General features: G+C 38.6%; 1 protein-coding gene across 1 annotated transcript; it reads right to left on the bottom strand.

Annotated features, from left to right (window-relative positions):
* Positions 1-44,931: 44,931 nt before the first annotated feature.
* NKAIN2 (sodium/potassium transporting ATPase interacting 2) lies at positions 44,932-420,913 on the bottom strand. The gene is made up of 7 exons (XM_032215327.1): positions 420,821-420,913; positions 340,801-340,938; positions 303,576-303,656; positions 174,433-174,633; positions 67,974-68,034; positions 57,777-57,833; positions 44,932-45,017 (listed from the first exon to the last, which is right to left on the bottom strand). The coding sequence occupies exons 1-7, from the start codon at positions 420,911-420,913 to the stop codon at positions 44,932-44,934; spliced, it is 717 nt and encodes a 238-aa protein (XP_032071218.1).
* Positions 420,914-517,689: the final 96,776 nt, after the last annotated feature.

Genomic DNA, 517,689 nt, shown 5'->3' with positions numbered 1-517,689 from the left:
AAATCAAATTGACAACATCATTATTAAAAGGAGATAAAAGAGCTTAATTATAGCTTTAAATACATAGTCATGTGCTGGCTGTAGAACTGATCATGAACTGTTCATTGGTAAGTTCCAAGTTAAGTTAAAGAGAAAGAGAAAGTTGTTAAAGAGAAAGAAAGCCAGCCAGTTACCAAAATATGATCTTGAACATATCATTTTCAAGGAGAACACCAGGAATTTCTTTCAGAATTCAGATGTATGCTGCCCAGAGCACCAGTGTGAAATGAACCGTTAAATAATTTAAATAAATAAATTCCTCAATCTCATTGACAGTTTTTCTTGGCAATACACTTAATGATTCTTCGCTAACTTCTTTCAAAATGGAATCTGGGTAGAGCAGCTGACCCCTGGTAGAGCTTTTGGGATTACAACTTGCAGAATTCTGGAATTTTTTTCATGCTAGCTGGTGACTGGTATGGAATACACTTTAAGGGCACCAAATTAGAAAGAATGACCTAATATCCCTAATGATTGTAGAATATTCAGTATTTTTCCTGGGATATTACATATTATTTTCTCTATTAAAAGAAGAGTCATTCAGATTTTTTTGGGGGGGAGGGAAGTAACAAACATACTTTTGAGATGGGAACAATCTTTTTTCTGATAATTCCAATTTTCAATTGAAACCTGTTATAAAATTCTGTAAAGAACATGTTAGTCTTAGAGCTCCCTCTTGTGTACATTTGGTTAGTATGAAAAGCATTACAATAATTAAGGCTTTAGTTCCCTATTATTTATTTATTCTTTTGGGTATAGTTCTTTGATATGATGTGACCATCTGATCAGTGCTTCTAGCCATGAACTAAGGTAGTATCAAGTGAAAAGGAGAACTACTGAGAAATAAAATGGAGGCATCAGTATATTTGGGGAAATTCAAAGGTATGCAGAAGTAAAAAATATTAGGGAAGATACCCCCTCACCACACACAAAATATCACTCCTTCCCATGCATATGCCCAAGAGGTCTGACTGTTAATCCTCAAGAAGTATTAGTACCAGATGGAACAATGAGTAAAACTTATAGGGCAATGCATCTGACTAAGATCAGAAATCTCTTGCTGGCCAATATATCTGTAATAATTGAAAGAAAGCTGCAGACTCAACCACCTGTATTCCCTAGTCCAGTTAAAACTGCACTCATAGAGATAAAAATGGTCATGGGAAAAAAGTTAGGTCCAGTTGCAAGAAAGTAAGTATTGAAGAAATATGGCCTGCGTCTGCTAGGTATTTGAGGCAGGTTAGCAGTGATAGCTATCATGAAAAAAATTCTGGTTTCTTTAGTCAATTCCTTTTTCAAATTAATAATCTCCATCAACTCATGCCCTGAATAACTAACAATGATAGAACAATGATGTAAAGTGCTTTCATCTGATCTTTCCAGTATCTGGTAATGGTCAGAAAAGAACATAATGTTCAGGCAAAATTAATAACGCCAAGAATATAGATAGATGATAGATAGATATCCTGAAAATAATACCTACCCTGATTTTAGCATGCTACTATAAGCCATATCCCCAAAATAAGTCCTAGTTAAGGTCGTCATCAATGGGGGGGGGGGGCACGGCTAGCACTGGAGGCAGCAAGAGTGTGGGGACTGGTGGTGCCCGATAGTAGCCACAGCCTGCACAGCGCAGGTGAGTTGATTACCTGTCCTAGCAGCAGGCAGAGGAAGGGGAAGGCATGCAATCCAGACATGCCATGTGGGATGAGGGGATCCTGAAAGTTGGTGGGCCACAGCAGACAGCCGCAGGAGTCTTGCCTTCATGTGACTGCACCAGCAGCATATAGAGGCAGAGGCACAGGGGCAAGGCAGGTGATCCTGATGCATGGGCTGCAGGAAAGCCGAGGGATGCGAAGATGAGCTTCCTATGGCTGCCGTCCCACTCCGTCCCATCGTCTCTTGGCTTGCCTGCTCTGTTGTGGCTGCGAGCAAGCAGAAGAAGTCGGCCAATGACCATGTAAGATCCTGCTGGACGGGGTTGTTGAAGCCACTGCCGGGAGACGAAGCAGGTGTCAGGACTTAGATGGCCTGGCTGTGGGGCCCTGAGGTAAGCTGGTGCAGGGAGTATGGGGAAACTCCACCCACCCTGTTTCCTACTGGCACCATGCAGCTCTTGCCCCGTTGCAGCCACGAGGAAGCAGAAGAAATGGGCTCCCATAGATGGGAAAAATAAGATTTTCCATAGTGCTCTAGTGCTTATTTTGGAGCCAAAAATATCTATAAGATCCAGATAGATAGATTATATATAGATAATGCCAAATTTATTGCTTTTACGAATAACTCAAGGTGACAAACATATCCAAAATGCTTCCTATTTTCTCCATAACAACCCTGTGGGTTGGACTGAGAGAAAATGATTGGCCCAAAGTCACTCAGCTGGCTTTTACGGCTAAGACAGCACTTGAACTCATGATCTTCTGCTTTCTAACCTGGTGCCTTAAACACTAGAACAAACTGGTACTGAGTTAGTAATGTTTATGGGATTTTTGCCATGAATAGCACATGAGATTGTCCTAGGAGAAACTACAGTTAATGCCAAAAACAATAACAGGATTGGGACAGGTTTTTTTTTAAAAATATCTGAAACTCATTTCTAAAATGTCTCTAATTGCTTCTCGGCTCAATTCAAAGTGCTGGCTATTATTTTTAAAAGTAATTCTGTGAGACATAGAATCCGAAGTCCTGCCTATTTCTAAAAGTGCCTGCCTAGTCATTGTATAGCTCCAGTAATCTTCTCTGTGTGCCTTACCTACCAGAAATAAATTACATCTAAACAGGGAGGACATTTTTTGTCATGGTACCAACCAGTGGTGGGTTGCAATTTATTTTGCTACCGGTTTGCTCGTGCATGCATGTGTGCTCATGTGATACTTCTGCACATGCGCAGAAGTATCCGGGCGGAGCCTCCTGCTACTGCCACTGCCCGATCCGGGCTGATCCGGGCTAAACCAGCAGCAACCTACCTCTGGTACCAACACAAAGATATTGTATCAGAAGTTAAAGAAGGCTAAACCTAATTAGAATCTACAGGGAATATCAAGTATATAAACTAGGCTGGGAAGATAAACACTCACAGTCGTAAATCCAATACTGTTGCCAAGAAAAGCACATTGTTATTTTCATTAAAATACAAGGTGTACCTGAACTTGATCTGAGAGGGATTTATACTTTTTTTGTACCAAACCATGAAGCCTGCACCTGCAGGAAATTCATTGCTTTCTTTCTGGTCCTGTGTAAACATTATTACATACACTTATGTTCATCCTTATATATTTAAAATATGATGGGTTGATGTTTTATCCATTGCCCCCTTTTTAAAATTGCATTTTAGTATGTTTTTTTAACAGGAGATGAAGTTTCTAACAAAAGCTGTGCTAATGTACTGATTCTGGCATGTCTAGGTGTTTTCTAATATCATGTTTATCTCTATCCCTGTCATTTTCACTCTTTTCTCCCTCTTCAAATCTCTTTTTTCCTTCATGTAAATTATCCTTTTTCTCAGATTTGATTTTTGGGAAGAGGTGATACATTTTCTCTTGTGTATTGTGGTAACTCTTCTAATTTTTAAAGCTTTCGATTATCTACCATTATCATGAAGAAAGCTGCAGTTTTACATTTCTGAAATACGATTTTTATCAAATAATTGCTACTTTATTCCTGAACTTGGAAGGGAACATTATAAGTTGTTTCTTATCTCTGGAGTCTAGCAACACATAGATACCTGGCCTTTAAAAATTCAATTTAGTATATATTAATTTTTTAGAGCAGCATTCTTATTTATGCTTACAGATCTACCTTGAAATCAAAATTCATGTAGCATAATTTAAATGAATCAGATTACTAGTTTTTGTTGCCTTGAGTTAATTGATACTAATCCTTTCATGGATATTCTGTAACCGATACTAATCTTCTCCATGGGCATTCTCTTACCATACAGTTTCTGATTTTATGTTATTAAAATGCTGTTTAAAACATTATCTTCTAAGGTTTTAATAGAAAACAGGATATCAGAGTTGACAATCTGTTACAAAAGAAACAAGAAAGGAAGGAAAGAGCAGATGAAACAAGTTTAAACAGGAAAGAAAGAACCATTGATTGTGAGAGGCAATGTTTAAAATAACAACTTGCATCTAGCTACATTTCAGAGACATTTTGGAAAAGTTTACTAAGCCCCTCTAAAGCATCGGTTGAGAAAATCAGACTTAAGGTAAAGATAATCAGAATACTCAGGATAAAACCTGGAAAGTTGGGAGTAAACATGCAGATTATTTGCAGCACTTTAGTCTATTGTTTCAGAAATGCCATACTTTAAAAAGAGACGGATTAATATTTTAGTTTGCCAATAGGTGGCACTGGCAAATCAAAAAGAATTATTTGGTTCCTTTAATTCTGCAATACAAATAACTGAACTGCTAAATGTCTTCCTAATTCCAGCCAATTTCAACATTCCTATAAAGTATAACCTATTTTATTGTGTTTCACCAATATTTATAATTGCAGATATATTTTCTAGAGAAAAATGCTGTTTTGAATAACAAATAAACAAGCTTCCTTATCCTACCTAATGGCATACAGAAGTATAAGTCTGTTCTCTACTAAAATTGATATAGAAAATATTTATATTCTGTTCCTTCATTTATATAATTATTTAAATACATATTCCCCCCTTACAGAATCTCAGTAAGGGACTGTCTTCTCTCTCTCCCCCTTCTCTCTCTCTCTCTCTCTCTCTCTCTCTCTCTCTCTCTCTCTCACGCACACACACACCAGCAATATTGTTCTCAAGAAGGAAAGAAGTCAATTACAAAAAGTTAAACCTCTAAGAATGCCACTTAAAAAACCCCAATTCTAATATAAAAACTAGAACATAAAATGTTAATAGAGAAGGAATTACTATACTGTACTGTAGTACTATAAAGCAGTTCAGTAACATTCTAAAATTCTAAGGGAGAAAAATAAATTCATCAGGCATGGGAAATTTATTTTCTAAATCTCTTCTCTTTTTCAATGTCCAATCCAGTGGTGGGATTCAGCCAGTTTGCACCTATTTGGGAGAACCGGTTGTTAACTTTCTAAGCAGTTCGGAGAATCAGTTGTTGGAAGAAATCTCATTTTTCCCCCTCTTTACAGTGCTAATCCTGTAAGGAAGGCAGGAAGGAAACATTCTGGTGTTGCTTCTAGCCTAATCTCTATTGGCCTGCTTATAGAAACTGCCTCTCTCGTTTACACTTATTACATTGTAACAGCTAAGGCGAAGCGCCCATCAAAGTGAGTGATGTTGAGTTGGCCATGCCCACTCAGTCACATGACCACCTAGCCCCACCTACCCAGCTGGTCATTAGGGAAGAGAACCGGTTGTTAAATTATTTGAATTCCATCACTGGTCCAGTCCCAGTTTTGTATAACACTGCTTTCAGAAAAAAAAAAACCTTTGGATAGGTAATCTCTTTGGGCACTGCTGATGGATCAGCCAAGAGAGATGCCATGAGCTGGAGTAATGTACATACAGTTGATTTAGAGATAAAGACAAAGAAACCTTCACCTATTGATGCAACTATTGTCTTGGCCCCAGTTCCAAAATATTGCAATCTTCTCTGATAGTTTTCAACTTCTCAAATCTACAGCCATGAGTTTCCTTGTAAATCTCCCCTCCAGGTTCTAATCAGGCCTAACCTCTTTAATGATGTCAAACAGGTTCTTCAAAAGGGACTCTCAACTTGCCCAGCCCAAAATTAAAGTTCCTGGGATATTGGCTATATAGAAATTCATGTTCTTTAACTCATATTAATAGCATAGTTACCCAAAGCTGAGTGATTCAGAGCGTGCATATCTATCTCAAGACTGCTCAGGCAGAGCAATAGTTAGGCTATGAATCTGAGTTGAAAAGACATATTGAGCCACCTAGGTGTCTAATGGAAATGATGGATGGAAGAACATTCTTAAACTTTAAGTCTGATTCTTGTGAAAATGACAATTCATTTCGGATAGAGTGAGAATAATTTAATCAGTGGAACCACAATAATGAGTTTTTTCATATTGCCTGAAATGTATCTCAATTTACTGGCCTTCGTTTACTCATCTCTCTGGAAAATACAGTGAGTAACATGTGGTCCAGCAGGTGTTCCTGCATCCTATCATCTTTCATTAAGTGCCATGCTAGATAGCATAGATGACATTTATCATTCAGATGTATTTAGATCATTTGTTGGCTAGTTCTAAATAAGCAATAATAATAACATCTAGATCATAAAAAAATTGGAGTCAGCTGAAAGATTGAGCTAATTTCTGAATACTTTTGTGCCTTTGCAAGAAGCAAACGCTTTTCTGCATTATTAAAGTTTCAATTCTTCTTCTTCCTTTAAAATATGGTGGACATAAACGTGAGATGCCTGGCCTGTCGGACACAGCGGTGGGGACGGAGGAGGCGGGGGGCGAGGCGGCAGAGCTCGGCAGCGGCAGGGACGTTCCCGCCGCTTTGTCTGACAGGCCAGGTGTCTCGCGTTTATGTCCGCCATAAATGCAAGATGCCTGGCTTGTCAGACACAGCAGCGGGGACGAAGGAGGTGGGGGGGGGCGAGGTGGCAGCCGGCAAAGAAAGGGGAGAGGAGGAGGAGGAAAGGGAGAGGGGAGCAGGATGGGGCTCCCAGTGGGGGGGGGAGAGGGCTGTCCCTCTCTTCTCAAACAAACTCTCTCTCAAATTGAGAGAGTTTATTTGAGTGAAGTGAAGAAAGAAACACACGGATGGACACACACACACACAAATTATTCACAATAAAAAATTACAAATTAAATTAAATTACAATAATTTTGAATTCCCCCCCTCCCTTCCCGTCCAATCCACATACCTTTTCTAGCTGTGGATTTCAACTCTCCTCCTCCTCCATGATGAAGTTGTAAAAAATGGAAAAATAAAAAGGCAACTTAGACAAAATTTGCTGCTGCCAGATCAGGAGGCAGAGAACCACGCACCTCCTTAACTCTGAGCAAGGGTTAAAAGGTGAAAAATTCCTTATGCAAAGAAGGCTTGTAGTTCTCTCGCCTCCCCCTGCAGTTAGCACTAAGCAGACTCAGAGTCATCCACTGTGACTCTGGAGTCTGGCAGCAACTACCTTAGCCTTTTTCCTTTTAATTTTTCTTTTCTTTTCCTCATGATGCTGGTGAGGCCCCACCTCCCCTGCCTCCCCTGACAGCACGTCCCTGAGGTGTGGCCTGCTTTGTGGGAGTGGCTTGCCAGCCATGTGACCAGGCAGGAGTGGCTTGCCGGCCATGTGACTGGGTGGGTGTGGCCAACTTGTAAAATGTGGTGAAACTCACTTAACAATGCTCTTGCTTAGCAACCAAAATGTTGGCTCAGAAACTCTGGCATTTGAAGCACGCAAGTCTTAAAGCTGTCAGGTTACAAGACCCTTGCACCCCTAACCCTTTAGGAAAAAACCCCATAGGTGTTCAAACTTGATAGCTTTAAGACTTGTGGACTTCAACTCCCAGAATTCCTCCTCTTGCTCTTCATCTTGATGATGTGCGGATGGCCGTGGGGAGGGAGCTGGAACCGGTTCTAAATGGCACTGTAGATTTGTGTAACTTCTTCTATAGAAGAGGTTAGAACTGGCAGAAACCCACCTCTGCAAAGCACCTACAGGTAGGGTATTTGACTGTTATTCTATATGTTCTCATTTGAATTCTTCCGTTGGAAACATTAATCTTCTGAGCATTTTATAAATTATAAATTAGTGTGCCTATTCCACACTACTTGTATTCTATCTCATGTGATCAAAAGAAGCTCAACATTTCTTTCTGGCATTTTGTTCCTGAGTAAAATGGTTTATTTTTCTCTAAGCTGTACTATATTAATGCAATCAGTTGTGGATATTCTGTTTTTTTAAGCTACATGTGCAAGCTCGAACAAAACAGAAGGAGGATAGATAAGGGATTTCTAACTCTTATACAAGCTATTTACAGATCAGGATTTAGGTCTCTCGATGGGATTAAGATTAGAACATATCAAAACATCCAGTACTTATAGAAGCAAATTCTCAGTCTTGTGTGACTAAAGTGCAGTATATATTTTAATAATATGAATGGATTCATATTTGTATTGAGATTAATATGAACAATTTAATAGAACATATTGATTTTATGAATTTATCATGTTTAGATCATTAGATCAATCATTTTATTGATGCTTTTTTCTGTTTTTCAGCTTTGTGGGATTGATTCCTCTGAAATCCATGACCAAATATCCAAGAACTTCATACGTGCCTAGACTTGGGGAGAATTATTGGTTTCCTTACTGCCAAGGAAATAATATATCCTACTTGGTTTCCATGTTCTTCTTCAGCTTGGAATGAATACTACTATGAATTTAAAAGCTCCTATAAGTAGAAATATAAGGACACAGTGGCTCAGTGGCTAAGAAGCTGAGCTTGTTGATCAGAAAGGTCAGCAGTTCGGTGGTTCGAATCCCTAGTGCCACAAAACAGAGTGAGCTCCTGTTACTTGTCCCAGCTACTGCCAACCTAGCAGTTCGAAAGCACATAAAAAATGCAAGTAGAAAAATAGGGACCACTTTGGTGGGAAGGTAACAGCACTCTGTGCACTTTTACCGTTTAGTCATTCCAGTCACATGACCATGGAGATGTCTTCGGACAGTGCTGGCTCTTCGGCTTTGAAACAGAGATGAGCACCATCCCCTAGAGTTGGGAATGACTAGCACATATGTGCGAGGGTAACTTTTACCTTAAGTACAAATAATAATGTGAAAGTGAGTGGGGTATGCTGAATGTCTACATGTAAAAACTTGGCTGCAGTGTTTCTTTCTATGGTTTCTTATTATAGTATTTTTTTCTGAAGCAAATAAACAGCCCAGAACACATCCTCCACTAGCAACCAATATCTGGATAAGCAAGATAAATAATCAAAAAAAGAAACAATACTTTAATCAAGTAATATCTCAAGTAGTATCAATCATAGAAGGAAGAAATCACATTATAACCAAAACTGATAGAACAAGCTACTCTATATAAACAGCCAACAAAATCCTTCTGTCCTTCACACTGACAATGTTACCTAGCCGGCTATTGTCCCAAAAGTGTTTTTTGAAAAGTCAACTGGACTTTGTTTTTTCCTTGAAGAAGTTTTGCTTCTCATCCAAGAAGGTTTGACCAAATGGTGGAAGATGGAAGGATTGAATTGAACTGGAACAGTGAAAAATCTCCATAGACATTTAGCCTAGTAGTGAAACATCAAACCAGAAAAAACCAAGCACCAAAAATCAACTGTTCAATTCTAAACATTGATATATTCTCTTATATTGGAAGAAGAACTAACGCAAACTCAGGAAAAGGTGAGATAAGGAGAAAAGGATCATTTAAAAAAAAAACCCACATGAAAACAAACACTCCCTCACAATCTAGCTACAATGTTAAATGCCTCCTTCTAAGTAAGTCCCTTTGAGTCCAGTGGAATTTAGTCCCAGATCACTGTCTATAGTACTAAAGCTTTGATTTATCTGTAAAAAAGCACTTAACCAGATTTTAGTCATTTAGTGTACTAAACAGGAAAAGAGACATATTGATATTTAGGCCAGGTATTGTAAACTCCACCCACTCTAGCAATGAATATAGCATGCCTTTTGGAACAATTGTCTACCTTAAAATACAACATCTTTCTGTGTGTATGTATTACTGGTTACTGCATTTTTCAGACTATAAGATGCACCAGAGTAGAAGACGCATCATGATTTTGAAGAGGTAAATTTTTAAAAAAAGTTTTTGCACTCTGCAGGCCTCCCAAACGCTCTGCACGCCTCATTTTTTGCACAGAAAAAAAAAAAGGCATACAGAGCTTTGGGAGGCTTGTAGAGGGCTCCTGGGGACTGGGAAGCCAAAAATGAGCATAAACCAGCCCGTTTTTTTGCAAAACTGGCCCATTTTGTTTTGCAAAAAAGGGGAGCAGGCAGAGGCTTTGGCAGGCTTATAGAGTGCTCCTGGTGGCTGGGGGGGGGGCGTAAAGGAACAAAAACAGTCCGCTTTTTGCTCATTATCCCCCTCCCCAGCCCCCAGGAGAACTTTGCAAGTCCTCTACATGTCCATTTGTGCAACGGGGGTGGGGCTTCAGTAGGCCAAAAATACTGCATTCAGTTATAAGACACACCCAGATTTTCACCCTTTTTTTGGGGGGGGGGAAGGTGCATCTTATACTCCGAAAAATATGTTAACTATGAAAAATCTGACTCTTTCATATGAATGTGCAGTGCATGGAGGAATTTTTATGATGTAAGCATTAGTCAATATGGTGTCTTTCACATGTTTTCAGTAACAGTACTTACATCCTACATTATGGCTATCCTGACCAAGGCCTAATAGGATTTGACGTCTAAAATACCTGGATAGCACCAAGTTCACTACTTTGGCCATAGGACAAAACAGTTTTCTGTTGTACTCTCCCTTGTCTTGAAAGACTGTGCAGTTGCCTCCATGGCTGGTTGAATACATCTCAAATAACTCTCAAGAGTCATGTCATCCCACTTCTAGGGTTATTAGATAACTGGCAAAAGGAGGACACATCTTCCTTTTTGTCTTTATATCTTCCATTTAGGCATAGACCTAAAATAAAATATTATCCAGATTTTGTTTTGAGGTTTTAAAAATTATATCATTTTTACAACAATAGTTTTTAAAACTTTTGACTATTGTTACCTTATAAATTGTCTGTTTCTTTATTTCACCAACACCTAGATTTACATAATGTATTTCCTAAGTCCAGCAGTTGGCTTCAGCCTAACCCTCTCCAAATCAACAATCCTTCTAGTCCAGTGATGGCTAATCTTTTCTGGACCAAGTGCCCAAAGCATGCATGAACCCCCAAAATTTAATGAGCGCAGCCCCTGGGCATGCATTCCGTCCCTGGGCATACCCCCCGCATGCGTGGCAGAGACCCGATGATCAGCTGGCTGATGGAAGGCGTGTGAGCATCATAGGACAACTGAACTGGAGCAATGGCTCACATGCTGACAGAGAGGATGCTGCATGCCACCTGTGGCACAGGTGTTATAGGTTCATCATCATGGCTCTAGTCAGTAGATCAGATTAGTACATATTTCACATTTTCCAATTTCTATGAAATTAGAAAAGTGCCCCATTGCCAATTCTATATTATCACTAGCACATTTCTCAAAAATAAAAGTTTGTTGGAAAAATAATGCTATTGAAAAATCAGTCTTTCTGATCCTGGAAAAAGCTAGTTCATATACATGTAGGTAATTTTTCACTGTATTTTTTGTTACAGATACCAAGAAAGTTAAACAATCGGTGTATCCTTCCCCAGCAAATTTATCCCCTATTCCAATGGTCGCTTTGCCTGTTCAGATACCTGGTAGTCCTATTCACTGCTTAATTAACTTAATTTGGTTTGTTTGTTTGAAAAAAGAGCAGCAGAAGATGAAGAGAAAGTAGGAAATTTGTAGGCCTCTGTATACTGAAATGGCTTTTTCTGTGATTTGTGCCCAAGCAAAGATGGAGGTACATGGGAAGCAAACATTTATTTTTTCCTCCATGAGACTTCCTTCATGCAGAGGAACTTTAATGGATTCTGCTTTCCAGGGACGTGCAGTCACTAGAGGCAAGGGAGGCGGAGCCTCACCAGTCTCCTCAGGAAAAAGAAATTTAAATATATTTTAAAAAATAATTAAAGCCAAGATAGTTGCTACCAGATTCCAGCTCACAGTGGCTTGGTGTCTGCTTAGTGTTAACCAAAGCAGGAGGCGAGAGAACTCAGGCCTCTTTTCCATGAGGAATTTTTTGCCTTCTAAAAGTTAATAAAGAGTTAAAAGGCAAAGAAGTTCAGATGGAAAAGAGGCACTAATTCTCCCGCCTCCTGATTTGGAAGCAGCCAATCGTGTCTTCTTGAGCATGCTTACGTTGGGCGGGGCGTGCTTCAGAGGAGAGAGGAGTGGGCGAGAAGGAGGAGGCTGCCTCTTTGCTGCAGACCTGGGCGCTTGGCGGCTCCCGCGATGCAAAGTGCCCCACCATCCCCGATGCTGCCGCCCACTGCCCCAGCCTGCTTCTCCAGTCTCCGCTGCTGGAAGTCCCGGATCGCCTCTGGGGGAAAGCTGGGTGAGAAGCGGAGCGAAGCTTCTCTGCGGCCTCCCGGCGCTGCCCAGAGGCTCTTGCAGGAGCAGGTGTCAGCAGCCGGCGGCCTGGAGCGGCCCCGGCTGTGAGACAAGGGAGCACTTAAAGCAGCCGCTGCTGCCGCCACCACCCCTCCTTCGCCCGGCGGGGCGGTGGTGGCGGCAGCGGCAGTGGCTACTTTAAGTGCTCCCTTGTCTCACAGCCGGGGCCGCTCCAGGCCACCGGCCGCTGACACATGCTCATGCAAGAGCCTCTGGGCAGCGCCAGGAGGCCGCAGAGAAGCTTTGCTCCGTTTTTCACTCAGCCTTCCCCCAGAGGCGATCCAGGACTTCCAGCGGCAGAGCTTGGAGAAGCAGCGGACGCAGGCCGGGACAGCGGGGGGGGGGCAGCGGGGCACTTTGCATCGCGGGAGCCACTAAGCGCCTTTGCTGCAGACCTGGGCGCTTGGTTGCTCCCGCGATGCAAATTTCCCCCCGAGGCCGAGGCCGACCGCTGCCCTGCTGAGCCTCACCAGGTATCAACCTCACCGCACGTCACTGCTGCTTTCCTTTTTATAAGAATTACCTAAGAAGCAACACAGAGGACAGGGAAGGGAACTTGAATTAATTGTACATAAACCTGTCGTCCTGCTGAGGACAGTTTAATGTTTACTTGAGAATCAAATTCTACACAGCTGAATAATAAAGATACAAGGAATGCTGAAATGATGTCACTATATTGCATCTCTGAGGAATTAATGGTGTTTACCTGTGATGCAAGTTTTAAAGTGGTTATTTACAGAGATTTGGGTAGGGTAGTAAAATGGTGTTAAGATTTATATTGTAAATAGCATCTTAACAGGACATTCCACACACCCTGAATTATAATCCCCCTGTCAGGCTGCTTTCATTAAAGGGAAAGATTCAGCTTTTGGATGTAAATATCCTTCCCTATTATGACCCTGAATATTTAAAATGAGGCAAGAGGTTTGTGTCTGAGTTCTAAAGCAATGATATTAATCTGACCAATCTTTCTATACAATCTTTGCTGTTCTTCAGGAATTTAACTACTGACCCAATTCAACAATGAAAATGTGTGATTACAATTCTTGTCCATTATGGCAGCTTAAGTCTATATATCAAATTGTTATCTGAGCAACAGTGAGACAACTGTGGCAGTGATTGCATTACAGCAGCCACTATAGGCTCCGGTTTTGATTGCTTTCCTTTTTTTATTGCTTCTTAAAAACATTTTTCTGGGCTTTGTGAAAAACGTATTGTGGATATATGTTTTGCAACCACATTTTGATATGAACTGAGATTATTACCTCAGTTCAGAATTAGAAGTTGCTTGGATATTATCTTTCAGCCAGTGGGACAGATGCTCAGTAGAACAAATTCCAGGTATCTTCCAACCTCCCATAGTGCATACAAGATTGCACATATTTTAGTTTTATCATTTGTCCAAAAGTTCAGTCTATTAATTATTTTTTTTTAAAACTAGCAATCTGAGGAGCTGCAGCCTTTAAAGTGTGCTACATGGGTTCTAAGCTTTTTAATGTTGTTTAAAAAGTGAGAGGAATCTAATGCAACTTCTGAAGTAAAGTACGGTAAATACAACTGCTGTTTGCCTCCAGGACCTGGCTCTTCCTACTTTTCTCTATATACAGAATACAATAGCCTGCTGAAATATTTTGAAGGGCTGAAAAATATATGTAGACAGAAGCCGATTTATCTAAACTGAACTCTATTTGAAAGAGAATTTCTGTTGTATTACTGGCCAAGTAAAACATGTGGTGAAGCTCAGATAATTTTTTTGGAGAAAGAGACTCTTTGACTGCTCATTTAAGCTGTGCCCTTAAATGTCACATTTTCCCACTAAATCTGAATTATCTTCAGCACCTTCATAGTGACAATTCTCAACTGCAGCCACCAGCTGGTGCATCTCAGTCAACACCTACGAGGGATCAACTCCTCTGAGGTCCATATTTACTACAAGGGTCACTAAATGTCTTAATTTAGCCTTAGATCAACTTTATTAATTCATATGTTTGTTGAACTTTGTAAATCTGCCTATACGAATGAAGTGAACACTTACCGTGATCTCCCAATTCCTCTTCAGGGTTTGATAAGAAGTCGCAGGGAGAACAAAGATGTTGTCTATCAACTTTCACACTTGAGGTTGTCCAAAAGCAACAAGTTGACTATCTCTGTGCTAGATTAGTATTGGCAATTAAAGCCAATACTTTTTTATGAATCAGGGAACAAGCTGTTCAGATGATCCCTTTCCATTTTCATCTCACTCTACTGAAGCCAGTGACCCTGTAGGTGGAAGTGTGTAACTCAATATACTGAAAAAAACTATTGTATTTATATTTTAGCTGATTGGTTTTACTTCCTGGCATGATTGACCTGTTCATATTGAACAATACTTGGCATGAAGTGTGCCCCATGGGTGATGCCAGAGAGAATTGCTTCTCCCCTTGCAAATGCCCTGCAATATACAGTATATATATATACTATATATTTTTTTTTCTGGGGATTTTAACCATGCCTGACACCTATTGTGAACTTGCTTCTTTGTATCCTATTACTGTCACACCTGCAGTTAGGAGATGGATATCATCTGATAAAATAGCTGGAGAAAAAGAGGTAGATTGAGAAGATGGGAAAAGACTTCACAGGCAAATATCACTTCCATACTTGTGAACAGAGTAAAGTGTAAGAACCACTAGTGCTGAGAATACAGCTAACCTAATTGTCTGGACAAGCCTTTAATTACAATTAGGGAGGCTGAAACAAAACTGATATAATTTGAGACCCCCTGAGGTACAGAGAAGAGCAATCCCTTTTAGTAAATAGAACTACCAGAATTAAAGCATAAATTGCTTTTACAAAAGCTCCACGATTCCCCCTTAAAAGCAAGAAATGTAATTACCCCAGTTAATTGGCATTCCAGCACTTAATTCTTCTAATCAGCTATTTGTACCGGAAATACCTTTATAGTATCAGAGGTGAGTTTAATTTAAATTTTGTTTTTAATTTTCAGCCTTCTGTCAAAGCAGTCACTAGGATTGTCTTAATTTTTGTATAAACCTCATTTGAAAATCTCTAACGTATATATAAAACTCCCCACCTCATCCATAGCAGGAAGTAGTGAAATGTATAACATAGGAAAGAAAAACATCCTGTAATCAACTAAGTGAAGTATAAGGTTAAATTAATTTAGAAATAAACTAGTCTAGTGATGGGAAAGATGGACAACGTGGCACACTTGTATAAAAAAACTGAAAGCAGTTGTGCATTTCCTGTTCATGCAGTACAGCACAAATTGTTTTTGAAGTGAGAACAGGTTCTTTGAGAATCTTCCTCTGCCAAATACTTTGCCTATTTGTGTTGTTGCCTTGCTTAATATTTCAATTGTGGCCCAGAGTAGTTTGAACATTAATATTTTCCATAGAGAGAAAATAATAGAGACAGGGAGACACATTTTTACAAATTGGGACATAAAACCATAAAGAGAATCCATTATAGATTTTCCCCCCTGCCAGGGTAGCTCTGAATTGTAGCATAACAAACACCATGGAAATGGTGTCTTCTCCTTCCTTTTCATTAATTTAATTTATTTTTGCATCACATTCCCACTTCCTCTCTTCATTAGTCTTTTTCCCCATTTTTTCTAATGCTCTTGTTAAGCACTTACAATCCTGTAGTAATCAGCTGCTGCAGCATTTGTAGAGCTCAGAGAAAAACATTGCTGAGTTGTCAGCATGTTTTCAACTTCATTTAAAATGACAACATGGTAATCAGCCATACATGCTGCATGGCTGTGAGGGGAAAAAAGAATCAGTGTGAGTTCTCTGCCATTAATTCTCTTCCCAACAGTGACCCACATCTTTGTTTTCTAAGCAAGTTGAGTGCTGCCATAGGGTTTGTTATCCCTTTCTCAATGCTGAAAGAATGATCGCTTCATATCAGAGCTAGTAAAGAGAATTATAAAGAATTTTGATATTAGAAGAGAAAGATATTCCTCCCCCAATTAAAAATATAGAATTATCTGCACTTTAGTGAGCTATTGTTACTTCTGGGACATTGGCTCTGATTGTTCAGTGTTTCAATGAGATTAGAGTGAAGTGGTTAGGCAACAAGATTTGATGAAGACATTGCCTTTATGATGGCATATTATCCTTAATAATAATAGAAATTGAGTTATTTATAAATGAAATTAACATTAAAATGATACCAGTGAAATTGGCTTTAAATAGAAGATACATCTTGCTGGCATCCTAGGGATAGTTCCATGATAAGATAGAATGCGGATGGTCTGTTATTGAAATTTTCAGGCACTAATGATTCTTCAGGTTTTCATCCTATAGAGATAGGGTTAGATTTAGATTTTCTGCTCTAAAAATAGAATTGTAAAAAGACCTTTCCAACTATGATTCATTGAACAGGCTCAAGGTTCACTTTTTTTAAAGGTGGTTATTTAATGAATAAAATGTAAAGAGCAACAAATATAATTTGATTGAATAATGTTATTCTAATACAAAAATCTAGCGCTCAGAGCTGTACCCTCTAGACCCACTGAACTTCTCCATTTTTAAATTTCAATAAGCCTTTTTATTCCCTTCAGAATCTAAATACATTGCCTTTATGATGGAATATTATCCTTAATAATAATAGAAATTGGGGTTAGCTATAAATGAAATTAACATCAAAAATGATACCAGTGAAATTGGCTTTACATATAAGATACATCTTGCTGGCACCTTAGGGATAGGTCCATGATAAGTTCAAAATAATAAATTGTTAATTTAAAATAATATTGTAAAGTGACATTTTTTGTTGTGGGAAGAATTAGCAGGAGTAACAATGTTTCTGATTGAAAAATCTCTACTTGAAATGGGATGTAGATATGGTGGAGCGTTAATTTCATATCTGTCTGAAAGGTAGTGAACTTATAAGATGGCATAGATGGATCATCTTTTGTGATATGTCAAATGGATACTGAATTTGTGAGTGATAGCTGGTCCTAGCTATGAATTCATAAACTAGAAACAAGGAGATCCAGACTAGTTCTGGCCTAGCATATCTTGGCTCAAGAATGGATTCTGGGTGCCTTAGTTTCAAATTTCTAGAGCTTTGATGGGCTGCCAGTATTTCCCCTGCACATGTAGTAACATGCTTATCAGAATTACCAGCGTACATAATTTGAAATCAGATTGCTAGGATATTACTGAAAATTCCTTCAGCAATATCTAGACCTGTGATGGTGAACCTTTTCAGCACCGAGTGCCCAAACTGGAACATGTGTGCATATACATGCGCTGGAGCGCCGGAAACCCGAAGACCAGCTGGCTGGTGTGCAGATGCTTGTTTTTTGGCCATTTTTAGGCCGTTTTTTGGGGCCATTTTCAAGCTTTTTTTCAGGCCATTTCCCAGCTGTTTTGCAGGCCCACATATGGCCTAAAAACAACCCCCCAAAACAGCCCCCCCCAAAGGTCCCAAAACAGCCCCCCAAAAGGTCCCAAAACAGACCCCAAAAGGTTCCAAAACAGCCTCCCAAAAGGTCCCAAAACAGCCCCCTAAAAGGTCCCAAAACAGCCCCCCAAAAGGTTCCAAAACAGCCCTCCAAAAGGTCCCAAAACAGCCCCAAAAAGGTCCCAAAACAGCCTGGAAAATGGCTGTTTTTGGAGCCGTTTTCAGGCCGTGAAGACCAGCTGGCCAGCATGCATGAAGAGCTGCTGGCAATGGCGCATGCCCACAGAGAGGACCCTGTGCCACTTCTGGCACCCTTGCCATAGGTTCGCCATCACAGATCTAGACTCTAGTGACTTCTGAATAGAGCTGGAACGACATTTAGTACGATTACTTAATTTTGGATCAAAGTTTCTCTGCAGCCTTGATCCAGAAACCATATATCAACCTTGTTTTAAACTCTTGATTTTGTTCCTGGCTATGATTCCATTCCATTATGCTCAGATTTGGGTGGTTGTTCCCATGGATTCAGCATTTAATAGCATTTCCCCATCCTTTTCTTGCTCCTTCATTTGGTATTTTTAAAAGTAGGACAATAAACTTGATTTTCCAAATTAAGAGAAGCCACAAGCTATAGAACAGCATAATGTTACTGATTCAAGACTTTTCCATAAACAAAGAAAAGGTGAACTTTACTATATAATACTTAGGCACCAAATAGTAGAACAAGTTGAGTCTGATTACAAGGTTATCTAACACGATATAAACTAGTAGGGATTTGAAAGAGGCTAAGAGCATGCTTGGGACATAGTGCCTCAGTGGCTAAGATGCTGAGCTTGTCAATCAGAAAGGTCGGCAGTTCGAATCCCTAATGCTCCATAACAGAGTGATCTCCCATTACTTGTCCCAGCTTCTGCCAACCTAGCAGTTCGAAAGCATGTAAAAAATGCAAATAGAAAAATAGGGACCACCTTTGGTGGGGATTTAACAGTGTTCCGTGAGTCTTCACTGTTTAGTCATGTTGGCCACATGACCACAGAGACATCTTTGGACAGCACTGGCTCTTTGGCTTTGAAATGGAGATGAGCATCACCCCCTAGCGTTGGGAACGGCTAGCAAATATGTGCGAGGGAACCTTTCTCTTTATCTTTAAGAGCACGTTTTAATATAATGAGTTAAATAATGGAAAATGCTATGGAAAATGTAATTAAAAGTCAGATAACAGCTTTCTGAATGGCCTAGTGTACTGACCTAATAGATACTCATTTAAATGGAATAAAATATTTAGCTTTTGAACACTACTGACTGGAAAAGATAAAGTAAAAGGTTTCATGATAGTAGAATACAGAAGTTAGGACACTTTACTATTGTTGCAACAGCTATGGAGAGGATTAATCTGAACACCGAGAGCTTTGAATTCAGCATTGTCTATGAAAGGTCCATGGCAATTCTTAACTGGTCCCCAGGGATGATTTGTAGCAGGCAGGAAGAAAGATGTATGACTGAGAGCCTGCTCTAGATATTGAAATGGATTGTTATGCCAGTGCACAAAGCGTGCATTCTTTTGCGGAATATGCTTTTTTGCTTTGACTTCTCTTCCTATTACCTTTAGTTATCCCCCCTCCTTTTTAATAGTGAAGTTGCCCTTTTTCTAAGCAGTGGGAAGATTTATGAGCCTCCTATGGATCTTGATTTCTTCTGTTGTGGGTCAAAGATTGAATGCTTATGTTTTACCATAAACCTGTTTATACATCAATTTTTTGGGTTAATTAAAAGAAATTGCCAAGTATGGTGAATTGCAATTTCTGTGATGTATAACCTTTACAATTAAGGATGCCTTGAATGTTTGCAACCATTGAAATATGTTTCAACAGAATCCAATCCAGATTTTCAACCGAATTCAAGTCAGCTATCTTAACTTGCTGACTTAACTCATCTGACATCATTTGGGAAATAAAAGCAGATAAGGATGGATATGCATGTGTGTTGACTCACCTTGTGGTGGCAGCACCAACAGCCCTGCCCAGTAGGAATCCGCTGCCGGCCCACTTCTGCTGCTGTTTGCTGCTGCTTGCAGATGTCGCCCTAGCTTCCGTTTCGCCATTAGAGCCCTCTGAAAAGCCCTCTGCAGCTGAGAAACAGGCTCCGGATTGATGCCTGTGGCGCCCCCTGGCATCTGTTTCACCTTCAGATGCCTTCCAGAAAGCCCTCTGCAGCCAATACAGAGCCCTCTGTTATCAGCTGTAGAGGGATTTCTGGAAGGCATCTGAAGGCAAATAGAGGCTGGGGGCAACATGTGTGAGCTGCAGCATGCAGCTGCAGAAAAAGTGGAATGCAGAAGTGAGGTGTGAGAGGCCTGGTAAGTAGGGCAGCTCCATCCCTCATTCCCACTCTAGCTTAATTTTTGCCTCACCACACCCCTGCACCCTGACATGGGCAGAGTCTTAATTAGGGCTAATTTTGGGGGTAGGGCTTAATTTGCATGTATGCTTTCAAAAACATGATAGGGCTTCTTTTTGGGATGAGTCTTATTTTAGGGGAAACACGGTACACTGATTTTTGTTATTAAGCACTTCCTTCACTTCATTACACATCTGAATAAACCACATCCAGTTCTTTATATAACCATGAAGATTAGCTTCAATTCATTGCTGAAATTTGCTTGCATTTTATTTTATTTATTTCTCTCCTGCTAATGTATTTCTCAGCACTAAAAATCTCCTACTTTTTGGCAGCAACTTCCATTGATCACTCCTCTTCCATAACATAACCGAATAAAGCAGTATCCGAAACATCTGAGTTTGAAGTGGGCTGAGGACTCTTAAGGAAACTGATTATTAATTGGCAATGAACTGGGAGTGGGAGAGGGAGAAATAGATCTAGGCTCTGGCAAAACAAAGCCAGAACACTGAAACATTCACAACTGGCCTTTATACCTCCAACTGGAAGAAACAAGCATAGTGTCTGCTGTAATTTTATATTTCTTTCTCATTGCTGACATAGTGTATCTTCAGTGAAGCTAAAACCCTCTTGCAAATAACAATATAGAAGCATTGCAAGAATTATGCAAATATCTGCTCCATTGGAAAAATTCTTATACTCATGGAGATTTATAAAACAATAGTATTGAAATTCATTGGGTAAATTTATGGCATTATAAATACCTCCCCACTGAATGCAATAATGGATTTGTTATAGCTACAGTCCCCAAATATATCAGCTTGCCTGAATGGAGAGGGAACAGTTTCTTCTTCCTTTTAGTTAGTCATTCATTGGTTCTAAAATATTTAAACAAAGAAAAGTTATTAGGGTGTGCATGCAGCATAGCAGCTACTTATTCAATCCATGTTTTTCATGTTGCTCCATCTCAATATTTCCGTAACATATTCACTGGTTTATATAAAGCAATAAATCAGTGTTTTTCAACCTGGGCAACTTTAAGAAGTGTGGAATTCAATTCCCAGAAGTCCCTTGACAGCATGCTAGACAGAACTCCCTGGACAGCATGCTGAGGAGGAATTCTGGGAGTTGAAGTTTTTTTAACATTGCCAAATTTGAAAAACACTGTTATAAATCATAACAGTTATAAATCAAGTGGGATATTAAGAAAAGGAAATATTATATTATATTGCTATTAATTATGATGAAAATGAATATTTCAGGATTATTACACATTCAAAAGCAAACAGCAATGAAAGAGAGATAACTGAGATGGGGAAATATCCACAAGTTTCAGTATTCAATTCTGCATTAAGTTTTAGGAATTCAGGAGGAACAGAAAAAGTTTCTTGGATGAAAAGCAAAATGTTTTCAAGGAAAAAGCCAAGAAATATAGTTCCTTTTGAAAAGCACCTTTAGGATATGTGTAGAGAGGTGTGGCATTGATTGCCCAGAACCAATGAGGACATGCTGATTTGACTGGGGAAAGAGGTTTGGCAGGATGCCTCTTCTATGCAGTTACCCCCACCCACCCAACAATAGCAGTTCTAGTTGTGATTTAGACAGTTCTCTCTTCCTGCTGCTAGCGTTCTGTCACTTAATTAATTGCCCTCCATTATTGCTTTGATATAAAGAAAAGTGCATCAAGAAAACTCATCACAATTCTTTCTGTCGACGAAGTTTAATGTAAAAGTACTAATGTTAGGCAATATCTATGTGGCAGTGAAGATAGAATGCGGATGGTCTATTATTGAAATTTCCAGGCACTAATGACTCTTCAGGTTTTCATCCTATAGAGATATACTTTAGATTTTCTGCTCTAAAAATAGGATTGTAAAAAGACCTTTCCAACTATGATTCATTGAACAGGCCCAAGGTTCATTTTTTTAAAAAGTGGTTATAATGAATACTCTCTAAAATGTGAAGAGCAACCAAAATAATTTGATTGAATAATGTTATTCTAATACAAAAATCTAGCGCTCAGAGCTGTACATGATCCCCCTCTGAACTTCTCCATTTTAAAATTTCAATAAGCCTTTTTATGCTCTTCAGAATCTAAATATGACTAATTAAACTTGAGGACAATTAATAGATGGAAAATACTGTGCCATTCATAAAAGAAGCAAACAATGGTTCAAAAACAAATCCCCCACTCAAATATAAACGTGGTCCTTGGTCACCAAAAGGTTTGCCAACCGCTATGGTGGAGCATAGTTATTGCACAGAATGAACTTTTTGTTCACCATATAGTTCTTATATTTTCTTCCTATATTTGAACATTTTTCAAATCTCCAAAGGTTGAGGAAAAAGGAAGATTAAAGTATATTCAAAATTGGTAGTGGTTGATGAGAACAATGGAAAAATTCACTGAACTAGCAAATTTTTTATGAGTTTGGATGTAACTGCAATCCAGTGTGTCATTTTCCATAAAATGTATTTGTTTAAAAAGATAAGACTTTTTCAGAAAGACTGGATTCTAAAGAATAAATTGTGTCTTATAATAGCTCCTTATCCATATATGAGTCTGTATTTTAGAAATCTAATTATATTTTGCTATTGAAACAAGAAATAATAAAAATGCTAAGTAATTATGTGTGGGACAAAATGATATAGACAAATACCTAGAATTTTGAATATATTCATGAATCTGGGTAGTTATTACATTTGTAGTAAGCTATAAATTACCAACACCACAGTACCTCTAAAGGTAAATGTAAATGTAATGTAATGTAAAAGAGCTGATGCATCATTTGTACTATTTGAAATTTGCTAGGTTCAGTGAATATATCCTCAATGTGACTAAACTTAAATTGATGGAGTTCATATTTTGCTTATGCCCAGCTTGATAAAGCAATTGTTGGAGATCTGAAGTCTTGACATTGGCAATTTTGGAATTATGACATAACTGAATGATTACACAGCATTTCCCAGAAATATAAAACTGTAATCTGTGACCTGCATTATATGGATGCTGGAGGAATGATAGATGTTTATGCATGGCGGTTTTCTCCTATTTTTCTTTGATGCAGGAAAGTTCGGATACGGATCAACTTTCTCTACAAATGGAAAGATTGTTCTCATCCATACTGTGCCAAACCCAGATATAATCTTATTTAAATTGGTCATCACTAATAAGATAATATACAAGTCATGGCTCCTGCTTTGCGCTTAAAAATAGCCAAAAAATTCTAATTCAGTTGGGTGTTTTTTTTTAAATCTTAGCTGGATTTGGCTGCTCTTACTAATTTTATGGTTTAAAGCGTTACTATATTTCTGTATAATTTAAATTTCTACTATCATGTTGGGATACTTTGCATGCTGCCCTAGAAATTTTATTTAAGGATCTCATGTAAAACTTGAAAATAAAATAATAAAGAAAAATATCATAGCACCTAAAAGTGTTAATATTTCTATTTAAAATCTTGAAATTCAAGCATTTAATGAAACAAACAGAGCAATGTTATGATCTATATGTGAAGAAAGAAAGTTTTGTAACTGTAGCAGATCTTTGCATTCTGAGAACCATCATCGGTATATGAAAAATGTTCAGATATGACTAGACATTGGGAATGAGTAATCCAGAAGACAAAACAGAATCCCATTAGATTGGCATATGTTATTGTCTGTATTTTACCTAATCCAGGCTAAACTTCATATTTTTATAGATCACACCAAATTTCTGGATATTTTTTTCCTGATTACTCAACAGGACACTATGAGATAAGTACAACTATATGATAAGCAACTCACAGTCAGCAATGACAGGGAGAATCAGAAAAGAAACTTGTAATTTAGCACTGCAAAATATAAACCTATAGATGGAGTATAAAGCAAGAACTTTAGAAAATAGCCTATGGCCTTGTCCTCTTCCATGGTACTAATGAGCACAATTATGGCATCTTAAAGTAAAGGTAAAGGTTCCCCTCACACATATGTGCTAGTCATTCCCCACTCTAGGGAGTAGTGCTCATCTCCATTTCAAAGCCAAAGAGCTAGTGCTGCTCGAAGATGTCTCTGTGGTATGTGGCTGGCATGACTAAACACCGAAGGTGCACGGAACACTGTTACCTTCCCACCAAGGTGGTCCCTATTTTCCTACTTGCATTTTTTACATGCTTTCGAACTGCTAGGTTGGCAGAAGCTGGGACAAGTAATGGGAGCTCACTCTGTTACGTGGCACTAGGGATTGGAACTGCTGAACTGCCGCCCTTTCTGATCGACAAGCTCAGCATCTTAGCCACTAAGCCACCACATCCCACTTAGTCCCTCACCACGTCTGGCTTAGTGGCTGCTAAACTCCATCCCTCAGTTATTTCTTTTCCCCATTATTGTAATGTTTGCTTTTGTTTTGTTTTGCTTTAATACACAAGAAGCTTGAATGTGAAAGGCAGGCATTAATTTTAAAACTAATTCACATGTACAAAAATGTTTGTGGGGCCCAAAATCATTCTTAGAAAAGAAAAATCATGCAATAAAGGCTATAGCTCAGCTTTGTTTGGATTTGTGTCCAGTTAGTGAAAGGATGGTTTTTGATAAGCCATGCTCTTCATAGCAATAGCAATAGGACTTAGACCTATATAATGCTTCACAGTGCTTTACAGCCCTCTCTAAGTGGTTTACAGAGTCAGCCTATTGCACCCAACAATCTGGGTCCTCATTTTACTGAACTTGGAAGAATGGAAGGCTGAGTCAACCTTGAGTTAGGGGAGATTCGAACTGCTAAATTGCAGGCAGTCGGCAGGCAGCAGAAGTGGCCTGTAACACTGCATTCTAACCACTGTGCCACTGTGGCTCGGAAGTGGCTATAGGCTAAGAAAGCCCCTAACATGATTTCTAAATTTCTAACATGCCTACCAGCTGACAAGAGTTTAAGCAACCAAGAGGTTTTATAGAGAAATCAAGATTGTCTTGCTGGGAGCCACATCCTTCATATTTGGTCATTTTGTAAAAAGAGAGCTGGCATTCATTTCTGTAAGTTTGGCTTTTCCTGGTTTTGAAGTTCATGAAACCTAAGGCAGAGTTGCATATATGTAGGATGATGCTCTTTCTACAAATCAGGGCTACCTGTGGAGAAGCATCTGCCAATCTTTAATATAAGAAATCACGAAAATAGGAAGATGTCTGGTTGCCTTTGCTACAAAGTTATATGATAAGTAAAAATGAATAGATATATGTAGAACAGCCTAGCCACTGAAAATAGAATATTTTTCCAAATACTTACAGAATGAAACTAAATATAATTAATAAGAAAAAAAGCCATATTGCAAAACCTTGAAGACAGCCAAAACACTATATGGCTTTAGTATGCTTCTCCCAGCAAAATTCTTAAGATGACTTATTGGTTAATTTAATCAATCCATCTTTTTTTGGTAGCAGATTCGATTTTCAGAGTGTGATTCATGTCTGAAGTACACTTGTAAGAGCACATCAGTATGAGATGAGGTATGGAATATATTTATATGAAAGTACACACATGCATAATTTCTTCTATACTGAATGGTACGAGGTTCAATTACTTAACTGATAGAGTTCTGTTGCTTATTCTATCTTCCTGTCTCCCAGATCTTACTGACTAAAATTCTGAAGTGAGTTTACAGAAGGAGGTATAGTCCTGGGTTAAGAGTCTGAAATACAGATTTTCCCCAGCAAGCTACAAAATAGCAGGAGAAGCTTCTTTTCCTTATGTGGAAATCAGAGGTGGTATTCAGCTGGTTCTCTCCGGTTCAGACGAACTGGTAGCGGTGACTGCGGGAGGCTCCCCCCCCGACATAATGTGCAACCTTCCATGCGTGCTCACATTTGTAAACCGGTAGGGAAGGTAAATGAATCCCCCCACTAGTGAAATGCAGTATTTTGGAAAGCTTGATCTGTTAATTTTTTGAGACATAGAAGGATCATAGGAATAAGGCCTCCTCTTCCTCCAGTTGTTTAGTTCACATTAGATGGAAAATTCATTTCTTTGTTTCTTTTCGCTGTCTTCAAAAGTTATTTCAGTAACATCAGTACAAGAGTGTCTCCTTTTGAACTCAGCAGACGTTCTCTACTATTTCATATGGAAGGAAAAGTTTAAATATTCATCATCTAAATTCTAAAACAATAAATACATTTTAAAAATCCCTGAATATAGAAAATATCAACAAAAGCTATTCTCATTGTTTTTCTCCATCTCCAGAAATCTTTTACCTTGTACATCTCTACTTGCCTGCAAAGTTATTCTTGATTGTGCTAATAGTTCCATGAGAACTAATATCAGGAGGGACAAATTAATAATATGTTTCATTTTTTCCTCTAGGATTCTTATTTCGTAATAAAATTATTGCATCTTCAGCTTTTTTCCTCTGGTGTTTCTACTCACTCCATCTTGCTGTTATAATTAGCTCACCATTTACTTCTTAAATGATACAGACGTGTTGGAGGTTTGATTGTTTCAATAAGATTTCAGAATTTGATTACCATTGCCTCCTTCCTAGGGTTGAGAGAAAATGACTGGCCTGATGACATGCCAAGGTGGGATTAGAGCTCAGTCTCCTGATTTATAGTCTGATGATTTAATCATCTTTTAAATAGTGAAACTATTAAAACATGGGATTTAAAAATAGGAAAATTGAATGAACGATGAGACCCAGTTTGGTTTTTCACTGTACATACATACTCTTCAGCAGTGGTGGGTTCCTACCAGTTTGGACTGGTTTGGCCGAACCGGTAGTGGTTTGGCAGCCTGGGTCGCTGGAGACGGCAGTGACCCATGCCTGCCACACCCCCGAACTGGTTCTCTGGGCGGTGCCATAAGCGCCACCATTTGTTTTTCAGTTCTGCGTATGTGCACTGTGCATGCGCACGCAGCACATACATGAGGAAACCGGCAGTAGTGCCTGCCAGAACCCACCCCTGCTCTTCATCTATGTTTTCCAGAGCTCCAATGAAAAACCAAATATTATTTAAATGTCAGATTTTATAAAATGACTTGATTTAAAGGTAAATAACAAAATTAATTATTTTTACAATTAAAAGTTATATAAACTTCATACGGCCTTTAATCTACTTTTTCTAATATAAAATTCTGCAACTAAATCTGCTTCTATTATTTCTGGTATATTGTTTAAGAGGTATTGATTTTCTCCTCCTTTTTCTCCGATGATTACTGCTTCTCTATATGTGCTTTACGTGCCTCGTCATGTCTGTGTTTTGGTGACTAATATTGTACCTCCAGTTTTGGATTCTGACTATAATTTCTCACCATCTAATTTCATTTGCACTTGGGATCCAGGATACAGTTTTAAAAGCCTACATGGAATGGATTTTGCCGTCCAGCTCCCACCCCGCAAGAAAAAAAGGCCTCATGGCTCCTCAAAAGCACGGCGGAGGAGGAGGGGGCAGGGGTAACTCGGGGTCCAGCTCTGATGCTCCGAGCAGAGGGGGAGCTTTGGCGGCTTCACCACAGCCATAGTGCCGGCAGTGCTGTTGGAAGTGGAGGAGGCAGCAGTAGTTATTCCGGTGGCGGCGAGGGCTTTAGGGCTTCACCTCAGCTGCAGTGCCAGGCAGCAAATCCGGCAGTGCTGTTGGAGGAGGAGGAGGCAGCAGCAGTTATTCCGGTGGCAGCGGGGGCTTTGGGGCTTCACTTCAGCCGCAGTGCCAGGCAGCAAATCTGGCAGTGCTGTTGGAGAAGGAGGAGGCGGCAGCAGTTATTCTGGTGGCAGCGGGGGCTTTGGGGCTTTACTTAAGCCTCCTTGGGCTTGCTTTGCTGAACACGGGGCAACTGACGGTAGTTTAAGCAGGCGTGGCCGGCGCAACCTACCGTCAGTTGCCCCATACTCATCAAAACAAGTCGAGAAAGGTCCTTTGCGGGCGGCCAGTTCTAGCCCCCTGCAAAGGACTTCCCCGCACTTGCTTTGCTGAACACGGGGAGACTGACGGTAGTTTGAGCAGCGCAGCCGGCACCTAGGAGGTCCTAGGAGACCAGGCATGCCATGTAAGCTCCTGCTGCCGTCCCCACCCCCTGCACCCATGCTAACCCTAACCAGGACAGAAAATCTGAGGCCCCTCAGATTCTGGAGCCTGTGACATTAGAAATCACTGCGCAGCAGTTGGAAACTGCTGCACGGTGTTTTCTTGCCACATGTGCGGCTGCGCAGCCGCACACCTTAGAGGGAACATTGCCTGTATTTCCCTGAAAATAAGGCAATTTTTCCTATGTGAATGATTATGTATTCTCTCATGTTCCTCAGGACTTCTCCATCAGATGATCAGATTTTTCAGACATCTTACAAGATTAGCCATATAGGCAATCTTGTGATATATCTGGAAAAATAGTATATGATTAATGAAGTTCTATGTCTGTGTTCACAAATATTATCTCCTTCTCTTTCAAGGTCTGTCTGGGATTTGTGTAAGAAACAGTACCTTTCCTTTTGCCGAGATTTGTTTTTCAGGCAATATTTTCAGACAACTTCCTCATTTGCACCATAGCATGGCACAAACATGACAACGTCTTTTTTTCTGCTGTGTCCTCATGATGTTGCCTTCATTTCATTCTCAGCTCAGGAGTGAGACAGGCATAAGTCATCCTTAACTGTAGAGAATTAATTTTCTCCCTTATTCCAGGACTTTCCAAAGGCAGCGTAAAGTCACAAAACCTGTTGGGCTTTGCCACTATTTATCTTGGAAGGAAGTCAGATGACTGTAGTGCTAAGCAAGAGAAGCAGGACAGGGATGAGCTATAGGGATAGCAGATTTCATGCTGGTAATTACTTTTTTGCTGATTCAAGAATGGTTGGATAGTGCTATAAATTATAATGGGTAGGATACTTACTCTTCTACAAATGTTTTAAAATTTGGACTCAGCAATCATATGAAATAGTTATGCACATTCTCTACATTCAGTGATGCCTAAGGTAGTTTTCCCCCTCCCAATCTTTTTGCAGCATCGTAGCTAGAGTAACAATTCTGACACCTAGGCAATTAACCTCTGTGATATTTTGTGTCTTCCTTCCTGTGCATAGAATATGGTTGAATCTAGTTGGCATACTGCATGCTTGTGGGTAACTGATCACATTTTGATAAAGTGAAATATTGTGTGTTGTTCTGGGTTAAAGGTAAGGTAGGGTTTTTGTTTTTTTTTAAAGTTAAGAAATAGTTTTTCAGGTACGTGAGGCTGATAAGTTGAACTGATTCTGGGTCAGAACATTTTAATAGGCAGTAGGACAAAAGGGGCGTGCTAGCTCAGCGGCTAAGACGTTGAGCTTGTCGATCAGAAAGGTCAGCTGTTTGGCAGTTCAAATCTCTAGTGCTGTGTAATGGAGTGAGCTCCTGTCAACCTAGCAGTTCAAAAGCATGTAAAAATGCAAGTAGAAAAATAGTGACCACCTTTGGTGGGAAGCTAACAGTATTCTGTGTGCCTTCGGCGTTTAGTCATGCTGGCCACATGACCACGGAAATGTCTTCAGACAACACTGGCTCTTCGGCTTTGAAACAGAGATGAGCACCGCCCCCTAGAGTCAGGAACAACTAGCACATATGTGTGAAGGGAACCTTTACCTTTACCTAGGACAAGTATGTGTGTTTTGTTTGAATTACACTCGGCATTAGGACTATATATCATCATATGGAAAAATCACTGATATTCATCCCAACTACTGACAGATTATTCAGAAGAATGAATAGTATCTATATATTGCTACCTGTAGAAGGCTTTCATTGCATTAAAAACTGTTATGAATTATTCACGTTTTTCAAGATATTCTTCCCCATTTGAGGTATACTAAATTCTTGATTCACTGTCCCCCATGATAGGCATATCTTGATGCAATGCCAATTCCATAGATCCAACATAGAGGCAGTTCTTGACTTACAACCACAATTGAACCCAACATTTATGTTGTTAAGTGAGACATTTGTTAAGTTAGTTTTGCCCAATTTTATGAACTTTCTTGCCACAGTTGTCAAGTAAATCATTGCAGTTGATAAGTTAGTAACTCAATTGTTAAGTGAATCTGGCTTCCCCATTGACTTTGCTTGTCAGAAACTTGCAAAAGGGCCCTGGGACATTGCATCGGTCATAAATATGAACAAGTTGCCAATCATTTTGATCATATGATCATGGGGATGCTGCAAAGGTTGTAACTGAAAAAACAAGTCACTTTTTTCAGTGCTGTTGTAACTTTGAATGGTCACTAAATAAACTGTAATTACCCAAGTAAAGGACTACCTGTACAGCCACATATATATTTACATCACAGAATCGCAACATTGGGTGTGGCTGATAACTTTATATCATGTATACTAATTAAAGCATTCCAGAACATCTGTCAGTTGTGATGAAAATTGCTCCATGTTGCCAAATCTGCTTACTTCACTAAGGGATTATTATTTTTGGATTGGGCTCATTGCATTGTCATTTATTCATGGTCAACATATAAGCATTTTTGAGGGGTAGGAGATATTTACTGTTATATAGTAATAAAGGAGAATATTTGTAGCTGAGGGTTGACATGAAGGCTCTTTGGTGCTCTCTGAGCCGGGTTGTTTTCTTGCAGATATTTCATTACCCAAACTAGCTAACATCATTAGTGCTAAAAAGGAGTGCTTTACTACTACTAATGATGTTACCTACTTTGGGTAATAACATGACTTCAAGAAAACAACCCAGCTCAGAGAGCACCAAGGACCCCTCACTGTTATATAGTTTTAGAGCCACATTTGTATAGCTACTAGAACTTTACCCAACTTCTGATCATGCCCATTTTCTGAAAACACCAGAAAGCAAAATGTCATTTATGAATTAAGTAAGTCCCCCCTGCTCCAGGTGTCACAGACATGCAGTAATTTCCTTTTGAACAACTTGAAAAGTTCCCAAAATAATACTATCAAATGGTATGATCACTATAGTAAATTTGGTGCAATTTTGGCCTTATTGAATCTGTGAAAATCCATGGACAGCATTAAACAATGAGAATACTTGAGCATTTGTAAGTACCAGGAGAGTGTTATCTACAGTTAGATACGGAGGCTTTACATGAGCCTGGGGAGGGTGAAAAGAGCCTCCCCCCCCCCGGAGGCCCTCTGGAGGCATAATGAGCTTCCCTGAAGCCTCCGGAGTGCAAAAACCCGGCCCTACAGGCAAACCGGAAGTTCGGCAACGGACTTCCGGTTTGCTCGGAAGGTCGTTTTGACTGCTCTGGAGGCTTCAGAGAAGCCTCCTGAAGGTCCCTGAAGCCTTTGGATCGCTTAAAACGACCTTCTGAGCAAACTGGAAGTGACTTCTGCTTTGCTCGGAGAGTCGTTTTGACTGCTCCGGAGGCTTCTTGAAGGTCCCTGAAGCCTCCAGAGAGCATCTGGGGGTGGGGGAGGCTGTTTTTGCCCTCTCCAGGCTCCTATAAAGCCTCTGGAGCCTGGGGATGGTGAAAAAAGCATGCAAAAATGGGGGGGGGGTCGTGCCTGTAGTGCGCGCATGCACACTGGGAGGTCACGCATTGCATTATGGGTGCGGCATGCCCACACACGCCGCCCCTCCACTCCCCCCACTTATGGCACATGAGCCAAAAAAGGTTCGCCATCGCGGCCCTAAAGCCTTTGGTACAGATGCGTCTCAGCCCCAAAGATTATTTATTTGATCAAGAGGCACATATGCATTAAACTCACATTTCTCTGCACTGGATATTGGGATAAGATACCTTAGAATGTAGATATTCTTGCTGCCAGAGCTTGCAGTAAACATGTATGAGGTGAAGTAGGTTCTAGAAAGTTCTGTAGATAGATCTGAAATAAGACTTTCCTCAAGTCCCCTACCCCTTCTAAAGTTCATTATGTGATCACTGATTTGCGAAGATATTTCTTATGATTTGGCCAAACCTGCAAGGTATACAGTGGATTATTTCTGTAAATTATCTTGACTGAGGAGAAAAACTGGTCTGATCTACTTGTTTGCCAGATTCTGCCTCTGTGTATAGGACTTCTTTGCACAACATTAAGGTTTCTTGCCCTGAACTTGACCATTGACGAGTTTCTTATCATTTACCTTTTCCAAGATTAAAGGAATTTTCACTAGTGGCTTTTGGAATAAAGCCATAGTGTCCAGAATTAGTCTGTTCCCATTTATTTGACCCCAAATCACAATCTGCTCTCTTATGCAGCAATATTTAATATATTTCAGCAGATTTCCCACCAAAGTGTCCTTTGGCTGAAACAAACCCATTGGTTTGTCTCAAGCATAAAATATTTTCAAATTTTCTCAAATGGAGAAAGTCAATCTTATCTTCAGCAGCAGCAGCAAAAGGAAAAGAGGTAGACATTTTTTTTTTCCTGCCGACGGCCATATGGCATAAATGAGGGCATATACCTGAATTTCTTTTTTGTGCAATTTCAGTAGCAAAAAAACCCAAACCTATTTCCAATCAGAAGATCCCAGAGGGCTATTAAAATCAAAGGCCTTTGGTTGGAAACTTTTCTCAAGAAATGTAAGATTTCAGAAGAGAGTTCTACTCATCTCAGGAATCTCTAAAGCTAAAAGATAATTTAGATTTCTAACATAATCATTTTTTATAAAATGGCTCAAGACTTTCAGCTAAATTACAATGCAGTATTTTAGTTTGTTTCCAATAACTATATTTATATTCTAAGGGGTTATAAGTCCTGAATAAGTTTTTGTTATGGAAAACAATGCTCCACATGTAACTTTTATTATTTTTTCCTGGGATTGTGCTTGACATATAAGATGTTAAATTATTTTTTTGCTGTTCTCTCACCTTTCACTCTGCTAACCATCTTGAAGACTGCCCAACCATGTTTTAATTTGCTATCCTCAGAAATGATGGCAATCACTTGAGTGTTGTGAGCATGGAAATAAGAATGAGCTACCAAGTTTGATCAATTTGAAAAGTAGCACATCAGCTGCAACAGAAGTATTAGGAGATGGCCATCTGGGGAAATTAATCAGAACTCAGTTACTTTGTTTGTTCCTGGAGATCAAGATTGTTTTTTCTGCAGAAATTAAGATGATAATCATTCAGTCAAAGAACAGTATAATTGAGCAAAGTTTTCATAGTGTTAAATTTTCAAAGAAAAATAATAATGTGAAAAGCTGTTCAAATGAATGGCAGAGACATTGTCTTAATATAGATATGGTATCACACCCTCTCAACAGGGATTATTTAAAGCAGTGCCTTAATATTACTGAAAGTCTATTATAGACTTTAAATTCACTGATGGGGAGGCAATAAAAAGGCATAGTTTAATAGCAGAGATTTTATTATACAGTCTGAGTTCTAGAAAAAGCCTTTTAATGTCAGTGGATAATGAAAATACCGGTCACCTTTGACTGAGTTAAAATGATGTCATGACCTCACAATTTCTATTCAGTCCTGACATATCTATGTGGAGCACAGCTCACAATTGCTTTCTTGTAAATATAATAGGAATTTTTTGGGGTGGTATTTTTGTTCCTTCAAGAATGACAGATCAGAAAAAAAAGCTGTGAATAGTATCAGAGGACCATAAAAACTGGGAAACCTATATATTTTTTCCATTTATTTTTTAAAATGCAAATTACACTAGTTAGTCAAAAAAGGTCACCTTTTGTTAAAAATACATTCAGAATTAACAAATGACTCTTAAGAAAAAAAGAGAGAGACATTTGGATTGTTAACACTTGCCTTTTGAATATTTGGATTTATAACAATAACAGAAAGCCCAGTCTAGAAAAATAACATACTTCATTGGATTTTGAAGAGCACATAGCTGTATAATTCAAGTGTTCAAATATTCTCACACTACTGTGCTCTTAAATTTTTTTCCATAGTGGATTTGTCAACTCAGTCATTGTTGTAATAATTCTTTTGGAATGGTACTGATTCTGCTGCACAAGAATGAAAATAAATGCCTGGTCCCATTTCTGTCCACGTGTTTAATGTATATAGGTTTGTGCAGGCATATTTCTATATAGTAGACAATGTTTTATTTAAATTTAGAATTCTCATTGCCTCAAAATTCTCTGGTCTTATTCGAATGTACTTTCTAGCCTCTTCCTGGATCAACAGGCCTCATCCAAACACAGAAACCTGTTTTTCTTCCTGCCATCTGCTCTGCTACTTACACCATCATCTACAGATACTGTGCTATGCTCCAAATAATTGCTGATGCTCAAAATCATGTTTCTTATAAAGTCTAGTATAGCTGATTATAGGCCTGCAAAACTTTCCATGCTGTTTATGGAGGCTCTTGATTCTTTACATGAAGACAAATATGCCCACAGGCCCAGTAATGTATCAACGCATAGAATATATGGGAATGTTCCACCTTCTTCTTATTCACTTACGTCCCATACTGGATGATTTGGTTCTCCCTATGAGTGTGTGTGTGTGTGTGTGTGTGTGTGTGTGTGTGTGTGAGAGAGAGAGAGAGAGAGAGAGAGAGAGAGAGAGAGAGAGAGAGAGAGATACATAAACCATGATATATCTATATTGTTATTATATTAAGTAACAGAAAAATGACTCTTTCCTTAACTGTATCAAAGTAAACATTTGATGTAGAAGTACAGGAATGCCTTAATTTAGAATGTGGCACAAAGCAGGAATTGGTGAAATGTGCTTAGTTTGCACTCAATAATTCTAAACTAGAAGAATCACATGGGATTTGCTCAGGGGAATGACAGTAAGCACAATTTAATTGGTCCCCAGCATGTATGATGTACTGTATGCTTTTGTTTATTTATTATCATAAATTGTAATGTCTCTTTTGAATAGAATTGAACTGCTGGTGACTTCACAAACATGCAATTCTCTTCAAAATGATGCAAAACTGGTTACCCATTCCCCCCCCCCCCCAGTTATATTATAGGGCAAAACTATGTACCTAATTGTAATATTAAAAGAATTAAGTTATAAAGTGTTCAGTGAAAGTGAACTAGTGCATAAATTATGCAATGGATCCTTATTTCTTCTTAATAAGACTTTGAGATACAGGACAGTTAGCATTTTAAGATGTCTAAACTTCTGATTTAGAATCTACAAATCTACTTTTAAAAAATACTTTGTCCTATTTTATCGGGTGCACAATGTCAGTGAGAGAACATTTCATCAAACCTGCTGCTTTAATGATTTGAATGTAAACCTATACATTTGTCTTGACTTTATGCTGTTTACTGCAGAGTCATCCCATTTTTTCATTGATATTAAGGATAATAAATGTAAAAAACAAGTTTGGGGAGACAATCCATATATCATATACTCCAGACTAATTTCACTGGTAATAAGTAAATTTCAGGTCTACAAGAGTTGTGCCTCTTGATGGTGACCAAATATAATTAAATTGCAAACAACCATTAAAACTGAAAGCATCTTTAGAAGCTTAACTAAAGCAACAGTACATATACTATCATTACTACTACTGGTGTTGATATAACCAGACAGAGGCTTAATTATAAGCTCTATATTTTTGGGGAATTTTCAAGTACTATTTTATATACATTTCATTATTGTATTATAGATCAATGTGGTGTTCCACTCATATCTCTGTTACTGATGTGACATTTATTGCTGGAACCAATTAGTTTTTGTTTCTGTTAGAAATACCTGTTCTATTGTCATTCAGGTGGCATTTTTGTAAACACACTGGTAAGTATGGTACGTATACACTGGTGGTAATGGGTAAAAGATGAACTGTCTTATTTCTAGGGTACTTGTACTGAGAATTACTATAGTGGATGGTGGCTATCTAGGCCATATAGAATTGAAACATTTGGCAAGTGCAGACAAAAGTTATTTGAAGAAGCTGTAGTGGGCTAAGAAGACCCTAACCCAGCAAGTGCCTAATGATGTATTTGTAGGTTTTAAATAAAGAAATTAGGGCAATTCAAGTTAAAAAAAAGCCTGAGCAATATAACTCTTCCCAAAGAAAAACCACTGCAGTAGTTGAATATACAGCTCAAATTCAGAATACAGACGCTTCTAGGAGTCAAAGAGTATTTCATAGACATTGACCTACTAGTAAAGTTTTCAAAGGCATCTTGTTGCCAACTACATAACAGCACAGGTTTTTTTTAGCCACAAAAATACAGGAAGATAAGTTACACATTCTAACACACAACAGTTTCCCCAGTACCACAAAAAAAGGTTTTCAAAAATCTCACCAATGCAACTACTCCCACCCCAACGTAAAAACAAAAAAGAACAGAATCCAGAAAGATCTTATATGCTGCAGGTTTTCAGTGTTTTTTTTTTAAAAAGCTCACTTACGTAAGGTTTTCAACTGGAATTAGTTATAAAAGAGTAAACATTGTTAATACTTATGCAGTTGGCCTCTGTCGATAGAAATAGGCATATATCTCTGTTATTAGTAAAAGACATAGGTTAGAATCATTTATAAAAGCACCTAGAGTGCATTCACTAAAACAGTGGGGTTAAGGAGCACTGAGTTTGCACTTTCTTTAGTTATTGTTTAGTCAAAGTTCCTTTTCCTGGCATTCCCCAGCTCCCAAAGTGTCCAGTTCTTTTAAAATACATTGAAGTAATTTGAAACTAGGTATTCTGGAAGCTTAACCATAATGCACTTTTTTTTCTGACAGATTTTTTTTTAATACAGACATCTCCGGAATGGTGGGAGCGTAGTTTATTACCTGACACAGCTTTATAATTTTTGTTTAGAATTCATGAACAGTATGGTTGATCCTAAAGGAAGTGATTTCAGAGAGCTCTCATCAAAGTTCTCAGTATGTGACTTAGTATGGGTTAAGGCAAGCATATATTAAACAGCCTTTAGGGCAAACAACTTCCTGTCTACTGACTTCAGCTTCAGCATTATCTAAAGATCTTTAATCTGTATGGACTAAGAAGACATGGCTCCAGACAGAGTACAAAAGAGCCTCAAATAGCTAAAACAGATGAGATTGTTTCATAAATCAGAGGCAAGTGCAAAAAAAAAAGGCAGAAGGTAGATAGTGCCCAGGAGATGGCATCACTGCTTTTTTTTTTAAACCTTCTGTGCAAAAACTTGGAAAATCAAAGTTGGGAGTGACTGGATCTTGTGCATTTCTGCCAGCACTAGCTAGACAGAGAGGCCCTTGTCTCTGAGTGTTCTATTATATATTGAAACAGAAAAGTTAAGTCTTCTTTCATTCTTCTGCAACCTGTAGGAGGCTGTGCAAGAAGTAGATCTTTGTCCAGTCTTTCATCCCCAGGACAGATTTAGTTTGTGTCTACTTAGACCTAGAAAGAAAGAGGAAAAAAAAGATAAAGACATTTTGTCACAAATATAACATATCCTTCATCAGTTCCCTTTGAACTGGCATCATGAGCTTGGCCCTTCTCCAAAATTATCTTAATCCATTTCTACTCTAAAGTTCTTGTTTAAACTACGGTTAAACTACAGTAGAACTACAAAAAAAATGCCACACCATTTAATATCATAGAATATCAGAACAATTCAAAGTTAATTGAAAGGGTGAACAGGTATTTTGGTTTGACCCTGGAAGTCCAGTTGTCTTTTCTATGTGATATTCTCCTGATATTCTTTATAGTGTATACATGTATATCAATACATGCATACTATTGTATAGCTATAGCACTTAGACTTATATACCGCTTCATAGTGCTTTTACATCCCTCTCTAAGTGGTTTACAGAGTCAGCATATTGCCCTCAACAATCTGGGTCCTCATGTTACCCACCTCAGAAGGATGGAAGGCTGAGTCAACCTTGAGCCGGTTAGATTTGAACTGCCGAACTGCAGCTAGCAATCAGCGGAAGTAGCCTGCAGTACTGCACTTTAACCACTGTGCCACCTTGACTCTTTATATACATTATTCACCTTAATATTTTCCTACTAGTTGCACCAATAGCAACAATCTGATACCTGAAGAGATGGGAGAGGGTGGTTGAGATTGTGGTCCTTATCCATTTCATGTTTCCATTTAATAATTGTTTTGCTTTTCTAGAGGAATGTTAAGGGAAGAGGAAATGATAAGAGTGAAGAATTTCTCTAAATCTAGTGTTAACTTCCTAATTTGCAAGTCTTAGAGCAACTCCTCCATAGGGCCAATGGTGAAACCAGCTGGGAATTCTATTTCAACACTGTTTAGATAACCTTAGATTTCTGACTCCATTTGAAAACCAGTGCATTGCAGTTAGAGTTGTCTCAGGTTTCTTCATGTTATCTGGGCACTGTGAGTGATAAGGTGACAACTGTTGGCTGTTTCTCAATAGAACAATAGGATCAAATTTCAGTGAACTGTACAAGGGGATATGATACAACTGACATTTGTTTTGGCTCTTAGGGACATAGTGGATTGTAAGCAAACAATGACATTCTAAGTTTGCTCTTCCAGCTTAGAGAAGAAGCACAACAAAATGTGGAGAGGGAAATGTGATAACAAAATGGATCAGGGCTTTAAAGGTAGAGTCTTTGAAATCTGGACAGCATAAAGGTTTAATAATACATGCATAAATATTTTTACATGATCACAAATGATGGAATTAATGTAAAGTGTCTAAATCTTTATTGATTCCACTGAGTGAATCCCAATATGGCTTAAGATGGATCACAAGATCTGAACTTCCTTATCTAAAGGTTTCATTTAAAGAAGCATATTGTATGTCATTGAATTTGTGGCTCCACATAGATCAGAGGACATGCATGACTGAAATACTTCACACTATGACATACAAAATCCTTCGATAGTAGTAAGCTGTTCTTGAGCAATTCTTCCAATACAACCAGCATCTGATTTCTTTCCTTTCCTCCCCACCTCTTTTCTGTCAACCCAGTTGTATCTCTTCTGTAAGGATTTCCTAGTATATCTGCCATTACATAACTCAAAATTTAGTTGGTACTAATTTTTAATCTGTTGATACAAAATTCATTTCTAAGATTCAATTCCATTTGCCAAACAAAGCCAAAGTTTCGCTTTCTTGTTGACATGCTAAAGCCTCACAGAATATAATCACTGCAGAAATCCATGTCATAATCAAGTTGGTTATTTAACATTTATTAGGCTATATTTAGACTGGTTATTTATCACAAATCAGGACATAGAGTATTTTGCTTAAGTTGTGCTTGATTGTGTCAACTGAGGCAGAAGCTTTAGCCTCCTAATAAATGAAAGGAAAATAATTTCTAAGCACTTCTGGTTCTCTCTATATATCTTCTCTGCCTTTCCCCTACTCTTTCTCTTCTCCCTTATGACTGTATTTTCCTGAAAATAAGACAGGGGCTTATTTACTTTTGACCCCCAAAATAAGCTCTTAGCCTTATTTTGGGGAAAGCCTTATTATTTTTGAGGTGTAGGGGGCAGTGAGTGTGGTCACCTTATGCCTGCTGCCGTGTTGCAATATTTTCGGAGAGGGCTTATTTTAGTGCATGCGCTCAAAAGCCCGATTGGGCTTATTATCTGGTGAGGTCTTATTTTCAGGGAAACAGGATAGAAGAAAAAAGAAATAACATACTTTGAGGGCTTTTACTCACTACTGGAGGCAAATAATTTCTGATTACTTTTTGGCCCATTAGAATTAGAGATGCTCTACCTGCATTACTCACTAACAGTGATATTATTTAAGCTGGGTCAAGAGGTACAAATGGCTCAATAGCAGTTTTTGTCCTTCCTTGCCTTGTGTCCTTTAGAGACCTTCCAGAGCAGGGGTGTCAAACTGGTGGCCTACAGGCCAGATGTGTCACATGCAAGCCGTGCCCACCCTATTTCCGCAAATGGGGAAAAGTCACAAAATATCACGTGTTGGAAATGTGACGCGGCGAGTTTGACACCTGTGTTCTAGAGGAACTAAGTTACTGGCAGTACTATTACCACTTTATTTTACAGTGCGATAAAACTTAAGGAGTAAAAGAGAGGAATGAAAGAGGCATATGATCCTGCCTAGCATCAGTAAAATTATAGACTACATGTGGAACAAGTGGATTGGAGGTAAATCTGTCAAGAAAAGATACTCAGCCTGAGGGACCACAACTTGGCAATGTCGTTCCCAGTAACATGTAGCACTATTTTTAACTTTCTGAAATGTTGACAAAAGTACAGAATTAACACAACCTGGCTATCCAAAAGTACCTATCATCTGAAACATGACACCCTTTCTTGGTCTTCCTAACCCCTGGATTATTATTTCTACTAAACTACTACCACATAGTCATTTCTCATCAAACTCTTAAGTTTTGGAGGAAAAAAAAACATAGATATGGAATAGGAGACAGATAATTTTGGTTAGACAATACATCACCACAAAAAGACCCAGAAAGATGTTGCAGTCATTGCTATGTTTGTTTTAAACCATGGTTTGTATAATTACCATTTTAAAATCCTGGTTTGTCGAATAAGAGGCAGCTGGATTTACACAACAGTAACCCAATTATAGCAGTGGCAACTGAGTTTACACATTGCATTAGTCAAAATTACACATCATGTGGTGTGAATCCATCTGCTGGGCTATACCTGCTTCTTCTCAATGTCAGTTGGCTTGTAAGAATTTGTCAGACTGTAACAGTAGGTCCTCTGCTGCTTTATTAGAAATACTATGCTGAAGTTACCAACATATCAGTGAGGAAGCAGTTTAAAAATGAAACAAAGCAGAGTTTGAAATGTTCTTCCTGTACTCCCATGTTTCAGCTATATGCTTCAAAATTTATGTTGACTCCTCCAGCCCTCCAGCTTCACATTTAATAAGCTGCTCTCCAAGCAGCTATTCTCCAAGCCGAGAACATAAAAGAATGGAACAATATCTCTGCTAGGAAGCTCTGTATGTTGATGAAGAAAAAATGCAATTAAAATTGCTCTAAGTAGAGTTGTGTTAGGTGTATAGGTAGTCCTTGACTTATTGCCCATTGATTTTGCTTGTTAGGTCACAAAAGGTGATCGCATGGCCCAAGGACACTGCAACTGTCATAAATATGAACAGATAAGCATCTGAATTTTGATCACAAGCCCACACGAGGATGCTGCTGTGATCGTAAGTGTGAAAAATGCGCATAAGTCTTTTTTTAGTGCTGCTGTAGCTTTGAATGGTCACTAAATGAAAGGTTGTAAATTGAGGACTACCTGTATAACATTTCAACAACAACAACCAAAGAGGAGAGGGTAAAACATTTTTCTGGACACATACAATTGAAAAACTTTATATTAAAGCCACAGCCACAGTTTCCCAGTCACAGCCATGATGGGATCATGTGCTGCTATTTCTGGCTCTTATGACTACCAACCCAGAAGCTTCTGAAAACATTAAGAAAAAAAAATCGCACATGGTATTTAATTATTGGAAAGCAGCTTATTAAACAGGCAGACCAATTCCATACTAACATTATATATTGAAAGGAAAGGGCACAGAGATACCGTTCTCAATGTCCCTAAAATCTGGGATTCCCTTGCTGATTAGCATGGCATCTTAACAAAATAACAGATTTGGAAGGGACCTTGGAGGTCTTCTAGTTATAAGAGTTCTAGTCTTATAATGTAATTGGGGTGTTCACAACAATGTCTGTAAGGCTGCCATCATATTAGGGTAAATGAGAGAGTTCCCTTCCAATCTTTTGAAACTTCAGCAGCCTTGAACTTTTCAATGTCACTGCTCTAATATTGGAAAAGGCAGGGCATAGATTGATGGTCATGACAAGCTTTAGATATCCTTGCTCCCCAATCTTCCTATCATGCCTTCTAATTAAGTCCTGGATTTAATACAAGTATGACACTGTATATACATGAAGATTATATTTATAGCCAAAATTGATTTATTTTGCTCTCCATTTTTGATCTCATGGAGTTTTTGAAGAAGGGGAATTTTAGTATGTTGTGAATATTTTAATTTCCAATGTTTGTGTATTGTGAATATTTTAATTTCCAATGTTTGTGTGTTTTGTTTTTGACGACCTGATAGATTTAACTTGATCTGTTTAGTTCTTATGTTGTTTTAAGAATAGCCATCTTGGATATGTGTGTGTGTGTGTGTGTGTGTGTGTGTGTAGGTCTTTGGTTATTCGGGTTTTCTCCTGCGTAAAATTGGAGGTGTCTTGGCGACGTTTCAACGAAATCTCATTCGTCATCTTCAGGCTTCGTGCTTCCAGGAGCAATGTGAGATCTCGGCTGTTTCTTCCTTTTAACTGCCAGTGGGGGTTTGAGCTGATTGGGTGGGAGCTTGGCTGTGTTCTGATTGGGTGGAGGTGTGTTCTGATTGGTTGGGGGTTTGTGTTTCATGTAAGGATAAGAGGGGTTTAAAGAGGCTAATGGTGCATTTGCAGTCTGGCTTCTGGACCTTGGTCGTGCCTCCTCATCAGTGTAGGTTTTTGTCTGCTTTCTTTGTGGATGTTTGGTGGTGACATCCTATGTGGCTCTTGTGAGTGTGGGCCTGGTGTCATTCATCATGTTAGGGACTCGTTTATCAATAAGGGCAGGCTTCCAAATGGCTGGCAGGCGGGAGGTATCGTCCCGCCTGTTCATGCTGTGTGGGCATTTTTCTATCTCGATGGCTTCTCTGATTATTCTGTTGTTTAAATGTTCAGCCTTGGCGATAGTTCTGGTCTTTTTAAAATCAATTTTATGTCCTGTGGCTTTAAGGTGTTGGACCAGGGAAGAAGTTGGTTCCTCTTTTCTGATTGCGTTTTTGTGTTCTTCAATGCATGGACTTATTCTTCTGTTGGTTTGTCCGATGTATGTGGTGGGGCAGGTAGTGCATGGGATTTCATATACTCCTTGATTTTCTAACTCAATTTTGTCTTTGGGGTTTCTTAGGATGGTGGATATTTTTCGGTTTGTGCAGAATGCTGTCTTGATGTTGTGTTTGCGGAGGATTTTGCTGATTCTGTCTGTGGTGCTTTTTATGTATGGGAGGAGGGCTTTTCCGTTTTCTTGTTCTCTGTCCTGGATTTTGGTGGGGGTTTCTTTTTAGATTAGGTTGGTGATCCTATTTCTTTGGAATCCATTGGATGTCAGTACGTTAGTGAGAGTGTATAGTTTGGTTCTTAGGTGTTGTTCATCAGCTAAGCGTTTTGTTCTGGAGATGAGTGTTTTGGCTACGGAGTTGATCTGGGCTGGGTGGTGGTGTGAGAGTGCATGCAGATAGCGGTTGGTGTGTGTTTTCTTCTGGTAGATGGTGTGTCCTAGGGAGCCATTAGATTTCCTGTAGACTAAGACATCCAGGAAGGGAAGTTGGTTGTTTACTTCTGTTTCCATGGTGAACTGTATTTTGGGGTGTAGGCTGTTGAGGTGTGTAAGGAAGTTGTCCAGTTGTTCTTTCCCATGTGGCCAGATTATGAAAGTGTCGTCTACATATCTGAGCCAGAGTTTGGGTTTGTGATCAGATTTTTCTAGAGCTTGGATTTCAAAGTTTTCCATGTAGAGGTTGGCAATGACAGGTGAGAGGGGTGATAGAAGGAGCACCCATGGGATCACTGCAGGCTACTTCAGCTGACTACAGTTCTGCAGTTTGGCTGTTCAAATCTCACTGGCTCAGGATTGACTCAGCCTTCCATCCTTCCAAGGTGGGTAAAATGAGGATCTGGATTGTTGTTGGGGGCAATATGCTGACTCTGTAAATTGCTTAGAGAGGGCTGAAAGCCCTATGAAGCGGTATATAAGTCTAACTGCTAACCTGCTTTTTTAAAAAAACAAAGCAAAACACAGACTATTTAGCTTAGTATTTTTCTTGCTTACTGACAAGAAGCTGTTCAAGGATTGGATCATGGGTCTCCAGGCCTTCCTGGAAACTGATTGTGGGACTTTATACATGCAAAATATGAACAGTGCCATGAAGCTATGGTATTTCTCTTCCCGCTGCTTCAATAAAGTTGACTCAGTCCCTAAATCTAGAGATTTTTGCATTATCAGAACCACAAAATAGTCATATCCTTTTACATAAAAAGTACCATATTTTTTGGAGTATAAAGACACACTGTTTTCCCCCCTAAAAGAGAGTGAAAATTTAGGTGTGTCTTGTGCATCAAATGTAGCCCTACCCACTCACCAGCCTCCCTCCTTCAGTCATTTTCGGCTTCCGCGTGTCATGTTTTAGACCTGTTTCAGGCTGCAGGGACTGCCACAAATCATTCCCACCTCTGTGCCTCACATTTTCACCAATCTCTGCTGCCTAGGACAGCCTGAAAATGCGATGTGCAGAGGCCAAAAATGGGGTGTACGGAGGCTGAAAACGGGAGGCACAGGGGCTAAAAACGGGAGGCACAGAGGCAGTGGTGTTCTGTGGCAATCCCTGCAGCCTGGAACAACTGATTGGGGATATTCTGGGAAGCCGATCCACCCGCCAATCAGCTGCTTATGCTAAATCGGGCTGCAATAACGTGCTGAAGCTGACCTGGATGTTCGCTATTTGCTGCAAGGATGCTAGTCAGAGGTAGGCTATGCTGGTAGGCAGTGGCAGAATTTTTTTTCTTGTTTTCCTCCCGCAAAACTAAGGTGCTTCTTATACTCTGGAGTGCCTTACACTCCGAAAAATATGGTATATTCATATGTTTTCTAATAGCCGTATGGATAAGCTGAACTTAACAGTAGGAGCAGGGAATGAGGAACACTTCATATAATGTAGTAAGCTGATTGTCCATAAGGGAAGCTAGTTGATTTCCGTTGAATGTCCACATTAATATGCTGGAGTTCCCAAACATTTTTTTAAAAACATTTCTTCCTGATGAAGCGGGCTTGATTAATGACAATCTCAGAGTTTGACCGGCCTAACACATCTGTCACCATTATAATCTACCTTTCAGTGCCTTTACACGAAGCTTTGCACAGGACAAAATGCCGCATGCTATCAAAGTAATAATTTATTGTGAATACATTGTGAACTATCACCGAATAATTTTCTTTGAATTACAACAAGTAATTTTCTTTAATTTTTTAGTATGTCTCCAACAGTCCACTGAAGAGAATGTAGATACTCACATATACATTGGTTGTAGCTGTAAATGTGACGTCTTCTGTGGGCCTTGATAGCCGTAAGAGTCAAATCCACCTATGAAATCAACTGTAAAAGGAAAGCATTTTTTAAATTGCTGACATCATTCTTTGAAGGGCTAAATATAATGACTTTAAAACAGCTTTACATGAAGACTATATCAGCCAGCAGCTTCTCTTCCTGTCTTCAGGAAGGTGCCAGTCACAAATTTATTAGTATCTGTCTGTATAATAAAAAGAATTATACATTGGTTCTGTTGCCAGCAAGCAATCCACCTAGGTGGTGAGTATAAATTGCTCATTTATTGAAGCTACAAACAATGCAAAACCATTCCTTTGCAACTCCCAAATGTTTTAGCTAGTTGTGATTATAGGTATTACATATTTGCTGCCACACTGTGATTCCCTGAAAAAGAGATGCAAGCAGGTGGACAGTTCTTTTGAAAAAATAAAAGGCTTCAGCATGGGAGGAAAGAAGGGAGAAATGGAAAGAGAAAGAAATAAAAAAATAATCATGATTGCAGTGATCCATGGGGGGAAAGCCAAAATCCACAATGAGATGATAAACCTATTAGCACAAAAAAAAAAAGACATAAAAAGCATGTTGGTTTTGATTTCTCCAAAACTTTTAAATAGGCAAGATATTATCAAAAATAGGGGATAGGGAATAAGGAAAAGCAAAAAAAAAAAGAGGAAAAAAGAAAAAAGTCTATACATTTAGACTATAAGGTCAGTAGAATAAAATCAGCCCCAAAACATAAGCCCGGGTTGACTATATTGATATCACATAACCATGTGCATAAAATAATTGTTATTTTTCTCACTTCTGAAAACAAATATATTTAGTTCAGTCTACTTCTTATCAGCCTTGGCTTGGCATCAAAGAATCCCTATATGTTGATCAATATGTGTAGACCAGTGTTTCCCAACCTTGGTGACTTTAAGTCCTGTGGACTTCAACTCCCAGAATTCCCCAGCCAGCTGGGGAAGTCACCAAGGTTGGGAAACACTGGTGTAGACTATGGGTGTCAAACTCACAGCGTTATGTTGCTGTCACGTTTTGCGATGAGTTCCCCATTTGTGAAGCTGGGGTGGGCGTGGCCTGTCTGCACGTGACGCATCTGGCCTGCAGGCTGCCAGTTTGACACCCCTGGTGTAGACTGAATATGGGAAACCTTTGGTCCTCCCAGTTGTAGCTGAACTTCAATTCCCAGAATTGCTGCATGTTGGCCAAACACCATAAGGAACTGAGAGCCCAGTTTGCCAAGGAGGCATGCCTAACTTTATATTTTCTTTGACCCAACAAGTAAACACATTTTGTATAGTATGGCTAACCCTGTTATTTTTGCAATTTTATGTCACAAATTATTTTAATATTTATTGTAACAATAAAATCATTATTATGCTAAGTTTGCATTACAGCTATGAAATCCGATCATTTCCCCTTAGCTTGATGGTGATGGTGCCATAGAATTGTGCCCAATATCCATAAATTATATTATAGTACCATGTACTCAGACCTGTCAGTCCTTACATAGCGTCCAGCCTGAAATAAATTTTTTATTTTGACATCTTGAACATTTTTTCCCAATTGTTGTTCTTTCCACTAGGCGTTTTAGCATGGAAGTGCCTAAAAAGCTGCAAAAAGTTTCATCAGCTCCTTTTTCTAATAACACAGATATAAAATAAATACCAACAGATGCTCTAACTCCTAAACTGATTTATCAAAAGTGCTTTGGAGCTTTGCTTTGTATCTTGAAAAATAATCATCCAATATCACCACTAATTAAGCTTCTTCTTTCAGAAAAAGCATACAAGTGCTAAGATATCTTCTCACTGATATAAAAGGCTAAGAAATACTTTTAAAAGAAGGAATTGTGTTAAATCTCATGAAGCCCCAAAATCTATATGCTTATCTGGAAGTAAGCTTGATTGATGATTTCACTGAGGCTTTAGTTCTCTTTACGCTAGAATGCAGCAAATATTAATCGGGAAATAGAAGATTCAAGCATGCTAGTACCTGGATATATAAATGGCTTTTAACTACATTTTTCATGCAAAAGATGATGCATGAACATAATATAATCATCTTCTTACAGTTCCCCTGGATTTTCCTAGCACTGCTTCTTCTTTTGAATCATAAAACCTTAATTATAAAAGGAAATGGAGAATAGCATGTAATCACCATTTTTGCTCAGCCTCCAGATGAGGTATAGGGAGGCTAAGCATCCTGCTTTGGGGAATGTTGTGTTGGAAATAAAACATAATTTCTTACTCTAACTGAGACTTGCCTTTTCTTCTATTATGCATTCTCAAGCATAGTCCTGAAACTTTGTGAGCTGGCGAGTCTGTTTGGAATTTTGAAAACATGAGGGCTCTCTCACAAAATGGCTGCTTTCAGGACACGTATCCACAGAATGGCAGCCATGGCAATATAAACAAAGATCTGATTTAGGATGATGCTACTTGTCAGTCACTCCCACCTCTCTCCTACAGGATGCTCCAAATTATCTCAGCTTACCTTTATTCTTTTCAATAGTCTGGTTGAACATATTCCTAAGCAAAGAACTGGGATATAGTCATCCATTTCTTAAAAAAATTCAAATAAAATAAAAACTTTCTTGCAAATAAAGATACTAGAGATTAGCAGTTTGCTTTTCAGCTTGAGAATTACAATTACTTAAAAGGTAGGAGGAACATTAATCTGTCAGTGAGTCTATTGAGCACCAAAGGAAATGCTCAATAGACATTGGCACTTCTGGGTGTCACATAAGCAGTTTTTATGCCCTTTAACTACTCAGAGTTATGGGAAGTTAGGCAGCATAACAACAACAACAATAATAATTCTATCTCCATTCTAAATTATGTTTACATTAATTTAGTAGCTTACTAAAGCATCTAGATGATTTGAAGCAGCTTTGATTCTTAGCAGTAACATTATATTTTATAATTGTCTAGCAATTTAACTATACGATTTTACTTTGTAACTTGACTTAAATGTATCTGAAATTCCAGGGGAATAAACTTATGCAAGGCATCAGATTTAAAACATTTAGAGCTAATATATGCAGTCCTCACTTAATAACCACACTTGGGACTACCACTCTGCCACTAGGTGACATGGACATTAAGTGAAACATCATGTGACTTGACCATTCTAATGGCATCTAATGTCATTAAATGAATCACTTACAGACATTAAGCACATTGCATGACCATGGCTTACAATTTACTGCCAGCTTCTCCACTGAGTGTCAAAAGCTGGTTGTGAAGCTCCTAATCGCATGATTGTGGGACACTGCAATGCTTGTAAGGACCAGACACACTTTTTCAGTGTGACCCTAAATCCAAATAGTCACTCATGGGTCAGTTGTGAACCACGATCTGCCTGTAATTCTTTCAAAATGATACTTCGAAACATGTAAAAAATTCAGCCTCTGCTTGGATTACTAAAGCAGCCACACATTTTCCCAGGCTTGTGCAGTTACTTCAAAGGTTTCTTCCGGATGTCTCTGCATAATTGTGGTGACAAAGGGACTGTGTATGTCAACCCACACATAACCAGTACCTGCAGAGACAGTTGTGAACAGCTTTGGAAACAGCCATATGAGCCTGAAAAAGACACAGTTGCTTTAATGATTCAAAGATGAGCGTTTTGCTTGTGTTACCATTGCAGTTTACGAAGCCTCTCATTCAAATGCTTTGTAAAGATGTAATATTTAGTGTGCACAAAATGGAGAAATGCATGGGTGGCAACAGGACTCCCTCCCACGTGTGCAAATGCTTCCCAAACAACGAAAAGAAGAAATCTGAATAGCAACTTAATCTCTGGTGACTTTCACAGGCCAAATTTTTTTTTTGACAAGAGAGGATGTAAAGGAACAGTTAGTTCAGAGCTGCTGTTGTTTCTCTGATCCTCTTGGATGAGAACAGCAGGAAGCCTCTGTGTCTTGTAACAACAAAGAAATTTCTGGGTTGAATTGTGATTTTTCTCCCTACATTGCTCACTTTGTAATCCAGAGACAATGGGAAAAGGGCAGCAGGGCATTTAAAAAAAATCTACTGGTCCATTTTTAGACAAAACAAAACAAACAAATAAATAAAAAACACCAGCCACAGTGATGTAAAGCCTGCAATGATATTAGGGAGGCAGGAAGAAAAGGAATTGTCCTCTCCCTGCCTGCATTGGGGTAGACAAAGCACACCCAATAGATATACATACACAGCACAACATCAATCATTGTGTGAGAAATCTATTGCAATTCCATTTGTAGGATCCAGGGGAAAAGCAATTAGTGTGTAGCTCTAGGATTCTATAGCCTTCCATCTGGAAAAATCCTATATTAGGTAGGCTGCTTTCTGGTTAGGGGATGAAATATCCATTCCATACAGGTTAAATAAATAAAAATATTCTTTGATTGAAAAAATATTTCAGTTGTTGTAATGATTATTAAATCAATCTATGCATTTTTAGAAAAATGCTTATAAAGACACCCATCCTAAAACATGTATATATTCTCTCAGATGCACAGAATTAATTTCTTACAATTCTGGATATGGGTCAGCTAGTTCAGATAAATGGTGAGAATGATGAAAATAAAACTGGAACTGAAGAGATAAACTCCCAAATGTAAGAAAATAAAAGACCTCAGAGGACTTATTTAGAGTGTATCTATCAACATCTATTACGAAATTATTTCTCTAAAAGATTCAAACAAATATCAAGCTGTATGTTCATTACAGGGCCCTTGTGGTTTTTGTATACTTTGCAACGGGCTATTTTAAAAGAAGATTTTTACAAAATCTTTCACGTGGAGAAAAGGATGAATTCACATTACCAGTTCCTGTATTAATGATTTCATTTAAGAAATGTAGCCACTGCAATTTTTTTCACTTGATTTTATAGCAAATGAAAACATTCTGATTGTAATGGCTGACTTAGATTAGATGTTTCACATTATAAGATTACATGTGTTATACCAAAAATACATTTTTTTGTTCAACAAAATCTCATGTCTAGAGAGTTGACTGAAAAGATGCTTAAAACATCTTTTTTTAAATAAAGAAAGAAAAAGAAAGAAAGAAAGAGAGAAAAGAAAGGTAGAAAAAACCTAAAAGTGGATGTGACCAACCATTGATATGAGGTTAGGTTTGAATCTACATAGTAACAATAACAATGATAAAACACCAATTCTTCCTTCCCCTTACTGTATCTGCTGATTCTGACAGCAACTCTATTTTGAAAAGGTGAGCAAGACTAGGCTCTTATAGGCACTCCAGATGGTTTACCAGTTTTCTTAGTGGCTAAAATTGTCCATATCCATTCAGGACTGGATAGATTCTACAGTGGTAAATGAGACAATGTCCTACATGGTAATTTGGGATTCCTTTGAGTTTATGGCGCCTAATGAAGTCAATAGGGCACTTGCTGTGTTTTGAAGGCTCCTTTCTATAGGCTTCCTGTTTCCTTAGGGGTATCAGGCAGGACATGAATGTTTGGATGCGGCACACTGTCAACCCTTCACTGGACATTATTATGTAATTATATGATACAACATGATATAATAAGGCAATCAATTATGGTGGCATTATGCCACTAGCACTAAAAAGGTGAGTGCCCCCTCTTGGCGAATCCTTCTTTGAATCGCTATGCTCTAACCCTCAGGCTAAGAGCCATGGTGGCACAGTAGTTAGAATGCAGGACTGCAGGCTACTTGTGTTGACTGCCACTGCTAGTAGTTTGGCAGTTCGATTCTCACCAGCTCAAGGTTGATTCAGCCTTCTATCTTTCTGAGGTGGGTAAAATGAGGAGCCAGATTGTTGGGGGGGGCAATATGCTGACTCTGAAAACCACTTAGAGAGGGCTATACTTGATTACTCTTCTGCTCACCGCTTTGATTTGAGAACTCTGTAAGCCAAACTTGTTGAATTTTGGGGTGAGCAACTTTTCTCTAACTGCAAGTGTGTATGTTTAGTAAAGTGAGCAAGCTCCTTCTTTGTGTATTTGTGTGTGCTTGGCCTGGAAAAGGACAATAACATCTAGTATACATTGGTACTCTGGACGAAGGCAGAGATACTGTGGAAGCTTTGAACTGGTACCTGGAGGCCAGTGGAGGGATTCAACCAGTTCGCACCTATTTGGGAGAACCGGTTGTTAACTTTGTAAGCAGTTCAGAGAACTGGTTGTTGGAAGAAATCTTATTTTGTTTTTCTCCACTTTACAGGGCTAATCTTGTAAGGAAGGCAGGAAGGAAATATTCTGGTGTAGTTTCCAGCCTAATCTTTATTGCCCTGCTTACAGAAACTGCCTCTCTTATTAATCCTTATTATATTGTAACAGCTAAGGTGAAGCGCCCATCGACCTGAGTGACATTGAGTTGGCCATGCCCACCCAGTCACATGACCACCAAGCCATGCCTACCCAGCTGGTCATTAGGGCAGAGAACCAGTTGTTAAATTATTTGAATCCCACCAGTGCTGGGGGCTATAAGGATCTAGATGGGATTAAAGATGGTCAATTTAAATCCTTACAAGATAAAGTTTCTGTTTGTCAGTGGACATCTAGATAATGAAGTAACAGCAGCTTCAATATTTATTCAAAAGAGTTGTATTTCCCCAGAAAGATTATTTCATGATGTTAGATTCTAGGATGTCTTGGGGCACGTGACTCATGCCCTCAGAGATATGGACACTGATTGAGCCACAGTAACACAATAAATAAATGATTTTACAATCCTTTACTGTGAAACAGTAGGTAATATCAAGCTTGCCTGGTTAATATCAAATCCACCCATCCAGTTCAGACATTTGTTTTATGTGTTATATGGTCCTCAAAGAAACTGCCTCCAGCAAATATGACCAAGTGGCCTACTGATATAGATGGTATATATTGCAGTGAAATGTTTCAATGCCACAAGTCGTATGGCATACTCTATGTTACAGTCAGTATTTCACATCCACAACCTTTCTGTAATTGGCTGATAAACATGGACACTATAATACAATGTACGCCACAATGTTGGCAAAATATTAAAAACGTGTCCTAAATATCCACCACTGTACAATACTTAAAAGACTTAAATATTTATAAGTGTAGAGGTACACGTTTATAGGAAAGATCATTATGGTAATAAATAACCACATAAGTCAGACTACCAATACAACTTAGAAATGCTTAAGCATGCATCAGAATGTAATTTCACCTAATTTGTCTGTAGAATGTTGGGATAAATACAATGTATATGTATCTGCATCCACAGGAAAATGCTCATCATTAGTTCTTTTTTCTTCATAGGTCTCTCTTAGATCTGAACTAGTTCCAGTCTGGTGACAAACTGAACAATACTAGATAAATGTACAGTAACAAGAGCCTATTGAAAATAGTCATATTTTTTCATTCCCATTGTTCTTCATATACTAAATGTGTGTGTGTGTGAGAGAGAGACCTACAAACAAATTCAACCATTTGTTTGCTGACACATGTACTGCTATCCCTTTACAAAATTCAGAATTTCATTGTCTCATAAAACCTGGTGGCATAAACTGCTCCCCAAAATAAAAATGCACACAAATAGAATATTGAGTTAAAGATAATTTACTTGTCTATATTGGACTTTTTAAATATTGCAAAACTTGTATTATTTGGCCGTACCTATTCTTTCCTATCTTTCCCCTTTTCTTAAGAAAGCCAAAGGAAGATGAGGGAGATCACCAACATCAACTGTTGGGATCTTCAGATGTAAAAATCGAGGCAGACAGTAGCACATAATCAAAGTACACCCATGCATATCTGCATCAGTGAGCTTCTTTTGTTCTTGAACAATACTGACAGTAAAAAAAAAACTTGTTAACAGAACAAAATAAACATAAAGTTTTAACTAATGCAGAAAACCTGAAACAAACACTAGCTGCAGTTCCATCCAGCTTATACTGTGAACAAATTGTGGGACTTACTTCCAAAAAGTCTATAAAGGATTAGACTGGATATGAGGGTTGTTGTTTTCCTTATGTACCTGTGTGTTCATTTTTGAATGTCTATTTTTCTTGTTCAGAAATTTCATCCAGCACTTATTCCAATCTAGCTGATTCCAATGCACCTCAGAATACCAGGTGTTGGGGTAAAGGTTCTCCTCGCACATATGTGCTAGTCATTGCCGACTCCAGGGGGCAGTGCTCATCTCCGTTTCAAAGCCAAAGAGCCAGCGCTGTCTGAAGACATCTCCGTGGTCATATGGCTGGCATGACTAAATGCTGAAGGCGCTGTTACCTTCCCACCAAAGGTGGCCCTATTTTTCTACTTGCATTTTTACATGCGTTCGAACTGCTAGATTGGCAGAAACTGGGACAAATAACAGGAGCTCACTCCGTTATGCGGCGCTAGGAATTTGAACCGCCAAACTGTCGACCTTTCTGATCAACAAGCTCAGGTCTTAGCCACTGAGCCACGCTGTCCCTGTTAGGTGTTGGCATAGAAAGGTCCAAAAAAGCCTTTACAATGTAGCTAGTCAGCATTATGCTACTGATTAGTAAATCAGTAATTATGTACAGAATCCACTGGAATGTTAAAGTGAAGGAGAAAGTGAGGTAATATTACTGGCGAAAGGTGTCTGTGAGATACCAAGAACTATTAATAAATAGGTTACAGTAGCAGCCAGGTAAGATCTGACTTGTGAAATGAAATATGAAATACAACAAAGCAGCGGTATGGAAAAAAAGCAAACCCATGCCAGCAAATCAAAAGGCTGTGGGAGAAAGGAGCTGTTCACACTTAGTATATGATTTGCAGAAATAGGAGATGAACAGAGTGGAAGATTGAGATCCTGTGAATTTTTGCTTCTTCCTCTTAGGTTGCATGATTAAAAATCGGCAAAATTACAGACAGGGACAGATGAATGAATGAAGCAATTCTTCTGAGCCAATGCAGTGATTATAATGGTAAAATGATCAGCATATGTCAGTAGAGTTCTTGAGCTTTAACTGGAAACAAGATTTCTTCCATTATTGGAATTTCATCCTGTCAAACGTGTATATGCAGAGGCCATCCTTTCTGTGACATTTCATATTTGTGAAATACTGTTGGCAAATCCCCTGTTAATATCCAGCCAGCTATTGTACCCAGGAAAGTTACAAGTCTCTGCTTTTAATTCATGAATTTTGAAAGCGTATCAACATTATGGTTTTAGTAAAAACCTTTCTGGACACACTTTACACATACAGTATAAATAAATCTCCTTCTCACTCCTGAGAGTAGTATGTGTCTTCCTCGTTCTTGGGTCATCTACCTGGCAGTTTGAAGGATTGAAGGTTCTGTGTATCTTAGCTCAGCATCTTAGCTATTCCTAACACTCCACTGTTTTGGACAGAAAGCATGTGACTGTGGGATGCTACGACAATTATATATATTATATATGTGCTCTGGTTGTAAAATACCCACTGCACCAGTCATAAGTTTGAGGACTGGTTGTAAAATTACTTTTTCAGCATAGTTGCAATAACTAAATATCATAGAGCAGTCATTAACTGAGGACTATCTATATCAGTCTTGGCAATACTATACCTGAGTGGGTAATGCTGAGGATTGGCTTTAATATTTGCATTGTAAAATGTCCACAATCAGCCGGTGAGATGGGCATGGTAGAAATTTAATAAATAAATAAATAAAAATAACCATCCAAGTTAAGGAAGGCTGTCTTATTGGAAGTGTTTGCTATTATGCTGTCAACAGTTTGCTTTAAGTCACTCTTTTTATTCCTGGACCTCCTTCTTCTTGACTGTGTGTGTATTCATGGGATCCTATATATTTTAACTGGTATTTCTTAAATGTTTTAAAATCAGATTTCCTAATGTCCAAGATGCACACTGATTAGATTCTATTAGATACCCTTTGGGTTTACTTAATAGAAAAGATGCAGTACTTTCAAGGTACTATAGATTCAGACTGCTCTGACATTCACCTGCTTGCAAACAACACCTATTAGGTTTTTAGCCAACTAATAGTGTTAGCATTGACCAAATGTTTAGAAATTGCCATCTCTTACTCATAAAACCTTGAAAGTCAGTGAGCAGGGAACAATATAGACATTCAGAGCACTCAAAAGAACCTATATTTCATGCATACAATTCAGACAGCACACAGAGAAATATAATTTATATTTTCTCTCTCTGAAGTCAAATTTCAGTTGAACCAGGGTATTTCCAGAATCATTTCCATAATAATGTTCCATTTTTACATATGGAGCATTCCAAAACTGTCCCTGAAGGATTTTCCAATTGAACGAATGCTTTAAATAAGTTGAGAAAAGAAAAAAGGAGAAGAAAAGAAAAGAGGCAGGCCCATGCCAAATCAGTGCCATTTAGAGCCAGCCCAAGCAATGAAATAAATCTCTAATGAAATAAGTTTTTAGTGGAGATTGCTGTAGACAATTTTATTAGAAGAGAAATATAGTAAGAAAACTGGTATAAATGGAGGAAAACTCCAGCAGGAAGATTAGTATTCTGAAAGGTGAAAGTAAGTATGAGTCAACAACAATTATGGACAGATGTTCTACCTTCAGGCAATTACGTATCTTCTTATGAATTTGGCTGAATTCATTGTTCACGGATGTAAGCTATGCCTTGGGATACATAGGGGATTTGGAGAGAGCTTAGATTGAGTCTTGTTCACAAGAAATCTTTGCAAAAGCACCAAATATTCTTTTAAACTTTCAGATTTCAGAGGGAACAGATTGCCTGTTTTAGAAAAAGTTGTCCACCATTACTGCTTTCACCAAGGAACTCCTGGTACATGATTCAAAATGTAATGGAGATCCTTCTGAGTACAGTTTGAAAGGGCTCCTTATTCGTCAAGTCGGAGCAGAAATAACATTTTAGATTGGGTAAATTTGGTGACGTTCCAATAGACTTATTTTCACAATAGCTTCTAATAAAAAGTATGCCTAGCTGAAGGTTTGTTATGGTTTCATTAAATTCTAAGATGTGCTTATTCTAGCCACACTATCAATAATATACAGTACAACTGTGTAGTGTGATTTGCTGTGGTGTTCTATGGTGATATAGCATAGCTCAATCTAAGCTTTTCTCTAGAGGTCAAGGAGTATATAAGGAATATCTCTTTATTTTATCATGATAACAATACTATATAGATCACTGTTTCTCAATCTTGGCTACTTGAAGATGTGAGACTTTAGATCCAGAATTCCTGACCACCCATTCACCCATTCTCAAGTCACCAAGTTGAGAGACTCTTTCAAAGTATGAAATAATCATGCTTAGAGCAGTGATTAGCCCAAATCCCCCAGTGAATTTCTGTAGCTGAAGATGGACATATATCAGGGTTTTCTTGGAGTTAATGCAGTATGTCAACTGTGACACCACACAGTTATTAAAAATGTCAAACTAAAATGCCAAACATTCTACAATTAACACCACTAAATACATTCACATATTCCCTTTCAGGGTAAGGAATGTTTTGTAAGCTAAACAAGTAAGCAAGAGCAAGCTAAATAAGTTCAATACATGAGATAAAAGAAGAAAACATACTTAATTAGTTATTATCTATAAAATTCACAGCAGTTCTCCGTATCTTGAACACCATCCACTTTCTTCTACTATGTCCATTCATTATGTCATTATATAGTTTTTTTTGTTCTTTAAACTTCTCACTTCTCTCTTTTTATGGATATCCTCAACTATCAAATCATGATTTTATCTTCTTCTTCCTCTCAACCCATTAACTATTCTCTTTATATTTATTTTATAATTTAATCTTCATTCATTTTCTGCAAGGTACTTTGTTCATACTGATTGCTTATTTATTCAACCTATATTCATTTAGCTCCCACATTCTTGACCTATCTCTTCTTGTCCTATGACATACACTTTCTGAATATCCTATTCCTGTATCAACCTTATTCATCCAATTCCTACTTTGATATTAAAAAGTGAGCTGAAAGCATTTTAACAAATGTTCATTCCCACAACTGATGACGTATATTCAACTGTCCCCCCCCCCCCCCCAGTATTTGCATGTCTTAAATTTCTCCATCTGCCTTCCCAGTCTATGAAGATCTTAAAATATCTACTTGGTTTGATTTATGAATAACTTACAATAACTCATTTCATTTTTCCTATTGCACACAACTACCTTGGTCTTGAAACATTAATTTTCAGATCTATAATCCTCATTGCAAGACATAATCTATCTAATATTCATTTAGCCAGACATATGGCACCATTTGTGTTCAAAATATATTTATGATCAACATCCTTCTAACATCATAAAAATGTTTTTAATATATTCATTCATGCATGCATACATTCATTAAACACCCAAGAGGACATCAAACATCCTAATTTTGTTTCTTGCTCAGTGTTGGACCATTCACTAAGCATTTAACTTATTCTCATTTTTTTTCACTTCTGTAACATTTCTGTCTTATTTATTTAGCAGCAAAACAGTGCAAAACATTCCATAATTCAAGCCATTCATTTTATCACATGCTTTTTTTGAATATGCATTCATTCATTCACTCATTTATTAATTCATTCATATAAACATAACTACAGGCAAAGTTTCTAAAACAACAAAACCCAAATTCTTTTAAAGCACTCTGAAGAAGAATGTTTTATGATGCATGTGAAGAACTTGAAGGGTCATAGGAAAGCAGATCTCAGAAGTGAACTCATGCCACAAAAAAGAAAGAAAAAAGAAAGAAAAGAAAAGAAAAAGAAAAAAGGAGAAAGAATGAAAGAAAAACCTTGTAAGAGTTCCCACAAACCATTTCAAAGGACACTCGAAGCAAAACATTCATAATGATAAAGAAATACATACTCTGGTTTGCTCCGGGGAGCCAGTAGGCCAATCTTCCGCCCATCACCGGGTATTCAGCTGTAAATTTTAGCAGGCCAAAACTCAGGTGAGAGTTTGAGAAAATAGAGATGTGATTTTCTTTAATAGGTAATGTATTTTTTAAAAAAAATAATTAATGGTTCACTGGATACTACTTTAGAAGCTTCTAAACAGTATTAGCCTGTTAAGTTGTCAAAATGCTAGTGGATGAAAAGTGTGAGAAATAAAGCAACATGCAGTGGATAGATGCATCAACCCTAATCCAACACATATATTTTAGGATGCTCCTAATTGCTAGTCCAAAAATTCTGATCATTTCCTTACTTCAAACCATGGTTTGTTTTAGTTAAGATTCTAATTGAACCAGTTCAAGAAACTCGAGTATATGAGGAATAGCAGCAGAATTAAAGTTAGGTTAGAAATGACTCCCCCAGTTTCCACAATTATTGCTTTCAAGATTATTATTCAGAGATTGTCAGAATATAAAATTGTTGTGTATATAAAATTGTGATGTATATTTTCCCAGAAGGAGTCTACTGGCTTATCTTATGGGGTAGCTATCAGTTCAACTACACCAGATTCATATCTATATATGTGTTTTTAAAAGATCATAATACTTCTAAATAATAAAACTATGTGACTGATTAAGAAAAAATAAATAAAATTCAGATGGTGCCAATCCATTTATTATAATTTGGTAGAATATTAAACTGTTATTGTTATTAAACAGCACTGAATATTTATTAAGCACAATCTTAGGACAATGATATGATACTAAATATAAACATTACTTCCTTTAAAGTTTTGTATCTATAGCTTTATCCATACTTATATCAACAGTTCCTTGAGGAGATGGTAACTATTGTTCAGAAAAGGGGGGGGCAGATAAATGTTGTGGAAAGAGGAGCAGATAAATTAATATATAGGAAGCCCATCAACAGCACCACTTTTAGAATGCAATTCCATTTATTAATTGTTTTTCATTACACAATTATTGTCTTAGCAGTTTCCTTAACATAAGCTTCATTACTTGGGAAGGCAGCAATCCATAGCCAATTTTCTTTTCATGTTGTTCTTGTTCACATATAAATGCAGACCTTTTGTTCAAAATAGTTGCAATTAATAACTTCAAACAAAAGAAATGCAAAATCCTTCCACTCGAAGCCATTTATAATCCACTAAAATGAATTGAAATTCCCATCTTGAGCCTAACCTAATTTTTTACTGATAATAGGAATGGATTCCCAAATGCACTCCATGCATCTTGAAAGTAACATCCTAATTTTCTTTTCTGGTAAATGTTTTAAATAAGATTTAGCACCCAAGGAAATTAACCTTTAAATTAATTTCACTTATAAAATGCCACCTCTGCTTTTGTCTTCAGCCTAATTACTTGCTAAAATTTAAACCAGCCTTAGTAGCTGGTTTTACTAGCTATCCTTTCAGTTTAGATTACTTGCAGATACAGGGAGCCAACTTCTATCTGTGTATCTGCTTCTATTTGTGATAACATTATAATGATTTTGTTCTGCCTCTACAAGGCTTGAGCTGTTAAAATCCTTATGATATGCCAATCTGGGCTTGATACAATTCAGAGCACAATGGGAAAACTGTCACTAACTCCATAAACATTTCTGACTTTTTGTTCATTGTTGGGAAATTTCTTAAACAGATAATCCACATCACTGTTGTACACTGTACTGGCGTCATCTTCCATAATTAGCTGAATTGTTTATTCCATCTCTGCTAAACAAACAGGACAATATTTTAATGTATAACTGAATAATTCAGTATATTTTGTTTTTAAAATAAAGAAAATGAGCTGAAGGAAACTATGGAAAATGGCTGGAATGGTAGGGTTTAAACCACAGTTATCTCCTTTGAGTTTAATTTTCTGAAAAAGGCAGCTTCCCATGTCAACGTTTCATTAAAGACAGTATCTTGAACCAATTGCCCACATATATCTAGTGCAACATTAGTTCTGCCCTTATAGTTCAAGTTGTATAAAACTATGAGCACAAAGGTCTGGGGTTAAGTGCCATTTGTACATACACTGTGTCTGAGATTCACAACGTTACTATGCAGTGCATTGCTATGCCTGGAGGAATATTTTTTCTTTGAACATCATGTTATGCCAAATTACTCATTTCTCTTTCAACATTTCTGGGTCTGAAGCCACTCTAACAAGCTCTTTCTTTGAGAAATATTCTCAGTTTCAGCCTCTTTTGCTGCCTAGAAGTTGTTAAGAAGTTCTTAAGTTCATGGGCCTTGCAAAACAAGTCAGATAGCTGTACCTTGGGCCAACCTAGGGGCCCGAAGAACTGCCTCTGCCGCCATATTCTGTACTAGTTGTAGTTTATGAATATTTTTCATAGGCAGCCCCATGTAGAATGTATTACCATCAGATGGCCAGGGCTTGAATGACTGAGTGCAGAGATTCCTGATGCAGGAAAGGTTTCTCCTTGTCACAACTGCCACCTGCTCTTCAAGAAGGAGTTGTGAGTCTAGGAGAAACCCCAAGTTGTGCATTAGTTCTTTCTGTAGTAGGCCCAGATCTCGAAACTCCATGATCTCACTCAGCTGTACATGTTAAAACGGAGTGGAGAGAGTACCAAGCCCTATGGCATGCCACAAAGGAATGGCTGTGAGCTGATCTTACAATATCTATCAACATTGATTGGGACTGGCTTTGGAGAAAGGAACATATCAGTGCAAGACTGCACTGCCCAGCCCTATACACTGTAGCAGCCTAAATGCATATTATGATTGATGGTATCAAAGGCCGCTGATAAATCAAGGATGGGTGTACTACCCCTATCTTGCTTTCACCAGAGATCAAGTGAAACCAATGTAATATCTGTCCCACAAATGGGCCTGAATTCTGACTGGAAGGGGTCAACAGAATTAATTTTATCCAAGACCCTCTGAAGCTGCCAAGCAACACTTTTTTTTAACCAAATGAGAAGGTTAGAAACTGAATGAATATTGTCTAGGTGGGTCGGATCAAGAGATTTTTTTCCCCAGGTGACATCTACAGGATTTTTTTTAATGATTAAGGAATACTTAATGAATATGTAAGTAAGTGATTGTGATAAATCTGATAGATACTTGCATTGATTTGAAAATTTGAAATATACTGTGAATAGGGACCGTCAATTTCAACAGATCTTGGTTCAGTGCTTTTATGTAATATTCAACCTCTCAGCAACTACGCTAATTTGAAAGCTCCTAATCACCAAATGTGTGAATGATTCCACACAAATATTTATCTTTTGCAATGTGCGATTTCTTATCTAGCATCCAAGCTCATTGTTTCTGATTTCTTTCATACTCAAACCTGTCCCATATTTATTGAAGAACAGTTCTTTAAAACTGTATGAGACCATTTTAGTCAGCTTTGCTGCATGCATATTTGCTTCCTGCTCAACTGCTTGTCAAAATAAACTTTATTCCAATATATGTAACTCAGAGTTGAACTGTGGAGTCCTTGTTGTTCTCTGAGCTTGGGTTTTTTGCTTGCAAACATCACATTACCCAATTAGGTAACATCATCAGGGCAATTGAATGTGGAGTTTGCCTTCAGTTTATAGTAGGCTGCACCGCTATAGGTTGCCCTAGTGCGTGTTTTCTCCTTAGTTTATGGCCCTTTGTTGGTCCTGAATGTTTGACTAAAGAGGCAATCTGGATTTGAAGTTTATTTATATGGATATCTAGAGGTGGCCTAACAGAATTATATTGGAAGATGATGGAGTGATACATTTGTCATCAGTTTGTACTGTATGTGCGATGATCTTTATGTTTGTACTGGGCTATGCCCTCATTACCCTATACTCACTGATTCTTTTTGTATGCTGGGTGCAAATAGAGGTCATTGCTAACATACTTTCTGATTGAAAGGATTTGTCTTCGGTCCAAGATTTTCTCAAGATCACAATATTTCTGTATTTCTTGATGGTATGTTTCTTCTCTCCCTTCTCAGAGTTAAGCATGATTTCAAAAAGATGACTATTTCACAACTATTTATTTTCAGCTTCTATATTATGTATGTTTAAGATTGTCCTATTAATTGATTTTTCACACGTTTCTTATTAAAGACTTTTTAAACTTTTGAGCAATTTTTGAATTTCTCTCTAGCTACTTGGATGAATGGATGCCTGGCTTGGATTTTCAATGCTGATTACTCTCTGCAGGAACCTTTAAAGGATCAACATAATAGTAAGAACAGTTCAACAATGAAGCCATATCAAGGGAATTGATAGGCTATCCTTCACTGCATGTATTCAGACAGTGAATGGATACTTATTAGTTGTAAAAGCTTTATCTGGATTCCTGCACTGAGCAGAGAAATTGATTGAGAATTTAAATGGCAATTTAAGATTTGATGAAATATCAATTGTATGTCAAATTATAATGCTTAACAGAGAAAATTGTAATATTTTTAATATCTAATAGTCTGAAGTAATTGAAACTTCTACATTTGTGCATAAAATTAGCAATAAGAATTAAAATGCTCAAAACTACTCAGAACCACAGATAGAAAGAGTGGAAAATAAAATGACAGACTAGCCAGATTGCAAAGTATCCTCCATATACCACAAAACTACTGTGAGCAACATCAATCTTTATGAAGCAATAAGTAGCTGCCTCACTCTCATTAAGGGATACTGGTGTTTGTCTACCTACAATATCTTCAGAAATAAATTACTAATATAAATGATAATGTGCTTGGCCATATAATAAAAATGAATGTAAAAATAATAACATGACATGACATAACATGGTTAATGCTTTGTGGAAAAGGATTCAAATAATTTAATCCCACAGAGTTAAATGATTGCAGTTTTAGGATTGTAGTTTGTAATCTGATTCTGTAAATTTTCTTACAAGGAAATGCCATTCTATATATTTTTAGGAGATGGAAGTTATATACACATTAATCTGGAAGAAAGTCTCACTGAACTTAGTGAAACTTACTTCTAAGATGATATGCAAAGCTAGATATTCCTAAAAAAATCAGGTTTATTTATATAGAGAATAAATATTATTAGATCACAAATCATGCTTGCTAACATTAAGGTAACATTAATTAGTTTCCAGTGTTGTTCTATATCAGGGGTGTCAAACTCAATTTCACTGAGGGAGGCATCAGCATTGTGTTTGACCTGGGGGGGGGGGCAGAGTGGGTGTGGCCAAGGTAGGAATGGCCAGCTCAATGTTGCTCATGTCGGGGGTGCCTGTGGTGGCCTGAGCATTCTGCCAGAGAAAATGGGCTCCTGAGCTCCATTTTTGGCTACGACAGCCTCCTGCAACCCACTGTGAGCAAAAACAGAGCTTGGGAGAGTCTCACATGGCCCTCCTGAGCTCCATTTTCGTTGTCAGGGCACCACGGGCCAGTCCTTCGCTGTTTCCAAGGTGGCCCCATGGGCAAGATCTAAGCACCCCATGGGCCGCGGGTCTTGAGTTTAACATCCCTGCTCTATAAACAGAATAATAGAAAGAAATGTGGAAACTAAGTGATATGGGTCACAAAAGAAGTTATTACACAACAAAAGCTCTGCACTAAATGATTTAAAAATAATATATTTATCTAAATAATCCTATTTGGCAAACTGCATTTATCCTAAAGTGGAACCAGGAAAAGCTCTTTTGAAAGCCTCCACCATGTCTTCATCTCCACATATATTAAAGTTCAAGATGTGGTGATAAAGTCACCAGGTTAGAAAACTGGAGAGCAGCCTATTTTAACCACAAAGCCAACTGGGTAACCTTGGGCCAGCCACTCTCTCTCAGTTCTATGAAGCAGGCAAGGGTAAACCACTTACCAAAAATTGGTTTGTAAATTTCTTCTGACCAAGAAAATTGCAGAGACTAGTCCAGATAGTCACAAGGAGTAAAACAACAACAACAACAACAACAACTTGCACACAAAAAAGCAGCCTTTTGCTACTCTTGATAGGGATTATGGATATTGAAGTACAACGATGTGAAGAACATACAGCTGAGAAGAGCTGTTTTAGATACGGTAATATGACTTTATCTTTTAAAGTTCACTACGTTTACACCATTTCTTTTTTATTAGGGCACAGCAGTGCCAAAAGGGAAAGCAGTCTTAGAAACTCTTCTTTTAATTTCATGTAATCTACAAATCCCAGCAGGCTGGTGTTTTATTGATGACTCTCTAGAGCTTTTTATGAAGTAACTAAATATTTAATGTTTTTGTAAAAAAAAGAACCAGAATTGTTGGGGAAGTGGACATAAAGCTTGTATTGGAGGAATCAAATTGCATAGAGTTTAAACTGATTAAATGAATATTTCAAAGTAATAAAATTACTGTGCAATTTTAAGAAAATGTAGTTCTAATAAGAGTTCCAAAAATAACTATAATGTGTGAATAAGATATTCCATCGTGAAAGATAAATGTTGACATTTTAGTTGCTTTAAATTGGTACTGCTAATATTTCCAGTGACAGTAGAATACAATTGGTTTATGGTATCCAATTCAGCGACTGTGAAAAATAAGGGAAACACAGATTTCCTCTCTGCGTCATAGAACTCTAACTCTATCACATTTTATTTCTAAAAGGTTTAATTTTTAGGTTTACATTATATTTTACACCTTAATTCATTTTCCCTATCTACTTTCCTTAGAAAATCTTCCATTAATTGATATTGTTTACACCTTGGCATATGAAGCACTGTTCCGAGAGTTCCAGATTTCACTGAATATTTCCCAAGAAAATTTTGGACAGTTTATCTAAAATAATAAAATGACTATTTTAATGCCAGAGTATTTTAACTACATTAGGGACCTTAATGATTTAGAATATGAATCTGCCTAATTTACAATACTATCCAACCCAAACATAATTTCATTCAGCTGCTACATAGTATGATATGGAATGTGAAATGATCCTGTATGTTATTGGAGACTATAACTAATTTTTGTTTCCTCTTCTCTCAGCTGACTGGGGCTGATTCTTAGCCTTAAGATACCCACAGTAGATTACTAAAATGTCTCTGTAGGCTGAACTAAGAAGTTGTGGAGAGGGGAACCACTAAAGACAGCAAGGGAAATCACTTATATATGGTTGTTCAAAGAAATACATAGAGATGTTCATGAAGTCACCAGGTATTCAACCTGATAGAGATTTTTACCTCTCCTTGCTAATACAATTTGCTACAGCTGTTCATTTTATAGGGAAATAAAGATATCCTAAGCTCTAGGCCTATTTACAACCTTCTTAGGACACCAAGGAGATAGTGAACATGTAGCTAAACAATTTTTTTTCTTGATCAGATGGTTTATTGGAATATTTCCCTTTTATAGAGTGATTATTAATATCTGCCTAAGGTCTATAAAACAAAGCATAAAATAAATTCATCTTCTGCTCTGGCATATTCTTGGATCATTAAAACACCTTATATTGTACTTATATTGAATAATAAAATAAACATGTCAATTATTATAAAATAAACATGTCAATTATGAGAGAAGAAAAAGATTTGAGGTATTCATGCATCCTTTATTCCAGACTTCATGGATTTTCTTTTATGAAAGAAAACTAGGAAAGAATTTTGCTCCACAACATGATATCTAATCCAGCCACAGTTAGAACTTAATTTTCTTCTCCTGGTGAAATCTAAGAGACTTCAGAATGCTAAACAATGCACATGGTTACTGAAATATTTTAAAAAAACAACATTTGTATCTTCAGGGCAGAAGTAGATGTCATGTTCAACACAGATTGGAGCTGAAAAATAGTAGTCTTTTGTCAATTCTAACACCTCTCCATCTCCCAATAGCATTTTAAGGGTATTTATTTGCATTGTGGACATTATTATATTGTCCTCAACATAAATTAGCAATAGCACCTAGACTTGTATACTGCTCCATTGTGCATTCTCTAGGTGGTTTACAATGCCAGCCTATTGCCTACAACAATCTGGGTTCTCATTTTACTGATTACAAGGATGAAAGGCTGAGTCAACTTTGAACCCAGTCAGCATCAAACTGCTGGCAGTTGGCAGAGTTTGCCTGCAATGCTGTATTCTAACTACTACGCCACCCAGGACTCCTTAAAAGGATGTTGTAGCAGAATTTGAGACGTAAGATAATAAGTGTGAGTGAACGTTTTGGAATGGTGAGAAAACTCAACACAGAGCTTTCGCTTTCTAGATCTCTTAGACATAATATGTACTTCTACCTTCAGAAACATTTTGTTATGTTGGCACAGATCTGACGAAAAAACTGCAAGTAAATTGTTACGGGGAAATATACTTCTAATTTATATTTTGTGCATGTAGCTAGATTGTGCCTAGAATATTTGAACTGTTTGTAATGTTTGTCCACGGTCCTGATGTACAGTGCAAAAGATAGAATGGAAGTTAAAAATGATAACATAATAAACTCAAGGAAGAAGTGGTGACTATTAGGATTGTGTGCAGCTTTAAAGGGAGATTCCACTCAAAAATCTCCAAGGTCATTCAGGATATAGAATCAAGGCAGTGTCTTTAAATGATTTCAGAAAAAGTCAATTGTAATATTGGGCTTTCAGAGACTCAATGGTTATTGCAGCTTTCCTTCCATATATAGAGAAAATCAAAGGGACTGGGAACTGGCTAGTGTAAGAGGCTGGCTGATACAAGTCAATTCCTCATTAGTTTTATTATCTCCACAATCCCTACCTGTCAAAGCATTGGGAAGAGTGTTGCCTTGCTTTTTGTGTCTCTCTCTTCTGACATAATTTCTTTAAGAACAAAGGAGGGAGGGAGAGAAGGAAGTAAAAAAAAGTACGAAAGAAGGGGAGAAGGGGACTTTCCAATTATTCTGCTGCTCTTCTTTAACAGTTTTTCTTGTCTTTCCTCAAATCTTTGTTTACCTTTACCTTTTCTTATATTTCACTCTACCTAGTTTTGTGTCCTACATCTAAATTGCCATTCTTCAATTCTTTCAGTTTCATCTTTTATTTCCCTTTGATTCTGCCTAACCCAACAAATATGCAATCCTTACATCTGCCTTCTGCTACTTCACTGTCACTAGCTTGTACTGTATTAAGTCTTCATTGCATGAATGAATCTAAGACTGCATGCCCGTTGCTGAAAAACTGTAGACAATGCAGACTAAATCTTTATAACTTAGTGTATTGTGTACAGCATTGTGACAACACCTTCTTCAGAGCATTATTTATTTAATTAATAAATTTACATGGCTACCCATCTCACATATCTCTGAAAGACTAATAATTAAATCAGAGCAAAAATAATAAGAACACAGCATTGGGGGAAAAAAACCAGGAAAAGCATAGGATAGAAACAGGGAATACTCATAAACACTCAAACTAACCACAAATTGGGCTCACCCTTACTATCAGGGCCCTAGGACTGATGCAAAGGCAGATTTTTAGTGACTTACAAAAGGCTTGCAAAGAAAAAAACAGGAACAATCGTCGACAAGTTGACGTTTTCACATTGTAATATGTTGCTGAATCTTTTATCAAATTGAATCACAAATCCTGAATTGATTAAATGGAAGCCCCTTTCCTTAGAAACTCAAATCCAAATCAGACCGTGACATTACTGAATTCTGAACTGCATCATAATTCACACACACCTATGCCTTTATCAAAAGTAAAACTAAAACCACTGAACTATGGGTAATCATGTTATTCAACTAGGTGTACAGGCATGTTAAACCAAGAAAAAGTCATTCATATATATATATGTTGCATTCTCTTTTGATGTTAGCAGACTCTCCTTTACTTCATCTCTTTGCCATGAAACTGTATCTATCCTTGCCAAATGCCACCACAAATCCCATAGCCAATTATGAGAGGTTTACATACAGGATAAAGCATTAGTAAGGTTGTAGTTATCAGTCATAGTGAGAAACAAAACGAGCTGTGCTAGTGAAGAAAGTTTGGAGGGAGAGAATTTGCGCAGCTTGATTTCAGAACAAAGTAATTATTTTGTAAAGCTGCATATTACCATTCTCTCCATTGGCTTCAAACAATTGGGAGCTTTTTAGGAGCCCATATGTTAGGCAAGCTTCTAAACTTTAACTTATTCCTATCTTTTATAGCATGACAAAGTATTCAGAATGGTATTAGAGTGGAATGGATGAGCGAGATGGGTGATATAAAAATGATTTCAATCCGCACGTAATAAACCTTTAGTACTTACAGCTGTCCTCTTCTTCGGTGATACATTTCACAACATAACAGGCGTAGATGAATCCTGCCAGCTTAAACAAAATGGGACAATATTAGATGTGCAGACAAAGTGATTAGTAAGCTTGGCAGAGGGTTGTTCCTATAAGACAAATGCTAACCCTCCCCCATTTTGTTAAGAAAATGGCATATGTTCTGTTTAAAACAATGATACATTCTAGAAATAATAATCTGCACAGGATAGGTCAATCTGTAATGATTATCTGGGTCTACTGCAGTGGTGGATTCCCTCCCCCTTAATTTATGAACATATTTTTGTCACTCAGAAATAAGTAGCAATAGTATTTAGAGTTACATCTAGAGCTTTACAGTGCTTTACAGCCCTCTCCAATTAATTTACCTAGTCAGCATATTGCCCTTAACAATCTGGGTCCTCCTTTTACTGACCTAGGGAGATGGAAGGCTGAGTCAACCTTAAGTTAGTGAGAATCGAACTGTTGGCACTCAGCAAAATTAGCCTGTAATGCTGCATTCTAACCACTGCGCCATCACAGCTCTTATAATATAATAATAAAATGGTATATAAGAATGCCTGTAGCTGTTTCACTGAAAGCTTGCCACACAAGCAAAAGTCATGGTGTGTCTCCCACAAACTCTGATGGGAAACAATGGCCCCTTTATGACTTGTGGACTTCAAGTCCCAGAATTCCTGAGCCAGTCATAAAAAGGCCATAATTCCCCAACTCTGATGTAAATGAAAGGAATGGGATTATGGGGAGATGGTCAGCAAAAGCTTGACTATAAAATTTTGCTTCATATATTACCAGGAAAATGTTATTCCTCACAACCAAGAGATTCTGTTGACCCTTCTTTCCATGTTCAGTGTTCACAGAGATCAGAACTCACAGCCTAGGAAGTTGTGTGATTTCAGGCACACCCATTTCTTTGTAGTAGAAACACGTAATATTCATTAAGCTTTCATCACGAGGGGTCCATACTAACAATAGCTCACAGCACCAGAGTCTTGAATGTTCAAATAAACATTTTTTAAACTCCCTTTAATGCTGAGACAGTTTTCCAAGAACAAAAAAGGCAAGGATCTTGCGCTTCCCTTAAGATCAAGAAGAGTCTTAGGCCTGCTCTTTTGGAGATCCACTCGTGTATCAGAATGACTAGATCTGGGCTGATTATTTTAATGGCGGATGGTAGGAAAAATGTATTTCTTCATAGGTCACCAGCTGAGCTCCGTAGAGCAGGAGTTCCCGACCAGCACACAAAGACTCTCTGCTGTGCTTTAGCACAGCTTGTCAAGCAGACCTCCAAATGGAGCCAATTATAACTGTTCACTGAACCATCTCTTTTATCACAATTTCCCAGCTGGTGATCAGCCCTAGATGGGTGTTCAGTGGCTGGTCTGCCCAGCTATACACTTTCTGACCTTTGGGCCACTAGGGAGAAAATGTTTGCGTCTTTCTGCTCTCTCTTTTAGCTAGCCATTGGGAAGAACAGCAAATTAGCACAGATGTGCAGAAGAAGTGGGTGGAAGAAATCCCTGAAGTAAATTGGTTGAAAAATTCTGTTGAATACATTGAGGAATTATTTTAATTATATCTAAAAGATAATAAGGGACAAGTTGCATTATGTAAGAATTTCAGCAAGTTTGAAATTCAGTACAATTCTATCTATCTATATGTATACATAGATTTAAAAACATGTGATACTCTTCAAGAGTTGTCTAAATCAAAATATAATAGTAAAGAACTACATTGCTCAAAAGGATTAGGAGAAACTGTAGCAGAATATTGTCATATCTCATGAAGAAAGCATTTCCCCTCCTTTTTGATATCCTTGATTCCTGGGATTACACAAACTCATTTATTCTTAAAGCTGCCTTCTGGAATGCTTCTTAATTTCTCAGTCCAATCTACTTTCCTTTTTTTCCTGGTAGCTTCCTAGCTAACCTTCTTAGCTTTGGAGGCATCCGCAAATTTAATGTTCTGTTCTGTCATTAAACAATTTGGCTGGTATTAAATGTGTTTTATAGAGTAAATATTTTAGATGATTGTTTCCGGAAGGTGGTGCTGAAGGATTACTATTCTGCTTCAAGGCTGTTTCATTATGGAGTCCCTCAGGGCTCCATTTAATCCCCCTTGCTTTTTTTCACCACCATTACTTAACCATTACTGATTTACCAACTGCAACTTTATGTGGACAGAAATAATTTCACAACAGGGATGGTATTCAGCAGGTTCTGATCAGTTCTGGAGAACCGGCAGTGGAAATTTTGAGTAGTTCAGAGAACCAAATACAACCTCTGACCCGCCCCCATCTATTCTCTGCTTCCCGAGTCCCAGCTGATTGGGAGGGAATGGAGATTTTGCAGTATCTTTCCCCTGCCATGCCTACCATGCCACGCCCACCACACCACGCCCACTAAGCCACGTCTATAGAACTGGTAGTAATTTTTTTTTGAATCCCACCACTGTTTCACAATACTTAATTCTGATGATTTTCTGATTAGACTATAGGAATACATTGTATCTGGAGCTGAAGTGGTCCATAAACTTTAGTTAGTTCAAAATAGGGAGGCAAGATGGTTCATTAGAAAGGGCCACTATATATATATATATATATATATATATATATATATATATATATATATATATATATATATATATATATATATATATATATATATATATATATATATATATCAGTATTTCATTCATCCATATTGACTGTGTCCATTTCCATATCCAGTTCACAGCAATTATTTTGATTTTTAAAGCATTAAGTTGCTTAGGACCATGTTACCTGATTTTTTAATGAGGCCTTTCTCCTTATGCTTGCATTAAGGGAGGTGGGTTGGGGAAAACTTTTTGTGGGAGTACTCCATTTATAGAATTTCCTACCCTAGAGCATCATATTTTTAAATGCCTTTAATTTGTATTATTTTTGGTTTTGAATTATCACCTTGCTGTTGCTTAATTTGCACAGTGTTTTCATTTTGTATTTAGTTTGGCTTTATTGCATATGTTTTTACTGAAATTATGTCTTTGGGTGTATTTTATTGTAAACTGCCCAAAGAGTTTAAATAAAAATTTAATAAAATCTTGCCTTATCTAAAGTATGTGCCATTTGAATTTTATGAGCATGCACATAGGTGGAGAAAATATACTAGTCATCCATCTGCTGTCTATGTTAATATTACAAAGGACTGGCATGAAATCAGTTTTGAGGCATGAAATGCAATGGCATGCTTCTGGCAAAGTAGCCCATTTGTCTAATTTAACTTTTACTAAAATCCTTTAATACCAGGCTAATTACAAACATATTTTTCACTATTAAGATGTTTAGCAGATGGTGGCCACTGAAGAGGTATATTGGAAAACTCTCCCAAACTGGCAACAGATGATGTATTTTCAAAAGAATTAGCTGTGGGCTAAGATACAAAGTGCTCTGATGCCTTAGAAAATGGTGTCATGTCTAGCCAATGATGGCTGTTTGCAAGCCTCAAAATGGTTGAAAGTTAATAGATGTTAATTCTAAATTTATTTGGTAGAGATGGCTTTGATCTAAATAACTATGAATGACAGTGTGCTGTTTACTCTTATTAAACCTACAAAAGCAAGGGTTTTTGATATTGTTTGGCATGTCTTATGGACTCCTCTGGCTCCATTGTTTTGGAAGCGGAAGTAAAGATCTTAACAAGCTGTTGGCCTGAAATTCAAGAGGCAACAGGCTGTTAGTCACCTAAGAGTGATGGGTCTGACTCAACCCAGTTGGCAGCTGATTCTGATGACCAGGACTTTGAGGGAAAGCGACATTAACTTCTTTGATTAACACAGCCAGGAACTGCCTACATAACAGTGAATTTCAGATATTCCCTCTATTGGAAACTACATTCCTGCTTCTATATTTCTGTGTCTCTAATACCCTGTTCCAATTAGTGCCTCTTTTCCCTGTGATCAGACATTTGGCTTACTTTTCAGACTGACTCAATCTATGTACTTATCTTGAACTTGGCTTTCCTGTCTCTAAATATTCTTGACTATGTTGGAGTGCTAGGCATAATTACAAGGCAAGCAAACTCTTCAAATCTTGCTGCTCTCTAAATAAATAGCCGGCCTTTGTCTCTGTATCAAGATTTATAACCTGCTGATAAAATAATAATTATTTATATAGCTCTAGTGCTCTCCTGCGTCTGCTTTCAAACAATTGCTTGTTCCTGTTTTAAGATGTAATTGAAGAATTTCTAATAAAAGATTTGAATTTTTTTTAATTCTGTCAGCTCTAGTGTTTTGGACCAGTCTTGATTAGGCTGTTAAAAGCTCTTGATTTACTGGCTTAAAACAAAGTCAGAAAACATTCCCTCACAAGCTTATCACTTGGATTTTCTCTCCCCCCCTAGCCCCCAATATCATTTAGATCAGGAGTATCAAACTTTTTGGCTTGCCTGGGCTGCACTGAGTGAAGAGGAATTTTTGGGGTCACATAGGAAATATATAACATAGCTAATGTATATAAATAACAACTTTCCTTTATTTGGGGGGGGGTGTCTTGTGGTGCCAGAAAGTAGCTGTCCAAAGCCACATGCAGCCCATGAGTTGGGCATGCATGATTTAGAACAAGGGTGGGAGAAGAATAGAGAGCTAAACAAAAAAGACAGTTATCATAAAGTTGTAAGCTGTACTAAATTGTTTAGCTGATTAGGATTAAAAGGTCAGAGAGGAGCATCAAAGTGAGTTGATAGGGCAATCAGGATCTTAAGATTATGTGTCTAGCTCTAGAGTCACAAACCACAGAACCATGAAAAGGAATGACTATTACATTGGGAGTCATTTGGAAGAATGCTATAGTTTTATTTTCAGATAATATTTTACCCAGGAGATCATTTAAACACACTATGTCCCATCTGTACTTTAGCATGGTACCATTTCATTCTACTATAGCTATTTTAATAGGCAGTAGCTCTATCAATTGTTGTTTGCCATTCTATTCAAACAACAATTATTTATTCTTGTCCTTTTGATTCTCAGTATGTTAAACATGGAATTCATGTTTTTCTGGAGGGTCAAATTATACCATGTATTACCCACATGCAATTTTTGTTTATATTTTTGTCGCAACAGCAGCAGTAGGGTCTCAATTAGGGATTAATTCCTAATTCTCCCTTGCTCCATGGTGTTTTCCTGCTGAAAATTCTTCTGCAAATGATAAGACAGGGAGGGCATAACAGTATGGGTATAAATTTGAAGTCCTCTATTTCAAGGTCCTCTGTCCATATATATACAGTATATATATAATGTATATTGTATATATTGTTGTATATATATAAACACAACTAACCAAAGAATTCCCCTATATTATCAAATTTGATACTGGAGTTATCTTAATGCCCAAGTATCAAATAGGGTTAAGATGAGCATGCAGGCTTGCTGAATAAAATAACAAGAAAACAATGTTCTTTTTCATGAAGAAATTAGCATTTCAGAGATCAGTTCTCAGGTGAAAAGTTGCAAGTTTCCCAAATACAGATTTGCTTTTTGTTTTCAGATAGCATCTTTTGCATACACAGGTAAAGTTGTTAAGTAAGACAAGGAGGGGAATAAAGATAGACATGAAGCGATGTAGAACCTTGTTGCAGTTTTCATCACTGTAGGATATCATCTCTACTACTATTCTTTTTACATGGTTTAAAGGTGGATGGTTTTGTTCTATATATGGGATTTCCTTTCTCACCATGTTAATCAAATAGTTCAGGATTTCTAAAGGAGATCTAAAACACAGAAAAGTGTTTCTATTCAAGGATTTCTCACTTTCTGTAATTGAATATGTTAGTAACACACACCTCCTTGGTACACTATAGAAAACTTATGAAAACTAAAAATCTACAATTCAGTTGATTTATCTTAACTATTGTTAACTACTGTAATCAGTGCTTCATTTAATTGTGATTCAACTCCATGGATATTGCTCCATAGCCAAATGCAACATGGTTTTATCACTATTATGACTTACTACCTTAGCAAAAAAAGATGCAATGAAGGCACTAAATAGATGGGAATGCTTTCCCTCTTGGAACCAATTTTCATAATGGAAAATGGACTTTTGTGGAAGAATATATTTGTCCGATATCACTCATATAATATGTAAATATGCAGGTAAGATTATCACTCTCGCTGTCAAGCAAAACCAAGCATTTAATAGTGAGTGCCATACCATGTGCATGAATCATACAAGTGGCAAGAAAATAGAGGCAGTCAGGCATAACACAGGTTATGTAAACACAGGGCCAATCAAAATGGACTCAAATGTCTATACACCAATGCACAGAGTATGAGGAATAAACAGGGCGAATTAGAAATTCAAGTAAAAGATGGCAGATACGATATTGTTGCCATTACAGAAACTTGGTGGGATGAAACCGACAAATGGAACATACAGCTAGAAGGATTTAAATTATTTAAAAGAAATAGAGGAGGTGAAGTTGCACTATATATAAGAAATAATTACCTTTCTACAGAAATAGAGCACAACAATGATGAGAACTATCTTGAATGCATTTGGGTCAATATTAAAGGTTGGGAGGGAGGGAAATGACATTGCCATAGGTCTATACTACAGGCCACCCAACCAAGCAGAGAAAGTAGATGAACTTTTTGCTAGTCAGCTAACAAAGGTATATAGGAACCACACCACAATAGTAGTGGGGGATTTTAACTACCCTGACATCAACTGGGAAACAAACTCTGCACCAAGTGGAAGATCCAACAGGTTCCTAACAAACCTAGCAGACAACTTTGTTTCCCATAAAGTAGAGAAGGGTACAAGGGAATCAGCCATATTGGACTTAATTCTCACTAACAGAGAGGAAATGATAGAAGGTGTTGAAGCCACAGGAACCCTGGGGGCAAGTGACTATGCAATATTGGAATTCAACATTATGCAAACACAACTAGTAGAACAAAGTAAAACTAGAGTCTTTGGACTTTAAGAGCGCTAATTTCAATAAACTCAGAGAGAGGTTGGGAAGAATTCCAGGGATGAGAATCCTTAAGGGGAAAACAACTCAAGAAGCTTGGGAAATTTTGAAAAATGAGATTACAAAAGCCCAGTCTAGCACAATACCAAAAGAAACCAGCATGGCTGCATAAAGAACTCTCTGACAAATTGAAAGACAAAAAAGGTAAGTATAAAAAGTGGAAAGGGGGGACATAACTAAGGCAGAATATCAGCAAATAGCTCGAGCCTGTAAAGATAAAGTGAGGAAAGCTAAGGCTCACAATGAAGAAAGGCTTGCCATAAAAGTAAAAAATAACAAAAAAAGCTTCTTCCAACATGTTAAAAACAACAAAAAAGGTAAGGAAACAATTGGCTGGGAGAAAGTGGCAAGAAGGTGACAAGCTACAAGGAAAAAGCAGAACTGTTTAACTCATGTTTTGCATCTGTCTTTACACAAAGGGATAAAACAGTCCAACCTATCAAAAACAGCACCACAAAAATCAGATTAGGAACACAAATTGAAATAGGGAAGAAAATGGTAAGTGAGTACCTGTCTACCCTAGATGAGTTCAAATCACCAGGACCGGATGGATTACACCTGAGGGTTCTGAAGGAACCAGCAGACAAGATCTCAGAACCATTGAACTATATCTTTCAGAGATCCTGGAGCACTGGGAAACTACCAGAGGACTGGAAAGAGCTGATGTGGTTCCCATCTTCAAAAAAGGAAAAAAAACAGATCCAGGAAACCACAGACCTATCCGTGACCTGACAAATGCGCAAACGACAAAAGCACGCCGACAAAACCGTGGTGCTAAAACCGCGATGTCAAAAGTGCGCCGACAAAAGCGCGCCGACAGAAGCGCGATTTAAGTTAAGGTAAGGTTTAGGGTTAGGGTTAGGTTTAGGGTTAGGTTTAGGGTTACAGCGCGCTTCTGTCGGTGTGCTGTTGTCGGCGCGCTTCAGCGCTCATTCGTCGGCGCGGTTTTGTCACCATGGTTTTGTCACCACGGTTTAGTCAGGAGCGCTTTTGTCGTTTGCGCATTTGTGGTGGAACCAGACCTATCAGCCTGACCTCAATACCAGGAAAGATTCTGGAAAAGATAATCAAGCAACGAATTAGCGAACACCTAGAAGCAAACAAACTAATAGCCAAAAGCCAACATGGGTTTGTCAAAAACAGATCATGCTAGACTAATCTTATTGCATTCTTTGATAATGTGACAAAATTAGTGGACCAGAGGAATGCCATCGATATAGTTTACTTGGACTTCAGTAAGGCATTTGATAAGGTACACCATAACCTAGTACTAGATAAAGTAGAAGAATGTGGGTTAGACAGCATCACCACCAGATGGATTTGTAACTGGCTGACCAACCGCACTCAACATGTAGTCCTCAATGGAACTGCATCTTCATGGAGGGAAGTATGCAGTGGAGTACCCCAAGGCTCTGTTTTGGGCCCAGTACTCTTCAACATCTTCATCAATGATTTGGATGAGGGAATAAATGGGGAACTCATCAAATTTGCAGATGACACCAAGCTGGCAGGAATAGCCAACACTCCAGAAGATAGGCTCAAGATACAGAAGGATCTTGACAAACTTGAACATTGGGCACTATCTAATAAAATGAAATTCAATGGTGAAAAGAGTAAGGTTCTACATTTAGGCAAGAAAAACGAAATGCACAGGTACCTTGTTCAATAGTAGTAACTGTGAAAGGGATCTTGGAGTCATAGTGGGCAACCATTTAAATATGAGCCAGCAGTGTGCAGCAGCTGCCAAAAAAGCCAACACAGTTCTAGGCTGCATAAACAGAGGCATAGAATCAAGATCACGTGAAGTGTTAATACCACTTTATAATGCCTTGGTAAGGCCACACTTGGAATACTGCATTCAAGTTTTGGTCGCCACAATGTAGAAAGGATGTGGAGACTCTAGAAAGAGTGCAGAGAAGAGCAACAAAGATGATTAGGGGACTCGAGACTAAAACATATGAAGAACGGTTGCAGGAACTGGGTATGTCTAGTTTAATAGAAAGAAGGACTAGGGGAGACATGATAGCAGTGTTCCAATATTTCAGGGGGTGCCACAAAGAAGAGGGAGTCAAACTATTTTCCAAGGCACCTGAGGGTAGAACAAGAAGCAATGGGTGGAAACTAATCAAGGAGAGAAGCAACTTAGAACTGAGGAGAAATTTCCTGATGGTTAGAACAATTAATCAGTGGAACAGCTTGCCTCCAGAAGTTGTGAATGCCCCAACATTGGAAGTCTTTAAGAAGATGTTGGATAGCCATTTGTCTGGAATGGTATAGGGTTTCCTGCCTAGGCAGGGGGTTGGACTAGAAGACCTCCAAGGTCCCTTTCAACTCTGCTATTGTATTATTAAATTAATTTTTACATGAATTTCTCCATCTCCAGGATTTGTTTTCACTGAAGTGTGGATTGTCTCCTTTAACATTACCTTACACAAATTCTTTCTCTGTAATAAGTGTAGCAACAGGAACTCTGTTGGCTTTTCCAGAGGAGGTGATTAAGGATGGTTGAAATCAAGCAGCACAAAGTGGCTTTGTTTGTCTGATGCATGGCCCAGCCATTCCCTCCCAAATCTTCTAAAACTGTCCTAGCTTCTGTACAAAAAAGAAAGGTTGACGTCTTCTCTATTTCTTGCATTTTCTTTTCTTTTTTATTCCTCAGATTGGTGGCATAATTGGGGTCAACCTCACTGCAGACAGATTGAGAAAAGCATTTACTCAGATTCTCCGTAGAGACCCTCTATTTTTGCAAGATCTCTCTATGGGATTGTCTCAGTCTTAGAAGGCAAGAGAATCAACTCATTCCACAGTAAGCAGTTTACATATGATGGGAAAAATTGATGTAGATGTTATTTTATATCAAACAAGTCCACTTTTGTTTCGGCCTCAACATAACCCATGGGACTTGGTGGCTCAGTGGCTAAGATGCTGAGCTTGTCAATCCGAAAGGTCGGCAGTTCGAATTCCTAGCGCCGTGTAATGGAGTGAGCTCCCGTTACTTGTCCCAGCTTCTGCCAACCTAGCAGTTCAAAATCATGTAAAAAATGTAAGTAGAAAAATAGGGATCACCTTTGGTGGGAAGGTAAGAGCATTCCATGCACCTTCGGTGTTTAGTCATGCCGGCCACATGGCATGACCACGGAAACATATTTGGACAGCACTGGCTCTTTGGCTTTGAAACGGACATGAGCACCGCCCCCTAGAGTCAGGAACGACTAGCACATATTTGCGAGGGGAACCTTTACCTTTTAAACATAACCCCTTTACTAGTTCAAATTACTAGTTTGATTTAAAAGGTTTGCTTAAGAGGACTGGCATGCATCTATTTTATTTTCCCTGAAAATGAGTATTTCAATACAGTACCATAGACCTTCAAATGAATTTGAACATGATATCATAAGTTTTGAGGTACCTTTCAGAATTTAATGAAAAAAATGGCACCACTAGAAAGGAGATAACGAGCCTTTGAGGGATGGTGGAGTGAAAGACCCTAGCTTTTCCTTACAGAATTACCCTCAAGGTAGAAATGCTGCCATGGAAACATTTCTTATTTTGAGAGATTTTCTGAAACCTCTTTTTCTCTTGTAGAGACTGTAATGATTAGAAGCAATGGAGTAGAGCATTCTGCCAAGATTCAATCTATATCTTTCCAGCTTTAAGAGTATCCAGATTTATTAAAAGAAAGGCTTGGTTAGTTATGTCTGGGGTAGAGAAGTGGAACAAGTAATTCTATTCAGATGCACTAAACAATTTCTTTTCCTCTCTGTTCCTCACCCATCCCCAGTATCCTTCTCCTTCATATCCCCTTAAGACAGAAACGTGTACCTGGATTGAAATCAAGAGCCTAGAATAGGAAACACCTTCCCTTAGATCTGGACTTGGCAACGTGATGCGATGGCATGCAAATTTCTTCACACAACTCAATCATGGCATGAAACTACCTAGTTTAACAAGACCCTGTTATAATTTATATGCCATAAAGCTTATTTCTGTAACTAGAAGGCTTGATTTCCTCCCAAGCATTTTTATACAGCAGGTTCAGCCATTAAAAAAATAGGGAAAAAAGAAGAGAAGGAAACAGAAAAAGAATGCAAGAAAGACCCATGTTCCCAGTTAGGAGAGTTGAGGAAAGCTACACACTGGAAGAGGTAGGGGAGTTCTGCAAAATCAGAGCAGGGAAGATTCAGACAGGTCTTTGAGCGGAGACTTGATAGTCATGAGAAGGTTGCATAGAGTTTGGACAGGCTGCCAGTACCGTTACAGGGAAATTGGGAAGGAGTTGTAAGATCTGTATGGAGTGTTAGCAGGAAGAGCAGAGAAAAGCATTTATAGTATAGCATAGTGACTTTTATGGTGCCAGTCCTATAGGAGTAGGGATTAGAGCAGATCCACACATTTTGGTATTGAAGAAGGCTGTTAAATCTTGGTGTTCCAGGAAACCTTTGGAGACTGAAGAGAATAGGTCCACCTGCACTTCAAGATTGTGTACAGTGGCAGTGTTTCCTCAGTGGAACAGATTTCACAGGTATGAGGCATGGCCGTTTGGGATTTTTTAAAAACAACCCTTGTTATGAATAAGGAGCATATTTTTCTTAGAATTGAAGCAATTATGATTGCAATTTGTAATTGAAACAATTTATAAACCAGAATTGAAGAGAAGAAGAAAAACAACAATAGTAACAACAACAAATGCGTTGAAAATAACGATGTATAATTTTCAGGTTGCGCTTATGACATAAATTGTGTGCAACTGAGAACTGCTTCAACTTTAGAACGTATCAAACGTTCAAATGTGTGAATCAAACAACAACCAGCACTAGTTCCCTTGTTTATATAATAAAAATCAAATTCCGTCTATCTGTTTCCTCTGACTCTCTTTAGGGATACAAATTGTTTTCATACACTAAAAATACCATCTGAGTTGGTGAGGGAGAAGCATGCTATATAGGAAAGCAGATAATTCTTATATATGATTTCATTTTGCATTAATGTTGATTACCAAAAGCTGGTAACTTGATTGTAAGATAGTGGTAACATACATACATACATACATACATACATACATACATACATACATACATACATACTGAGGGAAGAAGAGAACATGGGTAAATTAAAGGAGGTTAGTTGAAGGAAGTGAAGAAGAAGATGCTGTGAAAAATACAGATGAATTAGAATGAGAATTTAGATATCAAATGGTTGGACCCTATTGAGAAATGTTTTATTTCTTTTAAGAAATTATCCTTAAGGCTACTTCAAAAGAAGGAGTAAAAAGCTTTGCTGACCGGAAACAAAATACCATATCAGAACTCTACAAAAGTGTTTCATAATTTTAAGCTGAAGTATACAGCAAGGCTTTTTCAGAATCATTACCTAGCCAGGCACATCCTGAGGACACAATGAGCTTGCAATATCTTGTCAATGCAATACTAAAATAAAAGATAATTAATCATAGGAGACTGGAATGCTAAAGTTGGAAGTAAACTAGCATCTAGTATAAAGAAAAAAATGTCCTTCGGGTATGAAATGAAGCAGGAAACAGATCTGCCAAAAAACACAAGGTGTACAGAAAATATTTTCTTCAAACAATCTAAAAGATGTCTTTACACACATCACTAGATGGATAACATTAAAATCAAATTGACTATATACTCTGTAAGTCATCACAAGATTTGGTACTGGTTGCAACTCAGAAGATCAGTTCTTTCTTGAAAAAAAATACAGCTTCAGTAAATAATCAAATAATCAGTCCAAAAAGATATGGGATAACAATATTCCATATGATTGTTCAATGAAGATAAATAACAGATCTTATAGATTACAGCTGAAAAATAAAATCCCAGAAAAAGTTTGGACTGTAACTCATGATATATATATATATAGCACCTTTGGCTGGATGGACAGTATTAGTATCTAAATATCTACATCTCTATGTAAATTAGAAAATTATGGGATGTAATGTCTAATTAAAAAACTGGCCATTTTTCCATTTTAAATTGACTTTATGGAAAGACTGAACTTTTAAAATTGGGAGAAAAAATTGTGATACAGAAAAATTAGATGATATGGGGATTTTGACTTTGACCCAAAATATAGATGAAAATAATTTTTACATACTCTTTATTAAAAGATAAATATCATCCATCAAATATTTACTTATTTGGCGGATGTATCATCAAATCATTTATATAAATGTAAATATGTATTTATTTTTAGTGCCAATATTTACAATTACAACATTTGTTAACAACATTGTTTGGACCAGCAGCATTTCCAGTTTCAAAGACACCTGTGATACTAGAATAACTTGTTAAATCCTTTAAAACTAAAAAAGTTACAATTAGTTTTTATAAATATTTGTTATCAATACATGAATTTGATATGCAGATGTTAGTAAATGAGTGGAATAAATAACTAGAGGTTCCTATATTGTTCAGGCAATGGGAGAGTGTCTGAACTTCTACAGCAAAAGTGTCAATGAATTTCAAATTATGACTTTTATAACAAGTATTACGTAGAATTTATTGGACTTCATTACATTTGTACAGAGAAGGACTGTCAAAAACATTGCTTCTTTGGAGATGTAAGAAGAATAATGCTTCTTTAAAATATGTTTCTCGAATGTTTCATACCTACCAAGTTTGGAGAAAAAGTAGTGGATTATATAAATATGATTGTGCAACAAAAGCTAAATTGAAAAGGATAATATTCTTTTGGACTATATACTTAGTGCATGGAATTTGACAACCAGACAACATAAATGGGTTGTCCATGCCCTTATTGTAGCTAAATGACTGATATTGCAACATTGAAAAGGTGTATGACTCAATTTATTCAGTGAATTGAAGACCTGATTGAACTTGCCATTTATGAGTGGATTGTCTATAAGCGTAGATTTTATATGGATCTTTTATCTGCTGTTTTGTTTCTTTTCTTTGACAATGTATGTATCTCTGTCATTATTAACCTGTGTTTTGTTATTTTCCTCATAAAGAACAGTAGAATATAAATAGATTTTTTTAAAAACCACAAAGAAAGATAGAAAGCAAGAAACAAGAAAGATGAAAAATTGTCTAGCTAATCAGAGTTCCAGAGAAGGGCAGAGAAAGAATTATATCTAAATAAAGCAGTGCCAAAAATTCAGAATAGCAATCAAGCGCTAAGGGATTTGGAGCAAGCCAATAGTTCAAAATTGGGGAAGGAATTTGTTCAGATTGTGTATTGTGCCTTCACTAATTTAACTTATACAAAAATATTAACACACACATACTCTATACACATTGCTATGTTAACAAATAATGCTAACCCAATACAAATCAATTAAATTTGAAGTAGACTTTTTTCCCCTAAGGTCAAACATTTTCAAGGATAGTGACTATCCATGAAATTACTGGAAACTGAAGGACTCTGATCTGAGGAAAGGCTACTAAATGTTTCATAATTACAACAGGAAGATTTATCTACAGAAAATACATTATATAAATAGGCAAAGCTAGCTAGCTGCATCCAATGAGAAAGTTGAAAGAGCACGTGCTTTAGGTTTGTATGTTTTTTTCTGAGAGAAAAAAAGGCAAAAGACAGTGAGCTCACAAAAGTTGACCCTCAAAATGTTCATATATTTTGGACTTCCCATGAAGAAACTAGAAACTGTGCCATTAAAAGTGGAGCTGGCAACTGAAGCAAAACAAAGAGCTGCTACATAGACCAGTTCTTTGTATTTCTTCTCCAGTGAAGGAGAGGAGTCAAGATCCCTCACCAGTGCTCCAGACTGTTTCTCTTTGTGAGGAGACTGTCAGGGTTCCAAATATCATCCTTCATTAAATAAAAATCCAAGGATGGAGGGTTCTCAAAATTCAAATTTATTAAAGAAGCCATGTTGGCACATCTGGGAAAACCCGAATCTGAAAGCTTCCAGGTTTTCCCCACCCAGTTGAAAGTTCAAGACCCTGCCCCAGCACCCACATGTCCATCACATGGCCCAATCAACCACTGTCATGAAGGAAGATTCCTCCCATCCATGCCAGTCCAGGTGCAGGAATGAAATGACCTTGACTTTTTGAGAAGGAATGTTATTATGGCTACATATCTGCCATGCTCCATACAATTCCTCCTCCCACTTTCTCACAGTAGAATATGTTTGAATATGTGGCAGGCTTGAGGCCCCATACAAAGATGGCTTCCAAGCCTGACAGAGATGGCAAGACAACAGACTCTGGAAGTTCTGGAAGATGAGCAATTAGACAACTTGTTCAAACCACAGTCAGCACCTTCCAAAAGACAGTGTTCAAACACTTACTTTTTCTAATCATTTTTGGAAATTGCTTGTTAATTTCTTCCCTGCTGGGTGAAGATGCAGCCCTGGAATGTGCCTAGTGAACCCAGCAGTGTGCCTCCCTCATCTGTTGAAGGGAGTTTACTGGGGAGGAGGCAGTGGTGGGTTACGACCGGTACACCCTGGTACAGGCGTACCGGTGCCTGCTGGGAGCACCAGGTACCATTCCGGTACAGTGTTCCAGAGAGCCCACCCACCCGTGCTCCTTGCCGGTATTTGAAGTTTTTGGGGCTTCCATGCACACAGCATACAGCGCCTCTGCGACACTTTACTGAGCAGCTGCAGCGTTGCGGAGCATTGCGGGCGGTAAGTATGCATTAACACACTGCGTTATTTAGCACTTAGATTTATATACCCTTCACAGGGCTTTACAGTCCTCTGTAAACTGTTTACAGAATCAGCTTATTGCCCCCAATAATCTGGGTCATTTTATCAACCTCAGAAGGATGGAAGGCTGTGTCAACCTTGAGCCTGTCAGAATCAAACTTCTGGTGGGAGCAGTGAGTTAGTCAGCAGTATTACATTCTTACCACATTCTAACCACTGCACCACCACAGCTCTAATATCCACTTTTTCCCTTCTTTATATCCAGTCCTCTAAGAAGTGGAAAGAATAGATTGTTAAGAATTTAAGTATATTATATAAATATGATTAAAATTGCATAATTGCACAAAGAGTTATATTAACATAATCAAAATTTAAAACATAAAGTATTGTAGCTGTTTCCCAACACATGTAACACCATCACTTCACCAGTGCTTCTCAATTGCAGCCATTTTCAGATGTGTGGACTTCAACTCCCAAAATACCCCAGCCAGTAATGTGGTATTGCTGGGAGTTGAAGTCCACACACTTCTGAAAATGTCTGAGGTTGGGAAACGCTACCACTACACTGTTTTCTTTGTGATCTTGTTTTATTGAAAGAACTGCCTCATAATAGCCATTAAATCTTAGGAGTTAATTTTAGGATTAAATTTTGAAACTTGAAAATCCTCATGCTAGTTCAAAGATAGCAGAATATTGAAGGGCACTTGGTCCACTCCTCAGCCACTTTCTAATTAAATTAGCAATGTGAACCCAGCAACTCGTTCATGAGAAATCCTCCCCCACCAAAGATTTCCTTTTCTGAAATATATTCCAAAAACCTTCGGAACTGGCATGAAAGAAAAGGGCTAAAAACAGTAGAGAAAAACTCTCAAAACAGAACTTTCAGTAAATGTACTAAAGTTTCAAAGTTATAAATACAAATACTGAATGCCTTGGCCTAAGCTGGATATATACAAAGATATGAGATAAAGGTTGTGGCAATCATTACCATGAAGGAAATTGTTTGTTTACAGAAAAAAAACACATCTTCTTATGGGCTAGAAAAAAGATTGTGATTTTGTAAATGTATATTTATTTACTCATATATTTATATCCTGCCTTTATTATTTTTTACAAATAAGTGAACTTGGCAAAGATATACAACACACCTTCTTTCTCCTTCCCCCCCCTATAACAATAATCCTGTGAAGTGAGTTGGGCTGAGAGAGACTGACTGACCCAAGGGTTAGGGTTAGGGGTTAGCCAGCTTTCATGGTCAAGGTGGGACCAAAACTCACGGTCTTCCACTTTCTAGCCTGGTGCCTTAATCACTCGACCAAACTGGAATATATGAATATATAAAGATGCGGTAACCCTACTGCGAACCTTCCCTCCCCCTCCCCCTCCCCCCACAAATTTTACCATTTTATTACAACCAAGATGAAAAGCTGGGTATCTCAATACCCTCTCCCTTTCCTGCCCAACTGTATTTATTCGGCAGATTGCTCTGTTTCACAAAACCTCTATTCTGATGATGAAAGGACAGTAGGAGAAAACAGTAAAATGTGTAGAGAATGTACTGAATGCGCTGCTTCTCCTCCTTCCTGTCAGGACAGGGAAGCATATGAAGAAGTGCACCTGCCTGTCACTTTTCTTCAAGTGCTTTTCAAGAAGGAATCATACATAATACCTTCCCACATCCATGGTTTCCGAGAAAGTTACCGAATGGTTTTTAATCACCTGGTTTTGATATCTGACTGCTTTCGGCAGCATGAGCTGTTCCTATCGTACTGTCTCCTTGAATGTCATCTTTTCCCATCAGCTTTAGGATTAGGATAAGAAAAACTGGTGCTTTGTGCTGCTACAGATCCGACAAAACCACCTCCTGCTCACAGCTCTCCAAACAAATGCCTTGCCTTAAGCGACCCCCTCCTTGTAACCACCTGGATTAGATCAAGTAGCTGATTATAAATGTTAGGCAGTTATTTGGGGCAGACAACATCTGCATATCCTGAAGACCGGGAAGACTGTTTGCTGAGATCTATTTCTGATAGCAGAAAAGACAAGCCAGAATCTTTCTGTTAAACAAAGACAAGCTTTGACAAGCTCTTCTCTGCTGAGTACAAACTGCCTCATAAGCCAGAAACCCATGTGGTGAACTATTTGCATGAAGGATGGGTTCTGTATTTAGAGTATTTTTTTCTAAGCTTCTCAAGACTGTTGTAATTGCTTAGCATGGTCACCTCAGGAGACAGTGGAAGAAACAGCAGCTCCAACTTTTTTTAATCTTTCATTTATTCTTTGGATCCACGTTCTAGAGGTGTAAATAATTCTGAAGAAAACAAACATGAAAATGGAAGCATTATATTCTACCATAAGTAACAGTAGAATATTGCAGCTATTTTAAAATTACTAAATCATAAAATAAACACCATCCAAAGTACAGTCTTTATGAATACAGTCATGTTCAATGTATGCATGTATTGAAAAATAAGATCCATGATGGGTATCCTGGGAAGCCATTACACTGGATCACTTAAGAGGTTCCAATTATATAGTTCTTCTCCTAGTTATTTATAACTGTTCTGGATTTTCCAGGGAAATACAGTAAATGCATTAGGAATCTCTGAACATCCTAGAGGGAACAACTTATAGACAGATTCAAAAGATCCTTACATTGTCATTCAATTTGGCATAGTTATCATCCACCCACTGCCAGCTTCTTTTAGTAGCGAATGGGGCCATGTTCCCATCCTAACTGATCAGTAGCCAAAACTTGCCTAAAAAGGATTGTGGATAAATTTCTTGTAGAATTTGATATAAATGTGTTTTCAAAGGATGACATATTTTTTCCTCAAAAGAAACAAAAAGAAACAAAAACAAACCTATTTATTGGTTTCCAGATCCATCTGATCCTGTGGAACTACTAAAGTTGTGTTCTTGTTACTATGCAATTGCAGGTGCTAAAGATGGTAAAAAAATTGTCATAATACCGTAGCATGATGCAGCTAGTCATATTTGGTCACATACAACAAAGCTTTCTGGTTTTTTTTGGGGGGGGGGGAGTCAGGAGTAGTATTGTCTTTTTTCCCCTTTATCTGTGTTTATTAAAGCAAACAAAACCCTGTGCATTATTCTCACTCTGAATGCATGCAAATTAAACAATTTGGATTGCTTAGCATCTGTAAGGGCTCCTTGGAGATCCATGCCTGCCTCAGAATTGTAATACAGCTTGAAGAGAGAAATTAACAAAAGCTTAGATCAGTCAGCTTTAGAAAGCACAATCAGATACCCAACAGCATCCATGGTGTGATTTAATAATTTGTTTCATTTACTGAAAGAAGAACCATCTGTAAATAAGATGTGTTAATTGCTTACCATGACCTATTGTACCTGTTAGGAAACACGTTACCTTGCCAGGCATATTTATTTTGCTGATATCTCCCAAGGGCATCCTTTATACATCATCTGCAGCTTCTCTTCTAACTAAACCACTATAGTCTACTGTTCACTTGTTACATGACAACTGGGCAGGCTGACAGGCGAGAGAAAGGAGCTAAGATCTAAGATACCTGAATTTGACAAGAGCTAGCAAGCTGATGAGGGAAGGAAAAGGTATTTTAAAAGGAGAACCAAAGTAGTAGTATTGTAGTCAAATCTCTAGAGACATCACATTTATTTATTACATTTTATTTATTTATTACATTTTAATGCTGCCCGATTCTCTGATAAAGTGACTGGAAGGCTTACTATATAAAGACAATACAAAGCGATTATAATTAAAAGGATTAAATAGAAAGCTAAAAACCAAGAGGATGGGTAACATGGCAGTGGGATCTTGTCTTTACTGCTCAGCCACCTTAAAGAAATGGGATTCCAGGCCAGGTAGCCGAGCCAGCTCTTTCAGTAGACCAGGAGTCCGTGTCTGGGGGCTATAGCAGAAAAGTCTCTTCTCCTGTATCCCACAAGCTGAAATTCTTTGGGAGGCCTATTCCGCTGGAGTGAGTGAGGCAGGCTACTGCCACTGGGGTGAGATGACTTCTCAGATACTCTGGACCCATGCCATAAAGAGCTTTAAGAGTACTGACCAAAACCTTGAATTGAACCCAGAATAATACTGGCAACTAGTGCAGCTCATTATAACAGTGGTGTTACATGTGAAACCCACCCACCCCTGAAATGACTGTACTGCTATGTTCTGTGCCAGTTGTACCTTCCAAATACTCTTCAAGGATAGCTCCATGATAGCTCTCTGAAAGAGAGATGACGAGGACATGACTGACTGTGTGCACAGCTTCATGATCCAGGAAAAGGCACAAATGGCGCACAACACGACGTTAAAATGTTCATTAAAATGGTACTGCTTCTGAAATCATTGATATAAAATGGATTAAAAGGATCAGATGCTTTCCTTTTGAGAATCCAATTTGTTTTTCAGGTACCAAAATAAAAACATCTCATACTCTTTAGTGAAACATGGGATGACCTCCATTTCTGGGTCATAGCCGTGCATCTCTGTGTCAGAGGAAAAGTGGGCTTTTCTTTCTTTTCCTTCCTTCCTTCCTTCCTTCCTTCCTTCCTTCCTTCCTCTCCCTCTCTTTCTCTCTTCTCTGTCTAATTAATTAACATTAGTCTTATTATAGCATTATCATTAAAATATAATTAAGTAATTCCATCACTTTTAATAACTGGCTAGGGTTTGTTTAGAAATGGTAGAACAGAAATTGGTCCCTAACTAACTTCCCTGATGGAAAATGGTTCCCAGACTCTATTCAATTCAAGGCAACATTGTAAGAGTGAAAGGCGTTCACTTTCTTATGGACCAAAAATAAAAGAATCTAGTATAGTATAATTTTTTTAAATTAAAAGCCATATATTTTTATGAACTCCAGCTCATTTCAACATCACAATCCTGATGACTTTCTATATTACGCTCATCTTTGCATCATTGTTAAATTTCCTCCTTCAGATTTTCAATGTAATATCAGAGCTCTAGAAAGTGTATTTTAATGAGCATCCCCTTAGCAATTTTGCAACCCAAGATACTACTTGAGTGAGTTGTATTAATGATGATAGATTCCCATTTAAGCACTGGGAATAAGCTAGGGATTTACAGGTGAGGGCATCTGCAGGGAAGAAGGAAGATTTGACTCATCATTTAGGTAATTAATAGTGAAATGGGTAAACAATATACATTTTCAGCTTTGGGGTTAGACAGGAAAACTAATGGAAGGTTTTAAAAAAAATAACGGAAAAGGAAAATATGAAGCGTCTCTACCATGGCCGTCCTTCCCCAAGCAGCTTGCTTAAAAGTAATCAATACTCATCTCCTCAGGAAAAGGGCAGTTTTAGAAAGCCACAGTCTCTGATACATATAAAGACGGGGGAGAATTATAATAGTTACACTACTCAACAAGGCAGTGATTTGTCAGGGGGCATTAAAAGGACTTCTTTGAGGGTGACACCCTCACAGTCTGGTTTGATATGACATCCTACAGGCAACTGGTCCAAAGAAGCTGGAATCTCCCGAGAAATTAAAGCTGTAAAAGCCTTTATTTCTGGAATCTAACAAAATTATTTTAGTAGCTACAGGGAGGGGAGATGACAAATTAAGAAGAGGACTCATTCTTGGGAGGGCGGTCTCTCTTTTTCTAAAACTGCATCACTGTAGCCAGTTAAGTGGACAAGTTATTTCTGACAGTTTATGAGCCTTGTTAATATAATGTGCTATCTGGGAAAGTGCCAGCTAGCAAGTTCCAGGGAAGTCAAAATTAGACCACAGTGGTGGCAGGAATCAGAGACCCATTTAACACCAAGTGTTTTAGCTGTGATGGTCTCTTCTGCTGCCAAATCAGCAATATTCAACCTGGAGCTCTTGGGCTTTGTAAAGCTCACAATAGACCTGAATGCACAATTATTTGTAGCACTAAATTGCCCGGAGGGGGAGGGGCAGAAGGGGAAAGCATGGAAATAATAGGAAGCTGTCTTATACCAATTCAGACCATTGGTCCATTTTGCTAAATGACTAGTGGTAGGAAAGAAACTGTACATAGTGACGTTTGTTCTTTTGAGCTGTGGTTCAAAAGTATAGAGTTTGAATTTTATAACTCAATTGAAAAATCTTAGAATCTTAGAAATGGCAATGATAAAAGGTGAAACAATGCTTTGAGTTCTCTTTTTAGACTTTTTTTTCCAAGTTTGGGAAGGAGTAGATCATACAAAGTCCCTCTACATCTGAAGAATGGAGGAAGAAAGTAGAATTTTTAATTATGCTAAATACTTCCTTTAGAATACATTCTTTTTTATCTAACTGCAAACAAATCTGTGAAGTAGCTTTACAAATGTAAGAAAAGTGAAAAAGTTTCTGCAGTACTTTAAACATTTCCCAAATTAATTATGGCATGAACTTTTATCTGTTGAAGCCTAACTCATCAGTCATCTGCTCCACAAACCATAAGAAGGCCAGAGAACAATTTGTTGGCCCAGAAAGAAATGTTTTGCTTGAGGAAGAGCTGCTGGTTGAATAATAAAATGAAAAGACATTTTATGAGCCCTGTAAGGAAGCCTCTCATGTGGTTAGCCAGTCTGGCATACATAATTCCAAACTAGGAAGTACTCTTAAATTATCCAGAAGAGGGGTGCTCTTATAGCTATCCTGTAGGCCAGGGTTATTCAAACCAAGTTCTATAAGAAATTAGGGCAAAAAAGCCACCACCACCACCACGCTCAAATTTTCAGTCAGTAACAGTTTCATGGCCTAAAAATGATTGAAAAACCTCTGCTTTAGGCACCGTAGCAATAGCAATAGCACTTAGACTTATATACTGATTTATAGTGCTTTACAGCCCTCTCTAAGCGGTTTACAGAGTCAGCATATTGCCCCCAACAATCTGGGTCCTCATTTTACCAACCTCAGAGAATAGAAGGCTGAGTCAACCTTGAGCTGCTGAAAATTGCTGAGAACTGCTGGCAAGTGGCAGAATTAGCCTGCAATACTGCATTCTAACGACTGTGCCACCATGGCTCTCTCTCACAATGTCCATTGATGCCTCCTTAAAGGTTTACTGCCCTACTAGAGACTAATTAATTTTTTGGAGTATAAGACGCACCAAGATTTTGAAATTAAAAAAAAAGTTTTGGCACTCTGCAGACCTCTCAAAAATGGCCTGTTTTTCACCAAAACAGGTCCATTTTTTGTAAAAAGAAGTGACATGCATAGCCTTTAGGAGGCTTATATAGTGGTCATAGGGGCTGGGTGGCAAAAACTGGCCCATTTTTCACTCATATTTGCCCTTCCCAGCCCCCTCTGGAAGTCTCCTAAAGGCTATGCATGGCCATTTTTGCAAAGGGGATGGCGATTCAGGAGGCTAAAAATGCTGTATTCATGTGTAAGACGCACCCAGATTTTCACCCACTTTTTTTGGGGGGGGGGAAGGTGTGTCTTATATTCTGAAAAATACGGTAAATTAAAGACTGGCAAGTTGCCAAAAAGCACCAAACTTTAGTTTCATCTTCATTTCCAAACATACTTCCTGACCCTTGCTATATATAATTTAAGGATGGAGGAAAAAAGAATAGTGAGTGTTTGTACTCCGAAGATTTTCCTAAGTGAAACTGTATACCTTGAATCCACTCAGTTGTATGGAGGATTTAATTACAAATTCCTTAATCAGATGATCTGAATTAGTTAATTTAAAGCCGTATACAATTCAATACAATACAATAGCAGAGTTGGAAGGGACCTTGAAAGTCTTCTAGTCCAACCCCCTATCTAGGCAGGAAACCCTATACCATTTTAGACTAATGGCTATCCAACATCTTCTTAAAGACTTCCAGTGTTGGGGTATTCACAACTTCTGGAGGCAAGCTGTTCCAATGATTAATTGTTCTAACTGTCAGGAAATTTCCCCTCAGTTCTAAGTTTCTTCTCTTCTTGATTAGTTTCCACCCATTGCTTCTTGTTCTACCCTCAGGTGCCTTGGAGAATAGCTTGACTCTCTCTTCTTTGTGGCAACCCCTGAGATATTGGAATACTGCTATCATGCCTCTCCTAGTCCTTCTTTTCATTAAACTAGACATACCCAGTTCCTGCAACCGTTCTTCATATGTTTTAGTCTCCAGACCCCTAATCATCTTTGTTGCTCTTCTCTGCACTCTTTCTAGAGTCTCCACATCTTTTCTACATCGTGGCGACCAAAACTAAATGCAGTATTCCAAGTGTGGCCTTACCAAGGCATTATAAAGTGGTATTAACACTTCACGTGATCTTGATTCTATCCCTCTGTTTATGTAGCCTAGGACTGTGTTGGCTTTTTTGGCAACATATATCAAATAAGAGTTGATTAATCTGCAAAATTATTTTTAATTAAATATGAATGCCACCCTTCTCACTATCCAAAGCAACAAACACAAACGTAATTACTGAAATGTTTAAAAATGTTTCAACAATTTCTTAAATCAAATAAACATTCTTTAGACCAGTTTTTATTTTTTTAAAATGTATGAAGTAGTAGAGGGGTTACTTTCAACTTGTTTTAACATTTGGTAGATATCCAAATGGACAATTGAACAAAGTCAGTTTAGGAAGCATAGGAAAACCAAAACAAAATAAACAATGCATATAAGTCTTGCTATTGCACTTTTTAAAAATCAAAACAACTTGAAAGAAGTCCCTTAGACATTATTGTATTTTAATAATATAATCACAACTTCCTAAATGGTTTTTTTTGAGAAGGAACAATTCTAAACCACTTCATTTTGTATTGCATTTCCTAGAGGAAAACATCAAATCCAGTCCAAGAGGCTCAAGGTAGAATACTCAGAATACCCTAGTTGGCATTCAGTAATCTGTGTTTGTTATTAAATGATAATAAAAACCATTGTTCAATGAACTGGGGTGTTCCTTAAGGAAGGAAATAGTTTGCATGGATGGAATTCACATTAAAGGAGACCAAAATAAATGCAAGTATGTCATTTAATTATTACTCTGCAATTATCCTCCAAATATTAATTGCTAACAATTATTATGGTGAAAGCGTGTTATGGATTAATGCATTCACCTTATTTTAAGACATTTGTCTTTTTGTTTTGTTTACACAAAACATCTTAAAAACAAGGTTAGTTCACCAAGCCATAACAAAATTCATTATAGCTAATAAATGCATCTGACAGTTGAGACAGAGAAAAAAGGCAAAAAGTATGCTTGGCCTTTACAAATGCAAGGTTAACTTGAAAGAAAAAAATATTACTCATATTTCTAGTGGAAATCATTGCCGGCTACTATGGCAGGGAAAGACAGGAGGAACCCATTTCATAACTGCCACATTGGAGTCCACCAATGTTTGTGAAAATCCTGAATGGTTGCTGCACTGTATAAACAATAGTCTAGGATAATCTTCCCCAACCTAGATGTCCTCAAGTTGTGATGCGTGAGCTTCAACTCCCATATTTCCCTAGTTAGCATGGCCAATTGCAAATAATTATGGTAGCTCAGGATGGAGGCTAGCTTAGGGAAAATAGTAACTACATGACAGTTCTAGTTTCCACAAGCTAGAAAGCCTCAATATTAGTGAGGGGCCCATCTAGGGAAGTCATCTAGAGAACAGAAGAGTCATGTTGGAAGGACCATATATCTCACTGAGTCCAGTGCAGGTCCCCCTACTCAATGTAAGATATTATAAGAATCCTGCTTTGGGAAGAGGTAGTCTATTTCACCCAACCTGCTTTCATGGAATTTTACACTGAGAACTCTCTTTGTTCTCAAATTTATTTGCTTTAACTTGAGGATATTATTTTTCCTATCTTTTAAAAACTGAACTAGTAATAGATTATAAACATATTTCTGTGGCACATTGGGGTGTTATATTTCAGTTATAGTTTGTGTTAAAGACTTTGGATGTGGTAGTAGTGGAAAGGGTAATATACCATAATAGTTGTAGTAAAATCAGTTTTCTATAAAAAGCCAACAGTTTAATGTTCCTTGTAATTGGATGGCTAATGTCCTTAATTTCTAGTATTTGAACAACATTTTTCCTTTACAATTATATTTTTTGCTCTTTAGTTTTAACTTCTTGGATTCTACACCATCCCCATATTTGTTTTAATTACAGAAGGCCTATTTTCAGCAAGGTTAATAATAAGAAACAAAGTTGGCGAAAGCTTTGTTTTACTGAACATCTAGCAGTACTAAAAAATTCTCTTTTTCAGTACCATTTGTGAAATTATTCTTCTAAGTTATACTGTCATTGCTACAAGGTAATAATAAAATAACATTTTTTGTTATGGTCTTAAATTGGCCTAATACCAATAGACTAAATTCCATTAACATTTTCTAATATAAATATACAGTTAAACTTCACAATAACCAAAGTTATCTGGCATAATCATATTGTTACAACACTGGAAAAGGTTTCTTACTATTAAATGTAAGGACAAAGCAACTCATTCTGCTTGCTTAATTTGACCTATCCACCACTTTGGAAAGCACTGAGACCTGTTAGCAGACCATGTTAGCAAAGTAGCCAGCATGAGGGATAAACTGAACCTTAACGAGCCCCATGACACTGCCATGGTGAAGAGTTATAATTTTTTATGCATCACTGTTTGAAAGCTGCATATCAGAAAGGGACAGAATTATTATAAAAGAATTCATCCAACTTAAACAGCTAGTGCAACAGGATACTCTGATCTATGTTTTCAAAAGTTGCTGAGATGTCTAACAGAATCAACAGGTGCATTATTACTATTTCTTGTTCTCAGAAAAGTTAATTCCAGGTAGCAATCATGGTAATCTCTGTCTCAAAGAATTCAGGCTCAAGTCAGACAGAAATAAGTTTTATTTATTTAAAAAGTTCTATTTCCTGGAATAATGCCAAGAATTATTACTTTAAAAACCTTGCATGGCATGGGTCCAGTGACGTGCGGTGAGGTTTATACCTAGTGAGGCTCAGTTGGGCATCCTTTTGTGAAGCAGCTCAGCAGGGCAGTGGTCGGCCTCGGCGGAGGGGGGGGAAATTTGCATCGTGGGAGCAGCCAAGCGCCTGGGTCTGCAGCAAAGGCGCTTGGCGGCTCCCGCGATGCAAAGTGCCTCGCAGCCTCCGATGCTGCCGCCCGCCCGCTGCCCCGGCCTGCTCCTCCAGGCTCCGCCGCCAGGGCGGCGGGGCACTTTGCATCGCAGGAGCCGCCAAGCTCCCAGGTCTGCAGCAAAGAGGCAGCCTCTTCCTTCTCGCCCACTCCTCTCTCCTCTGAAGCATGCCCCGCCCAACGTAAGCGTGCTCAAGAAGACATGATTCGCTGCTTGCAGATCAGGAGGCGGGAGAATTAGTGCCTCTTTTCCATCTGAACTTCTTTGCCTTTTAACTCTTTCTTAACTTTTAGAAGGCGAAAAATTCCTTATGGAAAAGAGGCCCCGAGTTCTCTCGCTTCCTGCTTTGGTTAACACTAAGCAGACACCAAGCCACTGTGACCTGGAATCTGGTAGCAACTATCTTGGCTTTAATTATTTAAAAATATATATTTAAATTTCTTTCTTTTTCCTGAGGAGACTGGTGAGGCTTCGCCTCCCTTGCCTCTAGTGACTGCACATCCCTGCATGGGTCTAGGTAGGCATTCGCTGGCTGGGGAATTCTGGGAGTTGAAGTCCAGACATCTTCAAGTTGCCAAGGTTGAGAAACACTGGTCTAGGTTATTTGAGGAACCATCTCACTCCATTAGGACTAGCCTGCCGCACTTGTGCTAGTGGAAGAGGCATGCTGTGCAGGGTTGGGTTGCTGCCGGCATTGCTGCTGGTTCCCTGCAGGCGTGTTTTGCATGTTCACATGCGTAGAACATGCAAAATTATTATTTATTTATTTATTATTTTATTTATTATTATTTTTTAAAAATAAAATTAATTAAAAACCAAGCTGGCAATGCCCACAGCAACCTGGGAACCAGTTTGGGGGCATGTCCAGCCTGCCATCCCTACCAGTTCACCCGAACCGGTGCAAATCGATAGCTACCTACCTCTGATGCTGTGGGCACTGACAGTCAAAGAATTCCAGCTGGTGTGATCCTGGAGAACAGCCTTCTCTGCCACAACCCCTGGCCCTTTGGAACATCTTGCCCGCTGAGGTGAAATTGGCTCCTATCTTTCTGACCACCTATAAGGGCTTGAAGACCTGGCTCTGCCAACTGGCTTGGGACCAACTGGAAGTGGCTGATGAATTAAGAGCCAATCCTACCTCTCTGCTGTGCATTCTTCTCCCTCCCTCCTCATCTTTTAATTATAATTCTATTTGATTGTAAAAACAGAATCTTTTCTCATTTTAATGCTTTTAAGCCTTCCAGAGTCATTTTGAAACAAGATGGACAGCAAATAAATGTAATAAATAATAATAATATATAAATAAGAGTTGGCTATAAATCCCTTATCCAACCACTTTATCTATGAAGGAATTGTTAGTAATTTGTATGTAGTCATACATTACTTCTGGGAGAGTATGATTTAATTACCCTATTTTATTTTCTTGTTTTTCAGTGATATAATTACATAGAGAAATCTTACTGACCACGTAGTAGAGTGATAGTACACAGAATCATTCTTGTAACCCAGCAAAAGAACCATCTGTATGGGGTAGAAGGTACTAAACTAACTAGGGAAGGAAAATAATTGAAAATTGGCTCCAAACAAAAAGTTATTTAAATAACACTGCTGTACTGAAATAGGTATTTCTGGCCAAAACATGACTATAACTGCAGCCATGTTGATATGAGCAATCTGTATATGCATGTTTTCTAGCTTTAATTAATGAATGATTATTTAGTTTCATTTCTTTTGTAGCAAACATCATGTAAATGTCTTTAAACCCAAACAACTTTTATAATAAAGCCTACCACCACAAAACCCCAAGGAGAACACTGTACAGGCCCTGATAAAATTAGAAAAGAAAAGATAAGCAAGAAGCTGGTTAAAAATGTTATGGGCCAAAACAGTGTTGTTTGAGACACCTTATAAAATGGAATGAGTGGAATGATTGCTTAGTTTGTGCGGGAAGGAGAAAGGAAGGGCAGTTTACATTCAAGTGAAATATGAAACTGAAAGTATGACCTTATTATAGCGGGATTCATTGCCTTGGCTAAATCCAAACTGAAGCAGGAAAATTTAATTGGCAGACGAGAAGAGGATGCAAGATGACATTACACAGTAGGCTTGAAGTCATGTAGCCATCTTCAAAAACAGATGATCTGTGCAGCTGCATGATAAGAAGAAATGCCAGGCAAAGCCAAGCAATAAAGCTGCTTTGAGATCTCACCCTTCTCACATACAGAGCAAGGAAAATATCTGTGGATCTATTTCTAAAAGGTAGCAGCAGTACATTTCTAATGCTACTTACAGAATTAAATCTTGTGCAAAGTGGGGAGGGGATCATGGTTATTAGAGAACTGAGATTAGTCAAGTAAGGCTTATAGTTGTGAGAGCATTATCCAGAAAAAAAAATACAGATTTAGCTGAAGTGAAATATGGTCAGATGTGTAAGAACTAAAAGCTTTAGAAGGAAGTCTCCAGTCCTCTACATTTAAAGCATATATTCTTCCTCAAAAGAATATATCACCCACAAAAAATTCTGCAGCTGGTATATTTCAATTTATCTCAATCAGAAGAACTGTATGGTAATCATAAGTGCTTTTCTGAGATCCCAAAATATTAGAATACCACTGAAGTTTAAGTTAAATATTTGTTCTAGAAAAGAACAAGAATTACTTAGTGATTTTCCTCTAACTATTATATGGCATAACTATGGTTAGTTTAAAATTAACAATTTATAATCAGAGCTTAATCAGAAGGAATCCTGTACCGTGTGCCTTTTGTTGACATCTGAATCCGAGGAAATGAAAATTATTTACTCATTTGTTAGATTGATATCAGAAACAAGAAGAAAAATCTCATAGTTGTATCATGATATCTTCTAACAGAAAGAAGAAAATAAGCCACAGAGCTGTGTGATGTCTTAATATGTTCTGTCATTTGTTTTTTATTATTCCCCTTCCAGATGCCCATGGTTTGAATTCTAGCTTTTTAAAAAACAAGTAATAATCAATTATCATACTGATCAATGACCAATGGTACTTTATCTGTATAGTAGGTCTGTTCAAATTCCAAATATACTCCAGGTAGTTCAATATTAAAATGATCCCATTTTAATATTGTCCATTGTCCCCTATAAATCTCCTACATTTATTTGCTTGTACAGCAAGGTTTTAAGACAGGCTATCATTTATGGTATTTGGAGAAATGTACCTGTATATAATTGAAAAATCAATAGCATGTTGATTTTCAAAGTATTGATTCTATTTTTAACATAGGAATAACAGTAGATTACTAGCCAAGTAAGATAGTAGAAACGATTGAAAATGAAATAATATGTTCATGACATCTTTACTGCCCATTTAACTATTCAAAATCTAGGTGAAGTAGCTGCAAATAGATTGTAATGTTTCTGTATTAGCATATGACGTTAAACTTGGTACAAAAGATACAGTTTCCAGGGAGAATTGAACTCCTATAGAAAGAAACTCTTCTAGAAATTAAACAGGTGTTTTTTAATCACCATGTAATCCTTTGTATTGGGATGAAATTGGGGTAATTGAATGTAGCTGAGTGTTTACCAGCTTGATGACCTTCCTGACACCTGTGTAGAGTTCACAGCAGATATTTTCTTTTTGTCCCAAAGAGAGAAATATCGAGGACTGAACTCACAGCCTCCTGATTGGGAAGTGAGAACTTCACTTCTAGGCTACCATGCCCTTCTAGAAATTAAACAGTAAAATAATTAAAAATTCTAGCACTTTATATAACAATAAATTATAGTCAGAATGGACTTTGGGAGTCTTTTAGTTCAATTCTCTATCCAGGGCAAGAATCTTCATAGCATCCCAGAGAAATGATTTTCCATTCACTGGTTACTACCTTCAGGTGCTATGGAGAATAAATTCTCTTCCCTTAAAATATTAGAAACTACTATCATGTATTTCCTTAGTCTTTTCCTTAGGATAACCCTACCCAATTCGTTAAAACAGCATTCATAAAATTTAGTCTAAATTTAGTATTAAAAAAACTGGTTTTTTGCTGTTCTTTCCAGGTCCTCTTATATAGTAGCAACCAGAACATTCATCTTCCATGAATGGTCCCTGACGCCAAAATGATTGGGGACTGCTTATCTAGGTTATTATATTTTAATTCCTACTCCCAAATTTGAATAGTTAGTTGATTATAATTTCATAAAACAAATTCTCAATTTTTATGTATAGCACGAATAGCATCCAATTGATTCTCTCTGATTATCTTTCATTTCCAAAAATTTAAATAGGTTGGCTTCATAAAAGTCGCTCTCAAGCTATTTCTTCATTAGTGGCTTGATATGATTAAAAACACATTCCTTGCAAAGAAACAGCATGCTAGTGTAATATTTACTGCTGCTACTGCAGGAAAGGTAACTCAGCAAGGAGGCTCACACTCATATTATTTTGTAAAAGGGAATGCACAAATAGCCTACCTCACACTTTAAATTTTCCCCTTTGCAGAGCTGGGGTGGATGTGGCCTCCGTGCTGCCAGTTTGACCCCCCTGGTTTACAGCAAAGAATTAAAACAGGAGAAACCTTTATATTTTTTTATTATTTTCTGCACTATGTGATTTATTTTGATCTGTAGAAGAACTACAATATGAACACTTTAATAAAATAATAATACTGATAATATTAGTACTAATTTTCTGTTTAATGTATCATTTAAAACTGGAATGCCCATTAAAAAGTGTATTATCATCACTACAGACCATTATACTTTCAAAAATGACCATTTAAACCACATTTAAATCTGATAACTATCAATCCTTGTCAGTAATGATGATAAAATATATTCCACCATGAATTCACGTTGCTACGGGGCCAACAAGTCCCCTACTGTGCCAGGTGTTTAATATGTCTGATCCAATTTTCTTCTGTTGTAAAATAGCTATCATGGCTTTAAATGTTGTTTTGCTCCTTTGCTTGGCAGCTGTGTTCACAGGCTGCTATCTAGCTATATTTCCTCCTAAACTATTTTTGTAGCCACAGAAATTATATTTTCATTAGATAAAGGTTAGGTATAACCACGTTATTTTGACTTTAATTTCTTATCATTCACATGTTTTGTAGTTTTAGTCATTTGAATGACAGGTGGAATAATACATGGACCATTTTGAGAAAAGCTTTCATGAAGTGATAGTGTGAATGGCAACTAAGCCATACTAGTCTTCCTAAGCATTACGTTTATCTAGGACAAACTCAATTTCATCGAGGGCCACATCAGGGCTGTGGTTGACCTCGGGGGGGCGGGCGATTGGGTGGGCGAGGCCAGCTTGATGCTGCTCGCCAAACTGCTGGAATGTTTCCTCTTTGCACTTCGTAGACAGGGCCGAAGCCATGCTGGTCCAATGTTTCCTCTTTGCACTAGGTAGACCGGGTGGAAGCCACATTGTACCCAATGTGACTAGGCTGAAGCGACGCAGGCAGGCACCTAACATTTTTCAAGATGGCCCCGCAGGCTGGATCTGACCATATTGTGGGCCAGATCCGTCCTGCAGCCTTGAGTTTGAAGCCCCTGACCTAGGAGAAGAACATCAAAGTCCATTTATCATTGGGCTAAATAATAGCTTACCTGAGCCCTATTTAAAAAAAGCAATAGAAATGATTTTTTATGAGGAACTGTAGAAAAGATAGTATTCAAAGTCAATAACATGCTTACTTAAACATTTAGATAATGAAACTGTGATAAAGAATTTAGAAGAAAGTACAGGTAGTCATTCACTTATGACCACAATTGGAACCACAACTTCTGTCAGTAAACGAGGAGGTTATTAAGTGAGTTGTGCCTAATTTTACTATCTTTTTTTGCTGTTATCATAAAGTGACTCATCATAGTTGTTAAGTGAATCACATGGTTGTTAAGCGAATCTGGCTCTCCCATTGACTTTGCTTTTTGGAAGGACTGGTTGTAATATATTTGTTTCAGCACCATTATAACTTCAAATGGTCACTAAACAAATGTTCATAAATAAAGATTATCTGTAGAAAGGATTTTTTTCCATTGCTATCTTACAATGAATCTCAGTAAAGTGTTCTTTTAGAAAGAAAATGAATATTGGTCACCTTCTGGGCCACAAAACTTTAAATATCTCCTAAAAGTATTTAAAAGTTGGATGAAGTTATAATTGAATCTGTATAATATATACTGTTTCATACTACAATGTCCCTGAAGTAAATTGCCTTTGACTCCGAAGCTAATGGTGAACTTGCTGGACGTATTCTAGTTTTTTAAAGATTCCATATTTTTATCCAACTTTGTCTTGTAATATGTGCTTTCAAATTCTTTTCCTCTTTTGTTGGTTTGTATCATAAATATCTATGAAGTCCATTGGCTAAATTGGCTCCTTCTATGACTGATAGCCTACTATTTGGGAATTTAATCCATTCTGTTATCCATGATAGACAACCAGCACAATAATATAATTTAAGGTTATGAAATACAAGGTTACCTTTTTCTTTTGAATCCTGCAAAATTTTAAAGTTTGGCATTTTGTCTTTTTAAAACACTTCATGATACTTGCCTTTTACCTGGAATTTGGACCATTTGAAATAAATAGCTCATTTTGGATAGTATTGCATTTTTCAGTTGGGATAAGTCCTGGTCAAGAAAGATTTGTGCATCTTTCAAGATTCTTAAAAAAAAACCTTTCCATAATTTATTACAACTGTTCTGAAAGAAGTCTTTATTGCACCTTGTCAGATGAAGTCCCAAATATTTCACTGGAGTTTTTATTATAGATATGCATTTTTTTGCATTTTTTTTTTCTTTTGGGGTTAAATATTGTGTATTTATTTTCTTTACATTGAGGAACCATCTCAGCCCCACAAGGACTGATCTGCCCCATCTGAACTAGCAGAAGAGCCATGCTGCGGGTCAAGGAATTCCAGCTGGTGGGTGCAGGAGAACAGCTTTATCTGCCACAGCCCTGGCCCTTCGGAAAATTTTGCCTTCTGAGGTGAGGTTGACTCCTATCCTTCTGACCTGCTACAAGGCCCTGAAGACCTGGCTTGGCCTGCTGGCCCAAGGGTGAGCATCACACTGGAGCAGTGGTGAAATTCAATTTTTTTACTACCGGTTCGGTGGGCGTGGCTTGGTGGACATGGTGTGGCTTGATGGGCATGGCAGCGGAAGGATACTACAAAATCTCCATTCCCACCCCATCCTGGGGTCAGCCATAGGTGGCATTTGCCGGTTCTCTGAACTACTCAAAATTTCCACTACTGGTTCTCCAAACTACTCAAAATTTCTGCTACCAGTTGTCCAGAACCTGTCAGAACCTGCTGGATTTCACCCCTGCACTGGAGGTGGTTGATGAATTAAGGGCCAATCCCACCTCCCTACTGTGAATCCTACTCCCTCCCTCCCTATCTTTTCAGTGTAATTCTATTTTGATTGTAATTTTCATTGTCATTGTTTTAGAAATATTTATCATTTTAATGCTTTTAATGCTGTAAGCCACCCAGATTTTATATCTGGCGATTTTACCAAAGTCTTTCATTGTTTTCATCAACTGTGGCACTCTGTGGCTACATAATGGAATGTACTACATTATATGCATTTCAGCTTGTTTTCTTCTTCTTGGATTTGGATCCTGAATTTTTTCTGTCTCTCCAAATCTTATCTGATAAACTTTCTAAAGCAATTACAGATAATGAGGGAGAAAGTGGGGGCCCGTTGCCTGGTGCTTTTGCTTATTAGAAAACTTGTGCTGAGTGCTCCATTTGGTATAAGATTTGCTGTTGCCAAAAAGGGAAATATATTGAAACTGAAAGAAAAATAAAGAATTCTTTTTCATGCACTTGATGTCTCCAAGTTCATCATACAGTTCAGTTGCAGATGTTTGGTGAATTGTACAGCTTAACACAAAAGGAGCAATGGATTTCCCCACCAAAACACTTACAATTGGTATTCATGCAGCTAGCAGGCAAATTTTAGCCTAAAAAGAAAATAAAGCTAAAAGCTGGAATTTAGAAGAAAGCAGAATTTCTTCCTATCAAAAGCCTGATCATGTACACTTTAAAAGCATAAACAATTTATTTGAGATCTTAATTTGTAGTTGTGGTCCCAAGATCTTACTGACTTAAACTTTGTAAGTAAAAATTCAGTTATTTATTCAATGGACTTGATCAAACACTTCTATCAAATAACTAGTATTATTTTTTCTTTCACTTATTGCTTGTGAGCAGCTAGTCACTTTTCCAGGATAATATAATAAAATGTATTTAAAAACATTTGTTTAAATAAATATGCATAAAATAATTCTTCCTTATTGTTTTTAAACAAGAGTGAACCTGAAACCCCCCCCCCCAATTGTACAATTAATAAGTAATTTCAGAAGGACTAATTATTCCGAAAGACTCTGAAAAGCCCATCAAATAAGCATAAAGGTATTAAAATGCAATCTCTCCTTTCAACTACTTAACATACATAAAAGAGAAACTTACATACAGGTCAGGAATCCCAATACAAACAGAACATGGCAAAACAGACTGGCTCCAGGATGGCAATGGAGTATGACTAGGGTGACTAGACATCCCGCATTTGGTGGGACAGGCACGCCTTTTCATAAATTTTCCCGCGTCCGGCGCCATTCTTAAAAAAACACGCTTTTCTTGGCGCTGGCAGCTCCCTCGCTCCCCCGCCCATCAGCTGCTAGCTCGCTGAGCTGGCTCATCATTCCGTTCTATCTTACAAATTTAAGCCAGCCCAGCCTGCCGCTCACTGAATTGATTGGCCTGGACTCCAGCCAATCAGTGAGCTGGCTGGGATGGAAAATTTTCAGCACGCCGCATGCTGAAAATTTTCCATCCCAACCAGCTCACTGATTGGCTGGACTTGAGAGACCGCCTTCTGCCAATTACCTCCCAAAGACCCATTAGATCACACAGGGTCGGCCTCCTCTGGGTTCCGTCTACCAGCCAATGCCATCTGGCTACTACCCGGGGGAGGGCCTTCTCTGTGGCAGCTCCGGCCCTTTGGAACGAACTCCCCGCAGAGATTCGGACCCTCACCTCTCTCCAGGCCTTCTGAAAAGCCGTCAAAACCTGGCTGTGCCGGCAGGCCTGGGGTTGACGAGTTCCCCTCCCCTCTCGACCTGTGTAGCTGTGTGATTCTTGGCTATTTTAACTACTTGTATTGTGTTCTATGTTCCTTTTCCCCCTTTGAGTTGTTCACTGCCCTGAGTTCCTCCCGGAAAAGGGCGGCATATAAATAAAACAAATCTCAAATCTATCTCTCTCTCATCTCCGCTTAGCTTAGCACACCTGCGCGAGTCTCCATTTCATTTCATCTTTTGTTTTGGTTGCAGCTGCGCTTACTCACTGGTGAGTAATCATGGAATGTATTGGTACCGGTGGGAATCGGGAGGCGCTGGGGGGAGGAGACAGCCCTCCTCTCCTCCTTCTCCCCCTTTGCGGAGTTCATTTCACCTCCTCGCGTCACAGCCAGCCCCTGTGCTGTGCCGCCACGGGCGGCAGAAGCTCCAGAACCGAGTGGAAGTTCTCTGCGCGAGTGAAACAGCTGCTGCCGCTCGCGCAGAGAACTTCCACTCGGTTACGGACTCACGGAGCTTCTGCCGGCGTGGCGGCACCTGTGCTGCGCGGTTCCCAGAGACCACGCCACGAGTCTGCGAGGCGTGGTCGCGTCCCGCCGCCCTCCCCTGTGGCAGCGGCTGTTCACCTCGTGCAGAGAACTTCCACTCGGTTACGGAGCTTCTGCCGCCCGTGGCGGCGCAGCACAGGGGCCGCCACGGGCGGCAGAAGCTCCGGGACTGAGTGGAAGTTCTCTGCACAAGGTGAAAAACAGCCGCCGCCGCCACCCTCCCCGGCCCATCAGCTGCTAGCTCGCTGGACTGGCTCATTGTTCCGTTCTATCCTACAAATTTAAGCCAGCCCAGCCTGCCGCTCACTGATTGGATTGGCCTGGACTCCAGCCAATCAGTGAGCTTGCTGGGATAGAAAATTTTCAGCACGCCGCGTGCTGAAAATTTTCCATCCCAACCAGCTCACTGATTGGCTGGACTCCGCTTAGCTTAGCACGCCTGCGCGAGTCTCCATTTCATTTCGTCTTTTGTTTTGGTTGCAGCTGCGCTTACTTACTGGTGAGTTATCATGGAATGGATTGGTACCGGTGGGAATCGGGAGGCGCTGGGGGGAGGAGACAGCCCTCTTTCCTCCTTCTCCCCCTTTGCGGAGTTCATTTCACCTCCTCGCATCACAGCCAGCCCCTGTGCTGCGCTGCCACGGGCGGCAGAAGCTCCAGAACCAAGTGGAAGTTCTCTGCACGAGTGAAACAGCCGCCGCTGCTCGCACAGAGAACTTCCACTTGGTCACAGACTCAAGGAGCTTCTGCCGGCATGGCGGCGCCTGTGCTGCATGGTTCCCAGCGACCACGCCACGAGTCCACGAGGTGTGGTCACGTCCCGCCGCCCTCCCCTGCGGCGGCATCCGTTTCAGTCGCGCAGAGAACTTCCACTCGGTTCTGGGGCTTCTGCCGCCGGGCAGAAGCCCCAGAACCAAGTGGAAGTTCTCTGCGCGAGGTGAAACGGCCGGCAACCGCCTCACTCTCCTGCGGCGGCATCTATTTCAGTCGCACAGAGAACTTCCACTCGGTTCGGCAGAAGCCCCGGAACCGAGTGGAAGTTCTCTGCGTGAGGTGAAACGGCCGGCAGCCGCCTCGCTCTCCTGCGCTGGCATCCGTTTCAGTCGCTTCCCTCGTCCGTCTCGATTGCTGGAAGCAGTAACAAATGGCACGTCCGCTCCGGTGTCAGCGCCCTGACAGCCACCCCAGCCGGCGGCTACCGCGCCTCGCTGGAGTCAATTGCAAAACCGCATTCAGCGCTTTGAGGACCTGAGGCATCTTGGGAAATGCAGTTCCTATCGGAAAGAATGGAGTAGTTGCGAATTTGTAACAACAACAGAAGATAATAACTTGGTGCTTCGCAGGTTACGAAAATCTCGTTTGATTTGCACAGTGTTTTTTAAAAGTTAGATATAGAAATTATGCTGTGAAAGCGACTAGAAAGCCCCCCCCCCTTCCTGTGTGCGAGAAAGGGAAGGAGAGGAAGGAAGGAGGGAGGGGGGAAGGAAAAGAAGAACGGAGGGGGGGAGAAGATGGAAGGAGAAAAGATGGATGGAAGGAGAAAGAATGGAAGGAGAAGGAGAAAGATGGAAGAAGAAAGGAAGAAAAAGAAGAAGGGAGGGAGAAAAGAGGGAAGGAGGTAGGAAGAAAAGGGGAAGAGAGGGAAAGAGCAGAAAGACAAAGAGGATGAAGTTGATAGGCAAGAGGAAGGAGGAAGGAAGGAAAAAAGAAAAAGGGACGGCGAGAGGAAAGAAGAAAAGATGGAACTAGAAAGGAAAGAAGGGAGGGAGGGAGGAAAGGGGAAGACAGGGAAAGAGCAGAAAGACAGAGAAGGTGAAGGTAGATAGGGAGAAGGAAGGAAGAAGGAAAAAATAGGAAAGGAGGGAAGGAGGGAAGGAGGAAGGAACAGAAGCGAAGAGGAAGAGAGAAATGGAAAGAGCAGAAAGACAGAGAAGGTAGATAGGCAAAAGAAATGAAGCTGAAAGAATGGAAGGAGGAAGGAAGAGAAAAGAAGGAAGGGAGTGAGTGAGGAAAGAAGAGAGGATGGAAGGAGAAAGGAAGGAAGAGAGGGAAAGAGCAGAAGACGGATAAGGTGAAGGTAGATAAGCAAGAGGAATGAAGGAAGAAGTGAGGTGTCTCGAGGAGGGGGAAAACATTTAGTGGCCAAAGTTACAATGGCATTGAAAAAAGTGACTGATGACCATTTTTCACACTTAGCGACCGTTGCAGCATCCTCATGGTCACGTGATCAAAATTTTGTTTGGCAACAGATTCGTATTTATGCTGGTTTCAGTGTCCTGGGGTGACCTTTTGACAAAAAATAAAATTTTTAATCAAGCCCCCCCCCCCCCCCGGGTCAATGGTGTCCCTCTTTACCAATCTGAAAATCTGGTCACCTTAAGTATGACAAGGTTGAATACTCTTCCCTTATTTATTCAACCGATATGTTGCATACATATTAAGGGGAGATGGATTGGAAGAAGATGACCATGGATTTAAAATTTGAGGAAGAAACACCAATAACCTGTGTTATACTGAAGACAATACTCTGATACCTGAAAATGCAAATGATCTGCAAATTGCAATAACAAAAGGCAAGGAGCATATTTTAAAAAATGAGACTATGAGTAAACCAATGACAATAATTAGAACAATGAGCTTTAGAATTGACAATGATCATGGTAGATGTCTTCTTCTTTTTATGATCAATCATAATAAACTGCAAAGGAACAAAGAGACAAGAAATCTGTTGTAGACTAGCACTTAGTAGAGTAGCCATGAAGGGCTTGCAAAAGATATTCAAATGCTTATACATACAAAAATGAGAATTGTAGAAACAATGGTATTCCACATGATACAATGCTGGGAAAGATGGAGAAGAAGAGGATAACAAGCAACCAGTTGGATAAGTCCAATTACAGTAATGATGGATATATCATTGGAAGACCTGAGGTATCAGGTTAGGGACAGATCATCCTGAAGAAAATCATGAATAAAAATTGCTAAGAATCAACATTGACTTGATGGCACATAATCAGCCTATCAAATCAATTTAACTAAACTGCTATAGTTTAAAGGCCTATGTAGCAAATTAAGGTTTTATGATGAAAGCAATTTGATTCACACCGAGAAAGAAAAATGCCCGACTAGAAGATTTAGAAATGAGGTGGGCAAGTATTAGCAAAATATTTGTTGCAAAACATTTGGGTCTTCCACACATCCATAAACTCTTATCAGCCTTCCATATTTCACTGATTCTTTCAGTCTTTTACATTAAACTATCAAATTAATCTTAGCTCTATGTATGTGCAAAAAGACATCTGCTTAAATATAACTGGAATGAAGAGATCCGAGTAGCTTCTAATTTACAGGTAGACCTCAGTCAATAACCACTTGTTCAGTGACCATTCAGAGTTGCAGTAGTGCTGAATGACTGGTACTTATAATCAATCATTGAGGTTCATAGCCACACCACCGTCTTAACAACCTTCCTCAGCCTGCACAGACTCACAGAATGCAATTGCCACTGCACCCCCCCGCCTCACACCATAGTGCTCATCTTCCGTCTGGTCTACATGTAAGCCACCTGGGAATTGCAACTTCCACTCAGATTCCCCATTGACTTTATTTGTAGGAAACTGGTTGAAAGTTGCAGTCATGCGAAATCTTCTCTTAACAACCCACAGTTTTTGTTCAACAATGACAACAGGGACTACCAGAATTGCCATCACTCAGCGATGCAGTCATATTACAACATACATTGTTAAGCAAGGATTACTAGTATTTTGAGATCCAGTGACTTATCACAATTTAAGAACTAAAATGTCACCAATCTATAAATTTCCACTTTAATATTAATCTGTAACAGTTTAAATCATACCAACCCCTATTTTCTGAGATTTTAGACTTCATTAAGAATTTATCTGAAATATACATTTCCTTGGGAATATTCATCATCTCCACAAGTTCATCCATCCTCATTTAAATCTGTAAATTTTTCACCTTTGTTTTTGTTTTTCAAGTACACATTTTTTACTTCTTTTATTCCACTAATTAATTCATGGAAGCTTCCATACATTGTCAACAGTTGAGCTCATGAATACTAACCTCCACCCTCCACCCTTCAATTTTTTCCCAGAAAGAAAAGGATAGTGTAAACTAGGTTAGCTGCCCTAGACATGTCTATGACACAAATAGCATGCTCAGTGGTGGGATTCAAATAATTTAACAACCGGTTCTCTGCCCTGATGACCAGCTGGGTACATGGGGCTTGGTGGTCATGTGACCAGATGAGCGTGGCCAACCAAATGTCACTCAGGTCGATGGGCGCTTCGCCTTAGCTGTGACAATGTAACAAGGGTTAACCGGAGAGGCAGTTTCTGTAAGCAGGGCAATAAAGATGATGCTAGAAACAACACCAGAATGTTTCCTTCCTACCTTCCTTACAGGATTAGCCCTGTAAAATGGGAAAAAAACAAAAGGAGATTTCTTCCAACAACTGGTTCTCCGAACTGCTTAGAAAGATAACAACCGGCTTTCCCGAATAGGTGTGAACTGGCTGAATCCCACCACTGAGCATGCTCTTCTGATAATCTTCTGGTCACAAAATTGGTAGATTTCAGCACTTTTTTGCAAGTACGCCATAAACTATTTTTAATGTATTTTAATTATAAAACTATATTACCAGCCAACAACATTTAAATTAAGTTCTTCACATTTCTCAGGACAGGACAGTATATAATTGCACATTACTATATAGTTTTCTTATTCCTTGATAATCTTAATGTTCCCACTAAGTTGGCTAAAAAAAGCATGGTTCATAAATAGTACCTGAATGAAAAAAGCACCTTCATTTATTGCAAATTGAAGAAATGGAATCATTATAAATGATTTTATATAATCTGAAAGATATTGCAATTCCCAAATATCATGGAAGTCATTCTTCTTTCTAGATTATGTGGATATGATCCTAGATTTCAGTCTTTTTAGTTTTTTGGATAAAAGGAGTCTGTTTTTAAATCATACTGCTTAATTCATTTTTTCCTTTAAAAGATATTTCATTTTTTAGGAAAAAATCCAACTTGGCTAATATAAAATAATACAAACAGATGATGTTGCATTTCACCTTGTCTGTGTATTATAATTGGGAGGGCTTGTTTTCATTTTTCATTGTTATAAAACATCAGAATATCCATATTATGACTGAAAAGAGTGTAAGTATTTTACAGTTCCAAACTTTTGGTACCTATGTATTTTAAAGTGCGTTTGAAGGTGTTGAAAGCACCTGTAAATATGTCTGTAACCAGCACTATGTTCAAAGAAGAGTGAAAATGGGGGCTGAGGGGGGAGATGGTCAAAGCAAAGCTGCAGAAGTTCAATGACAAGAAATCATTTTCTTTCTATTTTGAGATGAGGTGTGACAAATTCTTTGACAGCTGTAGTGTAAACAGCTGAGTGAAATTCCTGAGACCATGCAGAGCTGTTTACTGTAACGATGAACTGATTCGTAGGAAGAAGATATAAAAAGTAATTCCTGTATCTCAGCATTTCCATCTATGACAAAAACTGACCAGAGTTGATTGCAAATCCTGCACCATGCTTACGAGTGAACTTTTTGTTCAGCAAAATGCATATACTTTACCATAGCATCCTAATGTTAAGACTTGTGTCTGTTTTAGGGGTTTTCAATTATTGCCGTAAGATCCAAGAATGAAGGTTGTGCTCTGTGCACAGTCATTCATGCCCTCATTCTTTCTCGCCTGGACTACTGCAACACTCTCTACATGGGGCTGCCCTTGAAGAGCACCCGGAGGCTTCAGCTGATCCAGAATGCGTGGGTTATCATGGGGGTACCTAGGTGCTCCCATGTTACACCCCTTTTAGGCGGCCTGCACTGGTTGCTGGTTGTCTTTCGGGTGCGATTCAAGGTACTAATTATGACCTTTAAAGCGCTCCATGGCTTAGAACCCAGGGTACATGCGAGACCACCTACTGCCACCAGTAGCCTCCCACTGTCCAGTGCGATCCACAGAGTTGGCCTCCTCAGGGTGCCGTCGGCCAGACAGTGTCAGCTAGCGACCCCCAGGGGGAGAGCCTTCTCTGTGGGAGCGCCTTCCCTCTGGAATGAGCTGCCCCCGGAGCTTCGCATAATCCCCGACCTCCGGGCCTTCCGACACGCCCTAAAAAGTTGGCTTTTCCAGCAAGCCGGCCTGGTCTGAATAGAATAAAATATAGGATTAATTTGGTTGTTAATTTTAATTTAATTTTTAAAATTTTATTGTAAATATCAATTGGGTTTTTTTGAGATACTTTATTTAATGTCCTTTTTAATTTTTGTAATATGTGTTTTCTTTTATGTTGTACGCCGCCCTGAGTCCTTGGGATTAGGGCGGCATATAAATCCAATAAACCTAAACCTAACCTAAACCTAAAGGTGCATGCCCTTCCTAGATCAATAGAAGCAAAATGAAGATGGACAGAAGAGAAAAAGAAGAAATTCAATGAAAAAAGTAAGTCAGCTCAATTGTCCCCAAGTACAAGAAAGGGGTCAATATTTTTTTCCTTTTGTCTGGAAGTTTCTCTCACTCTTTCTGTTTATTTACTAGGCTTGTAAGTACTTCAAGCCTGGGCCAAGCAAGAATGCTGCACTTTCTGCTATATGGAGAGTTGTTGTAACTTTAATGAATGGAATCTTTAAAAAAATGACATAGGATGGGAATTTTATTTCCTGTCATGGAAAAAGGCAAAGAGAGAAAAGAGAAAAGAGAAAGGTTAGTTTTCTTGAATTAATTGTAGAAAGAGGATATGCTTGTCTAAGACCAGCTCTCTCTTGTAAATTAATTGCAAGGCCTAAACTCACCTGTCATTTACTCATTTTTCCTAAAGTATTTAGAACAGTCTAGAGTAGAGTAAAATAAGAGAGTTGGAAGGGATCATGGAGGTCTTCTAGTCCAACCCCTGCTTAGGCAGGAAACCCTATACCATTGCAGACAAATGGTTGTCCAATTCCTTCTTAAACACTTCCAGTGTTGGAGCATTCACAACTTCTGGAGGCAAGTTGTTCCACTGATTAATTGTTCTAACTGTCAAGAAATTTCTTCTTAGTTCCAGATTGCTACTTTCCTTAATTAGTTTCCATCCTTTGCTTCTTATCCTGCCTTCAGGTGCTTTGGAGAATAGCTTGACTACCTCCTCTCTGTGGCAATCCCAGAGATATTGGAATGCTGCTATTTTGTCACCCCTAGTCCTTCTTTTCATTACACTAGATATACCCAATTCAGGGGTGGGTTGCTGCCGGTCCCCGCCGGTTCTCGCGAACTGGTTGGTCACCCGACCCGGAAGTAAGCCTGCCCCATCCCCGGCCCTGTATACCCATCCTGGCCAGATGGTATTTTGTCCCTTCTGTCTCCCCGTTGCTCAGAAAAGCAACTTCGGGAAGGTCCTTAGCTAGCAGGCAGGTTCTAGGACACCTGCTGCCACCAAAGGACCTTCCCGGAATTGCTTTTCTGAGCAACGGGGAGACAGAAGGGACAAAATACCATCCGTTTTCCCCGTGCTCAGAAAAGCAACTTCGGGGCCAGGGGAGGGAAGGTCCTTTGGGGGTGGCAGGCATCCTAGAACCTGCCTGCTAGCAAAGAACCTTCCCGAAGTTGCTTTTCTGAGCACGGGGAAAACGGACGGTATTTTGTCCCTTCTGTCTCCCATTGCTCAGAAAAGCAACTCTGGGAAGGTCCTTTGCTAGCAGGCAGGTTCTAGGACTCCTGCCGCCCCCAAAGGACCTTCCCTCCCCTGGCCTGCCCCTCCCTCCCACTCGCCCACCAGCAGAAGCCTTCTGGGAGGTTTTGGCTGGCGGGCACGCAGAGGGAGGGGAATCCATGCAGAGGTAGGAAATTGCATGGATTCCCCACCCCCTTCATTGGAAACAAGGCGGCTGTCAAGGGAGAGAGCAGCGCACCCCCATTAGTTTGTCCAATGAATCCTCCCCTCCTGTTAATTCTTCTATTTGAACAAGCCACGTGGGGCACACTCCCTTGCTTTGACAGCCGCCTCGTTTCCAATTGGGGGGGAGGAAGAAATCCATCTTTTCCATCCATATCCATGGATCCATGGATCCCCCCCATTGGAAACGAGGCAGCTGTGAAAGACAAGGCAGTGCACCCCTTTTGTCGTGTTCAAACAGCAAATGGAACAGGAGAGGAGTTCCATACGGGGTTTTTTAAAGAGCCAAACTCCTCTCCTGTTAATTCTTCTGTTTGAACAAGCCACACAGGGGTGCGCTCCCTTGCTTTGACAGCTGCCTCGTTTCCAATTGGGGGAAGGAAGAAAAAAAATATTTTCTGTCCTTCTCCATGGATCCCCCCAATTGGAAACGAGGGGGCTGTGAAAGACAAGGGTTTGCACCCTGCATGGCTGTTCAGGCAGCAAAAGAAGGAATAGGAGAGGAGTTCCACACGAGGCTTTTTAAACAGCCAAACTCCCCTCCTGTTCCTCAGGCAGGCCGGATCGGGAGCGCACACCAGGCTATTGCTCCTCCTGCCACTGCTGCTGTTGGTGTGACTCTCGTGAGGGGAAAAGAAAATAATAATAAAAGGCTCCCACCATGGAGTGACCCACCCTGCTCCCCCACTTGGCAGATCTTTTTTCCACTTGGCTCGGCTCTTCTTCACACACCAAAGTGCTACCCCCACTCGGCTGTCCTTGCCATTCCCCCTCTGTGTGCCCAGCTGATGGCCTGAGGGGAAGAGAGTGATGGCGGCACAGGGTAGCTGGCGGCAGCTACTGCTCCTGGGCTCACTGTGCATAGCGGGCAGCGCCCCGACTCCCCCACCGCCACTGCCGTGCCGCCTCAGCAGCAGCACCTCCGGCCCGCAGAACCGAGGTGGGGAAGAAGATCGAAAGACCCCCCCTTTTCCCCGCCACACAGCTCACCTCCTTGGGTGGGACCAGGGCGCGCGCAGGGTGAGTGGAGTTTGCAACTAACTTTAAAGTGAATGGGGCTGTTTGTGACTAAATGGGACAGAGAACATAAAGGAATGCAAGGGAACATGGAGGTAATCTAGTCCAACCCCTTCCCAAGGCAGGAGTCCATCCTTTTCTTTGAGAGCTGTCAGTGACAGACATGAGGGAAATGGTGTGTGTATGAATGAAAGAGAGAAAGAGAAAGTAAGTTAGAGAGAGAGAGAGAGAAGGAAGGAAGGAAGGAAGGAAGGAAGGAAAAGAAAGAAAATAAGTGGAGGAGAGAGACACAAGAAGGAAGGGAGGGAGAGAGAGGGAAAGAGGGAGAGAACTTATGATCACAATTGAGCCCAAAATTTTGGTTTAAAGATTTTGTGAGTCTACTCCCTTTCAAATAGCCAACAAAATATTTCTGGTTTTAATTCCATATCTTGCTTTACCATTGCTTCTAACCACTGACTTCTGAATAGCTACTTGGACCTACCTAAGTACTGAACCTAATTCATATATTTCTGTTTTTTGGAACTGAGAACTAAATTTCAGAAATAGGAAAGCTGTATTGCTCTGGGAATCTACCTATGACATTCATTCTTGAACTAAGTTCTTGGATGAAAGACTATATCTTTCCTGTTTGTTTATATCTTTCCTGTTTGTTTATATCTTTCCTGTTTCTCATCCTTCCTGAAAAGACTGTACATTGTTTGTTGAAAGCAGAGGTCCTTTCTGTTAACTGTAGTCCTCAGCTTACAACCACAATTGAGTCCAATATTGTTTTATTTCTTTTGCAGTTAGTATTATTTATTTTTGTACTTATTTTAATTTTATTGTAATTCATCCATTGGGACAAAGAATTCAGTGATATCGTCTTGGCCACTCCCACCCAGTCACATGACTGCCAAGCCACTCCCACCCGGTCACATGGCCGGCAAACCACTCCCACAAAGCAGGCCACACCCACCACTGACCCAGCAACCATTCTTTACATGTTTTAGCTTCCAATCCCCTAATCATCTTTGTTGCTCTTCTCTCCACCCTTTCTAGAGCAGGGATGTCCAACTTGCATCATCACAGCATTGTCACATGACATATTGGGACTTTTTTCCCCTTCGCTAAACCGGGCAGGGCCAGCACGTGATGCATCTGGCCCGGGGGCTGCAGGTTTGACACCCCTTTTCTAGAGTCTCAACTTATTTTTTATATCATGGCAATTAAAACTGGTTGCAGTATTCCAAGTGTGGCCTTAACCAAGGCAGTATAAAATGGTATTACCGGTAACACTTCACGTGATCTTAATTCTATTCCTCTGATAATGAAACCTAGAACTGTGTTGGCTTTTTTCAAGGACCATCCTATAAAACAAGGGGAATGCACAAACACACACACATATTCAAGTTGTTGTGTAATGCATGTATATAAAATACTTAACTGTGGCTTAACTTTTGTTATTAAATATCCGAATGAAACAAGAAGGCTTGGAATAATTAATGAAGATGTCCAGAAATAAACATTAGAAAGCCTTTGGGAAAATGAGATCCTACAGTTGTGAGTCAACTGTCCAAAGCAATTTTTCATTTAATTTGTAGAATTAATAGACAATTTAGTTAAAAAGTAAAGACAACTGAACATAATGGATTAAAAGAAGGAAGAAGAGGCTAAGAGTTCTAACTTCAAACTAAGAAATTAGTAGCTAGAAGAAAAGGAATTATATTAAGAAACTGAAACAGTACCATTAGCCCAGATGTCAAAGACAGGATTCAAGTAATGTGTAAATTGCCAATTTTTGAAAAGACTGTGATTTCTACTAATTAAAAATAATACAACACATTTACCATTTGAATTGATTTCATAAAATTTGGAAGCATGGATAATTTTTTGTTTGCAATTTGTTACATGCTTATTAAATCATTAAATGAAAATGTGATATATCTAATGATTTATGTGAGTATGTTAATTTTTAGGGTTCTCATTTTCATTTCATTTCATTCTTTTTAATTTTAATTTTATTTCTAACTTTCTAACTAATTAATTTATTTTGTGTGTGCATATTGCTATTCAAATCAAATAAATCTTTATTATGTTCATAGAGCAGCCTAAGGCAATGGGACAAAAATTAGTAGGAAGAAACAAAAATAAAACAGACAAACAAAAAAAAATTATAAATCTAAAAGACGTTAGTAAAATGCCATTAGTAAAAGTGAACATCTAAATGAAATTATGTAATAGAATATGCAAAAAATATGAGCCACAGAAAGTATAAAGTTATGAAAAATGAGAATCTAAAAAAGGATGAACCAAGGAACTATTAAAAGGATGAACTAAGGAACTATTAAAAATAAATAAGGGAGCATCTATATATATCTATATCTATATATACAATGTAAAATATTACGTATATATTTTTTTGTTTCTTCATATTGTTTTCTCTTTTAAAATTTGTAATAAATTTGTAATGAAATTACCGGTCTACAGATTTCAACCTACGACCATTCTAAGTAACAATGGTCTTGAACAAATGGCCTTTACAGCCTTTCTTTGGAGGTCTGGCTGTCCCAGCAGCTCTTCTGACCTAGGCTTCCCCAAAAAGCACGAGGCAGAGTCCTTGTCCCAACAAAACCCCTTTTATTAAATGAATGTGAATTCCTCTAATTGGAAAGCTGCCATGTAAATATTTTCCAAATGAGGTGCTGTGCAAGGAAAGACTGAGCACAGAGTCTGAGATTCACGGACAGATATTTACACTCCTGAAATGAATCTAATGTCTGAATGAATGAAGTGTTTCCTAAAAAAGCTCACTCCCCTTTCACTCCTCTTTTATTTCCTTTGGGAGGGGCCATTCACCTTCCATCTCTGATTTTACTCCCAAATCTACCCTGATTTCTGAGTAGTTCTTTTCTTCTGGCAGCTCTGTATATGCGCACACTAGGAACAGGCTCTAGCTGTTCCTCTGCCTCACTGCTGTCTAGCTCTGTAGGCACCTGATCACTGCCAGACGTCCTCGGCCCCATCTCTGCCTCTGATACACAGCCCTCATCCAAGCCTTCCCCAGGCTCCAGGACTGGTCCATGCTCCTTCCCAACCTCCTTACTGTCCGACTCTGCTGCCAGCTCCACTGGCTGCTAGCGGGCCACAACAGTAGCTCCACATCATTGCAATCTGGGCCCTGTGACTTTATGATTATCATTTGCAAATTTCCCAGCTAGCTTCTCCAGAAAATCAATGGGGAAGTTCACAGGAAAGGCTGCAAGTCACTGGGATAAGTCTTCCCTACCGGCACACCCGCCCCCAGGTCTTCTGTGCTTGAACTATGCTTCCAGTCATGCATACCTTCTCCGAACCACACAGTGCCTCTCCCACACCCTTCCTGACCTTTGTCTCATTGGGCATCCCTGTATATTCTCCCCAACTTGCATGTTACCTGTCACAAGCTTTAGGTTTAGGTTTCGTTTTATTTATATGCCGCCCTATTCCCAGCGGGACTCAGGGCAGCGCACAAACCCAAGGGGGAAAGGGAAACACAAAAACTACAAATACAAGCATTCAAAAATAACCAACAGACATACATCTCGAGAGGGGAAGGGAACTCATCAACCCCAGGCCTGCCAACACAGCCAGGTTTTAACGGCTTTTCGGAAGGCCTGGAGAGAGGTGAGGGTCCGAATCTCTGTGGGGAGTTCGTTCCAAAGGGCCGGAGCTGCCACAGAGAAGGCCCTCCCCCGGGTAGTAGCCAGATGGCATTGGCTAGTAGACGGAACCCGGAGGAGGCCAGCCCTGTGTGATCTAATGGGTCTTTGGGAGGTAACCACCCTATGCCCTCATGCATGCTTGCTGACCCATCATGCAGCACCTCTTGTGCACCCCTTGCATCCTCATGCCTTCGCCTCATGCGATGCCTCTTGCATACCCTGGTAGATAGAAAAACACCCAGCAACTTGAGCAATCATTTTCTCACATAGCCCTGTTTACCGTCAAATTCATTTCTCTAATGTTAAAATTACTAAACCATCAATACTTACACAGTGCTCCTCAATATAATCATCTTCTGGTTGCTAGCACTCCAGATCTAGGAAGATCTTGTGACTATCAATCTGTGCAGGCCCAGGGGCAATCAAGTTGTCCAATTGTGCCAATAGTATTTGGCCTGAACCTCCTGAAATACCTCTTGAAGAAACATCTCTTCAGGAAACACCTCTTGAATACACTTTGTTTATGATAAGTAGCCACCTATTGTCAGCCTTTAGAAGAGGGAAGTAGAGATAGTCCTTGAATTTCGACCACAATTGAGTCCAAAATTTATGTTGCTAAGTGAAACATTTCTTAAGTGAATTTTGCCTCATTTTACAACCTTTCTTGCCACAGTGGTTAAGTGAACCATGTAGTTGTCAAGTCAGTAACACAGCTGTTAAATTAATCTGCCTTCCCCATTGACTTTACTTGTCAGAAGGTTGCAAAAAGTGATCATATGAGCCCAGGATACTGCAACTATCATAAAAGATGAGTCATTTGTCAAGCATCTGAATTTTGTTCACTGAGCATGGGGATGCCCCAATGGTTGTATGAAAAATGGTCCTGCCACTTTTTTCAGTGCTGTTGTAACATTGAGCAGTCATTAAATGAACTGTTGTAAGATGAGGACTACTTGCATTCTAAAACCCAATGACTATGTGCTGCTCTTTGCCTAATTTTATGTAATCTTAAGACTAATTTGGAAATTTCTTTTTAAGCAAATCTGTTTTCAGAATTCTGGAAGATTCTCCTGATCTCCTTTGTGTACCTTAAAAGAAAGATGGAGAGTGAAAAATCTAAAACAGATTCTGACTCTGGCCCAGTAGTGGGATTCAAATAATTTAACAACCGGTTCTCTGTCCTAATGACCAGCTGGGTAGGCGGGGCTTGGTGGTCATGTGACTGGGTGGGTGTGACCATCTCAACATCACTCACGTGGATGGGTGCTTCGCCTTAGCTGTTACAATATAATAAGGGTTAACCAGAGAGGCAGTTTCTGTAAGCAGAGCAATAAAGATTAGGCTAGAAACAACACCAGAATGCTCTGTAAAGTGGAAAAAAACAAAATAAGATTTCTTCCAACAACTGGTTCTCCGAATTGCTTAGAAAGTTAACAACTGGTTCTCCCAAATAGGTGCGAACTGGCTGAATCCCACCACTGCTCTGGCCTCAGCCACCATTTGCTTTAGTGTTGGCATATAGCTCCCTACAAGGAAATTAGAACCAAGGAAAAAATGGTCTTAAACTTCTCTACAAGCAACAGAAAGAATGTAATTGTAGCCAAGTAAATTTGTTGCCATTTCTATAAATACTCTAATTTAGTGATATTATATTTAGATCTATTCAGAGCTGAGCACAGTTTCATCTGCTGAAGTCCTGCGAAAGGTAATAGATCAAGTCTCAGTTGAATTAAGTCATTTATAAATACTTCAAAGTATGAGCTATGAAATTTAGCTCGGTGAGTTTCAAGACACAATCTCCCCCTATCCATCTGGCTAGCCGAGAGATCTTCCAACTGGTCTAATAATAATTTGTAATGTGTGATCAACATACACAGATTTCAAATACCTAACAACAAAGGAGGGAAAAATAAATACATATAAGTTGCCTATGGTGGAGGCAGTTATTATTCTGATGGAGGAAACAAATTACATTTGAAGCATCTGTGGTAACATATATTGGGAGGGAGGAAGAGGAAGGCTGTTTGTTTGTTCATTTTAGCTTGAGGAGGGACAAAAGGACATGCTTAGTCTTGAAAGACCTGAACAGCATAAGTATATTCAGCTCAGCATCTTATTCAAGAAAACTGCAAAAACAAATAAATACCCACTGAACACAGCCTAGGGTGGTATACAGGGTTAAATAATATAGTACTCACAAGACAACCTGCAAATTATATCTTAGAAAGGAGGAGAAAATGTGTGAAAGATGAGACCGTAGAACACCTGACAAAGAATGTCGCCTGCTGTTATTTCATCAGACTCCTTGACTCCCCCAGTTTAAAAGCAAGAGGCCCCCAGTAGTCACTCAGGCATCCCAGCTTCCTGCTTCAGAGCCTCCATCTCCTGGAAATAGCCTGTCAGGTTCCATCTGTTTTTTTCTTTTGTGAAGTTGCCAACCCCCTGAGAACGGGTCCTCCATTCCCATCTCCTTGCTGATGCAGGAAAACCAAAGGGGAATAACCCCTCCAATCTGCCAGAAATTGGTTTTCTGATATCAAGGACTGCTTCGGGGAGCTGCAATCTGCAACACTTAAATGAAAATTAGATTCGTAAGTACAGTGTTTTCTTTTGTTGTCTGATTGCAAAACCCTTCATTTCTGCCTGCTTCTTGTCATGCACAGTGAAAGGGCTTAAAGTGAAATAAGACATTAATGATAAGAACTCTGAAAATAAGCATGCATTATGACATCTGCTAAGGTATGAAAAACAACAACACACAGGCAAGGCATTGCTAGCATTTCCAACCTGCCCCAAATGGAAACTTTTGTTGTTGTGGCTTGAAAGATTGCACAAGTTTAAGATAGTACAATTAGTTGCCATGAGAGTTGCCAGAACCCAGGAGGCCATTAAACATGTGTCTTATTAGATATGACACAGCCATTAATCACCCAGAGCATTTCTTCTGATTGGTTTATCAATCAAGCCACCATATCTTTACCTTACGTTTAATACATTTATCTAAGGTCATAAATTTGCATTGTGTTTAAAGGCAAGGAGATACCATTTTGATTGGTTGGGTTCAGCTTTAATCCAGATTATTTTTATAGCTCTGACCTCTATTGTCTACAAGGAAGTTTCACCTCTAATTTTGCAGGGATTTCATAAAAGACTTTGCATTCAGATGTCTATTTTTATAGCAGGACCCAATTCTTGGAGCTGGCCCTAGATACCATAGATTTTTTTGTTAGCTGTACTGAACAATACACGTAGAAATATATTATTTACCATCAAGCAAAACAATATGTAGTCTCAAACTACTGTGGATTCAGACCGAAAGGCTATGTAGTCCGGAATTGTATTTTTTATAGTGTTCAGCTAATTGCATTAAGAAAACTCCACAATTGGGATTTGTGCTTCTTAACTTTCTCCCATTTCTCCTCCCAGCAATGCACTATGCACACACTTCCAGTTCTGAGAAATGATAAGCTGCTAAAAGCCCTCTTTATTTTATTTTTTCGGAAGTAGCTGCACTTATTGATTAATAATATTTAATTTAATTCTGCCTGAAGACAGAAAAAACAGAGGTGTTGCATTAGTAAACCAAGATCCTTTTCTAGAATTACCCATAAGAAATAGATAAATATGAATGCTTGGAAGTCTGGTCCATTGGTAAGATGCTCCCCAGACTTAGGATAAATGTTAAGGTTGCTACACCTTCTATGAGAAAAGTCAGAAATGTAAAATCAAAGAAAAGATAGACATAATTATCTAAACTTATCAGGGATCTAAATATTTCAAAATATCTAAGGCAGGGATGTCAAACTCACATCATCATGTCAATGTCATGTGATGTATTGGGATTTTCCCCTTTGCTAAAATGGTGTGGGCGTGGCCTGCACATGACACATCTGGCCCATGGGCAGGGAGTTTGTCAGCCCTGATTTAAGGGACTTTCCTGTGGCATTGTAACATATATAGATAACTCTGTAGCTGTTAGAAGACAAAATAACCCATCAGTTTTTTTTCTGGAGAAAAAAGGGAAAGGGCATTCTTGGAATTTTGACCCAACTTGATAATTTGATCAAGTCCTTCCATGTGATACTTACCTATTTAGCAGAGAGTTGAGTCCTTAAGAAAGGCAGTTTAGGATTTAGATTTTGATCTGGTTATATCTGATTGCACCCTCTATTTATGGAACTGTATCGAGGAAGGTATAGATACTCCACAGACAGAAAGTGTTGATACTGGAGGTAGAGGTAGTCCTCAATTTACAACCATTTGTTTAGTGACCTCTTGAAGTTACAATGGCATTGAAAAAAGTGACTTATGACTGCTTTTCACACCTATGACTGTTGTGTTATTCCTAGGGTCACATGATCAAAATTAGGATGATTGGCAACTGGCAATTGCTGTTTCCCAGGGTCATGTGAACACCTTTTGACAACCAAAGTCAATGGGGAAGCCAGATTCATTTTACAACCAAGTTGCTAATTTAACAACTTGCAATGTGGCAAGAGTAAGGTGACCAGATTTTCAGATTGGTAAAGAGGGATACCTTTGACCGGGGACGGGACGGGACTTGATTAAAAATTTTATACGGAGCAACAAAAATTTTCATACAACGCAAAAATAGTATTGTAATATTTTTTTATTTCAACATAACTACAATATACAAATATAAATTGTAACTGTTGCCAAACATCAAAATTTTGATCACGTGACATGAGGATGCTGCAACGGTCGCTAAGTGTGAAAATGGTCACTAAGTGTGAAAAATGGTCATCAGTCACTTTTTCAATGCCATTGTAACTTTGGTCACTATACCACCTTTCTAGCCACAGTTCTTAAGTGAATAATGGCAGCTGATAAGTTAGTAGCATAAGTGAATCTGGTTTCCCCATTTGACTTTGTCAAAAGGTGATTATATGACTCCAGGACACTGAAACCATCATAAATACGAATCTGTTGCCAAACATCAAAATTTTGATCGCGTGACCATGAGGATGCTGCAATGGTCGCTAAGTGTGAAAATGGTCATCAGTCACTTTTTCAATGCCATTGTAACTTTGGTCACTATACCACCTTTCTTGCCACAGTTCTTAAGTGAATAACTACAGCTGGTATTCTGTATTTTGTATAGAATCTTTTTTTAAATAGTCTAAGACAATTTAAAAAAAGAATCCACACAGAATAAATTGAAGTAAAACATTTCAAAGTATTGTGCATAGAATTTATTTTGAATAGAATCTTTTTTAAAATAGTCTAAGACAATTTAAAAAAAGAATCCACACAGAATAAAAATATTTTAAAAAATCCTATGCACAATAAATAAAATATTATTTTAAAATACATTAAAAAAAAAACCCAGCTCACTTACCAGCAGGCACAAGTCAATCCAGAATGATGTAGATGTTAATACAAAGAACTGAGCAACTTAAAATGGTGAAATTAGTCAGGGAAATATTTTTCAAAGAAACTTTGCCCATCATTTTTTCTGACCTCCAACCTCCGTGCCCCTCCCCTCTGGAAAATCCAAGAAGTAACACTCACGGCTTCTCTAGCCAAGCATTTTCTGAAGCTCTATGGTACTTGGTCATTTTTTCTTATAAAATGAGGTAAAAGGGGCGCGGGGGGTTCTGTTTTCTTGCTTTAATGTTTTAATATCTTCAATGAAAGTACTGAGACAAAGAGAGAGGTTAGTTAGACAGTATCTTTTGTCTTACCCCGGTTAGGATTTCTTAAGCAAATCCACTGGGCTTTCAACATGAAGCCAGAAAATCGGGACTTTTTAAAACGCAGCGGGACATGGGACAAATTATTATAAAACGTGACTGTCCCACTGAAATCGGGACGTCTGGTCACCTTAGGCAAGAGAGGGCATAAAATGTGGCAAAATTCACTTAACAATTCTCTTGCTTTGTAAGAGAAATGTTAGGTTCAATTCTGGTCATAAGTCAAGGACTGCCTGTAATACATAATCACTACCAACATAAGTAATTGCTCATAGTTCTGTTTGACTTTAACTACTGTAATCTCTTTGAAAAATTTCCAGGTTAGAAGGTTGTTTCAAAGGATTCCATGATTTACATGCCTGCCCCTATTTTCTCTTAATGCTTATTCAAGAGACAGATAAATATAAAAGGAATACATAGATACAGTGTCTATGAAACATTACTATACTTTCAAAAGAAAGCATTGCTATGATTTCCTATTTAGAAATTATTGGATGTTGATCACAGATTTAAATAAAGCTATGGGATCCTTTTATAATTTATGACTACCTGATTATCAATATATATTTTAATGTTATGTTAAAGAGTTGTTGGTTTTTCCTTCTTAATTACATTGAAAAGATTTTGTTAAGCCTGTTATTTTCAATGCGAAGGGCTGACAGACTTGCTGGTTTAAAAATCTTAAATTTATACAATAAAATCTAACTTTATAAAGAATCACTGAAATGGGCTGTCAAACCAGAGCAGTACTGACTCTAATAGCACAATCATTTTTTTCTTAAACCTGGCAGGCAATTAACTGTTTAGGCTGTTTATGATGAAAACAAATATCATACGCTATTATTGTGTACTGGAAAAAGATTAAATAGACCAGTTATAATAAATGTACACTTATTGTACAGTTTACAATACACTTACTGTAATTGTATTGTAGTTCTAAATCCAGAAATGCTCTGAAAATAATTAATGCATGTTTTTTTCCTCTTTTCAATAAGGCTGCTTGACTTAATTAGGTTTGACAAAGTTTTACCATAGTTGCTTCCAATGTGTTTAGGTTGAAATTCTAAATGGGTTTATCCAGGAATAGCTTCCATTGAAATTTATGAATTTGTTTTCCAAAAACAGCTATATCTATAAATACTTAACAATTAATTATATTGAAATATTTCAGGGTCAGTGCACAATATATAAATATTGCTCAATTTTTATTAACTCACAAAGGCCTTGTCAATAAAATGCACAGGTACAGTAAATGTGGTACCTTGCTCAATAGTAGTAACTGTGAGAGGGATCTTGGAATCCTAGTGGACAACCATTTAAATATGAGCCAGCAGTGTGCAGCAGCTGCCAAAAAGGCCAACACAGATCTAGGCTGCATAAACAGAGGGATAGAATCAAGATCACATGAAGTGTTAATACCACTTTATAATGCTTTGGTAAGGCCACACTTGGAATACTGCATTCAGTTTTGGTCACCACGATGTAGAAAAGATGTGGAGACTCTAGAAAGAGTGCAGAGAAGAGCAACAAAGATGATTAGAGGACTGGAGGCTAAAACATATGAAGAACAGTTGCAGGAACTGGGTATGTCTAGTTTAATGAAAAGAAGGACTAGGAGAGGCATGATAGCAGTATTCCAATTTCTGAGGGGTTGCCACAAAGAAGAGGGAGTCAAACTATTCTCCAAAGCACCTGAAGATAGAATAAGAAGCAATGGATTAGATGGAAACTAATCAAGGAGAGAAGCAACTTAGAACTGAGGAGAAATTTCCTGACAGAACAATTAATCAGTGGAACAGCTTTCCTCCCGAAGTTGTGAATGCTCTAACACTGGAAGTTTTTAACAAGATGTTGGATAGCCATTTGTCTGAAGTGGTGTAGGGTTTCCTGCCTAGGCAGGGGGTTGGATTAGAAGACCTCCAAGGTCCCTTCCAACTCTGTTATTCTATTCTAAATATAGTCTATATAGGTTTTACATTTCCAAGTGTTTACCAACTACCATTGTCTATCACTTTGCAGATGACATTGGTATTATCAAGCTTTTGAGCAGAATTAATGGCAAGAGTTGCTTCTTAGTTTAATCTCCAATCCACTCAAGCTCAAAAACCACTCAGGCTTTTCTGACTGAGTTCCATTGCTTCTTCTTTCCCCCACAGATAATGTTTTATTTCTTGATCACTGGAGGATGGCACGATAATCAGTTTGGAGTGTGCCTAGCTTCCTAAGGTTCCAATTCCCTTTTGGGTTGATTCACTATATGATCTGGTATAGCTCAATACCCCTTCCATTTCCCCCTCACTTTCTCACTTTTTTTGCCATGGGATCTGACTTTTATGAGTATCTTATAGCTTTCTGTGTGATGCCTTCTTGGATATTGTTAAATTCTTGATTTTTCAAGACACCTACAGCACACATCGACTATTTAAATACTGTGGTTATTCTATTTCCTCAAAAGAAGATTCTTCTCTGTAGTTCTTTTTGTTCAGCCTAAGGCAGAATGATTTTTCCCACTTCCAAGCAAAAAATGAGATTAAAATTCCTATCTTCTTCTCCTCATTTCTTGCCTAGGGTACAGTAGTCAGGGCAAGCCTTTCTTCTTGCTGACATGGATTGATTTCTGGATTTCTTGTGATCTCACTTTCACTTTGAATGTAATTGCATAAACTAATGTTTAAAGTTTTTATCAATTATTCACCAGAGAGGAAATAATATTGTTGAACAATGACACTGCTTTTTCTCATGCTAGGTTTCAATTGGTGGCTTGGAAATAAAGTATACCATATTTCTTTAAACTATAAGGAGGCTTATGTCATCATTTTCTTTCTTTCAACTTATTTCGGAGCTTCTTCTTCACACCAGTAGACTGTTCATATAAAGAAATGTAAGAAGTATCTTATAGCTAAACATTTCTGCTATCAAATATCAAAAATTAAATGTGTCCACAACTGCTTGCCCAGGCATTTACATATAACCTTAGTACTCATACTGATACCTCTGGAAATCTTTGTCAGAACTTCCTACATTATATAGCTGATGAGCTATACAGTAGTCTTGAAGCAATGTCTTGTGCAGGTTTCCACTTTAACAACTAAAGACTTAATCCAAGAAGCACAAGTGTACAAACAATCTTGTGTCATACACATTAGAACAGCACAGGAAGGTCAGCTGATAGGGCTATTCTCATTCATGGCAACAGGGAAATTTCTATGTTGTATATAGTGATGACAGCAGCAGAATTTCTAAGCAATATAATAAAAACCCTGGCTATCTCTTGTGCATAGCCTATGTGTAATATACATATAATGAGTATCATTATATTACTTAATTACCATAGTTATTTAAACATTAAGTCTGCAATCTGATAGACTCGATAATATTCATAGTAATGAGCAGAAGCTATAGTTGTGCTTCGGGGCTAGATATCTTTTAATAAATCTACAAGCAACATTAGGCCTTTTCTTCCCTTCAGGCTGGTGTGTGTGTGTGTGTGTGTGTATGTATGTTTGTGTGTGTGTGTATGTATGTATATATGTATGCATGCATGCATGCATGCATGCATGCATACATACATACATACATACATACATACATATTATCTTTTAAGATTTAAGTGCAAGTAAGTGCAAAAATTAAAAAGGTCAATTGTATGATGAAGTGCACAGACCTGGAAGTTTTAAATGGCACCCAAGACTAAAAGAGCTAATTGCTTTTTTCACACTGCAGCTCACTTAAGTGCCCATTAGGCAAATGGTCTCATGTGGAGAAGAAGAAGAAAAAAAGGAGGACTCCGCCTATCTTTTCTTTGTAATCCCATTGGGGCTTATTTGGATTGAATGTTGCCATAAAGAAATAGAAATCATCTGGAGCTTGTTAAAATTATTATCAGGAAAAGACGGGAAAATCCACAATTATGTTGTAAACCTATGTATCCCTTCCCTTCCAATTCCAATCAGCTGCTGTGGGGATATTACTATATTACTGGGGGAAAAGCATGGGAATCTCCTTACCGAACAAACATCCAATAACAAAATAACGGTATGATTTGGCTTGCTTGTTTGTATATCTTTAGAGCTCTTTATTTGTCAGCAACAAAAAAAATAGTCATCTATTGTTATGTAGTACATCTTTAGTTTTGCACTGCACAAGGAGACCTTGTTGAAAGATATCTCATTTTGCTTCCAAGCTACAAACTTGCATTATGCATCAATCCATTACATATAAATAACCTAGATGAGGAGATTAAATGGCTGTTAATCAAATATGTATATGATACCAAACCTGGTGTGTGTGTGTTGTTGTTAATATTTTAGAAGATAGACCCTTTAGAAGATTGAATTGAAAGACCCTTCTCTTGATCACTCATTTCCTGATGATCTCCTGTATAGAATATTGCAATATGCTAAATATGAGGCTATCTTTGATGAATATCCAGAAGCTACAGTTGATACAAAATGCAGCAGCACAAACAATTTTGGTCACCCAAGGATGGTGCATTTTGCAACTTTACTGTGTGAGCTGTACTTGGTGCCATTTTGCACATGGACGCTTGCCGGCCACTCGAATGGAACCATCCCTTCTCACCACCACCACCCCGGTCCACAAAGCCGGAAAGGTTGAGGAACTCTGCTCTACATGGTATTTCTTCCTCCAATTTTATCCTCACTAAACAACATTGAAAGTTATAATAGGTTAAGAAACGTATGGCCCACCATTGACCAATGACATACCGTGGTTTAATGTGGACTTGAATCTAGTCTCCTATGTAATCCAAACTCGAAGCAGGATATCATATTAATTATCACCAATTTAATAGTTAGGTAGATTAGTGCAAGCTATTCATAAGCAGTCAATTAAGATGTTTAGCATTTAACAAGAGCTTGTTATAGTGGACAATTGGTGAAGATTAAAATGGGACAACCAGGGAGTATGAGACTTGCATTTCAAAATTTTCTATGAAAATAATTGGTCACACAATATTACTTTTCTTTTCCATTAATCCACATTATATTTTTATTTTATTATTGTGTTTTTTATGTATTGGGATTCTATTAATAATTCTGGTATATTTTTTTAAGCAGGTGCATTATTTCCACATTTAATCAATTAATCAGATTTCAATTTCTTAAGATCCTTTTCACTGAATAATATGCCCTTATTTGGACAATATTTCTAATGCAAGCAATTATGTTGTGGAGAGACATGCTACCTAAAGAAAGGCCCTATTTTTACCCCATACAGCGGAGAAACATTTAAAAATAAATGCCTGGTGTAACATACTCAAACAAAAATGCATTTCCTTCAGAAATGTTGTTTATATGGAGACTTCCGGTGGGCAGGGCCTGACAGGGAGTTGTTATTCTTAACAGCTCTCGAATCTTGGCGTCGTTAAACTGTTTAAACAGCAATCCATCAAGCTGTTTAGCAGTTTGTTTACCCCCTATTCGGGCCTACTATCTTAAACAATTTAAGAATGATGTAATTTGTTTGCAAGAAACTCATATTAGATCAACTGATCAAAAATACCTGATTAATACAAGATTTGGATGACACTTATAGTTTCTGCCACTGAGAAGAAAAATGGTATAGTTATATACTTAAGGAAGGATTTGAAAGCTGAATTAATTGAAGCAGACCCCCATGGAAGATATATTGCAATAGATTTGGTTTTAGAAGGGAAAAAGACATTACTATTGGGAATATATGCTCCCAATCAACAACAAGATAAATTTTACAAAATGATTCACGCTAAGTTAGTACATTGGGACTATAGATCTTGTATATTAGTGGGTGACTGGAATGGCGTTATGGATACCAAGAAAGACAAGAAGGCTCTCCGCCAAAATACCCAAAAGCGAGCAAAACTACTTAAGTCCTTTTTTGATATGATAGAGGATTTTGAATTGAGGGATATCTGGCGAGAAAGGAATGCAGAAGAATACGACTTTACATTTTTCTCTGATAGACATCAATCCTTTTCTAGGATTGACTTCATATTAACAACCAATGATTTGTTTTCTAGGGTAAAGAAGACGAAGATATGCTCCAGAGCCTTATCAGATCATAATCCAGTCTGAATGGAGTTGGGGGTGGGGATTCGAGCAAGAAGGTCTTGGATGAAAATTTATTTACATATGAGAAAAACATTAATGAATGTAAAAAGTTGTTAAAAGAATATTTTGTTTTTAATATGAATAAGGGTACATCTATGGAAATGGTATGGGATGCAAGTAAAGCGTATATGAGAGGAGTTCTGATAAATATGAAAAAGTACATAGACGCAAACAGGGGGAAAAGAGAATTCAACTTGAGAATGAAATTAGGTAGAGAGAGCAGGAGCTAATCTTAAACCCAGGAGACAAAAAGATTAAAGAAACAATCGCATTATTAAAAGAACAATTTAATATGTTGATGTCAGATCAGGTGGCTACCAATTTGCTATATGCAAAACACAACACTTTCTGTAATGCAAACAAATCTGGTAGATGGTTAGCATATATGATTAGGAAAAAACAGAAGTCTCGTAACATATCAAAATTCCATTTTAAAGGAAAGGAAGTGTATCAACAGGAGGAGATTCAAAAGGTTTTTCGTGAATTTTTTACAGGATTGTATACAAACGATAAAATTCAAAGCTTAGATATAGATAGATATTTGGATAAAGAAAAACTACTCATAGTTAAAGACGAGCAGAAGGAAAGACTGAATCAACCAATAACCTCGGGGGAAATCCTCCAGGCAATTAAACAGCTGAAAGCAGGGAAAGCACCAGGTACAGATGGCTTGACAGCGGCTTACTACAAAAATTTGCAGTTAGAAATGGTAGAACCACTTAAGGAATTATTTAATAAGATCCAAGTGGAAGGGAAGGTACCCCCATCTTGGAAGGCAGCCTTTATATCTTTGATACCCAAAGAAGATCAAGATCCTACTCAACCAAAAAATTATAGACCCATATCATTAGTTAATATAGATTATAAAATCTTCACTAAAATACTAGCGAACAGGTTAATGTTGGTTATCCAGCAATTGATTCATAATGATCAAACAGGTTTTATTCAAGGGAGACAAATGAGAACTAACATAAGATTAATCCTTAATACTTTAGAATACCTGGGGAAGAACAACCAAATCCCTGCTGCGCTTATATTTTAGATGCTGAAAAAGCCTTTGATCGAGTGAATTGGCAATTCCTGCTGAAAATATTGCAAAAAATGCAAATAGGGAGCATTTTTTACAATCAATTAAAGCAATGTATCAGGAACAAACAGCCCAAATCATAGTTAATGGAAGCTTAACAGATTCATTTAAAATCAAGAGAGGCACAAGGCAAGGGTGTCCCTTATCCCCACCATTGTTTATTATAACTGTGGAACTATTGTTGAATAAAATACGGGGTTCAGGGGACCTACAGGGAATCAGGATTAGGCAGCAAGAATATAGAGTAAGGGCCTTTGCGGATGACTTGGTTATAACATTAACCCAACCACAGGAATCTAGTAAGGTCTTAATGAATATGATTAATCAATATGGTCAATTGTCAGGATTCAAAATAAACTTAGGGAAAACAAAGATATTAGCTATAAATATGAATACTAAACAAAGGGAAGAACTAGAAGGAATGACAGGATGTGAAATGGTTAAAAAGGTCAAATATTTAGGAGTTTATATTTCAACCTCAAACGGGAAGTTAAATAAGTACAATTATGAACCACTATGGCATAGTATACAGACAGAGATGAAAAAATGGGAGAAATTACAGTTATCTCTGCTGGGAAGAATAGCAGCAGTGAAAATGAATATTCTACCTAAATTTTTATTTCTCTTTCAAACGTTACCAATACTTAAAAATGATGCAAACCTGTTATAATGGCAGAAGGGTATTAATAAATTTGTATGGGTAGGTAAGAAGCCGAGAGTAAAACTAAAAATAATGCAAGATGTGCGTGAAAGAGGAGGCTTGAACTTACCCAATTTAAAACTTTATTATGATTCAGTAGTTCTATCTATAATTAGTGACTGGATCAACTTAACAGATGATAGAATACTTAATATTGAAGGGTATGATTTGGTATATGGTTGGCATGCTTATTTGCTATATAACAAAAAGGTGGATAAGAATTTTAAAAGCCATATTTTAAGGAATGCTCTACTGCGGGTTTGGAAAAAATATTAATATAAACTAAATGATAAGATACCTATATGGGCTATCCCCAGACATGCAATAGAAAATATGAACATAGTACAAAAACAGGATATAATTACTTATAGACAGCTTCTCACTCTAGAAAAAGGTGTATCACAATTGAAATCTTTGGATGTATTAAAAAAGGAAAAGGTAATTCAAACATGGTTTCAGTACGGGCAGTTACAGACTAGATGGAAAATAGATCAAAAAATTGGCTTTATGCAAGTCGAGGATAATTTACTTAAACAAATTAGAGATCAAAGTCCAATACATATAAAAAGATTTTATAACGTATTAATAGAAATTGACTCGGAAACGGAGCTAGTCAAAGACTGTATGATTAAATGGGCTCAAAATGTTGAAGAACCAATAATGTTGGATACATGGGAAAAGATATGGGTGAGAAATGTAAAATTTACACAGGCCCAAAACTTGAGAGAAAATTTTTATAAGATGTTTTACAGATAGATTTTTTAGGATTTAGATCCTAAAAAAAAATGGCTTCTATATATTTGAACTTACAACCTAAATGCTGGAGATGTGATTGTATGGATGCTACATATTTTCATATATGGTGGACTTGCAAAAAGGTTAAGGCATTCTGGATAAAAATATGGTGGATTATGCAAAATGTTCTTAAAAAAAGGATAAAGTTTACCCCTTTTGTTAGGTATAATTACTGACTGTACAGCTATAGAGATCAACTTGATTTTGCACTTGATAACTGCAGCTACATTGTTGGTGGCGCAGTACTGGAAGAAGGAAAATTTGCCTACTATCCAAGAATGGACATTGAAAGTTACAAATTTAACAGAGATGGCTAAAATATCTGCATATCTTAAGGACTATTCAAATGAGAGATATAAACGAGATTTGAAAAAATGGATTGACTATATTCAAAATAAATATGAGTCTAGGAAATTTCAGATAGCTTATGATTAAGATCAGGAATGATACAGATTGTTTATAGTTAGCCTAGCAAGGAGGAGCTAAGCTCAATTTAAAGATGTTATTAATTTTCTATTCTCTCTTTAAGTATATTTTAAACTGTTTTTGTTAAAGATTTATACCTTGTATTGGTTCTGGGAAGTCGGGAGGGGGAGGTTGGGGGGGTTGGGGGGGAGGATAGGAGGGAGGGAAGTATACTAGCTTGGAGGAGGGCTGTTGGATTTTAAGGTAATATGACTGTACATGTATACTGCTATGCCTTATTTTTTCTTTTTTATGTATATTGAAATGGAATTATAAATATCATCAACACAAAATGGAGTTTGCTCAGAAGCTGAAATACACCAAGTGAATGAGAGGAAGAGTGGGAAGCAGAGGAGAGACGAAAGATAGGAAGAGATGGATAGGAGAAAGGGTAAGGGGGGGAAGATGAGGTGTATAAGGAGGAGTGGTAAGGGGAGAGAGGAGAAGGAGAAAGGAAGGGGAAGTAGAGTAGAAAAGGATGATGGAGGGAAGAAAGGAGGTAGAGACGGGGAGGAGAGAGGTGGAAGAAAGTGTTGGATAAGGTATAAATATGGTGTATGGAGAACAGAAGAGCCAATAACTGGTTTTTCTTTTCTTTTTTTTGTTAGTTGATGGCAAGATGAATTGATGTAATTACTCACTAATACAACATGATATTGGCTATGTAATAGTATACATGTGATTGTATGTTATGGAAATGGAAAATAAAAAAAATTATGCAAAGAAATGTTGTTTATATGCATATGCAAATTTAATTGCTTAATTAATTAGGTAAGAGATAATCAGCTAACAGCTGTAATTTCTTTCCAGGTAGCTTTTGAAGTTTACATATGAAAGAAAGTCCATGGTAAGGCATCAGATGATTAGTCTCGGTGCCTGAATAAACAATTTTTGTTTCTTCGCTGAGGAAATAAGCTTGTGTTCGTGAGGGCCACATTGATTTTAAGGTCTGAGAGGGAAGACAGAAGTGTTACTAATACAGACAATTTCTTTAAGGTTGCAAGCCTTAAGTGCTGTTCCTGGGGGTATATTCCACTGTACGCAAGGAGTGTTTTCTGCAGATAAATGTAATATTGGATTGGATTGTACATAGAATCTAGGTCTATTTTTCTTCGCCAACATATCTTTGTCCCATGAAACTTCTTCCTCTTATATTATATTCTCCTTGGAGTTAGATCTCTCAATCAGATAACAACCTTGATCTAATGTCATAAATAAGTTACTATTGCATCTGTTAGTATCTAATAGACCAAATAGTCATTTCATTTAGTATATCAGATCTTCCAAGTGGTGCAAATTGTATATAATTGTTCTGCTTATGTTCAGTTTGCACTTTTTGGCACAGTTTGTTTTTGTTGATAATGCTATTTCTCAGCCTTCAATCCTCTCTATGTTTTTTTAACTCAATTCCCATCTTGCTTGGGTTTATGTAACTGTATTTATTCATTGTAATATCACTCATTCTGGTCTTCCTCTTCCAATTCTTGCATATGTTGTTTCTAAGATTAGAAGATTGATTTTTTTGCTGCAACTAATTTTTCTGGGTCATCTAGAAAAATTGCCTCTTCATGTTGAAATAAAGGCGCCATATTATTACGGTATGCCATTCTGATTAATTTTGCCTTCATTAAAAGTTTATATTTCTTTAACTGATTGATTTTTCAATTCTAATAACTTTGGTCCACACTGAAATCATGTTTTTGTGTGGTTGCAATGATTTTCTTCATAAATCATTTATTTTTATTATTAAATAACAAAACAAAAGAAAGCTTTTATAAGAATACATATCCTTCATATTCAGTTAGGTTTATATATAAATCATACCATATTATAGAATTATTTTGTTATATTTAAATCAGTTACCTGCTTCATAAAAAGAATAAAAAAGTAGGATTAAATATATAGATAAGCATAAACAGTGTTCATTTCTATATAGTCCCCCTCCCTGAAAACTCCAGGAAGAAAATATTGTGTTCAAATCAAGAATTTGATAAATTCTGGTGTAACTGACAATATATAAAGTATCCTGGGATCTGTTAATAAAAACCATTGTGCAATTATAAAATTATGCAATGTCCATTTCTTGGTTCTCTTGTTGGTTTGCACACTGGACATGTAATTTAAAAAAAAACATCACCATCTACAATAACTATAGAGATTTTCAGAGCAAAATAAAATTTTAAAATCTCTAAAAATAAGATTTATAGTTTTCTTGGAATACATGTATAGAACATTACAATTCTTTATTCTGTATCTTCCTATATTCTTTAATATCTAACAATATAAACTAACAAGCATATATAAATTAGAGCTGCAGGCTTAATGTATTGTAGAGATTCTGTTAAACCTATAAGCAGAGGCAATTTTGAATAGCTTAGCCTTGGGGCTTCATATACTACTATTACAAGGTGTTTGATTTCAAGTATTTCCATTTTTTGGATTTTTCAAAATAATATTGTGTTGCAAAACCTCAAGTAGCATCAGCACCATCTGAATCAATCAACTATGCTCCTCATTTGACCTGCATTGTCCAGTAAAATAGATATTTTCTATTTTCTAATGAGCTTTCTCCCATATCATTAATCTAGCATGATAAGATTATGTGCTATTGCAACTCTCACCACTCTTGCAGCTACAGTAAAAAAAAAAGAAAATCTACATTTTTTGAAAGAACTGGGCCCTCAAATTTATTAGATGCCTATTTTAAAACAGCTGCTCCAGAAAAATTTCAATAGGACAAACCATGCGTTTATTGATATGAGACAGAAATTACACAATACAATATAAAGTTGAAACTTTTTTTTTCTGGAAAGGGAGCCTTTTCTGAGTGAAAAATAAGGGACGAAATTTCTTCATAAACTTCCAAAATGATGTGTTTAATTCCTGAAAATATGCTTAAGAAATGGGCTGAGCCGAGTTTCACTGATTGGTTCCAGCGCGCTGAGGGACACGCACGCTAAACATAGCCACGGATTGGCTTGCCATCCAATAGCAGTCTTACAAATAGCCGTCAGACGGCCTCTCTTTTCGTCTGTCATAGTTCTATGTTAGTTTGTTAATAAATGGTTCAACTGCAACTTGGCATCTGGTGTTACCTTGGTTTGCGAACAAAGCACTGGCGATGAAAGTGGGATCCCAGGTCGAAAGTCCGAGGACTTAACACTTTTCTTCTCTTTCTTTCTCAATATCTAACATATGGCTTGAAATACTGAGCTTTTGTACAGCTCACCTATCTGAACTAGCACTATTTTTGAATAGTGCTATTTCTTGTGAATATTTTTGAAATATTCTAGGTATATCCCTTCCTATGTAGGATACATTATTGCTTCTGTATATTATTAGAATAAAACTGATTTTATATCTTGACAGCCTCTAATGGCATCAATTGTGAATTAGATCAATTAATATTAATAGTCACTTCTGGTGAGATGGATGCCTAACACAATTCATTGTATTAATTTTGGTATAAAAAACATTACCAGTGTCAACAGATCAACTGTGAACAAGATTATTTAATATTCCTTGCTAATATAATTAAAACCAAGAATCTCACTATTACGTGTAATCTCAGTTTCTAATATTCTAAGCATAAAACATTAATGGAAAAAGGAGATGACTTTTTTTAAAAAGGGTTTCAAAAAAATCCCATTGGTCTTGACCTTGGTCTTAAATTGTCTTAAAAGGTGTCAAAGAAAAGAACATCTTGAAAGACTGATAAACAGATACTGCCAATTAATTTTATCAAAGTGCTTCTGTGCACCCAATAAAATAATTACAAAAGTTTTCACCTTGGCACAACGTAATGCTACAAAAATGTCTAGCGAGGAAGAATTGCTGGGACTATAATATAGACAAAGCAATAGAAAATGAGGAAACTAAAGTGATTAAAACTTTGATTTTAGAAAGTTATCAATCAACTAAGAGCCAAGATAAATTTGAAACGAGAGTTTGGAATTAATTATAAAGAATCCTTCCTGTGGGAAAAATACTTTCGTTTGAATTCTTAAAAAATAAGATAAGACCAAAAATTTGACACTAGAGGGAACTACTGTAGAAGAAACTAAATATTAAAATTAAAGGAGAACAACATTCATGCACAACTTACAAATACAGAATGACTGAGATGTTGAAGGATATTTTTGAAAAAATGGACCCAGATATTAATTTTAAGAGTGTCAGCCTCTATAGACAGATTCGGTTCAAAAGATGTTATTGAAGTGGAGGAAGTTTTACCAGACGTGACTGAGATTCATCTGAAAGTGGATTGAAAAATGATAGTCTTCAATTCTTAGAATTTTGGGAATTATAGTACTCAAGTCTTAAAGTTGACAAGTTTGAAGAAATTTATGAGAAGAAACAAACAGAAAGTGAAAAGAAATAAGCTCTAGAGCAGGGGTAGTCAACCTTTTTATACCTACCGCCCACTTTTGTATCTCTGTTAGTAGTAAAATTTTCTAACCGCCCACCGGTTCCATATTAATGGTGATTTATAAAGTAGGGAAGTAACTTTACTTTATAAAATTTATAAAGCAGAGTTACAGCAAACCCCTACCGCCCACCATGAAAGCTGGAATGGTAGGGACCAGGTTGACTACCACTGCTCTAGAGCATTATTTGAAAGAATTAAAAATCAAAATTATAAAAATACAGAAATATAAAGTTGGTTTATTTGATCAAAGTTAAAATAGATGTGTTACATCTGGTAACCCTTAATGGATTTTTGCTGATCAAGCTTTAATGATTTGTTTAGAGATAAGAGTTGGGATATGGGAAGACGAGGACATTTGTTGTATTTTAAGGGAAATGGATAAATTACTAAAATTGTTTATACTTATTGCAATTAAGTAATTAAATTGCTTCTGCCAACCTAGCAGTTTGAATGTAAAAATGCAAGTAGAAAGATAGGAACTACCTTTGGTGGGAAGGTAACAGCCTTCTGTATGCCTTCGGCGTTTAGTCATGCTGACCACATGAACACGGAGACGTCGTCTAACAATGCTGGCTCTTCAGCTTTGAAATGGAGATGAGCACCACTCCCTAGCAACGGCTAGCAAATATGTGCTAGGGGAACCTTTACCTTTATTGCAATTAATGGGGGAGTCCTTTTTATATATTTATTTTCTTTTTCTTTTCTATATTATTATTCTTTATTTTTTCTATTTCTCTATTGTTTCCTTTCTTCAGTTTCTATTTTTTATTTTTTTACATTTTTTTAGTTGTATTATTTTATCTCTTTAACTGTAATGTTTAATAAAATTACTACTAAAAAAGTAGATGGCCATTTGATCCCTGATCTCCAATACTGGTCTCTATTTGATGGGCTAGAGCAGAGGTATCCAAACTTTTTGCAAGGAGAGCCAGATTTGGTGAGGTGAAAATGTGTGGGGTGGACCATTCAGCCTGACATTCTTTGAACCATTAATATTAAATGCATGAACTATTTTATGAAAGACTAAACAAATAAATCTGGTGGGGAGAAAAGGCTGCGGGCCGCTCAAAATTTGAAAATGGGCCACAATTGGCCCCCGGGCCAGATTTTGGACATGCCTGGGCTAGAGGAAATTTGGCAAAATGGTATGATTCTCTAAGTTTTCCCTGTGGTCATTGCAAGGCCAATAGGAATTCAGCATGGATTTCAAAGAGAGCCTCCACATTTTCCCACAGAAATGGAAATGAAGTGAAATCAATAAAGAGATAGGAGAACATTCATCCTTTTACCAGCTATAAAGGCTTCAGAGATCCTTTTTTATATTGCTATCACCATATAAACAAGTAGCTGCTACTAATTTCACCAGGTCTCCACAATGGGGTTAGATTGGTTCTTTTGTTTTATTCTGTTTTGCCCTCCCTCCTAAGCATTTCTTCATTCTGTTTTGGTGCTGAAAACAGACAGTGACAGGCTGCTTGAAGTGAGCAGCTGTTCTCAAACAAAGCAGGTAGAAACGTAAGAAAAGCTGTCAAACCCATAACAATAAGCCCATCATGACATAATTACAGTAAATCTCTAGAGTGTCTTTATGCACATAGCACCATATGTTTTCAGAAGAGGAAAGATGCCACAGTATGCTATAGTGGAATGTAAGCAGTTTCAAATAATTTTCCTGTTTTTTTTTAATCTGAGAAATTAGCATATAGGTTCATCAATTAGGAGTCAATTAAGTCAGCTGGTATGTAATTTGTAGTTTAAAAAGTTGAACGGTAAAAGGAGACAAAAGGAATGGACTGACAGATATATACATATTCTCCTATACTGCTCATCCATTTAACTATTCTCCAAGAGTTGTGCCATAGAAGAATTTCTACTTCATAGCATTTTTTTCTATTTATTGTTACAACTTTACAACAGCTGTTATAAGAGCAAATCCTTGTAATAATTATTTTCATTATAAATATGGTCATAGTGTGTAGGTCAGATACTCTCATATTCCAGCCATCAGCTTTCTTATTTGTATATGTCATATATCAAACATGCCAAGGAATGTAAATGGAATCTATTTTATATCCTCATAGTAACCTTGTAAAGGCAGCTGAGATAGAATTATTTAAAAAGAACTAAGCAAGAGACTAGCTCATCCTAGTATAAGTTCAAAAAGACTTCAGTGTCTCAATTTAAAAATAAAACCTCAATGAGTATTTCAAATAGCTACTAATTTCAGCTTACCCTCCATATTATACCATGCTCACATACATTCTTCCATCTAGCAACTATTGTACAGAAATTAAATTTAGTGAATGAGGATCCATGTTTATATAGGAAATACAACCAAAAGTTGTGTAAATACAAAAATAAATTGGCTTTAATAGGTACATTTATTCCTTAGAGTAGTGAGAAGGCCAACTAATGAGAAGGAAGGACTCACTGGAGAAGAGCTTAATGCTGGGAAAGATTGAGAGCAAAAGAAGAAAGGGAGGACAGAGAATGAGGTGACTGGATGGAGTCACTGAAGTAGTCAGTGTGAGATTAAATGGACTCTGGGGGATGGTAGAGGACAGAAAGAGGAGGACATGAACGTTGTCCATGAGGTTGCGATGGGTCGGACACAACTTTGAACTAACAACATTCCTTAGAAGGAAAATTTTCTTGTACTGAGAGATATAGGACAAGTACAAGACCTTTTAATGGGTTCATAATTGAAAGGTCATTTAGATCTTTTCCCCAGATCAAAGATTTTAAACATGTCAAAGAATGTTATCGATACACATTAGCTCTTTCCTCTTTCTAAGGTTATATTTCATTTTGAGTGATTGAATAGTTTCTATCGATAAAGTAAAAACCTTGCGATTCACTGAAGATTTTTAATGAATTGTGGTCTTACTGCTTGTTTCAGAAAATAAATTAGCTATAAGTAAGTTGAATTTAAAAATCTGGATGCTGATTCTAGGGTGGAATCATTGAAAAGCTTGAACAATTTATTACCTGATCATGTATTAGAGATATAATACATAACTAATACATAGAGATGTATTAGTTTGTTGTGCTTTTCCTTAGCAATTGTCTTCCTTGATTGAAGGAACTGTTGGTTATTGTATTATACTAACCTAAATCTTAAACTGAAGCTATCAATTCATGTTGCAACAAGGAATTTTGCAACAGAGCCATTGATATATGCCCTTTCATTTGTCACTCGAATAAGGAGGCTTTGAGCTTGGCTTTAGAGCCGTGGTGGCACAGTGGTTAGAATGCAGTATTGCAGGCTAATTCTGCCGACAACCAGCAATTCAAATCTCATAGGATTAAAATTGACTCAGCCTTCTATCCTTCCAAGGTCAGTAAAATGAGGAGCCAGATTATTGTGGGAAATATGCTGACTCTATAAACTGCTTAGAGAGGACCGTAAAGCACTATGAAGTCTATATTCTAAAAACACAGGGAGAGAAGGGGAAACAAAGAGAGAGGAAGGGAGGGAGGAGGAAATGAGAGAGGAGAGGAGTTTGCTGCTGCAAAGAGTACTCTTGTTTGGGATGTGGATTCTAGTAGGGTTTTTTCTTCCTTTTTAATTGGTGGCCTGTTGGAAACAAGGCCACTCAGGACAAAGAAAGCTGCCCAATCAGCCAAAGACTGCAGCCAGGTAGGATCCAGGGCCCCGACTGGTCTAGCCAGAAGGTTAAACCTGACTCTGGAAGTGGTGGGGGTGGAGGGGGACGGAAAAGTCTGGTGTAAGTGTTGCCATGGTGTTTATGAAGGAAGCTACTGAAATGAGTGGTTCAGCTACTGTCATTGTGCATGGGGAAAGATTCAGATTGGAGTGGTTTTAAAGGCTGTCTCATTCTGCTTTCCTGTCCTGAGCAAGGGTGGCTCAGAGCAGCTTCAGTTTCCTGGGCCACTGCCACTTTGTTCCTGGCCTTCTTGTGCTTGCATGACCCTGAAGCACCTCTCCCCCTCAAGAATGGCCTGGGTCAGGACTCTGAGGACCTCACCTAGCCTGCTGGGACTTAATGACTTATAAAATTGCATAAATGACCATAATTGGGAGTGCTGAGGTTGCAGTCATTGAGTGAAGCAGTCATGCTGTATTTTGTTTATTAATCATTTTGTTCAATTATTAAGATACGATCCCCATTAAGATCCCAGTAAAGTAAGGTGACCAGACGTCCCGATTTTGGCAGGACAGTCACTATTTATAACAATTTGTCCCATGTCCCGGGGCGTTTTAAAAAAGTCCCTATTTTCTGGCTTCATGTTGAAAGCCCAGTGGATTTGCTTAAGAAATCCCAACCGGAGCAAGACAAAAGACACTCTGTCTAATCCCTCTCTATGTCTCAGTACTTTCATTGAAGATAAAACATTAAAGCAAGAAAACGCCCCCCCCCATCCATTTTACTTACTTTTATAAGAAAAGATGACCCAGTACCATAGAGCTCCAGGAAATAGTTTGGCTAGAGAAGTAGCGAGTGTTCCTTCCTGGATTTCCCGGAGGGGAGGGGCACGGAGGTTGGAGGTCGGCTCATGTAGGAAAAATGGTGAAATATTTTTCTTCCGGAAGAAGGCGGGGCTTAGCAGTGAGAAGACGGAGTTTCAGGCTATTCCTGAAATTCCCCTATTCCGAAGGAATTGGACGGGTCGTTTCGGACCCTAGCTGTCCCGGAGAGACAGTGAAAGGTTGGGGGAGATCCAGTGACCTCAGAGACGTTCGCAAGTCTCTGGGGGGGCTTGGAATTTAACCTCTTTTGCCAGCTCCTTCTGGATTAGCTGTAAGCTAACCGAAACTGCAGGCTGCCCCTAAGAATTGTGGAAGTGATTTCAACTGGTAAGCTGATTTTATTACTCAAAGAGAGACGGTCCGCACTAAAATTTAAGCTAATTGAAACCAAAGAACAGAAGAATCTAGTGGTGAATTGTTTTGTTTTTTTTTATGGATTTATGGCCGGTGGTTACCCTATTTCTTAAATGTTTTAAAGATTACTTCAACATTCCCTCTGACTCTTCTTAATTGGGCTGTAAACTAATTTACTACAAGTTGGCTTCTTACGGTTTGACACTTTTATTGCTTGGCTGTGTTGGTCTAAGATCAGATAAGATCGCACAGCTCCCAGCGTGTTCTTACTTGCAAATATCTTAGAGCTTCTAGCTGCGTCACAACATGGCGTCTATACATGCTTCAAGTGATTCGTTTCAAATGATTTTCTCTGCATTTCAAAAGTTGTTTGACACATATGAAAGATTTGAAAAAAAACTGGACTATTTAACATTAAAATATGAAGAAAAAAGTGAGAATGTTGAATGTTTGAATGTTCCTGAAATACAAATGAAGAATGTCAAAAACGAAGTTTCTCAACTTGCTGACATGCCGGGCGTCTGGTTTACTTCGGAGGGAGAAAGAGATGCAATGCTTGAAAGGGGGGCAGCCATACAGAAGATTTATTTTAAAAGACAGAGCGCAGGAGGAATGAGAAGCATTAAAGAACCTATACTTTATGAAACACCATTTGCAGAATTTTCGATACCACCCTTGAGAATTAAAGACAAACTGAAAAGTGCAACAAGCCTGGGACAATGTTATTATTACATCAGAGGCATCCTGAGCAAAAAGGTGCGAAGATATTGCTGTTTGGACTTGCTTATAAAAACATTTGGTAAATCTGTTCCACGAATGGCAATAGGACTAAGGAGGTTTTGTTATTGGAGAGACATAGGCTGATAGATGGAAGAATACAATTTAAAATTAGCTAAATCTAATTACTCTTATTTGTAATAGACATAGCTGAATAATAATTGATATTGATAGTAATGTATATAATGTGGAGTTGATATGATAAATAATAATTGGATATGAGAAGGGAAGGTTGGAAATATTTTTGGACATATACAAAGGTTATTAATCACAATAATTATCACTATTAAAAATAAAATAAAATATATACAGTTAAATGTTAACTAATATGGGGAAAATGTTACGATATACGATATAATTACATAAAGAAGGGAGAATGATAATAAACTATACTGCATGGAAGATGGAATTCTTGGTATTAAATACTATGGATGTTCAGCTAAAATAGGATATGAGGATTTGATGTTAATAGAGGATTTTACAAACAAGTAAATGAAATGTCAGCATGTGGTTATGGATTAAATCTTTGGCATAGTTAAGGATGAAGGATGTTTAAATAACTGTAGTCAACTAAAAGTGGAGGTATAATGATGTCAATATGGTAAACATTTGAGTTAAGATATTTGAATTAATATGAATTAATGGAAGAGATGCACCAAAACATGTTGTAACCAGCTGATATACTTTTTTAAATAATATATACCTGTGTTCTTTTTTTGTCTTTTTTTTTTTTTGTTTTTCTTTTGTTTTTCTTTTCCCTCCCCCTGCCTTGTTTTTTGTTCTTTTTGTCTTGTTTGTTTGTTTGTTTGTTTTTTGATTTTTTCTTTTCCCACTGGTGTGGGCATGTATTGTTTAAGAAACAAAAATTATTATTATTATTATTATTTTTTAATAACAATTATAGTCAAATGAAAATGGATATATGATGATGGTGACATGTATGAATATTTGAGTTAAAATGCTCGAGTTAACATGAACTATGTTTGTTGACTGTGGAAGAGATGCGCAAAAGTCTATTTGTAACCAACTGATACACTTTCTATAGCATGTAAAGAAGGATGTTGTATTTGTTTTAAATTAAAAATTAAAATTTTTTAATAAAAAAAAAGAAAAATATTTCCCTGGGACTATTTCACCATTTTAATTTGCTCAGTTCTTTGTATTAACATCTACATCATTCTGGATTGACTTGAAGTGCCTGCCTGCTGGTAAGTGAGCTGGGTTTTTTTCTTTTATTTTTTAATGTATTTTAAAATAATATTTTATTGTGCATAGGATTTTTTAAAATAGTTTTATTCTGTGTGGATTCTTTTTTTAAATTGTCTTAGACTATTTAAAAAAAGATTCTATCCAAAATAAATTGAAGTGAAACCATTTTTTAAAATTCTATGCACAATACTTTGAAATATATTGTGCATAGAATTTTTAAAAATAGTTTTAGTTCAATTTATTCTGTGTGGAATAGTTTGAAATGTTTTACTTCAATTTATTCTGTGTGGATTCTTTTTTTAAATTTTAAAAAAGATTCTATCCAAAATGCAAAATACCAGCTGCAGTTATTCACTTAAGAACTGTGGCAAGAAAGGTGGTATAGTGACCAAAGTTACAATGGCATTGAAAAAAGTGACTGATGACCATTTTTCACACTTAGCGACCATTTTCACACTTAGCGACTGTTGCAGCATCCTCATGGTCACACAATCAAAATTTTAATGTTTGGCAACAGATTCGTGTTTATGATGGTTTTAGTGTCCTGAGGTCATGTAATTGCCTTTTGACAAAGTCAAATGGGAAAACCAGATTCACTTATGTTACTAACTTATCAGCTGCAGTTATTCACTTAAGTACTGTGGCAAGAAAGGTGGTATAGTGAACAAAGTTATAATGGCATTGAAAAAAGTGACTGATGACGATTTTTCACACTTAACGACCATTTTCACACTTAGCGACTGTTGCAGCATCCTCATGGTCACGTGATCAAAATTTTGATGTTTGACAACAGTTACAATTTATATTTGTAAATTGTAGTTATGTTGAAATAAAAAAATATTACAATACTATTTTTGCGTTGTATGAAAATTTTTGTTGCTCCGTATAAAATTTTTAATCAAGCTCCCCCACACCCCGGTCAAAGGTGTCCCTCTTTACCAATCTGAAAATCTGATCACCTTACAGTAAAGGACTACCTGTAGTCTGAGGAAACCTGGCTCATCAAGTAAAAAGAAGAAGGTGTTCATTTTAATATTGGTACTTTTACTTTACTATAGAAATATTCTGCTTATAACTAAGAAAAACGATTTAACCCCAGGACCACAGAAACAACCTGTTTTCCTTCCTCATAGTTATTACATAATTATAAGTTAAGTGAATTTAAAATATGAAGTTGCACATTATCTTTTCTTTGAGAATTGGCAAACAGATCTTTTTAAATCCAGAATCATTTGTAAAGTAAACCTGACAGCAGCCATGGGAAAAAGAAGAGATAATATATATGGCATATATAAGCATTCTGAATTCCCCAACTGTGCATCTTCCTATATCTCATCCTCTCTATGTAGAGAAATTTTTGACTTCCCAGAAATGATTTTTATGAGATGCTGAGAAGGAGAGGGAAAATCTTTTTTTAATTACATTTCTATTCACCCCATGAGTTGAGTAAACCTGAACCTGAAGATGAGCAATATTACCCGGTGAGTTTTATAATTAAACTGGAATTAGAAAACTGATTTCTACTATCCAAAGTCTAAGATCAGATCCACAACACATTGCTGGTTCCTACTGTACCTTTCTAATATAGATATGGTCTGAATTATTTAGTAAGAACACAAAAGGGAGGTAAAATCTGTGGTATTTCTTGTGTTTAATATTTCCAGAAGGTATTTCATTAGAACTCTAAGTTCCCATTTGATATTACTTACCCCTACTTAGCCTGCAATTATGAAACCATTATTTACCCTCACCAAAACTGTTTATTGCAAAATGCCAGTTAGACTGCTCCTTAGTAAATGGTTTCCTAAGTGCATCTTAAATTTCCACAATTGTTGATCTATTGGTTGCTATCCACAAAACCTGCCTTTGGCTTTACTAAAATCTTCTCCAGAAAAAAATGATAAAGGCATAATAATTAATCTTGTTATCTATCATTTATATCCCAACCAAATACATAATACACGCACACTTTACTTAAGGAAAGACAGAGAGCTGCCAATTTTGTACCTTATGCAAGCTGTGTAAAATTGATATAACACTTTTTTTTGTTCATCCAGTTTTCATTAGGAGGAGTGTACAGGGAACTAGCATATTTCTTTATGCGTGTTTTCATTTTTCACACATTAACCCAAGAGGCACAAATATATGTTATTTGTGTTTTCTTCAGGAAGGACTGAGATAGAGATCTCTTCTACTGTACCAAGATAACTAAGAAACACTAGTTATTCTTTCTGATTGCTAATAGGGGGAAAATATCACACCCTATACACTTGGTCTTTCAAAGGCAAAACTCTGGTAAGATTAAATCCTGTGATTTAAGGGAAGAATTTGTGTGCCTAATCTGTTTAGCTTAAAATGCTAGGACTGAGCCTTCAATCTTAAATCTCCTTATTTGTAAGGCTTACCAATTACTCAGGGGCTCTTATCAGAGTAGATAAAATTTGCATGAAGTTGTGGTGTTATAAAGTAAACTTCAAAATATTGAAGATCAAGGAAGCTATGGAATCAGATCCTAAAATTTTGTTACTGCTGCCCTCACTGACATAATTTTATTAGACATTGAATTCCTAGGTACACTTATTTAGAAGTATTTCTTTTTGAAGTACAATTTCATGATAATTTAAAATTATGTGCTCATTCACTTTAATTTTGGTCAGGCTCCTTTCAACCAGTGGGGTCAAATAATGAGAAAAAAGGAGGTTGTGAGCTTTACAAAGGAAAAAATCTTGAATGAGCAATAAAAATCCCCCTGAGGCTTTTTCAAATGTTTGCAGTGAGCAAGGGCAAGGAAGAGGTTCAGCCCGCATCCTTGATGCCTTCTAATGTAAATGAATTTTGTCATTCACTCCTATGTAAAACTTTCACATTATGGGGAATTCGTGTAATCAGGACAAACCCTATTCTCTGCCACTGAAATTGAGTCCCATTCAATCTGCCAAAAGGAAATGCCAGCCACCATATCCTTCTTATTAAGCAATCCTTATAATTTATGCACCATTCCTTCCATTATAGACAAACCATCTTTATGGGAGTAGAATTAATACTGATGAACTAAAAGATAAGCAGCCCAAGATTTATCTCTCTGTGCACTATACATTAAATGCCTTGTAAAGCTGACCTTTTAAGGGACATAGTGGCTCAGTGGGTAAGATGCTGAGTTTGTCGTCTGAAAGGTCGGCAGTTCAATGGTTTGAATCCCTAGCGCCACATAATGGACTGAGCTCCCATTACTTGTCCCAGCTTCTGCCAACCTAGCAGTTCAAAAGCATGTAAAAATGCAAATAGAAAAAAATAGGAACCCTCTTTGGCTGGAAAATAACAGCCCTCTGTGTGCCTTCGGCATTTAGTCATGCCGGCCACATGACCATGGAGACGTCTTCGGACAATTCTGGCTCTTCAGCTTTGAAATGGAGATGAGCACCGCCCCCTAGAGTCGGGAACAAGTAGCACACATGTGTGAGGGGAACCTTTATCTTTACCTTTTCAAGCTGACCAAGTGTTGTATTATGCTCACAATCAAACCCATTTTAAAAAAAAACTTTCTACAAAAGATCAAGGGTAAGCTTTATACTTGAAATTCCCTTTGTAAAATAAGTGCTTATGTGACTAAATCTGTCAGTGCAGACAGATGATACAATGACTTGATAGTTTTTTTTCTTCCCCCAAACTTTCACTGCTAATGATGTGCTGCTTAATATTACTGTCAGACTCGTCAATATATGGTGCTATGAGGCAATGTCAAGCAGACTACAGCTGAAGTCACTTTTTTTGTTAATAAGACAAGATGGTGTTATTGCATAAGCAGTGTGTGGTCTCACACATATTTATACCATGTACTAATTTCATTCATTCTTATCTGAAAAACTACTTACTCTGCAACTTCTATCTGTATCAGTGACAACCAATTGTTCTGGTAAAAAAACAGAGTTGTATTGATTCAACAAACAGCTCCACTTCAATCAATTATTATTATTTTCTCGCTACACGCATTGAGCCCAAACTTCATGACAAATGATCTCATTTGATGAGACCCTTTATCAGGACCTATCTTGTGGCAATATGGGCGGCGAAATGTGCGCATTTTGCCGCTCTTATTGCATCCACTGAATCGCGCCCAGCCGCCTTGTTTAGAATAGCCCGCTCCCTCTTGAAGGGGAGGGATGCGGACAACCCTTTACAAGGTAGAGCTGAGGAATTTCTTCAGTTTCTAATGGATAAAGCCGCTCGGATTTGGGCAGATCTGGACTCCAATTGCACGGTACCAGCCAAGGTACCGGGGGTAGGTCTTGAGCGAATTTTATGGAGCGAGTTTCAACTTGTCGCTCCTGAGGAAGTGGACAAGGCCATGGGAGTGGTGAGTACCTCCACCTGTATACTGGACCCGTGTCCCTCCTGGCTGGTCTCGACCAACAGGGAGGTGACACGTGGCTGGATCCAGACGATAGTTAACACCTCTCTCGGGAGGGGTCCTTCCCGCACCTCCTAAAGGATGCGGTGGTGAGACCCCTCCTGAAGAAACCTTCTCTGGATCCAGCCATTTTGAGTAATTATCGTCCAGTCTCCAACCTCTCCTTTGTAGGGAAGGTTGTTGAGAAAGTGGTGGCCTTTCAACTCTGACGGTCCTTGGATGAAACCGATTATCTGGATTCCTTTCAGTCCGGTTTCAGGCCTGGTTACAGCACGGAAACTGCTTTGGTCACGCTGATCGATGATCTCTGGTGAGCCAGGGATAGGGGTCACTCCTCTATTCTTGTGCTTCTTGACCTCTCAGCGGCCTTCGATACCATCAACCATGGTATTCTTCTGCGACGGTTGCGGGAGGTGGGAGGCACCATTTTTCGGTGGTTCTCCTCCTACCTCTCGGACAGGTCACAGTCGGTGTTGGTCGGAGGGCAGAGATCGACCCCTAGGCCCCTCAATTACGGGGTGCCGCAGGGTTCGGTCCTGTCCCCCCTCCTATTTAACATCTACATGAAGCCACTGTGTGAGATCATACGCCGGCACATTAAATCTCATCAATATGCGGACGATACACAGCTGTATCTGTCCGCCCCGTGCCAACTCAGTGAAGCGTTAGAAGTGATGTGCCAGTGCCTGGAGGCTGTCAGGGTCTGGATGGGAACGAACAAGCTTGTGCTCAATCCCGACAAGGCCGAGTGGCTATTGATGCTCCCTCCCAAGGTTGGTCCAGCTATTCCATCTCTCAGCCTGGGGGGTGAAATTATACGCCCCTCAGAGAGGGCTCACAATTTGGGAGTCCTCCTGGTTCTGCAGCTGACTCTAGAACATCATCTGTCGGCTGTGACCAGGGGGGCCTTTGCCCAGGTTCGCCTGGTGCACCAATTGTGACCCTCTCTGGACTGGGAGGCCCTTCGGATAGTCACTCATGCCCTCGTCACCTCAAGACTGGATTACTGTAATGCGCTCTACATGGGGCTGCCCTTGAAGAGTGTTCGAAGACTTCAGCTAGTCCAGAATGCAGCCGCGCGAGCGATTGTGGGTGCACCTCGGTACACCCACATTACACCTATTCTCCGTGAGCTGCATTGGCTTCCCATTGAGTTTGAGTTTGAGTTTTATTTCATTTGTATGCCGCCCTTTTCCCTAAGGGGACTCAGGGCGACTCACAGCTCAAAAAGGGAAGGGGGGATACAGACAGTTTAATAACAACACAAAACAATACATAATTAAAAAGCACAACAGTCATACCATTCGAACTAGGGGCAGCGAATCTTTAGCCCCAGGCCTGTCGGAACAGCCAGGTTTTGAGGGCTATGCGGAAGGCCTGGAGGGTGGTGAGGGTACGAATCTCCACGGGGAGTTCGTTCCAGAGGGTCGGAGCAGCCACAGAGAAGGCTCTCCTCCGGGTAGTCGCCAGTCGAGACTGGCCGGCAGATGGAATTCGGAGGAGGCCTAGTCTGTGGGATCTAATTGGTCTAGTGGAGGTAATTGGCAGAAGGCGGTCTCTCAAATACCCAGGTCCAATACCATGAAGGGCTTTATAAGTGACGACTAGCGCCTTGAAGTGTATCCGGAGACGGAATAGGCAGCCAGTGCAGCTCGCGGAGGATAGGTGTTACGTGGGTGAACCGCGGTGCACCCACAATCGCTCGCGCGGCTGCATTCTGGACAAGCTGAAGTCGCCAAATACTCTTCAAGGGCTGCCCCATGTAGAGCACGTTGCAGTAGTCCAGTCTGGAGGTCACAAGGGCGCAAGTGACTGTTGTGAGAGCCTCCAGGTTCAGGTAGGGGCGCAACTGGTGCACCAGGCGAACCTGGGCAAATGCCCCCCTGGTCACAGCTGACAAGTGGTGTTCAAAAGTCAGCTGTGGGTCCAAGAGGACTCCCAAGTTGCGAACTCTGTCTGAGGGGCGTACTGTTTGACCCCCCAGCCTGAGAGATGGAACACTTGGCCAATACCATGGTCGATGGTATCGAAAGCCGCAGAGAGGTCAAGGAGCACTAGGACGGAGGTATGACCTCCATCCCTGGCTCTCCAGAGATCATCGGTCAATGCGACCAAAGCGGTTTCCGTGCTGTAGCCAGGCCTAAATCCCGACTGGAAGGGATCTAGATAATCGGTTTCCTCCAAGGCCCGCTGGAGCTGAAAGGCTACCACCTTCTCAACAACCTTCCCCACAAAGGGGAGGTTGGAGACTGGACGATAGTTGTTTAGGACGGCTGGATCCAAAGATGGCTTCTTCAGGAGGGGTCTCACCACCGCCGCCTTTAGTGCGGGGGGAAAGATCCCCTCCCGAAGGGAGGCGGCAACAACCGCCTGGATCCAGCCCCGTGTCACCTCCCTGCTGTTAGCAACCAGCCAGGAGGGGCACGGGTCCAGTACACATGTGGAGGCACTTACAGCTCCCATGGCCTTGTCCACGTCCTCAGGGGTAACAGCTTGAAAATCAATCCAGTGATGTCCTACCAGATTATCCCCTGGTGCCTCAGCTGGGTCTGCAGAATTGGAGTCCAGGTCCGCCCGAAGCCGAGCAACTTTATCCGCGAGGAATTGGACGTAGTCCTCAGCTCTGCCTTGCAAAGGATCGCTCGTATCCCTCCTATTTAGGAGGGAACGGGTTATCCTGAACAAGGCGGCTGGGCGCGACTCAGCGGAAGCAATCAGAGAGGCAATGTATGTTCTCTTTGTCGTCCTAATTGCCCGGATGTAAGCTCTGATGCTGGACGTTAAAAGTGCTCGGTCTGACTCGGACTTACTGGATCTCCATCGGTGCTGTATGCGTCTCTTTCGGCGCTTCATCTCCCGGAGTTCCTCAGTAAACCAAGGTGCCCTCCTGGATCCACTGCGTTCCAGGCAGCAACTAGAGTCTCCGCCGGACTGCGGACGAGGGTATCAGGAATAACTCCAACTCCGTCTGAAAGCCCAAAGGGTCCATAAGTCCCCTGGGGTGGAACCACCTAATCGGTTCCTCCTCCCTACAGTGGGGGTTTGGTCTCCGAAAGTCAAGCCTCAGTAGGTAGTGGTCCGACCATGACAGGGGTAAGATCTCACTACCCCTCAGACCAAGATCACAACTCCACTGCTCCGAGAGAAATACGAGGTCGAGCATGTGACCCGCCGAGTGAGTTGGGCCCCGAATTACTTGGGTCAAGCCCATGGCTGTCATGGAAGCCATGAACTCCTGCGCTCCATCAGAGTGTTCACCGAGAGAAGGCAAATTGAAATCCCCCAGAACCATAAGCCTGGGAAACTCAATTGCCAGCTCGGCTACCGACTCGAGGAGCGAGGGGAGGGCTGCTGCAACGCTGTTGGGAGGCAGGTACGTTAACAGCAGGCCCACTTGACCCCTGAGGTCCAACTTCACCAGCAGGGACTCACACCCGACAAGCTCCGGAGCAGGGATCCTACGAGGTACTAGAGACTCTCGGATAACAATGGCCACACCGCCACCCCTTCCCTGGGGTCGCGGCTGATGAAGCACCTGAAAACCCTCTGGGCACATCTCTACGAGGGGGACTCCTCCCTCCGGGCCCAACCAGGTTTCAGTAATACATGCCAGATCTGCCCTCTCGTCTAAAATTAAGTCCCGAACGAGGGGTGCCTTATGAACTACAGACCTGGCATTTAGCGACAGCAGCCTGAGACCAGGGTCCTGATTACTCGCGCCATCTGGCCTTGGAGTGGGACTCATAGGGCCGGAAGGAGGGATCTCTGTGACGTAGCGAGCCCTCCTTCCCCGGTAATGGCCCACCCTAAAGTCCCCGCCATATCTGCCCCTCCCTGTTAAGACCGTAATGCTCCGGCCCACTCCCGTGTCATTTTCACGGGCACTCAACCAGCTCAACTGCACCTCGAAGGCAACCCTATCGAAAGAGTAGACACGTTTAAATATTTGGGGTCGATCATCGACAGCCAACGTGTAGTGGCTACAAATGACATCAAAAGCCGCATTGGCAATGCTACAGCCGCATTCGCCTCTTTAAGGAAGTGCCTGTGGAGCCAAAATGACGTGACGATTGCGACCAAGATGAGGATATTTAATGCTTCCATCCGCACAATCTTACTGTACGGCTCGGAATTGTGGACTTTACTTAAAAGCGACCTGAACCTATTAGAACGATTCCAGCTAAGATGCCTGCGCAACATTCTGCACATAACTCTACAGGACCGATGGAAAAACGAAACGGTATTGCAGCTGTGTAAAAACCAAACTACAATCGAACTTTACCTAAGAAGACAACGACTTAGATGGTTTGGACACGTTTGCCGTATGGACAATAGCCGATTACCTTACCGATCGATTAACTCACTGCGACCGGATTGGTGGAAAATCGCACGAAATGCCCCAAAGAAAACGTGGATATCCCAAGTGGCTCACGATCTTCAACCACTCCATTTCTCGATAACCGATGCCCAACAAGCCGCCCTAAATCGGAATCAATGGCGTGCTGTAATCCGTGACGTCCTGCCCCTGGCCTTCACAATGCAACGGTCACTGCCTTATGGACGTTGACATTTACGAAGATTAAGTCCAAGTCCAAGTCCCTCTACCCACCCCGATAGCCCCCGCGTTTTCCGACAGGTCCATCGAATCAGTCATCCTCCCACACAAACACGACCACTCATCCATGCATTCCCCACATAGGTCAGTTAAAAACACAAAAATACAACAATAATGAATATAAAAAGTGGGTACAGTCATCAATCAGGCATACCATTCACACCACATTCCTAAGTGCGCACTCCTCCGGCAAGGCTGAAAAGGTCCCAAGAGTCTAAGGTGGTTGTGGGGGACAAAAAGGTCTTCCTATGCACAATGGGCATCCCCGTTTGTCCAAGAAGCCAAGGCACTATGGTAGATGGGATTAAGTAAATGCCATTCAAGATGGTAATAATATGCCCAGGGCGGTTGCAGTTAGTAATAGTCAATGCAGCTGGGGCTGAGATAGCACGTCCAGAAGCCCTCGGACTGTAATTAGGCAAAACGTGGTGTTTAAAAACACAGCTATGGAATGACCAGATGACCAGCAAGGGAAGCAAACAGAAAGTTCCACAATGTTGATGACAAACTATAGAGGGAACTCTCCCAGTCCACCAAGGGAAGAAGTGTAAATAAACAAAGTTCAGGAGAGAACGAGGGCAATGATCGTACAGAGGTTGAGCCACAGGGGGGAGAGTGGGGGGGGGCGTCCAGAAGGGCTATGGTGGTGGCAATTGTAGCCAACCACCCAGTTCGTTCAGTCTCTCTGGGCGCTCAGATTGTTTTTTTCCCCCTCTGGAGCCAAGGCAGTCCAAATTAATCCCCAAAGGTTCTGCAAACCGGGCGGGTGTTATCGAACGATGTTGCAGGCAGCCGATGATAAAACAAAACGCCGCCATCGGGTGGGGGGGAGAAGTGGCCTGGGGAAACTGAAACGGCGGCAACAAAACCAGCCGTCCAGTCCCGACCACTCTGCCATTGGAAACCAACCACCCCTTCCTCAGGCGAGGCAAAAACTGCCTCATGTAACACACCGTCCAGCGTCTAATACAGCCCAAGTACAAGCCCCGAAACCAGGGTCTCACCGGCAGCGTTGCGCAGCTAGGGAAGACATCCATCACTGCGCAGCTGAGATAGAAGGTCCGCCGCTCACCCGCTCTCCTCAAAGATGCCGAGGCCAGGATGGAGTCACAAAGCCGTCCGGGGGGGCATCCAGCAACCCCCCCCCCGCGTAGGCAAATATCTCCTCAGCCCGTCCAGTCACTGGTCTCCTGCCAGGACTCCCTTTCGCCGATCACCGGGGTTTCAAAGTGGGAGCAGCAGCAGGAGAAAAATGCCCAGGAAGCAGAAGAATAAGGGCGGGGCACTCGGCTGAATAGGTCCAAAAAATGCCGGAGATTGTAATAGAACGCTATCAGCAGCGCGGCGCCGCAATCCTCCTCTCCGCGCCGCGAGTGTAAATCCGGCCGCCCAGGGTTTCACCGCACAGGACTTCAAAGTGCCCAATCCTCTCTCCTCCCTTGTTCCCTAAGCTCCGAACACACTGAAGATTGTAATAAAACGCTGCCAGGCCGGAGGTTGTAATGGAACGCTGCTATCAGCAGCGCGGCGCCGCCGTCTTCTTCTCCATGCCGTAGGGTGTAACTCCGGGCCGCCGGGAGCTCATTCCGCTCGTTCAGGGTGCCTGGGGGGTGTCTACGCAGCCCCCTCTTGTTCAAAGCACACCCCCGGGTTGCCTGGTCGGTCACCTCCACCAGGAACTTCTCTTTCCGAAATTCCAGGAGCTCCGTCACTCTCAATTCCACTCCTCTCTTCTCGTAAAACTCGAGCGTTTTGCTCGAGCAGCCATCTTCCGCCTTGCACATGCGCAGAGTCTCCGGACATTGGTCTCCGGACAGCTTCACGGTGCTAGTCGTTACTTTTAAAGCCCTACATGGTTTAGGACCTGGTTACCTGAGAGACCGCCTCCTGCTAGTCACCTCCCAAAGTCCTATTGGATCCCACAGACTAGGCCTCCTCCGGATTCCATCTGCCGGCCAATGTCGGCTGGTGACTCCCTAGGGGAGGGCCTTCTCTGTAGCTGCTCCGGCCCTATGGAACGATCTCCCTGTTGAGATCCAGGCCCTTACTACCCTTCTGGCCTTCCGCAAAGCAACTAAGACCTGGCTGTTCCGGCAGGCCTGGGGCTGTTGAATTATTCAGCCCCATCCGATGTTATGACTGTTGCTGAATTTTTAATTGTTGTTTTTATTTTTGTACCCCCTTCCCTTTCTTATTGTTAGCCGCCCTGAGTCTCCCGGGAGTAGGGCGGCATACAAGCCAAAGAAACCTAACCTAACCTAACCTAACCTAACCAACTCTGGCAAATTATTACTAATCAGCTGAAGCATAGAAAGACTTGGCAACAATGTCTTCAATGCATTGTGAGAAAATTCTCCAGATAAAGTTTGTAATATTCTCTCCAAAATCTGAACAGGTGACCCGATCTTTTCAGCACCTTTACTCAGGAATATAAAGATAACTCCAGCTTTAAAACCTCTAACTGCATTTGATTGACAGAAGTATAATAAAAGTTCCTTCCAGCAAAACAGAATCCCCCTCTTTGCTCCCATCTTTAAGGGTAGGTGCTGAGCTGCTTAATTTTGGGTAGGGCTAAAAAAAAAAGCACAATGTTGTATAAAAGAGAAAGTTGATTTTAAAGAATTCAAATCAGCAGAGCTCTCAATATGTAGATTAAGTGCTTCAGTTGGGGTTAAGTTGACAGTGTGGTAGTAGATAAAGTAGCTGACATTCTTATCCTGAAAATTTTCATGGCAGTAAAGAACTGACTATTGGCACTTTGGCTGCACAGTGCACAATTTCATTTAAATATTGGAGTTTTCATTCAACATTTTTTCATATAAATGTTGAGAAGAGTTCAAACTTAATTACATTTGCAGACAACACCAAGCTGCCGGGGATAGCCAGCACTCCAGAAGACAGGCTGAAGATATAGAAGGATCTCAACAGACTGGAACACTGGGCCCAATCTAACAAAATAAAATTAAATGGTGAGAAAAATAAGGTTCTACATATAGACAAGAAAAACCAAACACACAGGTAGAGAATAGGTGGCACCTGACTCAACAGTAATAATTGTGAGAGGCATCTTGGAGTCCTAGTGGACAATCACTTAAAAGTCTGCTGCAGCTGCCAAAAAAGCCAACACAGTACTGGGTTGCATTAACAGAGGTATAGAATCAAGATCACATAAAGTGTTAGTACCATTTTATAATGGTAAGGCCACACTTGGAATACTGCATCCAGTTTTGGTCGCCACAATATAAAAAGACATTGAGACTCTAGAAAGAGTGCAGAGAAGAGCAACAAAGCTGTTTAGGGGACTGGCACCTAGAACATATGATGAATGGTTGCAAGAATTGAGAATGTTTAATGAAACGAAGGACTAGGGATGATATGATAGCAGTGTTCTAAGGGGCTGTTGCAAAGAAGGGGGTCAATCTATTCTTCAAAGCACCAGAAACACTTGAGATTGGACAACCATTTGTCTTAAATGTTATACGGTTCCTACTTGGGTAGGGGTTTGGACTAGAAAACCTCCAAAGTCCCTTCTAGCATTGTTATTCTGTTAAATTTGGACTATACTAAAATCAGTGCATCTATCTTAATCATGACTGAGGAAGAAAGTAGCTTTTATGTTCTGGCCAAGATTTTAAAATGAGAGTTGATCAGTTAAGCAGTTGGAGAATGTCACAGGAAAATTACAATTAGGCCAACTTGTAACAGAAAAAGACAAATTGGAAGGCTGGTTTGTAACTGAAAGCAGCACAGCTAAAAGTTGAGAGCAAAACAACAACTTCTCTCCAGAAATGTTGGAAAAAGGTAAGAGGCGAAAGCCGATTGATGAGATGATGTGAAGCTATACCTTGTTGTTATGATAAAACTTCAAGCAGAAAGAAAATCCCAGCTTCAGAAAGAGGTCTATTTACAGGAAACTTTTCTGAAAATTTGAAAAAAAAGAATAATTTTGAATTCTGAAGTGACAAAAAGATGTAAAAGCAGACTTTTATACTCAATGCAGATTTGTGTGATTTATAGAATCAGATCTGAAGGAAAAGTTATTAGGATCTTATTACCTCCAGAAGACAGGAATGATGTTTCATAAAAGTATGTCTGGTAGAATTTGCTTGATCAGAGGGAGTTTAATTCTGTGGGTGGCGGAGAGTAAAACCCTGAAAGAAGGATCTCACATAGACTTGTTGAGTGTACAAGGAAATAGGAAAGGAAAGCGTTTCTGCAATGAGGCTTATTAAATTGCTCAGTGAAAAATATTTAGAGGTAAACTGGCTCATAAAACTCATGGCCTTTGTTTTCTGGATACTATTGCTCAGAGTCTGAAAAATATTGTTTAGAACTCTTTGTAAAGGAAGACAGGTCTGATTAAATATGTCTAGTGAAGACTGGTGGGATGAGTCCCATGAATAGGATATAGCAAGTGAAGGATCCAATTTATCCAAAAGAAACAGAAGCAATTGAGAAGAATGATGAGTAGCACTATTAGTTAAAAATATCAGAAATCCAAGTGAATGAACTTGATATAGACACTATTTTATAAAAATAGTGGAAGAAAGAATAAAAGCAGTAAGGTTGTTGATAGCTACTATTGCTTACCCAACTAAGGAACAGATACAGTATGAGTGATGTTTTATAAAAGATTTTTAAAGAGATATGCAGTATTTTTTGTTTTTCATTTGTAGACCAACTTTTTCAAAAGGACAATCCAAATAATACAACAATTTAAAATCATAAAGTGATTAAATTTGGTATTAAGAAGACCCAAATTCAAGTCCACTATGGATGGTCCTTGGATGAGAATTTGGGCAGATCATTCATTCATTCTCAGCTGATCCTTCCTGTTTATTGTGGAGAAAAATAGAATGAGGAAGGATACTATCCTCATACTATCTTGAGCTCGTAAACAAAATGCAGGCTATAAAACTATCTACCCAATAAGCTAAGACAACACAAGTATCAATAGCAACTAATATAGAAATTTTAAAGGCCTTTTTTGAGTAACAGGTTTGAGACATTCCTCTTCTTGAGAGGCATGGTGCCCTAAAGAGAAGGGGACAGCCACTAAGAAGTTATATTATCAGCCCCACCATATCCCCTCTTGTGGGTTGGGAACCTGCAACATTCCTATAGTTGTGCTAAAATACTAATCATGAGGGACATTGATCATCCCAATAAGTGTTGGGAGACAATTCTGCCAGGGATGGTCCAGGAATTCCTTTTTTAATGTATATGTTGGGAATGTAAGAAATATTGTGAACTATTCCTTATAGTTGTTGAAAGATGTTAAAAATACATGCTTGAGGCTAAGCAATTCAGGAAGCTCTTTTTTTTGTCTAAGTGAGGAACACAAAGTAGCAGGGACAAAGTGACTATATAATGCTGGATTCCTTAACTTTATGGGAAAAGGAGCTTAAAGTGGGAAATAATAAAAGCACAGTTGCAAACAACTCCAGTGGGGAAAATAGAGAACAGCATAAGAAAAGTATACAGTTACATCCAAAGTTTAATAAAAATGTATAAAACCAAAACCATGCCACATATAGGAAATAGAAAAAGAGAAATTGTCAAGATACAGCTAATCCAGAACTTGACAGGAAAGTTAAACCTCAGAATTAACTGAGTTTAGCAAAAGATGAGAGGTAGTATTCAGCAGGTTTTGACCAGTAGAGAACCAGTAGCGGAAATTTTGAGTAGTTCGGAGAACCGGTAAATACCACCTCTAACTGGCCCCACCCCATCTATTCTCTGTCTCCTGAGCACCAGCTGATGGGGAGGAAATGGAGATTTTGCAGTAACCTTTCCCTGGAGTGGAGTGGGAATGGAGATTTTACAGTATCCTTCTCCTGCCATGCCCACCAAGCCATGCCCACCAAGCCATGCCCACAGAACTGGTAGTAAAAAATTTTGAACCCCAGCACTGCAAAAGATGCTAAGAATGACCAAAACAACTTTTTAGACATCTCCCTAAGAGAAGGAAGAAAAAAATAACTACGTATTATGTCATCAATGAATATAAAATGATAACAAAGAAAACTCTCATTATAGCTCAGTCCTTGTGAAGAGCAAGAGAAGGAAAAAGATTGAAATTTCAATTAAAAAAAACATGATCAGAAAGTATGGAATACTGTACATTTACTCTGAATAAGTTTAATTGTATTCCTGATCCCAGAGTAGTTAAAGCATTAGCTTAGATACTGTTTCAAAGAAATCCTAGAAAACTAGTAAATGCCAGTTGAGCAGGGAGAGAGATGTACTGTATCTGTCTTCAAAAAGAGGCAAAAAAAAAAAAAAGAATCTAGGGAATTACAAATTAATTGTAATTTCTATGAAATCAATACTGGGGAAATTCCAGAGGAAGTCATAAAAAAATCAATCTCTAAATATCTTGAAAACAAAGAAAATCCCACAACAGATTACATATAAATTGTAGACATATTTTTAAGTTCAGAAATGAATTGAAGAATATACTCCAAGATATATTGATTAACAGGCCAACTGAATGATGGCTGACTTGACAATTGCATAGCTATATAGAACACACAAAAATTATGTGAAAGGTTGCATCTTAAATTTTGTATTCACTATTTTAATGAATGATTTCAATTTCAAAGAATGCAATCTGCAAATGACATAAAATAGGATAGAACAACTAATTATATCCTAAAACCAGAATAAAAGTAGGATTGAATTAATTAAGATAGAAAAATCAACTGAAAATAACATAAGGAAATTTGAGACACTTGAGAAATTTGGGAGTTGCCTTTGGTGAAAAGGGTGGCTACATAATTTTTGATTAATTCATTAATAAATGCCCATTTCTTGGGAAATGAAGACTGAGAGGACCATGATGGTGTCCTTCCAATACCTGAAAAGTTGTTAAATAGAAAAAGGACAAGGCCTACTCTCTATTCTAGAATGCAGGACACAGGATAATGGGTTTATGTGATGGGATCCCAAAGTTAGAAAATATTCTTAAAAATAAGAGAAGTCTTGATGGGGTAACCAATTATATAGAAATAAATGGTCTTCCCATTTTTTGGATATGTTTAAATGGAAATATTGGTCAGAGGATGTTTTGGTTTAGATTCCTGCATTGAACTTTGGGTTGACCTCAGTGATTTAAACGGCCTCTTCCAATTCTATTATTCTATGCTTTTATCATTCCAAGTATAACTTAGATATTTTAATGTAGTATTTGAAAAAAAAATCCCTTCTGAATATGATTCTGTTAATAAAGTTGTAGTTCTGTGGAATTAGAAGGATTGTGATGGCAATCTTATTGAATAGTTGAATAGTTGAATAGTGCTTCAGGGAATCCATTTTGATTTTAGTGATTAAAGCTTTTTTTAAAAAGTCTGCTTGGGAATTTAAAAAAGAACTGTGGGAGGTTGTAAATCTTATAATGACACTATAATAGCTTGTATTATCTGATAACAATAATATTGATTTTAAAAAAGAGAAATAAAAATAGGCTAGGCAACTCCAGCCAAGGAGGAGTTAACTATAATATCTGCTTTTTCCACAAAACATTTACAGTAAAAATCCAGAACTGCTAACCTGATTACTGGATTTGGTTATTAAACATAAAGAGAGGTTGGTAATGCTGTCACAATAATTATTTTAAAGTACTCCTATAACATCAGTGGAAAACAAATTGCAGTCAATATGTAGAACATTATATAGGCAAGCACTCAGAGGGATCAATATGAAAATACTCAGCTTTTATATCAATTCTTGTTGCTGGTTGTATTAAAATTGTTACTAAAGATATATTTGTAATGCATAGATAAAGAATTACCCAACTTTTTCTTTTTCATTGTTGAATTATGTGCAATATTTAACCGCACGTCCATTTTGAATCAGTGGTGGGATTCAAATTCTTTTACTACTGGTTTTGTGGGTGTGTCTTGGTGGGCGTGGCATGGCTTGATGGGCGCAACAGGGGAAGGATATTGTAAAATCTCTATTTCCTCCCATCTCCAGGGGAAGGTTACTGCAAAATCCCCATCCCCTCCCGATCAGCTGGGACTCAGGAGGCAGAATAGATGGGGGTGGGGTCAGTCAGAAGTGGTGGACTCAATAGATGGATAAAAATGCCATATCCAATCTAAATGTCTGAATGACTTTATAACTAACCATAAATACCCCACTGACCCCCAATGTCAATACTGGCTACTTTGGAGAAGCTTAGTCTAGAATAAAACTGAAAAGTAGGCTAGCAGTAATTGCAATAACATTTTAATATTATATTGTACATTATTATACAATATACAGTAACTTATGAATGAACATTTCTGCAGAGTACAGAAATATATTACAATTATTTCTCTATCCAACAACAACAAAAAAGATCCCCCCTCAGTATTAATTAATGGCAATGATGGGAAGGTAATATTATCTGGCTTATATTATTTTAAGTAAATCATTTGAGCAGAAAAATTTCAGTTTTGCTATCTATCTTTGCTATTTACATCAACCTATCTGGCTCGAGCACAAACTTCTCACACTATAGCAATATGTTTACTCCTGACTTCTCCCAGTATCCCTGTTATACTGGTAATAAAACCTGGAATTATATGGGAATCAGCCAAGAATCAGGATAATGTCAGCCTGTAAAGAATATAAAGGAGGCCCCTGATGGAGAGAGGAAAGGCAACCATCAGATAAACATGGCTTAAGCCCTTATGAAGATTTACAAATATGCCTAAAACCAGTACTCCCTAATTCACATGGCAATTAAAGAGAGAAGTGAGGAAGAACATCCAGACTTGAAAAATGTTGTTACTATAGCCATTCTAATTGCAAGTAATGTTAGGCCTATGTGATGTTTATTTCTTGATCTGATATAGCTCTTCAAAATCTACTTTTTCTGTTGCCCTGATATAAAACTATATTTTTGCTTGTTTAATGGTTTCTGCATAGTTTCTCCAAGACCATATCTGTGGATGGATCTACAGATGGTTTGGGAATGGGCTATATACATAGCAATTTAGGATCATACTGATTAATTAACACCAAACCTAGCTAGTGCTCTGGACTAATTAGTCCACATAGTAGGTGCCAAATGATGTAAAAACCTAAGAGGATTTGAGAGAAGAGCCTTAGCTAGTCAGTGGTTCAGAAATATTAGGATCCACAGGAACATTTTCCATGTTTGGCAGCAGAATATACTTGTTACCAAGATGCTGGCACTACGACAAATCACAAAAATGCTTTTGAAAACTTCAGACTATCATCTAATTAGACCACTTGGTGGGAAAAGAAATGATCCAACCCCTGAGGGAAAAATACAATCACTGGTAGACTGAATGACCTGAGAGATCTTTTTCCTTTGTTTGCTCAGCAAGCCAGCTCATATATGGATTCGTTGAAAAAGACTGGTCCTAATAGAATGAAATAGATGATGAAAGTGATAGAAATAGCATTCTTTGACCTGATGTTGGGTTACAGCATCTTCTTGAACAAATATACCTTACTAACTCAATAAGGATATATCCAGTAAAGGAGGAAAGCAGAAAAATGGCATCAAGGTATAATGAACTTGTCCTCTAAAGTCTTCTCAAATACTTTGTGTTTCATTTTATTGTCTTATTTTCACATCACTTTATCCTCCCGTATCTTCATTTTTTTTACCTCAGACATTATTGGTTTGTCCCATTAAAAGTGTAAATATTTATACTACTACTATGGGGTAAAGGAAGAAGATACAGGCTACATTTGCATCAGAGACTCCATCCAAGACTATGAAAAACAGAAAGTTCACAGATCTATGACAAGCAAGCAAGCCTCTCTTGTAGGTAACATCACCCCACTTTGGCTGTCTGATAGGTATGATTCCCTGGAGTGGGATTTACAAACTCAGATTGAAAATCAGCCATTTATAGATCTTTTTTCCTCCTTGAGAGAGGATGTTATTTCTCCTCAGACTGTGGCTGCTTGCTCAGTGGCCATATAGCTCACGCAGGATAGGGTTCAGACAGGGTATTCTGCTGGTTCTGACTAGTTTGCCTGAAACGGTAGCAGAAATCATGGGTGGCCCCACTCACCTGTCCCGGTTCTATGGCATCCCTTTTAGGCCCCTTTTAAAGGCAAAGCGCATGCATGGAAGGCGGAGTGCATGCGCGGATGCGCACACTCACATTTGCGAACCAGTAGGGAAGGTAGGTGTATACCACCCAATAGGGATGGGGATTTAAATCTTGAATTTTTGAAAAGAGTAACTACGTCTATTTAGATGACAAGACATTGCTTCTTACTGGCACAAACTGTTCTTTCAAGCTCCCACCTGTTGATCATGGTTAAAAATAAAGTAGATGCTTCAAAAGAATCTCTTGTAAAGTTCATTGAGAGCCAACATAACAAAATTATTCATTCTGCCAAACCAAATGATTTGTGCATGAAATGCCGCTTATAAATAGCCAACAGAGGAAAGGAGGCCCCATCTTTGAACTTAGTCTTTGAAAAGGAAGTAAGAAAAAAAAACGGAGAAGGCTCAGAAATCTCACACAACTGGCAAATTCAAAAAGGCCAGAAATCTTATAAACAGTGTATCCTACAAACTAATCAGATAACTTTGCACATCTTAAACATTAGCGTTTATGGAGGCATTTAGGATCTAAAAAAACCCCTGCCATCTATTTTTTCTTTTAATTAGACTTCTTTTAATTTTTAATAGTAATGTTATTTTATTTTTATTTATTTATTTAACTTGTCACTCATGTACAAGATAACAGGAATAAGAATAAACATGAATAAGAACATAGGAAATGGGTACAAATAAATGGGGGCATTAGGACAGGGACGTTAGGCACGCTGGTGTACTTATGCACACCCCTATTTGAACACTCTAATTTTTTCAAAGTAATCGCTTCGGACCCCTGGGACACTCAGTTAAGAGCATCGGGGGAGCACCGAGAGGCAGGGGCTAGGACAGGCGGTGGCTCGCCAGGCGGCTGACTGCCAACTCACTCCCAAGATCCAACTATGACCTTTTTTAACTTTAATATATGCTATTTAATTTTATTAAAATGGCACAATGGCAAAAACTGGTACAAACTGGGGGTGGGAAATAGAATACAGAGTTTTGACTCTGTAGGAAGGAGTAAAAAAAATTTCAAAGCATCATGTTGATTATGGCTGAGTTTGTTTGGAAACAGCAATGTCTCAGAAGACAAGACACAATAACCTTAAAAACACAATTTATGATGTTTCTCTTCAACCTGAAGATAAGGCCTCACTTCTTCTGGATTCCCTCAAGTAGCAGATATGATTGCAATGCTACTGCTCAAGTTTTCAGTTTCTTCTTCCTAGATTTTATAAAAGCCCAGGCAGCACAGAAATTTATACTTCATCTTTCAAAAAGTCCAAAGCTGGTCTACTTTGACTCTTTGTATCACTGGAAACAAGATTTTCAGTTGTGGAACTGATTCTTAAATTCTCTAGTAACCCTGGTGTCATTCATGCTATACTTCTTGCATATGTTTATATAGTTTATACATTAAACTATTAATGTAGTAATGGTTTAATGTATTAAACCACTATTCTACTTTTCTTGAATTTACTAATGTAATAATATTTGAGAAGAATTAGTTGATTTAATGTAAAATTTATTATTATAAACTGCTTTAAACTAACATTTAAAGCTGATGAAGGGAATGTTCCTTTTCAAATAAAGAAACAATTTTAGATTATTTTGTCAGCTCCTGAAGGTTGGATAAATGGAAATACATAATCCTCAAATATGTGTAAACTATTTTACAAGCCATATCATAATTTCAGAAATATTTCCTTATCCTAAACAGAAAACAGAATGACCATGAGTGGGCAAAAAAAAAGTGGGTGGGCAAAAAAACAGTGGGAGCAGAAACAACTTCCAACTCCCTGACAGTTTCCCTCACCCACCCACCCACCCTCCCTCCCTCCCTCCCTCCCTCCCTCCCTCCTTCCCGCCTGCCTGCCTGCCTGCCTGCCTTCCTTTTTCTTTCTTCTTTCCTTCTGCTTCTTTGGCTTGTGGAGATGTGTAATAAGTGCTACATAGTTAGGGAACTATGCATGGGGGCAGTGTAAGCTAAGAAGTGCGTACCTATGTGCATGTGTGTCATTGCTTTCTATTTTCCCCTCCTTTCCCTTCTAGTGCTGGTTGCGGGGGTGGGAAGGGGAGAGCCACAGATTGTGAGGGTGGCTGGGAAACTGTCACAGCATATTCAAACTGAGCATCATATGACTGCGGCAGCCCAGCAATGCTGTAGCAGCACTAGCAGCCACTCAGCAGCACTAAAGCATTCACAGGATTCCCAAACTTCAGTCCCTCAGGAATCATGGATCCCAGATTTGGAATGCATGCTGTAAGTTGAGATACCTTGGTTCAAGAATTGTTGTCTTATAATGTACCGTTTTACCCAGTTAAAAGTTATAGGAAGAAGAGTTAAAATAGTATATAGCTACACACACAAATGTTTATGTGTGTGCGTGTGTGTGTGTGCATGTGGAATAAAGGGCTTTTGGGTTGCTAAAATTACATTTGAAATAATTTTTGGATATGAGATACAGCAAACTGCCCTATATAAACTCTAAGCAAATTTGTTTAAGAATATCTTTTTATATCCTAAATCTGTAGTGAAGTGCACTACTGTACCCTTCCCAAACGGTGACGAGCAGAGATAGATTTTTGAAGTAATCATTTCTTTGGAAAGTTTATGCATATGAATAGTATTAACTGTCTTGTAAACTATAATTGAGGGAAGTCTTTGATCTAAGGATTTCTAAGATTAATGACATAGTTTGTTCAATTTTATACTTCAAACAGATATTTAGTGAATTTTCTCTAAGAGAAGGAAAAATGCAGTACCTATAACAAGGCTTATATAAAACAAACTAAAATTCTTAAATAAAATTGAAGTGACTCCAATTCCCCACTAATGCTTTACAGGCCATAACAACTGGAACATCACACAGCTAACTTTTTTTTCAATCTTGTCAGTTTTAAAATGTGTGGACTTCAGCTCTGGGGAATTCTGAGAGTTGAAGTCCATATATTTTAAAGCTGTCTACATCTTGAAAAACATCTCAAAGGGATAGGATTGAGATAGAAGAGACCTCATAGATTACCCAGTGTGAACAGTGCTACTGTAAGAAATATGTACCATAGAAATCACCGCTCATTGTTTAGAGAAACATACAAAACATTTAAGGGGACAATCAGACAGAATTAGGGTAAACCACTCTCCAATGTGTAGCAGACTAATTAAGAGCGTGGTTTGGAGAAGGGCATTCACAGAAAGGTCAAGATGATGACTGCAACCTAACAATTGAGGTCCAGCCTCTATTTCACAGTGTTGCAACACACATTAAAAGAAGGCATGACTTTTATTGCATGGTTCTCGCTGCCATCTTGACTTTTATGACCCCTACGGAGACATCCAGATTTTATTATGCCTTATCATTTACATTTTTCTCCCTGTGTTCCCTGAAGACATAAGCTATTTTGCTGAGCCACAGCAATGGATCAGTAGGGAGAAAAGGGTGAACAGAGAAGTACGAATTATCTGCAGTGTGGCTCTGCTATCAGGTTTGCACAGTGTGCTGTGCCAACTTGGCAGAAAAGGTGAGGAAGAGAAATTCCCAATGAGCAGAGGAAGCAAATCACTCACCAAGTGTGAATGAAAGTCTTATGATGTAACTCATCAGTTCCTTTGCATCTAATCTGAAGTTTACAAGTAGTTCTCACTTAACAATCCTAATTGGGACAGGCAGCTTTGTTGCTAAGCAAAGCTGTAATTATGTTATTCATATGGTTGCAGCTTGCCACCTCCTTCCCCATTCACTTTGCTTGGCGCTAATTGTCTGGGAAGGTCACAAATAGTGATTGCATGAACGTGACATGCTGTGACTTTTGTAAATGTGTGATGGTTGCTGACCATCTAAATCACAATCACAGGGCCATGAGATGCTACAACAATTGTAAGTGTGAGCATTAGTCTTAAGTCACTTTTTTTCCAAAGTTGTCATAACTTTGAACAATTGCTAGACAAATTAAGGAGACCTACGCACACATACACACGCACATATGTATGTACGTACGTATATATGTATGTATGTTTGTTACAGATGTAGCATTCTGGGGTCATGTGATTGCCATTGTGTCATTGCCAGGGGCTTTTGACAAGCAAGATCAATGGGAAGAAACAGATTCCCTGAATGACGACATGATTCTCTTAACAATCAAGGCAAAAATGTCTTAGTGGGTTAAATTGATTACAGCTCACTTAACTGGATCATTTAGCAACAGAGGTTCTAGTCCCAATTTTTGTTGTAAATTGAGGACTACCCGCATCTGCAATATATGAACAATTCACCCGTTCTTAAACTTCATCTAGTTTTGTCCCCAAGAATGAAAGTCACAGGCTCAAAAAACTCAAAATCTTCTATATCAATTTGTGGTTAAACATTATTCAGTTCTCTTTTATTGAAATTTCTGCCTTTCTTGTGCATTTCATGTCTTAGAGCCATATTTTTTTCCACGCAAAATTGTGAAGGTAGAAATACATTTTTCTGTGGAATGAATTAGCTGAATTATCCCAAATGTTCTAGAGTAAATCAGCTAAATTTGGATGATCCAGAGGTGTACTGAATCATTTCTGTATATCCTTATCTTTAACAGTTTTAATTTGGTATAGGCTTAGAGGTGTTGGGTGGAAATGAATAATTAAGAGGTCGAACAGAATTAAAATACAAAAGGCATAGAGAGTGATAATTACCTACTTGACAGGGCCATTCACAAGACAGTTGTTAGGTGTGATATTCTGACATTACTGAGATAATTAACACATGTAGTATGATAAGATTCCTTTGCCTTTGTAGATTGGAAGGAATCTCTTGTTGAATAGTTTCATGCTATTGTTCTTTGCATTTATTTATTTTGTTCAGAGATAAAGTGTAAATACAATGTGTTCTTGAAACTATTAATAGTTAAATATTTATTTTTATTAAAGTTGTAAACAACCTTTCTCAGGCATACAGCTTAATTAAGTGTAGTAAGATTGCTCAGAAAACAACTGCTTGAGTAAATTAATCCTGACTGGATTCAAATTAAAGTCTCACCACTGAGAAAAAGAACCTCAATTTATTCAGAAAGAATCTGCAGTTTATCAAATGATCCATAGCGTTGGAACAGACTTTGGAAGTCTCCTAATCCAACCACCTGCCCAGGGAAGGAATCTTTAGTGCAGGAAACAAATGTCCAGTCTTTTCTTGAATGTCTCCGGTTGTGGAGCATCCATAATTTCAGGAGGCCGGTTCTTCCATTCAGTGGTGGGATGCTGCCAGTTTAACAATCAGTCCAGTGAGCGTGCGCTTCATGCGCATGCAGCACTGAAAATGCAGCATTTAGAAGCTCAACTGCTTATCTTCTAAGTCAGCAACGGTAAGTAAAACCACTGGGGGGGGGATCAGCTGTGCTGCGCGATTGAGATGAGCTAGAAAGCAGAAAATAAAGGACAAGATAGAGCAGGGGTGGGTCGGCGGGGCCAGCTGATCATCAGAGCTACCAGTTCGTCTGAACCTGCCTGAACCAGCTGAATACCACCTCTGCTTCCATTACTTAATAGCTCTTACAGTCAGGAAATTCCTCCTTAGTTCAACTTTGGATCTCCTACTCTAAACCTTCCATCTGTTGGTTTTTGTTTTCCCCTCAGGTATTAGAGGGAATACATTTCTTCTTCCCTGTGACATCCCTTCACAAAAACACTCCTAACAAAAGCCTCCCCCCTCCCCCAAAAAGAATAACACCCCAGGGAGGACAAGGATTCCAAGCAGACCTTCAATACTGAATATCTGGCATGAGGGAAGAGAAGAAAACCAAGATATCCAAGACGGGTGGAACTTTCATGCCTCACTCATTTGGACAGAATGGATGGCTGGAATCCTGAAGCAGGGTACTTCAGAAAGGAGAGATCATATCTAGAATAATTTATTTCATAGGAGAGGAAAAAGTCAAGAAAAATAAAGAGCTGTGAAGTATAACTTGCAAGATTCCATTATTATAAAATAAAAATATGTCCAGCTATTCTTTTTGTTTGTGTGTCAAGTGTTGTCTTGATTTCTTCTTTTCATTTGTCTGTCTGTCCGTCCGTCCATCCATCCATCCATCCATCCATCCATCCATCCATCCATCCAATAAAAATGGCTGTGTGTGTGTATGTTCCAGCTTAACTTGGTAATGCCTGGAACAATTTCAACCAAACTTGGTACACAGATTATTTACTCCCTGGAAACAAATACTGTGGGGGTAAGACACCCCTAACACCCCATGGTGTGTGTGTTCTGTTAAGATACATCCTGTTGTGCCTTAAAATGGTTTCTACTGTACAATGCAGTGGAGTTGCCATGGCTTTACTCCATAAGAGGGCTTCCTCTGGTAAGGGGAAAAATCCAACTTTAGAAATTATATTTGGTCCGGACATTTTCCCCCTATAAATAAATACCTGGGCAATGCCAGGTTATCGACTAGTGTAGAATAAAAGACGTTTCTCTTCATTCTAGCAATTCTTCATGCTAGCAATTCTAGCAATCATTTCCAATAACTCTGTAATAAATAGCTTACATATGAACTTTTTTTTTAAAGTGCATATTCTTTTCTTTTGGTGTAGATATCAAAGTTCAATTTGAATCACAAGAAATATCTGAAGAGTTCAGATTTGCTTTATATAATTCTACATAAGTAGGAGGCACATTAGAACATTATGTTAAAAATAAAATACCACTGCTGAATGGCAACAAAATATGAGGCATTAGTACTGAAAATAGAACTTGAGAAATTACTTAAGTTAAATAATCTTATTTACATGAATAGTGATGCTCAAATGAGGCTTTAATTTAATTCCATTTCTAAATGCAATATTTGTGACCATCTCTGGAAGAAAAACTCATCTTCTCTCTCTCTAATGACAAGGTCAGACAATGAAGCTTAGAGAAGGGCTTGAATCACATGGAGCTGAGGATATCTTCAAAACTAGTTGCTAGGTTGCCAGGCTGGTTTTTTTCCCCTGAAGTTTTGCTATGATCTGTCTCTTGGTTTCTCAAAATGTCCTTTCCCCACTCTCACTTTGAAACAAGCATCTTTTTTTCCTCTAGGCTTGAGCATTTCTTCTGAACTTATCTCGGTAGGGTTTACAAGGTTACTTAATAGAGCTAGAGGTGTGAAGGGTGCTACTGCTGGAATAGCTGTTTTCTGTTGCCATCTTTTTGAAAATCCTGGGCTGTCTAAGCTGAAAAAGTGGGAAGAAAAGATGATATTCACGATTTCTCCCTTTGGGATTAAACTGAAGTGCTGAATGTCAGGACAGTTTCAGACCACGGAAGAGAGGATAGTACAGTAACAGACAAGACATCCAGACAGCCACTTCATAATTAACTAAGTGCAATTTCACTCCTGAGAATTTCTCATCTTTGTAGTAAATTTCAACAGCAAATTCTCTTTCATGAATGGAGATTAGATAGAAAAAAAATGCAGAATTTCACCCTCCCTGCATGGCATGAATATTTATAGTGTAACTAAGCCGGGGCCTATAAATGCTTGCAAAGCTGATAGCCCCATCTACTTACTTATTTACCACCAGCTGTGAGCAATTTCTCAGTGGTTTACAATCATATAATATATACACATAAAAGCAGCTATACATACAGAAATAAGAACCAGGGTACTATATAATCTCATAACTGTTAGATCTGAAATGCCCTGTAGAAGGGTGCAGTTTTCAAAGCCCTTCTAAATAATGCAAAGTAGGTGAAATCAAAATTTGCTGAGAAGAGGCTTTTTCATAAGATCAGTCCAGAACAATAAAGTACTCCCTTCAGACACTCCCCGGGTCATGGGGTACCCTTGGGATAATTGTATTGGATAGATGGGTTCTGTCTGGAAAAGGTGGTTCTAGGAGCCAAACCAGCTCTTTAAATTATATTCAGAAGCCTGCTGGAAACCAATGAATTATGTGACTCTAATGACTTTCACCTGCCCACATGTGGTCCGCAGTATTCAACCACAACTGCAGTTTTTGGATGGTTTTCAAAGACAGACCCCATGAAAAGCAAATGATGATGATAACGATCCGGCTCCAAATAGGACAGTAATTAATTCTTGCTCCAGAAAGGGCAGTGATGGCTAACCTTTTCCCCATCGTGTGCCAAAAGTGGGGGGAGCGCATGCCCATACCCGTAATTCTATGTGCATGACCCCTTGCGTGCATGACTCCTACCTTCCTCCCACTTTTGACACACGATGGACCCGTTTTTTGCCCTCCCCAGGCTCCAGAGGCTTTCTAGGATCCTTGGGAGGGCAAAAATGGCCTCCCCCCCCTAGAGGCTTCAGGAGGCTTTCCTGAAGCCTCTGGAGGATGAAAAACAGACCTATGGGCAACATGGAAGTTCAGGCACAGACTTCTGGCTTGCCTGTAGGGCCGTTTTTCGCCCTTCTGAGCCTTCAGGAGACAGCCCAAAGTGTAAACCAGAAATCCATTCCTGTACTTCCAGTTGGTGCATTGGGTTGTTTTTCGCCCTCTGGAAGCTTCAGGGAACCCTCTGGAGGACGAAAAATGGCAAAAAATGAACGCCAAAGTCAGCTGGAGCTGACAGGGCAATGCCTCACATGCCCCAACAAATGGCTCCACGTGCCACAAGTTCACCATCATGGAAGTAGGGCTATGATTGCATAAGCTTTTGCCAAATGCTCTCCTATCCACAGTCTTGCTGTAGTTGTAACTCCAAAAGAATTCCCAAGTTGCAGACCTGCTTCTTTGTAGGCATGCCACCTCATTTATGGTTAAAATCAGAGTTGACAGAGAACCAAGTGGTTTCTAAACAGCACTTAGTAACTCTATATTTCTAGAGTCAATCTCAGTATTAGTTTTGTCCCATTTAAGTCCATGTAAATGCTAGACACTAGGTCAAGAGTTTCATTGGATTTCTAGCCTGGTTTGGAATGAAGATATACAGGTGTATGATGAAGTGTCATACATCAACATATGACCTCCTCTGATAGTAAACAACAGGTGAGGACAAACCAAATGCCAAGGTACATTGCAAGGGAGTGCTCACCTGTCCAGTCTCTCATTTCCATCAGCTCTAATTGGAAATGCACACCTAGAAGAATGGAACCACTGCAGAACAGTGCCTCTGATTTCCATCACTTATGGATTGCAAGACACCGTAATTCATGATTCAGAAATTCAAAAGGACTAGAAGGGCATTTAAGATCCAGGAAAAGTCATTCACCAGATCATTTTTTTTCTGTCCCATCTCTAGCCATGAATTTTGACTGAAGACAGTCCAAGTGATCCCGCTTTCTAGGGCATTCGGTAACTTAGAACCATATCTTGAAGATAATGGCATAAAGCAGCCGAGTTCAGAGAAGGCTTCTTAAGAAAAGGCCACAACAACACTTCCTTCTGAGTGCTGCTGACTACTTCTTTGTATTCATATCACCCTACTACCCCAGAAATAACCAAGAGGTCATAGATCCAACCCACATGTGGCAGAACATACTCTTACCATAGCATTCATTGAAGCCAAAATGAATTTTAGAACAGTGGCCCCCAACCTTTTGAGCACCAGGGACCAGTTTGGTGGGAAAAGGTTTTTTCATGGACTGGAGGCATGGTTTTGTGTGCTACCTGCATAGTGCAGATGGGGCATCACTTGTTTGCATGGACCAGTTGCTGGCATGCCACAGACTGGTTCCAGTCCATGGACTGGGGGTTGGGGACCCTTATTCTAGAACACCGTGCAAAAAAGTGATCACTCCAGAGGAAGGGGATTATTTGGACACCTTTCAAACACTACCCATGAAGAATCTTGAGTGATTAGAAGTTCATTGCTACTAGGTTCTCACCAAGAACTCCCAATGAGAGAAATCGAGCAAGGCAGGTAAGGAAGAAAGAAGGAAATTTTTAGGAAAGATATTTGGAATTGTTTAAAAAGGACTCAAACAATTATTGTAGCTTATGCTCACTTAATATAATACACCAAATTGGATAACATCAGGAATTGCAATTATGGAAATAGAAATAACACTGCATTAGATGCTACTAGATGACATTAGTGTTTCGGTCCATGTAAATGATTTACTAATGGAATGAGTGGAGTATGAGTTGCCAATATTTACAAAGTTTGTGAATTTTCTTTAAAATGTAAAAAGTAGAAATGTTTGCTTTGAATGTTTAGTTACACCTGACCAATAAGTGCTATCAATTCTATCTGTGAGCAATAGCAGATTCAGCCCATGGAAATTGTCTATGTCGGGCAGTTGGACTAGAACCACACTTTATTAATAAATTCTGTAGAAACAAATCATGAAGACCTAACTGTGAAGTCCTTTCCCTTCCTCCATAATCCAGGTAATTAGGGCAGAGCCAATTTGAGGGTTTTTGTTGTTTTTGTTGTTGTTATTGTTCCTCATTTTCTGGGCTTAAAGCCTGTTTTTTTAACTGTTGCTGCGTAGGTTTCCCAAGGTTATCTCTGTGGCTTTCTACACACATCACCAGAGAATAAAATGAATAAAATATGAATCTGATATATGTAAAATCCCAGGTTGTATTCCTGGCATATTCAGGTAAGACCGAGGAGGTCTTCTACCTGCAACTTTATAAATCCATTGCTAATCCATATGGAAATAAGCTCTATAGGGTAATGCCATAGCTCATTAGTAAAACATAGGGTACTTTTTAGGGATGCAACTTGTAAAACAAGGGCTCTGGCTTTATAATTTGAGGAACAATCCCTCAGAAATTAAGTAATAGTATGTGAATATTGTGTGAATATGAAGTAGGAGCCAAGTAAATGTTTCTACTAAATGTAGATTATGTATACTATTAGGTTTCAACATAAAGGGAAAAGCTCTAGGGATAAATTCAGCTCATGTTCTTGTGAAATTCAAACATATTTCATAGGCATATGGGAAACGGCAATATAAGCCATCTTGGTCTATGTGTTAAAGAGAGAGAAAGAGAGCTCTATAATGCAGTAACATGATATTGGAGTAACATGATATTGTATTTCATTCCTTTTAATCAGAGTTGTGATTTATTATTAAATCACAGTTCAACTCACTGGTCTATATGTTCTCCAATACTTGGACATATTTGTGCAAATATATCTCTTTTCTGTTCTGTTTTTACAAGAATCACTTTTACATACAATTTCTTTCAGGTAACAAACATTGCCCAAAATTTACACAAGGCTATTCAATATAGGGAAATAGTCTATAATAATATTTAACTACTCTGTTTTTCATCACTTGTTGCAATGTTTTTTCTAGTTTACAGTATAAAAATCTTTCAGAAAAAACCAGGCGATTAATTTAAGATCACAGTTCTGCTTCCATAAGCATGCTCTGTGGAATGTAAAATGGTTGTGCTTTAATAATGCTTTTACAGTTATTATAGCAAGTGAAGAATTAAATATTAAATATTGTGCCTGCTTTTTATGGTACACAGAAAGATATGTAAGTATTTCTTTCTACTAAAACTCCAATTTTAAATTCTGACTATGGCAGATTTGTTCCTGAAAAGAAAAATTAATTGTACTAGATAAAAAATGGAATAAGGAATCTAGAAAAAAACTGGGTGATTTTACAGAAGCTCATTTGCTATATATTTCAAATTCTTTGATTTTTAGAAATCTCATGTAGCATTAATTAATAATATGTTCACTTCTAAGGCAGAATTTACACAATTATTATGTGTTTCCCCAGGGAGATCTTCTTGCAATAAAAAGCCTTACTGATTTTGAAATCAGTGAAATATCTTATCTATTTATTTATCAATTTACACATTCATATTTTAATACTTTCCTATTGATAATTCATGTAAATAAAATGAATAAATAAGGTTTTGGATAAAAAAGAAAACACTGGAACAACATATCTACAATTAAGTATTGTAGTATAATTCTAAACTTGGGAATTATTCCAATGAATACAGACTAAGCCTTGTTGCTCCATCAAATAGTACAACTGCACAACTGTAGTCGCAGTTTTTAATAAAAAGATGGTAGCTTGCTCAATCATACACCTTGCATTTATTCCTAAATGCTTCTCAAGACACACTGAAATTTTTGAAATTCTGATGCTCTCATCCGAAGCTATAGCTTGCAAATGTTCTGTAAAGCACCACATGATTTTGTGTCCTCTAGATTTACACAGTTCTAGAGATCATTCTTTAAAAATGATATGTGGTTCAAACTAAATGTACCTAAAAAGAATATTGCAATTTTTGTATTCTCTATGAGATACCTCATTTAAGAAGACGACGAAAGATAATGGGATACTTACTGCAAAAAAGATTTGTAGAGCACTGTGAGCCACTTCTATATATTGATATTCAAGAACGCACCCTGACACAGTGATGTAGCGATGGTCTTCTGGGGCCCAATCTGGGGCTGGAGTCACAGATGTCACTGTGCAGCCTGGGCCATTTTCCATCCACCAAGACCGGTGCATTGAAATATTGAAGGTCAGAATAAGATCTGTTTCCTGTCAAAGGGAAAAGTCAATAAGCAATCAGCTGAAGTTTAGTTTGAACAATGGTTTTACTTTTTCAAAAAAAATTAAAATGATCTCCACTCAGTTTTAAAATTTGCAACTAGACTTGTAATTTGTGACATAGTATTTCAGTTTTTATGATATCGTTCAGCTTCCACAAATAAGAGAGATGGTGCTGTCTCCTGTATATCCAGTGACAATGAAGACTGGCGACAGAAGGCCACAATCGGCTTAAAGAAGCAACCTGTGAAAAGGAATCCAAATGTTCAGCCAAGCAAGAAAATGAAACCTTTTGTGTGAAATGGCTGCTCAGAATCCAATCATCCCCACAGATTGTTCTTACAGTTCCATTAATTTTTATTATCAATATTGAGCTATCTAATGAAGATTTTGAAACTAAAGACACTAAGGAAGAGACCATCAGAGAAATAGCAAGGGGGAAGTCACTGAACACAAAAGCAACCATTGATGGTCATCTCAAGTTTGTCAAACTTTGGGAGGAATGTTCAATGGGCAAATGAGTCAAAAGTAAAATATTGGGACTTTGTAAACATTATGTCTGATGGAAGAGAACCATTACATTCCACAATAAGAACTTGATATTAACCATTGAATATGAAGGTGATAATATCATGGTTTGGAAATTCAGGTAGTCTTTGACTTACAAACACAATTGAGCCCAAAATTTCTATTGCTAAGTGAATTTGCCCATTTATGACCTTTCTTGTCACAGTTGTTAAACGATTCACTGTAGTTGTTAAGTTAGTAACACAATTGTTAAATATGTCTGGCTTCCCCACTGACTTTGCTTATCAGAAGGATAATGTAGCCATAGAGATGAGTCAGTTACCAAGCATCTGAATTTTGATCATGTGATGGTGGGGATGATGCTATGGTTGTAAGTATGAAAAATGGTCACCGGTCATTTTTTTCAGTGCAGTTGTAACTTTGAACTGTCACTAAATGAACTAAATGAGTCAAGGATTTTGTATTTTGTGGCTGAAGTAAGCAGAAATTTCTGTTTTACATCAGACCATCCATCCCTTAGCACAAGACATGGTATGTATCATGTTTCGAAATGGCCAAATGAATGTTAGACTGAAACTGCATAGAATGTTGTGGCACTATATGATTTCACTGGGAAGCCCTCAGATATTCCTGAAGTCAGCATGAAGGAATGAGCCAAAATGCCTACAAAGGAGGTTGATCACCAAGTGGACGAAGAATTTGGTTGCAGTTATTGCCACTGATATTACTTGAAAAGGATGCTTCCTTTTTTACATTCGTGCCAGTCTCATACTGACTCGATTATTTTGCTTATGAAATAAATGAAACAAGCACTAAACCTTGGTGTTATTTGTTCATTCAATTTATTATTTATTATCGCTCACTTGAAACTCCAGTACAGAGTTATACAAAAATTCAGAAGATCAAAAAGACGCAAATATATTTTCAGAGAACTGTAAATTGGAATAGCCAGCTAATTGCCATATATTTGATTGTTCTCATATATTCAAAGCCTGTAAATAACCAATAAGGCAATCTATACATTGTATTCAGGAGTGGGCTTCAAAAATTGCAGTAGGCGTGGGCGTGGCCATGGTGGGCATGCCTAATCGGCCCCCTGCACCACAGCGGGGAGGGCAAGCCTCTGCGCGGGCCCTGCAATTATCTGGCATGATGAATGGGCTGTGTGGAGACTCCTGGAGGGGTGGGACAGGAGGGGCAGAGTGGGATGGGCATGGCCAGCCAGGGGGGCATTTGGGGGTTCACCGAACTGGGCAGAATCCTAGCTAGAGGATCACCCAAACCCATGCGAACCCCTAGCAGTCCACCCCTGATTTTATTCTTTATATAGCTATACTATATTATGGTTTAATGTGGTGATAAACTACTGCATAAATACTATAATTATATATGATTTTTATATAAAGCTCTTAACTAAATACCTTATCAAAATTTCTTAAGAAATGACAATCATCCAGTGAGGTCTTCTTTATACTTTAGCTTATAAGTGACTAAAGAATAAGAATATTAATAAAAGGAACCACACAATTATACTATCACAATGGAGAAATACAAAGTAGAATACAGATAGTCCTAGTTTAGTAACCACAGTTGAGACTGGCAGTTTGTGAGTGAGGCAAAGCAATCACTAAGAGATACTGCAACTGCACTTATGATCTTATGTCAGCTTTCTGTTTGCTTTACAGACTTGCAGATGATGAAAATATTAGGATTGGTCATACAATTACTGTTTCATCACTGAAAATCTGTAGATTCTCAGACATCTAGTTCATGGTTGTCCCAAAGGTGCTTTTTCAGAAGGCAACTGGACTTTCTTGTTTTTTCTTTGAAGACATTTCGCTTCTCATCCAAGAAGTTTCTTCAGCTCTGACAGGATAGTGGTGAATGGAAGGATTTATATTCCTCGCAGACACCTGATCATTTGTATCCTTTTAGAGGGTCATTGAAGCACTTGGAGATTTATCTGTGTCCTTAGGGTCACTTGGGTAGCGCTCCTAGTTCCTGTAGTCTGCAGGTTTTTCTCTGGAAATCCATTCCTACTCCCACACCATTCAAAGGATGTTCATCCCCAATTGGTTAGCTAAAAGTCTGTAGAAGTAAAAGTCTGTTTCATTCCTGATAGAATTCCGAATGGTCTTTAATAAGGGAGCTGCTAAACAAGGACTACCTGTACTTCAAAAATTTGCATTGTCATTAAAGTATGTCTATGTATGTATGAATAATTTATAGTAGATTTAGAGGTGAATTTTAATGTGAACATTTTTGCAGGTGACACCAGGTTATTTTGGACTTGAGTATTACAGATCAATATTCTCTAGGAAGATCAGAACTGACTGACCAAAAAAAAATATACCTTGAGGTCATAAGGTGATGAAAAATTCCAATTTATTCCATGCTAGACATCATACTGGTGTGGTGAGTATATTTTAGCTACAAAGAAGTGTTCTATTATTCTATATTGTTATACTGAGTATACGTACGTAGAGAGATAGAGATAGAAAGAAAGAGAGAGAGTAAGTGTAAATAGGTAAATAACCCTTTAGAGATCACAACTACAGAGAAAACTATAGTTTTCAACAGATGACACGAAAATAAAACTATGAAGACTACTTCCTTTTTCCTCTCATTATTTTTGGTTACAATCAGTCAAACTCTTTTAATTTTAATTAAATTTAATGTGAAAATAATGCTCTTGTGTTTTAATTGAAATTAAGTATTTGGCAGAATGACGTTTAAATACCATTGGGATTCAGGTTGATATATGTTCCATTTGAAGACACCTGAGGCAGAAAGAGAAACCCCTCCCCTTGTTATCTTCCTTAAAATCCACAAAATAAAAATCTTTTACCCTGGGAGAGGGGAAGCAAAAATCAAATCTACTGTAATGAAATCGTAAACTACTGAATTCCTGGCCTACTTCATATTCTGTTCTAGAGGGTTAACAAGGCAGAAGGCTAACTGTAGTTATGATAAGTATAGAAAAATATAGGTTGGATAAACTACGGTTTTGCTCCAGAACTTTCATGAAGTCAGTCAAATTTCTATATGATTGTAAGATTGAATGCAGTTCAGCAGTATTATAGAGCAGTTGTATGCATATCTACTAAGATATTAGTCCTAACTCTAACCAAGATGTGCAATGCACTCTTAATAGTCTGGTAAGAGATATGGTTCAACAGCTGAGCAAAGAAAATCTGTCACAAACAGTGCTACACTTAAATTATTTAAATTATCTACCTCTATTATCTAAACAAAATCTAAACACACCAAACATGGTCATTGGCTGCTTGGCTCCATGCACTTCACATCTGTGTCAGTCTATATGTGAAATAACAACCAAGATGGCCAATTACTCTGTGGTGTACTGCCTTTTATAAATAATAGATTAAGAGTGAATGAATAATTTATAGAGGCAATGAGGGTATTAACAATAAAATGTGTGCCGCAGAAATCTGTAGTGCATGAGTTCTTTAGGCCTGACTTAGAGTTCAGCCTTGCTGAGACTCAAAGCTGCAAATGGGAAGTTCTTAAGAATGAGGGCAAATATATTTGTCCCAGGATAATGTTGCAAGATCGAATCTGGGTCGGTCACCGAAACCAGAGGTTTACTTTTCTGAGCTTTAGAACTGGTGCTGGAGTCCATCTTCAATTCTTTAGCAGATGTTATAAAACAGAAGATGTCCTTTAATTGAGCATATAATTTGACTCTAGAGCGGGGGAAAATCCTAACAGACATAGAATGATGGTGAGAATTTAGCACTTGCTCTTCGTTGCATTAGGACAAAAAGGAAAGAGTTGTACAAACAACTTTCTGTCAGTGAAGTGTTTTTGTCAGTAGAATAAATGAAAGGTTAGGCAATATCACTGCAATTCCTGTCATAGCTGATGGTGTGCTTGTAGCTATCCCCACAAAGGAGGAGCAGCATGATAGGATTTGGCAGGAAGTAATTGAAACAGCCCAATGCGAGAATGTTAAATTAATCCAGATAAGATCCCGTTTAAGTTGAATGAAGTTAGGCATCTGGGACATATACTTTCATCAAGAAGCATTAAGCCAAATGATAGTAAAGTTCAAGCTATAGTTAATTATTGCATTACAAGATAAAGAAAGGTTAACAGAGAATTTGGGGGGAGGGTCAAACTGAACTGATGGCAACTTCTGCTTGATAATGCCATGTTGCAATAGTCTTGGGGATATGACAATATATTGACATTTCTGAAAACTATACTGGACCAGATCTTGTTTCCTGAACACTTTTGGGTGCATCTTATAGATGTTTGGCTGTGAATCGCAAAAATAACCTGTAATTTAACCTATCATGTATTATTTTATAGACATCTTCTGTTTTTGCAATTTTTTAAAAATATAATGTATATTTTAAGTTTAGCAAATTAACAAAGTTTACTCATTTTAATTTTACTAATTACTAATGCCCACTAGAATGGTGTCGTTTTATTGAGTCATCAGTGTTAAGTTTCAAGGCTGTCCTGTCACACAATGGCAATATACAGTCTTCAGTATCTGCTGGCCATGATGAACATGTGAAAGAAATATACAAAAACATGGAATTGCTGTTGAAGCACATCCAGTACACCAAGTACAATTGAATATCTGTGGAAATCTAAAAATAGTGACTCCGCTGCTTGGATATATCAAGTAGATGTACCAAGTACTGTCATTACATTTGCAAATGGGACAGCTATGCAAGAAAGCCATGTTACATTAAAACCAAAGAATTTGGTTCCAGGACAGAAAAACTACTTGTTGACCCGACAAAAATATGTTTGCCTCTGTTTCACATAAAACATGGACTGATGTCAAATTATGTGAAAGTGATGAACAAGGAAGATGAAGGCTTTTGTTATTTCAGACAGATATATCCAATAACTGATGCCAAGATTAGGGAAAGCATTTTGTTGGTCCACAGAGAAGATCTGTCATCAGTGACAAGCAGTTTGAAGATTTGTTAGTGCAGGCTAGAACAAATTAACTGGAAAGCATTCAAAGATGTCATTGAGAATTTTCTTGGCGATTACAGAGTACCAAGCTACATTCAGCTAATTGACAAACTTCTTACAGTGTACTAAACCATGAAGTGAAACCTGTTACCAAAGATTCATTTTCTGCCTTAATGCTTGGACTTATTTCCCAACAATCTAGGTGCAATCAGTGACGAACATGATGAAAGTTTTCACTAGGTCATTGCCACAATGGAAAAATGGTATCATGGAATACATCAGTGCTGGCTAACTACTGTTGGACACTTCAGCGAGATGTATCAGACACTGAGTACAAACAAAAATCAGCAGCAAGCATTTAGTCCTGTTGAACCCATGCAGAACATGGGAAATATGTTACGATTAAATACATTATAGTCATTAAAAGTTAATTTGATATTTCTCAAGACTTTTATGTAATACAGTCACTTGAAATTACTGTATTTTTCACACTATAAAATGCACTTTCCCACCCCCCAAAAGTGGGTGGAAATGTCTGTGTGTCTTATAGAGCGAATATTGTGGTGGTAGGGGTTTGGTACACTATTGTTTGCTGCCACTGCCAGGGAACACTGCAGCCTTCGCGACCAAGCAGCTACCAAGCAGCTGATTAGCAGTTGGATTGGTCTCCCGGAATACCGCCAACCAGCTATTCTAGGTGATGAGCCACCTGTTTGCACTGCTGCCTATTGCTTCTGATTGGTGGCGGCAAACTGGCGATGGCGATCAGTGGAGAATTGGCAATGGCAATTGGTGGCAAGGGCGAATGGGTGACAGTGAATGGTGGACGCAATAGGCAGCGTGACAATCCCCACTGCCTAGAATAGCTGATCGGCGGTATTCCGGGTAGCTGATCAAACCACCAATCAGATACTCAGCAGCAAAGATGCCAGTGTTCCCTGGCAGAGGCAGGCTTTTTGCTGTTTGCTGCAGGGACGCTAGCCAGATGAATACCTGATGGATCCTGAGAAGCAGAGGCATATTTTTTTTCTTGTTTTCCTCTTCTAAAGTTAATGTGTGTCTTATAGTCTGGAGCGTCCTATAGTGTGAAAAATACGGTATGTTTATCTTCAGTTTAAAGGAATCTAATAACCACTAAAAGTTTTCAGGAAGCAAAACTTTTGAAAAAAAAAATGTTGTCCAGTGTGTTATGTATAGGACCTCTTTTGAAGTTATATGACGTAAATAAGACAACTATTATTCAAGTAGATGCATCTCAGAATCTCAGAATGAAATCGCAGAATGAGTTGGGACTTGCCTTTTACAAGAGGATGTTCATATGTATTAAAGATTTTGACCAACACAACAAAATAATGCTGCAGCAGGAAAAAGTTATTATTGTGTTTGCTTCTAAGAAATTTCATCAGTTTATTTAAATCTTAAAACTTTAATGTTAAAAAGATTATAAATGGATCAGAAACCTCAAGGTTTCATTGGCAAACAGTAGGAAAATTGCAATGTTTTCAGTTAGAAAAATGCAATCTACAGATAGTCCTCCAGCATGTTTCTAGTGAACAACTGTTGATTGTAGGTTTATTTTCTATAGAAGCATTGCTAAATATTGAATTATTGAATGACATTGTTACGGACAGCAAAACAGCTTACTTTGTACATTTTATGTCTAAGGCAGGAGTAGATTTGTTGATGCAACTGTAATAAAGTCAATTATAGCCCTTATCTGGTTTTGTTCACTCTGGGTGGCCATGATGGACAAAGCAACTAGAAATTATTCTGTAATTATATTGGTGCATGAAGCTATGATCTTCACATGATGGTGTCTTGAATACCCGGTAAGATTACTATACCTAGTCATACAAGTAGTCATACATGCTTAGTCTCCTTCATAAAACATTATCAAAGTACTCACAGAACAAAATAAAAGTTTTTTGTACTGGCCAAATGATATAACTAAGAGTGTCAATTTAACGGAAAGGTGCAAGATTTATAAAGAATAGAGGTTGATGTTAATGTTTGTTTTTCCTTAATATAACTTTATTAATTTTCAAAAAATATACAACGTTAAAAGATAAACAAACGAAAACTGTTTTAAAAAAGAAAAAGCTAGGAAAGAGTGACAGTGTAAAAAAGAAAGGGAAAAGCAAGAAAAATAAAAAAAAGAATGAATCACAACATTTTTGGTGTCGTTATAAATAAAAAAACACTTTAAGATTAACATTTGTCTAGATTATTTCCCATATAATTCTAATCATCAAATTCCAAAATCAATTTTTCATTTCTTTCAGTTTGTCTCAAAAAGTCCAAGAAATGTTTATCCAGTATCATGTACAAATGATAACATTGTTTTATAAAAATCCTCTGAAAATTATAATTTAATGGTAAACTTCAACCCTTTCTTCCATACATTCTCCCTATGTTTCTACTATTTCTGTTAGATAAGTGAGCTTCATCTATTTTGGAATTGAAAATGGAACTTTCATCTAGATAAATGACATTGTTTACAAGATCTTGAGGAGTAAGATTAACCTGTTTCAGTCCAAAATATTTTCAATCCAATGAAATTATGGAGTGAGAAATTCAAATAATTAAATCAATACTTTACAAAGTACAAGTACAGGTGAGAATGTTTATTTAGTTTTATTGGAACTTCAGAATATACTCTTGACTAGCCTGAAGTTATCCTTGCACAGTTATTTCCAAACCTCATGTTAGGAACTCTCCTTCCATCTATCAAACAAATCTTCTGCCTGGATTCCTCAGGGAATACATTTTCAATGGCAGCAGCAACAGGCTAAGCATAAAGAATATTATGATTGGATTGGCAAGCTTACTAGCAGCCTGTAGAGCACAGGATTTAATGTGCATAGCAACAGCAGGGGGTCGGCAACTGGAAAGGATAATAACACCATATACAGATTGTACTGTGTTGAGATACCAGCAGGAATAGTTAGTGACGCAATAGGAGATATCATCAGGAGAATCAAATAACCTCAAGGTTAGGATAGAGATTGAAACTCAGGCAACAGAGTCAAACTGTATAATCTCTGCAGCTGTAGTGTCTTAGCAGTTGGCTCTACTTCAAAGAAGCTAAAAAATCATGATCCTCAAATCAATAATTGGAAACAAGTGGAATAAGCAGCATTAGGAATAAAATTTGGTGTGTGTGTGTGTGTGTGTGTGTGTGCGCGCGTGCCTTTGAGTGAATATTGACTCCTGGCAATTGGATGGACAAGAGCCAGCAATTTTCTTGGCAAGTATCTGCCAATGTCAACTTTTTAGATTTGACGGATAGAGGGACTGGCCTATGGTCACTCAGCTGGCTTTGCGTATAAGGTGGGACTAGAACTGTCAGTCCCTGGTTTCTAGCCTGACTCTTTAACCACTATACCAAACTGGCTCTTATTAGTACAACTACTTATAGCTAAATATAAGAGAAGTTGAATACTGAGTTTATATTTCAGTTCTTTATGCAGAATGAAGATAGTTTTATAATTATTTTCTTAATATATTCAGAAATTTGATTCATGATTTATACATGCCCCTAAATTTTAATCCTGGTCAAATAAATAAATGTTACATTTCTTTCCTTTTTCTTTCCCCTTATTTAACAATCTAACAAGATTGTTAAAAAACAAGATCTGACGATTTTTAATTCCTCCAAATATCTTAGCACTCTTTTTTCCCCTCCCTTTCTCACCTAGTTTTTAAAAAAACTTTAACAGGTCTCCTTTGTAAATCCAATAAAGGAAAATGATCCAAGTCACTTTCCTGATTTGTTATTGGAGTTGGCTGACATAAAAATGTGAAATATAAATAAATACATAAAGATGATAAATCCATAAATAATCTTCCTTTCCTTTCCTTTTGTTTCCTTTTCCTTTCCTTTCCTCCTTCCTTCCTTCTTTCCTCCCTCCCCTACTGTTTCTCTAAGGAAACTAGGGTAGTATATAATTAATGTACTTCTTTATGAAATATAATTGGTCTAAAGACACATTGTGTGCTTCATGGTGAGTGGGTGGGAAACTAAATAAAAAGGAATCACTTGATTCTCTCTTCTCTACTAGTGACTAGAATGTAGACATATTTCGGTCTGGTTTAGCCTCCATAGACTTTCTCTTCTTTCTCTGGCTTATACATTTCTTTTTTTAAAATTATTTTTTTTTTTGTTATATAAACAACACATACCCACAGCAGTGAAAAAAACAGAACAAAAAAGAACAAGAAACAAAACAGAAAAAAAACATCATCACATATAGCATGTCATTTGGCTACAGGTGTTTTAACATTTATCATTTTTATACATTTATTATTTCATTTAATAAGTATAATATACGGTTTGAGTTGCTTTGTTTACCATCCCTTCTTCCTGTTATAATGCTACCTTATTTTCTCTTTTCTTTCTTGCTTATACATTTCTTGATGTATTAGGGCTTCTTAATGCTTACCATCAAGCTTCTCAGGATGCATTGTCCATACACCAGTTTTTAATCAATTCAGTTGATAAAAGAAAAGCCTTTTCAGCCATTGGCTCTAACACCTCAAAGTCCTTCCAGATACCTTTCAGCACTAAAAGCAATAAACTTTAATAAGAATGACTTCCTGCAGAGATAGTTACAAAGAAAACCCGTTGGTCTCCGAGGTGGGGCGTGGGAGGAGTCACTGATAGGGTATTGTCACGGCCCAATTGCCTGGAGACTGAGGTAAATCTGAGGATACTCCCTCTGCTCCTCCTTTTGACTCCCCAGATTAACCTCAGTCTTCGGCCTAAAAGGAGCTATTTCGTGACTCTCTGGATTTCTTTAAATTTCCTAAATCTCTTTAAAGTTCTAAGGTCTTTCACTACCTTTCTTCCTATCCTCCTACCTCTCTCTCCTGCGCTCTCTTCCTGCCTGCACACAAGCTACGCTCACTGCAGTTTTGCGGGCCCTGAGCCACCGGCACTCGAGCTCTGCCACTCAGCTCTGCCACTCAGAGCTCGCGCACCGCCACCAACCTCACAGAAGCAGCGATCCAGCGAGGACAGCATGGACTCTCACTTGAGGCATTGCAGCGTGGGAAGAGCGGCTCGATTGGAGCCGCCTCAGGCATTCGGATCGCGTGGTCGGCAGTCGCCATTTTAAATCGAGAGCAATGCGCAAAGTGTAGAGAGGCGTGCTGGTCGCAGCTGCCACAGCGCTTCAACACCGCATTCGTCCAGGAGGGTTCGTTGGGCCTGTGCTCCACTGATAATCCAGGGAAGGCCTTTTCACCAGCGGTGCACCAGTCTCCTTTCAACCCGCAGATCGGTGGTGGCTGCGAAGAAAGCGGATTCGAAGGAGCGCCGAATCCACACGATAGAAGAGGAACCAGAGACTATCGGAGAGGAGAGAGAGAGGCTACGAACCATGAGTACTGCGATGGTGGAGGCCACCAGGAGCAGAGGAGCCTGTATTTCCAGGCGCAGAGAGAGACCCCAGGAAGGGCAGCCCCTTATCTCTTCCTTTGTTGCCATCCCACTCCCCTAGGACGAGGGGTGATCCTTTTGGCCACAGGGCTGCAAGTTTCCCCAGGCAGCGCTTGGCCCCTCAATCTCCTGGCTCCAGAGGTAACAGGGAACTCCCAAGCCTCTCTCTTGCCTACCCAGAACCCTCTGAAAGCTTCTAAAACATGTTAGCTAGGGCTATAGCAGATGGCATTGCATCAGACATGCAACACCAATTTTAGGGAGCCAGGCATAGGTCTATTCATGGGGCTCCACGAGAGCAAGCAGTCCAGCCTGAGCCCTCAGCCTCCAGGGATTTCAGACCTTCCTCACCTTCCACTGCTAGTGAGGGCTCAGTATCAAAGGGAGACGAGCAGAAGGATCTTGGGTTCTCACAGCCACAGAGGCCCCAACCATCACAGGCCTATTTCCTCCTGCCTTATTTAGTTCCTTGCTACGCAAGGCCAAAGCCACAGCAAACCAGAACCCCACGAATCCCACTCCTAGTGGGGGAAATAAAAAGGGCCCCTTTCATAGGCCCCAGGTTGAGAAGGAGGAGATCCCCCCCAGACCTCTTCCTAGTGGTTCTCAAGTCCCAGTTGTCCAAGCCTGGTACCTTCTCCACTCCAGGGAGTAATGATTGCAGATTTTATAACCTGAATTCTTCTTTCGCCCAAGCCTTACAGGTCCCTCCTGTGGATGCCCCAGTAGCAGCCTTGGCTTCCTCCTCTGCCATGGTGACAGGGATATATCTAACTGCCTGAAGGCAGAGGACAGGAGAGCGGAGCTGGTCATGCGTAAGACCTTCCAAGCTGTCTCATGGGCAATCAGGGTGGCGGCTGCTGCCTCTTTCTTCAATAGGTCCACCCTCCTATGGCTGGAGCAGATCCGAGACAGAACACCAGCATCAGACATGAGGCTACTGCAGGACATTACGTAGTTGATGGTGGCTACCCAGTTCTCGGCAGACGCCACCTTGGATGTGGTAAAGTATTCTTCCAGGGTCTTGTCATCCTCAGTGGCTTCCAGATGCCTCCTATGGCTACACCATTGGCAGGCCAAGTTCCGGGCGAAGTGGCATCTGGCAGAAGCAGAGTACACAGAGGACACGCTTTTTGGGCCTGCCCTGGATCCCATCCTTGTCGAGGACAAGAACAAGAGGAAAGTCTTCCCATCTATGTCCAGATGCTCAGACCACCTGGCGCCTTATCCCAGGACCCTCCTATCCTCCTCCTGAACAGGACTTCCAACAACAGAGGTATTCTGCTCCCAGGTATCCCAGACAGGGGGATAGGTAATTTTCCAGGAACAGGTATAGATTCCAGCAGCCCGGCAAGCGGTCCTTTCGAGGGGGGGGCGGCTGCTCTTCCACAGAGCTAAGTGATTCAGGACCGGATCATCCCATTGGCAGTCGCCTTTCCTCCTTTGCGGACCGCTGGGAGGGCATCACCACGGACGCCTGGGTCCTCCAGGCAGTCAGGTCGGGGCTCCACCTGGAGTTCCGTTCCCAACTCCCGAATAGATTCCGTATCTTTCCCTCCTCCAAGAATCCGGTAAAGCGCTGTCTCATGCTCAAGGCCATTGCCATCTTCTAGAAATCAATGCAGTAGAACCAGTTCTGGAGGGGGAGAAAGAGTCAGGGTTCTATTATTACCTGTTCCTGGTCCCCAAGAGCTCGGGGGTGGGGTGGGGGGTGGAGAGCAATACTAGATCTCAAACTGTTAAATTCCAGGATTATATACCATAAATTTAAAATGGCTTCCCTCAAGTCAATCCTGGAGGCAATCAGACAGGGGGACTTCCTAGCCTCCATAGATCTCACGGAGACATATCTCCCCATCATGATTGCCCCTGAGCACCACAGGTTCCTCAGGTTCTCCTACCAGGGTGCACACTACCAATACAGGTGTCAGCTTCTGCCTTGCTGTTGCTTCAGCTGCCATGAAACGGGAAGGGGGGGGCGTGTATTTGGGAGGGGTTAATTGATGTGCTGGAGGAATGTTCTAGGATGTACCAGTCGTTGGGACTGCGCATGCGTATGTGTTTCCCGCCTGCATCAACGGCCTACACATTCCATCGTTGGCCTGTCTTTTTGAAGTTATCTCACACCTGACATTTGAAGGACTTATGATTGGACTGGAGCTTTGATCCTAAGGGGGGGGAACGGGCTATCCTATATATCAATTGCTTTCGCGCCATATTAATCAGACTTTGCTTCGCTACTGCTTGCTTACCATTTATAATTAGTAAAAGTACTTTTGATTTCCAACCCATGGAGTCTCTTAGTTTTCTTTCCTAATTATGGAATGGAGTGGGCTTGACAAGAAGCAAAGTCTAATTAATAACCCTTTCCAGGAGATTTACGTCTACCGAGAAGGGAAATAATGTCTTCTCCGATCAGAGAGGAGGAGGGCGCCGTTGGAGGAGCGGATTCCAGTGAACTAGGACCTCCTGACCTTTCTTTACACGAGCCCAGCCCGCCTGATCGACCCTTGCACGAAGATTTATTTCAACTGCAAATTTCCAGCCAACCTGAACCTTCCCCCCCACCCCGATGGTCAATTTCGGTGGGACAAAAAGAGATAGAGACAAGCTGGAATGCTGGCCTCACCCAAAGACCACCCCGACAAACTTCGCTGGAGCCGGGTGCCGTGAGAAAACCCCAGGCGAGTGAGTTCCCTGACTATTGGAGCCAAAGGTACTTTGGGGACAGAAGAGGGGGCGATGAAGGAGAATGGAGAAGTTATCAGTACCAGGGGCCCATGAGGAAACCCCAGCGGAGTGAATTACCTGATTATTGGGGGCAAACATATTTGGAGGAGAGAAGGGGGGAGGAGGAAAAAGACTGGAGAAATTGGCAACGTTACCCACGCCAGGCATCTCCCCCACCCCCCCCTCGGCCCGTGTCACCCCCTGCGGCTAGAGGTTTTGCTGATCAAGGAGGACCTCCCCCCCAGCCTCCCCCCCGAAGACATCGGATGGCTAAAATCCCTCCCTTGCCTGTCCGTTTTAATGGTAGTTCTGCTAGCCTTCCCTCCTTTCTTATGCAAGTGTTTAACTACATGGAGATTTATGGCCGGGACTTTGAAACTGACACCTTAAGGGTCAGGATGATTCTTTTATCATTGGATGGTGAGGCGGCTACATGGTCGACTGCATTGCATATGTCTGGCTCTCCCCTCTTGGGGAATTTCAACCGCTTTATGGAGGCTTTCCGCCAACGTTTTGATGACCCGTTAACTGAGAAACGGAACAAATTGAAGTTTTTAACCTTTGACCAAGACGATAGACCTGTCGCCCAATACATCCAAGAATTTCAGTGTCTTTCCCAATACATGAGAGGCTGGGGGGAGGACGCGCTTCTGGACAGATTTGCTGAAGGGTTGAATGAAGACATTTATCAGCAATGTGTCAATCGTAACCTGCCGAGACGTTTAATCACTTGGTTTGAGCATGCTGCGGACGCCGAGCTTGACTTAACCCGTCTCCGCTATGCCAAAGAAGAAAGAAGGAAGCGGAAAGAGAGGGCTGCCAAGTCCCTCCCCCCTCCTGCCACTCAATTGCTTTCCAAACGACGAGGCGAGGCGAGAGGGCCCCCTTCTGGCTTCTCCAGACCTTTAACATGCTTTCGCTGTGGCAAGCTTGGGCACACCGCCCCCGAATGTCGGGCTAAATTGCCCCTTTCTGCCCAACCCCCTCCCAGACGTGAGGAAAAGCCTGCCAGAGGCTCTGAAAAGAAGAAGAAGGAAACGGCTTTCGCTGGGGAAACCAACCCCCCTCCTTTTGCCCAGCCTTTGGAGGATAACGCAGACGCTAACTCCTCTTCTTCTGAGGACTCTGATGACGACACATCGCCTCACTGGGTGAGTTCAAACAAGGGGCCCCTGCTAATCCCTATTGAATTAAAAGTTCCTCCTGAGGGGACACCTGCCACCCTCCTAGCTTTACTTGATTCCGGCTGTTCCCGATCCATGATCAATCCAGCCATGGTCGAAAAATTAGGCATCAAATTGCGCACTTTGAAAACCCCAATTGTGTTTTGCCAAATAGATGGATCCATTGCGGGGGGGGGGGGCGCCCATTTTTTTACTGAGCCTTTGGAAATGAAAATGGGTACCCATACTGAATTAATCTCTTTTGTGGTCGCGCCTGGCATGGACAGGCCACTCATTTTGGGCATCCCATGGCTCCGGAAGTGGAACCCTCACATAAATTGGCGGACAGGCCGCTTGCGTGTTCGCTCGAAGGTGCCCCCAGTGGGGGAGGGCTCTCCGGACCAACCTGACGTCACTGACGTTCCTGAAGTAGCCGCTAGAGGGCAGGAAAGGATTGCAGGAGAGGAGAAAATTCCGAAAGAATATTTGGATCTTAAGGAAGTCTTCAGCGAGCAATCTTCGGACATTCTGCCCCCCCACAGGCCTACTGATTGCTCCATTGACATTTTGCCCGGGGTCAAACTCCCAAAACCCCGCATTTACTCCATGTCACCCAGGGAGATGGAGGAGATGCGTTCTTTCATTGACAAAAATTTGAAACGTGGTTTCATTGAACCGGCCCGACCCAAAGTAGCTGCCCCTGTACTGTTTCGTGAAAAGAAAGATGGTTCTCTTCGCTTATGCTGTGACTTTAGAAACCTTAACGCTATCTCTACTCAAAACCTCTACCCACTCCCATTGATGAAGGACTTGTTGGCGCAACTGGGGAAGGGCCGCATCTTCACAAAATTGGACCTGCGAGAAGCTTACTATAGGGTACGCATTAAGGAAGGGGACGAATGGAAGACCGCATTCAACTGCCCTCTTGGTTGTTTCCAGTTCCGAGTTATGCCTTTTGGCCTACAGGGGGCTCCTGCTGTGTTCATGCAATTTATTAATGAGATCCTGCACGATCATCTCTATAAGGGCGTTATCGTATACCTGGACGATATCCTCATTTATACCCGCTCTTACGACCACCACGTCAATCTGGTGCGCACTGTTTTGAAAAAACTCCATGCTGCCAACCTTTATGCCAAATTGTCTAAGTGCGAGTTTCACCAAACTACTATTGACTATCTGGGCTACCGTATCTCCCCTGATGGCGTTGAAATGGACCCTGAAAAAGTGAAGGCGGTCACTGAATGGGACGCGCCCAAAACTCGTAAACAATTGCAAAAATTTTTGGGTTTCGCTAATTTCTACCGTCAATTTATTCCCTCTTTTGCCGACATTGCTCTCCCTATTACTAATTTGCTCAAGACGAAAGGCGACCCAAAGCCTAAACCCAATAAGCCTTTGGACTGGACCATGGAATGCCAGGCGGCATTTGAAAAACTTAAACGCCTTTTTGCCGCTGAACCAGTTCTTAAACATCCTGATCTCAACCAGCCTTTCGTCGTCCAGGCTGATGCCAGTGATGTCGCCGTTGGGGCCGTTCTGCTGCAAGCCAATGACCAAGGTAACTTACAGCCTTGCGCATACACCTCCCGTAAACTCACTGACACGGAGCGGCGCTGGGCGGTTTGGGAGAAAGAGGCTTTTGCGGTCCGTTGGGCCCTCGCTACTTGGCGCCATTTTCTTGAAGGCTCTAAACACCCATTTGAGGTGTGGACTGACCACAAAAACTTGGAAGCGTTGCGGACACCTCGTCGTCTCTCCCCCAAACAGATGCGTTGGGCCCAATATTTCAACCGCTTCAATTTCACTCTAAAGTATATCCCGGGCGGAAAGAACTTCATGGCTGATGCTTTGTCCCGGTTACCTCAATATAATTGCTCTAAACTGAGTATCGTCCAACCGCTCTTGGCAGCTCCGGTACTCACACGTCAACAGACCCAAGCTCAAAAGGAAGTGCCTCAAGATCTACTTGCTGACCTCAAAGCGGCTCTTCCTCAAGACGACTGGTTTCTGAACCATCGGGACGAATGCACCATGAGGAACGATCTACCGTGGATTGGTGCTAAATTATACATCCCCGCTTCCCTACGACTTGTCGTCCTTCGTCGCGCTCATGACTCCAGGATGGCGGGTCATTTTGGGTTCGTAAAAACTTTGCACCTCGTAAAACGACAATTCTGGTGGCCCTCTTTAAAAAAGGACATTGAACTTTATGTGGCCAGTTGCCCGGTTTGCGCTACCGCCAAAAAGCCGCCGGGGAAACCGCAGGGACTTCTACAGTCCGTTGCCCGCCCGGTTGCCCCTTGGAAGGAGATTTCTATGGACTTTATTGTTGAGCTTCCCGAAAGCCAGGGACACACCGTCATCTGGGTGGTCACTGACTTGTTTTCCAAGCAAGTTCATTTCGTGCCTTGCCACAAAATTCCTTCCGCCAAGGCGTTGGCTAAATTATTCCTTTCCCACATCTACCGATTACATGGGGTTCCCGACCGTATTATCTCCGATCGTGGAGTCCAATTCACATCTAAATTTTGGAAGGAGTTTCTCACACGCATTGGTTCCGCACAAGGCCTTAGCTCCGCCTACCATCCTCAGACTAATGGCGGCTGTGAACGTACTAATTCCGTCCTTGAACAATATTTGCGTTGTTTCATCAATTATCAACAGGACGATTGGGTTGACTTGTTACCACATGCTGAAGTGGCCTATAACAATTCGGTTCACTCCAGCACGGGCTTCACCCCTTTCCGGGTGGTTTACGGCCAGGATTTTGTTCCTATTCCCGAACTGCCTACGGCCCAACCTCAGGTGCCTTCTGTTGCGGACTGGAGTGAACGTCTCAGTCGCATTTGGCCTCTGACTCTTTCCACCTTGGACGCTGCCCATAAGGCCCATAAGAAGCAAGCTGATAAGAAACGCTCTCAGCCCTATGAGTACCACGTTGGAGATTTAGTGTATTTGTCCACGAAATTCTTGCATACTACACAGAAGTCAAAGAAGTTGGGCCCCAAGTATGTTGGCCCTTTCCCGATTGTGAAAGTTATCAATCCTGTTTCTGTTCGTTTACAATTGCCCAAACACCTCAACCGTATCCACCCGGTGTTCCACATCCACCTCATCAAACCGGTTCGGGTCTCCCACCTACGGCCCCCCGATGACCCTCCACCTGCTCCGTTGCTGATTGATGGGGAACGTCATTTTGAAATTCGTGAAATTCTTGATTCCCGCAGGCACCGTAATCGCATCCAATACCTTGTGGCTTGGAAACACTTTCCCCCATCCCACTCGGAATGGGTTGATAAGTCCCACGTTCGTGCTCCCCGCCTGCTTCAGAAATTTTATGCTTCTTATCCCGACAAGCCTTGACTTTTCTCCCCTCCCTCTTCTGTTTGTGTTTGTTATTTGTCTGTTTTGTTTGTTTTTCTTCCAGGCCTGACAGCCTTTTCTCCAGGGGACGGCCGGATGTCAGCTTCTGCCTTGCTGTTGCTTCAGCTGCCATGAAACGGGAAGGGGGGGGCGTGTATTTGGGAGGGGTTAATTGATGTGCTGGAGGAATGTTCTAGGATGTACCAGTCGTTGGGACTGCGCATGCGTATGTGTTTCCCGCCTGCATCAACGGCCTACACATTCCATCGTTGGCCTGTCTTTTTGAAGTTATCTCACACCTGACATTTGAAGGACTTATGATTGGACTGGAGCTTTGATCCTAAGGGGGGGGAACGGGCTATCCTATATATCAATTGCTTTCGCGCCATATTAATCAGACTTTGCTTCGCTACTGCTTGCTTACCATTTATAATTAGTAAAAGTACTTTTGATTTCCAACCCATGGAGTCTCTTAGTTTTCTTTCCTAATTATGGAATGGAGTGGGCTTGACAACAGGGCTCTTCCCTTCGGGTTGGTCTCTACCCCCAGGACCTTTACCAAGGTACTGGCCGTGGCTGCGGCCCACCTTTGTTCCTTTCCCATTTGCTTACACTGTTACCAGGATGACATCCTGGTACTAGCCCCCTCAGCTGCTCGGGCAGAAGGGGATCTCAGTTCCACCATTAGCACCCTATGGGCCCTGGGGTTCTCGATTAATCTCGAGAAGAGCCATCTAGTCCCTTCCACCAGGCTTCAGCATTTGGGTACCATTATCGATTTGGTGGAGGGCTAGGTTTTCCTCTCCCAGGACCATAGGGACAGTATTGTGGAATTGATTTGAGAGATTCACAGGATTCAATCTGTTCCCGTAGCTCTTCTCTCCAGGCTTCTCGGGAAGTTCATCTCCTGCATCAGGATCGTTCCCTGGGCTCACCTCCACGCCAGAGAGTTGCAGTGGTTCTTCCTTCCCCACCAGAGGAACAGGACAAGCAATGCAAGCTTCAAGGTCATTGTGACCCCCCCCCCCCCGTACTTCTCTCCCTTCACTGGTGGATGTCCCCGGCTCTAGCCAAGGGCTCTCTAATCAGGGAGCCAGACAGGCTAGTCCTAATGAGAGGTGCAAGTCTGTTCGGTTGGGGGGCTCACCTGCAGTCACAATTGGCCCAGGGCCGGTGGACACCAATGGACTTGTGGAGGAACATCAACTGTCTGGAGCTCAGAGAGATTCACCTAGATCTTCGACGATTCAAGCAGACGGTTGCCGGGAACCACATTCTAGTGCTGACGGACAACATGGCAGCCAAGGCCCATGTGAACAAGCATGGAGGCACCCATTCCGTGGCACTGCATTACGAGGCAAGACATCTGGGATACTGGGTGGAGCGGAACCTCAGAAATGCTCCCATGCCATCCTCGAGACATGCAGTTCAGGTAAGACCAACTGACATTTCTGAAGTCTGAATAGGTGACTGAAATGTTTATTTAAGGATCTGGTAGACAGCAGATTTACCCTTCTAACTCAGATGCCTCTGTCAGCATCTTAAATTAAGTTTTCAGTAGCTGATTTGTCCCTGGAAAATGCAAAACTGTGGTTGAGCTGTCTCCTGGGGCTTCTTATACTAATTTTTTTGTTTGTGTTTAGTACTAATGCAGAATTAGAGGGACTGCTGTGTTAGAGAGCCGGAAGATCAATGCTTTTATTACTTTGAATTGGAAAGCTGGTATATTCAATAGGGCTCCAGCTGAGAGAAATACTATAGAAAGTTTCCTTTCTCCCTTTTTTTCTGGGATTCAAAATATAAAACATTAAAAAATGTGAACTCAAAATAAGAGAATAATGCATCACTGGCAATTTAACAGAACATGATAATATAGAGATTCTTAAAAAGTATTGTAGCATTATTTTAATTATATTCTTCCAATTAAAAAATGGCTTACTTTAGGTATGATGTCAATGAGAATAAATGCTGAAGTCACTTTCTGACACTTAATTGTCCACAAAAGCAAAAAACAAGGAAATATAAATTACCAAATTAATAAACTTGGAGAAGGCTTGTAAGGACATCAGAGTTAAGTTCTGATGGCAGGTAGAAATCCAACTGCTAAACAAAGGATAAGATATCTGAGGGACCTTCTCTTGCCAGTCACATCTACCCGACCCATCAGAGTGGGGAGGAAAGAAATCCCCTAGGGAGTTACACCTGATGTGACCCAGAAGAGGGGGCTTCTCTGTGGTGGCTCCCTCTCTCTGGAACATTATCCCCCCAGAAATTAGAATGGCCCCCATTCTAACATTCTTCTGGAAGACACTGAAGACCTGGTTTTGCTAGTGGGCCTGGGGAACATAAGGCGGGATGGAACCCATTAAATAGCTCATATGATGTGTTATCGTCGGGGTGGAGGATTCTTTTATTTTATTATATATGATTCTCTTTTATGAGTTTTATTTTTCTAATATGATGATTTTATATTCTTGTAAGCCACCTTGAGTCTCCATATGTGAATAGGCGGCAATATAAATCTCATAAACAAATATAAAAGATAAACAAATATAATAAATAAACAAATATAATAAATAAACAAATATAATAAATAAACAAATATAATAAATAAACAAATATAATAAATAAATCTAATAAACAAACAAACACACTTTAGAAAAGAGGGGAAAGGAAGAAAGAGAGAAAAAATTATGGTGAAAGAAATACACCCAGTAAAAATTATGAGCACCAAAGCCATAGCACAACATTTAATAGTCATTTTTTCTGGCAGTATATAATTTGAGTGAATGTGGAAAATCTTTAAGACAAGTTGTGAAATTCATATTTATTTGTTCATGGCTACACAATCACAGAACTACGCACTATTTTAACACTTATGATAAGATATTTGAAAGAGCTGAAAAGATCTATTGCACGTATTTCCTAATTAAAACATTTATGTATTAGCACAGAGAACATTTATACATTCGTGAATAGGTTCATGAACCTAGCAGTTTGTGGGAAGTAACAATTCTATTTATTAAATAATAAAATACCCCATTGTGCCTACTATCTTAAGAATACTACTTGGCCCCTCAAATGTGCTATCACTACTATTTCAAATTCTCCTAGCCTCAACCCCCTCTGTTCATCCTTCTCTTCAGGCTGCCAGTATATGTTTTTCACCATAATCTTTTGCCTTATTTCAGCTTTCCATTATTCCTGCTGGGATACTTCTGGAACAGGGCCTCAGGCAAGGGAAGTCTATTGTCAAAGAATCCACCATCTCCTTTTGGGAATGTTGCTCCTAAAGCCCTCCTCTGTAGACTTGCTGTTTCGCAGAAGCATTTACTATCAGAAATGGCTGCACTGTCCTAAATGTTGTATCCACAAAGGACAAATTATGTGCTAGGTTGGTTAGTGGTTTCTCTCTCTCTCTCTCTCTCATTCTCTCTCTCTCTCTTTCTCTCTCTCCCTCCCTCCTTCCCCCCCCTCTCTCCCCAATAAAAGGAAACATGAAAAAAGTACAACAAATCTGAAAGCAACATTAAGAATGTTTTCATTCTCAATACAAGATGTGTACATAAAACTCAATGGCTCATCCTTGTTCAATGAGGTGCTAATGAGGCCAGGGAGCAATGCAGTCAAGCACACAAAAATTTGAACATTAATGGAACAACCCCAACATTAAAAAATAATATGATTGCCTAATCAGTTGCTTTCTTTACAGTGCTGGGTCATTGTTAAGCAGGATAATAGGATTATGTCAAGTAGAAGACTTGAGGTATGATCAACAGTAGTGGGGACAGAGCTGGGTGTCCCAAGTGGCAGTGCCTATTCTACTTAGTGGCAGTAGAATTTAGTTAGCCTTCTCAACCAACTTATTCTAGGCTGCCAACAATTTTATAAATATTTTAAAAACAGCACAAAATAAATATATACAGCAGCCAATAAAATTATCATAATAATTGTGAGTAAAAAAGAAGAAGCAGGGTGTTAAATGTATTCAGGGTTCCAGACCTAAGGACATAGCTAAGTTTTTAAAGACTTACAAAATGCCAAACCCAGGGCTTTAAGGGTGACAACCAGCAGCTTGAATTGCATCTGGTAACATACTGGCAATTGATGCAGCTATTACAATATATGTATTGCATCAGGGGATACCATTTTCTATGTTTGTACCGATAGCTATATGTGTACCAGTTGAAGCTTCTGAATGCTCTTCAGGAGTAGCCTCATGCAGAGTGCCAAGATGTCTTTTTTATGTTGATTAAGGGTCAACTCCCAGGCCAGACCAGTGAATGTCTAATTGACACAGATTCTGGATCCTTCTATATTTTGTATGGATATGAAAAAGGTGATGAACCACCATCTTCCAAAGATATACTTAAGTTATTCTCATGCTTACACAAAAATATTGTAATCCAAAAATGGCATTTGGAGAATATCATAAATAACAGCTTTAGTAAAGATTCACTAAGACCTGCTTGATGTAAATCTGGTTAGGAAAGTGACCAATTTCCAGGTATAATAGATTAGACCAGTTCCCCACTTCCTGCATAAGAGAGACTGTATTCAATAAGTATTTTTTTGATAGTCTCCAAGCATGAAAGCCTTTGGTGTCATTACATGCTACCCAACCTGGATGATATAAGATGATATTGTGCAGGCAGATAAAACAGAGCCATATAGTTCATTTCTGCAAGTTTAATTTGCTTATTGCTCTTTGATCCCATACCCAATCAGCTCCTGAAACATTTTCTTCTTCCTAAACTAAAGTTCACTAGCTCTGAAAGCCTTCTATGTTTGTGAGCCAATTATTTTGTGAGATAGGAATACATTTGAATTGATCATACACACTAATAAAAGTCTTAGCCGGCTATGAATTGGCCCTGCTAACTTTGTCATTAGGTTTCTATTTGAAAGGTCTGATAATGTCCCATCAATATTTAGCTCAGAATGTAATGGAACAGTTGCTTTTCTGAGACTCATTCTATAAAACATGTGAAATTAATCAGAGATAATGGATCTCACAAGGGAAAGAGAACTGTTCCTCTTGGTTGTTATTGAACATCATTTTTTGAAAAAGCAGGGGGCATCCAGTGAGACACCAAATTGGTTTTTCCTTTATTCACCCGTAAATATTTCTGAGTATTTGCTCTTCCTAAAATCATGAAAAATCAGCTCAAAGGGTGGAATTGTGCTTTCTTTATACTGTTCTCCTCTTTTCAGTTTTCTGTGATCTTCTCATAGAGTACATCATTATCACTTCTGATGTCACTGTGCTGATTTAATACTTAATGCACTTTGTCCTAATCATGTTTCAGAGAAATAATTCAACAAATAACCTTTTCATTACTAATATGTTGTCCAATATTCATTTTCTCTGTATTCATTCGATCATTTTCCTCTTACAAAAATCTGATATTTGAAATAAAGAATAGGTGTAGTCAAAGTAGAAAAATGAACTATAGTGAAAGTATTTATAACGCAAGAGCTGTTAACACAAATAATAAATTTTCGTATTCAATACTTACATTTGTTATTACAACAGGGCAGAACATCTGTATATATGATATATTATCTAAATTCAACAGACTGCCTATGTATCCATAATGTTATCTGAAATAACTGCTTTTCAGTGCAAATTCAACATCTGAACCTTTATAGCAATACTCTTTGTAGTAATTGATGATTCTGGATATCTCTGAATATGTTTGGAGTCCTGGTGGAGCACGCAAATTCTGCTCTCAGTCTGGAATTCAATCCTGACAGGCCTCAAGGTTGATTTGGCCTTCCATCCTTCAGAAGTTGGTAAAATGACGAGCCAGATTGTTGGGGGCAATATGCAAATAATGCTTATATTGTAAACTGTTCAGAGAGTTATGGGGTAGTATTTAAGCCTAAATACTATTGCTAATGCCACTGTATATTTATTGCAGATACAAACATTATTTTGATGGCTATATCATTGCTATTTTTAATTGTCAATTGATTGTGCTTTGCATTTGTATTTGTAACCCACTTTTGGGGTTGTTTTTACTTTTGTTGTTGCACGATTGGTTGCATAGAAGCCTTTATTATTAATGTAGGATCAAGATGTGTTAGTCTTTTTTTTTTTTTGCAATAAATTTTTATTTTTATTAAACAAACAACACAAAAATATCATCATCTTACATTACATCTTGTAGAAAGTGTGTCAATTGGTTACAATTAGCTTTCGTGCATCTCTTCCACAGTCATTACTTATATTCATATCAAATGTCAAAGATTCTTAATGAGTCTTACTATCAACATAGCATAGTTCTCATTTGACTGAAGTTGTTTTAGTGTCCTTTTGCCTAAAATAATCCATAGTTAAAAACACAACCACCTGATGGCATTTCATTAATTATTACAAAATCATCCAATAGCCTTAAGCCTTTATAACATATTCTAAATAAAGATTAGTTGACAAAGTTTCTAAGCCTTTTTTTTCCCAAGTCACTGTTTACAATTTGTGTCCAGGTTCCTTTTGTTATGGTAGTACATATATATATATCATTAACTGTATCCCTTATCCTTATCATTCCATTATTAGTTGTTATAATTAATATTGGTTAACAGAAGATCCATTACTATTTATATCCATTTTCTTCTCATCAAACCAACACATATGTGTACCTTATTGCCCTTATCGATTATTTATTTAACATAACAATCTAAAAGTTACTAAATTACTACTTACTAATTATAAAACTTAGTTAATTTTTTGTTATCAACTTTCATATATCCAATAACATTACACCTTTATAACATAGTCAAAATAAGAATTAACAAAATTTCTAAACCTTTTTCCTAAATCACTGTTTGCAATTTATATCAAAATTCCTTATGTTAAACCAGTACATACATCTCTTATCATTTCATTATTATTGTTGTCATTAATATTTAACAAAATCATTTATGAAAATCCTTTACTATTTATATCCACTTTCTACTCATCAAGCCAACAAATATGTGTACCTTATTGTCATTATCAATTATTTATTTAACATAACAATCTAAAAGTTAGTAAATTACTACTTACTAATTATAAGATTTAGTGAATTTTTTTGTCATCAACTTTCATATATCCAATAACATTACACCTTTATAACATATTCAAATAAGAATTAATTTACAAAATTTCTAAGCCTTTTTTTCCAAGTCACTGTTTGCAATTTATATCCAAATTCCTTATATTACACCAGTACATAAATATGTCATTAACTATATCTCTTATCATTTCATTATTATTGTTATCATTAATATTTGTTAACAAAATCATTTATTACTTATATCCAACTTCCTCACCTCCAGCCAACATAAATATGTACCTTGTTACCATTATCAACTATTTATTTAACAAAGCAATCTAAAAATTACTAAATTCCTTCTTACTAATCACCAAACGTAGCTACTTTTTTATTATCAACTTTCATATATCAACCTGTATCCTTCCAGAAGGCATATAGTGTTATTTCTTTTGCCATTTGTGGAGTTAATCTTCTGTTTATTTCCTTGGTAAAGTTTTTATGGACATCTCTCCGCACCTTGTTACTTGTTGCATCTCTCAGGTAATCTCGATGCCCTCCATTTGCTACTTTAATTAATTTATCTTTGATTGTCAATCGTGCTTCTGATAAGATCTCTCTCCTTAAAACCATCATTTTTTTCTCTTTTTTCTTCTTCTGTGCCTTGAGATTTGGGGTAGACCTCCAGTCCATCAAATTCCCTTTTCCATACTCCCATTTTTTCGCTTTCAACCACTTTCACTCCACAAATCAAATCATTAGTTTTCTTATCTTTGTATTCATTTTTCTCTTCAATTTTGGGGGCTTCTTCTCCATCATTTTTTCTAGTATAAACTCTATCTTCTTCTCAATTCTCCCAGTTACCTCCAATAAATTTTGAATTCCATCCCAAATCTTTCACAAAGTTAAAGTTTCCTCTTCTGAAAATTGATCCATGTTTCCAAATTGTAAATTACTGCCACTTTAGCTTTCAAGACTTTTTAAAATATATATATTTAGCTTAAACACAAAATCATTTGTAATCTTCACAAGAAAGAGGTCCTGTTTTCCCCGTCTCCCAGTGCCGATAAGGTTCTCAAAGGACAGCTGTGTAAACACTTTGTGCCTTTGGCTCTTATCACTTTTAATTACGGAACTGTGAAGTACAAGACAGTGAAATCAAAGGAGAAACAGGAAAGAATGTGTGGTTTCAGAAACTTTAGCCTCTAGCCTCCGAGCGGCAGTATTGCTTCCTTTCACTCTATGATGTTGTCTCAGGTTTAGGGGAAACAAAGTTCTTAAATGGAGTTTAATAGCAAATAATAAAAGATTTTTGTTAGAGTAGAGAAGGAGATATTAATCCTTAAGTTAAAAAATAAAGCAAGAAAAAGCCGAAGAAGAAAAACTGGTCTGTTCACTTTAAGAAGAGGAGAGAAAAAAGTTGCAAGCACTTCAATCCACAAAGTGTAATTAGAAAAGGGGGGAAAAAGCATGCTAATCAAAACAATCCAATGGAGATCAATTCCGCCGCTTATTTCTTCTGCTTAAGGATTTAATTTAGCATAAAAAAAGGTTTTTTGAGCAGTCTTTTTCAAAACAGAAAGGATTCCTCACCAGATGGACCCGCTTTCTCTTTCTGTTTCCTTCCGTTCCAGAGCTGTCCCAACTTCATCAGCCTAGGCTGCCTTTTGTCGCCAGCTTGAAGGCCTTCTCTTGGATCGATCAGGGATTTTGCAGGGTCCCTGAGATCAGCAAGACGTGGTCTTCCTGTTCACTGTCTCTTCGGGACGGATTGGACCACCCAGCGGCAAAAGTATCAATGGCGGTCTCGGAGCATCGAGACCGCATGTCCGTACCGTTTGGACGTTGCTTCCTCCTCCAAGATGTGTTAGTCTTTTGAAGTAAGCAAGATCAAGAAACTCTACTTTCTCTTTTGAAACTCTAGAAGTGTGGACATTATTCTCTTATTAATTCTGGAGAACACACAATAATTATTTTCTGTGATTTTTAGGGTTTAACACTTGACTTTCAGTAATTTGTAGTATCTAGAAATGGGTGGATTGGAGAAGCAGATATTAATTCTCATTTTGTCTTCCAATTCAAATGAACTGTTCCATCTGAGAAAATGTTAAGAAAGGTATTAGGCAAAGCTTTATTATTATACCTTTGTTAATTTCCATGGATTAAAAAAGACAATTTTATTTTAGAAACTCACATGCGCTGAGAGTGACTTGGTACTATGCCCTATTAAACTCACATCATACACCAAATTAGGCAATATTGTAGTAGTTCTTTAGTGTTACATCATTCATCTAAAATTCATCACAGTTATAACTGTATTCTGTAATTAAATTTTATCTAACTGTAAGAGCTTGTTTTTTTCTTGTTTCACCCTCTCATTTTTTTTTTTTTATCATATGACTTAATTGTGAATTTTCAGCGTGGCTGCCTATTTGTATGCAGTTATCATTCAGTACTGATCAGGAAATGGTACCACTGTCAGCAATAGCACACTATTTCTGATGAGTGAACACCCCTTCCTGTCATTAGCTGTTTGGCAGGACACTTTGGAAGCTAATGACAGTGATGGGTGTTTACTTGGCAAATTCTTTACCAAGTTATTAGCATAAATGCTTAGAATGTGGTACTCGAGGAAGTATTTAAACTCACGAATAGAAAAAAAATACACCAGTCTCTGTACTGGAATCTATGCATGTTTATGCTAACAAAAATCTATTTTATTTGTTCAGATTTACCTCAATATGAAAACTATGAAATCTATAAAAGAGAAAAATGTGACTTAATCTAGACAAAAATTACAGCTTCAGACAAGGCAATTTCCCAGATGTAGAAGTTTGTTATGACAAAGCACTGATGTGCACAAGTTTTTCCCATAAGCAATTATGGGATGTGCACTTATGTTTATTTAATGCCCTTATTTATTTATTTATCCACTTATTTATTTATTCCTCTATTCTACAGTTTTCTCTTTTTCTTTAGTTTACTCATCTTACTTATTCAAAAAACCTTAATTACAAAATTACCTGCACGAAAGCAAAGCAACATAAAACATTTTTTCTTATAAAACAGACATGAAAAGCCCTAGAATAGGATATCATTTGGGTCTTTCCTCACTTACCTCCTATTTTCCATATTTCAAGGCTGAGCAATACTTTTAAAAATAGTGATTTCAGATTATTATTCCTTGAAAAATACCCTATATCAAACAAGGGATGGAAATATGGTTTTAAATGTTATGGAAATTACTAAGTGCTCCTGTTTACTGTTGGATTCAGATATAATTCTTTGATTGTTAATCTCATCATTAGACGAATGTGGCACTTGTTTGATTGCTAATTATTCTTTTAACATAGATGAATTGTTCTGCTTATTTAAGAACATCACCTACTTTTTGATCTAACTGCTGGATTGAGGTATGAAGTGCTGTTACTAAGCATGGGAAATCCCAATTTTATGGAACAGAAAATGAAGAGAAGCTGATAACGCTGTTTGATGACTGCCCCTATATTTATCCACACCAGAAAGTCAATTTGAGATTTTCAATATGCAGTTTCCAGCCAAAGTCATAGGCTAATGTGGAAACCGCAATACATTTTCCTGGAAGCTGTTTTTGCCACCATTCCATAATTCTGGTGCCTTTGAAATGCCCAGCTGATCTTCCCATATGGACTAACTGGATATGATAGGAGTTGTAGTCCTATACAGTTAAAGGGCACCTAATTAAGAAAAGCTGACAGTATAGTAGTCCTATACAGTTAAAGGGCACCTAATTAAGAAAAGCTTATTAGGGTAGAGTTACCTTTGTCAAACAAAAGGAGCAGCCTTTTCCATAAATTAGAAAAAGCAAGCAAGCATCCATCCATGGCCATGCTGTCATGACACTCATTGTAAGCACAAGGCCACACAAGGAAATAAATAAATGCAAATGCGGAATCCTTTGTTTTATTTTAACCGTATAACAACTCAAATCAAAACGTCAACTATAATAGTAGCTAGTTCTAGCCTGACAGACTTCATCCTTTATTTTAAAGCCCACTTTAACTGAAGGGATATTTACATTGAACATTTTAAATATTAGAAATAAGGATAAACAAATTATGTTAATTTAAGCATTATATTTTCATGTGGTATTCATTAACACCAAGTTCAAATTAGATTTTCATTCTTTTGTGTTATGCAATTCAGTATGCTTTAGCGTGTTAAACTAAATATTCAGTAGGTCTTTTCAACATGACCTACTCTTTGTACACTAACAAGAAGCTCTGACTTCTACAGTGTATTAATAAATGCTTTTTCTTTCTCCCTTAATCAGATTGACAATTATATTAAATTTCATGAGACTCTACTTAAAGGCAAAGCATTGTTCTCAAGAAAAGCCAGGACATCAAACTCAGTTAATTGACAGGTACATTTGGTTTCAAAGCAGCTTTCTGAAGTTTAAAGCTATTGCCAGAGTCCTCTCTTAAGAAAATCAATGAATACAACAGAAGACCTGAATTGCAGTTAATGCTTCAAAGGAAAAAAAAAACACTAACCATATGACAGTGGCTTATGGATAATTTTTATTATCAGGATTACTATTCATAGTTACTATACTGACCTAATTTTCTCCTGTGATTTTTTAAAATCCATTTCCTTCCACTTAGACAGTCTTTCAAAGAATGTCAAGTAAAAGGAGAGCATAGCAAAAGAGCATCTATTTTATAAGAACAAAAGGATATAAACATGACCATGAATACATTTAGGCTAGAATAAAATGATACTTTACTACTCAGAAGAACAAAATTCCACAAAAAAAAAGTGCAAAGATCATTTGCCAGGACAAAAAATATGATTAAGCTAATGAGAAAGTCACAAAGAGAAGAAATCGAATTTAATAAATTAGAAGCAATGTATAATGAAACTTTAATCCAATGCTTCACCAATCACACTTAAATCTTTAAGGATTTCTTCCCCCTAGGAAAAGTGTTCTTTATAGTGTAATATAATTCTTCTGTTAGTATTCTCTCTTCCACATACAGCTTTCTCAGACTTTTACATATTAAAATTTGAAAGTAAGAGGTGAAATTTTGGAAAGGCACAGAATGTTTTAACAGCAAAGAACCTAAAGGTTGCAATGTAGGAATAAAATACAGAATTTCATTTCAGTATTTTCAAGTTTCAACTTATGAAGGCTAAAGGTTTGCCTCTTGATTGCAGATGAGGGTCAGAGATACTTTTTAGGAATCCCCAAAATCTGTTGTTCAGCCTTGTGATTCCTTGAGGCATCTATATCTTTGTTGGAAGTAAAATGTGATCCGGTTCCAAGCTGGGAGAAAGACGCTGGGAAAAAATGAAATGGAAGCAGGCAGTAGGAAAGGAGGTCTCAATTTATTTAGGAATCAGAAGAGAAATGAATTAGCAATCGGTTTTAGGACAGCTGACAAGTTGGTCTGGTGAGAGGTAGAAGATAAAGATAAGTTCCCCTTGCACATATGTGCTAGTCATTCCCACCTCTAGGGAGCAGTGCTCATCACCGTTTCAAAGCCAAAGAGCCAGCGCTGTCCGAAGACGTCTCTGTGGTTATGTGGCCGGCATGACTAAACACCAAAGCTGCATGGAATGCTGTTTCCTTCTAACTAATGGTGGTCCCTATTTTTCTACTTGCATTTTTCTATGCTTTCGAACTGCTAGGTTGGCAGAAGCTGGGACAAGTAACGGGAGCTCATGCCTTTATGTGGTGCTAGGGATTCGAACTGCCGACCTTTCTGATCAACAAACTCAGCGTCTTAGCCACTGAGCCACCGCGTCCCGCTGGTGAGTGGACGAACTTATATTATTTTGGGGCTGTGTGATTGAGATTTCTGGGCTTGTTGGGCAATAGTTTCAAGCTTGTATTATTCTAATTGTGGTAGCTTGGTTTCTATTGTGGCTGGGAGGTCATGCCCTGTCCTTGAGGTCAGGTGGGGAATGCAGATTTTAGGTATCTTTTGTCTCCCTGCTTTTTAATCTGATCCATTCCAGCCTTCTGTGGAGGCTGTAGCTGAAGGCATTTTGTTTATGAGTGGTTTTTACTTCAGGGAAGCCTTTTTTCTTTGGGGGAGGGGTGCTAGTTTGCTAATATGTGGGATTTCTTATATTAAAATAATGTGTGTCTGTTAAGTAAAACTTCCAAAATGCAATGAATACCCATTAAGGATGAATACAGGCACACTTATAAGAAGCTCTCTTTCATGTTCTTACTCTGTCTTTCTCGATCGGGTCTACCCTTCAATTTTCCACAAGTTAAACTCAGCACCTGGCTGGACATGGCTGGCCCAAGAACTTAAATTAGGTTTAACTAGTGCTTGGATGTGACATTTCCAGGGCATACCTGAACTATAGACTAGATTGGGAAAAGTGAAAACAAATCAAAAGAACTTAATGTTAAACTACTCTCACATTTCTGCCAAGAATACCACATGGACATTTTTGAAGTTACTAGGAATCAGATTGACTCAAAAGAGCTTTACATACTTTAAACATACAAGTTAATCATACAACACCATCATTGACAGTATTGAGAGCATGCTTGGCCTTCTAGGCAAATGTTTAAATATCTATTGATGCTTATGTGCCTTGCTGAACTGAGATAATCCTAATAATTAGATTCGCCACAGAAATTGACTTAAAAAAGCAGTTGGATACTGTCCTTAATGTCAGATGAGAAAGCTCAGTAATCCATTCCAAATAGAAGGTGCTTCTCTATTCAGGGACAAAAATAAAACATGTAATCACCTAAAGCTGAATTTGGACAGTGAGGTTCCATCCTTTATACTGCAATAGCAGTGGTGTGTTCCTACCAGTTCGGCCCGGTTCAAACGAACCGGTAGGGGTTTGGCAGCCTGATTCTCTGGAACCGGCAGCGACCCAAGTCTGCCACGCCTCCGAAATGGTTCCCTGGGTGGGGGCACCTGCACCGCCATCTTGTTTTTCAGTTCTGTACATGTGCAGAACAATTTTAATTGCACTGTGCATGCACGCGGAGTGTGTATGCGCAAAGCGTGCACATGAGCAAACTGGCAGTAATGCCTGCCGGAATCCACCCCTGTGCAATAGATATTCAGTGGTTGAACCAGATCCAAAACTGAAATTATTCCCAGAGGACAAAGAGGAACAAGGCAGTAAAGACTAGTGATGAACAGGTAAGTGGAGAAGAATACCTGTATATGCTACCAAGATACCTCCCCCAAACTAGATGGAGAGTAAAACCCACCAATTCAAGCATATTAGAAAGGACAGATGGCTCTGGAAAAGCCTCTTCCTCCTTTTCTTTTCTCCTCCTGCTCCAATATTGTTACATTAAAGAAGCATTTAAATACCAGCCTCTGCAGTGTTATCATTTACAATACAACAACAATAACAAAACCATTTCACTCCTGGACAACCCAGATAGTTGTCACCACCTACATCAGTAATTGCTGCTCCAATCCAGGCAGAATAATTGTGCAGCCCAGTTTTTGCTACAAAGACTGTACTTCAGTTATATTAGTCCTAAAGCAAATATTAATCAAAATGAAAGGGGAGGGGGGAGAACAGCGTGAGATAAGAGCAATCTAGTGATTTTGGAAGACTGGTGTGTCAGATCCTAATAAAGAAATCAGTGAGCAGATTTAAAAAAGGGGGGGGAAGTAGCATGGAAGCATAAGCATTCTTATGTTTATCTCTGGGATAGCAATAATTATATGCAATGCACTTATCTTTTCCATCTATTTTGACTGTATTTAAATTCTTCAGAAGGAGAAATTTTAATTTTAAGCTATTTAATGCTTCTGACCCCATGCATAGAGCCAAGACAACAGATGGAATCCCAAATTCAGTATCCTGCCTCTTCATCCTTTCGCCCTATCTCCAACTTGGAAATGGCTCCTGTAGAGAGTAAAATTCCATCTAGGAGGCAACAGATGGTGTGGGAAAGTGAGAACTCTCAAAAAGAACTGTGGCCCGTGAATGCTTATGTGCTAATAAATTTGTTAGCCTTAGTGCGTTAAGAATTTTTGTGCCTCTTAATTTCTGTGCTTAATTTCTAAACCTTAAATTTTATGCACACTCATCTGTTGTAACACACTGTTTTTTATTTCTTATTCCTTATTTCCTCAAACTAGGCGAGTGCTGAAAAGAATGGTGTTTGTGTAATTAGAGTAATAAAAGATGCACCACATCACCCTTATAATATCGAAGACAGAACTACAAGACCAAAGAAAGATCAAAGAAGAGATAAATACAAACTTAGATAAAAACAGATTTTCCAATTGTTATTTTTAATGCTGTTTTTCCAATTTAAAGTTGTAGATGTTTCTTATCAGCTGAAAAATTTTTTTCCTCATGACTGGATAAATGATTTATGCTGGAACCCTGTGAATGCTTACTTATCATGCCAGCATTGACTCTTCTCCTGATCATTATAATTCTGCAGATTTTGAAGAATGCTTCAATTACAGAACTACTCTTCCTACAATTTCCTTGTTACCCTCTCCTTGTTTAGTTACTACATTCTACTCCAATGACTTGGTCATTAAGGGAAGGGGGGAGGGATAGATGGAGGGGAAGGGGAGAGAGGCAGGGAGGTGGGAGAGAGGGAGAGAGAGGGAGGAAGAGAGAGAGAGAGAGAGAGAGAGAGAGAGAGAGAGAGAGAGAGAGAGAGAGAGACTGACTGACTGACTGACTGACTGACTGACTGTGAGGATTATAGATTGCTACTGGTGTCTTGTGCCTGACCCATTTTGGGTGGTTTTTTTTATCCCTCACAGCAGAGGTGGTTGCTACCAGTTCGCACCAGTTCGGATGAACCAGTAGTGGAAATTGCAACTAGGTCGCTGAACCGGTATGGACAGCAGGCTCGTCACACCCCGGAACCGGTTCTCTGGTCACCGCGGCATGTTTTTTTTGACATTTTTAATGTTTTGCGCATGCGCAGACCTATTTACAGGCAACTGCATGCATTGAACTGGCAGTAATGGCAGCAGAAACCCACCCCTGCCTCACAGAGGTGGAGAATTGCCTAGACATTCTTCAGGTGCTGATTTCTCTCCTATGCAGCAGCACATTTTAAATAAAGTGTTAACCGTAAGTTAACAAATTCAGCTCTGTGACTTTAATTAATTGATTAGACCCTCTCACAGGCTGGGAACTGCTGCCTGAAACCAACCACACTTTAATCAGTTTCACATTGAAGACTTTGGTTGTCAAGCATTATGGCATTAGATGGCAAGTGCATGGTTAGGAAACGATTTTTATTACTATTTATTGCTGTCATATTTGTGAATGGTTGCTAACTAAGGTAGTCACTAAACGAGTACTATATGCATTGGCCTTGGGGTAAATTAACAGAGTCTGGAAATTGATTGCATGCCCAGACATCAACAGGGAAAGACACTCCAAGAAAGGAAAAAAATACCCCTGCATCCACCATACTCTGTAAATGGGAAAAAGGAACATAGAATGGCTATTTGGAAAGCAATAGGAAGTGCACAGTAGTAACGAACAGTGTACACGTATTTAAAATAACTGCTTTAAGGCATTTGTTTGGGAGACCTACCAATGGGGAATATGAATCCTCTTGAGAGGGATCTCTATCTTCCCGAGAAAGACTGCCAACGGAACAAGAAGCATTGTTTTACCATACTTTGGTTCATAAAGAGTTAATATCCCACCCTTTTAGAATGATACTGCCTTCTTTTTTTTTTAATTTTCTTGATGAAAAATAAATCAAAACATTGAATCCTTCAGCCTGGAAGAACGAAGAAGCAAGCTTTACAATTTATTACAAGGAAGTTTTCAGAAGGTGCTTAGTAGTATTTAACTTAACAGTACAAAAATTAATAAGGAACCCATTTATTATGGTGGATTCCCTCTCCCTGCAATTGATAAGACCTGTCAAACGATTCTGTAAAGAAAGGAAATCTTTTTCCAGTGGTTGCACAAACAGAATAAACCAGAGAAATAACATTATTTCAGATAAATGATCAATTTCTCCATAGTCCTTGACACTCATTTCAAAGAAGATTTCTGCTGGGCTACACCAGGAAGTCTCTCATGCATGTAATAGAATCAAAGAGGTCCATTATAGTTCCAAATTGGCATGGTCTCTGTTCAGCTCTGAACTCACTTTTTCCAACAGCAGACTCAGGCCTTGAGAATCCCCAGTGGTTTTTAATACTTGACAGATTGTTTCTCCTAAGCGGTGGCATGTGCCAGAGGCCAAGAATAGCCTCTAAGGCCTTGGTTTCTAGAAAAAAAAACTATTACAAAACATCCTTTTAATTGCTTCCTGTATTTATTGAAAGTTTCTAATTTTTTTATCAAAGAAGAATGTTTTTAAGTCCCGTCCCCCCAATTATATATACAGGTAGTCGTTGACTTACAACAGTTAATTTAGTGACCGTTCAAAGTTACAACAGCACTGAAAGAAAATGACTTATGGCCATTTTTTACAGTTACATCCTTTGCAGCATCCCCATGGTCATGTGATCAAAATTCAGATGCCTGGCAACTGGTTCACACTTATGTCCGTTGCTGGGTCCCAGGGTCATATAATCACCTTTTGCAACTTTCTGATAAGCAAAATCAATGGGGAAGCCAGATTCATTTAACCTGGGTTACTAATTTATCAACTGCAGTGATTCACTTAACAACTGTGACAATGAAGGTCATAAATGGGGCAAAACCCACTTTACAAATGTTTCACATGGCAACCGAAATGTTGGGCTCAATTGTGGCCGTAAGTCAAGGACTACCTATATATAACTTTGTGATTTAGCCAAAGAACAGCATATGCATATTAGTACTAAAGAACAAGTGCAAGATATTATTGAATTAGGTTCCCACCCTCTTCTTTTAGTGAGGTAGTAATACCATTCTATAAAGCCTCAGTATTAGACCACACCTACAGTACTACAGTTTTGGTCACCACACTATAAAAAGATGTTGATACTCAAGAAAGAGTGCAGAGAAGAGCAACCAAGATGATTAGGGGACTGGAGGCTAAAACATATGATGAACGGTTGCAAGAACTGGGCATGGCTAGTCTAGTGAAGAGAAGGACCAGGGGAGACATGAAAGCAGTGTTCCAATATTTGAGGGGATGTCACAGAGAGGAGGGGGTCAACCTGTTTTCTAAAACACCTGAAGACCAGACAAGAAATAATGGATGGAGATCAAGGAGAGGTTCAATAAGGATAAATTTTCTGATAGCGAGAGCAATCAACCAATGGAACAGCTTGCCTTCAGACGTTGTGGGAGCTTCATCACTGGAAGCTTTCAAGAAGAGACTGGACTGACATCTGTCACAAATGGTGTAGGGTCTGCTGGGGAATGGGGGTTGGACTAGATGACCTACAAGGTCTCTTCCAACTCTGTTAATCTGTATCTGTATCTTCTTCATATTTGCCAGCTTGATTTTTTAAATCTGTATCATGCGTAAATGCTGGAATTATGCTAAACATAAGAAGATTTAATGAATGTTGACTCTGATATTTATGAATTCTTTTTTCTTTTAGTATTATTATTCTCTAATGTTTGTCCAATCTATCAATAATGACAATAGCAACATTGCCTTTTGTTTTAGAGACTATTTAAATGTTTGACTTGTGCCACCGCTGCTAGGTTATTAAAAAGCAGAGTTAAACAAATCGCTCCAGAAAAACCCCTATGCCATCTGGAGACATTTATGACTGACTTTGGATTCAGACCAATAACTGTAGGAATGGTGCAGTATGACAATTTCATCGACTGCTCCATTCTTATCTGTCAGAGACAAAACACTGCAACTTACCAGCCAGGCTATGTCAGGTCATCTCCATTATGCACTCAAGCTTGACTGAACATTAGAAAAAGGATTCTGAACAAAAAGAGCACTGGAGAATGGAACAGGTTACCCAGAGAGATGGTGGTTTCCCTTTGTTGGATGTGTTTAAATGGAGACTAGATAGCTATCACTTAGTGATGCTTTAATTTGGATCAGTACACTGGGCATGGGGCTGGAATGAATGGCTTTAATTACCCATTCCAGCCCTGTGATTCTAAAAAGGATGTGTAATGGTTTAATTATCTCCACAATTTGTCCAAATCCTAGTGGCTTTTTCATACATTGCAGCCTTGTGTAAGAGCCTGTTAAAAATAATTCCCGGGCAGAGGGTTGTCTATGTAACAGTAAGAATATCTAAAAGACTACACTATTCAAAGACAAAAGGTTAAATCTTTCTGTGCAACACCAAGTTTATCTACATTATGACCCCAGCAATTAATAAGGTGATAAAATCTGAGAAGTGAAAACACTAGAAGCAAAAAAAATGAGGCATTATTCTCATTGATTCTTCATGGCCTTTTCACTAAGATCAAATGTAGTTCCTATTTTTCAAGTTTTATTGTTGTTCATTTAAAAACGTTTGCAAAGTTTCTTTCTTTGTCTCTTGTATTTCCCTCCCCCTATTTTTACTTTACGTAGATTAGTGCAGGGTTTTTTCTTTTCATAAAATATAGATTAATATATAATAGGATAGTTTTTTCCCTACTACTATGAAGATTTCATTGGTTCAGAATGAAAGCTGAATTGTTACCATCTTCTTTAGTAATCCATGTTATTTGCTCTCCCTATGGCAGGTAGGAATTATGTCCCAATAATGAATCATGATGAAAAATCCCATTCCTTGTTGTTAGACATTTTTTTCCAGTTTACCTTCTGAAAATGCAGTTTTATGGATTTTTAAAATGAGACATTTTAAAAGAAGAAATAAGTGAGCTGGTCTTGGTCACAGGAAATGAAATTGAACTGTGTAATCTGTGTGGGTGAATTTTAAGAAATAAGTATTGATTTCAGTTGATAAACATGGAAGTAGTTGTCATTTCCTTCACTGCTGTAATAATAAAGATTAAATGGATGCCAATATATACTGCTGCCTTTGCTTTAAATATAATACAAAACATAAATACACATGAAAAAGTATTCTTATGTAATGGGTAGTAAAACTCTCTGAACTCAACAGCATTTACTTTTGAATGAATATGCATGGAATTTCACTATTAATTAAAAAAACAACCCCTCCTCCCCAAAAAAAACTTTAAAAGATTTTGAAATTATAGGAGGGGTTATATAGGAGAGAGAGAGAGAGTACTTGCAAATGTTCTCTCTTCAAGCTCTGTGGTAAAGAACATGATCAAGGGCTCAATTTTACAAATTACAAGGTTGCCTCAAAATGGTGAAGGAAGCCAATATTAATCTTATTTCACAAACAGGCTTTCATCTGCCACACTGCCAATTCACTACCATCATTGAAGCCGCAGATAAATAAACACAACAGCAGGAACAGCAAGACAAAAATGGAAGCTGAGACTAGACTTTTACTGAATCAAATTCTAAACACATGCCTGAGTTATACTGTATATATTTACTGTATTTGAGAGGATTGAAGCACTGTTCTACTGAGCTCCCACTCTCTTTCTTTTAAAGGAAAAGGGGGGGGGGGACCCGGCCAGTAAACATACACCTTGCCTGTGTCATACCATTTACCTTCTTCATTTACAATTATTTTACCAAACGACTCTTTATTTTGTTGATAGATTGTGTGTCATCAAGTCACGCATAGATAGTTCTCTGTGACAATTTGTTCCTCACCTGTATTTTAGGGGTTTCAACAAGTAGCTATCACAACTGTAACTGAATCCATACATCTAGCTGAAGGTTGCCCTCTTTCTTTATCCCTTTCTCAGCATTAGAGCCTTGTCTATAGAGCTAGGTCAGTATCCAATGCACACAGATTTGAGCCTGGCCATACATACCTTGAATAAGAACTGTTGGCAAACACCCAAGTTCAAAAGCATCAATATTCAATAGGAAGTGTAAGTCCACTTTTCACTGCCATACAGTGGTGGGTTTCAATTTATTTTACTACCAATACGCTCGTGCGCACACGCATCCAGACAGGTGGGCAGGGTCTCCCGCCGTCGCCACTACTGGTTTGCCCAATCCGGGGCAAACTGGCAGAAACCCACCTCTGCTTCCATAGATGTTATAGGAAATAGTATGGCTAGCATGATTCCGACCTGTCAGTATAGACACATCACAACATTTGAATATCTTTTCTTGGGGCCTTACTGGCCAAGTGCTACATTGTGGTTTTATTTCTAAACTTCTGGTTTCTTAATTGTTGATGGTGATCCTAAAAGATCCGGAAAATATCTTCCACTTCTGTATCTTCATAATCAGTGCTAAGGCTGGTGGTTCTACTTGTTATCATTAGTTTGGTTTTCTTCACATTTAACTTCAGTCCCATTTTTTTTTCACCGTGTTCCCTGACTTTTATTAGTAGAACTTCTCTGGCTTTCTCAATTATTCTGCAAGCTTCATATGTTTCATTTTTCTCAGCTTTTTTTTAAAATAAAGCTTGAACATCTGGTATCTTTTTTTCCAGGTAGGGCTTTAATTTGTGTGAATGAACCTAAGTATTATTTTGCTAATATGTGAAATTAACAATATTGCAGTATAGTTTGCACTCTTGAGTGTGTATGTGCCTTTGAGTCATGTTGAATCCTGGACTAGTGCCTGCAGTTTTCTTGGCAAGATTTCAGAAGTGGTTTGCCATTGTCAGCTTTTTACAGCTGTGAGAAAATGACTGGCCCAAGATCACCCAGCTGGCTTTATGCCTAAAATGGGAGGGAACTCACAGTCTACTGGTACCAAGCCTGATGTCTTAACTACTACACCAAACTGTTTCTTTGTATTTTCCTATATCACTTCTACTTCTACATTACTTCCTATATTCTTCTGATATAAGCATTTGTTTTCTTGACCTGAGAACTGGGATGACCTTCATGCTTTGGTATAATCTTGGCATAGACTCCCAAAATTCTTCATTCATCTCTCCCAAGAACACACACAATATGTACACCCAACTATGATAAAGCAGCACATCACGATTTGGGGGAGAATTGCCTATTTATTTATGGCAATTTTTAGGCCCACATGTTCTGAATAAATTCTTTTAAATTCTTAGGAGAGCTCATTAGTCAAGATCTCACCTGGAAAAACATGTCCCTGGTGATTAGTAAGACTTCATTTCTCTATAGACCTGCAGAAAAATCCGCTGATGACTTATTTCTATTGGTCCATGATAGAAAATGTCCTCACATACAGTATGGTATGCTGGTCTAACAGCTGCGGACAGGAAAGCACTACAGGAAGTGATCAATTTGGCACAAGAAACCATTGGTTGCCCTCTAATACCACTGGATGACATCACCAGGTCTCGTTGTTTCAGCAGAGTAAGGAAGATACTTAGGGATCATTCACACCCTGGCCAGTGTCTCTTTTCACTTTTACCATCGGACAGAAGACATCGAAGTATAGCCAGCCAGAAAAACAGTTTCTACCCATGGGCTGTCAGATTCCTAAAAACAATCACAATCACTCCACGTACATATGGAAGCATGTGACTAGCTTCCCTCCCCACAATTACTTGGGTAAGGATTATTCTCTATACTATTCATGTTGTCTTGTATTTTCTGTTATGGATTGCATCAGTAGAGGCTAAACCAATTTTGTTGTATACATGATGTAGAATGACAATAAAGGCTATTATTATAAGTTCTGATCTAGAACAACTGATCTCTGTGATAATACTTAGAATGAAAGATGAACAAATATTAGAGCCATGATCCTTCTTTACATGGAGCTGCAAAAACCATTTGTAGAAGGATTTTTTAAATATAATTCTTTCCCATTCAACATTAATGCACTGTAAATTACTCGAGATCCAATCCTAGAGTAACCATTCAGCATGTAAAGCTGAAAGGGTTGAACAGAAAACAAGGCTAATGTAAACATCACAGGAATGGAAATATATACTACAGATACCCCTTGTTTATCAATTGTGTTATTTAACAATTCTTAAAGTTAGAACACTGTAAAAAAGCCAACTTTTCAACCAAGCCTTACATTTATGACTGTTGTGGCATCCCATGGTCATGTGATCATTTGTAAGCATCACAATAGGCTTCCAACAAGCAGAGTTAATGGAGAATGCATAACTAAAACCATAAATTGTGATCATGTAATATCTTGCTTAATTACCAAATAGGAAATGATATTGTAAACCCATCATAGAATAGAATAGAATAATTTATTGGCCAGGTGTGATTGGACACACAAGGGATTTTTCTCTGATGCATAAGCTCTCAGCGTACATACAATCAACAAGTGATAAATAAATAAAGCAACAAATAAAATCATGATCATAATCATAAAATACAATCATGGTTACACACAGTCCCTGGCTTGCTTAATGATGAAGTTTTGTCCCAATTTGATGACTAAGTGACTACCTCTATTTATGCTAAGATGATTTTGTTCAATGATCCATTCTCATGTCACCGTTAAGCTCTCATGAAAGGAAAACCTCATGTTCACATAAATGGAAAATATACAACATATAATGGTTATTTCATAGACCATCTAGGACTATTACAGTTTGCTCATCTATTTTAATATTTTAAAAGCTATTTTAAAATGAGCTTTTCCAAAGAATATTTTGTAGGTAGTTTCTTGCTATTATTTTTATTTTATTCATTTGACTTTATCTCATTTTGTGTTGCTATTATTGTTAGGAATATTTGTTATTACTATAATATGTGTGTTTACTGTGAACTGCTTAGTTTTGCTGTGGCAAGTTTTATTATTATTTATTTAAGGTGTACTTACTGTAGTTGCTTTAATATGTATTTTATTGTTGATTTCCATGAAAACCAACACTGGTTCTATAGTTAATCTGATGGAATACCAATTAAATAAATAAAACAAATAAAATACTTGCCCATGATTCTGCATTTCTTGAAATTTTTTGTTACTTGGAACAGAATAACAATATCAAATAGACATAAGTAAATACTTTTAAGTCATAGATGCATAATATTTAAGTTGTTCACACTTACAGTACAATGCTGGCTTTCTGCTTGTTAGCAGTACTATTTTGGACTGCAATAGTCAAAGATGCGAGAATGGAGGTGGCAAGGTTCACACAAAATTATAAAAAAAGCATAAAAATGCTATGACTTTTTATAAACCAGAATTCCATAGCAATATTAATGAGCATTTTAATTTGTTTTTTTTGTAAATAGGTCCTTTATTATCATAACCATATTTCAATGTATTGGGTAGACCAGTGTTTTTCAACTTTTGCAACTTGTGGATGGGTGGCCTTCAACTTTCAGAATTCCTCAAACAGCAAGGCTTGCTAGGGAATTCTGGGAGTCAAAGTCCACCAATCTGCAAGCTGCCAAGGTTGAAAAACACTGGTAGATCATTATTTCCATAAAAATAGTTTCCCTGCAATATGTAAAATGGACAGTCTTCGTGAACTGTTTGCTTAGTAAAATGGACAGTTCAGTAAAGAGCCCCATTCTCTTTTCCACACTGATCTCCTATCCCTCTTTTCATTACTGTCATGCTATATAATGTTTTAGTATATACCATGCCAGTTCTCTTGGTGATCTATGAGATAGCTTTACAGAGAGTATATGGATGTATTAGTACCCCGCTGTCCATCATTGTGATAGATAAGTAATATATACAGTTGACAGCTTTCCATCATGAGGACTTTCAGGAACAATGAATATTATACACATACTAACAACTGGGAATGGGAAAATCTATCAATCATAGTATGTCACAGTTTTTAATTTTTAATTTTCAAAAATGAGCAATTATTTTTCCTCCTCTTCATTTACAAGCCATTTTTTCATGTGCTTTCTCCTAATACATGCAGTTTAGTTGTAGATTTTACTATGAATATCAATTTGGTTGCAAGTAATTTGAGAAACTAAAAATATATTATTAGAAATAAACATCCATTTTTTCTGTCAACAATACTGGTTCATGTTTTCTCCCCTGCTGATTTTGTTTTCACATGTGGGTAAAGTCTAGAAACATTTTTCTGCTAGCAAACAACTTTTTTCTACATGTTGTAAGAAATTGCTTGAAACCATAGATCCAAACATCAGAATGAAGTGTTCAAATCTTGTAGCTGCTGCATAACAAGTCTCTACCATTCAATCTCAGCACTTTATCCTGGCAGATATAAATAATAGCAAGCCAGATAAAATTAAGCACTTGATAGGAAATTTGGCATGTATGTTCCTCTTGGCTTCTAGGTGCTTGCTAAGAAAGGATTTTTCAAAATGATCATCAGATCATTAGTATTTCTTATAGAGTAATTAACACGCTCTGATGCTAAGGAGTTCTACTTCCCCTCCCCACCTGAAAAGAACTTAATTCCAACTGCCAATTGCCTTATATTAACATGCTCTGATGCTAAGGAGTTAGACATTCTATTCTCTCTCCCTACCTGGAACTCTGTTCCAACTGCCAGTTGCCTCATGTTCTGTTACCTCAGTTCAAACTGCAAACGTTCCACTCGTTCACTCAGGAGCAGCCTGGGACTTCCTACAGTACTAAACATTGGTACCTCACCAAAATGTCTATGGCTTCCACCTATGGAGCTGCTTCTGGACTCAAGGCGGTGGGAGCACTATTCCTTTATGTGTTTCAATCTGAGCCAACAGATTGAACCGGAGTGAACCAGATTTCTCCTGCATTGCCCGATTACATAGTTTTGTTGTGAAGCACAGGTATCCAGCTAGTATACAAATAAAGTATGCTCCCTCAAAAGAAATGTGATAGGAAATGGTTATATTCATAAGTCAGACTCCATATTTCTACAAACCCTAATTTTATTGGTTAATCAGTTTTTCTTTATAAACATGGTGAATGGCATCTAGATTTATTCTGAAGCCATAACTGAGAAATATTTTCATTAAGACAGCTACTCTAACAAAAGAATATGCAAGGTTTTTGCCTGATGAAGGGTTCTGGAGAACTTTTAAGCTTTTTTGTATTAGTCCTTACCAAAGTATCAGCCATCCAGCTTTATACCCCATTGAGTTATACAGCTATGAGTGTTGATTTTGTCCAAATTTCAGACTTATTTTTCCTCTTCTGAACAGCAATGAAGACAACACTCCATATTGTTACTTACATTCCTGCTATATAAATCAAATCGGAGCTCCGGTAGAATGCTTTACAAAAGTCTGCTTGGATTTTACCACTGGAATGTTACTAGAAAGTGCTGTGTTTAAGAGATAATAAATCATGTATCATCAGCCTTAGTCAACAAACAAACTGGTTGGCTCTCCCACAACTTTATGATACTTAAGCATGAATCTATGGTCGTTTGAAATGCTGCAAATCCTTCAAGGTAAAGTTTTTTTTCCCTTTCAAGTAGCATCCTCACATAATTAAAATATTAAGCAACAAGGAAAATGATACCACAATCGTTTGTTAATACACAATTAAAACAAAAATCTTTTATAGTCATTTTATTACCATACACCATTTATGGGGTTCATCAACCACTTCACAGAACATCTAACTTAGTTATTTTAGTAAGCACATTTGACTCATTTATCACTTTAGACTCTTTAAAGGTTAAAGAGTTACAATACCTGGAAACAGAAGTGATAGCTTTATTTGAACATTAAAATTAGCCCAAGTGCTACATTGACTCCTGTGGCTTTTACCCAGAAGCAGTCATTAGTTTGGAAGAAATACTGAAAGCTCTGTTGTGCTCAGGTTATTTTTCTGCATGATTATAGATCACCACTGACAATAAGTTTCAGGAGTATTTCAGCAAAGCCTCTTTGGACTGAGTTTTGGGTCTTGCATATACAATGCCTTACTTCCTTTGAAGTAAATAAAATTCATCATAAAGTCATTTTTTAAAGCATCCCTGCCATGGAAATGTTTGCTTTTTATTAAAATGGAAATGAACTTACAATGCATTTTGTGAGAAGAGAGGGTCACTTGAGGATACGATAGTTAAAAACAGTATGTCAATCAAAGCAAAGATTTGTGGCCTTATTTGCTCAGCAGTGTAATTTAACAGTGATAAATCGTTTTTATGATATACTTGGATTTTTAAAAACATAATTTGAAAACTTTAACTGTGACTTCAAAGCCTTCACTAATAACAGAATTTTAGATATTACTAATATATTATTACATTCCAGACCCTATAAGGTGGCTTAACTAATGGGAATTTATTTGCAAGATAGAGTTTGGAAATACTTGAGGAGGTATGAAAATTCTAGGAAAAGTCTGAAGCCAGTTTACTCATGACATCTACTATTTCTCTTTCTACTCCTGGAAAAAAAAAATAGCAACAAAAGTTTTTGGAATAACTTCTAATACTTTGAAATAATGAAATAAAAACTTAAATATACTTGTACATGCATACTTGTAAATAACAGATGAGACTGAATGAAAGACAGAAAAAACAATGAAGAGACTGCAAGCTTTATAGAGGCACATCATGTTCACTCTTTGCCTTGAAGAGACCTGAGTTACTTCCACAGCATGCAATTCTGGTTGAACAGAAATAAAAACATCATCTGTAGCCTGTTGGACAAGTCAATGGTTGAGTTAAGGTTGTGTATTTAAAATGTAATGTAAGATTAAATAAATTTCATCATTAAGCAGTTCCCTTGTTTTATCCCCTTTGTAACCTGCAGAGTATTTCCAATAGAGGGATCCTGAGATTGGTTGTTTTCTTCCAGATGTTTTATTACGCAAACTAGGTGAATCATCATGCAATATTTCTCCTGAAAAGCAAAAAAATTATGTAATATTGTGAGAAGAATTTTTGGGATTTCAAACTTTGTTTGGATTTCTTAGTCAAATGTATTGATCTTTCTTTGCTTATTATTGCACACTATCAGAAAGAAATGTTATTTGCCGCATATGCTGACTTAAAATATTATATGGTAATTCCAGTTTTGGCTCACTTTTTTGTATCTTATCCAAACACTAGCATTTTATTCTAACATCTTCATGATAGTGAGATTTTCCTCTTTGCATCTCCACAGTAACTAAATTCTAGCTAAAATCAAATGCCTCTTCAGAATTATCCTGGCATAATGCTAAAATGCATTGAATTAATCCATTCTGGAATTAACCAGTGCCCATCAGTAGTAAGAAATTGCTTTCCTGCTGAGTGAAATTATTGGTCCATTTAGCTCTTTGTCTTAGATCAGGTTGGAAGTGAAATTCCAAAATTTCAATTTGTCAGACTCCACACCTAGTTGGAGATGCCAGATTAGATCCTGGCACACCCTCTGCCACTAATACATTCACCTGTCTAAGTGGATATAAAGCACTTTTTGTGAAAACCACTACTTGGAAATGGAGACATTAAACAACCAGCAAAAATATTGAGGTCTCAGTCTCAATGGCATCATACTTTGGAAGGAAATTCACATGTTTCAAATGAGATGAATTCCTTGATTCTCAATCTGAACTGCTTTTATATAAAGTGCAATAGATGTATTAACCATCAGAAGGTTTGGCATTGCTCTCGCCAGACACACAAGTGACATTCTGCAAACTGAATTCCATGTTTCATGTAAGCCAAAGAAATAAATACAACCCTTATTATTTAATTGCTTATAGAATCACATCATGAATCCCAATATATCTATTTTTTAAAAAAATCAATAATTATCTAAAACAAAAATAAGTATTGAATGTAATAATTCAATAAAGTGGAAAAAGAGGAAGCAGAGAAGGATTCAATAAATGAAAGGCTAAAACTGCACCCATCTCATTTGCAACAATGAAAGACTAAACCTGTATCATCTCAGTTTTCAGCAGAAAAATAACAGCTAGTATTCTCATCACTCTCCATGGAAAGTAAGCAGAAACAAAAAGAACACTGAATACTAATATCTACCTAATTGATGGGGGAACATTTTGTTTTAAAGAACATGATATTTTTTTTCTTGGATGACAGCCTGCACACAATGAACTGCAACTCACAAACACTAGGAAGAATGTACAATATATGGTTGAAGCATTGTAAACTTTAGTTTGAGTCTTACATGGGCTGTAAAACTTTACAAAATTCTGATCAGTACTTATGCACTGCAAGAATAAGTAAAGAATAACTAAAAATCAGGAATAACACTGAGTCATAAACTCCTCAACCTACATTATGAATTTACTAGTTATCATCACCATCAGTGTGGAATACGTCTTTTCAGAATAATCAAAATAATGTTTCATTTCTTTAACCTTACTTGAAAGTGGAAGTGCTGCAAACATAATACTGTATATCTTATATTTACCAAAGCATTTGACAAAGCAAATGCTTTTGATTGAGCTGAATGGCTTATTAGGTTGATCTACAATTGGACTGAAATTTTTATTGCAAGAGACCTTATCATCAGTGCTTTACTAATCTAGAATAAATTATTGAGTAGGAAAACAGAATAGAAATTGAAAAGTTCAACAAGTTTAGAGGTGTGGCCCAAAACTACACATTTTAAAAAAATATTTAAATTATGTAATATTATTTCTATTAGTTTTAACTCTTTTGATTTTTATCAGTGCTATAGCTAATATCTAGATAATTTTTGTGATTTTTTAAAAAAAAGTATGAGTTATTGTTCATTGTTATTGTGCATTTTTATGTTTCCTAAGAAACAGATCAGTTATTTTGATCTTTTCTATGGAAAATAACTCTAGGATATACTTTATTCTACATAAATTATTAAAAATGCAGTTCAGTACTAATGAAGAAAACGATTGGTTGTTTTTGTGTGAATATGTGCAGATATGAGCATATGGCTGGTTAGAACAGCATGCAGCACTCCTTAAACTAGGCAACTGCTAACAGAGAAGCTTAAATAAAGCCACCAGATTTTAAGTATATAAAAAGCAAATAGAATCTCCTTTGTCATGACCGACCCTCAGCATCTTAATTATCTGATGAATCTATCCAGAGGAAACTCAAAAGAAGTTAACCCCATTGAGATGAAATCTCCTTAGAAACAGATCAGATTATTGGAAACAGTAGTGGTTTCTGCCTGAAAATTAGAATTCCTGAAATTGCTGCCCCAACTTAAAAAAATATAAGTATTTTAAAAAATAAACCTGTCTTGGAGTATTTGAAAGAAAATTATTTTACTATAATATTGACATTACAAACATTATAAACATTTAGTCCTCAATATTTCTCCAACAAATAAAAAAACAAACCAGGATCATATTCATTTAGAAGAGAGTGAAGGACTAGAATGAAATGAGGCATTCAGAAATATGAAACCAAGATAATAAAAATACCAAAATATCAAATATCAGATTGTATTTTGGAGGGAACGAGTATGAAAATCTCTCAAATGCTTCACCTTTCTCTTTCTTACTTCATCTTATTTTTGTACTTCATTCTCTACCCTCAATTATTCTGAATAGCAAACTTTCTTTTTTTAAAACAATTTTTATTTATTTTTTAACAAAGACAAACAAACATAAAAATAAAAAAACCATCTTCCATTACAAATTGTAGAAAGTGTGTCAGTTGGTTACAGTATTTCCATGTATCTCTTCCATAGTCATCATCTGCTTTTCATATCAAATTGCATATTTTAAATTCACATATATTCATGTATATCACAATTATTATATCTCAACCTTAATTTGACTATAATTGTTTTTACATCCTCTTATATATAATATTGAAAATCTGGAATAGGATTATATGTTAACATTCTATTAAATCATCCTAAAATCATCCAATTGCAATACATCTTTATAACATATTCTAGATAAAGCTTTTAAACCTCCTCTCATATTCTCCATATGTTGTTTATATAAAATTTCATATTATCAAACTAATATATTTGTATGTATTGTTATCATTATTAATCATTATTTAACTATAGCTATTGTCACTTCATTTTATACATGCTACTAGTAAACTAAATTTAGCTTAGTTTTTATTATACATTGTCATTGCATCAACCTGTATCTTTCCAGTAATAGTGCAGTCTTATATATCTTGCCATTTGTAGCATTAACATTCTAGTTACTTTCTTAATAAATCTTGTATGAACTTCTCTTCGCAACATGTTTTGTATCTCATAAAAGCTCAAAACTGAGCATCTGCTCTTTCCATCAGCTTATTTTTGGTTATCACTGATGATTCTCTCAAGATTTCTCTCCTTATCTCCATCAATTTTTGTCTCTTTTCTTCTTCTGTGCTTTGAAGTCTGGGGTAGAGTTCCAATACATCTATCTCCCCTTTCCATAGTCTGCTCTTGCCATTACCAAGCACGCTCACTTTGTTGTCAGTATCCACAGTTTTCTTATCTCTTTGCTCATTTTTTCTTCCATTTTTTGAACTCTGTCCTCCACATTCTTCATTTGATAAACATTCTCAGTTTTCCCATTAAATTTTTCTGTTTTGTATTCCATATTCTCCAATCTCTTTTTGATTCTCTGTCACAACTAATAGATTTTGAATTTCAAACATAATCATTTGCAATGTTACAGTTTCTTTTTCCTGCTTTGCCATCCTTCCAATTTTGCAGATAATGTCACCATAGGATTCAAGGCTATTTTAATAAACTTCAAACAGGTCATTTATTATCTTTCAAGTCAAAATGTTGTCTTCCCTCCAATAGCTAGTGATAGAACTCCCCAAAAGCACCTGTATAAATAACTTGTGCTCTTCCTACTATCACGGTCAGTAAACAAACTGAAAGAACCTTGAATCTCAAATGATCAAAGAGAAAGAAGAAAAAACAATGTATCCAGCCTCCAGCCTCTAAGTGGCAGTGTAACTGCTTTTCCTCCTGTTGTTACAACCCTCTTTATAATCCTTCTTATTATCTTCTTTATATTCCAAGCTTAAGAAAAAAACCTTAAATGGAAATCAAAAACAATCCAATCAATCCAATCAAGCATTATTAAAAAAAGAAGGAAAAATTTATTTAATCCATAGGTGTAAGCAAAAGTGAAAAAAGAAGAAGAAAAATTAATCCATTCAGTTTAAAAAATAGGGAGTCTTTGCAAAAATTCCATCCATGAAAAAAAAAATAGAAACAGGATAACACACTAAGTTTAATGTAGATTAATTTTGCCGCTTACAGTCTTCTATCTTCAATTTTAATTTAACTTAATTTTTTTGGATAGTCTCTTTTTCTAATAATAAAATTTCCTCACCAATTCGACACACTTTCTCTTTTCACTTTCTTCCTGTTCTGGAGCTATCCCAACTTTAGCAGCTTCATTAGCTGCGTTTCTGTCGCTGGAAAAAACGGCTATTCCTGGATCTTTCAGGGACTTTGCAGTGTCCCTGAGATCAGCAGGAGGTGCCCTTCTCAATCACCTTCTCTGCGGGACGGTTTAGGTCCGAATGGACTGTCCAGCGGCAGAAATATTGACTGCCATCTCAGAGCACCAAGATCGCAGGTCGTGCCATCGCAAAGTCAGCCCCTTTTCTGAATAGCAAACTTTCAAATAACTCCCATCTCTGTTCTTTCAGAATATGTGTCTTCCCTATTGCACTGGCAAAAAGAGTTTTTATCTTTTACTGGCTACTGATTACTAAAAGCACAAAGAGTAAAATTTGTGTAATCAGCATTCTTGTTGGAAGTTGAAATATTATTTGTATGCATTTGTATTTCTGTGTGAACATTCCTGAAATAGAAAACTGGAGAGCTATTATTGGTAAAGCAGGTCTTATGACTATAAGAGAAATAAGATTTATTTGCAAGAAATACACCTACTTTATACTTGTGAATATGTGCCTGGCGAGAATGGCAGAAGGACATTAACCGAGATAAGCAAAAATTAGGCAAAAAATCAGGCAGAAAAATTGGGGGATACAAAGTAAATCCTTTCCATTTACATACTATTTGTGATCAGTAAATCATGAGATCATTTTATTCAGACCTCCCATAAGCTAATTGGCCATTGCAAAGTCAACTGTATTGTAATGATGTCATAACAAAGAGAGGGGAACTTTCTGAAAATTCCAAGAACTTAATAATTATTCTTAAGCTAATGGTCGCTCTACTTTCTGACTCTGAGAAATTTCCAGAATGTAACAGATTCTATAAATGATGGACATATTCTTCTTGGCTGGCTATATTAAATTATTTAAAACAGCTTTCCCAACTCAATTCTAGTTTCTTTCAAACATGTTGAATTTGATTCACAAAATACCTGGGGCATCAGATACAACCAGGTTGAGGAAAACTAATTTAAAGAAGGTTTTAAAAATGCTATCACCTTTTTAAAAAGTGCTTGAAGATAGCAGCATAGTGAGAAGTCTTAAATGTTGAGAAATACTTTTTTTCAAAGTATGTTAGATGTTGTCAGCACATTGCATTCCCAAGTGGGGAAGATTATATGTGCTTTTTGCAGACCAGATCTATTAGCTCCATATATTGCAAAATAACTTTCTACTGCCTCAAACAATAAATTAAGCACAAAACTCCACAAGGGGATATATTTCTAAAGTACTTCATACTATCCATGTGATAAAGTATATTTGCAATCTCCCATACTCATCAAGGCAATCTCATGGGAGAGGGAATCTACCACAGCTGTTGTTGCTGTTAATCGCAAAGTTGTGTCCAACCCATCACGACCCCATGAACAACATTTATCCAGGCCTTCCTATCCTCTACCATCCCCCGGAGTCCATTTAAGCTCATGCTGACTGCTTCAGTGACTTCATCCAGCCACCTCATTCTCTTCCGTCCCATTCTTCTTTTGCCCTCAATTGTTCCCATTAGGCTCTTCTCCAGTGAGTCTTTCCTTCTCATTAGGTGGCTAAAGTATTTGACTAGCATAGCTAGGTAAAGGTAAAGGTTGCCCTCACATATATGTGCTAGTCGTTCCCGACCCTAGGGGGAGGTACTCATCTCTGTTTCAAAGACAAAGAGCCAGCGCTGCTCAAAGACATCTCTGTGGTTATGTGACCAGCATGACTAAACTCCAAAGGTGCATGGAACGCTGTTACCTTCCCACCAAAGGTGGTCCCTATTTTTCTACTTGCATTTTTGCATGCTTTCAAACTGCTAGGTTGGCAGAAGCTGGGACAAGTAATGGGAGCTCACTTTGTTACATGGCGCTAGGGATTTGAACCGCCGAAATGCCAACCTTTTTGATCAACAAGCTCAGCATCTTAGCCACTGAGCCACTGTGTCCCCTTCTAGCATAGCTAAAGGGTTCCAAATAAATGTTGAAAAATAAATATTTGCCTTCACAAATAAAATGAAAATATCCCAGAAAAGAAACCAAGCACGGAAAGCAATATCATATATTTTTAAAACCTGCAGGTTAGGGGTATGCTAATCAGCCAAGGTCCAATCTGAACTTTTGAATCAAAGATTCGACTTGAACTTACTAAATGCAATTTAGTTTGAGTAATTAAATGAAATTTATCAAAGAAATGTTGATGTGTGCATGCCCAAAAATGTACCAAAGTTGCAGACTGGTTCAAAGCAAGGGTGGTTGCTGCTGGCATTGCTGCCGGTTCAGTGTGCACACAAATTGCCAAATTGGTAGAAACCCATCACTGGTTAAAAGCCATTTCTGAATTTAAGCTTCATCCTGATGTTTTACTTCTCACATAGTTTATAATCTCTTAAAAGAAAGTAATTCCAATTTATTTAATACAACTTTTAGGTATTAACATAAATTGTTCAAATGTGTGTCCAAAGCACAGTCCTTCGCTGTAAACAATTTGTGTACCTGTGTGCTAGGTTTTTTTACAGAAATAAAAAGTCATAATTCATTTCCTTTCTGCCATGCAAAACACTCTGCATAGGTAATAAGGTAACATTTCCAATCTTGCAGTATAAATAGCAAACTTCAGGCTGATTAGAACACAACTTAATTGCATTTAAGTCATCTCAATTCAATCTCTTTCCTTTTCCAGAAATAATGTTTATCATTAAAAAGGACTACACTGATTTTTTAAAAATAAAACCAGTTCCAAACTTTAATTCAGGATTGGAATTTTTTTCTTCAAAATAAAGCTTAAAAACATTGTATGTCACCTGATAATAAAAAGACCTCATCATTTCCCAGTTCCAAATTTGCTGTTATGTACATGGGGAACAACAAAACAATTCCTATAGCAAACAAAAATGACAGTTTGTTTGGCATCTTTATTACATCACTAGCTGATAACCTGACGTTGCCCAGGTATTTATTTGTCCTAATCCATTCATTTGACCTCAAAAATAATCCTAGACCAAACATAATTTCTAATGTCCCTTACCAGAGGGAGCTCTTTTGTATAGTACTCTGAAGCCATTACCATGGCAACTTCACTGCGCTGAAGCTATTTTACAGCAATATAGTAGAAGCTATTTTAAGGCACAACAGGCTGCATCTTAACACAACACACACCCAGAGGGGTCTTATCCACACAGTATTTGTTTCCAGAGAGTAAGTCATCTGTGTTCCAGAGTTATGCTGGAATACACACACACGCACATAGCAATTTACAGACAGACAGACAGACAGACAGACTGACTGTGCATTATTGCATTTGCAATAATTTAGCTCAAAAATAAAGAGCATTTTCTCCCCAAGTTAGTAAATAATGTAGTTGCTGTGAATTTGCTGTCTTCTTCTTTCCCTAAGCCTTCTTAACCAATCTTAGCTAGCTAAGGTCAAAAGGAGGAGGAAGACAAAAACTCCCTTTTTGCTTCTCTCTGAATTCCTGGTGTGTCAAGATATAAAGCTTTGGAAGTCTTCAAAGGCATTCTAGCATCAGGTGGGCCTAGAACTCAAGGTCTCCTAATTTCTCTTGGTGCATTAACCATTTCATGAACTACCTCTCTAGAGAAAGCTTATAACATTTGTGTTTTGTTTATAGTAAGTTACATGCCTGACATTTGGATTCTACACTGAAAGTAGGAGCTCAGATTTTTTAAAAAGCATGCTGGAAAAAACTGTAATTCTCTCATTCTTCATTTGTATACACCAGTGGTGGGCTGCAGGCAGTTCACGCTGGTACAAGTGTACCAGTGCCTGCCGGGAGCACCAGGTACCATTCCAGTACGATGCTCCAGAGGGCCCACCCGCCAGTCCGAGCTCCTTACCTGTATTTGAGCTCTTCGGTGCTTCGGTGCACACGCACGGAGCATACAGCACCTGTGTGACGCTCTGCCAAGCAGCTGGAGCATTGCAGAGACATTGCGGAGCCATTGTGGAGGTAAGGATGCATGTGTGCACTGTGCACATGTGCTGTGCACATGCATGTAGGGGACGCCAGGCCCAGTTGCACCGTACCACTTACAACAGGATCTGGAACCTACCACTGGTATACACCCCCTCCCACATAATAATCTAAGCAGCCAAGTTCTGGGAAACAAAGATTTCCTTTGGGTACTGGGAAATAAGCCCTCTTTTGTGGTCATAAAGGTAAAGGTTCCCCTCGCACATATGTGCTAGTCGTTCCTGACTCTAGGGGGTGGTGCTCATCTCCGTTTCAAAGTCAGCGCTGTCTAAAGACATCTCCATGGTCATGTGGTCAGCATGACTAAATGCCAAAGGTGCACGGAACACTGTTATCTTCCCAGCCTCCAAAGGGCGAATAAATCCCAATACGCAAACTGGAAGTTTGGAACAGACTTCTGGTTTCCATGTTGGGCCATTTTTCTCCCTCCAGAGGCTTCAGGGAAACCTCCTGAAGCCTCCAGAGGGTGAAAATACGGCCCTACAGGCAACCCAGAAGTCCATTCCTGAACTTCCGGTTTGCCGATAGGGCCGTTTTTCACCTTCCAGAGGCTTGAGGGAAGCCTGAAGCCTCTGGAGGGGCTCCTGAAGCCTCCTGAAGCCTCCAGAGGGTGAAAAATGGCCTTACAGGCAACCCAGAAGTCCATTCCCAAATTTCCAGGTTGCATGTTGGGCCATTTTTCTCCATCCAGAGGCTTCAGGAGGCTTCAGGAGCCCCTCCAGAGGCTTCAGGCTTCCCTCAAGCCTCTGGAAGGTGAAAAACGGCCCTATCGGCAAACCGGAAGTTCAGGAATGGACTTCTGGGTTGCCTGTAGGGCCGTATTTTCACCCTCCGGAGGCTTCAGGAGGTTTCCCTGAAGCCTCTGGAGGGAGAAAAATGGCCCAACATGGAAACCAGAAGTCTGTTCCGAACTTCCAGTTTGCGTATTGGGATTTATTCGCCCTTTGGAGGCTTCAGGAAAGCCTCTGGAGGGGGAAAAAGAGCCAAAAATGAAGGCTGAAGTCAGTTGGCCAGTGCACACATGTACACTGGAACTGACAGGGAAACGCTTCCCAGGGAAATGGCTCTGTGTGCTACCTGTGGCACATATGCCAAAGGTTTGCCATCTTGTTAATACGGTATTTACAATATAGTAAATATAGTCAACATTGATGGCAGGATGGTGATGGAATAGGCACACCTTTATTTTCCCCTTTATTTTTTAAGCCTTCACTGGAAGAAAGAAAAAAGAAAAGAAAAAGAATATACCTAGGACTGAAAAAAATTTAAAAGCTATACATGCTTAAAGACAAAGGTAAACCACCATCAATATTCTCACTAGTAATAATTAAATGGAAGAAATATTTTTTTAAAAAAAGTATCAATTAGTTTAGCATTTAGATAACTAATATTAAAATCAGATCAGATATTGACAAAAACTACCAATCTGATATAAAACATCACTCAAATTATTAATAATACAAGAATGGGAAAGAATTCTTAAAATAAATAAAAACTTCAGATGTGACAGAAAACCATGTGCAAAATTATTTCCAAATTATATTATGGTTAGAATCAGATTTTTTAAAACATTAAATATATTTTTATATTAATATATAATCCAATGTTTAATCTTGCCAAACTTCTAATGAACAAATTGAATGTAATTTGTATTGGAATATCCGCTATCTTAAACTGAAGGGCTAAAATTCTGCAAATTGGGCCTATGCACACATACAGTAATTGGGTTGCCTTCTTAGCTAGCGAGCAAAAGCCTTAGTTTTGAAAATTATCATAACAAAGGGAAGAAATAAGAAATGGGGGAACTAGAATATCAAATAAGCTCTATCTACTTAACCCTCTTAAAAATATTCAGCAGTAACTTTTTAATCTTAACATTTTCCCAATTAAGGTGTCCTTTGCCCAATTCTAGCTGTAGCATGGCTTCAAACTGTAAAAATGAAACAAGGTGAATTCTTATTGATATTGCCAACTTTGTATTAATTTCTCTATCATGCCCAATATATAACAATATATTTACAAAAGTGGATCTATAGTACAACACAACACAAATAGGGTAGGGCTATTCTATATTAAATTTATAACATTTTCCACATTTCTAATATACCCTATTAAATAAATAAGGTATACAGGGTAAATTCGGGTCTACATCTATTTATTTTTTCAAGTCAATGTGTGGAAGGTATATACAGTACATCCCAAAGGTACTTTTTGCAAAAGGTAACTGGACTTGATTTTTTCCTTTGAAAAAAAAAAGTTTCTTGTCTCATCCAACAAACCTCTTTAGTTGTAACTTCAATTTTCCATTTTCCGAGGAACACCCCCCCCCAAAAAAGTCTAATTTCCTTTTGGAAAAAAGCACCTTTGAGACCATTATGACCTGGAAGATTGAGACTCTCCATAGACAAATTATCTACATCATTATTAACTTCTGTTATTAGCTGCACTAATATGTGGCAAAATGTACTCAAAAATTTGTTTGTGGCATTAAGATTGTACTCTTTGTCAAATTCCTTACCATTAGCACCAGGATCACATAAGAATTGCAGATTGTATATGATATACTTTTTTTTCCTGCTCCCCTATTCTGATTTAAGTATTTCTGCCTCATTGTGAATCAAAATAAATTCTATTTTTGTAGGCAAGATAATGTTGGCGTTTTTCCTATTCTGGGCCAGGAACTTTTAAATTATTCCTACTAATAATGTGATTCAATAATACCATTGGCTTTTTATAATTATATGGGAGTTTCTTTCTCCAGAGGTTCCCAACAGCTCAAAGAAAATCTATAGTCTAGAGGTTAAAATAGTTGTCCTTTTATTTAATATGGAGATTTTTCATTTCTTTGGTATCAATGTTCTTTAATTGATTATAGCCTGATAACTGCAGAAAAATTTCTATTGATCTATGAAATTCTGGAAAAAGGGCTATTTGTAGTAATCAGCAACAGCATTAAAGTAGTCTACTATATAAAAATGTAACTTAATGAATTTCTATCTTGAAACAAAGAACCTTATAAAAGTGTGCACTTATAATACTATAAATTATTCTGAGTCTCCATATTGTTGTCTCAATTAACATCTTATTTATCTCTTTAAGCCAAAGACTAGGGTTCTAAAAGAAAAAAAATCACAAAATTTAATGATAGCAAAGTGGCAGAATCCATCAAAATAGTTCCTATTGAACTTATGTTTATGGTCATGTAATATATTACATGAATATAATAGAAAGCAATGTATTTAGAAAAGTTGTGTACAAAAAAAAAACAGGTTATAGAACAGCTGTGTGAATAAAAAGTTTGGTAGAATTTGATAGAATTCGTTGAAATCCATTTTATTTTGAGTGTAGTGGTTGGAATGAGGTGTTGCAGGCAAACTCTGTCCACAGCCTATTGTTCAAGTTTGACTCAGCCTTCCATCCTTCCAAGGTCAATAAAATGACAATACAGATTATTGGGGACAATATGATGACATTGTAAACCACCTAGAGAGTGCTAGGTGCTATTGCTAATTTTTAAGATGTAGGTTAAAGGAAATTCAGTTCAAAAATTATGTATGTTTGGGAAATGTGCACTTATATACATATCAGGGAAATGATGATACTATAAATAGAAGTTTTTTCAGCATTTTAAAAATGTGTAGTTTTATCAGGATGGTTTGTATGTAGAATATTTAAAAGACATTCTGGCTTTAAAATAATCATTATTTCCCTTCCCATTCTTTTCTTTTTGAACGACTGAAGTCTCACAGACAGTGTATCATAGAGAAAATGAAAAACCATAGACTAAGGGCCCAAGTAAGCTGCTTTTGTCCCTAAGTAGAATTTGCCAGTATGTATTTATCTCATTTTCTATGAATGGGAATACTAATCCAATTGTGTATATAATACATACAGTATTTTACAAAGAAAAAATGTAAAGAAATTTATAGTGGGAATTTTTTGTATTCAATTATCTTCTATATGTATGAGATAAGTCTCAGTCTGGCTGGGAATTCAGGGAACTACATTCCAATATCAGACTCAGAGAAGATCAAAATAGAGAATAGATTTCAACATGGCAAAAGTTACAAAGGAAAAATCTGGAGAAGAACAAAAAACAAATGGAGAGATAGCAGTGCTGCTGTTGTCTCCACCATGCTTACTAACTTTCAATCTTCTAAAAGCAGGCAGCCAAACTGGGGAAGGTGAGTCAAGTTAGAGAGGAACTAGCAAAAGTGGCAGAATGAAGCAAAACAAATATCTAAACCAAGTTATGCCTGACTGAAAGCATTGGCTGATGCAAGGAACACTGAACTGTGCAATTCTAAGTTTACTTTAGCATTTTGAATGTTACATGTGTGCTCCAGTGTGCTCAATTTATCTTAGTTTATTTGATTACTCGAAACTACAAGAAGTGCAGTTCCCTAAGTCACTACTGCTGTTTATTTGGCTATTTACGAAGAGAGGGTTTGTCTGTATCCTTTATGAACCAGGGGTGTCAAACTCGATTTCATTGAAGGCCGTATGAGGGTTGTGTTTGGCCTCAGAGGGCCGGGATGGGTGTGGCTAGGATGGGTGTGGCCAACTTTACACCACTCGTGTGGAGGCACCTGTGCTGGCCCGAGCACTCTACCAGTGAAAATGGGCTCCCAAGCTCTGTTTTCAGCTGTGCTGGCCTCCTGAAAACTTCTGCCAGTGAAAACGGAGCTTGAGAGGCCCTTCTGAGCTCTCTTTTCGCTGGCAGAGGCACCACGGGACAGTCCATGGGTCTTGAGTTTGACACCCCTGAACTACACTGACTCATACTTGAATTTCTTGCCTCTGAAGCTGAAAAGCTTGAAGCAATAATCAAGTCCTATAAAACCTGCCAATTTGTCATGTGTGTGTGTGTCTGTGTGTGTGTGTGAAGGGAGAATTTTATTAACGCAAAAGGCAATGTAAATGCACTTTCAAAACACATAGTAAGGTGTAGCAGCCATTAAAATGAATTGGAGATGTTTGGCTACCTTCCATACGACATTCTGGCATGAGAGGGAGAAGGCCTTTAACCATTATCTGCAATGAGGTTTCATTTGCAACCTTAATGTGAGATGGAAAATAGCATTTGGGATGTTGGAATTGCACAGCCCGCTTCTATTGCAGGTGTCTAATTGATAGCAATACAAGCTTCATTAGAATACACAGCAGGCTGTGAAACTTTCTAAAATGCCATCAAAGATGAATGTAATTTGTTATTAGTAAAGGTAAGCGGCTGGTTTGGGAGCTTTGGCTGAAATATGCTACAGACGGTCTAAGCTGTCTCTTCAGCAATGTGCTATAGGACAGAGCAAAAAGCAGGAAGACAGAAGTGACGAAAAATGAAGGAAATATAAAATAGCAGATCCGTCAGACTATTTGATTCAGGGCTGGAGACAGAAACTTTACTCCGATCATTTTAGCCAACTCTAAATTCAGGTTTCATCAGTTCTGAAACTTCTTCTTTTGCTTCGCCAGTACTCATATTCATCTCTGTGCTTTTATTTTTGAAACTTTCTATAGTCTATCCCTCTGTTACTGGATAAATGACCTTTTCATAATATAAAAATCAAACAGAAACATTAATGGGTGTGCAAAGGTGCTTTTTTCAAAAGGTAACTGAACCTTCTGGTTTTTCTTTGAAGACGTTTCATTTCCCATCCAAGAAGCTTCTTCAGTTCTGAAGAAGTTCTGAAAAAAGCACCTTTCAGACAACCATGACCCCGATGACTAAGAATCTCCACAGATATTAATGGGTGTGGGGGGAAACTAGCTTTTCCAAACATTATTCTGTTCTTCCTTGCTTTATTTTATGACACTGTGGTGCTCTATTGCAGTGCATAATTATTTCTGAGAGATGGAAAGGGAGAAGGAATTGTTACAAGCTGTAGATTCAGCTGCCCTGGAATAATTACCAGCAAAAGTTGTTTCAAGAAAGAGTACTGTATTCTATATATTTTGTCTGCTACACTGTGATTGTCCCAACTCTCTTTCTCCTTGCAAAAGAACAAGACAACATTGATGGATGTCCATCAAGTGCTCTCTAGCTATTTTATATATCTGCTGGCAGAGATTTCCATTTGTCAGATGCAATGTCTATGTGAACCACGAGGGAATTCGCTTACATTTCTAATAAACTAGCTGGCTTGAAGCTCTGCAGGCACTGGCCAGCCTTTTATTGAAGTGAGACAAGGAGACTTTTCAATGACTATTACAGAAAAGGAAATGAAGAAACTGACAATGGCCCAGTCCAATTCAATTCATTTCCAAGCTCTGCAATTGCTTCCATTCATTTTGTGTGTCAGAATAGTAGGTGTGTGGTGGTGGTGGGGAACTGAAATAATTCTAAACATTCACTTTCCATCAGGTATTTCAAAGAGTAATGTCAACTCTCCGTGTTGACATTCCACGCATACCATCGGCGGAGATGGATCACAGATTAGGTCTGCGACTAAAAAGCTGTTTGATTATTTTCATCTAATTTCCATGTATTTTGGTGTGCTGAATCAAATAAAATATTGAAAAAACTCCTAGACGTCATGATTTGCCACAACATGCAAATTTGTCTTCAGATTTATCATTTTTTTAAATTTTTGGTATTTTTTTATATTATGGGTTTTTAACCAAATTTAAAGTCCAAATTACTATTAATTAATTCATATAAGTGCATTTAAGATATAAAATGCCAAAAAACCTTAAAGGGTTTGTCCGAGTTATATATAAAAAAATAGCACTGTAAATCTGATGGTCAGCAATATATACATAAGCTAAGCAAGTTTTAAGTCTGTGCTTCTAATGGTAGAAGGGATTAATCTTTCCTGAAGAATCCAGTGGGAGGGAGACACAGGGCAGATAGCAGCATCTCCGGTCAGTGCAGGGGGCGTGGCCAGCACTGTGACATCCCGTGTACAGACACAGAGCTGCTCTCTCCTGCATGTCATACTTGTGCATGAATCATCATCAGGTTCTTGGTTCTAAGCTGTTCACACTTTTTCATCGCAATTCATGTTAGCTCGTCATTCTTCAACTGTTATGTTATGGCTCCGCGAAAGTGTATTAATTTGCCAGACAGTTTCTGTTTCATCTGTGGTGAATATACAGTGTTGAAGAAACAGCAGAATATTACAGACTTTGTGAAAAAAGTATATTTTGCATACTTTGGACCAAAAATTGGAGATCAAGATAAAATTTGGGCACCTCATAAAGTTTGCAAATGGTGTGTTGAGGACCTCCGAAACTGGTTCAAGGGTAAGAAAAAATCTTTCAGTTATGGGATTCCTATAGTATGGCGAGAGCAAAAGAACCATAGTGATGACTGTTACTTTTGTTCATGCAATGTGAAAGGGTTTAATTCCAAATGGAAGCATTCCATTTCATATCCCAATTTTGCCTGTCAGAGGCAAAACTGAAGGAAGGTGTGTTCGTCGGACCAGACATTAGAAGAGTTTGTCAATACCATGATGGATCCTCAAAAAGAAGGGTGGATTGCATTTAAAGAAGTCGTACAGAAATTTTTAGGCAATAACAAAGATCCTCACTACAAAAAGATCATCAGAAGAATGCTGAAAGCATTTCAAGCTTTAGGTTGTCTGATGAGTTTGAAAGTGCATTTCCTCCAGTTCCACCTTGACTACTTTCCTGAAAATTTGGGAGCTGTGAGTGAGGAACAAGGTGAACGATTCCACCAAGACATTAAAGAGATGGAAAGGAGATACCAGGGAAAATGGAGCATTACAATGATGGCAGACTACTGTTGGATGCTTCAGAGAGACATTCCAGATGTTACTCACAAGCGTAAATGCACCAAGAGGAGCCTCACAAGGAAGAAGAATCGAGTTTAGTGTGTGTAGGTGAACTGACTTTGTGGCTCTTGTACAATATAATGTTAAGGTTTGACAATAAACACAGATTAAAGTTGGTGTCATCTTCTCTATTCATCATAATGAATATGAACATTTTAACACGGGTTTAATACCTTAATACCTTAAATATTCAAAATCATGGTCAGACTATACAAGAACTAGGAATATTTTGAAATAAGGCTAGGTTAAGGTTATAAGGTTTATTGCACTTGTATGCCGCCCTATTCCTGAAGGGACTCAAGGCGGATAACAAACCAAAGGGGAAAGGGATAATACAGACAGAAACAAAAGGCAAACAAACAAAATACAAAAACTATTTAAAAGCAACCAACAGCCACACAAATTTGAGAGGGGGTGGGAACTCATCAGCCCCAGGCCTGTCGGAACAGTTTTTGACGGCTTTGCGGAAAGCCTGAAGGGTGGTGAGGATCCGGATCTCCACGGGGAGATCATTCCAGAGGGCCGGAGCAGCCACAGAGAAGGCCCTCCTATATTATTATCACTATTCCAATTCTGTAAGCTTATAAAAATAAGCTTACAGAATTGGTATAGCGATAATAAAATCATCAACATGGCATCATGATCTTGACAGCAGTTTCCAAATGTATATATCTATATTTTCTATATCTCTATATGCATTAAGAATTTGTGTACACAGATTAGATACAGGTATCCCTCAATTAATGATAGTAATTGGGAACAGAATTTCTGTGGAGTAGCAAAATGTGTCATCACATGAGTACATTGTTTAGTGTTGGCAGGCTGATAGACCCTGTTGCAATAATCAAGTGAAGATCATAGGGTATTATTAAGCTTACCTGTAATTTGGAACTTCCTGCTGGCTTCCATAAGCGAATTTAATGGGGAAGCCGGCAGGAAGTTGGAAGTGACAGTTATGACAAACCTTTCCGTAGGTTGCTGGGCAGGCTAGTACCATGGCGTGTGGGAGGGTAGATGCTCTGCCATGAGTGCAGGCTGGGGGCAGAAGGATGTCAGGTGCTGTGAAGTGTTGTGGCATAATGTGGTATGATGTTTGGGCAAGTACAGTGGTGCAAATACATGCAGGTTGGTGAAGGTGCTTCAGCATGGTATGAATACTGGCAGGGTGGGTCCTGTAGTCCAGTTCAATTACAGCCGGGTGGTTGGTCATTATAGAGTGCGGGTGAGAGGTGCTGCAGGCAATGCTACAAGGTCAACATAGTGAAGTTTCTGAGGAGAAAAAGTAGTAGGAGTGGAGATTGACTGTGTTTGTGGGAAGCCATAAGTGAAGATCACAAATGCAGTCACATGATGCAGGGATGCTGCAACTTTGTAAATGTGAACTGGTTGTCAAGGACCTGAATTAAGATCATATGACTGTTGGGGAAGCTGTGATGGCTGGAACTTGGAGGACCAGTAAGTATCGCTCATCCAACGCCACTACAACTGTTATATTGTAACAGTTGCTAAACAGATGGTCATAAACTGAGGACAACTTCTATAAACAAGCCTTATAATTATGTGATATCACAGTGTATAATGACTTGCTTGGTTGTCACAGCCAAATATAAAAGTTTGAAAGTAATTAATCTGTAGAAAAATAGACTAAGAACATATAATTAGTCAGGATTGGAGGGGACAAATTAAACATAACTTCTTAAAGAATTGGCAATTACAAATAACTAGATGTAGAGATAATGTCCCAATTCTGTACAGCTGACATATAATGCCATTGTATATAAGTGTTTGTGTGTGGTTTTGCAACCTAACTAAAGAAATTTCAAATAGTTAATCAAATGAGCTTTAGACAATTAATTGACTGTTCTGTTACACTGGCATAATTTTGCATATGAATGAAAACACAGTATTTCTGCAGGAAGAGGCATATTTTTATTTTAGATGATGCCCACATTCATAATCATAGGCATAGTTTTAGAAATTACATTTTTCTTTTGTAAAAGAAATTAGAATAGATCACATGGTACTGCCATCTGCTGTTTTTTTTGTACTAACAATCATGATAACTTGTCCTATTGTTATGGGCTTATCCTAAGCATTACTAACTCTGGAAAGGATCCAGTTCCGTATATTAGCTTTCCCAAAGCCAAGATACAAAGTTTTTATTATATTTCTCTCTGGTGTATGTTGATGTGGGTATGGGTCTGTGCCTAGAAGAGGACTGCTTAATGCTAAGACTTACATTTTTTAATACACATTTTATTTTTTAAGACAGATTCTCCTGATTGACCTTGGTAAGACCACACTTGGTATACTACATCCAGTTTTGGTCGCCACGATGTAAAAAAGATGTTGAGAATCTAGAAACAATACAGAGAAGACCAACAAAGATGATTAGGAGATTGGATGCTAAAAAATATAAAGAAAAGTTGCTGGAATTGGGTATGACTAGTTTAATGAAAAGAAGGACTAGGAGTGACATGAGAGCAGTGTTCCAATATCTAAAGGGCTGCCATAAAGAAGAGGGAGTCAAGCTATTCTCCCCAGCACCTGAAGGCAGGCAAGAAGCAATGGATGGAAACTAATCAAGGAGAGAAGCAACCTAGAACTAAGGTGAACAGAACAGAAACTAACAGAACAATTAATCAGTGGAACGATTTGCCTCCAGAAGTCGTGGGTGCTGCAACACTGGAAGTTTTAAAGAAGAGATTAGACAACCATTTGTCTGAAATGTTGGGGGGTGGTGGATTAGAAGACCTCCAAGGTCCCTTCCAACTTTGTTATTCTGTTGTTTCATGATTCAGAATGCCGTGAATCTATGAAATAAAGAGAAAACTTCTTTCCTAATACAGTAATTTTCTTTGAAAAAAAAAAGGATACATACAAAAAGTATTCAAGACATACACTTCCCACCCCAGTACTCTCACATGAGCTATGCTGCCCATTCTTTTTTAATCTGAATGTATACATTTTCTTGTTTTCCAGATATGCTGATTATGTAAGATCAACATGGATTACAACGAATATACAATATTATCTTTTTCCTCATGATACAGTACTAAAAATGATCATATTGGAATCAAAAGCTGTAAAATAAACAGTACATCTGGAAAAGCACAATTAGCATGCTTGAAAATGGAAAGGCAGATGATGCAAATATCCGTGCGCCATAAAATGTCAAGTTCAATGCCTCGCTGTGCACTAGATTGCTTAAAGAAGTGGTCTTCTAGTGTTAAGAAAACTCCTTAATGCATAAAGAGACAGTATAATTGCAAACTGTGTAATTTTATTAAAATCAAGCTTGTAACATTTAAAATGAAATGCATATTTGAAGTTTTATGCATTTTTATCAATTAAATGCAAGTGAAAATGTCACAAAGCAGAAATATCTGCTGTTTTAAAGGTCTCGGATCAAAGATTAAGTCCCGGGATTCTTAACACTCAAAGAGAGCAAAACAACATTTTAATGAAAAGATAAACAAGCCCTATTACCATATTCAGCTTCTCCCCCTCTTTTTATTTGCTTCCACCCTCAATTCCAATGAGTTATATATTCTAACAAACAGGACTGCAGAAAACAATTCCTTGCACTCTATACTGAAGTCCCACCTTACCAGCATGAACGAGTTGATGCAACATATCCAGAGTTATTTATTTCAACATAAAGTAAATGACCAAGATTTGTGGTCTTATACTCTTTAGCTAGGCTGAATATTGTCAATTGCAATAATTATCCCATAGTGCAACATGTTTTCTACTAAGACATGGTGTCAAACTCAAGGCCTGCAGGTGGAATCCGGCCCACGAGGTGCTTAGATCTGGCCTGCAGGGTCACCCTGGAAACAGCAAAGGACCAGCCCGCACTGCCAGCAAAAATGGAGCTTGGGAGGGCCATGCATGGTCTCCTGCAGCACTCTGCAAGTAAAAATGGAGCTTGTGCAGCGCGTCTAAACTCCATTTTAGCTGGCAGAGGGCTGCGGGAGGTGGTCACAGTCAAAAACAAGTAACATCAAGCAGATGTGAGTGATGTAGAGATGGATATGCCCACCCAGGCCACACCCACCCAGGCCCTCAAGGTCAAACACAACACCGATCAGGCCCTCAATGAAATCGAGTTTGACCTCCCCTGTTCTAAAACATCATCTGTCCTTGAATTAAAATAATCTTAGTTCAAGAATCAATCATAAAGATGAGAATTGGAAAAACATGTAATTCAACCAATCTATACTTGGTCACATACAAAACACCGCAGAGTATAAAATGCACATTACATAGCAATTCATAAAAGCAAATTAAAATATTAAAATATCATTCAAATTCCATTGATTTCTTTCCACCTACACTTTTTACAGCTTGAAGGGCATTGTGCCTGACAAGCAAAAATGGGATTTTGCTTCTTGCCATGTGATTTCTCAGTTTTTATCTAAAAAATTATATTAAAAATTGGCTGCAGTGCCTGGAGATGATTGTGTTCTGGAGGCCACTATGGTGCTATGGAAATTCTTTTAAAAACAACAACAACAACAACCACAACAACAACATCAACAACCCAGGAAAATTCCTATTAGTTTTTTGTACATTTCCCACATGGCAAAGGGGACAGGGTTTCAGAAGGGTTTCAGAAGGCCAAAAATGTTGTATTCAGTGTATAAGATGCACCCAGATTTTCACCCTCCTTTTTGAGGAAAAAAGTTGTGTCTTTGATCTCCTGTCCTTTCCTCTCTGTGCATATGCACATCTGAGATGGGCCCCATCTATTCCTCCCCTTCACTCAGCTCAGGCCCCCAAAACAGCTGCCTCTCTACCTGGGAGAGGATAAAAGACCTGGCTCTGCCTCTGGCTCTGATGCTGTTTCCTTATTGGAGCCTTCCAATGACTCAGAAGCTGGCCCAGCCTCTTCTTCCTTCTCCTCCTCAACTGACTCTGCTGCTAGTTCTGCTGGCAGCCGATGGGCCACAACAGCTATGAAGTGTGTTCTAAGAAGCATTGTTTCTTTGCATGGACATCTCATGCAAAATGACAATGAACTTAGCATGTGTCAATTACTTGTACATGATTGCAGATCATACAGAGAAGACTGTAGGCATCCATTAGTTGTTTTCAATTTAATCTGTCCAGCATTATTGACATTTTCCAGGAATGCCTTTTAGAAACTAGCAATGTGTTAGTTTGGGGCAAATACTTTTTATATAAATTTGGAATAGTATGATAATGTGTGCAATTTAAAGGAGGCTGAAAACTTCATTCTTTTGAGGTTTCAGGGCATTATGAATCTTAGAAGCTTCACCCAAAGGTATTCACCTCTTATTTTTAATGTGATCCAGTAGTTGGTAGAAGCCTATTATCTTAAAAGGGTGAAATGTTACTTTGCACTCAATGCAACTGCATAAATATTTTAAAAACAGCATAAATGTTATTTTAGAATGTTTCTGCATAGGATGGTTTCTCTTTCTAAGCACCTACCTATAATTTGTATTTGAATTATGGGAAATAATTTATGCATCCATTGTGGAACAGAGCAAGGGAGAGATTCAGCAGGATAAGTAAATTATAATTATTTAACAAGTGACCAGCTCAGTGCTCTAGCTAATTTTGAACTCTCTTGTTTAAGTCCCTCAAGGGCATCCTTTGGCATTCCGACTTAAGAGGCATTAGCAGAGCTTCTTATTATTTCTGTTGGAAAGTGTGTTCTGTCCAGAGTCACTTAGGTAATCAATGTCAATTTATACTAGACAGGAGTTATACCAGCCTTAGCATCTGTTATTAAACCTGTTTCTAGAGAACAAAATTATATTAATTCAGAGTAAGGTATATAAATAATCCTTTTATGTACCATATCACTATGCACATTAAACAGTATGTACAGACTTCTAGGATGTTTTCCTAATAATGGGGTAACTCCATTATTATAGTACAAATGCAATATTCATTTTAAGGAGTAGTTCAGCAGATTTTTAATGGCTAATGTGACTAGGCAGCCTGTGGGTCCTCTGTATTATGGGCTGGTTCAGACAGAAGGAGAAATGCAGTTTCTGGAGGAGACATCCTGTTAACTGAGTTGGATGGGGAAAACCACTGATAGGAAATTGGCCAGGAAAAAAGGCTTAACTCTGATGTCAACTCTCATATAACAAAGCTTGGGTTGCATAATGTAAATTGGTAGTTTATTTCTCTCCTTTAAATCCATATGTGAATTTCTCCTAATCCCAGGGAACATAATTTTTCTGTGATCCTGCTTTCTGCTCAACATCTCTATTTCCTTGGAAGTGTAGGATATGACAAACCTAGTTTCTATTAATTATTGGAATCTGGATAAAACCTGGAAATTAGGGTCGGCTAAAGTGATTTTGTGACAGATTGTAATTTACAATGAGGAGCATACCTCTAATCTGCCTTGTCCCAATTGAAAACCTTTAATAAAGCTTAGTAAATACTGATCTGTTGTCCTTGGATTTTGATGCAGAGCTAAAGATGGTGGTGCAGCAACCGTACCAAATCAAAACAAGTAAACAACAACACAACATTTCCAATTTGTATAAAATGTCATGATAGTTGGAGAAGGAAAATAGTAGTGATCCACACTTCTGTCTCTCTGTCTTTCAGCTTCTGGTATTACCCCCACCCTTTTAGTGAGATAAGGCCTTCTGCAATGGCTTACTCCAGGTGACTTATGGATCTGTTGAGTTCTAAAAGGATCTTAGGGCCTGGTGGATAATTCAGCTGAAGGTAGGTCACAGCTTGGAATCGGTGAGTGGCTGAGGCCTTAGATCACATTGTCCCTATTCAGCCTCTCCCTCTGCACTAATCCCACGGTGCATCTTGGTTTTCCAAGCAACTTTGGGAGGTTAAATGCAGAGATGTCTGAAGCATTGTAACAGGAAGATGAACAACATGCCTGATTGAAGATGAATAACAACTCATATTCAGGATTACATCACTCACCAATTTGAAACTAGAAGCAATACGTCAAATTATAACATGCTCTGCAAATAAGAAAACTCAAATTTGGAACGTGGCATGATTCCATGTATAAAATTATAATCCAATATTAATTTCCACATAGAGAAAAACATCAGATTTACTTTTTAAATATGAAACATGCCAACAGGTAGTAAAATAAATTGAAATCCACCATTGCATAAGGTAGCATAGCATAGCATATACCCTATTTTTTAGACTATAAGATTCAACGAATTGTAAGATGTACAATGATTTTGAAGAAGTAAATTTTTTTAAAAAAGAGTTTTTGCACTCTGCAGGCCTCCCAAGCATTTTGCATGTCTCATTTTTTGCAAAAAAAGGGGGCATGCAGAGTTTGGGAGGCTTGTAGAGTGCTCCTGGGGACGGGGGAGGGGAGGAAATGAGCAAAAGATGGCCTCTTTTTGCAAAAAGAGGCCATTTTTTGCAAAAAGGGGGGGCATGTAGAGGCTTTGGGAGACTGCTAGAGTGCTCCTGGGGCACCCCCCAAAACAGCCCATTTTTTCCCTCTTTTTTGCCCTCCCCAGCCCTCAGGACCACTTTGCAAGCCTCCCAAACCCTCTGCACAGCCATTTTTGCAAAGGGGGTTGGCTTTTGTTAGGCCAAAAATGCAGTGTATAAAATGCACCCAGATTTTCACCCTCTTTTTGAGGGAAAAAGGTGCATCTTATACTCTGAAAAATACGGTAAGCAATGCTTGAGAAGGGTCGACAGCATTGCCTGGGACACAACACATCATCTTCATGATCTGTTTTTCTTGTTACCTTCTGGGAAGAGGCTTCCTGGTATCCAAAGCGGAACATCTAGATTCAGTCACAGTTTTGTTCCATGGAGCATCAATCTTGTGAACTCTTTCTTTATACGTGTGTCTGTGCATACACACACACACACATACACACACACATGTATATAACATGTGTATATGTGTGTTATGTATGTGTATAGATAGATATATACTTTGAGAGCGGGCAACAGAATTTCATTTTTAATGTATTCCAGTGTGCCCATAGTAAAATATGACAATAAAAGTTATACTGTATATATAAAACCAACCAATCAATCAATCAATCTGGACACCCATTTTTGCAAGGTTATTTCTTGTTTTTAAAGTGTGACTTATCCAGAGTCACCTATAGGCCTCTAAATTGTAATTAATTAGTCAATTAATTAATTTCTGAGATGACATTGGACTATCTGACTAGAATTGCACCGGAAAGAACATCAGCATAATAAATCTGTTAATCAGCAATTCAACTCTCACTAAAAGTTATCCAAGGAAGTAGATAGATGTTCAGCTAGCAACAGTGATCAGGAGTCCTTTTTGACCTCTTCCAGATGGTGCTGAAGAAGTTGTATCTGTCATGGTGGCATATGCATCAATCACTCCCTGATCCTATTTCTGTAGGTTGGGCTATGGAAAGTTTAAGGTTGTGATTGTTTAGCTGTTCCTCTTACTGGGTGCTTCCTGTATGTCTACATGGTAGTCAGGATTCTTATATTGCTGGACAAAGTTCTTCGCATCTAGGAAGTTTTGTTTTGGGCCACACAAAATAATTGGAGTTTGAATATGACCTATGGGTTTCTGTCAGCATTTTGAAATGGTATAGCTTAGGAAACAGAAGTCACAAGAATGACTGGAACGCTGTTGTTATAATAGCAACATAATAATAGTAACACAGGTTGAAAGCCTGAAAGAGATTCTCTTTTCCCTCTTATATTAAAAATAATCATAGTGGGTCAAACTGGAATTTTTTTCCTCATTCTCTCCTGCGTATTCAAGTTAAGTTGATGTTTATGTAACAGTTGCTGAATTTGTGCTTCGGGACCATCTCCATACTCCTCTAGAACTGCAAGTTTGAGATTTCTGCTCTATATTCTTTCTTTATATTAATAATATTAAAACTTCCTTCCTTCCTCTTATACAAGATAATCCTAGGTAGTTCACTATAATATTAAATAAAACAGAATAAATAAAATAAATCAACCAAACAAATAACAACAGTTAGAAATATTTTTACTATGTACGCTTTCCTAGCATATATTAGCTGTTAACAGAGAAAGAAGCAGAATGTTTAGAATGTTTGTTTAGAATGTTTATTAACATTTGTAGGCCGCCCTTTTCCCTGAGGGGACTCAGGGCGGCTCACATAAAATCAGGAAGGGGGACTACAAACAATGACGTAGACACATATAATAAAAGTAATAAGCAACATTCATTCATCATTCGGGAGGGGCGGCTATCCTTGTCCCCAGGCCTGACGGGCTAGCCAGTTCTTAAGGGCTGTGCGGAAGGCCTGGACGGTGGTGAGGGTACGAATCTCCACGGGGAGCTCGTTCCAAAGGGTCGGGGCTACTACTGAGAAGGCCCTCCTCCTTGTAGTTGCCAGCCGGCACTGGCTGGCCGATGGAATACGGAGGAGGCCCAATCTATGAGATCTAATTGGTCGCAGGGAGGTAATTGGCAGAAGACGGTCTCTCAAGTACCCAGATCCACTACCATGCAGGGCTTTATGGGTGACTAATAGCACCTTGAAGCGCATCCGGAGATCGACAGGTAGCCAGCGCAGCTCGCGGAGGATAGGTGTTATGTGGGTGAACCGAGGTGCACCCACAATCACTCGCGCGGCCGCGTTCTGCACTAGCTGAAGTCGCCGGATGCTCTTCAAGGGCAGCCCCATGTAGAGCACATTGCAGTATTCCAGCCTAGAGGTCACAAGGGCCCGAGTGACTGTTGTGAGAGCCTCCCGATTCAGGTAGGGTCGCAACTGGCGCACCAGGCGAACATGGGCGAATGCCCCCCTGGTCACAGCCGTCAAGTGGTGGTCAAACGATAGCTGTGGATCCAGGAGGACTCCCAAGTTGCGAACCCTCTCTGAGGGGTATAAAATTTGACCCCCCAGCCTGAGTGATGGAATATTGGTCGAATCTTTGGGAGGGAAGCACAACAGCCACTCGGTCTTTTCTGGGTTGAGTACAAGCTTGTTAACCCTCATCCAGTCCATAACGGCCTCAAGGCCTCGGTTCATCACGTCTGCCGCTTCATTGAGTTGGCACGGGGCGGACAGATACAACTGGGTATCGTCCGCATATTGATGGTATCTGATCCCGTGCCTGTGGATGATCTCTCCCAGCGGTTTCATGTAGATGTTGAATAGTAGGGGGGATAAGACCGAGCCCTGAGGCACCCCATATGTTAGGGGCCTAGGGGACGATCTCTGCCCCCCCACTAACACCGACTGCGACCTGTCCGAGAGGTAGGAGGAGAACCACCGCAACACGGTGCCTCAAGGAACTTGAGCATTCATTTCTGGCTAGCTGGCCAGTATAATTTAGTCATTAAATTTAAAGAGCTCGCATTACATATTTTCTCTCCAATTCAGAAACAGATGAAAGATTTTTATCTGCATTATGTATGGTATTAGTCATACATTTTTTATAAACACAAGTGGCAAATAACATAAGCTCCACAGTAGCAATTATATTTAAGGAAAATATTTTATCAGTTTTCTTTTAATTAACTGAAAGATACCATCATTTGGAACGGGTCTCACAAATCAGGCAGGAAGAGGTAGGAGAGATGTTGCGTGGACAGGCAAAATATTTTAAAATTCATTGAAAATATTTTTAGTATTCTGCAGAATTATCTATATGGCTGCATAAAATGTGGCTCCAGATTTGGGAAAATGAGAATTGGTTCCGAAGATGCAGTCAAGTCTGAGCATAAGAAAAAGGCTAGCTTGAATTAACTAACATAAGCAAAATAGAGAACTGGACATAGGTAACCACTTCTGATTGTTTTACTGACAACTTTTGCCATACATTCAGCATAGCAAACGAATGCAAACTAAATGATGAATCACTTGTTCTCGTTTGGCATAATATATTTTGGTACATGATGGAAAAAGAAAACACTACACCTAATCATGTTTTATTTAGTGCAACCTTCTCCAGCCTGAACAGCAATATAATCATTACTCATAATTCCTAGTCATTCATAAATACAATTACAGTATTTTCAGTTATATCCCTATCTTTCACTCTGCTCGTGTAAATTTCACATAATTTTGCTTTTCTTCCCTATTTTCTTTGGGTTTCTCTATTACAGAGTTAAACCAAATCTGAAATCTAATCTACATATTTAAAAAATAATCAGTATCCATTTTTCTTTAGACCACAACAGAGAGTCATTTTATTTAATTAACTAAAAGCGACTTAGGAGTTGTAGACATAGAGTACACTGAACACAGTAATCACAGCATGTGGTAACATTTTAACTGATCTTGATATTAACTATCCTTGACTTGCATCAGAATTAGTTAGCTTTGGAGAATAAGAGCCCAGCAGAAAATTCAGAATTGTAGATTAGCCTGGAAAATTGAGTAAACAAATCCTTGAACACTACCTTTTTCTTTTAAAAAGTATATTATTTCTTTGCTTTTAAATGGTGAACACATTCATTTCTCTTGGATAGTGGAAAGGATGGAACATCTCTTCTATGATATGCTTAGCGTCTAATAATTGTATTTGTTCCTTTATAAAAAGCTAGTTGTTTGTTGGCTAAATGTTTAACAACTGGTTTATCTAATAAATAAATTAGGTAAATATGGTCATTATATACAGGTAATCCTCGATGTTACCTTGTGGTAACATTGACCACAACTGAGCCCAGAATTTATGTTGCTAAGTGATAAATTTGTTAAATAAGTTTTGCCCCTTTTTATGACTTTTCTTGCCATATTTGTTAAGTGAATCACTGCAGTTATTAATTAGTAGCACAGTTGTTAAGTGAACCTGGCTTCCCTATTGACTTTGCCAGTTAGAAAGTCACAAAAGATAATCACATGACCCCAGGACATTGCAAAAAATAAGGACCAGTTGTCAAGCATTCAAATGTAAATCACATGATCATGGGGATGCTCATAAGTGTGAAAAATGGTCATAAGTCACTTTTTTCCAGTGCTGCTGTAACTTTGAACAGTCACTAAATGTACTGTTGTAAGTTGAGAACTACCTGTATTTGAAAATAAAAAGGAAGAACAACTAATATCTGGCCTATTAATTAATTTATTTATTTAAATGTGCAGAAAAATGAGCAGTTTTATAAAAGGTATTTGGTTGGATTTTTTTTGCTCTGCAAAATGTGTATGTACACAAAATGTGTATGTACACAAATGTGTATGTGTATTGTGGATAGCCCTTATAAAATACTGTGCATTTCTGTATGAAATGCTTCTCAAGCTACTATACAGCAATGGCACGAAAATGCCTCAGTTAGATTTGATGGGCATGTAACAAGGTACAAATTACATTCAGGCAGTATTATGAAGTTGAGCAAGTGACCTTAGAAAATGCTGATAAAAATTGAATGCTGTCCAAAATGAGGATATCAGATTTTCTCTGCAATCTGCTTACCATAAAATACATCACTAGGGCAGTTCTGCTACAGCTGTGTTTTTCTAGCAAAAGTGGATCAGAGTGGTTTTTGGATTTTTTTTTGAAATGTGTATCTTAATTGGACCTTCCTTCTTTCCTTCCCTCCCTCCCATTTTAAATAACTCACAATATTTTATATATAATAGAATTGCAGAAATTACATTAAAGAAACCACATTCTACGTTAAATTCTATCTTTACTGTATTAAAATATAAACAGAGATATTGAATAGAACCTGGCAAAATGTGAGGATTACTGATTTTTCATAGAAAACAAGCAGATTTCTAAAATGTTCCTTGTTCAACTCAGTTTCATAGTGTCCTGTTCTGACCCCCCCTCTTTGCTCGTTCACAAATGACAGTCAGACAGAACTTCAAAGTAAATATCTTTGTCAGTCCTGGCTCAAGCTGGCTGCGAGCCCAAAAATAAACGTAGATAAAGTCTCTGGCAAAAAGTTACACAGCAAAAGCAAAAACAAAAAGCTCTTACAGCAAACCAGGTTTACAGAAAGCAAATCACTGATCCAAGTGCCTCTTTGAATCAGGTTTACAGAAAGCAAATCACTTATCCAAGTGCCTCTTTGAATCTTGAAACGATGAACCACACACGACGAACGACAAACGATGAACGTTGACTTCTGCAACTAAGGCGTGGCACCATCCGTCTTTTATCTGCAGAAGACGACCCTAACAAGCAACAGCTGCTCATTATTCCTGCATCCCGACGCAACTCACAGCAAGCTGCTGCTGAGTCACAACAGTATCCTATTACCATATCAACATCATATTTCTCACAAATTGCAATAAAGAAACTTTCATATAAATGAATATATTACCAAACATCTTTATTCCTTGGATTGTTTTGGAGGGTGGGGAGGTACCTTTGAGTCAGTGTCTGCCTGGACAGTAACTGCCTGGACAAATCTCTGCATTTTTCATTGCCTGCTCCCTAGGACTGGAAGTGAGTGACTGACCAAGGGTCTCCTAACTGGTTTCATGTCTAAGGAGAAACTAGAATTCTTAGTTTCTGGTTTCTAATGTGATGTTTTAATTGTTACATCAAACTGGATTATCTAGAACTTTTCCTTTAGGTAGCCCATAATTTAGAACTTTAATGACTAAAGTCCATTCCTTGTGATATAGTGTATCAACTCATTCTAACATTAGGCTTGTATATCCCACTGAAGTTATATCACCATTATCCACGTTTTGAAAGTGTGAGGAAAATTTCTTCAAGTGTAAAATGCACAGGTTTAGAACTCCAGCGTTATCCAGCTTCCCTTCTCATTTTTGGTGGGAAAGAAAATTTATAATGAATGAAAAAATGTAGAAGTAGAGAAGTAGAGATTAATCAATTTTTAAAAATAAGATAAGGAAAAATATTTTTCCCTTATACTTTTACATCAGAGGTAGGTTCCTACCAGTTCGCACCAGTTCGGTAGAACCAGTTTGTCAAATCTGCCGAACCGGTTAGAAGAGGTTCCACCAGAAAGCAGGCCACACCTACAGAAGAGGTTCCAAAAATTTTTGAAACCCACCACTGACACACACAGACAGACTCACACAGAGAAAGAGAAAGAAAAAGAAAGGAAGAAAGAAATAAAAAAAGAAAAAAAGAAAGAAAAAGATGAAAGAAAAAAAGGAAAAAGGGACAGAGAGAGAGAACACATGGCCGGCAAGCCACTCCCACCAGGTCACATGGCTGGCAAGCCACTCCCACAAAGGAGGCCACACCCACAGAGTAGGTTTGAATTTTTTTTGAAACCCACCATTTTACATTTATTTTGCATTATAAAATTTGTTATAAAAGAAAAAGGATGACAACTTCATATGATTCAACTTCAGTTATGTCATTATTTTCCAACCGCTCTTGCCCTAATTATAACTATTTATTTAACAGAATAAGTTGTTGAACAAGGATTCTTCCACTTCGTTAGGTACATATACAGATGCTCAAAATTCTTCTTCTTTTAAATTTTTGTGGCATCAAAGTTTTTAGCAGGAAGAGGATTTTATAAGAGAAGCAGCTGAGGACACAAGGTCAACTTGTTAACACACTTAGTGACAAGACTGCATGGAGAGATGTGAATGGGCTTTTAAAGAGTTTCAAGTAGAGCAAAGTTTGCTGAGGGGGAAATGCTCCTGGTCTCTTCAGGACCTTGCTTATTGTTATCTATAAATTTATATTCTACATGCAGAGATAACTTTCTCATTATCATGTAAAGCTCTTCTAAAATCTTAGCATTTGTTCAATGTGTTCTGCTCTTTCATAGGCTTAGTACTGTACATCTACAATGTCAGGGAAGTTTTCCAAACCTCACAACTGGCACCTCCTGGATTCTATTTATCTGGATCCTTGCCCAGCATGGCTTCAACACATACACAACGTAGTTTTCACTGCCAAATTTTGTTTTGAATACAATCCTTATTACTGGAAAGTGTTTAATGTCTGTATGCTTGTTTTATCTAGAGCACTTGCACCTCACCTTTCAGCATTGCGGTTCCAACACAATAAAACCAAAATAAATAACACTGATCAAATGAAGCAAAGCAACCGGCAAAAATAGCAGCAGCAACTGGCAGCCAGCAGCAGAAGGTGTAGTAGCAGTGTTAAGATGAAAACCTTAACAGATGGCTGGAAGTCCAACATAATAACAGAATAAACTATTCCTCAATGTTGCTCAGATGAAAAGGATTGTTATATCTAAGAAAATGAAAACTGACATTGGTTTTCCCATTGATGATGGAACAGATATAAACTACGATGAGGTATGGCTATAGAGAAAAATTATTTTCTTTTCTTTACTGACCTATCCTCTAAAGCAGCGGTCTCCAACCTTTCTGGCTCAGCGGACAGGCAGAAGCAGTGACAGTGAGGTGTGTCGAGGAGAGGGGATAGTTTCATTCGTGTGTGAGTGCTTGCTTTCACAAAGGTAGCTTTGCAAGCATGCATGCACTTTCCCACCAATTCCATGGCCCAGTCCGAATGGGCTGTGGCCCAGCACTGCGGCCTGGAGGTTGGGGGGCCTGCTCTAAAGATGGGAACAAGTAGAAAAAATAGATGATCAGAGCAAGACATTTAGAGAACCTGATCCCAGGTCTACTTTGAATATTATCCACAGATAAAATTGGATACCAACAAGGAATTATTGTGTTATATATTACAGCCTGGCTAGTTCCATTAATAAATAGCCTTGTTAATTGAATTATGTAGCAACTAATCTTTCCAGTCTTCAAAGGGAGACCCATAGAGAACACAAATTCAGTAATCCAATCTTATTGCAACATAGAGCTCCAGTCAAAATTCAAGTAATGTTTTTAAATGATGCTTACATTGGTATCAATTGGTTTGAATCTTACATTTGTTTGACTTTTGACACAAACTTTTGGTGACTAATGTACTTGCTGTTACCTATATCATAAATCACAATGTCAACCTCTATTCACATGTCATAGTTTTTCTTCGCTTGCATTTTGTTTCTACCTTTTATGTAATAGATTGAACCCAAAAGCTTAATATGTCAGGTGCTTACTTACTTTTTGCAAAAGCAAAAAAAGGAGAAATGGAAATAGTTGAAGAAGATGGAAGGAAAATATTTTTGATGTCATTGCTCTCTATTTGGAGTACTGGTAGAAAACCCGCACACCACAAATTAATTATCTTTAAGTTTTGTTCTATAGGAGTATCCCCAAATCACCGCTTTGAACCTAAGAACTTAAGGCTTCCATGATGCCTGAGACTTCAACTCCAATTTCGGGACAAGAGGTTCAAAATACATTTACAAGATGCATGTGGATCATCTTCTTCCCCTTGACTCTGTTCAGGGCATGTTGTGAACTGAGGCAAGCTCTTCAGATTAATGTTGCAAAATGTTTTCTCTTTACCTAGAGCGGGGTTGTCAAACCAGCAACCTGTGGGGCAAATGCGTCACATGCAGGCCACACCCAGCCCAGCTCCGTGAAAGGAAAAAAATGTTGCAAAACATCACATTACTGCAAAGTGATGCTGTGAGTTTGACACCCATGAATTAATTACCTTAAAGTTTTGTTTACATCAGATTTCCCCAAACTCTTGGCCCTTTTCTGAAATTCCAGATTGTTCATGAGCCCCCAATTCATTAATAGTACTATAAATAATAACAACAACAATATTCTCTTGGATAGTCTTACTGACCTTTGGTGTGTGAGTATGCGAGTGTGTTTGTGTGTGTGCGTGAGTGAGTGAATATTGACCACTTAAGGGAACTGAGGTTTAAATCGTTCAAAGAAACCAGAGCTGCATTTCCAAGAAAATAGTACTAAGACATACACAGGATTTCTTCACAGAGCTCTCCTTTTTATATCATGGATGAAAATTTGCTGCTCGGTGGCAATATTCATTTATATATTAATTCATTGGGATTCTATGTTTACACCATAAAAGTGCATTTGCGTCAGTCAGCAAATTTGAAAAAGGGTGTCAGCAAATTTGAACTATTCTTTAAGCAGAAACACACAGGGGGCAAATTAATGTTAGACAATGCCTAAACAATGCAGAAATTCAACCTGGTAACCCTAGAAATATCTTAAGTACACATTTTCCATGAACCTTCAACATAATAACATTGAAGTGGAACATTTAACATCATAAACATTTCTCTTTTCTGAAGTGTTCTAAAGCTTTTTCAAAGAATTTCTTCTGCCAAACAAGTGAAAAACATATAATTTTCAATTAATCTTTAAACACATTGTCAATGCAAGGTAATTCAAAGTAAATTGTAGTTACTCTCTTAATATATGAAAAAGTGAAAGGATACACTTTTAACTGTACCTACAGTTATGAATGGTAGAATTAGAAACAGCATATTTTTAGCCTAAATACAGAGGTGCTAGGTAATTCAAATGCTCTCCTTGATTCTACACCAAAGGATTGAATGGCAGATTTACCAAACAATTTAATCTTGCTTTTTGATCAGATTGTTGCTGTTATGATTATCATTACCATCACTAGAATACTGTATGTAACATACCTTGATTTCATCAAAGCATTTGAGAAAGTAACTCCTAACTCAAATTAATTGCTTAACAAAATAATTAAGTGTGAGCTTGATGACACCCCAATTAAGCAAGTACATAACTGGTTTAGAAAACATGCTTAACGTATGCTCATCAATGGTTCATTATCAAACTGGAACAAGATATTGAGTGGGATGTCAAAATTTTATGGTTTGGCCCTGCATTCTTTAGTATTTTTATTAATGGCTTGGATGAAGACTGGTGCTGACATAAAATTGTGTATCATTATCATTAATCTAGAAGTAAAACTTAAGTGGATTGATAGATTATTGATAGAGATTAAAAATCATAGTATCAAGTTTAATAGAAACAAATGCAAAATTCTTTCCTAACGAAACAGATACAATGCATAGGTATAAGATAGGGAATATTGGGCTTTGAATTAATACTTAGCAATAAAGAACAACTACTAATGTATTTTATTATTGGTTATTATTGGCTGGATCTTGCCCCTAGGTCTTGAATTTGACATCCCTGTCATAGTGGATTTCTGCATTAGACAGAGGTTAGATACATTAGATCGCCTCCTAGGTCCCTTCCAGATATTCAAATGATAATGATATTGCATCTTTATAATTCCTTCTCTAAACTAAACATGCCTAATTATTTCTCTTTTTCCTCTCAAAATAATCCCTAAGCCGTTCACCATCTTTATTACTCATTTCTGAGCAATAAAGAAATGAAGTAAAGAAACTTTAATGATGGAAGAATTTTAGAAATATAATTAAATTACAAAATTTTCTTGTTCCATTTTAAATGTTTGTCTTTTCCATGGGGCTCTGTTTAAAATAGATCCCAAAAATCTGAAATCTGCCTCTCACTAACTTCATTGATCTAATTATGTAGAAAATACCAGAAGGAAACTTTTAGGATCAATTTGGGTATAAATCTTTAAAGAAAAAAATGGAAAGTCTATATTGCATGTCCAGTACTTTAGGTAGATGTTATTGACATATCTTGAAAGTTATTTCCATCATAATTTGAATAGTGAAATTCTCACTGTCCTTTTTATTGTTCTTGGCTATAGCCTAGGGGAAAATCACCTTTTAGGATTCTGAGGACTGCCTTTCCCTGAGAGTATCTGCCTGGCCTATCAGGTTAGGCAACCTGGGTGTGTTCCAGATGCCTTCCTTCAATATTGCCATCTGGTGGGACATTGGAAACATGCATTTTCTGTAGCTGCCCCAATCATTTGGAGCAATGTCTACTTTGAGATTTGGAGTGCTCCAGCACAATCAGCCTTCTGGAAAGCTGCAGACTTGGTTTTTGTCCAGGCACTGGACTAAGATAGATATGAGCCCAATAAATGTTAATATAAATGTGGAATTAGTGGGATGTTGTTCGGTGGTTTGGATAATGTTGTTATATTTCTTCATATTTCTTCTCTTTTTATTAAGTATTATTGAGGAACGTCTAGGATTATTATATACAAAATAGGGGGAACATAAATTTATAAACAAATAAACACATGCACAGTGCAGAAATGTCCATATATTTGATACTATCTCAATTATTTCCCAGCAATAGGAGCAGTTCAAAACTGTCTAATTTTTCAAGTTTGAGAGGGGAAAATCTTATGATCTCTAACAATGCCATTTTTTTAAAAAATTCTTAATTATAAAAATACATATATGTGCTCACATCTTTTGCTTGAAAAGATTTAGTTTTAATTTCTATGAGCACAAGCATTTCACCACCAGTGAATTCCTGTTTACCAATGTATCACTCCAAATTTGAATCTGTATCTACCCTTTGATGATAGCAATATTTGATGATAGCAATATGTGAAAACATTGAAGCAGTTCTATGAAAGACAGCAGGAATTTGGAGTAGGTAATTGTGCAAACAAGCACTGGGAAGTCTAGCTAGAATCAAAGTTAAATTCAGTAATGCATAAAAAGAGAGAACATTCTATTTCAGGGCTTTAAGCTTGTTTTGTTAGTGAATCCTTAAATAAATTAATAATAAGGATGTGGTTAATATATTAAAGAATCATAGCTAGCAATCATAGCTTAGACTATTTTGCAAAACACAGTGTTTCAAGACACTGCCCTCATTTAATAGAATTGGATAGAGAGAACATAAACATATTGAGATAACAGGGTTAGCCAACGGCAGATACACCCTACAGCTCTCCATTCACTAGTTTCACTACTTCTGCATGTGGTTATGTTAATCACACTTGAAATATTAGAACTACTTTTACTGTGTGCTTCTTATGGCCCAGTACAAATAAACAATACACAGAGAAGGACCTTAGGCAATCACTCTTAATTTTTGAAGAAGAGAAACAAAATTGCATAGCAAGATATGTCATTAGTTCAGCATTGTTTTCTATTTTTTCCACATACATAATATTTAGATCTTTTGTATTTTGCTTCACAGTTGGGAAATGTTATATTTTGTTCCTCATTCCTGATTCAATAAATGGCTGAAATGTTCTAATTATTGAGGAGGAAAAGAGAAGCAAAAGATATTGAAAGTTTTGGTAACTACCTGAAGAAAAATTAGGCAATTTTCTTGGTTCAGAAATGGCTTGTCAGCATCTTCCTCCAGGATAGTTTTCAACTCCCCAATGTAGACTACAGACAAGGACTCTCCTTGTGATCCTCCAGTCCTGTTCCTACTTAGCTTCTGAGATCAGACAAGCAGATGACACCTGCTCTCATCAATTGAATAAACACCTGGTAATTAACCCAAAGATGCATTTTCAAGAGGTAGCTGGACTTTCTGGTTTTTCTTTAAAAACGTTTTGCTTCTCATCCGAGAACCTTCTTGGATGAGAAGCGAAATATCTTCAAAGAAAAACCAGAAAGTCCAGCTGCCTCTTGAAAATGCACCTTTGGGACACCCATCTCCTGGATGACTGAGAATCTCCATAGACATCCTGATAATTAAACCGATAAGTCTATAGGACTATGAAGCTATGGAAGCCAGTTTGGTCTAGTGGTTAAGGCACCAGGATAGAAACCAAAAGATTGTGAGTTCTAGTCTTGCCTTAGGCATGAAAACCAGTTGAATCACTCCCTCAAGTTCATTGCTGTGGGAGAAATAGCAGGAGGAAGGAGTATTATGTATGTTTGCGTTATTTATAAAAACAATAAAGAATGGATAAAAAATCTGGAGGGAAAATCTAAATAAGCCTATATTGGTTTATTTTTATTTAATTATTTAATTTTTTTTATTAACAAACATCTAAAATACACACACACAAAATTTAGACGTACACCACATTTACACAATACAATACGAACAGGAGCTTCCTGTTCTTTCTAATAGCAATTATCAATCGATACCGCTCACCTCATATTATTTCCCCTTCTATTACATTTCATTTGGATTTCACCATTCTTAACCCTCTTATTTTACTCATAACTATTATTTTTGAGTTTTGTTATATTCCTTCATTGATTCTTGTTTGTTTCTTTCCTCCAACCACCTATAACATTTATCCCATATCTGGTAGAATTCTGATTCTTCTTTTCCCTGGATTTCTTTAGTTAGTTTGTCCATTTCAGCACAATCCATAACCTTTCTTTTTGTTTCATCTTCACTTGGATTTAATTTGTTTTTCCATTTCTGGGCAAAGGCAATCCTTGCCGCCGTAATTATATGTAGTATTAAATACTGGATATTTTTTTTTGTATTTCGCAGACATTATTCCTAATAAAAAAACGTAAGGTTTCCATTCTATTTTAACCTCTGTTATTGCCTCCAGCCATTTTTTGATCCTTTTCCAAAAAATTTTAGCCTCCTCACAGGTCCACCATAAATGGTAATATGTTCCGTGCATTGATTCGCATTTCCAACAGTTTGGGAAGGTATTTGTTAAGATTTTAGCTAACCTTGTTGGTGCCAGATGCCATCTATAAAACATTTTGTATTGGTTTTCCTTGTATGCTACTGATAGTGTCATTTTTAAGTTTGTTCCCCAAAATTTTTCCCATTTGTCTAATTCAATATTATAGCCAAAGATCTGCACCCATTTTATCATTTGTTTTTTCACAATTTCCTCTTCCATATTATACTTCAGGAGAAATTTATATATTCTCCCTATCATCTTTCTATCTGAGCTTTGAATAATTTTATCCAATTCGTGTGGTTCTGTTTCAATGTCACATAATTTAGTATCATTATTGTATTTAGTTTTGATTTGGAGGTAAGTTAGCCAGTCAACTTTCATGTTCTGTTCTGCATTCTTCAATTGTTTTTAAATTTTCCTGTCTATCAATTAAGTCTCTGTATCTTAGCATTTTGTTCAAATCTATAAAATTTGGATGGGTTGTCCTTTCTGTCGGTGATAGCCAATTCGGGATTTTCACATAGTGGATTTTTTTGATTTTGAGCCATTTTTGCAATAACACTCTTCTGATTAAATGATTTTGAAAGTATTTGTGTGTTTTATTTTTATCATCTCATAGGAATGTATGCCAGCCTGCTTGCAAATCATGGACTTCTAAGGTCAAAATTCTTTTATTCTTTAGCTCTAGCCAATCCTTCACCCATGTCATTGTTACTGGGCCTTATATTCTTCATTTTTGAGTCTTAAACCTTTTATTCCCTGGTCCTTCTGAATTTCATTTAATAAAATTTCCAAAGTTAATATAAACAGCAAAGGAGAGAGATCTCCATTCATCCGAATTTTGGCTATCTGTCTGTTATAAAATCCTTCTATCATTTTTATAATTTTTTCTCCGAATTTCATCTCATCCAATAGTGTTATTATAAATTTCCAGATTACATTGTCAAATGCTTTTTGTCCATCAAGGAAAACCAGTACCATTTGCTTTTCTGGATGTGCCTCGTAATACTCTATTATGTCTAGGATGACTCTCATATTATTTTTAATGTGTCTGTAAGGCAAAAATTCATTTTGGTCCAGGTGTAGTCGTTCATTTAAAACCTGTTTAATTCTTCCTGCTGTTAGCGTTCCAAATACCATGTAAAATTAAATCAGAGTCGAAGCCAAAACTATGCTTAAAGTTCCAAAGCAGGGATGTTGGCATAGTGCTATGGGATTCCGACTCTGGAAGTTACATCAGAATCCCACCCAGTTAAAAGTTCATGATCTTGCCCCCACACCCACAGTCCATCACATGGTCCAATCTTCTTCTTCCACCCTGGCATCTACGCCTAACTGCTTCTGGTCAGGTGTAAAGGTTTGGGAGACAAAAGATGACATTGAACTTCTAGGAAGGATTTTTTTATTTTGAAAACACCACATTCTACCATTTGCTAAATCCCCACCTTAATAAGAATGCGGCAGGCCAAAGATTCTTAAAGGAACTGCTGCAGGCCTGACACCTGCCATAATTGCTGCAAATATTTTATAATTGGAGTTTAGTAATGAAATTGGCTTGTAATTTTGGATTTCTTGTAGGTTGGTTTCTTCTTTTGGGATTAGTGATATTATTGCTTCTGTCCATGATTCAGGTATCTTAGCTTTTCCTAAAACTTTGTTAAACATTTCCATTCCTAGCTCTTCCAATATTATTTTGTTATATTTATATAACTCCACCGGTATTCCATCTGGTCCTGGGGTTTTATTATTTTTTCTGGTTTTTCAGGACTAATTCCACTTCGGCTAATGTTATTGGCATGTTTCTCACCTCCCTTTGTTCTTTTGAGATTGGTGTTATCTTTTCTGTGTTTAAATAATGTTTTATTTTGATTTCCTCCATACTATCATGCATGCATAGTTTTGTGAAGTATTTATGAATAATATGCTTCTTTTCTTCCTCTTTGTATTGAATTCTTCCCTTGTCATCTTTTAATTGATATATCATCCTTTTTTCTCTTTCATTCTTCAATCTGTATGCCAGCCATCGTCCAGGTTTGTTGGTTTGTTCAAAGTAATTTTGTCTGGCTGCTTTAATTTTCTGTGCTAATTCCTTTTGAGTTATTAAATTGATCTTATGTTTTATCATTTCTCTTTTTTCTTTTTTAATTTTATTCTTTGGGTTTTTCTGTAGTTCATCTTCGGCTTCCATGAGTTCTTTTTGCATACATTCTTGTTGCTCTTTTTGTTTTCTAGTTTTTCTCGCCATGTAGGCAATTGTAAGGCCTCTTGTGTATGCTTTCATAGTGTCCCAGAGGTTTTGAATTGAGGTGTCTTCTTTTTTATTTATTCTAAAGAATAGTTTTAATTCTTTCTCCAGCATTTGGGTGTATTCTATTTCATTTGCAATATTTGAATTCATCATCCATCTTTTTCTTCTTCTTTGACCTTTCCATCTTAATTTTATTGGATTATGATTTGCCCACTCATTTGCTTCTATTTTAATTTCGTCTAATTGATTACATAGACCAGATGAAATCCAAGCCATGTCAATTCTTGATAGGGACTGGTGGGGGGTTCGAATAAAAGGTATTTTGCTTTCTTGTTTTGTGCCTTTCTCTCTAAATATCATGTAGTTTATATTCCATTGCCATCTCAAAAAAGGATTTGGGTAATGTATTTTTTGTTTGTTTTATTTTTCTTTTTGCTTTCATAGTCCATTTTTTAATCCACTATTGCATTATAATCCCCAATTAAGCAAATATTTTCATATTCTAATTCATTTATTTTGTTGTGTAATTTCCTATAGAATTCCTCTTGTTTCTGATTTGGTGCATATATGACTATTAATATTGGTTTTTCTGTTGTCTCTAATTCAATCATTAGCATCCTGCCTTCTTCATCAGAGTAGACTTCTTTGGAGTTTATTTTTTCCTTTATATAGGTTGCTATCCCTCTTTTTTTTAATCTGCCAGTGGTGTATATAATTTCCCTAGTTTTTTTGTTTTCTAGTAAGTTCTTATGTTCCCTTTTAATATGCACTTCCTGTATACAGGTTATATCTACCTTCAGTTTCTTAGGTTTATTAAACATCTGCGCTCTTTTTTGTGTGTGTGTTCAGTCCATTCAAGTTTATTGAAATAATTGTTATTTCCTTGCCTATCTAGATGGGGTGTTTTTTGTTGCTTCTGGTTTGTATCTGACTTTTCCCTCTTGCGCCTTCCTTTTCTGCTCTCTCTCTTTCTTGCGTCTGTTCTTCTCTCCTATTTCTTTCCTTGTCTTTTGATGTTTATTCCTCTTGATTTCTACTTTCTAGGTCCTCTTTACTTCCTTGTTCTTCTTCCCCTTTGCAGTGTTTTTCATAGAATTTCTGCACTTCTTCTGTATTCGCATATCTTTTCCCTTGCCAAGATACCAGTACCCCTTCTGGTACCAACCATCTGTACATTATTCTGTTTTTATTTAACTACCGGTAATTTGTTAAAAATTGGTATTGTCTACGTTGTTCACAAATTCTCCGTGGAATCTGTTTAAGTGTGATCAACCCTTTTCCCTGAAATGTAATTGTCCCTTCTCTGGGTTTTTTGTACACTTCATCTCTAGTTGTTTTTTTTTTAGAGACTCTTACGTACACTTCTCTCGAGAGCCTATGTCTTCTGGCATAATTAGAATGCACACAATAAGCTTCATCAATGTCCCCTCTCAACTCTTGTTTTTTTCTCGGTAGAATTTCAGTGAAGATTTCAATCATTTTTCCTTTCAAGTCTTCCTCCTTCTCTTCCGGTATGTTTTGGAATCTTAGATAGAATGCAGCTCTTTCATTTTCAAGTTGGATTATTGAAAACTCTAATTCTTTATTAACTTGTCCATATTCCAGCTCCATTTTTCCATCTTCTGATCTGTTTATTCTATTTTTGTTTCGATGTTCTGGATTTTCTGTTCATTGATTGCTAAGGCATTCTTAACCTTTCACTTTTGTCATCCACATTTTTGATATTTCCTTTCAATTCTCCCATTTCATTTTTCATTTCTTCATGATTCCTCTTCATGATTTGTAGCCGTCACTTCTTGGCTTTTTGTTAATGTCTCTTGTATCATCTGGAGCATCAACTGCATACTCTGCATTGTTGGTGCTGGTCCCGTTGTTTCTGCCATCATTCCACCTTTCTCCAGCCCCAATGCACTTTCAATTGATCTTTAATTTGAGGAGGAGGGGGGGTGTTGCTGAAATCATATTGGGTGTAGTTTTTTTCACTAACTTTACTGAAGTTGCCATTTTTATCCCCCTATTTATCCTTGCCCACAATTGCATGTAAATTCTACTTTACTTCTACTTTATCAGCAATAACAATGGTATCAATATTTATATATCTCAATATTTAACAATAATTAACCTTCCTTAATATCACGTTTCAATATCTAAACATTCCTATGTATTATTCTATTCTGTTTTTGATCCTTAATTATTATATATCATAGAGTTATATATCACACTGGTATCTTATACAAATAGATGTCTCTCAATTGGTTTTCTTGCATCAGACTTCACGGTTCAAATTTATAATCCACTAGGTGTCACCCTCTCCTCAGTATCACTGTTAGTGTCAATTAGTTAATACAACAAGTCCAGCGGCAAAGGAAAATAAAGGGGGTCCTCTAATCATTCCAAAACAGTTCTCTCTCTACTGTCTCTGGTACCATTGCAAGTTCCGAGGTGAACAAATACCAAATACTTGCAAGTTCAACTATTTTTTGGGAAAAACAAAACAGTAGAAGGAAGAGCAAGAAGAAGGAAAATAACAACCAACCCAACTGTTAAACAATCCTTTCTGTGCCTTCCAAGTCTTCTCAGCAGTTACTATGTTCTACTCCTGTTGTCCATGCTGGGTTTTCGTTCTCACTGTAGCCAATTTCCTTCAAGTTATTCAGGCTGTCAATTCCAACTCAGTGTCTATGCTCTCACTTCTATTCGGCAAAAATCTGAACTGCAAAAACAGTCTCCTTCCCAGAACCTCTTTCTTTCCAGCTCACCCTCTCTGCCAATTTCACGTTGTCCTTCTCTTCTTTGGGTTGTCAATAATAGAAACAGATGTCTCGATTTCAACTCCTTTCTCTCTCTGCTTCCTTCTTATGCAGTCGCCATCGCTCCGGTCCCAACCAAGTAGCAGGATAAATCCTCGTCCGTTTAGTGGGTTTCTTCTACCTGCTGGGGGATTTGCCTTATCACCCCAGATTCTTCAGAGTTTCCCCCTTAATCTGCTGATCCCTTCAGGATCCACAGCACTTAGAAATGAGCCCAAACAAAGAAGTTAGAGTTAGAGGTTAGGAGAGCTCCCGTTCCTCAGATCTAAGCACGATGGTGTCACCAGAGGAAGTCCCTATATTGGTTTCTTAGTAACCATACTAAACAGGTGATTTCCCATTGCCTTCCGTTCCTTACTTCCTTTATATAATGTATTCAGTATCAGAATTATTGAAATGTGTTCCTTGCTACTGTAGTCTTATTTCATTTGATTATATTACTGTAAATTTGCAGTAATAATGCAGTTCATTTGTAATGCATTAGTGTAAATGAGCAAGCATTATCATCATTTAAAAAACAATGGATGCATTAATTCTTGAAAGCACCTTTTCTTAGAAAGAATATTTTGCATTCTGTTAGCTGGCATCATTATTGGAAAGCCTAATGCTTCCTTTTAACTATTGCTGTGTTTCTACCCGTTTTTAGGTGGTTGAAATGCATGTGAGGGTTAAATTGGGTGGTGGGGTACTATCTAACATTGAAAGCACCTGAAAGCATTTTTCTAGGAAGCCCAATGTAGGCAAGCTTTATTTTCATCTTTATTTCTTCAGGAAGTTATAAATGCCAAGTTAACCCCATTAGTGATATTTTCAGAGGCAGTATCCTCAGCTTCCTGGATCTAAAAATGAATCTGGAAACAATAACATCAATAGGATTTTATTTCAGGTGGCCTTGATTCTGGAAAATCAATTTACTGAATTTTGAAAAATGTAACTGGGGGGAAGCTGCAAGACATTATGGTTTTTATGATTACATCAAATGAAAACATTTGCTCATTCAGAAAGCTGCCCCATGATCAGTCAAATGAATCAATATAAGTGGCTGAAGGAGAGAAAGATTTTGATATTAATCAGTATGAGCATCATTTCACCAAAAACTTTCAAGTTCCATTATTGATCTTAGAGGAATATAAGTGAAATCAATAAGACTTGAAAGAGCTTAGCTGTGGGTGGGGGGCACATCTTATTTTAAACCCTCTTGTAATGTTTAATTAGTTAAAAATAGTCTTGGTTCAACTTTTTCAAGGCTAAGCCTTTCTTAGGAGGGGAAAAATCCTGAATCTATTTCTGCTTTGTCTACTTAGAAGAGTAAAATTCATCACCTATTACAGATTCACTATGCAATTTTTATTTAGTTTGCAGAGTCCTGAAATATTTGCAATAGGTGATAATGCAATGTAATACTGCTTACTACTGCTACTGCTAAAAAGAAATTCATTTAAATTTTCTTTGTAATACAAAATAAAAGATATGGTGGTTCAGTGAATAAGATGATGCTGAGCTTGTCGATCAGAAAGGTCGGCAATTTGGCGATTCAAATCCCTAGTGTCGCTTAATGGAGTGAGCTCTCGTTACTTGTCCCAGCTTCTGCCAAACTAGCAGCTTAAAAGCATGTAAAAATGGAAGTAGAAAAATAGGCACCACCTTTGGTGGAAAGGTAACAGCGTTCCGTGCAACTTTGACATTTAGTCATATTAAACCTGGCAGATGACCACAGAGACGTCTTCGGCTCTTCGGCTTTGAAATGGAGATGAGCACTGCCCCCTAGAGTCAAGAACGACTAGCACATATGTGCAAGGGGAACCTTTACCTTAATACAAAATGAATCTAAAATAGATGGAAAAAAGATTTGCGCAATAGAGTTAGATAATTATATAGTTATCACTGAATAGGCAATCGAGATTGAAAAATATTTGGGAAACTAAACATTTGAGTAAAGATATGGTTCATACTGATCTTTTCTAAATTTCCTCTTATGTGATTCTGTGTGCTAATTTGAAAGCATTTTATCTCTTGAAATGTATTATACTTGGCTTGCATTAATAGAAATGCTTTTTCATCTGGGCAGATAAAAATTCCTGCTTTAAGTCTTAAGTCTTATTTTAAATATATATCATCTGGGAGAGGAAGTAGCAAATCCTGCTTTTATCCTCAAACATATTCCAAACTTAGATTAGATTAGATTTATTTAGGCTGTATGCCGCCCTACTCCCGGGGGACTCAGGGCGGCTAACATTAAGAAGGGAAGGGGGGGTACAAAAATAAAAACAAAAATTAAAAATTCAGCAACAGTCATAACATTGAATGGGGCTGGATAATTCAACAGCCCCAGGCCTGCCGGAACAGTCAGGTCTTAGTTGCTTTGCGGAAGGCCGGAAGGGTAGTAAGGGTCTGGATCTCAACAGGGAGATCGTTCCATAGGGCCGGAGCAGCCACAGAGAAGGCCCTCCCCCGGGGAGTCGCCAGCCGACATTGGCCGGCAGATGGAATCCGGAGGAGGCCTAGTCTGTGGGATCTAATAGGTCTTTGGGAGGTGACTGGCAGGAGGCGGTCTCTCAGGTAAAGGTAAACTTCTCCTTGGAATTAACCATGCACTAAAAATATTGGGAATTGATTATTTTCTCATGAGTCTGTGTTCAATATAACCTTGTATAAGGAGAACACAATACTTTTTAACTGAACCCTACAGCCTTCAGCACCAATTTGCAGTTGAAAGTATAGATAACACAACATTAGTTAACATTGATTATTTTTAGTATGATAAAGAAAAAAAAGATTCATATCTGATCCTAATGTTCGCCTGTTTGTGATGGAAGAATGTTTTATACCTGTATTCATCTTGGTCGCATCTATTTTTGTGTACAGGTGATTATTTTGTAATAAGCATAATGCTGTTTAGTGAGAAACATCATAACAAATATGCTGGGGGTACAGAAAAATAACCCAGCAAATTGGAGATATTTCCACTAAGCTACCCTTAAGCTCTGCCAAATACAACCAAGCCAAAGAATAAAACACCAGAGAAAGCTTTGTGGTTTACAAATGGTCTTTTTCAGAGAGTCGAGCTGACACTAAAGGACCCCTTTTCTGCAAATGAGAGGACACATTCACACTGTTCTTTCTGGGAAGACATTTGTATCAAATATTCATGGTGTTCTCTTGTCTATACAAGTTTGGTTTGATGGTGCAATTGTGTTAGATTCACCTGGCAACAAAATTCAGTTGTTTTTCACTTTCTTCCTAGACAATTCATTGTTGGCTGTCGAGAGATGGGAAATGATGCCTCGTCAAACTGCTTTATGACCTGTGTCTCATTTGTTCTAAAGACCTAAGCTAAGAGCCTCCTTTCTGGAAGCATATATTTCAGTATCATTTGTCTTTGTGAATGTTTATCAGAAATCTGGAATTTCATAAAGCAAGGCAGAGATAAAAGATTCCTTACATGCACTGTCATATTAGAAAACTGATGCCCTGTACATTAAACTATGAGGGAAAAGATATCTTGCAGTGGACAAACAAAATTCAAAAGATGCGTAAGTATATTTGTTTGTTTGTTTGTTTGTTTGTTTGTTTGTTTGTTTGACAAATATGCACAAGATAACAGGTATGAACATAAACATGAACAAAGGAAGTAAATACAAATAAATGGGAACAGTAAGACGGGGCGTTATAGACCTCTTAGGAATGAAGAGAGATCCATGGTAGATAATGTGAGATTGAAGCTGTGAGGGTTTGAGGCTGCAACAATGAAGTCGGGTAGAGCATTCCAGGCGTTGACCACTTTGTTGCTGAAGTTGTATTTTCTGCAACCGAGTTTGAAGCGGTTTACCTTGAGTTTGTATCAATTGTTTGCCCATATATTTTTGTGGTTGAAGCTGAAGACGTTGACAGGCAAGATGTTGCAGCAGGCAATTTTGTGTACTATGCTAAGAACATACACAATTTTGTGTACTATGTACTGTGTTGCCCCGAAAATAAGACAGGGTCTTATTTTCTTTTGATGCTGAAATAAGCACTTGGCCTTATTTTTGGGGAGGTCTTATTATTTTTGAGATGCAGGAGGCAGCAAGTGTGGTCACCTCATGGCTGCTGCAGTGTTGCAATATTTTCGGGGAGGGTTATTTTTTGTGGAGGGCTTATTTTAGAGCATGTGCTCAAAAGCCCAATTGGGAGGTCTAATTTTCAGGGAAAAAGAGTACATAGTACACAATTTTGTATATTATGCTTAAATACAGAATATATATTCTCTTCATACTGTTAAATAATGTTTCTTTCCAGGTTGTTCTTATATTTTTGTGCCTTGTGGCTTATGTCAGCAGGCAATAATCTATTTTCAGTCCAGATAGTAAATAAGGAAAAATAATTAAGTGCACTAATAAGGATTTGGGGAAAAAAGTATATTATAAAATCATTTACTTATCTATTCTTTATCATCCTCCCCCTTTTTAAATATTAATGCCATTTAGTAAATAGAACCCTTATAATACATATGATAATGTGTATATGTGTAAATACATGAACAAATAAGGACTTCTATTTTCTATATCAACAATTGACAGTGCCTTGCCATAAAGTCGATGTTTAAAAATATACCTGAACAAAAGGCAATATTCTGCATCTCCTTTGAAAACAATAACTCTTTGTGGAATTTCTTATGCACAATAAACACTTACTTTCCAAATATAGCAGTAACAATTAAAACATGAATAGCATATAAAAATGTCATTGCAATACAAGAGAATAGAGAGAGAAAGGACACTTTTTTCTACCATATGGACAGGTGAGGGTGCAGTTCTGTACCTGATCAATGGCTGAAAAATGTTTCATGTACTGTAAACTACTTCAAACCCAGAATGTCATTAAATACTAGATATAGGGCTCAATTAACTATCAAACTCGATTCAAAGCTGGGATCCAAAAACAGAGTAATTATCTAAGACAGCCTGGGGTGAAAAGAGTGCCTCGTTGCATCAAAGTGTTCACAGAGAGTCATAGGGAGCACAAAATACAGAAGTTCTCGCCTACAGGCTTACAATTTAAGATTGACAGAACAAAGGTGAAGGGAGAAGAGGGGAGCTTAGAATCGTGAGGACTCACAAAGAAGACTTAATATGGCACTGAAGCGAAACTTTCAAAGGCAAGCAAAGGGTCTGCTATCATGATGGCTAGGGATGCATAATATTTACATATTTGTATTAGAAAATTAATGAAGATAGAGCTCTGCCCCAAAGGTCACACAATTCAATTGCAATGCTTATAATTCAATTGTGAAACATTCTAGTCCATGATCCATTACATAGGAAGGTGGAGATTTGTGCAATATTATGGCTGTTAAACGTACACAAGAATGTAGACCACTTTGATCCTGAACTCTTTATAGCCTCTCAGGTCTCTGGCTTTATTTATTTTTGTTTGTTTGTTTGTTTGTTTGATAACAGAAACATTAGACCCTGACGACATCAGCAACCTGCTAACATTTCTTTAATAGGGTGCAGTTCATATATCAAATGGACTATGAACTTCTATTTAGCAACAGTGAAAAATAAACAGATTCGGAAGAAAATTCATACTAAATGTAGAAAGATACATTTCATATGCAAATAAAAAGGAAGATTCACATTGACTTTTTCTACTGCATGTCACGCACGCTTAAGTGTGTGTGTTATTGTTAAATTAAAATAATATGCTTAAGCAGTTTCCTATATAAACATGGAGAGGTATTATATTTGACTATTAAAATGACATTAAGAAGCCAGCTAGGATAGAAATCCCTGTAAATCCAAGGGAATGTTTGGTTTTTATCTTATTTCAGATATGCAAACCTTTCACAGTATACTTGACTCACAATAATATTTTGTTCAGAAGTTACAGTAATTTATGGAATTTTAGATATACAAGTTGGATTGTTACACTCAAAAGGAAATTCCAGCCAACTACAGTATCATTAATTTTATAATATTAGTATCCTGAACCTTCTGAATTATAATGTAGGAATTTTATACAATAAAATGACAAATCCCCAGCTACAAACTAGTTTCGTTTAGAGAAGCTAATTGCTATGATTCTGCAAAGAAAAATAGAACAATGATTGCAATTGAAAAAAAAAATCTAGGAACTATAATCTATTGGGATGGGAATATTCAGAACCAAAAGAAAACTCTTATGTAAGATTGCAGAGGAACAAATTTGGGGACTGGAAAATTAAACATAGATTTTTGATCTACTGGAGGAAAGGCAGGATAAATCTCCATTTAGAAGCACAGTCATATACAAAAGCAGCTGTCCACAGTTCTAGTTAGTCTCCCCACAATTTGCAGTAGTATGAGCAATCCCATTCTGCTAATACAACTATTTCTAAACCAGACTTCTGCTCAACGGACATTGCCACCAGTCAGAGCAAAGTATTTATCCAATTTTATGGCAAAAATGAAAACTTTGTGTGTATGGACCTATCATAACCCTATCATAACTTACAAGTCTGGTGTCAGGGTTCCAAGTAACACCCCCACTGAAAGAAGCCTCTGAGGCTTGAGTTTCCTCAAAGTTCCATTTTATTTGAGATGTCATATTGACACATCTGGGAAAACCCGAATCTGAAATTTTCTGGGTTTTCCCCAACCAAAAGTAAGTTCAAGTCCCTGCCCAGTACCCACATGTCCATCACATGGTCCAATCAGGCACCATCCGAACTGGAGATGCTTCCCATTTACCTCATTGCAGCTGCAGGGCCAGTGGACCTTGACTTTCTGAGAAAGAATGTTATTATGGCTACATAGCACCCACACTCTGTATAATCCCCCCTCCCAATTTCCCACAGTAGAAAATGTAGCAGGCATGAGTCCAAAAGATAAATGATGGCTTCCAAGTCTGACACCTGGAAATAGACAGTAATGGGATAATAAAACAGCCAATTTGTCATATTATTTTATTTACTTATTTTTAATTTATTACATTTTTGAACTGTCACAGTTCTGTGATCCCCTTCACAGAGGGACAATTCATGATCTATTACCTTCACAGCTATGTTAAAAAAATGTGTATGTGCAACAGCCTTGCATTTGAAAATTTCTTTATTTTTTTTAGTAAGATGCACGCGTGGCTCATCTCATTTGGGTGGCAAACAATTAAAACAAAAACAATATAAAATAGCCAAAAATCTAAAACCAACATAAAAATAGCTGCTGAGAATATTCACAGCATCCCATATTCAATATTTATTTATTTAAATGCACATGGAGAGATGGAGCTTCCCCAGGAAATGTAGGTATATATCGCTAGACATATTTATGCGATACAAAATAGCCCTTCTTTCTTTCTTTCTTATGCAGTGTTCACCCCTGCGGTACAGAAGGAAGCAAATGGAATTATATTTCTAGTCATAATCAAACCAGGCTGATTTTTTTACTGTTCCTTTTATCTCTGCTTTTGATAAAAAGTGAGAGAGCAGTTAGTGCCATTTCACTGCTAGTGAAAAGAAGACCCCCAAAGGCCAAAAGAGATATCATAAAAAAAAGGTGACAGCTGAATGAGATCAAGGCAGACTTGTTTTTGTAGCTTGTAGTTGGTGTTTTGTGAGAATCACAGATTGGGATCAATGAAGCTGAATATAAAGTGTCTGTTCCAAAATGCTACCGTTTTACTGTAGGTGAAAAACAGATTGATGAGCAAAAACTTTTTAAGACTGATTATGAAGAAGAAAATAATGCATTCCAAAGAAAGAAAAGATTCTGAAGGATTGTGAAGGACAGTGATAAAGTCTGATATTTTTTTTGTGGTAGGAATGCTACTATAATATTGTCTGTGAAAGAAAGGTGGAGGGTTTTTACAACCGGGAAACCGTGGCTGAATTTACACACTTCACTGAGCTAGGCTTGGTTTAACCACATAATGCATGAACCAAATGCCACCAATTATTAGCCATAAATCCTGGATACATATATGATGCTGAACCAATACCATAGAATGTTAAACGATTTTTAAAAATGCATATCAATAGAAGAGAATACATGTATCTTAGAGTTGAAATGTGGTATCCTGGGTGCTCTCTGAGTTTGGTTGTTTACTTGCAAAAAAATTGGTATCCAATAATATCTTCAGTTAACAGCTGATTATTCAGTGACATTTGGTTCATTGATTGCAAGGATGTCAAACTTGATCGCATGACGTATTGTGACATTTTTTGCCTTTGTGGAGCTGGGGTGGGTGGGTGTGGCCTGTGCACGATGCATCCAGCCTGTGGGCCGCCAGTTTGACAGGCCTGATGTTTTGTATCCAACCAAGCTCAGAAAGCACCAAGGACACTACAAAATTCCCAATAAATATTATTCCTAATAATCATTTCTGACTCTTTACTACTGGAAAAATGTTTTATCTAAAGTTGTAATGCTACTGATTTTTGTTAGATAAGAGGTCACAAGCAGCTAAGAAGGAAAGTGGGAGTCTTATAGAGTAAAGAATACATAGAAAGGGGGTTTAAATTTTCAGTTGTACATAACATCAACAAAAGAGTTAATATCTGTGCCTAACTTGCCATTTCATTATAATGTTGGAGACAGAAGCAGAAAGGGCACTGTGCTTACATCTTCCCTTCCCTTCGCAATTAACAATATGCAAATCAGATTACTGAAAAAGGTCAACAGCATTGGGACCCTAATCTAGAATAGTTGTTCGGTGCCAATGGAATGTAAATATGCAAATACTAATAAAGTAGGGGAACATACACAAAGCTCTGACCAAGAAAGAAATGTGTACTTAGGGGAGAAATAATTTAAGAAGGAATGAGTAAAGCCAATTTCTGAAACTCAAAAAGTCAGACACTGAATCAGCAAACAAAAGAAAATCAAAGCATAGGTCAAATAACAGATGGATGTTTACACTAAGAACTATTAATATATTTAAAATATATTCAAATCATATCAGAATGTAATTTCAATGGTTTTTGTTTTTTTAGATATCAAAATATTTTTGTCCAAACTGAACCTGTCAGAAGTGAGTTAAATTAAATACTATTGATGATATTTATGGGGATAGCAATAATAAAAAAAACATTAAATGAGTTATCCGGTGCATTAACTGCTTATTGAAAATAAGGTTAGTTGAATTTAGTCAGGCTTTCTCTTGAACTGAAATAGAACCATACTCCAATTCCAAATCAAGAAGGAAAGCCCCACTTGTAACAATCACATAAATTACAACTTTGGGGGATAGTAATAACTGACATTACAACTCTTCAAACCTATAATTTATTTGATTGCTACAATATCAGTACTGCAAATACTGAGAGTTATAGTGTTTGTCCATGGATTGAATGACTTCTTCTTGCAGAATAGATTCCTTCTTCCCTGTCCACAGTGTGTAGTCTATAACTCAGCTGTTTGATAAAGATAAAATTATTGTACTTGGCAAGGGAACTTTCTCAGCATTTCCGATTATTCTGATAGGCTACTAGGTGGGACATTTCTACTAGACTTCCTTGAAGATTTGTCAGCCATAGATTTAAAAATTGTTCAGCTGGAAATGGCAAATAAGCTTAGCCCTAAATTAGATGAGTACCCCAATAATAAAATAGTTAAGAAAGAATCATACTTTCTCTCCTGATGCCCAGTAAATTTAGTGTTTTGCATACATTTATTCCTAAATTTAACAAAACTGAGTACTGTGTTTTGGAATTAAAATTTCCTTAAGCAATATTTGATGTATCTATACAGAAAAAAAGAAAAAGAAGCACAAGAAGAACCTTTCAACTGTACTTAAAATAATTATTGCATTGATACATTCTTAGATAATACTGTAGGTTAATGACACCAATGGAATCAATAACATTTGGAAAGGAATCCAGTTTATAAGAAAAGCAAGCAAGCAACAACTCACTGCTCTTCCTGGACATCCTGATCAGCATAGGCCATAATGGCAAACTAGAAACACAAGTGTACAGAAAAACCACCCACACCACCAAGTGTTCCACTATGAAAGCAACAACCCAACCTCCCACACGAGAAGCTGCATAAGAACATTATTTAGATGAGCACAAACTCACTGCAGCAACTCTGAGCAGCAGAAAAAAGAAACTGTATCTATACAATATATTCCAACAAAATGGATATATACACAACAGAAGACTGGCAGAAAACTTCAATGAACACCAATGAACAGTCAGAAGACATGATTAAAATGTTTTAATTTCACAACATATAGACAGATTTAGCCATAGTTGGAAAACTATGACCATCTGAAAGTCAAGTCAAAAAACCATAGGGAATTTCTAGCAGCCTGGCAATCTGACAAATTAGTCTTCAATAGACACATAGACGTTAACATCTATAGACTATGCAAAGGAGACAACTAGCCAAAAGGGAACAAAAAGAGCTAACCACCTCTCTACCAGCAATCAGCATATGCATAGATAAGCATAGATAAACTCCAAGATTAGCAACTGACCAATAATCAAGTAAACAATATCCCACTCAAGGGCCAACCCTCACCGATACTGACAGAGTAGACTAGCAGTCCCTAACTTTTGGGGCACTAAGAATTGATTCCATGAAGAGAGGATTTTCTGCAGACTGAGAGGACGTGGTTTCATGTGCTGCCTGCATTCCATGGGTAGGGCTTTGCTTGTTTCTGTGGTCCAGTTTCTGGCATGCTGTAGACCAGTACTAGTTCATGGACTGGGAGATGGGGACCCTTGCCCTAGACCAGTGATGGCAAATCTTTTTTGGCTCGCATGCCATGGCGGGGAGCACAGGGGAATCGTGCATGGGCGTGCCATACCCATAATGCAACGCACGACACACACCCCAGTGCACATGCATGCATGAGAGGTGCGACACCCCCTCATTTTTCCATGCTTTTTTCACCCTCCCCAGGCTCCAGAGGCTTTATAGGAGCCTGGGGAGGGCGAAAACAGCCTCCCCCGCCCCAGTTTTCTCGGGTTGGTTTAAGCCCTCCGGAGGCTTCAGGGAAGCCTCCTGAAGGTCCCTGAAGCCTCCGAAGCTCTTAAACCAACCCTCCGAGCAAACCAGAAGTCCATTCCTGAACTTCCGGTTTGCCCCTAGAGCCGTTTTTTTGTGCAGGGAGGCTCTTTTCACCCTCCCCAGGCTCCTATAAAGCCTCTGGAGCCTGGGGAGGGCGGAAAATGGCTTTTAAAAAGGCTGAGAAAAATCCACAGGGAGTTACTTCACTTAGAAATGCAGGTGCCTCTAACTGTCCATCTGACTTATACAGCTTACTGGCAGTGCTCTGTCATGACAAGAAACAATAATATATATTCATTCAATAACTTTAGTATGTCATAGTATTTTGACTCTGCACTTAAAATAGAGGATCTGAGTATTACAAATTGTCTTAAAAGGGTCACTGTTCCTAAGCATTCCAGTACTTCACATATTTTCACATATTTCAATGGTGTTCCTATGAGATGCTTACCAAATATTGTTTTTAGGACTTTAGCAATTCATTTATTCTAGTTAAAAGTGTGTTGAACTACTAATTTGTTCACAGAAACCAACATACTATTAGAAATATGTGTAAGGTGACCAGATTTTCAGATTGGTAAAGAGGGACACCTTTGACCCGGGGGGGGGGGGGGGCTTTTTTAAAAATTTTATATGGAGCAACAAAAATTTTCATACAACGCAAAAATAGTATTGTAATATTTTTTTTAATTTCAACATAACTACAATTTACAAATATAAATTGTAAATTGTCGCTAAGTGTGAAAAATGGTCATCAGTCACTTTTTTCAATGCCATTGTAACTTTGGTCACTATATCACCTTTCTTGCCATAGTTCTTAAGTGTATAACTGCAGCTGGTATTTTTGTATTTTGGATAGAATCTTTTTTTAAATAAGACAATTTAAAAAAGGAATCCACACAGAATAAATTGAAGTAAAACATTTCCAACTATTCCACAGAAAATAAATTGAAGTAAAACTATTTTTAAAAATTCTGTGCACAATATATTTCAAAGTATTGTGCATAGAATTTTTACAAATGGTTTCACTTCAATTTATTTTTGGATAGAATCTTTTTTTAAATAGTCTAAGACAATTCACACAGAATAAAACTATTTTAAAAAACCCTATGCACAATAAATAAAATATTATTTTAAAATACATTAAAAAAATAAAAGAAAAAAACCCAGCTCACTTACCAGCAGGCTTGGACTCCATGTCAATCCAGAATAATGTAGATGTTAATACAAAGAACTGAGCAAATTAAAATGGTGAAATTAGTCAGGGAAATATTTTTCAAAGAAACTTTGTCACCATTTTTCCCACACGAGCCGACCTCCAACCTCCGTGCCCCTCCCCTCTCGAAAATCCAGGAAGGAACACTCACAACTTCTCTAGCCAAGTATTTCCTGGAGCTCTATGGTACTGGGTCATTTTTTTCTTACAAAATGAGGTAAAGGGGCGGGAGTGTGTGTCCGTTTTCTTGCTTTAACGTTTTAATATCTTCAATGAAAGTACTGAGACAGAGAGAGGGTTAGACAGAGTATCTTTGGTCTTGCCCCGGTTAGGATTTCTTAAGTAAATCCACTGGGCTTTCAACATGAAGCCAGAAAATCGGGACGTTTTTAAAACGCCCCGGGACATGGGACAAATTGTTATAAATCATGACTGTCCCGCCGAAATCGGGACATCTGTTCACCTTAAATATGTGTGAAAAGACAACAATGAATTGTCATCACCAACATTGTCCCCTAAAGGAAGAATAGACAGAAATACAAATGTAAATAGAAAAAGAAGTACTGTACAATGCTCATCTATATGTGAATCCTAGCCTAGGTATTTCACCTATCATATAGATTTTTCTGTAGTCCAAGATCCAAGAAGGAGGTAGGGAGGGAGAGGGGTAGGGAGGGAGAGCGCGAGAGCACACACGCGAGAAATATCTCACATTTCTCATTTTATAAAAATTCATAAATTACATATACTTTTGAATAGTTGAAAAGCAGAACCTTAAAAGCTTTTGGTCCTAGGCTGATAAATTTGTTTTTTCTCTCTCTCATTTTGGGAAGGCTGTAAACATCTTTCCATATATTTGGGCAGCTATGTTTTGAGACTGGAACTGCCCTAGATCTCATAACATTACGGAACCCACATGAGCATTGGAAAATTGAGGTTACCTCTTCTTCTGCTGAAGACATAATAAACATGTAACATTTTCTTTGGAGCTATGGGCAGGAAAGTCTCCCATTGGTGGGAACTCACTCCTCACTTCCAGACTCCTGGAAATTCTATTCTTTCATCAAGTGGACAAGCATTTCCCTTTTTTTGGAGGGGGATGCAATATTCCTTCCGTAATTGTGGGCCATGCATCTCCAGCAGGATCAGCCCTTGCACATTTTATCTTGTTAACAGATAGAAATTGAGATGGTAACTGTAGCATCTTTTTGCTTTGTTTTTCTAGATGCTGAGTACTCAGTTGACTTTTTACAAATTTAAATACACAGTTCCTTCAAATTTTATATCATCTTTGTTACCATTCTCCCATTTCTTGAATCCTTCTTAAACTGTGATGCACAGAAACAGATCCAATGATTTGGTAAGGTCTAACCAAAGCAGAACCAAATTGAACAATTACTTTGCATGATTTGGAAATGGTATTTCTGTTAACACAGCCTAATTTGCATTTGTTACCTTTGTAGATCTATCACACACATTAATAAACTGTTGAAGACGAGATAATGTAGGACTAAGCCCCACAGCATCTCACTCAATACCTTTCTCCAATTCAATGAGGAATGTCTGATGAATACTCTTTCAGTACAATTTTCCATCACAAACCCTTATGTAGAAACTTTTTCAGCTAGTTCAATGAAATAACTGTTTTCATAATACACAAAGGTTTAAATGTGCAACACAGATATGTATGTTCAGATGGGAAAGCCAATATGTACTTACTTTTACTACAGGATTTATATTTACTGTATATACTGCTGCGTATAAAATACATTTGCTTATAACTTCTTCCTTGAGCTTAGTCTTTCTGCTAATGTTTAGAGTATCTAGATATTTAATATTTAAATTTATCTCTGTACCTGTCACTTAAATTCATAAGAAATATCAAGGTAATTCGAACTAAATACTTATCAAACCAAGCACCATATCCTCAAAATAATTTCTGTTTCTATGCTGCAGCAACTTTCATTGAAATGGTGTATTACCTATGATTCTAGAGATCATGCAGTAAAAAGAAACAATTGATGGCTTTACCTTCAATGCTTTTGTGTAATTTCTTTTTAAAGCCATTCAAAGTGGTGGCCAATATATTTTCCAACAGTGATTTTATACTCTGACTTTGCACTGTGTTAAGAAATATTTCTGTTGTTAAAAGAAAGACATAAACAATTTTAACCTGTTCATTATCCACCACCTAAACATGTAATTATTTTCATTAAAAAAAAAACAGTACAGAAACTCAGAACTCGATATAATATTTAATTCAAAAATGGTTATGGTACTAAAATGTTAGTATACCCAGCTGACAGATATCCTTGTCATGTGCAAACATTAAGAGGTCAGATATTCTAAACAAAGCAATTGTAATGGACCTGAGCATAAATGAAATTTTCTTACGATATTTTTTGCTTGTGAACACATACATAATAATGTCTGTACATGATGAAAATTTTGAGAATGAATGGTTTATTTTATATATAGTCCTTTTCTTGATTGGCAAGAAATTAATTACTTCATGTGTTCAAGAAAATAAACTATTCAACAATATATGGATTGAAATATTTAAACCAGATAGTTTTCACAATCCTGTTCTTCAAATTCTAATAATTATCACATTGTTGAAGTTTGCTTTTCTCTTATTTTTCCAAATACAATTTCTTTTGCACAGACATGCAGACAATCTTATTGTTACATCCCTTCCGATTTATATAAAATGTTTGCTCCATATTCCTATTACTGAAAAGACTATACTTGATATACATGGTAACCTACTCTTATTATGTCTTGTATAAAATTATATTATAATTTTATACAAATTATTTCTAGTTTATATTGATTGGGAGTATATATGTATGTATAATATGCAGTATCAATCAATGAATCAATCAATATTTTATATATGTGTGTGTGTGTGTGTGTGTGTGTGTGTGTACAATAATATGAAATACATAATATAAAATATTACTATAACTATTTGTAGGTTTTAATTTTCCAATAATTTAACATATATTTTACCTCTTTACATTCAGTTGTAACAAGCTGGAATGTCTCCACACGTAGAACAAACTCAGAATTAAAAAGAAAAACAAAAGTAAATTAAAAACATTTGGGATAATTTATGTTTTTTCTGAATTAATTAAAATGAGGCATAATATGAACTCACTACTAACTAAGTAAGAACAAATAAAACTTCCAACTTATGAAAATTATTATTTTGGATGAATTGGAATATTTGAACGATTTATATGAAACATTTGTAGGAGAAGTAGGAAATCAAAATTACTATTAATTTCTAAGGTTTTTTTTTAGGAATTCACTATTCTTAAAACTAATTTTTTTGAAGAGTATTTATAACAGATTAATAACTGCTTTAGAGAATGGAATTATTTTCCAAAACATGGTTTAGGTTATCCTGAATCCAATTATCGGACAAACTGGATTCCAAAATGCCTTATTAAATGACAAGAGAAACAGTGTAGAACCCAAATAGCTTATAAATGCTCATAGTGAGCCTCCAAAACCATGTTCTTTTCTTCACATAAATTTCCACTCATAAGAAGGGTCTATCAATAAACTTCTAAATAAGGTTCTTCAAATCCCCTTGGATGCTAACCGTGGTTTATTTTGACAAGTATGAGGTATACCTAGCTTCTTTCAAAGTCAACACCTAATGCTAACACAATAGTCACAATATATATCTGTATATACTTCACACCAGCAATTAAAACATTGGAGGAGAAAAGAGGAGAAACCATCTTCTACATGCGAGTGAGGGAGGTGGATTAAGTGGAAATGTGACTATCATAACCCGACGCAAAATAGAGAAGAATAAATACATATTCAATAAATACAATCAATAAATTTCATGCAAAATTTACTGACTGTATTTTAAGAAAATACAGATTTTTAAAAAATAAAAATCAGATTATTTTGATTCTGGGTTAATTGCTTAGTAAGGATGAAATAAAAATTGAAATCAAGCTAGGAAGTTCTTTATTTGGCTCTAAAGCAATATGTAAATGTTCTACATTTTAGGTAATCTAAAAGAAAAACTGGTACTAATTTATCTTGCATATGGTATCTGAATTTCCTCTGCATTTTATATTTCAGATGGCCTCTCAAGTATTCACTCTATATTTGGAAATTCAGTATTTCTTTTTCTTTTTTTCTTTTTTCTTTAGTAGGAATAGACTGACAATTCCTAATAATATTATGCAATCTGCTAAGAAACCTGCCTTAGCCTGCAGTCTTTCCAGAAAAATCCTTTCTCTATTTGACAATTTCTGAAGAATGACTGAATAAAATTATTCTTGGAAGCCCTCAAGGTATTTAAAAGTTGTTGGTACAGGCCCAACTAAAAATTATGTTCAGTAAAAGTTTTACTGCACTTCTCAGAGTACCAGTTTATAACTGAAAAGTCATGTAACCTTTCATCTACAAGTTAATGTATTCAGAAACTGAACAGTAATAGACTTTAGTTAATTTGCATTTTTATTTCTCATATAAAGGGACTTCATACCACTAAACACAAAGAAAGATTCACAGCAAAGTCTTTGTTCTTTTTTTGTGTATGTCAGCCAGGTTCCAACCTTTTAACAAATCAACAATTATAGCCAAAAAGTTGGTATTGCTTTCAGATGCATCATAATTAAAATACTGTATTCTAAATCTGTTAAAAATGTCATTTTATTTCTGTTACTTTATTATTATTATTTTTACTGTCCACACAAACTCATTTAAAGAAGAACACCAGCATTAAAATCCCAAGAGCCACAGTTCTAAATAGTAAATACCCCAAACCAAAATTTCTTGACAAAAGATAATGTTACTGAAGTTATAAAATGTCTCCAAAACATAAAATGAGTTAAAAGTGTCCTTATGTGGTTTAATTAAAATAGTTTTTTCCCAAGTTGTATATTCAGTGCCACATTTAAACAAGCAAAGTATGTATTTTTAATACTTATATTTTAATATATTTTTCAAGGATGATCTGGAGTCCAAATTTCTGTTCCTTGGAAACATCTTAATTCTAGATCTATTGGTACATTTCTAGACCTATTGGTACACTTCTAGACTGATCTAGTATTCTATAGATCATTTTTCTTTTCTTTTAGAACAACAAATGCCTATGAAACTTCAGACCGGAAGATTTTCATTGTAGAAATTTATATAGCATTACCATAATAATTGAAAATTGCATGAGAATCATATTACATCAGAACTATATTCATCTTTACTGATTGCTAGCCAATTCTGAGCGTAATTCAAACCACTGGTTTTATTCTATCTTGAAAGGACAATTTGAACCGTAAGTAGAGGATCCACTTTTTCTTGCCTATAAAAATCCCACCAATAATTCTTCAATTGGGGAATAATTTCCTCAAAGGGGTCTCTATAAGAGAGTCCTTGATGAGAGCCACTCATAGCCTCATTATGCCATCATGGATTACTGCAATGTGCTTGGCTTGGGGTTGCTTCTGAAGTCTACTCCAAAATCTAATGCTGGTAGATTAAAATTATTTCAGACATTGAAACATTCCTACATTATAGGTCATGGATTTGGGGATGCTATATGATACATCGGGTAATGGAAAGGCACACACAGGCTAACGGTAACAACAGCTCTTTATTAACTCAGTAACAACTATGTACAATCCAGCGAAGGTTGAATCTGTCAGCAGCTGTCAGACCCTTTGACCAATGAGATTGAACTCTGTTTCGGCGGGAACAGAAGACCTTGGTGGAAACCATTATAGATGATGCTAGCATCTAACACTATAGGGCCAGTGTACCTTCATGACCGCCTACTGCCACATACCTCCCAGCGGCCAGTAAGATCCCACAGATTGGGCCTTCTTCAGATGCCGTCAGCCAAACAGTGTCGGCTGGCGGATCCCCGGAGGAGAGCCTTCTCTGTGGCTGCTCTGACTCTTTGGAATCAGCTACCCCTAGAGATCCGGACCATACCCACTCTCATGGCCTTCAGGAAAGCTGTAAAAATCTGGCTGTTCTGGCAGGCCTGGGGCTGTTGACCTCATTGTTGAGGTCCAGCCCTGATTAGAATGAATGTATGTGGTGTTGTGATTTTAAACTGTCTTTTTTTCTCTCTTTTTTTTTTGTAAGCCGCCCGGAGTCCTTCGGGATTGGGCAGCATATAAATTTTGATAATAAATAAATAAATAAATAAATAAATAAACGTCCACATACAATTTAAAGTGATATATTTGATGTACAAACTCTATTTGACTTGGGCCCAGGTTATCTTCTACAATAGGGGTGTCAAACTTGATTTCATTGAGGTCTGCATCAGGATTGTGTTTGACCTCAGGGGTTGGGGTGACCCTGGCTAGCATGATGTCATTCATGTCGGGGGAGGGCGCCTTTGGTGGCCCGAGTACTCTGCCAGTGAAAATGGGCTGCCAAGTTCCATTTTGGATGAGACAGCCTCCTGCAACCCTCTGCCAGCGAAAGCAGAGCTCAGGGAACCACGTGTAACCCTTGCGAGCTCCATTTTTGCTGGCAGAGGCACTGGAGGCTGGTGTTCAGTATTTCCAGGGCAGCCTCAGGGGCCAGATCTACACACCCCATGGGCCAGCTCCAGCTCCCGGGCCTTCAGTTTGACACCCATGTATTACAAGGTCTCTCAACACTTCAGCAAAAAGTTTTGGATGCACAGCAGAATTAATGAAACCACTTATCTATGCAGTCGAAGAAACATCAGTTTTGCAGAGTTCTATTCTGTGAACGTATTGGACTAACTTTCTTCTTTAGACAAGAAAAATAGGATAAGAGAAAGTTGTCCATGAATCAGCTTTCCCCACAATTTTTTTATTAGTTTAAGTGCTAAGTACCAAGGAACTATACAGCAAAAACACTTTTTATCTTTCCATTCCATTTGGTAAATCATATATTGATTTAGTACAGAACTATAACATGACATTTCCCTTTTCTAATCTTGAGTGGACAGGAAAAATGCTGGGCAAATTATATTATTTGGATCATCAAACTAGACAGTGCCTTGAAGCAGGAGAGTAAATAATTGAAGCAATCTGCAATCATCTACTATTGCTTCAAATTGCACGCATGCTATTTTAATCACCTTCTTCCGAGTCAAAAAAATAAAAAAGTAGAATGCTTTAGCATTCAACATTGTACTGATGTTTTTCACATTACATAAAACAGTTATCTTTGATCAATAGTGTACATCAGATATTTGGCAGAACAGCTATCAGTCTTGAAATTGGAGTTGACAAAGATAACTGAAGACAGTGCTGCCCTCCCTTCCTCTCTTCCAATGATTCTTGTCTTTCTCGCCAGCAAAACAATTCAGAATATTCTACATTTTTATGTCTGAATCATGTCTACATTTTCTACTATGATCATTTATTGGAGTGTACATACAACTATCATCATGCTTACAACTTTTTACATTCATACACACTAATTTCTGGTACACATGTTATTCCTTTTATTTACAATTAAACCCATGTTTTATTTTTTTATATTGTATGTATTGATCAGATCAATCATGAGACCAGAACATTTTTGGAAAACTAGTGTTACACCCTTCAACCTTTCCTTTAAATTTTGCAAATTAATAAGGTGTCTATTTTTCTGTATTCTCTTCTGTTCTTTATTAAATTTCTGTCCCCCCACAATCATAATACTTTTTATCTACAAGAAAAATAATAATAATTGCAATCAACATTCAATCTAGAACTGGAAGATTTTTCATTTCATTTGTTGATTCATGCCTTACGTCTTACATTTCATTCTGCAATTTCCCATGAGTATAATCTGATGGGCTCATAAATATTGAACTCCATCACTTATGATGGTTTGGGTTAATTGAGGCTTTCAGCATAGACAAGGTTATCAACTTTAGTCATAGTCTCACATATAGTTCAAGGATCAATTTTGATCCTTTTTTGCCAGTATGTCAGAAGCACAAACAAAGTTGGCATTTCTCCCAATGAAATTATTATGCTCTACTTTGCAAGCTAGAATGTCTAACTACTACCTTTCTGTTGTCCTGTCCTACCGACTCAGATGTACATCCAGTAAATGACAGATTCTCAGAATGCAAAGTTTCCATGTATTTATTGCCTTTTTTTTTATACAAATGCTTGTTGCTTTTTGCCTTAAAAATTGACAGGATTACCGTGTTTCCCTGAAAATAAGACAGAGTCCTATTTTCTTTTGACCCCAGAAATAAGCACTTGGCTTTATTTTTTGTGGAGGTCTTATTATTTTTTGGGGAGTTCTTAATATTTTTGAGGTGCAGGAGATGGCGAGCATGGTCACCTCATGGCTGCTGCTGTGTTGCAATATTTTCAGGGAGAGCTTATTTTAGCCCGTACGCTCAAAAGTCTGATTGGGCTTATTATCCGCGGAGGTCTTATTTTCAGGGAAACAGGGTATATATCAGACTCATCCATTTAACATAAATATTAATTAAACCAGAAGTTTAGAACATTTCTTGTCTGAAAGGGCCTTTGATTCCTCCCCCCCACCACTAAACTATTCTGTGATACCAAGCATGCCTTCTGTTTCAATTTTATCATTTTTTCTTTTTAAACCATTTTGCTTTTTTAATTGTTGATCATGGGAAAATATCTTTTAAAATTAGTCAATTTTAGGGGGATACCACTGTTTTTAATATAGAGATATTGATATGCAATTTGTTTTAAAATCGAAATTGTGATAAAAATGCATAATTTGGCTATGTCTTGTCTTTCATTATATGGGCCTCCAGTTTCTTAAAATTAAATCTCAAGGAAGGACATGAAAAAATAATCAATCTAATCCATTTTCTACAGACAGGAGGCTTCGATGTTGGGGAAGAGATGAACTGAAGTAAATGACAAGAGATCCAACACCTTTCTACCACTTCACAAAAAGAAAACAGCTGAAACAACAGTAAAAGTAAAGCAAGAGACATTTTCAAGGTGGCTTGAGAATAAGTTAGTAAACAAAAGCCTCTTTTAAAGTTAAAAATTACAAGAGACTAGAGGACAGATTTGAACACAATATTAGCTAAATAAATAAGATGTCTGTCATGAAAACTCATTTTATCTGTCTTAACTGATTCAGGAAGAGGTGCTTAAAAGGATCAAATCTGAAACAGCATATGCCTAGAAATGTGTACATTAATTGAAAAGTCTTTATTTTCACTCTGAATTCATATGTTTCACTACATCTAAAGCTGCAAAAAAGAGTCTGGTGCTCATGAAAGTCAAAAGGAAATTGTATATATCTCTAGAAGTAATGTTTAGGAGCACTTTCGTTCTCTATTTCCCAAATGTCTCAGATCCTTAATTCCATTGGCACAACACACTTGCAGACACTTAAGCCAGAACATTTGTCTTCAGAGAGCTGGCATTTTAATACATAGTTTTAAATCAGTGGGAGAGAGCTTATCTAAGCCAATTAAAAGGATCATGAATAAAATTGAAAGAGTGAACAGCAACAACTAAAAGTGGCATATATTTTGGAAACTGCCAGTGACCAAATTTACAGGAACAACTTTTTATGATATGCATGCCATTTCTTTTAATTTCATTTTACAGTACTTTAACCATTCAAATATTTATAGAGATGTATTACTTCAGAAGCAACATTTTATTTATTTATTATATTTATTTCCTGCTTTTCTGCTTATATAAGCACTCCAGGGGGCTTGAAATAATTAGAACTAAATACAAACTATAAACCATGTCAGTGAAATCAGTATCATTAACAATCACTATCATTAAATAAATTAACAGCTGAAAGCTTGGTGAAAGAGATGTGTTTCTGTTAGTTTTCCAAAATACTTGAAAATACGTACCATAGTAAATACTGACTAGGAGAATCAGACACAAAGCTATATAGGGTTCAAAAGTCCATGCCGAAATCATAAATAATATCCACCAGGTGATTTATAGCCAGTGCAGATTTTTCAGTATACCGTATTTTTACGACTATAAGCCGCACTGAAAATCCTAAAATTTGATCCAAAACCGGCAGTGCGGCTTATAACCCGGTGCGCTTTATATGTGGAAAAAGATCTCCCAGCTGGTTTCGCGGCTTCCTGGAGCGCCAAGAACCTTCGCGCTCTTCTCCGCTCCTCGCGAGTGCAATAGATGTCCAGAAGCGGCTTTTGGGGCTAATGGGGATTGGATTTCCAGCTCGATAGCCCCTACCGCTTCTGGACGTCTATTGCAGTTGTGAGGAGCCGAGGAGAGTGCGGAGAACAGCGCAAAGGTTCTTGGCGCTCCAGGAAGCCGCGAAAGCAGCTGGGGGAGGCGCACGGCTTGGTTTCTCCTCCCTGGACGTCGCAGCAGCAGCCCCAAGCGCACTGAACTCTGTGTTTTTCGCATCGGGGCATGCTCTTGCAGCACACCCCGATGCGAAAAACACTGAGATCGGTGAGTTTGGGGCTGCTGCTGCGACATCCAGGGAGGAGAAACCAAGCCGTGCGCCTCTCCCAACTGCTTTCGCGGCTTCCTGGAGCGCCAAGAACCTTCGCGCTCTTCTCCGCTCCTCCTCGCGACTGCAACAGATGTCCAGAAGTGTCGGGAAACGTGCGGCTTATAACCCGCTGCGCTTTATATGTGGAAAAAGTTTGAAAAATTAACGTTAATTGATACTGCGGCTTTTAATCCGGTGCGGCTTTTGGTCGTGAAAATACGGTAGATATCATGTGATACCCACACATTGCAGTCTTAGCAACATACCTGCAGCATTTTGCACCAAATGTCATTTCTGAATACTTTTCAAGGATAGCCTCACTTAGAGCATGTTGCAGTAATAAATATTTATTGCAATCGAAGTCTAGCTAACCAGTACCAATAATCTGGGCAATATATTTCTTGTTAGAGCCATCACCAAAGAATTCAATTACCATGGAGTATGCCCAGATTATAAACCCATTCTCTCTGAGCGAGTGCAGTGCTGTCCAAAACAGGTGTAATTTTAATCTCCAAATCCAATTTTCTTGTGTGCTACACAATCTTCACCTTTTGAGATTTCATACCAAGTTATTCTCTTTCATCCAGACTTTAATCAAGATAAAGCAATATCAAAGGGTATGAGTTCCTTTATTGTACTAAAGTTTGGAATAGAGGCTTAAATGATTTTTCATCTACATGAAGATGAAAAGTAGCATCGGACCAAGATAGAATCTTGTCAATATTCAGAAATCAAGGCCTAGGTATTGATATTGGATCCATATTAATGGATACGATTCATGGACAAAATTTTGATTGAAACAGGTCCAGATAATCTTACAATGCATCTGGAGCTGCAAGATGAGCACTTTCTACATTTATTTCACTAAATAATGGAATATTGAATCAAGCATAGAACTAAAGGTAATGCTGGCCACATGACTGCAGAAATGTCTTTGGACAGTGCTTGCTTAACTTTGTTGAAATGAGAAAAGCACCACCCCCTATAGTTGGCAATCACTAGTGGAGTAAAATCTGCAGGACTCTTCCACCCTATAATTAAAGAGAACCTCTAAATTGTCTTGCGGTTAGATGGGCAGCAAACAAACAAACAAACAAACAAAATAAATAAATAAATAAATATTCAAGTAATTCTTCTGTAGGAAAATACACATTCAAACAACTACTGAACTCTTCATTTATGGACTAATCCCAATCTGATTCTTTGACCCAACAAGAAATAAGAAAGATCAAGAAAGCATATGGTGACTATAATCTTTCCATATACAGTACATATTATGTCTTTTTCTGCAAAGAATATGAGAATTCATCACAATGATTTTTCAACTATTCTGGCTCATCTCTCCAAAAATCTTTAAAATGCAAGACATCCATAACACTAGCAACTTATTTTATGCAGATGAAATAGGGCAGGGGGTGCCAAGTCCACTTGTGCATCCATTACGTTAAAAAAAGGATTCACTCCATGTTCAGTCTTCTGCTTTCTACCTAGCTGCTTCACTGAACTCAGGTTCCTGGTAAACTGAGATGCTCCTTTAGTTAGAGGGAAGATTGGATTTAGGAAAGATAATGTCAAAGATATTCCAAAAGTATCATTGACATACCAGATAGACAATTACAGCAGGATATTCAGGAGATCCATGAGAGATTGAGACTGGACAATTTCAATATTCCTCTAGTGTAGCAAACATTTTATAATATCAGCTGTTAATCTATAATTTATCTGAGAATGAGCTATTCATAATAATTGAGGTACACAGAATTCCTATATTTTCAGATCATCTCTTTCAGATAAGCAGAAGACAGTAAAACCAGAAGACAATAAACCCTAGTAAGTTTAATTGGGAGGAGGACATGTCTCCTATTTATTTGTGCAAATACAAGTGATTTGTGCAAACGAGCCCATTTCTGTAACAGCATCATTATCCAGATGATAGCTTTATATTGTGTAATGTAAATATTAGTCCATTTCATGCATAAAGTGCATTCCATCATGAGTCAATAAATTGAGATTTCACTGTACCAAACTTAGCATATATCCTACTGCAAGCATAGGGCTGAATAATAATTGAGAAAGTACATGGTCATTACAATGGGCATGAAATCCTAAACCAGTGTTGACTGGACAATCTCAGTGACTGCCAGATGAAAAATGGTCCGCATCAAAAAATGCGATTTGCTGCACAGTTCCATGGTCAGCTGACATTTTGCTGGCTTTTGTTAGCTAACAACACAGCTTTTGTGAGAGGAAATGTGACTGAATAGGAGCAGGTATAATTTCTCTGGAACAATTGAATATATCCATAAGATCATCCAAACTCTATATAACTGCTCCTTGTAAGTAGGCCACAGAAGCTGTCATTTTTACTGCTGGATTATGGGTGGCTGGGAATCAGGCACTCATAATCCAGCCCTACTCACAAAGCAGCCTTTACTGTCAGACTATATTAGATTGCCTACAGATCAAGTGATTTGGTCAATGACCACTGCTTCTTATATGCTGACAGCAAAATCTCTTGTAAATAACTATTTAAAAGTATGGTAGTTGAATTTAAAATTTAAAATAAATTGTAAATTTTAATATATTCAGTATTGTTATTAAATACAGCAAATGACAAAGATCAAATCTGTGGTCTTTTTAATGTCAAAATAGATGCACTCTAGAGATCAGGAATACTTGAATTTTCCATTAGCATATCTTATGCATTTGATAATTCAAAGATGCTCTAATACACACATCTATAAAACTGCTTGCTTGTTTATAAATAAGCATGGAGTCATAGAATTGGAAGAGCTCTTTAAGACATCCTAATACAATCCAGTTTACCTCATCTTTGACAGATAGCTGTCCTACCTCTATCCAGTGAAGGAGAATTCACCACTTTACTCAGCAATTGGCATCATATATTCCATTAAATTCCTGTGGAAGCTGCATACTTTTCAAAGAATCTGAATAAGGACATTGACTACTAAATTGTGTTCATTCTTAATAGTCATGTAAATGTGATATTTCACTAGGTAGGAAGAAAACTGTAAAAATGCATCAAGAAACATTCCTAGAAACAGATTCCAATTACTCCACTTTTATAACCTCATGCTATTTCAAAATGCAAAACCCAAGAGCCATGCAATTATCATTACAATTGTATTCTCAAGTCATGTGCTAATGAAGAAAAACTAATAATCAGTAACCTAGTAAGTCTTTCCCCCAAAACCTTCCTTCCAAATAAATGCCTGATTACATCAGAAGCCCATTAATTTCCCCATTTTTATATATTAAAAAGCACTGCATCCCACAAAACTGTTAAATCATAAAAAGCTTGAATTTTATCTTCCATCTAGAGTTCGGATATTTACACACTAAATCAGAAGTATTATTTAATTCCATGGAACCGCTTTCTGTATAATATTTTATTTCACAAATTTATATGTTGCTCACTGTCAAACAGTTCTGTGTGGCTTACTGTAGGAGGAGTGGCAGAACCCGAGAGTGGAGTCAAACAAGGCCACAAAATGCAATGCGAGCACCTCCCATGCATGTGCCTCACCCCCCATATGTGCATTGCACATGCACAGCAGAGATCCAAAGACCAGCTGGCTGGGGGGAGGCACTCAGGCATGTGCAGTGAAGCTAGACTGGGGCGATGACTGGCATGCCCGCAGAGAGGGCTCTGCGTGCCACCTGTGCCATAGGTTCACCAACATAGACCTTGAGTCTTTATATAGCCACAAATGGACAAAGTACAACCCCTCTTGAATTGACCCTTAACTAGTGCCAAAATTGTGCCGACTGTTAGTTAAACAGATTCCTGTGCATAAGGATGAATTAAATCAGTTTCTAATTAACCAAGTAACTAAGTAACCAATTTTGTTGTATTTAAGTACAATGTACAGTAAAGATTATACTTATAATTAGAACTTCACATGTATAATTAGTCTTCCGTGTCTGATGCCAAAATAATAATAAATCACATGAATAAAATCTATATAATAGGTAAAATAAAGAGGCAGAGGTCAAGTCATTCTCAACTCAATGTGTTATATGCAACATTATGGATATTGTTTGCCACTGCCTTCTTCCAGAATGTATTATGAATTACTACACTGATTTCTTGGTACTTCCCTATTCAAATAATAACGAGGCCTCACCAACTCAGTCAGCCACTGAGGCTGACACCCAGTCTTGACAATCAATCACATAAATATCATAAAGTATCAGTGTAAACTGTAAGGAGAGATAAACTTCTACGTTGTTATCCAAATGTAATTCTTCCTGTGGAAGAAAAGGAAAGCCAGTAGCTGTTTATATAGCATGACAACTCCACAAGGTATTCCAATAATAAGCTTGAACATAGAACTTCAGGTGAATTGAGTATTCTTGAGTAAGAAATAACAGCATGATTCAGTAAACATGGCAATGGTGGGTGTAGGAATTATTTTGGAGAGAGACAGAGGATTGGGTAGCTTTGCATTTGTTGCAAGATCTGCAGCAAATATTGTTTGCATGGAAATAAGTGTGCTACCTGCTTCATGTTAGTATTATGCTGGCCAGTCTCTATTATATATGCCTTTTATTTTTATTAGTTGTTTTCACATTTTTTTGCCAGGGGAAGTTGAAAGCTACCTTAACAGATTGAAGACCTACAGTCATAAATTAATTATTCACCTCTGCTCCACCACTTGTCTAATCTGTATTTTTCTATTAGGATAGATCTCTGCATGTAAACATACTTACCACTGAGCAAAGTCAAGTGAATAAAAGTCCAAATCATAGAACTGCTCAAATTAGCTACCTATTTTAGGAGAGAGGTGCTTTGTTATACTGTTCCTTGTTAAAGAGGTAGCTCTTGGAATGAAATCAACAATCACCTACACTTCTGTTTGATTCGCAATGTTACTTGATCAATCAAGTCCCATCCCACAAACACAAAATCCAATTTCTTTTTAAATAAGTGCTTGTAGTTCCTCAGTAAGTAGAATGCTATACTCTTGCAATTGTCTGGTGAACAGATAGCATGCACCATAAATTAATCCCATTAAAATTGCAGCAGTAGATTTTGGAAAGATCACATTAGGTACAACCAAGTCTCTATATCTGAATGTACAAGGGTAGGATGGGATAAGACACCACATAACAGAATTTTTCATCATCATGGAACAAAAACAAGCCATAATGGGGGAAAAAAGAGGGCTAAGTATCATGAATATATTAGAAACGTAGCTCCATTTTTATGGCAATTCTAGAACTTTAAAAAAAATTAATCTTCCTGGAGATAGTCAACAAAGTATTCTTAAAATAAGTTTGTAGTACAATATAAATGGTTTAAATGAATGAACAAATAAATGTACTAGTTGTGCAGAAAAACAGTATGACTGTACATACAAATGAAACACCAATAGCAGAAAAAAGTTGAGTCTCTAAAAGTTGCACTGCCCATGATGGAGACTGGTCAAAGTTTGACTTCTGTCCAATGAGTCTGATTCCCCTAGCAACTCTTGATGAATTTAACTGACATAAGAATGACTGCCTTTTCAAACTGCATCTTCTTCCCTTGGAGTCCTCCAGAAACTAAGATGTAATGAAATTTGGGTATAAGACCTAAGCAGTAGTCTGGGAAAAAGAGAAATCTGAAAATCACGATCTGTAAAGGAGGCCAGCAGCCAAGGTGATGAGATCAGACACAGCTAAAATATACCTAGAAGGCAGGATCAGAGAGAAAGTCAGTTGTTGTAGTACCATTACTGAAAAAAAGATGGAGATATGTAATGATATATATATTGCTGTTTCTCCATGCATTGGAGTTTGGTTCTACATTAAACTTTCTTTTTCTCCTTTTGATCTGTATTTTCCCAACCTTTTACATTTAATGTAACACAGTTTCTCTCTAAGCTATTCTTTACACATGGTCTTTCAGCTAATTTTTTGTTTATTTATTTATTTAAGAACTGTGTACAATAAAAATTAAAATATTAGAATATTTCAATAAAATATTAACAGCACAAAAACAGTATATAAAATTTAAAACTGGTGCAAGGAATGTTAAAGTTAACATGTTAAAGGGAGTAGAACTTTTAGGGCACTAAGTAGTCCCATGGCTGTGTGTCCCAAGCAAGGCTGCAAAGCCACATTTGTATGCCTTTCCAGAAAGTCAGAAAAGTAAGGGCATGCCTTACCTCCAAGGGGAGAATATTACACAGAGTGGGAGCAATGGCAGAGAAGTCTATCTTGTTGGAGACTGCCAGTCCAAATTCTTTGCTTGGCAGGGTCTTCAAAATACTTTCCCTGCCTGACTGGGTGGGACAGGCTGATGAAACGAGACTATTAAGTGTAAAATGTCCTTGTCTGATTGACCACCTAGAAATACCTAAGTGATATTGCTTAGGACCATGATGGTGAACCTATGGCAGGTGTGCCATAGGTGGCATGCAGAGCCCTCTTTGTGGCACACAATCGCTCACCCCAGCCCAGCTCCACCGTGCATGGGTGCATGCCTCCCACCGACCAACTGATTGTGCACATGTGGGGGGAGTGCGGGGGTTGCCCCACACCCCATGGCCCATGTTTGGTCCCGGGAGGCTGTAGGGAGGCCTCCTAGGGCCAAAATGGGATGCGGGGGTCATGCGCACATACACAGGGACAGGGGAAAGCAGGAATGCGGGTGGTCATGCATGCATATGCAGGGGTCAGGGCATGGAGGGGAGGCATTGTGCACGCATTGCATTATGGGCGCGCTTTTGGCACACAATGACAAAAAGGTTAGCCATCACTGGCATAGGAATTCTCTTATGTTATTCTCGTGAGGTTGCTAATTGAATTATGTTGGTCAGTATATCTTGGTAATTAACAACTATAATGTCAACAAGCATAACTAAGAAGCAGGAAGCGTGTCAGGATGAAGTCAGTTAGAATTGAAAAATTGAAGACACCAACAATGTGTGGGAAGATCCTTTTGTCTGCACTAAGCTCGAGTGGAACAGAAAGGATCTAATGGAAATTTGAATAACTGGAGTGAATTTGGAAGGTTCTTCGGTGAGAGACTGCCTTTGTGTGCCTCATGACATGAAAAATACACATGTCAGTCCTACACGGTAGACCAAAGTAAGAAACCAATGCCAGCAAAGTCAGGATTTTTTTCGTTGTAACATCTATCGTAACAGAATCTTTCAGTATGAATGTGTTTCCACCTCTCCTACTTCATCTTTGGGTGAGATAGAAAGTGGTTTTCTCACCCAATTTCCTTGGCTCAAGCCCCTCTTATCTAAGTATTGCCTTGGTAGTGGGTTTTCCTTCTGTCCTGTCCTTCAAGACCATTCTCTTTGTCATTAACGTACCTAATCTCAAATCCTGTCTAGAGTCCTGGCTGAAATTTGAGGATTGCAATTAAGCAGGATTAAGCATGTTATGTGTATCTGATATTGTAATATACATCCAACATGAGTTCATTTCCTCTTCTTTAATTTTTATGAATTCTCTTAAGATTTGGTTAATGTACTCTCTCCATTCTCTTTCAAATAAAGTCTAGTCAGATTTTCTCCTACAATCTGCTAGAGACTCAAATATTTCTAACACACTATGAATATAATTTCCTTCTATTCTATCACCTTTAACTTCTTATTACCATATGAATTATTAGTTGAAAGTAGAAAAATAAAAGTGTTCATGAAAGCTTACCCAAATATACCATTTCTACAGTAATACTGAATTTAATTTTGCAATCATTTCCATTCTAACTGGTAGAAATGCTGAGGTTAAAAAACCCTGCAAACTAATTTATCTGGAACCACAAGCATCCTTATAGTATCTACCCATGAAACTATCTTCAATATAACCTACACTGTTGGATACTAGCTCCATTTTCAATTTTCATTTGTTAGATATATGATCAACCATGTCAAATCTGTAATAGTAATAGAAGTTGGAAAAATAAAATGAAGTCATTTACTTAAAACATTTTGATAGCTATTTGTCAAAAAAAAAAAACCTGGTCAGATTTCATGCTCAAAGGCATTTACCTACAAAGTTAACTGGATGCTTTGAGAAGAAAAGTAATTTAATTTCTCAGTTATCTTAACAGAACATCTGCTAAACCAATATCCATGGAAGCTAATATGTTCAAAATTAAATATCCTGCAGGTACCTTATTAGAATACATGCAACACTGAAATTTAACTGCTAACCACTCCATTATAAATTATTTATCTGAGAGATATAAAGTAATAAGGGGCCTATATATCTCTAAGGCTAAATCACTCCAATACTAAGATGGTAGGAAAAAATACAATGAGAAAATTGCTGAAATGTATTAAAAATGTCTTATCTTTTACATGTTATGAAATAACATGTTTAACTTGTTATTATGTACAAATGTACAAACATACATTTAAAATTATGTAATTTCATTGACTCGTGGTTGAAAATGTAATACAAAGCGGCAAAACTGTTACCTTAGATATCTGTAATGTCTTCTATGCATAATGTTTATGGACTCCAATGTGTGATTTTTCATTTTCATTTTGAAACTGAATCACTAGCCCCATGTAGATAAGGAAAGGAACACTAACATAATCATGTGAACCTACAAATAATTTTAAAAGGATCCATAAATTTAATTAGGAACCCTCACTGTAGACATTCATTTTGAGATATGCTGAAAGCAGATAGCATGAAGTGAAAATAGGGAGAGAGAAGAATAAAAGTAAGTCTAATATACACAATAAATTGTCCATCTAGAGGGTATTTAGTTTCTTATCTTTCTCCTGTAATTTAATTTTGGTCTAGTTGTTTGAATAGCTAAAAATTCTAAAAAAACATGCAGATAGGCGCTTTATCTCTCTCTTCTACAAGGGTGATGGTCTTTTTGACATTTAAAGATCCTGGCTTGACAGATGACTATTTAGGACACATCATTATGGCAGGCCAGGTGATGTTCTAGAGAATTTTGCAGAAGGCCACAAGAACAACCTATGCTCGTTCCATCTGTTGACAAAGTGAAATGAATCTTCTGGAGAGATAAAACAAGGTAGTCCTCGAATTACAACAGTTCATTTAGTGATCGTTCAAAGTTACAACAGCACTGAAAAAGTGACTTATGACCATTCTGCACATTTATGACCATTGTAGCAACCCCATGGTCACATGATCAAAATTTTGATGTTTAGCAACTGACTCATATTTATGACGGTTGCAGTATCCCAGAGTTATGCAATCACATTTTGCGATCTTCTGCTGAGCAAAGTCAATGGGGAAGCTAGATTCACTAACAACTGGGTTGCTAACCTAACAACTACAGTGATTTACTTAACAACAGTGGCAAGAAAAGTTGTAAAATAGGAAAAACTCACTTAACAAATGTTTAGCTTAGCAGCATAAATTTTTGGCTCAACTGTGGTTATAAGTCAAGGACTACCTGTACCATGTTCTAGGAACAAAGCTAAACTCTGAGCACTTAAAAACAAACAAATGCAACTGATTTTAAAGGATTGTAACCTAAAAAACATGATTTCTGTTACAGTTGGAATGTTCATTCCTTTGTGACACTTCATCAGAGCCAAGATAGCGTTGTGGTTAGAGTGCAGTACTGCAGGCTACTTCAGCTAACTCCTAGCTGCAGTTTGAATCTCACCAGGCTCAAGGTTGACTCAGTCTTCCACCCTTCCGAAATGGGTAAAATGAGGGTCCAGATTGTTGGGGGCAATATGCTGACTCTGTAAACTGCTTAGAGAGGGCTGTAAAAGCATTATGAAGTGGTATATAAGTCTAAGTGCTATTGCTATTTAACTTCTTTGCAAATTTCATTTGTAAGCAAACAGATATAAATATAATTTGTTTTTCTCATGTCAGACTAGGAAATAACAGTTTTTTCTAAGTCCCATTCCAGATCGATTTATCAAATCAGACTGGATCTGCAAACCAAATGGTTCTCTCTCTACATCCTTAGTGAATAGATAAAACCAAACTAGACACATTTTAAAAGTGCTAGACTTGCAACAATTCAATTACAATTTTATGTCAAACAAAATACCATGTCAAACAGAGTGTAAAAATTGTAACTGTAGAGGCACCAGAGTTATCGCATGCTAAACAACACATATATAATACAATTGCTTTTTGATGATAACACATCACAATATTTCAAACAGTCAGATAACTGACATACTTTCATAGATCAAAGGAATACTGTACATTTTTCTCCGTTTTGAGCAGATTTTCTATTTGATGGTGCATTCCTCTTTCACTAGTACTATCTGTCTAAACCAGTTCGTATATAAATTTGAATTTGCAAATTATTTCAATTCTTTCAACTCTTCATAATAAACTTATTATATTAGCTAGTAAAATCCCCAGAGCAGCAAGTATAAAAAACATGTAATAATATAGTAAGAATACACAATTTTATATGAAAAAGGCAATAATTTGTGATTGTAAAAGAGATATCCTACACTTGTGCGTGTGTATGTTGGGGGGGGAGAGAGGAGGAGAAAGAAGAAGAGGAGAAGGAGGAGAAGGAAGAGGAGGAGGAGGAGGAAAAATAAGAGAAGGAGAAGAAAGTGAGGAGAAAGAAGAGGAGGAGGAAGAAAGAAATTCTTTATTGAGTTTCTTAACTTGAAGGAGGAAATCTAGACTCATAAATAAGAAAGGAAAGGAAAATATTTGAATTTAAATCAACTCATTTAGTTCCTGGATCTATTAAGACTGCTTTTTTAAAAGTGCTGTGCATCCTCTGCATTTATGTAGCCATTCTTAGCTGTGACATTCAACATTCAACGTTCATCAGCCTTGATGATTCTTAGGGTTAAAAGTCTGCCCTCACCTATTTTATACCTTGGTTTCATTCCAAAATGATGCTGCCCTCTGCAGCTGCCATCTGATCCTGGGAAAAAGCACAACTACTTTAAAGAGTTGCAGTCAGAGGCTGCCTTCATGCATCTGTGCTCTTGAAAGCACTTTCTGAAGCTTATATAGTATTGCTCTTAATTCCAGGACAAAGTTCGATGTGATTCTAAAGCAAAATGGACACATTTTATTTAACCTTGTACTCAGGGATATCACAACCAATATTCCTCCTCTGCCGGTATTTCTAACTCACCTTATTTCAAGGTGATAATTTAAAAATTAAAATTTCATGCAAACATTCCGTGCTACTTAGTGTTCTTTGAAGTAAGGACACCAGATGCACTTCCAGTGACCTAAGAGACTGTGAATCTGAGGTAAATTACAGCTTAATTTCTAAAAAAGAAAGTAATAAATCTTTAAGAAAGCATATCATATAATTTTTCTTGCCAATACAATATTATTTAAAAGCATCTGCGTAATAGCATGAGCTCTATGTAATTTGTACTCCCAACAGAAAATATTCCATGCATAAGGCAGCTTTTCTAAAATGTAACTTTTGTCCTTTTTGTTACCTGGCAACCACTCGCAATAATTTTGATAAGCTGTGAAAGCCATGCTGTCATGGGGAAGACATTAACAATGACACAATGGCCCAAAATGTCCCAAGTCTTCTGCCAGACTTCACATTATTTATCTATCTCAGGTTCTAATGCAAAAAGAGCAACTCATTGGCAGGAACTGCTAATCTCATCATTCTGAATACCCCATTATTGTTATCAAACTCTTTGACTTTGGTAAAGAGCTGCTGTAAAAGTGTCACAACCTTTGTGACATGGGAGGAGGAGAAAGAACCATTAGTAAATTTTCTCACAGGGAATAGAGCAATAGCTTGGAAAATACTATCTTGATCAGTCAAGTAATGACAGAAAATCAGCTGTAGATAAGCAAGAGGCTCATAATAAGGCTCATAACTACTTCCTTCTCAGGTGAAATAGCTTTTTGTAGGGAAGAAAGGTATATTTTACATACAGAGAAAAATAATATATTCCCAATTGGGCAATTATTAAGCTATATTTTTAACATATGGATTCCTAAGATAACGTTGCGGAAGATTGTCTCTCATGCTTTACAATCTGAACTGTGTCCCTGGTGTAACATAGGAATGTTCCAGAGTTTCCCCAAGGTCACATTTTATTTGCTATTTACAGTTAATTCACAGCAATAGCCTTTTCAAACAAGGTTCAATATTCTTTTTCTTGCGCAAAGAATTTCCCATGAGTGCATTTAACCATGCTGTCATATTTATTTTCAGGAAAACATTCAAATAATGAGGGGGGAGGGCGACTCAAATAAACCAAAACAGTTGGCAACCTTAAATCTCATTTGATCATTCAAGACTACTTGAACTTTCTGTTAAAGAAAACAGTGAACAAGTTGTTTTTAGAGTGTGTGATCTTCAATGATGCTCATGTAGAATACTGTAATCAAATATATCAAGTGGTCAGGAGTGTCAGGTTGAATAAGAGTACGTGTTTGGGTGTGAACTTTAAGAAGGATTGCATTTGTCTCTTATTAGTCATAATCAAAATCTTTCCCTCCCTATCTGTTATCTGTTCAGGTTCTTAGGAATGTATACATAGTTACTCAAGAGTGGGCTTCAAAAATTTCAGCAATGGGTTCTCTGGTGTGGCCATGGTGGGAGTGGCCTACTTGGCCTCCTGCACCACGGCGGGGTAGGGGTGGGTTGTTTTCACTTTCTCCAGGCTCCGGAAGCTCTCCTTGAGCCTCTGGGATGGCAAAAACTGCTCCCCCCAGACTCCAGAGGCCTTCCTGAGGCTGGAAACGGGCCTGTTGCTGGCCTTCCGGAACATCCGGGGGGGGGGCAGTTTTTTCCCCTCCCCAAGTCACCGTACATGCCCTGCACTTACCTCACATCCAAAATGGGCCACATGGAGACTCCTGGGAGGGATGGGGCAGGGTGGGCAGGGTCAGCCAGGGATAGGATCTGGCGGGTCTCCAAACTGGCCATAACATTAGCTACGGGTTATCCCAAACTTGGGCGAACCCATAGAGCCCACCCCTGCAGTTACTTCAAAAAAAAAACATAGTTAATGGCTGTCAACCATTGCTGTGAAAGTATCCATCAATTTGTCTACATTCCAAATATTTCTGATAATTCAAAAGTCATTAAACTTATACTTCAATCTTGTTAAAAAGATGGAACAGTTTTACAAATTTCATCTAACAATTTATTCTCAAAAAGTTGGTGATCTGCAGTTGGGTCATAGTACTTTTTCTGTGACTACTATCGCAAGCTGATTCAATGCTTAGAATTTCTATGACTTGGGATGTATTAGTAGCAACATTTGGAACAGATGAGCAACACATGTTTGTTTGTTTGTTTTGTTTTGTTTTGCCTTTATTTGTATGCCGCCCTTTTCCCTGGGGGACTCAGGGCGGCTCACAATTCAAAAGAGGGAGGGGGAGAAGACAAACAATAGACAATACAGCATGTTAAAAAGAAAACACAACAATCGCACAATTCGAGTGGGGCTACAATCTTAACCCCAGGCCAGCCGGGACAGCCAGATCTTTAAAGCGGCGCGGAAGGACTGGAGGGTGGTGAGGGTCCGAATCTCCACGGGGAGTTCGTTCCAAAGGGACGGAGCAGCCACCGAGAAGGCTCTCCTCCGGGTAGTTGCCAGTTTGCACTGGCTAGAAGATGGAATTCGGAGGAGGCCTAATCGATGCGATCGAATCGGTCTAGTGGAGGTAATTGGCAGTAGGCGGTCTCTCAAGTACCCAGGCCCACTACCATGAAGGGCTTTATAGGTGATAAGTAGCACCTTGAAGCGCACCCGGAGATCAACAGGTAGCCAGTGCAGCTCGCGGAGGATAGGTGTTATGTGGGTGAACCGAGGTGCACCCACAATCGCTCGCGCGGCAGCATTCTGGACTAGCTGGAGTCGCCGAATGCTCTTCAAGGACAGCCCCATGTAGAGCACATTGCAATATTCCAGCCTAGAGGTCACAAGGGCACGAGTGACTGTTGTGAGGGCCTCCCGGTTCAGGTAGGGATGCAACTGGTGTACCAGGCGAACCTGGGCAAATGCCCCCCTGGTCACAGCTGACAAATGATGTTCGAAGGTCAGCTGTGGGTCCAGGAGGACTCCCAAGTTGCGAACCCTGTCTGAGGGGCGTATAATTTGACCCCCCAGCCTGAGAGATGGAGTACTTGGCCAATTCATGGGAGGGAAGCACAACAGCCACTCGGTCTTTTCTGGATTGAGCACATGTGTGGATATATCACAGCAGCTTCAAAGCTATCCTAGATAAGTGTGACACAGGAGACTATTGAAGTGAATGCCACACAGTAGGGAATTTCCACCCAGTTCGTTACAAATCTTACAGTTTGAGGGCATCACAACAGAATCAAATAGTGATGGGGAAATAAAAGCTCCTCAAATGCACTTAGACATGGGACAGGAAAACAATATTTCATACTAATTGAATAAAATCTTACAAAATCTAACTGAGTCTGCTTTTGCATCAAACTTTCAGACTTTTGATTTGTGAAAGTATTTTTCAGAAAATGTGCAGTTGCTAGTAATTCTTTTTTTCCAAGCTAGAAAAAAAGGATATGACTCTTTAAGTACCTCTCGATTCCCTGCAGGAACCACAACCAATTCATACTGTAACTAGTGTTTCTTTCATACTGCTACACAGGCAAAATTTTAGACAATATATATCTGCTTTAGAATCATTGCCCATTATGTGGGCACCGCATGAAAGCTGTGGCTTCCCATGCTGGCAGCCTCTGAGATCCTCATTGTTTGTATGGATTAATCCACCACACAAATCAGTTTTTTTTCCCCATACCATCATCTTCCTCCCGCCCTCTCTCTCACACACACTCACTTTCCAATAGACAAAGATTTTCAATATCAGAGAGAAAATCATTTGATTTCTGAAAGCCAATTCACATAAAAGCTTTAAAATAGCTTATATACAATGGTCTGTCTTATACATGGTCTTAAAGAAAATTAGGTGACCTGGAGGCCAATTTGAATGAAACAAGGTAAACAGAAAAAGTGGTTTTGAAGCAATTCACAAATTCCACCGAATAATAGTAGAAACAAAAGCAGGGAAAATGGCTTCCAAAGTAAAGGCAAAATGTTTATTGTTTAAATGGTTTGGCAAAAAACAATTTGCAGTATAATCAAACATTTTAATAAATATTTCTTCATCTGTAATCCCCTTCACAAAGGACTTAATCCAAAATATGCTGGGCCACCAACAGACTTTTTTTTCCATTTGAATCCATCTCTTCTGTTTTGCATATCAGTGTATATCTTCTCCACATAGTCTGAGTAAGAATAGATTGATCAGTCTATTTTCAAACTCTTTAACCTTTTTGTTTGTGTCCAACTTTGTCTGTTCTATCCTTTTAATGAACTGTATAAGTATTATTAAACCATACACAAAATTAAATAAAAGCAGATATTTCATTACTTCATGAAGACAATCTATTTAGTCTGTAAGTCAACTGTGACTTAGTGAAACATAATCATTTTATCACTTATTCATAATTATATTTTGCCTCAAAATATATATTATACATTTTTTCTCAAAAATGCATTTCTGATTAATCTTGATAACTTCCTATAAAACTTTGAAAATTTTGTTGAAACATTTGGCCAGCAAAGCAGTACTAGTAACTAAAACTGTTTCTTTTCTTCTTTTATATTATTTGTAAATCATCACAATCTCAGGACTCTGGGTGGCACACACCAGGGTAAAACAAATCAAAGATACACAAGTAACAAAATAATAATAAAGATACAAGAAAATTAATTGAATGGAGGAACGCAATGGTCCAATCAGTAATAGCTAAAAAAATGTAGACAAGGACAGCTTTTTGATTTTTCTAAAGGTGGAAGGCACCTTTTAAACCTTCAAGCTGATATACTGGGATTCATTCAAGTCCCATGAGCCTCACAAGAGGGGACTCCCATAAAGCCTTCTTGAGTTAGACCACAAAATTAATTGCAGCAAAACAGTGCCTAATGTAATATATACCTATGTCATAAAGAGCTTTATAGGAAACTAGGCAATTTGTGACCTATTGGGTCATTGTTTTAGAGGTATTACAGAATGATTACAGGCAAAGAAAAATAAGTGGGAGTGGGAGGTGACTTCTGAATTCATATTGGCTTCCCCATTGAATTCCCTCTCTCCCTTGTTGCTTCCTTCCGTCCTTCCATCCACATTTATAGGAAGACAGGATTTCTCAGATAACTATTGCTAGATCTGTATGAATACAGAATTGACTTCAAGTGCTTCATAGTCTTGGCAGCTGGCTGGATGATTTGGGGCCAGCCATTTTATCAGGGCAACCACCTCACAGTACTTTGGGGAAAAGAAAATGGAGCACCATGTTTAGGGGATTAGAAGTTAAAACATTGCAGGAATTGGGTATGTCTAGTTTAATGAAAAGAAGGACTAGGGGTTCCTATATCTAAGGGTTGACATAAATTCAACCCTATTGAATTGCTCCAAAGCACCTGAAGAAAGGATAAGAAACAAAGGATGGAAACTAATCAAGGAGAGAAGCAACCTAGAATTAAGAGGTACCTCCTAACAGTGAGAACAATTAATCAATGGAACAGCTTACTTCCAGAAAAACTGGAGGTTTTTAAGAGGACAACCATTTGTCTAAAATAGTATAGGGTCTCCTGCTTGAGCAAGGGGTTGGACTAGAAAATCTTCATCCCTTCCAACCCTATTAGACTATCTTCTATGACCTTGGTAGGAAGAGTTCTACTTCACAAGCCTCCCTTCCATCTCTGTTATTATGTTCTGTTAAACTATGAACACCACCTTATTCAGAATAAAGATGGCATAAAAAATAATACATACAAAGATGTTTTTTTCCCTATTCTTCCCAAGATGTCTGTTCAGTATGTATATGGAAGTAAAGTTGTTGAAATCACTTAAAGTATAAACAAAATACCGTATTTTTCCAAGTATAAGACACACCTTTTTCCCTCAAAAAGAGGTGAAAATCTGGGTGTGTCTTATACACTGAATACAGCATTTTTGGCCTCCTGAAACCTCGCCCCCTTCACCCAAATGCCCCTGCAGAGCCTTTAGGAGGCTTCCAGAGTGCTCCTGTGGGCTGGGGAGGACAGAAATGAGTGAAAAACAGGCCATTTTTTTCGCTTCCCCCCCCCCCCTCTCCAGCCTCCAGGAATACTGTATAAGCCTCCTAAAGGCTATGCATGCCCTTTTTTTGACAAAAATGGGTCCCTTTTTTGCGTAAAACGGGCCATTTTTTGCTCATTTTGCCCCCCGTGGAGCACTCTATAAGCCTCCTAAATGCTATGCATGCCTTTTTTTAAATGAAAAACAGATCCGTTTTCATGAAAAATGGGCCATTTTTGGGAGGTCTGCAGAGTGCAAAAACTTTTTTTTATTATTTGCCTCTTCAAAATCTTGGTGTTTCTTGTACTCCGGAGCGTGTTATACTCTGAAAAATATGGTACTTCAATCCTTCTATATATTACTAAAAAGGAAACAAAATTACAAAACAGTTGCCAATACCAGTTATCTTGTCCTTTCTTCACTAATAAGCACAAATATTTTGAAATGCATACTTCTATATCAAATTCACAACTCAATGCACAGGAAAAAAAGAATAATATGCATCATATTTAAAAGCATCTGACCAAGTTATGGTATTCCCAAGTATGAAATTAACTAATATTAATATATATATATTAGTCTTTGGAAATCTTAGTCCATTCACTATCATCATTAGAAGTTGTCCTCCTAGGTGTATATTTTATACTGATAATATATTGCCAGTGATTTAGGACATGCACTACTGAAGCAACCTTGATATTCCTCATTTCCAAGATTATTAAAGAAATGACCAGATTTTAAATATGTAAGAGCAAATGTCTTTAGAACAGGAGAGGTAAACATCAGATGATTTAGCCTATCAGGCAGTGAATTACCTTTGACAGGTCTCCAGCTTCCAAGTAGAAGCAGATAACAAATATGTTCCATGTAACCCAGAGAATTAGCCAGACAGCATACTGTAGAGAAGGAAAAGAAAATAATATGTTATTATTTTTTAATATCATTTAGGTTGAAATGATTCTGAAACAAGAAAAGTGAAAATGCTGACACAGGCATGCATACACAGCATGCAATCATTTTGTTACGTGAAAGAGGTTTACTTTAGCTTCCCAAATAAAGACAAAATGACTGGCACCTTTCATTTCACATTTACTCCATATAATAATATGATAGAGTGCTAGTCCTCAATGAATGACAATATATTCAGCAACCATTCAAACATACAGTAGTGTTATACAACTCCTACTTATGCCTGGTCCCTGATTATGGCCCCAATAATGCTCCTATGGTCACGTGATAAAAAAGTGGGCACTTGGCAGCCCATTGACACAAATGCAGAGGAAGTTCAACTCCCACCACTTGCATATCTTCCTCATCTCTGCTTTTTTTGGCCACTCTGCACAGCTATGGGAGATACATGATTCTTAAGATAGCCTGGCCCTATGCCATGTAGGACTTCTTAGGTAATTACCAACATCTTGAATCTTGCCAAGCTTAGTGGAAACCAGTGCAGCTCATGGAGCAGAGGTATCATTTTAGTATGCCCATCACTATCCATGACACCATATTCTGGACCAGTTGAAACTTTTGAGTGATTTTCAAGGATAGTTCCAGGTAGAGTATATTCCAGTAGTCAAGCCTTGAGAAGATGAAAGCATGAGTGATTGTCTGAAAGGATTCCTGGGCCAGGAAGGGGTACATGTAGTGCACCAGATGGAGCTTTACCAAGGTCCCTTAGTCATAGCTAGCACCTATTACTCTTTGAGCAGCAGCTGCAAATTCAAGACTCTCCCCAGATTACGTCTCACTCTTGTGTTCCCTCAAAGAACATAGATAGAAAATCCTCAGTTCCAAGGAACCTCAAGAGCCACAACTACTCAGTGTTGGTAAGACCGATTTGAAGTTAGTCCCTTTCCATCTGGTCTCACACAGTTTACGGGCACTGAGAGAGGACCATATTTCACTTGATTAACTCATACTCAAGAGAGATATTTTGATATGATCAGTATGTTCATGATACAGAACCCTAACTGACAGACGAGGTCACCCAGGAATTTCATATAGATGTAAAACTGATGGGGAGAGAGAGAGTTGAGCTCTGTGGTACCTGACAAAAGAAGAGAGAACTTCCACCGAATCCAGCCAACACTGACTGGATTTGGCCAGGAAGAAGAAGAACCACCACAAAATGGTGCTCCTAATTTCCAATTCCTGCAGGTTATCCAAAAGGATTCTGTAATTGGCGGTACCAAAAGGTGCTGAGAAACCAAGAAGCACCAAGATGAGTATCATTTCTATTCCAGTTCTAGAATTCATCATCAAGTTCAAGCAACCCTACCTCTGTATGAATCCTTGCATGAATCCTGACTGAAATGGGTCTGTGTGTCACATGTATATTCATAATCAGTCTAGGTCAATTTTGGTACATATTGTCAATATGCATAAGTTCATAAATTATGCAAAAATATGCATACACTTTTCCAAGTAACCTCAGACTTGCAAATGAGAGACTACTTTGCAAGCCAAAATGTTATTAGTCACAAGTACCACTAGGAAAGATAAGCAACGTACTGATAGTTCTGGTAATTCTCAAAGAATAAATAATAATTTCATGCTAATCTGCCTCAACTCCACGATAATTAAATTAATTATATAGGACCATTACATTACTAATATCGAAATTGTTTTCAAGCAAATCAAAGCACAACTTTAAAGCTATATGCTCTCATTTTATCATTTCATAAGCCTACTAACTTGTTTCAACCATGTAAATCAGTGATTCTGTTTTATTTGTTAAGGATAATTATATATCAATTATCCACAGTGCTTGGCAACCAGCATGTTTTTACAATGATTGCAGCATCCCAGAGTCATGTGATCCACATTTGCGACCTTTCCAGCCAGTTTTTATCCACCATTGTCAATGGAGGACTCTAGATTCACTGAACAACACATCATATTTGATTGTTGCCCATATGAGAGAGTGAAAGACAGGTACCTGGGTCTACCGTGTTTTCCCGAAAATACGAAAGGGTCTTATTTTCTTTTGCCCCACAAAATATGGCCTTGGGCTTATTATCAGGGAGGGCTTATTGTTTTAGGATTGCCGGGTGGCTGCTCCCTTGCAAGCGGACTCCCGAAGAGTCGGGCACAGCCTCAGGGGCAAAGCAGCCATGAGGTAACCACGCTCACGAGCAGCCGCCTGGCAAATCCCCTCTCCAGCCAGGCAGAGCACCATTTACTGACCTAGGGGGTATCACTAAGGCACCAAGCCACGTGGTGTTCTGCCCGCCCCCCCAGCTCCCACGGCTTGGCACATTTGGGATACCCCCTAGGACCCTAGGTCAAGCCCTGCCTGGCTGGGAGGGGGGTTGCACAAGCACCAAGTCCTTGCGCAGCTCTCCCAGGGCACCGCCACTGGCTGCCGCCACCGGCACCACCCTCTGAGCATAACTTTCAAACTCCAAAACTCGGCTGCTGAGTCTTCCAGCATTGGCCCCTCTAGGAGTACTCTCTATAGTGGCTGGCTGCTGGATAGAGAGTCTTCCAGCAGCCGGCCCACCATAGACAGCACTCCTAGAGCGACCGATGCTGGAAGACTTGGCAGCTGAGTTTTGGAGTTTGTAAGTTATGTTAGGAGTGTGGCGGCGGTGGCAGTGCCCTGGGAGAGCTGCGCAAGGACTTGGTGAGGCTGGGGGCAGAACAGGTGCTCATGCAACCCCCCTCTCCAGCCAGGCAGAGCTCCATGCATTGACCTGGGGGGTATCCCGAATGTGCCAAGCCGCGGGAGCTGGGGGGTGGGCAGAGCGCCACATGGCTTGGCGTCTTAGTAATACCCCCTAGGTCAGTAAATGGTGCTCTGCCCGGCAGGAGAGGGGATTTGCCGGGTGGCTGCTCGTGAGCGTGGTTACCTCATTTCTGCTTCACCCCTGAGACTGTGCCCAGCTCTTCAGGAGCCCGCTCGCAAGGGAGCAGCCGCCCGGCAACTCTCCCCTCCGGCCAGGCAGAATGCCACTCCCCAACCTAGCGGTATCATGAAGGCGACAAGCAACGTGAGCGCCTTTCCCCCTGGCTCCCGTGGCTTGGCACCTTCGGGATACCGCTAGGTTGGTGAGCGGTGCTCTGCCTGGCCGGAAAGGGAGGGGTGTCCCGGGAGTTTATTTTCAGGGGTGGGCTTCTATTTTTGCCCACGCGAAAAATGTGGCAAGGCGTTAGTTTCAGGACAGGTCATATTTTTGGGGAAACATGGTATATACTAAGCGAACGATCCATTGGGAACCCCATATCAAAGCAACTTACCGTATGTGTGGCCAGCATTTGAAAACAACATTTAATATAGCACAGTACTTGAGAAAAAATAGTTCGGTTGAGATCGGCATATGTGATACTGACTGGGGTAGATTGGAGGGGTAACACTGAAATATAATGTTATTATATTTTATTTATCCATATATTAAATTATTGCATTTTATTCCAATTTCATTTTAAATTGTATTTTATCAGATTTTAGTAATAATTTGTCTTTGGAATTCTGCACTTTGATGTGGCCCATGGGCTAATCAATAAAGTAAACTAACTAACTTAAGAAGTACTGCAAATTGCTTAATAACCATGGTAAAAAAGGTTATAAAATTGGGCACAACCCACTTAACCAATTTGCTTAACCAAGGAAATTCTGGTCCCAATTGTGATTGTAAGTTGAGGGCTATCTATTTCGTTAATGCATTTCCTTTCACTTCTTGTCTTAGTCTGGAAGAAGATGGGAAGTTTTAGTTTCTGTTTAAAATTTAAAGACTAAAACCAAAATGAATTGATTGAACAACTGTTTTGTTTCAATTCATAGTTATTCTCAAGTGAGATACTGTATGTATAGATGAAGAGTGAATTTAGGAGGATCTTACATTGAATCCCAATTTTACAAAAAGGATTTAACTGTAAACTCAGCAAAAACAAATTAGGTCCCTAAAGTAAAAGGCACTGACAAAATAAGAGAAAGTGTTAACTTCAAGAATGCAAGCAGGAGTGCATAAGATAGCGGAGAATGGTTAGTGGTTGGTGTCAGGTGGCAGTTAGAAAAAAACTATTAGATTTTAAAAATCCACTTGCTTAAGTTAAGGCTCTGTTGTACAAAGAAGAGTGATTTTATCTAGCTCACTTCTTCCAGAGTATTTTAATAAGCATAAGGTTTACCCAAAGAACAAAGGCAATGTTGTCACCTGTGTTAACAGTAATTATTGACTATATTAATGTTGATTAACTGCAATTATAATCTAACCAATCAAATTGAAGATTTGTATGTATCAATCCCTGGAGAGGATATATGGTATAACATCCTTCTCCTCCAAGTATTGGCTGTTAGTCTTTGGTACTTTGGCATTGGTCAAATTAATATATGAATTCATACTTCAAATTAAGTATATCTTGGCTTCCATTTAAATATACCTTGGTAGGAAGTGTTCTTCACAAACCAACTCCAAATCATAGGTTCTGAGTATGATTTCAGCAAATCACAGTTGGTATTACCTTGTTGACACCTTCAAAACAGCACTTTGTGGCTGCTCTGGAAAATGAGAGAGGTTGGTAAACTGTTCTAATATCTCTGCTCCTTGTTTGTCACAATAAATTCATGTCACCAAAACTGCCCCATTAAAAATAATGCTACCATACAATTCTGTAAATTCTACTTTGAGCCATAATGTTTGTAAGTATTTTTCCAATGCTAATTTTAAATTCCTGGCAAATTTTCCTCTCTTTTTCTCAAGAGGAAATAATCTATACACAGCTGAATTTTCCTTTGATCATTACAACTTTAATTATCTATAAATAAGAAACACTATGTCCTGATAGATGTAAGTACTAATTAAGTTAGATAATTAATTAATGCATGGACTCTGTTTCAGACAGGTGTGCAAAGGTGCTTTGCTGTAAGAACAGTAATTAAAGCTGCTCCTAAGCATACCACATTTCTTCCCAGTTCCTCTTGTCTTCGTTGGAAGATTGGTCAATATTATCATCAACATATTGATGATATGTTGGTGAAGGGATTGGATTGGAAAATAATTAACTCACCTAAGGCCAGCTAATGGCTTGAATCAAAGTCTTCCTAGTTCACAGTGACCACAGAATGCAACTGTACTAGTTCCTAACTGTTGCCTTGTATTATGTAATTGCTAGTACAATTATCTTCAAAATCAAAGCCTCATTACAAAAAATATTGTAAATGTGTCAAATGTGTCAGGATATATGACCTCCAGATTACAGCCATTTAAATACCTATTTGGGTTCATGCTTGAACTAATCAATGTGGGAAGATAGCATAGAAAGTCTGTGGCAAGATAATGAACAAATCCCATACCATGACCTATTTCTACTTACCGCTGCATTTTATGAGAGAGTTTCAAATTGTGAAAATCTGCCCTCCTGTTTTCTGGGAATAGTAAGAGAACTACATAAGAGAGCAAGCATGACACAAATTACAAGAGTCACAAATCAATAAGGTCTTTATAACAATAGAAAATTAGGATTGCCAGGCTCAAGCCCCCAAGAGGTATGTCATACCTTTCAGAGATACACAGAACAGATAAATTCAGTAGGTGTGCTAATTAAAAGTGGGAGAAACAGATTTGGGTTTTTTATTAAGCTCTTAAAGGAGAGCAAAGTCTTGGTCTATACAGAAACATAAGTAGACATACTTTATGGATGGGATGGGATAGCAATGATGCTGTGGTGTCTTCAGAGGTTGCACAAATGAGTGGGTTTTATGGATAGACTCATGACCCGCATATTATCTTGCATCTGATTAATTTGTAGAGAGAGAATTTTTGTTGTAAAAAACAGTTATCTTTAATGTTAGGAGGAGAATATTTAAACTAAACTCTAGAGATCACAATGTTAATTTCTTGGTGGGAGGAGGTAAGTGGTATTTCAAATAGTGCAAGCTCTAAGAGTTTCCTATTAGATTAGCAACATAGCTATAGTTTATCTGCAGAGTGGTGACTGAAAATAGCCATGTTGATATAGGTAAGCCTCAATTTTTGTCCATAAGGAGCCGTCGCGGTGCAGTGGTTAGAATGCAGTACTGCAGGCTACTTCTGCTGTTGTCTGCTGGCTGCCTGCAATTTGACAGATCAAATCTCACCAGGCTGAAGATTAACTCAGCCTTCCATCCTTCCATGGGGGGTAAAATGAGGACCCAGATTGTTGGCGGCAATATGCTGACTTTGTAAAACTGCTTAGAGAGGGCTGTAAAGCACTGTGAAGTGGTGTAAAAGTCTAAGTGCTATTGCTATAATAGCAATATATTTAGTTGTAATCATGCCAGTTGCTAAGTGGGTCACCATGTGACTGTGCCCAATTTTATAACCTTTTTTTGTAGAGTAGTGGTTCTCAACCTGTGGGTCAGGACCCCTTTGGGGGTCAAACAACCCTTTCACAGGGGTTGCCTAAGACCATTGGAAAACACATATTTTCAAAAAAATACGGAAAACTTAAAATAATCTTATGGTTGGGGGGGTTACCTCAACATGAGGAACTATATTAAAGGATCACGGCATTAGGAAGATTGAGACCCACTGTTGTAGAGGTTATTAAGCAATCCCATAATACCCAATGAATGGTTTTTTTTTTGCTGGAAACCAAAAGTAAATGCCAGTTTCTCACAAAAAAAATTAATAATAGTCATAGTAATAATATGGTTATGTGAATGCAGGATGCTGCCAATGTCTATAAATGCAGGCTGGTTGACAATTGCCCAAAATATAAGTACCTGTAGCTTGGGGGAGGCCTGTTGTAATTTTGGATGGTCACTATGGGATTAATTGTTAGTTAAAGACTCCCTGTACCAAATGCACAAACTCTGTCTTTTTCCTATATGCATTATGCCACATGCCAGCAATTCAGGAGTGGAATTTGTACTGCAACACTGCAACAATATCTGCTTTCTGCATCCCACAGACATCCATACTTGGAGAATAATCCCTTCTACCTCTAGTAGAATAACTACTTTCCCTTGACATTAAATATAAAAAGAGGGTTTCTTTCTTCTGCTCTACCCATTGTTCCTTTGTTCTTTTTTTTTTTTGAAGCTTCTTCCTTTTCTTTATACCTACTGTACCTGTGTGTTTCTCTTTGCCGTTTGGTGTCTTAATAAATCTGACACTATTCTAAACAGATAGTTTGGGTGCCAGCTTCTGTTTTCAGGGATTGTAAATGTGTCTCCAAAGGCAAAGGTGTCCCCAGGTGTGATACCAGGTAATGGGCTTTGAAATGTCTTTTAGTTTTTCCAATAGCAGAAACAGAAAGATTGTTAGAACAGTTATAATGGTATGATTTTGTATCAGGATATCAGATTAAAATAGACCCAGAAGATCACATGGAATCGATCTGAAGAAAAGCTACATGTGCAGCAAATAACAGGTTTTAGTAACACTGTTAAACTAATTAGACATCTAGAGATTTATTCAACTTTACTCCTAACCTTTGTGCTCCTCTCTAAAGACAGCAAGACTATTTAAAGCAGTAAGAGAAAACAGCTGTACAATAGTATTTACTAAATATTCACCAATAATAATAGAATTCTGTTCTTTATTAGGTTGAAGAGCTTTTTAGCAGGGTTCTTTTTAAATCTAATGTCTTGAATTAGTATCCTGTGTAATAATCTGAATCAAAGTAGTACATTCTAATACATCTAGGTTTACTTATTCCTAACACACTCTTCATTCATGTTTTAACGATTCCAACTTTTCTTCTTTCATGCTTTTCAAATTTCTTGCTCTTGGATCTTCAAAAACCAAGGAGCTTCTTTTTCAGGATTGATAACATTGGTGACCAAACTTCCTTACAATGTTTGTCTGTACATGGAATCAGTAATCAGAGAAGAGCCTTCCAATCTGGCACCTCACAATCTGCTACACTTTAGTGTAATCTTATGTGACAACTACTGATATGGCACAACAGTGTCTACTAAAGCATCTGATAAATTGACACCATGCTAAATTGTTAAAAAAAATCCCTTTCCTGATATAATACCATTATAGAATGTCCCAGCTGGTAGAAGCTCAATTGTGCATATATAATTCCAAAGGATATTAATAAGAAAAGTTTAATTATTAGATAATTTATAATTTTCATGATTAAAGATACCAAACATGGAATGCTTTTCTTAATTGTTCAAAAAAAAATAATGAGTCTCCCCAAAGAGGAATATTTAATTATCCTACACATATAAAACTGAGGATTGTGCTCAAGGAGTGGGAAAAGAAAGGGAGGGGGGAAGTATGAAGCACAAAAGGTTTGTGAGTAAGAGGAACTATTTCTAAAGTAGATAGATGGTAGATAGATAGATAGATAGATAGATAGATAGATAGATAGATAGATAGATAGATAGATAGATAGAGACATACATGTACACATACACATGCACATGCACACACATACAAACAAAACAGGAGATCAAGCTTATCGCCTTACAAATATAAACAATGAATCTATATTAACTGAAATTCAAGATCTTATTCATGGAGGAATTAGGGAGTTGGAATGAGAAATTAGAAAAGTCAATCTGCGATTTTGCAAATGTTTTACTATTAAAAAGTTCCCTTAAAATTAATTTCAAATTTAAAACCAATAGTCTGCAAGATACCCAGTGCTAAGAAGATAAAGCATGAGTTCCAATGAACTTCCGTTTACAAGGGATTTGATATATCAACACTGCTCAGCAGGAAGCTTTAGAAGATTTTAAGACTAGGCTCAGTCAATTATTCAGTCAATTTAGTATTGATTGAATAATATTCAGTCAATAGTAATTTTGGTAGCAGCTCAACCTGAGTAAGTGTCTGTCTGAGATTTCAGCAGATGAGATTCACATTAATTCTTTATTTTCTATTTTAGCTTGTACCTGGAGTCTACTGTAAAACATCTCCATTGGTGTGGATTTCTTTTCAGTTCTTTGGAAATTTAATCCACAGCAAAGCTGGCATTCTTGCAGCTACAGCTAAGGCACTGGCTGGGAAAGTTGCCATCAGCATTTATACTTGATGCACAGACATTGTCTTTTGGCTCTGCACACATACAGGTCCATCTGTTGCAATGGCCTCATGCCACTTCTCGGTTAGCTACAGTACGAGATTGGGCTTTAGTGCCAAGGAACCTTTGATAGACAGGTTCCCAAACCTTGTGTCTTCTTTGCAAGAAGTAGCTTTTATCTGAAACATTGGTATACCCTAAGTCCCTGCATATTGTTAAAAACTGTATGGGCAGAAAAATCTGAATGAAGGTAAGAATGTAATCCTGGTGATTTCAACTAGCAATTTATAAAAGACACAGCAAATTGGGAATAGGACAAAGAAAAAATATATAGAGAGAATATCAACATATGACTAATATTTGCTGACCCAGGAAGCTATTGACAGCATAAAACAGCTGCAAAATCTATTTGGTGCTCATTTCCGAATAGATTTATTTCAATCGGAATTATTTAGTATTTAAGTAACTCACTGAGCTATGTGTTATATATCCTTTCCCTCAGCTCAAGATAGATTTCTAAATATTATGTCATCGGTGATTGGATGGGGATTTCTTAAAAACCGGCTATAAATTAATGGAAACTAATCATTCTTTCCCATATGCCCTTCAATAAAAATAAGAGTATGGATAAAGAATAAAATCCTATGCCCTATCTTAGGCAAGAATTAAAACAGAATTATTTAATAGTAGGCACTATAGAGTAAGACTACCTTTTATGCGGAGTAGCAGCTTAAACTGATTGGTTGCTCATACTTATGCAGAGGAATCTAATTAACTAATGGTTAGCACAATTTGGTGGTAGATAAGGGTTAACAGAATTCAAGAAGGGTTGGACTTAGTGTGCTTATGGCAATGCATAGATTCTAAGCTGATCCCTCTTTTGACTCTCCCCTCAGGTGCTCCCAGTCCTCCTACATCCCGCTTCTGAATATATCACTACAGAAATATTAAAGACATTTTGCAATTTTGTTAAGAATATAGAAATGAAATAGACATATTTAAAACCGTTGCAGCATTCCCATGATCATGGGATCAAAATTTAGGCATTGGCAATTGACTTGCAGTTGCGATGTTCCTGGCTCATGTGACCACCCTCTAACAAGCAAAGTCAATGGGAAGCCAGATTCACTTAACAACCATGTCATTAAATTAACCACTGTGGCAAGAAATGTCGTAAAATGGGGCAAAATTCATTTATCAACTGTCTCACTTACAAACATAAATTTTGGGCTGATTGCTGATATTAATTCTAGATTTTGTCTCCCAAATATGACAAGCGAATCATATTGATCAGCCTTTCTATTATATTAGCAATTCAATGGCTGAGACTTAACATTGATTAAATTCACAGGTAATTTATTTCTAACACAAAATTATCTTCTTAAGGCAAAAGTTCAACAAAACAAATACATTAAGCCCAAAGTTCAACAAAATTAATTTTGGTATATCATTCATATTAACATCTTGAAGACTTATTAATCTTCCCCAAATTATGCAAATATTAAACCAAAATGGAACAACTAAGAGGTTGACAAGTTGGCAAGACCAAATCATATGTCAGAGTCTTCTCAAAAATACTACGTACAGTATTTAGCATAAAAACTGATACCAAACGCTTCTTAAATGTCTGCTGGATTGTCTAATAAACGTGACATTTTTTGATGAATTAAGCTCATTTTAAGGCTGTGAGAAATATATTTATCATTTATTCTGCCACATAAAGTTTTGACAATTTTCAACCAACTGTATACATTAATATGAAACTCAACTGAAACAATTTGAAATATTTGAATCAACAAACTATTATCTTCTTGGGATAATTATTCCAGTATATTTAAAACTAATTATTCCGCTATATTACAGGCATTTAAAATGTTTGTGATTCAACTGGATGTCTAGTAGACATTCATTTTAATTTAACAACTAATAATCAAACATATATCCATAGTTTTAGATGAAACATCTCGATAATTATCAAGATATCCAATGTATAATGTATAACTCATAACAGTTTTGTTCAGTTCTATCTATCTTTATAGCCAAAATATTTTTTGATTGCCTAATAAAACAGACCACTGGTTTCAAAACCAATTTGGTTATAAGAGACTACTCTTTCCTGTTAGAATAAATTATCTAGGTTCACATACTGATAAAACATACAAGCAAAAAGGAGGCTTAATGTGAATGTATATGGAGAGATTACATTAAGATGCTTTTCATACTGCCATTTTGTGTAAGAAATCTTGAGTGGTTTTGATTCAATAATCCATTTCGCTAGCTAAAGTGTTTTTAAAAACCTAAGTATAACATAATGCATTGTCTGGTTTCCAATTAAGATGTAGGATCTACACATGTATTAAGTCAACTATGATTTACATTATATTTTTTATGAAATCAAAAGAAATAACTGGTTATTAAAATACACCTTGAGAGATTTATTCACTATTATAGTGAATAAATATACACAATATAATTTGGATAAGTCATTATGCAGGAAAAATCTCTTTAATGAATTGCATTGGAAATAAAGTGTAACCCAAAGGAAAGAGTGGAAAAGAGGAAAAGAAGACATATAAAATAAATCCAACGATATAATGGATGAGGCTGCAATAAAGGAAACTGTTGCTATATTCTTTGACACTTTCACATTTTGCTGACTTAGAATTTTGTTAGGCACTTTACCAATCTAAGGAGCTCTCTAGCAGAAACTACTGAGATTAGATTGGATATGGCAGAAAGGGCAAAGATTGAAATATTTGGTCATGGAGAATTTGCATCAATGAACTCGAGGAAGGAAGACTGAATTGGTGTGTCCGCTCAATTGCCAAGGTTTTGATACATATGTTACCAAGAGAGGTAAGTGCTCATGCTGTTCTAATCCTCAAAAGATAAAAGCTTGACTCTTTTTCTAATGCCTCCGAGATGACTTTTTTCATGAAAACTAATTTTACTTGAAGGAAACAGCAAACACATTTTATCCACATCAGTTCTGCACTCACAATGTCACACAGCTGTAGGAAAACAGTAATGGAATGCTGAATAAACAAATGTTAGCCGTACTTGAGACACCATTTATTTGTATATGAAACATAAACATACATTATTATAGCCTGTTAAAATCTGAGATTACCTTTGCCATATAACAACAAGACATTAAATGCATGCTATTTTAATGCGCAAACTTATACAATTTCAAAAATTCAAGATAAATTAAAAATTGAAGTGAGCTTCATTTATGTTATTGTTGTGGTATACATTTAATCTGTCTTGCATTTTTGTTGTTTCAGGAAAAGAAGTGGCATTCATCATTAACACACATTCCTTTGCATCAACAAACATTTGCATGCTTAGAGAATCCAGAAGAAGTCCAGTTATCTGAGAATTAGGTTGAGGATAGTCAGTCAATGAAAATATTTTTTAAATATCAGTCTGGTCTAAAATTCTTACTAAAATTGGAAATCCAACTTTCAAGATAAAAAAAAGTCCACAAAGAAGGGCAAGGCACAATACTTTTCCATACATCCTGCATATATCCAAATGTTTGTCCATAATGAACTCTGCAAAAACCAGTTTGGTGTAGCAGTTAAAACATTGGATTAGAAACCAGGAGATTGGAAGTTCTAGACTCATTTTAGGCATGATGCCATCTGAATGACTTTTGACTAGTCATCCTCTTTTAACCCTAGGAGGGAAGCAATGACAAATCACTTCTGAAAAACCTTGCCAGAAAATCTGCAGTAATTTGTCGATATTAACTTGAAAACACACAACACTCACACATATACCACGGAGAAGGGAATTCTTGTCAACTAAGAACTCTCCCTTAATCCTAAATATCATTTTTTTAGAAGAAGGTAAAAGGAGACTCCAACATATTATAAGAAACCTCATCTGAATTCTATCCTAAAATATGAGGCCATATTTGAAATGTGCACATTGAAAATGGAAAATGTTGCTGTATTTTCAGATTCAGTCTAGTTCCGATAAACATGTAATCGTAATAAGTACTAAAGTTTCCTGAATTAAAATCCTCAACATCTAGGACTTTTACATCCTTCTGGACTGATGATAAAATCTATCATTAATTGACACATTTATATAATTTCTGTAGTTTTACTGGCCTACATGAATTTCATTTCAATCTTTAGGGTCCTTTACTTCCAAAGTCAGCAGCTTGAGTTTTGAGTTTTATTGAACACTTATAGGCCGCCCTTTTCCCTGAGGGGACTCAGGGCGGCTTACAATAATGAGGGAGGGGAGTGCAAGACAAGACATAAAAGAAAATGTGAGTAAAAAATAATTAACAATAAAAGCACAACATTCACTCAGCATTCGGGCGGGGAGAGAGTAAAGTCCTATCCCCAGGCCTGACGGGATAGCCAGATCTTGAGGGCTGTGCGGAAGGCCTGGACGGTGGTGAGGGTGCGGATCTCCACGGGGAGATTGTTCCATAGCGTCGGAGCTGCAACTGAGAAGGCTCTCCTCCGCGTAGTCGCCAGTTGGCACTGACTGGCGGATGGAATTCGGAGGAGGCCTACCCTGTGCGATCTGATGGGACGCAGGGAGGTAATTGGCAGAAGGCGGTCTCTCAAATAGCCAGATCCACTACCATGGAGCAGCAAACAGGATACAATAGGGATGTCCAACCTTGGCAACTTTAAGACCTGTGGACCTCAACTCCCAGAATACCTACCCAGCAATTCTGGCTGGGGAATTCTGGGAGCTGAAGTCCACAAGTCTTAAAGTTTCCAAGCTTGGACACCCCTGGGATACAGCAGAGAAACTATCAGCCTCTTTATCTTTCTTAAAGCCTAAATTGAAGCCACATAGGTGCTGGAATAAAACCTAGATTCAAAGTTAATCTAGACTGCATTTCCTAGATATGGACAGTGATTTAATTCTATTAGACTCCAGACTTGATTTCTCCATTCATTATGACTATCTTTCTTCAGCTGGTTTCTTATTGAGTCTAATTAATCAAATTTATTGAAAAGAAAATGGGGTTAGATTACAGCATTTTCGAAACCCAAAGCATTCTAGCTTGGGGGCATTCAAACTCAATATATTCCTCCCCTATAAACCTACATAGTTTCCAGATAGTTGGACAACACTTTTACTGTACTCCTGTTTGCCTTGAGGTCAAAAAATATAACTAGCTATCATCAGCATACTAATGGTACCTGACCTTGTGCTGATAGATGACCTCCCCTGGCAGATTCATGTATTATGTTTTCACCCCCAAGCTTAAATATTGAAATTAATGATGAAAGTGCCTGCAATCTCTTTCTTAGTTCTCTAAGTGTCAAATGTCCAAATTATTAATATACATTGGTAACCGGGGAAGGATGCAAAGGGCTAGTGGTGTGTAAAGTGAAATAACATCTATCACAAATCACAGTGCAAACTCTGCCCCTACTACCATTCAACTTGTGGTGCAACTATGGCAGGGTGGAGCTTGCACTGTTATGTCATAATGCTTTTTTAAAAATTGGTGTTGGCATAATTAGGAATGGATGTCTGTATCCACAAAAAACAATGCAAGATAGATTTTGATAATTGGGAGAAAGGGAGTTTGCAATCCTGGGTTTTTGTAGCCAGCTACACAAATCTAGGAAAGCTAGTATTCAGTGTGAGTAAATAAAATGAAGGAAGGAGGAATAATCTTGAGGAACAAAAGAGCTGTAATAAGGACAACAGTCAGTTAAAAGAAACTTGAGTCAGGGTCAAAACTGTAATCTCAGAAAGTATTTCAGAAAGAACCATCCTATTTTCACAAAGATAGAGGGAAAGAACATTTGGACTTGCAAAATTCTGTTAAGATAACCTTATATTAAAAGTGGAATTAGCATGCATGACCGTCTTTTATATGGAGAATTGTTCTTTTTATCCTATAAACTCTTTGAAAATGGATTAATAAAAATATTCATTGAAAATTCTAAAAAAAAAAACCCACTGAAGTAGTACAGGCAAAATTCGGGTATGTTGTTCTATTCTTAAACTCAGCCAGTTCAGAGAGAGTGAAGAAGTAATAACCACTCAATTTTGAATGATTATTATAGTACTATATATTACATTTTTCAGATTCACGCACTGTTTTCTAAATTACTAGATTTCATCTATAGCCCACTTTTCTGTTGATGCACAGATAGAGATAAATAATTGTTTGATGAAGTCTGTGTAGAATCCACCCACTTATAAAACACTTAGTCTTTACACATAAAAATAGGATTCCAAGAAAGTATAAATAAAAAGGGGATCCAAGTTAGTGCGTGTGCACGAGCACACAAACACACACACTATATTAATAATAAAAAGGGCAATCCACTAGTCAAACTTCAGGCATAAAACAACCTGTGCAGTATATTCCAGCAGTGTATTTCAATATGAATGAGATGAATGTTTAATTATTCCACCTGAAAATTTAATTTTGCTGCTTGGAAATGATAACAATTAAATCATGTGTTATAATTTCAATCTATGGTGATTCTTTTCCTCAGCCTCCCCACTTAGCAAAAATTGCAAGTGCTTACATAAATAGGGTTTTTTTGTATGCAAAGAAGCATTAAAAACCATCTGCAGTCATAGATCAGACTCTGAAATTCTCTAAGATAACAATGCACTCATACAACTACAGCCAAGCTCTCCCATTTTAGCATTTAAGTTTTCTGCTAGTGCTCATTATTTCGAAAGGGAAAGTGGCACTGAGTAAATTGACAAGAAAAGAAACTAAGTCAGTGAATATTTTTGAGATGATCATAACCTGTCGCTCTCTCTCTTTGCACATTTAATGTTTAATTATAGTTTCTTCAGTACTGTCATAAAGAACAAGATTCCAATTCTAAATGTTAGCATTTCCAGATAGAAATTATTTCCACTCTCCTCACAGATAGTCTCAAGGCATGCAAAACTGTCAGGAAGAAGCTATTTTGGGTAGATAGAATAATAAATGTTTCTAGTGTATATATGAATATTTCATTTTTACCTCATTAAGGTCAAAATGTGATCAATATCCTAGTCATATCATCCCAATCATCCCTCTTTCTGTTTCTTTTACCAAGGTAAAAGAGTTGGAAAAATGGGAAAAAAGAAAAGAAAAATTCGAGATTTTTCAATATAAAATCCCATTTCACATCCTGTATTTCTATGTCTACTTTTAAAATAGAAGCTTCATCTGCAACAACTATCTATTTGCAAAGGTGAACAAACAAATGCTCATTAGAAACCAGTCTGTAACCTGTGTACACACACACACACACACACACACACACACACACAGGAGGAGAGCCTGTGGTTTAGTGCCTAATACACCTACCTAATATGTAATACAGCCCAGGTTCAATTCCCAGTAAGGGTGTGGCTAGCTGAGGAGAGCTAAAAAGCTTGAAATAGATCTATACTAGTCTCCCTTTATTTATTTATCAGCACAAATGATATATATATATATATATATATATATATATATATATATATATATATATATATATATATATATATATATATATATGTTATATTTATGCTGATAAATAAATTATCAGCATAAATATAACAAATGTAACAAAAAAGGCAACAGTAAAAAATATTGGGTTTCTGTCTGGATGGACTCTTGTGACGAGCCTAATGACAGAGAGTGGAAGTGTGACCTTCCTCCCATACTTGGGCATACCAGGGGTTGTGACTTTAAGTATATATGTGTGTGTGTGTGTGTGTGTGTGTGTGTGTATATATATATATATATATATATATATATATATATATATATATATATATATATATATATATATGTATACATACATACATACATACATACATACATAAATACATACATACACATACATACACACACACACACACACACTTTTATTATAATAGGTTAGTAATTATAATATGAGCAGCGATATCATTATTAACAGTAATGTGATGTGCGCCCAATACCCAAAGGCCTTCCAGGCACATGTACATAATTAAGATACAGATAATGTTCAATTAATTAAATACTGAAGGAAAAAAAAGATTAGTCCAGGAAAAATCTCAAACTCAGAATTGCTGCCATACATATTACAGTATATTTGTGCCAATAAAGTCCCCAAGCACATAGGAAGCTGAGCATGAAATGCACGCCTGCCTCTGAGCTGCCAGGGTCTCAAAGTCTGGCATAAAGAAAAGGCAGGTGGGAGGGTATGCTTTGGGTATTGTACAGGTTGTGGTGTGGCACAGCTTAGTAAATTAAGATTTAGAACAATTTGTGGGAACAAATTCATTTAATAAGGAAGAGAATGGAACGGAATAAGAGGCAATCCAAACCAGGTCACATTGTCTACTATTGGAATAGCGACATTACAAATCTGACAGGCCTACAGTGAACAGTACAATTGAATGGGCTGCCATTTCAAGTGGGCTCAGCGCAAAAGTAACAGTATAAGTGTTACCCTATTGCATAGAATGCAATGCATAGACTACAGGTAGTCTTCAAGTTTTTTAAGGAGTAGCTCAAGTGGAAGATATTACTTTGCTGAAGACCTAGGTTGAACCTCTTTTTCAGTGCTTCCCAGTTTTTATTATTAATCAAACTCTGGTCATTGATATATGTTAGATACAGGGACATGCAGTCAGGGGAGGCAGAGGAGGCAGGGCCTCACCACTGTCATCATGAAAAGAAAAAAAATGTAAAAGGCTGAGGTAGTTGCTGCCAGAGTCACAGTCAGGAAAGAAACCACTCAACTCCATTTCTTAGAATTAAGTGTACTTTTACTAATTACAAATGATAAGTAACAATGCAAAGCTGAGTCTGGGTAAATTGGCGCGAAAGCAATGGATATCATGTATAATGCAATCCCCTCCCCTTGGCACCCCATTCCATAGTCCAATAATAATTCACCCAACTGTCAGGTGGGAGATATCTTCAAAAACCATCATCAGGTTGGAATGCTGGACAGTTATCCACATGTGCAGAGAGATGGTCAGGAGAGCTTCTAGAACAGTGTTCCCCAACCTTTTTATCGCCGCGGACCAGTCAGCCTTTGATAATTTTACCGTGGCCCGCTGAGCGCGCGCAGGGGTGGGGGGGCGTTGTTCACTCTTCCCTGGAGCCTTTGCCCAGGAGCTTTTGCGCACGGCCCAGGAGCCTTTGCGCTGCAGCGATCATGTCCCCCAGCCGCTGCAGCGATCATGTCCCCCGGCCGCTGCAGCGATCATGTCCCCCGGCCGCTGCGCGGCCCGGTGCCAGGTACTCCGCGGGCCGGGGGTTGGAGACCACTGTTCTAGAACACTCTTCCAGCACATAATGATTGCCCTCCCAAATACCATGCCCCCCCTGCCCCTTTCAATGGCAGCCAAAGCAGCAGCGAAGCAGAGGCTGACAATGACTCTGCTTAGTGCTTAACTGTTTAAAAAAGCCTCTAAAAAGTGCCCTCTACAGGAGGAGGCGGGAGAACCACGTGCCTCATTTAGTCTATCTTTATGATCACTCGAGCAGAGTTAAGGAAGGGTTAAAAGCCGAAAAATTCCTTATGTAGATGAGGCACGTGGTTCTCTCACCTCCTCCTGTAGAGGACACTTTTCTTTAGAGGCTTTTTTAAACAGTTAAGCAGCAGTCATCCATTGGACACTCTGGCAGCAGCTAACCTATCCTGACCTCAGCAGCTCTTGCCTTTTTCATTTTACATTTTTATATTTTCCTCATGGCAGAAAAGAGCAAGAGTTGAAATCCTTTGTGAAACAGATGCAAAAGCTATGTGGGTCGGAGGGAGGGGGAGGAATTCAAAATTATTGTAATTTGTAAGTAATTGTATTATTGTAAGTAATTTGTGTGTGTGTGTGTATGTGTGTTTTACCCGCCTCTGCTGGTGTGCGGGCTGGCACTTTTTTTATGTCAGACATTGCAGCAGGGCTTTTGGACCTAGTTGCAGGGCTTTTGGACATAGCAGCAGGGCTTTTGGACATAGTGGGATGCCTCTATGCTGGACACTGCGGCAGGGCATTTGGATGGCGCCAGCACTAGAGGCAAAAACTGCCCTGCCACTATGTCCGACATAGAGGTGTCCCGCCTCTACGGCGGACACAGCACCAAGACGTCCAAACACCCTGCTGCTGTGTCCGACATAGGGCGGCTTTTGCCCGCTTGCCTCACCAGCCATAAACCTCACCGCAGTCACTGGTTAGATAGGTGTGCCCATGTTGTACCACCTCTGTTTTGTGAATAGCGCTAGTTGCCAGTTTACTTCTCAGTGTGATTCATGGTGCTAATTGTTATCTATAAAGCCCTTTCAGGACCCTGCAAGTATGTCTTCTCTGTAGCAGTGCCTGCCTGGCCTCTGGTTCCTACAAGATCAGAAATACTATCAAAATTCAGCAGCAAATTGCTGGTTTCTTCTGCTACAGTTTTAGTGAAGTTCAGATAAGAACTAAATGACCATATTAAGCTTCTTAAGCTTAAGGCATCTATATTGCTTTTTAAAAGCCTCCAAAATCTCATTTCATTAAAAAAATGAATTGAACAATACCAGTAAAATCATTGTTAGATTTCATGTGGATGCTGAAGAGTATTTTTAAGGATACAAAGAAAGAAAGAAAGAAAGAAAGAAAGAAAGAAAGAAAGAAAGAAAGAAAGAAAGAAAGAAAGAAAGAAAGAAAGAAGGAACTTGTTCCTGAGCTAACAGATGGATTCATCTGAGGGTGAGATGGTGGCTAACTTGCTTGCTTACCCAAGCAAGACATGGATTGAAATAGATTGGCATAGCTGGGGAAAGGGGGAGTGTGAAGAAAGAGGTGGACCGTGACAATATTTTGAGGAGCAGTTTGTTGTCATTACATATTCTGGAGTGTATCAAGAATGAAGGGTAGGGAGGGAAGATGGAAAGTTGGAGGGGGGACGAAAGAAAGGGTGTATGGAGGGTCGAAGAGGTACATTGGGTTTCTATTTTGGGGGGTATTGTTGACAAGAGGAATGGCTGTGTTTATTGTTTAATGTTATATGACCCCGGTTATGCACAGTATATATGTGACTGTACGAAAATGAAAATGGAAAATAAAAAAACACATTTACACAGAAAAAAAAAAGAATGAAGGGTAGGAAGGTTAGATCCAATTCTAGTTCTACTCCTGCAGGCAGATACAATACAATTATATACAAATTTATTATCCCATATAGTTTCTACTAAGGAATAGTCAGTCTCTTCTCATCTTATGTATCTTTAGTTTTGCACTGAAAATGGTATTTTTAAAAATCTTTGATACCTCTTTCTCTCCCTCGCTCTCTGTCTCTCTCTCTCCCACTCACATACACATACTCATCGCAAGGCATCCATTAAAAAACACAATGGTAACTCATACACAAACTAATTACTTCCATCATTTGCACAATCCCCCTTCCTCTCTGAGGACATTTATGTCTTCCTAACTGCACCTAAGTTTTCATAAGCATTTAAAATGAAATACCAGACTAATATATTGATATCACCTTGCTTCACCATCTGACTTAATCTCATTACAAGGACAGTTGTTTTTGGTACACTTCTAAAGGTCATTTCAATGGCTGAATTGCTTTTCGTCTGTAAAATTGAAGAATTATGGCAAAACATAATCTGTTCAGAAATCAAGAAGACTAGCAGTTTATTTACTATGACTTGTTGGAATGAATAGGCTGCCTCATCAGAACTCTGCTGTCTATAAACTACATGAAAATGTTAAGATTTGCCAATAGTCTTAATGTGTCAGAATAATGATGGTACATTCTGAATTTCAAATTTGGTTATAAAATAAATTTCATCCTCATCTGCTCATTTCCTAGTAGTAGATGGAACATGCAACAGTTAATTAGTACACATCCAGAAATAAGTTCACATTTGAGATTCAATAATTTCATGCTTTCCTTCTCATCGGTATCACATCACGATATTATGAAAATCTGAATGATTTCTCACAAATTTTCTTGAATGTAAGTGTAATTTCTCTAATGGTTTGTAAAGATACAGTTTAAAATATTTATTTAAAGAAATGAATATTCCAATTATAAGAATAAATATTACATTATTTTCTTAAATAATAATTATTTAATTTAATTTCTTAAATAATGGTTGGCAAGATAAAATTGATTTAAATATATCTTCTCCAGCAAAGGTGTTCTAGTCTTGTAATCTCTGTAGCTTATTCATAACACCTTATGTATTGAATAACATATAAAGAAGTATTAAATGATTTACTCTATGTTCAGACAAAATTATACATTGCAATAGAAATGAAAACACATAATTGGAATATTAGACTTGGAATATTCTTTATTGGCCAAGTGTGATTGGACACACAAGGAATTGTCTCTCAGTGTCCATACTACACAAACAACAAAGTGATGTTACAGATCATAAATCATAAGGTACAAGTAATAAATCATAAGATACCAATAGATGGTAGTAGGAATGATGAGAAGATGAGAAAGATAAGAATAATAATAGCAATACAGCCCTACTACATGGGTAAATATATTTAGGCATAAGATAGTGCTGTCTGAAAAAAGAAAAAAGAAAAAATGGAATATTGAAAGAGGAATTAAATAGAGAGGAAATTTATTTCAAAGGGCAAGACATAGAAGAAGAAGAAAACATTAAAGAATCTATGGATTATGAAATCCTATTTGCAAAATATTTGATAACACTGCTGATATTCAAAGGCAAGCTGAATAAGGAAACAGAAAGAGGGCACCAAGACTACATGAGATATCTTACAAGCAAGGAGTTGCTAAGAGGAGTCCATACAGATTTGATTAAGAGGATGTTTGGAGGATTGGTTCCACAAATGGCAGAAGATATTAGAATGTTTTGTTATTGGAAAGATACAGGTTGATAGATGGAAGAGTATAATTTAAAACTAGCTAAACCTAGTTAAATTTAGTGACAATAGGTATAGTTAAATTAAAAATTGATAATGATAGTAATGTATACAATGTGTAGTGTTATGATAAGCAATAATTGGATATGAATATTGAATGATACCCGTGAAGGGAAGGCTAGAAATCCTTTTGGACTATATATATAAAGGTTAATAATAATAATAATAATAATAATAATAATAATAATAACAGCAACAACAACAACAACAAAAAAGAACTAAATTAGACACAGTTAAGTTTTGATTATTGGGCGAAAATGTTATGATATAGGATATAGTCAAATAAAGAAAGGATAATGATAATAATTTATATATATGTATGGGTATAATATAAGGGAACTGAATGCAAATTGTAAACAGGGATTTGGAAAGGAGGATTAGAAAATTTTGTTATTAAATATTATGGATGTCTAGCTAGAATAGGGTATGAGGATTTAGTGTTAATGGAGAATTTTATAAATAAGTAAATGAAATGCCAGTATGTGGTTATGTATTAAATCTTGGTATATTTTATGATGAAGGACGTTTAAACAATCATAGTCAAATAAAAGTGGAGGTATGATGATGGTAATATATTAAACATCTGAGTTAAGATACTAGAGTTAATATGAATTATATTTGGTGACTCTGGAAGAGATGCACAAAAGCCTTTTGTAACCAACTGATACACTTTCTACAGTATGTAAAGAAGGAGGATTTGTATGTTGTTTTGAAAATAAATATATATATATATATTTAAAAAAGACAGTGCTGTTGGAGTTAGGTGTTTAATAGACTGTTCGGAAGGGGGGGAAATCTTTGTGTCTAGTTGTTTTGGCATGCAATGGCCTATAGCGGTGCCCTGAAAAGAGGAGTTGAAACAGTTTACGTCCAGCATGTGAGGGGTCTGTAGATATTTTCACAGCCCGCTTTCTGTTTCGTGCAGTATACAGGTCCTCAATTTGTTGACTTTTTACCACAGCGAATTTCTTAATTACAGGTAATCCTCGTGCAATGACTCTTTCGTACAGCAACTGTTTATAGTTATAGCAGTGAAGAAAAATAATTTTACAACTTGTCCTTTCATTTATGATCTTCACAAGTGTGTAAGTCAAAGGAGAGCAGAAATAGTAAGTACAGTTGCTGTTTCATTTAGCAACTAAATTACCAATCCCAACTGTTGTGATTAAACAAGGATTACACATACAGAGAGAGAAAACCAAAGTTAGTAGCACTGCCTCTTACGTGTGGCATGATATTTATTATGGTACAAGTTGCAAAGAAAATCATGCTATTTGGGAAAAAAAATAATTCTTTTGTCAGTGCCACATGGATAAAGTGCCATATTGGCAGTCATTTATAATGTAATATCTCCAAACCTAACTGAACTTCAGATGTTAGAGCACTGAGATTCTTATTACTTTATATTTGATATATATTATTTGCAGTATGGTTCCTCTGACAGGAATCTGTGTGGCCTTATCACTGTGCCTATGCATAGACAATAAACCATAAAACAAGTCTCTAGATAAATCGCACAATTTACAACTAAACTATGAAAATTGTGAGAAATTGGAATTTGGGGGCACTCTAACTGCTGTGTTTCACACTATGCATGTTTTTTATCTTGCTTTTCAATGTCAGCTGTAAAATGTTTCTTTCCAGGGAATAGCACACATGACAACAAGCATGGTGTGAAAAAGTAATTTGCTGTTTTCCCTGCAGACCACTCAAAAGCTGAACAACTTGCTGAAACAGTAAGATAGAGAAGGATCAAAATGGCGAGATTTACAGAGAACCCCATGCACATGTTCAAGAAAGGGAAGACGCAATAAACCCAAAGTTAAAGGAAGTCAGCTAGTACAAAGCAATGCAGCTGCAAAGGTATTGTGACCACAGTGCACATGTCTTAAAGAATGATTTTTAAATTAAAAAGAGACAACTTACTTCTCCAAAAGAAAGGATATGAATCATGTTAAGGAGAAAAGAAGCATTCACAGAAAATATCACAATAGATCTGCATGCGGATTGTCTGTACAGATTGTGAAAAAAGAATGAGGGCAAATTCTTTATCCAAACAATAAGCTCTAATTACTGTATAAATTTATGTCATATGTCAATCCATTTTATTTCTGCATCAATCAGCAATGTTTTTCATTAAAAAAAAACCATATATCTAATTATGCAGTTATGAAGATGTTTTCCCTTCAAATATACAATCTCAATTGTATTTTATCTCTCAACAATCATTTTTGCATTGATTCCAATTCCTTTTTTTTCCCAGTTGAAAATTGTCAAAGAAGTGCAAACCCCACTTGGCATAGCTTATACAGATTGTCTACAAGTTTTCTGACTGGAGCTTTTCTTAGTTGTAACTCAGGGGTGTCAAACTCAAGATGCTTAGATCTGGCCCATGGGGCCCCAGGATAAGGATAAGGATAAGCTTGCACTGGTATTTTTCATGACTTCAAGGCATGAAGGAAGCAGCCAGGTGGTATGTTTTATTATACAGTTTTGAATGTAGTTTAAACCAAGTTATCCCAGGTATCCTCCTTCTAACTCGTCTATTTTTACATCCAGTTCTATTTTTCTTTCAACAAAGCACGTTATAGGCACCTATGTCAAGATAAACTACAGAAGTTTTTGTTAGGAGAGTTAAAGCTGATATTAATAGCTAACTACCTATTCAAATAACAAAAAAACCCCAACAACCAGGAAAGACATTTGTAGATAAATTTATGAATAAATCTTATTTTTTCCTTCCTGCTGGAAGATAAGTAGTTAGTAAGTAGTCATTTTCCTTAGAGGCTCTATTTGGTTCATATATAAATATGTTTAGAACTATATATGGATGTGCTAGAAGGATATTTGCAAGAACAGAAAGTTATTGAGAACTATAGAAAAATGGTGTTGCCGTAAATTAAATTTAGATATTATCTTGCTTCATGCTTTTATTTTCTTTGATGCGTTATTCCTTACTCATTTTTATGTGTTCTGCATAATATTGCTTATCATAGAAAGGAATTACCTTAGAGAAATATAAATATGTCATAACAAAGAATAGGATGTATGAATCCATTAGCCATCAGAAGAATAAAATGATTCCCCCCTAAAATAACAATGAAATAAAAAGTATTACATTTTATGGGGGTTGTGGCCTTTCTTCCATCTCCTGGCTTAGGGACCACAGGAATATAATAAACCATGCTAACATAATGAAGAAGTATAGCTGAAAATATCAGCTACTCTTCAAAGATGAATGAATTTTTAACAGTTACCTGCTCCATAAAGATGAAACAAAACATAAATTTATATTTGAATAAATAAAAATCTGATTTTGTGGAAAAAAAGATGGAATATATACATTGCAAATAATCCAAGAAAGAAATATCTAAAATACAAAGAGGAGGGGAAAGAGCTCATCTCTAAAAGGTTTACTAGGAAGTCTCACTAAAGTCAATAAAGTTTACTTCCAAGCATTTGAGTTTAAGATTGCAGTTTAAAGCCAATTATGATAATTTACAGTCTTTACCTACAAATCCATATTAGCTCCTGAAATTCAAGCAGTGATTTGCATAGCAGTAATTAAAGCAGTATCTTAGATTTTATAAGTAGGAAGATGGACTAATTTAACTGCTAATCTCCAGATGAAAGTGCAACATTCATTTGCTTATTTTTCCTTCTAAGAGAGGTTTGAGAAAAAGATATTTAACCATTACCTGCAGTTAATGTAACTTTTAGACTTATCTAACAAAAAGACTCTGATTTTATGAATCCAAACTTGCTGCTGTTTGAAAAGGAGATGATTTTGATGCAGCAAGGAAGACATTTTCAGAAATAGTCAAGAAATGCTGCTCATGTGACCTTGCATAAGAATGGGTGTTGGTCCTTACCTGATACACTCATTCTCTCTGAAGTGGAGACAGCAGCCAGCATGTTTTTGATCTGTCAAGTAACCAATTGGACTACGTCTACAATCTGTGATGTCATCATACATTGGTGGCTCCTCCCAGTTCTAGACAAAGCAGACTGTAGACTCATGTGAGAATTGAGAAAACAAATAGCACTGCAGAAAAGCACTCTCTCCCTATGTACAAAAAGCTCTCGATTCGACTAAGACAAAAACAGGGTGGGGCTGGCTTCTGTCTCTACTTCAGAGAGAATGAGCGTAGCAGGTAAGGACCAATGCTCATTCTCCTATGTCAGTGGAGACAGCAGCCAGACTGGGACATACCAAAGGAAGGGCTGTCCACTAGGGAAGGGAAATGACGGTAAAAGTCTGTTAAGGCACATGTACTTGTTGCAGCATCCTGCGACCAAAGGCTGCATTGGCCGAAGCATATTTGTCTAATTTGTAGTGGCGCATGAAGGCTATAGGTGATGTCCATGTGGCTGCCCAGCAAACATGTTCGATGGATGCCTGAGTAGACCATGCCACCGTGGTTGCCGCACTCCTGGTGGAGTGAGACGTAATCTTCTGTGGAATCTGTAATGACTCAAGTTCATAGATTAGTTTAATGCAGGCTCTAATTCATCGCCCCAGGCTTGATGGTAAGGCCTTGGTCCCCAAAGATGTCTGGTGGAACAAGACGAAAAGGTATTCAGAACATCAAAGTGAGGCAGTGTGGTTGATATAAATTCTAAGAGCCCTGCGGACATCAAGGGTGTGCCATTTGCGCTCCAGCTGGTGTTGAAGAGCTGGGCAAAAGTCCAGTAATGTCAATTCTTGGGCCCTGTGAAAACTGCTGTTGATTTTTGGTATGTAGGCAGGGTCAAGGCATAGCACAACCCTGTCAGGGTGAAATATGCATACATCGTCTCTCACTGACAGGGCTGCAAGGTCTGAAACATGCCTAGCTGATGTTATGGCTACCAGAAATAAAGTTTTTAAAGACAATAATTTCAAAGATGTGAATCGTAAAGGTTCAAATGGCTATGAGGTGAGAGCTCCTAGAACAGTGGTTCTCAACCTTCCCAATGTCGCGACCCTTTAATACAGTTCCTCATGTTGTGGTGACCCCCAACCATAGGAACCAGTGTCTTGGTTCCTAAGACCATAGAAATTATGTGTTTTCCGATAGTCTTAGGCCAGGGGTCTGCAATCTTAAACACTCAAACAGCTACTTGGGCCCATTTCCCAGAGAAAACAAAACACCGGGAGCCACAAAACCTGAGTGGGCATGGTCAACTTGATGTTACTCACTCCCACTGAGTCACTTGACTCCCCCCTAGCCACGGCTTCCCAGGTTTTGTGGCTGTTTATTTTTCTATGGGAAATACAAACACATATACATACATTTCTCCCTCTTCCCTTCTCTTTTTCACCCTCTCCCATTTCTCTTTCTCCCTCTCTATCTCCCTCTCCCTCCCTCTCTAATCTCTTTATCTGTCTCTCCGTCTCCTCCATCTCTCTCATTCTCCCTCTCCCATCTCTTTTTCTTTCTCCCTCTTCCATCTCTCTCTCTCCCTTACTCTCATCTTTCTCTCTCCCTCCCTCCATTTCTCTCTTCTTCCCTATCTCCCTTCCTCCCCTCTCTCATTTCTCTCCCTCCCTCTCCCCATCTCTTTTTCCCTCTCTCCCTCCCTATCACTCCCTCCCTCTCCCCATCTCTCCCTTTCTCTCTCTTTCTCCTCTCTCTCTCCCTCCGTCTGTTGAAGAACAATCACTAGCCACGGTGGAGGCCTCCCTTCAGGTGACCCACCTCCCCCTCTCACAATCCCCTGGCCTTGCTGTGTCATCCCTCTCTCTCACACGTGAGGAGAAGGAGAGGGAGAAGGAGTAGGGTCGCCAGAGCCTTAGTGCAGGAGTGAAGCATCCCTGTACCTCCCTTTGCACCACATTCACCCATTAGGCAGCCTTCGCTTCCTACCACTTCAGGTTTGAGCTTGTGCCAAAGACATGGAGGACACAGCACGGTCATGACTGGAGCCTTAGTGCAGGAGAGAAGCCACATACTTTTGTGCCCTGTTAAGACCCTCGTTAAGCGAGCAGCCAGCCTCCCCATGCACACCTTTGCTGCGCTTTGGTGCTTGCTTGTGGGTGGTCTCCCCATGTGTGCACACTCTCCCAGCCCCACCACAGCTGGTTGCGAGAGAAGGAGGAGGAGGTGGTCACCTGAAAGGAAGTCTTGGCCAGGAAACGGGTGATGGACGGGGAGCAGGAGCACTGCTTCCCACCACCACCGCCTCAGACTGGGCAAGGAGGAGGTGAAGGGTCAGCGGGGCACCTGGGAAAGCATGCGGGGAGCACAGGACAGGCCACCGAGTGAGCTGGCGGGTTGCAGGGGAGCCCGAGACGTGGAGCAGTGCTGCGAGGTTCCAACGCTCCGGCCCCAATGGAAAGCAGAGCGCTGCAGCCAGGCAACCCAGTGCGACGGGCAGTGGCTGCTGGATGGCTCTCCCTGCCTCATCTGTACCACTCCAGGCCCTGCTCGTAGTGCCGGTTGAAAAAGTGGGGCTTGATGCCAAGGGCGCGCATGCCCGGGGGCCGCAGATGAACTCCAGCACAGCACAGGTGCCTCCCTTCTTGATGCCCACAATCAGTGCGTGCGGGAGCCGCTTCGCCACCGCTGCCTTGGCCTGGTTGCTCCCGCCACTCTTGTTGCCCGCCGGCCTGGCTGAGGAGGTAGGCGGGTGGTGGGTGAAGGGAAACGGGGCAGGTGCACCACTTCTGCAGAAGTTTCTTGCAGGCAGCGGGTAGCGGGTAGCAGCGACGGGGGATGGATGGGAGGCCTAGCAGAGGAGCAGCAGGTGTAGCAGAGAGAAGCGTGCCCAGCAGCGCCACAGCTGCCGCCTCTGCAGGTTGAGCGCCATGGCTCCATTGCCACCGCCTGCCAGATTCCCAGCTGGCATCAGCGCGGGGTCGGGACACACGGGTTGTGGAAGAGCCACACTCAAGACTCTTAGGCGACCTCTATGAAAGGGTCGTTTGACCCCAAAGGGATCTTGACCCACAGGTTGAGAACCGCTACACTAGAACCTTAGGCAAGTCCCAGGTTGGGTACCTGTGAATGACAGGAGGTCATAGGTTAGAGGCACTCCAGAGGAATCTCCATACCAGTGGGTGAGCTGAAAGGTGTTCTGTAGAAGAACAGTCGAGAACTGAAGACAAGGCCGCCACCTGTCGTTGAAATGTATTTGGTATAAGACCCTGATCCAGCCTCCTCTGTAGGAACTCCAGTACTTGGGGGATGGAGGCCCTGAGTGGGTTGATAGATAGGGTGGAACACCAGCATTAAAATGCCCGCCATGTGGTGTCGTACATATGCTTTGTTGCATCTCTCTGGGATTCCTGTATGGTTGCGATGACGTTGAGGGAGAGATGTCAGCGGTCAAGGCCATGCTCAATCACCATGCAAGAACTGGGTGTCTGGGTGTTAGATTAACCCACAGTGGGGAGATCGATAGGGTCACAAGTTCAGCGAACCAGGGGCAATGCAGCCAATGGGGTGCCAGAAGTAAGAATTCTGCCTCCTGTTCCAGCATCTTGCGTACCAACCGTTGGATGAGTGGAAGGGGTGGGAATGCGTACAGGAGGCCCCTGGGCCACTGGCACCTGAGGTCATTTACCCCTTCTGCATATGGGTCCGTGAACCTTGAATAGTATCTGGGGACTTGATTGTTGTCTGCTGTTGCAAACAGGTCGAGAACTGGCAGACCGAACCAGAGCGTGAGTAGATGGAAGAAGTCTGGATGGACACTCCACTCTGCCTGATCTATTGTGGCTTGGCTTAGCAAGTCCACTTGGATGTTGGAGATGCCCGATATATGTTCCGTCCTGAGGGATGCTAGATGGGTTTCCTCCCACTGGCAAAGCATGTTGGCTTCCTGCATTAGAGGCTAGGACCGGGTCTCTCCCTGCCTGTTGATGTGTTCCTTGGTAGTGATGTTGTCGGTTAGGGCTAGAATATGGTTGTCCTGTATCAACTGTATCAAGGCGAGGCAGGCTGCCCGCAGTTCGAGCCAATTTATGCTGTTTTGGCTTTCTGCTAGTGACCACTGGCCTTGTGCCAATAAGTTCTGCATGTGAGCTCCCCACCCCATCAGGCTGGTGTCTGTCGTAAGGGTGAGATGGACAGGGTCCCTGAAAGTGTTCCCCTCAGGATGGCAGGGGAGTCCCACCACCTTAGAGACTGTAAGACCTCCCTGGGAAGGAGGACCTAGTGCTGGGAGCAGCTGCAGTTGGTCTTCTGGTGGGGAAGCATGAGCCACTGTAGTGGCTTACTGTGGAACCTGACCCACGGAACTATCCTGAAACAGGATATCATTTTTCCTAGCAGCTGTGATATCAGGAAGAGCGATACTGCGTGACAGTGACATACTGTCCTGACTATTTCCCTCAGGGCAAGAATCCGGTCTGGAGACAGAAATACTCTTCCTGCCACAGAGTCTATGACAGCTTCTAGGTGCAGGATGCATGTTTCGGGAACAAGGTGACTCTTTTTCAGATTCACCCCCAACCAGTGGTCCCTCAGCACTTGAATGGTCTGGGCAAGGTCCCTCTCTTCCTGGTGTGCTGACCTGGAAAACAGCAGGATGTTGTCCAGGTAGTAGAGAATCCTGATGGGAGACGATCAGATGTGGGCTGTTAAGGCAGCCAACACTTTCATAAAGACCCTTGGAGCAGAGGAGAGGCTGAACGGGAGGCCTTGGTATTTAGAATGTCTCCCTCCATAGGAGAACTGGAGATATTTTTGGTGGTCTGTGAATATGGGAATGTGAAGATAAGCTTTGGTCAAGTCTATCAAGGTGAGGAAATTGCCCTTCCTGACCCATTCCAGAGTGCTGTGGAGGGAGTGCATTTTGAACTGCCATAGACAATGTGGCAGTTCAATGATTTTAGGTCTAGGATCGCTCTCCAACCCTCAGAAGCCCTTGGTACCACAAGCAGGCAGGAGTAATATCCCAGTCCGCTCTGGTTCGAAGGAACCGGTTGGATGGCCCGAATAGCCAGTAGATGCTGAATGGCCTGTTCCATCAGAGCTTGTTTGTGAGGGAACTGGGAAATCGGGCATTGATCGAAGTGCTCCTTAGGGGTGGAGAGGAACTCAGGAAGGAGACCAAATTTGACAGTTTTGATGACCTAATTGTCTGATGTGGTCTCCTCCCACCGGTGAACAAAGAACGTTAGATGACCCCCGATTGGGAGAGAGTCCAGGTAGTCACTTTCTCCTCTGGAATTGATGATTTCCCCCATCTCGATAGGACTTCTTGGAGGGAGGGGGTCTGGGCATTTCTATTGGACCTGTCCTGATTTTGGGGTCCCTGTCTGGGAGGCAAAGACTGTCGCTGCGGACAGGGGAAAGAGAATCCCCATCCGCCCCTCGAAAGGGCACCTCCTATAAAAAGGGGTAGGGCGGTTGTCCTGCTTTTTATATATGGAGGAGAGGACCTTACGCTTATCCTTGGATTCATGGATCCAAGGGGGCTCTGAAAAGGTGAGAGCCCGCAAATGGGGAGGCTGCAAGGTGCATTTGGTGCGGACATCAGCTTGCCATGGTTTAAGCCATAGCAGCCTCCTGGCCATGATATTGCCTTGGATACAAAGTGGGCTGCGTTCAGAGAAGCATCCTCAGTGTATTCGATAGCAGCCCTGATTTTATTAAGATCCTGATGGTATCTGGTATCTGTGGTAGCAATTCTTTCCTGGAGCTGCTGGATCCACACTAGGACCACCCTGGAGAAAAAGGAGGTGGCTGTAGAAGTCCGCACAGCCCAGGCACCTGCCTGATAGCCCTTAACTAATATCTGTTCTGACCTTTTCTCCTTGGCCTTGAGGACCTCTTCAGGAACTCCAGAAACTACCATAGGCGACGACAAGGCTGCAACTGTAGCATCAACTGGAGGTGTCTCTAGGAACTTGGAGAGATCAGGAGCGATGTCGTAGAGGCACTTGTCCAAGTTGGTGGGAAGAGGATCTGCTCCTGGAGATGCCCACTGCCACTGCACCACATTCATGAAAAGTTTTGGAGCTGGAATGACCTCTTTCTTCACCGTTGGTGGAGAATAGGGCATTGGGATGTTCTGCAGATGTTGTGTCAGGAGTCGGAGCCTGAGAGGAAGAAATCAGGTTAGCTGTCTTTTTGGCTTTAAACAGAAGTGATTTAAAGTGGTTGGTTTAAGCAAACAGCAAATGCCGGAACATCTGGGGTGATGCCCTCGTCATCCAATAGAACCAAGTCTCTGAGGGTATCCTGTTCCCAAAAAATTGAAGCCTGACTTGCTGAGGTGGAAGGAGGAGGATGTTTTGACCCCTTGGAGGACTTGTGTCTGCGCATGCTAGATGACCTAAAAGAAAGCCTCTGTTGAAGGCCCACAGCAATGCCTTGTTTAATTGCCTCAAAGATGATTGAGGCCATGTCAGGAGGGACTGCAGCTGAAGCCTGTGGGCCTGTGTCTTGGAGGGAATGAAGAAGACCTGAAATGCCCTGTTCGAATGAGCCATCCCTGTTGAGAGGTGCATCAAAAAAATTCCCTCTCATATCAGGCTGCAGAGAAAAGGAAGAATCAGAAGACATCTCACCCAGAGGGGCAAGCATCAATAGGAGGCAGCTCTGGAGGATCTGGTGCAACAATTGTGGGAGGAGAGATAGATCTGGCCCCTTGAGCAGCCTGCCTTTGGGCCCTTTCAAATTCTTTGTCTAGGGCCCTCTGTCTCCTTTCCTCAGCCCTCAGAGAAGCTTTTGAAATTTTGGCAGCTTTGCCCTTATCTCCATTATCCTTAGCCATCCTTTTATGGCTGGTTCTGACCCCCGAAGGCCCTGCCTCCTCTAGGTCTCTTTGAGGAATAGGGCCAGAAAGGGCATTGGAATCCCCAGATGAAGCCATGAGGTAAATGGAAGGGGCCACTAAGAACAAAGTTCCAGTAATAAAATGGAACAATCTCACCACAGTCGAGATGAAGGTAGCCGAAGGAAGCCTCTCTGTAGTTCTGCTGAGCTCCGGTGAGGCTGATGGCCACAAAATGGCATCCGCTACTCTCCTCGCTTCAAACAAGCCATTAGAAGCATCAAAATGGCTACCGTGGCTTTTCGTGGCTTCAACGGCACCCTTTGAGGTCAGATTCTTCAGCTGCAGCTGAGAAGAGCCAAAAGGAGGCAAAGCGGTCTCCCCGGGCAGCCTCTGAGCCGCAGCTCGTGAGCTTGGTAGTCAGTGCGGCTCGAAATGCGACTCCGGAACGAACTCGTGGGCGCGTGAGTCTGTGGATCCATGGGGAGTTAGAAGCCAGGCAAGAGGCCCAGAGGCCAATTTTCAAATCTCCCGCTCAATCTGATGGTATGGAGAGCAGGAGAAAAAAAGTTTAAAAGGTAATTTTTTGGGGGAAAAGCTATTAAAAGTACCTTTCTTGAAAAAACCCTAAATTTAGTAAGGAGAGATCAATATCACAACTGTTCAGGTTGGACTGAGTCTAGAACTGGGAAGAGCCACCAGTGCATGACGACATCACAGATTATAGACCCACTCCAATTGGTTACTGGACAGAGCAAACCCAGTCTGGCTGCTGTCTCCACTGACATAGGAGAATGGGCAATTCTTTCCCTTTCATTCATTTTTGCATTTCCCAACCAAGTTGTACATTCATTTCATTCATTTCTGTACTTTATGATAATACCTTGCAAAAAAATAAAATAAGAAAACCTGATTGGAAATTAATAACATATTAGTCATTGAGAGAACTTTCTAATCTGTACATGTTTCATAAATATTAGTTTTCTTTATTATTCCTATCATGTACATGTCTTCAAACATATTCATTTTGTACATACTTCAAAAGATGCTTTTTGTATATAGTGCTTGTATATTTTCTGATTTTTTTTTTGCAAATCTATTCTGGTTCTAACATAGTTTGGGAAAGGGGAATTTGTTGAGTCTTTATAACCATTCAAACCAAAACATGTTTCCATTTCTCGACCTTGAATAAATATGAAAGATATAGGATTGTTGCTTTACTGTTGTTGTTTTTTAAAATTAGAATCTGTAGGACCAGCCTGCAAATAAATTATTCTTCTCTCAAAGTAACTATTGTAGAGTCAAGAATTTATAAAATAATTTGAGCATTTCAAAGTACATGACTATATTCAATATTATATGAATACTCCTTGTATTTACAAAAATTCTCACAGATCTCCTTCTTTTCTGTCTGTGGAAATAGAAATAGGGTGATAATGGGAGTATGAATATCCTATTCTACTGGAAGGGCAAATTTGCAATCAAATGATCATATATTGCAGAATTAGGAAGAAAATAGTTCATGTTCTTTAGCAGAATGGCTGTTCTAGTAGAACAATGTTTCCAAATTGCTTTACCAGAAAAATGTGCCTGAGACAGATATGAAGCATAAGTAATTTGTAAATCAATGTAAGAAGAAAAAATTGGCTCTGTGCTCCTTTTTCTAGTGCTCCTTTTTACCTGGAGACAGAATGACATTGCATTAAGCAGCTTCAACTCCATGCCAAACATGTTGCTGTTTATCATCCACAAAATATATACACAAACGAGCTATGTAGATCTGTCCTAATTAACATGTATATATCAAGAATGGAAGTTGCTATATCATTCCTCTGACATGTTAATTTTAATCCACAAGAGCATCAGGCTGGCATCTATACTATTCCCAGCAGTGAACAGAGAGACTCAGAACATCCAAGAATCATTATATGAAATTAGGAGAGTAGATTTGCTGCATGGATCTTCCTATCAGGATATTTGGCAAAATATAAAAAAACAAGCTCTTATAGACTTGAGAATTACTTCTTTATCCTTCTGTGACAATGCTTGTAATCTGTGAATCATCCAGATAGTTCACTGACCTGTGCTTTATCCTGTATAAAAGGCTATATATTTAGAACAGAAGGAGATTGCTTATAAACATGCCAAGAACTAACAGACGGAGAATTCCTGTTTTGTGTGACCTATTCTAACAGAAGGAAGGGAAAGAAGAATCTGCATGCATGTTAGGAGCTCTTTTACTATAATTTGGAGGAAAACTGTGAATTATGTTTTATAATGTCAATAATTCAGAATGATTCTATGAAGAAATAATGAGTTGGAGAGCACTTCAGAGACAAACTTCAATGAAGAGAATGCTAAGTATAAGAAGCATACAGGACATGAGTCTTGCAGACATAAAGCAAAGGAGTAGACACTGGCTTGTTTGTCAAATTGATGTGTGTGGGGAAAAATCTATAGTATTGGCAGAGATGTCAATGGTGGTAAAGCTACATAAATTCTTCTAGGATACTACAAACTACACAGTATAGTTAAAGGAATGACTTGTAAAAATACTTAGTGTGATAGGATATTCTACTGTATCATTTTTATTATAAACATAGCTTTTAAGACAATATTCAAATCAAAACACTGTGATAGGGAATCCTGAGGAAGGAACTATTGCAATTATCTGAGTTTAGTAAGACCATACCCAGAACCAAATGGAAATTTTATTTCTACCAAAACTTCAAACTGCTCCTTAGAAGCAACAGTGACTAAGCATAAAGGAATATCCACAAGAAACATAATATTTAAAAAGTGTCTTCCATGACATTCCAAACCATATCAGCCATTCTCAAAAGATGTATTGGACATTGATTATGTTTTTGACTACAGATGGTTCAGAAATGCAGTGGTGCAAAAAGTAATGGTCACTTTTCATTGTAGCCATATTTCACCACTGCTGTGAGAGCTGCATTGGCTGTCAGTTGGATTCCAGATACAGTTCAAGGTGCTGGTTCTTACCTCTAAAACCCTTCATGAACTGGTTATATGCGGACCATCTTTCTCCCATTGTTTTTGCTCATCCAGTGTGTTTGGACAGAATGGGTGCATTCCAGTTATCTTTTATTACACGTTGCCATCTTTTAGGATTTGGAAAGAACACCTTCTCTGTTGCAACCTCCACACTCTGGGACATCATTTCTCCAGAAATGTGGATGCTGCCCTCTTTCTTGTGATTCTAATAAGCTCTTACAATCTGCTTTTAGTCCCAGGTTCAGAGTTGATGTGTTTGGGAAGGACTTTGCCATTCTTTGTTTTCAATAAAGGAGAATATTTGTAGCTTAGAGTTGAAATGAGATGCTCTCTGAGCTTGGTTGTTTCTTGTAGACATTTCATTACCCCATTTTTGTTTTGTTTTTAATGGCAGTTTTTAGCCCAGGATCCCTTGTTTTGTTTTATCAATGTTTTTAATTAATTTAGTATCATATTTTGTAAGACAGTCAGAATCTTCTGGAGTGGGCAGCTGTAATAACTTTAATAAATAAATAAAGTCCTCTTGCCTTCTGAGCACTCAAGTAGCAGTTATCAATTTCAAAAATTGGAAGTATATAACTACAGCTACATTATTATGAAGGTCTATATTCACATAATAACCCTGAATCATCAAAGTTGCTGATAGAGTCAAAATAGCAGTTGCTAAATTCTAGCGGATGAACTTAATCTGCTGTTATTATTGATCCTTATGGATAACATTTTTCAGCATATGTTGAAAAGCTAAATAAGCCATCCAATCCAGTAGGCCAAGCCATAAAAGAATAAAGTCTGACGCTGTAATCTATGGAAATGTCATTTCTGTTGGCAAGACATCTTGTATTATTTTTTAAAACCATTTTATTGCATTCCTTTTTACCTTCATCCTTTTTTGAATACAACTCTGATTCCTATTTGAGTTCAGCTCTGAATTAGATTTGCCACTATCGTGAATAGTTTTAAGCTTACAGTTATATGCATGTTGTCTTAAGTGTTCCACTGAGCTAAGGACTGGATCTAAGTATTTTTTCCTCTGTCTGCCACTTTACCCATTCTGGCCTTCAAAATTTATTATGAGCAGCTAACTGCAAGATTGTATAGCTCTTTGTGGATTTTATGTTTAGTTCTTTTAGAAAAACAGTACAAGAAAGAGTCAGATTGGAGAAAGAGGGAGGGAGGGAGAGAGATGGAAATCGCCTATTTCACTCACAAAGCATAAATAGCTTAACTTTTCAGATATTGAAATACCCCAGTACTTATACATGACATTATGTAAATCCTGGTAACATACTTTAAAAAAAAATTCCAGTGATCTCTGAACAATTTGCTGTATTTTCTGGATATAGTTAATCTGTCTTGATCACAAAGATTATATGTACAGATGCCTCCTAATCTATACAGATTGTCTTAACATCTCTTAATTCTTACTGCATATAGCAGGTACATTCTTAAGCATACAAAGTTAATGATACTTACGCCTGTTATGTAGCGAAGTCTATACTGGATGGTTCCAAATAGGCCAAGTATGACTATAATAATGTGTATAAAATTTGCCAGGATTGGTGCCCACTGATAACCAAGGAAATCAAATATCTGTCTCTCCAGCACACAGACCTAGGATTAAACAACAACAGTGCTTTGATTAGAATAGCTGAAGAAAAAAAGAGAAAGAAAAGAGAGAGGGAAAAAAGAGTGTTTTGAAAAAAAGTTTCTCCTTCTTCAGTACCATTAGAAACTTGTCATATCGCTTGATGAGGCAAAGAAGGCAAAGAAAAGCAGATTTTCACTATGATTCACTTTTTTTGTCTTACTAAAAATGTACACTTTTAGAGCAACAGTCCACTGAAATCTATTTAGATAAAATATTCACATGGGCAGTTTTAGCAAGATACAAATCCCCATTCAATGAGACGCTGCAGCTGAAGGCAGTGAAGCATTAACAACTTCATCATTTACCATTAATAGGATTTCCATGTCTAGAATGGGTGGCTTGTTTGCAAGTCCAATACAGATCAAAATGTGAGCGCATACATGTGCGTATATGGCAAAGGAGATGTGAATCAAGTCTTGGATATATGAAATCAAGATTGATCCAGGTTTGCAAGGCAAGTGATTGCACTGCAAAATTATGATTTATTATTTATTTACTAATTATTTTATATGCTGCTAGTTTCATTACCCAGAGTAACTCTGGATGGCTTACAATAGCATGACAGCATTAAAAGGGTTAAAATTAACAATAATCAAATAAAGGATTTATTTACAGTATGGACCTGAACATTTTGTAGAGTCCTGAAAGAGATTTTGGGAATGAGATACATTTCATAAATTATATTTTGCCTTACTGAAACCATCTGAAAATCTATTGAAAAACTCAGTTTATTTCTAAGACTTTTCTTCTACCTTGATAAAACATTGAGGGGGGGGGGACAGAGAGAAAGACAGAGACTCATTAGACACATACCATCGCTTAAGAACAAAGATGGATCATTCAGATAATTGTCTCTCAAAATATCTCAAGCTCTTGGAAACGTATAGAACTTATTTTTCTCAGGAATGCCAAACATAGAAGGTACACTAATTGTAGTTGTTCTCATTGTGTAAAGTGGAAGTCCATTTCAGCAACTGTCAAAACCCATGTAGTGTAATTTTCAGCACTATGGAATGGCTTCATATGAGCTAAATGCATCACTGCTTTACACTTCTGATCCAAGATCTAAGGATAACAGCCTTAGATGAAACGATATGACAACCGTTTCAGCACCATCACCATTCACAGACTAAGCATACTTGGTTCCAGTGAGTTGACAGAAAAAGCTAAAGAATGATAGAACCGCAATAACAGTATCAAAGTAGCCTCCCCTCTTCTGCTGCTTCCCATAGAAGGAGTTTCTCCTTAATGTTGCAAAGGACAGAAATATATATATAAATATAAATAAATAAATATATAAATACATATGCAAAGACACCAGCCTGAAGATGATGAGTGTGACCTCGTCAAAATGTCACCAAGATACTGTCAATCTTACACTGGGAGCCATCCAGGCAGAAAGCCATTTTTTAAATGTTGCCTTGTTACAAAATACTACTGGGCTGTATTACATATTAAGCAGTTATGTTAGCCATTAAGCCCAGGTTTGATACCCAGTAAGGGTATGGCTAGCTGATGAGAGCTAAATAGCTTGAAATAGATCTATACTAGTTTCCCTTTATTTATTTATCAGCACAAATGCAACACAAATATAACAAGGCAACATAAAAATTGCTTTCTCCCTGGATGGCTCCCAGAGTGAGCCGATAGACAGAAAAGGGAAGCATTATGCTCCCTCCCATATTTGGGGATACCAGGGGTTGTGACACAATACATACCTATTTCCCTGGAGGAGAGCCTGTGGCTTAGTGGCTAACATAACTGCCTAATATGTAATACAGCCCAGGTTCAATTCCCAGTAAGGGTATGGCTAGCTGATGAGAGCTAAATAGCTTGAAATAGATCTATACTAGTCTCCCTTTATTTATCAGCACAAATGCACACACACACACACACACAGAGAGAGAGAGAGAGAGAGAGAGAGAGAGAGAGAGAGAGAGAGAGAGAGAGTATGCATAAGAACAAACAAATGAGAGCTGAATCCTGGTTCTCACCTTCAGAATCTTATTTATGGAAAGTGAGAGGGATGTTTGATTCAGCAGATTTGCTTAGTTTTCTGATGACTACTATTACCTGTGAGATTCAGGTTTAGCTGAATCAGATATTTTTCATAAAATCCCAGAAGATGAAAGCATCCTGATTGTCATATAAAAAGTTAACTAGAAGAGGTCTGGTTCATAGCTGAATGGGAAACCATTATAATATCCCAGGGGTATAGACCAGGCTGGGAAATAAAAAAATCACATTAAAGGTAAAGGTTCCCCTCACACATATGTGCTAGTCATTCCCATCTCTAGGAGGCAGTGCTCATCTCCATCTCAAAGCCAAAGAGCCAGCGCTGTCCAAAGAGGTCTCTGTGGTCATGTGGCTGGCATGACTAAATACTGAAGGCATGTGGAATTGTGTGTGTATGTGTGTGTGTTTTGTCAAAGCACCTGGTATGCCCAAATATGGGAGGGAGCATACTGCTTCCCCATATTTGGGTATACCAGGTGCTTTGACAAAACACTTAACCATTGTCCTGGCTCAGCTGATAAGGGAGGTGAGCTTGTGGCTTAGAGGTTAATATAATTGCCTAAGATGTAACAACAGCCCAAGTTCACATCTCAGTAAGCGTATGGCTAGCTGATGAGAGCTAAATAGCTTGAAATAGATCTATACTAGTCTCCCTTCATTTATTTATCAGCAAAAATGCAACACAAAAATGGTTTTTCTGCCTGGAAGGCTTCTGAAGTGGGGCTCAAAGGCAAAAGGGAAGCAGTATGCTCCCTCCCATATTTAGGCATACCAGGTGCTTTGTTTTGTATATGTTTTGTCAAATGTGTTTGTGTGTGTATGTGTGTATACATGTATATACACACACATACACACACAAACATGTAAATTTGAACTAATGTCATTTTAACATGTCAAGGATGACATAATTCTTTATTTCAATTAAATAATACATTATTTCAAGGAAATTTGGATTTTTTTTCCAATTTTGCTCACAAACTGTGTAATACGATTAATATAATTTTAGAATTAAGTCATCACACTTATAGAAACATAGAACAATCACTCAATCTAATTGACCTGTGTAATACGTATCAGTTTTCACATCTATATTCCCATTGCATCATACAGTCTATATAACATTTATTGCAAATAACTTAGGGTCTCAGCTAACTAAATCACAGCATCCACACACAAAAATACTTTCACATCCTCAATGCCTCTAATATCATCACAATATCATCATGCATTTATTGAAATTTATTAAGAAATTTTCACTGCATAGTTGGAAACTATTTCTGAACTTACCCATAAATCCATTTATTAATCCATATCTTGTAATAATTATAAAAATGGCACCAACAAGCACTGTTCTCTCTAAGGTGCGCGGGTGAGCGCCCGCGCACGTGGCAACAAAATACCGCGCAGCAGTTTCCAACTGCCGACCAGTGGTTTTTGTGAGACCCTTTCCACGAGGGGAGAGCCAGCCTGCAGACAGCAATCACAGCAGGAAGTAGCTGAGAGAAGGGGTGCGGGGGTTGGGAGAAGGCATGGGACCAGGCTGGCTCCCAGCAGCGGCTGCTTGGATTTGCCATTTGAGAGAGAGAGAGAGGAAGGGAGGGAGGAGGAGGAGGGGAGGGAGGGAGTGAGGAAGAGCGTGAGCTTCCGCTTTTGATCTGCTGCCCAAAGACTGAACGGAGAAGCAAAGAGGCAGGAGAGACAAAGCAGGAGAGATGAAGCGAGAGCCAATCCGGGTCATTCCTTCCAAGAGGCAACTTTCCCATCGAATGACTCGCTGCCCTAGACTCGAGGAGACCCTCTGCAGTCCCTCTCATCCGTCCGGGATACCAGCAAGCGTGTTGGGCTGAAGGAAGGAGGGATTCTCTCTCTCTCTCTCTCTCTTTCTCTCTCTCTCCCTCTCTTTAAGAGAGAGAGAGAGAGAGAGAGTTAGTTAGTTGGTGGGCAGACTTAGCACTTTGTTAAGTTTGTTTCTCTGTGTGTTGTGTATATATACATGTCTCAATGGGTGCAATTGTGCAAGCATTTTTTTCCTCTTTAAAAGAATTTTTGGATTTCTCCTCACCAAACCTTTAAGACTGAAAGAGTTAGAGTTGAAATATAAAGAGATTGTCAATCGCCATACTGTTAGATTGATAGGCAATTATGGACTATCTTGATTATATCCTCCTTAGAAAGAATATGCTACTGTATGGTTGAGAAAAAGATCAAACTTCATTCCATGGAAACCCAACAAAGTGCATAGGGAGCGTTTCTTTCTATGATGGGCTTTTTGGGTCAACGTGAATATCAGTTATGAAAAATGTAGGTAGAAAATTAAGCAGGCAATAGGCAATTACAAAAAGGGAAGCCAACTTTCTGAATCTGTTTCTTTGACTTAGTGACTTATAAATAGTAGACTAATGTTCTGAAAACGTGACCTAAATTTCTATATATTTTAAATAGCTGTAAAGCTATGCTGAAAAAGTTGTTCTCATGGTATTGTGATAAATTCAATAAAAAGAAGGGAATTCTTGTTGAATTTAAGGAGAAATGAGAGTATTGGATAGTAAATGGACAAATAAAATTACCAATCAAAGAGAATATTTGCACCTCAGGGTTGAAATGAGATGTTCTCTCTTACTCTTTCCTCTTCCTCTCTTCTCTCTCTGTCTCTCTCATCCTCTTTCTCTTTGTCTCTCTTCTCTTTCTCTCTCCCTCTTTTCCATTCTTCTGTCACTTTCTCCTTCTCCCTTCTCTCTCCTCTTTGTCTCTTTCTGTCTCTTTCACCCTCTTTCTCTTTGTCTCTCTTTCTCTCTCCTTCTTTCCCACTCTTCTGTCACTTTCTCTGTCCTTCTCTGTCTCTTTCTGTCTCTCTTCCCTCTTTTTTTCTTCCTCTCTCCCACTCTTTTATCACTTTCTCTCTACTGCCCAACCTGTCCCCATACTTATCTTCGATTGATCATGTTTGCAATAATTTACCTTCTTTCCTAAATAGGCGCAGTTCCCTTACTGGATCCCTTGCTCACTCAAACACACACACACACACACACACACACACACAGAGACACAAAACCATTTTTCTCCATTCCAATTCGGATCCTATAAATCAATTGCTCTGTGAAACATCTGTGAAAAAAATTCAGGTGCTCAGGCATGAAAATGTGCTCTCAAATACTATACTTTTCCGCACACACTGAAAAAAAATTAGAGGGAACATTGCCAACAAGCAGTAACACATTTTTATTTGAACTGATTCATACATACATACATACATACATACATACATACATGTATGTATAGCACTGGTTTATTTTAATTGTTTACATGAATAAACTAAGTGAGCAATTGATCAGGGATTTTGACGCTCTTGAGGAATAATCACATTAATCTCGAAGAAATATAGAAAAGCTCTTCAATATGATTATTTATGTACTTTATTCCAGACCCAACAAAATATGCACACGGTGTACCATTTTAAATGGCATGCATATACCGGTAAATGCTTTGCATCATTTTGCTATATGCAAACAGCAGCTTGGTAAGGAACAAGGTCCTCAAGAGGGTTTAACTAGCTGTGTCCTTGAAATCCTTTCTAAATTAAAATAAAATCAGTAAACAAAATTAATTATTCAGGTGAGATACTTTATCTCAGAGACCAATATTAGCTTTTAAATAAACAAAAGTGCATGCATAACATAAGCACCTTATTCAACTGCTCCACTGCCATGTTTGAGTAGAAAAAACGTACACAGAGTATTTCCATATTATTTTTTTTTACATTTTAAGAAGAAACAGCTTTCTCTCTTCCGCATTTTCTTTGAACTTTGCTTCAGCTCTGAATTTACAGGCAAGCAACACATCCAATAATTCCATTTTTGTCAACTAATTATATTACATTAGGCATATTATTAACAGCATAAAAGACTTCCCATATTTTAGGAAGCACATCAGGAAGCACTTTAGCTAATCTTTGTCATAGGGCAAACAACTTGGAATGCTCAGCTGCCAGGAGGGAGCCTAAGGAAACAAAAAATGATGGGCAAAGACAGCTTGAACAGACAAGTTCTTAAAAAAAAAAAGAACTTTAGAAAAAGGGATATTTCCTCCCAAAGAGGTCTCAGCATTTTTAGACACCGAGAAAGAGATTGCAAAAGAGAGAGAAAAGCTAGAGATAGACTAACCAGTATATCACAGGTATACTAATTGAAAATAAATAAATAAATAAATAAATAAATAAATTTATATATATACATATATAAATGTATACACACACACACATACACACACACACACAAGAAAGCAGTGAAGAAACACATCATGATTTACTAAAAGCATTTTGCAAAAAAATGCTGGAGAAAAACCTAATTAGCAAAATACATTGCCAACCTTATAACTTTAAAAAGTACATGGAGTTGCCCTTTTTATATGGTAACATTTGCTGGGACACTTTTAGTTACTTATTGGAAATCTCACATAATTCTTTTGAAAAATGAAATTGTGGGAGTATGCCTCAACGTAAAAAATAACTTGTGTGCTAATTTGATAATTCATCACTTTTAGAGTTATTGCCACATTAACATTACTTCCAAAGTTTTTATATCATTTTATGCAGTTTGTAAATTTCTATTTCTTTTTTGCTTTGATCTTTTTTTTTGGCTTTTTTGGAGAGGAAGGAGGCTAATCAAAAATATATTTCAATAAGTACAAATTAAAAAGTAAAGAGAAAATTTATCAATTCACATTAGCAACACAAGATAATTTTTTTTCCATGTAGGCAAAACATTATTACCATATTTTTCAGAATATAAGATGCTCCGGACTATAAGACACACATTAGCTTTAGAGGAGAAAAACAAGAAAAAAGGTCTTCCTTTGCTGCCATGGCCCTTTTGCCACAGCCGTGGCCCATTCACCATGGTCTGTTTGCCACAGCCCATTCGCCACTACTGCAGCCTGTTCGCCACCGTCATAGCCCATTTGCTGTAACAGGTCCACCTCCACAGCCTGTGCGTGAATGCTAGAACTAGAATTCTAGAAAACAACTTGTCCAAAAGTAGTACAACCTTATTTCACCTAATAGAAGCTTGCTATTTATGCATGTTAAAAATCATTTTCAATCTTCAGTTTTGAAATATTGCTAGAACCGTGCTAGAACAGTTAATCAGTCCTACACCAACCCCTTCCCCTCTGCTGCAATATTCGCTCTATAAGACGCACAGGCATTTCCACCCACTTTTGAGGTGGGGAAAGTGTGTCTTATAGTCCGAAAAATATGGTATCACACTAATACCATATGTACACTAATTTTTGATATTTTGGTAATTTTTATTTGATAGGTTTACTTCATGAACTAATCCTGGTATTTTAATCTGATGTTGTACTTTATGCCTTTGAATGCTTTGAATGTAGAAAGAACTGTAGTGATTTTTTTCTCTTTGTTACTAAATTTACAATATACTATGGAACACAAGAGTTCGGAACAGGACAGTAGTGTCACAGGCCACAGTGAAAGAAATACGTTGAAACAGAATTCTAGAAAACAACTTGTCCAAAAGTAGTACAACCTTATTTCACCTAATAGAAGCTTGCTGTTTATGCATGTTAAAAATCATTTTCAATCTTCAGTTTTGAAATATTGCAGGAGCTTTCAAAAAATGAACTGCAACAATTAAATATATCGTTGGACAAAAAAAATCCTATAGACTATTGTATAGAGACAGGTAAAGGTACTTTTTACCTTATGAAAGGTGGGACCAAGCTGGCAATGGCTTAAATCAGGGTGGGTCCTCGGCTAATGACTAGTGGGGTTTCATTAATGATGGCAACAGGGACAGTCATCACTAAGCTTTGTGGCTATGTGATACTGCATTTTACAACCACATCACTTAGCATTGGGAATTCCGATTCCAATTGCCATCGTTACTCAAGGATTGCTTGGACTTTACCCTCTAGATCAGGGGTGTCAAACTGGCTGCCTATGGTCTAGATGCGTCATGCACAAGCCGCGCCCTCCCCAGCTCTGTAGATGAGGAAAAGTTGTGAAACACCATATGACAGCAACATGACGCAGCGAATTCCGTGCTCTAGACTATTAATCTAAATTGTATTATATATTGTAAACTATAATAATTTTCAATATTTATAGTGTTGAAATTAGAATAGAGAATATAATGTAAGGATTATGACAAACTATATAATCTGGCAGTTAAGTTTGGTTGGCTCCATCAGAAACCTACTGTGCTCCTGGAAATAAGACAATGCCATTTTTAAAAAAAGGAAAAGAACTGTAAAAGAACATCTTGGCAAGAACTACAAAATTAATGCCACATAGATAATTTACTATTGCCCGAGGACCAGCTACGTATTATTTTTAGGAGGCCCCTGACCAGTTTTCTGACCAGGTGTTATTTTTAAAAAAAACTGGACTCTAGCCTTCAGCAATCCAACTTTGAACATCAAAATTTTCAGAAATATGCCCACAAGCAAAATAGCTATTCTAAGAAGAGATTCCAGCCAAATCAGAACTCAAGGAGAATTTATAATCAGACTATATAAAGCCATACCACTGGACAAGAAGACATAAGTGCAAAGAAGAAAAATATGAACATTCACCAGGATAAGACAGACAAGTGAAAATGTTGCCAAGAATGTTTTAACACTCTTTTTTATTTCCCACAGTCAATGGAAACAACTGACACTAATCAGATGCCAAGATTTTTTAACTGGAGAGTATTGCATATGAAGCCTCAGTAATATTTTCTAAAATAATCCATAGGTTTATTTTTTCAACAAAATGCTTGGAAGCTGCATTCTGGAACCAGCAGGATTACTAGGAAATGGGATTTGGGCATGAGGGATTCAGTTTTGCAGTTCTCAGTGGCAGAAAATTATACCATGGTCATTTTAACTCAACCCAGTAAGCCACTACTTGTTTTAAAAAAAGAAACAAGAAAAATAATTATTAGCCACCTGACAAGATATCCTTTATGATCTCTGCATATCCCTCAAAAATTCTGATTATTTTTTTTTCTTGATTATTTATAGGCCGCCCTTTTTCCTGAGGGGACTCAGGGCGGCTTACAATTCATAGGAGGGGGAGTGCAAGACAAAACATAAGACAATACGTGAGTAAAAATAGAAATAAAATAATAAAACACAACATTCATTCAACATTCGGGTGGGGCGGATTAAAATCTTTATCCCCAGGCCTGACGGGATAGCCAGATCTTAAGGGCTGTGCAGAAGGTCTGGACGGTGGTGAGGGTACGAATCTCCACGGGGAGATCGTTCCAACGGGTCGGAGCTGCTACTGAGAAGGCTCTCCTCCGTGTAGTCGCCAGTCGGCACTGACTTGCGGATGGAACTCGGAGGAGGCCCAATCTGTGCGATCTAATAGGTCAAAGGGAGGTAATTGGCAGGAGGCGGTCTCTCAAGTACACAGATCCACTACCATGAAGGGCTTTATGGATGGTAAGAAGCACCTTGAAGCGCACCTGGAGATCAACAGGTAGCCAGCGCAGCTTGCGGAGGATGGGTGTTATGTGGGCGAACCGCGGTGCGCCCACAATCACTCGTGCGGCCGCATTCTGGACTAGCTGAAGTCGCCGGATGCTCTTCAAGGGCAACCCCATGTAGAGCACATTGCAATATTCCAGCCTAGAGGTCACAAGGGCTCGAGTGACTGTTGTGAGAGCCTCCCGGTTCAGGTAGGGTCGCAAACGGCGCACCAGGCGAACCTGGGCAAATGCCCCCCTGGTCACAGCCGACAGGTGATGGTCAAACGTCAGCTGTGGGTCCAGGAGGACTCCCAAGTTGCGAACCCTATCTGAGGGGTGTAGAATTTGACCCCTCAGCCTGAGCGATGGAACACTGGCCAAATTATTGGGAGGGAAACACAACAGCCACTCGGTCTTGTCCGGGTTGAGTACCAGTTTGTTAGCTCTCATCCAGTTCTTAACGGCCTCAAGACCCTGGTTCATCACGTCCACCGCTTCATTGAGTTGGCACGGGGCGGACAGATACAACTGAGTGTCGTCCGTGTATTGGTGGTATTTTATCCCGTGCCTCCGAATGATCTCGCCCAGCGGTTTCATCTAGATGTTAAATAGTAGGGGGGATAAGACCGAACCCTGCGGCACCCCATATGTTAGGGGCCTAGGGGACGATCTCTGCCCCCCCACCAACATCGACTGCGACCTGTCCGAGAGGTAGGAGGAGAACCACTGCAAAACAGTGCCTCCCACCCCCACCTCCTGCAGTCGTCGCAGAAGGATACCATGGTCGATGGTATCGAAAGCCGCCGAGAGGTCGAGGAGAACCAGGATGGACGCATGGCCTCCATCCCTGGCTCTCCAGAGATCATCGGTCAATGCGACCAAAGCGGTTTCTGTGCTGTAACCAGGTCTGAAGCCGGACTGGAAGGGGTCAAGGTAACTAGCTTCCTCCAAGGACCATTGAAGCTGGTAGGCCACCACCTTCTCAACAACCTTCCCGACAAAGGGGAGGTTGGAGACTGGACGGTAATTGTTAAGGACGGCTGGATCCAAGGATGGTTTCTTCAGGAGGGGTCTCACCACCGCCGCTTTAAGTGCGGCGGGGAAGTGCCCCTCCCGAAGGGAGGCGGTAACGACCGCCTGGATCCAGCCTCGTGTCACCTCACTGCTGTTGGCAACCAGCCAGGAGGGACACAGGTCCAGTACACAGGTGGAGGCACTCACAGCTCGTATGGCCTTGTCCACATCCCCAGAGGCAACATCCTGAAACTCAACCCAGAGATGGTCTGCCAAGTTATCCCCTTGTGCCTCGGCTGGATCTGCAAAGGTGGAGTCCAAGTCCGACCGAAACCGAGCAACTTTGTCCGCTAAGAACTGGACATAATCCTCAGCCCTACCCTGTAAGGGGTCCCCCGTATCCCTCCTATTTAGGAGGGAGCGGGTTATCCTAAACAGGGCGGCTGGGCGGGACTCAGCGGACGCAACCAAGGTGGCAATATATGTTCTTTTTGCTGTCCTCAATGCCCTGATATATTCCTTGGTGCATTATGTCCTATTTTTCATTCAAATCATCTTGGAAACTGAAGGAGGGGGGTATTGGCTTTTCATACAATAGAATAAAGATATTGGACTCCTTTTTAAAATAGTCACAGGATCAAAAATGTGCTTGAATTCGAATTTTAGTACTATTCCTTGACAGAAGGAATTTCTGACTAGAAAACATCCCAAAATGTGTTGCTAAAGTCCACTACTAAATGTGGGTTATAATATATACATTTTTTGGCAGATGTTGCTTTCCCGTAAAAATTGCAATTGAACCAAGAATTCTCTTTTATGGTCTCAACAGATTATATCCAGCTTATCTCTCAGCCTCCTTGTGCTTCTTGGTGGCTCTTTTGGCTACCTGGGACAGGCTGTTATTAAATACAGAATTGTGTAGTAATTCAATGTTCACTAGTATATGTATGTCTCTGCAGTTTATGGCTCATGGGATAGTATAAGTGATGGCTCTGCCCCCTGTGCCATTGTTTCTGGTTTTATTTTTTTAATCTCCAGAGTAGAGTAAAAGGGCAATGTAGAATCCTTAAAGCCCCAGGTTTTAGCAGTTTCTGTCATAGGAAATGGTTGCTAAGAACATGGAGCCCTGTTTAATTTTAACTGCATATTTCATGCATTCAGTGCAAGGAGAAAGGCACCCTTTGTATGCTGAAGATGCTTTTAATTTTTTGCTGATGGCAAGCAACATTGTCTCTGGGCTTCTTCTGTTTAGTAGGAACACTGACAGATTCAAGTATAATTTATACTAAAGGTAGCCCAACCTTCTTATGAAAATAAAGCCTCAACCAAGCAATAGGGACAAGCAATATATTGGGTTTATGATGCCTTACAGGTGTACTGTCAAGGCCCTTTAAACCATATAAACCAATGCAGATCAATTCAGGATGAGTTGCACAAAGGATCCTGATGGTGAATAAAATCAAAATAAGAAGTAAAATAGGTGTGTTAAACCCCAAGAGACTTAACACACTTTATGTGCCAAAACAAACAAATCCCAAATTCTACAGGAAGAATTTAAAATATTCCAGTTCCATTCCTTTCAGTGAGATACACATCTATCTAGACAAATGCTGGACTGAACGGTACAACATGCTAGGGATCAATTAATTGATTGATTGATTAATTAATTAACATTCAGTTGAAAGACATCTCAAAGATGCCTCCCCATTTTACCCCTTGTTTATGGTGTTTTAAGAGAGGCATGGGCCCCTCCTGCCAGATTTTAATGACTTCTGAATGCAGTTGCCATATTAATTTACAAGTACATGATTTGAAGCCATACAACTAAATGTTACATTCTTGCCTAACAAACAGGTACAATGAATATCACTGAATATACAACCAGTGTAAAATAAATGCTAACTAACTCATGCTGATATTTAGCAACAAGATTTAGGAAGATCCTCTTTCAAAGATCTTGAAAAAACTGATCACTTAGATTGTATTCAATATGTTAGATCTTCCATGTTATTTAGTTGTAAGTTTCATGCAACAGGGTTTTTATGCACAATATTGTCACTGAGATGTAAATAACTAGTTGCATCTGCACAAAAGTTAATAGCCTGCATATTAACAGCTGCAATAATAACCCAAAGGATATATTTATTGGAAAATTGTTGCATTCTGTCCATCCCAGAAATGAGAGATAAATAGGTCAAGCTATTAAAAAATAAACATATTTATATCAAAATACAACTTTATTGTTATTAATTTATCTGAGCTAACTTACTCTTATTTGTAATTTATGCATTAAGTTTGCTACCATTTACAGAGTTATGAATTATAAACACTATCATAAAAAGCCTGCAGGTTTTCCATTCCATTGAAAATGTATGTGTTTATTCACTACATCATCCAGAAGTGACCCACCAAAAGCTAATGCTAAAAAAAATGTCATGTTCTTATACTCCAATTAAAAAACTTCTATATATGCAGTTTCAACAGTAAAAGTTTAGGCAGCAAATTGCATGACAAAAGTATTAAGCAATGGATGTGTCTGTGTAAATCAGCTCATTGTTTCTTTTAATGAAATGTAGAAACCTCTCTGTAGTTAAAATTCTCTGTAAATGTTTTTTTTTTAAATGACTATTGACTACAAAACAACTCTTTCCTTTAGAATTTGTTTACAGACACAGATACACAGAGTTCTTTGAATTATAATACATGTAAGAATTTTCTAGTTTTTTAAAAATTTTACATTTCAAAAATAAACAATTTATTAATGTCAGAATGCAATTTTAGACTGATATATTTCTCTTCAGAGAGAAATATTTATTTACAGACTGCACTAATGACAAGTACAGATAGTCCTTGTAGGTTTTCAGAGGAAGAAGAAATTTCCTGCTTTTTAGTTACTTGGCACCAAATCCGAACATTCAAGTTGCTTTTTTTCCTCCCTCCTCTATAAAGCTCATCTTGCTTAAGAGAGGTCTAATATAACATTGATTGGAGCCATAGTTGGGAATAGCAGAATTTAAAACATGCTGTCTGCATTTCAACTTCAAAGATTACTGTGCTGCTATATAAAAAAAATATTTGTAATGTTATGAGATTTGTACTGTTGGGCTTTTTTTAAATTCTTTTTTTGCTGCTCAACTTGTTACAAGCACTTCTAGAGTGCTAATATGCAGAAACGGATTTCATGGCATTAACAAGGCATTTTAGCATAGTAACCATAAATGTCACCATTACTTCCTAATTTACAGTACTGTGTTAATATTATAGAGTTACCATATCAACATCAGGGGTTACATTGGATTGTAGATATGATCCAACATTACAATTAGCTTTGCTGTTTTACATTTTTACTGTACGACACATTGAAAGTTCTACATTATATGAGATGCTTACTTGCTTATACATCTGCATCAGGAGTGGATTGCTGCCGGCATTACTGCCGCTTCAGAGCACGTTAAATTTTGTGTGTGCGCGCTCCATGCTCATGCGCAGTTGCCCATAAATAGGTCTGCGCATGCGCAGACCATTAAAAAATGGGAAAAAAAATGCCGTGCTGACCAGGGAACCGGTTCAGAGGCTTGGCAGGTCTGGGTCGCTGCTGGTTCCAGGGACCCAGGCTGGCAAACCACTACCGGTTCAGCCGAACTGGTCCAAACCGGTAGGAAGCCACCTCTGATCCGCATCCTTCTTTCAGACTTCTTTCCATTGAAGGTTGACAGGGAAGGAGACAGACCAGCAGAAATTCAGGAATAGTGGAAGATGAAGCAAATGCCACAACACCCTCCCACAAACACAGTTACAGAGTCATCACTTGAGATAACAACAGTTTCTGCAAAAGTTTTATTGCTTATCATGCTGGCAGAGTCTTTGAAACCACCAGAGGCCAACTCTAAAGTTCAACACAGGCAAGAGCAGCACTGCATAAGCCTCTTTGTAATTCTAAAGTGGTCTTCTTTGATTAAACGTAAAGGTTATTACACTGGACATTGGAAGCTGTGATACGGGCTTCGGGGGGTGGAGCCTGCCGCCGTCGGGAGCTCAACGAAGCTCCTGCCAGGACTCTGGTTCGTATATCTTATAAGATCTATAGATATCTCCCCTTTCTGGCAGAAAGGGGCAGGGAGAAGGTCAGTCGTTAGGATCTCTTTGTAATTCATAGCTTTTTTTTTTTGCTGTGAATGGAGAAGAGGTTCAACATTAGCTGAGCCTTTACTCCGGCCAGTTTTCCGCGCTGCCTTTTTTGCAGCCTAGGCAGATTGCCCCCCCCCCCAGGACAAAGCTAAGCTATTTAAAAGTCAATCCGGGCGGGGACCATTCCTGAGGAATTTCTTTTATTACTATCTAAAATACCAGCTTCAATTTCGCAAAAGGCTCCCTTCCTTTTTTAGCTGCGTCACAAGATGGCGATCTCGTAGTTTTTGTGTTTGATGTGACGTACTTAGCCAGCCCTACCCTCCTGAAGGCTTCTCTGTACTAATTGCTAAAAGATTAACTGAGGGGAGCAGAGACTTTGATTTTTGGCTCGCTTGATTGCTTGTCTTTTATTTCTACTTTGGAATGGCTCCCAAATCTAAACAGAAGCGCTTCCTTAATAACATATCTCTAAAACTGCTATGAAGCCGCTACCCTTGCCTCCCACACCCTCCACGGGAGATTTGTTAACACAAGAATTTCTTCTCAAAACGCTTAATGACTTCAGACAGGAAATTAATCAACTGATATCGGATTTATATGATCAATTTGATGCTAAAATTGCTCAGGCAAAGAAGGATATGATCGGAGTAATGACAGTCATGACAGATTATATTGCTGAAGCGGAGGACAAATTGGAACTTTTGGAAGAAACTAACCTTAATTTGATATCCAAAATTCAAACGTTACAACAGGAAATGGAAAATGCTCAAAAACAACTTGTCATGATAAATTATAATAAGACTGCCTTTGCAATAAGGGTTAGAGGACTGCGTGAAAACCAACAGGAGAATTTGAAACAGATCTTCTTTGAGGCTTTCAGCCGCTTGTGGGAAGTGCGGGATTTAACTTTGATTGGCAGATTCAAAGAATTTACCGCCAGAATTCCTGGGTAGCAAAACAGCGACAGCTTCCGAGGGACATAATAATATACTTTACCACAAGGGAATCCAGAAATGAGATAATACAGAGGCTTTACAGCAAGAGGTTGAGAATTGACGGACAGGACTTGATTGTTTTTAAAGAGATACCATTTCAATTATTAAGAACAAGGAAAGAGTACGCTTTCTTAACCGAAGAACTCAGAAATTCTCAGATTCCATACAAATGGGAAGTCCCAGCTGGTATTACAGTTACATTTGGCAACCAAAAACACCGCATTAACTCTGTCTGTGAAGCCCGAGAATTTTACTACGAGACCCTGAAGGCGGGACTTCCTGATTCATCCGGACCTGGAGAGAGACAAGGAGAAGGAGAAGACAAACAGCGAGACACGTGGCTACAAGGCGGAGGGTGTTGCTTTCCTCTTCCGGAAGGGCAGAAGACTAAAGAATAAAGACTAAGCGATGTTCTTAAAGCTTTATGATTTCCGTCTGGGATAAAATGGAAAAGTGGTATATTGATGATGAGACATGGAGACTGAAAGAAGCGTTGCTGATTGTGGACACATATTGTATATAAGATTTGTCTGAATTCTAACTCAAATTGCGCATGAATTATTTTCTTAGGCGAGGAGAGCGGAGATTGCGATCTTTTTGAGTTGTGGTCTGGGACGAACGGAGTTGGGAGGCGCGTGGGAGAGGGAAGGGTAGCGAAAGCTTAATTAGACTACTTGGGGCTAGAATGCAAGCTGATATTTGTTTGAGTTGCTATTTCAATATAAGGTCAAGAAAGATTGGTCGGAGAGTCTTCAGGAAAGTGGAGTAAATATGGGAGGAGCAATGGACGCGGATAAAATATATATATGGACATGGATAAAGGCAGGGTGGAAGGTAAAAAATTTACATGTGGAGGTGGGTAAGGATAGAAAGGGAGGTGTTGGAAATGAAAAATGAAAGAAGTACTTGAGTTTAATGGTTTTATAGAAAGGTTTGGATATTCGGATAAAAAAGAGAGAAATTAAAGGTTTGAATAGATAGACAAAGCAATGAGACTTTTAGTTGGGGAATCCTAATTGATCAACTTACCTGGCTCTAATATAGTTTGAAACCCTGCAAGTAGTAAAATAATCGAAATTTGGAATGAGCTACATTGTTTAAGATTTACAGATAATGGGAAGCTGTGTTAACGTAGTGGGTTTATTGACCCTTCTCTGTTTCCCCTTTCTTTTTAGGTGTGTGTGTATTTTTTATTATTCTTTTTTTTTTTTTTTTGGCTTTTCTTTTCTTTTCTTTTTTTAATTTTAAAGTTAGCTGGCCTTATTATACTCAAATGCTTGTTAAAGAATTATGCCGGGTATGGGACCTGCGAAGCCGTAAGGGGGTTAGGGAGGGGGGATTATAGGGGGGAGGGGGGAGGGTGGAATTACAGTTTCAATTCTTAGAACAATAAGAATTCACTTGTATACTGCGGCTCGTTTTCCTTTTTTTTTTCTTTTTCTCTTTTATTCTTTTTTTTTTAAAAAACAAACAAACTGATGGATACACCAAAGCGAGGAGAAGAGGGAAAGAGGAGGGAGAAGTAAAGAGGGAGTGAGAGGGAATGTAAGGAGGGTGAGATGGAGGGAGGGGGAGATGTCTGAGGGGGAAGGGAAGTAGAAGAGGGGAATGCTGGAGGGGTGAAATGAAAGTTGGAGGGGGAGAAGAGAGGGTGTATGGGGGATTGAAGTGTTATGTTGGGGGTTTTTTTTTTTGTTTGTTTGTTTTTTTTCTCTTTGTTTTTTTGTTACGCACAGTATATAAGTGATTGTATAAAATGAAAATGAAAATGAAATAAATAAAATGTATTTGAAAAAAGGAAGCTGTCATACGTCCCTCTAATGGTTTCCTAATGCTTCACAGATCATTACGTAAGGAAGAGTCTCCCTATTCTTATTATTCTAAACTTTGATATCCTTAAATAGCAGAAGTAAGAAAGAGTATCCACAAGAACGAACTCTAGCCATTTGTAAATTTATGAACTTTAGAAAACCAACCTATCATGTTTAAATTAGGAAGGAAGCACTGAAATAATAATTCTATTATTAGAATCACAAACCCTTAGCTACGTGAGATATTTCTTCATACACTGCAGAGGTTCTTTGCTCCAAAAAGACAATTAACATAAATAGCCTGGGGCCCCTGTATATAATCTTTCCTGGGCTTTATCAAATAAATAGGAAGAAGGCTGGGTGGGGAGGGGGGGAGACACATGACAAGGTCTGCACTTGGTTATAACTGGAAATAGATCTGGTCTTTGGGCAAGTCAACTCATTTGGAGAGATAGTTCATACTTTTTATTCCACTTGGTTAGCAGGTCGTCTTGCTTTGTACTGCATTCATTGACTTCTCAGAGCTGTCAATGAATAATGCAATTTCAAGCCCGCATATCACACAGTCTGATATGGATTAGGACTCATGAGGAAGTGGGTGGATTAAAATCACGCAGTTGGCCTGCAGGCCAAGGGAGGCCTAGAACCTGATGCTAGTCCAGCAGTGTAATCACTAAATAATACTGGTCCTCTCATTTCGAGGGCAACTGGCATGTAACAATTAAACTATGTCAGCCCTGCAAGGTTAAAGTGACCAGACGTCCCACTTTCGGCGGGACAGTCGCGATTTTGCACAACCCGATTTTTGGAAAGAATGCACAACAAACTAGGGAACGGCAGGAGAATGGGGAGGGAATATACCAGTGGTGGGTTCCACGGCGATCCTTGCGAACCGGTTGGTCGGTGAACCCGGAAGTAATTAACTTCCGGGAACGCCGGTACCGGTCCTGGCCCCTGTCGCTGCAAAGCGACCTTGCCGGCGCGTCGCAGCTCGCTCGCTCACTAAGCCAGCCCAGCCTGCTGCTCACTGATTGGCTGGACTCCAGCCAATCAGTGAGCAGGCTGGAGGCGAAGCGTTCAAAAGCTTCGTGCTTGACCTCCATTTGAAAACTCCCTTCGCCTTCCAGGAGCTTGCTGCTTCCCCCTCAGGTAAGCAACTAAGCCCCGGCGGTGGGACTCAGGAGGCTTTGGGTGGGCGGTGCCAGCCCAGCTTTTGCGAGAGGCCTTCAGGCCTTCCCTCGCGAAAGCTGCGGGCTGACGTATGCCACATGGCCAAAGGCGGGTGGGGGGCAGTGGCAGCCTAGCTTTTGCAAGGGAAGGCCTTCAGGCTACTGTCAACCCATGGCCTGCAAAAAGTATGCCGCCGCGGCTACTGCCAACCTGCGGCTTTTGCAAGGGAAGGCCTTCCCTCGTGAAAGCCGCGGGCTGGCATTTGCCACATGGCCGAACGTGGGTGGGGGACGGTGGTGGCCTAGCTTTCGCAAGGGAAGGCCTTCGCTTACAAAAGTTGCGGGCTGGCAGTAGCCGCGGCGGCCTAGCTTCCCCCCCCGCCCCCCTCTCCAGCCTCGCCTGCTTAGTGACCCTAGCCTTGTCCCTCCAGTCCAGCATCTTACCTGTTCCTGCTGCCTCTCTGCCTGCCTGCTCCCTATTGCTTCCATCCATCGCGACGAGGATCCATCACATCGGAGTTCTGCTGATTCTGCCTGCTGGTAAGTGACCTGGGTTTTTTTCTTTTATTTTTTTATGTATTTTAAAATGATATTTTATTTATTGTGCATAGGATTTTTTAAAATTGTTTTATTCTGTGTGGATTCTTTTTTTAAATTGTCTTAGACTATTTAAAAAAGAGTCTATCCAAAATAAATTAAAATAAACCATTTTAAAAAATTCTATACTCAATACTTTGAAATGTATTGTGCATAGAATTTTTTAAAATAGTTTTACTTAAAAGTATTGAGTTCAGAATATTTTAAAATGTTTTACTTCAATTTATTCTGGGTGGAATAGTTTGAAATAGTTACAGTATAAATTATTGCCTGTCGATTGGAATAATGGTTACAGTATACTATGGCTGGTACAATACCTTAAAATAGTTACAGTATAAATTATTACTGGTGGAATACTTAACAATGGTTTTTAAGGATTTCTTTTATTTATAGAATATCTTTTTTAAATTATTTTTTGGGGAAATTTATTTTTTAATTGTTTATAAAATATATTTACTACAAGAAATGTTCCTTTTTGCAAATGTTTTCTTTGTGATGCAATATGTTCAGACCAGGTTTATGTGTCTCAAAGTGGTTGCTTTTCTATGGGCAGGCCAGGTTGGTGCAAGGCTGCTTTGCCAGATTTAGTGTATTTCATCCTTGTTGAATTTTATATCATATAAAATTGTATAATTTTTTTTAAAAATTTAGATTATTAACATAACGAGTAAGAAAAGAGGATGCAAATTCAACGATGATCTAAGAAGTGAATTTCCCCTTATTAAAAAAATCAAAAGCGATTACATGGTAAAATGTGAGAAATGTAATGGTGATTTTTTTATTTCGCACGGCGGGAAGAATGCTATTTCAAAGCACTTGGAGACACAGAAACATAAAAGATAGTTAAATACAGCTGCATCTTCCTCCAAAATACAGGATTTTTTTTGGAAAACAACTTATGGAGAAGAAGAAAAGAAATTAGCATTAGCAGAAGGACTTACGTCTTTTCATGCTATTAATCACAATCATTCCTTCAGATCTATGGATTGTACATCACAAGTTGTCAAAAAGTTATTCAACAAAAAATTTGCCTGTGCTAGAACAAAATCCGAAGCAATTGTGTGTAATGTACTTTCCCCATATGAATTTTCAGAATTAAACAAAAATCTAGAAAAAATTAATTTTATATCCATATTTCATGACCTTTTAAACAACAACAGCAATCTACTAAAAAAAATTCACTCAAATGTGAAATATGCCAAAGAATAAAATAATAATGTACATAATTTTTTAAATGTTTATATTTGTAAATTGTTTATATTTAATGTTATATTTGTAAATTGTACTTACATTGAAATTAAAAAAAAATATTACAATACTATTTTTGCACTCTATGAAAATTTTTCTTGCTCCATATAGACCAAAGTTTTAATCAAGAACCCCCCCCCCCAAAATCAATGGTGTCCCTCTTTACCAATGTTAAAATTTGGTCACCTTATGCAAGATAGACCAGACCATGAAGCAGGTATCATGAGTGTCTAAAACTACTTTAGTCATTTTTTTTTTTAGTCATTTATTTGACATTTATAGGCCGCCCTTTTCCCTGAGGGGACTCAGGGCGGCTTACAATTAATGGGAAGGGAGTGCAAGACAAAACACAAGAAAAAAAATGTGAATAAAAAAAAAATAAACCAATAAAACACAACATTCATTCAACATTCGGGTGGGGCGAGGTTAGGGTCTTATCCCCAGGCCTGACGGGATAGCCAGATCTTGAGGGCTGTGCGGAAGGTCTGGACGGTGGTGAGGGTGCGAATCTCCACGGGGAGATCGTTGCAAAGCGTCGGAGCTGCAACTGAGAAGGCTCTCCTCTGCGTAGTCGCCAGTCGGCACTGACTGGCAGATGGAATTCGGAGGAGGCCTACTCTATGCGATCTGATGGGACGAAGGGAGGTAATTGGCAACTTTAAGATTGGCTATTCAGGTAGTCCTCGATGTACGACCACAATTGAACCCAAATTTACTAAGTGAGTTTTTCTCTATTTTACGCCCTTCTTGCCACAGTTGTTAAGTGAATCACAGCATTTGGAAAGTTAGTAGTATGGTTGTTAAGTGACTCTGGCTTCCCCATTCACTTGTCACTTTGTCAAAGTCACAAAAGGTGTTCACATGACCCCTGGATACTGCAACTGTCATAAATATGAGTCAGTTGACAAGAGGCTGAATTTTGATCATGTGATCATGGGGAAGCCACAATGGTCATATGTGTGAAAAAACGGTCATAAGTCACTTTTTCTGTGCTGTTGTAATTTTGAATAGTCACTAAATGAAGTGTTGTAAATCAAGGACTACCTGTGGTAATAGAATCTTGGAAGTCAGAATGTGTTTTTCCTCCTCCACTCTCTTTTATCTTTATGTGAATTTGTGGTAGGTTTCTCTGAGACATTTTTGGACTTCCTCTGCCTCAGCTGGACTTCTGCAATACAGCATTTATTTGGTTGTTGCCTTGGTAATGGATCTTCTCTTTTCCTCAAGATCATCTTCTTTACTATCTACATCATGCGAGAAGCCAAGAGTCCTCTCTGGATGATTTTAGACCAGTCTTTCTGACCCCTAAGGTTGTATTACAATAGACAGTGATGGTGAACATTTTTGGCACCGAGTACCCAAACCAGAATGCGTGTGCATGCGTGCGCTGGCCAGTTGGTCTTCAGGTTTCTAGCATGCACATGTGTGATAGACAGCTGGTCTTCACATGTGCCTGAGCAACAGAAACCCGCCCACTGGTGCATGCATGCCTATTTGGGGGGCATTTTTCAGAGCATTTTCAGGCTGTTTTTTGGTCATTTACTACCTGGTTTTTTGGGCCAAAAATAACCTGAAAAACAGCCTGAAAATGCCCCCCCCCAAAATGCCCTTAAAATGCTACCAAAATGGTACCAAAACCAACCTGAAAATGCCCCCCAAATGGCCCATTTTTTGGCCTTTTTCAGGTGCTCCAGTGCCTGTGAAGACCAGCTGGCTGGCACACCAGAAACCAGAAGAGCAGCTGGCGGTGGCACACATGCCCACAGAGGAGGCGCTGCATGCCACCTGTGGCACACATGCCATATGTTCACCATCACAACTATAAGAGGAAAAAGGGGAAATGGAGTAAAATGTACATTACTCTCCTTAGTTTTATGAAAAGTAAAAGGAAAGGAATAGAGAGGAGAGTACAATTATTTTCAGTTTTGCAAAGTTCTTTACTGTAACTTAACAATAAGGTAAGGTTAATATTCATGGTTTGTGCTTCTTGCCTGGACTACTTTGCAGGGCTGACAGATAAAAGGTTCACTATTAATAAACACTTCTCCCCACCATAAGTTATTTGCAATTCCTACTGAATTATGTGCAATCATATGTTCAGCAAGCTTCCTGCTTACCCCTACCTTTTTTAAAAAAAAGTGAGAATGGGATAATGCTATTAAGAATATTTTACACATCATCAATCACCATCTCTCAAATAAATCCTGCTAAGTTTCAGGGGAAAAACAGAAGAGGATATAGAACATTTCCTAAGCTTTGGTAGAAAATCCAAGCAAGCTCATTGGAAGTCCAACCCCATACCATTTCAAAGCCCAATTTTCCACCCCATATTTGCCTTCTAACTCTTGCGCTCTCCTCCCTTGAGTTTGGCTTCTTTGCTTCATTACTTACAGCAATTTCTCTTGGAAGCAGCCAAAGGGTGAGGCTGCAAGCAATTTTCCAACAGAATCTTGCCACTGCCAAATAAATGTCGTGTTTCAAAGAGCATTTGCCAGAGTTCTAACAGAGAGATATTGTTGATGCTTCCTTTTTCTGGCCATACCTCATATCAAGGGGGTGATCACCTTGCTGGTTTGATAAAATCCAAGAATTCAACAATAATTATTATCCCGGCAGGGTGCAATGCAGCAAACAGTTAGGTGGCAGGTATTTAAATTCTGCCTGTCCAAAACAGTAGGATCTACTCATTTGTAGCATTGAATATTTTTTAATAATCATGAGTCTTGTCATAGGATATGAAAGGCAAATTAAATTGCCATACTCTTCCACAATGCCTATCAGGAGGAAAAATTTCAGATTATCTCCCGTTTTCATTGACATTGGCTTGTTAGCTAATGACCCTTTTTGAGGTAAGAAGCAATTAGCTATGCAATCATGACCAGCGAAAGCTAGGTGTTTACAACTGTTTTTGACCCATTTAACACAGATTAGTCTAAGAGAAAAGAAATCTAATGCTTCATTTAAGTTCATAAAAGCAGTAGAAATGCTCAGATTTAGTAACAATAAATACATAAAATATACCTTGAATCAAAATCTCCATTTTTGAAACAAATCTAACTACACAAACTGCAGACACTGTAATGTGTATCGTCTATTCTGAACAGATTTCTAACTATTTTCTACTAAAAACAATCTATCAATTGTGGGAAGCCATCTCCCCCTCCTAGAAGAATGAAATATTTTGAGGAATATTAAAATGGAAAAAAATCAAACCCCACTTTCCTTAATAGCCCACAGCAGATGTCAACACTTAAGAGAGAAAGAGCTTACTGAAAGAAGACAACTATCTAGATAGCTCTGTTCATAAGCAAATACCCTCACCCAAGAGCCAAAACAGGATAAAAGCCATTAAGCCACAATAGGAATTATCCAACACCCTTTCATAATACAAGCCCCTTCATTACATCACTCTCAGAGCAGTCCAAACTTCAACCAAACCTAGCCCAGACAAACACCTAGGATTTTGTACTTTATCTATAGAGCCAGCTATAATCCCTACATAGTCCCATGGAAGTCTGACAACAGCCAATATAATACACGTTCTTGCACAGGAATGGAAGCTCAAGTGCAAAGCCCAAGAGCAGGTATAAAAACTCCCCACTCTCAACTCCATTTTGTTTACCTGCCCAGAACCACAAACTGATGTGGTTCTGCTTCATTAATAAACATTTTTCCATTCAGCCTCCATGTTTCCAGTGTCTTTCTCCCAGTTTGGAACTGAACCAGATGGATATGTAGGTGGATATATCACAATAAAAAGGTGATTGTAGAGTTTCAACAAACTTGCAATTCAATATACTAGGCCAAATTAGGATGTTTCATTAAGGAGTAGGACAGGTTTTATAATCCAATAAAATATATATTATTTATTCTGTAATAAGATACTATATGTCCGAAGGCTCCAGCCAGGTAAGTCTGCCGAGTCATTAAACTGGGGGAAAAGGACAGATTTGAGAATATTCAGATTCCTAGCAGGTATATAATCCCTATTGATTTTAAAGGATTTTAGGCATTAAAGCTCTGTATAGTTTCCACTGAAAATCTAACTAAGAAAGAACTGAGTTAATTAAAATCAGTTATACAGATTAGTCAATGGCAGGCTTGGAACAAAATCAACATGCGAGACTTATGTGAGGGTTTAGATGTTAGATTTCAACATTGGCGATTCAAATTCAACTTGGAAGTCACCAGGTAACTTTGAACCGACTTTTTCTCTCCAGCCATCATAATGTTATTAATGTCATTAGGCCCACCAAGAAAACCTGGTCCTAATACCTGGCTGGGAATAGTTTTCAGAGGAATACTTGAGCCTTGCCAAGGAGGTGGCACCTTTAATATTTCAGAGTGGAGTATTTAGTTCTAGCTAACACACTTAGCAAAGCACCTCTTCCAAATGCACAGCCCCAGAACAGAGACTTCTATCAAGTGTTTTTCCTTCTAAATCATACATGATTTAGTACCATACACACCAGTGACATGCAGTGAGGTTTATGGCGGGTGAGGCAAGTGGGCAAAAGCCGCCCTATGTCAGACACAGCAGATGCCCTGGCGCTGTGTCCGCCATAGATGCGAGACACTTCTGTCAGACACAGTGGTGGGAAGTTCGGACCTTCACTTTCCAACTGCTTCTCGCCCCCCGCCTCCTCCGATGAGCAATCCCGCTGCTGTGCCTCCGCTTTCTTCAGCTCGGACAGAGCTGGGACACCCAAGCTGCTGGTGGCGGGGGCGGGGGCCGCCTGAGCGGCCATGATCCCCCCTCCCCAGCCAGCCAGTCCACCCACCCCCTACCCGACCTACTGCTTGTCTGGCCAGCTGGCCGGCACAAAGCCTCACCACTCTTCTTCTCTTCCTCCTCCTCCTCCCCGCTCAAGCAGCGGAGGGCTCTGTGGGACAACGGGGTCTCATTCCTCCCCAGGTTTCCGCGAGCTCCAGCGGGCTGGACGTGGGTGCGAGGGGCCTGGCCCCGCGGTGCCTCCTCGTTCAGTTGCAGCCAGTGAAGAAAGGGGAGAGGAGGAGGAGTAAGAAAGGGGGAGGGGAACAGGACGGGGCTCCTGGTAGGGGGAGAAGAGAAAGGGAAGGGGGGCACAGCGGGCAAAAGAAAGGAAGCACCAGCCCACCAGCAGAGGCGGGTAAAAGACCCGCCTCTGCTGGCAGGCTGCCCCTCTCTTCTCAAACAAGGCTGCCCCTCTCTTCTCAAAATTTGAGAGTTTGTTTGAGTGAAGTGAAGAAACAAACACACGCACGCACACACAAAAATTACTTATAATAAAATTTTACTTAATTTTGAACTCCTCCCCCTCCCTCCGACCCACATACCTTTTCCAGCTGTTTCACAATTACAGAGGATTTCAACTCTGCTCTTGCCTGCCATGATGAAAATGTAAAAATGTAAAAGGAAAAAGGCAAGAGCTTCTGAGGTCAGGCTGGATTAGCTGCTGCCAGAGTCCCCAATGGATGACTCTGCTTAACTGTTTAAAAAAGCCTCTAAGGAAAGTGCCCTCTACAGGAGGACACGAGAGAACCACGTGCTTCATCTACATAAGGATTTTTTCACCTTTTAACCCTTGCTTAACTCTGCTCAAGTGATCATAAAGATAGACTAAATGAGGCACATGGTTCTCCTGTAGAGGGCACTTTTTTAGAGGCTTTTTTAAACAGTTAAGCACTAAGCAGAGTCATCCACTGTGACTCTGGCAGCAACTACCTCAACCTTTTTCCTTTTACGTTTTCTTTTCTTTTCATGATGACAGTGGTGAGGCCCTGCCTCCCCTGCCTGCACATCCCTGATACACACATTCCCCTAATATTCTCCATCATCTGATGCGTTTTCTTTAACATAACATTTTATACACTTTAAAATTGGAAAATAACTTGAACAATTCTGAAAAGTATGGATTTCAGAATGTAAATTATTTTTTATTTGTACACTGCACAGACTCCCTCTGTGAGAAAGACGGGTGGTTTTTAAATGCGATAAAAATAAATACATAAATAAATAGATACATTTCAATTCATGTATAAATTTGGGAAGTAAATTAACCAAAGTAATTAATTAATAAATGTATCGTCACTACTAAAACTTGAACATGAAACATGATTCTGATGAAGAATTTCAATCATGGCTTAAGGTTACTTTCGGGAATTCTTTAGAGTGCTCGGCTACTAGTAAGGTAAATTATTAAATTACATGTACAGCAACAAATAAAAATATTTTTGACATGATTTTTGTAAAAAATTCTCAATGTGAATATGGTGTATTGTAACTGAGATCTGTTTGTAACTAATACATAACACAAAGCATGGAGAATAACACCTAGAAACACACACACACACACACACACACACACACACACACACACAGGGTTCCTGCCGGCATTATTGTGGTGGTTCAGTGTGCGTGCAATTTTGCAGTTGGCCGAAAATAGAACTGTGCATGTGCAGAAGATAAAAAAGGGGGAAAAACATGCCCATTACAAAACTATAAGTTTGAAAACCATTATGGTCATCAAAGCACAAGAAGAGAAAATGTTTTAGCATTTTGAAGGCTGCAGCTTGCAGAGAAAGTTTATAGTGTGCAAATGCTAAAGAGGAAAGAGGAAATGGGAAATAGGAAATAGTGTTTCATTAGCTACCTGGGACTGGCAATTTTAACAATTTTAAAATTTCAGGAGAAAGGACTAGTAGGCATAGTGCAATAAAAAACATAAATGGCATTTTAGGAAGAATCATAATATAACAAATCAAATCCATTCATCATCATTAGAGTAAGTTTTATATTAATGATGCAACTGAGAAAGATCTCAAACTTTTAAATACATTTTTCTGGCTGGTCCCTGACCACTACTCTGAAAACTTGATGCTGAAGAATGGAATGCAAAAATAAAAGACACCAAACAACTACAATAATTATCTATTCTACTTCACTTATACAGTGTACATTAACTCTAAATTCGTTTGTTTGCAGTTTCTCTACCACAGGGCCCTCAAACATGCAGCCCAGAGCCTCCAGGTCATATTCTGTCACCTGCGATGATACTTCGGCAGCAATAACAATGGTATTATCTAGAGGGTTTACTTTGGTTTAGTTACTGTTTTATCTGGAAAAGCAGAATATGTGCAAAGGCTAGAACCAACCAACCTTCCTTCCTTCCCCCCTCCCTCCCTCAGATCAGTGGTGTCAGTACTAAGACAATGGGCTTTCTTTTCCCTTTTTTAAACTTAAAGTTCAAACAACACCTGCAAATAATCTTTAGCTATTCCTGTTTCACAGTATGCAGCAACATAATCAGACTTTCATTATCACTCTATAATATGAAGAAGCCCTTGATTAGTTGTATGCCCGAGGGAATTCCAAGCCTGCAGACATGTCTAAACTATTGCAATTGTGCCAGTTTGTGAAGCTACTTCAGTCACCAACAACATACTGGGAAATATACTAAGAGGCAGATGGACTTGGCTGGCATAGGAATATGCCCTAGAATAGATTGATCTCATTTGGAGTATTGGGTCCACTCCACTTCCAAAAGACAATATAAATTGGTGCAAATTCAGACAAGGTTACTATGATGCTAAAGCTAAAATTCTATGAGGTATGGTGAAATATATTAGATATGTTTAATTTAGAGAGAATAATTGTGATACAGGACTTGGATTTAACTATTGAATATCATATCTTATCTCTCCACCTAGTACTTTGCAGCAGAGTGGGTACTCTTGTGGGATCTAGTATACATTGCAGCAGTGGTGGGATTCAGCCAGTTCGCACCTATTCGGGAGAACCGGTTGGTAACTTTCTAAGTAGTTCAGAAAACCGATTGTTGGAAGAAATCTCTTTTTGTTTTTTTCCACTTTACAGGGCTAATCCTGTAAGGAAGGCAGGAAGGAAACATTCTAGTGTTGTTTCTAGCCTAATCTTTATTGACCTGCTTACAGAAACTGCCTCTCCGGTTAACCCTTGTTACATTGTAACAGCTAAGGCGAAGCACCCATCGACCTGAATGACCTTGAGTTGGCCACGCCCACCCAGTCACATGACCACCGAGCCCCACCTACCCAGATAGTCATTAGGGCAGAGAACCGGTTGTTAAATTATTTGAATCCCACTACTGCATTGCAGCTACCACTATCTGGAACAACATCCTCCAGAGATAAGGACAGTACTACACCCTCTCTCCTGGAACTCCAGAAACCTTTGAAAAGCTGGCTTTTGTTCCAGGCCTGGGTTTTATGTTTATGATTTGTTTAATGTGCCCTGTTTTGATTTTGTTATTTTTTATTCTGCACTGTCTGGTGATTTTTAGATGTTCTTTTTGTTGTGGTTTCTAGGCTTATACACTTTTCAAAATCCCCTGGAGTAGGATGGGTAATAAATTGAAATCAATCAATCAAGGTATGAGTCAGGCTGCTCCACTAGTAGATGTTGATTGGAAATTTTTTCCTTAAAATTTAGGCCATTTATGTGTACAGACATAAAGGTAAGGTGTAACAGAATAGCAGAACAACAGAGTTGGAAGAGACTTTGGAAGTATTCTAGTCCAATATCCTGCTTGAGGAGAAGACCTGTAGTATTGGACAAATGACTGTCCAATGTTACAATGGCTGTAAACACTTTGTAATTCAAATAAAGCAGGGCATAGCAGGGCATAGCACCCACATTACACCTATCCTCCGTGAGCTGCACTGGCTACCGATCGATCTCCGGATACGCTTCAAAGTGGTAGTCATAACTTATACAGCCCTTCATTGTATTGGACCTGGGTACCTGAGAGACCGCCTGCTGCCAATTACCTCCCAAAGACCCATTAGATCACACAGGGTCGGCCTCCTCCGGGTTCCGTCCACCAGCCAATGTCACCTGACTACTACCCAGGGGAGGGCCTTCTCTGTGGCAGCTCCGGCCCTTTGGAACGAACTCCCCATGGAGATTCAGACCCTCACCTCTCTCCAGGCCTTCCGGAAAGCCGTTAAAACCTGGCTGTGCTGGCAGGCCTGGGGTTGATGAGTTCCCCTCCCTTCTCGACCTGTGTGGCTGTATGATTCTTGTTTATTTTAATCACGTGTATTATGTTCTATGTTCCCCTTTCCCCCCTTTAAGTTGTTCGCCGCCCTGAGTCCCTCCCGGAGAAGGGCGGCATACAAATAAACTAAATCTCAAATCTCAAATCTCAAGACCAAAGTATTACCTGAGTATTTAAAATACTGGCTTCCAACTGAAATACACACTTTAATAGTCGTATGGAATAAAGAATTAGAGGTTTCTATTTCCCCCCACCCCCGGACAATGGAAACACATGTTGACATTTTACCAAAAGTTACAATAAACCTTGAAGTATGTTTTATTCAACAAAATAGCGGCAGCCCAGTTTTTACCTGGAGCTCCTAATCTAACATCAGTGCCTTGAACATTTAAAAAAAATCTCTACAGCTTAGTGAAAAATGTCTGAATATAGAAACAAATATAATTTTGAAACTTTCTCCATGTGAAGAAGGAGGCACTACAACTTTTGTGGCCCTGCAAAAGTTGGAAATCCACAGCTCTTAGCATCCTTCATCACTAGCCAAAAGTGGCAGGGCTGCAATGATTTATAATTCCTCAATATCTGGAGGAGCATAGATTCACTAACTATCCTACATTTACTTGTTAAAATATTTACAAGAAACCTAAATACTGTATTTGAATGCCTATAGAAAAGTATGCTTTGGCACAGTTTTAATGGATCAAAAACCTAGTATGCATTCTCCATTCAAGGATAATGTTTTTTAGGATCAATACTTATAAATATTGTTCCACAGTAACTGCCATATTGGATTCTTCACTGACACAGATGGTGGACTGACCTCACGATTCTGAATGAATATGCAATGTAAGAAATGAATATGTAATGAGTAAATGAAATAAATTGATTTTAAAATTTGTTAGTTTTAAGCAAATAAAGAAACTAAGAAAAAGAAGTTTCTTAGGTTAGAATCACTGCATTTTTGGAATTAGAATGAGCACCTCTTACTAAAAAAAATATGATTTCTTCTTTTGTAAAAAACAATAACCATACACTAAAGCTAAAACAAACGTTTGCCCTTGGACAACAAAATTGCTGAGGTTCGCATGAGTCTGATACCAAGTATAATCATATAGAGATAGTAATGACAAAAATATACAACTTATAACAGCAATTTTCTACTCTCTTCTGAGTCATATCCAGGAAGTGGTACTTGCACAACATCTGCCCAACAACTTTAACATCAATTCCCAATGGAAAGCCAAATGGGTCACTGAATGCCCAATTATAGGAAGACATATAAATGACACTTCCCTTCCCCCCCAAAAATTTGAACTATCATGTCAGTAATGGACAATCCTGAATAGGATCTGCACCTCACATGCATCTTTTTATAAATGGGGCATAGTATCCTCCCTCATTGTTATTACAGGGCCCACATCAAACGGTTGAACACATTGTGACCAGCTATAAGCTGATGGCATATACTGGTTCAGTATCTGATTTTTTAATAATATAAATGATGCTGTGCTTCAATGGTTAGATGGCCTAGACCTGTGATGGTGAGCCTATGGCACACGTGTCACAGGTGGCACATGGAGCCATTTATTAGGGCATGCGAGGTGTTGCCCTGTCAGCTCCAGCATGCATGCATGCACTGGCCAGCTGACTTCAGCCTTCTTTTAAGGCTGTTTTTCGTCCTCCCTAGGCTTCCTTGAAGCCTCTGGAGGGCAAAAAACATGCTGGAAGTCACTTCCAGTTTGGCCATAGGGCCGTTTTCCACCCACTGGAGCTTTCAGAAGCCTTCCCTGAAGCTCCGGAGGCAAAAAATGGCCCTACGAGCAAACTGGAAGTCACTGTTCCCAAACTTCCGGTATGGCTGTAGGGCCATTTTTTGCCTCAGGAAGCTCCTGAAGCCTCCAGGGGGCCTCCAGGGGGGCAGGGGAGACTGTTTTCACCCCCCCAGGCTCCTAGAAAGCCTCTGGAGCCCGGGGAAGATGAAAAAACTGCACCAAAAGAGGGGAGAGTGGTGGTCGCACACGCATGCACACTCAGGTCATGTGCATAGCATTATGGGTGTGGGCACGCCTGCACATGACCCCACTGCGCTCCCCCTGCTTTTGGCACATGATCCCAAAAAGATTACACATCACTGGCCTAGACATTGATATCTGAACATAGATTTTTTTAATATTTATATTTTATTGGGTTCTGTTAATCTAGTTGAAATGTTAATTTATATTGCTAGTTCATGTATGATATGCCGTATGCTAAACAAATAAATAAAATCTACTCTTCTGAATCCTAATGATTCTTGCATTTGAAGTTAAAGGTTGCAGGCATCTTCATAAGTAAGGAATTGAAGCAGGGAAGAAAAGTGAACAGAACTTCTTCTGATATGGACATTTTTGGAGTCCTGTACATTGGTTGTTGATTCATTTGCTATCTATATTCATGCAAATGGCTTTTCCTATTAGCTACCTATTGAACAAAGGTAATTAAACAAAGACAGAAATGTAAGTAAAATGAAAATGTTTGTCTTTGTGAAAAAACTCATGAAATGTCAAATCTCTCTCTTTTTTTGTCTCTCTTGATTCGCTCAGGTTTGTTCAATTATGAGCAAGATTTACAGAAAAATGAGGCAGAAAATAAATGAATAGATGTACTCTTTCTTATTTCCATCAATGGCAAAAAAAGAGAGGCTTGCAATCGATCCACTGACATCTCACATTACAGAGACCCAAGCTATGATTTGATAATATGACTCCTCTTACATATGTTGTTGGTCTCTCAAAAACAATGTTCTAATTAGATCGTGAAAACAAATTGCAGCAATTTGTTCGATTGATTTCTATCTCACCTTTTCTCCAAGGGATCATGACAGCGTCCTTCATTTTATCTCTTCAATAACAACCCTATAAAGTAAGCTGGGTTGAGTGAGAATGACAGGTCCAATTAGTTGTTGTTTTAATCCACTATTTTAAATCCATTATTTGATAAATCACATCTGAAATATTTGAAAATTAGTAAGTAATGGAGGACTATTTTCTAAAATTCCAGATGAAGAAAACTTTAAAGGCAACTACTATAAGAAATCTTAAAATACTCTCACTATCTGAGAGGCCCAAAGGTCTGCATATTTGCTCTGTTAAAATCAGAAATGATATTCTGTTTTAAAGACATATTTTTAAGGCCTAAGAAAATGTGTGATTTTTCTTATATCCACAGGATGGTTTTTTTTAATATTCTGAACTGTTCAGCTTGCTGAAACTACTTTATACACCGAAATGCATAAATGTCAGCTTACATTGGCAAATCAAGTAGATTTTACTGACATTCAAAAATTAAACAGAGTAAATACAAAGATGGTGAGCAGCTATGTTGTAGTCAATAAACAGAATTCCATATCTTCTATAGTATGTTTTGGTTCCTGACTTTTGCTGTTTATCATATTCTCTCATAATGTTTCATCAAGCATAGCAGAGGAGGGTTGCTCCTGGTTTGGCCTGGATCGGGCGAACCAGTAGTAGCGGGGGAGGGAGGCTCTGCCCATCCACCCTGAACGCTTCTGCGCATGCGCAGAAGTGCTGTCTGTGAGCACCCGTGCGTGCACAAGCAAACCAATAGTAAAAAAAAAAAAAAATGGAAATCCACCACTGAAGCATAGATGTTCAAGGGAAAATAGATAATGAATTCTGGTAAGTCTTTCATGAACTTTAAGGATTTTGAAGCTTATAGTGGTGACTTTGCCATAATTGCTGGCACACAATTCACTGTAATAGTTGTAATTTATAATGAGATATTATCATACTATTTTTATGTAACCTATGTAACCATAAACTTGGTTTATGTCTGCCATGGTAATACCCTCAACAACATTCTTCAGTCTTCTGAGTGGAGGAGGCAGTTATATTTAATAAGCACCTTTTAAATAATATACTACATATCTAATATTAGAGATGTGTCAGGGTTACAAGTAACACCCCCAATGAAAGGAGACTCTGAGTCTAGAAGTTCCTCAACGGTCCATTTTATTAGAGATGTTATATTGGCACATCTGGGAAAACCCAAATCTGAAAACTTCCAGTTTTCCCCACCCAAAAGAAAATCCAAGACCTTTCCCCTACATCCACATGTCCATTACATAGTCCAATCAATGCACCATCCCAACTAGAGGTGCCTCCCAGTCATGTTACTCCAGATGCAGGTCGAATGTCCTCTTTGAGAAAGGAATGTTATTATGGCTAGATATCTCTGCGACTCCATGCAATCCCCTCTCTCAGTTTCCCACAGCACTAAAATGTGGCAGCTCTGAAGAATTTATGAAAAAGGTGACCTCTAGGGCTGACAAGATGATTATGACATTATTTCAAGTAGTGAATTCTTGTTGATATATTTTAGGATCCCCTGTAACTGAAGTTACTCTATTTTGATTTTGCCCTAGTTGTTGTTAAACCTATCAAAGTTTTGGCACATTTGTAGAGTAAATCAGTAGCACTTTATTTTAGATAATTTAAAGCTATGAGTAAGTCTTTGCATAGTTGACTGGAGCAAGTTAAGCCTACAATTTTCATAAGTGTCAGCCATAAGTAATGTGAAATTTTCTACTTGACCTATAGATCCATTTATTGTAAAACCACATTTGAAATATCTCCTTAAAAGACTTTTATGTACAGTGAAAATGAAATTGGCACCAGTCCATAATAAGCAACAAAAAGACTTGCATAACTTCACATCCTGGAGTGTCTACTTAAAAGTACCAAATGATTTTTTTTTTATTATAGGCCATCCTCTAAAATCACCCTTTCAAATGCAATTTGTATGAAAATAATTTCATATATAAAAAGATCAGACCAATTATTAGCACAGACAGAGTAATGAGCTATTTTTCAAATTGCATATAATTCTTCCCTGCTAAACCACAATGGCATGGAAGAAGAAAAAAAGCATTGCTGATGAATGGCACGGAATACAATATATTACTGGCATAACTTGATCTGCAGTTAATCTCTTAGCAGCAACAGTCACAATTTTCTTTTTATTTCCTATTGACTGGAGATCTATACCTTACAAAGTTCAGTTTAGATGTTAGCAAGCTCATAAGTTTTGTTATTTTCCGCTGACTATCATAATTGTATTACAATACTGTTGCTGTTTTGTAAAGTAAAGATTTTATACCTAATTTAAAATTATCAGGAATGAATCATTTTCTTACTTAGTTAAAAATCAGAATGATATGGGTGTATCCTTTAAAAACTACTGCATTTGCAATGTGTTTTATTTTATACAGTAGTTAAAGTTTAATGATAGCAAATGTTGATGCTCCAATAGGGAGTTCACCTATTGGAGGTAGCTCTCTCTCCATACCCGAATACATTCATAGAATTCTATCTTAAATGCATTCTCTATTGACTGAAGATCTATACCTTACTAAGTGGTTTGACTTAACTGCCATCAATTCTTCCATTTAACACAAAGATCTGTAAAGACATAGAATATGAAAAAAGATCTCTGAACTCAGAAGGTTCCAAACTTGAACTGGTATGCTAAACAACATCAATGGACAATAACAGAAAACCTGGAACATCGAGGCAACCATATCCCTTATACCTCTTCCCCTGAAAGAAAAATCACATGCAGTAAAACTCCACCACTGATAGAGCTCCACAAACACATTTCATAAAATCCTCCAGGGAAGTGAAGATGGGGCTTGCATCAAGGAAGTTATAAGTTCACCTATGAAAGAGTGTACCCTCCTTGTTTGAAAGAAATGGTGGTGCATGGACCCATAAAATTCACTTCAATTGTTATTCAATCCATTTATATTAGACAATAATCAGCAATCAGCAATAGACAAAAACAAGCAATCTGACTGGCTATACCAATACAAGAGTTGTTCAAGAGCTATTTTAGTCATAAGAGATGAGCTGTTTTTAGTTAGAAAAGAAGGATCAATTCCAGAGTTAAGAAAACTCATCCAGAGATTATCTTTCTCTTTGTTTTTAATAAAAAATTTCTTGACGCTTCCCCCCCTCCTAAATCAGTTGGGAGGCCACATAAATATTTTAAATAAATACATAATTGAAATCTTAATGTCCTCTATAAATTGCCTGACATTTGCTGAATCCCTTAAGAATAGTTGGGAGGGCTGAATAGGAAAAAGGGTGACGATGTATGAGAATTGTTTTGAAAAACTGATCCTTTACATAGAAAAAATGAAATCTGCATGCTCAACGCTTTAAAAGCTACAGTATGGGTTATTGGAAATGCAGTGTGCTTTGGAGTTTCTTTGCTTTGCAAATGATTCCTGGGTGATAGAGAGGAGATGAATGTAAATCAACAGCAAGCAGATTATACACAGAAAGAAATGTGTATTTCTTTTCCTTGCCCCCTGCAGGCTAAGCACTTCTGGGAAAACCCAAAGAATTCACTAGTGCCACTCAAATCTGCCAGGTGGAATTGAGAGAGAGTTTGGGAAAATCAGATTAGGAGAAATTTCTTCCCTGGATTCTTCCTCAGTTCTAATCATTGAAACATTTTTGCGTGGGACACAAAAGCAACAGAACTATTTTTACTTATGGCGTTTCATATGCAGAAGGATTCTGCCATGTTATCTTCTATTAGCACAGGGTATGTTTTATGCATGCAGAGGGATATTCTCAGACACTAAGTAAAATTACCCTTCACGGAAACAATTAGGAATACAGAAACGTTTTATCCTCATGAATGAATGAATAATACTGTAGTATAAGTGTGTGGCAGATTATGACTATGTGAAAGTCAGTGAGTTATATAGAAGACGTATATTTTCTTCCGTACAGGCTACTCATAAAATTGAGATGAGTCTAATCTTAACCATCAAATAATATAGGTGTTCATAAGCCTCCTTGGTAACAGGTAGTTTGGTGTTACCTTTAACAGGTAGGCAACATTCTACTTTTTATTTAATTTATTGAATCAGGCTTCACAATTAGCAAAAGGATTTAAATTCAAAAGTTGACATTTGAAATCCAGATGAATTTCAAATGTCAACTTTTATGGTAATAGACAAAAAGTCCCAAAAGCCCACATTTCAAGTCAATCCAAGAATTAAAACTTTGCTAAATGAGATTTATCCCTACATGAAACACCAACAAACCTTTCATTTCCTCTCCCAAGCAACAATCTTTAAGAATAACCATGTTAACAAAATCATTAGAAGCAGGGTATGCATAGTATTTCAGTCTCAAAAATGAATTATAATGAAATGTACAACATAAGATTTGGCAATACTTTATATCTATGGAACTAGAATTTGCTATTTTTTTCTGCTTCCTGATTCAATCTGAGAGGGAAAAAAAATATGAAGTTCATGATTTAGCTGAGCCAACTTGGTGTATTGTTTCCCAGTGATCGAGAATTTAGGAATGTATTTTGTCTCTCAAATGCATTTCACAAGGCAGGTTTCAACACTCAGATTTTGGGACAGGAACAAGGTGAATAAATGAAAGACATATTTAGTTCCTAAGATGATCTGAAAAAACTTCACTTTAAATGTGGCTCACCAATACTTTGTTGTAGTTTGCCAGTGAGTAATAAACTCCATGTTGCTGTAGATTGAGACAGGCAATAAATTTAAAAGATGTATTCATAAGATGCTGCATTGAATTTAACTGATCATAAAATGTATAGGCTGATACTACAATATATATTACAGCATAATCTGCATTATTTATAGTTTAATCTACAACCTTAAAGTTTTCATGTCTGAAAGAACGTAATAATCAAATTCCATATTCACATATGCATTTTACAAGAGAAAAACAAGTATTATTAAAATATGAATTAATTGGGCCTATTTTTCATATATAACTTCGCCAACTGGATCATCTTTTTTAAGAAGTTGTTTTTGTAGCTTTGCTCCTTTCCCATTATAAAAAGTTGTTTCTATTAGTTTCTAGGCAAATTTATTTTCTTAGAGTCAAACATTCAATCAAAATGAATATTCAACAAAATGTTCAAGCAGAAAATTAAATCCAACCTTAACAATCCAAGGGCACTTGTAATTTATGGACCACTGGTTGTTATAATTAATTTTTTAAAAATTGAACTAGAAAATTACTTAATTATGAGAAAAGGAACTAAATGCTTTTCCTAGCTACTTTCTTAATCTATGTAAATTAAAAACATCAGAAACACCATTGATGGGACTGCAAAGCCGCCAGTGAAGAAAATCTTACTTTTTATCCTTGGCATATTCAATTTAAGCACCTATGCATCAATTATGTCAAATAGAGCTTTTCTGGGTCCAAAATATAAGGCTATCAAAAATGATCAATTCAACTACAATAACCTGCCAAATCTAGATTTGCAAAATGAATCTGGTTTTGTTAAAATCATGTAGCAAAAATACAGCTACTATAGGTATTCACAAGTCCACTAACACTGTGTAAAAATACTGCTTAAACAAAATATAAGCAGCCCTTTCTACAAAATCTAAATTCAAATTACCATAGTGATTGAGTCAGAAAATAAGAGATTACTAACACGTAACATTTAGAAAATAAGCCAAAGCCAATAACATTGCAAATGTACACAGTAACTGGATAAATGTTAAAATATGGATGCAGTTTATTTATGAAACAAATATACAATATGTTCTACATGTGTGAAGACCACAGCTGTGCTTGGTGACAGAAAGAATCATGTTATTGTTTTTTGATACAAAAGGAAAAAGGACAAATGACTGAATCTAGAGCGACTGTGGATGATATATGGACTGGAAGTTACTTCAAAAGGGAGGAGAGAAAATATACTGAATTTTAATGCAGGTAAGACAGAGGTTCTTTGTGAAAAGGAAAATCAGTTTTTGAAGATACTGGTGACAAAGCAGCACTCATCTAGATGTATACTTTTCTTTGGTACTAGTTGGTGAAGTTTTGAAGGTGACAGATAATGAATGTTTTTTATCCACTATGGATAAGACACCATCTGTGAAGTTATTTTTTTTTATTGAGCTTAGTCACAGCCATCTATTTGACAGTTATCTCTTAAACTTGATTAATTTAGCTTTCAGGATAAGTTGAAAGCAATGGCTGTTAAAAATTGGTTGCTATTGCTTAGACAGGACCAGAAAATCTCAATAGGTGACTACTTTTGTGCCATTTATATTGGTATTTTCCCCCCTAATATATAGGTTTAAGTCATCCAACAGATTGCTTTCAAATATATATATATAACCACCTATTAGCCAGACTCGACAGAACAAGGAGAAATTGTGCAGTTTAAATCATGGAATCCTTTTCTTGAGGGATCGACTTGTACTTTACTCATTTTGTCTGCTATTTTCTTGACTTTTGGAATATTTCAAAGTGAAATTTCAGCACCATAGGTTCATCACTATTAACATGTTCAATTATTTCTATATTTTTAAAATAGAATGTTGAATAAAGAGCTAGTAGAATTAGAAAATTGGAAGGCAACACTTAAGCCATAAAATCCCATCAGGGGCTATGCATTAAAGTTAAACAACTACAACAGATGGTTTTCTAGCCTCTGATGAAGGGGGAGGGTGGCATCCATGTTGATTTGCTTTTACTACTAGGAAATTTCTTCTAACATTCAGTCACAATCTGCTCTATTGTAATTTAAAGTCATTTTTCTATATCCTTTAAATGAAGAAACAACAGAGAACAAGTCTTGATCGCTGTGTATCAGACAGACAGATGGATAGATAGGTAGACACTCTTTAAGATATATGAAGAGTGCTATTACACCTCCACCCCACAATTATCTCAAACAGAACAGTCCCAATAATTTTAATCTCTCTTTGTAGGATTTACTTTCTAGTCCTCTGACTATTATTATCCTTCTCTAAATCTGTTCCAGTTTGTCTGAATCTTTCCCAGCATGGTTTTCAACACATAGCACAATAAAGGTGGGATCTGATCAACATAATATGTTCTGATTGGAAACAGTACTGCTGTTCACACAGTCTAAAATTTTGTTTGCCTTTTAGGCAACCATATTCTACTGTTGACTCTTATTCAGTTTGCAATCCACTAGCATTCCAAGATCTGTTTCTGAAGTGCTATTATCAAGTCACATATATTTGATATTGAATCTGTGTATTGCTTTTCGCTCCATAAAATGAAACACTTTATGACCTTGTTAAATCTGTTATTTCCAACCCATATTTCTAATTTAGCAATAGAATTCTGGATTTTATTTCTGCCTCCCAGAATATTTATAAACATTCCTTGCATCACATCAGTCAATCATTCATTTAAAGAAATCCTGAAGAGTATAAGGCCCTGCATTAAACTCTGAAACAATACAGTGTCATGAGAAATTACTGAGAAGATATTGTTGAAAATGATTTTCAAGACAACTGTGTGTTCTTATATCATTGAGCCTATACACAAAGGTTGCTAATCAGAATTTCATGGGGGTATTTTCTTAAATAATTTGTTGAAGTTGAGTTGTATAATTTTTCCCACAATCACTAAGGAAGCTATCCAATCAAAATGTGATTAAAAATTATTCTACTCAATGTTTTTTTATTGATTTCTGGTAATAACCACACTGCTTTCAAGATATTTAGGTATGTTATTAATTTACTCTGGAATCTTCCCAGGCATCAAGATTAGACAGACTGTTCTGTATTTCCCCATATTTCCCTTCTAATGATCATCTGGTGGCGCTCCAAGTCGTCTCCAAGATTTTTAACATATCTAGCCAATTATTTCTTTAGTAGACTGGATACAATTTACCTACAGCTACCTATGCTAATATATTTGTCTGAATTATTATCACAATGCCTTGGTTATGTCCACATTTATAGATCAAATCCTCAGACTTTGAGCAATGCCATGCTGGTTGAGGAGTTGAAGTCTTCAAATCATATTTGCTTTACAGATCTATTAGAATCACACCCAAGCCAGAAGAATGTGATATGTTCATTTTGGCATAGCTTAAGTGGGTTCCTATTTCATCCTCTTCCCCACCTAATATATATTTAATTGTTCCTATTGCATAGCTTGCACATATTTAAAAGTACCTCTTTATAGAAGGTTATTTACATGGATAAAATGCTAATATCTGGAATATTTTAATCTTTCTGGCACTTTGCAAAAGTCTCCTATCGAAGAATCGACAGAGAATTGATTATTCTAAGCCCATTCATTTTCTAATTTTCATGCCTCTGAGTTCCACTGATATGGTCAGAATAAGAAATATAGCTTGCTTTTATCATATTAACTAAAACCTTTTCATTTCATTAATTTCTGTCCAAGTGCTTTTTCTTGGAGATTTTATAATGATTTACTAATATTCCAACCCAAACAAAATTGGGGAATCAATGATGCCTCTGTTACACTTCCTCTGGATTTGCTCCCAGACACATCCAGTCAGATGTATTAAAGTGCAATCCATCAGTCCTTGAGCTAGCAGGAAAATGTGTCAGCATAAAATTTGCAGCTCTGATAGCTGAGCTTTATTCTGCCACAGTAATGAGGCCAGCAAGGGGTGCTCTCTTTTCAGTTTTAAAGTAAGTTAAAGAAAGTGTCTGAGGATTTGAATCTTGCTTGCTTTTCTTTTAAATTTAAATTTTCACGTCATTAAACTTTTAAAAACATTGTAAGTAATATTTAGAAAGTCTTCGTAGCTATAGCTTTATGTACAAGCTAAAGAGCAATGTAGCTAATACTATTATGTAAAAAAATAAATCATGATTTGGAAAAGAAACCAAATTGTTAATAAAACATGCTAGAGTGCATCCATAGCAATGCCTATCTTGAGAGAAGAGGGTAAGCCACACTTTCAAACTAGGTCAAGTAAAGAGAACTTCAAGATGGATTGATGGTGAGGTGGAAGTTTACACATTAATAAGGAGATCACGTCAAAATGTTTGTTGAGGAATATTTGTGCACAAATCAAATCAGTGTTCTGATCTAGGCTTTCTGATACAGTAAAAAGGACATGATTTGTCCCAAATCCCTCTTTTAATTTCAAAGACTGTGAATTATGTTCATTCACAGCACATAATGAGTCCCAAATAGTTGTAAAGGGTAGACTGCCAAAGTCTTAAGGGATAATGCTGATAAGCACCCATCTTTATCTTCCCTGAAATGCTGCCAAAGACTTAATTGGCAATTAGATTGGCAAGGCCACACCGAGCAAAGAGTCAAAACAGACCTTCAGAAGGTAAACTGATCAGCATGAAGCTGATCAGCATGATCAGTTGCTTCCTGCAAAGGCTCACGTGCCTTTGTTCCTCCTTTATGTCCTTTGGGAGGGGCCAATCACCTCCAAGGCTTATTCCTGAGTCGTCCCTTCTGTCTTAACTGTTTTTGCCTTCTGACAATTCTGCACATGCGCGCCCTGGGAACAGGGGGATTCTGTTCCTCTGCCTCGCTGATGTCCAGCTCTGGAGGCAGCAAATAATTCCCAGATGGCCCTTTTGTCCAAGCCATCCCCTGATTGCAGGACTGGCCCATGTTCTCCCCAATCTCCTCACTGTCTGACTCTGCTGCCTGCTCCATAGGCCTCCGCTGGACCACAACACACAGTTAGGAGAATGTAAGTATGTAGCAAGTGTGGGATTCTACCAGTTTGGACTGGTTCAGGTGAACCCGTAGCTCCGATGATCAGCTGGGAGCGAACCTCAATGATCAGATTGGCCCACATGCCCACCTGTGCTATTTTCCTACCTTTATCTTCTCAGGTGATTCGTGCGGCAGAGCAGATTGCCACATAAATCAGCTGTGTTACTCCTCCAAAGATACCCGGAAGTGAAGATTTTTTCAAACTGCACATGCGCACACAAATCACGCGATCACCAAACCGGTTGTTAAACCGGGAGGATCCCACCACTGGTATGTCGCCTGTTTTTCATCGACTGCATTGCCATCAAGGTTCAAACTGATTCTTGCAGTTATAACAAAGCCTACCTATTGAGGCTAAAAGACAATCAGCTGAAAACAAAATTATTAAAATGTATACATCATTAAATATTAATTGTCTAATTAAAAAGTTACTGTTTCAGTTCAGTAGGTCATTAATTTTACTCATCTTACTGAATTTTTAACAGAAACTATCACACTAGCTAGCTAATTCACCTTAACTACAGTTTTGTTAAAAAACAAGTCTGACAAATGCTCAGTGCAACACTGGACTTTGCTTGCCTTTTAATATTATTATTCTTCCTATGGTACCAAATTTTAAAAAATGAACAGAATGATTATTTGACAAATTAAAATAAATATTCCAATAACTTATAGCTCAATCATGTACAAATGCATGAATAAATTCCATTACCATATTGCAGAATTAACTCATCCTAAGTAGTTATTATTGGAAGACAAATATTTGATTTTTTCTCCTCTTATCATCATTCCCTTGCTAATATTCTACTTCAACCCTTGCACAAATATAAGTATATAAATCTAATACTGGCACAGGCTAAAATTCCTTTAGTGTCTTGCTTCAGCATTATTTTACTGAATAATAAATAAGTCAGAAATGACGAATAGCTATCTGAACCGTCAGTTAAGAAATTTCTCAAACATACTGTAGCCTATCAGTCAAAAAACTACAGGAACAAATAATAATAAAGGAGGTCAGGACTCAAAAATATCACATATTAGTTGTCTAGGATAAGGCTCCAGATGGATATGAAAGAGCGATTGAGGGATAGAGAAGAAAGAAAATAAGAATGGATATAGTAGTTATAAATTTGGATCAATTTTCCACCTAACATTTATATACTGGAAGTTGAATTATGACCATTCGTTTAGTGATAGTTCAAAGTTTTTAGAGCCCCAGGAAGTGTCCTTGAGGTTATGACTGTTGCCCTACCTCTGTGGTGACGTTTTCACAATTTAGGTTCTTGGTAACTAGCTTGTATTTATGACTAGTTACAAATTCCTATAGTCATGTGCTCATGATTTGAAAAAGTTCCCAGCCAGTTTCTGAGAAAAAAAGCCAACTGGGGAAGCTTGATACATTTAAAGACCATGTGATTCACTTAACAACCATGGTAAAAATTATGATAAAATCAGTTCTGGTCACATGATGACTTGCTCTACAACTATCACAACTTATGATGGAAATTAGAACTGGAATTTCCATCACTAAGCAATACAGTCATAAAGCAAAACCACATTGCTTAATAAACACAATTCCCGCAGTTCCAGTTGCCATCATTAACCATATCCTATGGTCATTTGGCATTGAAACTTCCATCCATCTCCCACAACTAAAGTCAATGACAGGAAATTTCAAGCTCCTAGCCAGCAGACAGGTAAGTAGTTGCTGACAGGTGGGTGAAGGAGTGGGAAGGGGTTGCAAGACTTCAGGTGAGGCTTCAAAAGGTGTGATGTGAGTTGGAGAGGGTGAATGAGGTACAAGTGGGTGTGAAGGATCCACAGGGGTGTAAGGGAATGCAAAGGGAATGCAATGGGAGGGTGTGTGATGGGGTATGTGAGGACAGAAAGGTTGAGTGTGCAAAGGAGTGTTTGAGAATATAGCCTGGGACAGGGAGGTAGTGCAAATGAAGTGAGAGGGAAAGGATGTGCGAGAGGGAGAGATGTGAGAGAGGGGACAAGGGAGGGATGTTGAGAGTCGGGGTGGTGGCGCACAATTGTAAGTGTAAAAGGTCTGGGGGAATGTGACAATGCCACAAGTAAATTTGTCTTTGATGTCACTATTTTAATATAGCCTGAAGCTTTGTATGCAAATAGCTTAATTGGTGTAAAATAATGGTTCTTGTTTATGTTTTTTTTTGTCTGTGAGACAAAAACCTGCCTAGGATGAAGGAAATGTCTTGGTAACACAAGGGGCTGTAGAGCTGTAGAAGGCATAAGGACATAAAGAGGGAACTTTAAAAATTTAACATGGAAAATGAAATTAGGGGGTGGGAGATAAATATGAAGTTTTGTGATTATGTGTAAGGTGAGAGTGAACTCAGGCTAAGGCTGATTCTTAAACTATAGCAAAAAAACTGGTCCAGGTAGGAATCAGGGAAAGGGGCTTGCTCTAAAAATAAGTGATGCTGTCAGGTCACATGTAGCTGCGACCAGATTTAGACTAAATACAAGTAGACAGTGGTCTAGGGCGCCAATGCCTTCCTCCTTCCTAAACTTTCTAAAAATACAACATTTTGCATCAGTGGGCGAAGGTGACATCAGTCAATGTCGTCGAGGGGTGCCATATACCCTTGAGCCAGCATTGGTTGTAGTAAATAACAGAGCTGTGGAGAGTCCCAGGTGACCCGTGACAGGCAGCAAACTGTTAAATGAATTGTTTTTAAGAGTCTGGCACAGATTTCAAGAATCCTGCTCTATACAGTATAAAAAGGATTGTTAAACTAGAACTTGTCAAGAAGTTTTCATAGCTTTGGGAATGAACATCTTGAATAAAAAAGTTTCATATGCTCCTTCTCCCTTTTGTGTGCTTGCAGGTAGCATTATTACCTTTCAAGGCTTAAAAAAAATCATTTAAAAGGTTACAAGTAGCTCATGTAAATAGGAATAAGATATATTTAGAATTTGAGTGTGTTGTTTAACTTGTTCTACACTATAGTAATCATATGTCCTTAAACGTCAATCCTTTATTTCAGAAAGCTGTCGTTTAGATTCATTTAATTCATTAACCGTATTTTTAGGAGTATAAGATGCACCCTTTTCTCCCTAAAACAGGGTGAAAATACACTGAATGTAGTCCCACCCACCCACCGGCCCCCACCCTTTGGCCTCTGCCGCCCAGCAATTTACCTCTTTGCAGCAAAACGGGCTTGCTGAGCCTTCAATAAGATGTAGCAATCCCTACAGCCTCTAACAGCTGATGATTGGGAGAAATTGATAGTGAAACTAGCTGTTTGTTCCACATAGCAAATTGCTGGGAGGCAGATGTTTTTTTTCCTTACCCTAATCAGGCTGTTTGCTGCAAGGAGGTAAGTCAACAACTATAAATGCTTATAGAATGTTCAAATTGTTAGACTTATTTTTAAAGACTGCTTTATTATTGTTCTAGACAACAAATGAAGAGGTTTTTTAAAATAAATGCTTGATCTGAAGAAGCCCAGTGCTATTGTTTTAAAAAGTACTATTCTTTTAAATAGCAGAGAATAAGTATACTTCCAGAAAGCACATTTTAACAGCGTCTGTACAAGTATAGTCTGAAATACAACGCTACAAACAGTGTACATTGTCTGTACTGTTTGTTGCAAGGAAGCAGAAGCAGATAGTTTTCCCTTACTTTCCTCTCCGAAATCTAAATGCATCTTATACTTTGGAGCGCCTTATACTCTGAAAAATACGGTATTTATTTTTTTGGTTTTGCTCTTGAATTTTCCTTTGTAAATCACAGTTAAAAACATAATCAATTACCTTTTTTTAACCCTTATGTGCGTCTTTTAGATTTGCCCTTTATTTTTTCCAGGAAAATACCACTACTATAGTTGTTCCATAAAAAAGATCAGAATTGTGCAGGTAATGATGTTCTTTGTGACACTCTATGACAGTGATGGTGAACCTTTTTGGCACTGAGTGCCCAAACCGGAATGGGTGTGTGTGCATGCACACATGCACGCCAGAATGCTGGAAACCCCAAAACCGGGTGGCCAGTGGGAACATGCGCACAGGCCAGCTGGTCTTCAAGTTTCCAGGGCTCTGGCACATGCGAAGATCAGCTGGCCAGTGTACATGGGAAACCAGAAGAGCAGCTGGTGACAGCGTGCGTGCCCACAGAGAGGGCTCTGCATGCTACTTCTGGCCCTCCTGCCATAGATTTGCCATCATGGCGCTATGAAAATGAAAGTTGGATTTTGAAGAAGCAGGATTGGAAGAGTATTTATATTTTTGAATTTGATGAGCCGAGGTGGCGCAATGATTAGAGTGCAGTACTGCAGGCCACTTCAGCTGACTGCTATCTGCAGTTCGGCGGTTCAAATCTCACCGGCTCAAGGTTGACTCAGCCTTCCATCCTTCCGAGGTGGGTGAAATGAGGACTCTGTAAACCACTTAGAGAGGGCTGAAAGCCCTATGAAGTGGTATACAAGTCTAACTGCTATTGCTATGATGGAGAAGACTCCCAATAATACCTTGGACAACCTCAAGGAATCTTAGATAATAAACAAGTGGATCTTCAAACAAATCAGTTCTGGGTTCTCACTGGAAGCGCAAATGATCAGCCTCATATTGAATACATTTTGTAGAGTAGATTTTTGAAAAATAGTATAATGCTGAGAGAGTTAGAAGGCCAAAGAAGAAGAGGCAGCAAGGTAGATGGATTCAATTACAGTGGTGATGGAAGACCTGAAGGTCGTTTTTACATCTTAGCCTATAATAAAACTGTAAGAATGATAGTATTGAAGCTTTAAATAGGGGAGAATGCAACTTCCAGAACTGAAACTGACAGAGCCACAGTAATCTGATGCATCTAGTTTGGCTTAAAAAGTCATGTGGATCTGCTCTAAATTTCTCTAAACTGTGGTTTCTGTCTTGTTTCTAGAATTGCTGAGAATATATTCCAAAGGGAAGACTTGTCACTGGTAAACCTCCCCCCCCCCAAAAAAAAATGTTCAAAAACCTATGATTTTGCAAACATTTCAACATCAGGTTAAAACTTAATTATTTACCAAGATAATATAAAATAGCATGCTGCTTTGTTTAGTTTGTTCTGCTATTTTTATGTTTTTAATTTGTTCTCACCGCAATATTATTCAATGAAATATGTAAGCCAAAAAGACTTCAAATAAATAAACTCATAAATATATAATTGTGGAGCAATGAGGACTGAATATGCTCAGTGGGCACAGAATAATAATCATCCACTGGGAAGAAGGAAAATTAAGAGAGTATGAAATTCTAAAGCATCCTATGCCTGACTGGCTGAGATCCTCATCAGGTATATTCCATGATGCATATTGTTTTGGCTTGTTCCATTTTTTTCTTCAGCAAATATATTAATTTGAAGGATTTCCCCACCTAAATAGTACCTTGAGTTTTGCTAGCTCCAGGGGTGAGGGTGGTGGAACAGACTTCATCTCCAGAAAGCCAAGCTACATAGGTCTTGGAGATCAAGAAAACACCCCAACGTATGCACTTTTTAGATAACTATTGCTGAACTAATTAGTTCCCTCTCCATTTTTCGTTGCATCTCATAACAGAATTGGTGATACTTGACTCTGAGTTCACCAAATGTCTGCAATCCAATTAGTTCACACTTATTGTTTTCCTACCTGAAAAGAGTTATCTCATACTAAACATATTTTTTCTTCATTTTGCGCTTGTGCTGACTAATTGGAAAAGTGCTTGTTAGTCAAGTTCGTATGCAAGGAATAGTGTAGATAACTTCTATTTAGTTGCATTTTTTGCTATTCCAAACCTATGGATAACCACGTTAATGAAAGGTACTAATGGCTTTTAAATTATGATGGAATGTCTAATAGATTTTGGGCAAGTGGAGGAGAAAAGGAGAATGTTGCAAAGGAGAGATCCCAGCCAAGGGGAGGGAAGAAGCACGATGTAGACACTCAAAGCAACCCTGCCTTAATTACACTAAAGATAAATTCAGCTGGGAATAGCTTTGACAGGTTTTCAAGATTCTGTTATGTTACCCTCCTAGCAGTAAAGACATTGGAAAATTTCAAGTGGTTCTCATTTCCCGAGTTTATTAGTCTCAAAGGACCCCACCCCCACCAAAGAAATAAAGTCTATATAATGATGCTGCACCAGGCAAAATTAATATTGAGAGGGTGGTTGGCCCGGATGGCGCTGAAGATGGTCGAGTGCTTGGCGGGCAGCCGCCGCTGTGTCCTTCGCGAGCCTTCCCCCCCCTGCAGTGTTTTTCGATCTACAACGCCTTTTACTTCAGCTTATTGCGTCTGGGAGAGCTCTTGGAACCTGCGAGGCCTCCCCTTTCTGCCTCTTTCTGTGGCTGGGGAGAGCCTTCTATGACTGGAAAGGGCTTTCTCTCCTTACCACCTATACCATCTGGTTCCTCCTGCCCATGCTCATAGATTTGGACCCTTGGACTCCCAGTTTTTGCAACCTTGTCCCTGGGCCACGATTATCAACGCCCTCCACCATCTCAGGAGCCCAATCTCTGCCACCTGGACTTTTCCTCCCTCCTACTACTCTACCACAAACTTTGTATGAATTTTGCACATTTTAACAGCTGCATAATTTTTTCTCTTTGTATGGGGTATGTATGTGATATGTAAGTGATGGATGGTCGATGTTTGTACACACTTTTATTAATCTTATTATCATTATACCCTGTAATTTTAAATTGACTTATGTGGGGACTGTATGAGTGAGTGACTGTCTATGTATGATAGGACTGGGAGTACAGCCGGGTGCTTCCTCCACTGAGTGCTATTGCAGAAGGGGTAGGGGGCCCAGGCCTATCTCCCTGTCCTAGAATGACTGAGATAAATGGCCTGCCGGGGAGAGTGGAGGCCATGGGAGGGGAAATGGGGTCCACGGGTACGGGAGTGGGCTAGAACATTACGGTCATGACGGGGAGGGGCAGGTACGATGGGAACTTCAGGGCTAGCCATTACCGGGGAAGGAGGGTCCGCTACGTCACAGCGATCCCTCCTTCCAGCCCTGTTAGTTCCACTCCAGGACCAGATGGCGAGAGTGGTCAGGGCCCTGGTCTCAGGCTGTTGTTGCTAAATGCCAGGTCTGTGGTTCACAAGGCTCCCCTCGTCCAGGACCTAATATTAGACGAGGGGGCAGACCTGGCATGTATTACTGAAACCTGGCTGGGCCTGGAGGGAGGAGTCCCCCTCACTGAAATGTGCCCAGAAGGGTTTCATGTGCTCTATAAGCCGTGACCCCAGCGAAGAGGTGGGGGAGTGGCTGTCATCATCCGAGGGCCATTAGTTCCTCGTAGGATCCCTGCTCCGGAGCTTGTCGGGTGTGAGTCCTTGTTGGTGAAGTTGGACCTTGTGGGTCAAGTGGGCTTGTTGTTAACGTACCTGCCTCCCAACAGCATTGCAACAGCCCTCCCCTCACTCCTCGAGTCAGTAGCCGAGCTGGCGGTAGAGTTCCCCAGGCTTATGGTCCTGGGGGATTTCAACCTGCCTTCGCTCGGTGAACACTCTGATGGGGCGCAGGAGTTCATGGCTTTCATGACAGCCATGGACTTGACCCAAGTAATTCGGGGTCCGACTCACTCAGCAGGTCACACACTTGACTCGTATTTCTCTTGGAGCAGTGGAGACGTGATCTAGATTTGAGGGGTATTAAGATCTTGCCCTGGTCATGGTCTGATCACTTCCTACTGAGGCTTGACTTTCGGAAACCAATCCCCCACTGTAGGGAGGAGGAACCAATTAGGTGGTTCCGCCCCAGGCACCTGATGGACCCTATGGGATTTCATATGGCGCTTGGAGAAATACCTGATGCTCTCATCCACAGTCCGGTAGAGTCCTTAGTCGCTGCTTGGAATACAGCGGCGGTGGGGGCTCTAAACCGGATTGCGCCTTTACGGCCTCTCCGAGATAGTGGATCCAGGAGGGCTCCTTGGTTCTCCAAGGAACTCCAGGAGATGAAGCACCAAAAGAGACGCCTAGAGCGCCGCTGGAGGGCCAGTAACTCTGAATCAGACCAAGCACTGATGAGAGCCTATATCAGGACCTATCTCGTGGCAATACAGGCAGCAAAATGTGCACATTTTTCCGTTCTTATTGCATCCGCCGAATCGCGCCCAGCCACCTTGTTTTGAATAGCCTGCTCCCTCTTGAAGGGGAGGGATGCGGACGACCCTTTACAAGGTAAAGCTGAGGAATTTGTTCAGTTTCTAATGGATATAGTCGCTCGGATTCGGACAGATCTGGACTCCAATTGCACGGTACCAGCTGAGGTACCGGGGGAAGGTCTTGAGTGGATTTTATGGAGCGAGTTTCAGCTTGTCGCTCCTGAGGAAGTGGACAAGTCCATGGGAGCGGTGAGTGCCTCCACCTATATACTGGACCCATGCCCCTCCTGGCTGGTCTTGACCAGCAGGGGGGTGACACGGGGCTGGATCCAGACGATAGTTAACACCTCTCTCCGGGAGGAATCCTTCCTGCACCTTCTAAAGGATGCGGTGGTGAGACCCCTCCTGAAGAAGCCTTCTCTGGATCCAGCCATTTTGAGTAACTATCGTCCAGTCTCCAACCTCCCCTTTGTAGGGAAGGTTGTTGAGAAAGTGGTGGCCTTTCAACTCTGATGGTCCTTGGATGAAAACGATTATCTGGATTCCTTTAAGTCCGGTTTCAGGCCTGGTTACTGCACGGAAACTGCTTTGGTCGCGCTGATCTATGATCTCTGGCGAGCGAGGGATAGGGGTCACTATCCTAGTGCTTCTTGACCTCTCAGCGGCCTTCGATACCATCGACCATGGTATCCTTCTGTGACGGTTGCGGGAGGTGGGAGTGGAAGGCACCATTCTTCGGTGGTTCTCCTCCTACCTCTCAGACAGGTCGCAGTCAGTGTTGGTCGGAGGGCAGAGATCGACCCCTAGGCCCCTCAATTATGGGGTTCCGCAGGGTTCGGTCCTGTCCCCCCTCCTATTTAACATCTACATGAAGCCGCTGGGTGAGATCATACACCGTCACGGGATTAAATATCATCAATATGTGGACGATACACAATCGTATCTGTCCGCCCCGTGCCAACTCAGTGAAGCGGTAGAAGTGATGTTCCAGTGCCTGGAGGCTGTCAGGGTCTGGATGGGAGCAAACAAGCTTGCACTCAATCCCGACAAGACTGAGTGGCTATTGATGCTCCCTCCCAAAGATGGTCCAGTTATTCCATCTCTTAGCCTGGGGGGTGAAATTATACGCCCCTCAGAGAGGGTTCGCAATTTGGGAGTCCTCCTGGATCCGCAGCTGACATTAGAACATCATTTGTTGGCTGTGACCAAGGGGACCTTTGCCCAGGTTCGCCTGGTGCACGAATTGCGACCCTATCTGGACCGGGAGGCCCTTCGGACAGTCACTCATGCCCTCATCACCTCAAGACTGGATTACTGTAACGCGTTCTATATGGGGCTGCCCCTGAAGAGTGTTCGAAGACTTCAGCTAGTCCAGAATGCAGCCGCGTGAGCGATTGTGGGTGCACCTAGGTACACCCACGTTACACCTATCCTCCGCGAGCTGCACTGGCTTCCCATTGGTCTCCGGACATGCTTTAAGGTGCTAGTCGTTACTTTTAAAGCCCTACATGGTATCGGACCTGGCTACCTGAGAGACTGCCTCCTGCCAATTACCTCCCTGAGACCTATTAGATCGCACAGACTAGGCCTCCTCCGGATTCCATCTGCTGGCCAATGTTGGCTGGTGACCCCCCGGGGGAGGGCCTTCTCTGTTGCTGCTCTGGCCCTATGGAACAATCTCCCCGTTGAGATCCGGACTCTCACTACCCTTCCGGCATTCCGCAAAGCGACCAAGACCTGGCTGTTCCGGCAGGCCTGGGCTGTTGAATTATCCAGCCCCATCTTGTGTTATGAATGTTGTTGTATTTTTAACTGTTGTTTTTTATTTTTTATATTCCCCCTTTCCCTTTTTTTATTTGTAAGCCGCCCTGAGTCTTCCAAGAGTGGGCGGCATACAAGTTAATAAAATGAATGAAAATGAATGAATATTAATACAGCAATTTATAATAGGACTGTGCAATGAAGCTTCACTTTACTAGCAATCCCAGTGAAAAGACACACACACAGAGTGCTTTGAGGATGATGCCACACCCTGATAATCCAAGCTGCTGGTTTGAATACTACCTATAAATCCACTGCAGAGTCTTATTGAATGTACTTCAAGATTTAGATAAATTAAAATCGCCTTCTCCTTCTTTGTTGGAATCCATAAAAGTTGAAAACATGGAAGGAGATGAGGCCTTATGAATTAGTCTGTTTGCATAACTGACCTTGCTTCCTTGCCTCTCTATCAGGAAGATCTGAAGAACAGTCTTATCCATGTTTTATAGAAATTGGCTTTAAAAGTTACACAGGGGGAAGCATTTATAAAACACAAGGTACAGTTGCAAATGATTTTATTAATGTACAGTTATGTTCCATAAGCATACTCCAACAAAATAATGAGCAAATCAATATCAGGAACCTTCAAGTGGAAGGACTTCTGTTCTCAGGCACAAATGATCAGGATTGCACATAAATTCTAGTTCAGAAGGTTTATTGCTGAAACTTATACAGAATAATCTAGTCAAGTAACATAGAATACTAAATTGGCACCAAATAAAGTTCAACAGAATTCAAGATGGGTTGAACTTGGACCATCTGTGGCAATATAATAGCTCTAGGCTGAAGACTCACTTAATTCCACCACCACCCAGCTGTGCCTGTTGTTCTTCTACATCTACACACCCATATATGTATGGGAACCATAGCAAAAAAAAAGCCTCAGAGTAGGACTACAATTGAGATAAGAATCTTGGTTGTTGAGTGAAGTGGTCATTAAGTGAGTTGTGGTCAATGACCACAATTTGGATTAGGATTGTAAGAATTATTGGAGATTTAATTCAGTATCTTCTAGAGGGCCTTGTGTAGAAGAAGAGCTGGCAAAGCTGGGGTGGGGGCAGAGTTAAATGTATCATCAGTTTAGAATCCTTGCATTCCCATAAGTGATCCAAGATCATTCCTTCTGAGTTCGATTGACCCTCATTTAGTACCAATTTGGTGTTGAACTTTACTTGACCAGATACTTGTATATATGCTTGACAAATATTCTATACTGCATTCATAAGGTTTTATGAATGGTCCTGATTCTTTGCTCTGACAGCTTGTTTTCCTCACTTCTGTCTTATGTTGCAGTTCCTTTTCAAAGTTGTTCTATGCAGTAACATGGTGGTGTGTGTGAGGTGAGTCTTTCTAGATTTAGACTGCAACAGCTTTTAAATATTAAAACATTCAAAAAAGTCACACAGATGTTAGGGCTGCTTCTTCAGTCTTGATGATTATCTAGTGCTTAATTGGAACATGCCACATTTTCTTTTTCTAACTATTCTTGTAAATTAACCCTTGCCAGGGTCAGAAACAGCTTTAGGTGGCATTATGCAATCTTGTGAATTAAATAATGCCACTGTACCTCCTAAATTATCAACTGCAAGAAAAGATATCTAATTACGTTTAATTGCTTTTCATTCCAACTAACCTTATTTAGAGTTGTTATTATTATACAAGCTATGTCTTTTTCCAGTGTTTTTCAACAATTATTTAAGTTTTAAATGCATCTACAATAAGAATGGCTTGCACAAAAAAGAAAGAGGAAGAAAAAAAATTGCTGTAGAAGAATCATAGGTATATTGTTTTCCCATGCAGAACTTTGGGTATGATACAATGACAAATTCAGATTCACTATAACACAGTCATTGCTCCCCAATAGTTAAGATTAGTTAAGCAGCCTCTTTCCTCATGCCTATGTTTAGGTTAAAGTGACCAAATTTTAAAATTGGTAAAGCGGGACACCATTGACGGGGGGGGGGGGGAGAGTCTTGATTAAAAATTTGGTCTATGGAAGTTGATAGGACATTCTAGTCCCAACAAGTTAAAATACTTACCACCTAGTTCAATACTCAAGGAGAAAAGTGGGAGGGGGGAATCGAAGGGGTGCCCAATACATAGCCAAGCGTGCCCATGTCCTTCTTCTCGCCTGGCCTCATCTTCACCCTCTGCTGATGCCCACCACCGGCTGCACCGCGGCCGACTCGCCCCGGGCGGGCTGCAAGGCTTTGGGCGGCTCCTGGACAGCAGGCGTTCGGGTGAGGGGGTGGCAGTGGCATCTTTGGCGGTGGAGAAGAGGTGCAGCAGTGCCAGCAGCAGCAGCGCCAGCAGCTGGGCAACCTCCATTGGGGCGGGGGGGGGATGTGCGTGCGAGGCCGCTCGGCCAGCCCGCCCCACAACACCTGCTAGTGCTCGGCAGCGCGCAGCTGCCACGCAGCCTCCAGCCCCACAGGCCGCCCTCCCGGCGCGCAGCCACTATAGACAAAGATAGACCTGGAAAAAGGAGTGAAAATGTTTGCAAGAGGAAGTCACATGGTAGAGCCAAAAAAGGGGCAGGGCACCCTTTTTACAAAAATCGGGACTTTTTAAAAACGCCGCGGGATGTGGAACAAATTATTAAAAATTGGGACTGTCCCACCAAAAGCGGGACATCTGGTCACCGTAGTTTAGGTGTGTGCCTTTAGCACCATTTTATTTGTAATAACAATGCAGCACATATTTTTTTCTAAAATAGATTTGATTTTAAGCAAGTAAATCATAAAATACAGTATGGGATCCTTGTTGTGCTCTGAGCATGGTTGCTTTTTGGTTGTTTACACTGATGGTGTTACTTAGTTTGGTAATGAAATGTCTGCAAGAAAACAACCAAACTCAGAGAGCACCAAAGGTCCAAGAACCTCACAGTTCAACCCTGAGCTACAAAGATTCTCTTCTAAAAGATAGCATTTATACCATTGATAATATTACTTTCTCCAATGTTGATTGTTATCCTTTGACATACATTTCTCTTCTACTGTTACTCTTCTAGATATTTTCTTCTCTGCCTTTTCTCTCATTAAATTCACTGCCAATTACTGTTCAGGCAAACTATGCAACCAGTATCTTTTTGGAACTCGGTCAGATACAGGTCTAAAATAACAACAAGAAAAAAACTGTACATGATTAGTACTCTCCAGAGGGAATGGACCAACATGATCAATCCAAAGGATTAGGAGAGATTTACTGCAAAGGATAGATACCACAATGATGCCTAGACTTGCTATAAGCCAACTGCACTGTGAGAGAAAAAGCATGAAGGAGGGGAAAAGAAAGCAAACATGAGCTGACAATAGGAAACAGAAATTTCCTTACAAGCATTAAAATGGGAGTGGCTACTCTTAAGAGTCATTCAAAGCAAAAAAGTTATGTGTCTCCCCCCCCACCAATTGTGGTAATTAGAAATAGTAATTTTTGAAGAGATATTTTGTCCAAACCTTGAAGCCAAATCAAAGATCAGAAGTATTATGCCCTGGAATGGCAATTCAATTTTATCAATATGTTTTGCTATTGATTAAAATGCTTTTTGGACTGTCATTTGGCCAAAGAAATCAATATGTGAATCTAAGGAAAGAATACAAATGAATAAAATAGACATGCTAGTAACAGTTGTCTTTATTTTGCCATTATTCGATCTGATTCTCTGGCAAATCACTAGGAGAATGGCAAGGAAAGGAACTGCAATTTCTTTCTTAAATGTAGAACAGAAAACAGATAATGTAGCTTTTTTCCCTAATCCAAAATCTTGGGGGAGAGAGGGAGAGGAGAAGGGAGGGGAGACGGAGAGAGAGAGAGAGACCCTACTCGTATCCATGTGGGAATGGCTTTTTTTCTTGAAAACAATGCAAATTTCATTTTCAAAAAGCTACAACATGCATAATATTAAGGCTGTGAAATCTGCTTGACACATGAATCCTTAGCTCTAAAAGAGGTTTAATTTCATTTTTAATCTAAAAGATCATCCTAGACTGATTCCAAGAAAATTTGGACTATGGAACAAAAACAAAACAAACAAACAAACAAACAAACAAAGCCCCTAAATTTTTGTTTTCTATCATCTTTTTCCAAGACAGGAAAATTAAACCATTACACAAATATTGTAGGGCAAGGTTTTTGAGTTACATGATTTGGAAATCTGTTTCTTTAAAATGCAAATAAGATTTGAGCTAAAAAATACAGGAAGTTTAGGTCTCTATTAAGAGAACAGTCCTGTCAAATGTTATTGGAAAATTTGAAAGGGTTTCAACTTTCAAACTTCATTCATTCATTCATTCATTCATTCATTCATTCATTCATTCATTCATTCATTCATTCATTCATTCTACTGTGATTTCAAGTCAATCTGGATTCTTTGCACCTGCATGAAAAAGTTCCTGCAATTTTCTTGACAAGATTTCAGAAGTGGATTGCCTCACTCTTCCTAGGGATCAAAAAGAGCCACTAACTGAAGGTCACATATCTGGTTTCATGCCTAAGATGAAACTAGAAGTCACTGTCTCCCAGTTTTTAACCTGGTGCCTTAAATATTATACCAATCTCTTTCATATTTAAAAATCTTTAAAAAGGTTTTAACTTTTTTGTTCTGAGACAAATTGCAATATTTGTAAAATAAAAATGGATTCTTTAGTGCCAAATGTTCATGGCAAAAATGCTCTTACTTTTTTTTTAAAAAAAGCTTAAGTATGAATTATTAGTTATAGAAGTTTTCATAAGGCAAACATTATTGCTTTTTAAAAAAAAAATATGGTTAATTGGTTCTATTTCTTTTAAAATTCAAAATTACATAGAACCGAAACAGCTAAGGAACAAGGGAAAGGAAGGGAAGGGTATGATAAATCAGGACAGGACAGGGTAGCTTTTAATGCCCATACAGATGAAATTAGAACCTGAAAAGTGGTGAAAAAATAATATTTTCTGTTTAACTATGGCAATCAAAGATTGGAAATCTGGATAACAGCAATTTTGCAAAGTTTTCTTTGTAACGTAACACTTTGGTGGGCTGTAGACTTTGAGAGTGTATATGAAAGAATCCTATGAAGAAAAAGTGGATATTTGCCGAAGTATCAGAACATTAAATTAGACATTAGGCTAGCAGGACAGCAGAAAATTGATTGTCTGTAATGAAACCAGTAGAGCTTGGCAGCCTTGTTTGCTCAAGCTTTTTTTTCTCTCTTGCTTTTTATCACTGTTCATTTGTTATAGCATGCCAAGATCATAGGTTAACAGAGTTAGAATTTCTTTCCTTCAGATGCAGTGAAAACAATTCTGGGAAACTAAAACTTTCATCTAACATTTCAATAATTATCTTTTCCTATTCCTATTGATTTTTAAGATACTGTCCTAAACTCTTTGCTCAAACGCTATTACAACTGCATTTCTCTATGTTTCGGGAAGCAAAGTCTGTATCAGTTTTATACTTATTATTTTGTAAGCCATGCAAGTTTTAGATGAGAGAAAATCTGGACATTCAGAGAAATGAATGACCGAAACAAAACTTGGATCTGCAACCCTTTATTAATTATTTAGTTTCTGAATGGGGACTGCCATTGACAGAATGTTCTGTTTTGAAAAACTTACCGTATTTTTCAGAGTATAAGATGCACTCCCCCCTAAAAGTGGGTGAAAATTTTGGTGCATCTTATACAGTGAATGTTACAGCAGGAGGGAGGGAGTTGGTGGGGCACAGATCAGCTGTTCTAGAATGGGCAGCAGCAAACAGGTGATGGCAAATGGGCCACGGCAGCGATGAATGGGCTATGTCGAATGGGCTGGGGCGGCAACAAATGGGTGGTGAGAGGCCCACACTGAATGGGCCGCTTTGGCAGGGAATGGACCATGCTGAACCGGCCACAGGGTTAGTGCAACTTTTATTTCACTCACAGGTGGCCATATGTACTCTTCTGTCATATCTTATTGTGGCTGTTTAGATAAATCTGGTAAGATAAATCTGGTTATGAAATTTTTTGGATCCGTGAACCCTAGACTACAGGGTGTTGCCTATAAGAGTTCTGAAGACTGAAATAGCTGCTCACACTCTGCTTTGTTTGCTCTCTCCATATTGCTATGTGCTGTATTCCATAGAAATAAATCATATATACTCTGTTGCAAAGACAGCTCCAATTGTGTACATATATCTTCCAGGGTGGGTGATGAGGGAACTCTCTCCCTTTTTTTTACATTCTCCACTTTCAGAAATCCATAGTCCTTTACTTTTGTCCAGATATAATTCTAAAAGCTTCCCTAGATGTTTAATCTTTATACCAATATTTTGAAAAAAAACTTCATTCATTGATGTTATAACTTGTCTGGAATTGTGTGAGTGATATTGCTGCCAAAAGCTCTTGATGCATCTCCCATCGATTTTCAAACCATATTTTATTCCATATATATCATTGTTCTAGTCACTGTTTTTCTTTCTGTATTTCTACATCTATCACCCTTTTCCCAGATGGAAATAACATCAAATATCAACTCTTTATGCAGGATATGCAGTTATTGCTAATGCAATGAGGATGTTTAGAGAACTCACACAAAAACAGATTGCTTGTGAACCATATTTTTTATCAGACTCTTGATCTGTATATCATGCTTTATTTCAATGATTCATAGCACATATACAGAAAAAAGAGAGATCAGTTGTTCTTTGATGGACTGATAACATGATAGACTTAATAAGAAAGCAACCTAAACTAATATCAACAATAACAGTAACAATGATGCCTTTTTATATGCATAATATATTTCTTCTTCAATTACTTTGTGTCCAATTAATAGACACAGCTTAGACAAATCCCTGCAGTTTTCTTCGTAAGATTTTTCAGAAGTGATATGCCATTGCCTGCTTCCTAGGGCTATGAGAAAGAGACTGGTTCAAAGTCATACAGCTAGCTGGCTTTGTGCTCAAACCAGGTCTAGAATTCATGGTTTCTAGCTTCTTGTCTTAACCACTATGCCAAACTAGCTGTAAATCAGTGGTGGGATTCAATTTTTTTTTACTACCAGTTCTGTCAGCATGGCTTTGTGGGCTTGGCAGGGGAAATATACTGCAAAATTCCCATTCCCTCCCGACTCCTGGTGGAAGGTCACTGGAAAATCCCCATTCTCTCCCCACTCCACTAACCTGCTTTCCAGCTCCTTTCTTCTGTTCAGGGCAACAAAAGAAGATCAGCTGGGAGGCTGGGAGGCAGCAGGGGCGGTGCCAGCCTATTTGCCAGTTCTCTGAAATACTCAACTTTCCGCTACCAGTTTTCCAGAACCTGTCAGAAATGGCTGAATACCACCTCTGCTCTAAATACATAATAACAGCATTATCATTTCCATTATTTTCCAATCTGGAAATTTTGTCTGGAAATTCCTATAAAATAATACATACTTGGGGCTGCCTATGGGAACCACTCAAAAGCTTCACTGGTCCAGAATACAGCAATGTTGGCAGTTACAGGTATAGCTTAATATACCCTGGATATAAATAACTTCCACCTGTAATTCAAGGTGCTGATACTTAATTATATGGTATAGAACCAGGTTTTTTGTGAGACCATTTGTTTTCCAATAGTATCCCCTGAAATTTGGTTAGCCCCAACATTACTCTTTCGGAAGGCAATAAACACCTGTTTTTGTTTACTGGCACTTGGCCCAGAAGAGGGTTATTGGATGCATCCCCACAGCACTTATATATTTTTATTTTGTTTTTGTATCTTGTTTTATTACAGGTATTCCTAAGCTTATGTGATTGAATATAGTAGCTTGAATTTCCTGGAATCAGGGGATGCATTCCAAAGGAATAACAGACAGCTCAGTTCAGATAGTTTGTTTGAGAGAATGAGGGTAAAGACAGCAACTCCTTAATAGCTCTCGAAATATATGCTTGATGTAGATAGTCGAGTGCTTCAGTTTGGCAATATTCTGTCTGTATGGAACAATACTATGTGCAACAATCAAGAAATCTAGTTGAAATGATCACCATGTGTCTTTTGTGGTTTTGGGGGCATAACAGCTTATAAGGGCAACTGAGAATTGTCAATTGTGATTTCACACCTCACATGAACATGAATTCTGTCTTCCCCATTGACTTTGCTTGTGGGAAGCCCGCAGGCATAAAGAGTCAGAAATTATGATTATGTGACTGTGACTTGTTGCGACATCATAATTGCAAGCTGGATTGTGATCATGTGACTGTGGGGATCTTGCAATAGCTAGAACTCTAAGGACTGATCACACGTCCTCCTTGTTCAGCAGAGTTATAACTCTGGATGGTCATTTCTTTTTTTACAGTATATATTTATTTTCTTTATTTACAAAGACATTTCAGTGGGTTGATCTGGAAATAGCATTGGTAACCTGAAAGTACCCTCTGACCATTTTTTTAAGTAAATCAAGTAAAGAACTTTTTTTCCCTCTACCCTGCTCCTCAGGACCAAGGACATTGAATAATAGACTGTTTGGTGACCTTTCTCTGCAAGAAAGTACAAGTACAGCTGCATTTTACCTGTGCTAGCCAGTGAAGATGACAATATTAATGGGACCATTAGCCAGGCCCTGCATATCAGGTGCCTCAAAAAGAAGCTCATCCTTCTAGCATTATCATTCAAGGGGAACAAAGCAAACAAAAGGAAGATTTAAAAGGAAGATTTAAAAGGAAGATCAACCACAAGGTTTGTTTTCTGTCCAAGAAGCCACAGATTGAAAATATTGCAAAGGTATCTGTGATTCAGACTACAGAGGATGGCAATTGTCTGAAGCTCCCTGCAAAACAAAATGTAAATAGTGGATTTTTTGCTAAACTGGTGACATCTTTACTTCTAATAGCAAAAAGAATATATAGGATTGGGCTGGTTTTCCTACTGAATAATTTCTTCGTTTTTTTCTGGGAGCAACAGAAAGCTTATTAGGGTTTTTCCAGTCTCACTGCTATTCTGGCATAAAAAATCAGCATTGTTGCTCAGCAATTTGCAATACTATTAAAAGGGATAGCTTCTTAGCTCCTTTCTGCCTCTCTGTCCTCCACTTAGACTATGTCTTGGGGGAAAGGGATGGTTATTCCCAAGTATTGCTTCTGGTACATGGAATATTTTCTGAAAAGGCCACAATTCATATGAGCAGCATGGCTCCCTTTGCAATGTGAGGGAAATACACCCTCTATTCTTTGCAATTGCTTGTTGAATTCAAAACAGCCCTCACTTTATGACCAATCGTTTTGTGACCATTCAAGGTTATGATGGGACACCTCAAAAGTTACTTATGATCCAGTTTCAGAGTTCTTATAGCCACCCCTCCTCCATGATCCTGTGATTGCACTTTGGCAACCCGCTTGCATTTACAGATATTTTTATTTTTTTACAATAACAGAGTTGGAAGGGACCTTGGAGGTCTTCTAGTCCAAACCCCTGCTTAAGTAGGAAACCCTACATCACTTCAGACAAATGGCTATCCAAAACCTTCCAGTATTGGAGCATTCACAACTTCTGGAGGCAAGTTGTTCCACTGATTAATTGTTCTAACTGTCAGGAAATTTAAGTTGCTTCTCTCCTTGATTAGTTTCTACCCATTGCTTCTTGTTCTACCTTCTGTTCTCCCCTCAGGTGCTTTGGACAATAGTTTGACTCCCTCTGAGATATTGGAACACTGCTATCAAGTCACCCCTAGTCCTTCTTTTATTAAACTAGACATACCCAGTTCCTGAAACCGTTCTTCATACGTTTGAGCCATCAGTCCCCTAATCATTTTTATTTTTATTAAAAAAAAAATTAAATTTAAAACAAATACAACATCTTTCTTTACATGCTATAGAAAGTATATCAGTTAGTTACAAATAAACTTTTGTGCATCTCTTCCACAGTCAACAAACATAATTCATGTTAACGCGAGCATTTTAACTCAAATATTCATACATGTCACCATCATCATATATCCATTTTCATTTGACTATAATTATTATTAAATAATAATAATAATAATAATAATAATAATAATAATAATCTTAAACAATACATGCCCACACCAGTGGGAAAAGAAAAAGTCAAAAAAAAGGGGAAAAAAGAAAGAAGACAAAAAGAACAAAAGACAAGGCAGGGAAGAAAAAAAAAGAAAAAAAAAGAAAAAAAAAGAACACAGATATATATTATAAAAAAAGTATATCAGCTGGTTACAACATGTTTTGGTGCATCTCTTCCATTAATTCATATTAATTCAAATATCTTAACTCAAATGTTTACCATATTGACATCATTATACCTCCACTTTTAGTTGACTACAGTTATTTAAACATCCTTCATCCTTAACTATGCCAAAAATTTAATCCATAACCACATGCTGACATTTCATTTACTTGTTTGTAAAATCCTCTATTAACATCAAATCCTCATATTCTGTATTAGCTGAACATCCATAATATTTAATACCAAAAATTCCATCTTCCATGCAATGTAGTTTATTATCATTCTCCCTTCTTTAAGTAATTATATCGTATATCGTAACATTTTCCCCATATTAGTTAACATTTAACTGTATATATTTTATTTTTTAATAGTGACAATTATTGTGATTAATAACCTTTGTATATGGTCCAAAAATATTTCCAACCTTCCCTTCTCATATCCAATTATTATTTATCATATCAACTCCACATTATATACATTACTATCAATATCAATTAGTATTCAGCCATATCTATTACAAATAAAAGTAATTAGATTTAGCTAATTTTAAATTGTATTCTTCCATCTATCAGCCTATGTCTCTCCAATAACAAAACCTTCTTAATCCTATTGCCATTCATGGAACAGATTTACCAAATGTTTTTATAAGCAAGTCCAAACAGGGATATCTTCGCACCTTTTTGCTCAGGATGTCTCTGATGAAATAATAACGTTGTTCCAGGCTTGTTAAACTTTTCAGTTTGTCTTTAATTCTCAAGGGTGGAATTAAAAATTCTGCAAATGATGTTTCATAAAGTGTAGATTCTTTAATACTTCTCATTCCTCCTGCGCTCTGTCTTTTAAAATGAATCTTCTGTATGGTTGCCCCCCTTTCCAGCGTTGCATTTCTTTCTCCCTCCGAGATAAACCAGACGCCCTGCGTGTCAGCAAGTTGAGAGACTTCATTTCTCACATTCTTCATTTGTATTTCAGGAATATTCAAACATTCAACGTTCTCACTTTTTTCTTCATATTTTAATGTCAAATAATCCAATTTTTTTCAAATCTTTCATATGAATCAAACAACTTTTGAAATGCAGAGAAAAATATTTGAAACGAACCTTTTGAAGTATGTATCGATGCCATGTTGTGACGCAGTTAGAGGCTCTAAAATATTTGCAAGTAAAAACATGCTGGGAGCTGTGCGATCTTATCTGATCTTAGACCAACACAGCCAAGCAATAAAAGTGTCAGATCGTAAAAAGCCAATTTGTAGTAGATTAGTTTACAACCCACTTAAGAAAAGTCAGGGGGAATGTTGAAGTAGTCTTTAAAACATTTAAGAAATAGGGTAACCACCGGCCATAAATCCATTAAAGAAAAACCAATTCGCCGCTAGATTCTTCTGTTCTTTGGTTTTAATTAGCTTAAATTTTAGTGCGGACCATCTCTCTTTGAGTAATAAAATCAGCTTACCAGTTGAATTCACTTCCACCATTCTTAGGCGCAACCTGCAGTTTCGGTTAGCATACAGCTAATCCAGAAGGAGCTGGCAAGAGGGGTTAATTCCAAGCCCCCCAGAGACCTGCAAACGTCTCTGAGGTCACTGGATCTCCCCTCACCTTTCACTGTCTCTACGGGACAGCTAGGGTCCGAACGACCTGTCCAAATTCCTTCGGAATAGGGGAATTTCAGGAATAGCCTGAAACTCCGTCTTCTCACTGCTAAGCCCCGCCTTCTTCCTCAGTCCCCTAATCATTTTTGTTGCTCTTTGTTTGCAGCGTCCTGCAGTCACATGACCACATTTTTTGGTGGCAATTAAGAATGAAAATAAATTATAACAATCCAGAGATAGAGCAAAAGGCTTTGCCATCTTAATCTTGCCATCAACCATATGTTGATGCTAGAAAAACACTTTTTTAAAAAAATCTGAGCTAGTCTATAATGATTTCCCAATGATCCTGATTCTGGGGATCAGGGAGTTCTCCAGATTCTGAGGTGATTTTTTCTTCCAAAGCCTAAACCTATTAATCCCTCTTCCTTTTCCTGTAAATACAAATCTTTAGGTAATTTCTTGAGCCTTTAGCTGGACAGGAGATTCCATCCCAAAGCAACTGGAGGCATTTTTCTCAGTGTTTATTATAGTTAGGTATCTATGTCTTCTTTTCACTTTCTTCCTTTAGGCAGAAATAGTTGGTGCCATTCAAATCAAATTCTCACTAGATCATTTTTAAGATTGTCTTTGCCCTCTAGCGTCACTGACAACCACTCAATAAAATCAGTCTTGGTAAACACTGATAGTTTTTATAAAGATAAAGCAGCAGTCTTATTTCAGACTGCTTACATAGTTTCCTGTAATCAGGAAGCAATGTGAAATCTACTCCTTATAGAACAGTGATGGCAAACTTTTTTCACCTTAGGTGCCCATCCTCATAATTTAATGTCCCCCTGTACCCTTCCCCCAGTGCATGCATGCATGACCCCCCCCTCTGCCCCACACATGCGCGCACAACTTTCTTGGAGCCTGGGGAGGGCGAAAACAGCCTCCCTGGCCCCCCAGAGGCTCTCCGGAGGAAGGAAATGGCCCATTTTCCAGTAGGCCCAGTAGGTCCATTTTTCACCTTCCCCAAGCTTCGGAGGCTTTCTAGACTTTGGGGTTGTCCATTGGGCTGTTTTTCTCTCTCTGGGGGCTTCAGGAGGCTTCCCTGAAGCCTCCGGAGGGGAAAAAACAGCCCAATGCGCAAACCAGAAGTTCATTCCCGAACTTCCGGTTTGTGCATTGGGCAGTTTTTCGCCCTCTGGAGGCTTCAGGGAAGCCTCCGGAGGGCAAAAAACAGCTGAAAATCAAGGCCGAAAATCAGCTGAGGAGCTGACAGAGCAACGTCTCACATGCCCTCAGAAATGGTTCGACATGCCACATGTGGCATGCCATAGGTTCGCTATTATGGTTATAAAATATGGAGCTTCATGCTGATTTCTTCTCTACCAATTCTTTCTTTCCAACATTTGATCTATAAGATCAAACATTTCATGCTCCTCTAAGTCAAATGGGCTACTCTCAGTGCCTTGCCAACTACAATAATAGTCCCCATGCATTCTTGCTACCTAATGAGAAAAAGTGCCATTTTTGAAGGATTTATAGTAACTTAGGAAAACCATTTAATTGAAAATCAAAACTCTTACTGGATCATTGATTTTGCAGAAGTCTGCATCACTATTGTTGCTGAAAGCCTGAACTATGTGTTCTCTTACTGAATTTGTGCTGTTGTTCAATAATTTTGTAATACTATGCCAAAGTCCTAACATATGCAGTATAATAGGCAAGTTAAACATTTTTTTAAAAAAATTAAATGACTGAATTCAAAAACAAGAATTTATTTCAGCACTTAAAGATCAAAAATTGCACTTTAACATTGTTTTTTTTCCCCCGTCTGGGAGAAAGGAATCAATGTAAAACTTACATTTTACACTGTTATTTGACAAATCACATGCAGCACTTGGTTCATTTGATGCTGCAGCTGCTAGCTAATACTCAGCAACCAGAGGTCTCACATAATGGCTCACCTATGATGTTTGCAAGCTTCTGAAACAGATACAATCTTCATTTTACTTATTTGTTAGATTTATATCTCATTTTTCCTTCAGCAGATCAAAAAGGCATACACAATCTTCATTTTCTCCTATTTGAGTTACTGACTAGCCCAAAATCACCTCTCTGACTTTGGTAAACCTGTGAATAAGAGTAGATTTGAAGCTGGGTCTCCCCAGGATTAGTCTAACAAGCTTTATACGGGTAGTCCTCGACTTATGACTAGAATTGAGCTCAAAATTTCTGTTGCCAAGTGAAACATTTGTTAAGTGAGTTTTGCCTCATTTACGACCTTTATTGCTACAGTGAATCACTGCAGTTGATAAATTAGTAACCTGATTATTAAGTGAATCTGGCTTCCCCATTGACTTTGCTTGTCAGAAGGTTGCAAAAGATGATCACGTGACCTTGGGGCAAAGCAATGGTCACTAGTATGAGCCAGTTGCCAAACATCTGAATTTTGATCACATGATCATGGGGATGCTGCAAAGGTTATAACTGTGAAAATAACCATGTCACTTTTCTCAGTACCGTTATAACTTTGAATGGTCACTAAATGAACTATTGTAAATCGAGGACTACCTATTACTGTGTTGGCTTTCTAAACAATTCGATGGCAGGTAAATCTTGCAGAAGGTAATGACCATCACATCGGAGAAACGAATATGAAGCTCAATTGCTCACTAGGCTATTTTTTTTTCCTAAGTAGCTGTTTTAGAGTGCAATCCACAGAAAGTCGGATTGTCACTACTTCATTTTATTATGCATGTGTGAAATGTCCTATATTCTATGAAAGATGGTAGGGAAAAGCGTCCAATTAGCTTCTGATAATAAAATAGCCTTTAAATTGAAAATATTTCTGCATTGAAATCTAATTATTCTTCATAAAATGCTCAGAAAAAGTTCTGAGGGTTTAAAAAAAAATTAAACAAACATTATCACTAAAAACACTACTCAATTCAAATCCTCTTGGTTTGGGAGCTTGGGAGATCACAAAGAATCAGCAGATACTGCACTACCCAAAGGAAAGGATTCTCATGTAAGATTTTTTTTGCAATATATTTTCTTTATGAAGTACTTCACATTTAGGACTGTGAAGACCATCTGCGTTTTACATTTTAATCTCAACTGTTTTTTCAACCTGGCAAATTGGTTTATTAGAACAGAGATAAATCCTCAGTTCTCAAAAGCTGCCCCAAATATTACACCAAACAAGGAGCGTATAGATAAATATTATTCTGGCATATTGATTCATAAAAATTAGACTATTAGATGTTGAAATATATGCCATCCCCAGCTATTCTTTATTTTGAGGCTATTGCACAGAGAAAGGTAATATACAGGTAGTTCTTGACTTACTACTAAAGTTGAGCCTGATATTATGGTTTTAAGTCATTGAGGTTGTTATGTCACCAGGTCTGATTTTATGACTGTTTTTGTGGCAGTCATTAATAGCAGTAGACTTATATACCGCTTCATAGGGCTTTCAGCCCTCTCTAAGTGGTTTACAGAGAGTCAGCATATTGCCCCCAACAATCTGGGTCCTCATTTTACCCACCTCGGAAGGATGGAAGGCTGAGTCAACCCTGAGCCGGTGAGATTTGAACCGCTGAACTGCTGATCTAGCAGTAGCCTGCAGTGCTGCATTTAACCACTGCGCCACCTTGGCAAATACAAAGGCCGCTAAGCAAATCCATTCTACCCAATGGACTTTTTTTTTTGCTGAAAACCCAGAAGTAAATGCTGGAAACAGCCAAGAAATGTAAAAATCATGACTTGTGCTGTTTAATGACTTTGGGATGCTACAAATGGCCATCTTTACGCTACAAACCATAAACATGAGCTGGTTGCGAAAGGCCCAAAATGTAATCGTCTAACTCCGGGTGTGGTTATTAAGGTTGTGGCCCTTGTAATTTTGAAATTGAGTCATAAGTAGTTTTTGTAGAGTCTGTCATAACTTCCAACAGCTGCTAAGCAATCAGGCATAAATCTACCTGTACTTGGATCACTAATATAGGAAATATTTTTAAAGATGTAGTTACCTAAAAAATATTTTAAGAACAATTATATTGTTACAAATATAACTACTATATTGAGCAAATCTCTTCAATGTCCTTCTTTCAAAGCTTCCTAAGCTTAGAATTTAAGAGTCAAATTAGCACAAAGTACAAGTAAAAAGAGATAGCATAAGATCTCTTGATAATTTATGAATAGCCTGGATGCTTTTCATCTTAAAAAATATTTTTAATTTAACTGCACTGAAAGCTTTTTTTCCTTCTTGCTTTTTATGGCCACTCCACATAAAGCAAATATGCTTATTTGAATAATTATAGAGATTGCACTCCATTGTTCAGTTATAATAGCAATTAGTGCAGTCAGTGTAAAAAAAAAAGAGGCATTAAGCAGGAAAACATTTTATCACTCATTTTATAAAGGGCTGGTTTTGCTAAGCATGTGAACTGGAAAATCTTGACTCAGCACTTGGTTTCCTACACTGGCTATATTCCCAGTGGCCTTGCTGCTGGCACACACTTGATTATACCATCCATTAGCTCTGTATTTTCATTTGAATCAACATTATGGTCTATGCTGAATTCATGAAATTGAGCAATACAATCCCACATGGGTCTCTCACACCAGGCAATTTCTACCAACTCTGGGAACAAACTAGACTTAACACTGAGTACATGCAAAAGAATTGCTGCAGCTGCAACTATACTATTATATCATCATAGTCAGTGGTGGTAATCTGAGGTCGGACCAGTTTGCCCGGACCAGTAGCGGAAATCACAGCTGGCTCTATGGCATCCCATTTAGGCACCTTTTTTTAAGCCAAAGCGCATGCGCGAAAGGATAAGCGCTCACATTTGCGAACCGGAAGGGAAGTGAATACCACCTAGTGTAATATAGCACTTTAGTTACAGATGCAATAAGACTACAATTTCCTATAACCAGCAGGGCATCAAAACCTGCAAGAACATACAACTTTTATTTCCATAAACTATTTTCCGTAAATTCTTGAAAATGTACGTCAAAATTCCACCACAATACAAACTTTCTTCTTTTCAGCAAACAAAATATAATATATGAGTTGAGACAAGAAGGATGAGAAAATGTGGATCCAAGTGATGACACATTGTGTCTATAAGAGTGGGATTTAGGTACCTGTAAAAAATGAATCTGAAGCTGGAAAACAACCAAGCATGAGAACTGAAGAACAAAGCAAAAATCAGACATTGGAATAAGCAGGAGACCTAGAAGAAACAAGATAAAGAAAAACATACATACAACTGGACAAAAACCAGGGAAATGCAAAAAATTCATGGGAAAGGTACTCTAACATATAGTATGTCTTGTCAACAAGGCTTCAAAGTTTAGTTTATCTGGGTAGGTTACTGCAGTGTCCAGTTCTGAAACTCAGCACATAAGTCAACACAACAGACCCACAAACTCCTAGCATTGTTCAATAGCATGACAGGTGACAGAAAGGAGGAAAGGAAGATGCTGCATCTGGGTGATCTTGTGTAATTGGACAGAGACTGGTACTGACAGATAGCAATTTGCCAAACTACAAATGGCCCTATCTTACAAATCTTTTGAATAGGAAATCTCTCCAGGCAAGGATCAGTCTAATAGGCCAAAACAGATGTAAAGGTTCGGCAAATAAATTGCCCTTTATTTCCAATGGAATTTGAATTAAATAGCATTAAAAGCGAACATTTTAAATATTTCACTCATTCTATGTAATTGCTCAAACAATAGGGTAAGAGTACTTATTCTCGTGTGATATATACTTGAAAAAGAAAAACACAGATACAATTTGTTGTTTAGTTGCATGAAAAGATATAGAGGAACAGTAACATGGAATGATAAGTGCTTTATAAGGATGAGAGTATAAATAAATCTTATGATTTGGTGGTGGAAGAGGGAAATCACTTGTCCTCTTTTATCTCCTAGAATTGTGTCAATATATCACTCATTAATTTACTACACTGTAGGGATAACCTGAAGCATTTGATAACAATGTGTCAGTTCAGTCAACGGTCATTTAATCAAATATGCAAAAGGGATTGATGGCAACAAGTCCCTTTTTTTGCTCTGCATGGGTAGTGAAGGTCAGTGTGTGAGAGAGATGTAAAGCTATTAAGGAGAAAAGGTGCATTCTTGGGGTGAATGTCATTAGCATAGCTATGTAAAAGAAAATGATGGGAATGAATAATTGTAATCTGAATATTAAAAGAATGTGAGAGTTCATTAATAGGACCTTCGCAAAATGTCAATGCTTTTCAATTATCTGCTAAAAAAAGAACGATAATTTCCAAAAATCTAAATATTAGAATAGAATATAAATAATATTTTGAAAGTAAGAAAATCTCCAAAACCATATAGCTAAACATATTTTTGTGGGGTTCAATGTAATTCAACTTGCAAATATGGAACATATTGTGGATATGGTATACTATCATTATTTCTTACCTGTTCTCAGTTAGCTATTTTATTTCTCAGAAGAAAAGTAAAAGGCACAATCTGACATTCAAACTTTAAATCAAACTATATTTTGATTATATTATGGCATATTCAAATATGAAATCTAAGTTAACAAGAAAAGCATTCTATGGGGGGGGGAACAAAACCCTCCTTCATTATGTCTTTGAGAAAGCTAATGAAGAAAAACCATAGTGTGTTCCCGGAGTCATTATGACCTGCTTTACATGTAGTAGTACGCCATAAATCATGCCTTATAGACCAAATGAGTTCTCTGTTAAATCACATTTCAGTTCAGTAAATAAGTAGGGACTTTATGAGAGCTTTCATAATTCATTTCTTTTTCATAGAAAGGCATTCTGGGTTTTCAGGTCTTCATATTAAATATTTTCAGAGCTGACTTGCAGAACAGATATGGAAAAACTATCAGAACTGATAGATGTACTCCAAGCCACTTGAGCGAAAAAATGGGCTCAGCACAAACATGTATTTGTGCATTTTCAGTCTAATTTGACCAAGTAAGAATATGAACTCAACAAGAATTACTGAAAGTGGTGAAATTATTTTGTTGATCAACTGTATCTTCCTATGGGGAGTATGCAGCATTTCTGAAGTTTGATTTGTAACGCTGAAACAAGCAGAAATACTGATTTAGGAGAATTAATGTCAACCTATTGTAAGTATTTGTATCTTGAGTTCTGCAAGACATGTAAATCATTCATAAAATAAATAAAGGATATACTACAATGAAAAAAGAGGGGGGGGAGGAGAACTAGTTCCAGGACAAATTTAAAAATATACAGTACGAAAGAATGGAGACATTCTGCCAATCACAGCGTAAGTTGGATCTTAGAAATTATATTTCATCTACAGTTTAATGTAATATTAAATGTGGTGACTGTTTCATAAATGTTCACTCCTTATGTATTTACTAACAATCATTTTCCTTTTTTTTTCTTTTCATTTGAGAGCATAGTAACCATAATCATCAACTAGGTGGCAATGGTTATACTCTATGAAGATTGCAAATAGTAAAAATAATAGATAATAGTCACTATTTTCTGGAGATCTTTGGAGTATGGGTTGTTTCTCTTGGAATAAAGGACCTACAGGTCCTTGAAAAATATCTTCTGCAGGTGGAATTTGAAATAACAATGGCACTACAACATTCTTCAGCAGAGTTCAAGAAGGCATATATATTATTCAAGCTTAATTCTAGGCATGTTCCAAGCCTATGAAGACATATTTGAAAAGATCACAAAAGGATAACCGCTATTTAACTCCACACACAGTGCGAGGGAGATCAACAGGGTTAATCCCATCCAGCACCTACTCTGCAGTAAACGGGTGTCATGTGTCACTGCTAAAAACACTTGCTATCGATCGATTCCACTGAGTAAAAGGCAAGAAAGTAATAAGACAGATTTGAACAGCTGAAAGCTGAGAAAAGCAACACGCTATGAAAAAGTAATTTGGGTTGGGACAACAAATAAAAAGAAACCTGTAAACATTACAGGTCAATGGCCTGGAAATGTGCAATAAAACTACATGCCTTTCTCACTTTAAAAAAAAATCTTTACTTTTGTTAGATTTAATTTATATATTTATAAATTAAATATATATAACATGAACTCCTCATAAATCAGATAAATCAAGAAAATTAGTCAAGAATTTTGGATAAAATAATTATTTCTGTTTGGCTGCCCAAGAGAAAACTAGAATGCCACCTCAGATGTGCAGAGACGTGCTAGACAAACCGCAAAAATGAATCATCAACATTCAAGCGTGCTGTTATTCAACAGGTCCAATTCTCTGGAATAGGTGATAACACAAACTTAACACATCTTCACTTCCAGCATTAATTCATTTTTTTCCATAAATGAGCAACAGTATGTGATTATAATATGCTGGCTACTTCTCAGCTAAAACTGTTCTTATTCTGATGTAACTACCGTAATTATAATGGAGTTCTCCAGGGAAGTGCTTATGTGTTGTTTCCTAAAGTAGGCAATCGATCTTGACATGGGATTAAATAACATCGATGTTAAGCAATGTTTTTGTTTGTAATTTTCTGATTTCACTTTCAGTCTGATTGCCCAAAAGTACAAAGGTGGAGGTGCACTGGGCCATTTGACTTTCTAATTTTTCAGAGCTAAATTAATGTCTTCTTGTTCCTGCATCGGTTTGTGAATGTTTCTTGAAATCTGCAAAAAAAGTTTATGCATATTTTTGTTCATTATTACATACATACATGCATGGAAAATTTTAAATGATTTTACGGACAGAAATATTTATAAGCAATCTCTATTTTATACCATTTATACATTATTTTCCTATACAAAATATGAATAACATATGCTTTTCTTGTATACATTGTTTGTTTGCAAATGTGAATCACAAAATCTAGTATCACACGCTCTTAAAAGTTTACTCAGACCCACTGTTTTCTGCAGAAAGTAAAAAAAAATAGGGTAACCTCATTCAATTCATGTGTACTGTAATCATAGGGATTGACTTGACACAAACTTTGCTAATTTAATTCACACCAGGTATCCTATCACATACATTAGCAAGATAATGTTCAAGATTTCCAACCCATAATTCAACAATATATGGAATGACAAATGCCAGATGTGCAAATTAGATTCAGAATGCCAACTCAGGTTGCTAACATTCAATAGATAAAATAGAAACCCCAAAATACATCTAATTTTGTTTTATTGATGATATTAAGAAATTTGACCACAACATACTGTAGATACCTCTTAGAAGCAAGGATGTTTTATTTGCTAGATTTTAAAAATCAAGCATCCATATCATAGATAGAATCTTTAATATATTTTTTTAGCCACTAAGGGACTGTCGAGGGACATGGTGCATGACTAAGACGCTGAGCTTGTCGATCAGAAAGGTCATCAGTTCAGCGTTTCGAATCCCTAGCACTGCGTAACGGAGTGAGCTCCTCTCACTTGTCCCAGCTTCTGCCAACCTAGCAGTTTGAAAGCATGTAAAAATGCAAGTAAAAAAATAGAAACCACTTTGGTGGGAAGGTAACAGCATTCCATGCATCTTTGGCATTTAGTCATGCCGGCCACATGACCACGGAGACGTCTTTGGATAGCGCTGGCTCTTCAGCTTTGAAATGGAGATGAGCACCACCCCCTAGAGTCAGGAACGACTAGCACATATCTTCAAGGAGAACCTTTACCTTTTAAGGGACTGTCAAAATCAGAAGTGAACTTTTAAAGATAAGCAGTAGTGGAACATATCAATTAATTGGACTGATGGTATTAGTTGAAATGAAACATACACATCCCTACTACCACACATTCACATTGTTCATGGAAATCTCAGGGGATGACAAGGTTAAAGTCTTTCTTCCCTTCTCTATTATGAATTCTAATGCAACCTAGGTCACTGATGAAGCATCTTGTTTGGCCAGGTTTTTTTGAAAAAGAAAAGTGTGATGTCACAGGCTAGAAAAATTCTGCATAAATTACATGCCTTTATCTTTCCCATCAAAGTGAGCATGCTTTATATGGGAAGGCAAATAATGGAACAGACATCATCCCTATTCTTTTTTCTGAAATGTGCATCCAGGGATAATGTCAGAATTCAGAAGGATTCTTTGTTCTGCCGCAAAGTTTATATTTATTGGGGCTGATCTTTTGTCCATTGCAATGCCTGATTTCTGAAGTCAATATGAAATACTTTTCAGGAAATATACATTAATGGTTCAAATGTTTCCACAAAAAGGGAACCGTAAATCATAAGCAGCAAGTCTGTTTGCGTAGTTAGAAGAAAGCCGTAATGCTTTATTTTTAGAGCCTACAAGCTTCCATCATCAGAAGCAATAATAATTTGCCAGTGAAGTCAATTTAGCTCCACAAAAAAATGATGGGTGCAGAGACATAAAGAATGGATGAAAAGCACAAGTTTTCTATGATATTACCAAATGCATGATAATAATAAGACACTTCACTTATGTTATCCAAATCTATTTTTAAAGAAGAATCATTGCTTTTAGATTCTTTAGTAATACACAATATGCTGTCTACTTCCACAATCTTTTTCAGTAGTTACAAATGGCAATACATAATTAGAATTAAGCGATCATATAGTTTAGTTTATACTTAAATTTTGCCATTAAATAAAGTGATCTGTTGTCAGTGGGATATAATTTGTTTTGAGATGAAGTTGATTGCAATATACAAAAGGGACCGTCACTGTTACTCAGTCTTTTCTATTGTATATCCTTTGGCTTCTCAGTGGTCACATGTTAGAACTGGTATTTGGCTTAGGGCAGTAGAGATGGGATCTGAAGCTAGGGGATGTGCTATCATCAGTCCCTTGTAATGGTCAGATCGCTGTTTGTTTGTTTTTTAAGTTTTCTGTAGCTGCTCTCCACTGCTGAGAGGAAAAATGTATTCTCTAGTTTGCCTCAGGTACCTAATTGATCCTTGTTGGGTTTCAGAGGGGATTGGGGAGTGTTCCTAAAATTCTGGTTCATGATTTCACTGAAGCCTTAGTTACTGCTTGGAATGAAAAAGCAACAGCCTCAGACTGTTAGACAATCTAACATAGACTTTTCTTATATGTGACCCCCCAAAGGCTTCACTGATCAGAGGAATCTGGAAGATGAAATAGAAAGACAATTATTGGAGGAAATGAAGAAGGAACTCATCTAAGCATGTTGAGAGCTTTTATTAATGTGATGACAACAGAAGCAAAATATAATTGTTTTTTCACTCAAATTGCATCTACAGATAGCTGGGCAGTGGCCCTGTTTGAAGTGACCTAATTCCTTATGGCTAAGAACAGAGGTGGGCTGCTATTTTTTTTTACTACTGGTTTGGGCATGCTCCCATGCGCGCTCATGAATGTGATGCTTCTGTGCATGCACAGAAGCATCTGGGTAGGTGGGCGGAGCTTCCCGCTGCCGCTACTACAAGTTCGGCTGATCTGGGCCGAACCAGGAGCAACCCACTTCTGGTTAAGAAGGATCCAGAGGAACACCTACTGGGCTGCCATGTGTACTATTCAAATTATCTGCTGGATAAAGGCACTTTGTTCTGCATTGAACTGCAAGCTGGCTTTGTAGATTCTGTGGAATTAACTAAGACACAGTCATGCTTGATTATCTGGGAAGACTTTTAGCTTGTTGGTACTATTGAAATGGACAGCATCCTTGGGGCAGTAAGTGATGTCACTTGTGAATTACAACCAGCACCTTTGTTTGGACAGTCCCTTGGGAGATGATATGTTGTTACATTCCAGCAGAAGTAGTGAAAACATTTTGAGGGAGGAGGAAGGAGTGGTCTACCCCTTCCCCAAGAAAACTCTGCTGGATACAACATTGCTATCTCCATCCTTTTTCATGAAAGTGGTTGAGAAGATGGTCAGGCCATATTAATTCTGGCCCGTCTTGATCTTTCAGCAGTTTTCAGTACCATTGATTATAATATCTTTATAAACCAGGTTCAGGGGGCACAGTGTTGAGTGGTTATCCTCTTTTTTATTTTTATCCCAATTTTATTATTTTTATAAATAACTTAAGGTGATAAAGATATATCATAGTTCATCCACCTCCTATTTCCCCCCACAACAATCCTATGAGCTAGGTTGAGCTGAAAGAGAATGACTGGCCCAAGGTCACCCAACAAACTTTCAGGTGGGACTAAAATTCACAATTCTCTTTCTTTTAGGGCCACTTCCAGTTGGTATATTGGGTGACAAAGGTGTAACTTCACTGGATTTCTCAGGATTCTATCTACTTTTTAATATCTCAAAGAAGCTGCTGTGTAAGGTCATCTGCTGAATATGGGAATATGGAATTAAGTGTCATTAGTATAGGGACGTGGTGGCTCAGTGTCTAAGATGCTGAGCTTGTCGATTGGAAAGGATGGCAATTCAAATCCCTAGCACAGCATAACAGAGTGAGTGCCTGTTACTTGTCCCAGCTTCTAGGAGTTCGAAAGCACGTAAAAAATGCAAGTAGAAAAATACGAACCACCTTTGGTGGGAAGGTAACAGTGTTCTGTGTGCCTTCAGCATTTAGTCATGCTGGCCACATGACCATGGAGATGTCTTTGGACAGTGCTGGCTCTTCGGCTTTGAAACGTAAATGAGCACCGTCCCCTAGAGTCAGAAACGACTAGCACATATGTGTGAGGGAACCGTTACCTTTACTATTAGTATACTGATAATACTCAGCTATAGAACTCCATCCCAAGAGAAACCATAAAGGTTCTTTTCCATTGCCTGGAAACTATGAGGATTTGAATGGGGAAGAACAGGCTTCAGCTTAACTGAGGTTATATTAACTAGCTGTAGGTTTCACATATTTGTTAAGTGAATCACTGCAGTCATTCAAAGAATTCCACAGTTGTTAAGTGATTGAATTTGTTTGTTGGAAGCTGGCTGGGAAGGTCACAAATGGCAATCAGATGATCCAAGGAAGCTGCAGCCTTCATAAATTCATTTGACCCAAGGGCCTAAATTTTGATTTGACTGTGGGCATGGTGTGACAATTTTAAATGTAAGGAAGGGCTGGCCACAAATCCCCTTTTTAGTGGCGTTGTACCTTCGAATGTTGCTAAATGAACGGTTGTAAGTCAAGGACTACATACATACTGTAGCAAAAAAAAAAGTTTTGTCTGTCTTAGTATAAAAAGAACACTAAATGTGTTTAATGTTTAGTTCTTTAAAACACTTCATTAGACCCAACTTCCTGACTTGTAGTCAGGAATTTGGGTCTAATAAATAAAAGATAAAGATAAAAAATGTAAATAATGCAGTAAATGTAGTGCAGAAACAAAAGAATTAACTGAGAATGACAACACGAATTGTCAAGAAAGTTCATAGCAACCTGAGTTGAACACCAAAGAGCTATTTTTCCAGTTTATCTGGATGAGTTGAAATGTTTTGTATTTAGGAATATATCCATATAATTATATTTATAATACATTTTTTTTAAGGAATTCATCTGGATGGAAGTGAGAGAATTACCAATGTCTATCAACATAAATGAAATTTCATAAAATTTTATAGAGTTGATTTACCACTTAATACAATCTGGGTTCGTGTGAGGTTCTAATATCCAATTAATTATCTTTAGCTTACAGTAAATAGATATTTATTAGCATGGTTAAGATTAGAGTCCTGTTGAACTTAAATAGCATGGAAACTGTTCATATAGTTTTGTATTGTTTATTGATTGTTTATGCATTTATGGTATATTTTTATGTATATTTATTTGTAAATATAAATAAATAAACAAGCAATTTCTTTTTTTTTATTAAAAACAAAAACTTTCTTTGTTATGGACTCCATTAGCATTGCTCAAATGATAAACAGAAATAATTTAAAGCAACACCTTGAGGCAGTTATACATTAAAATTCATGTAAAGTATGAACCATTAAAAATCCTCTTTTTTTAATTCAGGCCATCAACTCACTTGATGCAATGTAAAAAATTAATGCGAAAGTAAAAACCATATATCAAAAGTCACTAAAATGTGGCATCTTTTATCAATAAATAATGATAATAAATTAGATTCTACAAGTGCACCATATGTCCAGAGGTACATATACATATTTAAAATATCCATAATGAAATATTAATTTAAATAAATAAATAAGGAGAATGTATCATATACCATCTTGGTCTGAAGCATTGTCGGAGAGGGACATTGTCGGAGAGGATTTCTCCTGAAACAAATCATTTACGATGCATGCATTATTTCTATCTATTCCAACAAAGACTGGCCATATTACATCTACATGCTGTGCCAAATTAAAATCAACAACGGAGGATTTAGTTATGATGTTATCATTGGAACAAATATCTGAATAGCTATAGACCAGGGGTGTCAAAGTCAAGGCTCGTGGGGTGCTTACATCTGGCCCATGGGGCTGGCCTGGAAACAGCATAGGACCAGCCAGCATAGGACTTCTGTCAGTGAAAATGGAGCTCAGGGAGGGGCATGCGCTCCATTTTCACTGGCAGAGAGCTGCAGGAGGCTGTCACGGTTGAAAATGGGGCATGGAGGAAGAGCACACGGCCCCGCTGAGCTCCATTTTTGCTGGCAGAGGGCTATTAAAACAAACTAAAAACAAAGCAAAAGGAGAAATGTTTTCCCTTTTGCATTTGAACATGCAAAAAAAGACAGGAAAAGAGAAAGGGAAAGAGGAATTACAAAGAATACGAAGGGAAGATGGGAAGAGAGCAAGGAAGGAAAAAAAGGAGGGGAAGAAAAAAAGGAAGAGGGAAGGAAAAGGAAGGAAGGAGATTATAATGAGAGTGAGGGAGGGTCTCAGGGAAGTCCTGCCTTAGCACTTGGCCCCACAGATTGCCACAACACGAGTCCCATGTCACGTCCACCATGGCCATGCCTCCCAGACCTCTGAGGTCAAACACAACCCTGATGTGGCCCTCAATGAAATCGAATTTGACACCCCTGCTTATAGACAATTGAAATGTATTTTAGTCCACAAATAAAATATAAAATTATTACAGGTAAAATTGGACAGTCACTAGAAAGCACAGAGAATGCAATACAGATTCAGGTAGCCCTCAATTAATGACGAGTCTTTCAACATCTATGCAAAGTTATGACGGCACTGCATCAGTGGTGATTACAATCGGTCCTTATGAAGGTTGCAGTGTTCTGCAATCACTTGATTGCAATCTGCATCCTTCCTTGCTGTCTCCCCACAAGCAAAATCATTGCTGGCAGCGAATATTGCAAGTTGCTCAAGTAAATGTCCCTCACATGGGCACCTTCTCCCAGCCTCTTTGCATTCAGGCCACACCTCCACAGAAACCCGCGCACACTCACACCTCTTCCCTGAACTTTCCTATGCTTGTGCTACACGTTTCCTGCTACTTACACACCCTTCCTGATCAGTCACACAGTCTCCCCCAACCGGCAGCAATCACCCCAAGCTCCACTGTGCACGTGTCGTGCCTCCCCTGATAATCATGTACCCTTGCACACATCCCATGAGCCTTATTGAGCTTGCACAGTGTCTCCCTGGCCTCCTTGGACATTTTCGTGAAACCTTCCCTGATTGCCAACCTGCCTGCAAACCACCCAGGAGATGCAATTTCTTGATAGTTTCCCCACTGACTTTGGTTATTGGGAGCCAGCAGACAATTGCAAGGAAGTACTTGCTTAATGACCCACAATCTTTACTTAAAAATGGCTACTGGGGCTGCAGGGATGGCCATGGCTAAGCAATGCATTCATGTGGTGTTGCACTCTATGAGCACATCACTTAACAATGGAAATTTCAGTCCAAATTGCTTCCATAGCTCGAGGGCTACTTGTACAGAGGGGAGAGGGACAAGAGAGTATGGGAGTATGGGTATGTATGGGAATAGCGAAACTTTAAAACAAATATTAAAAAGGAAGAGAAGTATACAAATAAAAACAAGCAGCAAAAAATAAGAACTGCATTCAAAACAGAAGAAAAATGTTTCAAGTGACTATATTAATGAAAAGAAAAAAGGCATATTAGAAAATATTTAAAAGGAGAATTGTGCTCTTAATGTCAATAATTTATTTTTGTTTCTCCTAATAGAATGGAGATGCAAAGCAAAACATAATAACATGATTATTTCTTTTGTGGCTGAAAATGACAGTTGGTTTTACCTGAACTGTAATTTTAGGAGTTGTTGCAGGATGGTCCAATAGTGGTATTGTCACATCCAATTGGCCTCGAGACTGGGTTGAAGCTGAAGCCATGCCTCTGTGCTCCTCCCTTCTGACTCCAGTTTCAGTGAAGTGTGCACTCCCGAGATCCTGAAAACAAGTCACAAAGGAGACACCTCTACCCACCACACTCTACTTAATCAATTCCTGCAACAATTCCTAAAATTACAGTTCAGGTAAGACCAACTGTCATTTTCTGGAGTGAGTTGCAGGATGATCCAGTAGTGGGACATACCCAAGTTACTGTCTCATAGGGTGGGCAGTTACTTATCTGACAGGACCTTCTATAAGACTGACTGAATACTGCATCTGAGGATGCTAAGGCATCCAACCTGTAGTGCCGGATGAATGGCAAGGGGAGGCCCAAGTCGCTGCCCTGCAGATATCATCAATTGGAGCTTGAGTAGCCCAGGCCACTGATGTGACCACACTCCTCGTGGAATGTGCCGTGATACCGACCGGTACAAGCAACATTTGCACCTCATAAGTGAGGGCGATAGTCAAATGGATCCAACGACTAATGATGGAAGATGAGACACTCTTCCCTAATGACGAAGGTTGGAAGAATACAAACAGAGCCTCAGATCTCCGGAAGTCAGCTGTCCGCTTCAGATAAATCTGCAAGGCCCATCTTACATCTAAGCAGTGCCATTATGCTCCCGTTCCATGGCTGGGGCCAGACACAAGTCCGGCAGAATAACTTCCTGCGAACGATGGAAGATAGAGTTTACCTTAGGCAGGAATACCGGATCAAGGCGGAACACAACTCTGTTGCTGTGAAACATGCACAAGTCCTCCCTGGAAGAAAGAACTCCCAGCTCGGACACATGCCTAGCCGAAGTAACCGCTACCAGGAATACAACCTTACAGGTGAGCAGCTTCCGACTGACCGTCTCCAATGGCTGGAAGGGCTTGACCACAAGGGCTTGCAGCACCGTGGAAAAGTTCCATGTAGGAAACCTATGAACTGGAGGGGGACGGAAGTGAGCTACCCCTTGAGGAATCTCCTAACTATTGGCAGTTGGGTCAGCGGAATGTGGCCTTCAACCTGAATCACCATGGCTAGCGCTACCAATTGCCTCTTTACCGTGGCAAGTTATAGGCCCTTGTCCAAACTGTCTTGGATAAAATCCAGGATCTGCGGAACCGTGGCATTGGTCGGGACTACATGAGCAGACTGACACCAAGCCACGAAGGTTGCCTAGGTTGAGTCATATATCCTGTTAGTTGACTGCCTGCATGAAGCCTCAATAGTCCTAATCACCCTTTGGGACAGATGGGCACCCCTCAGGCGCTCCTGCTCAATTTCCACATGGATAGCTGAAGCCAGTTGGTTCCAGGTGAACCAGTTTCCCCTGATGTAACTCTATCTCCCCACGGGGAATCCTCCATGGTCTCCCACTGACAGGTCCATGAGATCCGCGAACCAGGCCCTCCTGGGCCAGTGTGGGGCCACCAGGATGGCCTCTGCTTGTTCTCTGACCACCTTCTGGATGACCCTGGGAAGGAGAGGAAGGGGGGAAGCGTACTGTAGTCCAACTGGCCACCTTGTGCGAAGAGCAATGACCCCCTCCGTTCCCCAATCTGGGAACCGGGAGAAGAATCGCGGAACCTGCACATTGGACGGAGTGGCAAATAGGTCCAACAGCGGTCTCTGGCAGACCTTCAGAATCAGCTCATTGGAAAGGCTCCACACCCCGTTGTTTACCGTCTCTCAACTCAGCCAGTCTGTTTGGTGATTTTCGATGCTGCTTGGCCCAGATGGAGCGCAGACATTTCTCCATCCAGTGCCCGAGTGACATCGCCTCAATGTGAAGCACCTTGGACCATGTGCCACCTTGCCGATTTATGTGGGCCTTTGCTACAACATTGTCGGTTAAGACGAGAACATGGTGACCTTCAACTGTGGCCTGAAAATGTCGCAGGGCTAGATGGACCGCCCAGAACTCCAGCCAATTTATGTTGTGCTGAAGGTTGCTTCATGACCACTGGCCCTGCACCAGCTGACAGTCCAGGCTTGCCCCCCCCCCCCAGCTGAATAGACTGGCATCCGCTGTCAGGATGAGGCACTCCTGCTCTCTGAATTCACAGCCCTTGAGCAATGCTGGGGACATCCATTTGAGGGACACCAATACCTGCAGCGTAGCTGGCACCTTGAGCGTCGAGTTGCTGGAATCAGATCTCTGGTATGGGAGCAGCCTCCAAAAAAGCGTCCTGGTGTGCAGCCATGCCCATGGTACCACCTCAATACAGGAGATGAGCTTCCCCAGCAAGCTGGAGAGAAGGGCTATGGGAACACAGCGAATCCCTACAAATCTGCTTAACTAACTTTAACAAACTGGATCTGCGATCTGGGGAAAGGAAAACTCTACTCAAACAAGAATCTATAAGTGGGAACCTCCTTCAGGTGGGCAACAACTACCGTTAACACCTTGGTGAAAGATCTGGGTGCCAAAGTCAACCTAAACAGCAGGGCCCTGTATTGATGGTGCACCTCTAGGTAGGAGAATCGAAGAAATCATCTATGCTCAGGGAGGATGGGAATATGCAGGTAGGCCTCCAGTTGGTCGATGGAGGCCATATAATCCCTCTCATGAATCCCTGCCAAGATGGACTTGAGATAAGCCATCTTAAAATATCAGTAGACCAAGAACTGGTTCAAAAGCTTCAAATCCAGAATGGCTCTCCATCCCCTCGAAGACTTTGGCACAAGGAAAAGATTTGAATAGAATTCCCGGCCCGCCTGTTCCCCAGGATCAGCTCTATTGCTACAATGTCAAGCAGGTGTTGGATAGCCTGCAGAATCTACTGGCACTTTTTTATATTCTTGGCAGGAAGGAATGTGCGAAAATAATTCAGATGAAGGGGGAGAAATTCCAGACAGAGACCATACATGACCGTACTAAGTACCCAAGCATCAGAGGAAATCTCTGCCCAGTCATCTGAGAACAGTGCCAAGTGGCCGCCAATGGGTGGAGTCAAAGATGACTTACTTGCACCAGCGATAAGGGCGACCACCTTTCCCCTGGAAGGGCCGTTTACCCTAGGGCTGGAAGCATGATCTATCCCTATTATAACCCCTGTCGGTTTGCCTATCTGACCTGGCGGGAGGGTACCTGCTCTAGTGCGCCTCCTGCTCTTTTGGGAGATACGAAGACTTGCAGAAATAAGGCAAGGACTTCTGTTCCACCTTCTTTGCTGAAGTAGGCAGGACCTTCTTTTTGTTTTTGTCCTCAACCAGGATCAGGTCGAGAGAAGCTCCAAAAAGGGAATCCCCAGAATATGCCTCTGAAGCCAGGTGCCACTTCGCCTTGTTGTCTACCTGCCAGCCCTGGAGCCAGAGGAGACGACGAGATGCAACGGATGGAGCCAAAGCCCTGGAAGCGTTTCCTAGCATTTAAGGTCACGTCACCGAAAACTGAGAGATCACAACTAACGTGTTCAGATCCTGTGGACACAAACGTCCTCCGGTGGGATATACACCCGGATCTGCTCCATCCAAAGGATAGCCGTGTGGTTGAAAAATAATGCTTAGGCCACCACCTTGAAGGCCCCAGCCATTGACTTGAAGGTCTTCTTGATTCACCATGGAAAGAGGTGGCAAAGGGGAAGCCTCCCCAAAAACTCCTTCAACAAATCTGTGGAATCAGGAGGGGAATCCTGCTTGTCCTGCTGGTCCCGCAACTTTTCTGCTCTGGAGAAGGTCTTGGTTAAGGCCTTATGCCTCCATTGCTCGTCCCTCTGGGTGGCATGAGAAGGCCGAGTGGCAGTTGAGGCCTTAAACCTCCTGGAGGAGGCAATTGGCCACTGCCTGGAAGAAGTTCCCTCCCCAGGGGACATCGGAGGAGGAGGAGACCTCCCAGTCCCATCTGCCATCTTGGCCACGCAATGCAATTTGTATTTATGACCCTCCTCGTGCTTTCTCCATCGTGATCTGCCCCACACCTCCACTCAACAGCAAGGAAAAGGTCTTCACCTCCCACCTTGTAGCTCGCTCCGATGCAAAACACTGTGATCTGTGCGCTTTGGGGCTGCTGTGAAGGCTTTGGGAGGCTTCACAGGATGTGTGCCGGTCTCCGCTGCTGCTGCGTCTCTCCGGAACACCGAAAAGCTTCACACTCTTCTCCGCATTCACCCTCGATGGCCCACAGGTGGGAAAAGCTGCCTGAGACAGCAGGGGCTGTCGGGCTGGAAACCCAAGGCCCATTATCCCCCATAGCCGCCGTGAACGAGGGAAAGAATTTCCATGTGGCTGCCAGCTAAAAATGGCAGCCGGAACGGTGATCAAGCCTCCGGAGCCCCTGAGCTCTTCACCCAACCCCCAGGTGGTTGGAAAAACCACAGCCACTGCCAGGGGCTTACAGGGAAAGCAGGGATGAGGTAAGGAAGATCCAGTAATGGTGAAAACAATCAGGAGTCCAAAGTTTTTAGTCTTGTCTCAGGCCGGACTGAATTGAAACTGGAGTCAGAAGGGAGGAGCACATAGGCGTGGCTTCATCTTCAACTCAGTCCTGAGGCCAATTGGACATGACAATACAACAACTGGACCATCCTGCAACTCACTCCGGAAAATTGAAGCCATTTTGTAAAAATGCCTCCATAATTTTAATGTGTTTATATGTTAACTGGTGATTTGTCACTTTACTTAAAGAACGTAGTGAAATGAGAAACAAGGAAAGGTATGAATTTTCTTTGCTTTTCAATACTGTCTTATCAAACTTGCACAGTTCTTCATAAACAGTACATAAAGTTCATTAATAATTAAGATATTTCAAATGAGAACAAAGGAAAACCAAGGCAAAGAATTTTAACTGTTCAGCTTTTAAGCAACTGTATCTGAATCCCTGGATATTCAGTCTATATTTGGAACTCTACTTTACGATTTCTACGGTAGTTGTGGAGGTTTTTTAAGTAGGGAAATTATATTTCTCTATTACATAGCAAGCTGTTTACCATGTGGGAATAACTGTACCTGGAATTTGATAAACATAAGTGAGAATTCAGTGTTTTTATAAGTAATCAGTGTTTTTATAAGTACACACTAAAATGCAAATGGTTAGACAGAATTTGAGTTTATTTTTTCAAAAAAAAAATAAACATGTCTTTCTAAAAGCCATATTCTACTTTTAGAAATCTATATTTATTAATTATTTACTTGCATGTATAGGCTTGCCAATCCAATCCAGCAGCATGCAGAATGGTTTACATACTACATACAATAAGAAAGTAAAAAACAAGAAAAATAATAAGAATTAAATTACAATTATATTTTAATATTGTAAAAAACTGTATAAATTATGCAGATATTTAAGAAAACTCACCCTCTGCTTTGTGATAATCAGTAGGCCAGTGACTTGTTTAGAAAAAGAAATCTGTACTCTGAGAAAATAAATAATTTATGCTAAATTAAGAACTGCATTCATGTATCAAATTCTACAGGGAATGCCACATATTCATAAAATTAGAAAGAAAAACAATAGCTATACACAACTATCCTCTTGATTACATCTAAATTCTGAAGCAGCATTTTGTTAATTGTTAGCCAGCCTGACACCGATTTTGATCAGTTAATATCCTTGTTCTTTCATCAATCCATCTGGTTAGAGTTTCTTAGCCTAGGAAATGATAAAGATTCACTGCAACAAAGATATACTTAGAGCAACAAAAATATATTTAGATCTTCCATATAGTTATTAAAATGGCAAATGTTTAATTTGCATAAGAAATCTAAGCAACACTAAAGGATCAATAGATTTTTGCCTCATGCGATTCACCTTTTTTTCACATGTAATGACAACTAAGTTGGCACTAAGGAAACATAAACACTTTCATTTTGGAGCATGCCATATGGATTTTGCATTTTCGGAAAACAAGGAAAAGCAATAGCCCTACATTCATTTCCAAGGCCAGATGCACTTCCATAAACAATACCGTGTAGTATTTGAAGAAGAGAACTACTAGAACTCTCCTAATTAAATAAAACACAAATGAAGCACTAACTAACTAAATACTAAATAAAAGTACAATAGCGCTGCTATTGTAGCTAAACAGAACCCAGGTGCAACATAACATGGAGAGATAAAAGATTGCTTTTATAAAGATATTAAAATGTAGATTTATCGGACGTTTTCTAATGCAAACACGAGGAAGAGATTCTCGTACATTTAGATAGTGATGGCTCAATATTTATTTTTATCTAAGACATGATTAAAAACCTCTTTTTTCACATTCATTTATAAACAAAGAAGATATAAATTCATGTAATTTAATAAATCTAAATGTAGAATTATTACCGTATATACTCGAGTATAGGCCGACCCGAATATAAGCCGAGGCACCTAATTTTACCACAAAAACCTGGAAAAGTTATTGACTCGAGTATAAGCCTAGGATGGGAAATGCAGCAGCTACCGGTAAATTTCAAAAATAAAAATAGATACCAATAATGTTTTTGAATATTTATTTCCTCCCCTGGAGTGGGGAGGAATTGGGGATTTCATAGTATCCTTCCCCTGGAGTGGGGAGGAATTGGGGATTTTGCAGTATCCTACCCCTGGAGTGGGGAGGGAATGTGGCTTTCATAGTATCCTACCCCTGGAGTGGGGAGGATTTGGGGGATTTCATAGTATCCTTCCCCTGGAGTGGGGAGGAAATGTGGATTTCATAGTATCCTTCCCCTGGAGTGGGGAGGATTTGGGGGATTTCATAGTATCCTACCCCTGTAGTGGGGAGGGAATGTGAATTTCATAGTATCCTACCCCTGGAGTGGGGAGGATTTGGGGGATTTCATAGTATCCTTCCCCTGGAGTGGGGAGGAAATGTGGATTTCATAGTATCCTTCCCCTGGAGTGGGGAGGATTTGGGGGATTTCATAGTATCCTACCCCTGTAGTGGGGAGGGAATGTGGATTTCATAGTATCCTACCCCTGGAGTGGGGAGGATTTGGGGGATTTCATAGTATCCTACCCCTGTAGTGGGGAGGAAATGTGGATTTCATAGTATCCTACCCCTGGAGTGGGGAGGATTTGGGGGATTTCATAGTATCCTACCCCTGTAGTGGGGAGGGAATGTGGATTTCATAGTATCCTACCCCTGGAGTGGGGAGGATTTGGGGGATTTCATAGTATCCTTCCCCTGGAGTGGGGAGGAAATGTAGATTTCATAGTATCCTTCCCCTGGAGTGGGGAGGATTTGGGGGATTTCATAGTATCCTTCCCCTGGAGTGGGGAGGAAATGTAGATTTCATAGTATCCTTCCCCTGGAGTGGGGAGGATTTGGGGGATTTCATAGTATCCTTCCCCTGGAGTGGGGAGGAAATGTAGATTTCATAGTATCCTTCCCCTGGAGTGGGGAGGATTTGGGGGATTTCATAGTATCCTTCCCCTGGAGTGGGGAGGAAATGTAGATTTCATAGTATCCTTCCCCTGGAGTGGGGAGGATTTGGGGGATTTCATAGTATACTAAGTCAGAAATAACATTGCTGCGTAGCCAGGAGTGTGTCTCAGTCACTTAAACCTCATACATAAATCATTGTACGAGGCGCTCGACGGCGCCTCTTACCTGCCGCGGGTCCCACCAGGACCGGCCAGAGGCACAGCAAGCTCCAGAACCAGAGCGGGAGCCTCCGCCGCATGGCTCAGCTCCGCCAGGGACGCATCCGGCAAGGGGAAAGCGGGGTCCCCTCTCGCGCAGCGGGTGGAGGGCGCGGGGCGGCGGCAGGGCTGGGCTGCCTCCGGGTCCTGCCTCCCGGAGCCCTGGGGCGGCCGCGGGAGTCCGTGGGCGGCGGGGCTCGCTCGGCTTCCAGCAGGGAGGAGAAGGGGGGCTTCCCGGAGCCGCGCGCTCGGCAAGCTCACCGCTCAACTCAGCGCCAGCGCGCCTTCATCTCCGAGCGCCCAGCGGAAGGGCCAAGCTGCTCGCCTCGGAGCCGCTGGAGCTGGGACGCCGCCTCCGCCGCGGAATTTGCTCCAACTCAGCCGCTCCGGCCCATTGTCAGCCGGCTGGTCCCTGCCTTCCCTCCCCTCCTCTCTCTAGCTTAAAGAGACACCGACTTGCCTCGGCTGGAGGCCGGGCACGGGGAGGAGTTGGCGCCAGCCCGGGGAGGGGGCTGCGAGCGGGCGGGCGGGGGGACGGGAGGTAAAAGGCTGGATGGGTTTGGTTGCCAAACCGAGGCGGCTCGCTCGGGGCTCTTCCCTCTCTCCCCACGGGTGGGCAGCGGCCGGAGTTCCCACCGAGGAACTTCGCCAGGCAACTCTCGGTTCGGACGCCAGGGGCGACTGGAACCCGGCATCCTCGGGTTCCGATTCTAACCCCGAAGGAGAGCAAAGCCGGGAAGGGCGTCAAACTCTTCCACCCAAGCTGGGAGCCTGTCACGTTTGGGAGGCTTGCAGCGGCTCACCTGCGTGGAAGTCAGCGGACTACACGCGCATACACAGACACATCCAGACAAACATCCAGACAGACAGACAGACCTCTGGCCCATCAGGAGGTCCAGCAGCCACCGGCCGTCCTTTGACTCGGACGTGGAATGGAAGGGAGTTAACAGAGGAGAGGGAATGGCTGGCGCAGACTGCCCAGCAAGACAAGAGATCCTGGGGCTTTCATAGTATCCTATCCCTGGAGTGGGGAGGATTTGGGGGATTTCATAGTATCCTTCCCCTGGCAGGCTAGGAAATGGAATGAACGAGGGGGCAGGCAGGGGAGGGAAATGAAACGAATAAGTGGCCAGGCAGGCTAGGAAATGGAATGAACGAGGGGGCAGGCAGGGGAGGGAAATGAAACGAATAAGTGGCCAGGCAGGCTAGGAAACGGAATGAATGAGCGGGCGGGCGGGCAGGCGAGGAAACAGTCCAGCGGATGGAGCAGAAGCAGCCCCGGGGCTCCGCTGCCGCTCCCCGCATTTTTCTGGACGGGGTCTCGCAGGAAGGAATCCCCTCCTCCTCCAACAGGCAACAGCACTGCCGGATCCAGTTGTAGACTCGAGTATAAGCCGAGCCGGCTTTTTTCAGCCCAAAAAGTGGGCTGAAAAACTCGGCTTATACTCGAGTATATACGGTAAATCAGTTTTATGAGAGTTCATTAAGCTTCCCTTGCCTTCTATTACATTCAGAGGGGCAACAACAGTTCGATGTCAATGTTCACCTCCAAGAACCATAGCCCAGGCTTATCCACAATATATGATCAAACTAAAGCAAACACACACAACTGTGTTTGAAAACCACACTTCCTGAACCTGTGAGTGCTTCCTGAGAGTTAAAGAGAAGCACTGTGCTTTCTTTTTTGAAAATGTAAAAGAGCTAAAATAGCAATAGGAATAGCAATATCACTTAAGACTTATATACTGCTTCATAGTGCTTTACAGCACCCTCTGAGCGGTTTACAGAGTAGTATATTGCCCCCAACAATCTGGGTTCTCATTTTACCAACCCTGGAAGGATGAAAGGTTGAGTCGAGTTGGTCTGAACTCCCGGCAGTGGGCAGAGTTAGGTACAAAGTCTATTATTGTTAATTTTTAAGTTATATTGTTGTTCACCGGACTAAATGGTTGCTAGAAAGTAAGATAGTAAAGTCTAGTGGTAATAATGATACTATGATTGAAATAAATTTTAAAAAGCAGAACTATTTATAATTAGAGTATTTTTTAAATCTGAATATTGTAAAAAATAATGGTTATTTAATTATGTAGGGGTATGTACTGTAAAGCATGCTAAAGCATTGGAGATGGTAAAAAGTCACCATCATCCAGTCATCTAAAGAGAAAACTCTTTTATATTATTAGGCCAGTGTTTTAACAAGCTCCCCTGCTATCCACAATAAAAACCAAAGACTTCCCAAGTCTCCTTATGCTATATGACTATGGCAAGATCTTCTGATTAAAAAAAAAAAACTATACTGTAGCATCACTAGTTTTAATGAACTTTAAATGCAAATAGTTCTAATTATGAATAGATTGCCAGAGCTATTGAAGTATTTCATTTTATTTTTAAAATACTCCAGTGAAAATTAGGGTCAATGGATATCATTGAAATTTTATTAATTTTATACTGTTTTAAAAGATGGTTATCCCTTAGATCTGTTAAGTGTATTTGCTTGTAGTTGTAACAGATTATTCCTCCCTTCCCCCCATCAATTGGATTATATTAAGTCAAAACCTCACACTTGGAACTTTAAATAATCACCTCCAAGCAAGTCTGGAAATGACTGCAGCTGTACTTAATAACATGAAGAAAATGAAATATAGAAGGAGTTCTTTTCACAGTGCATCTTCATTCATGTCAATAAATTCAACAAATTAACTGCAATCATTCTATCTAAGGAACACACAAAAGAAGCACTTTTGTTTTACTAAATTAAAAAAACCCTGCCTAATGTTAGATAGGGATAATTGTTTGGGTTTCGAAGGATAACAATAAATTGGCAGATTTCCATGAACCAACCTACCTACCTACCTTCCTTCCTTCCTTCCTCCCCCCTCCCTCCCTCCCTCCCTTCCTAAAAGAGACAGCTCTATGGCCTCTTTACAGTTCAGAAAATTCTAGAGAAGAAGTGCACCTGCCATTAGAGCTGTGCGGAGGTAGAGTAATTGTTGAATGATGATCTACTGTATACTTCCCTCCTGTGGTTCACAAATAGACGGTACATTTTTCATTGCTAATTCAAATGCTATTCAGTGAGTTCTAGCATGCTAGATTTGTGCTAAGAATAGATACTTGAGGTCACCACGCATGTGCATAACTGAATTTCTCTCCCATTAACAAGGCGAACAGCACCCAATTAAAGTATATGCATGCAATGGTCAACTCAGTTTTTTTGCATTGCTGATACAAACTATTCTATGACAGCTGCTCATTGTTTAGAATATTATTTTCCTTGTCCATAATAATATAAGTCTCCATCATGGTTAATCATGTTATTCAAACACTCTCAGATTTCTCTCCTTGAAATAAAATCCTTCCTTTCCAAATAGCCTACATAAGAAGTCAGTATAATTAATGGTTTCCTAAAAGATGCACATCAGGGACCTTATCCTCTGGGAACAGCTATGCTTGCAAAGTTATCCAGGAAAAGCTCCTCCATGCAAAGATTTTAACAAATCTACACTTAGAATAATGTTATATCAATGCATTTTCTTCAGGCTTTCTTAAATAATATGTTTACTATCTTTCATTTGGGACTTATTGTCACGCCTGGAAGCCATCTTTTGCATTGGGCCTTTCGGCCTGCCACATTTAATGCTGTGGGAAAATGGGAGGGGGGGTTATATGGCATATGGGAGATATATAGTCATAATAGCATTCCTTTCTCAGAGAGTCAAGAACATCTTGCACTGCATCTGGAAGGGTGTGACAGGGAGGCATCTGCAGTTGGGAGGGTGGTTGATTGGGCCATGTGATAGACAGGGGCTTGGACTTTCATTTGGGTGGGGAAAATCTGGAAATTTTCAGATTTGGGTTTTCCCAGATGTGCCAATATGACATCTCTAATAAAATGGAACCTTGAGGAATCTCAAGCCTCGGGTGAAAAACCGAAATCCCCTTCCTCTGCCAGGGATGGTGATCTATCCTGCTGGTTATAATTGCGGAAGGAGCTGGAGGAACCTCAGCTGATGGTGCCTCCCTGGCTTGGGCAGTTTGCTCCTGGGCAGATCGTGCCCTTTGAAACTGCCTTTCCAATACCTTTTGTCACCTCTCAGCCAATCTTTCTTCTGCTTTGGAAGCCTTCCTGTTTTTGGGCTGCTTCCCTTTTGCAGGGCGACTTGCACTGTTCTCCTTGACAGCAGGATTAAGTCTGCTGCGTTTGTTGGTGGAAGGACCTGTCTGATCACTGACTTCAGCCACACTATTGCTGGCCATGGTCCTTTCCAAGCTGTAACACAGGCAAGTTGAATAATTAAGCCTTGGAAGTGCCTGGGATATAAGTGATGAGCCCCTTAAGCAGTCACAGTTCTGAGGGAAGGGCCAGACAGGGAGCAACAGCGGTGCAAGGTTTTGGCACCAAATTGGAAAGTCCCAGAGCACCCGCAGATCCGTGCTATAATAAAACAGGGAATGGTCAGAGCAAAGCCAAACTCCCTGTGGCCGCTTTCAATAGTCTTTCTGGGGAGGGGGGAACCTGCCTGAAGCCCCAGAACAAGATTCCGATGTTAAACGCCCTCCCAGCGGTGATCTGCTTTGGAAACTAGGCTGCGGCATTTTTAAATGGCTGGGAAATAAGGTGCGCCACTTTTTTTCTTTCAAAATGGCTGCCGTGAGCTTTGGAGCAGAACTGTGGAACTGTTGGCAATCCGGATAGCTCAGTAGAGCCTCCAGGGCTAGAAACAGTCCTCTGACAGTGTCTGGGGGCTCCCTAACCTTCATACCTGCCCCCTGAGCTCGCCAGCGGCTGCTGACAACCCTTCCGGTGGTGCCTTAACTGCGGTGGTCGCTCACTCCAAGCTGCCTGTTCCATGCGTCAGGAAGGCTGAATGAGAAAGTTTTCACTTGCAGGGAAAAATAATAAAACCCTAATGCTTCCTAAACTATCTACTGACAACAAAAATAAAAAAAAATAGGCTAAACTAGACTGTTTGAAGAGTCAACTTGCTGTCCAAGAACTGGATCTCCCCAACTGTGCCCTTTTAGGGCAACTGAGTTTTTTAAACTGAGCCTCTAAAGGGAGCAGGAGGCGTGGCTACACAAACTTTGAACTCAGTCCTTGGGCAGCAAGCTGACGTTAACCCATGCTTGGATATTCCAAGCAGCGCCTATGAGAATTTAAGAATTCCTTTTGACTTACTCTACTTTGCTTTTGCTCAACAACTATTAAGTATTCAAACTTATGTTTTTCAATTTTCTATCTTCTCAATAATAAAGAACAGATCTGATCACTCCAAAGTTCCAGGATATTCTCATTCAGTCCACTGGAATACAACTTTCAAAGATAATACAATACAGATAGTCCTTGACTTAGAACATTTCGTTTAGTGACTGTTTGAAGTTATAATGGCACCAGTGGTGGGTTCCAGCCGGTACCAGTAGTAGTTGGAAGCAACAGCCACCATGCCGGTATGGTGGCTCATTTGGCCCAACTGCCCACCCACGTTCCATACCTGTTTTTGAAGCAACTGGGCCAATTGTGCACATGCACACAGTGTGTGCAGCCTGTGCGGCCTCCAATGAGCAACTGGGTGTTGCAGGGGCGGTGGAGTGTGCATGCATGTGCAGCACATGTCTGGCACATGCACAGCGCATGTCTGGCATGTGCATGAACAGACCATGAGCAGCGTACCGGTAGCAACAGTAAGAGCAACCCACCACTGAATGGCACTGAAAAAAGTGTGTTATGGCTGTTTTTCATATTTACGACCATTGCAACATCCCCCTGGTCAAGTGATCAAAATTCAGACATTTGGCAACTGACTCATGTTTATGATGGTTGCAGTGGGATCATCTTTTGCGACCTTCTGACAATCAAGGTCATAGGGAAGCAGGATTCACTTAATGACCATGTTACTAACTTAACAACTGAAGTGATTCCTTTAAGAACGGTGACAAGACAGGTCGTAAAATGAAAAAAACCTCATTTAACAAGCATCTTACTTAGCAACAGAGGTTTTGGGCTCAATTGTGGCCATAAGTCGAGGACTACTAATTTAAAGAAAGAAAGGAAAATAGAAAAGAAAACAAAGAGAAAGCAAAAAGTGCAAGAAAAGAAAAAAAATGAAAAGAAAAATAGAAAAAGGGATTCAAAAAAGTGGTTTTTGAATTGTTATGGGCTAGTTGAATTCATCTCTGACTTTAAATTTTATAACGTTTCAGTGTTATACTTGATTTTCTTTAAAACCTTTGGATTTCCCTGTTAAAAGCATTAGATGGTTATCATTCCCACAGTTATAGGTTGGTTTTTTTATTTTTAGAAATGGATAGATTGCTTTAACCCTGAACAAGTATACAGGAGAGGAATATTGTATAACAAGGAGTTTAATGATGCTATTAGCTCTGCTTTATTAAGGGCATATGAATGCCACACTAACTAACATGGACAATATTAATTTAGTATATTGTAATTCAGTGCCTTGCTACTGAGCTCATTTGCTAGCCTCATAAGCCTTGCAATGCTGAAAACCTGACAGTATAATTTGGGTGCCTGAGGCAAAGCATTCTGGGTTGCTATCAGGTCAGGAAGGTGCAATACCAATTAATGCATTAAAGCAGAAGGCAACATTTTAGTGGGGTCTGCCTTTTTTTGAATGCTGTGTATGCGGGGTTTAAGCAAATGATCCTGAAAGAAATTCTGTGTTTGCAATCTGACCACACATCTATTTCTATTTTGCCAGGAGTCAGCCCCACTGAATTCAACATTGCTTACCAGTGGAGTTTTCTTATTGTTGCACTTAGAGCAACATTAAAGGCCAAACATACATGGAGAACTGGAGTTTATATTATGGCATCCCTAAGTTTTTAATGCAATTTACAACATTTGTGTTTTGCTACTACCTATAAATTTAGAAATAAATTTATGTTTTCAGAAGGTGGCAAACATTAAATCTCAAAAGTAACATATGCATATGAAAATCAACTTTCTCACCAAAGCTAATTATACTAAACCTCCTTAAATGTCCTTAATCCTCTAATCCCCCATCCCAATTGTAAGCATATTTAAGTACACATGTAACTGTGTTGGCTTATATTCCTTCCCTGCCAATTGCTTATCACACTAGGTAGTGCCATATACAAAGGCTACAGTGTACAAAGAGAATTATGAAGATGGTTGATTAAGAACTTCTTTAGTGGGTATGATAAAACCCAGTTTGAGAGAAACTTTCATTAGGGTTATTAGCTTTTGAAAGAAACACATAACATTGACTAATTCTAGTTGAACAAAATCTAGTCAATATTAAATGATACAGAAGCCCTCAAGCTGAGAGCTCAACTTCAGATGACTGGATCCAAGAAGAACCAAGCAGAAACAGGCAATTTTCTCTTTTCAAAACGACTTTCCAGTCTTACCTCTATTAATGGCTCATAATTCCTGTTTATGTCTGAGAACAATTATAATTTCCACAAAGAGCATATGCTTTGGTTATTCATCCATATTGTTGTGACTGTATATCTGAGGATAGCTTCTACATCCATTGAGCAAATATACAAACGTTATCCCTGCACTTAGAAGCTGTGTTTCAGAATACTTTTAAGAGTGGTCAATCAAATGTTCATGTTTTCCAGATTAACATGGGAAAATCAGAAGAAGAAATGGAAAACATGGGGGCACTGGAATCACTGCAATACATCCCAACCCTTGACATTATCAGGAATTGGTTGTATTGATAGTTTTTTATATCCACAATTGGGTCCAGCAACTTGGTTGTTATGTGATGCTATTGCAAAGACCATGACTTTGTTTAAGATTTTATTTCAGTTTTATTTTTTCTCCATTCCTCTTTCCTTTGAAATACTCACTCTGAAGCTGGAAAAATTAGAAAGGAATTATGTTTGTATTTACATTCACTGGAGGGGAGGAAAGACAAGAGAGTAAGCAAGCAATGAGAAATGCTCACTGAAAGGAATATACTAGTAACAGCTACTTGCCCAGCATGCTCACATCTCTTAGTCCCCAGTGTACTAGACAAATGGCAAGAGCATTGCTTTTAATGTGTACTGTGTGCTTGATTATTCTCTTGTCATCCCTTCTTTTCCAATCTCACCACTGAGCAAGAGGGGAAATGGTCAGGGATAGGACAAAGTGCACTAATTGACTATAATGGCTGAAGTGCGTGTGTGTGAGAGGGAGGGAGAGAGAAGGCAATAAATGGATGCCTTTGCTCTGAAGTTATTTTTTTCAACAATAAGGTAACCTTGAACTGTCACTGCATGAAGCAGTCAATAAGCAAGATTCACTTACAGACATAATAAAGCCTATTAATGTTGCCCTATTGTTAAACTAATGTTTGGCTCTTTGTTGCTTTGTTGAATGACACAATCACTTTAAAATCTAAACTTTATCATATAAGAAGGCAACATAATGCTTGCGCTCCGTGTCCCCTTGATTAAACAGTGTCATTTTTGGGACGCCAGGAAGCATGTCTTCTCTGTTGTAACACTTGCCCTGGGATTCAGACAGCTTCTAACCAGGGGGTGTTCTGGACACAGTTCAAAAATTCAAATGTTCTCCCAGGCCTTGGAGTATGGAAGATGGAAACTCTGATTAGATATATTTGTCATATGGCTATATGTTTGTGGTCCAGATCTGCCATTTTGTTTATTTCCTTTATTAATGTTTTAGCTTATATTTGTATTTGTCTCGATACTGTGAGCTGTCCTATGTTCATCTGGAATCAGATTGACTGAAGTAGGCATGTATGTATGTATGTATGTATGTATGTATGTATGTATGTATGTATGTATGTATAAATGTATGAATTAATTAATTAATTAATTATTATATAAAGCTTACTCAGTTGAACTGGCTTGTTTTGTTCAAGTTGCAGCCTTGTCCAAGAATGTGGATATATTATGACAATGTTAATATTGAACTAGAATCAAGAAACAAAACCAAATGCATTGACCTGTGTTAAGAGTTTTAAGCTTTTTTTTTTTGAAAGAGAAATATTGGGAGGCTATGGGTAATGCCTCCTGTCTTATATGGAAGAATATATACAAAGAAGCAAAAATATACGGTATTTTCACTGTCATGCTTATCTGAGAATTGCAAAGTCTACCTGGACTGCACAATTAATAATACTGTGAATGAAGGCAAACTAGTTACTTAATGTCATTTGTAGCTACTAGAGCTGAGTGGATCTTTGTTTAAGTCTCGAAGTTGCTTCATGGGCCTCCTGACTTCTAAGAGCTAAGTGAGTGCATTACTCCACTGCCCCTGTCATGATTGGCATTTGAAGGTATTTTTCAAGAGGTAGCAGGGCAGATGAAGAGATACAAAGAACGTAAGAGAGGAAAATTGCTGCAACCCTGATTTTTTAAATTGGTCAATATCATAGTGGTCAAAATTCTAGCGCTGATTGTACAAATACAGAGTCTTTTGGAAAATATAAACCTAATTCTCTAGCTTCAACCTCATGTGTTGAAAAACCATGTATTGATATATACTTATATTACACACACATATACAATATCAGAGATAACTTTAAATTCAGAGGAGAACATGAAATAAAGATATGCATATAGGACTGAAATTCTATCTTATTTCAGAAAAATTATTAATAAAGGCAAGGAAAAGTATTTCATATAATTCCAAGAACATAAGTAATGATTTCACTTTGCCCTCAGTATCAAAGAAGTTTTCAGTGTCATGTATGAGAGGCTAATACATGATTTTTCTGGCTACACTTTTCTCTTGTAAAATAATTGCCCAGACTCTGCTCAAGAGAAGCCTCTAGCTGGAATATCGGGGTTATGGTGGGTCAGAAATGAAGTGAATTGTGCTGGCTGACCCAGCTAAGGAAGAGCGAACAATGCTATCCTTTTCTGAACCTGGTTCCAATCTGCACTATAAATCTTTGATTCCCATGAACATTTTATTCATATCACAGCTTTTTAGCCAGGAGCCCAAGACTATAACTGCATGGACATAAGTGTAAGTCAAAATAGAGGCAACATGCCCCCACGCTATCACAGCCAAATTTTAGCTGACTCTTTAGTTAAAACATCAGTAAAGCTTTCCATATATCCTGCCATCCATCTCCTGCATCGTTAGGAACAAGTATGTGAATAAACCCATTCCCATTTTAAAACCATTTTTTAAAAAAATGTTGAGAGGTATTTGCTAATAAATCCTGACCATGTCTCTGTGCAGTAGGCAAGACAAATATATATTTCATTTTGGAAGGAAAATAAGACACAGAGGATTTGTTTCTGGACATTAGGCTGAATGATGGATGTTGGTGGTTTCAGGAAGACAAGGACATGTTCACACAAGTACATTTTTCAGGAGATTCTAAATATCAGTGTGTCGTATAACCTACACATTTAATTTGAACAGTTATTTTTAATCACATTTTCCCTGAATTTCTACAGGGTTTTTAATTATGAAAATAGGAACAGGGAAAATGCAATTTATTTTGTCTTCTGATTACCCTTCATAACTAGGACAAAATTAAAGACATGATGGTGATTCTGTACGCAAGATCTCTACGGACTGCTGTTAATGGTATACTGAACACTTGACAGGACAATTTATTATAAAAAGACAGGTTTTGAGTTGTTGGTCAGTTTCTAGCACGGACAGAATAATCAAGGGTAGGAAAGGCAAAAAAGAAAATTCAGCACAAAAAACACAAGAGAAGCAACTAGCTTTGGAAATAGTGGTTTAGTCTGGTTGCACATGAAAATAGTTGCCATTTTATAGAAATAGGATTATCTAGTATCAATACTCCTGCAACACAAGATCACATGCAAAAAAACTGCATTTGCGGAAAACTAAATGCGCACATTATGAATTGAATCAGTGCAACATAAAAATGTGATATTATGCAAGTTAGCTGAATTAAAACATAGTTGTTCTAAAGCTTATAATTTTCCAATAATTTCAGCATCAATATCCAATATGCATATTACTTATTAAAGTATTACTCCAGTAGTCTTCTCCACCTCAATCCCAAATTGCTCGTGATGATTGATAATTTAAAGTTAAATTCCTAATGTATATATTCTTTAATTGTGCTCCCAAATATATAATGAAGTTAATGCTTTTATGCCAAATAATTCATTGTAAGTAAATAAAATCACAGAGATACAATGCTGTCAAAGATCAGAATTGTTTATCTGACACATCTCCTGCTTCAACTTCTGGACCAAGCTTTATTCAGGAACCAAATGCCATAATCTGTTCTACTTTTGTGACACTCATAGTTTCTTTTCACTGTACAGTTGCCCATTTTTATAAAATTACAGTTGATTTTCTTTTTCCAATCTCAAGGTGTGCCCTTTCCATTTGAGCTTTCAAGCAAAAAGATTGTTTTTTCCAGAAATTGCTGTAGTTAACAATGTCTGTTGCTATAATGTTAGAAATTTTAGTCAACTTGGAAGTGTGTGAAAGGTGAATAATAAACAATTTTCATGTGGCTGTATTACCAAATCATGATTTAGATTAGAATCATGATAAGACACAAATTTAAACAAACCCTTTAGATAAAGCCTTTATTTTTCTTTTTTCTTTTTCAATAGCTCAATTGTACCAGAGAGATACAATATCAGATTGAATCTTTGTTGTTGTGGAGGCTTCCATTTGGATTTGTAAATCTGGAGTGAACTGGAGTGAACATTTAGTGCAAAGCTAAAGCCCATTCATTCATTCATTCATTCATTCTCTCTCTCTCTCTCTCTCTCTCTCTCTCTTTATGTGAATGTGTGTGTGTGTGTGTGTGTGTATGTACATTGTCTGATTTGGAAAGAATTTTTTTGCAAATTATGGTGGAAAATAAGTATTTGGTCACCTACAAACAAGCAAGATTTCTGGCTCTCACAGACCTGTAACTTCTTCTTTAAGAGGCTCCTCTGTCCTCCACTCATTACCTGTATTAATGGCACCTGTTTGAACTTGTTAGCAGTATAAAAGATACCTGTCCACAACCTCAAACAGTCACACTCCTAAGTCCACTATGGTGAAGACCAAAGAGTTGTCAAAAGACACCAGAAACAAAATTGTAGACCTGCACCAGGCTGGGAAGACTGAATCTGCAATAGGGAAGCAGATGTGGTGTGAAGAAATCAATTGTGGGAGCAATAATTAGAAAATGGAAGACATACAAGACCACTGATAATCTCCCTCGATCTGGGGCTCCACGCAAGATCTCACCCTGTGGGGTCAAAATGATCACAAGAACAGTGAGCAAAAATCCCAGAACCACACGGGGGGAACCTAGTGAATGACCTGCAGACAGCTGGGACCAACGTAACAAAGGCTACCATTAGTAACACACTACGCTGCCAGGGACTCAGATCCTGCAGTGCCAGACGTGTCCTCCTGCTTAAGCCAGTACATGTCTGGGCCCGTCTGAAGTTTGCTAGAGAGCATTTGGATGATCCAGAAGAGGATTGGGAGAATGTCATATGGTTAGATGAAACCAAAGTAGAACTGTTTGGTAGAAACACAACTTGTCGTGTTTGGAGGAGAGAGAATGCTGAGTTGCATCCAAAGAACACCATACCTACTGTGAAGCACGGGGGTGGCAACATCATGCTTTGGAGCTGTTTCTCTGCAAAGGGACCAGGACAACTGATCCGTGTACAGGAAAGAATGAATGGGGCCATGTATTGTGAGATTTTGAGTGCAAACCTCCTTTCATCAGCAAGGGCATTGAAGATAAAACATGGCTGGGTCTTTCAGCATGAAAATGATCCCAAACACACCGCCCGGGCAACGAAGGAGTGGCTTCGTAAAAAACATTTCAAGGTCCTGGAGTGGCCTAGCCAGTCTCCAGATCTCAACCCCATAGAAAACCTTTGGAGGAAGTTGAAAGTCCATGTTGCCCAGCAACAGCCCCAAAACATCACTGCTCTAGAGGAGATCTGCATGGAGGAATAGGCCAACATACCAGCAACAGTGTGTGCCAACCTTGTGAAGACTTACAGACAATGTTTTACCTCTGTCATTGCCAACAAAAGATATATAACAAAATATTGAGATGAACTTTTGATATTGACCAAATACTTATTTTCCACCATAATTTGCAAAAAAATTCTTTCCAAATCAGACAATGTGATTGTCTGGATTTGTTTTCTCTTTTTGTCTCTCATAGTTGATGTCTACCTATAATGTCAATTACAGGCCTCTCTCATCTTTTTAAGTGGGAGAACTTGCACAATTGGTGGCTGACTAAATACTTTTTTGCCCCACTGTATGTATGTATGTATGTATGTATGTATGTATGTATGTATGTATGTATGTATATCTCCTTCATGCATTGGGATGTGGGTGAGAAAGAAAAGGATTTCAGGCTATTGTAAGGTGCTATCAGACATAGCTCTTGTGCTTTGGAAAATAAATTGACCCCCCCCTCCCCTTCACTGAGGGGCTGCCATGAAGAAGAGGGGGTCAACTTATTTTCCAAAGCACCAGAGGTCAGGACAAGAAATAATGGATGGAAACTTAGCAAGAACAGAAGCAACCCAGAATTAAGGAGAAACTTCCTAATAATGAGAACAATTAACAACTGAAACAGCTTGCCTTCAGAAGTTATGGGTGTTTCATCACTGGAGGTTTTTAAAAAGAGACTGGACAGCCACTTGTTGAAATGGTATAGGATCTCCTGCTTCAGCAAGGGGTTGAACTTGAAGACCTCCTAAGTTCCTTCTAACTCTATTCTAATTTTAACCTGTCTATGCATCTGTAATATTCCTGCATGTCAGATTCCAAAAATGAAGAAAGACACAATGAGTTTCTTCAAAGTAGTTTCCAGTATTGTTCATCACAACCAAACTATCTAAACCTTTCTGTCTCTTGTGTTTCTAGAATGGAAATCAGATTACATTCCACCATACTGCACTATGGTTTTATTTGTTTTTATTTATTCATTAAATGTCTATACCACCCATCTCATTAATACAGCGGCTTAGGGCAGCATATATTTCCAAGTGGAGAGTCTGTAGCAGCAATTACACAATAGCTATGTGACCCTATACCTTAGAGTATTCTTTTAAAATATGAGAGAATGTCTTCGATCCCATAGAAATCACTCTATCACAAAGTGGTTGGCCGTACTCTCCTCTCCTAGAAGTCAAGTACTGTGTATAACAGAAGGGGGGGGGCAATAAAACTCAAAAGGGGCCTTACGTTAATTGTCACTTAGAACATATGTGTTGCTGGGTATAAGCTGGTAGTTTCATAGATCACAAATGTTCTATAGTGCTAGCTGTACTGTACTTAAAAATAATTCTCTGCTTTTGTTACAATGAAAGGTTTCTTTCCAGAAGTCCTGATGTATTTGTTGCCAAAAATTGTACCATACCTTAATAGGATATAATCATTTAAATATGTATTAATATAAAAACCTAAGCCATTATGAATTCTAAACAGGTATGCAATTGAGAAAAAGATAGAGAAATATATACATCAGCTGGGTGAAAACAGGTTGCAATCCTCAGAGGAATTTAAAAATGCCAGATGCCAGGATCAGGTAAATTAGCTTACAGATTTTGATAGCATCTTCCATCCTATAGGAGTGTCAATCAGCACAGATACCTCTATCTTTAGATGAGTGAAGCAGCTCAGGGAAACAACGATGAGCAAGGAGGGATTTCATTCTTTTGTGCCAGATTTCTCTGCCACATTTTTCCTCTGCCAAAACGTACAGATGAAACTTGTCCATCCATTAAAATGGAACTACTAGAAAAAAAACCTAATATTTTCATAATTCCTAAATGTGTTTAAATTGCATAGAAGACACTGTCCAAAGACCTAAAGGAAATATTTTAGCATGCTTTGTGTATTTTAAGGGATGCACAATATTGAGCCAGTTTGGTGTAGGGCTTAAGACCCCAGTCTAGAAACTGGGGACTGTGTGTTCTAGACCTGCCTTAGGCACAGTCAGCTGGATGAACTCGGCCAGTCACACCTCTCAACCCTAGGAAGCAGGCAAGGGCAAATCACTTCCAAATCAATTGCCAAGAAAACTGCAGGGATTTGTCCTGGGAGTTGCCAGGAATCAATAGCAACTTAAAGGCACAGAAAATAATGTTAACAAATTGTAGCGTAAACAATATCATTATACTTAATCCTGAGTTATTTGGATACAGATTTCAAGACACAATGCATATTCATCAGCACCTTTTATTTTCTGAAGTCAGGGCTGCAATCTTAAAGACCATTTTTAAAGAGCGTCTTTTATTAAATTTAGCAGGACTTTTTCTGACAACCATATATAGAATTGCAGTCTGAACAACAAACTGGTTTTCAGATTGTTCCATCATCAATCAAATTGGCTAAGGATGATAGCAACTATTACCCAACCAATTTTGAGAGTGCCAGGTTGAAAAGCTGACTTATCTTATTGGAAATTTTAAAGTATATTATTCATCTGTCATATGTTCCTACCATGTTTTCTTCAAAGGAAAACAATTCTAAATTTATAGAATGCCTCCCTCCCACCCCCAAAAGAAAAACAATAGCAGGTTGGGAAAAGTATAAAAGAATAAGTGGGGGAGAATCCTGTACTTTTTCAACTTCTAACAACACACAGACACATACAAACACAAAACCTTTCCTTATTTCAGACAGAGAGAAAGGGAAAAGGAAACGGAAAGGGAAGCTACACTGGAAAAAGGAATAGAGGAAAAGCAATGAGCAAAACTCTACCTAGCTGAACTAGAACTAAGAAAGAATGAAAGACAAGAGAAAGAAACTTACAAAACTTACAAAAGGCTCGCATTCTCTCTTTCCAAGTTGGGTGGGGAACAAGCTAATCTTCAAGGCTATCTCCACTTACAATAGGAATATCTGTAATCATCTGCATCTCTAACCAATTCTCTCTCTCTCTTTTCATCAGCACCTTCTCTATTCAGAAAGAAACCTAAAACTCCTTGGGATTACGGAAATTCTTCTTCCTTTTCATTAATTATTAAATCCCTATCCTGGATTTCCAGTTCACATCAATAGCAACTAAGTACTTCATTTTCCAGTTAAGGGCTCACTTTGGTTACCATCAAACAACAAAAATTGTTTGAAAAGGCAATCAAATACTACCTGAAAATGGGAGAAAGAAATTGAAACAAACCTCGAAGGCAGAGATTTGCAAGGTACAGGTGATACCAGCCATTCAGGTAGACCATAGCTTTATTTTATTGAAATAAATTATAAAACAGAATCTTGTAATCCTGACTGAGCTTCTCTTACCCTCCCACTTATATCTCACCCCTTACAATGCCCGAATCTCTCCTTAATGCTATCTCCCTTCCCAGGACTAAGGAATGATTCTTCATCTTTGTATATCTAATGTTTTCTGAATATTTGCTTCAGGGCCATCTCCTTGGCTTTCTATAGAGGATCCCTGTTAAAAAGCCCTCTTTAGGTTCCTGCCATTCACACCTGAATGACTGCACAGCAATGTTGTGACTTTCAGCTTGTCAATAAATAGGACTTGCAAAATATCACAGTGTATTCTGCCTCTCAACATTAACTCTATTTAAACTTGCATTACTTCCAAGCCACGTTTTGGCTGCAATTATGTTAGAACTTGCAAACTGACTTTGTTAATGAATATGACAACAGGTTAATGTTACAGCTTTACACAGTGCTAAAAGTTCCGGTGCATTTCTCTTGTACTGTTTGGGTTCAGGTTTGAATATTGACGATTGGATTTTTTGTATAAAAGAGAAACTATTGCACATTGTGATGTGGGGAAAAAAGCCTTTAAAAATTAAAAATGTGAACAAACATAAGACACTGAAGTTGTCATTTTAATTTCCAAAATTTTGAAAAGATAAATAATATGATTATGCAGTAGGGGTTTTCTTGTTTCTGAAATTAGAAAATGTTTACTAGTAGTATGTGCACTGTCCAGGTAGCATGTTTTCCAAACTCTATTACTTTTAATGTCCTACCTATGGCCCCCTTGCATTGAATTTGAAGAGTTACAAAATAAAATAAAATAAACAATAATTTTACAACTAAGTTAATAATTCTTCATATTGATGGTTTAATAGCCAGCCAGAAAGTTCCCTGACATTTATTGTATGTGAAACCTCAGTTTACTTCTGTAAATATTTGGGAGAAAAACTTTTGCAAATATGTTCTATATTCTCCTGAAGTTTTGTTATTTGGTTGTAAAATGAATACATTCTGCATATTGTTGGAATAGTTTATAATATTCATAATACAATATTTTTCTTACATGGTTACAATTGCATTACTAGCTCATTTTATGGAATCGTATATTGTAAATCCTTGCAGAACTGCAATTGTTAAGTGGGAATGTTAAATACCTTTTAATGAAAATGGTAATAGGATATATCCAACAGTAGTCCATTTTTCACTGGAATTTTTATTTTAACATTTACTGAATTTTTGGAAAATGACATGAAGAGGCTGAAGAGCATTATACTCTTTCCCTGTCTCAGGCTAACCTACCTGAAGATTGTTGTTCTGGGGAAAAGTAGGAGGACAGAGTTCTAGGTATACCTCTTTGACCATGTATATGGAAGATGGGGTAAAAAAAACCTTACACTATACTTCACTATACTATACTATATAAGGTAAACAAATGGCATGAATTGTATTTTCATATATGCCGAAGAACTAGGAGTATGGTAGCAAAGATATTCCGTGGTGGTGCAGCAGTTAGAGTGCAGTACTGTAGGCTACTTCTGCTGATCACCAGCTGCCAGCAGTTGGCAGATCGAATCTCACCAGACTCAAGGTTGACTCAGCCTTCCATCCTTCCAAGATGGGTAAAATGAGGACCCAGATTGTTGGGGGCAATATGCTGACTCTGTCAACTGCTTAGAGAGGGCTGTAAAGCACTGTGAAACATTGCTATTCCATCAAGAAAGCTCTTCCATCTGCACACACAAAAAGCTTGAGGTATCTGAATACTACACCACACAGTCTTCTTTCATTTATTCAGTTTTGATGCTACCTGCCAGTCTAACCTACTCTAGGCAGCTCATAAAAAACAGCAAAATAATAATAATTATTATTATTATTTCAAGATGAGAATCCCGACAACCTATCAGAATATAAAACATCACAAACGGGAATCCCATCTACCCAAGACCAAAGCCAGGAAAATTACCACATTTTGAGCATTCAGACATAAAAGAAGACCTTTGGCCATATACATAAATCACTTCTGTCTTTAAAGGTAATAAAAATAAGCAAGGAGATAGTGAATTGTTTCAAAAGTCATGTCAATTTGGCAAACTAGTTGCTCACCCTGAGCCTTGAGCTATGAGAATGTCAAGGCATCCCATGAATAGCAAAGCAATGTTTCAATATAGATTTAATCAGAATATGGTGGAACATGATACAGAATATAGGGTAAATTTGCATCTGTGTCTATGAAAAAATTAACAGCTCTAAATTGATCCTTTCAAGAGATCACATAGTTCCATCCAGAACTAATTCAACTATCTCTTCCAGGCACTTTAGGATATAATTCTTTGCATTATTTAAAAACTTTTACAGTAATTGGCATTTACTAGTGTATGGTTTCAAAGGCTTACTATGAGAAAATAAGGTCACTGTTTGCAAAATACCTAATGGCCAAGGAACTCTAACACTCTTGCCTGGATCCATGCCAATTACCATAGGGAATCTGAATGTTATTCATGAATTGCTTGGCTATTTTCCTAAACATAAGCTTTGTGTTTTTTTAAAAAGAAAAATTAAATGCATTCACCTGGGGCTATACATCATTTTTCTAAGCACTTACGTTCAATTAAGTAATGGCAGTCTCTCATACAAATTTACCAGAACCTGTAAGAGAAATGAAGTTATCAAAAAAGTCTGTGTCAAATGTTCCTCATCTGATACAAAGGAGATTAGTACATGACATTAGAACAGAAGGAGAACTAAAGCACTAATACATCACCTTGGTTTCCTGCTGTCAAGCAGATTAACAAGGAGACAGAGCAATAACTTATTCATGCAAACACGCTTATTTACTTCATTAGATAAATGCTTGGTGCATTTAGGGTTTTATTTTCTTTTGTTACACAGCTTTAATGATGCTGATTCTTTTTAAATGACCTTGCCAATGGGTATATAAAATATCCCATGAAAGAGAAAGGAGGGGACCAGCCAGACCTTTTGATGGCTCCCTTACTGCAGATCATCTTTATCTATCTATCTATCTATCTATCTATCTATCTATCTATCTATCTATCTATCTATCTATCTATCTATCTATCTATCTATCATCTAGCTAGCTAGCTATCATTAAGGCTTTCTTAATTAATGCTAAAATGCTGCCCAGAGTCACTATTGTGTGAGATGGCAACCACACAAATTTGATAAACATGATGAAATAAATACATAGAGCAATTGCATCTAATCAATTGTGGATGCATGAAATTCACCATATCTACATGTTAATACATGCCAACATGTGGACATGCCAATACTGGTAACTGATTTTTCAGCCATTCAATCATCTTATGACAGCATTTGCAGCTCTGCCCAAGGAAACTGGTGAATTGGATATTTAATACTGCTGTATTTGCTAAGAATGGATGACCATTTCTTATTATTTTCCCAAAAAAGAGAATAAAAATAATTCCTCAGAGAGCTACAGTATATCACTAATCAATTCCTTTAAAGAGAGGGAACACTTAGATATAAATGCAGATCTTGGAAAAAAAATCTGCAAAAAAAGACAGATGCAAATATGCTAAATGCAAGCATATTTATGATCCTCAAATATAGCATGTCCATTACAATTACAAACTGAACACCATTCCATACCAAAGAAATTTCTGAGTCAAAATGTCAAATAATTCAGACACATTTCTCAGTGTGAAAATATGCAAATGTATTATCCTATTACCAGATATGAAGATTGATTAGGAAACTATATATGTTAATCAGTGCTGCCTGATGAGGCTAACTTCCACAGCTGAGGTACCTATAATGAGGATCTCTAGAATTCCCCCTCAAGATAATAAGTTTTCCATCTTGAGATTCAATTATGTGTGGCTTGTCATAAGACAGTCTTCCTGTTTGATCAGTTCCTTTGCTCAGGAAGAAATAACAGGTGGAAAAATCTCTTGCATGTTTGTTGTGTGAGAAACATTGGAAAGCTATAATGTCAGCTTCATGAGAAGTTGACGTTATAGCTTTCCAATGCTTTTTATACAGGCTTACTTTCTTAGAATGAGGAACAGATTTGGAACTCAAAGTTTTATTCCATGAGAGTTATTATGCATATACAAGAGAAACCGTTATTTCTTATAGGAATAAGAAAGTCAACTCAAATTAGGGCCAATCCTTGGTCATCAACAGGGGTGGGATTCAAACATTTTAGCAACTGGTTCTCTGCCCAGTTGCTGGATGGGTGTGGCCATGGTGGTCGTGGACTGCTCGGCCTCCTGCACCACAGCAGGGGGGGTTCACTCTCCCCAGGCTCCAGAGGCTTTCCTTGAGCCTCCAAGAGAGCGAAAATGACCATCCCCGGGCTCTGCAGGCCCCCTGGAGGCCGGAAATGGGACTGTTTCCAGACCCAGGAGGCCCATTTTTCACTCTCCCAGAGCCTCTTCGCGGACCCTGCACTTACCTGGCATCCAAAATGGGCTGTGTGGATTCTCCTAGGAGAGCCAGGGCAGGGTGGGCAGGGCTAGCCAGTGCTTGCAACTACCAGTTTGGTGAACCAGATGTAAAATTAGCATGCAGTTCGCCCCAACTTGTCCAAACCGGCTGAATGCCACCCCTGGTCATCAAGTTATGTTGTGGGTTTGATTACAAAACGTTGTCTAGAGTGGGTGGCAATGCAAAGATGGTAAGTACTGTCCCTTACTGAATTAAATGCTGCTAGCTCGGGTGCTATGGCTGCTCTCAAACTGCTGCACAACCCTGGGTAAAGCACAACTATTTTAAAGAGTTGTAGACAGGTGACAGACAAGTTCACATTTCCATACTCTTTGAAGCACCTTTTTTGCAACAATAATAATTAATGCACTTTTACCAATGCATGGTACTTATTAGAAAAATACAGAAATTACAAAAAAATCACTCCAATAAAATTGGTTCACAACCGCTGAACAAATAATAAAAATTCAAACAAGCCAAATAATCATATTTGAAACAATATCCAGTGATATGATAGAGCCCATATAAGTCTCAAGCTAGGAATTGCCAAGATTAATGAGAAAAGGATGAAAGAGAATAAAGAAAAGAACACAACCCCACTCTTGATGCTTTGAACAGTCTACAGATATCCCACTATTTTATTTATGTTTCATTCTGTGAATTGCACTGGGTTTCTTCTTTGCCTTCAATATTTATAATTCTCTATCACCATGTAATTTGCTGATATGTTTTACATGCTTGCTTAGGACGTGACAGAGGATATTTCCAGAGTCAATGAAATGACTGTAAATGGGGGCTGTCCATGCCCTCTACCCATCTTATTTGAGGAGTGATTAGAGAAGATCTTAAATAAAGACCTAAAACAAGTAGATAAGCTTCACCTAAATCTATGTAGAACGTCTTGATGCCATCTAGTAGTTCTCTAGAATTTTGAAGCCTAGGTACAATAGCTCTACTTCCTTCATTGTGGATAGTTTAAATGAATCCTCCTGATGTGTTATTTATGTACAAAAGAATCACATTTTCTAAGGAGATACTAAAATCACATTATCATCTCCAGTACCTAAACAGAGCAAAAGTATAAGACATTGGCTAGGGAAGAGAGACAAATGACAATGTGTATGTGTACATTAAATGTGTTCTTCAGAGGCAATGAAGCCACATAGTTCAAAGATTGTTCACTGCATTGAATCTCCACAACTTCCTTTATTCCTAGCAGACTCTCAAAATGTAAAATGTTAACATTCTTTGATGAAATAAAGCAAAACAAAAAGTAACTGATTTTTATTTTGAAAATCCCAATTATATGCCTTTCTCATGTAAAGGTGTTTTTCGATCAATAACAAATAAAAACATTTGGACTTAGCCTGCAATATGCAGTTGTTAAAGATAATATTTTAATGTGGAATTGTTTGAAGTCTGAAAGGTATTGAACATGACAACTTTGTGGGATATGATCTATTTGGAAAGCACACTAGTTTGAAATATAGTTCTGAAAAAGACAAAATCACACAAATCTGTAAAGATGATTATGTACTTTTATTTCATTGGAGATGTTGATCGAAACAGGTTTCTGGACATTAGAATTTAGTTATATTTCTAGAAAGTATAATTTTAAAAAGATTACATCTTTTAAAACCATTTGCAAAGTTGGCTTCCATACTTATTATTTCTTCCAATATTTCTGTTTTTCACAGTGATTGTACATTAACCATTCATTTGGTTTTTCTCATTAAACAGAAATATTCATGTGCTCTTTGTTTTAATACCACAATGGGGAAAACATTGTAGTCACTGATTACACTGCCAAAATGTTGGTCTCTCTGTGTTAAAAAAAAATCAAAGAAAAATTGTTTATTTTATAATTTGTTTTTTATATAAAAGTATTGAAGCTCACATGTCATAGATAATAATTGGCAACCGTATCTACATGTTAAGGGATTTGTTTCTTTTTATATATTTACCTGTTACTGATACGTAATTAGTGTTTTTTGTGAAAGTAGTGAAAGAACAAAGAGAGGAAGTGGGGCTCTATTTTTCTTTTCACACTACTATTGTTAAAATAAGCAAAGATATGCAAGTATAAAAATAAATATGTATCTGAGGGAGATTCCATTTAGAAATATGGAGTATAACTAATTTAAAAGAAATACATGTTATTAATTTTTGTTCACAGCATACCTTTGTACTGTAATCAATATATCAGAAATGTCTCAATTCAACAAATGCTTAATGTATATCACTGAGAACTAGAAAGCAAGAGATTGTCCTAACATTAATGTTCACTTGCCTGCCACATCATCAGAGCATGTAACTGGGATATAACCTCAGGAATGGCTTGTCCTATTACTTGGGATTTTATTTATTTATTTGCTGACCCAAGTATTCTGAGTAGAAAGACAGGTTGAAAATAAAATAAAAAAATCTTCCTGTCATATTCTTTTCACTTCAAAGAGTGGAAGAGAGTAACAACGACTACATATATTTATTTATCCGACCATAGCTAGACATGCTATTTTTTTCATTTCTGATGTTTGTTTCCACAGTTTAGAATTTATTCCTTTTAATTGTATCGGCAATCTTAGTTCTCTTACAAACTGATAGCAACAAGACTTTCAAGTTTCTAACAACTATCTTTTTTTGGGGGGGGGAGGGGGGGAATAGAAACTTTCTGCTTTTCCTGCCACAACTCAGATCAACCCCAAGTGTGGTTGAGTCATGATCCTTACGGCAGCAAAACAGGAAAGAAACTCCTAAGAGACCAATGGGAGAAATAACCACTTGACACAGGAAGAAGTTCCCTGGGGAACAAGATCCTGGACCTTAGACTACTATTGCATGTAAAAGTGCTTCTAGAAGTCAGAGTTTAATTTGCTTTGAGACAAGTGTGTCTTTTTAAGACATGTAGAGAGAATGTAGACAAGTGTCCCCTGGCAGTGCCTTCACTTGCCTTAGAAAGAAATGCTTGTATCAAAATAAGTTCAAGATTTCTAAAATAGTTTGAACGTGGAACTTTTCTAAGGCAAAACCATGGCAAAAGTTTTTATTCTTATGTAAAACAGGACGCTTAAAGTTCAAGCTTTTGTAAAGGTAAGTTCCTTTATGGGGAACAAGGATGGTTATGTCACTTGAAGCCAAGAACAGACCTCAAAGCAAGTAGGTCAAAAATTAAAAAAAAAAAAACTGCATATGCTATATTTAACCATAGTTATCACTGTATTTAACAGGAAAGAAAAATATAAATGTTTAGAAGAAATTCTTGGAGAAGCTGTGAGCTACAAGCTACATAAACAACTATTGTGATGCTAAACAATACTAAATTAAGACAGAGCAACCTTCCTCAACCCAAATATGTGTAAAATAAAACACAAATTAGGCTAGTAAGGTCCTTCTGCCAATTACCTCCCTACGACCAATTAGATCCCAGATTAGGCCTCCATCAACTAGCCAGTGTCGACTGGCGACCCCCCGGGGGAGGGCCTTCTCTGTGGCTGCTCTGGCCCTCTGGAACGATCTCCCCGTGGAGATTCGGACCCTCGCCACCCTTCAGGCTTTCTGCAAAGCCGTTAAAACCTGGCTGTTCCGGCAGGCCTGGGGCTGATGAGTTCCCAGCCCCACTCGAATTGTTGCGGCTGCTGATGAATTTTTAATCTGTTTTTTGTATTTGTCTTGTCTTCTTGTTTTTTGTACTTTCACTTTTCCCTATTTAGTTTGTTAGCCGCCCTGAGTCCCCTCGGGGGAATAGGGCGGCATACAAGTTCAATAAAACTAAACTAAAACTAAACTAAATTTCCATCCCAGTAAGGACTATTTGAAGTGAGAATTCAGGATATAGGGTATCCCACGCTATCTCCATAAACTCTGTATAAGTTTGACATTTAAACCTGGGATATTCATGTGTTTCTTGCAGTCTACACAGCGTTGATAAACATAACAAAAGAAAAGAACAAGAGCTTTGATTGCTAAATTCAGTTATTTCTTCAGCACCTCTGAATTGATTGCTTAAATCAGATTTATTGTATAAATAGAAAGTAGCATTCCAGGAAGTCAACATCTCTTTGAAAGATTAGTGCTCTGTATCTGTTTTTAATGCAGAAATTCTTGATATGCATTTTGCTATAAAAATGAGAGAACCCAGTTCTAGATGTCAGCAAATAGCAGAATTTTTTTCTTAATTGTTGGATGCAATTTTACTTTAAAAAGTAAAAATATATGGGTAGTCTTCTACTTAGAACAATTCATTAAGTGACCATTCAAAGTTGCAAAGGCAGTGAAAAAAGTGAGTTATGACCATTTTCAGAGTTACGAAAAATGCAGCTTTGCAGTATCCCCATGATCATGTGATCAAAATTCAGATGCTTGGCAATTGGTTCATATTTATGATTGCTGCTATGTCCCAAACTCATATGATCCCCTTTTGTGATCTTCTGACAAGCAAAGTTAATGGGGAAGCCAGATTGATTTAACATTCTTATTCTTTATGGTATGTTGTTTGTATTTTTTGTTATTGATTGCACCAGTGAGGCTAAAACCAATTTCATTGTATGCATCAGTGGTTCTTAACCTTTTTGAAAAAATCGCCCCCTTGAGCCATTGAGGAAGTTAGCATCGCCCCGCTTTCCCAACATAACTTCTCAATCACAACACAGGGAAATAATTCTTCAATTTATGCAAAGACATTTTTTGTTTTCTTTAAAATTGTCATCATGACATATCGATGCAAATAATTTATTTCAAGAATTTTTCCCATATCTCAACTTTGACGCAATGGACAATCATAACTCTAGGTACAACCGATTTTAGATGAGCTTGAAATCCGCGATATCGTCCAACTATGGATGCAGCTCTGTCAGTTGCACATGCCACTATGTTTGTCAAAAGGATATTTTTCTCATTAAAAAACTCTTCAAAATTTTTAAATCGAAGAATCTTTTGTGTCGAGCAAATAACAGTTCTTCCCCGATCTCTTCATTTCCATTGATGAAACAGACATAAGCCAATAACAAGGCTTCATTTTCACGAATCGTTGACTCGTCAATCTGCATCACGAATTCTGTACTTTTCAAGGTGTCAATAAGCCTTTCTTCCACTTCAGCAGCCATTTTATCAATTCTTTTTGATACAGTGTCATTGCTCAAAGGAATCGATTGCGTGAAAGTGCTTGTGCTGGGCCCCAACATGGTGGCAACAATCTGTTTCACTGCTGGTAAAATCAGCATTTCTCCGATAGTGTGAGGTTTGCCACATTTTGCTATCAACAAAGATACTTCATAGGAACAAGTGAGCCCCTTGTCGGCGTTGAATGACGATTTTCCAAATAACTTCTCAATACTGCTGCAACCCTCAAACTTGGCCTTTAAGGATTGGAAAAACGATACCGGTTTTAGCTTTATCCAAATGAATTCTTACCAAATGGTCTTTCAGTCGGGAAGGCTTCATCGCTTCATTTGAAAATGTTTTCTCACAAATAAGACAAAACGGAAGCTGTATGTTGGAGGAGATGGAATGAATCCCAATTTTAGGTGTTCCGTCGAATATTGGCGACACTTCCTCTTCTCTGCCATGTTGGGAGGTCTTCGAAAGGAAAGGCACTAACTGCAAATTAAATTTTTGACTGCACTGGAACACTATAAAACACATGTTGATAAACCGAGTTTCTTAAGTTACGTTGATATTACAGTTGACATCATGGGGGACAGCCACTCATCATGCGATGTTTTGAAAGAAGCGCTCACCCCTCCATCACTGCCCATTCTGGCCAATGGTGCGCCACTGTATGGGTAGAGCGATAGAGTCTGCTGCGCAATGCGCATGAAGATGAGCGATGCGTATTCACATATGTATGGCATTCTGTACTGAAGCTAGCTGGAGGAACATTTTAAAACACAGTTCAATTCACTAATAGTGAGGGATCTGATGTTTTTGTATGACAGATATACAGCGGTTCACTGTACGAAAAAAGTCTCAAAACTGTCCCCAAAACGTTTTGCTACATTGCTCCCATATCACCCACTTTCCGTTCCTTCGCCCCTGCATCACCCCTTTTTGTCCCCCCCCCCAAAAAAAACAAAATCACCCCCTGGGGGCGATATTGCCTAGGTTAAGAACCACTGGTATACATGATGTACAGTGACAATAAAGGCTATACTATACTATACACTTATCAACCTCAGCGATTCACTTAACAACAGAAGCAAGGAAACTTGTAAAATGGGGCAAAACTCACTTAATAAATGTCTCACTTAACAACAGAAATTTTGGACTCAATTGTGGCCGTAGGTTGAGGACTAACTCTGTAACTCTTAGTACATTCTGCATCCATTAATTTGCATCCAAAAATTACTCAGTCTTGCTCTCCTCGTATCTTTTAACTTTAACAGTTAAAAGTATTATTAGTATCTTAGTCAGGAGCAAAGTTGATTTCTGATTTTTGTTTTTGGATTAATATTTATAGCCTCTTGTATTTTTGGTTTAAAAGCATTCCAATGAATAAGATCTCACTATGTCACTTTGCATCAAGAATTGGCTAGGAGTTTTGTAAAGGACAGCAGGCTGTTCTACCATCTGCTGTCTGATTATTGTCCTGAATGTTTCCTCTAACAATAGGCTTTCTTATTACCAAATCTAGGATGAATTGACATTGATTAATTTAGGCTATTAAAAGACACACACATAACATGACTCACAGGTTTTGATCAGGGACCTCACCATGGTCTTGGCCAGAGCAAGAATGGTTGGATAAACAAACCACTATTAAAACGTTCAAGAGTTTGGGGGAGGAATTAAGTTTCAAAAAGTTATATTTTCATTATACAAGAATGGAAACAAAATATTGTGTAAATCAGGTTGCTTGTTTGATATATTTGGTAGCAGTGGTCACCTTTATTTAAACAGAAGTGCAATGTTTAACATTGCACAGCTGGCCAAAGTGGATGGGGTTTTAAATCTCATGTTTCATAAAGAGAAACAACTCAGTTTTATTGTGTGTTTTTAATATTCTACAGTTTGAGTTTAAGTTGAAGGAATATAAAATCTGTAGGTATTTGTGGGTATGCAGATGTGTTTTAGATATGTGATCTTAAAATTACTATAAATAGAAATCTCTACTTTTTTATTCTGTTCATTGATTATAAACAAGAAGTATTACTTATTATCTTTAAATTTCAAGGTATTTGTATTTTCTTTTAAGCACAGCCAACAAAGGTCAGTCAGGCATATCAAGAGGAAGGAAGTTGACATTTACAGCAATATTTGAACAATCGTTCCAATTTCCATAGAATTATTTGTCAGCCAACACAGACCTCGATGTTTTTAAATATTGTCTTCTTACAGGTGTTAAGTGTTATTCACAATAACTCAGAATCCAATCCAATCCTTTAATGCCGGAAGGAGCTTTTTAAAAAAAATCCTTGCCTAGGCATCAACCAGAGGCCATATGAGAGATAAGTTACTTAGAGATAAAGAAATGGAATACTTCCCAGATTTTGATTAATAGCCTGATGGGTCAAGTAATGGTCTCTGGAAGTCACACATTATAATGATCCCCTTCACTCAAAATTATTCCTTTGTATAGATATTACTTTAAAGTTCTGTAAAATATGCTTCTCATTCGCCAAAAGGTACACTGTCCGCTCCCAGGAAATTTTCTATTAAATATCACAACAATTGATGTGGCCCAAAGTCACCCAGCTCGTTTTTATGCCTAAAGCACAATTAGAATTTATAGTCCCCCCTGTCCCCCACCAAACTGGCTTTCCTGGTTGGTTATCTATAATTGCAATTAATCAACTTCAAATGACTTATTAGGTCATTTCTATGACACGTTGATAAAATTACTCTACCTTCATTTATTGGATTCTGTTAATAGAACTTTAAGTTATCTTCTTATAAACACTATAGATGAGTTCATTCCTTTACAACATGGCCTGCTCATTACATTCTTTAGTTTACCCATATATTATTAGGGTTCCATTTTAGAAACCTCAAACAAAAAATTGCAGCTTTATACATCCCTTTTTCAGTTAATTTGTTTTGTATCATTCTTTTTAAATAGTATGGGGAGTGCGTCAGATGATCTAATAAATGTGTGATCTTTCTGCACTGAACATAACTGCAGTTTATTCTTTGGCTGTGATGCAAAATGTAAACCTACTTTAATCAGTTATTATTAATATACCATGAAGCTATTTTGTATCAACTGCCTAGATTTCTTTTTTTAAAAATACAATTCCTTCTTCACCGATTTCCCATATTGCTATTTATAACAGGATGTGGGGTTTTTTTGTATATCAGACATTCATTTTCTCTCAATATGTGTTTCCAAAATTGAAAATTGTATTCATAAATCTGAATTTATCTCTTTTTCTTCAATTATTTTTGTTGTGGTTTTTGAAGATATGAACAATGAACATAGATTAAGGGGGGCAGGAAAGAAGTACAAAAAAGTGATCTTGCAATGCACTCTGCATGGGACTACCCTTAAAAAGTCTCTAGAACAGTGGTTTTCAACCTTCCCAATGCCCTGACTCTTTAATATAGTTTCTCATGTTGTGGTGACCCCCAACCATAACACTGGTGTCTCGGTTCCTAAGACCATCGAAAATATGTGTTTTCCGATGGTCTTAGGCGACCCCTGTGAAAGGGTTGTTCGACCCCCCAAAGAGGTCCCGACTCACATGTTGAGAACCACCGCTCTAGAAGCTGCAGCTGATGCAAAAGGCAGTGGCTCAAGCAGTTTTGGGCCTCCCTAGGGTTGTACCAAAAACATGTGAGTTGCACTGGGTGCTGGTTTGCTTCTTAGTCCAATTTAAGATGTTGGTGATTACTTCTAAAGCCCTTCATGCCATGGGACCAGGTTACCTGCAGAGCAATCTTGATCCTTTTTCACTGACCCATCCCACCTGGTCAATCATGGTGGGTATGTTATGGACCCCACCTGTTAAAAGAATTTTGAATGGTGGGATCCAGGAAAAGAGCCTGTTCTGCCATTTTCCCAGCCCCAGAATATCTTGTGCCCGGAAGTCTTCCAGAAGAATGTCAAGGCATGGCTCTGCCAGCTGACATGGGAGGTTTAAGACTGGTATGTACCCCTGGAGGTGGTTGGTGCCTTACGGGTGCTCCCTCTGCTTTTTTCAGTTTTAAACTCATAATTTATTATTATTTATTTGTATCTCACCTCCATTATTTTTACAAATAAGGAGGTGAACGTATCAAAATACCTTCCGCCTATTTTTCCCACGCCACTTTTGGGCTAAGAAAGTGATTAACCCAAAGTCACCCAGTTGGCTTTCATGGCTAAGACAGGGCTTGAACTCACGGTCACATGCTTTCTAACATGAAGCCTTAACCACTAGACCCAACTGGCTCATTTAACTGTATAAGTAATAATACAACTCAAGATTCTGGGATTATATTGCTTACTTGTCTCATATTTGAAGTAGAATATTAGTTATTCTGGAAATAAATGCTTTTGGTGACATCAAGAAAACTCAATCACTTTTTGATATTTAATAATAATGTGTCAATATCATATATGTGAACAGAAATTACATATTATCCTACTTATAATAAACCACTTGCAATGTTAGATTGCTGTTCTCCTAATTTGCATTATTTTAGGACAGCAGTCCTTAAAGTGTGGTCCAGGGCCCATAGATGTCTCTGAGACCCTGCCAGGGATGCAACAAAGTCAAATAAATAATTTTTAAAAACTTCAAATTTCAATATAGTACATACTGATAGATGTAATCCACATAAACCAAAACTCTTTGGGGTCTTACAAACCATTGTTGGAGAGCATTTGGTCATTTTCAAAATCTTCAATATAATTTGGTGTGATTCACAAAAATATATTTCACTATTAACCTCAGATTCCATCTTGTAATTAAGTAGGATTAAAAGCAACAATTTTATACATGGAAGTTTTTTCCCCCTAAAATAAGAAATAATTGTTTTTGAGTCATCTTTCTAAATCAACTAAGTAACTGTCATTTTATTTAGTAAAGTATTGCTCCTCAATGCTTATTTATTTTAATCTGTGCACGAAAGACACGTGACTGCTCAATGTCTTGCAAATAACAAGTGGACTGCAGAAACAATATACTTACAGTACAAGAAACTGCTGGATTTCCTTTCATGTCTTCTACGCTACCTTCTAATTGGCTTCAATTATTCATTATAAGAAAAGTACATTTCCCCATAATTACCTAAAGATGACTCAAAACCGTCGCACTGCTATGAAGAAAAAAAACTCAACCAGGTACTGTATTTTAATCTGGTCCAGCTAGTCTTTGAAGAATTTCTATGTCTCTCAATATCCTATTAAAAAGGTAGCCTCTATAGTGTTATTGCAGGGGGAATTATTATTTTAACACCCCAAAGTTTTGGCAATTCAGCATACCCAGGCTTTAAAGTCCAAGGTACTATATGTATTTGTACAGTGTTGGTGAATCTTTTCGGCACTGAGTGCCGAAACGGGATTGCGCTTGCACTGGAAACCGGAAGCACAGCCGGCTGGCATGCATGTGGGCACTGGAAAGATAATCTTCCAGTTTTGGGTGCGTGCATGTGCATTGGCCAGCTGGTGCTCATGCATGCATGTGCCCCAGAAACTGGAAGATCATCTTCCCAGAATGCACATGCGCACCGGGTGGCTGCTCTTCCAGTTTCCAATGCATGCATGCACACTAGACAGCTGGTTGCACATGCATGTACATCAGAAACCGGAAAACCAGGTGACTGTTTCACATGCATGTTCTGGAAACTGGAAGGTCATCTTCCCAGCACGCACAGGTGCATTGGGCAGTTGCACTTCTGGTTTCCAGTTCCCCAGTGCACGTGAAGACCAGCTGCCCAGTGTGCCAGAACCTGGAAGAGCAATGGGTGACGGCTCGCATGCCCGGAGAGATGGTTCTGTGTGCCACTTCCGGCATGTGTGCCATAGGTTCACCATCACAGTACTAGGGTATGAAATATGTATCACAGAAGGATATACTAAAAGTTTGTTTCTAGATTTAGATAACCTGACCTGAATAATCTCTTAACTTAATTCTTTAAATTTGTTTACAAAATCTAAATTGCAAAATATAGGATAAAAAAACCTGCCCTTTTAAAAAAAAAGATAAAACTATATTCATCAAACATATTTGTTTCTATTGATCTATTATATTTATGCAAATCTAAATGTTTATTTTGCATTAGATCACTGTATATGAATATTTTTGAAAAAGAAAAGGCATATGTCCAAGGCATAAGCATAGCTAGTATCATGGCTAAGGACATACTTTTGATGCTTTTACTACTTTATCATTGTATTGCAATTTTTACTATTATTGTAGTAATAATTGCAACAAAATATTCAAGTTGTGCTTATGGTATTTTTTGTGTGCTCTACAGAAAATACAATTGGCAAATTTACAATCTGCAACAGGGAACACAAATGTATAGGATCAACTGGACCTACATGTGCAATCCTCTTATCAATGTGCCATCCATCCCAGCAATTGTTTAGCTCTTTTGTGCTTTTCCTTATGCAAATTACACAGGAATATCTGTGCAGATGTATCTTTATCTACAGCACTCCTACATTAATTGCCATTAATATGGCACCTTATTCTGCTGTATTATTATATGCCAATAACTTATAGTTGGATTGGGAACACCTTCAAGACCTGATAACAGCAAATTGAAATTACAAAGGTTCAGTTTAGATTAGGGATCTCCAACCTTGGCAACTTTAAGATTTGTGGACTTCAACTCCCAAAATTCCTCAGCCAGCCAAGCAAAGCGTGCATGCAGTGAACTGGCAGTAATGCCGCCAGCAACTCACCTCTGCCTCAAATGTAATATTAGCATACAAACTAAGTCACCTTTAAAATTCAGATGTGCTGATGTTCACATGGTAATTCAAATCTGTCTCTCCTGCCAAAATAAGTATTACTGTATGCAAATGAGGAACTGTATTGGACGAGAACAGGAAATGGGTATAATCCAGATGTGGGTTCCTACTGGTTAGCACTGGTTCGGTGGAATCAGTAGTGGAAATGGCGACTGGGTTGCTGAACCGGTAGGGAAGGCATCCTCCTGAACTGGTTCCCCAGTCACCGTGACATCTTATTTTGGCCTTTTTAAATGTTGTGCGCATGTGCAGATCTATTTACAGGCAACTGCATATGTGCGCAGAGCAAAATCATGTGCGCACAGAACCAGCAGTAATGCAGAAGAAACCCACCCCTGGTATAATCCTTCCCTTATACATTGTGCATCTTCCTTGCGTTGAAATTATATTCAGAAAGATTTCAGCACCTGGCCTTCACAAGGCTCTAACAGGGTATTTCACTCAGTTTTACCAGGCACTTTATTTCATTAGGTTACAGCCTCTCTAAAATGACTGATTTTGTCAGACCCTCTTTAGCTGGAGGGCACTCCGATATATTTGCTAGCAAAAGGGTTAATGGATTCAGCCTTAGAAAAATGCACTGCTTTAAAGGCTTATAATATGATGGATAGTGAACTGCATACACACTAGTAAACAGAGGTGAAAAACAAATTAATTGGAAGGTAGAGAGTTTATTGTTTGCTTGCCTTTTGATAGATGGATCTCATTATTTTTCTTGGGTAGACAAAGCCATAACAGTTCACCAAGGAAGGCAAAGTGGCAGCTTCAGGAAACTGCTTACAGATGGACAGCCAGTAGGCTAAAAATATTACTTCTTGTCCACCTCATCAATAAACCAACTCCATGCAGAATGGTAATTCTTCTTTCCAGCTCGGGCTGCCCTTTGTGAGGCAGAAAGGATGTTATTGATAATAGGGGGATGTTCAACAAAATATACACAGTGGCACACACTCATTTGCTAAGGTAAATCCATACAGAGTAGCTATGCAATCTTTTAATTCCATTATTTAAAATGGCAGAGAGGCCATTGTTGATGTCTTAAGAGATTATGCTGATCCTGTATTTTGTTGCTAGCTTATTAATGATTAATGGTACAGATTTATTATTTGCCTAAATTTAGATGTAGTGCATTCTACATGTTGAGAACACTTATTTTTCCCTCAGCCTTATTAATTTCAACCTGCATAATGGTGATATAAAGGTTCATAACCATTGTTGCTTTTTTTTAAAAAAACCTGAAACCTGAAACAAAAAAATGAAGAAATTGAATATAAATTATAAAATAAAAAATAAATAAGACTGTGTAGAACAAATTAAAGAAAAAGCTTATTAAAATATGTAGCAACTATTTAGAATATTTCGTTGAAAAATGAAGGAATAAGATCTCTGTTTGAAGATATGAGGTACAAGGATAACAATGAACATAACCATACCTGATAGTTGATTGGTGGAATTATGTATAATGGAAAATAGTGATATATAAATATAAAAGGTTGGTAAAAAAAATCTTTTCTTTCACATGGGGATTATATAAAGGTATAATGTTATCAAATAGATAATCAAGAATATAAGGGAACTATGATTTATTGGGGAAAAATAATACTAATCGTAATTGAACATATACTGTACAATGAAAGTGAGGTATTTAGTTATACTAGATGAAAAATCTGTGCTGTTAAATGTTATTTGAGAATATGGATGTTAAAACACCTATAACCAAATGACATGCTGTATGTGATGATGCTTTGTGTGTGTGTGTGTGTGTGTGTGTGTGTGTGTGTGTGTTTGTTTGTTTTTGGTTTTTTTATGTATGTGTTGTCTGGGTAATAAAAATAAAATTTATAAAAAAAAATGAAGAAATTGAACACAAATTATAAAATAAAAAATAAATAACTATGTAGAACAAATTAAAGAAAAAGCTTATTAAAATATTTCCACAGCACTAATCTTCAAAAATATTTGAATTCTCCTTAAATGGCCAAATGAAATATCCCTCCCCCACCAAAACAAAGAAGAAAAGCAATGAAAAGTGTATTGTTAAGTGTTAACAAGCCATGCTTTAGGAAGGTGTCTCTAAAAGAAGCAGTTGGAACTTGATGAAACCAAAAGAACAGCACATATTAGTAAATCTGGTGGAACAGTGAGGAACCAATTTGTGTGATCACATGTTTCACAGTTAACCATAAGCTGTTCTTATTGTGCTATCTAAATGAACTCTTGAGTAAATGAGGGCAGATACGATATTGTTGCCATTACAGAAACTTGATGGGATGAAATCCACAAATGGAACATACAGCTAGAAGGATTTAAATTATTTAAAAGAAATAGACCAAATAAAAGAGGAGGTGGAGTTGCACTATATATAAGAAATAACTACATCTCTACAGAAATAGAGCACAACAGTGATGAGAACTATCTTGAATGAATTTGGGTCAATATTAAAGGGGGGGGAGGAAATGACATTGCTATAGGTCTATACTACAGGCCACCCAACCAAGCAGAGGAAGTAGATTAACTTTTTGCTAGTCAGCTAAGGTATGTAGAAAGCACACCACAATAGTAATGGGAGATTTTAACTACCCTGACATCAACTGGGAAACAAACTCTGTACCAAGTGGAAGATCCAACCGGTTCCTAACAAACCTAGTAGACAACTTTGTTTCCCAAAAAGTAGAGAAGGGAACAAGGGGATCAGCCATATTGGACTTAAGTCTCACTAACAGAGAGGAAATGATAGAAGGTGTTGAAGCCACAGGAACCCTGGGGGCAAGTGATCATGCAATATTAGAATTCAACATTATGCAAACACAAGTAGTAGAACACAGTAAAACTAGAGTCTTGGACTTTAAGAGCGCTAATTTCAATAAACTTAGAGAGAGGTTGGGAAGAATTCCAGGATGAGAATCCTCAAGGGAAAAACAACTCAAGAAGCTTGGGAAATTTTGAAAAATGAGATTACAAAAGCCCAGTCTAGCACAATACCAAAAGAAACCAGCATGGCTGCATAAAGAACTCTCTGACAAATTGAAAGACAAAAAAGATTAGTATAAAAAGTAGAAAGAGGGGGACATAACTAAGGTAGGATATCAATAAATAGTCTGAGCCTGTAAAGATGAAGTGAGGAAAGCTAAGGCTCACAATGAAAAAAGGCTTGCCACAAAAGTAAAAAATAACAAAAAAAGCTTCTTCCAACATGTTAAAAACAAGAAAAAGGTTAAGGAAACAATTGGTCCATTGCTGGGAGAAAGTGGCAAGAAGGTGACAAGCAAAAGGAAGAAAGCAAAAAACTCATTTTTTGCATTTATCTTTACACAAAGGGGAAAAAACAGTCCAACCTATCAAAAACAAAACCACAAAAATCAGATTAGGAACACAAATTGAAATAGGGAAGAAAATGAGCACCTGTCTACCCTAGACGAGTTCAAATCACCAGGACCGAATGGATTATACCCCAGGGTTCTGAAGGAACTGGCAGTTGAGATCTCAGAACCACTGAGCTATATCTTTCAGAGATCCTGGAACACCGAGGAACTGCCAGAGGATTGGAAAAAAGCTGATGTGGTTCCCATCTTCAAAAAAGGAGAGAAAAAAGATCAAGGAAACTACAGACCTAACAGCCTGCCCTCAATACCAGGAAAGATTCTAGAAAAGATAACCAAGCAACCAATTAGTGAACACCTAGAAGTAAGCAAAGTAATAGCCAGAAGCCAACATGGGTTTGTCAAAAACAGATCATGCCAGACTAATCTTATTGCATTATTTGACAAAGTGACAAAATTAGTGGACCAGAGGAATGCCGTCGATATTATTTACTTGGACTTCAGCAAGGCATTTGATAAAGTAGACCATAACCTATTACTAGATAAAGTAGAAAAATGTGGGTTAGACAGCATCATCACTATATGGATTCGTAACTGGCTGACCAACTGCACTCAACATGTAGTCCTCAATGGAACTGCATCTACATGGAGGAAAGTATGCAGTGGAGTACCCCAAGGCTCTGTTTTAGGCCCAGTACTCTTCAACATCTTCATCAATGATTTCGATGAGGGAATAAATGGGGAACTCATCAAATTTGCAGATGATACCAAGCTGGCCAACGCTCCAGAAGATAGGCTTAAGATACAGAAAGATTTTGATGAACTTGAACATTGGGCACTATCTAATAAAATAAAATTCAATGGTGAAAAGAGTAAGGTTCTACATTTAGGCAAGAAAAACGAAATGCACAGGTACAGTATAGGTGGTACCTTGCTCAATAGTAGTAACTATGAGAGGGATCTTGGAATCCTAGTGGACAACCATTTAAATATGAGCCAGCAGTGTGCCAAAAAAGCCAACACAGTTCTAGGCTACATAAACAGAGGGATAGAATCAAGATCACATGAAATGTTAGTATCACTTTATAATGCCTTGGTAAGGCCACACTTGGAATACTGCATTCACTTTTGGTCACCATGATGTAGAAAAGATGTGGAGGCTCTAGAAAGAGTGCAGAGAAGAGCAACAAAGATAATTAGGGGACTGGAGGCTAAAACATATGAAGAACAATTTCAGGAACTAGGTATGTCTAGTTTAATAGAAAGAAGGGGAGACATGATAGCAGTGTTCCAATATCTCAGGGGTTGCCACAAAGAAGAGGGAGTCAAACTATTTTCCAAGGCACCTGAGGGCAGAACAAGAAGCAATGGGTGGAAACTAATCAAGGAGAGAAGCAACTTAGAACTGAGAAGAAATTTCCTGACCGTTAGAACAATTAATCAGTGGAACAGCTTGCCTCCAGAAGTTGTGAATGCCCCAACACTGGAAGTCTTTAAGAAGATATTGGATAGCCATTTGTCTGAAAAGGTATAGGGTTTCCTGCCTAGGCAGCGGGTTGACTAGAAGACCTCCAAGGTCCCTTCCAACTCTGCTATTGTATTGCATTATATTGTATTCTTTTGTAACTCAAAGAGCAATTAAAATTAAGTAAACACATGGTACAGTAAGTGAAGCTGCTTATAAAAGCTGGATTAGTCCACTTCTATGTGACTGTGACATTACTTATTTTACATGTAAATCTTGCAATCATTTAGATGACAAGATTACCTTTGGATCAATAATAACACATAGTAATATTACAATAATAACACAAAACTGGATTCTGCCATATTTAAAATTTTATCCAAAACAAATATACAATGAATTCCTTATGGCCAATTATATTTGTGAATTTCAATCTATTTATTAAATCACTGGAGTGATGTAATGAATGATTAAAATGTTTATTCTTGTATACAGGACTGGCGCAATAGTGCGACTATCATTTAGGGCAGGGGTGTTAAACTCGATTTCATTGAGGGCTGCATCAGGGTTGTGGCCAACCTCAGGAGGCCGGGCAGGTGTAGCCAGGATGGGCGTTACCAGGTGATCACAGTCAACTGGGTGGGCATGGCTGGGGTGGGCCAGCTCACCATCACTTGCGTCAAAGGGGACTGTGGTGGTCCAGGTGGAAGGATCCGCTTGGACTGGACTCCACTTGGACAGTACCAGCGGAGATGCCGAGGGAGAGTCTTGATCAGATTTCCTGGAATGAGTTCGAGCTTGTCACCCCTGAGGAAGTGGACAAGGCCATGGGAGCAACGAGTGCCTCCACTTGCTTACTGGACCCGTGTCCCTCCTGGCTGGTCTTGACCAGCAGGGAGGTAACACGAGGCTGGCTCCAGATGATTACAAATGCGTCTTTGCAGGAGGGATCTTTCCCGCAACCTTTGAAGGAAGCGGTGGTGAGACCCCTCCTCAAGAAGCCTTCTCTGGACCCAGCTATTCTTAAGAACTAACGTCCGGTCTCCAACCTCCCTTTTTTGGGGAAGGTTGTCGAGAAGGTGGTGGCCCTTCAACTCCGACGGACCTTGGATGAAGCAGATTATCTGGATTCCTTTCAGTCTGGTTTCAGGCCTGGATACAGCACCGAAACTGCTTTGGTCGCACTGACCGATGATCTCTGGTGGACCAGGGATGGAGGACATGCCTCTATCCTGGTGCTCCTTGACCTCTCAGCGGCCTTCAATACCATCGACCATGGTATCCTTCTGCGATGGCTGGAGTGGGAGGCACCGTTTTACGGTGGTTCTCCTCTTACCTCTCCAACAGGTCGCAGTCGGTGTTGGTTGGAAGGCAAAGGTCGACCCCTAGGCCCCTTAAATATGGTGTGTCGCAGGTTAGGTCTTGTCCCCCCTCCTATTTAACGTCTACATGAAGGCCCTGGTGAGATCATTCGTCAGCACAGGATTAAATACCATCAATATGCGGACAAAACGCAACTGTATCTCTCCGCAACTGTATCAGTTCAGTGTAGCGGTGGACGTGATGTGCCGGTGCCTGGAAGCTGTCAGGATCTGGATGGGAGTGAACAAACTTGTACTCAATCCTGACAGGACCGAGTGGCTGTGGATGTTGCCCCCGAAGGACAGCCCAGATAGTCCATCCTTAATCCTGGGGGGTGAAAATTTACACCCCTCAGAGAGGGCCCGCAACTTGGGGCTCCTCCTGGATCCGCAGCTGACATTACAACATCACCTGTCGGCTGTGACCAGGGGGGCCTTTGCCCAGGTTCACCTGGTGCATCAGTTGCGATTCTACTTGGATCGGGAGGCACTTCAAACGGTAACTCACGCCCTTGTCACCTCAAGACTAGACTACTGTAATGCGCTCTACATGGGGCTGCCCCTGAAAAGCGTTCAGAGACTACAATTAGTCCAGAACACAGCCGTGCGAGCAATACTGGGTGTACCAAGGTACACCCACATTACACCTATCCTCTGCGAGCTGCACTGGCTTCCTATTGGTCTCCAAACTTGATTCAAGGTGCTGGTCATTACCTTTAAAGCCCTACATGTCTTAGGACCTGGATACCTGCGAGACCGCCTACTGCCGCATACCTCCCAACAGCCGGTAAGATCGCACAGGGAGGGCCTCCTTTGGGTGCCGTCAGCCAGGCAATGTCAGCTGGCAGCTCCCCGGAGGAGGGCCTTCTCTGTAGCCGCTCCGACCCTATGGAATGAACTACCCCCAGAGATCCGGACCCTACCCACTCTCATGGCCTTCCGAAAGGCTGTCAAAACCAGGCTATTCCAGCAGGCCTGGGGCTGTTGACCTCATTACTGAGGTCCAGCCCCGACCAGATTGGGTGCATGGTGAGGTTTTAATCTGTTTTCTTTGTCTTTTTTTAATTCTTTATTTTTTATAATTTACTTCATTTCTGTAAGCCGGCCGGAGTCCTCCGGGATTGGGCGGCCTATAAATTCATTAAATACAATACAGTACAATACATTGTCTGCAGCATGGGCTCAGGGAATAGGGTGTGGGCAGCCCTCACAGGCTAGAGGGTGGCTCTGCCAATCTAAAGCTAACCATGTTCCAGCACGGATGGCTGCCCCCAACTTTTAGATTAGCACCAATCCAGTCTGGGACAGGGCCAAGGCACCAGGTCCAGTACTTCGCTGTCCAGGGTAGCCCCATGGGCCAGATCTAACCACATATGGCCTGCGGGCCTTGAGTTTCACACCCCTGATTTAGGGATGAAGGAAGATAAAAAAGGAATATAAACTCTTTTTCTCTGTTTAACATCTGAAAAAAAACAACTGACCACAACAGAGGGGAAAAACCTGAAAACCTGATGTCAGCCTCTGTTTTGCTGCTTGCTTTCGGCTGCCATTGAAACGGGGAGGGAGGGCATGGTATTTGGGGTGAGGGAAATAATCTGTGCAGGAGGACTGTTAATTGGGAGTTATTCTCACCATCCGTTTGCATATGTGGAAGAAGAGGAGTTTCCCGCCGAGGCCAACTATCCAGCATTCCATCCTGATGATGATTTTTGAAGATGTCTCCCACCTGACAGTTGGGTGGTATATGATTGGACTATAGACTGGGGTACCAAGGGGAGGGGAATGAATCATGTAATGATATCTATTGCTTTCACGTTTTTTTACTCAGTTCCAGCTTTGCTTCACTTCTCATTGTTTATAATCAGTAAAAGTACACTTAATTCTGAAACATGGAGTTGAGTGGTTTCTTTCTTGGTTAGTGGGGAGGGAATGGAGATTTTACAGTATCCTTCCCCTGTCATGCCCACTGAGCCAAGCCACGCCTACCAAGCCACGCCCACAGAACCAGTAGTAATAAAATTTGAATCTCACCACTGCTCCCAACCTAACTCAATTTAACTCTATATGCAGTTAAATTTAATCAAAAGCAAACCCAGGGCTGAATAGTCATTTCTGTAGCCATAAATGTACACCACATACATATCTTTTCCTTGGCTCAATCTGGAAACTAGAAAATATAGAAACCCTTCCCGGCAAAATTAATCTAGCAATATTATATACACTGCATTCCCAGCTAAGTAAAGTTGCAAGACATTAAATATTGCCTATCATATTCAATATAGATTGCAGTAATTTTTTTAAAAGATCCAATGAAAGAGAAAGCTAATTTTCGATGTTCTAAATTTCCAGCTAAGGTAAAATAGTATTGATCTATCATTTATTGCCAACATCTGATTCTAAGGAATAATTTTTAATCTCTTAAAATAAAATCTATGATATTTCTGATTTGTTTTGTTGCACAGTTCATTATAAAATAAATGAAGTATATTGCAGCTTTATATTTTTATCTAATTCTTTTGAAAAAAACAATTGGAAAGAACAGAAATACACAACAAAGTACATAAAAGCCTCTTTGTTATAGATCCAGAGTAAATGCAATTGATTTAGTCATTTTGCAGGCAATTAACCACTTTTCTAATGAGAGTCCAAATGTTACAGAGCATTAAACAAGGATTTAGTCATAGTACCTATCCAATATTTATTTTTGAATATTAGGAAGCTAGGGAAAGTTAAATTTTCAAAATTGATGAAAATTGATGAAAAAGAAACACATCAGGCTTAATTTTTGTACTGGATTTGTTTCATATTGTAGGTTTTTTTTCTATGTGAGCTACTGAAAATCATTTTTATTGTAGTAGCATAGAAATGTAATGTATGTTAAAGAAACAAATAAATTGTAAAAAAAGACAGCCAATTTAAATGAAAGAAAAGTATTCAAAGTAAACCTGGCCATCATTTGTTGTTGTTGTTCAGTTGCTAAGTCATGTCTGACTCTTCACAACCCCATGGACCATAGCATGCCAGGCTCCCTAGAAAAAAACAGAACTCAATGCCTTATCCATGAACCACTGCAAGATAAGTGTAGATATTTGCACACCCTTCAAGTGCTACAGTTTTGTTCTTTTACCAACTCTCTCAAAGAAAGAAAAGTTTAAGCACCTGAAATTCATAGTATAGACAGTACTGTGACACATGAAGGATGAAGGATGGCAGAAGGCTGACCAGAAAGGACTGAAAAAATCCTGGGCTAAACACTTTTCCAATTTAATCAGCCATCCATAGTTGATCATGATATCTTACAGCAGATTCCTCAGCTGCCAGTCTTGGTAGTACTAGACCTCTACTCATGAGATCCAGAAAGTGACATGGCAAGATGGTATTCTTCTGAGATCTACAAAGCATGAGACCTAAATATACTGCTGGCATTCCAAGATATTGAGTCCAGGGATGATGCCTGATGACTTCCTTGGTGCTCTCTTGTGGCTCACTATAAAAATAAGTGAAGCAAATCAGACTGTGAAAAGTACAGAACTATCACATTGCTGTCCACTGCAGGTGACATCTTTGCCCACATCCTCCTGAACAGACTGGTCATTATCTTGGAAAGGAATCTTCTAGAGGGGCTGTGTTGTTTTTGGCCAGAATGGAGTTTTGATGTTTGCCATGAGGCAACTCCAGAAGAAATGCATCAAGCAGAACAAGTCTCTTTACTCAGAAGTGGGTTTCACATAAGTTAACTTATGTGAACCAAAAATGTGAGCATGCATGATAATTCATTAGTACAAAGCAATGAATGACTTTGGGGGGGGGGGGGAGCCTCTAAAATACTTCCAGCTAGGAGTCTACCATTGTGCGAAGTACTGCTGAGAATGAAAATTACATGGAACTGTTAAAGTCAGGCAATATGTGAAAAATTTAAGAAAAATTTCTGCTACACTTATATAAAAAGTGGACAGAGCCACAGATCACTGCAAATGACCACCTGAAAAAAATTAGCTGAAGATGGACTAGTTTCCCCAGAACATTGTAGCTTACATTTAAAAAACCCGATCTTAGTGGGATTGCTGCACCCCTAATGTTCCTTATGGATTCATCTTGTATATCAGGCTTCACCGCAATAATATCTGGAGTAGCATTTCTTCAAGGCTTCCTGGATGTTAATGTCTATTCCCTTCCCTACCCTAGGTTGCAGCTGATAGAACAGTTGAATGATGAGGTTAGACAATATATTCCATTCTCACAAATTTCCCATTTAGATCATTCTCCACTGTCCCAAGATGCTTGGGCATGATCTTTGAGTGTCCAAGATGTTTATGCTATACCTTCCCTGAGTAAGAATACAGTCCACAAGTTAATGCATCAATTAACTGGATGAGAATCATGGCTTGTTCAAATTAATCTGGAATCTGACCATTCAGGTTCAAGATTAGTAAACCTGTTTTTTTGGGGGGGGAGGGGGCAGGGAGAGAGGTCATTTGAAATTAGAGGACATTTCTATAAATCCTTCATTATGGTCAGGTCACTGTATGGTCTCCTTGGAGTTCTTCCTGGCTGTGACTCACTATAAGAGAGAAGATGAAGCTATTTTAGCAAATTTTCCCCAGGTGCCTAATAGACCATGATATATTTCCAATGATACCTAGGAGATCACCTGAACCTCTCGTGGGTAGTCCTGTGGTGAGCCTTTTTGACCTAAGACATCTAAGATGACAGTAGGTCTTGAAAGATTTGTTCTTGAGCATCCTCTCCCTGTTTGCTGATCCAAGGAAGTTGTTTGGTTATTGAGGAGCTCTGGGAGATTAAACGACAAAGGACATTATAAAGCAGCACTCTGGGATAGAACAAAGAAGAAACCAAAATATGGATAAAAGTTCATAACTGAACCTACACAATCATAGCAAGCTCGATCTCAAGAGATTTACTATCCATAAATTAATCTGCACTATTTCCCCTTTTAATGCTGTTTTTTTTAATACCTTTATTCTTGTCCTTTAGGGTGGCTATGTTTTATGAGACAATTTGTCTATCTGCCAATGTAATCTAGCATCTCTTCTAGATTCTTCCACTACTTCTACAGATTGTATTGTGAAGATGAATTGTTCATGCTCTGTAGCTAAAATATGGCAGGAAATTCTACATTTAATTTTGTGCACCACTTCAGTAGTTTCCATTATTCTTTTCACTAAAGGTGAATTATTTGGAAGAGAGCAAAGACTCCTTCCTTCAAGTTTATTTGCATACATGTGATCAAGAGTTAGTGTTCAGGACCAGTGAAGAAATTTCTTTGGAGATTCCTAATCAACCTTGGCAATATATTCTGATGAAAATCTATTCATCTCTGAAGCTTTCCAGCATTAAAATATATATCACTTCTTACCTTAGTAAGTAATAAAACCATAAACTTTTCCAAATAAGATGGATTCTGAGAAGAGACCCAAGGTCTGTCCTATAAAATGCAGATTATATTCAATTTATGATGTGATTATTCCATATAATGACCTATTTGGTTTACTTATGGTTCTTTCCCACATAAATATAACTCTTAAATAAAGACGACCTCCTGTTGTACCTCAGCACATTAATTTCATTGCTTATGCTCTTTGATTTATCATTTAGGTAACATTGAATAATTTTGACTATGCAACTAAATCACTTTTGGAAGACACAGTAAGCGGTCTGAAAAATAAATTGCTCATATGGGGCATTACATTTAAAAGCTTCACCTTGTTTTGTAGCAAGAAAGGTAAAAAAGTGGAGTTTTACGTAAGCAAGATTCAGTTCAGATAACTAAAAGGGATCGGTTCTTGAACTACAGGAAATAAGAATGAAGTGTATGCCAGATTTCTCTTACAGAGTTCCCAGCATGTTTTAGGATATCAAAATATCCTATTCCTGGTAAATAAGATATGTGGCAAAACTTCTCTTACAGCATTGTTCTATTAAAAATTCTATGTATCTTTTCGATAAAGCTCTAATTTTACTTTTTCCGGAGAAAATCTCTGGAATTTTGTTCCACAGTGATCAAACATTTCATAAATGCAGCATTCTCCTATCAAAAGTTCTCCATGCTAAGAAAAATGTGGACTTGTGGAATGTGTCTTTCTCATATCTGGCAGGAATAAGTGAAAACGTCCATTTTTTTTTTATAACAATAAGTTCAGACCAGAGGTGGAAACCTGGGAAATTGAGGATCAGATTCAGATCTTCTTGGGACTTGGCCTAAATTCTAAATCCATTCATTGTGGTTGAATTCTATCCAAATCAGATGGTTGTGATTCTTTTCCATCAATCCTGGCCACAAAGCCACTTCTCTAAGCTCTGGAAAGAAGGCAAGGGCAAATCACTTCTGAAAAATGTATCCAAGAAAATTGCAGGGAGTAGTCACAGAAGTCAAAACTGACACATGGCAATTTTCTCAGTTGATTGAGAAATTCAAGACTATTGACCTCAAACAATGTTTTTAAATCTACTGTTTCTATTTTATGTTTACATTCTGGCACAGAAATATAATATTATTATTATTTTTAAAGTGCAGATCACTTTGTGATCTTTGTGGTTGCACAGATAAAAATAAAAACAAATAAATTGAAAAAAAATCATACTACTATTAGGAGCATGTTTATGTAATCCCTAAATATGACTGTTCGCTTGATACCTATTAAACCTACTGAACAGCACAGAATGAATATAAAGCAAGCAGTTTTTTTTAACAACACTAGCAACGTGCTAGACAGAAATCCTAAGATGTGTTTCTAGAACCAAAAACTTTGGCGTCTGAGAGTCCTAATATTATGAACATTATGTTGTTATTGGGACTAGGATGTTTTAGTTCTGAAAATTGTTAATTTTTAGTTTTCTATAACTCTGTATTTTATTATAAGTAAGCTGCTTAGAATCTAAAAGTGAGGCAAGATATGCATTGTAGCAAGTGAATGAGCACCGGCAATGGCAAATGTGGCAAGTGGTGATGTGTATGATCATTTCAATAAATAAATAAATAAATCTAGCACCAAAACACACCAGGACAGTGAATTTCACAACCATGGTAGTTACTGAATTAATATTATTCTGAAACATTAAGTTACCTGAATAGAAAACAGCACCTCAGAAAGGACCTCAGGGGATGGCTTTAGGGTCTACCGAAGTATATATAGTAAGAAACAGTCATTCAGGTCACCATTAGGAGTTCCAGCAATTGCAGTGTTCTGAATGGAATCAAAAAATGGACTGCAAGTCACCAAGGACTCATCCTATAGGGATTACAGAAACCTGCAACTGACAAGCTTCTGAAAGCCATTTTGAGGAGACCATGTTGCATTTCAAATACCTTTTTTGAGTACTGAAGAAACAAGGTTGCCATTCACTGTGGCTTAAAACCAGCTCTATAATTTAAATTATGGGATAAAACTAATATTGTCTAAAATTCTAATAATCACCTGAATCCATGACAAGCCATATTGATAGCAAAAGGACAATATGGGTATCATGACATAAGTGACACAATTATGCAGTTTGTGTTAGTTGAATCATAATGTGTGATATAAATACATACGTATGTCATGTTACCTCTAACATGTTAGATCACACACGTTTCATCATTGCCCCTTGCAGTGGCACCTGTTTTCAATGGATCTCTGCTACTTCCAATCCTCTGAAATAGTTATATTTTATCCTGTAAAAAGTAAACTGAAGGCTTTATGAATAACTGCCAATTCACTTCTCAATTCCTGATTTACAGAGGCTGTAAAGGGCTATTAAAGAATAGTTATTGAATATTGAACTTCAGAAAGACTGAAGTGTGGACAGGTTTATTACCACTGAACTATTCATTTAAGCTCACACTTAAGCTGAAGAATAGCTTTAGTGCAGTTCAATTGTTTTACCCTTGGCCCTATTGAACAAGACTTGGTAGTATCCGTGTGTGTGTGTGTGTGTGTGTGTGTGTGTGTGAGAGAGAGAGAGAGAGAGAGAGAGAATAATAAATGAATCATTTATTACTTTTATAAATAATAAAAGGGGCAGATGTAACCTCCTTCCTATTTGCAACTTTTCAACAACTTTTACAGTGAGGTCAGTGGGGTCAAAGGATGTACATTTTACTTTCTTCTTATCAGATGTTGTTTCTAATGTGTTGTCTATTGGTTGCGAATACAAAGTACAGGCTATTGAAAATAGACTAAAATGTATTTTATTTTATATTATTTAGTATTCACACTTATTTTCATCTGATCATTGCCAGACATATGTTAGCACTATTTTCATTGCATATTTTGATTAGATACGATGCTAAGTTTGTCGATCAGAAAGGTCGGTGGTTTGGGGATTCAAAACCCTAGTGCCGCGTAACGGAGTGAGCTTCCGTTACTTGTTCCACTTTCTGCCAACTTAGCAGTTCAAAACCATGTAAAAAATGGAAATAGAAAAATAGAAACCACATTTGGTGGGAAGGTAACAGTGTTCCATATGCCTTCAGCATTTAGTCATGCTGGCCACATGACCAAGGAGACGACTTCGGATAGCACTGGCTCTTTGGCTTTGAAATGGAGATGAACACCGCCCCCTAGAGTCGGGAACGACTAGCACATATGTTGAGGGGAACCTTTACCTTTAGGATAACTTTAGGTAGGTTTTTTTTCTCTTTGACAGGTAGCCTATTAGACAAATATGGGCTGACACTATTAAAGGAAAACCATTTTTCCAAAGTTATTTGTTCATTCAATAATTGTGCTGAAATCAAGATCAATTTCAAGTGAAAATGGTGTCTGGTACACTCTGGGCCCATAACCAGTGTTAGGTAAGCTCCCCGTTGGGAGAACGAGTATATTCAGAGAAGAGTTGTGAGAGTTGTGTTGGAGAACACACAAACCAGCATACAGAAACACTGCAGTTTAAGTAGGCTTTTACTTTCGTGGAAATAGAGTTATCAGAGTCCATCAAACAGTCCAAGTCATACATGGATAAGACAGTCAGTCATCAATGTTTTTCAGTTAAGGCATAATCCAAATATGATAGTATCATATAATCAGTTCAGTACTCAAAGTTTGCTAGCAGTTGCAAAACTCACAATAGTTCACGGCACTTTCTAACAGCCAGCTTCCAAATCAGATCAGATCAGCCCAGCATCTAACAAACAGAAAGCTAACAGTCATTCTGGCTTCCTCTTATGGCCGATTGAGAAAAACAGCAACCAATCACATTTTACAGTATGATTTAAAGAAACAGGTATAGTTACATGATTTATATATTGCCAACTCAACCGTTAGATTATATTCCTACCAATAAATATAAAAATATATAGTATAATCTGCAATTATATGAAATAAGCATGTTATAAAAAAGCATAACACAAGTAAAAAGCAAAAATACTCCCCCAACTTAAAAATATTTCCAGGACCCAACCCAGAAATATATCCAGAATAATGCTAAAATCAGTTTTTGTGAAAATGTCTAAGAGTTCTGAGAGAATTAACACATTTGCCTCTTCATGAACATGACCATATTTTGACCAGCATATTGCCAGACCTACCTGAGACGTAGGACTGGACAACTCTCGAATTAGCCTCATTTTTCCAAATTGTTTTGATCTGGTTTTGATGCACTCTGTAAACCATTTTTAAAATAAATGCATAAAATATGAATCCATTTTATGCACCTCTTAATGAACACAATTTGTACAACATAATTGTACAACTTAATTTGTACTTTCCTAGTATGTACATAAGTTGCTACAGGCAAACATTAAAAAAACCACCTTGCATCTTTTCTAAAAAAGAAAAATATGAATTTGGCAAAGCCTGGCCTTAGGGTCTGAAGGCACTCCTTGAAGGACCAATTATCAATTGAGTAATTCCATTGACAAAAAACGAAACATGGTTATAGTCATTTGAACCAGATTTTCCAGGAATTAGATAACATCCTAAGATATTGGCTAGGTATCACTAAGGAGGGAGGTTTACATCTCTGTAAAGTCACTCAGCATCCCTTTATCTTCAAAACAGTTCAGCTAAGTGAGAAAAAGCATCTGGGAAAGCATTCTGAATTTCTAACCAGTTTAAAAACAAGACAGTAATTAAGGTGTTTCTATCTCATTTTAAATGGATGAAGTAAATCCAGATTTAATCACCTTGATTCACTATCACCATGCATAATAGAAAGGTGTGTGTGTGTTTGTATATGTGTGTGTATATATACACATGCACATATATACACAAACTTTATTTAAATACTGTATCTTTATTATCATCATAGGCATATTCTACCAACATAGTACAGTGTTCTGACCTCCCCTTCTCCGTCCAGGAACGAATGCCAAAACAAACGTAAAGGAGAATGTTTTTAATCAGTCCAGACTCTCGTTGGCTGCAAGCCCAAAATAAACAAAGAGATAAGCACTCTGGCAGCAAATTCTACAAGCCTAAGCAGCAATGCAAACAAGCTCTCACAGCAAACCAGTTCGTCAAGTTGTTTTCTCTTAATCGTGAACATTGACTTCTGCAAAAGGGCGTGGCATAAGCAGTCTCTTTTATAATCAGGAAAGGATCTTAATAAGCATCAACTGAGCGTAATCATTTCCTATAATTACGCAGTTGTTCCTGCCACCGAGTAGCCCTTCGACGGCGTGCATCCCGAAACAACTCACAAGTGTTTCCCTGATCACTCCCTCTGATCCAAGGCTCCAGCACCACCTGGTGGCCAACCAGTCTCTCCTCACCCTGTTCGGACTCGGCACCCTGTTCAGGGTCCTCCACCTCCTCCAGGGCCGACTCATAATACCCCTCGCTGTCAGAGTCTGGCGGCAGCTCCAACGGCACCTGCCGGGCCACAACCCTACGGTACTCTGCAGAATAAGATTTAGTTGTGAAAACCACTTATCAATGGGGATTCATTTAAAAATGTAGGTAAAATGTAATTCAGTGAAATCAGCTGAAACATAATCACTCCTGCCTTGAAAGAACCACTTAGCCTCATTGTTAAGACCTTCAACTAAACAAAGGTTACTAGGTTACCATTTCTGGTTTTTAAAGCTTGAAAAGACATGAATAAACACACTGTACAGTGTAAGCCTTTTGTACAGTAGCTGCTAGTCCCCAAACTCCAAAGATTTCCCTAGAATTAAATGTTGGTTTAAGTATTGTTGATACTTAATGCAATTATGTGAAGAACTAGAGACATCCTGAATGTTCCCTTTAGTTATCAAAAATATCAACTCATGCATTATCTAGTATGGCATTCTTGTGAAGGTGGGATGTAATAATGAAGTATGGGATATAAAAAGACCAGGCTACAATAATAGTGAAAAAAGAATTTTGGCTGGAATCTTCCTAAATATATTCATTTAAGTCTACAAAGGTTGGATACTTTTTCAAGGAATAAATGAGAGATATACATCCCTCTCTCCCACCTCCTCCCCCCCTTTCTCTCTCTTCATTTTTCCCCTTTTCCCCTTTTCTTTTATTAATGAGTGGCATGTAGAGAGCTGGCACCTTCCCAAAATGTGTTTGGCTTTGCTTTGATGTATCTCTTCTTCTTTCTCTGGACCCTTCTGAACTCAACTCAAAGGGGTGGGCATGGTCTTGGGAAGAATAATAGAGTTGGAAGGGACCTTGGAAGTTCTCCAGTCCATCCCGCTGCTGAAGCAGGAGACCCTATACCTGTGATGGCAAACCTATGGCGTCCGTGCCACAGGTGGCATGCGGAGCCATATCAGCGGGCAAACGAGCCATTGCCCTAGCTCAGCTCCAATGTGCATGCACACACTGGCCAGCTGATTTTTGGCTGGCAAACCCATGCTGCCCTTTCCTTCCCAGGAGTCTTCATATGATGCAAGGTAAGTACAGGGAGGGCATTTTCAGCCTCGGGGGGCCTCCAGAGGTGGGTAGGGGAGGCCGTTTCGGCTCTCCCCAGGCTTCAGGAGACCTCTGGAGCCTGGGGAGATAAAAAAATGGACCTATCTAAGTCAGTGTATGGGCCGTTTCCAGCCTCTGGAGGGCAGGGAAGGCCATTTTCACCCTCCCCATGCTCCAAAAAATCCATGTGCACATGCACGGGGCAGTGGGGGGGCACATGCACAGGGGGGCATGGCATGGGGGTGATTAAATTATTGGTGTGACACATGCTTTTGGCACCCAAGGTGAAAAAGGTTTGTCATCACTGCCATATACCATTACAGAAAGTGTCTATCCAGTCTCTTCTTAAAAACCTCCAGTGATGGAGCAACCACAACTTCTGAAGGCAAGATAATTGTTCTCATTGTTAGAAAATTTCTTATTAGTTCTATGTTGCTTCTCTTTTTGATTAGTGTTCTGACCTAAGCTTCCTGAGAGAGTAAAAATCACATGCTTAGTTCCAAAAACCCTCTTTTTATTTAAACGGCTGTGAATTATGTTCACAGCCCGTAATCATTCACAGTCTTTCAGAGTAATGCTGATAAGCACCCATTTTTATTTCCCTTGAAACACTGCCAGAGACCTAATTTCCAATTAGTTTTGCAAGGCCAAACAGAACACAGAGTCAAACAGAGCTTCAGAGTTTAAACTGACCAGAATGAACAAAATTGCTTCCTGCAAAGGCTCGTGTCCATTTGGTCCTCTTTTATGTCTTATGGGAGGGGCCAATTATCTCCCAAGTTACCCCTTTTGTCTTAACTGTTCTTGCCTTCTGATAGCTCTGTGCATGTGCACACTGAGAACAAGCTCACATAGTTCTTCTGCCTTGCTGATGTCAGACTCCGGAGGCAGCACATAACTACCAGATGGCCTTGGCCCCCTCTCTGCCTCTGATGCAGAGCCCTCATCAGAGCCTACTCCAGAACTGGCCCATGTTCCTCCCCAACCTCCGTTGCCAGCTCTGCAGGCCACCGGCAGACCGCAACAATTAGTTTCCATCCATTGTTTCTTGCTTGCCTTCTGGTGTTTTGGAAAATAGCTTGACACCTTCTTCTTTCTGGCAGTCCAACAAATAGTAGAACACTGCTATCATGTCACCCCTACTCCTTCTTTTCACTAGTCTAGACATAACAAATTCCTGCAATCGCTCCTCAATGTGTTTTATCCCCCTAATCATCTTTGTTCTTTTCTGCACTCTTTGCAGAGTCTCAATATCTTTTTATAATATGGTGACCAAACTGGATGCAACATTCCAAGTATGGTCTTACAAAGGCTTTACAAAGGCTGTACTAATACTTCATGGGATGTGACTTCTATCTGTTAATGCAACCTGTGATTGTGTTGGCTTTTGTTGCCCACTGTTGGTTCATGTTTAAGTGATTGTCCACTAGAATTCCAAGATCCCTCTCACAGTTATTGAGCCAGATTTCAGCTAATCTGTATCTATACATTTGTTTTTTTCTTGCCTAAGTGTAAAACCTTACTTTTGTCTACATTAAATTTCATTTTGTTAGGTAGGGTCCCCAGTGTTCAGCTTGGTGAAGTCAGCACTATTTCACAAAGGGCCAGGGAGGAAGAAGATTACAAGCAACATGGCAAAGGTCAACTGGAAGCTGTAAGGTCAATGAGTGCAGAGTGACAGTATGGTCGGTAGAGTGCAAGGCAGCCAAAAGGGCAGAGATTGAAGGGGGTGATGAATGGGGGAGGAGGAGTTGAAGAAGAGGCAGTTCCTTATCTAACCAAGGCCTGAGGCTAGAACAAAGACTCCAACACTCCTAGAAAAAAGCCAGGAGTGGCTTGGATCAGGGCAGGTCCTCAATTAATGAATGGCTGGATTCGGTTAACAGTGGCAAGCAGGAATGTTATAGTCATGCAGCATTATGCTTTACACATAATTACTTAACACTGGAAATTTTTGTCCCAATTTCCATCAAAACTCAAGGACTACCTGTATAAATTCATTATCCAGGTATAGTGGAAGGCTCTTGTGAAAATAAGATAATTTCAAATTTGGAAAAAGGGGTTCACTAATTATCTCTGCTGTTTAGTGAACTGTGCCAATGAAAATCACAGACATTGTAAAAGTCTCTTCGAAACAAGGAACTTTTTTTAAAAAAAATACAAAACAATGGATACAAGGATTAAATTCCTGCAGATTAAATTCCTGTAATTCCTGTAGATAGCTGAAAGCATGCCCAACGTTAAACAATTGTCAAAAAATGCATCATGAAGGTTCAAAATAATAATGCATCAATGTTTAATATTACTTGACTTGCAAATATAAAACAGCTATGGCACCAAATGCCTCTGCTTGTATATACATCAGATTTTCAGAGTATTACTTGGGTCTCTGATATTGGATTCTAAAAGAAGAAAAGAAGGAAGGGATTCATATCAAATATCGCTAGTCGATTACTTTTTCATCCTTCTACAAAACTATGGGCAACCATAGTGAAGTTGATCTACTTCTTAGAATTTTGCCTACATTTTGGGGAAGGGAACTGTATGGAACCTTAAACTGATACAATCTTTTCTTTTTTCTTTTCTTTGCCTTGAAGTCAGTGCTGAGTTCTGGCAAATGTCTGCAGTAGTTCCAGCAGTTTTCCTGGCAAGATTTCCTGAAGTGGTTTCCCATTGCCTTCCAATCATAGGGCTAAGAAAGCGCCTGGTCCAAGGTCACCAGTTAGTTTAGTATCTAGAACTCACAGTCTCCTGATTTCTAGGCTGTTGCCTTTAATTACTAGACCACAATGGCTCTCATCTGCTTAGTTTAATATAAAAATGGATTTGGCAATATGGGATTTTGCAAACAGATTTCTTTGGTGCCATTAGCTGATGCCTGGAAGTATTTCAAATGCAGGGTATAAAACATAAAGAGACATTCTTAATACTCATTAAAACTTTCAGAAGATGGGTGTATCTAAAGGAGACCTTTACTGATGAGTGCAAAATCTGAATAAGCATATCTAGCAATTCTCTTTTTGTACAGAACTTTATCTGCTAAGGTTCCAAGTATCTGCTTTCTCTATGGGCTGCAGTGATTAGGAATTCTGCAAACTGTTGTTTAAAAACACCTGAAGGTGATGTTGCTATAAAAGTTTCCAGAGACAGTATACAGAACAATAAAGCAACAAAACAAAATTTGTTATTCCCTCTTCACTTTCCATTCCCCACATACCCCATGAGGGATGAGAATCTTTTAGAGCAAGAAAGAATCTTTTGAAGCCGAAGAAATTCCACTGTGGGAATAAATCTTTATCTGATCTTATATGGAGACTTGTGAATAGTAAAGAAAGTCCTATCATGTTTTTTCCCCCTATAGAATTAAATATAATTAAAGAATGTAAAGCAGATCTTGTTTTTGGACATATTAGAGATATTTACCTGGTTAACTTTACATTAAATTTAAAACTGGATTAGATTTAAGAAAAACCTGCAAATTACTTAATAAAAATTCAAGACTTTTTTTTAAAAAATAGATTTATATGGCTGTTGATTTTGCAAATACAATTTAAAAACATCAATATAAATTAAAAATACCCCAAAATATAATTTAAAAAATTCAAAAACATTCTAGCAAGAATGTTCTACATTGTTATAGTGACAATATTTTAAAATCTAGAGGACTGTTATAATGAGCTATATTAGCAATTCATTTGCTTTTTCACTAATTGCCTTACTAATATATTAATAGTATAAACATATTATAGATATAACTTACAATTTATTTATCTATAATTATGGCTCTGATTGCACTACATTAGGGTTAAAAAAGGAATGGAAAAGATCTTGATTAGGCAAATGAACATTTTGGTGGATGTGTACTATATATCAAGTCACTAGTGGGGAAGCAAATGGGACGGGAGATTTGAAAACAGCACCCCTGGCTTTATGCTTTGGAATTATTAATATTTATATGTCTGCTTAAATAAAACAGGAGTCTATAAACTAAAATATAAAAAAGATGAACATTTATTCAGAAACATTTTTGGCCTGAATGGCCCATACGAAAAAAGAAGAAGAAGAAGCTCTTACTAGATTTTCAATCTCAATCTTTAGTCAACATAGAAAAAGATGAGCAATATTCTATTCAAAAGGATTTAGTTTCCATATTAGAGACTCAGACAAACATCATTCATCATGGGACTCTTGATCAATTACACAGGATTCTTGATCTGTTAATTGCCAAGGCTTCAATAACAACTTAGTTTTTATTGATGGAATTGCAAGAAATGCGAAGCAGATTAAAAATGACACATAAATGAGAAAGTTTATGTAATTTAACACTCTAGAATGTAATTGAGAAGGATCATGCAGACTGATTCAAACTTTTAATATGAATCCACTACAGGCTATAGCAGTGATCAAGTGTCATATTTTGTGATTTAATTTCACACATAATGCTTAAGAGTAAGCACTGCTAGATTACTCCTATATTTTAAAAGCATTTGAACTATGTATGGCATGAATGTTTACAATGTGTTTATCTACTGGACTTAATTAATGATAGGCAAATTACTTTCCATCAAGCTTTTAAGTAGCACAGATTATTGCTCATCAGAGTATAGCACTATGAGAATCCATTTCTTATAGCAGAGGCAGGGTATTTCATAAAGGGTATATTTCTCCCATTCATTCAAGAGGCAATGCTAGAAACGTCTGATGCTCCTTCCTGTGGCATTTCTCACTTTCAAAATGACTAGGCAGAAAGAGAACTTAAAAGAATACACGAGAAAAGTAGAAATAAAATCATGATAAAAAGATACTATTTATAATTTTTTCACTGTATTGAAGGTCATGGACCCTTTACACATGGCAGGAGAGAAAGTTGGTCACTTTTCATATCCGCTGTCTCCGATGTATTCTTGGCATCATCGAGCATGACAAAGTTCCAAATAGCGCAGCCTTGGAATGTGCTAGAATTTCTAGCATGTATACACACTGATGCCTACGCTGGCTTGGGCATCTTGTGAGAATGGTTGATGGTCGGATTCCAAAAAAGATCTCCTGTATGGAGAATTAGTGAAGGGAAAGCATCCCAGAGGGAGACCACAGCTGCAGTAAAAGGACATCTGCAAGAGGGATTTAAAGGCCTCGAGAATGGACATTAACAGCTGGAAAATCTTGACCTCTGATCAATTAGCTTAGACGCAGCATGGCCTTCTCCAATTCGAAGAGACACTTATTCAGCAGGCTGGGGCAAAGAGGCAGTCCCAGAACCAGCGAACGCTGGGGGCTGGGCATGGGACAGAATGTGTGTGGAAGGGATTGCCACTCTCGAATTAGCCTTTTCAGCAGCACCAGATGTGGTTTTAGGACCTGTTTTCAGAGCATGATACTATAGCCTTTGGAGACTGAAGGATGCCAAGGAAGACTGTATTGAGGCAGTCCTAATATGTGGTATTTAAATTCCTTTTTAAATTAGTCTGTTGGATGTACTCATGCCATTGCATGCCTTCATAATGACCAATGTATCATTTTTCTTACAGTTTAGCTAGGATATTCTACAGTAGAATATACCAGAACTATCCCTGAGGATGGAAACTCATTCCGAAGACCGCCAATCAATTAGCAGTCTTTTTTCCCTGCACTCTCCTGATGAAAGATTTTGCTTAATTTCAAGCTGTGTGTAGTATTTAATAAAGGGGAACATAAATGACCACATGATAGTCCTGTCTCCAAGAGATGTTGGTGCTGAGGGCAGCCAACATGGAACGCTTCACATAGGTAATCCTTGACTTACAATAATTCATTAGTGATCATTCAAGGTTATAACAGCATTGAAAAAAGTGACTTATGACCATTTTCACAGGTACAACTTTTCCAGCATCCCCATGATCACGTGATCAAAATTCAGATGCTTGGCAACTGGTTCATACTTATGGCTGTTGCTGTGTTCTAAGGCTACGTAATCACCTTTTTCAACCTTCTGACAAGCAAAGTCAATGGGGAAGCCAGGTTTACTTAACAACCGGATTACTAACTTATCAACCGCAGTGATTCATTTCATAACAAAATTCATTTAACGAATGTCTCACTTAAAAACAAAATTTTGGGATCGTAGTCGCAAATAGAGGAATACCTATACACCCCATGGATCAATGCTGTTCTATGTCTTGTAGCTTGCTTGATGCAGAATTTGATTCACCTGCATATCACCTGCATATCAGCCAACACACCTCTGCTGCGAAGATGAACTGCTGAAAAAGTTAATTAAGAGTCTGTTGGAGATTGCAAACTTTTTTCTTTTCTTCAGGTAGATATTGATAGCCTGTGTAATGTGTGATTCATTAGCACATGGACATAGATAGCACATTTGAAACATTAGGATCTGCTCTATGATTTTACTGCATATTCTAGGAGTAGAGCTGGATCTGCTCAATCTTCACACCTGGGTCTAGATGATGAAATTTATCTGTCCCTAGGATTAGGAGCTTCCTTTTTCTTCATAAACATGAAGACTGTCCAGTCCCTTGCATAGAAGATGTGAAACAAAATGGACAAGGGTTTTGATGAATGCCTACGTAGAGATGTCCTTTCTGAAAATAGAGTATGTAGAGGCAATTTTGTGTTGATATCTTCCTTTTAATAAAAATTATTATTCAGTAGTCTTTAAAAAAAGGAATAAAAATTAGAAAGCATTTCATATGGTGAAATGTGTTCTTCTGCTGATATTCTCAGTAGCTGGTTTATGGCCTACAGAATTGGATGACATTTGGTCAATTTGTGTGAGTGGGAAGATGGACAATACTAGGCAACTTCGTTAAAGTTTATAATGCAACTCTGTAGGCCATTGTTTGGAATCGATCTGATGAGGCATCAGAGGTAGGCAAATTGTACACCTTCTCCACAATGGATTTATTGTTTGTATCTCCCTTTTTGTGAATGAAAAAACCTCATTCTCTTGAATTCAAATTTAGCCAGATCTAAGGTTCAGGTCTCTGCCACCTTCCCAGGTTTGCGCTCTCTGTTTTAGGTGAAGTAGGGGTAAAAATATTGTGTAGCACATGTCCTGCTACTTCTCCATATTTTTTGCTTCCTAGAGACTTGGCTTTCTTTCACTCTTGCCCTTATTTCATTTAACGGCATTGTCTCAAAAATAATTTATCACTAATATGAGAATTGATTTTTACTTAAGAGACCATGTTCTTTATGATGCAGTTGTAGTTCAAAAAATAAATTCGAATGTACCAATATATGGGAAAACATCCCAAATGCATATATTAAAGAATGGGACAAACAAGGTTGGCTTGGTGGAGTTTTTCCCTGGGGAAAAAGTCCTCAAAAAATGTAATCTCAATTTTTATCCAAACATTCCCTGAACTTCAATCATCATTTCATAACTTGGATATATTTGAGTAGTAACCATATATTATAAAGACACACTTTTTAAGAAAGGATGGAGTATTCATATTAAAAAAACCTTTTTATTTAAAAAAGATAATATTTACAACTTGCATGAGAAATAATATAAAAATTAATGTTTTACCTCAATAAAATGACAACATTCTGAGATGACAGTCCTTGCTTATTGCTCCCAATGTGATGTTTGAAGTATGTCACACTGGGCACTATTTTACTAGAAACAACAATCAAAATCTTCCCTGGGAAGTTATTCCTAAAGGTGTTAAATGGTTATAAAAACTTGACATTTTCATCAAAAATATAATTCAAAAAGGTTATCATTCTATGCCAATGTCTTTTTCCATATCAGTTATACTAGTGCAGCCATGGCCATCAAAAACAAAAAAAAACCCACATCAAATAACTCATTGCTTGTATTTGTCGACATATTTACAGGTTGACAAGCAATTACTGACAGCATGATGAAGGAGGACCTTGGAGCTGTACAGTTTAATGTTACAAAAGTTTTGAAGATTGCCACCAAACAATCTTTCGTCTCATCCTATAGTTAGCAGGCTTATAGTACTATCATACTACTGTGGAATTAGACAGAAAAACAATCCAGCAACAGTCCCAAAGGTACTTGTTCAAAAAGCAACTGGACTTCTATGTTTTTCTTTAAAGACATTTCGCTGCTCATTCAAGAAGCTTCTTCAGTTTTGATTGAATGGTGGAGAATGAAAGGATTTGTATTCCTTACAGGCATCTTGTTGTTAGTACTCTCTCTGAAAATCGTTGGGGTAACTTGAAGGTTATCTGTGCCCTCAGGGTCACCTGAATAGTGCAAATGGGTGTGGAACCTTCTTGGAACTGTTGAAAGGACTAAACAGGAGATAGGAGAAATCTTATCCCTCCCTCTCTGCTGAGAGAGGACTGTTCAATTTTTAATATAGTTTCCCTTTTTGACCGCTCTTTCCAACCAGAGATCTTCTCTGTCTAGAAAGTGGACTTTGGTGTCTTCAAAAAAAAGTGGCCGGTCTTTCAAATGCAGATGGACTGCTGAACCTTATCCTGATGGTTCTGTTCTCCTATACTGTACCATGTGTTTGTGAAGTGGTTGTTTTGTTTCTCCAATGTACAGATCTGCACGTCTCACTGCATTATAACTGCACATACCACATTGCTCAGTTTGTATCCGAGTGTTTTGTCCTTGGGCTGGACAAGCTTCTACTTTAGTGTATTCTTGTGTTTAAAGTATGTATGTATGTTGTGTTGGTGGAAAAATCTTCCTCACTGGTTTGAAAGAAGGGTCAAAGAGGACATCTATGATCTACGGCTTCCTATGAGTTTACTGTATTTAAAAGCAAAGATTAAACATCTTCAAGAAGAAACAGGTTTTGAACAGGGTTTTGAAAGAAGGGTTACCTACCTATATTTCAAGAACTATACCTGATCTGGAACATATTATTTAGTTTCATATTTCTCCCAATCTATTAATATAGTTTTCCAACAAAAATATATTACAATATTCTTTAAATTGTTTTTAAAAATTCCAAATTAAGGCAGAAATAAATCTAAACAAAACTGTATTTGAAAAATATGAACATGAAATGGCTGGTTTTTTTCATCCCAAATTAAATTTTATGCATGATAACTTAAAGTACTAAAATAAATTCAAACAAGCCATTATAAATTATTACTGAATAGCAAGTCTAAAGAAAATCAAAACCAAATTAAATTTATTTTCATTAACTGAGCTCACCTTCAATCAAAAGAAAAAAGAAAAATGAAGTCTTTTTACAATCAACATAAGCATGGAATTGCATTATTCCTGTCTCCCTGACAACCTGTCAACTTTCATGACCCAAGAAAATTCCCAACTGAGTTGCTGATCCAGATGTTTAATAATTCAGAGATCTGTTCCTTTTTGGGAAAATGGCATTTGTCATTAATGACTAAATTACCACCAAACAGCTCTCTGTCCTCTGCCTTAATGTGCCAAATGTGATGCGATGCCAGTGTTGTTAAATTAACCAAATCACTTCAGATGCCTTTCAGTCGAATGACTATGGCAACAAAGAGTAAAATAATCCCCTCCACAAAGAGCCAGTTTTTTCCCTTAATATCTCAAAAAATAATGACATCTTATCATTCAACATATTATTTGTATGTTTTTTAAATGTATGTTCCAGTCAGTTAAAAATGAAACAGTTTGCTATAAACAGAAGTCAACTTAATTTTATGAGTCATAATACTCCTGGGGCATATTAAAAACACAAAGTATCTAATTAAATTAGGTATGAGATGACTTAGATGATTAGATAACTTACATACTTCAGATTTAACCTCACAAGCTACAATATAAAAGGTGGCCAGTGCACTAGCCTGCACCAACGTAACAGAGCAGGATTTACTATTTAATAATTTGTGAATTAAAGTCAAACAGTAATAATTTAAATAAAACAATGGACATGGGGAAAATATTTTTTAAAGGTTTCCATGGGGAAAGGAGGCAAGTATGATCTTACAATTTTTTAGTTGAGATTTACTCAAGGAAGAGCCTCCTGATGATGAATCAGAGACAATTTACACAGGCAAAGCATAAATGAAGTGGAGAAATACCTTCAGACAGAAGCATAGAGAGAGGAGGAAAAGCTTTAATTGCAGAAATTACTGTACAAAATTAGGAGGAGGGGGGAATAGGTTTAAGATGCAAGGAAAGAAAGTCTGGAATCTGAAGTCTCTCTCTCTCTCTCTCTCTCTCTCTCTCTCTCCCTCCCTCCCTCCCTCCCTCCCTCCCTCCCTCCCTCTCTGCTTCTGTACATGCACAGAGCAATTTTTATTGCACTGCGCATATGCACACATTAAACTGCCATAACCCACCCCTGCTGTAGAATAAAGCTAAATCTGTACAAGTATAGCTAACTACTGTATATTACTATCTTTGACAGCTATCACTTACTGACTGAAATTCTCAGTTGAATATCTATTATATATACCCTGAGTAAAAGATATGAATAGAAAATGTTTTGGAAATTATAGATATCAGAGAATAGTAGAAGGTTTAGATAAAAGTGATACATCTCAACATCCCAGTCTATAAAGGGATCTGATTCATCTCATATTCTTTATTCCTACATAGAAAGCCACCCAATTTGCATTAAATCATATAATAATATATTCTGTTTCATGCAAAATAAACTGAATTTTTTTTAACTACAAAGCACTATTCTAAACTTTGTCCCCAATATATCCAACTTGTGGAAGTAATTTCACGATCTGTCATTGTGAGTCTTCCTTTATCTTTTCCAAATCAGTGAAGTTCTTTTGTTTTGCTTTAAAGAAAGTTTCTTGCTATATTTTGTTTTTCATGTCTGATTAAAAAATACCCAACCTGCTGTTGACATCATTCAAGGACTTATACTGCTTTCAATCATTACTTACATCTAAGTCTGCAGGTCAAATTATTCAATGGAGTGGCAAACCTAAACTCTACCTCTCCCCTTATTTTTATTGTTTATGTATGATGTGACTGAAAATATTTTTATTCTTGGGGGAATTAAATAAAAGAAACAGTTCAAACAGAAATATTAGTCACCAGTTATGAACATTATAATTGGTAGATTGGCTGCGAGGTGCTGTTGAGATGTTCAGTATTATAATACTAATGCTCATTGATTGAAGGGATCCTCATTTTCATTTTTTGGTATGAGCATACTGAACCCAAAATGCACTCAAATAAATATTATCATCAATTAGACATTGTGTTAGCTATTAAGCAAATGGAAGCATCAAAGCACACTATGATAGCTGGTTCTATTCTATTCCTGATATTACTGGGTACACTGCCATTAGTTCTGAAATGAACATAGGAAGAAGTTCCAGCCTTCGGATTTGCTGTATAAGGCATAATTCAGAAGCTACTGTACATGTGTGCACTTGCATTTATCTCAGCTTGTTACAGACTCTTTGTTAACTTCAACCATAAGCCTTTCCATTTTATTTAATACTGACGTCATAACTGTGGTTTTCTGACCTTGCAAATAAAACCTCTGTGTATTAGAACAGTATTCTAACACATACATTATTGTGATAAATTACAGATATTGTTTCCTTCCTGTCTAGCAGCATCCTAATGGGTTTTACATTTCAAATCACTGGGTTTAGATAAGGCTGCAACTTCATCCATTTCCTTCAACTCCTTTTAAATCTCTTGGTATTTTCAAAAAGGTGGCGGCCAAGGACAGACACTTGATTGTATTTCTGAAGGTGGTAGAAGTCTATCATATTTATAAGTCCATCATATTTGTAAGAATATCACTTGAAACCAGTACAAAGTATCTCAAAAAACTTGCTAAAATCAAGATGAAATTTCCTATCATTTTTCAGATATCCCAGTAACAGAAAATGCAGAAATATGCTTCACAGATTTCCACTCTTCATGAGAGAAATCTATTCCTATACTCCAACCCATGTAAATATTTAACTCTTAACAATCACCCTAAATTTGAAAAACATTGATGTTCTAATTCAACTGGGAAACTTAAGAATCCTATAGCAGTTCCAGAGTAGAAAACAATTTTAAAGTATTTGAGAAACTCCATATTTCTTCAGTCATTTTATTGCCTCCGGGATATAGGTATGCTGTAGATTCTTTGAGCTCACTAATGATATCAAAAGAACACAAGGAAGGGTTATCAGGTTTTATACTTTAGCCGGAATAGCTGCTGAGTCACCTTCCCAAGGCTGTGATTGGTGATACTGATGTCCTGCAGAGAACAGAATATTGAATGGTCCCAGCGGTGACTAGAAAGTCAAAGCAAGAAAAGCTTCTCATCAGGATTCTTCAAGAACCACAATAAGTACTTGGAAACACCACATAGAAGACTTAGGTTTATACTTCTTGAAAGGAACATAGTTATTTTCTCTTTATGTGAGCGAACATAATGGTGACATTGGGAATTTTTCCAGTTGTTCATTGAGATACTAGCTTGCTTGCAATGACTCTTGACATTGTACAAAGCCAAAGTTCCATTTTGATAGAGCAGTTCACAAAGCAGAGTTGTTACACTGCGTGCTGTGGAACACCCATCACTGCCTGCACAGCTTCATTATGGACCAACTGAATCTTCTGGATGGTCTTCAAGGATAGCAGTTTGCTATAATCAAGCCATGAGATGATCAAGGCACAAAGACTGTCACAAAAGCCTTGTATTGAAGGAAAGGATACAACTGGTGCACCAATGATCAGGAGCTGTGGGCTGATCCCAGCTGTGATCTTCTGAGCATTCCCAAGCAAACAAGCAACGCTTTGGAGGTGCCTGCCTGTTCTCCTTAGGTGGTGACTGGTGCTGGTAAGCCAGGCAACCAGCACGCACATCAGTAGTTGGGGAAGGCTTGAAGAGCCACATGGTGACTGAGCTGTCTCCTCCAAATCATCTGCACTGTGAACTCTCTGGAAAAGGTTGCTGAAGAATCCAAATGAGAAAGCTTCTGTCTTTCTGCTCAAATCTGTAGGAGAGATTTGGCTCACATCTCTTAGGCTCAGACTGAGTTGAAAAACTGGAAGCAGCCAAGCAGAGGAGGCATGGCCAAAGCTTTACAAATCTAGTCTCTGGGCAGACAGACCGAAGTTAACCCATGGTTGGATTCTCCAAGCAGCACACAGGAGAATGGTCTTCGATATAACTAGGATTGAGTTGGCCAGTTCCTCATAGGGTTTTCAGGCAAAGGAAGAGACTCTCAACAGAGGCACTTGATTAGCTTGAGGTCAAGAGATATAATTGGGTATCATGAGCATACTACTGATTCTAAACTACTGTGTTTCCCCGAAAATATGACATGTCCTGAAAATAAGGCCATACCATATTTTTCAGGTGGGCAAAAATATAAGCCCTCCCCTGAAAATAAGCACCTTGGACAACCTCCCCTCTAGCCAGGCAGAGCACCATTTACCGACCTAGCAGTATACCGAAGGTCAGTGAGTGGCACTGTGCCCAGCTGGAAAGAGGGGTTGCCGGGCAGCTGCTCTCTTGCAAGTGGGCTCCCACAGAGCCGGGCACAGCCTCAGGAGTGAGCGGCTGTGTTGCGCTGTCACAGCAACACATGAGGTGACCATGTTCATGAGTAGCCGCCTGGCAAACCCCCTTTCCAGCCAGACACAGCACCATTCATTGACCTAGGGGTATCCCAAAGGTGCCAAGCCATCCCGCAGCTTGACGCCACCCATAGCTTGGTGCCTTCAGAATACCCCTAGGTCAGTGAATGGTGCTCTGCATGGCTGGAGAGCGGGGTTGCACAAGCTGTTCTTCCACTCCCCGCTCGCATGCCTCCGAGCCTCACCATGCCCTGGCCCAGCTCTCACTGCAAGGCTAGGGCACCACTGCCATCACCATCACTGCATGGCTTCTTCTGCGGCTTCCAAACCCCGGAGGTCAGCTGCCAAGTCTTCTGGAAGTGGCCACTCTGGGAGTACGCTCTATGGTTCTGGCAACCGGCCCACAACCATAGATCCCAGAGCAGTCACTGAAGACTTGGCAGCCAACCTCTGGAGTTTGGAAGCTGCAAAGAATGCTGGGATGGCAGCGGCAGCGGCGCCCTGGCCCTGCAAGGAGAGGTGGGCCAGGGCATGGTGAGGCTCAGAGGCATGCAAGCAGGGAGCAGAACAGCCGCTCACACAACCCCTTCAGCTGTGCAGAGACCATTCACTGACCTAGGGGTATTCTGAAGGCGCCAAACCATGGGAGCCGGGGGGGGGCAGAGAACAGGCGCTCATGCGGCTTGGTGCCTTTGGGATATCCCTGGGTCAGTGAATGGTGCTGTGCCCGACTGGAAGGATTGCTGGGCGTCTGCTTGTGAGCGTGGTCACCTTATGGCTGCTGTGTTGTGCTGCTTCAACAGTGCAACACAGCCTTTCGCCCGAGGCTGTGCCCTGCTCACAAGAGAGCAGTCTCCTGGCAACCCCAAAACAATAAGCCCTCCTCCAATAATAAGGTCCAAGCCATATTTTGGGGAGTCAAAAGAAAATGAGACCCTGTCTTATTTTCGGGTAAAGATAGTACAAACCAGCAGATTAATGCATCTAGAAATTTCATTAGGAGAAGATCCCACCCACATACTGTTTATGCATTGGTCTGTTTTTATCTCATTCTTGCTTTATTTTCATGTTTTAATTCTTAAATTGAATGTTTTTAATGTTCTTATTGTTTTATATTACACTTTTGTATTGCTGTAAGCTGCCCAGAATCACTTGACAATGAAATGGGCAGATTGGAAACTAAAGGCCAAAGTGGTCCCAGTAGTGCTGGAGTATTCAGGGATGTGAATTCTAAACTGGGAGAGTGGCTCCAAGAGATTCCAGAAACAACATCAAAACTTTTCTGTCCAGAAGAGTGCAGTGCTAGCTAAGATTCTGGGAAGAATCCTCACACTTGCAGGTCTCTGATAAGGGACATGAGATTGAGGAAGACACACAGACCACCCATAAGACCGAGAAAGTAATTTTTATATATTTAATATAAATATATAAATTTAGATACACAAAAGGTTGGAAGAGTGAGTAGAAGGTAGGTACCACAAAGGTACCATGGGAATAATCTCTCCCCAACTACCAATATTGAGTGGAACTGGCTTCTATGAAAGAAAGACTTTCACCATAGAACAGGTCCCCCAATCGCTACCATTCAAAGCAGCTCAGGTATCTTGCAAACATATGTATTCACACAAACATTGCATGTTTTTCTATCCAAAGCTAAGATCTTCCCACTTTAACTCAACATCCTAATTGCTCTTCTGAATGAACAGTAATCATGTTAGTGGTTTAGAGTTGTTTTTGTTGTTAATCATATTACTGGTTTCCCCAAAACAGCACTGACCATACCCTCTCCGAAATAAAAAGGTAGGTTCTTAATCCACCTAGATATTTTGCATAATTATGACGGGCAAACAATGAAATAATGGGTTGATTCTATTTCTAAGTAGCTTGTCTAGATCTTCTGTTTAAACAAGCTGAAAAATATCTATTAAAATTAATCAAGACAATGCATATGCTACATCCATCTCTGACAAAGATCAATTTGATTTCTCCTCTGAGGACTGAGAACTGGCAGCGGAGGAAATGGCACTATTTCATAGAACGAAGAAAAGGGGGAGATTCCAACTGTGATACAATATCTTAAAATTGGAAGAGCCTGGAATGCCTCCAAATTGACAAAAGTGAAGCCATGTGCATACATATGAAGCTATGTGTATTCAGAACCTCAAGATCCAATCTATGGGAGAAAAAGAAAATATCTAAGGAGAAAGGCCAATTATAAAAAATTTTGGGGGAACTTGGAGTTCAGCAGTTATACATATCTGGTCCACAATCTTAGTGTTCTGTGTATGCAATTAGTTTTTGATTCTTGTTTCCTAGATTGGACATTGATCTTCCTTGTGATCTCTTGTCTTTTGCCCAGTCTGCCTTGATTCTGATTGACTACTCTTTACTCATTTTGACTGAAAATCCCAAGCAAAAGCATTTAGCGCAAGGCAGACTAAGAAAACTTGAATGCACTGCAAATTTGGTGATAACATCCGAATGAAAATTGAAACATTGTATCCACTAGATGTATATGGAGCAGATTATCCTGACCAGAATTTTCAAACATTAAAGCATCCATGTCCTTTGAAAAGGTTGCACAGCTACTTCGAAGCTGTCCCTAGCTGTTAATGCATGCAGAAGTGCAGTGTTTCATTGGTGGTCCTAGTTAGGGCTAGAGTTAGCATGGCTAGATCATGCTTTTGAGGGTTACATCATTTATGCTATAATTATCCATCAATCATTTCAGTGATTTTAACTCCTCAGAGTGTCAGGTAATTCTGCTCAAAACACTTGTGAGTGGCATTGCTTAAAATCAGAATCATATCCCTGAGCCAATTGAAATCCTGAGCAACAGATGGACCAATGGTAGATAATCTACCCAAGCCTTTAGAAAATGTCTGGATTTTATCTGTCTCAGCAGACTACTGAATTAGGTCCAATGCAGAAAAAGCAAAACAGTCTAGGTTTCAATATTAATCTGTTCATGAGATTGGTTCTCCATATCTATACTAGTTCCATAGCATGGTCTGCTATTTTATGTTGGGCCTGATATCATAAACACTTTTTATATGGTCATAATGAAACTATGAATCAATGAAGCTTCCCTGTTTGATTTAAATTGCCACAAACCATCATCACACTTGGAGCCCTCAACACCATACTCATCAGGCACAGCAAATGTTAAAATTGTGAGTCAATTATCAGACAAATATCAACCAATATTATCTTGGTTTTGTAACACCTGGTATTTTTTTAAAAACAACTTTTATTCACTTGTCCCAAAGGTGCTTTTTCTGACTGGATGGTGGGGAACGGAAGGATTTATACTCCTTGCATAAAAATCCTTCCATTCCCTACAGTTCAGTCAGAGCTGAAGAAGCTTCTTGGATGAGAAGCGAAACATTTTCAAAGAAAAACCAGAAAGTCCAGCTGCCTCTTGAAAAAGCACCTTTGGGATAACCATGACCTGGATGACCGAGAATATCCATAGACATTTATTCATTTGTATTCATGTGTGAGTATATGTATGCATGTTCATGTTAGACCTGACTCCTGGCAATTAAAAAGAGATTGTTTCTTGGCAGCATTTTAAGAAGTAAATTCTCCTTGCTTTTGCATAATACTAAGAGAAAACAACTGTTCCCAAATCACTCACTTGGACTCGCCACTAAGGCATGACTAAATTCAGATTTCTTAATTTCTAGTCTAGGGTTTTAACCATTAGACTAAAAATAGTGTTCTCAACCTAGTATAGGAGGGGGAAAAAACTTTGATAAGACTGATTTTACAAACTACAAAACTGCACTTTGCAGAAAGAATATACATCTACGGATTAAACAAGGCCATAAAAAGTTCTTGCAATTTTAAGATATTTCGCAAGAATGAACACTTTTAAAAATTTAAATCAAAAGGGGGCTTGCTGCTAGAGGACAAAGCCAGACTAAAAGAGCCTTTAAAGAGCAATCCCTAAGAAGTTTCCTGGCTAGTTTCACAAAGCTTTAAAGAAAAAGAATGTTTCTCTGCTCACAAAATTGATGAAGATTTGTTCTGACTCTACTGCTTACAAGGCAGCCTATCTGGCGAAAGCATTCCCAGATGTGTGGCAAAGAGAGATTATTGTTAACTATTATAAAATATTGATGAACAAAGAAGCGCCAAAAGATTACAGAGTACCTCTGTGGCTTCAATTGCAAAAGCATAAAGACAGAAGAAAAAGAACACTTCAAGGAGGAAATACTGATGCTTGAGCCCACACGGTCTTTGCATCTTTAGAAGGACTGTGGGACTGAGCAAAAATTTCCAAGTGAAAAAGGAGGCATCATTATTATTATCATTATATTTTCCCACTTCCTCTGTGTCCCCTTGAAAATTGTTCCAAGATGGTAAGGGCATCCTGCAAAAACATTTTGGAGACCTTATACAGACTACAATGGGAAGGGGAAATTGGCAAAACATGATTTTCTGTTCTTTAGAGGGAGGCCTCTGTTGTATTAATAATGTAATTAATAAATCAAAGGCCAGCAGTAAATTAATTGCAGGACAGATATTTCTAGAAAATGTAATGCTGTATAAAAGCTGAAAAGATGAGTTAATACAAAAGGTGGTTTGTTTTTTTTAACCTTTTCTTCTTATATGAGATTACTGGAACAAAATACTGTAGGTGGCAAGGATAATCCTTTACTTTCAGCAGCCCCTGGGGTTTCAAACGGAACTATATCCATCTGATTATTTCAACCCACTTTGAAGCTGTCATCTAGGACTTCAAATGCCTATTTACTAACTGTCCACCTACAGCAGAAATTTATATAATTGTTTAACATGTAAACTATAAATGAAAAGAGTATAAATATTCTAGAGTTCATAATTCTAAACTATCTTCACTTTTGTTCTCTTGCTGTAAATTATCACAGTCCCTCACATTTTAATCTAAATTAAAATCTAGAACAGGAAGTAGAGTAACCATACACATAGACCTGTGTATATCCTATATCAGTGGTGGGTTGCAGACAGTATACCCCGGTACGGGCGTACTGGAGCCTGCCTGGAGCAACGGATACTATTCTGGTACAGTGCTTCGGAGCCCCCCCCCCCAAGCTCCTTACCAGTCTTTTAAGTCTTTGACACTTCCGCACACATGCAAGGCGTGTACAGCCCCTGTACGACGCTCCGCTGAGCAGCTGGAACATCGTAGAGGTCCATGTGTGCGTGTGCGCTGGGCGAGTCCATGTGGACGCCTCTGGGCCCATACCGGTTGGAACGTGATCCAGAATCCACCACTGTCCTATATCCTGTATCCTATACATCCTATATGCTAAGTAATACATCCTATATTCTAAGGCAGTTTAGCTTTTCTACTTTTATACATCATACCATGCTATGTTAATAAGCATTTTTGAAATATTAAATATTAATTTTGTTTTCTTCAGCTCTTAAAAATAACCTTTGTTTTAATAACTGTGCTTTAGCCAACATGCTTTCATTCAGAAATGAAATTTTATCTTAATAAGATATCTGAAAATGCATTCTTATCCATTATTCATTGTTAGATATTGTAAATAACATTGAGGTTAATTCCATTAATCAGCCTTCTCTTATTATGAGGGATAACAAGCGCTATCATCCTTTGCCACTCCAGAAAGTAAATGCAGATAGTAGAACAGAATAACAAAATAACAGAGTTGGAAGGGACCTTGGAGGTCTTCTAGTCCAACCCCCTGCTCAAGCAAGAAAACTTACAACATTTCAGATAAATGTCCAATCTCTTCTTAAAAATCTCCAGTGATGCAGGCAAGCCGTTAATTTTTCTCACTGTTAGGAAATTTCTCTTATATTTTTAAGTACTCCCTTGCAATTTTTGTTCCATGTACAATTTCCCTTATAAATTATAACTGGCTGAGACAAATTTACTGAAGTTTCTCTCTGAAGAAAGAAGATGGGTATCATGATAATCAAAGTGAAGGACAGAACTATTTGGCACAGATAGGTCTGGTGGCGAAGATCCAAGCCAGCAGTGCTCTGCCAACTGAGGGATTAATACCCATGGTTAACGCTAAAGAGGGAGAAGGGTTTTAAAACTAGATACACATACATATGAGTTAAATAGGTATTCTTCCTTTATTGGATGACTTACTTTGCAGAAAGAGAAACAGTTAATCTAGGCATGCTTTTAGACATAATAAATCAAGCTATTGCTTCCTACTGCCAGAAGCTATGAAGTGAGAACTGGTTTCTTTCTCTATACCCACTGACAGCTATAGAATTAGTCTTGCATGGTTAATAGTGAAAAGGAGATATTCCTATCTTTGATGATGCTGTGAAAAGGGGAAAAGAACTCATAAAATGAAGGGATTTGTGACCTCAAGATCTCTTAATTTTCTGACAGCCCAAAGCCTTATGACACTACCTCCTTCAGGCCCAGCCTCAAAGCAAAACAAGTTCATAAACATTAAAACCAGATACCTTCAGTTCTTCTGAAACTACAATTACAGCACTTCTATAAACAGATTCTTGATACTTCAGTTTACAGTCACAAATCAAAGCACCGCAGAGAGAATATGCCAGACAAATAAAAAATATAGAAGACGAAATAGTTACTCTTTTGAAAAGAAATATACCTTGGTAGAGATGCAAGTTGACCTAGCAGATACAATTTGGACTAACTAATAAGGCCCCCGTCAACAAAAGCTTTTGTTAAAATAAGATTCCGCTTATTTCCCAGTATCTGGACCTCTGAGAGTCTGTTTTGATCAATCCTGGCAAAACGGAACGCCTTTGAGATTTAAGATCCATTCTCGGTTTAGATGATTTTTCACTTTCAACTTTGCCTGGAGTGCACTTTTCCTGTGAGAGATGATACACAATTTGGGGGCCCTCCTGAACTCATGGCTCTTGCTCAAAGATCAGGTGACACCAATTGCTAAGCCAGGTCTTTGCACAGGTTTTTTTTGGTCCAACCAACTGGGCCCACTTCTGCATTCCTTGCTCATGCATTAGTTACTTACTACTTGGATTATTATCAGCCATTTTACTTGGGAATAGCTTTAAAGAGCATGTGGAAGGTATAACTGATACAGGCAGTTTTTGGAACTTCTCACCACTCTCATATACCATTATTACTCCGCAAATAGCAGTGGCTCCCTATAGTCTTCTAGGATAATGCAAGATGCTGATTATTCCTTATAAAGCCTTACACAACCTAGGGCCAGAATACTTGTGGTACTTCCTTTTTCCTATTGCTTCAGTTTATCTCACCAGAACTAGAAGAGAGGACATACTTCAAGTCCCCTCAATTAAACAGTAATGTCTTGTTGGACTCAGGAGTCACACCTTCTCAGTGACAACACATGGCCTTATGGAACATCAACAAACAAGAGATCTGGATGCTCTAATCCCACTAGCCTTTTGAATCATTCTGAAGACCAGGTTATTTTCCTAGGAATTTAGGCCAGGCCATTAGGTGAGCAATACTGTTGAGTGATATGTATTATATACTTCAGAAGTCATGGTTTATCCTTTGCAGTTGTTTGTTTTAATCTTTGTTCACCCAGAATCATTGTTGTTAAGACAGTCTTACACATATTATTAAATATTATCTGGTATTTATTAAATATAAATTGTTTAAACAGATATAAAGCATGCATTAAATTATATTAAAAATGTTTGAACATTGATAACAAGATTTCTGTTATCTTGATTGTTTAAAGTATCTCTGAATAATGTGACTATAAATACATGTGTAAACATTTCTTATGATTTTGGATTATTACTGAAGTCGTGAATGTACATGTGCTATTTTATGAAGACATTTTTAAGTAGAAAGTTAAATAATTTGCAGCAAATGCTAGAATGGATTGTATAAATAACAATTATGAAAATTATTGCATTAGAAACCAAAATAAGTATGTTTAATAGTGAAAATGGATGGAACTATTATAAATTATGGATATATGAGGGGGAAATTATGAAAACTCATGTTCTATAATGTTCCTTCCCTAGCTGGATAAAAAAAATTAAGTTGTGCAAATACTGGCAGAAAGTGAAGTTAGGTAGTATGTAGTTTATTAAGAGGAATCAATGCTTACCAAAAGAAATAAAACTGGCTATATATTAAAAATCATATTTTGGGCAGTAAAGTGAAAGTTAATGCATTAGGAGAAACATTAAAATGAATTGAATGTACTGATAATGACAGTTACAAAATGTTTGTAATAGAACAAAAAAAAGGGGGGGTTGGGAATGAGTGAGTGAGTGAGTGAGTGAGTGAGTGAGTGAGTGAATGAATGAGGAATGAATGAATGCAGTAGAATAGGAAAGTGAATAGTGTGAAAGAAATACATTAAAATAATTCATTCTAAAGAGAAAATAAATGGGAATCAAAACACAAAATAAACATAGCAACAAAGAATGAAGATTGATAAATTCATGGAGTGGAGTTGCCTCATTTTCAATGAGAAGTAACAAATTTAAATAACATGGATGAAGCACACTGTGGAAGCAAAGATGATTTGGTTTGTACAGTAAATTGTATTGGTATATGTTTTTCTTTATCTTGATGCACTTAATTTATTTGGATTATTCAATACAACCAATTTTGTTGTATTTAAGTACAATGACAATAAAGATTATACTTATACTTTCTTAGTTCTTTTCCACACTTTGCATAATGTTACTTATCCCAAAGTTGGATTAACATGTTGGATATGCATGTATATATAGATATCACACATACACAAACACATATGCAGTAGATAATTGAGAATATCAGAAAGGCTGTTTTTAAAATTTCTCTCAATTTTTCTCTCAAAAAACAAAGAAAAATTCATTATTTTTATCCCCCTTAATTCTTTCAATCTTTTTAGGTTTTAAGAATTTATTTTTTAAAAATAGAAAGCTTCCTTTTCAGCATGAAAAGATCATTGGAATTACCTTTAGAATAGCCTTCTCTATTTCTTTAAAACAACACAAAATCCTCAAGGAATTAATTCATGCTGTAAAGAATCTCATAGTGTAACACTAAAAATTTAGAGTTTCCTGAAGTATTAAGCAGTTTTCCTTTTTAAACACACTCCAGTATTCAAACCCAGCAGGCTACCATATTAAATCCATTAATAGCAGAGGTGGGTTGCTCCTGGTTTGGCCCAGTTCGGCTAAACCAGTAGTGGTATTTTGGCCTGGATCACAGAACCAGCAGCGACCTAGGGTAGCCATATCCACGAACTGGTTCCCTGGTCGCTATTGCTTTGGCCGACATGTTGTTCAGTACGGTGCACAGTTCACCGTAAATTGCTCTGCGCATGCACAAAGAATTTACATTGAACTGTGCATGCACACGCTGCACATGTTTGGCATGCGCGCTAAGCGAACCGGTAGTAAAATCGGAAGCAACCCACCTCTTATTAATAGCTGCTGTGTGACTAGCCATCGTGGCAACTGTATTACATGGAATAGGAAAAGAAATGCTTATAGCACACTCTTACATTTTTTTTGTACCCTTGTGTTTTCACAGAAATTTCACCCCACAGGCAGAAGCAGGCGAGACCGGTGAGGAGGTAATAAATGCTACCTACCCAGAATAAAAATAGAACCTTACCTCTGCCACCATTTACATAATAAAAATAATATATCCAGATCAAAGAATTATGTTCTGCTATGTAATATACAGATGGCATTTCCCTTAAATTGGCACATGTCATATTGGAAAAGATGATGAGGTTGTACACAAAGGGCCATGGAGAACTCCCACAGGGATGGCCATATGCTTTCTTTCATGTGTAGGACTTATCTGCATATCTTGGATAATTGGATCATTCTAAAGAAGGCTTCAGCTATTTAAAGGAAGAGATAATCCGCATTTCCAGAGAGATAGCCAATTAATTTTAGATGCCTTGGAGGCTAATGAATTCTATGAATTTATGAACTCTTCCTCCTTGGAACTGAAGCATTTTACTTCTGTGGAAGCAGTATTTTGATACTAATTGCAAATGGACCATTAGCTGGCAGAAGAATGGATAAGTATGTTCATGTCCTAAAGCACCATAGGATAATATTGTGCAGATATCTATAAAATAACTTTACTCCTTGGAGACAGGTAAGAAAATAAGAAAAAAAAATACAGATTCTTGGAAGGGCATTGCTAAGTAACTGGGCGTAAACAGTGGTTTCTGGCAAAATTATCATAAATTGTGGTCCCATGATTGGCACACTGCAAACAGTCATAAATGCAGATCAGTGACTGCAGCTGATGCAGTGCAACCACAAGTAGTTCAAAACAAAAAAGGAAATAACCCATACAGCAGAGAAAGGAAATATTAGTTCTTAATTGACAAGATGATTCTGGAAAACTACAAGAGTAGGAAGACTAACTTGAATGTAGGATTGATTACAATAAGGGATTTGACTTCCTGCCACATGATTGGATAATCAGGTTCCTAAAAATAACAACAGTCAATAGAAACATCAGAAGTTTTTGTGAAAAAATCGGTGGCACAATGGATGACACAGTTGTTGGTCAATGGTGATAGATTGGGAGAGGTTAATATCAAAAGAGGAATCTTTCAAGGAGACTTATAATTACCCCTATTGTTTAACATTGCGCAGATTCCTCTCTCAAAAATACAGAATAACTCAGGCCAAGTCGATCAAATATCAAAAACATCTTCCAGGCTACCCCACCTCAGTAATATGGATTATCTGTAGCTATGTAAAAGATCTGAAATAGAATTGCTGCTCATTGCTACATATATGTAGCTGAGACATTGAAATTGAGTTTTGACTGAACAAATATGCCATCCTCATCAACAGGGGAAAACTAGTGAAAACTCAAGGGATCCAGATCTCCTATGCAAATAACATCAAGAATCTGGATAAAGACAATCACTACAAATCTGGACATCCTTCAAGCTGACAACATCAAGCACACTGAAGTAAAAAAAGTTAGAAGTCAATAATCACAAGAGTGAAGATGTCCAAACTCAGTGGAGAAAATACCAATGAAGGCAATTATGAAATGTATGAATATCAGAAAGTACAATTCTTGATTTTCAGAAAGTGCATTATAAAATGAAAAAAAAAATAGAATTATGATAATTATTTTACCCATACAGAAATGAGAATTGGTTTCTGAAGATGTTGCAGAAAACCAAAAAGAAATGGAGTGAAATATTGTTAAGTTATACACAAATGACAAAGTAGTAAAGAGAACAAAAATTCTGTAACTTGGTCAAATGTTTATTAAAGATGGAAAATGGATATTAATACGCGCAAATGGAAACAGAAAGGTTGTGAATAGTATATGGTCTGTTGCAAGAAATTAATGGTTTTTGAAAGAAATGGAAAAAGCTGTGTAGTTCTGCCCGCTTTGTTACACGGAACTGTGAATTTGACAAAACAGATTTAAAGAGCTGAAAGCATCTGGAATGGAGTTCTTAAGTGTGTGTGGAAAAACCGGAAGATATAGGGGTCAAGAACAAATGAGTGCTCAAGGAATGTGCATTCAATTTAAAAGTAGGCAACCAGTGCAAAAAGAGTGAAGTGTTTTAGTCACAGAAAAATAATAAATGAAAACTGAATTGCAAAATAATTATATAAAGGAAGAGTAAATGGGTCAAAAGGAAATTGTAGTTGAATGGAGTTCACAAGACCCTAAAACTGAGGAGTGAGAGGCATAAAAAATGAAAAGGAATATACTGTCATGTGAAAAAGAAAGCACACCCTCTTTGAGTTCTATGGTTTTACCTGTCAGGACATAGTAAAAATTATCTGGTCCTTAGCAGTTCTAGATAAATACAACCTCAGATGAATAAGAACATATTTTTATTTTACAAAAAGAAAGCCAATATGGAGGATGCATGTATGAAAAACTAAGTACACCTAGTGATTCAATATCTTGTAGAACAGCAGCAGCAATAATCTGAAGTAATCATTTCCTGTATAACTTTATCAATCTCTGACATCATTATAAAGGAATTTTGGTCCACTATTCTTTACAACATTGCTTCAGTTTATTTGTGGGCATTCATTTATACACAGCTATCTTGACGTCCTGCCACAGTCTGGTTGAGATCTGGACTTTGACTGGGCCATTGCAATACCTTGAATCTTTACTTTTTCAGCCATTTTGTGGTAGATTTGCTGATATGCTTGGGATCATTGTCCTGTTGCATGACCCAATGTCAGCCAAGTTTTAGTAGTTGGACAGATGGCTTTACACCTCTCCACCACTGTGCTTGATGGTTGGTATGTTTGTGCTGATATGCTGTTTGGTTTTTGCCAAACATGGCACTGTGACCAAATATCTCCACTTTAATCTCATCTGTCCAAAAGATCTTGTGATTTGTTCAGATACAAACCTAAGCCATGCTGTATTTGGCTGCAATGGAAGCAGGAATGGTTTTCAAGGAGAGAAAGATAGAGATAGGGAATGATTATTGGTATCAACTAGTTTAAGCTAAGCTCCCATTTAAAAACCTCATATCTTTAAATTTGTCTGATTTATATCAATACTTATTCATTTGGTGGATCTAAAGAATATTGTTTACCCCCCCAAAAGAAATACTTTGATGTTTACTGATGGATGTACATATATACATTTGAAACGGAGTGTAAGTAATCTTTGAGTATAGATTGATGTTGGCATGTTACCCTCTCTATACTATAGAAATGCAAAGTAAATTATTCTGTGAAATGGTTCCAATTTTTGAAGAAAGAACTGCCCATTCATATATCCAAAAGTGAATAATTGTTCCACGCATTCAAAAAATTCTGAATAACATTTAATAAACATGAACAACATTTACAGATTTGTCTATTTGTTATACACATATTTTTAGTAAGAAAGGAAACACTGGCACAAAGGGGTCATAATTTAATCAAATATTCCCTTTAAATAGATGACTCATTTTGTAATCAGATGTGCATTCATCATAAGTACAGCTACCTGTGCTCTAGATTTTATTCTGTGAACTGGAATTCATAAAGCCAAAAATAATTTAGATTCAACATTCTTCTTAAAAAAGAAAGGGAAATGATAGAGAAGGAAAAGAATGAGGTAAGAAAATGAGTCTGCCCATTCCATGTGAATTTACAGATACTCCTGGGAATGAGTTAGAATAACTGTATTATCCACACTACAGAACCAAAGGAATATACACTGGCAAACTTAATTACATTGCTTTTCTTATTTTCAAACATAGGGGAACAGTTTGTCAGAATTTAAAGTACTTTAGGATATTCATTTCACAGTGATCAAGCAAGATGTCAATTTCATTTCCAGTCTTAGGATGATATATTAATTATTTATTTAATTTAAAGTTTTTTTATTATATCTTTCATTGCCAAAGACTTTATAACATGGTACAAAATTATTTTAAAAATAAGTATAGTCATACCTCAGCACTTGACTGCTTCAAAACTCCTCAAATTTGGTATTCAATGTGATTTGAAGCAGAAATCTTATCCAGGAACTCATATTTCTCCTGGTAGTTGACATGTAAGGAAGAACTTGCTGATGTTAGTCTCTTGTGACTTGCTATTTCTTCCGGTTGAAATAGCTGGTCACGTGATAAATCGTGTGATTTTGTCCATACCCATTGGCTTTACTATTCGGCATATCTTCCGGAACCAACTACCGACAAGGACAGAGGTACCACTGTACATAACGCAAATAAAATTAAGGTATCTATAAAGAAAAGTTGATGTGGGAAAAGGTACTCTTTACAGTATATAGTTTCTTGCAATGAGCGAACGGACTTAAGTATAAAAGTAAATTGGAAAACAGGGCAATCCTGTGAACCACATTAGCCCTTTTTTTCTGCCTTCAAGGCAGTGTTGATTCCTGAAACTACCTGGAGTACTCCTGCAACATTCTTAGCAATATTTTTAGAAATGGTTTGCCCTGTCCTACTTCCCAGTGAGAAGTAGGAAAGAATGACTGAGACAGAATGACTGGCCCAAGGTCACCCAGCTGGCTTTGTGCCTAAGGTAGGGCTAGAACTACCCACCTCTCTGTTTCTAGCCCTTGGCCTTAACCACTGAATCAAATGGTTCTTTAAACTAACAATATGAATAACAGTTCTGACCATAGGAGGCCAAGCTTTTGGTATGTGCAAAACATATCACTTTAATTCCACTGTCTACAGATCCAACTGTTCCTTAATTAGTCCACTGATTCTCCAGAAGAATATCCTTTGAACTGGGAGCAGTTCACGGCATTCCACACATGCTGTCTTAAAAGAAGAATGTTCTGTCGTGTATTTCACTGTATAGTCATTTTTCCAGCAATGTGCAGCTCTTCTGACCTCTCATACATCATTTGAATCCCAAAGGAAGAATTATAAATTAATTTCTCCCAAATAACTTTTTTGGATCAGAAATCACAGGTATCCCAGAGACTGTACCGCAATGGAGAAATATGTTCTGTAATATGAACAGCAAAAAGGTAAGTATACCCACCTTGCAATTGTGTTAAAAAAAATCCTCAACAGAAATATGGGGGGGGGGACTTGAAAAATTAGAATATTGTGCAAAAGTTCATTTATTTCAGTAAGGCAACTTAAAAGGTGCAACTAATATATGAGATAAGACTCATTACATGCAAAGCAATAGTTCAAGCCATGATTTGTCATAATTGTGATGGTTATGGCATACAGCTCATGAAAATCCCAAATCCACAATCTCAGAACATGCAATCAATAAAACAAGGATTGTACATAGAACAATATTGGATCTCTGAAAAGTATAAGCATGCATATGTACTCAGTACTTGGTTTGGGCCCCTTTTGCAGCAATTACTGCCTCAATACGGCGTGGCATGGAAGCTATCAGCCTGTGGCACTGCTGAGGTGTTATGGAAGACCAGGATGCTTCAATAGCGGCCTTCAGCTCTTCTGTATTGTTCGGTCTCATGTCTCTCAACTTTCTCTTGGCAATGCCCCATAGATTCTCTGGGATTCAGGTCAGGCGAGTTTGCGGTCATTGAACCAGGTTTTGGTGCTTTTGGCAGTGTGGGCAGCTGGAAAATGAAGTCAGCATCCCCATAAAGCTTGTCTGCGGAAGGAAGCATGAAGTGCTCCAAAATCTCCTGGTAGATGGCTGTGTTGACCCTGGTCTTAATGAAGCACAGTGGTCCTGTTGCTCAGTGATCCAAAGTCCTCTTTTCTAATGAGAGCAACTTTTGCATCTCATTTGGAAACCAAGGACCCAGAGTATGGAAGAAGAATGAAGAAGCCAATCAAGCACAGTAATCCCACGGTCATTGGACCAGATTTTGGTGCTTTTGGCAAAAGTTGCTCTCATCAGAAAAGAGGACTTTGGACCACTGAACAACAGGACTTTGGACCACTGTGCTTCAACAGCAGGGTGAACACCATCGTCTACTAAGAGATTTTGGAGCACTTCATGCTTCCTTCCGCAGAGAGCTTTATGGGGATGCTGACTTCCTTTTCCAGCTGCCCACACTGCCAAAAGCACCAAAACCTGGTTCAATGACTGTGGGATTACTGTGCTTGATTGGCCAGCAAACTCGCCTGACCTGAATCCCATAGAGAATCTATGGGACATTGCCAAGAGAAAGATGAGAGACATGAGACCGAACAATGCAGAAGAGCTGAAGGCCGCTATTGAAGCATCCTGGTCTTCCATAACACCTCAGCAGTGCCACGGGCTGATAAGCTAGCAATAGCAATAGCAATAGCAGTTAAGACTTATATACCGCTTCATAGGGCTTTCAGCCCTCTCTAAGCAGTTTACAGAGTCAGCATATTGCCCCCAACAATCCGGGTCCTCATTTTTACCCACCTCGGAAGGATGGAAGGCTGAGTCAACCTTGAGCCGGTGAGATCTGAACCGCTGAACTACAGATAACAGTCAGCTGAAGCGGCCTGCAGTACTGCACCCTAACCACTGTGCCACCTCGGCTCTAAGCTTCCATGCCAGGCCGCATTGAGGCAGTAATTGCTGCAAAAGGGGCCCAAACCAAGTACTGAGTACACATGCATACTTATACTTTTCAGAGGTCCAATATTGTTCTATGTACAATCCTTGTTTTATTGATTGCATGTTCTGAGATTGTGGATTTGGGATTTTCATGAGCTGTATGCCATAACCATCACAATTATGACAAATCACGGCGTGAATTATCTTGCTTTGCATGTAATGAGTCTTATCTCATATATTAATTTCACCTTTTAAGTTGCATTACTGAAATAAATGAACTTTTGCACAATATTCTAATTTTTCAAGTTTCACCTGTAAATTCTTTGCAAAAAGGCTTCTTTAAAATAGAAATTAAAAAAAAACATATTCACAGGTTGATACAATATTCATGAAAACTATACTGTTGAAAACTTAAGCAAGACAATGCAATAGCTACCTAAGAAAAGTGTCCACAGCCATACAGCCCTGACTCATCACCCATGTACTACTCAAGGGTAAACTATCAAACCTGAACTTCTTAAACTTCCTTTTTTCAATTCAAAGACCTCTTCAATCTATGTCATTTGAGATAGAAGAGCAAGTCACATGTTGAGGGAGCTACATATGGGACAACAAGTACACACAGAAGGCACCAAGTAGTACTTGTCTATTGTCTCTATCCTCTGTTCATTTCTTATAAACTAGAATTATTGTTGTTGACCTTCAATATTAAGGATTATTAAATTATTACTTTTAACTTTGCTGTCCAGTGTCACTGCTGGAAGAATTCACAGGGATGTCAAGCATATTTTATTCTTGAGAATCTTATGAATTGCTGAACAATCTTGCAATATGTCTCCCCTCTCAATTAGTTCAAAGCAGAAACGTATATAGCTTGGACGTGACATTCCAAGACAAAGGAAGCTTTTATCCATATACTATTGATTTGTGGGACTGTGAGAACTCTTTTCTGTTTAGCATTTGCTTGAATTTAGAGGATTAATCAATGCATAGCTGTTTCTATTATTTAAACTGCAATCCCATGCACAATGTACTTTTTTATTTATTGGTATCACAGATTCAGAAAAGACACATCAACTTACATCTTCAAACAAATTATTTTCTGTTAGCAATGTATGCTGGAAACTAATTCCCAGAGATTGGGGTTAAGTCAAGCTAACATTGAAAACAATAATCTTATCTGACACCCATGACCTTTTTGATTAAAACAACTTGTCTCTTTTTCAAAAGGCAGCTATTACATCTCATTAACCACTCAGCACCCATGCTGTCCTTTGAAATGCCATGCTATACAATTTTTGGTCTCTTGTCTCATGATATTTTGGATTTTTTTTTCTTAGGTTAATACAATAGAAATAGTATGTTGTAAAAACATTAACAATATTTCAGGATTAAAAAATAGAGAAGTGTCTGCTGAACCATATCTTTCTAATTTTTATATCACATCATTCTTAGTCTACTTGAACCAAAATTGTTCTTAACATCTCACTAGAATGCCACTGCAAATCACAAAGCTACTCTGCAGGTTGGCTAGCAATTGAAGATAGTTTTAAAATCTGGTTAATATTATGACTTGCAACACTCAATCAGAAACTTGGAAGATGGACTCTATAGCTCATTTGGAGGGAATTGGAATATGAATGAGGGACAACAACAATGTTAAATCCATACCAGTTGCAGGGTTTCATTATTCAAAGACATTAAAAATCTAAATACGTCCTTTCCTCGATTGGGAAGTCTATTCTGTATATCCCTTGGGATTCTCCTTGATCCTCACTTTTCTCAAATAGTTTGAAACATAAGGTACAATCTTATCGGAAGAAGACAGACATTGCTTCCGTTAGTCATGCTTCATACAATACACAGTGCACTGTCTATGAGCTGCTTTTGAAGACAGTGTACAATCTTCTTTCATCTCTAATCAGAAATGTGGCAACCAAATTTCATCTGTCACTCCTACATCACAATGTAACTTGCAAAGTGTCAATTGCTGTGTTTCTAGTTCCTAGTTTCTTTTACAATTGGTCTGAAGTGTTCATTTTAGACTTTTTCCTATATACCTATCCCCAATTAAAACCAGGAGATTCAGGGTCACCACAGGTAATATTGATACAAACATGTTTGTTGGTAAAAAAGAAAATTAATGTTTTGAAAAAGGTTCTATAGTATTTTTTTTCTGTATTTGAAATCAACATATCTGAGCTATGTGCTTTTGGTCATCGTCGTCCCCCCTGTCCTGCCCACCCCCCCAGTCAGAGTTACAGGCATCATGTGTTTTAGGGTCTATCCATTCTAAATCCAGGTTAAATAACAAGAATTGCAAAGTTATGCCTTGGAATTAACCATCAACATTTAGCACTATGGTAAAAAGCCTCTTACTTCCTTATTAATGATGAGATGGATTTATTTCTATATTTTAAATTATGGAAATTATTTGAAAATAATTTTGGTAAAATAGACTTTCTTGCCCTGCATAAAGGACACAAGAACTGGAAATACCTGAGTTCATGTGTAAGTAAAATATTTAAAAGACACTAATTTCACCACTATTCTGTGGAGCCTCTTTCCTCTGTCATATGTTTGAAGACTCATATACTTGTTCCCATATTCAAAATACGCTATAAATCAATTTCTACAAGTAAAAAGTCCTTTAATAGATCGAAGTGTTTAAATTCTTTTTTTAAAAAATGTGTATGTAATTATTTTCCCTCCTGTGTCAGCAAATTTACTAAGCAGCTTGTCTGTGTGTGTGTGTGTGTGTGTGTGTGTGTGTGTGTGTGTGTGTGTATGTGTGTGTGTGTATAGTTTAATAATTATGAGAAATGCAAAGAACAAAGAACTCTGGTAACTTTTTCACAGCTGCAATTTTTTGTTAGCAGATGCCACTTTGCTAAAAATCTACCACTTTGTTTTTTCTTTTCAAAAATAGTCTTCGATATATTATTGGGAAAAGTTTGTTATAATAGACAATAAATCCAGATACATAAATAGTCATTGAATTAATTTAAAATAATTAATAAAACCTTATACCAAAATACAGGTGATACTTTCCATAGAAATGGAGCCTGTCCATTGCATTTGCATATCACAATTGCCATTGAGTGAAGCATCTCATTTAACACCGCCCCCCAACCATCCCTGTACTCTCAAATGCAATTGTTAATTAGTGTGAAGGTTTTTAAGTGAAGAACAGGGTGCCAAAGGGGTGGAGGAGGTTCTTAGAGGCTCAGAGAAAGCCTGGGCTCACCTCCTCTAGGCCTCCTAAGGCCTCCCCAAATCTCAAGGCACCTGGTGCTCTGCTTCCTTCAGGGTTCTCCAGGCCTTGACCTGCTCCCAAGCCAGCACAAAGGGAGTCTAACCACTTGCCTGGCTGAATAGCCAGTTTGGGAGCAGTATGAAGCCTGGGAAACCCCAAAGGGCAGGGGGAAGCCTTGGGAAGCCCTTGGCAAGTCAGATGGGAAACAGGCTTTGACTGTAGTAGCCCTCTGCATTCTGGTCACTTCTGCTGACCATATCTAGGCTCCCTTGCCTAGCTGAGTGGCTGGCTTGAGAGCAAGCCAAGGTCTGCGGAGCCCTGGCGGGATGGTTGGGAAAAGGGGGATAGGTGCTGAACATATCTCCCATCAGTTGTAATGGCAGTGGTGGGATTCAGCCAGTTCGCACCAGTTCACGCGAAACATTAGTAAATTGCTTGTGCAGTTCGGAGAACCAGCTGAAAATAAAGTGCAAGGCTTTTTTTTCTTCTCTCTCCCTTCAGTTAATAGCTCCAGACAGACAGCCAAGAACCATTTAACAGTTGCAGCTGGAATACCTTGAATAAAGTCAATAAACAACAGAAAATGACAAGATTAGGGCAGGGAAACCCATCAATTACCCATCTAGGGATGGGATTAACCTCTTCCCTTCAGGAAGAAGGACAAGATTACAAACATTTTCATTATAAATAATATTAATAACACTTCTGTGATCATCTGATACTCCTTGGATTTCCCCAAGACCTTTTATAGCTTCTGCAGTGTTGGCTACTTTTTGTTTCTTCCTAGGGGAAAAAGATACAGGAGGGGACAAAGATGCAGCTTGATCAAACAGAATTTAATACATGTGTGGTCCAGCCAGCTGTATTGCTTCTGCTGTGAAGCAGAATTTGGAACATAGAATAATAGGGCCGATGACGATTGAATGAGGACATCGTCTAGGTAGCAGTGCAGACGAACTGGACGGGATCTGAGGAAGGCTGCCACAGCCGCGAGTATCTTTGTAAATGTCCTTGGCACCGAGGAGAGGCCGAAGGGCAGGGCCTGATACTGGTAATGGCAGCCGGCGTAAGCAAACCTGAGGTAACAATGGTGGGCTTTGTGAATAGGAACATGGAGGTAGGCCTCTTTGAGATCTATGGAGGTCAAGATGTCTCCCGGCCTGATGAATCCCAGAATGAACTGCAGGGACTTCATCTTGAACCTCCGGTAGGTGATGTGATAATTTAGTCTTTTTAAATCCAAGATTCCCCTCCACCCCCCTGAACTCTTGGGAACCAGGAACAGGATTGAGTAAAACCCTGTCCCTTCCTGGCCTGGAGGAACCGGCTCTATGACCCTGATTTCCCTGAGATGCTTGATCTCCTGTTCCATAAGAGCCCTTTTTACTGGGCACAACGGAACTGGGCACCTGATGAAGTGGCGGGGGGGGGGGAAGGGAGAGGAATTCCAGTTGAGTCCTAGTCTGATTGTTTGCAGGACAGCCCTGGAGAGAAAGGAAGCCGAAGCTGAGGTCTTAATTGCCCAAGCGGCCGCCTGGTGCGTTTTATGACAGGCGGTCTCAGATTTTTTGTCCTCCGCCTTGAGACCTTCCAATAAATCAGGTGGGAGAACGGAGGTTGAAGTAAGGGCCGCCACAGGAGGATCGATTGGGGGGGGGAGCTTAAGCAAGTCCTCCAGGCAAGCATCTACCGTATACAACTTCTTATCATTGTTACTGGGGGTAGCCAGGGTGGCAGGCTGCATCCATTGCTTCTGAATCATATTAAGGAACATCTTGGGAATAGGCACTATCTCCTGAGCCGAAACAGGCTCCTCAAAGAGGTCCCCAGAAAGATCATCCGGTTCGGTGGGCACCTGAACTGGGGGCTTGGACCCCATGTGGGTCACTATCTTAGCCTTATCCAAGATGGTCTTGAAATTGGCCAGTTTAAAGAGACCAGAAAAAGCAGGCTTCTCGGAGGTACCTCCCTTGTCCCCAGAGAACTCCTATCTGGGTAGGAGATCCCCCCTCCTCCTCCCATTCTGAATCATCAGAAACCATGGAAGAATGGAAAGACTGAGGCTCCTGGGAGATTGAAGCCGCCCCGGGAGTCATAGGGGGTTGTAAGTGTCAGGTCTTACAAGTGCGTTTACCTCTCTGCTGCATGCCTGCCTCAATACCCTAAGAAATGGCCCTGTTAATGACCTCCTGCATTTCCGCTGAGAGATTGGGGCCCCGATCCTCAACAGGGCGCACCCTGGGGTCTGGTCTGGAGGACGGATCCTGCGGAGCCAAGGGCCCCAAAACTGGTCCCTCTTCCAGGTCCAAAGGACATGCAAACAGGTCGACCTGGTCCACCAAGGACACACCCGGGGAAACTCCCTTGGCCAAGGAAGCCATGGGAGAAAATTCCTGGCCTTCCTCATCACTGTCAGAAATAGTATGGGATTGAGCTGGGCTCCTCAGGAGACACCACTTGAGAGGCTTGGGTAAGCTGTTGGGCCTTGGAAAAATGTTTTTCAAGGGCCTTCTGGCGGCGCAAGGCATCCTTATCAGGCCCTGAACCTTGCTTAGGCCCAGGTCTGGAATAGGGCTTGGAGCCCCTAATGGCCTCCCTGGCAGCCACGCCTGCCTGCCTAGAAAAGGCCTTGGAGGAGACCCCTGACTGGCCAGGTTGCTCTGGAATCTGACCCTGGATTCAATTCAATAGATAAGGGGCACCCCCACTCACCACCTCGCAATTTGAGTGTTAATCACGAGCAATCACAGCTCCAAATACCGGCAGGAATAACAATTGTGACCCAGGGGGCCTCAAAACTCAGCCGCTGCTAATGAGGTGTTTTGGAGATAAATTGCCAGCCAGGCCGGACAACAATAGCTCCGAGCGGCTCCTGCGATGAGTCAGGCTTCAGGCAGCTGCAGCATGTGCGAGGAGTCGAAAGCGAAACCAGCAGAACAGGGGAGAGATGGCGGGTGGCTTTTTGCATGCTGCGCCTGTGCATTAACAAGCTGGCAGAATCAATTAACGCTCGGAGAAAAACCACGCCGAACGTCGGCTTCAGCAAGCACGGACGATGGCCCACGGAGCTCTCCGTGGGGAATCTGGCTGCAGCAGGGCTGCTGCAGCAGCGCTGGTGTCGGCACTCCGACCCACACGCCCCCCCCAACAGCTGCCTGTTTCCCCCACGGTGCCTAAGGTATCCAGGACACCGGGAGGACCGAAAGGGAGAGAATGGCCAAATTCACACAATTAAAGGAAAACCTTTTTTTCCTTTTGCTCTCCAAGCCTGCTCCAATATAATCAAACATAAACTACTTACAGACAAAAAGAGTCCAAGCAAGAGATAGAATTGAAGATAAACCTTAAGCGCGTCCGCTGGGCTTGCTGAATTGAAAAAAAATGAAGCTCATCAGCACCAGAGGCGTGGCTTAAAGTTTCAATTCAGTTCTGGGCAGTTTGGCTGTATTTAACCCATGCTTGGACTCTCCTGAGCAGCGCCCTGGAAAACAGTGCTATTTTATTGTGAGTTGGACTAAGGAGAAATTTCCTAAGGGTGAGACATGACCACCCAGCCATGCCCATCCAGCCAGTCATTAGGGCAGAGAACCGGTTGTTAAATTATTTGAATCCCACCACTGTGTAGGGATGAACGATGACAGGGGCACTGTGATGGCCGTAACTTTGAAATCAGATCGTAAATACCTTTTGGTTAGTGTTACTACAAACTATACTGTGTTCTGTTGGTCGTCTGCATTATTTCTATGATTTCTGTTGCTAATCATCTCCTGAAACATTTATATTTTATATTTTTGTTTGCCAAGAGTTGGTCTCTTTCTAAAGGGAACATTGCATTATAGTAAAAAAAAATGTATTCGTTTAAAGAAAATGAAGTTGAGGGGAGGGTTACATCCTTATAGTTCTTTTAAGATGTGGGATACATATACAGACAACTGTCCAAAAAAATAAAAATAAAAGCTGATGCCAGAAAACAACAGTTCATTTTGTTAATGTTAATTGTTTATATAATGCAAGGAAGACTCTTAACCTTCTTTCCTCTTCCTTCATGTATTAAGAAATCACAACTGAGCTATCACCATTCAACAATTCATACTTCATTCTTTTTCCTGCTGGACAGACAGCATTTTACTCGGCTTGGCCCAGACAATTCATGTCATGGGATCCTGAAAGTAGGATGACTGGTATGATATTTCCTACATTAGCCCTATTTTGATAATACAATGTTGTTAATACAATGCAGTAATGACTTCCTGCTTTAGTTTCAAGTTTCAAGACAAGATTGTAGGGTTGAAAAGACAATACTTACCCTCTTGTATTAATCAGGGGTTCCAAGATGCAGCACTATGAACAATGGCAATCATATTAAAAACAAATGTTAACAAGCAACTGCAAGTTCTGGAGAATGAGATGAAAGCAGAAACAAATGTTTAATTTTATATTTATGCTCTGTAATAGAAGTTGCATTTTTGTACTCAGGAGAGAAGAGAGAAAGAATACAAAGCTACTGCTTTATATTAATTACTGAGTTATATCTAGTTAGAAAACCATAACAGCATACATAATTGTCGCTTGAGTATTTGCTTCCATAGTCACAATGATGCATTATTTATCTCAGAGAACTGGAAAACAACCTAGGTCACTTCCACACCTGTAATCAGCTAAATATCTTTTTTAAGCAGGGATCTCCAACCTTGGCAACTAGAGGTCTCCTAAGCACACCAAATGTATTGGTGGCATCTATTTTACTGGGCAAATTCACAGAAATTTAACTCTAACCCTAACTGGAATTCCACCCTAATGGGATTTTTCCAAGTTTTTTTTTAAATCAGGAAATGCAAATAAGGGAGTCCCAAAACATGAGGGGGCTCTTAAGCATACCAATATTCTTATTACTCTATTTGGCAATATCTATTTTCCAATACTAATTCTTGAAGAGGAAAACCTAACCCTAAGTGAATTTCCACTCTAAGGGATGTTTCAATGTATTTTACCAGGAAACATAGATAAGGCAGTCTCAAAACAGGAGAGGCCTCCTAATCTTATCAATACTTTACAAATCTATTGGCAATATCAATTTTGCTGGCTGAATTCATGGAGAGCTAACCCTAACCTTAATCTGAATAACAACCCTAACCCCAAGCCTAATTGCAATTGCACCCTAGTGGAATTTTTGCATATGTTTTAGAGGACACGCGGGTAAGGCTGTCTCAAAACATGAGAACCCTCCTATGCATACTGATACTCTAGAATTCTAATGGCAATACTGTTTTCCACTACAAAATCTTGTAGACCTAACCCTAACCAGAATCCTCATCCCAATCCTAACTAAAAATACACTCTCACACTGTATTAATGTATTTGTAATATTTATTTTGTGGCAAATTCATAAAGACATGTGGATACAGTTGATTTCCACTATAAAGGGATTATACTACGTGTTTTACCAAGAAAAAGAAACTCTTAAGCATATAGATGCACTATGAATCTGTTGGTAATCTCCATTTTGCTCTCCGAATACAAGGGAACTTAATCCTAACCCTAAATGGGTTTGCCTCCCAATGGGATGTTCTCATATATTTTACCATGAAATGCAAAAAAGGCAGATTTCCAGAAGTAACCAACGTCCTAAGCATATTGATCCACAATGAATGTTAGTGAACTTCATTTTGCTCTCTGAATTCATGCTACCCTAACAAAAACTCAAAGTAGATTAGCTTCCTAATGGGATTTTCCCAATTTTTTAAACTAGGAAATATATACAGCTGTGATGGCAAACCTATGACATGTGTGCCACATGTGGCACATGGAGCCATTTGTTAGGGCACATGAGGCATTGCTCTGTCAGCTCCAGAATGCATGTGCACACTGGCCATCTGACTTCGGCCTTCTTTTTCGGCCATTTTTCGGCGAAAAACAACACAACATGCAACCCAAAAGTTCAGGAATGGACTTTCAGTTTGCACATTGGGGCATTTCCCACACTCCAGAGGCTTCAAGGAAACCTCCTGAAACCTCCAGAGGGCGAAAAACAGCCCTATGA

This window comes from Thamnophis elegans, chromosome 4 (assembly GCF_009769535.1).
Source record: "Thamnophis elegans isolate rThaEle1 chromosome 4, rThaEle1.pri, whole genome shotgun sequence".
NCBI lineage: Eukaryota > Metazoa > Chordata > Lepidosauria > Squamata > Colubridae > Thamnophis > Thamnophis elegans.
Note: the sequence above shows the minus strand (reverse complement) of the source record. Positions and strands in the feature narration are given on the sequence as shown.

Bases quoted from the DNA above. Each gene is read 5' to 3' on its own strand.
- NKAIN2 (XM_032215327.1), bottom strand. From the start codon at position 420,913: ATGGCTTCAGCTTCAACCCAGTCTCGAGGCCAATTGGATGTGACAATA. The intron at 303,657-340,800 runs GTAAGTATCATT...CCTTCTCTACAG, and splicing joins GACTTCGCTACATAACAGGC to TATGCTGTCTGGCTAATTCT. The intron at 68,035-174,432 runs GTAAGTATCCCA...ATTTTGTTTAAG, and splicing joins CTCTACAAATCTTTTTTGCA to CTGGCAGGATTCATCTACGC.